This window comes from Amia ocellicauda, chromosome 13 (assembly GCF_036373705.1).
Source record: "Amia ocellicauda isolate fAmiCal2 chromosome 13, fAmiCal2.hap1, whole genome shotgun sequence".
In the NCBI taxonomy this organism is placed as follows: domain Eukaryota; kingdom Metazoa; phylum Chordata; class Actinopteri; order Amiiformes; family Amiidae; genus Amia; species Amia ocellicauda.
The window spans coordinates 18265053-18841768 of NC_089862.1; the positions used below are offsets into that span (position 1 = coordinate 18265053).

At 37.0% G+C, this 576716-nt stretch overlaps 11 protein-coding genes and 1 long non-coding RNA gene across 20 annotated transcripts; 6 read left to right on the plus strand and 6 right to left on the minus strand.

The window, feature by feature from the left end:
* Window positions 1–15811: 15811 nt before the first annotated feature.
* On the minus strand, window positions 15812–18487 carry cfap184 (cilia and flagella associated protein 184). The gene has a single exon (XM_066720071.1). It carries the CDS (start codon window positions 18244–18246, stop codon window positions 16693–16695), a length of 1554 nt encoding a protein of 517 aa, XP_066576168.1. The 5' UTR covers window positions 18247–18487; the 3' UTR covers window positions 15812–16692.
* Window positions 18488–18544: 57 nt separating this feature from the next.
* tada2b (transcriptional adaptor 2B) lies at window positions 18545–24573 on the plus strand. The gene is made up of 2 exons (XM_066720072.1): window positions 18545–18881; window positions 19734–24573. Exons 1-2 carry the CDS (start codon window positions 18612–18614, stop codon window positions 20835–20837), a joined length of 1374 nt encoding a protein of 457 aa, XP_066576169.1. The 5' UTR covers window positions 18545–18611; the 3' UTR covers window positions 20838–24573.
* Window positions 24574–25607: 1034 nt separating this feature from the next.
* grpel1 (GrpE-like 1, mitochondrial) lies at window positions 25608–29793 on the minus strand. Its single transcript, XM_066720073.1, has 4 exons — window positions 29659–29793; window positions 28388–28547; window positions 27962–28043; window positions 25608–27652 (listed from the first exon to the last, which is right to left on the minus strand). The coding sequence occupies exons 1-4, from the start codon at window positions 29724–29726 to the stop codon at window positions 27306–27308; spliced, it is 657 nt and encodes a 218-aa protein (XP_066576170.1). The 5' UTR covers window positions 29727–29793; the 3' UTR covers window positions 25608–27305.
* Window positions 29794–43642: 13849 nt separating this feature from the next.
* sorcs2 (sortilin-related VPS10 domain containing receptor 2) lies at window positions 43643–306172 on the plus strand. 2 transcript variants are annotated; one of them, XM_066720074.1, is made up of 27 exons: window positions 43643–44075; window positions 120383–120450; window positions 182254–182353; window positions 256609–256773; window positions 258515–258588; window positions 262441–262505; window positions 262719–262837; window positions 269336–269425; window positions 279439–279618; window positions 283235–283381; window positions 285353–285455; window positions 288032–288108; window positions 289744–289835; window positions 291979–292086; window positions 294858–294978; window positions 295735–295868; window positions 296230–296358; window positions 297427–297598; window positions 297738–297924; window positions 298124–298257; window positions 298835–298958; window positions 299416–299528; window positions 299849–299971; window positions 300735–300834; window positions 301622–301724; window positions 301878–302032; window positions 302543–306172. In XM_066720074.1, the coding sequence occupies exons 1-27, from the start codon at window positions 43728–43730 to the stop codon at window positions 302605–302607; spliced, it is 3396 nt and encodes a 1131-aa protein (XP_066576171.1). In that variant the 5' UTR covers window positions 43643–43727; the 3' UTR covers window positions 302608–306172. The 2 variants fall into 2 exon arrangements, with proteins under 2 accessions (XP_066576171.1, XP_066576172.1); XM_066720075.1 differs by having other exon boundaries at window positions 43644–44075; window positions 301878–302023.
* Window positions 306173–306675: 503 nt separating this feature from the next.
* Window positions 306676–377877, minus strand: afap1 (actin filament associated protein 1). Of its 5 annotated transcripts, none has more exons than XM_066720079.1 (18): window positions 377774–377877; window positions 341807–341935; window positions 340740–340822; window positions 327455–327563; window positions 326871–327082; window positions 324594–324773; window positions 320639–320731; window positions 320208–320283; window positions 315948–316100; window positions 315480–315691; window positions 314393–314538; window positions 312815–312932; window positions 311956–312216; window positions 311191–311302; window positions 310357–310521; window positions 309882–310072; window positions 309545–309709; window positions 306676–308555 (listed from the first exon to the last, which is right to left on the minus strand). In XM_066720079.1, exons 1-18 carry the CDS (start codon window positions 377790–377792, stop codon window positions 308529–308531), a joined length of 2451 nt encoding a protein of 816 aa, XP_066576176.1. In that variant the 5' UTR covers window positions 377793–377877; the 3' UTR covers window positions 306676–308528. The 5 variants fall into 5 exon arrangements, with proteins under 5 accessions (XP_066576176.1, XP_066576174.1, XP_066576175.1 ...); XM_066720077.1 differs by lacking the exon at window positions 377774–377877 and adding an exon at window positions 348923–349332; XM_066720078.1 differs by lacking the exon at window positions 377774–377877 and adding an exon at window positions 348923–349331 and having other exon boundaries at window positions 315948–316097.
* Window positions 377878–381934: 4057 nt separating this feature from the next.
* ablim2 (actin binding LIM protein family, member 2) lies at window positions 381935–441584 on the minus strand. The gene is made up of 23 exons (XM_066720082.1): window positions 441371–441584; window positions 435761–435904; window positions 423451–423634; window positions 418655–418767; window positions 416941–417067; window positions 413357–413450; window positions 408277–408364; window positions 408008–408066; window positions 406226–406303; window positions 405874–406020; window positions 405109–405141; window positions 404669–404786; window positions 403825–403935; window positions 403347–403403; window positions 400697–400798; window positions 396665–396718; window positions 395199–395245; window positions 394884–394995; window positions 394718–394776; window positions 392231–392285; window positions 391947–391954; window positions 391687–391767; window positions 381935–387086 (listed from the first exon to the last, which is right to left on the minus strand). Exons 1-23 carry the CDS (start codon window positions 441384–441386, stop codon window positions 386973–386975), a joined length of 2001 nt encoding a protein of 666 aa, XP_066576179.1. The 5' UTR covers window positions 441387–441584; the 3' UTR covers window positions 381935–386972.
* Window positions 441585–466680: 25096 nt separating this feature from the next.
* sh3tc1 (SH3 domain and tetratricopeptide repeats 1) lies at window positions 466681–482306 on the plus strand. 2 transcript variants are annotated; one of them, XM_066720083.1, is made up of 18 exons: window positions 466681–466776; window positions 467263–467445; window positions 469037–469108; window positions 471047–471174; window positions 471908–472013; window positions 472231–472374; window positions 472834–473032; window positions 474005–474081; window positions 474450–474645; window positions 475267–475391; window positions 475697–475738; window positions 476086–477780; window positions 478751–478931; window positions 479162–479312; window positions 479566–479688; window positions 479913–480063; window positions 480672–480868; window positions 481066–482306. In XM_066720083.1, exons 2-18 carry the CDS (start codon window positions 467292–467294, stop codon window positions 481315–481317), a joined length of 3993 nt encoding a protein of 1330 aa, XP_066576180.1. In that variant the 5' UTR covers window positions 466681–466776; window positions 467263–467291; the 3' UTR covers window positions 481318–482306. The 2 variants fall into 2 exon arrangements, with proteins under 2 accessions (XP_066576180.1, XP_066576181.1); XM_066720084.1 differs by lacking the exon at window positions 466681–466776 and adding an exon at window positions 466778–466825.
* A 128-nt stretch (window positions 482307–482434) lies between these two features.
* On the minus strand, window positions 482435–490809 carry LOC136766551 (von Willebrand factor A domain-containing protein 2). The gene is made up of 16 exons (XM_066720085.1): window positions 490522–490809; window positions 489981–490051; window positions 489598–489672; window positions 489195–489328; window positions 488733–488842; window positions 488368–488559; window positions 487931–488064; window positions 486881–487019; window positions 486623–486678; window positions 486243–486350; window positions 485961–485978; window positions 485310–485879; window positions 484478–485029; window positions 483898–484020; window positions 483525–483591; window positions 482435–483108 (listed from the first exon to the last, which is right to left on the minus strand). Coding segments are annotated over exons 2-15 (2265 nt in total). The 5' UTR covers window positions 490033–490051; window positions 490522–490809; the 3' UTR covers window positions 482435–483108; window positions 483525–483589.
* LOC136766553 (uncharacterized) lies at window positions 485789–486465 on the plus strand. The gene is made up of 2 exons (XR_010821753.1): window positions 485789–485876; window positions 486233–486465. It is a non-coding gene; the product is annotated as an uncharacterized LOC136766553 (long non-coding RNA).
* Window positions 490810–497829: 7020 nt separating the features above from the next.
* LOC136766554 (serine protease HTRA3) lies at window positions 497830–511518 on the plus strand. 2 transcript variants are annotated; one of them, XM_066720087.1, is made up of 10 exons: window positions 497830–498039; window positions 498331–498744; window positions 502348–502447; window positions 502637–502859; window positions 505036–505230; window positions 505752–505784; window positions 507129–507243; window positions 509433–509490; window positions 509924–510019; window positions 510597–511518. In XM_066720087.1, the coding sequence occupies exons 2-10, from the start codon at window positions 498336–498338 to the stop codon at window positions 510763–510765; spliced, it is 1398 nt and encodes a 465-aa protein (XP_066576184.1). In that variant the 5' UTR covers window positions 497830–498039; window positions 498331–498335; the 3' UTR covers window positions 510766–511518. The 2 variants fall into 2 exon arrangements, with proteins under 2 accessions (XP_066576184.1, XP_066576183.1); XM_066720086.1 differs by having other exon boundaries at window positions 497830–498744.
* A 5049-nt stretch (window positions 511519–516567) lies between these two features.
* acox3 (acyl-CoA oxidase 3, pristanoyl) lies at window positions 516568–541732 on the minus strand. Of its 2 annotated transcripts, none has more exons than XM_066720090.1 (18): window positions 541409–541586; window positions 540574–540756; window positions 540011–540244; window positions 538390–538464; window positions 537659–537748; window positions 534591–534734; window positions 533816–533904; window positions 531573–531669; window positions 531145–531327; window positions 530876–530998; window positions 530441–530561; window positions 529310–529432; window positions 528834–528947; window positions 524952–525067; window positions 521189–521363; window positions 520899–520966; window positions 520615–520701; window positions 516568–517920 (listed from the first exon to the last, which is right to left on the minus strand). In XM_066720090.1, exons 2-18 carry the CDS (start codon window positions 540727–540729, stop codon window positions 517801–517803), a joined length of 2115 nt encoding a protein of 704 aa, XP_066576187.1. In that variant the 5' UTR covers window positions 540730–540756; window positions 541409–541586; the 3' UTR covers window positions 516568–517800. The 2 variants fall into 2 exon arrangements, with proteins under 2 accessions (XP_066576187.1, XP_066576186.1); XM_066720089.1 differs by lacking the exon at window positions 541409–541586 and adding an exon at window positions 541652–541732 and having other exon boundaries at window positions 516569–517920.
* Window positions 541733–541812: 80 nt separating this feature from the next.
* On the plus strand, window positions 541813–557245 carry trmt44 (tRNA methyltransferase 44 homolog). Its single transcript, XM_066720091.1, has 11 exons — window positions 541813–542742; window positions 543023–543140; window positions 544011–544230; window positions 546216–546284; window positions 546785–546892; window positions 547177–547248; window positions 548100–548206; window positions 548587–548770; window positions 549195–549600; window positions 555477–555593; window positions 556157–557245. Exons 1-11 carry the CDS (start codon window positions 542391–542393, stop codon window positions 556387–556389), a joined length of 1986 nt encoding a protein of 661 aa, XP_066576188.1. The 5' UTR covers window positions 541813–542390; the 3' UTR covers window positions 556390–557245.
* The last annotated feature ends 19471 nt before the right edge of the window (window positions 557246–576716 follow it).

Consider the following 576716-nt stretch of genomic DNA (forward strand, 5'->3'; position numbering starts at 1 on the left):
TCACCCGCAGAAGGAACTTGTCAGTCATTTTTTATGCGGCCAATCACCTTCTTCATTTATAAAAGTAAGGCGGGAGAAAAAACAAAGGAGGGAGAAAATGTGTCTCGTGGTGTGTTACTGTCATTAAGTCATTAATCAGGACATGCAACTGATCGTGGTACATTAGTAGTAGTAGGTAGTGATGTATTTCTGCAGTCGGTAAAGTGTCTATAGGCCTACTAGGATTACCATTATGCTAGTAGTAGTATACATACAGTTACTGGTAATGAGGGTTGTGGTGGGGTGGCCGGAAATGGAGGCTCAGAGACAGAACCACAGGTAACAAAAACAAGACTTATTTAGAAAAATAAATAAATAAATCAGCATGATGGCCAAAAAAAGGTACATAAAACACACAAACCCAACTAGGATGGACAAGGTCTTCACTGTGGACTGACTGACTGACTGACTGACAAACCTTGCTTACTCTTCAACTGACTCCCAACCCAACTATCCTCTATGTGCGGCTGAGGCCTCCTTATATAGCAGGTGGCTGTGGTTGATTGATCAGTTAAGGTCAATCACCCCAACCACTTGCAGTCCATGACCTGTTATAAGTAGCCTACAGCCACTACAGCCAACTGTCCTGATTAGTTGAATATGATTAAATTACTGGGGTTAGTCTAAAATAAATGTATAAATTAAGAGATAAGAAATAAGAACAAATACGTCTCGCTCTCTCACTCTCTCTCTCTCTGTGTATATATATATATATATATATATATATATATATATATATATATATGTGTGTGTGTGTGTGTGTTTGTGTGTTTGTTTGTTCTATGGCTCAGGTGTTATAAAATAGTCTATCTATAGTTAATCTGTAGAAGGTTACAGGATGTGGGGGGGAGTAAACTCAGCATTGCAGGTAATGGTTCTAGTATTTCCTGAACTAAATGTGTGACCAATGATGCTCAACTTGCAGAGAAGAACTGAGTCTGCCCTCTCTGAGTTGAGCTCCAGACCTGCAGCAGGAAAGATGAGCTCTCGTCACCACATTATTGCAGCTCTCCTCCTGGCTGCCCTGTGCTCCTCTGCTCTTGGCCAAAGTAAGGGACACTTCTGTCTTGCTTTTACACTTATCTGTATTTATTTTTTACTTTGGCAAGTGAATCATATTTGTCTCCTGAGCAGGGGAGTGAATACTAATTCATAAAGATTATTATTATTATTATTATTATTATTATTATTATTATTATTATTATTATTATTATTATTATTATTATTTTGGGAAGCTCCCAAAATAGTATTTTGTTTCAATTGTTTTATTTTTTTTTAATTATAAATCATATATGAATTATTCATGGTTCCTAACTGTTTCATAAACTATTTACCAATCATGGTACCATAACACAAAGTGTTACCCTTATTTTCAACAATTTGTAAAGTAAAGTACAAACCAAACTTGTGAGTGGTTTAAATTAGAATTCAAAATTAAACCTTCACTGTTTCTGATGCTGATCGGGGGGGGGGGGCTGTGTGTTATTCTGCTGAGTGTAACTGTGCTGCAATTCATGTGATGCATTGTAATTTCTCCAAACAAACAATTAAAAAACTTTTCAGAGAAATACTGTATTAAAGGAAATTATAATCAATCCCATGGAGGCCTGGCAATTACAGTAAATTCCTGGAATCACAGAGTCACATCCAAAGAGTTTCCAGGTATGGTTCTCTGTTTAAACAAAAACTAAAATAGTATGATGCTTATTTTTGTCACACCGGTTCTCAAAAAATAAGGAATGATTACTTATTTATGTTTCCATATATATATAATCGATTAAAAAGGTATTACTATTATTGTAATGATTACTTATTTCTTGAGAACCTGGAAACACACTCTTGCTACACATCACTGCATCAATTACGTGCTCTCCAAAGAATAACTGTTCAAAGAATAATTATGACAAGTGTTATCATTGCTATTTTATCCAAGGCTAAAGAGTAAGTAATGGCATGTGCTGTGTGTTTTATATGTGCCACTTTCTATCAGTGGCATACCTTCATCTCACATGTGGGATGGGGGTCGGTGGTAAATTACACTTTCATTTAACTTGCACTTTAACCTGTAAATAACACTTATGCTTCTTATAAATGTATTAAAAACAATAATCAATATTTTACTTTTTATACTATTGCCAAATGCAATTTTATCAATGTATGAAAAATAAGTAATGGGAACTGTTGCCTTTGTTAGCCTATAATATCGATGTACTGAGTCGCACACTATAATAGATTTTTCATTTTATTTTTATTATGAAGGCAATGTAAAACAATACAGACAATACAGAGATACCAGGCAACAAGTCCCTTCCCTGTGCCGGGGGCTCCATAGCGCTGCAGTGCTGCGGCCTCTTGCTGGACTCCAGAGGGAGTCAGGGTGGGGGGCCCATGGCCAGGCTGTCGGTCCCTCCGCCAAGCGGGTTCAAGCCAAGATACCTCCATTAATTCAATCACTACGTCTTCCGCTGACTTCTATAGGGGGCTGCCTGAACTACTGAAGTAAACAATGCTGTATCTTACTTTTAATTGATATATAACAATAAGTAGAGATGTGTCCTTAAATTGAGAAATGAATATAAAGATTAAGTAATCATCACTAATTGAAAACCGAATTACATTGTGTCTCTGTCAGCTCATCAGGTACTGTCATATGTTATTGTATTGATGTGTTTGTAATGGTGTTGTCCTATATGTACTAAAATTTAGAAACAATACATAGAATACATTGCTACAACGTTGTGTGTTAGGAGGGAGGGAAATAAGAAATGAGTAACCATTACTTATTTCTCAATAAATCTAGAAATAAAAAAAACAGGCAACAAGTAACCAACAAGGAAAAGTAAAAATAAGTAACCATACTTATATTTTGAAAACAGGGAAACAGAAATAAGGAATAAGGAACCATTACTTATTTTTTGCAAAGATCTGAAATAAGGAATGAGTCCATTACTTATTTTTCGAATACCAGTGAAACAGTGAAAAAAATTAAGTATGTAATCATTACTTATTTTGAGAAATCGGAAATAAGTAATAAGTAACCATTACTTAATTTTTGAAAAATAAGGAATAAGGAATCAACTTCACAGAGGTTTATTCCTTCCCTGATTATTGAATTATCATCCCAGCCTCTTGAAATAATTACCTCACCTGCTCCTCAAACCCATATATATATACCCCTTTGTTCCTGACATCTAATGCAAGATCTTGTTTGCCTGTGCGACATTACAGTAAACAGCTTTTTTTAAATAGTATTCAAATTAAAACTTCACTGTACCTGATGCTACTTATTACTACGCTGGGGGGGTGGTTGTGTTACTCTGCTGAGTATTTATGTCCTGCATTGTCATTTCTTCATATGTAAACTCATATTACAAACAATTTAATAAGTTCTCAGAGAAATACTGTATTACAGGATATTATAATCAATCCCATGGAGGCCTGGCAATTACACCAAATTCCAGGAAGCACAGGGTCACAGCCAAAGAGTTTCTCTCTCTATATATATATGTACACTCACCTAAAGGATTATTAGGAACACCATACTAATACTGTGTTTGACCCCCTTTCGCCTTCAGAACTGCCTTAATTCTACGTGGCATTGATTCAACAAGGTGCTGAAAGCATTCTTTAGAAATGTTGGCCCATATTGATAGGATAGCATCTTGCAGTTGATGGAGATTTGTGGGATGCACATCCAGGGCACGAAGCTCCCGTTCCACCACATCCCAAAGATGCTCTATTGGGTTGAGATCTGGTGACTGTGGGGGCCAGTTTAGTACAGTGAACTCATTGTCATGTTCAAGAAACCAATTTGAAATGATTCGACCTTTGTGACATGGTGCATTATCCTGCTGGAAGTAGCCATCAGAGGATGGGTACATGGTGGTCATAAAGGGATGGACATGGTCAGAAACAATGCTCAGGTAGGCCGTGGCATTTAAACGATGCCCAATTGGCACTAAGGGGCCTAAAGTGTGCCAAGAAAACATCCCCCACACCATTACACCACCACCACCAGCCTGCACAGTGGTAACAAGGCATGATGGATCCATGTTCTCATTCTGTTTACGCCAAATTCTGACTCTACCATCTGAATGTCTCAACAGAAATCGAGACTCATCAGACCAGGCAACATTTTTCCAGTCTTCAACTGTCCAATTTTGGTGAGCTTGTGCAAATTGTAGCCTCTTTTTCCTATTTGTAGTGGAGATGAGTGGTACCCGGTGGGGTCTTCTGCTGTTGTAGCCCATCCGCCTCAAGGTTGTACGTGTTGTGGCTTCACAAATGCTTTGCTGCATACCTCGGTTGTAACGAGTGGTTAATTCAGTCAAAGCTGCTCTTCTGTCAGCTTGAATCAGTCGGCCCATTCTCCTCTGACCTCTAGCATCAACAAGGCATTTTCGCCCACAGGACTGCCGCATACTGGATGTTTTTCCCTTTTCACACCATTCTTTGTAAACCCTAGAAATGGTTGTGCGTGAAAATCCCAGTAACTGAGCAGATTGTGAAATACTCAGACCGGCCCGTCTGGCACCAACAACCATGCCACGCTCAAAATTGCTTAAATCACCTTTCTTTCCCATTCAGACATTCAGTTTGGAGTTCAGGAGATTGTCTTGACCAGGACCACACCCCTAAATGCATTGAAGCAACTGCCATGTGATTGGTTGGTTAGATAATTGCATTAATGAGAAAATGAACAGGTGTTCCTAATAATCCTTTAGGTGAGTGTATATATATATATATACACAGTATATATTAACAGTTCTTAATGAGACCATTTTAACGTTTTTATTTCAATTGTATACCTTTTGTGTCCTTAGTATTGCCACAATTACATTGAAAAAGAAAAAATATGGACACAGACCCCCACACAGATATTAATAATAATTCAAACCAAGCGATTAAGTACGCCTAAAAGATGATTATGTACATAAAATTATAATGTCAAACGACTATTAATTAAAAAATGTAATGTAAATAAGCTTTCTTTAAAAAGTGATGATTAAATAATCAGTGAATGTGTTAAATTCAGATTTTGTGGCTGAAGTCCTTTGGTGTTACCATCTGGACACCTTGGTGTAACTTGTAAATTTGGTTACACTGAATGACATTTTGCAGTTACATCAGAGGACATTCTTCATCAAATCCTACTGTAACTGGCAATAATTGGGCCTCATATGTTAAATGATGACCTTGAATATTTTGTAGAATTAAAATGTTGTTCAGTGAAATAGGAATTTAGAAACTATTTATTTAATTGAAACCTTTTCAAGGAATGTAAAATAATGTATTGTTCATCAGAGACATACTAATATTCCTCCACATTCATTTACACAGATAAGCATACTATTCTGTATAGTTCACTCAGTTGCAGTTGACAATTTCACTGTGTGTGGCGTGTTGTGTGATGATGCAACATAAGAAAATAATGGATCCCAATTTCTCATTGCATTGTACTGTGGCTTTCTGGACTTGTTTCCTTTTTAGGATCCCCTTTAGATATTGACCCAGACCAGAAGAGGACCACGATGAAGGAACAGACACTTATTACTTTTACCAAGACCACAAGACCAGCATTAACATTTAAATCAGGTGCTTAATTATCTTTTTATCAGGAAACAGGAAAGTGGCGCAAGGATAACCAGGGTTCCCTGTAGTGTTAGTCAGCACCGTACTCCAGGATGTTATCTTTCAAGTCGGAAGCACTGCCCAAGGGGGAGGGGTTTCTGCGCACTTCCGTAGGAACCCGATTGAAACGTCACTCTATTAAAGCTGCCATTGGCCCCTGCGCTCGTCACTCAGAACAGGTCCCTTCCCACTTCCTGTTTGCATAAAGGGTGATGTCAGCGCAGGTTCGTCCTCTTTTGCCATTTCGCTGGACACAAGAACGTCAGCTTTCTGTATCTGTGTGTTGCATTAGACCTTAAAAACTGTGTATTTTGGATGGCTGGCTTCACTAATAGTGTTGTTTACCACCGTTTCACTACATGTCTGTCTCTACTGTATGTCCTATTAGTTATAATTATAGCTCATTTCAATTCTGTCCATCCACACACCGGAGCTCCGGCTGCACTTTCGGTTACAGTTTCAGTTCACAAATAGAGCATTTAAAATAATAATCTTGTTAATATAGTGCCATATATTATCTGCTTGCTTGCTGTGTTGGTTTTTTGTCCACAGGGACAGTCGCTTATCAGGTACACAGGAAGTTTCTCCACTTCACTCCACTCGGGCCAAGTGTTCTCCCCTTCGGCCTGTCATAGCCCCACGCATTTTTTTCAAGTGCATGGATGTCGTGTTAGCCCCCTTGCGTTGCCAGGGGGTCCCCATCCTCAATTATGCACTGGTGCCAGAGAGAGTTGCCTCCATACACACATGTGTCTCCCTCTTCTGACTGAGAGCTTGCGTCAGGGTGTCCCTGGCCATCCTAGCGGCGGCATCACAGAACCTCCCCCAATTGAGGATGCTGCAGTGGTGGTTCAGGTCTTTACAGTCAAGTCACAGTCACTCCAGCATGCTGGAAGGCGCTCCGTTGGTGATGGATATATAACAATATAACATTCGGTGTGCCCCTGGGGCCAGTCTTCCACCGAGTGGTGATGATGACAGACACCTCCTAGCAAGGTTGGGGAGCAGTCTGCGATGGACATGGAGTCCGAGGCAGATGGTTGGAACCCACACAGCCTTCCGTATCAACATCCTGGAGTTACAAGCAGTGCTCCTCGGACTGTGTCCTGCTGGTTCGGACAGACAACACAGCAGTGGTTGCCTATATCAACAAGCAAGGAGGTCTCCGGTCGCGTAGACTGTACTGTATAGTGCGCCATCTGCTTCTGTGGGGGTAGCTACAGCTCCGCTCCATCAGAGCAGTTCACTTCCCCGGCCTATCCAACGCGGCGGTGGACCTCCTCTCTCTGGGAGGCCCCCCAGTTTTGGAATGGCGCCTCCACTTGCTTGTGATACAACAACTGTGGAGCCGGTTCGGATCTCTTTTCCTTGGCAGAGTCCACATACTGCCCACTATGGTTCTCTGTCTGAGACCGCTCAGGAACCCTAGGGATCGATGCGCTAGCCCACACATGGCCGTCTCCTTTACGCATTCGCACCATTCCCCCTTCTCCTGCTGGTCCTGGAGAAGGTCAAGAGAGAATGAGTGACAGTTCTGCTGATAGCCCCACGGTGGCCTCACATATTCTGGTTTGCAGACCTGATCGCCCTCAACGGAGAGCCTTGGAAACTCCCAGTGAGAGCAGACTTTTTGGCACCCCAATCCGGGCCTCCTCCAGCTCTGGGCCTGGCCCCTGACTGGGAGCGATTGACTGCCTGGGGTCTGTCAGACACAGTAGTAGCCACTATTCAGTCGGCGAGAGCTCCCTCTACGAGGTCGCGGTATTCCTAACGTTGGTGGACGTTTAGCACCTGGTGCCAAGACGGCGGTCAAGACCCAGTTAATTGCCCCATTGGGGTGATATTACAATTTTTACAGGAGCTGTTGGACCAGGGTAAGTCCCCATCCACGCTCAAAGTGTATCTGGGGGCCATCTCCGCATGTGATGTCCGGATTGATGGCAAGCCCCCTGGGATTCATTTCCCGGTTTTTGCAGTTTCTGAAGGGAGCTCAACGGCTGTGACCTCCTCGCATCCCTTCACTGCCCGCATGGCATCCTGATGTAGTGCTGGATGCACTTTTCCAAGCCTCATTTGAGCCACTGACCTCAGCTGAGCTGAAGCTGGTGTCACTTAAGACTGCGTTTTGGCAATCTGGCAATCACCTCTGCAAAATGTGTGGGCGAGTTACACATCCTGTCCGTACACCCATCCTGTGTTCGTTTTGCGAGAGATGGCTCCAGGGTCACGCTACGGCCTAACCCTGCGTTCCTCCTGAAAGTGCTGTCTCCATTCCATGTCAACAGGCCCATTGAGTTGATGGCTTTTCATCCTCCTCCCATCTCTTTGGAGAAGGAGGGTCTGCTTCACCTGCTCTGCCCTGTGTGGACCGTCGGGTGCTATTTGTAACGCACTAAGGACATTCGGCTGCAGCTTGGGCTTCGCCGCTTACATTTGCCCGGTTCTACAGGTTGGACGTGACGGGACTGGTCCCTTCCATTGGGAACTGGCTCCTGATTTCCCTTCCATCAGACTATGCCTTCCAGTCGAGCACACACACAAGCTCCTCCTGGACTTGCTGACAGCCTGTCGATGTGTTCCCAGGGTTTGTCATGTGGCCTCCAGGCCTCCCTGTATATAGTTAATTAATTATTGCTCCTGTGTTTCGCGTGTGGCGCATGAGCTGCCTCCTGCATCCTGTCGTTTGAACGACATTGAAGAGCTGGTGTGGCCTCGCTCCGAGCTGGGCTAGTGGAACAACAGCCAAAGCTCCCATGTTATGCGGAGAGTGCATGAACTGTTTCCTGCACCCTGTAATGTTTATGGTTTGATTGTCATGGTAGAGCCTGCCATGTTAATGCGCAGAAGGTGCACAAGTTGCTTGATTGCCCCGCACCATGTATTGTGCAAGATAGATATACGGCCTCGCTCTTAACTGCACTAGTAGAGCAGCCGGCCTTGCTATTGTGAGCGGAGGACATCAGAGTTAACCTCTATAGCCCCACTTTGTATATGCTGATTGCAGACAGTCCCCGGTAGAGCGTGACTGCGGTCCTCGCTCCTGGACAGCCAAGGTGTGGCCCCAAGGGGGCTCTGTGGCTCCTGACTGCAGTTGTGTTGCCGAGGCCCCTAGCAGTTCACCTCAGGGCAGCCTCCCTTATCAGCTCGCTGCCTCCTCCCTTACGACGGTTTTGTTATACAGTAACCCCTCCCCCTTGGGCAGTGCTTCCGACTTGAAAGAAAATGATAGTTTGCGTATGCAACCCTGGTTATCTGAAAAAGGAAGCACTGCCCAAGGATTGCAAGGTCGCGCGGGAGTCCTGCTCCCGGCAAAAGAGGACGAACCTGCGCTGACGTCATGTTTTATAGAACAGGAAGTGGGAAGGGACCTGTTCTGAGTGACGAGCGCAGGGGCCAATGGCTGCTTTGATAGAGTGACGTTCCGATTGGGTTCCTATGGAAGTGCGCAGAAACCCTTCCCCTTGGGTAGTGCTTCCTTTTTCAGATAACTGGGGTTACATTTGCAACCTATAGTTTTATTTTTTTTAACAGCCTTTTGAAAGGCTACTTTTATTTGCTCACTGTGGCACCAAAAGCCTTGGCTTTTACTGCATTGATGACTGTATACTATAGGTTATGAAGTGTGAAGTATGCTAAGTTGATTATTTAGATCAAATTTGTACTAATACATATATATTTAAAAACAGTAAACCTTATTATACAATACAATAATAATTAGAGTAATATGCATTTAAATATAACTTTATTTTATTTATTTATTTATTTCTTACTTTCTTTCTACAGGTTCATACCTTTCCCCCAACTCTGAGAGAGATAGGTCCCATATTTTTATCAATTTTCCTCCATGCTCTCACAGTAAGTACAAACATATAAAATGTCATAACAATCCTGTATAGCTTTATGAACTTATTTATTTCACTGTGTTACACCACTCCTTATGAAAAAGTACAAAAGGACAACATTTGAAGTATACTTGTGTATAGGAGTTCTGATTTTAAGATTTTACACAATTTAACCCGGTTTGCTGATCCCCATTTTTTCTGAACTAGGGTTCAATCTGAAAATTTCCAGAATATGCAAAACAAAAACTGTATATGGATTAACAGATGCACAATTTTCCAATTTCATGGACACCTTTGTTAGAGAAGTTACAGAGAAAACTAATCAGATATGGAAATGGCATTGAGAGGAAATCTAATTGCTAATCTAAACATTTTGGAAAAATAATCAAGCAAACTTAAAAGCAATTTCTATAGTAATTTACTGAAATCTTTCAATGTAATTATTTGTTTGTTGTTCCCCCACTATATATATATTCACATACACACAGACATACATATACACCGATCAGCCATAACATTATGACCTCTGACAGGTGAAGTGAATAACACTGATAATCTCGTTAACATGGCACCTGTCAGTGGGTGGGATATATTAGGCAGCAAGTGAACATTTTATCTTCAAAGTTGATGTGTTAGAAGCAGGAAAAATGGGCAAGCGTAAGGATCTGAGCGACTTTGACAAGGGCCAAGTTGTGATGGCTAGACGACTGGGTCAGAGCATCTCCAAAACTGCAGCTCTTGTGGGGTGTTCCCGGTCTGCAGTGGTCAGTACCTATCAAAAGTGGTCCAAGGAATGAAAAGCGGTGAACCAGCGACAGGGTCATGGGCAGCCAAGACTCATTGATGCACGTGGGGAGCGAAGGCTGGTGGTCCGATCCAACAGACGAGCTACTGTAGCTCAAATTGCTGAAAAAGTGAATGCTGGTTCTGATAGAAAGGTGTCAGAACACACAGTGCATCGCAGTTTGTTGCGTATGGGGCTGCGTAGCCGCAGACCAGTCAGGGTGCCCATGCTGACCCCTGTCCACTGCCGAAAGTGCCTACAATGGGCACGTGAGCATCAGAACTGGACCACGGAGCAATGGAAGAAGGTGCCCTGGTCTGATGAATCATGAGTTCAGGGTGTTGACTTGGCCTCAATCCAATCGAGCATCTGTGGGATGTGCTGGACAAAAAGGTCCGGTTCATGGAGGCCCCACCTCGCAACTTACAGGACTTAAAGGATCTGCTGCTAACGTCTTGGTGCCAGATACCACAGCACACCTTCAGAGGTCTAGTGGAGTCCATGCCTCGACGGGTCAGGGCTGTTTTGGTGGCAAAAGGGGGACCTACACAATATTAGGCAGGTGGTCATAATGTTATGGCTGATTGGTGTACATATACACACACAGTTAGGTCCATAAATATTTGGACAGTGACACAATTGTCAACATTTTGACTCTGGACGCCACCAAAATGGATTTGAAAGGAAACAATCAATATGTTCATTAAGTGTAGACTTCCATCTTTAATTTGAGGGGAGTTACATCCAAATTGGGTGAACGGTGTAGGAGTTACACCCATTTTTATATGTGGTCCTCCCAGTTTTAGGGGCTCAAAAGTAATTGGAACATAATCATGAATTAAATTGTGAGTTTCAATACTTGGTTGCAAAACTTTAGTTCCTGCTTGTTCTTGGGGTGTTTTGCCTTCAGTTTTGCCCTCAGCAAGTGAAATGCTGCTCAGTTGGATTCAGGTCAGGTGATCTTGGCCATTGCAGAACATTTCACTTCTTCACCTTAAAAAAGTCTTGGGTTACTCTTTCAGTATGCTTCGGGTCATTGTCCATCTGCACTGTGAACCGCCATCCAATGAGTTTTGAAGCATTTGGCTGAATCTGAGCAGTTAATATAGCCCTAAACACTTCAGAATCTATCCTGCTGCTTTTGTCAGCAGACACATCATCAATAAATACAAGGGAACCAGTTCCCTTGACAGCCATACATACCCATGACATAACATGCTTCACAGATTAGGTGGTGTGCTTTGGATCATAAGCAGTTCCTTCCCTTCTCCATACTCTTCTCTTTCCATCATTATGGTACAAGTTGATCTTCGTCTCATCTGTCCATAGCATGTTGTTAATAATAATAATAATAATAATAATAATAATAATAATAATAATAATAATAATAATAATAATAATTATTATTATTATTATTATTATTATTATTATTATTATTATTATTATTATTATTATTTCTTGGCAGACGCCCTTATCCAGGGAGACTTACAACATACAACATTGTTCCAGAACTGTACAGGGTTCTTTAGAACTCTAATCTGCTCTTCCTGTTTTGGGGGCTTATCAATTGTTTACATCTTGTGGTAAACCCTCTGTATTTACTCTGGTGAAGTCTTCTCTTGGTTGTTGATTTTGACACAGATACGCCTACCTCCTGAAGGGTGTTCTTGATCTGGTCTGATCTGGTTTTTCTTCACCAGGGAAATAATTCTTCTGTCATCCACCACAGTTGTTTCCCATGGTCTTCCAGGCCTTTTGGTGTTCCTGAGCTCACCAGTGCGTTCTTTCTGTTTACAAATGTACCAAATAGTTGATTTGGCCACACCTAATGTTTTTGCTCTCTCTCTGATTGGTTTGTTTTGATTCTCATTCTCTTTGGACTTCATATTGAGGGTTAACAGCAACAGATTACAAATGCAAATGCCACACTTGAAATCAAATCTAGACCATTTATCTGCTTACCTGTAATTGAACTAATGAGGGAATAACACACACCTGGCCATGTAATTCCTACACTGTTCACCCAATTTGGATGTAACTACCCTCAAATTAAAGATGAAAGTCTTCACTTTAAGCTTTGATTGTTTCACAAATCCATTGTGTTGACGTACAGATCCAAAAAGATGACAATTGTGTCACTGTCCAAATATTTATGACCTAACTGCACCTAACTGTGAGTAAGGCAGTATTGCTGTAAATTCAGGATAAAAGTGTTTATATTTAGTATGATTAAAATATAATTATATTGCACTTAGTTGTACTTGTTATACCATCAGAATGCTGTTTCACGGATATTATTAATTAGTGGATGATGTTTTGATAATTTACTTTTCATTAGAGCCCTTATTTCACATTTCATATTGAAAACTAGGGCAATGAGTTAACGGATATTATATTTTTAAACGGCATATTGTAATTGTTCATTATTGTTTCTTTTAGATTTACGATCGGAATGCTGTTTCTCCTATTATCCCAAGCTAATTCCTAAAAGGTTGATAGAGCAGTATGAGAATACCAGCTCTGACTGCTCACAGCCTGGTGTGATGTGAGTATTGCTTAAATTGTTAAAATACAATATTTCCCTGTGATGTTTAAACGGAGAAGTTAATATCAAGATTACACTGACACAGGCTTCTATCTCATATTTGTTTATTGACAGTTCTTTAATTAATGTGTAACTATATATATTTGTGTGTGTAAACATTTAAAGAAATGACAAGCAGAAGAGCTTCAATTAACTTTGAATCTTTTTTTTTCCAGTTTGATCACACTGAAAAAGATTCGCATCTGTGCAAATCCCAGCATGCAATGGGTGAAGGATATCATGAACAGACTGAATGAAAAATGTCTCCACTAATTGCCAATGGTGTTAAACAGCAAATGTTATTGCATAGTTATGTATTACATTGCATGATCAGTACCTTGCTGAATAATTTCAATAACTTTCCTTTCTCAATTTTGAGCTCTGATTATACACAATTTTACAAATAAATGTACCAAATCTATCTGAGGGAAATGCAATGTCATGCCAGAGGTTTACCCTGTGATTAACTGCTGGATCTATAGAAACATTTTTGATAAATTATATAATTTGACCGAGGACAGAATACATTTCACCTTTAATAGAGGACCCAATCCAGGTTATATAACAATAAACAGATTTAGTAACAATGATTTGTTGACAATACATAGCATATCAAAAGAGAGAACAAATGTTTAAATACATTAACCTGAATTACTAAACTGAGCCATTATTTGATTTTTATTATTTTCATATTGACTTAGCTTAATTTAGCTGCACTTTATATTATAATCTCTTGTCCTTGTCTTGTTTGTTTTGCAGGCTAATTAATATCTGCTTGTGTATAAACCCTCCTATTTATGTTCTTGAAATATGTTTCTGTACTATGTATAGTTTAAACCTGAAACACTACCTGTCCTACCTCCCATAGCTGCTCATTCTGCTCCGCTGCCCTCTAGTGGTGCCATAGTGTAAACTGTTTTTACCAGTGGAGCCCCACTTCACACTGCCGAAGATCAATCCACAAGCGCTTTTTGATTAATTAAAATTCGTACACGTTTGCTACTGTAATGTTTTGTAATACTCACTCAATTTAATATAATCTGTATTTGTAGCATATTTTGCTTTGCTGTTTAACTTCTTGCACTGATGGTGACACTTGAAAGCTATTCTGAGGTCTTGGTCTGTACACCTCTGGTCTTTGTCAGGGTCTCAGCCTCGGCATGTCGATCAAGCACTTACACACAAATCACAGTCTTATTAAGTGAAAATATCAAGTTTATCTCCCTGTGTTTGCAAACACATATGGATTTTCACAATTCAGGATTATTTAAGCAATGCATCATACAGTACTCTTTCTTTTAACAGGCTCTCGGCTTTCCCTTAGAACAAACTAACTAGACCCCTTCCATACAACACAATATTTTCTGTAATTGTTTACTTCTCTTGACAAAATGCCTGATCTATTTCAATTTAATTAAGACCCCAAATTGACTTCAACAATTATGCTTTTTCATTTTCATTATAAACATTTCAGTTTCAGTCCAGCCACAGGTTTTGGCCTTGCTCCAATATACTCCTGTTTTAAGACAGGAATTCTTTTAAGATCTGCCTTGCTAATGCACTAGTTAAATACGATGTTTTCTGTTGTTCAGATTTGTGCATTTGTTTAAAAAAAGCAGTAAAACGTAAACTAATGATCATCATTATCAATTGTAGCTCTAGATTTTTCAAAATGTTATTTAGATTATAAGGCTGGTCGCATAAAAATATACTGATCTTGGTCTTGGTCTCAACCCACTCAGACTTGATTTTGGTCTTGGTCTCGAGACACCTGGTCTTGACTGCATCTCTGGGGACAATGATATGGTCACCTGGTGCAAATGATACTGAAATTCAATGAAGAAGAATCCAAAGGTACAAGAACTTATTGAGGCTATGCTTTGCTAGATTTGTCTTTCATCAAAATGATATAACAGCTGCAAATACACATAAATCATCAATTATCTTAATTATATATATATATATATATATATATATATATATATATATATATATATATATATATATATATATTCATGTATTGTTTTTGCTTACTTTAGTTTTTCATGCCTTTGTTTCAGTGACATCTAGTGGTTAAATAGCTAAAGGATAAAAAATATTGAGGCACTGAAACCTCACATAACAATTTGAAATGATTTCTGTAGCCTTTTCCTACAATAAATACACTATAGGAGTATTGTAAGGTATCAAGCAAACTACTGTATAATCAGTATTACAGGCAAGAAACAGAGTAATAAGATTGATGACTGAAGAATGGAATCTCACTCTTCTCCCTTGGTTTTTCTTTTGCATCCTCTGTCTATCTGAGTTCACTAGTGAGGCCTGCAGTGGACCAAACTTATAACCTTTTTATGTGACATGTGAAGAGACCAGTGTGTTAGCTGTTATTCAATTCCTGACTTGATAGATGTAACACTTCTGTGGGATTCTTTGTGATTGTTCATGTTTACAGTATTGCTTCTCATGCTCACTAACAAGAGCAAAGTAAGTAAAATAGCAGTTCTGAAACTGGAAAACAAAATGTTTAGAGGAAGGCAGTGAGTGTCACCCAATGAAAATCACTGTGGATCTCCAGCTTGCATAACAGTGGTAATTTCCTTTCTTATTAATCTCCTTTCTTGTGGTCTATTTCTTTTTTCCATTTGTACCATGTATTGTGTATTGATTCATAACTGGAAAGTATTGCATTCTTGTACATTCAAATAAGTATCTGTAAGAAATAGGCCTATATTTAATAATGTGTTACATATATTTTTCATGTTCAATGTCTTAAACATGCTGTGCATATAAAACAGGTTCATTAGTATTTACTTTAATTTTCTGCAGGACTCTCCATTATTTAGATACATTACACTCATTTTAACTTCAGTGCATTTTTACCAAAATATACATCACTTGCTGTAGTTTATTTTCCTGCTGTGCATTTACTGGAAAGTGAACTGTTAAGCAAACATTGTTGAGGCCAGACATGTTCCTAGTCTGAATTGAAAGGGAAACAAATGCCATTCATCAGCACACCTTTAAATGTCCAGTGGAAACATTTATTTTATTTTAATTAATCATTTAATGAAGAACATGTGAACACAATGATCAACCTATTCATTTTAGCTTTTCCTATAACATTTGGTGGAACCACATCTAGTTTCATAGTTCAAGAACATAAGAAAGTTTACAAACGAGAGGAGGCCATTTGACACATCGTGCTCATTTGGTGTCCATTACTATCTACGTGATCCAAGGATCCTATCCAGTCTGTTTTTAAATGTTCCCAAATTTTCAGCTTCAACCACATCGCTGGGGAGTTTATTCCAGATTGTGACGACTCTCTGTGTAAAGAAGTGTCTCCTGTTTTCCATCTTGAATGCCTTGAAGCCCAATTTCCATTTGTGTCCCCGGGTGCGTGTGTCCCTGCTGATCTGGAAAAGCTCCTCTGGTTTGATGTGGTCGATGCCTTTCATGATTTTGAAGACTTGAATCAAGTCCCCACGTGGTCTCCTCTGTTCCAGGGTGAAAAGGTTCAGGTCCCTCAGTCTCAGTAGGACATTCCCTTCAGACCTGGAATAAGTCTGGTTGCTCTCCTCTGAACTGCCTGTAGAGCAGCGATATCTTTCTTGAAGTGTATAATGTAATGTAACCCTTACTCATTGGTAATGTTACATTAAGCATTTAGCTGATGTATAAATGAATTGTTACCAATGTTTTATCTTATTTTCTGAGGTGAATGAAAGGTTCCCTTCTGTTTATAGGTCACATGGCACAGTTCTGATATAGCTAAGCTGGAGAGACACTGAACTGAGGAGTGGCTGGGTAATTTATTGCATTGACTGGTGTGAAGGTTTAGCCTGCTCAAGTTTCTTCTTGACACCAGCACATCTGAGCGTCAGGTCAGCATGACACCGTTTTGCCATCTCTAGCCTCTGCCTGAGGACCTCGGAAACATCTACCTTTTCCTCAAAGTCCCGGAGCAAGGTCTCATTGCCGCGGAGGCCACACTGCTGCCGCATCTTTAGGTTGTCAATGCGCAGGTTATCGCGGGCCCGCTTGGTCCTTGTGAGGATGTCCCGCTTGTTTGCTACCAGTGCCTGTGTCTCAGTAAGCTGGGCCTTCTTGGCCTGGTTCTCCACCTGAACAAACTGGAGCTTTTCCTTGACATGGGTGAGGACCTGTACGGTGCTTGTGATCTTCTTGCGGAGCTTCATCAGTTCCTCATTGCGTTCCTCAATCTTCTCATTGTACGTCTGGTTCTCTATCTTCAGCTGCTCAAAGTCGATGAGGTGCAGCCCCTCGGCCAACTCCTCCTTGGCCTTCAGCATGGCCTCAAGCTTCCTAGTCTTGTTCATCAATTTGATGTTCTCCACACGCACCTGCACCAGCTCCTTCTCCTTGCGCTGCTCATTGGCCTGGTTCTGCTCCACCTGGCTCAGAGCGGCCTGCTTTCCGAGCTGCCGGCTCAGGACCAACACGGCCACGTCCTTCTTGATGCCCACAAAGGCCTTCCATTCGCTGTCCACCTGAGCCACCTTCTCCTGGGACTGGGCTCTCAGGTCCTCGATCTGCTGCTGGTAGCTCTCTGAGTCTTGTTTGTGCTGCAGCTTCAGGTCCCCTGTGGTAACCATATACTTGATGTAGCGCTGCTCTTGGTCTGAGACTGGCTTCTCCCTCTCGTGGCGGACCTCCTCACCTGTCTTTCTGCGAAGGTATTGCTCTAGCTTTTTTTGTAGCTGGCCATTCTTCTGGAAGATCTTCTGCTTTTCCTTCTGAAGTTCTCTGTATCGTTCCATGTATTCTTCATAGTTTACACTCGGACCTTCCTCCTTGGCTTCCACCATCACAGTCTCTGCTTCCTCTACATGGTTCTCCCTCTGCGGTGTCTCTGGCTCCAGCTCTGGGGGAGAGCGGCCCTGCTCATCCACAGGGCTGCCTTCACGGGACAGCAGCTCCCCGATAAGCTGAGGGGGTTCTTTCTCCTCTCCCTCTTCGAACATGTCACTAGCAGGCAGATGTGGTTTCTCCACCTCTTTTACAGCTGCTTCGTCTGCACTTGCCTCCTCTGTGCTTTTAACTTCAGTGTCCTCAATTGAAGGGTCTGTGCATTCCTCTGGAGCTTCGTCTGTGGCCTCTAAAATGTTATTTACTAAAGACTCCTCCTCTTCACTTGGCTCAGGTACTGGGTCTGTCACCTCAGCTTCAGCTGCATCTCTGTTATCAGTAAAGTCTTGAGACTTACCACTGTAATCCGTTTCCTCCTCCGCTGTGGTCTGTGCTGGCGTTTCTGTTTTGGGAAACTCATCTGTGTTATCTGCTTCGGTGATGGGTTCTGTCCCCTCTTCAACAGTCTCAAGCTTGTTCCCCTCTGATTCTTCCATTGCAGTGAAACAAGAGCTGTCGACTACTTCACTTAATTAACAGTTTCTGTTATCACACCTTTTGAAACCGTTTTAATTTTGATGTATAAATGTCAAAAGCTTTCTAATGTAAATCACACAATAACTCCATATAGATAGATAGATAGATAGATAGAGGAGGCTGTAAGACAGAAACCTACTTCTCAGCAGCTACAATGAAGCTGTTTATTTGGGTTGCCTCAGAAACGCAGCCCTCAGCCAATGGCAGCAGCGTGGGCCGCACTCATGAATATTAATGAGGCGCAGCAGCCGGAGCGGACTCTCTCCAGTACGCATGCCCTCCCCTTGAGGCACTGCTGCTTCAACAACAAGCAGAAGCCAGCAACATGGCCGACCTGGGGAAGAAGTACTGCGTTAATTGTCTGGCAGATGTGACGAACCTGCGGCTTCGGTGCACCGACTGCCAGGACATCGAGCTGTGCCCCGAGTGCTTCTCTGCAGGCGCGGAAATCGGCAACCACCGGCGATGGCACGGGTACCAGCAAGTAGACGGCGGCCGATTTACTCTTTGGGGTGCCGAGGCAGAAGGAGGATGGACCAGCAGGGAAGAGCAGTCGCTCCTCGATGCGATCGAGCAATATGGCTTTGGGAACTGGGTAAGTTTTATTTCTTTTCATTGAACAGAGAAAGGGGGAGTGTGGGTTGAAGATAAGTGTGGCGTGAGTATACAGCACTTTTGTGAAGTGTATCGGGACTTCTGTCTTCAGGAAGTTTCGTGTTCAAGTCGATTCCAGCAAGCAGGAGTGAGCGATATAATAAGGCTATCGCTAGTAATGCACCTAAACTGTTTCTATATGCAGTACTGTTATGGTTATGAGATAAGCTGAGTACATTGTATCTGTGTCTGTGTTGCTCGCATAAGGATTTACAGATGCGAGGGGGCAAACATAATTAAAGCAGCACCTGTAGGATCCTCAGCTTTACTTTTGCAGTGCAGTTTCAGTGTACAATGGGAACGGGTATGAATGTGGATGTCATTGCGGCAGCACTGAGAAGGGATTGCTATTAAACGGAGCCAAACGGTGACTTGATCATGTGCCTAGTGTTTTCTTAGGTTGTTCACCATTTATGAAGTGCGTGAATTCCTGCAGATCCCACAGCTAGTCATGCTTGACATGTTTCTTCTGAATAGCTACATATGTTTAAACTTCCAGAGCTCTCACATGTGCCTTTTTGTCACAGAAGTGTCAATGTATCTATCCAACGTTGCTGAGCACTTTTTAAGATTTTCTGCAGCACTCAATGAACTGGAACCCTAGTGGCAAGAAATGTGAACTTTAGGGATGGAATTGTTTAAGACTTGAGAAGGCCTTGTAGAAAGGCTCAAATAAATTAATTTACTGAAAAAACAGCATCTAAGTGTGTGTACTAGAATGTATTTTTACATGGAAATCTGCATGGTGGGTGATCAAGGTGGCTGCTTTTTTAATACAGTGTCTCTGTTGTAGGAGGACATGGCGGCTCATGTTGGGGCCTCTCGGACGCCCCAGGAGGTCATGGAGCATTACGTCAGCATGTACATTCATGGCAACCTGGGCAAGGCATGTATCCCTGACAGCATCCCCAACCGAGTGACGGACCACACCTGTCCAAGTGGTGGGCCGCTCTCTCCCAGCCTCACCACTCCACTGCCGCCCCTCGACATCTCTATAGTGGAGCAGCAGCAGCTGGGCTACATGCCCCTGCGCGATGACTATGAAATCGAATATGACCAGGATGCCGAGACGCTGATCAGCGGGCTGTCGGTCAACTATGACGATGACGATGTTGAGATCGAGATGAAACGCGCCCATGTGGACATGTACGTGCGCAAGCTGAAGGAGCGTCAGCGACGCAAAAACATTGCCCGTGACTACAACCTGGTGCCAGCCTTCCTGGGGAAGGACAAGAAGGAGAAAGAGAAGGAGAAAGAGAAGCCAGCAGCTGGAGGGGCGGCCGTTCCCCCTGTAGCTGCCGGCTCTTCCGCCGTGGCAGCTGCCCCCAAGCGTAAGATCACAAAGGAGGAGAAGGAGCAGCGGCTGAAGCTGCGGCCTCTCTGTCAGTTCATGGCCTGCCGGGAGTTCGAGGAGTTCTTTGAGAACATGCACAAGGAGCGCGTGCTGAGGGCCAAGGTACGTGAACTGCAGCGTTACCGACGAAATGGCATCACCAAGCTGGATGAGTCGGTGGAATACGAGGCAGCAAGGCACAAGCGGGAGAAACGCAAGGAGAACAAGAGCGTGGCTCAGTCCAAAAGGGGTGGTAGTGGAGGTGGAGGAGGAGGCAGTGGAGGGGGAGGCAAAGAGGACGGCAAGGACAGCGAGTTCTCGGCTATTGAGAACCTGTCTGGGTTTGAGCTGCTCTCCGACCGCGAGAAGGTTCTCTGCAATTCCCTCAACCTCAGCCCCACGCGCTACCTAACTGTCAAGACCATCATAATTAAGGACCACCTCCAGAAACGCCAGGGAATTCCCTCCAAGAGCCGTCTCCCTAGCTATCTGGACAAAGTCCTCAAAAAGAGGATCCTGAACTTCCTGACAGAGAGTGGATGGATTTCCAGAGACGCTTCCTAATAGCCCTGGTTTTTTTTTTGTTTTTTTTGTTTTTTTAATTCTTTTTCACGAGAGATTTTATCTATGTCTGGCCTCCATAAGTTTAAATGGGCCAATCTACTGGATTTTGTTTTTCATTGTTATATTTTTGTCAATAGTGATCACACTTCCAGTACATGGTAATGCTGAGAATGCATTGGGAAATAGAAGTAAACAAAAAAGAAGACAGGGAAATAAAATATTTGCAGTGTAGTAATAAAACCGTTTTATAAGTGAACACACTGGAAAATGTTTTGAGTATGAGCAGCTCATACCGATGTGGATGCTGTTTGCTGTTTAATTCACTATTTTTGCATGGAACAGACCTTCTTGACTATTTTATTTTAAGGCAAAATATAGTGTCACTTCTGTACATGCCATGGTACACTGTGTTCCTGAACTTCAGTCATGTTGAACTGACATTGCTGCATACATCTAGATGACTGTGGTATACAGAGAGCACAAATATCTCCTTTTAGGAGGTAATTGGATGCCCTGCACTGTTCTGCACAGTTGAGAAATTAATCTTGCCTCTCATCTCTTACAGAAATAATGCAGTAATCTCAAAATCACCCTTTTACATTCTCCTTTGTGATGATGCTTGTTTGATGGACATCTTCATGGGTTGATCCTTATAGTCTTTGTTTCTGGTGTTAGTTGCCAAATGTTGCGTTTGTAGGTTTCTACAAAGTGACAAAAGCCTTTGCCAAGGAAAAAGAGCCAGGTGTGTAATTCTGTGGATTCTTCCGTATACACATGAGAGAGGAAAGGAAAAAAGCTTTAACGTATCAAGGTGGGCATTTGGTTTTAATTTAAATGTTTTTAAAGCACAAAATGAGGATTAGAATGCATTTCCAGCCAGCACAGATGCTTGAATTGTGGTGTTTTATCTGAAGTCAGTGTCACTGGCATCTGAAAGGACTTGGTCAAACCTGTTTTGCCTGACACATTACAAGCTTATAACTGTGTTTCTCCCTTTATGAATATGTGTAAAGCATGTTTATGTGGAACTTGTATTATTTTATTACAGGCTGTGTAGTAGAACTGCATACCATATGAAGGGGTCGGGGGTGACAATTTGTCCTAAGAACCTAACTAACATGCCCAAACCAGGTTTTTATCTTCATTGGTGGTATACATGTGAAACTCACTGTATTTCTTTTGCAAGAAAAGTTTGTTTCCCTTCATCATATGACCTGCAAGGCCTTCTGGTGCTGTGCATAGTTACCAAAAGGTTTTAAACTGTTCACCTAAATGTACTATCGATAGACATTAGCTCATGTGTCTCAAATGCAGTATGGATCGTAGTTCAGAAATGAAAGTCCTACACTGACTCTATAAGCCTTTGCTGTTGAAATAAATTAGTTTATTGTCAATTTAACACATTGCCTTAAAAAGGGGGCTCCTGTTCTACACAAAGCCCTAATTTGCATTCACTTTAGTCCATATTTCTGTGAATAATTGTTTTATTTAACTTAAGCAATACAGTACAAATTGCCAAAGGATGACATACCCTTTAAAAGATGGCATAAGCTTTAAAGGAACAGTTTAGTAAAATCAAAACAATTCTGTAAAAATGCAAAACTAAAAAGTCAGATTTGGAAAACTTAACAAGGTTTCCTGCCCAGTTGAAGCACAATGGTTAGACTAATATGTTTTTTATTTTTCATTTGTATTAATTGTGGGGATTCAAAGACATCAGAAGTGCCCCAATTTTGAGTCAGATTTATGAAAGTTACAACTTATATCCCAAGTTATTCTTCAGGATCGGCAAAACCGTCTGACGTTTTGGCACCATTTCCTCATCAGCAGAACTCAGAAAAAGTGCATCTGGCCTACATTAAGCTGATATGCAATGCAGCTTTTTAATTGGTTATTTATATATTTATATGGAAATGAGAAGTTATATGTACAAAAGTCTTGTTCAATCCGAATCACATCACCCTGTAAAATGCACAGAGAGTCTAGAAGCCTTCAGCTTTAGTATAACATGATGTGCTCTAGTATGTGATGGATGCTAGAGAAACAGACCAAATTAAATAAGGAAACAGGAAGTCCATTGCCTGTACTTATGAAAGTATTACATTTATGCCACGGTCTCTGTGAAATGTGTAGTCTTTCAGTAGAGGTTCTGTATGTCATCAGCTGCTCAAGTACTTTCTCCTGTTATATTTATTTTTATTTAAGTTTTTTTAGCCTCCGTAGCAGTCTGAGCATCTGAAGGCATAAGCTTCAGTCTGTAGACCGGCGGTACTAAGCAGCTCTCGACAAAGGCTGGAAAACATTGACAGATTAGGGGGAAGATCATCAAAAGTAATCAAACCTGTGCTTCATGCTACTAAATCTAAAGTTTAAATGAGACCCCCTTAATAGGTGTCATAAACAAAATGTTTTAGTGTTTGATTTCTTTATTTAGCATTTTCTAAAGGTGAAATTTACTTTTTTTTCCTTTTACTTTACAATACTGCCCTTAAAGATTGAGGAGTATAGTGTATGTCATTGTGTTGTGCTTTTTTGTTTTGTTTTGTTGGTTTCTTATTGGGAGTCCTCAGTTTGTCTTGTTGAAGATGTGTGTGAGAGCACTAAGGGACAAACCCACAGTGCAATACTGAACATCCCTCGCAGTGCTGCACTGTGCTGGTTTGGTGCTTTACAGTTTGACAGGTTGTGCTGTGTCTGTTTTTTTTTATTGTGTACCTTTTTCAAATTAACAGTTGTGGTTATATGATTATAGCATTTAACAGTGTATCATAATTTATTGTTTGGGTATAGTTATGGAATCACATTGGGGTAGTTTTTGTCCTATCTACACCGCAAGTGAAATTCTATCCCTTTGGTGAAATGTTTGTGTTGTACTGTGTTGCCTCCTACCCTCACCCTTTTAAAAGCTGTATTTGTAAAGTGCATGCTTACAAGGCAGAACCATCACAATGCACACGATTTAAAGGTATTTTTTGATTTCTGAAACCAGCAGCCAGTGATGACCTACCTTCTCAATGTATTTTGCCACAGAAATTGCTCACATCTCTGAAAGGAGAGGTGTCCACTTTCCCAGACCAGCTTTTATGTGGTTGGTTGTTGTTGAAGTGAAACTTAATATTAAATAAAACTAAAAAAGTGTAATGTGAAGTGTAATGTCCCAAAGGTGGTGGGATATCAAAATCCAAACAGTTTTCCTTCAGCACGGAAAATATGAAGCCAAGTAATAGATGAAACAGATTTGACTCAAAGTTAATTTGGAGCATGTACAAAACCACATTCAATTGTGATTTTGAGCTACAGAGCGAATCCTTAAACTAAATCAACTGGCTTTTCCTTACAAGTTTTTTTTGTTTGTTTGTTTGTTTTTTATTTCATGGGGAATTTGTTAAATATTTTAGCAATTGTAAATACGTTTTGTAAAATAATAAGAAAAAAAGTATAAATACTGACCTGTGAAATGTAAAGTATTTTATTTCAGGAATATTTTATAACTTTTGTACAAAAAAAAACTAAATAAGAAAAACATGAAGAAACATTGTTAAAAGCCTTCCTCACTCTGTCTGAGCATGCTGTGAACCTGTTCTTGTGTCCCAGTAACTAGCGTAGAAATGTTATGTTTGTAAGCCTAGAACTGTTGGTGAATTGAGGAGGGCTATTCTATGTTCTTACTTTGTGATTGCACATGGAATTGTGTGTCATTACATGTTTTGTATTAAAGTGCACATACTTTACATTTCTTTTGATTCTCATGATTATTTGATTTGTTAACTTGGAAACCTAAGTCCTTCAGGAATCCAGGGCAAAAGGGATTCCTTTTTATTGATAAGCTTTCGGAGCTTTTTTTTTTTTCCAAGCAGCATGGGGAAACAAATGTGTTGTTTTTCCTCTGGATATATTTGCTCTACGCAATGGTAGGTTATATTTCTGTAGAGATTCGAGTGTTAAACTACTGTAGAACTGGCTGATATTTTAATTAAGGTAAGAAAATTAAATGTATTAAATACACCTTTAAGGAATCTTGAAATTCATAGCTGTGAAATACATGGTCTAGTCTTGATTTCCCTGTAGATTATATAACTAAATTATTCATTATGAAAATACATACAAATGAATTTGGTCATATACATGTAACCGTTAATCTGCTGCAAGAATTTTGGAAAGCAAATCGCTAAATGTGGTTTTGTTTCTTACCAGATTTGTGCAAGCACTGTATACAATCCAAATGTTTTTGGCCAGGTAATGCAATCCTGAAGACTGTACAAGTATATCAGTAATGCAGATACGTACATTTTGTCCTAGTTGTAGTTAATAATCCTGCTTTAATTTCACTAGTATGGTCTAAAAAGTGGTTTTGCTCTGTGTTGTGAACCTTTGTATACAAAATGACGCATCATTCCCCTAGCTGTAGGCAGGTATATAATTAGATTTTACTTTACTGGTTTTACCTGTTAAAATTGGTTTCACGATTTGCATTTGAATGAATGCGCTTGTATATACAACTGGTCGTTTCATTTTAAGCTAAGCTTGACAAAAGGCGACCTTCTACCCTCATCAAGTTATTGACAATGGGGCCACCTATTTTCAGCCCTATTTGTGCTTAATTTTCATGTCCCTTGGTTATCAGTTCTCGATTATTATGGTTTATTACATACAAACTGAATTCCCTCAAGAATAGAAAGAGAGAACGTGAGCTGGCTTTAATCTGACATTGTTAAAGGTTTGTTTAGAAGAAAACTGTTGTAAAATAGTTAAATGTTTCCCAAAAGTATGGACAAGGTAACATTTGTTTTTTAATATTTCTTTCCTATTTAACAAAGCAATAATATACCGAAACTACTCAAATAGATTAGCAGCTCAGCATGTCAGGTTACAGTTCTGCACACACAAAAAAAAAAAAAATCAATAGTTTGTTCTGATCCGTTTTTATTAATCATGTTCCCTCAACAGAAGATATTACAATGTAATGAAATGAGTCTAAACGCTGCATACCAATAACCTCTTACTGCATCAGAAGAGCTGATAGTGTATGTTGCACACATCCTCCTAAGGCAGACAGCAAAGACAAATCAGTGTGGGTTTATTACTCATGTACTCAACTTCAGTTTCTCTCAGACGTGCTACTCAGGCACTTCTTTATAATAGTCAGGAAGACGTCACTGCAGGGGATGCAAAGGGTTTAAAACATTTGAATAAACATCGTGCCATTTAAAATCCTGATCCCTTCTGACAGTGTCTGGAATGTCAAAATACTAACACATCAATGCCAATACTTACACTATTCGAATGCAACAAACAAACAGCCACCTACTTTTGAGTCTTTTTTCCAAACCAAGGATTCTCTTATGGAAAAAGAGATTTAGTTATTGACTGAACCCACAACCATCCCTAAAGCAGCCGCTGGTGCAGACCCATCTCTGACCTGGAAGCAGTATTGATTCATCACATCCACTCTTGGTGCAAAGAGACCACATGCAGCAGAAGCTTGAAACTAAATACAAAGCAAGAGCACAACCCTGACTCTAATTCTGCCTGGAAGGTGCATTTAGTTGCTTAAATTCTGTCTGTTGCCAAAGAGACCAATTTACAAAATTACTTCCTTGGTTTTATTTATCAAGTCTTGCAGGTTGCAATAGAACGAGTCGTGTGCCCTTAATGATTGTTCATTTACAGTTGGCCTTGTATGTTAATGTAGCCTAAGGGTTGGATTCTCTCTAGATTAGCCCTGATGGCATTGTAACTACTTAGAACATGAAATAAGCAAATTTGGTTCCTTTTAAATACTGTATTCCTTACTTTATGCTTGTATATGTTGAAATCTCATGATCTGATGACCCCCACCCCATTCCCCCAACAGCTAACATGAGAACTAAAATGGTTATTTCTTCCCATTTTACAGAAAGTGTTTTTACTTTATTACAAAAGTATATTATACAAGCAATAAACCTATACAAATTACTTAATAGCATTTAAATAAGCTGTAAATTAAACGTTTACAGAGCACATTATAAACAGTCCACAAATGAGACCTAAATTCTAGAGTTCTACTTATTTTTGGTGAACAGATTCTACTTCCAGGGATGTTCAATTTAACGGAGAATATAGAGACCTGTTAAAATTGTGATGGCAGGATGATTCTGCATGTAACAAATTGCAATTTGAACCAGAAGTATATAACTTAGTGTCTGGGAAATGAATATAAAGAGGGGTTTCATTCAGTACTGTGGCGGTACCACCCCCGTATTTTTAAATAAAAAAATATTAGGGAGATTTGGACATGGAAAAAACAAACAGTTTAATGTCATCATAGGAGGTCCAATGCTTAAACTCCATCCAATTAGAACTATGACCCATTGAAATGAGTTACCTGGTCAGTACATTCTTTTGAGGAATCCATCTTGTTATACTCTTCACAGTTAGCATTTATGCCTGATAAACTGTACACAACTGTATACACAGTGACAGGATGGGTTATGGAGCTTTTGCTACCCCTACCAAAGCAGGCCTGAGAGTGCGCCCATAGAGCTTGTACCCCACCTTCGTGACCATGGCTACTGTGCCAGGCTCCTTGCCTTCCACAGGGGCATGGAACAGGGCTTCGTGTTCATAGGGGTCAAATTTCTGCCCCGCAGGGTTGAGCTTCACTAATCCGTGCTTGGTGAACACCTTCTGCATCTGGACCTCGGTCATCACAAGCCCTTCATACAGGTTCTTCAGATGGGGGTTCCCTGGGGTCACTTCCTCTTTTGGGACACTTTCTGTTGCTTTCTCCAAAATATCAGCCACTTCTAGAAGGTCTTTGCAGAAGCCTTGAATACCTAGTAAAGCATGAAAGAAAACTTAAAACATGATGCTTGTGGAAAATGCCAAAATTTTCATCTAAAATCAAATATTTGAAAAGTTAATAAATAACATGTGCTTCTCAACACTTAATTTTCCTGCTATTAAAAAAATTTGAATAGTTTGTAATTCAGATGCCTTCACATGACAAAACTATATGAAGCAGATGCATTAATGTCTCATTAGCGTAATGAACACAAACATGGGTTGATACACTGCAATCCATTTTAAAAGTTTGTTCATAATCACAAAACAGAAGCAGAGACTTTCACTTTTGTCAGACTTACCATATAATTTAGCATCTTCGACCATCTTCTGACTCCTCTGCCTCAGGTTTTCTGTGTCGGCGAGGGCACGCTTATACTTGTCCTGTGAATGGCACAACATTTATCAGTATTAGATGAAAGCTTTTTAACAAATCTTTATTAATCCACTCCAGGCTTATAATAACACTTACAGTAATGCAATGCCACCTACTGGCGATGTGTTTTCCACTCACTGTCACTCACAAATGCATGAGCTCATCTATGCATCCTAAATGTTACTAACAAACATACTTGAATCCATGGACTAAGAGAGCAGTCCTATTGTGAAGGTTCTACCACAGGCAGGTAATAAGTAAAAAAGGCATCACTTGTTCTTGGAGAGCTGAGGTTTCCTGGTTTTGTTTCCTGCTGCACTCAAAACCATATAATCATTACATTGATCCATACTGTGATCTCTTTGAGCTGCTCCTCTAGCTGGACCTTCTCCTCTGACCAGGCCTTCTCGGCTGGGCTTTGTTCAACTTTGGATACTCCACTGGGCTCCTCCTCCGAGCGCTGCCCATTGCTCTTCTGTTGAGCAGCAGTGCACAGCAGCCTTGGGGATGCCCTGGGGAGATGCCAACCATCAGGGTTACGATTGATATGCACTGAAGGTGTAAGAAGGTATCTGTTACAGAGAGATTTTGCCTGTGCCTTGTGGCCTAGTCTGTGGCCCTGTGTGAAATGTAAACCTGCCTGAGTTTTGCCACTGTATCAAATACAATTGATACAAACACTGTCACATAAGCCTATATCAGTCAGATAAGCAGTGCAAACAAAGTCATTATAAATAGTTAGCATTTTTATGTGGGTTTACATTAATTAATTTGAAGTCTCAAGGCAATTGTTTTCTTCATTTAAAAAAACAATGACATGGTAGCAATCTATACCTGTGTATGAGTCTGGATGTATACTTAATTGTGTCTGGATTGAATTCAAAATGGTTGGAGTTCTAAAAGTGGTATTCACATCTTCAAGACATTGATCTGATTAACAGCACTAATGTGAGCTCTCTGGTGACATCTGTTGTTGGCATTGGCACAGGACCTTGATCCCCTCACAGGGTCTGTTTCTAATCATTTCATCATACCTCAATCGGAGAGCTCCAAGTCACACATTATCTCATGTTGTAACATTTTAGCTGAAGTTAAATGAATGCAATGGGTAATCTGAATAACAGCATCACAATCTACGATAAACCTCCTTTAACCCAATTAATCAACTCAAGTCGGTGTTACGCAAAACTACACATTTAACCTGCACAGTGAAAGGTACAATGCTAGCTTATTTAGTCTACCAATTAAGTTTAAACAAATAAGTGCAGATTCCCGTAAAGATGATGCTGAACTTTTGGAAACAACACACACACAAGTCACATGTCATTAACAAGCCTGAGTGGCATGCACGTTTCACAGTGTCAGCCCGTATTTGAAGATCACAAAAGCTGTCAAGCAGTTAAACGAATCACTTGTTAGTTTATTTCTTATTAATCGAGTTGTGTCTTGTGTTTTTGGAGAATTATAATTCATTTTTTTGACGTCTCGCGTGTTGAACTTGTAGATAACCCTTCCGTGCTACCTGGTTTTTAATACACTCAAATTCAATGTAAAACAAAACACCTTTCGCCAGTCATGAATTTGTAGAAACATCTACAGATTATAGATAGATCAAGCTCTTACCGTAGCAGCCCAGGTGATCCTATAATGGAATAGCTCTGCCTCACTGCCCTCACACACCAGCTCGCCATTTTCACTTCTCCGCAGCGCACACGCCTGGCAGAGTCGGCACAGCGTTTGCAAGGACGTGCGTCACTTCAGCCAATCAGAAAGACGAATACAAGCGGCTCGGTCAAGCAACCAATAGAATCCGTGCTGAAGGCGGGTGTCAAACAGGAAGTGCGCTGGGGATGAGTTTAAAGGTCAAAATGACTGCCGTGCCATGTGACCTCTGACAGCTGAGCGGTTTCAAGGGCTTTTATGGAAACCATGTTAGAAGTAGACAAGACGACTGATTTTTTGCTGTATGATTCAGTTTTTTGCTGTAAAACTCAGATCTTGCATCTTTGGATTCTGTTTAGTTAGTATTATTTATTTTGGTTAATGGCCGTGTTGTATAATGATTGGACAGTAGTCGCACTGTTTACAAGATTGGTCTGTGGCGACCCTGTGCAGGGCGATATATTAAATGAAAAAGTATTGATGTATGTCACATGTAATGAGATTCAAATGTGTTTTGGTAAATCCATATAGTTCATTACATTTCAGATTAAAATTAGGTTGTTGCCAAGGATGACAGTGAGATCCTCAAATAATGTATGAGAGGCTAAAATGTGTCTGTATAAACGCATTCCAGATAAAATAATAATAATAAGATTTATAGATAGCTATGGTAAAGGGCTGCACCTATACAGTCCTGAGGTGGGTTTTTGACTGGTGCAAAGGATTGTGGGAATAAGGGTTTGAAGAATGTATTGTGAACTCTTGCCATCTGTCTATATGCTGTGTACGTATATCTATGTTTGTTTTCAATTATTGTAATTTTCTGTATGAAGTGGGCTAAGCCCCCCAGTCCCCATCATTAGGCCAGTATATCTTTCTGTCACCCAATAAACTATTCCTGAAAACATATTTAATTATATATATATATATATATATATATATATATATATATATATATATATATATATATATATAGCTTGTCTAATCTCTCTGTTGTTCAGATGGCATTGCCAGATCAACCTAAACTGTAGTAGATTCAGAAGCTTAAACCCTAGTATACTGTATGTTATCATTACTTACGGTCCACAATATATCATTTGTATCTTGCATTATTCATACCCTTTAATTAAAAGTATAATGATAAAAGGCTTTATGCATTTATACATTTTGTTTCACAAGACTGAACTTGGCCATATACATCTTACAGGTTGAGAGCTTCAGTCTGCATTAATGCTTTCAATGCCTTTATTTTAAAATAAGGGTCAAATACACTACATCTGTCCATTCCTGTAAGTAATGCTTATTCTCTTTACATTCTTGTGCTGCACTGTGATTTCCCAGTGCTCTCCAAAAAACATTTGTATTTAACTTCCCATTATAATACTAATATTATTGATATATAGGAACTTCTGACAGTTGCCTGCATTTGGAAAAAGTTCAAAAACATGATGCTGGGAGGATGGATGTCTTTAAACGCTTTGGCAGTGGAAACAAGGCAAACACTACAGGTTTACATTTGTGCCCCCTCAACAAATTTTAAATTGTTCTTAATAGAGCTTCTAAACCTTCTTTGTCCTCTGAGATTAACTCATTTAGTCACGTCCTGCAGCACATGAAAAAATCCTTCCCATTTTAATTAGCTTTGCTTGTAAATGACATCCTGAAGAATATGTCTCCTTTTCATACAAATCCACACTGTCCTTTGTGGATCTATATTTAAAAAGCATCAGTGCCAATTTCTGGATTTCATTCAAAACACGTTCATTTGAAGTATTGTACTCCAAAGGAGTGTCTGCGGATATTGTTTCATGCCTCTTTCTCATAAAAGTTAACAAAGCATGGAGACTCGGAATTACACTGTTTTTCACAGAAGTAGTGGAAGCCTTTTCATTTCAATTACTTAGTGCAGAACTCTGTGCCTAATCAGTCAGTCCAATAGCACTGGAGTATTTACTTTTATTTATTTTTTAATCTATTCACATATAGTCAATGCTGAATCAAGTTTGTCATTGCAGTGCCAATATTTCATTTATGGTTTTAGAAGTAGTAATACTTTCTTTTGACCTATATGACATTTGCAAAGTCTCTTTGGAGTTCAACAAAAATTGCAGCCTTCTATTTTACATTGTCTCCAAATACACAAAGGACAGTTATTTCTATCATTTGCCACCTGTAGTTACTGACCTTTAGAAATTTGCCATAATCAAATTGTCACTGCCAAGTTATTAATCAACCAGCAATCCCATTCTTCAGCTTATAATAAGGATGTTATATGTGAATAGTTTCATGATGTATTTATAGGCAAATTAGACAGCCCGTTCAATGCATCGTTCTGTTTCATTCCTCATCGTGATTTCTTCACACCTCATTATGTTCAATGTGACAGACAAAATGGATTTAGCCTTCTCTTGTGTCCTATCAAATCATTTGCACAGATGTTTTTTTTTTTACTGTGTGAAAGGAAAATAACCTAATGATTCATCAAGTGAGGCAGTTCAGTATTTTTTTACATTTTCCTACTTATAGCACTGTCAGCTTTCATTGACCACTGTTATAAATCTTTTGAAAGACTTCTAGTCAGAAGGCTGTTAACTTCAACTTATAGTTCAGCACATAATCAATGCATGCAGAGGGTTTAACAAAGGGTTTTTAAGAGATCCTGTTAATACTAACATACAAACTTCTCACCTAATGTGCTATGAGACTGGGGGATTTCTCTCCTCTTTTAATTATGTATTTTTGTATTATTTTTTATCACATTATAAACACGAAATAAGGGATTCTCATCAATGCATTCATTTTTTATTTGTAATGTGTTTCATTTAAATTTAAATCTCTATAGATTTAGTCAGAGTTACTGAACTATATACACCCCGCCTGTAAGCCTATTTAACATGTTTAAACCTGGATATTTATGCACATTAATGGTTCATATTGGCTTCTCAAAGCTGTGATGTACAACACCTTTATGGGCTTACTAGTGCAGCTGGGACTTCTCCCATGTGGGATAGCAGCAGGGTCTGGATTACAGTCTCCAGATCCTCCAGGTGCAGATGATGAGTATTGAAGATTTACTGGTCCTAAAATAGTACTCCTGCCCACCTGTCACCTCAGGGGCTGCCTTGGTTCCCCTAAGACTATCACTTTTTTAGGTGCAGTTCTCCTCACCACCAACAAGGCAGGTTAAAAAGCATGACAAAGTTTTCTTAATGCATTATGGATTCACCATGAATGTAGAGTATTTTAAATAAACTTTGAAACACACTATTTAAATTCCTTGACATTCATTATATTTCTATATGAACGGCCTGCTGAAATCCCTTGATAATGATGTCATACACGAGGAAGAACCTGAAAGTTCTTTACACTTTCAAAAAGCATCGGATTATTTTCTTTAAACATATTCATCAGTTTCTCTGTCATCTTCTGTTTCAGGCGCCATGGTTGCAAAGTTGTATTCATATTGCCTTTAATGTAAATGCATGAAAAAGGAATGATCAGTTATACCATTCTTTTAAAAAGGCATAGTTTCATGCGGTTTGGAATATCAATGAGCTTTCAAAAGTGGAAGGAGGATTATATGAATGGATTTAGTGGTTTGGGCTCTGGACTCTGGAGCAACAAGGTAATGGGTTCAATCCCAGGTGAGAGCACTGCTGTTGTACCCTTGAGCAAGGCACTTTACCTAGATTGCTCCAGTAAATGCCTAGATTTATAAATATATATATAAATAAAATAATGTGATATCTTGTAACAATTGTAAGTCACCCTGGATAAGGGTGTCTGCTAAGAAATTCTAGGAAGAAAAGCTAGACATAAACCATGATGGATCCAACTTTAGTGAAAGCAGCAGTGGTTTAATAAGTGGGTCAGCACCACAGGATGCACCTATAAGTGATGCATAGCTTAATTTACCTGGATTGAAACAGGTTAGAATTATAATGCAATGCAGATACTGAAAAAAACCCATTAAAGTTAAAAGAGGGAATGACAATATCAACTGAGAAAGCTGGATGATATTGTATGAATCACTTCAGTGAGATAAAGTAAATGTGTTCAACATGTTTTAATAACACGGTTAGGGGAGAGCTATAAGTGTATATTCAATGGCAATGTGTAGGTAGGGCATTTTGTTTTGATGTCACAGTCCCCTGTATTGAGCACAGAAAAGCACGACCTAATGTCAGTATGTATCCCAGGAAGGTGATTGCTGATTTTGAGTAAGGCTGCAGTCAGGCATGCATCAGCTATTTATCTACTGCAGAGTTAATTAATTAGTAATGAGTGAAGTTTTAATGGGACAAAACGGGGTGACTGTACTGTCTGCTTGGAAAATGTGCCATGCCATATTCAGAAGTATATATACGCTGATCAGCCATAACATTATGACCACCTGCCTAATATTGTGTAGGGCCTTCGCCGCCAAAACAGCCCTGACCCGTCGAGGCATGGACTCCACTGGACCTCTGAAGGTGTGCTGTGGTATCTGGCACCAAGACGTTAGCAGCAGATCCTTTAAGTCCTGTAAGTTGCAAGGTGGGGCCTCCATGGATTGGACTTGTTTGTCCAGCACATCCCACAGATGCTCGATTGGATTGAGATCTGGGGAATTTGGAGACCAGGCCACCTTCTTCCATTGCTCCGTGGTCCAGTTCTGATGCTCATGTGCCCATTGTAGGTGCTTTCGGCAGTGGACAGGGGTCAGCATGGGTACCCTGACTGGTCTGCGGGTAAAAGATTTAGAAATTAGTAGTTTTTTGAGATTTGACAGTATAATCTTAAATCTCGAATAACTACTCACTTCTAAATCTTTTGTAGTCATTTTTGTATTACTTGAGTATAAATACATGTTAATTTGGATTCATATGTTGTTTTCTTCTGACTTTATGTAAATGAAAAGACACAAATTCGCCCGTTTTCTCATTGGAAATAGGTACATTTCAAAATATCTCTGTCCTGATCACAAAAGCAAAGTTTGTGGGGAATAATAGCCATTTTCTATACTTTTGAGGCGTAAGGAATTTGGAAATAACTCTTACAACCCAGGAACAAAAATTGTGTTACAAAGTGTCATATATGATGTGTAGAAAATAGCGTGTTTCACCAATCAACATGGTTATAAATGTTTCACAATTACTAATTTGATTACAAAGCCCATATTGTCAGCTATATTTATTATATTCAGTAGGCTATAGCCAATCACATAAACTGCAGGTCTGGCGGTTGAAGGAAAGATTAGTGGCTGCATCCCAAATGGCACACTGGCTCCTACACCCTTCGATAAGTGTACACTTGGCATGACGTTGTGCTTTTTGTGTTTTTGTTCTGGTTTATGCAGATACATTATAATTTATTATGTTGTTATGTTTGTATATGTTGTTAGTGTCTTGGATTTATTGATATATATACAGTATGTTGGTTTGTCTTTTCGTTGTGTTAATTAATGTACAGTGTGATTTTTTGTAATGATTTATGGGGTGCATGCATTCTGTCTGGCAGCCATTACGTACTGAGCTTTCATTATAGATCATAACATTTAATACAATTGAGATGACTAACTGTTTAACATTATGTATTACTTTACTTTGTGTGTTTGTGGTGAGCTGCTCAGAGATGCGCTTGAACAGCTCCTAGGCCGTCATGTCGCTGATTACGGTGGTGGCCATCTGCAGGCCGGATGGGGGATGTGCATGCACTTCATGCAATAACATGCCTTCTGTGTAAAATGTGATTTTTTTTTAAAAATGTCACCAATTATCCCTGGCATTGGTGCAGTCAGGGGTTTAAAAATTTAGTATTACGTATTAAGAAGGCATTACTAATAGTAGCCTACATATGGAAAACAAATATGCACAAGTAGCAAACACTAACTGGTGAAGAAGACTGCGGCTGCTGATCGCATAGATTTTGTATACCTATTTTGTGTTGTTAGTATATTGAGTATGTAATGCATTAGAAATCAGAAGCAAATGCACTAAAAGTCACATTTGATTGCTAAAGGCTTCACATATCTATACTGCTTATACTTATACACAGGTAAAGATTTTCTGAGCCTTTCATCTTTTAATGTGTTTTCTTATTCCATTCTTCATTTAACCAAAGGCTCTGGTAGACTTCAATACAGAAATGTTGTGCCTTGAATATTTTATAGTTGATGCCACTAGGCTATAGCTCTTTCTAGAAATGACTGCATTAGGGGCCATGCATTCCCTTTGATGATGTCATTTAAATATTTTTTGTTTAGCATAACTAACCCTTAGCGTTTGCAATAACAAGTTATATTCCTCAGTTTAGTTTTAGTTTCTAACGTTGCTCATGACTATGTATACAATGGGGAATGTTCCATTTTGTTGTTGATAGTGATTCAGGAAGAAATGTATAGCACATTACTGCATCAGAGAAGTGATGTCAGTCAGTGTCTTTGTAACTGCAGCTCAGCAACCTGGAAGAACAAGATTTACGGAAGATTTAATGAATTCTCATTCAAACAGCAGTTTTAGTGTATTATTCATGAAATGAGACTTTTCCTAATTCTGTCCTTGTCTTGCCTGTGTAATGAGGTCATCTCCAGAAAGAGAGTGTGCTTGTATGAGCCGTCTGTTTTACAGTCATAACATTTACATTACTTCTGATTTCTAGATTTCTGCAGTGGTTTCTATTAATTAATAAAAGTGGCATTGTTGTGTCAGGGAACAGAATTAATTAAATCATCCATGTATTAGTCATGTCTCTTTTGTGATCTGGGGTAATATTGCAAGACAGGTTATACCAGTTAACCAACTATGGAAAACCTTAAGGTGAGCAGACTAGGCATCTTGTATGCAACAATAATTCAAAGAAAAAAAAACACTCCTAAAAATAATCTTTCTGTGCTTCTGCATGTGTCATCCACCCCAGTCAGTTTTCACTGTGGAGTGGCTACCATGCCCCCTCCTCTAATTTCCTTGTGCAAAGTTGGTTGTTTTATTAATATTAAGAACACATATTGCTCTCTCTTTAATACACAATTAATGGGCACAGAAGAGGTGGATAAAACCAAAATCCAGGGGCAGTATAAAGATTTTAAGCAGTAGGTTTGAATAACATAACAAACAAGGTTTAGATTGACTGCTCTAGGGGACTGTCCAGCTGGGTCAGTTACAATCTGTGATCATATGTGCCAGCTGTGTTGAAGATTTAGCACAGTCCATAATTATCATGGTATAGAATGGTTTACATTAAGGAATTAATCAAATAAAAAGCAAAAAAGGAAATTGAATTGATCAGTGTTTCTTAGAAAGTCAAAAATCTGTTTGCAATAGGGGAAATATATTAATCTTGTAATTTCAGGAAATTCCTAGGGGATCCATAAATGAAAGCAGTGTACAGTTTCTGACTATGTGAAGGGAAAAAGAAGAGGTGTTTAAACCTTGTGACAATCCATGTACACAGCAGTCAGCAGCAGTAATTACGAATGGACTAACTCAGAATTATCTCATGCTGCACACTTGCTTGTGAGTACTTTCCTGTGCTACAGTGATTTAGGCAGCACCATTGAGACGATGTACAAGAAAATGTCTTTGAAATGTGTTATAAATAGAAAGTAAATAGAAACATAAATAGTACATAAATATCTGGCTTGTTTAAAACTTTAAGAAACACACAAAAATCACTTCTGGTTTGATTTAGACTTTTTTATATTTCATTGATTAAACATATGTGAAAGTCCTGAATGCTTTAAATCATGTGCACATTTATATGAATGCAAGATTGATGTACCAAATACTTTATATTTAAATTAAATTTGTTTTTGAACATTCATATTTTAACAAGGTTCTCCTTATTCTGATCAGTCTTGTTATCTGTATTCTTTACAGCACAAAAAAGAGAAACCCAAGCCCTTTGAAGTAAGGTGCTGTCATCACATCAGCCTTCAGAGTTCATCAGTATTCAGGGGATGCATTGTCCAGAGTGGTATTTTCATAAAGAATTAGGTGATTTTTTCCCTTTGGGATTGTACCATCTTTGTTTTGGATTCCCAAAGCTGCTTGCATTAAATGTTAATCCTTCTCCTTGTCTCGCTCATCTCATAGTATATTAATTTTCATAAAACGACTGTTTGTTTGCTGCTCTCATCTGTCCACATCTTCTCAGTAATAGGCACATCTGTCCTAATAAAGGCACAGCTGACACTGGAACTTTAGAACCTGAGCTAATTATACAGCACATATGAGGAAGATACGGATTATTTAAATATCACTGGAAAGCCCCTGCTTTTGGAGAGAAACAAGATCTCAAGGGGGGTTTTAATTAGACACTGAACTATAGCCTGCGTTTGTGTCTGGATTTGTTTGAGTTTTATGTTGTACAAGTTCGGCTGGTGCCTGGTTCCTGTCAAATAATTAAAGAATTACACAGAAATCAAATGGTTATACAGCAAAACTGGGAAACCCAACACAATATGCAGCAAAAATGAAACCGCAAAAAGGAAACAATTTGATTATGCCCTTGAAATAGTATTTGTTATATAACCTTGTGACAACTAGTAAAGCTAAACATGAGTTTCAAGTTCTATAATAATATGGTCAGACCCCAATTATTTATTTAGTTACACACACCTACAGGTATAGTAATCTTTTATGCTGATGCATTATACACACTGTTTACTGTATATCCTTATAGACACAAATTGCATATAAAAAGATCAGAGTGACAATATATTTCACTAGTGTTGTCACGATACTATAATTTTGAACTTCTATATGACATCAGTAAACAACATACATTAGCATTCCTTTCATAAAGATACACAATCTTCACTCCAGATCAAATGGGCTGGAGCAGTAAACACAAGTATCATAGTATTAAGAAAACTTTTTCCAGAATTCAGTAGCCATTCAATCATTCTCTTCAGAACAACAGAGTGCAGGGAGCTAATAACACTCATGTATATTTTGGTAATTTCTTTGGCCAACAGAACACAGTGCATTCTGTGACTGGTTTAATCAGGCTTGTGGTAGTAACAGTCAATAGGCACATTCATGTTTGACGTTTTACTGCATTATTATTGCATAGATTTATAATATATTGAAAACGTGTTCCATTTGGGAATTTAATGTCCTTTCATTTGATATACAGAACATGCATGTAACACACACCAGTCATTATACACACCAGAAAATAATACAGTAAATAACAGGCAAATACATCTACACAGTCTTGAGCCATAGTTCATCCGTTAAACAATATTAATACTGGGTATAGTAAAGGTAACTCATTTATACTGTGTAACTTAAGTTTTAATAGATACAGCCATGTCGGTTAAGAATCTTAAAGGCAGATAGCCAGAAAATAAAAAACGAAGTCGAGATGCATTATCTATAACTATATTATGAATATGCCTTTAGATATACCTGAATCAATATTTGTTTTGTAATTACACGTATTATTTTTAAATGGTTATGAACACTAGAACCGCATTGCCCGCATATTTTGGGCGGATTTTGAATGCAAAACTAAATCTCTGCGTATGTGAATTTCTCCCGCTTATCTCTCCTTATATGTTACAAAAAAAAAATAAAATAAAAAAAATGACTTAAATACCTATACGGCGTTTGCTGTAAACCCGTCGAATATAAGAAGTTATAAATACCGCAGTTTATGCTGTAGGCTTGAACACAATAAAGCCGACAATCTGGGCTTTGTAATGAACTCAGTCATTGTGAAATCATTTGTATCGTGTTGAGAGCTGAAACACATAAGTCTACACATATATTCATATATTATTATCATTGTTTTTTATTAGCAGATTACACAAAATACACAATTAAAGAATCACATCTGCCTGTCCTCTCATCGGCTCAGCAAGTTTCTAACTTTCCTGCGGATTTCACTGTTGATCAATGCCTTGACCAGTCCCTGTCTGATCATGTGCTCATTATTTTGTGTCAGGGGCGGCTGGCGATACACAGCTGTCCATGCTGTTGAAATGCAGTCTGTGGTAAATGCACTGCAGGTTGAAAAGCGCCTTCCTGCAGCTGTATACAGTCAAACCCATCTCAAAGCGCTTTCACATTGCATAAGATATTCTATTTTAATGTTATGCTATTTTTATAACTGTTTGTTTTTTCAATTGTGTGTTTGCTAGCATATGTGCATACCGATTTCTACACCAGAAATCGACTTACAACATCAGTGCAATACAAAGTGCAAGAATAGTTAAGTACAAGGCATCAACATTACAAATTCAAATTTACATTAAACAGAGCAATTCAAAATATAATACATTTCACAACTTCCAATTTATACAGGTAAGTACTGTAAGTGCCTATATGCGCTGCTACTTTCAATGAGAATACAGTGTTACTGCCGTAAAAATGTTGTTGACGTTCATGTGTAAATATGTAAAAATATTAAATTGAATCCAACTGTTTATTTTTCGTTTACGTCACACAGCTGTTTTATAAAGGAGACCCATTTTGGGTGCGGTGGTTGTATTTAATCCGAAATCTCGGCGGTTCTATTGTTATTAAAGAGCTCACCGAATGTAATCAGTACAATTAATACCGAATTGAACACAAATACAAAAAAGTGGTGAATGTCTCTGCGAATTGTGATAATCCAGAGTTTCCTTTGGTTTGTCTACTGCAAATCTGTTAAACGACAGGCTTTATATCCGTCATAAAGGGAATCGCTCACACGGCCAGGAACTCAACAGTGAGACACGTTTGTTTATCGCACTTCCGCATCTGCTGCTTTTAGAGCCTCGTTTTCGCTGGGACCGGGAATAAAGTCCATTGGTTACAACATCAGCTGACTCTTCTTTGTTTCCCGCCGAGGTGTATGGTGTCCCTGTGCGGTCAAAAATACTTTTTTTTGTTACGTGAAAGACGCAATCACAATTTTCGTTATACAAGTAGAGTGCTCCGATACTTCGATATTACCGAATCCATAGCTCTGAACCGTTTCTGAAATTTGGTATCGCGGTAGTATCGACGTATCGGTATTTTTGACAGCCCTGTCTTTCACAGCGACTGTTGTACAATGTCACCTGTCTCTTCTGATTGCCCGGCTACAAGAGTCAGTTAGACCTCCTGGGACTTTGCTGTACTTGTGAGATTGATGACATGATGGTATGTGGAGAGCAGGAGTAACATAAATTAGTCACAACACAAGGCACACACATTTTGGTTTACACTGGCTATGTGCTGGTTTACATCCTTATTTGCCTTCTTCAAAAAAAAACATATATAGAGTGGCTACCTTAACAAGGCCTTGGTGACAGTACAATTGGACTGGTACTGCAATCACCCCTGCTGAAGTCATAGAGGAGACAGCGTTGGGGTTTATTTAATCCTGAGGCCATGTTTGATCAACACACAGAAGGCCAGTTAGCAGAGAGTGTACTTGAACTACACAAGTCCAATGTTTGAGTATATTTGTTAAATCTTACGTATGTGTATGTGTGTGTGTGTGTGTGTGTGTGTGTATAAATATATGCACATTTTGGAAAATATATAAGACCAAGACCTATTACAATAGATAAGGTAAGGACAGCTAACAATTCATAGATCATAACAAACAAAAATGTTAGAAGCTACATGGACTCTTGGATATGGGAGGAATTAAATACATCAATTGAAGATAAGGAAGGATGATGGTTCATTTAAAATGCCTTCAAAGAGGAAATGTGAGACTTGGTTGTGTAAGGCAGTTCCTTTAGTTATGCAAATGCAGCATTGTCTTCTCTATGGCAACTCATTTGTCTTCTGTGGACTGTAAAAGTACAAGATATCTCATGCATTTTTCTCTTTCGGAGGTCCTGAAAAAATATAACCTGATAACTAACTCATTATGGAAGTTACATAATTGTATGCTTTTTAACATGTTGGTGTGAACTGTATTGATGGTATTGAGAACAGGATAATTTGGTTCAGATAAGTCCATTGTGGGCATTGCGCAATGATAAATGGTATTGGCTACTTACACAATGGAAACGAATTAATCTTCTGCAGTTTTAAACATTTAATTATATAGTAGAACTAATAAAACAAGTATCAGACATGTAGACAGTTGGTACTTTCACTTTATGAAGTCCTCAGTGGTCGATTGGACCCCAGGGTTATTTCAATAAGTAATTGTCTTTGCATTAGTGCATTAGTGTCTTTATGTGTATATATGTATGTATGTATTATTCAATCTACTTAAATGTCTTTCACATGATCTCATTGTCTACTGTACTTTCAGCTTTAATTTCTGTTCAGTGCAGTGCCAATGTTGTCTTAACCCCCCTCAACATGTAGGAGTAAATTAACAGAATTATGTTTTCCATGCAGAATATACACAAACACCACCGCGTTTATGTACTGCTGTACTCCATTAGCAGGTTATTCAATTACTTTAATTTTCATTACATTTACACTTTGACAGTAGAATAAATGTTTTATTTAATATATATTTATACACACACATACACACACATATGTATTAATTCTAATTATTTAAATATTTTTGAAGAAAATTCGTGGGTGTAATGATCCCAAGGCTATCACATTAAAAAAACAGTAGAGTGGATGGATGTGTTTTACTAATGCCCTATTCTTTCTCTTGAAGATAACTGAATGCTTGTCCATCCTTTGTGTCATGTAGCAGCTAATAACAAACCAAACAATGCAGCACAGCCAAGGTTTCACAACACATTGTTACTCAGCTCACTTTAAAATTCCTGTTCCTTGGGCATTGTGCTCAAGGTTAAACACTCTCTGACACGTCTTAAATGTAATAACACAGAATAAATTAAGGAGCTTCAAATTCCAGACTGGTAGTACTATGGACTGAATTGTTTCACAGATGATATGCATTTTCAAAAGCAGTTTTAATCTTAGATGACAGACAACGTGAGGGAAATGGAAGGGAACTACAATCCTGGATTATAAAGGTATGGCTTGTATTACATTCACATTGGAGATCACCAACCCCCCACCAAAATACACGACCCTGGTGTAGTTATATATACACTGAAGGTAAAATATAGTTTTAAAATAAAATAAAAATGGTAAATGTCAAGATATGTATATATTACAATAAATTGTTACTGCCATTTTAAATAAAATAGAATCTATGGCACAATAAGTGCTGCTGGTAATTGTTCTATAGATATAATGAATGAGGTTCTGAAATTAGAAGGGAATCTTTTTGTAAAGAACACTTTTGATGTAGGGGGCATGTAGGTTTCAACAATAATTAGCTTGCTGGCATGCTTTGTGAGTTAAATGCACAGCAATCAACACATCCTTCTTCATTGTAACATTTGTAGCTCTTGAGAGGTCGGGCTAATCCTTTCCCTGCTCTTATTTAATTAATTGGAACTGATAAAGAGCAGTTAAGGCAAGCACAGGCGAAATACAAACCTGCAGCTGAGCCAATGCTGCCCAGTCCTGCCCTGCTGGGGCTGTTATTTCAATCCCCCATCCATGACACTGGCAAGAACGGACCTTGACTGCTGTAAAGAAACAGTTAAGCTAAATGTGCCAAATTCGATCTATCTGTTTATCTGTCCATCTTTGTGTCTTTCTATATCTTACTGCAGAGCTCATGCCAACCTTTGGCATAGTCTTTGTATTTAAATAGGAAAAATAAATAGGGCAGAAACAACTTTTAAAGAAACAAAACAAGAAAGAATGGTAAGAAAGGTTCTACATTGGATGATTTGCTCCACGTATCATTATCCGGGGTGCAAACATCTATATCTTTGATCTATTTCTATTTGCACAACACATTAGTCACAAAAGTAAAGTGCTAGAGCTGTACTTGAAGGCTCATATCGAGACCAGTACTGGAATTGAATCGGCAGTTCCACCGACTGGACGCCTGATGGCAGCAACACTTTTCCCATTGCAAGCCCCGATCCGGCCCATGAACATGACCACGTTGTTTCCAATGTATACCCTCGCTCTGGTTCCAATCCCTCCTCCCTCCTTCTCTCCTTACAGTAGATCTATCTATCTTCCATTCACATCACAGTCTCTGTCAGTATCAGATCAAGCGCGATCATGGCGCAGAGTGGGGCGTCTCTTTCTCCAAGGGGGACCCTCTCCGCGCACCTGTCCTGCTGGGTGGTGTTGGCTTCGGCGTGGATGTCATGGCTGGGACCCGTGTCTTGTGGCGGCGGCGGCGTTTTAAAGCGAAGCGGCGGAGAGCGGATGCTTGACAGCAGCAGCGGCAGCGGCGGTGTGTTGGGGAGCAGCTTTGCCAGCACTGATGGAGATGTTGCCGGGGTGGGACGCTTCAGGAGAGCCCCCTCCCAAGAGAAAGTCTCCCTGCTCAGCAGCTCGTTCGTGCTCAAAGGGGACGCAACTCACAACCAGGCAATGGTGCACTGGACAGGAGAGAACAGCAGTGTAAGTACCCATCTCCAGCTCACATTGCTGTGCGATTCCTCTCTCAGTGCACACTTCTGGTCACCATGACAGTTGTATGCAAATATATGTATTTTTCCCCCCAAGTGTTTACACGGGCTCTTCCTGGACATAGTTTGCACTTGTGTGTCCAAAACGTCAACTTGGTAGATCTTTGACCTCAGTGGTTTCAGCACTCTGGACTAACATTGTGTGCGCATAAGGCGAGTTTGTGTTGTGCATCTTCCCCATCTGTTTTACTTTTACTGATCTAATGTATTAGTTCTTGCAATTATATACTTCAGTATTGTTAGAGAAAAGCCTCTAGGGTTTGTTTCTATTCGCATAATACAGAATGGTAACAGACGTACATAAAGATGCGCAAAAACGCACCTGTGTGTTTTGCGCACAGGACTGGCTGTGATCACCATTATTATAGACTCAAGCGCTTTAAAAAGATTGTCCTTTGCTAAAAAAACAATGGTGTTTAGTAGGCGAAGTGCGAAAGACGCACCTGTGACTGTCCAGTAAAAACTCTAAGGATGTTTAAAGTACCCATCTTTGTCAAATAAGAGGTGTATTTCTCCTAATGGTAATCTGATGATTGTGCAACATCAGACCGGCGTTTTGATTAAAGTATAGATAGATAGAAAAGCAATAAAACAACTTTAGGATTAGACCCACCAGTAATCTACCCTCTCTCACTAAAATCCACAAATTAAATGAAAAATGTAGACAGTAGCCTGCTGTATCCAATATTTCAACAGGGTGCCCTCAGAAGTTCTCTGTGATGAGTTGTTCCCATTGTTAGGGTTTTAATAGAGCTATCCTGAAATGTTGCAAGTTGAAATAATGTGAACTGTATTCAAACTGATGGAGGAAAAAAATCTGAAAGCATTTTTTTGCAGGTTATGTGCACATTAAACGTGTAAAACAAATAATTCAACCTACTTGAAGCATCTCACATGTTTGTTTTTGTTTTGTTTTTTAAATGTGATCCTATTATAATCTTGCACCACCTACTGTCTACATTTTAGCATAGAGATCAATGCATGCTGCTGGCAGAACTTCAATTACTTCTAATTACTGTTTAAAAGTAATGGCATAGATGATCTTTTATTTATTTAAATTATTTTCTATATTAAACAGTTTTTCTGTTAGAAAGCTTAATATTATTTATGTATTTGTTTTTAAGAACAGATAACTGAATAAAATCAAATTAATGCAGGCTGACAGATGATCTACTTGAAATGTAAATCTCCACTGTATACAGATTTAGAAAACAATGGAATCTGCAACTGGCTTTTTTTTTGCTGGCACTGCTTTCATTAAAGCTGGAGAACAGACACCACTGTAGAAACGAAGGCCGTTCTTTTACTCCACTGAAGGCTCTTGTAGCCTGAAAATATATTGAATGTGGCCATAAAGTTAATTAATTAATGTCGGGTTTGGCAGCTCTTTGCTAAATGGCAACTTCCAATATCAATAAAGTGTTTTGAAGGCTGTTTCTCCTAAAACATTACATTAGTTGCAATTCAGTGTTCTTCAGGGACAATTAACAGAGATCATGCGCTAAATTAAAAATAGTTATTCAAAGTGGCATTTGGTCGTATTTCAGTTACTTTTCAGTATGTAAAATGTCTACACTGCTTATTAGAATATATGAGCAGTTGCAGCAGTAAGATACTGAACCAAGACTCTTGCAAAGAAATAAATGAACTATAGTAATAGTAATAAGTAATATATTGACTGGACATTAAGACTTCTTTACAATATACTACTGGGTGGAGTCTGGCAACCTCTCTGTGCCACTACAACAGACAGTTAGTTACTTGGCACAGTCTGAAAGAGGTAATGTTCGGGAAACACATTTATCTTCAGTAATCATCAGCAAAGTGAATACCTTGGCCATGCATATTTGACTGCCACGACATTGAATTTTACACACTTTTTGAAAAGCTACGGTAAAAAATAACCACTGTAATACCACTTGCATATGCATGTAAGGTTCATTGTTTAACCTGGTGTTTTACAGTGTGCATCCTGCTAGTGCAAGTAAAACACAAAATGTGGCAGTGTTTCTTGTGTGTTGTCCATGGTTGTTGTTATCGGCTCTTCTATATATTGTTTTTCTTTAACTGCTTTTCCAGGTTCTCTGTGGTTTTGGTTAACACAGTATCACCAAAGTTTTATCACTATTTCATTGTGCTTAATTAAAGATTCATGCAATCATTAATTATTCTCTTCTTCTGGAAAGAACTTTCTCTCCTAAAGGGCACACAGATTTAAACATTTCCAAATGCATTTACTCTTCACCGTGAAGCCTGGAATATAAAAACTTCTTCAAGCTGTGAGGAAACTATGTAGGCAAGGAGGTTTCAATGTGGACAAGTATTAGTGTGCATATTTGAAATACCTGTTGTTTGTTACATTAATGCAGGTGTAATGTTTCACAAAAGGAGTGGTTACAGGTGAGTGTTTGAAGAATTATTAAACCACAAAAAAAATGGAGAGAAGCTATCCTTGTAATGGAGACTGGTGGAAAAAAACAACTCCCAGGCATGCTACTGTATTCTGAGAATACATTCCCTGAGGAGGAAGTTGAATTTTGCTATGATGGGTCTTCAAGTGGCAGAAAGCATTTGAGATTACCTGCCATTAACTCTCACTTCTTGCCTGCCCACAAGGCTGGCTCAGGTGACATCTGCTAGTAATCTTTATTTTTATTGTGGTATTTAAATTGACATGGAAGTGATGGTTTGATGCAGAATTGTGCGTGAAGTAGATCCATGACTGAGAAGAGAACAAGTAGTTTTGTACACTCAGATGTTTTATTGCAGTGGGAGAAGGACAATGTGTAAAGAACAAGAGGGCTGTTTGCAGACCTCCCCGCCAAGAACGTTTTTGTTTATACATAATTTCCCTGATTATCGTCTTTTCAGATATGTGATTTGCATGTAATATGTAAGTACAACGGCTCACGAAAGTGAACGTAGGCTCGCCATTCTGACTGCAGCAATCCCTCTGATAGATTGCCAGACTTTTACTGTGCCATCTCTCCTGCAGCGCAGATGCGACTATGCTGACAGAAGCCTGTTTCTGCAGCCTCTTCATGATCTTCTGTTTAAAGCTCTTGCCAGAGGTGTTCAGTGGGATTGAGGTCAGGACTCGGAGCAGGCAAAGAAATGTTTTCAAAGCTATTTTCCTTGAACAACTCTGTTATACTCCCACTGAAATATTGTTACTGTATAGGTGGAAGTACAGGCCCTCACCATCAAATTCCATGGGCGCAGGCAACATTATTTTACAGTGATACTGATAAACTTAGTAGTATTTTACTGGTAAGACACGATATATTCTCAGATTTCACCTTAGGTGTAGTAACCTAAGGTCGCTCAAGGTCAGCAGTATTGGGAATGTGTGTTTTCTGTTTAGAATTATTTCTGTCTAGTTTAATAGAACACGTCTCCACTATTTGTACAGGTGTTACTTTTTGATAGAGATGTAAATAAGGCTGATCTTGAGCATGAGGTGGGGTGTATGTTCTAGGGTGGGGGGTATATTTAGTAAGTTCCAGCACACACAGTACTTGCACCATTTTCACAGACTGTTTTGGCAATGTTAAGGCAATGAAAGTAATTTGATACATGATCCTACAGTGTCTGTTACTATAGGTACACACAGAGGAAAGATGTACATCTCCAGCATTTTGATCAGTGTGTATGCAAAGTTGTGTTCTGCTCAAAACCCTCAATTGCTCAAGCTGAACTTTCTTCCTATTATATTATGTTCACTGATATTGTGTGAGAACCAAAATTGCTATTTTTCACAGTTAGTACATTTCATCATTATTTGCAAGGGCTGTGCTATTTTTCAGCCATGGCTGTAAAAACTCTGAGCTGTTCATTTCTGGTGCAAAATCCATGTCCTTGTGTCTTGCTGCAAAAGCGTGAGGGATTAAATATAATTGTGCCAAGTCTGGCTACTGTTTAGAATTCAGAATTAATGTCATTCTTTCAGGACACTGACTCTGAAAAGCCTTTCTTACCTAGACAGGGTGTTGGGGATGGAACCGTCCTGGTCCATTATGCGACTCCTGTTTTTGAAATGCCCAAAATAGGCCTGTATATTATGCATGTCGGGGGAAGGGAAGAGCATCCACAGTCTCCACAGCAGGGGCACATATGATAGTTGCAGTCTCCTGTAATTAGTGTTCACTCAGCATTCACTTGTCTTGTGTAAGTGCCATTATGTATGTAAATAATACATAACCTGGTTGGCATGTCAAATGTTTTTCTTTCTCTGTTTGGGCCTTCAAAGTAACCTGAAAGTCATAAGTGAAAAAAAATATTATTTGGATTCCTTTTTGTAGACATTCTTTTTTTATATCCGTTTGGAGGTCATCATTCTCATTGGGATTATGGTTGGTAATATATATGTATTACTAAAGAAAACAGACATGTTAACTTACAGATGTGACAAAGGAAAAGCAAGACGATTTACATGAATATTCAAAAACTAGCTCACTATTAATGGAAACATAAAACAGATCCAAACAGAAAGCACAACGTTTTTCACAATCTCATTAGGTCAATTATGTTGTACCCCTTACATACAGACCAGGCCTTCATATGCTTAACATCCATTGTTCAGACTGGAGTTTAAGTTCACAACAGCTGTTCTTTTTTTCAATAAAGATAACAGGAGAAATGTGCAAAACCATATCATGTGAACAATATGTGAGATTGTTAATGACGTGTAAGATTCCTTGACAAAAAATGAGAACGACTCGACTGTGCCGGAGCTTCGTGGTCTCTTCTAGAACTTTCCCAGCGAAGCCACAGCCGCTGTATAATTCGATACTACATTCCACACACACCACTCTCAGTACAAAAAAGCGCCTCCTTTCTTCTGTCCTAAATCTGCCTTTGGTTGTGTTTCTGTTATGCCCTTCAGAACTTGGTCTCTCTGCTGAGTTGGAAGTAATGACTTGGACGGAGTTTGTTGACTAGCTTCAGGGTTTTAAGAAATCTCATTCTCTCCAAATCCTTCTTCTTTTCTGAGCTAGAAAAAAAAAGAAGGCACAATTCACTCTCCTAATGCATTTGCAAAAGACCCACCCTATAGCTAAGAGTGCTAAATCATTTATAAAAAGCACTTGCAACTAACAGCATACACAGTTTCAGGATTTATATGGGTGGTAATTGCTGTACCATTTTTTAACGTTTTTCCACTAATGAGGTTTATGCTTTTCAATACATATTTCTTATGCAGACTCCTATGCATGCTGAATCTGTGATGTTTTTCTGGAGGATAATTGCACAGGGATATAGGATGTGTTATGAAAGAAGGCAATTGATGTAAAGCACATGGATGAATGACACACTAAGAGCTAATGTTGGGAAGGGGATTTTCATATTGTCCATCAATAATTTGGGCCTAGGGGATTAATTAGCTACTTATTTACAGTACTGAATTGAAGACACTATGGCAGATTAGCTTTACTGAGAATTACAGATCGTTTACAGACATGCCCTGAACCTATTGGTTCTGTGAGAGGGTTACATGATAGCTGGAACACATCATCTGATCATTTTAATGCACATTATCTGTGAAGATATTTTTCTCTTTTTCAGAAAGATGATTTTGAGTTTTAAAAGTTTTCCTTGTCCTGTTAGGTACTGTTACCAGCAGACAAATGAGTGTGTGGCAGCATTCAAGTTTGATTGCCTAACTTTAGTTGTACATGGTGAGAAACTAGGTTGTAGACAAGGCTTCAGTCAAGTGCTTGTTTTCTGCTTGAAGCCTAAGAAGGCAGAACTAAATAACAAACAAAGGTTAACGGGAGACCAGCAGTCAGCTCGTCAAAGAGACAAAAGGCTGAAGGTTTCTTTCTTTGAATGTTGGGGGGAATAAGTCATTGGATTACACATAAGGATTTTGATGTTTTTGTTGTCTTTCTCATCTGGATTATCCGCACAGTGCAGTAGATTGTAACAAGATCTCTAATTTGTCCTGCCAAGAACACGTAAAGGAAATTGAGTTTATCCTCATTTTCCCATGTATCATCTAAATTCCAGCCAATCAAGTTCTGGATTATCCACACAGCAGGAGATGTCATGAGATTGGTATTTCCCGAATGTAAATTGAGAATTGAAAACGTTGAGAGCACAGAAGAAATATGCAACCAGGAAAAATAAAGTAGCCTAATACAATAAATTATGATAAGCAGTTTCACAAACAGTTTCTCTGTAGAATCTTATAAAAGCTATTAATACATGCCTAATTAAAACAAAAGTGCATAGTTAGAAATAATCTAGTAATGGAAACCAGTTTTCCTGCAATTTTTCTGAAGCTACTTCTTCGTCTCTGTGTAATTTGTGCACATTTTAGTGGTATGCCAATTACTTTATCTGAAAATGGTACATATAGCACAGAAAAAAGCATTGGTCCCTGTGCTTTCAGAGAAAAGTCATTACGGAATAATGCTTTGTGGTTATATTTTATATTTCTTCCAGGATGTGCACTTATAATAGAGCTTTAATTTGGAATTCAAGGTGTCTACTGGGAGTCAGCGAAGAGAAGTCACAGTAATACTCTACCAGGGAGCAAATAGCCAAACTGTGAGAAGAGAATAGGTGAATGAAAAAAAGGCTTTTGAGATTACTCAGGTAAACCTCAGACTGGTGGTAACTGTGTGAAAAAAGCACTGAAGCGCGAGGGTGGGATTTGTGCTTCGACAGAAAGGTGTTAGTGACCAGATTCTAACTGTGCTGATAAAGAGGGAAAGGAATGGCAGTGGACTGATTTAAACAACGCTGCAAGAAACAGACAAGCCAGGTGATGCCCAATTGCTGGAGGCACAGAGCTAGAACAAATGACACAGGGGCTCAGAAGCCACTACTAAAACAAGGCAACAAAATGAAGCAAAGCAAAAAACAACACCAGAGGAGAAACTGTTTTGCTTGTGTGATTAATAATTTGAGGTCCTTACAGAAAATGGTGGACACCAAAAGGCCTACATGTCCCAAGATACAACTGGGTCTGCACAGGTGTCAATCAACAGGTTAATGACACACATCTGTTTGTGATTGGGGTGGTGTTCCTATATAAGGAAGTGTTTGAGTGTAGTGTAGAGAGGGGAGGCTTAGGAGATACAAGTAAGTTCTGAGTGTGGTCTATGTAGTCTTTATAATGCATTGACTTTTGTTTGTATGAGATCCCTATTTGTGTACCAGCCTATGAACATTTTTAAACCCCAAAAATTAAAATAAATCTTACTATACATAATGTCTTATTACAGTTGCTGTGTACACTTTAATCAGATCTGATTTAAAAGGTTTAAATGAACCTGAATTGTAGTCAAGTGGACACCTGTTGGGGGAATCCTTCATTTTTAATGGTGGGGGGGTAGTTGTATATATTCATATTGTGCATATACATAATCTGTGTGTTTTTCTCTAAACTGAATCAGTGTTTAACAAACTCTGAAAATATATAACAAGATTTAAATCTGTATAGTCAAATGAAAAATATTAATCTAAATCAATCCATGAATAATGCTTTTTCAAAGGAAGGGTTCTTTCAAATACAACTATATTTATAATCTGTGTTTAATAAAGCTGAATTGTCTGTTTCTTGGCAGATAATGCAAGGCAGCTTTAATGATCATAATTCCAGTAATGCCTTTTTTGTTTTAATTAAAGCAGCCTGTCTACAATAGTTCCACTTTTATATTAAAAATATGACTGTTTTGATATACTTCTTGCTCTAAACTGCTATTTAAGAAATGGTCTTGTTGTTTAGTAGTATCTAACATATCCTGAAGTAGATCTGTCTAATCCCTTTATAATATAAGAGGTCATTACCCAACCTGTATTACTGTGATCAGAGACAATGGAAAGGACAGGTGTCACAGAGGAGCTGAAATTGTCCTTATGGGGGTCCAGATTTCCATTCGGCAATGGTCTCAATCAGCTCTTGAGTAGTTGCAATCTTTGGATGGGTCTATAGAGATTCAGTTCTGCTTTCAGACAATGTGATTTTCACCTAAGAAAAGTGATGTAATAAAACTGGGAAGTCAATAAAATATACCACATAGTTAGGGATCTGATAAGAGGTGATTTATTAATTATCCAGTAGATTATCCTTTGTGTTTTAAATGATAGGCTACATTTTGAATGAGTTACAGTTCTCGGAGGAAAGGTTATGATAAGCATACTGTAGGCACTATTTAATTTAATCTGTAGCCAGAGGAAATTTCTCTGCTCTGAGAAACAGAAGTGCCCCTCTGTTATCATGTTATGGGTGAGCCTCGACCATTAGATGAGCCAAGCAGCAGTGGAAACGTTTTCTGAATGAAATGACTAGTTGTTAAGGTGGAACCTAATGACAAACAAAACAATTTAAGCTGCCTGCACAATGAACCCTGGTTTTTCCACTTTTATAATTTTTTTAATATGTATTTGTCAGTTACTTTACAGTTGACCTTGTTCTTAATGTGGTTTTCCTGTTTGCATTTTCTGGAATCACAGTTTACCTTTGATTGAGTGAAAGTTGATTGAGTGAGAGCCATAGGAAAAAAAAACAAAAAAAAAAACACTTACATTGAATCTTTAGTATGTTTAGCCCATTTGTTACTCTGGATGGTTTCCAGGAATGCAGAAAGATTTTGTTTGTTTCATAAATAATGCTTACCTATTTTCCCCAAATCTATCTATTAATGCATTCTGCATATTTTAAACCTAATATCAACTGAATAAATATAATTCCTTAACTGATTATTTACTTCAATACTAATACCTTATGTAAAAGTGTAAGGCTTTTGTCTTTTTAAGTTAAGTAGAATGCAGTACTCTCAATTGACATGAAGAAGGGAATTATAAGTGAATATTACGCACATTGTTTCATGTTTCGCCTGACCTAGAGGGAATATTCTCAAATAAAAGACTTCCAATTTAGTCTACATTGACACGACATTAATTCTTTACATTTTAAAAAACACAATGCCATGCACATGCACACATACACTTGCATGTATACTTTTAATTGCTAATCTATTTTGTGTATGGGTCTTTTAGGTTCATCAGCAAAAGTATATGAATCGTAGCAATACAGATAATGATTTCTGGAAAACCAGTATTGTACTATTTGTTGGGTACTGGAATACAGTGTAGCCACATTTAAATAGAATCAGATAGCTGTGCATATCTGTATGTTTACTGATAGAGAAATCCTTTTTATTATAGTGAAATGTTTTGTTTTATTGTGGTATTTATTTCTAAATGTGACAAGGTAAAATAAACATTTGTTGTCTCCAGTAACGTCCAGATGCATTTTGACGTTTTGACAGCGATGACCAATCCTGGTCTTCCAATGTGAAATGTTTGATTTAAGCATATTGCATCAAAACTGCTAAAACTATAATATAAACAAAATTCAATAAGGGCCTATGATCAGATCAGCTTTGGTGCATTTCAAGTATTTTTCTGGGAATAGCTGTAAATAGAAAACGGGGACTATCACAATTCACAATTGTGTTTTATTGTGTGGGGAAATTGTGTTACTGCGGTTAGAGGTGTCTTTCTAGTCTTTCAAACAAACATCTGCTCAGACATGTTATTATGTATTCTTTTATCTTCAGAACTTCATCTCCACATGGTCTTAAGTGTTGCCAGGTGCAATCTCAAAATCTATACTTTGGCTAAAATGAGAGAGTAATCACAGCTTAGTACCCATTGGTTTTTTGGTTTACAGAGATTTGAAATTGAAAACCTAATAATTTCACAAAACTGGTAAAATTATGACAAAATAGAGGATTTTATTTTTGGTGCAGTACCAAGTGCAGACATTTCTGTATTGTAGTAGCTGTGACTATTCTTATACATTGCAGGGTGAAAAAAGCAGCAATTTATTAGCTTATTTATTTAAACATTATAAATTCTGTTCAACAATGAAACAGATGTACCTTCACCCACAGGCATCATTCAAAATGATCTCATTCATGGGCAATAAGCTTCAGATTTTTCCCTGATTCCATCCTGCCAGTAGCTCTCCACATTAGAGTCTGATAAGGACTTCCCGTAAGTAATGTTACATTTCTGTTCACTGCAAGATGGTGTTTTCACATTGAAAACTACAAAACGATCAGTGGATAACGTCGACAGTCCTTTTTGAGAATGTGGCTTTCCTGCTCTTTAAGTAATATTTATGCTTAGGACTTAAGCATATTTCTGAATTTCCACAATTTAGTACCTGTAATACTTGTTTCAGACAAAACATTTCTGAACATAGCCTTCTGATTTACATCCTAACATAAATAAATGTTATTGCTTCTGAAGTGTTTATTGTCCTATAAGAATATTCTGAAGCTTTAATTGTGTGGTGTCAATAATGCGTTATACGTGTGACAAAAGGTATATCAGGTAGAATAGAAGTGCAGGCGATTCAATTAAAAAATATGTATTTGTTTCCGAACCAATTTACTCTCTGTGTTAAATGTAAAGCCATTATTGATGAAACCAAACAAACTGCCCTGGCAAACCATGCTATGCTTGTGTTTACATTTGGACAGGCTCTTAATATGCAAATACACTGGCCAGCTCTGGGAAAATTAAATTGAATGTCACTGCAGAGGAGTAAAACAAAACCAGACAAAGGCTGTGAAGTAGTGCTACATTTCCCCCCTTCTATTCAACACACAGACTGGTAATACTTGTTTTTTTGTGTTTATAGATTTGTTTTCTATACTTCTTATGTGACATACATACTAGCTGTTATGCTCCTTATAATTAATTGGGTGGAATGATGAAAATATACTTCCTGTTCAGTGGAATGTGTGTATTATAATTTAGTGAAGGGACATACCTGCTAAAGAATGGACATGTATTTAAAAAACAAACAAACAAAAAAAGTGTTAAAAACACTATATATAGGATATGGCAAGTTTGAAGTCCATTGCCTATTATAAAAGGGAGTACCCAGCAGAAGTGATAATAAAGCGTTTGAATACAGTGGATTGTGATGGGGAGCTTGCCATGGAACTGCAGGGCTGGATGTTGTCGGTGTGAATGGCGTCTGCCGTCCAATTGACTGTCATGCTGCGGCGGTTTGTGTTTTGCAATTGCAGTCCGAATATATCAATCTTCCTGACCAAACATTTCAGAGGGCGGGTGACTTTGAGACTTCTACAACACAGGAAGGAAGAGCCGTGGTGATTCAGTTCTGTCAAATTAGAGGACAAATTTTGCCCTACTTCCCGAACTCCATTTACCCTGACTAGATTTCCAAAACTATGCTGAAGTTTTTTCCCTTTTTTCTTTGGCTTGTTAGTTATTACATAGGAAATGGGGGACACACCTTGCACAACAAAACTTTTGTAATTTCATAGAGGTGCTTACATGCCTTTCTGATTCATTATTGGCACTATCAAGCTGCAGTCCTTTTAGACATACACACCAAATTATGTACTGAATTATACTAATAACCTAATCAAATTAGAAATATTATAAACAAAATTGCAGCAGTCCCAGGTGGGCGACACTGCTGCTGTACCCTTGAGCAAGGTAATGTCCCTAGATTGCTCCAGCGAAAAACCCGCTGTATAAATGGGTAATTGCATGAAAGAATAATTTGATATACTGTTACAATTGTACATCACCTTGGATAAGGGTGTCTACTAAGAAATGCAATATAGATCTAAAAAGTGAAATGCTTCTCAAGAACCATATTAGCTATTTATCAACCTCTCAGGTTTTAATTCTCGTTTGTTTTCCTATTAAATACCTTTGCGCCTCAGCACAACTATGAACTAGTGTGCAGCTGAAATGTGTGCAAGAATGACTGACGCAGCAAATGAGGTGGAATTGCTTTGATATTTTCTGTGGTGTATTATATTATAGATTAGCCTCCAAGGTTTACTGGCACTCAGCATGAAACATGCACATAAAGAACAATGGGATTTATTTTAATGTCAGTCATGGCTAAGGAAAACTTGAAGTGAGTAATGGAAAGGATGCACCTTGGTTAGGTGACTCGCAACAAATGTTTTGACATCTGTTTTCACCACTGAATGAGTAGTGTAAATGTTGTATAATAAAGAAAACGTATGTAATAAAATTGAGTTACAATACCCTTAACACCTCCAGACAAATTGTTGTAAAGAACAGATCTTTAACTTCACTGCGTGTTTATTTCATGTCTTAGAAAAAACGAATTACACCAGTAAGAATATAATTGTGGGTTGTCTGTTCTGGATCTTATTTCTGAATTCTTTCCTCTTGAGATCATTTAGACTTCTACCTATTGAGCGTGGTATGTTTTAGGACAGTAATATGTTGATTTATTGTAATTTATTTTCTAAAAAAGGAAAAGATTATATATAACTCGCCTTTGTTGATAAATGCATTTTAAAAAATGACATGCTAAAAATATAAACTAATTGTTTATGGGCTTGGGAGAGTCGTGGTTTGCTTTTGGCACACCACAGCTGCACACCATGTAAATCTTTTCCTGTTTGGATTGACAGTATGCTCCTCTGTTGCCTAGGAGAAGCCCTGATTTGTGTTTTAGCGACTTCAACACAGTCACAGCTTGTGCTGCCAGCAACAGCCACCAGGCCAGTGTCATAGTGACAGATTAAATCAGCGTGTCCTCACACTAATTAATACTGCTCAGGATCACTTTACCCAATGAAGGCTTAGGGCAATGCACTGGCTTCCCTGAAATGATACCCATTTTGTCCCAATTTTCTTAATCAATTCCCCACTGATTACTTAAAAAAATATAATGATGGTTTATTTGTGTATTTAAAATATATATACTTAAAGGCCAAATCAACACTGCATTTAAAATAAAGCAAATGCATTTTTACCATGCTGCACTGATTCTGTTTAATCATTATACAATAATACTTAGCTCAAAAACATTTTTTATAATGCCGCAGTGCCAACACACCAAATCAGCTTTTTAGATTCAGTCTCTTAACAGTCGTAAATAGTCTTGGAGGTATCAAAAGCATGTTCTGACATTTACTGGTACTCCCCGAGAGCAGTGGGTTCGATTTTCCTCATTTCCGTATATGACCTCAAACTACAATGGATAAAAGTTTGGCTTTTGTTGCAAAAACTGGATTTGTAACTTGCAGTTTTATTATATGAGGTAAAGTAGCAAAAGACTGTCCAGAAGGATTTCCTGAAAAATACACTTATACTTTGCTAACTCCTGTAGAGAATACACAGGTGTCAAAATGTATATTATCCAAAAAGAAAACTAAAACAAACTGAAATAAAAATAATGTATTTTCCATACGATATTAAAAACATGTTTGATGTATAATATAGCCAGTCTTTTAATATGATAATACTTAATCAAGGCTTATTGGGAGGGCCTTGATCTTATATAAAGCATCCTGAGGGAGTGTTCAAACTACTTTTAACTTGCTTTCTGACTCCAAACAAATGATTCTGCTAGTTTGTTCTTCTACTATCTAAACAATGTATACATTGTTTAAATAATTAAGCCTGAGCCTTGTGACCACATGAAATGTAAATCGTGGATTTTAAGTTAGTGGTGTGTTTGGAGATCTATCTTGCTCAGTAAAGCACTGACAAATCCACAGCTAAGCAACAACATAAAACACAGTATTTTATAGTCTCTGAGAATTATATATATTTCAACATCTTTTAGAGAGTAAGGTAAACCAAATGCTGTCCGAACATTTAAGCTTTATTATCCAACAAGTGAAATTTGTAGAGTTGTAGAGTGACTGCAAGAGAGTGTAACGGCCACTGTGACACAAGACAATGTGATTTATAGAGGCTCAGATCTTCCACGCTTCCTCTGAGGATTTGTCGGCACAACTGTAAAGCAGGCTTTAGTATTCAATGTATATGAAATGCTGTTCAGTCAGATTGATTTGCAGTTCAAATCTTTCTAAATATATTTTGGCGTTATTTTAATGGTGTCTCTTCTCATTATATGTAAACCAGAAACGGTACTTTCAGTGTCTGATTTTCCTTTTAGAGTATCACAAAGTTTTGTTTTTCCCACAAACATCCCACACTCTGCCGAATCAAGTTATCATTATTTCACTTATAAAAAAGTTAGACCCCAAAACCATCATAAACATCATAAACCATATTATCATACTTTGTTTCCTTTGCAAAATATATTAATTCGGTTTTCCTGTGCTTAAGAATATTAATTTAGGAAGACAAAAGAACTTGACAAATTATGAACTGCTTCAAACGTGTGTTTTTCTAATTTCATTTTGTTAGACAGCAATATGTATTTATTCATGACTTTTTAAAATGTAGTTTTAGCTTTGCTTGAAAGGGTGACTCTGAAACTAAAGGCATTGCTTGCTCTTTACAAAATACATTTAAAAATAATTTTAGTCAGGCAGGAGAGCTAATGAAGTGTGTTTGTTCATCACCATGGCTGGAGTTTTGCAGGGCAAGGGCAACGCATTGCTGTTGGGGTAATCCATATGACAATGTGGGGTCCTGGATAGGCAAGGCCATATTTGTACAGTCCTAACTAACAGCTTTATTTGTCTCAATACCAGATTATTATTATTTTAACCAAATTATCTTTCTTGTGAGGATGTTTAGCCAGCAGCATTCCTACACTACCTCAACTGAATGGCTGTGCTCTGCTGAAGAAACAATACAAACATCCAGCAGAACTCCAAGAGCATCTAAAGATATGATAGAACTTAAATTGTAATGTTCTCAGAATGTAATCGGGCTAATGAAGGTTTAAGGAAAAGCCCCCGTGTCCAGTACCAAATTCTTGATCTTTTCACAGACATAATTCGTAATGAAAGACTTCAAAAGTGCTCACCAGCAGAGCGGCAAACAGTCCCAGTTACCGTCTAGTAAATTCCTAATTTGATTTTGGTGATAATACTACCATTTATTTAGTTCAATGTTCATCCAAATCATGCATATAATGTATTTTCCCATTTCCCATTTACACTATATTCCTAAATAGACAAAATACAAAAGATACTGTACAATGCATTAAAGTTTTTCCCGCCAGCCACCTCCTGGACCATAATGATGACTGAAATCCTTTTAATAGCAGGCTGTGGGAATAGTACTCCCTCAGTGCAGTATATTTTGCAGTGAGAGACATTTATCTTCATGCTTTCATCATTTTGTGATATTACGGTTCATCCCAGAGTTAATCAAAGGTTGGCAATGCTGTTTGCCGTAACCCATTGTCCATTCCCTGCTTTGTACATTGTTGTGACAAGGGCCCTGCACTTTCCATGACCAGCTTTCCTGGGCTGTATTTCAGTCCTTCCAGCACAAGGAAGTCATGTAGTCTGCTTTATTAAACCTCTTATTGATTAATAATCTCCTGGTTCCTTTAATTATATCAATTAGTTATTCTATTAAGGCACATGAGGGTCAAATATCCTTACTGCCATCTGAACGTTTATGAGCTGGTTGATTTAAAATGTGGTTTCTCTTTGCATTGATCCGGGTCATAGTAATTAGTCAGTTTTTCAGAAGCGTCATGGAGGGTTTGTTTATTGCGGAATACCTCTTGTGCCATTACTCGTTATGTACTTATTAATTCTGCAGCTTTATTTTTGATGGACTTCACAGCTTTCAAACTACTGAATCAGATCCACCAATCTTTTGCCATGCGTCGCAATCAGGGAGAGTTGAGAGTTTAAACTTGGCACATCTGTTAGCAATTTCTGGAGGTCCTTTAACATTACAGTGTTTGATTGAATGAACGTTTCTTTTCCACATAGCCTGTGTAAAAATGGATATATTTGGAATGATATTCAACAGCAAAAATCCAAGTGCCCCATCGTGACAACATTATGGGTAAAGTACAGCTTATTTCTGTCAGGTGGTCTTTAAAACTGTTTTCTGCTTGGGCAATGTTTAAACATTTTTTTAACAGCTACAACAAGCTTGTCTGCTTTTGGAAAATTATATGCCCAGATATTGCTATTACTTGGGCATTACAAGTCAAATGTTGTGAATTTGGCAGTAAACCTTGAAAAATGTCATTGTAAGCCTTGATTATGTAACTGGCATTAATATGATTTCAGTATTTAATTTAAACAGTTCTGGGAATCAGTGCTGTTTGTTTTACTCTTTTGTTGACAAATTATGGGCTCCTACAAGTAAACAATTATTTATTTACATATTCTAATAATTGTGAATAAGAAGTATTAGTGCCTTTAATAAATAAATGTCTGTAGCTGCTGCCACATAATCAACACGCTAATGTGCATTAATAGAATGACAAATTGAGATGATTAAAGGAATTGGAAGATCAATAAGTGGTTTAATTAATAGACTTCCTGACCACCTTGTGCTGGTGGTAGGAGTGAAGTACAGCTGTAGACAGTTGGTCACATAAAGTTGGACCTTGCCATTACATCAGTGCTGGCAGTAAATGATTGTCCAGAACCTCGCATTATGTACTGCTATGTTCAACCTGTGAATTAAATGAACACATCAGATTTGTTGGGGTTAACTAATGACTTGTTGCACATCACCTGCTTTAAGATTCTTCCTTATTTATATCTCTGTGTTGGCCGGTATGGTGACCCCTGATACAATCCATTATCAATGGGGAGAAGCTTGTCTAAGTGCATCTGCTAAAATAGAATGCATATATATATATATATATTTCATAAACATCCCCAGGTGAAATACAGGTACACCACCGAGCTATCACTCATCTTGACCTTTACAGTTTGTAAACATCTGCACACATCTGTTTCACAGATCCATAAAAATAACCGTGTAACAAGGAGGAGCACCTGTTCTAAACAGATGGGGCTCTTATGGAAATATTTCTCCTTGCTGACTCAGAACACTTTAGAAGATAAATTAGACAAGAACAATGTTTCTGTCTCCTGTGTACGCTGCAGTAGAAACAAAGTGGCATCAGTGAATAAGTTAAAGCATTCTTAGAATAGTTAAGTATCATAAAGCAAGATTGTTTTACTTCAAAGCTCTTTTTTTACATTTTAGAGTATTATTTCATTTCCAAAATATGTAAAAAAATTCATCAAAAAAACTACAGTTTAAACAGCCAAATACTTTGTGAATAATGGATACAAGAAGTTTCCAAAAATGCATTATCTTATTTGTTTACTCTCTTCATTCAGAAATTGTATGTGTTTACGGGTAAAAAAACACAACACAACCATGGCGATAAATACTGTTTGAAGCTGGCACCTCTCTCCTAGAATAATTTAGTAGAAGTAGTAGTCTGTCAGGAGTTGAAGGTATATAATGGGATCTATTCAGTTTTTTTGTTTGTTTGTTTTTCCTTTTCTTTTTGTTGTAAATTTAACACTACCACATGTGTGTTCATGGCAGGGTTTGATGTGTGGTAATGGGAAACAATCTCACAGGACTGCTGTCAATGGAGTTTGAACTAGGCAAGGCTGAGAAGAAGAAATAAAATAAATGCCTGTTTTTTTAGTTAATCCAGTCAAGGTTGGCCTTGGTGTAAAGCTGGGGTGTGACTGGACTTGCATAAACAAGAAGTGTGCAAATGGCCTGACCTCAGTGTAGAGTTCAGCAGCCACGGGATTATGCTTACCATCTTCTCCCTGTTACACTATCCATTGTCAACACAGACAGGAACCAGCTCTGTGAAAAGCTCTTCTTCTCCCTTATCTGCCATCACCACAGCCTGTCACTGTATTTTCTAGCCAGTGCTGGATATATATGTGGTTTCAGTTCACAACAAGCCAATCATCATTGGCTGCGGTAAGACTGACATTTAAATCATTTAAAAAGTCCAGTCATCATGAAAAAATACAGCCGGAATGAAATTGTATACGTTTTTTCCTTGCCAGACAGAAATTCTCTTCCAATCCTTAATCCTATGTTTTTTGCACATCCCTACTAATAGTGGTCTCTCAGCTTGATGAGATGGGGAGAACATGACTTTCAGAATTCAGAGTGGGACTGAAATATTGACCATTCAGTAAGTGCAGTGTTAAATGAATGCCGCAGAAGGACCTTGACCTTAATGTTCTACCTCTGTTTTTGGATACATTGTGTAGTAAAACCAATGTCCAACAACATACACATTAAGGATGTCTGCCTGGACCTTCACACAGTGAGCTTGGTGTGTTAATTTTAGAATTTAGTCTGAACTGGGAATCGAATATTGAACAAGTGTGTGTTTGGGGGAGGAATTTGCACTGCAGGTGTCATTTCTGTTGATGGCTACAAATCTGTTGATAACTACAAATCTGTACATAGTAGCGGTTACATTTATGATTAGAAGAAATTGGCATCTTACTAAAAATGAAGCCACAACTGAGTACAGTTTTATAGTTTTCTATTAGTGGGTGGGTCAAAGTTTTGATTTAATCCGGCCCTTTGTCTCTGTATCATTAATTGCTTACTAATTAAACATTGTTTAGTTGGCTAGAAATGTATAACAATTAAAATGAGGAAATACTCTGTTTAGTTCTGTTTGATGCATGTCTTGGCAGTACACTTAAAGATGGGTATTTCTGAGCTCATGGACTGATTCCAGGAAACACTCCAATACAATGTAATAAAACAAAAAAGTTTAATTGATGGTTCAATACACAAATAATTTAGAGCTCAGCTGAAATTAAATCCAGAAGTTGAAAGAGTAGTGCCGGATTTGAAATCCCTTCCTGATCCATGTCAACTTTGCATCCCCAGCCCATAGTGCGTTTACAGACTACATCTTTAGTGTAACCTACTAAAATCAGGATATGGGACACTTATATTATGCCTTATTTTATTTTTTGTCAAGTGTTTTGCAATGACTGTATGTATTCAATGTTGTATGTTTGTTTTTGTTTAGTTTGTTTTAGATAAAAGTCGTAATTTCTCTTTTTACTGCATTTTTCTTAGATATACAGAGAATCACACAGTTCTGCCTTCTGGCATTGTGCAATGATCACACAAATCTGAGAAGGCCTAGTCCCTAAATCCCTCATGGGAGTTTTTAACCTATCCATTTTTTGAACTAATCTTGTATTTACTGTGTGGAAGAAATGCAGTCAATCCTTAAACACTAGACACTCTAATGCTCTCTAAGAGAATTGCTCTGCAGGCAATTTCTGTTATTGTTAGCTTCGGTATGTTCAAAGTTTTTTTTCCATAAAGCATCAGTTGTCAATTTCCTGTTTCTCTCTCTTGTTGCCAGTCACCGTTTCAATGGAAAATGGAGTGAATGTAAATACGAGCGCAATTGTCTTGAATTGGTAATGTTCTATTGAAAGTACATAATCATTTTCATACCAGGACCTTTGAAACTATACTTTTCGCCATTTTTAAGATTAAGAGCAGAGGAAGAAAGGGAAGTAATTACAGCTGACATTGAATCCTACAGCCACTAGGCAAAATTGACAATGCAGGGTACTCTGTCTTTATAACTAAGATAAGCAAGTAGCAGAGATGTAATTTAATAGATTTCCTTAAGTTAAAACTGACAGTTTTTTGACAATGTGTATTTGTATTTTATGTGCACATTTTCTGGCTCCCCTAAACAAAATAACACAGAATATTTATTGAGCTTCTAGTAACATGTAATAAACCAGTGACCCTAGCATCTGTGATAAGAAATTATGAAACCCAATGCCATTGTTTGATTTAGCAGCATTATTGTTAAAATAATAATAATAATAATTAAAAAAAAAACATGTTTTCCTACTGGCCTGTTCAAATGTGTTGTTTCTAGATTGTGGTTGGCTGGACTGTGGGCCAATGGGATGGCTGCATGGGTCACCACCCCTTAACTGTGTATCCAAACACAGTTGTAATTTGTTCTGGTTATTCTTGCTGCATTGTATTCTGGTAATGATATATTATTTGATCTTATGTCATACAGTTGAATAGTATGACATCATTATGTTTGCGTACTTTCGAGCGCCGTGAATGGCAGTTGTTCGGGGTTAAAAGAACACCTACTTTACAGCTTTTCATTTGAAAAGCTTTGTTTTGCTTTGAACATGCTTTGAGGCCTCTTGCCTTTCCTGTCACAGACATGGTACTGTACGTTGGCAAAAATACTGAAATGTGACATGACATTTTCTTCTCTGTCTATAGCAAGGCATTTTAAATGATTGTCCCTCTTGGTTCAGCTCATTAATGAACGCACTTTTCTCTCTGATTTAAAGCTTTGTCACTGTTGCTAAGTTTCATAAATATTCAGGAAAGGCTGTGCAGAGGACTGAATTCTGCTTTATGGGTTTTTTGAACTGACCGTTTCTGTACATCACTTCTAGCTTTGTTTTCTTGTACTATTTGATGTGCAGGCCAGGTGTTGAGTTTTTTGATGTGTGTGGCTACTTAAAATAGTCACTTACAAACCAGTTCTCACATGAAAAGGCAGCTGTCTTTGAAGTCAGGACTCCTCATAACATAAATACAAATTCAGACAATTACGGTATTATCCTTCATTCTGGACCAACCTTACTGTATCTCTTTTTTTGACATTTAAAAACTAACTATAGCCTTTGTCAGGTAGATGGGTGGTTGGAAATGTCTCTCCTCAGGCTATTTTAGTTAACAAACATTAAAAAAAAGTCTCATGACGAGATTTAAAAAAACAAAAAAACAACAACAAAAAAATTACTGTGGTTTTCTCTGGTAGCTGTTGACAAATACTTTCAACTGATTTGCTGCAACACAGTGGGAACCTTGCTACTAGTGCTTTACATAGGAGAAATGTTACTGTTTTGTATGCAGCTTTTTCTTAATGTAGTTTTTGAGCAGCACACAGAAGGGTTTTCTAAACCTTCCAGTGAACATCTGCTTCTTTTTGGAAAAAATAAGTATCAGTCCTGAAAGAAACAAGTCTGGCATGTAGAGATCTTCACTGATGTGAGCTCCTTATGTTGGCACATCTTGTACTTATGTAGGCTACTCTTTACACACATTTCATAATCCAGTGTTTAATCATTGCATCCAGTCAGTAAAACGTGCAAGACTATATTCAGGGGAGATATTTTTCTTTCCTGTTATTTGTCCTTAAACGGACAGTTCAGAGTCGTATCTTTGAGTTTATACAAATTAACAAATTAATTAAGAATGGTTTACAATTTTAAGTGTGTGTGGGGGGGAAATCTGATCTGAGTCTAGCCTGCAATTATACACAAAAAATAAAAATATAAATACTGTCAGGAAGCACATAACAGGATTTGAAGAAAAATACATTCAATACATCAAGGAGCAATTTCAGTACTAGTAACTTTTTTAATATAAATACTGTAAACTTTTTGACATGTGGACAGGCAGTCTTGTGTGCTTCTCAGATTACATTATATTCATGTGGTTTCCTATTGCTGTATACAGAATCAAACTAATAGGAACCTAATTAGAGAAGTGCTATGTAGAGAATGTAACATTTTTTTAAATAACATAATTGAACAATCTAAGCAATTGTAGATGTGGTTAAAATTAAACCTAAAGTGTGAAAAGGGGAGTTGGGCTATAGATAGCATATGCTTTTACTTGCTGAAAACATGGTGAGTAGGGACAGATTTTTTTCCCTTAATGTAATGCATGTTATTAAGGGACAGAAATACATTTAATGCGTCTATAATTACTGAAGGTCTCTTCAAAGATGTTACCAAAGACCAATGACTTTTAGCTTTTAATGGTTGTTTCTTAACCAATCCTATCATTTTTTCCTGTTCATTATGCAAATAATTTCAGCTACAATACAGTTATGTTTTTGTGCCTTGGCATTTGGCTTGTAGACAATATTTCCATCGAAATGGACAGTTGGCAAGCAGAGATTACTAAATATCTGTATGGATGGTATTTTTTCCTTTTAATAGAGCTCTGTTCTGCCTTTTCTTGTGAATATAGTCACTGAAGTCCGTAAGTTTGTGTGGGAATCTTTTATTTCCATCTATATCTAATACAGTAGAATACTGTAGGAATATTGAAACATTAATAAACAAAATAAACTGAGAAATAAAAAAAACTAATTAATAATTGTGAAACAGAAATATGCATTTTCCACAATGAGATGCATCCGTATTGTAAAATAATACTTTGCCACAATGAACAGGTGTTTGAACTTCAAACTTGTACTTTCTTTGTGGTAGAAAAACATTGTTTGTACTTTTGGGAGTATATCAGCATTTTCAGGTTACCCTTGTACCATCCACACAGTTAAAGGGTCTGGGAAATAAATATAAAACTAATATAGGAAATGGCAAGCTAAAAATGTTTAATAACTTCTCTGAATCTGTAATATTGCTGCATATATAAAATGGGAGAACTTATGATGACAGAGGATTTCCAAAACTTAATTGAAGCTGCAGGGTCATGTAATGAAATTCTGTTGGTACACAATGTCTTGTTTCATCGCAACGTACATGTTCGGCAGCAGTTTAGCCTTGGGACAGGGGTGTATTATGACGAGACTGTGTAGTGTTCACCTTTATCTCCATAGTGACCTTGTGTTGTTGTCCTTAAAAATATATTGGTTTCTGACTATATATTGTTTGACTGAATGAACAATACATTTTCATAATCTGAGACTAATGCAAATATGTATCTTATGTAGCTACAGTGAGGGGAAAAAGTATTTGATCCCCTGCTGATTTTGTATGTTTGCCCACTGACAAAGAAATGATCAGCCTATAATTTTTAATGGTAGGTGTATTTTAACAGTGAGAGAGAATAACAACAAAAAAATCCAGAAAAACACATTTCAAAAAAGTTATACATTGATTTGCATGTTAATGAGGGAAATAAGTATTTGATCCCCTATCAATCAGCAAGATTTCTGGCTCCCAGGTGTCTTTTATACAGGTAACGAGCTGAGATTAGGAGCACTCTCTTAAAGGGAGTGCTCCTAATCTCAGCTCGTTACCTGTATAATTGACACCTGTCCACAGAAGCAATCAATCAATCAGATTCCAAACTGTCCACCATGGCCAAGACCAAAGAGCTGTCCAAGGATGTCAGGGACAAGATTGTAGACCTACACAAGGCTGGAATGGGCTACAAGACCATCGCCAAGCAGCTTGGTGAGAAACTGACAACAGTTGGTGCGATTACGGGAGGATCTTGTTAATGATCTCAAGGCAGCTGGGACCATAGTCACCAAGAAAACAATTGGTAACACACTACGCCGTGAAGGACTGAAATCCTGCAGCGCCCGCAAGGTCCCCCTGCTCAAGAAAGCACATGTACAGGCCTGTCTGAAGTTTGCCAATGAACATCTGAATGATTCAGAGGAGAACTGGGTGAAAGTGTTGTGGTCAGATGAAACCAAAATCGAGCTCTTTGGCATCAACTCAACTCGCCGTGTTTGGAAGAGGAGGAATGACCCCAAGAACACCATCCCCACCGTCAAACATGGAGGTGGAAACATTATGCTTTGGGGGTGTTTTTCTGCTGAGGGGACAGGACAACTGCACCGCATCAAAGGGACGATGGATGTGGCCATGTACCGTCAAATCTTGGGTGAGAACCTCCTTCCCTCAGCCAGGGCATTGAAAATGGGTCGTGGATGGGTATTCCAGCATGACAATGACCCAAAACACACAGCCAAGGCAACAAAGGAGTGGCTCAAGAAGAAGCACATTTAGATCCTGGAGTGGCCTAGCCAGTCTCCAGACCTTAATCCCATAGAAAATCTGTGGAGGGAGCTGAAGGTTCGAGTTGCCAAACGTCAGCCTCGAAACCTTAATGACTTGGAGAGGATCTGCAAAGAGGAGTGGGACAAAACCCTCCTGAGATGTGTGCAAACCTGGTGGCCAACTACAAGAAACGTCTGACCTCTGTGATTGCCAACAAGGGTTTTGCCACCAAGTATTAAGTCGAAGGGGTCAAATACTTATTTCCCTCATTAACATGCAAATCAATTTATAACTTTTTTGAAATGCATTTTTCTGGATTTTGTTGTTGTTATTCTGTCTCTCACTATTAAAATACACCTACCATTAAAATTATAGACTGATCATTTATTTGTCAGTGGGCAAACGTACAAAATCAGCAGGGGATCAAATACTTTTTTCCCTCACTGTATGTGGCTATACCTAATTGAATAGACAAATAAATGTTTAGTTAACCACTATTTCACAGTTTGTAGGCACTGTGGGTTTTGCTTCATTTAAAACCTGCACAGATGTGGGTCCTGAGAACCAGTAGTGTATAACTGATCTCACAACTTGTATAGCTCATCTGCAAGGCATGAAACGGCACAGGATTGCAACCCCAGATAACACCCTTTCATCTTATTATCAGAGGAAAGAGAATGTATTTTTCACGGGAATAAACCCATTTTAATAAAAAGTGAAAATAAGAAAATAAAAAGCCAGATACATTCACTCTTCTAACATGTGTTGATTTATTTGACATGAATGAATTTACATTAAAGTTGCACTCTCACCTTTTTAGTCAATCTGATTAGACCTGAGTTACATTACTTGTATCTTGTTTACTACTGATGTTTGTATTCTCACTCAGACAGTTTCACAAAACTGTTATGTAGCTGCTTGGGAGCAATAGTTGCTAACAAAAGAATCAGGGTTGTCCTGCATGGTTTATTCTGGTTAGAGACACCAGTATTGTGTCTATAGCTACTTATTTATGACTAAGGGGACCGTATTCAGAGTCATTCTGATAATCTTCATGTTGATTAGTTTAAACAGATTTTAACTGTCAGAGTATATGGTTTCCTAAAGGGCATGTAGAGGGGTTCTGAAAAATAAAATTTGATGCATCTCCATGTGTGGTTACTGTGTGAATGTCCTGCAATTGCGATTGTCAGTGTCCACATCCTGACAAGTTGGCAAACCTGTGACTTTAAAATCAACCCGACTCCTTTTCAGTATGACAGCTTGCATGTAGCTGCAGCTTGGCGTGTCTTTGAGGCTATAGTCTGGCTCATAAATCACATGCATCTAGTAGAAACGGAGATTCAGCCCTAGATGTGTACATCACTATGCAGGGTTCCTGCAGCTAAACAAGCTTCAATCACATCAAGGTTTTTAGACAAGTATTTCTGGCAGCTGTGAATGACTCAGACAGACGGCGTCTAGGTGACAAACCCCTACACTCAGCTGCAGCTCGAGGCGAGTAAAGAATTTTAAAATGACTGAGGTGGACTTCAAACTTAGACATTTGGGAACAATGACAAGAAAGATTACCAGCACATTACTTCAGCTGCTGTAGTAACACATGAAGATGTTGAAAACGATATTTTTCAGAACTGCTGTATGAATGTAGAAAGTATATCAACGCAGGGCACAGCCCAGGTCTGTGGAGTCAAATCCATACCAAAATGATTTAAGCCCTTTGTGAGAGATTCAGTTTGCAATCATTTTCAGGCCCCACATGCATTCATATGAATCTGAAACTGGGGAACCCTTGGAATCTGGTTTTGTGTTGCCTTTCGGTTGTCGTCCATAGGGAGTGTTCTGACAAAATCCTGGAGAAAAAAAGATCCCTCTTACTTTACTGAATGCACTGCTGGCACTGATTGTACCATCTCGCAGACAACAGTAAGGTTTCTAGTGCCATCATAACCTCAGCACTGAGCCATTCCCCTCATCCCCTGGTGCTGTTCAGACCCGACTGGGAGAAAAACAATTGCATTGAAAGTTTGAGTTTGAGTTCGATAAGGTATATATAATATATATTTTTTTTCATTTTCTTTCAGTATTTTTTATGTCATGGGTCATTGTTTCTGTATACAGGCTGTGTAGTCATACATGTATCATTAAAGAAACTAACAATATAACCCAACAGTGGAACGGAGTCAATTACCCCAGCAGAGCGTTTGCTAATGGTAGTGATTAACTTTTGCCCTTTCTTCTCTGGAATGTGTAGGCTATATAAAGTGCACTGTCTTCACATATTTTGTCTGCATGAGAACATGACTAAGTTAAGAGTGAATTGGTTGCAATGCATATCATCACGCTGATTAGGTGATCTCATTGATATGACCCAGGTGTGTGTTACAGGACAATCTCTGTTTTGCCCAGGATGTTCTCTGCAGGTTTTAAAGAGAAGAGGTCCCATGCCTCTGTATTTCGATTCAGGAAATATTCCTCATTTGTGACATTCTCCTACTTAATTTATAAAGTGGTTTTGACAAACAAGTGGAACAGAATGGTTGAGAGCACTGCTTGGATTAGAAGCCTGACTTTACTAGAAGATCACATTTCACTTCATATAAACTGCTGATTAACTTATCTGAGATGAGATGCTCTTGAAAGAGCATTGGGAGGAACAAAATAAATGTTCCTGTAAATTGGACATCGGCAAGTTTCACAATTCTTCAATCCTTTATGCGTATTATGCAATCTGCAAGAAGATACATCCAATTATCATTTTGATTAGAAATGATCACAACTTCCTGTGAGATTAAAATGAGGGAATGTTTTGACTGCAGCTGGCATAATATATGCCCACAGATCTACAATAGTTTATTACAATCCTTTTTTTGTTAAAACTTGCCTGCACATTACATTATTCAAAATTATTCCTTAGATGTTACTCTTCAAGTTACTCATAATTGTTTGGTGATAGCTAATAGGAAGCTATGGAAATAAAGTGAATAAATACCTTGTTCTACACTAGTGTTCAGACTAAAATCAAAACTTTGACCTGCATGCTAATCACAAAACCTAAAACCTTGTACAACATACTTTGCATTTTATTTTATAGTAGGAGGCTGCTGTTTACTACTTGGTAGTAGAAATAAGGTACTGATCTGGTACCTTGCGATTTGTGAGTAAAGAAAACATTTTCTTGTCTAGCCCTGTAGTGAATTCATTTGGTAAAACATTAGTTTTTCAGACTACATTATCTAAGTTAAAATAAAATAAACTTCCCAGGGAAAAAATATTCTAGAAATTTGTAGAAAATGTATTACAGAAAAAAACTTAAATTGCTTGGTTGGATAAGCAATTTTGTAATAGCGATCCTAAATTAGGTCTGGTGTAAGCAATTAAGTTCAAAATCACACACCAAGCTAAGTGGTGTCCACCTGTGTTAAATTTGAATGATTCACATGATTTCAGGATATATTCAGCAGTTCCTGTTGGTTCCCTCTACTGGGCCATGCATTTCAACCATGAGCACCAAGGAGCTTTCCAAACAATTGGGACAAAGTTGTTGAAAGGTACAGATCAGAGGGTGGGTTTAAAAAAAATGTCAAAGGCCTTGAAGTCAAGACGATTATTAAGAAGAGGAAGGTGTACGGTACCACCAAGGACTTGCCTAAATCAGGCCGTCCCTCCAAACTGAATGACCGAGTAAGAAGGAGACTGATCAGAGAGGCTACTAAGAGGCCAATGGCAACTATGCTAGAGCTACAGCCTTTAATGGCCAAGACTGGTCAAAGTGTGCATGTGACAACAATATGTTAAAAGTAGTACGATAAGAAAGCATTCCGGAGAGTCTGTAGCCGTGTGGAAAAACGTTTTGTGATCTGACAAAACTCACATGGAACTTTTAGGCCTAAATGCAAAGCTGTATGTTCAGTGTAAACCCAGTGCAGTGCATCACTCAAACACCATCCTTACAGAAACTGGGACGAATGTTTGCCTTTCAGCCTGATAATGACCCGAAGTACACAGACAAAACTACACTAAAGTGGCTAAGGTACAAAAAATCATCCCTGAGTGGCCCCGTCCGGGCCCCAACCTAAATCCAATTGAAAACATGAATTGAAAATTTCTGTATCGTCAATTTTCAGGGCATTGATTATCAAATATTGCCAAATGAAGGTGTGCAAAGTTGGTAGAGACTCTTCCCAACTGAATCACAGCTCTGCTTGATGCCAAAGTTGCTTCAACCAAGTATAAACTCAGGGGGGTGGAAATGTATCCAATTATGATATTTCAGTTTTGTATTTGTAATATATTCACAATAAATACTATTTTCCCCTTAAGTGTGGAGTATAGTGTGTTGATAAATGGAAACAAATCCTCATTTAAAAGCATTAAACTCGGAAGGCACTTACACAACAAAATGTGAAATATGCTCAAGGGGATCTAGACTTTCTATAGGCACTGTAAGTGTTGTCTATTACAGGATACTTTGAATGAATGGCTTTCATTTTTAGCAATGCGAACATGTTAGAAATTCTCCCCTGCTGTTTTGCTCATTTGTGAATTTGAAGTGCACTAGCTACAGCAAAGCAACAGGCTATAAATAACTTAAAAAAGATTGGCTTTCAGATCCATGTTACCTTAATTATATCCTAATTGCCATAGAAACCTGCCCAGACTCCCCCACATATATATAAAAAGAAAGACCTCTGAGGTCAAATCAAAATGCCAACTGCTTGTCAGACCCCTTATATAACTACCAATGAAAATATTCCTAAGTGTTTGGCTATTTAAACCTACTGTTCAACAAAATATTAAATAATCCTGCATTAAGAGTTGAGTGAAAATCTATACATAATTTTTTGTCTTCGATAACCTTGATTAGCAAATTGTGTCTATAAAGAGAACTTCATAGCAGTTTATAGTAGATTCAGTTTACACCAGCTTAGACATCATATTTTAGTTTTCTTAGGTCTTACACTTTGCTGGTATGACTCAATGTCAGATGGAAAAAAGACAAGGAAAATAAGCATTCATTTGTCATCAAATTCTTAACTTTAAGCAACACTAAATCTTTTTTTTTTATTATTATAATGAATGCATAGAATATTCCCTGTTGCAGATGTTGAATAATGACTTTTTTCACCCTTGGTTTTACAATACATCATGGGCAAATTTTCCTCCTTTTCCCCCGGAAAATTGTTCTGGAAAAAAGTGTAATAGGTTCACAGGATATCCCCCAGACTGCCCTCTTAAATTACAAATGCTATAACAAGATCCCAGTGCATTAGAAAGGTGCGGTAACGAAGTCTGAAGGAACGGTAGACCCAGCTTCAGGAAGCGAGACGCAAAACAATTCACTGGGGTGCAGTCTCTGCCAGGTCTTACAAGATTTTCTTTTGTAAAACCAATTCCCTCATTTGGAACATATGCTATAGAACCAGTATGACTTTCTGCTTATATTTTTAACCAAATTCGAGTTCAATTTGCACGTAATGAATCGCTCTTGAACATAATTAGCCTGTAAGCTACGTGCTGAGGTGTGTTGTAATTAAACTCGCAGTAATTAATCTGAAATGCAGTGGGAGCTTGTCATACCCTACAGTAGGATTTTGGAATTACCTGTGAAGGTATTTTGTAATCACAGCAGTGATTTTTAAAATATGATATACATCTGCCATATAAATGTTTTAAAATTAGCTTTTAACTAAGAATATATTGCTAGATGGGTTAAGAACAAGAGAAGACAATTCTACATTTAAGTCACGTTTCTCTCTCTCTCTCTATATATATATATATCTATATCTATATCTATATCTATAATCTGTACATCTATATATAGCTAGATTTGATAAACAGTCTAAATATAAATCTTAATCGAAATAGTCTCACATTCTGCTTAAAGTTAAGTCTAGATTTACACAAGGAAAAGTACAGATTTGTTTAGAGGTAAGTGCGTACTTTCTCTCCACACTCCCCAGATTCTGTTTCTTGAAATTATAATTCTGTGGACAGACCCGGTCATCAACCTTGATTTATAATGAGCTTTATGTAGTTTTAAATTAGGAAAATCTCTTCCTGGGGTCTCGGGGTCTGTAACAGTGACCGACCTTAATGAATTGCTTTGACAGCTGGCCAGATTCAAGGACTTCTTTGCAGACTGTGATATGAAAATATCCAGGGTTTCACACCAGGGATAAATGGTATTGAAAGCCTGTATACTATGCCATGCAAACATCCATAGGTATTACAAGATAGTTCTATTCAATGCACATTTGAATTAAAAATGTATTGGTTTTAAATCATAAAAGACTACCCATTATTTTAAATCTTACTTTTTTTTTTTTAATTAAAGTGCTGTCTGCTTGAAGTATTACATTTTTTTTAATTTGGTGTATTATATACAGTACTGTGCAAAAGTTTTAGACAGGTGTGGAAAAATGCTGTAAAGTAAAAATGCTTTCACAAATAGACATGTTAATAGATTATATTTATCAATTAACAAAATGCAAAGTGAGTGGACAGAAGAAAAATCTAAATCAAATCCATATTTGCTGTGACCAAAACCGCATCAATTCTTCTAGGTACACTTGCACAAAGTCAGGGATTTTGTAGGCATATAGTCAGGTGTATGATTAAACAATTATACCAAACTGGTTCTAATGATCATCAATTCAATATGTTGGTTGAAACACAATCATTAACTGAAACAGAAACAGCTGTGTAGGAGGAATAAAACTGGGTGAGGAACAGCCAAACTCAGCTAACAAGGTGAGGTTGCTGAAGACAGTTTACTGTCAAAAGTCAGACACCATGGCAAGACTGAGCACAGCAACAAGACACAAGGTAGTTCTACTGCATCAGCAAGGTCTCTCCCAGGCAGACATTTCAAGGCAGACAGGGGTGTCCAGATGTGCTGTCCAAGCTCTTTTGAAGAAGCACAAAGAAACGGGCAACGTTGAGGACCGTAGACGCAGTGGTCGGCCAAGGAAACTTACTTCAGCAGATGAAAGACACATCATGCTTATTTCCCTGTTTTGAAGGCAAAGGGTGGCCATACCCAATATGGATTTGATTTCTATTTTTCTTCTGTTCACTCACTTTTAATTTTGTTAATTTAATTTAACTGTAATCTATTAACATTTGTCTATTTTTGAAAGCATTCTTACTTTCCAGTAAGTATGTGTATATATATATATATATATGGTGGGAAAGGAGTTTATATTAAATGGCTGTAGGAATAATACCCCTCAATGTGTTGAAGAACCAAACTGAAAATAGAACAGCATTAAATATTTATGGTTTTCTTAAGATGAAATGTATATTTGTATACTGAAGAGCATTCAATTCAAATATATGAGGGCATATCTCTCTTTTAGAAGATTTTTATGGTTGCTTAATAAAAAAATACCAGTAGTGCTTTGTTCATGTGAAACCTCTGAGTTGGGTTATGCTGCAGTGGACTATGCTAAGCTTTGTCTGCTGTGACCTGCCATGTAATTGGGGAATAAAGCTCAGATGGCCATAAAATATTCTGGCTCGGCTTAAAAACCTGAGAGTAATTGGATACCTAAGGGGTTTCCCAATGGTATATCTCAAGGGTGGTGTGACTGAAGGGAAATTTAGTTTTCAGTTTCCCATCTATTGTATTTGATACAAAAACACCAAGCTGAGATAACATACCATGCAGGATGAGACTCCATATAAATTCTTGATTTAAAGAAAATAAATTGTCCTGAACCTTTTCCAGATTCATATACTTTCTATGGAGGACATATTGTGAAATATAGTTTTTTTTTTTTTATTATTATTTTTTTTTGTATGAAATACAAGCCGAATTGTTTGTTTTTACAAAGTTAATTGAGCAGGAATATAGTTGTTTCTTTCAAATAAATTGATTGATGAAGACTGTAGGGTAGAACTGGAGACACTCTGAAATTATTAAATAAGACTTGTAAACTTGTTATTTGGACTGGAAAGAGCCTCCACTGGCCAAAAAAAGTAAGTAGAGTTGTATAGTTTCTGTTATATTGACTGGGACTTTAAGTTAATGCTGTAACGTTCTCATTATTTTTGATCTGATTTTCCAGCTAGAGCTTACACAAAAAATAAATAAAAATCAGTTTGATACAAATTGTATGTTTAGAAAGTCTGTACTGTAAATCAAATTCCATCAGTAATCAGTGCTTAGAATATCCTTACTTCACCTGTTTCACATTTTCCATTCCACTTTTGAGTACGTGCTGAAGTGCTGAAGCCCAACTATTGCCTGAAGCATTTTGTTTTATTTCCAGTGGCAGCACATTGCGCACAGCCCAAACCAGCACTTGAAAAGTTGCATTAAAATAAAATACATCTGTCTAAGCAGTCATGTTTTAAAAATAGGTAACTAAATAAATAAGAACTAACATTTTTTCCTCTTCATCTAGGAAATGCTGATACAGATGTCACCTGGTATGGGGATGGTTCAAAGTTTTTACTAAAATAAGTTTGTGTGAGTGTACAACATGGCATACCATTAAGTGTCCTCCATTTCTGAAAAAGAGACAAAGAAATAAACATTTAGTTTAATATCTGCAGTGATCACAGTCCTTTGGGTTATGGAATACATTGCACCTGCAGTGAAGTCGTGAATGCATTGTGCGTATGAGCCAGTTGTGGTAGGGAGATGCATTATTCATGTGTGGCGGTGAATCCGTGGAACACAAAAACTCCTTTTAGTTTATTTTTACATTGTATTTTTTTTTTTTTTTGAGGAAAAATCTTTTTCTTCATCATAATAGAAAATGTGTGGTATTCAGCATCTCTCCGCTGGAAACGGTCTCCTTGCATTCCTGCTTATGATCCAATACACACATACATATATATCCAACATTGTGCCTGTTGCAAATAGATAAGACTTGTTTTGATTTATCCATTTGAATTCTATCCCTCATGTGTTGTGTTGCAGACAATAAAGGGGTCAGGGCATATTGACAATATGACTGAAGAATGTTTCCTACTGGAACATTTTAATACACTACAGTTTCTCACTTGTGATTTTTAAGATTATTTTGTTCTCTTTTTCTTTTATTCTAGTTTTAGGTTCTGAAACTTGATTTATCATCAATACAAATGATCAACCCATTTACTATACTGGGTAAAATATAGTACTTACCTAAAAATATACAAAGACTTTTGGTGCTTGAGCCATTATGGAGATTTAAAGCAAAATAAATTGAAATATGAAATGTTCTACTTAGATCAGAGGTAACTTATTGATGTCATACAATAAGGTATACATTCTTATCATGAAATATTTTGGGGTACACCAGTCTTTCTGTTGGGAGCTTATTTAATATAAATCAGAAATGTATTCATTTATTTAGTATATTGTTTTCATGTGTGACTCTTCAGACATTCTGTGGCAAACCTGTTCAGGCCTGAAGGCCACAACGCACTGTTTGAGAAACACTGACCTCCTGTAAACCATCAATTCAGTTCAGAGCTGAATTCCTATGTTTACTCACATCCACTCTCAAGAGCCCGAGACAAAGCAACAATGTCATCTGCAGAAGCCTCTTGTTTGAAAGACGATGATGGAGGATAACTGAGCGACGAGGGGCAAACAATCTCGGAGGAAAGCATTGGTGTTTCCTCTGCTTCTCAAACAAGCAAGTGTTCTTTGGGTTCCTGAGGTCACACATGCCCCTGCCATATGTCCAGTGACTATATAGTCTGGAAAGCTTTAAAGTTGTTCAGCTTGCATAAAATAAAAGTAAATAAAATGGTGGTTATCTCAAGTATCAACTTCATTCAAACAAGGCATGAAAGCAAAGGATCAGTAGATTCATGTTAAAAAGGACCTTGTGATTGATAAATATACATGTTTCTTATTAGAAACACATTGTCTGGATGATCTAATACAGATAGCATTCACGAAGTATAGAGACATCTTTATTGACACCTCACTTGTTTATGCAATACAATATAACTACTTTAAGGTGCTGGCCTATTTGTTCCTTTTGGGACTGTTTTTTTTTTTTTTTTTGTAACTTTATCCATTTAACTCCCTTCCCAGTGTTTTCTTTTCAGTTTATAGACTATGAATTTCAGTTTTCAACACTGAAACGTGTAACCTAACCTATGTAGTTTCCCCATTAGCTTTTTGTGTGACAATTTTATAGGTTGTTGAAGACATAATGAAACAACTTTGGAGGGAAAGTAGTGTGTGATATTAAAACTGTCCCATGTGATACTGATGGTCTTTGAAATTTAAACTGACCTTTTGAAAAGCTGTATCACATGCCACAGAAGAAGATCATAGCTGCTCTGTATTATCCTTTTGAATAATGCTTATGCCTAGATAAAAACAGCATATATGTTACATTTGTTTTATTTGCAGAGGCTCAACAAATGTTGACAATAATAGACATATGGAAGTCCCAGGCAGGCACAGGCTAGATGTGAACCTGCATCCTTGTGATTGGTGTGCCCGGTTGGGAGCCCTACAATCAATTAAGATATCAGTTTCAATTTACACCAACTGAATAAAACAGAAATAATGGAAATCAACAATACATTTTAAATTAACCTGTAAAGACAAGTTAAGTTGCTGTTAATTGTCCCGTAAAGGCAGAGGTAGACCGTGCGGGTGCAGATTGGGTTTTAAAAATGGCTTAATAACTACTGAATCTTATTTCATGAGGGATTTCAATTTATGAGTGTACGTGGTAAAATTCAAACCCATACCTTGCTGCTCATAAAACCCTTTCAAAATGCTTTAGTGCTCTTATGCTTTTGCAACAGTGGCAGTTGTGTTGCAGTTTAGAAAGCTTTACATTACAAGGCACAGGGGGTTCAGAAACAAGCTACTTCAAAGCATTTATTATCCACAGAACCAGTTTAGATTTTACAAGGTTGTACTCATTTCATTTGTATATATATATATCTAAATGCTTTAGTGAGGGGAAAGAATGTAAGTGAGCAAACCTAGCTTTAAGCAAATTTTATTAGAGGTCCTGTAGGTGAAAACATGTTGAATCTGCCTTTAAATAATGTATTAATCACATTTCCTTCAGCCTGGAGGATCATATGTAATGTATTTTTGAACAAATACCAATGGGAGTTTAAAATGCTTTACACCTTCCCATCTCCCGTACTAGACGTATGAATTTTAAGCCACATGATGTAATTTTGAAATATTTTTTCCTTAGCTTTACAATAATTGTTTATAATATCTTCAATTATATGTTTAAATAACTACTGTATTCATTAAAAACTCATACAATTTATACCTCCTACTTAGATCTGTCTAAAGCACTTGCCTAGTTAGAAAGAGGGATCCCTCACATCGTTGTGATATCACTTAAAAGGGTCAGGTTTGTAACACAGGTCAGTTCTATAAAGATTTTCGGTTTTATTATTATCCATCTCTTTCTTTGGACCACCACTCCACATGTAGTGTAAGCAGGACAGTCATCCAACTTCTGCTTAATCTCTCTGGTCTCTGTGTTCTAGACTGAGATTGTGTTGCATATCACTTGTTTTAATTGCTTCTCCACAGTGCCTAGAGCACGGCCGTCATTCACAACTTAAATGTTTATTCCTTCGAGGTACTGTCCAGTTTTGTGATGCACATTTTTCCACTTATAATCAACATTTATTTTTCCAAACATGCAGTATTTGGCATTTATAAGCAATGCATAAAATGTCCATTGTATCTCTGTATCCGAATTTCACTTAAATTTGATGGAATTTCAGTAATTTTGTTTACCTAAGTAAATGCATTAAATACTATTTTCAAGACCAAGTAAATGTCTGTTTTGGTGACCATCGCTTTTTAATGATGTCATTTTACATTAAGGCCTCTAGGTAAACATTGTTCGGAAGGGAGGGAAGCTACGTTTTTTATATGGCGGCACTAACTCAATTAAAGTGGGGGAAAAGGCACTTTTAGAAGATACATAAATAAGTAAATTTCACAACAAATGTTTTTATACATTACACCAAAGTGTGGGCATTTTCCTTATTTTATCCATGAGAAAAACATTTAAATGCTTCATGGTTAGCTTGTAAAATGACACTTTAACACTGCTACAAGAATGGCCATGTTTTTCTAGATGCCGAACCAACAACTGCTTATGTGAAAAAGAGAATTGGCCCAGCACACATGGCTGATCAACTCTATATTGATATTGAAGGAATATGAGGCCTCTGGGCGACACTGTCATCCCAGGGGCACAGGGGGGTCCCAGGAGAGAAAAAATACTTCTTAGTCAGGGGAAAACTGGTATGGCAGGTTTCACTGCGGTGAGAATTCGAAGGCTGAGCCACAATTATGTAGGGCAGCACACCAGGCTGACAACACACTATATGTAAACATAGAATTATATACTACCATAAAAACCAAAACAAGGAATTACCGCAGTACCTAATTGCTATACTAGGAGGCAGAGGAAGGTACCAGAAGGCAATACAGCACATCCCCGGAGAGCGCTTATATAACAACATATGACTGACAGCACACTATTTGGCGATATAGAATTACAGTATATAGCTATATACTTAAATGCATAGCTAAATACTACTAAAAATACATGGCAATGTCTTAGAACCAACCTGCCACACCAGGGGGAACAGGGAGGTACTAGGGCCAATAAAGCACATCACCCAGGAAACCTTTTTTTCAGGGTGGGAAGCTTGAGACCAACATAACATTATAGTACAGCCCCAAATGCTGACAACACATTGTATGTAATATAGAATTACAGTATATAGATATATACATATGTATGACAATAATATATAATTATGAAGACAAGGCCTCAGTACTAAACTGCTGCTCTAGGGGGTGCAGGAGGGTACCAGTCACACAGAGGGAGTCTATGGGAGGGGTCACACATGTTTGTGTGCAGACTGAGCTGTGAGGCAGAGGGGAACGTGCAATGTCCCATCCCCCTTTGAGTAGTATTCTCTACTTGAAAGATAACAATTACAACAACTGCAAAAAAAAAAAAACACATTTCACTTCATTTTTATCATTTTTAACAGTTAATATTCCAGCATTGTATTCCCACACTTATACTTAAGCTTTATTTGTCATTACTATTAGTTTAGGCTCTTGGGTTGCTTGATCTCCTTCTGCTCCTGCGATTGCTTAAAAAAATGAGCAATTGTTGAAGATTCACTTGAATGTTCCAGATCAATACAATCACCTTCATTACTTCAGTATTGACAGTCCGGATGTTCCCGAACTAATGAGGCTGACTGGAAAGTTGTGAACCAGACTGTTTAAAGCAATTCTTAAAGCTTTTCTCAAGCTACACAAAAACAATTCAGCCTTTTCATGCATGTGCAGTTTTAAGGGCAAATATCTAAAACATAGTATATTATATTATCTCTGCATTGCTCTTCTCTGTCCACATTGAAACCTCATGGGAACTGCCGTCGTCCATAACCTTTTAAAAATAGCATATGACACTCTTACTCTCTCTTTTTTTTTCCTATCTGATATTGTACCTCTGTCTTCTTACAATTACTTGTTCTTTTGCGCTCTCTCCCCATATTTGTTTACTTCATATTTCACTACATGTGCTATAATAAATTGTTTATTCAAAATGAATCGGCACACTCATAGTGGAGCAGTGCAGCCCTTACATGAAGCTGATTGGGAAATTTTGGTCCCCATGACAACATTTTCTAATCAAGATGGATTTAATTTAGATTGAGCCGTCTGTCAGGAACATTTTTTTTTCTTTTTAGAATTCTAGACTGTTTGCACTGAACTGAAAACTGATCTGCCCTGAACATTTTTTTTCACAACTTTGCGATCTAGCTCTGACTCTGCATTTTCTTTCCAGTTTCTTGGATAAACACGTTTTGGGTTTGGTATTTGCTGGTAGAAATATGTCTGTGAACTGGCAATGGGTGTGTGTTCTGGCAGAGAGTGCAAATTAATCAGTCCAAATTGCTTCCTTATCCCTTTTTGTGTTGTTGAAGGATTTGTTTTTCCTACTCCCTTGATCTTCAGCTGAACAGGTCTATTTTTTATGAGCTCTTATTAATGGGAAGCTATCGCGCTGTGGTGGTTAAATCACAGATAACCGCAAAATACAAGGAGAGGAGGCCATGTCACCTCACAACCTCAACATCCCAGAATTAATGGCATTACTTTTCCCAGTGACATTGATTAGTCACTAATGGCCCTCGAGAGAAATTGGTAATAGTGCTCGACCCCCTCATTAAACCAGCCGTTTGCATATTATGGTGTTTGCCTCTTTATGGGGAAGAACGTTTGTCTCATTTGTGCATACTTATTGAGCTCTGCTTCCTACTGAATACGAGGGTTTTACCTGAACTGCTTCAAGTGGAACAGTCTAGATTTTGAGGGAAAATAGAAGAAAGATCATCAGAAAAGGTTAATTGAGATTCTCTCTATAGGCCTATGTATTCTTTCTTTCTGTAATGTAAGTAGAAGCAGTTAAACCATACCTTAAATTGTTATTGTGGTGACCTTTTCTGCCATTTCAGTTTTGCTTGTATGTTTTAGCAATTTGCGAAGCGAAATTAACATTTTACTGTTTCTTGAAACTCCGATTTGAATGAAGAGGACTGAATGCTGATGACTTTTTGTAGTTATGCTGTCTAATTAGACCTTTTTTTCTTCTGTTTTCTTGAATACATAATACAGAATGTTGCATGCATGTAAATATTTTCCATTGATCTCACTGTTTGTAATGTTTGTTTTGTTTTTTTTGTTTTTAATAAGGAAATGTTACAGCATAGGATGGATGAACACTAATTATTTTGGTCACTGGAGACATTTGTGGAGTTTTGTTCCCCTTTATCAAGTGATTAAATGTATACTACTTGGAAGTTGTTCTTGTGAATACAGTAGTTTCCTCTTTAATATGAACCAAATGTTTTTATTTCCGAATCTTTCACTTTACCTGTTCTTCTTCGAATGAGCAGAGAGCAAATTTTCAATAACTCTTCAGCCGATGCCCTTCTGTCTTTTGGAGCTGCACAAGTGTGTTTAATTGACTGTGACTAATGTCTGTCTTTTGAGCACTGCAAATCAGTTATCAAAAAAATGAAACGAAAAAAGTATTTTAAAACTACGAATGACATCCACTGATTTCTTACCAAAAGAAAGTAGAAATGTCATCCAAAGTCAATCGGAAAAATGTTTGTGAAGCCCCAATAGACAAATAGCACACCAGCCAGCTGACATTTTAAGGATAATAAACTCTTAGATTGTTTTTTTCTAACTGCAGTATCGGGATAGTTGGAAATGAAAAATATCTCATGAAACTGATTTATTGTGATAACCAGATCATATGCACATCGTAATTACAGGTTTGGTTTCAGCTTGGCATATCACTCTATGTATTATATCAGCATTGGAACGTGCCAGATGTGCTGGTAGATGCTAGTGTCTTTTTAAGGGGATCCATTTAGTCAACGTTAGTGTTAAAATTGAAGTCCCCACTGTGAATTGTATTCTCATTTAAAAGACCATTGCAGGTCTGCTACGATAAACACAATGGTTCACTGCCATTGAAAGCTATTAAAGAGAGAAGAAAATCACACTGCTGATTTCTATAACTAGGTTAAACTCTAGCAGTCCAGGTTCAGTAAGAACATACAACGATTACAATTAACAACGGACACACTGAGTGGCTCAAAACATCAACATCTTACTAAATCATTTGGGAGGGGGCTTTTCCCTTGTATATGTGATGTAATTTGATCTAGTTTGTTTCACCCTTTTGACCATGCCCAAGTAATTTAAATTTTAAATGCTTTGACACATCATAGATGACAGCAAACAATCAAGTGATTTTTTTCTGGTTTTCTGCTACTTAAAGTAATCAATCTCAGGATGAAAAGACAAATTGAATCATCTGGGTTCCAATATGTTCCATCAACAAGGAATCATTTGACTAAAGCTGAAAATGGTGTTAGGACTGTTGAAAAGCACTTTCAGTCTGTAATGCTGTGTACTATTAAGGTTTAATTCCTACTATAGGGAGGGTATAAGTGATCCACACTTGAATGTGCTCTGCATACATATTCAGATTGTTCAAATGGAATACAATGTTCTTCTTTGGAATATTCTGTATAGGTATTAGACTACTTTTTTATATGTAAATTCTAAAAGTGATTCAGAGTGCTTCTACTTGTATTTTAGTATGATATTGCTCAGCTGGCCCATTATACAGGTAGGAAAGTAAGAATATAAAAATACAAATATGGATGTCTATGCAAAACGTTGGATTAATGGTAATTGTGAATTTTCAGCTATTTTGGGAATATATTTTTTATTAATCAGTGGTTAATGTCTGATGCAGGATACCCTTCAACATGCTTTAAATTACACATTTTAGATTTTAAAATGACATGTAGATTTTACTTTAGGATCTGTCATCTTGTTTCAGGGAGCATTTAATATATTTACTAAAGTAATTTTAGATCAAAACAATTTTACATTACTGAACAATTGTCAAAATCCTATACCTGAGAAGACAGAATCTTTCTACATAGATAAGCTTAGAACTGTATTAGGTTACCAAAGACATGTGTAGTGCACAGTGATGTGTCAAAGCAAAGCCTTTTTAGCGAGATCCTGTTTAAAAAATGAAAATGGTAAAACCTACAAATGCCCTTCTGTATCAAGCATACATGAAAAAAGGACATATGCTTATATAGAAAGGGAGTTTTTAGTTTTAAATTTCACCCTGCGAATACATTTTTCAGATAACTTTGCCCTTCCCTGCTGTATTCAGCAAGTAAACATAATCCTTCAACTAAGCCAACAAATCCGAAAGCTCAGTGATCGAGTGTGTTTGACTGAGCAAACCCATTGTCATGGTTAATTGCATTTTCCGAATCAAATCACGCCGTGGAGCTCCTCTGGCTTTTGTTGTGCCGTGTTTCGAAATCCCAAACGGACACTGCAAATTAGACAGGAGGCTCTTTTGTGCTTTGTTTTAGGAGACCCAACAAACACATTTCCTCTGTTTCTCCGTTTAGCGCAGTGAGAACAGCTTCTGAGAGAGCCGGAGGGGAAGGCGTGACAGCTCAGCAGGTGGGGGTGAAGCAATACGGGGATCTTAATGTTGGTTTGGGCTCCTTTTCTCTGCTGTAATTACTGCCAGTGTGTGAAATGTTTCATCACACCTGCAATCCACACTGTATAGGAATGATAATTACTTGATAATTAATGAGTCTCAGATGAGCGAAGGCTTTCAGGACAGCATGTTATCCGCATAGCAATTAATTACAAGCTACACATTTTTTTAATTATCATACAAGAAATGGCAATCCTGTTGGTGGACCAACAAACTTGGGAGTTGTGTGCAAACTCCACACCTAACAATGGCTGAACTGAAGTTGTGCTCCACAGTGTACTCCATTTAAATGCAGAGAACAATGCTTTTCAAGTGCAGGCCCATACTTCATCATAAGACTTTTTAAACACTAATCCTGGATAATGAGATTTTTCAAGTTTATTTTTGTATGGATCGTCAGTTTGAGTGAGCCAAATGTTATGAATTTCTCACTGATGGAGATGTAGGCTTTATTTCTGTATTTTATGGCTGGCCAAAACTATAAAAAATATGATTTCCCCCCTGTGAAATGTATGTGACCATTCTTGACAGTTTAATCGTGGTTTATAGTTGAATCTGATTTTAGATAAGCACAGTTTTTTGTTTGGAGAAGAGAGACATGCCCAGTGCACCTTGTAATTAACCATCCAGCTCTGCAGTTGGATAGCTGACAGAGCAGCACATAGCACGTCGGCCTTCACTCCAGACACCCTAGATCTGCATCACTGTGTTCCACTAAATTTTATGGATGCCGACATAAAATCAACTCAGCCTCTTAGAAACTGCATATTAGGTTGCCTGTCAGTCATCCAATCTCACTTTCTACACACTTCGGCATCTCACATTATGCATTTGGTACTGCCCCACCACTCCCAGTATCTTTTTAACAATACCACTACTGATCACTGGTTCAAACTCAAATAGTGGTGACCTCCTCAACCAACTAGCTGGCCAGCAAACCAAGTGGGTAAAGAGGCCAAGAATATACAGAAAGATTTCTGCTCACATGTAACATTCATCACTTCAGTTTATGGGGTTGTGCTGATCTCTTCAACATCTGATGATTTTGAAAAGCCGACCCAGACTCTTATGGTTAACAGTTCTATGAAGGTGGGAAGGTTAAGGCTGGATATAATAAATGAAAATGAAAATACTGCAGCAGGCTTTTCACACATTTTTGGCGGGTTTCTGAAGATGTGCTCTCCAGATGTAAGCTGGGCATTGGGTTGTGTGTGCTGTTACTCCAGTGAAGGGTTATGGTCTTTAATGATCAGAGTTGCCTTTCAAGGAAGATGAACTTCTGAAGCAATTGACACAATAAAATATCCATATATATTTTTTCTATATGTCAAATGGTAGTCTTTCACATCAGTGTAGTTTATCCAAGCTGTACTTGTACTGAATCTGTGATTCTCAAAAGGAAATCTGTTCAACTTAAGTGTATCTCATCAAGCTAAACCATCTCATTGTATTGAGCTTGAAGTATGCCATGCATCGGCCAGATTCCTAGTTTGAGTTAAGCCATGGTGAGTTGTTGGAACTGGCTCAGGTATTCAGAGGGGCTTATCTTCTGGGATTCAGTTCTATCAAACTGATCTGTCTTCAGTAGACTGTTCTTGGAGGAAAATCTGAAATTTACATCTGAAACTGAAATGGGCACCATGAAGTAAAAGGATATTGTACCTGAATATTTTCTAAATCTTGTAATTAGACTCTATCCCTGTTCAGACTTCTTTCCTGGTGGCAACTAACATTACATTGTCCTCATTTGGGCAAAGCAGTAGCATCCTCTTCATTTGGACATGATTTCTGCCTAGATCCAGATCTCACAGTGTCAGTTGAAACTGAGCCAAGATCACTTGGGAGTGCTGATGAGTTCATATTGTAATATTACTTTTCCCTGGAGAAATTCAAGGAAGGGGTGTGTCAGATCAATCTAATAACCCACACCCTTGTCAGCAACAGTCTCATAAAACCACACGTTTAGTTTTACTATTGCTACCACAATTTGTTGCAATGTTAGCAGGCTATCGTTGTACAAATGGCTGTGGTCCTCAATACATTTGTACATATCTGCAGATATTAGATATGTTGTGGATACCAATATCCAGAAGTCATTTAAATAGTGGCCTGTTGTTACTGAGATAACTAGAAAGACAGGATCCTGTGGGAAATGAATAGACCGTACCATAGCACCCTGAGCAAATAATCGCAGATGGTATTATTGTCTCTTTTCAGGATTTAATGCCTTTAAAACCTAGAGCTGCTCCACATCTGTGTTTCTCTTTAGAAACACATACCTTAGAATGTTTTATTTTGTCAGCCTATCATCTCCAGTATCCATTGTGGAAACCAATTGTAACAAATGGGTGCTTAGTTGCATTTCACGCCTAAGCATTTCACATCAAGAAGGTGTCAGATGGCTGGGCGCCAGTGTTTCTGCTACACTAGACAGGAGTGCTTAATAGTCAATAACAGGTTGCTACACTCAGAAGTTTGTTTATTTTTTCTCATTGCAAACAACAAATATTGGATTGAACTTTAAAAATCATCTGAGTAAACCACATCAATGTTTTCGAGATTCCTGCAGTTGTATTCCTGACCATTCAAATTGAATGCATATTTTTTCCTTCACAGTGATCAATCATGTTTTTCTTAAATCTGTCCTATTACATACTTGACCTGCTAGATCCCTTCCTTTTGCTTTTTTGTGTCTCATCAAAATAGTCTTGTGAATATGCACAGGGCCGGTTCTAGACATTTGGAGGCCCTAGGCAAAATTTATGTTGGAGGCCTCCTGTCTTGATTGGTGGACTAGCGTATAGGGATGTTGTGGTTATGGAGGCCCTGCCTCCAAGCCCGAGGCCCTAGGCAATTGCCTACTCTGCCTATAGGTAGTGCCGGTCCTGAATATGCAACACAGTAATACCTCGGTTAAAGAATCCTCTGCGAGCCAAGCTCCTTTATAATGAAGTCATCATTTTGTGGTAAAACAAACAAATTGAGTCATGTGAAGCAACTCACAAAGAACAGTCATATCTGTTTAATATAATGGCCACAGGTCTGGGAATTATGATTTACTTTTAATCTTTTATAGTATACATAAGGTTTATGCATAAGAGTGGTTTATTTGACAAAGCACAACATTTACATGCATTAATTATACATTCATCTTTTGAGGGGGTTTGATGTTTACCTGTTGCAACAACAGTTGTCTGCTTGATATAATTATACATTTGCCTAATATGTTGACTTTTTTAAAAACATTATTAATGGTAAAGGAATTGGTGAATATTATGGTTTAAATCTGTTCAACATATTCACAAATAAAACATCCTTTGATCAATACTGTGTTCGTCTGTGCAAAAGAAGGAGCACACATATTGTGGGAGAGAAATTAAATTATAAAGGTTTCTAACAAAAGGCATAATTTCTATACTGAGCTTTCAAAGTGTCCATAACAGAGAATGGCAAGTCCAGTCCAGAGTCCTTTGCTCTCTATGCCACCTTTGTTAGATCGTAATAACTAATAATTTGTATTATAAGTCAAATCTTACTTATGAGTATTAATCCATTGCTACATGTAAAACCTGAAGAAATCTGATCCTCACTGCCCATCCATGATTGACAGAAACTATTTGAAAAATAATGTTGCAAATAGACAGTCATAAAAATTGCAAAGAAATGCATCTACTGTAGACTTTGACTTTCAGCAGAATGTAGGGATTGGGTAGAGAACTCAAGTTTTGGGGGGCCCCATACCAGTGATGTGTGAGGCTGAGATTGGATGATTCAGGTTGGTCATCTTGGTCATCTTCCAGCGTTCCTCTAATCTGGTGCTTCCCAGATGCTGGGATGTGTGGAACTGTGGCTTGACATTTGTTGTGAATGAGCACAGCATATTCCTGGAGGTCTGGTATGGCTACTCCTGCCAATAGGTGACAGTACAATTTGCCTATGAGGATGACAGTTTGCAGTCCATTAGGCTCAGTGTGTTCAGAAGGGAATGGGCCAACGGTCAGTGCCAGATGGTCAGTTTAGGGGAATACCGAGTGACGTATTGCTATCTTAACATTTACTGTGTTTGGAGAATGAGGAAATAATACATTGAATATGTAGTACTGAAATACACCCCAGGCATCATTATGTGTTACTTTTCTTTTATACGGTCTACCATGTGTCGATTACCACTTTCTCAAACGTTTCTCTTATTGTATCTTATATAAGATGTTACCTCTTACATTAACAGCGGCCTTGAAATATTTAATTTGGCTAGTGCCTGCTTTGAACGTCAATGTGTGGTATAAAGGAGTTGATATCAAACTTTAAATTTGATTGATTTTACATATAATTTGTCATTTTGATTTCACAAGACCAGGAAGACCCATTTACCTTTTACATCGTGTGAAGATGTCTGTTCTAAAATAAACTGCAGATGTAATTATAGACTTAATGTACTTTTAAAAAATAATTTTGTATTATGGCAATTATAGGCAGTGCTATTTTCATTTCCACTAATGAGCAAACGCATTGAGACGTTGATTGCCAGTCTTAATCGAACACCCAAATATTTCTGATTTAAAAGTAATGCACGTTTTTAAAACGAGCACATCATTTTCATACCCTTTGCTTTCTTAAAACTCCTCAATTTGCACTGATTTCTGTAGCCTACTGAAAGCTCATATAGTGCAAAGGGGGTAATCAGTTCAAGTCTGAACAGCTGTTCACTTGAAGGCTTACATTTCCCCAATCAACATCATTAAACCTCTCTTTGGCCTAATCTCCCTGCTTAAATGGCATAAGATCAGGAAATTGGAGCCTTAATGAAGTGAATGACAAGTATTCATTCAATACCTGTGGATTATACAGTCCTTTAACAGTGTTAATGCAGTACTGCAATTCTCAATTCACTAAGCGCATACAGCTTTATTTTGATGACTGACAGCATTACATATTATGACTAAATACTATATAACTACTTTTCATAGTTGATTGGTAACATTGCCTGTAGTTTTTCCTTTGATTAGACCTGAATAGGAATACTTGTTTTCCCTGGCTGTTAATGAAATGCAGACTTGCAGTAACTTGTGATTCTTTAACTTGTTGGATTTCTTTTCTTTTACTCAGTTTGAAGGCTCTTGGGTTTTTATGTCCCCAGGAGTGCACTCTGACACCATAATTCATCGCTAATAGGCAATACAAGGCTACTTGTATATGGCATCTTATGGCATGTCTACCGGTGGCTAACTTTAATTCAAAACTGATTGAGATCTGTGGGGCACAGTCCTACCGCACTTGACTGAAATGCAAACAATTAAAGGAAAAGTAGACGCAGCTGATCAGTTACATTTCAAAATGATTTTGCATCCCTGAAATGGCTTTTAAAAAATGTTGCATTTTGAGTCGAACAACAAAATATGTTTTTCCACCTCCTCTACATCATCCCTTTCATTATTTTAAGTTATTATTTATTTTGGAAGAGAACCTGGCATGGCTGTAGTATGCTACACATTGCTAGTATTTATTACATTATTTAATCACTATAAAAATACATTCAGAAGTCTCTGTTGTCAAATCAATATTGAAACTGATTATTATCCTAAACAATGCAGCCTGGTAATCAATTGCGTTCTTTAATAACTTTAAGGAAGTGTTTTCATTGATGGGTTCAACATCTTCTTTTAACAAAGGCCTGTTTATGTTCTGGTGTTATGTATGCTGAACATGTTATGAAATAATAAATGAACCATCATTTACTAAGACTGAAAAAAATAAACCAATCAAAATGCAAACAAACAACATATGCCTTCTGTTGGGTTTGCTCTGCAGTGGGCTGACTAATCCAAAGAAGAAGAAAAGCTGACAGGCAGCAAATATTCATATTATGGTACATGCTTTAATATGCATGGTACTATTAATAATAGTTTGTTCTCTTAATTAGGATCATATATATGTCTATCCTGTCATTGTTCTTGTTTCAGTGGTGTATCTTCAACCAAATCTTCTGATATTCTTTCCCCTTTGCAGTATCTTTTGTGCTGACACATCTCACACTTTGTGTTCAAATGTGTGTATGAATAGCTTAAATGGGAATTGGCGTGTCTGAAGGATTGATACATATAGGCCCTGCAAACCGTCGTAATTTAGACAGATTGAGTCAGTAATTGATTCAGTTAAGTCTTTAAGAGCTCAGGTGGCATGACAGCTAGAAAACCTTGTGGCTCTACAGGACCAGGACTAATTTATGTGAGTGTATTGAAAATGTTGAGAAATACAAAAATCAGGTTATGAGACTGCACTTCACATATCTCTTCATTAAAGCTGACTGAACCAGATAGAGGAGCAGAATGCATCTAGAATGGGTTTATTATTTTTATGATCTTTCTTTAGGAGAGAAATGTGCTGTTTTGTTTCAGGTGGATTGTGCAATTATTTATTTTTTAATTTGTATTAATACCTGTGGACTATGCAAACCTTTTTTCAACTTCTGAGATACCCAGTGACTTATGTGTAATCAGCTGCTTGCCTTGCGGTTGTTATGAAGCAGTGCAGATTGCTGTGATTTAGATTCGTAGGGGTGCTCCGCGGGAATCATAATACGCCTGCATTAGGCAGCAGGAGCCCATCAAAAAAACACGGTGATCGACGTGAATGGAAGTGAAAAGTTCCATCAGGAAAGCATATACCTGCATATAAAAATGTGGCGCTGTGATTGTCTGAGTCACAGTTAAAAGCAGTGCAAACCCTGCTTAGCAACAGAGGCACAAACACCTTATGATTCTGCCCCTGCTGTGTCTCAAAGGTCTGGAAAACAGTCACTAACCTAGTCTTGATTCAACTGTTTTATTGAGTCTAGGTTAAGCCTCTGCCAGTGATAAAAGTACAATAGCAACAGAAATATAAGAGAGGATGCTACAGACACATTGTACACCAGGGTACCGTGTCTTGAATCTCAGACCAATTATTTTAAAGCACAGTGTTTAAAGCGCATATTTTGTGACTGTCAAATGACTCCTTGTTGATTTTCATCTGTTACTCCCCACACTTCATGTATGAAATTGAATTTAACCCTGAAAGGAGTCTGGCAGATCAGACTTGTTGGTCAAGGGGGACTTTGGTGAACAAGTTTACTAGTTATTAATAGATTTGAAGTGTGGTCCAGTTCTGTTGACTGTGCCTGAATGAGCCTGAGACACAGTCAAAATGAAAAGGCCAACTGTTCTGTGTGCTAATGTTACTTATTGGCCCTGGGCTGATTTATTAATCTTTTTCTGCCCGAGAAGGGCTTTGCTCATTTATTCATGTTTTCGACATCAGAACTGAAGCCAATGCAGATGTTACATTAACAGTGCCTAGGAGGCATTTTTTCAGGTAGCTTTAGAAAACCCTTAAATGGAGCATATGGCAAATAATTTTGTCATCGGAATGATCAGAGTATATTTTGTATCTGTAGTTATGCATAAATCATATGTTAAGTATGTGGATGAGCCTCCCTGTGCTGGTAATGGCCTGCACCTGATGTGTGTAACTATATAGAGTGTATACATGTATATGACCATCCATAAGGCCATGGAAACTTCCTGTTCACTATTGGAAATCCTGGAAATGGAAAACCATAGGACATGTAAAAGGGGAGCCCAGTTCAGGCAGTACAGGGATTATGACTGGGGGGACTGTGAGATGTGCGCTGAAGTCAAACCAGATATCTCTCTTTTAAAGCCACCCACCAACCATTGATCACACGTGTGAATGTGCAGAGACAACAGCAGTAATCCCTAGATCAAATGAGGTATAAAAAAAACAGTTGATTGTGACTGGGAAGTGCGGCAATGGCCTGGTGGACACCCATTAAAGCTTGGTGTGGATGTGGCATTGTTGTGCCTTGGTCATATTTAATTTCTAATATTTATTTATAATGGTTTCAAGTAGGCCCATAGTTTTCCTTTTTATTATTTTTTAATAGCCATAAATGATAGTTGTTACAGCAAGATGGAAACAGGAGGAGACTGCCGAGATCAATGTATTTTGCTGCACCAGAAACTGCTCTGCAGGAGAAATGGTATTTCTCTGGCCATATATCACAAGGTGCAGGAAAAAAAAACACCCCTCTTAGACTGCAGCAGTATTCAGGGCCAATACATTGTGAATACCTGCCTTCTGTTATTTTGTCAATTTTCCCTGATACCTTTGGTAATAAAGTGTATATCAGTGTTCTCTCCAGGAATTCTAATATCAGTGTGGGGCCCTGGAGGCATCAGCATGGAGGATGGGTGATATCTGCCAGGAGATGTGGACCATTTTTACAAGTATTCATTTAAAAATAATCATGGAGCTGGTAGTGAAATATTTACAATAAAGATGAGTGTGCTCTACAACCAGCTGCCTCTCTAAAAAGAAACAAATGATGAGGCTGTTACACACATCAATACAGAATTTATTTAATTTCAAGGGAAGGTATAATCCCAGCAGTATCGAAGAGTCCCTGTCCATTGGTGCCGAAAATGCACTTGCTGCTAGCTTCTATTTTCCGTGCAGTTGCTTATTATAGCGTACACTTTCTGATAACGATACAGTCCCGAAATAAAACTCAAAACATAAACACTGTATTTAAATACATGCCAATTCTGTACAGCCCCATTCCAGATATGATTGACATGCACTATTTCCTGCAGCAGTAATTGCAGGATTATGTATTGTCCCTTAAAGGTCTTAATGACACCAATCAAGCAGAGAGAGGGAGAGGAGTGTGTGTGTGTGTGTGTGAGAGAGAGAGAGCGAGAGAGATATTCCAAACTATGGAAAAAGCTAATTTGGTCATGTAATGGGAATTCTTCAGATGGTTCAATATTTTAACAGCATGATGATTAGGATTTTTGAGAAACAAGATTGCTTTAGATTGTTTAGGTTCTCGGCTTTAGAAAAAAACAACTGAAAGGGATGTAAGCAACACAGAAGGTCCATTACATGTTTCTTAATATAGTTCACTTCCTGAGAAGAAAATATGGGAGCCTGTGCTTCTTTGAAATAGCAGTTGAGTATCATTTGTACCCTGTTATTAACAATTCACAGTTAGGGGCCTTCACTAAATAGCAACATGGATCATTTCCTGCAGAGAGAACCTTCTTGTTGACATCAAATAAAAGAACAGTGTCTGTGCCCCTTCTGCACCAAGTTGCCGTGTGTTCAGAGACCAAACAATGGCACGAACACTTTGCATGGAGAAAAATCAATGCAATTTCTGTATGTACAAAAGTCTCTAAAGCCCTTTTTGAACTAATGTATTTATTGACCACTTGTAATGGATTTTTTTCTCATAGAATAGGGCCACTTTCTGCTAAAAGGAAGCCAAGTCTAGATATTGGATGCTTTCCCAGAACATTTCCCAGAGTTGGAAACAAACCGTAAAGAAGTTCTAGCACTTCGTTCTGTTCATTTTAGCATGTTTCGGTAGAATTTCCAAATGAGAAACTTAATGGGCATTCTGCTGGCTGTCATCACACAATATTTTAGTAGTATTTTGAGAGTTGACTTCCTTACTGAAATAATTTATGGAAAAGTAATTGTTTGGAATGTGTTTGAGAAGTTGTTAACAATCTAGGTGCTAGGTTGAGTTTGCTCTTACTTTGCTCTTGGTAATATTTTCCTTTCTTCAACATGTTGTTTTACATTTATGCAATCATAAAAAGAATAATTCAAGTACATCTAGAATAAAGGCACATGGAAAACGTCCATTGATACGTTTGATACTTGCCATTCATATTCTGTGGGTTTTGCCATGATAGAAATGCTAAAGGCTGAGGTGTCCTTATCTATTCAGTGGAAATATTGTGATTCTTTGTTTTAAGAGAGAATTCTGTCAGAAACTGATGCCCTAACAATTGCCTGAATTCCTGTTCATGAAATAATAGATGTGAACAGGATATTGGGTTAGCTTTATTTTTTTTTCCAATTTAGAAAGGCAGTGCGTTAAATAACATCATTTTAAGTTTTGTTTAATACATGTTCACATTGTGTGCTGTAGAGTGTCTGTCTTTTACAAACTGTGAATGAAGTACCAATGTTGTTTTCTCATAGAATCCAACCACATATCTGGGCTCTGCAATTTGTCATACTGTATACTAAATATTATGGAAGGAACTAATAACATACTGAAGTCTGTAGATCCTTCGATTAAATAGTCTGGCTTCCCATTATACTTACTTGTGTTCCACCAATCACAAAGAGATTACTGTGTGGCGAAAGTAAAGACAGCTGTAGTACTCTGAAACTACTGGTCTTTGTAATAACTGTGCTGATTACCTTGTTGCCACTGTCAGATAGCATCAAATGCAAGGCTTCTGTGATTTGAAACCCTTCACTCTTTGATGACCGTATTTTGTCTTTTGCTAAAAGTGTTTTTACGGTATTTTCACTCAATGAATGTAGCATATAGGACATCTTGCAGCTCTCAGCCAGATTTAGCTAGCAGTAACTGGAGCCATTTTAAAGATTTAGATTTCACTTCATGAATTAAATATGTACAGAAAATGTTGTAGCTTTGTTATCTTTTTGGTTTTACCAACATTGTAAGGTCATTCCCTAAATATAAAACTATGTAAATCATTTATATAGTCTTTGAATATTCTTAAAATAACTGCATGTGGTTGTGGCAATGTCTGTATTTAAAGAGCATACTACCGCAAGGTGTTTTGGTGATAATAATTAATTTATGAAAGACAAACCTATTCATTGACTTTATTAATGTATAGTAAATCGAATGCTACCTTTCTTTATATATGTATTTATTTTGTGGCACTATCTTCCCTTGAGCCAAATTGATTCTATGAAGAATATTGGAAAAAAAATGTGAATATAGTCGGAACAACATATATTGGCGACATAGTATTGATGGATCTTAAGAACAGAATTCTAGTAATCTAAAATATTTAATAAAATCATGCTTGAACTTGAAAATATTGTTATTCTGATAAGTATTATGAACATGTCTGGCATTTACTTGAGTTAAGTGCATTCATCTTTTTCACATCTCTTGGATTCTCAACTTTATGATGCAACTCTTTAACCTAACCTTTTTAGAGATGCATGGGTGCACAGAAATACACAATATTCCCAGTACATTTTATGTTTCATGGTTGCTAACCTCCTCTGCATTATACTTATGCTCCGTCTTTGGCAGAATGCCCGTTTAGGTACCTTTCTTCTCCTAGTTGAAATATGTATCAGGTAACTGTAGCTATTGAATAGGAAAATCTATTATTCGAAAATACTTTGTGTTTTTTTTTTCCCATGATTGAGTTGAAACGCTAAATTAACAGATTGTTATCCAATTATTTCAAATGCAATGCCCATGATTTTTTCCCCTTGGCTATAGACTTCCCCACTTGAATTTGGTAACAGAGCATAGTCATATTTGATTTAATTTTATACCATAACAATGTTAGCATACGTGTCAGTATACATTTAGTAGCCCTAATTGTATGAGCCCTAGATGTATAAGCAAAACCTGAAATATATTGAAATACTGCCTAAATCTACACTCTCACCACAGATTTCTAGATAGTGTTATCCACCATAAAGTCCTTAAAACCTTAAAACCTTAAAAATATACTTGTTAGAAATCATTACTAACGAAGGAGTTTTTATTATATGTCTAAGGAAATCTACAAATGTTTGGTATGACGATACTATACAGCTCTGGAAAAAAATAAGAGAACAATTAACATTGATTTCTGAACTTGGAGTGGTCTCTTGATTTTTTCCAGAGCTGTATGTAGTGTCAGGAGGTTTTCTAAGTTATTATCTGTATTGTTTACAGTTGTGTAGCATGCAGTTAAGTGAGAACGACTATATATTTTTTTGAAAGTTTATTTTGATCATAGCAATATTTTGATCCCTAACTACATGGAAGAGGAATATTGATCTGCACTGTGTTAGGGTAGTAGCCAATATATATCCCAAAATATTTAAAAGAATAATTCCAAACATTAATAAAAAGAACTTCAGAACAGTGTGTCCTAATACGAGCTTTGATAATCTGGCAGCCATCTCTTGTGAAAGAGATCATAGAATATCCTAGGTTTCTAACACTGAGGAATCCATTTTCAGCTTTTAATGAATCCACAATTGATTTTATGATGCTTGTGGAATTAAAGTAATGTGTAACAGTTTTGTTCTGGTAATTTATTAAGCATAAAAAGAACCCTATAAAGAAAGCTGTCTTTGAAAATATAAATATACACTATGATTTTACTCCTTTCAGCTCTGGGCCTGGCATACAAGCAGTTTTTGTCAATCTATTTTTATTCTTTAATAATAATCTCACTGAGCAAACCAGACACAAGATCTTTCTTATGTTTATTTAGTGGCTATTGTGAAGACATATTCGATTTTTCCCCTTACTTTTAATGCTTCCTGTATGAGAAGCCAGGTGTCATAGTGGAAGAATTAAAACATTTTCCCTCCAGTGCTGAAATAGGATTTTTGTTTGGACAGGGCATTTTCATACTGCTGAAAATTGACCAGTTTGCTAAATGTGCCCTGACGTGATTAATGCAGATCTTACTGAAACCAGTACTGACCAACAATCAGATACGACCTTTGCCTTCGACGTCTCATTGGTTGAGTGACATCCAAGTTTCTACTGTGTAATTCTGTCATTTGTATTATGTACCTTGTCCGTTGCCAGACAATGTTATGATTAAGTGTTACATGTTCTGGATTATGTCCTGCTGTAATGCATGCATTTTGGATGATGACAGATTCCTCCTCTCTGCAACTCACCTGGGACTGCCAAGGGGAAGTGGGGGGTGGTGGGAGGATAAAGGGTTTTAGGGTATACATCTCCAAAACTGTGAAAATATGAGTGAGAATTGAAATGTTTTTCACTGGAAAAGTATGAAGAAAAAGTTGCCAGATCTCCTCTTCTTTATAAAGCTGCCAACAAATCTCAAAAATCTTCTCAATTACTTTTCAATGCTCTTTTATGCGAGATCCGGAACTGAAGCTAGACAAGCATACACACCGATGATTTAAATGGATATCACCTGTAATACAATTCTCTGGAATTTGTCAAGGGTTCCATCTTTGTTTGGTCTGTCAAATGTCCATGGAGTTTAGAGAATTGCAAGAAACACTACAAATTTGCTTCAGGGGACCTTTAAAACAATATGTGATGATCTAGACGTTTTTCAACAGTTAGTCATCCACAAAGAAGAGTGTGAGTACAAGTTGTTGTTAGCACATACTTCAAGAATAAAAGCAGAAGGGATTTTGGCAATGTAGAAGGCCTTATTAGCAAAGTCAACAAAAGGGAAAAAAATGCTTTTGGATAGAAAATACCTTCAGAAGGCAGGATTTGTTTTCAGTCATTTAGTCAGAGGAGTCCAAATATATTTTTGTTTGAGTCTTGAGGGAGAATGGTGATGTGGAGAAATAATAATTCAAAGATGAGCATCTGTGAACCATCGGGAACCATTAAGAAGGCGGAGGTGGAGTTTGGAGCTCACAGATGCTGGAGCGATTGTGCTCATAGAAAGCAAGCGGATGGAGAAATATCCAGGGGAAACAAAGGAAGTCAGCAAGGAATTTAAATATAAGAATGTTTCCGTCAAACAGGTTGGCAATCCCAAATGCATATCTAAACTTGTTTTATGCTGAATAATTGTTTGAGCACATATGGCATAAGAGCTTAACTCCTTCTTACAACTTTTTGAAGTATTGAAGTTCCATGAAAATTTTAAAAATACAAATTGGTAACTATCGAGCATTTGCATACTATATACAATTCAAATAAATACATGTTGCCCTGCCTGAATATAATTTGTAGACTAGCATGGTGTTCTCATAAATTGAGAGGCTTGTGGGTTTTGCTGAGGTTTCTCTAGATACTTAACTTTTGACATGGCACAGTTGACCTTAGACCTCAGAGGCTTGGAGTAAGAAGTTGAGTTAATCGGGGGATGTATAATCCTAGGATTACCACACAAATGACACACAGAACTAGCAAATCTAGGACACCTTTTCAAAGCAAAGCAACGTTGAGCCTTAGCTTTTAAAATGGAAGTCCAAAAGGCCCTCATTTTACTGCAAATGCTGTCTCTAACAAGGGTGAGACTGCAGCATTTGAAAAAAGGGTCTAGAAGATGTATATCTAAACTCTCTTTGTGTAAGAAGCTTTATAATGAGCCCAGATAAACTTGCCTGTGAGAGAGGGCAAATGTACCTTGAGATTGGATAGTTGAATGTTGATACTCTTTGTATTATTGCTCACTTGCAGCGTTCCCAGGGGTTTGACAATGTACCCTGCTTTGCAGAGGAAATGTGAACACTGTACCGTATTTTCATGCAAATATGATTGTTACAGTTATGGAGCCATTCAGCTGTAGTCTGTCCACACTTGCCAGATATCTCTCTGAAATGAAAGCAGTTTCATTACCGTTGTTTTTCATACGGGCTGTCGCACTGCAATGCCAAGCAGACTCTCAGCAGTGTCCTCTGATTGTATCCCTGCTAATAAAAGAAGCTGTTTGTTACAAGTGTGAATGGAAGGCTTATGAACTGCAGCTGCACCTCCTTTTTGGCAGGAGAAACCCTCATTGTATCTTAGGGTAACTCATTTTGATTATTGTGGCATTTAGTTTGGTGAAAAGCCGAAAATGATTCGCATAAGCGGGCAGGGCTGTGTAGCATTCATCAGCAATATACTCTTTCATGGTGAAATTTTACTGTCTGATTCGGGCATTGTTTCTAACAGCTTAAGCTTCTCTCAGTACTGAGACATCAGATCTCCTGGTGTCTTTGTTTTTTTCCAGTGAGTGTGACTGTGGAGCTCCTTCTGTGGTAATGAGATAAATTTTAAAGCATTTACACATTAAAAAAACATTCATTATGATTTGATTTAATGGAGAAAAAGATGGACGTTTGTATGGCCATTTCAAGCAATACAATATATTGGACAGCACTCGCCTAACAAATGTTTAGTTTGGGTCCCCTAAGTAAATGGCAAGCCCTGACATTAAAAAAGAAGATAATTACATGGGCAAAGGAATAACCGTCTTTTGTTTGGTTAAGGGAAGTGGTTTAGTTTAAAATAAATCTGGTTTAATGCTGACAAGCCTTGGTTTAAGTATTTTAAGCTGTAAGATCTGTTACATGCTGAATTACAAGATGCTGTAAACTAATGCTTTGTTTAAAGGCCTTTACTGTACTTAAAGCTACATGAAAATATGTCAAGGAAGGAAAAGATTATGTGAGTGTTTTATATCTTTATTTTTTTCCAATACTCATGAAAGAGTAGAGTACATGTAGAAAAAAACATGTAAATTGATACATGCAGCTAATAATATTTGTATTTGTTTTCTATATTGTTTTTTTAACTTCAGTGTATAACATAGCTTAGTGTTTCATAGCTAGATTGTATCTCTTCCCAAACATTATGATGAGTAATACCTAAAAATAGTCTCCAGACACTGTTTTTTCTTAGAGTTCTTTCTCTTTGGTTTCTGTGACACCTGACAGTGATGGTGACCTAAACAGATCTGAGTGTCTCGGCTACATCTTGAGACTGATACTTTTTTGTAAGTATAAATAATTCACAAACTGACTTCTTCACTGAGAACTCTTTTTAATACACCTCTACCACGATATAACATGAATTCGAAGATAACACTGTAATGCAAAAATGGTTTCAAAAAGGTCGAAAAACACAACGTCAAGCGCAATCACAGCATTTGTAAACGTTCACTCCGATCTCCATTGCATAATTGTCTTGTCTGCAGGTCTTAATTAAAGTTATAACGTTGACAGTTTAAAACCATTGATTACCTTTTCAGCTTCATTATAACCTTTTCTATAAGCTCCTTCTCAAAAATGTTTTCCATCAAGTTAACAGTTCATGTTACTTAACAATCTACATATAATACAGTTAGCTAAGTGGCAAAGTGGCCCATACTCCTATTTGCTAAAAAAAAACAAATCCTTTTTTGTAAGGATGTGTAAATTAAAAGTATTTTCTGATATTTTATGTGAATTTTGCATTGTCCTAAGCATTACACGCAGAGCAAACGATTGTAGATGAAACCTAGCCCACATGGTTGCATTTAGCAGCGTTTAGTACCTGTATCTTTTAAATAAGCTTATAAGATAAGTGTTGTAATTTAAAGAAAGGAGATACAATTTAACTACTGTAGAACAGATGTATTTACTACATACACGTGTTAGTTTTAACGAAAATGATTTGCTGACTGTTAACAAGGGAAATGTTCAAGGCCAAAGCAAGTTCGATATAACACAGTTTCACCTATAACACAGTAAGAGTTTTGGGGCCCAGAGGACCGTGTTATATTGGCGTAGAGGTATATTACAAATCTTATCCCTTTCAGTGGGTCACATGTTTTTCTCCCAATTAAATTAAAGTATAAACCTATCCCAATTAAGGGCTTACACAATCAGTCACAGAGCCCTGGAATATACTCTGCTTGAGCCTTAAACAATCTAAGTCCTGTTAATACAGTAACAGAGACATACGACAATTAGGCTAAGCTTTAAAAGGAAGTAGTAATCGGTATTGGAACTCAAAACCTTTTAAACTTTAATATTTAACTTACTTACTACACAATGATCCACAACATCCTACACAGAGATGAGGGTTTGTGACTAAATTGCATGGTTTAGTTGGCAAATATTTACTGCACATTATCAATTTTGCTAAATACTTTTCATAGAAAAATAAAGAATGCTTCTTAGTACAGGTCTTGCTGTGAGCATGAGGAAAAGAGACCAGCTTTAATGCATTGTTTGGTCACAGTCTCTCACTCAATATAAGTTACATCATGTTGGGTATATGCAGGAATATTACTGAGTGCATTGAGAATAAGCTCTAGCAAAACATTACATATTACAAATACCAAATTCCCATATCTGTATTCCAAGTATTTTTACTGTCCGACAAACCGTATCAGGGGTATTGTATGCAAGGCGAACTTTATGTGTTGTTAATCTGTTTCATGTAATACTATTCCTTCTTCCCTATGGTCATAACTACAGTCCTGTGCCAGGTCCTTAATCCTTATATATGTGCCATGCGGTCTCTATAGTGAGAATTGAGAGAGACTGGACACAAAGCTTTTGTTTATGCCAAATAGAATATCATGTTTTTTGTAGTTGTCTATAAAGAGTGCCAATACACTTACAATTCTACAAAGGGCTATTTTACGATCCCCTATCGATAATGTTGTATACTGTATGTGTTTTTGACAACATAACACAGGGAGAATACCCTGGCTAGACCTACTGACATGTTGCTGATCCAGAAGTAAATAAAACAAAGGCTTATTACTGTCAGGGGACACGTAAGAAGTGCTTTCTTTGGTAGAAACTGCTGACAATAATTACAGCCAAGGTAATGGCGTTTTGAAAAGCTTCTGGAGAGATGGGGGGGGAAAGCTCAACCACAGTTAAGAAGTAACTGGCCCATTGAGACTTCCGGGGGTCAGATGGAGCCGCAGGTAGGGCAGTTTGGAAGTTCCCTTGCCTTTATCTTCATTTTTAACAATTGCTATCAAATGAAGGAATTGAAAAGAGGTGCCCCTGGTAGCTGATATATTTCTATTAAGTTATTTTTCCACAGGGAACTTAGATTGAGTAGAATAATTGGTCACTGCATATCTTCTATCATTGGGAACAACTATATCCTGTTGGGGAAATATTTGTGTACCAGTGAAGCATTGCATTTTTTTTTTTTTGATGTTATATGTGTGGTGCAGTGCTGGGTGGGGCACAAAATGGCCACCAAGGAGGGCACTGCATCCCCCAGATGCCCAGGAATGCCCTGATTGGCCTGACTCCTGCATAAAGGCAGGAAACGGCACACATTGTTTGTTGGGCTGTAGGAGCTGGAGAGTGAGAAGGAGTAGGAGAGTGACAGACCCAGAGGAACAAAGGTGAAACAAAATACATGCAACCACCACACTTACGACCTAATTGGTTTCTGGAGAGCCTTCATAAGTCGAGCTATCATAAGTCGAACCCTTATTTCCCATAGGCGGGCAATGTTTTAAATGACCGTTCTGTTTTTGAAAACCCATTGCATACCGTAAAAATACCACAATTGAACATGGAAAAGTTGGGCTGAAGGCATAGCGAGATGTTCTGTTTGTTTTGAGTCCCTGCACCAGCACTGTAAATAATACATCACCTCCTTTGCACCATATTTCCCTGCTGTTGTCCTAAACCCAAACTATATAACGATCCCGACACTGTGTCCGTCCCCACATGGTACCACATACCCTACAGACATTTGTAGCTGAAACCCATTTTGACTTGTTGGGATGTAAGTGTAGCAAGGAATACGAGCACACCAGTCCAGTTCATTAGGAAAAAAAGGATTTTAATGTTGTATAAGTACTTGCTTTCAATTTATTTTTGTCTCCTTTTAACCTTCTGCAGAACCCATCTGAATGAACTCACTTGAATAACTCAAAGTAAACAAATCCAGCAGTTGCTTTGGGTACAGGTCTGACATTTTGGTCAGTGTTATTCATCAAATGTGCAGCATGGCAGCCTACTGCCATCAGGGGCCCTTTGTGTCATCCTCTTTATGTATTCAGTAAGCTTTTACAGTAAATCCCAGAGGTATAGTAATCTACTTTAAATTGCACCGGTCAACTTTACATTGTTGGTTAAAATAGATTCAGTCGGAGAAAAGTTACAAACTACATTATGTCATTATCTAACACTGGGAAATATCCAATATAAAAATAGATTCATATGGTAAAATCTATCTATTTATATATTTCATGTAGATTGATATTTATTTTAATGGAGGAATTTATTGAATTTCAAAGGGAGGATTAAGTACCCATTTTTAAACATGCATCTCATAAAATTAAAGGTCAAACAGTGCAGATCAATGTTTTTCTAATGTACATTTCCAAGCAAAACTGGGGGTGGGGGGTGCTGTTTATTCAGTGTATTCCATTGCTGTTACCTGTTCATCATTGATTGCATTAGCAAAACAGCAAATGTGCATTTGAGATACTGCATAAGTTAAAAAAGATGACAGAATTTATATTGCAGATGGAATACACTACTGAGTCAGGTGACAGAATACATTTTATCAGGCAAAAAAGATATTATAAAAAGAAAGGGCCATGCTTATTTATTTCTTTTAATATTAAAGTGTCTCTGGATTCATTTTCCTGAACAAATAAATACAAATGAAGCAAACACAAAAGCATGCAATGAAAAAAAGCAAACCCGTAAAGTCTGCAGTTTGAGCTATTAATGTATTCTATAAGAGTAGAGTGAAAATCACAGATTATTAGAGAGAAATCATAAATTCAACACAGGAGACATGGATTATTTATGCGGTTACCCTTTGGATTGGTGCAGGACCTAAGCATTCCACCATCTGTTTTGACATTTCTAGCACTCAGTGAAATCTTGTTTGTATTTTATTAGGTTTGCATGCCTTAGTGTATTGAATTCTAATTATTGGATTTTCTTTACCTTTCTCTTTTTGGGTGTTTCTTCTGTTTCTGTTTTCGTCCTGCCTTAGGCAACAGATTGCACTGCAGCTACTGTATCTGAGAACAGTGTCACGAAAAGGCAGCTGACATTTCTGTATGTTGAGTTGCAACCTGACTGCATAGCAATTCCTTGCAAACTTCAGAGAATCAACTGAGAGAGGCGTAGTATGAAGTATTTATATAACTATTAAGTATTTATTTAGCACTACTGAGAACACAGGTATTTCTGCCCTGACAGGGTCTCTAACCTTTTCTCGGCTGCTTGATAGGGTCTGTTTTGCGGGCATGTGGAGGCATATTCTTGTGCCGTTTCCTCAGGGTGGTTGGAGAAATATGCTTTTATTTTTTCTGTATAATATTAACACCTTTAACTGGAACTGCGATTTGAATGCTGCTTCTGACATGACTTAGTTAAATATACAGTACCTAACAGAAAATGAGTTAGTATAGTATTTTTTGGGGTATATTGATGCCTAGTCAGCTGTCAAAATGTCTTGCATTGCCAGTAATAAGAGTATCTTTTTACATTTCCCATTCAGATCTAGCCTTGCTATTTGTTGACTGTCTCTGACTGTCTTATACATTTAAGCACAACCATTAGTGTATGTTAGGTAGCTATTAGCAGATTTTGTGGTACAACTGTGATGGGAGTGGGTATAAGAACATAAGAAAGTTTACAAACGAGAGGAGGCCATTCGACCCATCATGCTCGTTTGCTGTCCATTAATAACTAAGTGATCCAAGGATCCTATCCAGTCTATTTTTAAATGTTCCCAAATTTTCAGCTTCTACCACATCATTGGGGAGTTTGTTCCAGATTGTGACGACTCTCTGTGTGAAGAACAGCCTCCTGTTTTCCATCTTGAATGCCTTGAAGCCCAATTTCCATTTGTGTCCCCGGGTGCGTGTGTCCCTGCTGATCTGGAAAAGCTCCTCTGGTTTGATGTGGTCGATGCCTTTCATGATTTTGAAGACTTGAATCAAGTCCCCACGTCGTCTCCTCTGTTCCAGGGTGAAAAGGTTCAGTTCCCTCAGTCTCTCAGTAGGACATTCCCTTCAGACCTGGAATAAGTCTGGTTGCTCTCCTCTGAAAAGCGATATCTTTCTTGAAGCGTTGAGCCCAGAACTGTACACAGTATCCAAGACTAACTAGTGCATTGTACAGTCTGAACATTACTGCCCTTGTTCTCAATTCTACACTTTTGACAATATACCCTAGCATTCTGTTTGCCTTTTTATTGCTTCCCCACACTGTTTGGATGGAGAAAGTGAGGAGTCCACGTAGACTCCTAGGTCTTTCTCATGCGTTTCTTCATCTAGTTCTATTCCTCCCATAGTGTAATTATAGTGGACATTTTTGTTGCCTGCATGTAATACCTTGTGCTTGTCCACATTGAATTTCATCTGCCAGGTGTCGGCCCACAACTGAATATTATCTAAGTCCCTTTGAATAACCTGTGCTGCCGAGATTGTATCTGCTGAGCCACCTATTTTAGTATCATCTGCAAATTTGACAAGTTTGCTAACTATCCCAGAGTCCAGATCATTAATATAGATTAGAAAAAGCAAAGGCCCTCGTACTGATCCCTGTGGAACTCCACTAACAACCTCACTCCAGTTAGAAGCGACTAAATGTGGAGATTTGCTAGCACTCTCTCTTACATCATTTCTACTATTATCAGGTTTATGTTTCAAATGAAGATAGAGTGGAGCCACAAAAATCTATTCAATTTTAAATTAGCCATGATGATTTTTAGCACCATTTAGTTCAAATTGCAACTTTTAATCTCCAAGCATTTAATGTGAATAATGTTGTAGAAATTACTAGTAATGTAAATGTGACAATTCATGGTGGTAATGTCCTTATTCACTTATCAATGGAATGCCCACCAAGTAATTCTATTACCTTATAATGAATAATACAATTTCAGAAACATTTTGTTGCTTCATTTGATGCTGGACTTCTTTAATAAAGAGGAAAGGTGTATTCAGTTAATTCAATTAATGGCTGCTTATCCGAGCTCAGCAGTATTATGACTATGGTCTAATGGCATACTCAGTAATAGCAGTCTACATTCCTTTGGTTAAGTTCATTCAAAAATTGGGTGATTCACTGTAAAACTAGATGAAATCTTGAGTTTAGTTTTCATAGAATAGCCATTGTATTTGTCCGGTGTCTTTGTTTCTAGCTGTTCTAATGGAAGAAAAGGTGAACTTTTGAGTTTTTTCAGTTTATTTTGCAAGATCCATGATTTCTATGATTTATTCAAACCAGATGCTTTTTTATACAATTGTTAGAACCCACCTGGAATCTCCATGTAATGCATGGAACTCAAAATAGTTTTTAAAAGTCAAAATTTAAGTTTAAACTGTATACATATTACAAAAATATATCTCTCATTCTAGTAGAATATATTTGATATAGTACTGCTAAGTTATGTTTTGGGAGCAACTGAAGGATTGCTTTTAATATAAGAATCTTAAGTTTTATTACCATTTAAGGTGGCATTAGATGAAATGTGTATGGAATTAAATTACACATCCAGAATTTGTATTTTATTTATACACCACTAGTTATTTAAGTGTGGGGAGGCTATGAAGTTTTTGGTTTGCTTTGGTTTTGGTTTGTTTTAGTGCTAGATTGACACTCAATGAATTCAGTTAATGAAGAGACTGCACATGCAAGAGATTGCAGGCAACGAATCCAAGCCAGATTTGAACACAGAACAAACCTGTTCAAAGCTTGTTCTCAGTTTCCAGTCCAAACACACGTTGAGTCCAGGCGGGCGGACAGCTGGAGAGATAGCTTGTAGTCTCGAGAGGAATGAACAGGCATGTCAGACAGAAATACGAGCCTAATCCCTCAATGCGAGCAAATCAAAAAATTAAATCAAACATCCAAGCCAAACTTTACTCTTGAATTGATCTGCACTTCAAGTGATTATATAAATGACAGCTGTAAAGCAAAGGCTGCAACACTGTCTATTGGAAAGTTAGCAGAGAACTTTGCTAATTAGTGTGGACTTGACAAAAATTAATCACTGCCAGTGTTAAACCCACTTCTGGATCCTTTACAGAAACATTGGTGTGAATTCAATGCAAAATTAAAAAAGAAATGTGTAAATGCAGACCTGTACTTAAGATTATAGGTGCGGGAGGGGAGGATGCTGCAGCACCCCCTGCTGGTGCTTAACGCTGTGATATATACGATATTTACAAATGCATGGCTAACCCGGAGACTGGCGTAATTGGTTGAAACGGCAGGGAAAGGGGCGGGCAGAATAATAGTTTATCGTGATTTGTTGAGGCAAGACAGTGGCTAGCCTTTTCAGTTTAACATCAGCCAATCAACGCCGTTGTTGCTGGGGTGTGCGAACAGTGTAAAGCTAGTGCTCACATACAGCTAAATGTAAAATGACAAATGGTTGTTGTTTTTCAACGCTGCCGCCCTGCAGAGTGTTTTTAATGTGTTGCTGATTTTTTTGATTTTGCAATGCGAAACTGGTAAGATATAGATAGGGTCAAGTGTAGCCATCGTCAATACGTTAATTGCCATTTTTATTCTGTTTGCAAGCTATTCAGTTACACGTTTGTGTAGGTAGATGGCAAGTTCGTAATAGTAGTTATACGTAGACGAGAGTTGTGGGTTTGCCTTTAGTGTTGTGTATTTATGGAAGTGAAAGATACCTTGTTTTCGCTCCTCCCTTCAAATTACATAAATTGATCAAGCAAGTAATAATTCAACATGGCAGTGATGTCATGATTTTACTTCTGGTCGGCAGCATCCCCCGCATCTTCCCACGCCCATCAGTCAGATCATATGTATCCTTTTTATGCCAGAAATGTAACTGAATATTTAATTGATGACATGAATTCTAAAGTATGAGGATCATATACACACCAGCTCCTCAAGGGCTACCAAACAATTCTGCAGCTGTAGGAGAAGGCATTAAGCTTTGACCACTTTGAATGAATACTCCTTAGAGTAGCACTTCATGGACAGGCATGCAGCACTGAAATAAAAGGACACATTAAATGACTTTTATTCTAGACAAGTCTGCCATCAAATTAGACATGATAATAGCATTCAGCTCAAGTCACTGTGAATCATACACACTGGCAAAGTGTTCAGTGTTGACAGCAGCCACCCTTCTCCTAGAAGAAACTGTGGCCTGGCAGAGCTGCAGTTGATAATTCAGTGCTTAAACACTTAAATGATTTTTTAATGCTAACAACAAAATTCGAGTTCATTAATTCATTCTTTTAATACTGCACTAATTGGTCTCACAGTCACAGTCAACGAAATGAACAGAGTTTCTGCATCCCAAACTTAAAAGAGCATTCCAACTTTAATTGATTAACTTCGATATCTTGTCACGTTCACCCCTTCTTTAATTATGTGTGTTTGGCTTAATGATGCTTGGCACCACACATCGTGCACAGTTTCCTTACTGGTTAATTAGAATAATTAGAACAGCTATGCAAATTTTAAGAAATGGAGAAAATGTAACTATATACATAGGCACAGCATTTCCTTTGTCATAAAACCTCTCCATAAGCAACTTATGAACATAAAATAAGAGAACTAAACACAAAATATTGCAGATATACTACAATAGGGTGGTGACAGACACAGAACGTGTAGATTGGGTAGGGTACCTTCAGCATGACGGATCTTACCTTTGGTTGTGCTGACACACCTTGAACTGTCTGTCTGCAGAACATATTCAAACATGTTGAGAAACCACAGCTGTTCATGTACATTTATTGGTTTCTTTTTATTTATGTTTTATGGTCATTAGAAATTATTTAAGATTTAAGATTAAAGCTTTCCCTTACAGCTCCACAGCTCCTATTCACCCAGCCTTTCCACAGCACCACAGGGAAAAGCTGAGCTGAGAAAGTCAAACATTTCTCTTTGTATCAGCTCAACTGGATTTGAACTTTAAAGAAGGTGAAGGTTTGATTTCTAGTGCAGTTAATTCCTGTAATTATTCTATAATTTACCTTACACGCATATATGGGATAAAACTCAAATCAGAAACTTCCTTCCAGGACTCTTGCACTCAAAGTACATATACATATATGTTAGCTGTATGTGCTTTTTTAACTCTGCACACGAGCTCCCCCTTTTCCTCAATCGATAATACTGTAGCTGAGTGCCTGTGTAACTGTGCAGTTAAATTGCTTTACTGATAGATAACTAATTGGAGGATCATGAAACTTGAAAAATACCTTCCACATAACTGATGCTGCTTAGAATCTATTTTCATATGCTAATGTTTTAGAAGCGTGAAAACAATTATTAGAAAAGCAAAGTGGGCAAAAACTGTCTTTCTGATGTTCCAGCTCAGGCTCAAATGCAGGTTTCAGTCTTAGCCAAACATGACTGAGAGGATGGTAACCAGGATTACTTTAGTACTAACCAGCAGCTGCTTTCATACAAACAGCTGTATCTAATGCTGTAATGCTAAAAAGCAGACAGCCTTGCCCAGAGAAGATTCTATTTCATGGTCTGTGCCAAAATAAGGTAGGGGTTATTGTTTTAAGAAAGAGAACAGAAGAGTTATCTTTAATAGCATCATTGGAACTCCTTTCACAGAATAGGATTAGTTTCTCTTCCCATTCTAAAACCAGAATCATTCTTTCACATTTTGTTACAGCTGTTCTTTTGTTCCACTGTCACATACTCGAGGTCTGCTTTCCTATTTGCATTTTAAACACCTTTTTTCTATAAAAAAGAGGGAAGAGACTGGGATGAGAGGGAAAACATCAACCTTAAGAGAACTTTGAAAAAGGAATGTATGGAGTGTCAGAGCCTTTTGTGGTGTTTTTCAGGAAATTAAAGCCTTAGAGATACAACACAAATAATACATAAAAGTATACTTTTATGCATAAAACCAGCCACATTGAATTAACCTTCTTTCCAAATGCCTCCACATGATGAATATAAAAATGTATTATTCATACTTGTATGTGAACCCTGTAAAGCTGGGTCCATATTTTTGAGTAAGAAAACCCTCAATGACATAAACCGCTTACCTAAAGCCTACAATAAATTTAGAATAATAGATTAAGCGATTAATGATTATTTAGTGGCCTATACTACCTAAAAGAATGTGCACATGCGCGTGCACACACACCCACACCCACACACACATATAAACAGCTTGAAATGATATGGAAAGTCTCCCTGACACCTTCCTGACATTAATTTTCTTTAGGGAAGCAATCACATGACATTTAAACAACAAATTATATGATGTAGGCCTAATATTGCTTTAATAGAATCCTAAGCAATTTACTAAAATGAATGGATACAAATTTGCTCAGACTTGTAATATGCAATCTCACTTTGTTCTTAAAAAAATCTCCCTTTTTACATTTTTATAGATTAGTGTCCCCTCTGCTCCTAGACGTCCTATTCCTCGGAGACCCCACTCTGTTTTCTGGTCATCTTTCCTATTGACCTCTCAATTTCTAAGCCTTGTCGAACTCTTAATTGAACTGTAGTATTTGGTTGTTCAGACCTTTTCTTACTATTTTCAGAAGTTCTTTTAACCTGTATCAAAATCCCAGGTTTCAGAGATCTCCTAATTCTGCTGAATTATTTTATAACCCATGTGTTTAGAATTCAAGCATTGGGGCCCATGCTGTGAGGATCTACTGAAAGGAGTTCTACTTGTGAAATGTTATTGTTAGAAGGTATCAGCTTATTTTATAAAGCAATGAATTTGTGCATGAAACAGTTAAAAAACATAAAAAGGAAGATCTGAAAGAAAACTGTTCACGTAAGGGTTCAATAAGCCAAAATATTTTAGAGCTGAGTGGGAATGAAAACCATAAGACAATGAGGTTCCCAAGAACCAGGACTAAGAATCTCTGCCCTTAAGGAATAACTATTATTCTGAACAACATATTGCTGCAGCTCTCATTAAGTCAAACAACAAACTGAGCTGTCAGTCCTTGAAGCTAATTAATTGATCAGACAATCATGAACCAAATTCCCAGACTACTTGATCAATCGTTTAGACAGACATCAATTAGGCCTGGGTGTTTTCTATAAATTTAGTAGCCTGTGAGGACTTTTCACAGAGTGCTGTATATTATAACCTTGAAAGTAATGTGATTGTCATTTTAAATGTGGGAAGACCTGCAGCTCTGATGTTTTAAACCTTAATTATAGCCCTGCAATTGTTTATATCAGAAATGGGAAAGAAATCTAAAGTAGCAATGATTCATAGCTCATGCATCGCAGAGGATGTTGTTCCTACACCAGATTTCTCCCTTTTACATTCTCTTTCGCCTTTAAATAACCCCTAGCATAGAATCTCCTGTATCAGGAATTATTGGGTGTTCCCTTAAGTCACATCACTCAGTCAAGAAGATATCCATCACTGTGTTGAAACCCCAGTGATACAAAGATAAGGCTGTGCCTACAGTTAATCAGTCATTGCCCATCTCTCAGGAGAATGTGTTGGGTCACGTAGCAAATACTCCTTCCCTTGTAACTGTCACCTTGCTTGCCACTAAGTTTAGGTTGTTTTCCAGGCTCTCCAGTAATGCAGTCATGCCACCCACTAAGCCTTCAGATTGATGGTGTACCTGCAAGTTTAATGTGCCATATAATATAGGATTGTGAGTTGGAAAGCTCCCATTTCACCACAGGGTGCTTGGGTCTCCTAATGAGACTAACTTATGTGACTGAATCTTAAACAAACACACACAAAATACTTTTTGCAAAGTAGACGGAGCACTAAAATTCACAGAAGCATATAATTGCTCTTGCCTCTAATGAACAGTTGTGTTTGTCACTGACTGCTAAATGGTGTGTGCTTCACGGTATGTTATTACAGGGAACTATTTGTAAACCTTACAAATTTGTGTTTAGCTGCACAGCAGGACTGTTTTCTGGAGTTTGGGATTTCAATTATAAACCCTAAAAGGTTGTTCATATTACAACAGTTCTCTTTTTGAAAAGTGGAACGTTGATCTCCTTGATATACAGGTGCGAGAAGATGTTCTAAAATGTTATATTATTTTAAGTCTGTTTCCAATACAGTGGTTTACTATTACTATTGATCTTGTTGTTGATGTTGATGTTGATGACGATAATATATTTTTTAGAAGAAAAAATGTAGAGATTCATCTAGTAGATAATTGTCTATACAAACTGTGGGTCGAACTTGATGGTGTAAGCAATCGTATTGTACAATTATTTTGTTTATATTTTTTTGCTGACATTTTGATATCTTACTCCTTTTAATAATCAACAGTATCTTATAACTTTTCTACCACATTGAAAGATCCACATAACCTCCACTGACTGCCTTGAATTATGGGTTCTCGGGGATCATTCCAGCTTAATTATCCAAAGGCCCTGAACTCTGGACTGACTCTTTCTTTAAATGTCACAAGTACTCAGCAGCTCGTGGATGGCTCCTCCAGTGCAAACCCTGTGAATTGAATCCATACGTTAGATAAATTAGTGGTGAATTTTGAGTTTAGATCACCAGAGCAACATTTCTGTCTTGGTGAATCTAGGTTATATTATTCTAAAAGGTGAACAAAGCCTGCAATGTTAAAATTAGTGGATACATTGCCGTTAAAATCACTGGGTCTTTGGGTTCATTGAAAACTTAAGGCAATAGGCTATCTGTAACTATCTTTTCTGAGAAACACGGACATTTAAAATGAAGAAAAAATTAAATTTGAAATAGATTTATCATGCAGTGTGCCCAATGCCTACAAGGACTTATTCCTTTCAAAACTTTTATTTTAAGACTGCAGCAGTTACAACAACTGTTCTGTACTGCAGGGACAGTGCAGATAGATAGCAAAGAAGATCAGAAGTTAAGTGATGCTTTAGGAGCCAAGACCTTTTGTATTGTGAATTTACCAGGGATTCTAACAAGTACCTTTTTGTGAATGGGGTATCTATAAAAAGTAAAGAAATCTGTGCAGTTGCTGGCAGTTAACCTGTGCCTTTCTGCTAAATTACATACAAAACAAGGCTCCAATCACGAATTAAGTAAGTTTTTTTTTTTTTTTTTAATTGTGATGTAATTGAGGGAAGTGGACAATTTAAAAAACAGACGTGGGTGACAGTGATGATTTTCCCAGCACAGAATTTGGAAAGTAGAATCTCTGTTGCATGCCCAAAAAAGCCATAATTTACAAGACCGTGTGCCAAGGGCAGATTCAAAATATTCCAGGGACTTGGCACTTGTGGTTGCTGTGGGATTAAACTTTTACTATTCAGCATTTTATAATGGACAGAACATGGCAATACCAAACGAGTCACTTATTCTTCATTTGGGAAGTTATTAATGTAGTTGCTGCCTCCTCAACTGCTGATGTAGTTTTTTTCTTTATTAAATTACACACACACAAAAAGTTATATCCCTGGAAGTGAACAAGATAGCACAAAGGGAAGAAAAGGAGAGTTTGAAAGCCGCAAAACATGAAACTTGGATTTCACAGAAACCACAGCATTACTTTTGGGTTTCAACAGAAACCATTGGAATGCTGACATTTAAGTTGATGATTTCGCCTTTTTTGGGCAGAAAACAAATTGCTGCTGGTCATCATTTTTGAGGGGGACATAATGACAGAATCACAGATATAACACTGAAAACACATTTTTGTAGCTCCTCGTGTGCTTAAAATAAAATAACTTAAAATTATACACTGGCTTTCATTCTAACCAAGTGCTTTATAACAAAACCCACGCTGAAGTAGTAGTTGTAGTGCAGTGTGTAGTTAAGGGAGAGGAACTTTTGTCAGGCCAGATTTATATCCCGAGAAGCCTACAGCCATGACTGTACGGACAGATGACAGGATCAGGTTTCTGACAGGTATGGCTTCTTCTTGTCAGTAATAACAACAAGCACGTCTAATGATTTTATTTGTAGATTCTGTTTAGTTCTTCATAACGAAGGAGGATTTTAATGTTTTGTTTTTTGCCAAATGTTTGTCTCATACTTATTATTATGGCTATATTTTTCAACTTCTCTTAATTAAAAACATTTTCAATATATTTGTTTGCTCACATGCAACATCAAATTATTCTTCACTTTATATCCAGCAATATATTGATAACAAAATCAAGCATGACAAGCGTTGAGAATTATGCAACTCAGAATATTCTATATATGAATCATATATGTATCTAGGTTTTCTTTATTTCATGGTATAAATTCTTATTAACGAAAAAATTATGAATTGGGGAAACCTTAGCATCAGTATAAGGAAAATAAGTGAAACATGTATAGAATATTTAATTACAATCATTATTCTTACAAGGTCACACTAGCATCTAAGACGGAAGTTCTTAAACAGGGGTGATTTCAGGGGGGGTGAAGTAGTTCTAGGAATTGAAAATTACACTTTTTGACTATTACAATAATTTTTGTTTTCCAGACCTTTTTTTTTAATGGGCCTATACTTTTATCTAGCGACTCCAAATTGGTTCACAACAGTTTGGTTGTTTCAGAATTTGTGATATAATTTCTGATGGTACTCCATCTGCCTAAGAATTATGCACTTGCACTTAATTGCAAGAAAATTATGGTTATTCATATTGATGATACATGTATGTAATATTTATTCATGTTAGATTATTTTGGATATAAAAGTATATAGTTTGGTATATTTCATTACTGACATATCAGGGAAGAATCGGAAGCCTGAATACCTGAACTTTGGAATCATTTGTTTGGCTGATAGTGTTGGGACAGAAAATCCTCAGAGTTTTCTGTATGGTAAAGTTCTCCGCAACAACACCATGAAGCCTTAAAAACTTCGTGACCACCTCAGGGGAAAAAAACACTCTGGAAATGCTCAAGACAGCCTCTGCATTTTCAAACAGAAGGCAGCTCGGTTCCAGTCATCAGGCATGTTACCAAAACTGGGATTTTCACTAACACAGAAGCCAGTACTGGCGGCATCTTACAAGGTCGTTTTCCTCATCGCGAAAAATAAAACCCTCATACGATTGGTGAAACTTTGATCAAACTGCGCACCCGGGAAATGGTTGAATTGGTTAGTGGAAAGCAGCACAGGAAACCACTATTAAATTACATTTATTCACCCTCAAATTATTGACATGTCGGCTGACATTTTGAGCCAAGTGGTGGAAGAACTGAGAAACACTGGCTCTCCCATTGTCTTGCAGCTTGATGAAACATGAAGGAGGTTCAACTTCTGGTTTTCACTCAGTATGTTGGATATTCTTCAATCAAAGAGGAATTTCTGTTTTGCGAGTTTTCAAAACTACCACAAAGGCTTTGATGTGTTCAGTATGATCACTGGCTTTTTTGGAAAGCATCAGCAGGACAGAAAAAAAATAACTCAATCTATACTGGCGGTGCCTCTAGCATGCTGTGGAAGAAATATGGATGCGATTCGCTTGTGAAAAACGAGGCCCTGCAGATTATGTGTGACCCATTGTTTCTTGCATCATACCCTGGCTTCAAAAACTGTCCCATGGAATTTGAACTCTGCCATGGCAGTTACAGTTCAAGTGGTCAACTTCATCAGGGCTTGAGCCATGAATCACAGCCTCTTCTAGCTTTTCTCCCAGGATTTAGTTGCAGAACATGACATCTTGCTGTACCACATGGAAGTCTGTTGGCATTTGCTTGCATGAAGCTGTATCTGGAAATCACACTTTTCCTTCGGGAGAAGGTAAGCAACCTCAAAGATCGGTTAGAAAGGCAAGACTTAATCTTTTCCTTGATGTTCTTGGGCGATTAGGACAATTTCCAGACTCTGGAAAACCTTATAATTCCTTTGAACAGCTCAAATAAGACCAATGCATTCAAAATCCATTCACCTTCATTGTGGATCCTATGGACATCAGAAACCTGGCAAAAGATTACCTGATCGATCTGTAAACCAAAGTTATGCTCAAGCATGTCTTTGGCATGAAAAGTCTTGGTGATTTCTGTTGCTCTCAAAGTGTTTCTTACCCTGTTCACACAAAATGAGCCTTCCCTGCTTTGATTCTCTTTGCGGCCACTTGTTTCAGTGAATCAGTCTTTTCCATTTTGCTTGCCAAACCGGCTGGATGCAGGCAATGATATGCGTGTTGCCTTATCAAAAGCAGCCTCTCATTTCCCAATTTTAATTTGAGAAAATACAACATCAGCTTTCTCTCTGATCTTTGATTGATTGTGTTTATATTTAGTTTTGTTTTTAGTTTTAGTTTGTCTTGCGATAAATGGCACTTTTATATACCTATTGATTGATTTTGGTGCCTATTCCTGTTGATATATGGAATCAAAAAAATGAAATGCTACTGGTACGTTAGTACGTTAATCTTTTATGTGGTGGTGAGTGGGGACCATGTTGGTACAAAAAGGTTAAGAACCCCTGATCTAAGTTTTATTTATTTTTTATTTTTTTTAACAAGAACAAACAAAGAACTGCTTGATTGTCACATTTTACAGACTCCACATGGAAAGGGCAAGATGTTTATAAAATGCATAACTAACAGCAGGGCAATATGCATAATTGATAAGGTTGCTTTTTTTATCTAGGATAAAGCCTTTGGCAGAATTCCCCTATTAAGTTTTCTTTGACTTCTTAAGTAGGTAGGGATTCAGGGCCGATCAAACACCAACCCTGTAGTGTCTTGATAAAAGTCAGGTCTAGTTATGGAAACTAAAGCCATACCCTCTTACAAGCCTTTCAAATGAGAGTGTAATATCTTTGTAAAAGTAACCCCAAAATTGAACAATTATTTATTGTTAAAAATTTATTGAAATTATTTAATGGCTGGATCTATGAACCAGACTGTTAATTCTATGTCAAACCATGCAGTGTCAACCTGCTCTCATCTGTTTTTATTATTATAATTATTATAATTATTATTATTATTATTATTATTATTATTATTATTATTATTATTATTTCTTGGCAGACGCCCTTATCCAGGGCGACTTACAACATAAGAGGGCGACTTACAACATAATTTTGATGCTCCTCGGTCAGGTTACCACATGGATAACAAAAACTAACGACGGCCAACTTAGTTACCCAGAAGCTTCATCAAAGAGGTTTCCTGTTCACAAGCCAAGGAACCAGGAGTGGTGCTGTCCATCAGTGGCATTGGTGGTTCCCTCAGGACTGCATATGGAGAACAGGAGGCCAGTAAGCAGATCAGAAAGATGTGACATGCTACATGGAGAATGCTCTCAAAAAATGATAGCCATCAAGTACAACATTTCATTACTGATTAGAAATTAACATTCTTGATACTTTGGCATGCTCTCTTGTTTAATGTAAACTGTTATCCATTAATGTGACTTGCAAGATCATTGGACTGTGGTTTCAGTGGAATTAAATGACAGTACCAATGGATTGTGATTTCTTTTAATTGGGTTGTAATCTGAATTCAACATAAAATTCTGAATGGAAATGTGTTTTAGGGTAGCATAACTCACTACTTTAATTTTGATATATTTGTGGATTTCTCCAGTTCTAACAGGACAGACATAAACAAAGTTGAATAATATGACCATTTTGACAAGTACATAGAAAAAAAACATGTGCTTATCAGTTAGACCCTTCTCTCTTATAAAAAAAAAACAAAAAACAAGTACAGACTGGTAATAAAGAACTGAGAAAAATATAAATAAGCAATGCACAATTGGTAGGCACAGTTTTGTCAAATTTACCTCTCGCGTCCCTTGTGGTGATAATTTAAAAAAGCTTTAATAATAGATACAAAGATACACTGACTTGACCTCATTATAGTATCATTATCGTTCATTTAGCATTTCAGTTTCATGAACTTGAACCTAGAAAGTGCATTGCTTTTTAAATAATAATATTTCTGATGCATTAGAAAATACTTGACTTGTTTTCTTCCTGTCATGGATTGTGCCAAACAACTCCTCTCTTGCAAGCTATGCTGTTTGTGCTTTGTGTGTGAGGCACAATAGATTACTGCTGTTCTACCTTTAACCTAACCTGAGCCAAAGACAAAGGGACTCCTTTTCAGTTCAAAGGTCATGCTTCGGTTATTCTATGATATCTGTTATTGGCATTCTTAATCTGAAGGCTAGTGTTCGAGCTGTGCCTGGTATAGCCTGGCTGTGGCAGTGTATTCCCATTAGAGAGAGAGATATCTTTAGACATACACACAAAAAAGATAAGGGTGCCTTTACAGTTTATTTTTAACGTATGTTTTTTTACAATGGTTTACCATCATAAATAATGAATACAATGGAATGGTGGCATCCATCCCATTCCAGTTTCCAAAACCAGACAAATGTGTAGGCTGCAAAGTGAAAGTCATTTCTAAAAATATTTGCCGTGTTAAACAAAACAGCTAATGCGCAGGGGGGATAAATATTTCCCTAGAAATTAAACTAGCAAACAAGACGCTGACTTGTATAACATAATAGATTGGTGCCTTGCACAAATGTAGCATAATGATCACCTTCAATCCCTGTGAAAATGTAAGTAATAAAAGATGCATTTAGTTACATCCTTCCTATTCAGCACACTGTAATTATCTGTTAGCAGTGCCAGTCCAGATAAACACTACTTCTCCTGTTATTTTTGGTTTTCTGTTTTTAATGACTTTCCTGCTCTTGTGTGTTCCCCTGCCTGGCTGCCCTATCTTTATATATTTATATACTTGGCTTTTAAAAATAAATTGTTTATGTCATACAGGAGTGAAAGCATTGACCTTTATCACTTCTTATCCAAGACTTAATAACTGGGATTCACACCAAGCAGCACACAGGGACTTGTGCTTATGGGGTTTTGCTGTCAGAGCCGCTTCTGTAAATTCTAGTTTAGAAAAATAATCAGGGGTTGTCAGATATTGTCCGACGCTGAGCTGCAATAATAAATACAGCTTGTCTGTCTTCATAATAAACCAGAGCAACATGCTGCCTTTAACAATACATTAATACAAGTTTAGGTTTTAATTTTAACCCTTACGGTGGAGAGAATAATTTATAGTTATAAGGTTCACATTAATCCTGATATGAATTAAAACATTACATGCATATGAATGTATCTTTGTAGATATTATTTAGCATTGGATTCTCAAAATGAGAAGTTTTTTTTCTTTAATTGAAAATATGTACTGCTTTTACATTTAAGATGTTTTGAAAATAGTATGATATTCTATTAATCACAATACTTTGTCAGTTTTCTTCATGTAGGCTAAAGCTCACCCAGTATGTCCCTCCCTCAGCTCCCATTTCTTAAGGAGTCTGAGCCTTTGATTAACACAATCTTTGTTATTTTAGCAACATATTACAACGTTTAATTAATTTCTGACAAAATAAGCATAATATACTTTTTCATGATAGCCAGTCCTTACAGCACAGAATGTTTTTGAGTGTATTTTTGACCTCCACAGAAAAAATGCATTGCAATCTGTAGTTCAGCCTAATTTCCCCTGGGAATCCTGATTTCACAAAGGAATATCCAGGTCTCTGTTAGCCTTTGCGCATAGTGTGCTCATGTCTAAATTCTTATCTGGTAGCCAGGTGTTCATTTCATGAATCCAGAATATGCATTTAATTTATTTTATAGTGTTTCAGTAATTGAAGCACTTCATACTGGAGAGCTTTTACCAAGTTAAATAAAAAATGTAAACAAAGGGGAAAATAATGAATTAATAATGTTAAAAGTAAAAGTTAATTCATTCTTGGGCGAAAAGCTATAGAATAATTAATTTACATTGATTAATGTTGACTCCATCAGAGTGACACTGAATGTGCTCCATTTAGCCTATTTATTTTAAATTCGCATCAGATTATCTCCAAATTACCTATCCCTCTTAGGTTTACTGAACGAGTTTATTGAAATTTCGAAATTTCATTAAACTGTTGACAATTGGAAAGAAGACTTGGAAATAAATTACCCTAATTATGCCAGTTTTGATAAACATGGACCACTGAATTTGAAAGCGTGGCATGGATTGATATAGAAAAAACACTTTCTTAGGTTTCGTGTTTGTATATATGTTTTTTTGTTTATTAAATGTGAAGTACAGTAGCAAGATTTTGCATCCATTTGCCTTTTTATACTGTAGACTTGATTATACTGACTAGACATGATTGCAAAATAGAATAATTCAGTTCTTTATTTTGTCATCTTTAGGTTATTCTGATTCTGACCAAATACTACCATGCAGATTCCACCAAGGTCCTGGAGAGTTCCCTTTGGAGGTAAGTTCACATTTCCTTGCACCTCTTTTCTTTGTAGAGTGGTAATTGCTTCTATTAGCACCATTTATACATAGTCATGTTATGAGCTATTTTCAACCCATAACTCAGATAAGTTTTAAATCTTATTGGTGGGAGGTCCAAGAGCATCACATAGCATACAACATACCTGACCACACACCGCTGGTTAAAATAAATGTGATGTTTATATTGAGTTAAAGAAATCCATATGGTTCATTGTCTATTCAACTACAGACATCATATATCCCAGGCTTCCTTCTGGAGGACAGCACAGGCAGGAGAGGGGCTAATAATTGATTAAGGCTAAATACCATCAAGCAATAAACTTGTAGCCTAATATTTGAAAAACAATAAGGTTGCTCAATGTATGTGACATGTTATGTGTATTGATGTGTAAACAACAAACAATCAAAAACTTTAAAATGGTTATGATGACATTAAGACACAGTGCTCTTGACCAAGGGCTTTGAAGTGGTCTCTAGTACTTGAAAGGATCTGTTAATGCACACGTTTGGTCTTTCTGTCTGGACCTATACTCTGTTCATTCTTTTATCCCCTTCTCTCATTATAAGATTTTGTTGTTTGTATCAGCCTTCTAGAAAATATTTTCTTCAAACCAAGTATCAGAATTGCTCTTTTTCAGCATGATGTTTAGAATTGTATCCGTGGCAGACAAAATGGAATCAGAGAGCATATTTCTCTTAAAAAAAAAAAAAAAAAAAAAAAAAAAAAAAAAGATCTTCCAGTGGGAGTCCACAAGAAAAAAATACAAACAGTGCCATGCTAGTCTGATGATACTAGAAATTTGGCAACAGCAGGCTCATTTATTTTTAAATTTTGGGGGGGTAAAAACTAAAATGAGTGTCTACCCAAGATACCTATCTGTGTCCTTCAACAAAGTAATTTAATTATTACCAATTATTGTAAGAATTGACTTCACTAGAACACTGGCCTTTCGGAGGACTTTTTGGGACAGACAGCATGGGTTCTCACCATCTTCAAGTGTCCCTGAAGTGGTGTGTATGCCAAACAAGCAGTTATGTAATGCCACAGAAAAATCAAGCCCTTGGCAGCTTTTGCTTTCAGCTGTAGCTCTGGTATTTTGGTTGAATTTAATATTTATTTACACTTCAGTGTGGGTTTAAACATCAAAGAGTTGTCTGCATTAGCCTTGTAGCATGCATCTCATTTTAGAACAGGAACAGGTTATGTAAGGTTTTTTTCCCCTCTTTGTGTACTATACAGGGCATTTCTTTCTTAGTGGAGGTGCTTTTTTTGGGCATATTTGTTTAACACACACACTCACTCAAAATCAGTCACTAGATGAACACAAATAGTAAGCATAACAGATGTCATGTTTGTAATCTGTTTGTATATCTGATATGTAGAGATATCTCTCCAATAATACCACTCTTTTGCAGACTGACTGTATATATACACACATTTTGAAGTCCCCCATGCTGTGCATTTATGGTGACTTACTGTGGAACTGTACTGTCATTGTCCTCCACACTTCACTTTGATGTTTCAAACTTCTAGATCAAACAAGGAGAATATAAGGGGAAATGAATGTTTCCTGTATTCTAGCTGGTCAGGTGGTATTCATCAAAATACAATGCTCAGTACAAAAACTCAAGGAACAAGGAAAAAACATTTGTTAAGACCGTAGAATTTCCAGGGTATGAAGAACACAATACCAGTCCTACGCTTTGATGCTGGAATAAGTCCTGTGCTGAATATTACAGATTCAATACAAACAGTTTTTTCTATACAGATTTACAGAAACAATACATACTGAAAAAGATACCTACAGGGTTTTTGCTAGTACTGTTTGTACTGCATGATTCATTCTCACATTGGCAATAAAACAAAAAATCCCATTCTATATTGATTTCATTCTTATGGTATAGTTTATGTACTATGCTACTTCATATGGTTTTATACAGATAAACTGAACACTTTCTGGAAGGAACTAATTGCATTGTAGACCATATCTGAAATTACATATGCTTGTAATACAGTTTATTAGTACAACATGGTGGGCTACCTACTATACAGCTAACTATGAGCCTGTTTATGCAATGTGGATTAATAAGATATATACACCGATCAGCCATAACATTATGACCACCTGCCTAATATTGTGTAGGTCCCCCTTTTGCCACCAAAACAGCCCTGACCCGTCGAGGCATGGACTCCACTAGACCTCTGAAGGTGTGCTGTGGTATCTGGCACCAAGATGTTAGCAGCAGATCCTTTAGGTCCTGTAAGTTGTGAGGTGGGGCCTCCATGGATCGGACTTGTTTGTCCAGCACATCTCACAGATGCTCGATTGGATTGAGATCTGGGGAATTTGGAGGCCAAGTCAACACCTTGAACTCATGATTCATCAGACCAGGCCACCTTCTTCCATTTCTCCGTGGTCCAGTTCTGATGCTCACATGCCCATTGTAGGCGCTTTCGGCAGTGGACAGGGGTCAGCATGGGCACCCAGACTGCGGCTACACAGCCCCATATGCAACAAACTGTGATGCACTGTGTGTTCTGACACCTTTCTATCAGAACCAGCCTTAACTTTTTCAGCAATTTGAGCTACAGTAGCTCGTCTGTTGGATCGGACCACACGGGCCAGCCTTCGCTCCCCACGTTTTTTGCCGCCCATGACCCTGTCACCGGTTCACTGCTTTTCCTTCCTTGGACCGCTTTTGATAGGTACTGACCACTGCATACCGGGAACACCCCACAAGAGCTGCAGTTTTGGAGATGCTCTGACCCAGTTGTCTAGCCATCACAATTTGGCCCTTGTCATAGTCGCTCAGATCCTTACGCTTGCCCATTTTTCCTGTTTCTAACACATCAACTTTGAGGACAAAATGTTCACATGCTGCCTAATATATCCCACCCAGTGACAGTTGCCATGATAACGAGATTATCAGTGTTATTCACTTCACCTGTCAGAGGTCATAATGTTATGGCTGATCGGTGTAAATTGTTCTGTTTTCTGGCAACACTTCATAAAGAGAAAATATTGTGCATGCAAAAAACAGTGACAAAAGTCAAGTTACTATAGAGCAATTAGTCTGTAATGTGTAGGAGGATTATCTACATGGTAACATTATACTAAGGAATAGTCTGCATGGAAATGCAAATTTGCTAGATCACTTTGAACAAGTGAAATTGTTACCAATGAAGCCTGTTATATATTATTGTCAATTCTCAATTTGAAAACTGTACTCCTAGAACTTGAAGCTAGGTCACGTGTGTAGCAATGTGGAGTTTTGTTAAAGGAATACTGCGGTTACTCATTAACATAAAAAAAGAATAATCTTAAATGTGAAGATTACATTGAAGTACTTAACTTGCAGAATTAACTTAATACAGAACAGAAACATTCTTTAACCCAGACAGCAGGCAAATCGATACCACAAGTAAATCGGAAGACCTACATGTATGTAGCAAGAATGGGCATAAGACATCCCATTCTAACACCAGTCATTAAGAAGTGACTGAGATTGAGATTGTTTTTTGCATTGGCTTCATTCGACTCTGTGGGGATCGTCTGAAAGGAACGTTAAACACAGCCTGGTAAGAGGTACTGAAGAGTCTTGACCACAGGAGATTACAGGGGTTATGATTCATAATGAACCAATGCGCAGAGTTCCTTGATTGGAATTGTTATGGAGGTCTGGAACAAGCTACCCAGCCATGTATTTGAAGCTTCCTCTCAGGGTTCCTTCAAATAAACCCCTGGATGGCAATCTTGGATTCAATGGTCACTATAAACCAAGCAAGACATATGGGCCAAGTGACAATTTTTTCCAAAATCAGCTATTTGCTAGTAAATAGGATGCCAGTATTATACAGTTGAAAATCGATGTGTTTCATCTTCAGTAGTTAAGAATCTATCCCTCTTGTGCTCTGCATCCCTGGATTTGCAAAGACTAACATAATCGGTAAGTTGGAACGGGACTGTTCCAAATTTCTCTGTGGACCTTGAACAGCATGAAGAGAGTCCTGCATGCAACCATATACACAAGCACCTTAGATTGTTTTTTGTTCTTTTTCAAAGAGGATCAATTCATGTTTGCTTCATACTTCATTGGAAACTGTGAACTCATGTCCTAGAGGTGGTATTTGCTTCTCTTGAGTTTTGACACCTCTAGAATAAATCAAAATGGATCCACAGGTAATAAACAAAGTGATATGGTGACTGTGCACCTCTCTGTCTGGTGCATAAGAAATACCAATTCTATACTGAGAGCGTTCCACAGACTCCCTGTCAGATCTCAGCAGGGGGTAGACTTCAGGGTACGCTTTGAGTGCTCTTTACTTGGATCTGAGAGATTTGAAGGAGAGTGTAGATAATGTATTACACTACTTTATGGAGATTAACATGTGGTGCTTACTAAATCAATACCAGGGTGAAATGGCTCCAAATCATTGATTTCTGTTCTTTAGATCCAGGACTTAAAAGTCTGCTGTGGATTTATGCCATCTTGTCTTTTTTTAATTTATTTTTTTATAAAGTTTAAAGTAAGTAGCTAGAACTTGTATTGTTCAGGCAGAGTGAATTTCAAGATTTCAAAGCCATAGTACATATACATTTTATTAAAAAAAACATGCATACTAAATTATGTCAGAGGCTGCTGTTGTATTTTCCTAAATAACCCATCTTTCCTTTCCTGAGATATGAAAGTATGCACCAGATGGTACTGCCTTGTAAATAGTTAATAGCAAGCCACATCATCTTCCAATTGCAGACCAGACTCCTATAAATATTTAATGCCCTTCTGAAGGCCATACCATTGAGAAAAGTGCATTAAAATAAATAAATCAATGGCCCACCGATTGCATCGAAGACCTGGTAATTGGCTGGCACTGGATCACAGTTTGGCCAAATATAGATACTCTGGAGACATGGCAGCTATAAACTATATATTGGCATGATTAGAGCTTTAATGAAAATGACAGTTGACAGAGGGAGATTAGATAGGAGTTTAGACCCCCAGCCTTTCGGCAATGAAACGACCCGATCCTGTTAGTTACATCATTGACTGAACTAGCTGTTATAGCTTTTAGTGAAGTTGATGTGGTTATTACTATCAATTAGGGCTGGGCGATATGACTTAAAAATAATATCTCTATTTTTAGAAGTTTGGGTGATACACGAAATATATATATATATATATATTTGTTGTTTTTCTCCAATCAAGCTATAAAATCAGACATTCAATCAGCAAGTCTTTCTTTAATCATTACATATGCAAAACTAACAAATACCACATGCAGGCTATCATGGTAAATATGATTTTTGTTTTACATGACTTACCTTAAATAACTGAGTAGGTCTATATTAAGTAAATAAAAAATTACAATACAAAAATGCCTATTATGCCTGTATAAACAATGCGCACAATAACAAATACTGGCTGTCAAACTACATTTTCACGAAAAAGAACGGAATACACTCAAGCCTGCAGAATAGACTTAATGAAGCCGCAGAATGCAACACATTACACTGCATGTGTTGCATGATTACTATTACTTGTGTTGTTGTTTTTATAGGATATACATATACATATACACAGTATGATTTACTGTCACATAACAACAATAACACAAGTAATAGTAATCACGCAACACATGTGCTGTAAAATGGTATTGATTCAGGTAGATTTACCATAGCCGAGTTCATAGTGGCACATATAACATCTGCTAGACAGGGACATTTCTTCTCTGACTGTTGAGTTTCGATTTTGCTTACCAGTACAGCACTGTATAGTGTAACAATACAAAATAGTTATTTTAATAAAAAAAACTGTGTACCACTTCACCATCTTACTAAAAAGAAAATGAAACTTTCTGCATTTGTTTACATTGTTTTCCAATTTATTAAAATGCAAACCAACTTTATTATTTATTCTTTTTAAATTTTATACAAATTATATCAATCTAAATTAGTGGGGGGTGCGATTGAGTATTGTCAGGGGTGCTTGCAGATCAGGTTTAGTCTCGAGACGAGAGCAGGGTGGAACACGTGCGTTTGTGCTTTAAAGTTTCTTTTGGTTATTATTTTTTCGCTCACACATGTTTGGCCAGGGGTCCCGTTTCCCAGCTAACACACAACGTTGCTACAATATTGTGGCAACATTGTGTGTTAGTTAGGATTAGCTTGAATAGCACTGCGCGAAACCCTGTGTGTATGTATGTATGTGTGTGTGTGTGTGTGTATGTGTATATATATATATATATATACTGAGCAAAAAGTAACTGCTCAATAAACTGCATTTATTTTAAGCAAACTTAACATGTGTAAATATTTGTATGAAATTAAAAAGATTCAACCACTAAGACATAAACTGAACAAGTTTCACAGACATGTGACAACAGAAATGGAATAATGTGTCCCTGAACAAAGGGGGGGTCAAAATCAAAAGTAACAGTCAGTATCTGCTGTGGCCACCAGCTGCATTAGTGCTGCAGCGCATGTCCTCCTCATGGAGTGCACCAGATTTGCCAGTTCTTGCTGTGAGATGTTACCCCACTCTTCCACCAAGGCACTTGCAAGTTTCCGGACATTTCTGGGGGGAATGGCCGTAGCCCTCACCCTCCAATCCAATAGGTCCCAGACATGCTCAATGGGATTGAGATCTGGGCTCTTCGCTGGCCATGGCAGAACACTGACATTCCTGTCTTGCAGGAAATCACGTCCAGCGAAGGTGGGTTTGTGCCCATAGGCGACGTTGTTGCCGGTGATGTCTGGTAAGGACCTGCCTTACAACAGGCCTACAAGCCCTCAGTCCAGCCTCTCTCAGCCTATTGCAGGCAGTCTGAGCACTGATGGAGGGATTGTGTGTTCCTGGTGTAACTCGGGCAGTTGTCGTTGCCATCCTGTGCCTGTCCCGCATCTGTGATATTTGGATGAACCGATCCTGTGCAGATGTTGTTACACGTGGTCTGCCACTGCGAGGACGATCAGCTGTCCTTCCTGTCTCCCTGTAGCGTTGTCTTGGGCATCTCACAGTAAGGACATTGCAATTTATTGCCCTGGCCACATCTGCAGTGCTCATGCCTCCTTGCAGCATGCCTAAGGCACGTTCACGCAGATGAGCAGGGACCCTGGGCATCTTTCTTTTTTTGTTTTTCAGAGTCAGTAGAAAGGTCTCTTTAGTGTCCTCAGTTTTTATAACTGTGACCTTAATTGCCTACCGTCTGTAAGCTGTTAGGGTCTTAACGACCGTTCCACAGGTGCATGTTCATTAATTGTTTATGGTTCATTGAACAAGCATGGAAAACATTGTTTAAACCCTTTACAATAAAGATCTGTAAAGTTTCTTGGATTTTTACAAAATTATCTTTAAAATACAGTGTCCTGAGAAAGGGACATTTCTTTTTTTGCTGAGTATATATCCACATTCGCTTATGTTCTTAGTGTGTAATTCAAACATGTAATAACTGTGTTATTTCATTCATTCACTTCCATTGCTTTAAAAAAAAATCTTAATATAGCGAGTGTAACATTCAAGATTGTAATTCCACGCACCCGTCCATTTGTAAAATAAACATGCAACTTTATAAGCAGTTGCGTCTGTTGATTAAGGACCTCAGAACTACTCATTTACTAACATCAACACAAATTATTCGATAGTTATACACCACCACACACAACACACATTTGCTCCCTCCTCTTCATTCCTTCTCCCGACTTACTTTTATAAATGAAGAAGGCGATTGGCTGAATAAAAAATTACTGAAAAGTGTCTTCTGCAAGTGATTGGCCACAAAGATTGACAAGCATTTCCTGCAAAGTGATTGGCTGCATAAAAAAAAAAAGTTACTCCTCCCACATTCCATGGTTTCCGGGTCTGCGGCTATACATACATTTGCATAAAAATTACAAAAACTCGATACTCACGATATAAGCATGTTGAATTTCGCCCCAAATAATACATTGAGTATATCGCAAAAACTCCATATATTGCCCAGCCCTACTATCAGTTAAAATAAAAATCTATTACAGGTGTTCTTAACCTTTTGGTACATCAGTCACCAACAAGTAACAAGGTCCCTGAACACCCCCAAAACAATAATTTCATACCTGACATACTGGTACTATTTCATTGTTTTGATTTCATATATCGTCAGGAATAGGGACATTAGGAACAAAGAAAAAAGACCAGAAGGTATATAAAAATGTGATTTATCACCAGAAAAATTTAATATATATTTTTTTTTCAACAAATAATACACACAAACACAAAAATCTGTGAGAATGCTTTGGGAAACGGGCAGATGATGAAGTCAGTTATTTTTAGGAATTTTTAGGAAAGTTATGATAATTATTACTTAAAATTAAGGAGGGTAGGGAAGGGTAGTAGGGTGGATGGAAGAGGGTGGGGTGGAGTTAGAGGGGTTATTGGGGGGTAGGGAGGGGTAAAGAAACTGTTATTCCTTTTTAATTATTATTATTATTATTATTATTATTATTATTATTATTATTATTATTATTATTATTATTATTATTTATTTGTTACTAACTGTTAAAGTGATGAAATAAACAAAGTTGGGGGGGGGATGGTGGGAAAAAAAAAATGAAGCAGGCCGCCATCTGGCACAAGTTTCACATTTCCTACAATATTCTTCCTAGAATCTGTAACGGTCCAGCTGAAACTACAGGCAGCTGGGGCTGACAAAAGAATGGATCCCTCAGGACTTATAATTTTACTTTGAGAAAACTGTGAAAGTATTCAAAGCCCAGGAAAATAATACTCTGGCTATGTGAAACTGCACCGTCTGTATTCAAATTCATCACTCTTTCTCCATTCTTTTTAGGATTTGTCTAGATTCCAGGTCTGAATTTTCTTTCACTTATTGGATTTTTGTTTGAATGGAAGCAGTAAAATCATATATACAAAATCATATACATATATGTTCATATAAATCGGATTACATCAGATTCTGATTTTATGTCTATCTATACGCACAAAATCAGCTGTAAAATGATTTTGGGGAACTAGCAATAATGCAGGGATGCTTACACCTTTTGAGTGCCTTTCTCATATTCCAAAATCAATTTTAAAGTCCCAGTGTCTCATTTAATAGATTGTGTAAGTTCACAATATTCGTACCATTTGAAACCTCTGATTTATTGTTTAATGTGTTAAATATTATTAATTAAACTACTAAAACCAATACATTTCAAATTGTTAATTAATGTAGCTCAGAGTACCTGACAGCATAGCTGGCTTTTAATTAGGAATTTTCATTTGAGATAAATCACACTTCCATAAAAGTCTTTCTTGCATACAGCTGAAGCTGACAATTCCTTCATATTAAACCATTTTATTTTCTTAATTTAGTTGATTTAAATATTGCCAATGAATCAATGGTTATTCATCACATATATTTTATTGAAGACTGATGTAACTTAGAGAAATCTGTAAAGATTGACTGAACTTAGTTAAGATAAACGGTACAAACCTTTGAAACCTAATTGACTGAGGTCAATGAGCTATTTAGAAAATGTCATCTTTTTCAAATCGGTGTCTTTTTTATGGTTTAATCTGTGGTTGCTTGGTTTCATTAGAATTCAATTTTGAAATTTGTTTGTTACTTTACTGATCTTTCTTTATGACCTGTGGCCCTATGCCTCTATTGAATGTTCACTATGCCCATACTTCACATTTCTTAAGGGGGTGTTTTTACAATTTATATTGTTACATGCTTACTGACATAGATAGTTGTATAGCACATAAACAGCCACTTATACCCTCTTCTACTCTGTCTAGTTAGCAAGATTTGTTTTACAGAGGGTCAGCAATTCTCATTTTTTACATAAATAATATATAATCTGAGAAACACTGAATGTTTTTGTAAAATATAAGCAATTGCATCTGCGTTTCTTCACACAACCTTGAAGATGGTCAATAAGGTTAAGCTTAGTTCTATAGCAGTTAACATAGACCTTCTCAAGTGGATGAATATTAATTACAACAACAAAGGAAAAAGCCTTTTCAAATGGGACTTTAGTGTAGCACAACTGCAGAAAGTCATTCAGAATAAAAGGCGGTGCAGGACTCGGGTCAGATCAGCCAGCTTTACTTATTGCCTTGGTTTGGCAAGTAATTCTGCTTTTAAAGGATCGCCGAATCTGGACTTCATGACCCTAGGTTTCCGTGCTCTGAATCACCACTTAGTCACTGAGCCGCACTGTTTAGAGCGCCATTCTGTTTAACAGAACTAGACGGCTAGTCTTCTGTTAAAGCACAGCCTGCCAAGGAATGCAGGAATTCCTTCCCACGAGACCGTCTAATATCCTCAGCTTCAGCAAGTAATGAGTTTTCATTACCTCATATTAATTGAGATTTTAACCTTCGTCACAGATTATCAAAATGTTTTCTGTGACACCGGGGGAAGAAAAGTCCAAGCTTGTAATCTTAATTACTTCCTACAGGAGAATGACCTCACCTTTCCCAACATGGCAGTCTGTTCTGTCCTCGTCCAACATAAATACAGATGATTTATTGCATGTTCCTTCAGGACTGTCTGTTTTGCAAATAATCTTCATCGGGATGTATACCAATATTTCTTCATGCACAGTGACACTTGGCAGGTAGAAGGCAACATGTACCCAATGTGTGATAGGGCAATTGAGAAAGATGTGCTACAGTTCGTTGGAAGGGTAATGAAGCAGTGAAAGGCGATTTGGTTGATTTTCTTGCAAACCAAATAGGATGTTCAATATAGAAAATTAAGTATGGTTTATTGAGTTAGAGGTGACGTTTGCTATTTGCAATGCCCAATGCCCTTCTTACACTCCTGGTTCCCATTCTGGACGGGGAAAAATAACTTAAGCTATTTTGCACCAGATTGAAACTTGAGCCGTCTCATTAAAATTTTCACTTTAGTCTGATAATGTGGAGTATTCTTCAAGTCCATTTGCCATATTATGAGTTCTGTTCAGGCTGTGTTCCAGGTTTCTTACAGTAATTATAACAATGCATGCTGTATGCACAGGTATAATGTCTGTATTATAAAACAATTAGATACAAGCTGAACACTGTATCATTCTAAGCCCCAAATCCCCTTGTCAAATTCAAATGTTTGTAGATTACAGGAAAACCAAGTTGTTGCTTTTTGTTTTAAGGCATAGCCTAAGTCTATAAAATCACCAAAACATTTTTAAAACAGCAAACAAGTGTAGCTAATGTTTGGCTGCCAAATAAAGAATCCTTTTGCTTACATTTTTTTTGTCTTTCCCCCGCATTCTCTGTTGCTGCTACCCTTGTTAGAGGGATAGATAGATCCACAGATATTTAGCCAAACATCTGGTGTTCTCTGTGAAAAAGCTCAAGATTGCTATAAAATTGACTTTTCGGCAGAATACCAATCTGAAACATCTCAAGCATTTAATCAAATGCCTTGATTTCTCATTGCAGTCTCCAACCTTCAGTGTAACAGTATGAACTTAAAACCTTAAGAACACATGCTTCACAACATGAAGGCGGTGAAGAGGTTCTGTGGTCAGAAATCCCACCTGAGAAGTTCCTAAACTTGCATGGCTACAACCTGGAAGGGATTTCATCAGATTATCGGGGCAGCCGTTTTGCTCTAAGAAAAAAATCTGAAGGAACACCTGACTCTCATTATTTGTTGTTTTTCTCAGTGGTAGATCCAGTAGCAAGAAGCCTGAAATGCTGCAATATATATCAACATTGTAGGTGTGTATACGTGTTTGTGTAAATATGTGTATTGAAGTTAGGTGTCCGTATTCTGTAGAGTGAATTGGATTTTTTGGGATTCATAAATTTGTATTCGTAATGTACACTGCAATACCATCTATGAACAACTTTTAACTCCTGTCCTTCTGATATGTTTGAAAGGTGTTTATTGCATGTAGGACATATGATGTATGTGCTTTCTATATTGTATACATTATCCTTATTATAGATCCAGTTCTCCATTTGTTTGAAGGGGAGGAATATGATTTTCTTTGTGTGTTCCTTGAGGTGGGAAGCACAATGTGGGAGCCATATCAAACTCAATTAAAAAATACTCGACTCTTCTGTAACTTACGGAGTGGCCGCAAAGGAGACATGACTGATGTATGTCTCTTTTTTTTTTTTTTTTTTTAATCTAACAGCCGGAGCATGTGTGACTGATTGATCTGTTTTAGCTGTGAAAACTTCTATTGCAAACAGAAATATCTCCTCTGCCTTGGTTTTGCTGAAACTCTCAAAGTTCATCTGGTACTGCTCAGACAGAAATGAATTGGGTGTTGTGCAAGTCTAGATTATAGTTTTTACAGCTTTGTTCATGAATAACTTTAACCTAAAATATGACTGACTGTAAAAAATATACATATTTGTACATTTATTTTTACAAAGACCTTATGTTATCTGAACTGTTTTGAACCACTTTAACTGGCTTCTGATGACTAGTGAGTGTTATGCTCCATTTTTGTTTGAAAATAGTTACACTTAAAGAGTGTATAGCGATCTTGAAAATAAAGTGTTAACAACAAAAGCGTTTCAACAAAAAAAAAAAACGGGTCTGTGATCTTTATTTTCTCTGTTCCGCTCTTGAGTTTTTAAGTCCAATGGAATTTCTTACCAGTTGTCAGCTGGCATTCTTGCTGCATACTGCAAGCTACTGTCTCTCTGGCATGCTCAGCTGCCAGAGAAACGTCTTTCTCAAGAGGAGATGCGATGGAAGCACCTTTAGCTGCTTTTCCTCCAACAGTTGCTTCAAACTGACTTCAGACAGATGGCAGTAGATGAATGCAAGCAGACCTCTTGAAGTTGAATGCATGTACTTAAGTTTATTAATGAGTTAATACTTGGTGGAAGCACCTTTGCATCAACCTCTCAGTTAAAGAAACCATATGCTTCTTCAAAATATCCTCATTCACCTGACTATTCATACAGTAGTTTTTGGAGCTGACCAGTACCTTCATTATTGTTCACCACTTTGCTAGCTTGTAGGGGTTTAGTTGATTTTTTGTGGAACTCTTTCATGCATATTTTTTTTTTTTTTTTTTTCCAGGGGGAAAAACAGACGTGGTTTAGTTTAATCAGAGCACAAGTCAAATCTTCCTGTTAGATACTTGTTTACATATTGGAGTCTTATGTTCATATGCCAGGGTTGCAGGAGAGATATGTGCCTTGGCTCTCTACCAAACAGCTCTTCTTTATTTAAATGTTTCTGTTGTACTTTTCATTTCTTTGCTCCAGTTTCTCATGCCCATAAATCTTTTGATATTAGCCATTTTTTTCATACATATCTTTAATAATGTTCAATTCATTTGTCTATGTTTACTGCACTAGTTGTGGTCTGTGTTGCCAGTACAATTGTACTTTTGGACAAAACTAGTCAACTCTTCTGTGGGGTTAGAATGAATTAAAGATGCTGTACAGGCCTGTGTCAAAGGGGATTGATTGTGTATCACTAAGATGTTTGGAGCAACTACATTTTGTGATTGGACACTGTGTGGTACTTGGTGGGCAATTACTTCACAATCCCAGACCAAAAATGAGTGAGGTGTATCTGTCAGTTTAAATGTCTTTCAAAGCCTGTGAGAGATGTACTTGCCAGAAGAAACATGCAATCTTTGATATATTCAGACACTTTGACACTCAGACATGGTGTAACACAAGCAGAAGCACTTGAATATGGGATAAACATCAACAGTAGACCTGTCTGACTGTGGTATCTCTAAGCTGAACAGAGAATGGACAGCCTCTTGTGAAACACCCGTTTGTTGGTGATCCTCGTGCTGTATTTTTAGAGGTGTGTATTAGTGCTTGATGAGAATTTAGCTACTGGTATAGAACCATTTGTTTCTCCAGTAAAGATGTCAGTTTGAAATGCATAGTTTCTACTTTTGTATGAAACACGGTTGTCAATGGCTACATGAAGGATTATCATTAAAAATGACAAACTATTTTTTTTTTTCCATATTTGTGTTTTAAGTTTAAAAAACAGATTTAATGGGAAAAACAGAATTCTGCTCTCAGGTAACTGTGGACGCAAAGAATGTTGTGGAGGAACAAAGGGAGTCTTGGAGTCTGAGTCATTTGTCACTAGCAGCCAGAAACAACATATGTTCTGTTGCTGAATTCTGATGTCGTACCAATGCGGCCTGACCTTGTTTATCTCAGTCAACTGGAAATATTTAGAGGCTCTTTCCCAGTCTGAAATTAAGATCAATGTCTTCTATTTACAGTGTTTCTCCAGGCCTATTACCAATAGTTGCTATTCCAGCAGTGCCAGTGGATGAAATTCCTCTCACAGTTAGTTTTTTTTTTTTTCTTTCCTCAAAAATACCAGAACATTTTTTTTTTTTTTTTATGTGGCAATGGGAGCTGTCTCTCTCTTTTGTATTCTAATGTGAAATGGCTGGACCATTGCATTTTGAAAGATCTCCCTAGTAGCATCAAATGCCTGGCAACTCTATCTCAGCTATTTCCTGTGGATGAATAGCCATCATTATTTATTCACATCTCTGGAATAATAAACTGCATCAATGAAAAAGAAAACTTCAGCTGAGCATGCCATATACTGTATGTAAATCATAACTATACTTTTATTACATTTTCAAACTCTTGCTGGGTGGTTTTGAAAGTGGATATACTAATAATGATTCACAAAGGCTTATTCTGAAGGATCTAAGAATAGCCTTTAAATTGGGGGTACTGAACGAGCCCAGGGCTCATCGTGGAAAGGCAATAGATTTTGTATCTCATTACGTTCAGGCTGTGCTGTACGCTAGGAGTGCCGTCAAAGCATTTCTGTTTATCTGACAATGTAAAATGTTTTTTTTTTTTTTTTCCTTTCCTGTGTTCTAATGGTTGAAAAGCTCACACTGCATCCAGAAACCACATGGGCTTTGTGGCTAAACTGTCCTCAGTGCGAAGCCAGGGCTTTCAAAATGCAATCAAGTCAATCTAAAGAAACCAATGTTTGTTAAACCTGGTAGAAATTCAAGGAATCTATGTACTCTAATATAAGAGTTACTTTAAAACATCTATTTTTAGCTAATATTTAAAATGTGATTTTGACTTTTATTACACAACTTGTTCATATTTATGGGTAGTTTGTGCAGGAAATTGTTGGGCATTTTAGGAAAGCTGCCCATAATTCAGAAGAGGTTTTGGGATCTTTCATTTTTTATTCTAGCCTTCTAAAACTGCAAAAGAAAAAAAAATGCAGTTCATGATTGTACCTGTGCTGTCAGTCAAACAGTTAGCCTACTAATAAAGGAAGATCAAGCTTCAGGTTTGTCATTTGTCGCCGTATGTAAACATTGTGTGTGGTATTGACACAGTCAAGTCATCTTGTCCATTAGATTTTACAGATTCACACGCAAGGGTTTCTTTCCTGTTGGAGTGTGCTATCCAGCCATTAAGAAAATAAGGAACCACCATCTAATTTCCAGCAGCTTAAATCAGGCTTACAGCTTGCCTAAAGGCAATTCTGCAGCTGAGAAGACTTCACCACTATGCCGTAATGAGATAAGTACACTGTCAATCTGCTAGAATTACATGTACATGTAAAAACACATACTGAATGCTTTAATTCCTGGATATTATTATTATTATTATTATTATTATTATTATTATTATTATTAATATTATTATTATTATTATTTGTAGTAGTAGTAGTGGTAGTAGCAGCAGCATTCTACAACTTGGCCCTAGAGAACCCTAATAATTTAGATTTTATAGAAGTGAATAAAGATCACATACAGTGAGGGAAAAAAGTATGTGATCCCCTGCTGATTTTGTACGTTTGCCCACTGACAAAGAAATTATCAGTCTATAATTTTAATGGTAGGTGTATTTTAACAGTGAGAGACAGAATAACAACAAAAAAATCCAGAAAAATGCATTTCAAAAAAGTTATTAATTGATTTGCATGTTAATGAGGGAAATAAGTATTTGATCCCCAATCAATCCGCAAGATTTCTGGCTCCCAGGTTTCTTTTATACAGGTAACGAGCTGAGATTAGGAGCACTCTCTTAAAGGGAGTGCTCCTAATCTCAGCTCGTTACCTGTATAAAAGACACCTGTCCACAGAAGCAATCAATCAATCAGATTCCAAACTCTCCACCATGGCCAAGACCAAAGAGCTGTCCAAGGATGTCAGGGACAAGATTGTAGACCTACACCAGGCTGGAATGGGCTACAAGACCATCACCAAGCAGCTTGGTGAGAAGGTGACAACAGTTGGTGCGATTATTCGCAAATGGAAGAAACACAAAATAACTGTCAGTCTCCCTCGGTCTGGGGCTCCATGCAAGATCTCACCTCATGGAGTTTCAATGATCATGAGAACGGTGAGGAATCAGCCCAGAACTACACGGGAGGATCTTGTTAATGATCTCAAGGCAGCTGGGACCATAGTCACCAAGAAAACAATTGGTAACACACTACGCCGTGAAGGACTGAAATCCTGCAGCGCCCGCAAGGTCCCCCTGCTCAAGAAAGCACATGTACAGGCCCGTCTGAAGTTTCCCAGTGAACATCTGAATGATGTGGGTGAAAGTGTTGTGGTCAGATGAGACCAAAATCGAGCTCTTTGGCATCAACTCAACTCGCCGTGTTAGGAGGAGGAGGAATGACCCCAAGAACACCATCCCCACCGTCAAACATGGAGGTGGAAACATTATGCTTTGGGGGTGTTTTTCTGCTAAGGGGACAGGACAACTGCACCGCATCAAAGGGACGATGGACGGGGCCATGTACCGTCAAATCTTGGGTGAGAACCTCCTTCCCTCAGCCAGGGCATTGAAAATGGGTCGTGGATGGGTATTCCAGCATGACAATGACCCAAAACACACAGCCAAGGCAACAAAGGAGTGGCTCAAGAAGAAGCACATTAAGGTCCTGGAGTGGCCTAGCCAGTCTCCAGACCTTAATCCCATAGAAAATCTGTGGAGGGAGCTGAAGGTTCGAGTTGCCAAACATCAGCCTCGAAACCTTAATGACTTGGAGAGGATCTGCAAAGAGGAGTGGGACAAAATCCCTCCTGAGATGTGTGCAAACCTGGTGGCCAACTACAAGAAACGTCTGACCTCTGTGATTGCCAACAAGGGTTTTGCCACCAAGTACTAAGTCGAAGGGGTCAAATACTTATTTCCCTCATTAACATGCAAATCAATTTATAACTTTTTTGAAATGCGTTTTTCTGGATTTTTTTGTTGTTATTCTGTCTCTCACTGTTAAAATACACCTACCATTAAAATTATAGACTGATCATTTCTTTGTCAGTGGGCAAACGTATAAAATCAGCAGGGGTTAAAATACTTTTTCCCTCACTGTACATCTTAAGTAATTTAGGGAATAATTTTGCAATGGGTTAGGACATCTGCTAACAAATAAGTAATCATGAATAGTTTAGTTAAGTAACAGAGATGTTGCCATGGAAAAAGAAGATGGTTTAATTATGGCAAGGGCTAGAGAGCATTGAACTAATGGTTGACTCAAACTAATTAACTAATTTGCTGACATGATTTTGTCACATCACATCAACACTTCAATGCTTTTGTAAATGAAAAGTGGGAATAGAGAGCTTCATTTTCTCAATTACAAGTTACGCTTCAATGTTTTTCAATTACACGTTAACATGTATCTTACTGTGGCCACTACCAACTGGCACCTGACATTTTAAGTTGAAGATTAAGTTTGAGATTAAGTTGAAGTATGTGTTTCTTTTGATTGCAGTTTTGCCATGACTGGCTTGAGAACCTTAAGCAAATGAGACTATTGTTTCCTTTCTTTCTGTCTTTCACTGGGAGGGTCAGTTCACAGTGGGGGTTCAGTGTAGGTGATGGCTTGAAAGCCTTCAACTGATTGATGAGGGACACGTTTATGTGGATATTTAACATGGAAGGAGACAGTGCTGCTCCCTCTTATGACCAGGACTGAACCAATAATTAACAATTAAATCACAGTGTATAAGCTTCATTGCCACAGAAATGATAAGCCTCCTACATTAATTGCCCAACTCATTGCTTATGTATATAGGGCTTTTAGATGCATGTTTTGCAATATTGGAATTATTTGTCCGATTACTGTGTATTAACTATTTAATATCTCTTGCCACATGATTGAAATACCAAAACAAATTCTTAGCTGAAAGTGAATGTTAACGAGAGAGGTATAAGGGTTTGTTTGGTCATAGCCTGTCGTATGCATTAAAAAAGTTTGAAAACCTGCATTTATTTAGCCAAATTATCTTTTATTTTCACCGCATTGAGCGTAGGAATGAATTTAGAGATAACTGTGTTTTTTGTATACCAAGACTTTTCCAGATTGATTGTCCAAAAGGATTTAATTGGATTCCTTGGTAAATGTTTCTGCAATGCTTTGTAAGGCGTTCTTTGACAAAGACTGCCAACTGTGTTGATCTTTGTCAACACATTGAGTGGCACAAAGAGTTTGTGAAATGTTTCTTGTTAAAGTGCCTTAATAAATGAGAGGGAAACAACATTACGGCGGCCTCTGCCAACTCTTCAGTCTTTAGATGCCACTCTGCTGCCTGCTCTCCTGGTTCCCCTGCTGCTCTGTGCTGTCAAGTTTGTGTGTCTGGAACTGCCACCTGCTGCCCAGGGAGCCCAGACTGCTGAACAGGGAACGGTAGAGTACCAGGGCTGCAGACCAGCATTCACAGGAGGCCAGGAGACCAGAGCCATGCTCCTTGCTACAACCCTGCTTCTGCTGAAGTTTGTGATGTCACAGGTACACTGCCAAGAGGATAGTACAATAAAGGATAATTACTAATTATGCATTGCTAGGATGTTTAGTTAATTTTTTTTTTTTACATACATCACACCAGTATACTACCATACCTGCATTGATATTAGAAATACAGTTGAAGTTTATTATGACATAAGGTGGTATTTATATTTGTGCTGTACTTGGCATCTATTGTAGGATCATAAAACTAACTTCTCCCATCAAAGGAGCTGATGGCAAAACACTGTTAAGCCACAAAAGAGAGACTTAATTGAACTCTAAGCACTTTGTTTTTGACAAACCTTCTGGCATAAAAATAATATTATATATTATTCCACAGATGCCCCAAACCCAGAGTAACATACATTAGTCACAACCAATACATTCTCCAAAGCATTACATATTAATGTAATACACAGCGTAAGAGTAAAATTAGTACAAAATACAGCATAATAGTTTCAACAATGTTATGTGCAGTGTGGTCAAAGTTGTACAGGCAAAAATAGCAACAATACAAAAGAAGTTACAGTAAATACTTAAAATAAGAATTATACAAAATGTATTTTTATTTGTCTTATATGCCTTGTTTAAAGGCCGCTCTTGTTAACAGCAAGAGTACATCTAAATGAAAAAAAAAAATCTGCCTTTTATTGTATTTAATCATTATATAGTTATAGTAATTTCAAAAACATCCACAAAAGCTCAATTAAGACTGCTTTCCCAGAGACGTGGTATAAAAACACATTACTAATGCATTGAACGTGCCTGTTTCAAATGATGGTACACATTATAATGTTTGACTTGTGATGGGTTGGCTGAACTTTTGCTAGACAGAAACTGCTGGGGGTTTGGATTGATGGAGGTAGGCCTTGAGACCTTGTGCTGGTGTGATCTGCTTATTCCTGTAAATGTGAGTTTGTCAGTGTAAATTTAGGCCAGATGTCTGTCTACTGCCCTTTAGCTAGATAGAAGACTCCAGAAAACAGGTCTGTGATATGATCTTTAAGTTCTGCCTCTACGATACACCTTTTTAAATTGTAGCTGCTCAACACAATAATTACTGGAAAAATAAACACCTGCTTTTCCTGTAGAACTTAGTTTTGTTTGCTTTTGTTTGGTTTTTTCTCCAAGGGACAAATTGGGCTTGTATAATCCTGTAAATTCTACCATGAAGAAACAGAATACCATTCTACAGGTGTAATTAGGTGTAACAATTGCTATGTGTAATTTAAGTTTTCACCACATTAACGATTACTATAACAATTGTGGTTATATTTAAATATAATGTATTTAATTTTCAGTAGCAAAAAATGTCCAGAGTGCTCCATGTTTGTTAACTGAGTTGGGTAACAATTATGTAAATAATTGAGTATGCCTTTAAGTTCGTAGCATTTTGAATTTCCTGACTCATAAGCACATCAACAGCTGGGTAGAATTAGGCCTGCTGCCTATAGAAAAGCAAAACTGAAGTAATATTGTTCCATAATATCTTGTTCAGGGTATTTCTGTGCTTTAACATGATATGCTTTTGCATGATATCCCAAAATACACAATAGATACACAGGCCCTCAACCCATTGATTAAAATAAAATAAACAAACAAAAAACAATTAAACCTATTAGATTCCCGAGAGCTATTTGTTGCAATTGCAAAAATAATTTGACTTGCAAATTATCCAAAACAGTCTCATTTGCAGAAATACTTTCAAATTGAGAACTAAACTTGTAAAATTATATCTTAGAAAGGTCTGAATTCAAATAATGGGAGGAAATGTTAATTTTATATAATGCTGTGTTCAGTTTTTGTTATAGTATTACAAAAAGTACATTGTGGCACTAGAAAAGGTTGAAGAGCAACTGGAATGTTCTGATTTAATCAAACATAGCACAATCCTGAGAGGTTAAGATAACTCAGTGTAGCTTAGAACTGGGAAGAGTTTGTATAGTTTAGATTCAGGTGTTCAAAATCATGAAGAGCAGGATTTTAACACATTTAAACACTTCTGTACAGGAATGTTGGCATATGAAAATGTAACTATCCAAAGCAAACTGTTGTTTTCACAAATAATAGCTTTTTCTAAGGAAGACTGTTTTAAGGGATTCATCATGCATCCTCCAGGTTCTTGAGTCTGCTGTATATCTTACACATTTAACTGCAGCAAAACTCCATCTGATAGCCAGGGGACACTCGGTACATTAAACTATTCAAAACATGTAGAGAATCAATTTCTGGAATGCCAACAACAATGTAATGGATGGATTCTTCTCCATCTTCAGATCCAAAAAGTCCTTCTGAGAGGATTAACAAAAAGATGAATGTTTTCATGTAAATTACAAAACCAGTATTTCAGTCTAATACAATCTTGTTGCTATTATTTTTTTCATAAGCATCACTGTTGAGGATTACTAAAAGCAATCTAACATGTGGAACCTTTTTTGTTGGTTATGAGTGGTGGGGGTCCTTAACACACTGAATAAAGCTGAATCTAACAGTCTGTATCATATACTTCAAAATCAAGATTTAGAGAGAGAGTATGTAGTATATCAGCAGATATGTAGTCTGTGATGCAGATATTTCACAGCAGCTTTATTCATGAAGATTTTGTGTCTCAACTAGATACTTTGACACCAGAATAGTTTTAAATAGTGTGCCTTAATAAGGGAAAATAGGCGGTGTGTGAGAGTTCCCAGAAGGCAGCACTCAAGTGCCTCAAATCCTCCCATTGATGTAGAAGATCGTCAGCTGGCATTCCTGGATATGTATTTTGTCATGAAAATATGCATGAATATACTTAAATAATACTGTGTCTCAGTTGAAAACTTAATTATTGAAGTTATAGGTTAAATAACTGACATGTACTCTTGAGTTTGACGCTTCATCAGTCTGTCACAGATCCAAAATAATACACTGGAAAGACAGATAACACCCATGTCCCTACAGTCTATATACAATCTATATATAGATATATATAAGTTAAATAAGAACAGTATTTAAATTGTTTGTTTTTGTAAATAACATAAGAATAACTTCAAGTTTAAGGTTCAAGAAACTCAAAGCAAGAAAGCTAGAAGGATATCTTGTATTTAAAAAAATAAATGCTGAAATTCCTTTCATGTTCTGGAAGTGCAGAATATTATGTTGTTGCTGTTGCCTCCTGGACTAACTTAACGGCACAAGTTCAAGTTTGTTCAAGCTCAAAAGTATATTTCACTACGTGCTTCTTCACACCTCAGTCGCACAGAATAAGCCAAGACAGATGCACCTCCTATACAATGGATCTTTCACACCTAACCCCCTTCACAAGGCACACTACTCAACCAGCCTTAAGTAATGTATTACCTTTAATCCTACAGTACAAATGCACATGCCTGTCTTCATTACCAAAGAAACAACTTGATCGACAAGAACGCTGCCATTGCCAGTACATCATATTATTATGGTATTATCTTGATTTACAGATATGTGGTATGCTGCAAGGGTCTACCAAAATAATTTCCAATAACAATGTCTGCTGAGATTTAGTAATCCTTAACAGTGATGCTTATGAAAAAAAAAAAAAAAAATAGCAACAAGATTGTATTAGACTGAAATCTGGTTTTGTAATTTACATAAAAACACTCATCTTTTGGTTAATCCTCTCAGAAGGACTTTTTGGATCTGAAGATGGAGAAGAATCCATCCAGTACGTTGTTGTTGGCAGTCCAGACTTTGATTCTTTACATATTTTGAATAGTGTAATGTACCAAGTGTCCCCTGCCTATCACATGGAGTTTTCCTGCAGTTAAATGTGTGATATATAGGCTACAGCAGACTCAAGAACCTGGAAAAGCTCATGGTTTTGATTTTTGTTTTGGAATTAAACAGGATACACAGTGAATCCCTTGGCACAGTCTTCCTTAGAAAATGCTAGCCTTTGTGAATACAGCAGAGTTTGCTTTGTATACTTTATTTTTCATATGACAAATTTACTTATGTACAGAAGTGTGCAAATGTGTTAAAACCCTTCAAGCTTTCATAATTCTAGATACATTCATATAAACATGTTTACTTTCCACTGAAATTAGTGTAGGTATTTGTGCAAACATATCTAATATAAAACTTAGCAGAAACTAAAATAGACTTTTCAATAAATTGTTTTTTTTTTTATTGGAGTTATTATAGTATTCACTGATAGAATAGCAAAATGGCTGTAAGTTCACCAACACAAATTGAGGAGGAAAACATTTTGAATTTTGAATTTGTGGCATATTAAAGTATAATTATAGAATTTATCCAGTTGCTTACATCTCCCGTATTTTCAGATGCAAGGATTTGCAAAACAAAGGAAATCTACAGCAGGAAGAGGGTGTTCTATTACATTTTGCACAATACTGTCCATATTTATGTCCATATTCATGATTGTTCTTCCCTTCATTGGTCTCCTGTGGCCTCTTTCAGTGCCTTGTCTCCGGTCTGATCCAGTCCTTTCATATACAAAGAAACAGTGGCACTGTTATCTAACCTGCCTAATGACTGTGCCACATTGTGCAGCAGTACAGTTAACCATTGGTGTACAGAAAAGTGTCTTCATGCAGGTTCAGTTTACTAGAATTAACCTTCTGGTCCCCTTTTAACAGTTAATTGCCGAGTTGACATACTGGGCTCTTTAAAAACCAATGGTATTGACCCAGCACAGCAGTAACGCATTTGAAAAAAGTCAATCAGTAGAAATGTCTTTCTTATAGTACATATGCCATTATCGGACTTAATCATGATGGATTCAGGTTATTAAGGATTTGTATTCGAGTGCTTACTCTTGTTTACCTTATTAGCAGTTTTTTTCCCTTTTCTTTATTTTACATTAAAAAGGAGGGAAAGTTCTAATAGCTAAATAGATCTATTTCTTCATGGATGATGTGATCTTTATTTTATTTTTTGGGAGCTCTTGTTATGGAAGAATGTTGCATTCTAGTGGATATTTGTTAGCATCATTATATATATATATATATATATATATATATATATATATATATATATATATATATATATATATATATATATATATACACTCACCTAAAGGATTATTAGGAACACCTGTTCAATTTCTCATTAATGCAATTATCTAACCAACCAATCACATGGCAGTTGCTTCAATGCATTTAGGGGTGTGGTCCTGGTCAAGACAATCTCCTGAACTCCAAACTGAATGTCTGAATGGGAAAGAAAGGTGATTTAAGCAATTTTGAGCGTGGCATGGTTGTTGGTGCCAGACGGGCCGGTCTGAGTATTTCACAATCTGCTCAGTTACTGGGATTTTCACGCACAACCATTTCTAGGGTTTACAAAGAATGGTGTGAAAAGGGAAAAACATCCAGTATGCGGCAGTCCTGTGGGCGAAAATGCCTTGTTGATGCCAGAGGTCAGAGGAGAATGGGCCGACTGATTCAAGCTGATAGAAGAGCAACTTTGACTGAAATAACCACTCGTTACAACCGAGGTATGCAGCAAAGCATTTGTGAAGCCACAACACGTACAACCTTGAGGCGGATGGGCTGCAACAGCAGAAGACCCCACCGGGTACCACTCATCTCCACTACAAATAGGAAAAAGAGGCTACAATTTGCACAAGCTCACCAAAATTGGACAGTTGAAGACTGGAAAAATGTTGCCTGGTCTGATGAGTCTCGATTTCTGTTGAGACATTCAGATGGTAGAGTCAGAATTTGGCGTCAACAGAATGAGAACATGGATCCATCATGCCTTGTTACCACTGTGCAGGCTGGTGGTGGTGGTGTAATGGTGTGGGGGATGTTTTCTTGGCACACTTTAGGCCCCTTAGTGCCAATTGGGCATCGTTTAAATGCCACGGCCTACCTGAGCATTGTTTCTGACCATGTCCATCCCTTTATGACCACCATGTACCCATCCTCTGATGGCTACTTCCAGCAGGATAATGCACCATGTCACAAAGGTCGAATTTCAAATTGGTTTCTTGAACATGACAATGAGTTCACTGTACTAAACTGGCCCCCACAGTCACCAGATCTCAACCCAATAGAGCATCTTTGGGATGTGGTGGAACGGGAGCTTCGTGCCCTGGATGTGCATCCCACAAATCCCCATCAACTGCAAGATGCTATCCTATCAATATGGGCCAACATTTCTAAAGAATGCTTTCAGCACCTTGTTGAATCAATGCCACGTAGAATTAAGGCAGTTCTGAAGGCGAAAGGGGGTCAAACACAGTATTAGTATGGTGTTCCTAATAATCCTTTAGGTGAGTGTATACACACACAAACATATATACATACACATGTAAACATACAGCTCTGGAAAAAATAAGAGACCACTGCAAAATTATCTGTATCTCTGGTTTTACTATTTATAGGTATGTGTTTGGGTAAAATTAACATTTTTGTTTTATTCTATAAACTACTGACAACATTTCTCCCAAATTCCAAATAAAAATATTGTCATTTAGAGCATTTATTTGCAGAAAATCACAACTGGTCAAAATTACAAAAAATATGCAGTGTTGTCAGACCTTGAATATTGCAAAGATATTAAGTTCATATTCATTTTTAAACACAATACTAATGTTTTAACTTAGGAAGAGTTCAGAAAACAATATTTGGTGGAATAACCCTGATTTTCAATCTCAGCTTTCATGCGTCTTGGCATGCTCTCCAGCAGTCTTTCACATTGATGTTGGGTGACTTTATGCCACTCCTGGCACAAACATTCAAGCAGCTCGGATTTGTTTGATGGCTTGTGACCATCCATCTTCCTCTTGATTTTTCAATGGGGTTCAAGTCTGGAGATTAGGCTGGCCATGACAGTGTCTTGATCTGGTGTCCTCCAGCCACACCTTGATTGACCTGACTGTGTGGCATGGAACATTGTCCTGCTAGGAAAAAAAACAATCCTCAGAGCTGGGGAACATTGTCAGAGCAGAAGGAATCAAGTTTTCTTCCAGGACAACCTTGTACGTGGCTTGATTCATGTGCCCTTCACAAAGACAAATCTATTCCATCCTTGCTGAAGCACCTCCAGATCATCACTGATCCTCCACCAAAGTTCACAGTGGGTGCGAGACAGTGGATGGCTTGTAGGCCTCTCCAGGTCTCCGTCTAACCATTAGACGACCAGGTGTTGGACAAAGCTGAAAATTGGACTCATCAGAGAAGATGACCTTACTCCAGTCCTCTATGGTACAATCTTTATGGTCTTTTGCAAACCTCAGCCTGGCTCTTCTTTGCTTCTCATTGATGAAGGGCTTTTTTCTAGCTCTGCACGACTTCAGCCCTGCCCCTTGGAGCCTGTTTCGAACCGTCCTCGCCATGCACTTCACCCCAGCTGCCGTTTGCCATTCTTTTTGTAGGTCACTTGATGTCATCCTACAGTTGTTGAGTGACATTCAAATGAGTTGGCGGTCATCCCGGTCAGTGGAGAGTCATTTTCGCCCTCTGCCGGTCTGTAACTTTGTTGTCCCCAATGTCTGCTGCTTGACCTTGTTCATATGAACCGCAGTCTTAAATTTTAAGGATGGAAGCAACCCGATGCTCACTGTATCCCTCTGCCAGTAAAGCCAGAATTGAGCCCTTCTTTTCCTCACTCAAAACTTTCCTTTTCAACTATTTTGGCATGGTCGATTAGTTATTTTTTGATTCCAATTATTTTTGAGTTACTATTAGTACTGTTTTTGCCATCCAGCTGGTCCTATTGCAAGAGGATAGTGATGACCACAGCAGTGGTTTTTATACTTTTTCTCATTAAATAAGATTTGGTTCAGGTGATCACCTTATCAGTACCTCATTCAGTAGAATGAGCTGTGCCTGTGTTGGAATTCAACAGTCACTGGAATGGAATGGCTGCCATACATGTAGAGATGCTAATTTCAGAAAAAATTGCAGTGGTCTCAATTCTTTCCAGAGCTGTATGTGTGTATATATGTGTGTGTGTGTGTGTGTGTGTGTGTGTGTGTGTGTGTATATATATATATATATATATATATATATATATATGGAATAAGAATAATGATTGATTCATTGACAGGTAACTAAGTAAATAAACTATTGCCCTGATTAAAAAAAATTACCAATATACTTTTCCCCTAGTAAAACAATTAGTTGTCATCCTCAGTAACAATAGTATTTGCTGTTGTAAAAACCTTTGCTAAGAAATAACTCTGATGGCATATTTAAAATTAAGTGGAACATGTAATTTTACTGCCATGTTTATTTATATATGTTTACTTATCTACATGGTTGTTTGCGCATTAACATGTTAATTAAAAATGATGGTAATGTCTTTAAATATGTAATGCTTCCAAATGCAATTTGGTTGCTGAATAAGAGAACCGTCTCAGTTTCCAAAGCTGCTGTGAATTAAAATGAAGGATTTCCTCTTGTAACTATGACTTGCATTTTACAAGTAGAGGTCTTGTACAGTTTGAACATAAAAATCTAATAGCCTTCATGTTCTTGTTGGCTGTCAGTAATCCTGAATTGCAAGGAGAAACCCCAAAACTAAAACCACACAAGCAGGAATGTCTGGATTGGGGTTTTGTTAGGTGTCTGACTTGTTAAATGAGCCTACAGGCAACTTCCTTAACCTTCCCATGACCCCTGCGTCTTTTCCTGTTTATTAGCCTATGGAAATGTGTGGGGAGCTAAATTAATATTTTTGGCATGCATTTGCATGGTTATTTCTCAAAAGATGTATCATGAACCTTATGGTGATATTGAAACTTCTAAATCAAACTGAAGTTTTCTGGGTCAAACATGGGTAAAAAAAACAAAAAACTATAAAGGTACCAGTGTTGTTGTGAATTTATATTTAGACCCAGAGCAAAGCCAACATAGCACTGTTTCTTAAGTTCTTGTATCTCTTGACAAAAGGTATGCAGTCTGTGGGCAGCTCCTCTCTCTTGCTGTGTGTCCTCCATGGACTAGTTCAAAGCAGGCTGCCCGAAATGAAACAAGGGTTCTCTGTAACAAGGGGCTATTTTAATCCACAATGGCACTACTTGCTTCTGGGCCAGTGATAAACCTTTGCATGAACGTCAAAAATTAGGGCTTTCGTTTCTGCCCAACTTTGAAAAAGACAGCCAACCTTACCATGCACATATATTCAAGATAGATTTATACACAATACATTATACAGCACCAATGCCTGAGTTCCCAGATGGGCTAGTATTGTATTAATCCAGTGTGTTCTAATATTCACCCCTGTACAGCTGAGTTCTATACTTATATTGTCTCAGCATTTATAAAACGGCAGTACTTGATGTGTGAGGTGCTGTGCTATTGGTCTGCAGTATAGATACAATAATAATAAAAAAACGAACTTGAATGATGCCGGGACTGAAATCTTTTATATTGTATTCTATGAGTCTTTTGATTTTTTTTTTTTTTTTTTTTAGACTCAATGCACTTCCTGTGTTTTAATTAAATGCCTTTTCTTTATAGTCTCCACTGTCTTGATCCCTTCTGTTGTTGGTTGTCCTAGCTTTATTTGATCTTTCCTACCATCTTCATTGGTATTCCTTTATAATTGACATTCTGAAGTTATAATGACTGTGTTCATTATAACCATTCCCGAACATCCATCAGCCAATATTTTAGTAATATGATCATTTAACCATTTCATCTGCTTTTATCCATCATGATTCCTTTTTATTTGACATCACATTTTACTCCTGTAGCTACTCGAAATGATGTTTATCATGAAATATTTTGAGATCTAAGATAACAAAGCTTTGTGCAGTTAATTTTTTGTACCAACATGGAGCTGAATGATTTATCCGTCTATCTAAATATCTTGTAAAACACAACAAGCACACCCTCTGGCATCTGCATAATCCGTGATTGTTTGGCAAACAAAACCAGAATTCAGAGCCCTGCTATAGTGGAAGAAAGGAGAAAAACTCCTTTTGTGTTGGATTTGGCTGGTCTAGGCTTTGTTTGTGTTCTGTAAGTGACATTTAACTCTGCTTCTGGACTTGCAAAGTTAGTGGACTGTATTTTAGTGCCTGAACAGAAGCCATTAAGATACTTTTACTGGTGTCACCAACCGGATTCATGTCTGGATTCACCATTGAAGGATGAGCTGTCATTTAGCCGACAAAAGATGAGGGATGTCTTTTCTTTTAGCGCTTTAGTCTGTGCTCTCTAAAAAAAAAAAAACATTGGAAGTCTGCTTTAAGGTTAAGGAAGACAAATGGAGATGCAAATGTGAGAAAAGGCTGCTTTGGATGGTCTGTGGATTTCATACAATAAGATTCAAATGCAGTAAATTAGGCTTAATGGGTTTACTTTTTGTTCTAATGTTAAATGGACCACACAGGCCTTACAACTGATGGTTATTATTATTAATCATCTTCCTCATTATCATCCTCATGCTCCCAATAATGATGCATGTTTAAGAATGTCCTCTCTTACAGGTTCATGTAGTGTGAACTAACCATGTCTCTAGGAGAAGAGAGGCAATTCATTTGAAAGGAGCACTGCACTGGTTGAAATACATTATCTTTATTTATTCTGCATATTGTTCTCTGTGCATATTGTCTGAGCCTCACTGCTAGAGCTGGCTTATGTTCCATCAGAGCTGAAGTGCTATGTAGCCTTTGAACAAACCACCTTGCGATAAATCCGTTGTTCAACAAACACTTATGACCAATGTGTCGCCAAGCTTGATTAATCTCTGGACTGCAGTAGTACATGGCAGGTCTCCCTCTCTGTTTTGAGGTCCTCTCTAACTCCTGAGTATTTAAATCTGCTTTAATTTAACAAAACATGGCATACATGATACAAACAAAGGCATTTTTTAATGTAATTGTAGCAGCCCACTTAGTATTCAGAGCAGTAATAAGTTATAAATGGAATACCATTGTAATTAAATTAAAAGCAACAATACCATGTGTGGAGACTAAACTGAAATCACGTGGTTCTGTTTTTTCTTCTCTTTTTTTTTTTTATAAGAACGTACGTTTGCACTGATCGAGTTCTGCAGTGGATGCAGATGCTTGTCCACAGTTTTAGTGCAATGAACTGTCAGAGTATGTGTGTTCTGGTCCTGTTATTCTGTTAATGTAAGAAGACTCTCAGTCTACAAAGTTATACTTTTCTCATTCCCATTCACCATGTGTCCTGGGATGCCCCCTCTGTCAGAGTCCTGTGACAGGCAATCTTTGCTTTATGCCCTTCAGTCAGGCAGAAAGGTTGAACTGGAAATAGTTTCAAATTGATGTGATTGTTCAATCCTTCTGTCCAAGTTAGACCTGTCAAGTTCTAACATTTAGTTAAAGTTCATTATTATTATTATTATTATTATTATTATTATTATTATTATTATTATTATTAAGTGAATATTCACCCAGAATTGTGCAGGAAGCCTTTCACACTAAATGCAGCCACAAATGTTTTTTTTCTGTGACATAGGTTCTCTTTCTATATCTATTATAGTTGTATTTACAGTAACATTAGGCTGTCAGAGTACCTTTGACTCCAAGAGGTCTAAGTTGCCCAAAACAACAAGATAACTTAAGCAGATGACCCCGGGCTAGTGCCGTAATATATTGCCTGTTGGCTGGTTGAACAGCACTGTTGGAAAAAAGAAATGAGGTGAAACAAAGAAACCTCTAGTAGCTGAAGAAATTCAGTGAAATGGAGTCGTGTACGGAAAAGTAATTATTTGGCTTTTTAAATTAATAAATCAGATGTGTCATTATAATATGACTTATTTTTTAATGCATGTCTACATTTCAACACTAATTGCTCAATAATTAAGAAGTGCGAGAAGTCAGTGTGACCTCCACCTGCCCCCCCCCCCCACTGTGTCAGACTTTTTATTGGAAGATTTTTTTAAAGTATTTATACTGGAGATTTGACCAAAGAGCAGTGGCACTTGGCACTTAGAGAGGGAAAGTCATGTTGCACTTTACACCCTCCCTTGGTGACTTCTGTGATTGAGAGCCATGAGATTGTGAAGATGTTCAACACAGCCTCAAAGCATTTGTTCCAGATTATATTTCCCTCTGTGTCTTCTGTACAGTATGCTTGTGCAGCAATGTCACACCTTAGGGTGCCTTGGGTATTTTCTTTTATAACAAATACCCGAAAAAAGAAATGTACTATATGTGGAGAACTTGACCTGTGGTTGAACCTCTTTTGTATTCCTCAACCAGTGCCAGTTCAGCTTGGTCATTGTAAAAGGCAGACATGCACTAATTTAATTTAACACGCTAGACTACCTCTGGTACAGGCAACTACAAACTTGTGATGAGAAGGGAATTGATGCTTGAGGGTTCAGTCTTTTATTCACCTCGTATCTGTTGTCTAATTTCTATTGACTGGGTGGTCAGTGAAAAACCCTGAAGTGTGTGAGAGGCTGGTAGATCTGTGGATTAAGAACAGCTTTTACACATCGAATGAAGAGCCTCTTCGGCCTCTGCTGATCAGTCTTGTATGTATGGCCTGCTTGGTGCCTTTTAAGGTTTTATCATTCAAGTAAATCACAGCTTCAATCGACCCAGCTCTAGAAATCTTTGAAAACTCACACATACAGTAATGCAGGCTGGTCATGAGCGTATTAATTCCTTGACTCCCCTACTCCCATGCTACCTATCCCTGTGTACTTTTAAAGTGTTAATTTACTGCCACATACATCATATGTCTTGTTGTTGCTTCCATTCCTTTCTTTTCTCTTTAGGAAATTAGCAGTGACGTGCACACTGAAGCATTCAGATGTTGCTGACCTTGATTGGACCAGAAGGAGTATATTCTGTCAACCCCCTGCTTTGCTCAGCTTGCTGTGCATTTGTGTTATTAGTTCATAGGTTTTGCTGAGACTTCAAGATGTTCACACTGGGAACAGATTTCGTAGATCTCTTTGCCAAAACCAGATGTATGAAAATATTTACTAATGTACACAGCACAGGGTGGAGCCCAGAAAGTAACTGATTGAGTTGCAAGTTTGATTGGATGAAGTCAATAAATAAATACATTGTCACAAGATCAGGGCTGAGGAAATCGATGGTGGTGCTTTTATATGTCAGGATGGAATGGCTTACTGTAAGTGAAGCAACTCAGACAAAGCTTTTAGTTTCCCGTGCATCTCATGAGGAGAGGACATGGCATGAATCAAAATTCGGGTAAAAGGTCTGCAGTATTCCTTGATAGAAAACAGTAGGGTTTCCAATGAATATTATATAGAACTGTTTGCTTCTACAATAGGAACAAAGTGGAAAAAAACAGATACTTGTCTAAAGGGAGGAATACTTCCATTAATTATTTAATTACATTATTATTTACAAAATATATTTTAGTACAGTACAGAAACGCAAGTTATAAATAAGTATTTGTTTTGTCACAGACTCTCTGCTTTGTTTAGGCTACTGTCTGCCACTGGTAACATAATCTAATTTTTACAAACCGTGTATTCCACATTTTGTAGCAATGACTGAATTAACAGAATATGTCTTACCAAGTAATTTATTTTCATTCTCATAACCTCTTCATCTCTGGCCTAGCGTAGCCTTATACGTCAGGTCACTTAACCTGTCGCTTCAGGGAATTAAAGGCGTGATTCAGATAGTCTGGTTTGCTAACCTCAATCTTATGAGGCTGTTGGAATGATGTGTTTGGCTATTTCAGAAATTATTACTTTCAGGCAGTGCAATCAGAGAAATATTGCCCTGTCTACAACACAAATGGAAAAACAAAACATTTTAACTTGATGTAGCTTTTCATTGTCACCAGAATCCTCATTTTAGAGTAGATGACTGGAAATTACCTTTCTGGGGTAAAGTGTTGCACATAGTCTGCTTTGATCTCAGTTGCTCTAAGTGTATACCTGAGTTGATGGAGGGCAGGCAATCTCAAACAAGTGTCCAGCTGTCTTTGACTGACTGGAAATATATGTAAAGTTTAGCACAGGGAAGTGGGATTGTTAGGTTTGAGTACTTGCAGGTGTTTAATTTAGTTTTATGACTTGACAACCTTTCTAGAGCGTCTTCAATTTTTTAGAAATAATCAAATACATCAATACAAATCGATACAGAGCAATGCTTTTCCCTAGGCAGTGTCAAGGTCACTGTATGAAACTGTATTAACATTACAATAGAAATTCCTAGCACTGCTTAGATTACATATAGAAGGGTTTACTGCAAACCTATGGAATAATTATGGGATGACTGTATTAAAGTCAGGATTGCAGTATTAGTTACAGAAGGCCCAGAATGTATTCATCGTCTCTTATTTATCGATTTGCTTTTTTGTTTCTGGTGATGTCTGCAGTGACATTCCTATACTCCCACTGTTTTCCAGAGGTGAAGGAGTTAACTATTTTCCTTGTTGCGCAGTTGAATCCGTCCTGTTTTATACATCTCGCCAGGTCTCGAGTCGGGTAGTTAATTAAAGTGTATGGTCCTTAGAGATCAGGAACTCCTTTTCATGACATTTTTAACATCGGGCTAATTAACATTGCAGTGTTATTTACCTTTATTTAATTAACTTTATTCAGAGGGCTATGTTATTAGTTTTTTCAGCCTGGCTTTGCAAATACCACAGGAGGCTGGTCTCATTAAATCAAACCAGTGAAAGACAGAGCAGTGTTTAAAATGGTGAAAACATTTTTCTGCTTTACAGTAATATTTACCCGCCTCCCTTACGATGTTCGTAAAGTTTTTGCAACTGGTGTGGTATGAAACTTCGGGACTAAGTCATCATTTTTTGTTACTTTTTAAAATTGTATTTTATTAGTTTGAAAAATCTATACTTTTGCAGTGGCTTGGGTTTTTGTAGGCAAAGAATATGGGACAGATTTCAGAATTATCCCCAGTACTATTATTCTCACTGACCCCTCTAAGTACAGTTGCATTGCAGTTGCAAACTTTGAATAACTAAGAATAGTTTAATGAGCAATATCTATCAATCTGAAGGTAGTTCAAAATTAAAGTGTTTCAAATGAAGGGCATGGATACAATAACTATGTATATGAAAGAAAGACATTTATAGAAGTGGGATTTATTGCTAACAATTGGAATGAACTTCTGACTTAGAATCCAAGAGAAATGCTGTGTCAGGTATTCTGAGCTACATTAATTACTGACCAGACTTTCCCCCTTCTACACATTTTAATATATCCAATATGCTCAGCTCTCATGCATTTTATTGCAATTTTCTATAATTTACTTTTTTCCCCAAGAACATTAAGACCATGAAATTGAGGTTTGTGTTTGTGAGTTTGCTAACATCATGTGTTTTATAAAGATTTTATAAATAAATGAATGTTGTGGTAAATTTTAGATCCGCTCATTTTAGAATCCTTAAAGCATGACCTTAAAATAAATCTGCATGTCAAATAGCTTTCATTTGAACATGAAGAGTTGCTGATTTCACAGTACAGATACAGAGCAAGAAGATAACACAGACTACACATTTACCCAATATTTACTATTGTATATATCATGTTTCAAGATCTTGTATCTAATAAACCATCTGAATTGAGGGGTATACATTGTTTAACACACTTATAACAATATGCCTGTGAGCTATAAAATATAGAACCTACACAAGCAAATGTGGTTTATAAGGTAATGTGAAACCAGCAATTTATATCTACTAACACAATAGGATTATTCCATGTACAGAGATACATTACACGTGTTGCATTGAAGTCCAGTGTACTGAAAATCATTTTATGAGCATTGAAAACCACAAATAAAAATATACCATCAGGTTTTTACGCTCACCTTTTAAGGATGCTGTTAAAAATAATTCTAATCAGACATGGGATTGATGGGATTCATGTATGGAAATGCAAGGTATGAGTGCTTACTCTGAGCCACGAATATACAGTCAGAGGTCACTGCATCTTGCTTAGCCAGCACCTAGAACAATCCAGCTTTACCTGGAGCCTTAATAAGAAAGCTGTGAAGAACATGACAGCAGCTGGAAATATCTTAATTACTCAGCTGCAGGACAAATGTCCTTGCCTGTGGAGGTAAAGGCAGGTCACACACCAGCAAGCACCATCCACAACTCCCCTGACAGCAGAGCAATGAGGGGGGAGTGATGTTGATAGTACCAAGGGGTTTTTGTTCACATTTCCCTTCAGAAGGAGCCTTGATGTTTCCTAGCAGCAGCTCCATTAAAACATATATATACTTTTACCAACAGCATGTTTCGAGCAAATCCGGTAAATCTCTTGTTAAGGATACTGATGGGCTCAATGCTTTGTGTGTGTGTGTGCTTTAAAATATGCAAATGCAGAAGATAGAAAAGTCTGTCCCGCTTGGTATAATTATTCCCAGTGGGAATCAAAATGAGTCAAATGTAAGAAGTTTCTCTGTTCCAACAACATGCGTGGTCCCAGATTGATTCCATGCTACTGCTATATTCAGGCTCTTTAAATTCACAGTTGCCAGCCTCAGAGAGCTCTCACTGTGGATCGGTGCCCAGTTATATCCTCTAGTCTAATCTGCATAGTCCACTGCCTTGGGCTGTTTGCAGTTTAGTTGGCAGGAAGCCTGATTCACTTCTGTAAATATAACTGGGTTTTTTTCTGCTCTCATATATGTTTAGTGAGCTAACAGATATTTTTCCATTATCCCAAAATTTGAATAAAAGGTTACCTATTCAATCCATTGAGGAAACATGGCAATCATTTTAAGCACCTGCCTACTTTAATCCTCCTCTTTGTTCCCCTCTCAGTGCATATCTTTTGTTTTTGGAGTCTGTCTTCAGTTATTTCTTAGTTATTTCCCTGGTCTCCTCTGCTCTTATTGTAGTGTAATCATGAGACAACAGTATAAGGATATGGGAATAAGTCCCAGGGATTTCAAGGCCCAATGCAAAATCAATCTGCAGCTACACAACAGAAGCAAAAAAAATGCATGCTCTGCTTAAGTGATTTCTAGTGCTCCAGTGTCCATTTAGTTTCTACTAGCAAACCTGGTAGATGCTGCATAATGCAAAGCCATTCTCTGCTGCTCTGAAATTTCTTGGCACAAAATATAGATAGTAAAGAATACTAACCGTTTAATTGTTTCTTGTTTATGGTGTATCGGGATACTTCTCTAGATTTTGTGTAGATGAAAGAAAATGTTATCACTCTTTGTCCATGGCCTTTTCAGGTACATTATCACATTTTATTTGAATATTTATTATTATTGTCAATCTTGCTCTAAAGCAAAAGGTACGTGCAAACATTTAAATGTACAATACCTTTAAATAGTATTTGTGAAGAAAAATATTAACTATTATCAGGGGTGGAAAGTAATGAATTACAACTTCTCTAATTGAGTAGCTTTTTTGTGTACTTGTACTTTGAGTATTTTTCAAATTTGGTCATTTTACTTTTACTTAAGTATGTTTTGAGTTATGTACTGTACTTTGCTACTTTTAAAAAGGCATTCGTTACAGAGTACAAATTTTGTAGGCTGTCACGAAAAAAACAAAACAAATGTGGGTGACAGACCGACAAATAGACCACTAAATTAAGTAGCAATACATTAAAATGTCAAGCATTCTGCCCACAACACTCAAGAGGCCAATCAAATTATGTGCCGTGATGGTTACGGTTGGTCAGTCCATTAATCAAAGATTTGATGTCAGTCATCCAGTCCAGCAGCAGTAAGGTATGTTAACTCGCTATCTAGCCACGAGTGTTAGTAAGTAGGGGTGTATATTGTTTAATCGAAATCGAAGATCGATCGAAACAAGCATTTGATTTCTACCATCAAGTGTAAAGACTTGGTCGCAATTAATTCATTTATTTATTTGGCTTCGCCAAACAAACTAACTACAGCCAAATATTTCAAATTTTGGCCCATAAGTCTATAGCACCTGCTGCCATTTTTCTGCACCCCAGTTCCTGTGTTTTCATACATAGTTGAGTCGCTTGGCCTTGTTGCCACATCGGAGGTATGGCTTTTTGGCCACAAGTCTTCCATGAAGGCCACTTCTCTGGACAGTAGATGGGTGTACCAGGGTGCCACTGTTTTCTGCCAATTCTGAGCCGATGGCACTGCTGGACATCTTCGGATTTGCGAAGGGAAGTAAGCATGAAGTAAGCCTGGCTTTGTGCAAGTGTACCTAGAAGAATTGATGCTGTTTTGAAGGCAAAGGGTGGTCACACCAAATATGGATTTGATGTAGATTTGTCTTCTGTTCACTCACTTTGCATTTAGTTAATTGAAAAATATAATATATTAACATGTCTATTTTTGAAAGCATTCTTACCGTACAGCATTTTTTCACACCTGCCTAAAACGTTTGCACAGTACTGTATATGTGCAAATTTTGATACACAGTTGAATAATGGCAGGTGATATAGCTCCTGTCTGCCTGTCCTCTGATCGGCTTATCAAGTTTCTAACTTTACTTGGAATTCAATCTTGACAACTTCAGAACTGTTCATGCAAATCTAGAACTACATAAAGTCCATTAAAGTGCTTTCATATGCCCTTACTGGTAATACACTGTTATTGTTGATTTCCTGGCTGGCAGTGTTAAAATAATTGTTTGATTTTTGTCAAGAAAGGTTATTAATTTGGAGACACGTGTGTGAAGAAAAATAACAAATAAAATCGAGAATTGTGGAATCATTACACCCCTATTAGTGAGCAAACATTTAAAGAGCTTTGTGGCAAAATGTGATAAAAGCCAATTCCACACATAATTCAAGTTATTGCTATAGATATAGCTCCTAGATATACATAGTATAGTTTAATAATCTAAAATTAGTTATACGTCTTGTAATCCCAATGCTAAAAACTGTTTTTTTTATTTCCAAAATGCGACATTTGACATTCCTGATTTATATCAAAACGCAATATAGCCAATCAGCATCATGCTCGTTTTCAAAATAGCACTGATCTCTGAAATGATGAACGTTCACATGATCACAATGGATACATCATTCAGCAATGTTGACGAAATATCAGACAATATCACATATTACAAACCCGCACTTAATAGTTTTTTGGAAAGAGGTTTTTCTGTAAAATACAGGGGACAGACTAAAACAAATGATCAAACGCAAAGACTATTGACTATAATGGGGAGTGGAATGCCCATAGACTACAAATGGGAAAACAGAAGGATGGTTTATATCTACAGATCCCACACAGGTCAGTCAGATGACAAATTAATGGAAAAACCAACATAAAGTGTCTCAGTAAGTTGTTGGGCACCACGAGCCTCCAGAACAGCTTCAATGCTCTTGGCACAGATTCTACGAGTCTCTGGACTCTACTGGAGGGATGAACACCATTCTTCCAAAAGATATTCCCTCATTTGGTGTTTTGATGATGGTGGTGGAGAGCGCTGTCTAACACGTCAGTCCAAAATCTCCCATAGGTGTTCAATTGGGTTGAGATCTGGTGACTGTGAAGGCCATAGCATATGATTCCCATCATTTTCATGCTTATCAAACCATTCAGTGACCCTCGAGCCCTGTGGATGGGGGCATTGTCATCCTGGAAGAGACCACTCCCATCAGGATACGAATGTGTCACCATAGGATAAAGGTGATCACTCAGAATAACTTTGTAATGATTTGCAGTGATCCTTACCTCTAAGGGGACAAGTGGACCCAAACCATGCCAGGAAAATGCCCCCCACAGCATAACAGAGCCTCCGGACCCCCCCACTATAGGGGTCAAGCAGTCAGGCCTGTACCGTTCTCTTGGTGTTGCCACACATACACTCGCCCACTTATCCAGAATATAGTGAAGGATGTGATAGGGAGAAATTTTACTCTCTCAATAGATAGGCAGACAAGGAATACTCAGGGCCCGATTTAACTAAAATAATACCAAACTAGTTTATTCAGCTACAACAAAGCGTTCTGGAGATGGCCAGTCGGGAAGACCCATCTAAAGTTTTTCTAAAGAACATGCTATCATATTGATGTCAATGAGGTACCCCAAACGTTATCACTTTTTTGTCCTTTGTCTTATGTTCTCTCTATGGCCTTGGATGAAAATGTTCTAAAAATCAGCTACACAGAACTACTGTACCTGGCCTCTCTGGAGCAATACACAAAGGTTAAATTCATACATAGGTTACACAATCTTGCTGGAACAATGGTGTGAATATAATATATTTGGCATTTAGACAGGGCACTGTCCCGCATCAGATGACTCATGTGACCATATCACCTTTTTATCTCTGTAGACAAGTGCCTATGGTGCCCCAATAATGACCCCTCTTTCAAAGTCACTTAGATCCTTTCCTCTTGTCATCTTGATCCAAAATCGAGGTCAGCTGGGCCTGCTTGGCATTTGTATACATGCCACAGAGCATGATAGGATGTTAATTGCTTAATTATATCATGCTGTACACCTGTTTGGAGGCATCTGCATTTGTTATTTTCCTCCACTCAATTATTCAGGTTTTTCCTTAAATGTGTCGCCCGTCTTTGTGTATATATATATATATATATATATATATATATATATATATATATATATATATATATATATATACACACATCACCTAAAGGATTATTAGGAACACCATACTAATACTGTGTTTGACCCCCTTTCGCCTTCAGAACTGCCTTAATTCTACGTGGCATTGATTCAACAAGGTGCTGAAAGCATTCTTTAGAAATGTTGGCCCATATTGATAGGATAGCATCTTGCAGTTGATGGAGATTTGTGGGATGCACATCCAGGGCACGAAGCTCCCGTTCCACCACATCCCAAAGATGCTCTATTGGGTTGAGATCTGGTGACTGTGGGGGCCAGTTTAGTACAGTGAACTCATTGTCATGTTCAAGAAACCAATTTGAAATGATTCGACCTTTGTGACATAGTGCATTATCCTGCTGGAAGTAGCCATCAGAGGATGGGTACATGGTGGTCATAAAGGGATGGACATGGTCAGAAACAATGCTCAGGTAGGCCGTGGCATTTAAACGATGCCCAGTTGGCACTAAGGGGCCTAAAGTGTGCCAAGAAAACATCCCCCACACCATTACACCACCACCACCAGCCTGCACAGTGGTAACAAGGCATGATGGATCCATGTTCTCATTCTGTTTACGCCAAATTCTGACTCTACCATCTGAATGTCTCAACAGAAATCGAGACTCATCAGACCAGGCAACATTTTTCCAGTCTTCAACTGTCCAATTTTGGTGAGCTTGTGCAAATTGTAGCCTCTTTTTCCTATTTGTAGTGGAGATGAGTGGTACCCGGTGGGGTCTTCTGCTGTTGTAGCCCATCCGCCTCAAGGTTGTACGTGTTGTGGCTTCACAAATGCTTTTCTGCATAGCTCGGTTGTAACGAGTGGTTATTTCAGTCAAAGTTGCTCTTCTATCAGCTTGAATCAGTCGGCCCATTCTCCTCTGACCTCTAGCATCAACAAGGCATTTTCGCCCACAGGACTGCCGCATACTGGATGTTTTTCCCTTTTCACACCATTCTTTGTAAACCCTAGAAATGGTTGTGCGTGAAAATCCCAGTAACTGAGCAGATTGTGAAATACTCGGACCGGCCCGTCTGGCACCAACAACCATGCCACGCTCAAAATTGCTTAAATCACCTTTCTTTCCCATTCAGACATTCAGTTTGGAGTTCAGGAGATTGTCTTGACCAGGACCACACCCCTAAATGCATTGAAGCAACTGCCATGTGATTGGTTGGTTAGATAATTGCATTAATGAGAAATTGAACAGGTGTTCCTAATAATCCTTTAGGTGAGTGTATATATATATATATATATATATATATATATATATATATAGATATAGATATATATATATAGATATAGATATAGATATATATAGATATAGATATATATAGATATAGATATAGTTTTAATGTTTGCTTGGGGGTCATGTGACAATGCTTTGTTAAAAGTAACTGTGTAACTTGTACTTCAAGTACTTTCTAAATTAGCTACTTTTTACTTTTACTTGAGTAGTTTTTTTATACTTGAGTACAATTTCACCAAAGTAATAGTACTTCTGCTTGAGTAGGATTTTTCAGTACTCTTTCCACCTCTGACTATTATACACAGTCCCAGGCCACATGACTGAATTAGATAGGAGTTAGTCTAGATCCTGCTTGGAGGATGAAGGGACATTTCTACAAGGCTATCACACACAGAGTAAGTGTATTATCCCCCAATATATATTCACAGTGTGCTCTGATTTTGTGAAATATTTTTTCAGCTGCCATTTACGAAGTTACAGTGCATTAGCTGCTTCTCCATGGATAGGATCATAAGCAGCTCTTAAAAAGAAAAGAGAAAAAAAGAGACACTATTAATTGCTGGCTTTTATCTCCATTCAGATGAAGCAATTCCAATTCTGATCATTATTAAAATGCCATTATGCACAAATGCTCCAACCAATGACTTAGAATTGCTGCAAAGTGTGTGGATAGATTGAACGATTTAACTAGAGCATTACAACAATGCAATTTATTTACATGTATGAGATAAAGCAAAATCCCTGGTATTAAAACTTTGTTTTATTGTTCACTTAAAACATAGATCCCTGGGGAGAATTTTTTAATGCAATAAGTTCATGTTAAGAACGGTATACTGTAACTCTGATATTCCTAATTATAAGCCTCTGGCATACTGCAGCAGAAAAAACAAATCGGTCAAGCAGAAACCTAGCAAATGCACCTGGCATAAAAATAACCACAAATCATTAGTAGTACAGTTTTTTTTTTTTCTTATATGGTTCTGTCTTGTTGTATTATTTCATTCATATTCATACGGCTTCACTTCAAGTCAAATATGTTAAAACAATCTGTGCATGAAATTCTGATTCAACTTGTCCTTTAAAATACCTGGTTGCTTTGTCCAGTTTCACCAAGCAATGGGGATTCCGGTTTCTGAGAACCCAGCATTGCTGTGAGAAGGTGATTCAATGTTTTCATCCCTACTTTCCTCTATCCACTATGCTAATTCTCAGCTGTGACATGGTGTAATTGTTTGTAGAAGTACAGGCCCGTAATTTCAATCAATTCTGGAAGTAAGCTTTTGTCAAACGTAAGTGCTGATGTTCATGGTATCCTTCATAATATATAGAGCACATGGACTCTGGTACAATCCAAAAGAGTGGAGCTGAGGTTTATCCCATTACATTTAGTAAGATATACAATCTATGTACATAGCTAAAGGCTCTGAAACAAAAACAAACAAAATGACAGATTTCTCTAATTAGAAAGTGGCAGGTGTCTCAGGGAAAACTGGGCATTTGTTCATACAACATCTAGACCACACTCATTTGTTGCAGTAAGTATCTTCATTTGTGATCATCATAGAGGCCCTGAACAGTAATTGTAACGTCAACAACAGCACCTAACCTGATCTGATTACTTGCTTGGAGCTGACAGTGTGTGGTCGCACAGGGTACTTGTTATGACACACTGTTTGCAGATTCTAACTAATTGGAGTCCTTGTCTCACGCTTCAGAGTAGCTTGGATTTAGTGATACTTTTTTTTTTTTTTAAATCAGTGTTCACACCAGGTACAAGTCTTTGTCACTTTTAAATACTATCCAGATACCTGTGAGTTATTTCACAGAGTGGTTTTCATCTGTGCAAGAATGTCTGCTTTAATGCTCTGTAAGACAATGGGTACAATCACAGCTGTCATGCACTGTAAGCCTGCTGTTACAAACTTTTTATAATCGTAATTTGTGTCAAATTTGATATGGAGTTTTTAATTGCATTGGTGAAACGGAATTAATAAAACAGTCGGATCGGCATCTGTTAAAAGTATTTATATATGTGTGTGTGTGTGTGTGTGTGTGTTCTTGGAAAGTATGAATAATGGGACCGAGCCAAATATCATTTTTTTTCGTGTGTGAATGTATTTATCTATTTTTAGTTTATCTTTATGTTAGGGCACCCCAGATTCAATCACCACAGCATGACACCAAAACATATTCATTTTGTATCTGAAAGCACTGCACTGAATAGAAGGTTGAAACAGAAAACATATTGCACTCAAAGCTGGAGGAGGTGTTGCATGGTCTGATGAACAGGGCAGTTGTCTAGCTGCTTATGGCTGAAAACACTTACTGACTGATCAATTTAATGCCAACAAAGTCTGACAGTGGGTCAAAGTAAACCCTAGAGTCCTGCAGAAAAAGTTGGATGCTTTTGGGATCCACAGATGTGTGTTTTTAAAATATTTTTTGCTGCAGTAAAATTGTTAAAACCGACTTTCAATGTTTCCTCTCAGGTTCAGGTTCCAGGTTCCATTTTGTTGCATGCTGCTCCAAACTTGGTTTTATGTCATGTAGGCTAACAGCCACACATATTCCATCAACAGTTTATATTCAGATTAATTCTGAAGGGCATCATGAATGCAAATATGTGGAGAGAGAAAGCTGGAAACAAACATATTGAAACCCAACAAAGGGGAGACAGATATTAAAGTAGAGTCACGTTTTCTGACTCTACGGTAGTGACTGAAAGAACTGAACATAAAAGGAGAGAGCAGGGCCATGGTTGATTATTTATATCTCTGTCACTAAGAGTTTGTATCTGAAGGCCTTGAAAAACAGCTCAGTGATTGATAAACCTAGGCATTCTGGGATTGAATGCCTAGGTTGTACATATGTATGCTCATAGGGCTGTGTTTGGGTAGATTTGACAGGACAGGAGCAGCTTTGGAACTCTGGCATGAAATCAAGATAATGAACGGCCAACTTTGAGTTGACAGAGCTGGCATCGTCCACCGAGCAGAGAAACTTAGTCCCATAACAAGCCAAGAGAAATGTCATGATCTGGGTTTTTATTTTTTGTAAAGAAAATTAGCAATTGATTAAAAGAGATTGGATAAAAACAAACAAGGCTGTCATTACTTCTTTTGAGATGTTTTACATTTTTTTTGTTCACTGTTTCAAAGATGTATAGTGAAATACCATAGCAGGGGACATGAACAGTACCTTATCTTTCAGAGAGATGGATTGACCCATGTTGTCTTAAATGTTGTCTTTCCACAAAGCCTCATCCTAACCGGTAAGATCTTTATCAATCCAAGGGAGGAACTTAAATTAAGTAAAGCCATTCCTTTTTCCTGTTGCTTGACCTGTGTTCAGGGTTTAGGACAGGCAGGGTAGGGTTATTAGCCAGTCTGCTGAGTCCTGAGAGCACCGTAGACTGGCATAAATCCATGACTGATGCTTCAGGGAATTACTATTAGCTATAGTGACCCGGATCTCTGGTCTCCCCTTCAAGAGAGCAAATGTGTCACTTAAGGGGCAGAGTCAAGCATCAATAAGCTTTTAATACACACTGATTAGCTGGGGCATCAGCCATGGCTTATTTTTCATCATCAGGTTATGGAGCAGGACACTTGCATCAGTTGGACACAGACCAAACTAAGTTCAGCAGTGCATCAACCTTGGTGTGTGCATGTGTGTGTGCATCACAGATAAAATTGATTAACAACAGCAACAACAAAAAGGTGATAATGTAATTCAGTCAGTTTTTTTTTTGTTTCAGTGCTGCAGTAAAATGAGGAGCATTTCTTTTAAATTATTTGAAAGGTCTGTTGTCCCACTGATGTTTTGGCTTGTTTGGTCAAGTTGTCATTGACAACCTTCATGAGGATATTGATCTACATGTAGTTGTTCTATAATTCTACAATTTATATTATTTTTCATACAATATACAGTACTGTGCAAAAGTTTTAGGCAGGTGTGAAAAAAATGCTGAGATGGCTTTGTAAAATAGACATGTTAATAGATTCTATTCATCAATGAACTAAATGCAAAGTGAGTGAACAGAAGAAAAATCTACATCAAATCAATATTTGGTGTGACCACCCTTTGCCTTCAAAACAGCATCAGTTCTTCTAGGTTCACTTGCACACAGTTTTTGAAGGAACTCGGCAGGTAGGTTGGCCCAAACATCTTGGAGAACGAACCACAGTTCTTCTGTGGATTTAGGCGCCTCAGTTGCTTCTCTCTCTTCATGTAATCCCAGACAGACTCGATGATGTTGAATTGATCATATTGAATTGATGATCATTAGCACCTGTTTGGTATAATTGTTTAATCATACACCTGACTATATGCCTACAAAATCCCTGACATTGTGCAAGTGTACCTAGAAGAATTGATGCTGTTTTGAAGGTAAAGGGTGGTCACACCAAATATGGATTTGATGTAGATTTTTCTTCTGTTCAATCACTTTGCATTTAGTTAATTGATAAATATAATCTATTAATGTGTTTATTTTTGAAAGCATTCTTACTTCACAGCATTTTTTCACACCTGCCTAAAACTTTTGCACAGTATTGTAAGATCAGAAGCTTTAACCACTGCAAGGAAAAGGCAATGCTTAGATAATATACAATATGCAGAAAGGATTTTACAGAAGTGATCCTGACCTCAAATCCCATTAGCTTCTTTGGAAGGTGTGTCTATCCACACAAGGCAAGATCCACTCTGAAATTACATGTACTTGTAGATTTGGCAATTCAGGAAGTTATAAAACAACCACAGCAACATAATAATGGGGCTGTTTATTTATTTGGGTGTGCAATACCTTTATGTGATGGTGTACTTGTGGTGAGATAATTCATATACATGGTAGAGCATTTTTTATGAAATTCAGCAGTTTAATAAACATGACTTTTACTTTTTTAAATTATGATAATTAAAACATGTTGGGATATGTGTGCAAAAAGGCATGTATGTAGTTACTGGAAAAAGTAGAGACTAGTGTCTCCCACTTGAAAGGTGACATAATTTCCCCAGATATATAGGCAGAGAATGTCTGTCTGGAAGTCAGACTCAGAATTTGAATGAGACACTTAATCGCTACTTTATTCACAAAGAGAAGAGCTAGGAGTTATATTAATCTACCCTCCTGATGTTATGTGTGGTGTTGCTAATGTGAAGGTCAGTGGTTTTCTCACTCCAGGTGTAACGACCGCATTATATCATTTTGAATATTAATTTGCCTGAAAGTGATTTCACAGCTCTGTGCTTATGAACTGCACACCTGTTTCCTGACACCCGTGCTGGGGGTATCCTGTCAGAAAGATGTTACATCTTCCCAGGATAATTGCTCAAGAAATGAATGCAGAAGAAAGAGGAATAAGGCATTTTGAAAAGACAAGGCCATCAACAATGAGAGTATACTAAAAAAGAAAACCAATGGTGAATCTGAAGAGCCTATCTGAGGGATTAATGTTGGCCAGTTATCACAGCAGTGGAAGTTCATGAAGATCTATATAATTCTCAGTAACTTTGGCATTAATATAGGTCCTGCTGACATTTGCAGGTTGGAATATATGAGTTATGTATGCTTGTGAAGGAAATATGATTTTTGTTTTCTTATTTGTACTTGATGGTAGCGCACCATAATCATGACAGTAATCATCTGTGACCGGTATCACCAGCTAACAATGCCTACTGTCACTTTTAATACAGGTGTTCGGCCAGATTAAAGACGCAACACCTGCCTACTGCACAAAGTGAAATATTTATAATGATAAAATAATAATTATGAATAGAAAGTGCTGAGATATGCATGGACATGCACACACAAACATGCTCAAAGACAGCACATACAGGGAGCAGTGCTTGGTGATCCAGATAATGCTCAATTTTACCAGTAAAAAGAATTCACTTTACATTAAAATCAGTAACTTCAGAAGTCAACAATTATAGTCTTTTTCATGATAACATCATTACAAGGAAGACAAGTCATCCCCAGAAATAAATAGATGATAAATTAATAGTAAATCATATATACATCATCCAGTGATTGTTTAAATGTACTGAAGTGGTCAGAAATATGGGGAGAAAACTGTTTTAATGTGCAGCATTATAAAAAAAAAAAATGTTATGTTTTCCAACATAGAATTTATGAATCATGCAGTAAAAACCAAATGTATTATCATGACACATTGTAAATAAATGTAAATGTGAGTTTACCAGCAAATTGTTAAAATATAACTGTTTAAATGGTCACCTCAGGGGACCGTTTTCTTGCGTCTGCAGTTTTTAACAATTTATTTATAACTTTCACAGTGTTTCACAGCTCTTTAAAAGTGGTAAGTAAGGATGTCCAACAACATTGACCTGAAAAAACATAGTCAACCAAAAATACTACTACTACTACTACTAGTACTAAAATAATAACAATGTTTTACCTAATCCTATGCAGTAAATGTTCTGTTAAATTGCTTGTGTTTCTGTGAGTTGAATGGGCTATATGATATGAGTGTATAGTGCAGGCTGAACAGAAGCAAAGCAAAGCAGTACTTCTCTGCAAACATTACTATTATTTTTTTTCCCAATTTCGACAAAGAGGACGGCTCACAGCAGCAGCAGTTCAGTAATGCTTCCAACATTCACAGCTGATAGACTTAGCACAACAGAGAATGTCAATATCCATGTCCTTTTGTTTCACAAGGGCACTGACTGCTGTGTTTTTCAACTAAAGTTTTATATTTATAAAAGGACAAAACCAAACAAACATCTCGGCCTGTGCCAAATTAATGTAGTATTATTGATTTTATATTACATTTGTCTATGCTTAAATAATTGCTTATGACATATTGGCAGCGTGATGTTTCTTTTAGAAAAGAACTTGTGAATGGAGGTAATGGCTAAGTGCTTTGTGAAGCTCTTTTGTTGTTGTTCAAAATCTATATCGTTCATTAGAATCTTGCTGTAGCAAATCATGTTTAACTGGGATATAAAGACAGAAGGTTATTATGATACTATAAATCTGCATCTGTTATCAAAACTTCATTATATTTTCAAATAAGGGAATACTTTAACAACATGCCCTAATGGTGCAGCAGGAAATCATTTTAAATAAAAAAAAATATATAATAATGAGACTGAAATATAGAGTGGAAATGATTTCTGAAGAGCAACAAGAAAAAAGATTGGTGATGTATGCAACTCAGTTCATCGCTTAAGGACTTTTTCTATGGGGATTTCATTTAGATAAATGCTCTCAATTAAGGTTTTGACATCCTTTATTAATGTAGGAGATTACGATGGATATGGGTTACTACACTACTGTATCCTGAACTGGCAGTGGAGGCTGAGCTGGTGTTAATGAGATTAATCTGGTGACAGTGGAGAATAGGAACAGAAACAGTATGTCATATTTCTGCCCTTTCCTTTATAAAGATAATACTGCAGTTCAAACCTATGGCACAGGGCAACATACTTTCAGAGGTCATCGGAAACACAATCCAGTGCATTTTAGTTTTATTTCACTCATTCTCCTGTGTTCCAGATATATTTTATGGAAGTAATCTTATTGGGAATAAATAAATAAATAAATACATAAATAATATTAATATTAATAATGTTATTATTAATAGGTTGGTAGTTAAAACCCCAAACACAATACATTTAACACCTGAGGTATTGAATTAACTCTCCTGTCACTAACACTTTTCATTTAATAATATGCCATAAATTATGTATAATTTAAACTTTAGCTCTTTGCTCTTCACCCAAAAGTTCTTGCCATTTTAGTTATTCATTCATTCTCTTATCTAATTATTTTGATGTATTGTGACTTTCTGTGTGCCTTTTATTCAGCCATAATCTGCTGCGCAGTCCCACAGTCACATAAATGTCACCAGTTGTTTTTGTACTGCATAAATAATGTAGATATTATGGAACAGAATATTGATAACCTGAATGTGAGTGTGACTATCATATTAAGCAAGTGCTTCTTCTCTGACTGCTACATGTTATTCATTATAGGTGTTAATTGTTCCACAGCAAATTCTCTCTCTCTCTATTCATATATAATTTATTTATATATGTAAGAAACCAAGGAGGGATATTCTATATGGTCTCCAATAGTCTAAGCTGCTGCTGGGATGTCCATGATTCACAGGAGAGCAAGGACTTCCTGAACCAAAGTGACTGAATTGCCCAACTATGACGTAACCTAATCAGTTACTAATTCTACATAATAACTACACATTCAGATACAATTTCCATAAGAGAATTGATAGTAACACTTTACATAAGGTAGGCAATTATGGCTATAAGTACTGAACAAATACTTATGCACTTACACATCGTTTCAGTGTAGCTAATGTGTAACTACTTACATAGATAAACTTGTTACACATGTGGATTATTCAGGTTTTTTTCCATTCCAGAAACTAAAATATTTTTGTGAATAAATTGTAAAAGTTTTTTTTTCCCACATTATTGTGTTGTCTTGTGTTTTTGAAACGTCATCTTCTGCTTTAGTCTTGTTGAATGGCAATGCCATACATTAACACTGTCAATGCATGGGGCCTGCATGTGGCATGTTAAACAGTACTAGAACAATAGAAAAAGTAAATAGATTTATTGTGTATATAACAGTTAGCCCTCCTTCAGTTGACTGGAGTTTTTTAGTCTGTTAAATCACTCTTTTAATTGGGTGAAGGCCAAACAATTATAAATAAAATAAAAATACCATTAATTGGAAAGTAATGTTTTTCCTAGGTACTTGGAACTTCAGAACACAATAACGAACCATGTCAAACCAGAGCAGAGTGATTTGTTTTAATCCACGTCAATGAGTCTTGGCAACCTCTCTGCTGATTTGTTTTTGAGAAACACTCAATCTGTATGAAAGCCTTCACTGTAGGCAATATAATATCCAAACCTAGAGTAGTCCGGGCTGCTCTTATTATTATTGACATCCTCGTAATTACATTTTCCCGCTGGGCAATTTTGATGCATTAATGAGGAATAAGGTATTAGCAGGCTGTTGTCTGATTTGAAAAAACACCTTGAGATATTTATGACTTGTTTCAGAGACTTTATTGCATAATTCCAATGCAGATTGTAAGACTAGGTGGTGTTAGTTTTGTAAACAAATTAAGATCATGTAACTGAGTTAAACACTTCCAATAAGTTGGCTTAAGACAAGAGAACTTCTTAATTCTGGTGCTTCTTTTTTTTGTGTCCCCTGTACTGTTGGCTACAAACCCTGAGAACAAACATATTAAAAATCCAAATATATGAGACTTGTTCCCCAGTTTAACAATCTCCTGTTTTGTTTTTTAAACTATAATTTACTTATTGAATGACTCCCATATCATAGTTAAATGCAGAATTTCAGAAAGATGTGTAATGTTGGATTAATCTAATGAAAAAAAATCATATGTAAGGAAATCTGAACTGTAATATGGTTCAGAACAGTTAATTTTTTTCATTGATAGAAATAAACTAGTTGAATCTGGTTAATACCTATGTATGGAGTCTGCACTGAGATCATGGTATGTATATTCAGCAAGGCTTTCCTTCCCTTCCCAGTAAACATACTCTTTAATAAATTATTACTAATATAATGGATTCATGTCTGCTTAACATTATTATCACCAGTTATTGATTTTGCAAACATAATTTGTAAGAAGTCCTCAACTATAGGATTACACTACATCCATGTGTTATACAATTAACTGACTGCATTAATTCTGCCCTGTAACCTCGGTCTTATTCTTAACAGTACACTACTATACAATAGATACAATCCAGCATCAATTTAATTTAAAAAAATGTCATTTACAGTGCCCCTGGAACATCTTCACCCTCTTTTTTCATTTATCTACACATCCTACCCTTTTTTAGAAAATTATTTAAAAATAAAATCTGAAATAGCTTGGTTGGATAAGTGTCCACCCACCTTGTAATAGCAATCTTAAATTAGCTCAGGGGGTAAACAATTATCTTCAAAATCACACACCAAGTTAAATGGCCTCCAACTGTGTTAAACTGCAGTGATTCACATGATTTCAATATAAATTCAGTTCCTGTAGGTTCCCTCAAAGCAATGACTCAACCCTGAGCACCAAGGAGCTTGCTTAAGATCTCTGAAATAGTTTTTGAAAGGCACAATAAGTGGATGGGTATATAAAAAAAAATAAAGGCCTGGAACATCCCTTTAACCATGGTCAAGATGATTATCAAGAAGTGAAAGCTGTATGGCACCACCAAGACCCTGCCTAGATCAGGCCATTCCTCCAAACTGGATGACCGAGCAAGAAGAGCTACATTATTTTATTGCCAAGACTGGTCAAAGTGTGCATGTGACGACAGTATCCTGGCATTTATATACTATTATATAGTGTAATACTCTCTGTGCAGTCTCCCTTATTTTGGAGGTTCACTGTTGACACTGGATGCATTACTAGTGCTCAGCTCTCTCACTTCATGAACCAGCTCCCTTCAACACACCTTCCTGTTAATCATCACCACCCCAGTGTTTTGGAAAGAGTGTTATACACTTCAGTTGGTCATTAGTAATGTCTGCTTACAAACGAAGCAATGATAATTCAAGTCTTGGCAAAATGCCTGGCAAACCATATTGGTTACATGGCTATATTGTAGATATGAGAAACATGATGGAATTTATTTTTGTTAATGCTGCAGAACACTAGTTTGTGCTGGAAACGCACCCAACCTTTTTACACATCTCTATCCATCACCCTGTAATTTATTCAGACATCTTAAAAGTAACATATATACAGTACAGGTATACCCTGCTTTGCTCTATCCTCAAATCCATCAAAAACATTTTAAATCATTACAATATCAAACATTAGCAAAACTAAAACTTGCCTTGCGTAGATTGACGTAGCTGTTTAAGAAAATGTTCAGTTATGTTATGTAATTTAAAAAAACAAAATAAATCCAGTGAGTCATAAAACAAACAGCACGTTCCTTAATTGCTCCCTCTCCTCTTGAAAAGTGTTGACAATGGTGGATCCATTTAGCTTAATTGTTTTTGTTCCTTAAAAAGAGAGAGAGAATGTTAAAAAGGAACAAGAAATTATGATAATGGGTCCAAAACGAGCCAGTAGTGAATGATCTGAGGGAGAATCTATGAATCCAGGATCTGCGGCAGATTAAAATTAAAATTCCAATACATATGGTGAGTTTCTTCTTCTTTTTCTTATTATTATTGTTATCCTACCAATGTTTTGATAAACAGCACATCTTTATTAGTACATTTTCATGTTCGTTTTTGCATTTGTGAAACCTATCCCTGTTAATTAAATGTATTTACGATCCTGTTTAGCATGAATTGTTCTATAACCCCTCTAACATTTTATTTTAAATCAGTATTGGTTAATGTTTTGGGTTCTAAGCAGTATGACCTATTATTTTCTAATTCTGTTTACCAGCAAATAAACTGCACTTTATGTATATATTTATACATTTATTAAATGAAATGTTGGATTTATCTGCAGCGTAACAAAATAATCTGATGTAAAAAAATGAAGCAAATAAATAAACAAATAAAAGGCCCACAGCACAGCATTCTTTTGAGCAAATGGTAAATGTTAAAATGAATGAGCCTGCCTCCATTCATTTTTTATTTCTGCTGTCACTGCCTGCCTTTCAAGCTGTACAAATAAAATATGCTCCATAGTATAATAAACAAGTTTAGCATATTTTATTCTTTATAATATAGTAGACCTAGGCTAAAGAGAATAAAGTTGCATGACTCATACCGTGATATTAATTTTAAGGTATTTTTGCTTAAGGTTTTCTTACAGTGGAAATCATATACTGTCCCATCCCTAGATAAGATACTTAGACAGATACTTAAACTACTGTTTCAATTATCCATTGACCTCAAATAGGTTTTAATTTTCTTTTCATGGTCCAGAAAAATTACTCCAGTTCTCAAAAACCAGACTTCATTCAGAGTATTCAATAATAGACTAATCTGAACTCTGCATCAGGAATTTGAAACAGTCAATTAATCTAGAGATATAATTCTCTTCACTCCTTGTTTTCTTATCATAGCCTTTATTTTTGACAAGCTACTGCACTTTACACCTTATATTTTCTGTGGTTGATTAACTTTATAATTCTGTAATATGAATACTTCATCTCTACAAGATGTAAGGTAACTATTTATTTTATATTTTTTATGTTTTAGCACCCAGAAAGAAGCAAAGCCTGTGTGCACCCAGTCATTAAAATAGAAAATATTGTTACAAGATTTTAAACCAGCATGTACACAATCAAATCAAAAAAAGAATGTATACATTTTAAACATTTCCCTTTTGATCTTCCCCCTTCAGGTTCCCAATCATATGTTAACAAGTTATATTTTTTATATAACAAAGATGTATTCAAGTTGTATATTGTTCGTGTATTTCAGTGCAGACTCTGTATGAATAAACACAATGTCTGATCAATATGTATTTAGCAGAGTTGGTGGTTAGTGAAGGGAGAATGGGTTTGTCCTTCACAGTGTAAAAGCATGTATTAAACATATGCTGTAACTGTAGAGAGATTGGTTAAAACAGAGAACATGTTTCCCCTGGGTGGTAATAGAGAGACTGTAATTGTAAGGAAGATGTAATTCTGCAACATTCTTTGCAAGTAATGGAGAAAATCGAATAGACCTACCAATGCATATTTAGTGCTTTAGCCTTTTTTCTCTAGTTGTATAGGCTATTATTACAATGTGAATTATCTTAATTTAGAAAGTCTTAAATAAGTCATAACCAAGCATTGGTAGTGTATTTATGCACAGTATGCATGCAAATACAATACTACTTTTAGCATTTCTTAAAGTAAAACATGTCTTAGAGTGAGAACATTAACACGAGGAGAAGGTCTTCATGGAAAATATTTGTGCTTTCCAGATAGATTGGTTTTAAAGAGTGGTCTCTCACAGCAGGAACTGTGTACTGTGTCATATATCTTTGAAAGTATGTTATCAAGTTTGACAGGCAATGCAATAATGTGTGCTTAGCTGTAAGGGTAGTGGTCTGCAGAGATGTTATTGAGTCTTAATTCAAAATCTTTATTGAAAAACTGCCACAATCACAAGAGTTAAGTTACTTTGGCAAGTCTTCAAGATGGTAGAATGTACTCTTTGTCGGATTAAGCTGTTAGTGGCATCTGAAAACTATGAGTCTCCACAAAAATTCAAAATTGAACCCTGGAACTATAACTTTGAAATATTCAACATCAATCTTGTATGTGCAGTATTCATGCAAAGATTTAGATTCGGCTGGTCAGGAAAAACATCTTAAGTTATTTGAAATGCCAAGAAATCAGTAGACTGTAGGCAGGCCATTCTCCAAGATTTATGACCTCTGAGCTTGGTTTCATACCAAGCACAATCCAGGGACTTTGAGGACATTATGACGAGATGTTCATAGATCCAAGGACAAGGTCATCTGGATTCAGCCACAGCAGCAGAATATGTACATGGTTTTTCTGGTAATGCAAAACCACCATCTGCTTCTGTGGTTTTCCAGGACATCATGACATCTGATTTCAGCTCTGGCCACCAGGGGAGACCGGGAAAGCATAATGGGATGGGGAGGAGTCATCATGGGCCACTTCACTGATCTCCACTGGCTCTAATCCTTCTGTATTTATTTAATTATTTGCAGAAGCTCTAGAGGTCCATTCTGTTACTTTCTTATAACATAGTAACTACAATATTAATCATTTGATACAGGTAATAAAAATAATAATTTAGCATTTTGTGTAACTTTTCATATATCTAAACTATGACATACCACCTTACAAGCCTATCTATCACAAGGTCTAGTGCATGCTTGAGTGCCTTATTAAATAATGTTCTCCTAAAAACAGACGACTTAAACTTAATTTAGCATATTTTTCATTAAATTAACTGTAGCTGGTGAATACATTGAAAGAAACAGCAGAGCTATTGTAATGAAAGGGCACTGGAAGGACAGGAATCCTAGCTGGATGATAGTCTGGCCACTGCTTTTATTCTTCTGCAATCCTTGCTCAGTGCATTAGGCAAAGCATGACCACAGTGCTGAAAATGTACAGGACTTCAGAGGTGATGACAGCTTCAGTGTTTGCCTCGAAGTCATCACTAAATCACAGACAGTCGCCTTGAAAATAACTGCTTAGAGATATTGGATTGTTTCAAATCAAGCTTTATGTGCAATTATCTGAACGTGAATGATAGGTCAGCTGCTTCCACATTAACAATGTATCACTTCACAAGACTGAAGGAACACACAGTTTAAAAAAGCTGCCAAAATAACAATAACAACAACCAAAACATACATATATTCTGTGGCTTCGTAGTGTCCAGGAAAAGCTGTAATAATTCCCCCAGATAATAAGCAGATAATCTTAAACAAATATACGAAGAAGGGCTATGCTTTTTTGGAATATATCTGAGGAGGTTAAAATACTCAAACCCAGTTTTTTATATTTTGTACATATGCATGCAATATAATGAGCCCCTGCAACCAATTTAAAAGAAAAACAGATACAAATTTAAACAAATACATTTGAAAAAATGTTGCAGACCTATTTGGGTTGCTTTGGTTGATTCTAGGCCTATGTTTGCAGCCAATTAGATTAGCGCTTTACTAATGAAGTTGTCAATACTTAAACAATACTTAAACAACAAGAGTTGGTTATTTTAGGTGAACAGCAGCCTTGATACTTTCGTTTTCTGTGCTCACTTTTCTTCTGTGATGAAGTGTAATTCTACCCTCACAAATGTTCCTTAGGTTGTGAGACTTTCAATAGAGAAGGTTGAAGCATTAATCGGAGTATGTTTTGTTACTGTTATGAAATGTATGTAGGTCTTAGTTTGTTCTGGTTTTACAAGTTTCAGAAAGTAAAGAACCAAATGATTGAATATAACAAACAAGGGGGGATAGTTTTCTGATTAATGGGCTTATAAAACTCAAAACTGCCACAGGGGGGAATCAAAGTAGAGACTGGGCTGGCATCACGAAGCTTTAACATTCCAGTTACAGGCAAAGGATTCCCCTATGTATGTTGGTATGCTAATTCTTTCCCAAATCTGTCCTTCTGTTCAGAGAAGACATGCAAAGAAATGCAGTATGATATTATGCCAGAGTAAGAACACCGAACAGCTGTTCATTTGTAGATAAAGATAGTAGCCCTGTGGTTGGAGTCAAATAACCTTGTCAGATCTCTACAGCAATGAGCAACGGTTGGTTCTGGGCCATTCTTATGGGATGCCAGGTGCTGGTGAAAGTGAACGCTGCTGCTCACAAGGAGCACATTTTGACAGGAACCCAGTGGAGTGTTCCAGAGGTCACATTAACTCTCAGAACATCGGCTCTTTCGGTGCATTTTAAATTCCTTCAGAGTAGAACAGTTTCTTCATAACAGTGTACAATTAGGGATTGTTATGGCCCGCAGAGCTCCTCTGAAAGAAAATAGCAGATCGGAAGTATTTCTGAACTATGGTCCATTGTCATTATAGAAACCAGTGGATGTAAAATTAAAAATGAGACAGAAACGACCATAGAGAGAAATGTATGGCATTTGTACCTTTATATAATTGACTTCTTACCAAAGTCTTTTCATTAGAAGCAACTATTATATACATCACACAAACCTGCAAAGTCTATCAATTCTCCAGGCTGAATAGAGGTATTAAACAATCCATCAATTTAAATTAACACCATTACCTTATATGTGAACTGCTGTAATACAAGGCAGACATCATCTTCTAAATGAGCCCCACTGCTTCCACAATTGCCAACAGATTTTGACATGTTTTACATACAAAGTATTTTATGAATGTCTAATTAATTTATTTTTCATTAGTGGATTTTTTTTCATGAAGTAAGTCACTTAAAACTATGAAATTAGTATAAAAATAATGACACCTTTATTTTCACCCACACACAGAGAGAAGTCTGTTCATACATTTCCCAGGGCATTTTTCTTCCCATTTTTTTATATTTGTATAGTGAACATCTGCTTCGATAAGTATTGTATTATGCAGGGAATTCATCGTGACTAAACTGTAATGTAAAGCTTCTTTTAAAGAAGAAAATAACAAAACCTCAAACAATATTATTGAGGGTGGCTTCAATGATCCATTCTGACACTGAAGAGACTGAGTTGTGCCTCCTGGTACATCATCTGCTTTTACTTCTTACTGGACAGGCTATCTATTTTCACATGAAACAATGGCTTCTAAAAACCTAGTATATACAAGCTAAAACAAGCATTTCTTTGTGTTTGAAATCTCGATGGAAAGAGGTTCTGGTACAGTCAGTGCTTTTTTTCACTCAGGCAAAAGGCAGCAAAGCCACTAAATATACAATTGCTGATTGGAAGTTTGGATGCATCACACAGAATTGCATAAGGGTACTGTTTACTGATACAGCAGTTCTGCTAAAAAAAACAAGTTTGCATGTGATTTTCAAACTCATTCCCAAGGTAGTGGGTTCACATTTTGAGTTTCTTTGGCATCAGCAACCTTGGAAAGCATTTCAGAATAATGCAGGGTGTACTAGCTGCAGCTGCTATAATCCTGTGAATTGGGCAGCTACTTTACCCTTTATGCTTATAACAACTATGCTTTCAATACTCTATTCTTACAGTATCATTGATTTAATATATAAAAACTGAGCAATGTTCAGACTGCAGCTCCAACTCTCATCTTCCTCTGAATTCACTTCTATCCAAAGACCAGGGATAACTCCATCTGGGAAGTGCCAGGACAGCATTATTTATTGTCGAGCTGTAATAGCATACCCATGTTGACTGTCAGGCAGAGAAAGGTCAAGGTGATCAAAAACTGAAGAGATCTACTTGAAGATATGCTTAGAAATAACTAAAGGAGCTTTTCTGTTGTTCTTGTGCATGTTAGTTTGAGGTGCTTGCTTTGATCTTTGACATCAGTGTATTGCTAGTGTTTGTGGCCTCTGAATACTGTACTGAAGGAGACTCTAAACTCATATCATTTTAACATTAATTAAGTTGATCATAAAATCCCTAAATTGCCCATTTGTTTCAATAATTCCACTTCTTACCACATCGGTGTGGAACCTCATGATTCCTAATCCATAGGACTGCATGCTGCTGAGAAAGAAACAGCTCTGTTTAACTGAAACACAACATGCTGCAAATACAGATGTATTGATTGTGTGTTCCATATTCTTCAATGTAATAATAGTCTTAGGACTAAATCAAAACTTTGACCTATTGATTAATAGCTAACACCCTAACACGGTTTGATTTGTATAAGTAGTAGAAAGTGGCTTCTGAAAATACATTAAAACATGACAGGATACAGGTTTTGTAGTTGAAGATTTGTGGGTAGGTCAAAGTTTTGATTTGGTCTAACCCTTCGTCTTAATACTATCAAGAAAGAAAGCAGAGCATCCTCACACCAGAAAAATAACTGTTCAATGCTGCCTTCCCTTGCTATCCCCATTGAATTTTGCAGTGCACTTAAAATCTATTATTTATATTGTCAGGCATCTTGAGCCAAAACAATAAAAACAATAATGTAAATTTAAACCTCCACTTTTCAGAAATGTTATCTTTGACAGATTTCTGTGAGGCCAAGGTAATTTTCCAGCTCTGGGGTCATTTCCCCAGCCATCAGACAAGCATCATTTTCCCCTTTCAGACACAGAGAGACAAATACATGGGTGGACTAATAGCATACCATCACAGTTAAATAGTAGGGTGGATGCCACACTCAAAATACAATACAGAAGTATTGATTCCGACCTTTGCAACCTCCCCAAGTGATTATTGTAGCTCTTTGCATACTCATTTTCCTCCAGGGCTTATTCTATATGTGCTGCTTCAGAGTGTGTATTTCTGTACACTGCTGTATTCAGTGACAAAACATCTTTTAGGCTCTTCTATTCATGTTCCATGCACAGTCTATTCATCAGATTAAGGGGAGTGAAACTTTTGCATCTCCATATTACTGGACAACATGTAATGGAAGCAGTAATGCAGATTGTTTACAAGTGTTTTGTATCTATTTTATCTCAAAACAAGGGTCTTTTAAACATGGATTTACCAACTACATAAACTATTTGCAGTACAGACAAGCTACAACAAATATACTACTTAAATACACCGATCAGCCATAACATTATGACCACCTGCCTAATATTGTGTAGGTCCCCAAACAGCCCTGACCCGTCGAGGCATGGACTCCACTAGACCTCTGAAGGTGTGTTGTGGTATCTGGCACCAAGACGTTAGCAGCAGATCCTTTAAGTCCTGTAAGTTGCGAGGTGGGGCCTCCATGGATCAGACTTGTTTGTCCAGCACATCCCACAGATGCTCGATTGAATTGAGATCTGGGGAATTTGGAGGCCAAGTCAACACCTTGAACTCATGATTCATCAGACCAGGCCACCTTCTTCCATTGCACCGTGGTCCAGTTCTGATGCTCACGTGCCCATTGTAGGCACTTTTGGCAGTGGACAGGGGTCAGCATGGGCACCCTGACTGGTCTGCGACTACACAGCCCCATACGCAACAAACTGCGATGCACTGTGTGTTCTGACACCTTTCTATCAGAACCAGCATTAACTTTTTCAGCAATTTGAGCTACAGTAGCTCGTCTGTTGGATCGGACCACACGGGCCAGCCTTCGCTCCCCACGTGCATCAGTGAGCCTTGGCCACCCATGACCCTGTCGCTGGTTCACCACTTTTCCTTCCTTGGACCACTTTTGATAGGTACTGACCACTGCAGACCGGGAACACCCAACAAGAGCTGCAGTTTTGGAGATGCTCTGACCCAGTCATCTAGCCATCACAATTTGGCCCTTGTCAAAGTCGCTCAGATCCATACACTTGCCCATTTTTCCTGCTTCTAACACATCAACTTTGAGGACAAAATGTTCACTTGCTGCCTAATATATCCCACCCACTGACAGGTGCCATGATAACAAGATTGTCAGTGTCATTCACTTCACCTGTCACTGGTCATAATGTTATGGCTGATCGGTGTATAGTATATAATATACAAGTTAAATATAATTATCCAACAGTTCCTCCTGTTACTGGGTGACTTCTGTAAGTAGTAAAGGAGGAAGTACTGAAGATGCCACCAAAAACATGTTGACTAAATACCTTTTTGGCCAGCTTGAGAAAAGGCTGAAATCCTGCTCTTATTATTATTATTATTATTATTATTATTATTATTATTATTATTATTATTATTATTATTATTATTCTTTATCATGTGGCCTACCCAAGGCAAGTTTAAAGTTGTCACAAAGAATAGCCCTAGACATTTCACTAAGATAACGAAAATGCAATACACAACCTGAGAAGCGTAATATTAACTGAAACACACAATCCTGAGTGGGTTTCCTGCAGGAAATGTGACTATAAGCATTTTAACAATATTTCTGAGAAGCTTTGCAAGATTGCTGTTGCTGTTGTTCTTGAAATTAGGCTGAAGCATTTGTCCATACATTGATAGTATCACGAGTGATGTACTGTTATTCTGTCTTTGCTGGACTAAGTGACAGTTCCTGGAAAATATGTTAAGTTCTACTGAATTCTGCAGTATAAGCTGAGCATATCCCTTCTGTGATGAGGTCTGTTCACTGCCCCCCTAGGTGGTCTCATAACAACCTGGCCTCATCTTACTGATTTCAGTTGGTGACAATCAGTATTCCACTGAACATCCTCCTGTCATACAGAGTAATTTTGATAGATATTCCTACAGTCAACCAATTTTTTTTTTCTTTTCTTAATTCTGCTACTGAATCACACATATTCAGAAAAAAATATTCCATCTATATAAAGTTCTGCGTATTCTCAAACAGCCCTTGTTTTACTGAAGCTTGGTTGATTGGCAGATTAATTGATTAATTGATTTTTGCATTTTGATTACTGGTTCTCGGTTTCGTGACCCTTTTTCCTAATGCAGTAATCCTCTGAGAGATCAGCTCAAAAGCTGTACAGAATAATAGCAAAGCTTTCCAAAGTGATAGAGTGCATTCTTGTTTAGCAACCACGGAGTTCAATTTGTCCTGCTCTCACAGGGAGTGGTTTACCCTATTATTATTGAGCCTTGAGGTTGACTGAATTGGTGGTAATTAAGTCACTTTTGGTGCAACATCTGGGTTATACTGTGATCACACATTTGCAATTCAATTAGCCTCTAATTTAATTCCTAACGTTCAATACAAAATGATAGTTTTTCAAGTAAAATTGAAATTTCTTCCAGCCATCTTAAAAATACTTAAAATGAATTAAGGTTTTCCAATTTTTTTCATGTACCATCTTGCCTTTGCACTTGTTTTAGATTCAAGTGCACAAACCTTGACTAACTGAAGAGGTTTGTTGTTAAATAACCTCTTTATGCACAGACACTTCAGCTGCAATTTGTCATTTTGGCCACTGTGATAACAGTGGACAGTATACCCTTGGGAGGCATGTCTCTCTGTTTCCAATGGAATTCTGTGTAAATTGAATAGGACAGGATTCCCCTTTTATCCATATGTTTAATTTCCAAGGAGTAGGAAACAACCCGTTTCATAAATGAGGGCAGAGGCAGTTAACTTGTTGCGTCCAAATTATTGCTGCGTCTCCTTATAAAAAATTATGTTTCTCAAGACCCTGTATCTTTAACTCATTCAAACTATCCAGACAAATTAGAAATGCTGTCTGCTTCATTCACCTATGCTATTAGTTAAAGGAGAGCTAATACAATTTGTGTAATATTTGGAAGGTTAGTGTAAGTGGGTGTAGCAGGCACTCTCCAAAATAATCCTGTTTTTTAAAGTGCTGCTTTATTCATAGCAGTCTTGACCTCCTGTGGACTCGTAATGCTCAGTGAATTGGAGTGTTGGATACTAAATGGATTTCTGTCCAGTGGATGTTGAAAAACAGCTTTTTGTGCCAACTATAATCTTGGCTGCAGGAAAAGCTGTTCCTCAACTGTGACTGTTAGTGCTGCATTCATATAATTTGCTGCTGCTGTAGGCATCCTCTGGTTCAGATAATATAATTTGGCCAAATTAAAGGCAGGGGCTGCTGGTCAATTGATGTACACACTATCTCTCACTCTGTCTGACCTGGTCACTACAGGGCTTGTGAAGACAAATGTTCTGTATATCTTTATGCAAACATAATATAATGTATAGCCCAATCAGTTGGGTCCAAGTGGAGAACAAATCCCATATGCTTATATTTTTGTATCTATATTTTAACTTAGTCTTTTTCAAAATGTCTTCCCATTGTGTTTCATCTAGGTATTTTCACCTTCTTAGAATTGATACTGAAACTTGGCTTTACACCTGACTGTGTCTTTTAGGTCAAGTGATTATGGGACCACCTACACCAAGCTGAACATCCTGCCTGGCACCACAATAGTTGTCACCAACTTTTACATCTGTCCGACCAACAAGAAAAAGGTAGGAATGACTCAAGAACGTCTTTTCCAGCCCTTTTTCAGAGATTCTGTTATTGTGCTGCTTCTGTGGCTATCAGTTCTGAAAGTATAGTTAACTACAGTTATTTTAATTTACAGTATATGTCACATACAGGTAAAAAAAAAAAAAATGTTAATTTAAAACCTGTTTACTCTGTGTGTCATATAGAGGGGGTAGGACTGGGTTACCTAAAGGAATGGTGAAACTTAATAAGGTGGTAGTGCATTGAATCCCAGCCCAAAATATCTTGGGTTAGGCAGTTCCTGGATATCTGTGAAGAAGTAGGAGCTGTCAGCTGAAAAAGAAGGGACTAAGAAAAGTATCCACAGAATGTTAATTTCCAGACATGTCTGTGGGATAATCAGGATTTGCGATTGACAGTCACTAATTGTCTGGGAATCAGTGGATAATTTCCCTATGGGGACTGTTAGAGAGATGAAAGGGCTCCATCATAAGATTGCATTTCCTTATTTCTTTTTAAGGTATCTGGCTTTGTCAAGCTTCACAGTGTCAAACTTGGAATACATTTTCAGCTGCAAATAAGCAATGATTTTAATGATTAAAAAACAGAAGTGTGGCATATATATATATATATACACACAATAATAATACTGAAATAGGAGATTGGGGCACATTCCTTTTTGTGGTCAAAAGGTTTGGCATGAGGCATGATTGACCAACATATCAAGAAAAGCATGTTAATTAAATTACTCGAGTGCAATAGATGCCCTTAAGAACATGTCTGTGGCAAGATACCAAGCCATGTGACCGTGTCTCCTAGCCTTCCCCAAGATACCACCACTGAGTCATATTGTCTAGACAGTGATGCAGTTCACAGCTTTTCCTGAGTCACGATTCAGATCGCCAGTCTATTCTAATATTAGAAGGTAAATGCACGTTTTGCCTGTGAATCAAAGGTCATTGATCTCAGACCACGATATCTGCTCACTAACGGAAAGTGATAATGACAGTATTGACGCATTCATAATTAATCAAGATGACTTAAAGATCCAAAAATTAAAAATGTACGAACTGGTTTGCCCTTTCATTGACCTTCATTGAAAAAAAAAAAAAAATGGATTGTGATAAAAAAATATATATAGAGCATGAGGAAATGCATCCTCTTGTATGCATTGGTAATTATTTCCTATTTTTTATAATCATCAGATTATTATTTTTTTGTTTTACTTCCTAGTTGTTCTAACATGTAACGGATGTTATGAATTATACCCGTCTTAAAAACTTCTAGTATCTTGTTTCCTAGTGTCAATACATTTCTACTAAATTCACTATTACTGCAGTACATTTTATAATTATTTATTTGTGGCACAGGACAACTGCAGATCAAATGAAGGCTGATTCTTAGCTCTATAAGTTTTTTTTAATGCAAAAAATGTATAATGAAATGGAGGGAGGGAGTATTCTAATGAATAATCGCAACACGCCTTGTATCTTTGTAAAATTGTATCATCATATTATCCTACTGGACAAAGTAAACTATATAAATATATTATAGGATTTATGTAAAGATAATGATATAAGCTATAGCTTATCATTAAAATGCATTAAAATGTTGACCCTTCAGGATGAATCACAAAATCACAAAATTGCCTCCTTCAGATTGTATTTTCCATATAAGTGTTATTTTTAATGTTTTTTTGTTACAATTATTCATTTTGAAAAAACACTTTAAATGGGACAGCATATTCCAACGTCTAATAAATTACTTGGCTATTGCTTCAGATTTGGAAACTTTATCATCTCTGACAAATTTCAAATTACATATTATCACTGAATAAGCACAGCATTAATGGCAACCTTTTCTTATGCCACTATGGTAATTCATGTGGAATTCTCCCATCAGTGTTTGCTTTAATGCTTTGGCAGCCTATAAATTAAGAGTATTTCTTCTAGGGAATGTTGTAAACAGAAACCTCAACTGTGAATTCGACATAATATCTGATTACAATTCTTTAAGAAGAAAGAACATAAGTTATATTGAGGATCTTGGATAGAATGCTATTTCACAGTGACTTTAATACAAATTAAATTGCAAGAAAGAATGACAGATGTATGCAGACCACATGAATATAATTGGTGTCCCATAATAATTTTATGTTCATCATTATACTCAAACTGTCTTTTAAGGTAATTCATGTTGATCATTAGTTCCCATTGATTCTAGCTCATTAAATAAATAATACAAAATATAAACAATTAGATAGTAATCAGCAGTATTTTAGATTTTAATAAATTGTTTCAATGTACTGGGAATTTACTGAGTAATATAGGATTTAGTATTTTGAATTCCATGAAAAGGATAAATCTAGATAACAACATAAAAACTGAAAGTGTTTAATCATTATGCAATAATGTTATGCTCTACAATTTCATAATCAAAAACATAATGCCACAATGAAAATGTGCCAAATCAGTTTTCTCTGTGCAGTCTCAAAAGAGCCATCTAACTTGTCTTGGAAATACTGCAGCTGCATAACTGATTTGACAATTGACATTGTCGCAATATGAAGGTATTTGGTGCATGCTATTATTATATGGTATGATGATAAAATACAAAAAACGCAGCAAAGACATTTTTTATTTTGTATGTAATCTTGTGGCCTGCTATTCCATTTGCATAACCAGTAGGCTAACCATGCCAATTTAAAATAAAGTAGAAAACCTTGAAAAATGTATTTAGATATAATTAAGAAATTGTACACTTCTGTGTTAGCAGGTTATGCAGCTAGACAGTGCTCTGTTTCTTTACATTAGCATTTTAACTTTTGAATGAATACATAAAATATCAGAATGCATCTTTTAATGTAAATACAAGTTTAAATGTCCCAGCAAGACTGCATTACATATTTAAGTTATGAAAACATTTAAAGGTCAAATTGAAAATAAATACCAGAAATGTACCTCTCGTTGACTCCAAAATAAAAACAATGGAAATCTGTGGCATATTAGTAACATGTTGTTTACCTTCATCTCAATGTCCCTGAGTATATCACTTGACTATTATGCTCTTTCATTTCAATTATTTTCTATTACTATTCTGTAGCGCTTTAATTGTATTTTTTAAATATGCAAAGTATCCATTGAGTAACCTGCATACCCACTGATCACGCCAGCTTACAAACATCACATCTGCACTGATGATTGCATTTAAACCATGTGTCTTGAGACACAATAGCTATACAAATAAATGCAGATTGACACAAAAAACACACAAAAAAAACAATATGTAAATTATTTAGATTAGCCAATAAACACAAAATGTGAATATATCACCTACAGAGTTGCATTTTTGTGGTGCTATACTGGCTTTTTGTATCCTATTTTCCTTTCATCCTGTCTTTTAAGACCTGAAGATCACCTGTCTTCACAAAAAGAAAATGGCATTAGGAAGAGACAGGCTCTATAAATCACTTTTAACCCATAGCACAGTGTTTTTCCATGTGAATCAAAGTCCATTACATTTAAAGTGGGTCTTAAATTAGCCTCAGTAAGACATCAAGAATTTCTGCTTCTTTAATATTGTGAATCTGGATGCTGAAGTTCTGCTTTACAGGCAGAGGTTTTTTATCTGTTTGTGAGAAGATTGAGCTGCTCTGAATAAACTGAATTTGGGACACAAGGAGATCCAAATACACAGTTGAGTGTCTGCTAGTGGTTATTTGGGCTTGAGGGTTCTTGAAGGTGAGTAATACTGTTTTAAACTGAATGTGAAACCATGTGGGTATCCATTGAAATGCCCACATAAAAAATAATTAAGTGTTTTGTGTTTTATCTTCAAATAGGAAAAGACATGCAACAGATAAAACACATGGTAGTTTTTGTTGGGAGAAATTATGCTTCTATCTATTACATTTAAAAGTTATGTTCAATGGATGCAAATATGTTTGAACTGAATGGGTTTTAAGGCTGTTTGGTCACTGAGAGAACAGCTATCACTTGGTCTTCTTATTCACACACAAAAAAGCAAATTACTAAATATGAGTTTAATAATATTATATCTAAACAATCCCTTTAAGCTCCAATAAGATGAGCCATTTGCTGAAACATCTTCTTCTTTTATTAGCTACTGCTTGGTAATTTATGTTTTTTGATTGGCAAGGAATCAATTGCTACATGTGCTGATAAGTGGGATTCACCATAAAAGAGAGTTTAGATTTTTGCTTCTCTCACTGGTTATTTCATTACAGTTTCTACCAAAAATCAAATATTACTGGGATCCTAATTGGTCTTGGTATTCTTCCTTGCTGACAAATTGAGGCTGAGGATTAATAACTCCAAGGATAATATCCCTCCGGTTTCTCACACTGAGGCTGATTGCGGCCCTGCAGAGCTACTGCTCTTGTTTAGATTGTCTCCTATGTGGACAAATAATATTTTGTGAACCATGAACAAAATTGAATTGTTTCCAACTCTGGTCTTGATTGTGTCCCAGACACTGTTGGAAATTAATTGGGTAGAGCTGAGCAAGGTGTCCCTTTGTGTAACTGTGTGTGCTCCCAAGCTCCTTCTCACTGCCAGATACATTCAGACATTTACTGGAACCCTTCTGTCTCTTTAAAATGTACCTGGACCTCAGAAAATGCTGTGTGGAATCAATACATTACACAACCGAACTCATCCCTGTCTTGGAAACTTTTCTTACTGTTTTTCCAGATGCTTACACAGCTGTGAGTTTGTTTGTAGGAAATTCATAACAGCTTTGAACGTTTCAGTTATATATGAACTCCAGTACATTTTGCTGGTAATTGATGCTAATACAGAAATAATATAAGCAATGCAGTGCAAATTCAAGTTGTATTTAGATTAATAGTATCTACCATTTGCACATGAATTACAGTCTTGAAGTATCAAGATCCATATCAGCAAAAACATATGTCTTAGGTTGAAGGGTTAGGGTTAAGTTTTATATAACACAGTATCAATAAACCTGTGTACACTTGTTTTAATACAGAATAATACAATAATTTATAAATGTATTTGTATTTAATCCTGGACTATAGATTAGTTTATATAACTGACTATACCAAATTTTAGACAACCTACAAGTGGTAATGTGAATGTCATTTAAATTAATCTTTAATCTTTTTGTATTTTTACTCATACAAAATCCCATAAAACAGCTGAGCAATATTTAGTGTGTTTTTTCTTGATAAATGTGAGGTATTGTTAACACAAGGTAGGCTATGAAATACAAGATTCTTCATTATTTAATTTTCTATTTTATACTAATGTTTGAAGCCTTGTTGGAAACTGTGATGTGTATCAGCAATCCCTTTATATACAATTTCATGAAGCAATGCTGGTCTTTGTCTACAGCCAGTTTACTGTGACAGGTAATAAATGTGACTTTCTATTTTCAGAGACAAAAATGCTTCACATTTTCAATTTGAGACACTTGCTGAACTGTTTAAAAATATCTCCTTTTTCCTCTTTCTAGTAAAAGAGACACAGGATCTTTCATCACCCCCACCCACCCTAATTTCCTTTCCTTAGCAATCCTCACTTTTGGTTTGATTCTTTTTTATACACTTCTGAGATCGGGCCATTTCCTGGTCTGCAGAAAAGAGAGAACTAAAAAAAAAAAAAAAAAAAAAAGTGCTTTGTCACTCTGTCCCTACTCTCCTATTCACTGCCAGTGCCTTCAAGGATATTGAACAGGACAAGAATTGGTGTCTTGTTAGAGCAAAGGGCTCCCAGAGTTGTCAAGGACCACAGATGAATTGCTGTGCTGTTGTGAACAAGGCAGACACAAGCTGTTGTGCAGAGTGCTGTGCTGGGGTCTGTTGATATTTGCTTTTTGTGGGTGTGCAGAATTGCAAATTAAGCCCCCGCTTCCAAGCCAACTACATTGTACATGCTGACCTAGTTTTGATGTCTCTTTGGACAGATTACTTCTACTACAAATTTGTTTTGATATTAAATTGTAACTAGGAACTAACTGATTGTGCCTCAGTCCTTGGGGTAGATGTCATCTATTACTGTGGTACACTTCACATGAAAAAAGTAAGCTTGGGGACTTAAAGCTTCGTTGTCCAAATGCTTGGTTGTTTGTAACGCAGGTGCCATGATAAATAAACAACACTTGCCAAGTTGAGGTGTAAATGGACATTGATGTTTAATGACAAGTTGCAAATTAAGACTGCTCTTTCATTCCATTTAAGTCTGGGGCTATAATGGAATATTGGTACTGGTGGTGGTGAATATGGTGTCGACTATGTAGGAGTTCACAGTGCAAAATGAAAATCAATTACAGCCATCACATCTGTTTCTTAAAATACAGATCCAAATAAAATATTTTATTTTTAGTTAGAGCTGTATCGTGTTCAGTTACATTCATGTATTTCTGGTTGTTATTGTTCTTTTTTGATTAGAAGATCTGAGATCACATTTCTGTGTTCATTTAATTTTGTAATGAAATATTCCCATAAGAGTTTTTTTTTTTTCTCATCTGGTTTTATAGAGGACATCCCATTCTTCCTGCACACAGCATCCTGGGATCACTATACACAACATTCTGCAAATGTTCAATATGTATTACTTACCATATTTGTTCCTTTAATAATAATACTATACTGTCCAGCAATGCTGCAGTGTGAATGTGTATTGAAGAAAACACTGTTATTTTAAAAATATTAATGCAATGAAGGAATGTGTAATTTTGAACTGCAATATATTGTTATTCAGTTTCCCTTTGTCCTTGAACCAAATGCAGCATATTTTATTTTTCACAAATAGATTTTCACAGACAAAAAAGCAAACAAGGAAGTTATGGTAGCTCTGATTAGGTCATTTAATGGAATCAAATACAAAGTTTTTAATTTGAATCACCATTATTTTGCAACACATTTCTGTGCAATGCTTTTTGTTTTATCTGTAATCTGTGGGGTCTTTAATCCCCATAAAGAAATCAGTCATTGTGAGGAACAATAATAAAGCACATAGTAAGCAATATGTTTCCATTTTTCTCATTCTCACCCATTATTGCCTAGAAGAAAAACAGCAACTCTAAGTGAAATAAATTGATCTTGACAAAAGTTCAGCTGGAGTTGCCTGCCGATGACCTAGCACCCCATATCCAATCCATTTCATCAGTATAGCACAGAGTGAAGCTGAAACAGCATTCTTTTAAACAGAGGAAGAAAATAGTTGATTGAAAAATGAAGAAGAAAAAAAATCTCCTGTGAAAGCCAGGATAAATGCAAGATAAAGAAGTGATTTATTTTATTGAGCTATCTGTAAATTTGATCTTATTCTAAGATTCAATATGTGTGTGCATATGTATGTAGCTATGTTCTGGCATTATTCTTATTCTTAGAAGAATTGCCCGAGTAAAAGTGGTTAAAGCTTTAAACAACAAACAAATTCAGGTTTCCGACTATTTACAAATAGTTTAAACACAGGTTTTACAATCAATTAACTGAAGGATATAATGAGACAACATCCTGAAACAGGGCAGAGCTCCAAGTTTCTCACTTGTCCCCAGAGGCTGTCCATAGAATAGGTCAGCCAAGCAAGTGTAGCCTAACATACATACATATAGTATCGCAGGAGGGCGCTTGCAGTCGCCACCAGCAATCAAACCCTGGCCCAACCTATGCGTACTACCCTTAGTGTGTTGACTGCTTTACAGAAGAACCCATATTTGTTTCATAGGCTGAGAATTATTTATGGAATGTCTTGGGCATTAAAAATCAAGTGTCAAAAAGGCACAGTGATTACATCTGAAAAGGCTAGCATGGTGGTGTTTGCAGTTGCTGTACCTTTAAGTACGATTGCCTTGCTTTATCAAGTGTTATCGGTATTCCTGTAGGAAGGGGATTATGTTTCAAACTCTTCATTACCTTAATGTTAATGTGGACATATACAAAACAGTGAACAAAACTGCAGCTGCAGATTAAGTGTAAGGCTTTATTCCTACTCATTAGTTTTGAACCCAGACAACAATGGCATCTAGATCAATACTGCTCTGCCAGATTCAGTGACTGCATCATTTACTTACCTCAGAGCAGGCAGGCTGATGCTAATTGTCTGATCTATATAGTCTCTGGAGCTGTGTCTCTCTGTTGTTTAGGTTATATTTTTCAGTTGGTGTTTGACACAAAGAAAAAGAGAGAAATCCAGAGCTGAGAAAAATTGATCTCCCCCCCGTATTTGCCACAGACAACAACTGAATATAAATGTAAACACACACACACACACACACACACACACACATATATATATATATATATATATATATATATATATATACATACACACACTTTATATTAAACAGTTATGTTAAAGCATGTATGTAACCATTACCCAGGTTCTCTATATACAACCTCAGGGGGAGCTCTTAGAATAATCCAAATTATAGTTCACTTGTCTAAAACAAGTATTATTCCTCAGGAATTGTATCTTCTGACACCTGTATGTGTTAACTATCTGTCACCCTCTCTATTACAAGAAGTAAACCATCTCAAGGGAATTTCTTGCATGTCAATGTTTATAAGCAACTGCACAATATGGGTAGTTCATCTCTGCCACTATTCATTTCTTTGCATTATCATTTTAACATAAAATATCTGGTGACATACAGTGGGAAGTGCAGTTCTATTGAACCATTTCCTGATACTTTACTATCCATATGCTGCTCCCACATGTTGATTCCTGTGCAAGCCTTCTGTTGACAGTCATAAATCCCAGGGACAGTCAAAGCTGAGAAAACAATTTTCAAATTCAAGTTGTCTGTTCAGATTGTGTATCGGTCTCTTGTGACATTAAGTTGTTGGAAGTTGCATTGAAAGAGATGTGTCAGCTTGTACATTCCTCTCGAGAGCCTCCTGTCAGACGAGAATGATTTGGGCTGGATGGAGTGAGTCTTGGCTGTCAGCTTAATGACAAACTAACCAGAGAAGAATGCACATGTGTACCAAATTGCCTTTATCAATAGTATTGTGAGGTCGGTGACGCCAGCCCTTCTTCTGAAGAGGTCTGTGTTGGAGGTCTGTGAGGGTTGGCAGGGTGTGCTGGATGAGTGCAACATGTCACACTTTCTTGACAGAAAGACTCAAGATGAGATATAGCTAAGCTAAGCCTATGATGGGCTTCATGCAAATTATTTTCAACCTTATGCAACTGCCTGTTTCTTTATTTTCGTAGTGCGGCACATGTAGCCAGGGTTTGGTGCACAAAGAGGGTGCAAAAGTCAATACACCAGCAACAATTACTATCCAAAACGCGTGTGTTATGTGAAACTTAAAGTTAATTCTGTCAGTGCTTTTCTCATCCTTAATTCACACTAACAATTATAAAGTGTAGGGCAAATCAGAGAAATGCATCTTTGCACAATTAATACAACTCTTTAGTATGTCTTCAGTAATCTATTGGTTAGAAAGAGGAGAAACATCCTGTGGGTTTTGAAAATGTCGTATCTAAATAAATCCTATATAAAAGTGCTGTTTTTTTTCTTCTAAGGAGAAAAAAATAGAGGGTTTCTAAAAAAGACAGCATTACACATCACCAAGTATTGCTTCCACTCTTTAAACAATGTGCCTGTCATTTTTCTGAGAAAGTTTTAAATTCATAAGCCTAATGCAGTCACTTTCAAGATGTCATTTTGCATTAGTGCAAGGGCGTGCATGCTCAAGGCTGCTGTCTACCGAATGTCACTGGAAGCTGAAGGACGCTTTTCTCCAAACTGTGATGCAAGAGATGTCTTATCTTTCCTGACTACAGTAAGACAGGACTTCACAGGGTAAAACAGGACCAACTCACTCTCAATGGCTGCATATATGGTGATAAAGATAGATTATTAAAATCTCCTGCGATCAGTAATGAATTGTCTAAGGCGTATGTGCCAAGGGAAAGCTGATATCTGCATTACCCTCCAATTGCACAGTACTTGGGTGGATATCAGTATTAGGCAGGTGAGATTAAACTTTCAGTGCATTATCACAAGGCACATTAGTGTTGTAGCTGCAAATTGATAAAGAAGCTTTACTCAAACTACAAGTGGTACTAGTCCTAGTCATATATAACAAGTTGTAATGAGCCACATTTTCTTACGACTTGTCGAGGCTTCAAAATTAGATGTTTAAAAGGTAGGTGAGTCAGATTATATTATTCTTGAAAACACAGGTCAGCAATAGACCGATATACCCCCATCTAAATAAGCACTTATTTCACATCCTGCATAAGGGAAGAATTCAAGTGATGCATTTGATCTGAAGAAAAATGATTAGTCTTTTCCAGCAAATCTATACAATTACATTTTTGAAGCTCAAATGCTATAAGTGATTTACTTATGTCTTGTGTTATGTATGTATTAGCTTTGGTGTAATTTGCGGTCATATGTCCGCCTCAGTATCATACTAAGATTTATTTTCCAGTCCGTGAATGCAGACAGATCTCCTTTCCCCTCGATGCTTCCTCCTCAGGGCTAATTGTAGTGTCTGCGGGGTAGTGGGAGTACTCTGTGAAGGAAAGCAGAATTCTCATTCACGTTATTAAAACAAACCACTTAGTTTTATTCCTTGCACATCATTGAAATATATTAATTCCACCTGCAGGAGCTCAGGAGATTTTTCTAAAGAAAGCTTTCTTAATCAGGTCTAAAAGAGCAACAACATACGAAAAGGATGTCTCTCATTCATCGGGCTGTTATTTTTGTTTGTGATTACTGTTTAGAATTGGATTATTAGTTTTATACTTGTTTCTGGTTTAATGCCAAGATTGACTCAGACCACATTTGCTGCTTGTAGAGTTCATATAGCTACAGCAAATTGTACTCAAACACAAACTGAACATTTCTCCTTTAAAAAAAGCTCTAAAAATGTATTTCAGTGTGGGTGTTTGCTGATTTTTAATATTGTACTGTAATAACCTTACCTTTTATTTTAATATTATTTTTAATGAAGATTGCCTTTCGCGATTATGGTTTTGTCATCAGGATGGATTGTGTTTAAAGAATTGCCTGCGTGAAATAACTAATTGGTTAATAATCTTCTTATCCTAACCCCTGTGTGACAACCCTAGATAACCCAACAATGAGGGTCACAGACATCTAAAACGTGTTCACCTGCAGAGAATAGATCTGGACTGGCTCGGGTGACTACAAATTAATTAAAATCCCTAACAGTATATAATTTGTAACAAATGGTTGTCATACTGAAGCGAAACGTTTTGATTGGTGAATTTGTGAGTGTGATGATTAGCATAATGAAGCTTAACATATTTTCACAATGTATCCAGTGTATGTGGATTTAAGATAAGCGTTTGTTTTATAATCAGATTGATTATATGATCAGTATATGTGAGAAAAATATGTAATTTATGGAAATGTGTACTATAATGCTAAGTTACACTACATTTTTAATTGTAAAGCTTTTTGTGGGAATTATATTTTTATGCAGGAAAGCAGAAAAAGTAAAGGTCTTTACTTTTGTCCCAGATGGTGTTCTATACACTGAGGTCAGCAAGTAAAATTCCTCTTGATCAGTGAATGAGATTTGAATCTCCATACAGGTCATACTTTTCTGCATTTTAATTTCAATATCCCTCGAGTCATATGAAGTTATGAGTCTTACAGGGGCAAAAAAAAAAAAAACGTTTTTAGAGTGATTTGCAAAACTAAGCAGGACCGCTTGGGACATAAAAAGTGTCTGTGCATATTAATCAGATGACGCCTCCTCTCTGTCTCTTCCTCTGCACTCTCAGTGCCTGTGCCCTGGCCAGTATCAGCTCTCTGCCATTCAGCCGGAAGATGCTTCCCTGGAATCATATGGGAGCCATCCAACCTTATGTTAGCATCATGATGTTAAAGCAGATTGCTGTCTGACTGCATTAGAGAGTGAATTATCTGCTGTTCCTGAAGCATTCTGTGCTGCGAAGGCCAGGAGTGTTTTTGAAAGTGGATTGACGAAGTTCATGACATATAGCCAGCAGAGGGGTTGACACTTTGGGGGAGGAAGTGGAAGATAGATGTCCACCTGCTGGAAGAGTATTTATTAAAGTCGTTCCATTTTCTAAAAAGAGGGGAAATAGAGAATTATATGTTTCGGATAGATATATATTTATAGTGACTCTGTGGGGGCTTGACCACAGTGTTGGGGGTCTCAGGCGGGGCAACAAAGTGAGGATTTTATTATATGTAGTGCCCTGATACTCCAAATAACCAAACAAAAACAGCAGCAGAACACCTAGATCCTCTCGAGCCTAAAGTTAACATACAACGGGTCTCTCTCTACACACAACAAATATATAAAACACAATAAACAGCAAACAATCCATCAATCTGTGTGGTCCTGTCTGGTCCTGTCACGTGCACACTCTACTCCCCAGCTCTCCTCCTTCCTCTCCACCTCAGGAAGCAGCGTATTTCAGCATTGCCAAAATCCCACAATGAACCTTACGTTCCTTTTGATGTATATTTTTGCTTGTTTTTAGTCTTAAAACATTTCACTATCACAGCAAGGCTTCAGGACTGTCATGCATTTTATTTTCACGTTCCTTCTGTTTTCAGGCAGCATTTTGATTCCTTTGAATGGTGCCCAGACTACAGGAATGTTTTAAACCATTTATTATGTTTTACAAAAAAGAAGAAAATAGTTGCTTTTTTTTTGTAGAATACATTTTGTTTGATAAAATGCCAAAGTCTCATTTATGTATGATGATCATAAAACCTCAGGGAGACATGTAACATATGTTACTTGAGGCATCTTTCCTTGTTTGTGGCTTTAGGATTGTGGTTAAGTACTGTTATGCAATGATTGTGATGTTATAAAGGCTTCGTAGAGGGCATGACACAAGTGTTACCAAAAAGCATTGTTTATTCATTGAATTATTTTTTGGTTTATTCACGTGAATAGGTTCAACTGAAAGGAAACATCTTATAGTGGCCTACTGTAGTGTTCAAATTGAGATGCTTTCATATTACAGCTTATTAACTTTCATTTAGGCAAACCAGGCGTGAGCCTTAACCTTTGGTAAGAAGGTTTAAGTCTTGGCTGTTACAATAACACTCAGAGTTTCATTCAGACAGGGCAGTGGCCTGGAAGAGTGGCTTGCACAGCTCCTCCTGTTAGCTGTAGAAGTGTTTCCTCCCATTTCAAAGCCTTTTCTTCAGTCTGTCCCAAGTACTTTACACTGTAGTCATTGTGTTGGTAGGAAGAGCCCTGTTAGAAAGTCGTCAGCTTAGCTTTCGGCAGGGAAGAATCCATGGCAGGGAAGAAATAACTTGGCAGGCCTAGTGTTGAGCAACAGGCCTGTGCCTTTGACAATGAACTTTTGACTTTGATTATTGCCGCTGTGTGGAAATGTTCAACTGCCACCGGTGCTTCTGTTTCAATTTAGTTCAGTGGTTTCAACACAAGGTCTCGAGAGAGTCCCAAGTATTCTCTATTGCTCTGCATTAAATAAATACAGAACCTCAAACCTCTCCAATATGAAGTCAAATCATACATTTCATTTTACAGAATATGGACACAATCTCAGTCAGACACCTTGCATGGAGTTTGGGATTTTGGAACAGATACATCAAATTATTAATAATTAGATATTGAATATACACATCTTCTGAAGCCTATCAAACATAGGCCCAATATGGTATAAAGGCATACAGAGTATTTCAGGAAGAATGAGAGAGGGGTTTGGGATAAAGAGTTATTTTAATCTGAAATTAATTCTGGTGGCTCATTTGTTTTTGTTTAACGCTGAGTAATAAGAATCAGAATATATTTTAGTTTAATCGGATTGAAATTACTATGTTAAAAAAAAATCCAGTTACTATAAAATGTCATCCCCATAGGTTTGCAATTGTGTAGCTACATAGATAAATCGGACATATATAAAGCTCAAGTAGCAAACCTTTGCAGGGGAGATGAGAGGAATGGCACACTTTATTATAACCTCAAATCAATGGGCTAAGCTGAAAAAGCTGATTTTTCATTGATTTATGTAGATTTAAAACAAATCAATAAACCAATTAAGTAAATTCAATGAACTTTGTTCTTTTGGCTGTAATAAACAAGAGTATATTGATCTGTACCAGAACTGTTTTCTTTTTCAATTCACAAAGAAAGCATTGTTGTTGTTTTTAATGGCTCATTTCTTTCTCAACCCAAAGAAACGTACTCGTCTAAAATGCTGCATTGTTACCTTTTTACATTTTTCATATATAGATTTGTCAGCTTTTTTGATTGAAATGTACCCAGATTTGCTCCTGTTACTCTTCTGTTATTGGTCTCGGTAGTGTTTCTCTCTGCTACATCACTTCAATGGTCACTATGTGGAGAACTCCAAATTGGTGGGGTTTGCTAGGCATTATGTGCAAGAATTAAAAAAGCAACGTCATAAATAATACTTGTTTACTACTTAGTTTATATTGCTTAAAGAGGAAGTTAATTAATCATAAATGTACTGGCTTTGAGAGAAGTAGTATTACGTTATATTAAAATCTATATTTCTTCCTTTGTCCCCCCAAAAACTTTTTATTATACTGTAATGAGAGGAAAAACAGCATTTCACGTCGAAGGTGGATCACAAGCATTCTCTCTTGTAGTCTAATTGGGATTGGAGTTATATTGTAGTATAACACTGTTCCTGTTGCACAGATTTGGATTGAGCATTTCTCATTCCTTAATTAAACTTAACTGAAAACTTTTGCTTGATGCTAACCAGATTTGCTTTTCTGCTGCACTGAGCCATGGAAAAATGTTATGCGTCACAATGTTATTTATTTATTTTGTGGGAAGAGGTTCTTTGATTTCAGATGAACTATATATAGAAATATTAGAACTAGTATATACAATATACAAGGTGTTCTTCCACTTTACTGGACTGTGAAGCAGTTAAACTGATAACAGTCGCTTGTGCACTTTTGAACTTGACGACATTTATGAAGTCAGTCAGATCTGAAGGGAACCAGCTCCAGTTAGGAACCACTATACCTATACCAGGCATCCACATTGCCTTTCCCAGTGGGGTTCATTCGTTTGTACCTAAACAGACACACATCCTGGAGTGAGTCCATGCTGAGTGAAAATCTGAACAGCACTACATGGTATTATACAGACACATTGAACTGGCTTCATTTTAAATAAGCATACTTTTAAATAATTTATTATATTTTAACATGTTGACAGATGGCTGCCTAGATTGATAATTTGTTGCTCACATAAAAACAAATGTAGAGTTCATGGGACTGCATTTTCACTCGTTGAAAGCTTTTGGGTGAAGGGTAATTATCAAGGATTGTATCATGTATCTCAAGTTAGTTGTATAACAGTTAGAGGTTTTACACTATTTATCAAGATGTGAATGTTCCTTTCATTTAAGTCCTTGTTTGAAACAGAATTTGGCAAATATCTGCACTGGATTAGCCCAGATTTACAAATATATTTAATGAGATAAATTCAATCTTTCAGTCAGTTCATTGGGAATATTATATCATACTTTACATGGAAAATTCTAATAACACAGTTAATATTTTTTTGGTCCTCAATTAAAGATACAATACCAATGTTGCACAAAAAAAGGACATAGTACTGGTAATAGACCATAAGTCTCTTATGTGTTATGTCTTGTTAGAATGCCACATGTGAAGTGAATGGGAATTTAGGACATCTGATTAAACATGGATGAGTATTTAATTTAGTGTCCGAGTGCTGCAGTACAAGTTGTTGGCCTACCTTGTCAATAGTGTGGTACTTGCCACCACCGAGCTCTAAGGCTTATGCTAAATTTGGGCCACATAAATGGAAGATGCTTTCATAATTAATAGGGCATGAAAAAGTGATGAACAGCTTTCACACGTACAACACTCACGTGCTGAAAAATTTAACACACACACAAAAAGTACACTTAGACTGTAACACTTCCCCACAAGGGTTTATTGTGAGGTCAGGCTTGACACAGTAAAAGTGACGGTAGTTGGGTTACATGAGACTGCAAGATTGCAAACAAATTACCTTCCTGAAATTAAAATAGGAGCTACAAAACACACACACAATGTACCACACTTACACACATTAACACTGTGCTAAGAGTCTGTTATTTGTCCATGTTGACTAGGTAAAAAAAAATCTATTAGTCTACATTTTACTGAGTAGTAATCACAAAGACTTTGAATTAATTTATATTAAACAAGTGGAGGTGGTAAATTAAATTACATATTCAAATAGTAAATTACATAAACTGGAAAAACATCTTAGACCACCACATCCTTTTTAGATTTTAATACATAACTATTGTCTTTCTTTGTTTGTTTTTTGAAATCTCTACTAGCTGTTAAGGGTAAAGTTCACCAAATGAAATGATTTGGAAAGGCTCACACCTGTCTATATAAGGTCCCACAGTTAACAGTGCATGTCAGAGCACAAACCAAGACATGAAGTCCAAGGATTTGTCTTTAGACCGCCGAGACAGGATTGTATCAAGGCAGAGATCTGGGGAAGGGTACAGAAAAAATTCTGCAGCATTGAAGGTCCAAATGAGCACAGTGGCCTCTGTCATCCGTAAATGGAAGAAGTTTGGAACCACCAGGACTCTTCCTAGAGCTGGCCACCCGGCCAAACTGAGCGATCGGGGGAGGTGACCAAGAACCCAATGGTCACTCTGACAGAGCTCCAGCATGTCTCTGTGGAGAGAGAAGAACAACCATCTCTGCAGCACTCCACCATTCAGGCCTGTATGGTAGAGTGGCCAGACAGAAGCCACTCCTCAGTAAAAGGCACATGACAGCCCACCTGGAGTTTGCCAAAAGGCACCTGAAGGACTCTCAGACCATGAGAAACAAAATTGGTCTGATGAAACAAAGATTGAACTCTTTGGCCTGAATGGCAAGCGTCATGTCTGGAGGAAACCAGGCATCGCTCATCACCTGGCCAATACCATCCCTACAGTGAAGCATGGTGGTGGCAGCATCATGCTGTGGGGATGTTTTTCAGCGGCAGGAACTGGGAGACTAGTCGGAATCGAGGGAAAGATGAATGCAGCAATGTACAGAGACATCCTTGATGAAAACCTGCTCCAGAGCGCTCTGGACCTCAGACTGGGACGAAGGTTCATCTTCCAACAGGACAACGACCCTAAGCACACAGCCAAGAAGATAAAGGAGTGGCTACAGGACAACTCTGTGAATGTCCTTGAGTGGCCCAGCCAGAGCCCAGACTTGAACCCAATTTGAACATCTCTGGAGAGATCTGAAAATGGCTGTGCACCGACGCTCCCCATCCAACCTGATGGAGCTTGAGAGGTCCTGCAAAGTAGAATGGCAGAAACTGCCCAAAAATAGGTGTGCCAAGCTTGTAGCATCATACTCAATAAGACTTGAGGCTGTAATTGGTGCCAAAGGTCCTTCAACAAAGTATTGAGCAAAGGCTGTGAATACTTACGTACATGGTGTTTTTTTTTATTTTTTTATTTGTAATGAATTTGCAAAGATTTCAAACAAACTTCTTTCACGTTGTCATTATGGGGTATTGTTTGTAGAATTTGGAGGAAAATAATGAATAATCAATTTTGGAATTAGGCTGTAACATAACAAAATGTGGGAAAAGTGAAGCACTGTGAATACTTTCTGGATGCCCGTACTAATGTCTAGGTGGACTCCAGAGCTTAAGAGTCACACCAATCACACAATCCTGCTTTGCTACTGGAGGCACTTTTGTGTAAACATTACTTACAGCAAATGCATGACTTGTAATACTCTGATTTGTGTGTCAATGGCTAGACACACTTCAGAATGTTAAACCTGCAGTTTTAGATAAATAATACTTTGTGCTTCTATCTCATTTGCATTCCTACAGTAAATATATTTACTTTCACCATCATGGCACATCTGTAATGAACAGCTTGCATTTTGATCATCTATCCCAGGGTCTCCCGATCCTGGTCCTGTCTCTGGCTTTCATTCTAACCAAATCATTAGTATCTTTAAATTACAGAGCCCTTAATTGAACTATTGTCCTAATTACTGGAGCTTTTTTTTCTCTACCCTCAGCACTTGGTTTTAGAAATCCTCCACTTTAGGTGTGTATGTGTCAAGAGCTTGAGCAAACCAAATTATGTGCAGTCTGTCTTTAATTTGTTTAATAAACTGTTGTTCTCTTACCCATGCCTAAACACAGGTTACCAATTAATGATGGACAGACAGGTGCTAATTATATTGTATCAATGACTCCTGTAGTGTTCATGGCTAATTCTTTATTGACTTTACAATTAGTTAAATTCCAGGCACTGGGTAATTGAAGCTGCTTATCTAAGAAGAGTTCTAAAACCCTGTGCTTGGTGTAGCTTTAATATTATCTTCTAATTCATCTCTTGTTAAGGAAATTGTAAAATATTTAGGCTGCATTTTGCTGCAATTGATACTGAGAAAAATTTTAAGCTTTAGTCATCAAGAAGAAAGGTTGAAGGGGTGGAAAACCTGAAGCTGGACATGATAATGATTAGATTATAAGGCTTATGTATTTCCAAACAAAACATGCCATACATTTTCATGTCGGTAAAGAAAACCTTGGGGAATCATGACTCAGTATATGAAGAATGCAGAGCAAAACTGGAGAATTGAGAGAACGGACAATGGCTAATTAAGGACATCGTAATCTGTGGAATCCTAGATAACACTTTAAAGAAAGGCTGCTTTTTTTGGAGAAGACTTTGATTTGCAAAAGCAATAAGGATATGCAGGGCTGCAAAATCCAAACTCCCATGAAAGAACTGTGTAGTGAGGAAAAGAGCGCCATTCATGCAGTGAACAGAAAAGAAACAAAGAAGGAATCCTGCCTGAAAATAGAACTGCATTCAGATATAAACATATGTCACAGAATGTGGGACAACACAGAAGAAATGTAAGAAAATAACCACATAAGTGCTCACTTATGGCTTCACAACCCTCACTAAATGCAAAAATAATGCAGAAATTGCAAACAACACAAGAAGCATGGAGAGATATATACTTGGAATAACAAGAAGAGACGGAGAACAAACACAAGTACGTGACATAATTGAAAGAGTGAAGATATTAAAATGGCAATGGACCGGACAGACCAAAGATGTGCAAAATAAGCCATAGAATAGATCCCAAGAGATGAAACAAGACCACATAAAAGATGGGAAGATTAAATCATACGATTTGCTGGTGTGACCTGGAAAAGAGACTGTAAATTGAAACAAGTGGGAATGTCTTGGTGAGGCCTTATGCTGCGTTCCAGACAACTCGGAAAATCGGATTTTCCAACTTCCTACTAGGAAAAGTGCAATGGAATGCCACTTGATGTCGGAGTTTCAAATAGTAAACTCAGGCGGAACTGAACAGCCCCAACTTCACCGAGAGGTGGTTGTATGACGTCATGCAAACATGGCGGCACACATGTTTGTGTACACCGTAAATGTAAACAGTCATTTTAAGACTATTTTAAGCTATTAAAATAAATCATTGAGTCAGATTTCCTACATGGTAGTAATAACAACATCTGTTATGCTTGCAGAAGACAGGTCTGTAACCACATGGGTTAATTGTTGCTTTGTTAGCAAAAATAGCAGTTCAACATAGAACAATAGCTATCGGTATGGGATTCTACAATATTAACTCTAGATATCTGTATGTGGTGTAGGTGATATAATTGTTATTCACTTCTATTTTCACTGCAGTCTACGCAGATAAGGATATTAATCTGTTTTTGGACGAGACAAGTTTGCAACCTCTCAATGTGTGCCAGGAGGCTTCTCTTTTGACATCTCAACACCTGCAAAACAAACACCAGCTTCAAAAGTTCAGCCATTGTCTTTGTTTACATGTAATCTTTTCGAGCTCCAGACACTGGAACGCTATGTGGTCAGAAGTTGGAAATATCAAGTAGAAACTTCCCACATCCGATTTTGTCTGTAACGCATCATTAATCCAGCAGTGAATTGTTACAGGCTGATGATGATGATGACGTAGGGAAAGTATTTGTACCCTTCCACTTTTAAAAATAAACTCACAATGTTCTCTGAACTAAGTAGAAATTGACAAAAGTATTTGGTATCCACCATTCTATATTTCACATTCAATAGAACAGAAACTTTGCTTTTGATTTATGATGTAACATATTACTTTAAATAGTAAAACAAATGAAAATGGCATGGACAAAAATATTGGGACCCTTAACCTAATATTTCGTTGCACAGCCTTTAGAGACAATAAATGCAATCAAGCACTGTCTGTAGCTCTGAATGAGATTTCTACACTTCTCCACTGGTAGTTTGGCTCATTCTTGAGCAAACTGCTCCAGCTCTTTCCACAGATGTTCAATGGGATTTAGATCAGGACTCATAGCAGACCACTTTGGAACTGTCCAGTATTTTCTTCTCATCCATTCTTGGGTGCTTTTTGTGGTATGTTTCGGGTCATTATGCTGCTGGAGTACCCATGACCTGTGACTGAGGTACAGCCCAGTGTCAAAAAGCTGTGTGTTTCGCTCCAAAATGCTCCAAAATGCCTTGATAGTCTTTTGATTTCATCATGCCCTGCACAGATTCAAGGCACCCAGTGCCAGAGGCAGCAAAGCAATCCCAAAACATCACTGAGCCTCCTCCGTGTTTCACGGTAGGGATGGTGTTCTTTTCTTGGAAAGCTTAATTTTTTTTCGTATAAACATGGAGTTGTTGTGATTTACCAAAAAGCTCTACTTTTGATTCGTCTGTTCAAAGGACATTCTCCAAGAAGGACTGTGGCTTGTCCACATGCATTTTGGCAAACTCCAGTCAGGCTCTTGTGTGTTTCTCTCTTAGAGAGAGGTCTTCTATCATTCAGACAGCGACTTGAAACTCTTGCACCTTGAGCTTAAACGTCAGATTTGATCTGTTTTGAGGTTTTCCTTGGTTCTTTCTCCACCATTCGAACAATCCTTCTCTTCATTCTTGGGTAAATTTTCCTCTTGCGGCCTCGTCCAGGGATGTTGGCTACAGTCCCATGGGCCGTAAACTTCTTAATAATATTGGCAACAGAGCTCACAGGAACATCAAGCGCTTTAGAGATGGTCTTGTAGGATCTTTCTTGGCTATTACCTTCTTTCTAACCTCTTCAGATATCTCTCTGGTTTTCCTTGTCTTTTCCATGTTCAGTGTGATATACACAGTGACACAAAACAGCAGAGTGAGTACTTTTCTCCAATTAAACTGGCTGAATGAGTGATAATTCGATTGAACACATCTGTGATACTAATTAAAAGAGAATGTTCTGCTTGAGATATCACTACAATACAATTGTTTCATATAGGGCTGGGCGATATGGCCAAAAATGTTATCACGATAAAACATTTCATATCAGTCTATCGATAATTATCACAATAAATGTCAAATAATTATTTCTTTCTAGTTTAAAGATAGATTTTTGCTCCTGAGTGAAAGTTGAAGAAACCAGATGGTTAATTGTGGTTTTAAACTATTCTTTATGGTCAGAACATGACAAACACTTGCCAAACTGGATCGTTTCACAAATCTGAGGTAGAACATTCAAAACAATTATAATGATAAAATCTTTTTTCAACATAAAAATATGCATGAGTAAAATTAAGTAAAATCCCTTTTCAGTCCTTTTTCCTCAACAAAATAAATATCTGCAGTCTGATGTATAACAGCCCCGCAGAGACAATCAGTATGAAGGCGAACACGATTTAGTTAACATGTGTCCATTTACAAGTTAAATGAAAGAATTAATAAATAAATACAGCAGATCTGGGTTTCCCTCTAAAATATTAAGGACTGGTTTATAAATGTGTCCATAAACGCCATGACTGAAACGTACACACTTTATTTCAATTAAACCTGCTATATTGTAGCTGCTGTTACTGTGTGATTCATCATGAAATGTGTATTTTGTTTCAACTGTAACTTGCCCTGGTTAAGGGCGTCTGCTAAGTAAATTAAAAATAATACGGCAAAAAGTGTTGTTTGCAGTTACAAATCTATAGTAAGAGTACTAAGTTAAGGGAATCAAATTTAAATACCGTTTAAAATACATATCTACTAGCACATATCTTGATGATGATTACAATAATAATAAATAGCAAACATTTTATTGTTGCTCATGGACAAGTTTTCTTACAGTAATGTAATGCATGTCTGAATATAATGTTGTCTATACACGTTTAGCTCTTCTTAATATCTCTTAACAGAAAAGTGTATTTATTACACTGTCTCCAATCATGTGAAGCATAAAGAATAAAATAGACACAGAAGTCCTTTCCACATCAGGCTGTATCGTTCATAATGTTGTTCTCTGTCTTTGTTGTTAAAACTAAACAAACCAAACCCATTATCTCTCTGCTCCTCCACAACAAATGATCTTCCGACATGGACGGGTTTCACAGACAGCTCTGCGCGGCGCTGTCACTGTCCGCACGCTGCTGCTGTGTCACAGAGGTGAACTGGACTGCTGTAATGAATTATCGACATTATCGAAAATGTATCTAAACGTCTTTATATCGATATTAAGGGAAGTAATTACCTCGATAATTATTGATATCAATTTATTGCCCAGCCCTAATTTCATATAACTTCTAAAGGGTATCAATTATATTGTCTAGGCCATTTTAGAATGTATTTATAGAATAAGCAAGAATTCAGTTCTTTTCATAGTTTTTTGGTTTTTGTTCCACTGCAAACCAAATACATGCATGTATGGATGACAAAAATTCTTTCAATTTCAACACTTTTCAGGCCGAATGTTTCATTATTTGAATAAATGCAAGGGTACCAGTACTTTCGTCCATGTCTGTAAGTGTCCAGTCTGCACTGGTTGAGCAGAATATATTAAATGCGAGTAATGCTGTTTTCTAAAGAAAAAAACAAATAACGTCATCAATAAAAATGGTTGTGAATTTAAATTAAAAAAAAATCAGGCATATTTAAACCAGTGGGATGCTGAATGGAAGGTAATGTTATATTGTATAAGCTCTTGCAGTTTTAAATCAGGCCTTTAAGTGGAGCTGAATTAATTGAGTCAGACTGTGTATTTCCATTGCAAGTGAATGACACCATTGTTCAGCTGAAATAGATACTTTTCTTAGGATTTTGATGACTAACATTGGATTGTGCCAGTTAATATATATTTTTTTTGTTTTGCACGGATAGATTCCTATGGCTATCATTTGTAGTTGTTTCACAAAACCATTGAGATAATATGTGTGCACGTTGGAAGCATTGACACATCAATGGATGACATAATCGGGTGAAGAAGAAATTGCTTGATGCTACTAGAAGGGAAAAATTGAAAATTAGCAATGAAAAACATGGCTTAGGAGTCACAGTGCTGACATTTGTAGGTGACATTATCAAAAGTAAAGGCAACAGGCCTGACAGTGTAAAAGCTCATTCTCTGAATTCACACTATGCCTACAATGCTACAAAGTTGTTGAGAGATTCATAGGTATGGTCCATTACATTAGAAAATTGAGACCTAATCTTTCAGAAAAGATATATCTACTCATATAATTGACAGAGAGAAAGGGTGGGTGGAACTAGAAACATGAACAACAGACAACTTGGACAAACTTGAAGAAACCATTAGTGGATGATGTATTGCTGAGGAGGTTTTATTATGTATTTCTTCTTAGCAGACACCCCCTTTTTTTTTAGAGACCAGTTATACATATGCTAACATTGGCAGAGAATTTCAGATATTTTTCAAGAAACATGGTCATTACAAGAAACCAGAGAAAAAAGGCATTAGAGGGAAGTTTGAAAAGGTTTACACACGCTTATAGGAAATGTTTTTTAGGATAATATAATGAACTTGGCCAAAGTCTTCTACTTAATTTGAGCACTGCAGAAGAGACCTTCAATTTACTATTTCAATATACTGTTTCTGATGCATTTCTACAAAAAAGCAGACTTTATGAAAAATAATCTATCTAATTAGGTCATGGGTAATTTAGTTCACTTTTAAGGAAAGATGTAATGCTATGACATTGAGTAAATGATAATTTATGGATGAACTCTTGTGTGTATATTCTACTAATTGCATTAAAATTTACATTATCTAGAGTGCAGTGCTGACAGGATGAACATATTTGCTTGCATATGTGTTAACAGGAAATAGTCTGAATAACAGGAACATAATACTTGACGTTATTGTCTGCATTACCAGCAGAACAAGGTGAATTGGCAATTCGTACCAATTAAAACTTTAGACATCCTGGAGGTAATCTCTGATTTCTATCCATTAAAATCTAGATGTTCTTATGTGAAGTACTTGGAACAGATTGTTTATGGATGAAACCATAATAACAGTGCTGACATTGTCAGCCTTTGAGGTTCTCAGAGTGTCTATAGTTTTTTATATATTTATTATTATTAAGAGAGAATGTTTTCCCCTTCTGGAACTATACACAGTTCTGGCAACCTTTTCCTGGGTTTAATTCTTTGGGTCACCATTAGGCCTAATTGCCTTAGACATGTTTTGTATCAGGTGTACCTGGGTTTAATGGGACACTTTCACATAGAATCAGTCGAGAAAACATGATTTGGGTTCATGTCTGTGGACTGGTGTGATGGTGTAATGATGCCCTGAGTCTACTTTCATCATTACATTGTGTAAGCACTGGTAGGCACTTGTAGAACCACTTTCATAAAAATACCTCCATCTGTAGACAGAGAATCATTACTGAGACAGACTAGAGTCCATTCTGGAGAATCGTGAAATAACAGGCAAAAATTACAGTTCACATCAGTCAGTCTTTATGTAATACAGCATCCTTTAAGCTTAGAAGTGGCAATCGTTATTAATGAAATATAGAAAATATAAAAACCATTAGGAGAGAGAATTCTAGAAGCACAAAATATTTTACTTTCATAAAATATATGAATAGCGTGTGTCTATATTTAAATTTGAGTATTGAGAAATATAAAATTCTGACAATATAGAAAGAGTAAGCTGGTCTAGTAGGCAAACAATTCTGTAGCACTAATTCCATAAGACGACAAGACTATTTCAGCACTTGTTTTAATACAGAGGGATTGATAACCTGTGACTTATCTTGTTAAAAATACTTAATACTCTTCAACACAGTAACAACTTTTTCTAGAGACTGGTTACATGTATGAAGAAGGACTTCATGCTATTAAATAGATTTTCAGATTAGACACATTTTAGTCATAACAGTGTTAACACAATGCATAGCACAATTAGGCATTTTTCCATCAGTCGAACAGTCATTAAGTCAAACCAATCAATCAAGTGGTGGTACTTGTTTCCTTTTATCAAATCAAATTAATTAAATAAATAGGCTATACCTAATTCAAATTTTTATACAGTGAGGGGAAGTCAAGAAAGAGTGGACTGACTTTCTTCAGGTTCAGGTGTTTCTGAAACACTGGTATCCTAATGTATCTTGTATTTTATGTGCTTGATCCATATCCTATTTACCGATTGGTCAGGATTTGCTTTGACTCTGGGGTCTGACAAGGTAACAGTCCACGTTCTGCAGAGAACAGTTTTTTGTCCCAGACACAAAATAGATTGATCTGAAGCCTGAGAAAAACATTAAGGTCAATTAAAAACATAACCTGCATCTCTAGGCCATAGGGACCTTCCTTCTTGGCATCACAATGAGTTTAGTGGTTTAGATAAACCTTCTTCTGGGAGCCAAAGCAATCCCTATTGTTCCCATACAGCGAAGAATAATATAAAGCAGTATCCTCTTTGAGGTTTCAGTAATTATCTGAGATACATCTCTAAGGAGTGATGCTGGTTTAAATTAGTTAAAATGTATGTTTCTGCCCAATGTATAATCAATGTAGGAGTATTTTCACCTTAGAACAGGCTGAATTCAAAATAGGTAATGGCAGATTGCAATGGTGGTGGGTAAAACAGTAAAAACAAATACATAGCTAAGCACTTGTTGTTAGAATTGTTTCCTCGTATAAACTTCTGAACAAATGATCTAGCTTCAAAGCTTATTTTATAAAAGCACTGCTGCTCTGGAATGTTAGTCATGAGCACATCAGATTATATTATAAATCAAGTGTTATTCACATGTGAAAATGCATTGCCTCAATTTATTTCTATTTGATGGTGCCCCTGCCTGCATGCTAAAATAGCTCAATGCTGCTTTAAGTAGTAATGATAGTAGCAATTTTCACAAGGGAACTATCCGATCTAGCCAAAACCATTGCTCACCCCACAAGAAATCTTTGTCCCATCCTGGCCACCCCACTTCAAAAGCTCTGGACTCTTCCCTGTGTGAGAGACACTTTTTGTATTGAATGATTATTCATGAGTTTGTCTTACCTTACCGTGTCTTTTTATAGGCAATTTTACTAAGCGTTCGTCAAAATATTTTGCACCGTTGTGTGACAAACACTGAAATAGGGATATGCACTGCATTATATTTGCTGTCGATATAAAATGATGCTGCAGAACCCAGAAATATAGAAGAGGAGACCGTAGGATTAACCAATCAATGAGTCTCTCGGTGGAGAATAAGCGCATTACCAATAGCAGCCATCCAACCGATGTACACCTCGAAGAGTTCTGAATTTATTGTGATATTATTAATACGTATTTTGACTATAGTAATAATAATGTGTAGTTTGTGTAATTATTTTCACCAACATGTTACAACAGAGTTTTTTAATGGGTTGGGGGGGGTGGTTAAAACTGTTTATACAGCAGAGCGTTAGTGCTATTGCATTTGAATGAACATTAATGAGAAATATGAAAAAACTGAAGACATTTTAAAAGATACATATTTTTATTGAATAAGGTTTTATTAAATGATTGATCCCAGTAGTCCTGCTGAAGCCAGGGCATGCTCAGGGCTTGGCTCTCTTTTGTGCTGGTGGGCATGTGGGCATGTGGATGCCACTGACATCCACCTCCACCTGGGGAGCAGATCTTTTGCGCCCCCCAGTGGAGAAGCTGTCCGTTAACCGCAGTGATCCGTCAGAGAGCACCTTGTACTGTAAGCGGTGGCAGGACAGGGCCTCCCCCTGCCTCTTGATGATGCGCCAGCCCAGCTCCTTGGCCTGTCACCAGCATGGGGTCCACAACGGTGTCCGTTTGGGGTTCCCTATGGCCCCTAAAGCGTCAGTGTGTGACTTAACACAAACCACTCCACTAGAGATTCCAGTGCCAATCAGAGTGCTAAGCACACCTGTTGTATAACTAAAAATATTGGCTTTCAGAGGTAGCAACTGGGATGATGCAGAAAATAAGGCACTGTTTACAATTTGGATGAAAGATATTTCAAAAAGCAGTGGATGGAAGTATATGGAATGCTACTGTCTATATTATTAATAATAATAATAATAATAATAATAATAATAATAATAATAATAATAATTACATATTTATTATAGCACTTTTCACACTGCGGTGTCTCTGAGTGCTTTCCAAAAAAAAAAAAAAATCAAATAAAAATACATAATTGTAGAAAATACATTACAGATTTTATTATAATTGTACTTTTGTTATATATAAATATAAGCATATAATTGGGGCGGCTTCTTTTGATGGGTATGAGTCATGCCCCTGACCAAGTTACAGATCAGACAAAAAAACTGGACCAAAACAAAGTGGAGTACTGAGAAAAACCTGCACGTTTTTTGGGGAACACTCAGAAATACTGAGCAGCAGACCAGAGATAAACCCACCATGGCTGTTGTATTCCATGAAATATATACTGCAACAGCGACACTTTTAATGTACTATATTATGTGTAGTGTGTGTGTGTGTGTGTGTGTGTGTGTATATATATATATATATATATATATATATATATATATATATATATATATATATATATATATATATACACACACATACATACACTACATGGCTAAAAGTATGTGGACACCTGCTCGCCGATCTTGGGCATTATGGGAGTTGGTCCCCCCTTTGCTTCTATAACAGCCTCCACTCTTCTGGGAAGGCTTTCCACTAGATGTTGGAACATTTCTGCAGTGATTTGCTTCCATTCACTGATGTTGGGCGATCAGGCTTGGCTCGCAGTCGGCGTTCCAATTCATCCCAACAGTGTTCGATGGGGTTGAGGTCAGGGCTCTGTGCAGGCCAGTCAAGTTCTTCCACACCGATCTTGACAAACCATTTCTGTATGGACCTCGCTTTGTGCACGTGGGGGCATTGTCATGCTTACACAGGACAGGGCCTTCCCCAAACTGTTGCCATGAAGTTGTAATCGCAAAATCGTCTAGAATGTCATTGTATGCTGTAGCGTTAAGATTTCCTTTCAGTGGACCTTGGTACTATGCATTCGGGCAGGTAGTATTCTCTTGGCATCCGCCAAACCCAGATTCGTCTGTTGGACTGCCAGCTAGTGAAGGATTATTATTCATCACTCCAGAGAACGCGATTCCACTGCTCCAGAGTCCAATGGCAGCGAGCTTTACACCAGTCCAGCCGATGTGTGGCATTGCACATGGTGATCTTAGGCTTGTGTGGCGCTGCACGGCCATGGAAACCCATTTCATGAAGCTGCCGATGAATAGTTCTTGTGCTGATGTTGCTTCCAGAGGCAGTTTGAACTCAGTAGTGATTGTTGCAACTGACGGCAGACGATTTTTGATGCTATGTGGTTCAGCACTCGGTGGTCCTGTTCTGTGAGCTTGTGTGGCAGAGCTGTTGTTGCTCCTAGATGTTTCCACTTCACAATAACAGCACTTACAGTTGACCGGGGCAGCTCTAGCAGGGCAGAAATTTGATTAACTGACTTGTTGTCATGGTGGTATCCTATTACAGTGCCACATTGAAAGTCACTGAGCTCTTCAGTACGGCCCATTCTACTGCCTGTGTTTGTCTATGGAGATTCCATGGCTGTGTGCTTGATTGAATACACCTGTCAGCAATGGGTGTGGCTGAAATAGCCAAATCCACTTATTAGAAGGGGTTTACACATACTTCTGGCCATGTAGTGTAAATGTTGGGGCCAGATGTAAAATTAAACAAAAATAATACAAATAATACAAAACCCACATAGCTACAAGGAAGGCAAAAATTAGGCTTTGCTCTGATTGTCAAAGTTGCAGATAGTATGTTAATAGTCGACTGAAGAGACTGCCACAATGAAATTTGTATGATGCATACAAAGCTCAGAATGCATTGTTCTGTACCAATGTTCTAACAGTGAAAAAGTAGGAATGTTGCAATGCTGTTTGGGTGGAAATATCAAGCATATACCTCCTAGGGAACAAATAAATAATACTAAATAGCAGCTGTTTTGTGCTGATTTTATACAGTCTTACCACCTGAGTGGGCACTGGGAAATCCAGCCATTGACAGGCTTCTCAAAGGATAACATTTTTCTTTTACCTGTTTCTGAAAATGTACAATCCTGCCAGTATAAAATCAGGATTACATGGAACCTGAAGCAAGTACATTAAAAATCCTGAAATACAAGTGATGGAAAGAGTGAAAAAGGGTAACACTAAACCTTTTTCTGAATATTGATATGCTCTAAATCAGTCATCCCCAACACATAACCAGCAAATACATCAACCAGTACCTTGCGGGACATCTCAGAGGCGCTCGCCGAATGAATTTGAAAATACCCCCGCCCCCCAACTCACGTCAGAGAAAATACCCCCAGTAGCTTGCGGGACATCTCAGAGCTTTCAAACATCTAAATGTTTTTTTGTTTTGTTTTTACCTTTAAACTATTTGGAATGCTTTACATTACACAGTTAAAGTTAAAACATTGCATTTTATGTAAGTATGTATGTGCTGCAAATCATATTAGTAGTATTAAGTTCTTGGTTGCTAAATGTTCATGGTATTAAAACAAAAAAGATTTTCAAAATAGTCTCGCTGTATTCAAAGAAAAAAGAACCAGTTAGAACCAATCTGCTAGTGCTCTGGCAACTCTTCTTTTTTAGACATCTCCGATGCTGTCTAAAACCTCTCATTTGGCAAACTTTACACAGGCATATCCACACCCCTCTGTACCTCCCTGTGTAGAGAATGAGAGTAACTGACGTAAAGGTGTTCACCACGCATAAGACATGTGAGATACGGCTCCTGACACCTATACAAAACAACGTGTATTTGCTGAGGCGGACAGAAAATATATTAATGCTGCATTCCAGTAAATGTTCTCCCAAAATTGGTCTAACATCCATGTTATGTCGAGCATACATTGCCTGGCCAAATATTGTGCAACCAATGAGAATATTACTTTTTGCCAATGTTTGGCCAACACTATCAACAAAATTGAATTGAAATCTAGACTATTGAACTAACCAGTGAAATGAAAGCCTCTTTATTGCAGCTGTTCTGGAAATGTCATAAGGTTTTACATTCTTTATCAGAAAGTGTATTTACCAGTTGAGCTATTTTATAAGAGAACCCAGCCAGAAAAATCATCATTGTCACTTGACATCAATAAAGCTATTTGCTATCAAGGCTGATGCTGAATTCTGTTTCAGGATGTCAGTGGTTTAGAATTTGGCTTTAGGGAAAACTTGTTTTGCACGTTTAAATTACTAAGAACTTTGCATGTTATATTGTTTCTGTATTACAGAAAATGTACCTTCTACAAGCTTCAATGGCCTTGGGGAAATCTACAAGAAAAAGGAATTGTATAACCAGATATGGGCCGCATACGCTGCTTTGTGGAAGATTGCCATGAACAATTAGTTTGAAAAGTCATAGATTAAATAAGGGTCTACACTAATATATAAATCTGCCTTAAACAAATTTAATAGTTGCTGTGATTTTGATATTCTCAAGAACTGTGGTTTAATTTGTGTTTTTATGATGGGTGTATCTAATGTTGTTCAAACCAGAAAACGATACATAAACAATTAACTAAATCATAGTTTTAACATTAATTTGAGTACTGGTACCTTTAATTTTCATTGTGTCTTTTATTGTGTATGCCAGGATATTTTTAGTTTTTATAGTCTTAGTCATAGTCTTAAAGATTGGTTAATGCAGTGCTTCCATAGTGTGATATAGTTTAATATTTGCTTTCTGATGGAATGCTTTCATCTATACAAAATTAACTGCTGGGCAAACTGATACACATACATCTGTTTTTTGTGTGTAGTAAACAGAGTTGCATGGAAGACTGCCTGCAGCTGTTACTGTCATGCGCTCTGCCCTAGTGGGATATTAACATAGAACCATGGGAGATAAACCCACAGTGTTAAAGACATCACATCTCTGCTGCTGTCCGACTATGACCCAGAGACAAATTCTTTCTTCTCTCAGTGATACCTGTAGTCTTGAGATACACACAGTTTCAAACCAGACAAACATCAGGTATTATTGCACATTCACCACGGGGTAACCGGGATGGATAAATAGCCGAACACGGAGGTTTCACAGCATCTGCCACAGTGCGTGAATCTATCCAAGTGCTCCCAATCTACCCTATTGTTAGTGTGTTTTTATGTCTGGATACAACAAAAAGTAAATGGCTCTCACAGATGGTGGTTACATATATATGGTGAATGCATGGCAATCTGTGTACCTTTAGAGATATGGCAGTATTACATGGCAAATGTAGTGCTGTGTTGTGCCCCTTCTGTTCTCATAACACAGAAAGTAAAAGCCACAACATCAAAAGCCATCTTATTCAATAGATAAGCTATAATACATTTTCTTTAAATAAGAAACTTTGGCAGTACCATGAAAATAAATGTTACAGAATATAGTTTGAAAACAACAGTTTGGCTTGTCTGAGGCTTTATGTATTTACTTTTTTGTGAATGGAATATTTTTCACTGCACTCATAAAAATATATTTTTAGGTGTTCAAGATTCTGTAATTTGGCATAATTCAGGTTAGTATTGCCTGTCCCTTCAACAGCAATAGGTTTTAGAATAACCCATGATTTTAAGTTTGCATGTTCTACATTGTGTATAACAAAGTGGCCACTGGAAAGTGCAAAAACATACATCTGAAATTGTATGCTTGCATCAGATCAGATCAAGAAGTTTTCCTTTAGGCCATAAAGACTGTAGAAAGATGTGTCCAATAATATTTAGTCTACACTAATAGTACCAATGATGTTATTCTACGTGAATTAATATACGGTGTAATATTGCACTAAACTGTACAGTGGGATGAAAGATTGTCTTTGTTTACTGTACATAGGAATATATAGGACATTCACCTAGCAATGCTGCTTTTTTCAGCCTTAAAATTATAGAAGTGACACATCAAACTCATAAACCGCCTGTGAATGTTCTGCACTGTCAAATGATTATTCTAATCCCTAGATCTCTCTCCAGTTGAATATCATTGGGAAGATTTTCAATAGATATATTCCTCTTCACGGTCATTCTAAATCCTGCTCTCTGCAACGTCCAAATTTGCAAATGTATAAATTAATTAGTCTTCCCCGAGGCACATTCTAGTACCGTGCAAAGATTAAACCTCGCTGCGGTTTGAACCACTAGTATCTGAATGAACCCAGTTTTGGCTTTAGATATTAACAGTCAGTGTATTTATATCTGCTGAAGTAATTGATATGCAAATTAAACCCAGGTGTTATCCAGACCTCAGTCGCTCAGTGTTTCTCTCTGAGCCGTCATCTTCATTTTCCACCTCACCGCTCTGCTCTGGAACCTCGCAGGAATCCAGAGGTGAATGAACTGCTGTTCTGATGTGCCCTTTCCCCTGCCAAGTTTTTAAATTACATCAGGCACATACCCACCCTGAACTGATAGCACCCTAACATGGCCCCGGAGCCATCATTGGGAAGTTTCACAGAGGGATTAGCAGCTAAATTCAACAAACAGATTAAATACCTTGTCAAAGCCATTCTGTTCAGGTGTGTCTCACTGTTGACTTTTTAAAATCAGATTTATGAGCACCAGAGACTGGAGGAGTCTTCAGGCGTATTTGTGTCACATTCATCACGGTGATTATTGTTGTGTTTCTCTTACTGAGAAGTGCAGCTATGAGATGTGTTTTTGTTTTTGTTTTTTGTATTTGGCCACAATGTTGTGCATCGTTGGTTACCATGACAGTATTATTTCTGTTAGCATATTATTGACAAAACAATGTGCCGCATTTACTGAAATGTCAATACCTCTACTGTGTGCTTTATAATTACATAATTTATTAATCCAACCCAAAACAACTGTCTTAAGAATTTGATAATGCCACAATGTGCATTCAATACAATATACACCAGTATATATGTTATGTTATGTTTTGTTTTGAAAGCATTCACCTTTGGAGTAATGGCTAATGTAGAAATACCAGCTGGTGCAGAGGATTATACAAGATAATCAGCTTGATGATGTTGTTATTATTATTATTATTATTATTATTATTATTATTATTATTATTATTATTAATAATAATAATAATAATAATAATAATAATCATAATTGTACTACAGTGCTATTGTAAATTAAAATGGACACCACTTTGTATATATTTAGCAAATGCTGTCCATTGCAAAAATGTAAGACCGGTTGGGAAATAAATAAATAAATAAATAAATTATATATATATATAAAATGTGTGTGTGTGTTTGAGTGTATGCATGAAAATGAATACATGGTACAATAAATTCATAAACTGGAGTCTTCTTACGCCTGGGTTGCAGTCAATGTCTGCGTCCTGGCTTTCTACCAGGCATTCCTTCTTTCTTTAATAAACTCATCATTGTACCATTGTTCTTTGATATACATGTATTCTGGCTTGATGTAAGTGAGGATGGAATTCTTTGATGTTAACCATCAGAGCTTTCCACATTACTGAAAACATATTGTTTGTTTTTTTGTTCTATGAATTCTAAAACCACTTTCCTGATGCACATTTTTGTGTTTAAATAAGGTAATCACTGAATTAATACCAATCTCAACATGCAGATTTGGAGCGGTTATATTATTAGTTAAACAATATATACTGTAATAATTTAAAATTTCAGAAAAATAAGATTGGCTTCTGCACTTGGAGATTTCCTGATTATGGCCTGTTACCATCTGAGAGCACTACTAAAATAAATAGGACTAGAGTGAAATCAGAGCTGTCATTTGGATGCGTTTACCTTTTAAAAACATTTAAAAGTATTTCATTAAATGATCACACACACAATTGAAAATTGTACACAGTGTTGATTTTGACACTCCTTGCAGGCTTTTAATAAAAAATAAACATAGGATTTTTATGTCTGGCATAGCACAGTGAAGACAACCTTTTGTAAACACAGTTGTGATCAAAGTGTCAAGCATTTGTCAACGTTGCAGCTCGTGAGGAGGAATACCAAGAGACGGCGAGATTCACCTATCACACTTGACATGTTTATTTGCCTTCAGTTTGCATTAAGGAGGTGATATGTTCTCAGAAATATTAATCCTTCAGAATGATTGTTCAGCCTTTGCAAAGTTTTGAGCAGACCTACATAGAATAGAGCATTACACGAGAGGTTAATGAGAATCTGGAAAGCTGGCATTGCAAGGTATTTTAGACAACCTGTATCTTTGCATTGATTTAGGAAATTATCCACAATGTTTTAAATCTGTGACATATGGCTTTCCGTTCAAGAGACGTTGAATTTACCCATAGAAATGTACATTGACAATATTATTACATCAACAGTATTGGATTTGTGCCCATGAAGAGCGGAACTCTTCACTCCATGAGTGAAGGATCTTTTCAGATGCATTCGATGACATCAGTGGGTGAATCCAATCCCCGAACTGACCTTTTTACGATGTCCAGCAACATGGACTGCAGGGTCAACAAGATTAAGCTAGTATTCTGTTTAGAGGAGGACATAATCTCTTGTACTCAATAAAAATGCCTCCCTTAGAAACTGTCTTGTTTCTATCCATGTCATTACATTTATGTGCAGTTAACATCTTGCCAAAACCCATGCTAACCTTCATGAATCAGCTCCATCCTTGCAGCTGCTTCATCTGCTCTTTGTATTGGTTACTTGAGATTCATTTCCTACCAATATTCCAGTATCCAGACGCCCATCGGTATAGGAAACAGATTTATGTATTGGTCTTTTTCAACATTGCAGTAAAGGAATATATCTGTTTTACCACATTCAGTGTATTTATGTACTCCCCATTGTTTATTGTAAATCCTGCCAGTATTTTATTCATTACTGTGCAGTTTTCGTCACATTGCTTGTTTATTTTGCAATCGATGCAGATCTTGCAGATTTTTTTTCTTTCTTTCAAAATCTTTAATTCATAAGACAAACCACTACTATTTTGTGGGAAATGTAGAAATAAAAGAGAAGGAAAAGGAGGCGGCAGACAATAGGATTTCATTTTTGGGGCTGAATTATGTGCAGGTTTTTCAGACAGCTGATAAGTGAGACAAATTTGCCGTGCTTTCTGCCTCACATTGACCCATTATAGAACAAGAGGCTGTCATATCCCTATGGCAAAGGCAATCTATTTTGTCAGCAGGGAGCCCAAATAGGTAACAGACAGATATGACAGGTTATGTGTCTGACTTTAGTCAATTCCCTATCCACCTTACGTAACCTGTATCTTTCGGGAGTTTTTTAATCATATTATATTTTATTCAGCCATCATAGTGTAATCATATTGAGTCTTTTAATATACTTGATTTCAACAGTGAGCAGTGTGCTAGATGGCTGTAATATTCAATACATGAATACAATCACTTAAAGAACAAGTGATGCCTTGAAACCATAACTGGTTTGAGTTGGGCATTGATGCTAGCTTAGGTTGATGAGTGGGGTAAATAGATTTGGTGATCAATTGTAGACAAGGCAGACCATTACAGTACAGAGAATTACTGTACATAGTGTGTCAGAAATAAAATAACTGGGAGCTTCAGTTGACATACCTTTTAGTCATTTAAACAAATTAACAGGAAGAACAAGCATCTTGTAATGTTATATAAAAAATACTAGTGGAATTTTATTATCTCATCCAAACTGAACACTTCAGCAAAATACATTTCCATCCAATGGGTTCTTGAAGCAGATGTCAAGGTAGAAAACAAGAATAGAAAATGAGTGCGGGGCCATCCTCTGGATCGCATCACTGAAGCAAATCCCATCAGCCATTCCCCCACCGATATAGCCTACTTCCCCAAGCTGTTTCCTCCCATTTATCTGTAGATGGTCAAAAAGAAAACCCAGAAAAGGATATAAAACTGAGTAAATGCAATTACAGTCAAATACAGATGGGGTAAATTACTGCTTTTTGAAACCCTCTAATGTTGCACACAACGATTGAATTGTCTCCTGCTGGTATATTTGCACTATTAACACTGGGACAGCATTTTAGATGGTCTCTTGCATTACTTGATCAAGCCATCACCTCTGTCTGCCAGGGCGCCATGTGATGAAAGTTTTGTTTGTGCTCATGAAAACCTCTGTTCGAATTGGACACAGGTGACATTTAGCACTAATAATTATAGAATGCTAATGGGTTTCAGTGACTAACAGAGCAGCAGTTCCCATGCTTATTGATCCACCAAGCTGCTCACAGAGCTTTTATTTTAAGCCTCAGTTTGAAGCCTGATCTGTTGAACATAATGTTTTGATAATGCATTCGTGTAACAAGGGACCTGGGCTGGCATATTGGGAAACTCTGCATAATGTTAGCATTGCAGTTTACAGAAAGAGAGTTAATGAGAACTGTAAGATAACACAAACACACACAACAGATTTACCCTATATTTCAGTCTGGATTGTCTTCATGGCAGGGTCCTGCAGGGTCCTACAGACATTTCAAAATAGAAGATGTGGAAATTACTTGTTTGCTACGTTGCTCTATCTTTTTTATTGTGTATTGTGTTTCTTTATATATCTCTTTATAACTTCACTGCGGAATATATATCACTCTCCAATATCTACTGTGTATCTTTTGTAAGTTCATTTTTTATTGACTCACCTTGGATAAAGACGTCAGCCAAACAAAATATAATGACTTTTCACTCCTTGAAATGGAATGTTTTCATTTACTTGGAAATTTCATTTGAAATGTGGGTGTATATATATAATGACTAAAAGTGAACTAAACAAAGAGAAACAAGTCAGTAGTAGCATTCAGTTATTTCCCCAGGCTAATACAGTTATGATTTATGTTTCAGGTTAAGTAGCACCTTATGCGTTTGTGTGTTTTATGTATTTAATTAATAAATTAAACAATACTGAATGAGTGTTTTGTCAGTTTCTCACTGTTGTTATTCCACTTGCACCTGTACAATTAAACTAATCAATAATATCTTATGTATTCGGGTAACAAGAAAATATTTTTCATATCCTGATGTCTAAACAACTGCCTTATGCAAACATTTGGGAAAGAATAGGAAACCCAAAACATATGAATTTGCTCAAAAGATGAAGTTTTTAAATAGAACAACATCATGGCAGATGTAATGTTTTTCACAGGGTTGAAAAAATAAAACTACCATATTATTTTTAAGATTTCTATTGCTCTGACAATTCATTGCTATCTTTTCCTGACAGTTAACCTGATAAATCCTGTGAGATGAATGACATTTTCTCTTTATGGGGCAGATGGTTTGTGCCTAGAATTTGTCATAGTTATACAGTACTGTACATCTTAAATATGATTTGTTCTGTAGAGTGTTTTGTCTCTTTAGGATAAAAGTAGGATAAAAATAATATAAAATCTATATTTTTAAATAAAACATACAACAATTCCTTGTTTCCACAGTATTTATACCACTGTATTTTGTCTTTTATTTTTATTTTTACAGATATAGTAGATTCTGTTCTTCAGGTCCTCTTTAGAGAGATCTATCATTCCCTGTTCCCCTCTTTGTTTAGTCCAGTAGGCTATATGACCCCCTTTCTATATTTTGCTTTCTGTTTTTCATGTGTTTTGCTTTTTTTTATGCTTTTCCTGCCTAAAGGTATTTCTAAAGGTTCGGTATAGTTCACGTCGGGGCCAGAAGTCAATAATTCAAGTGTAACCTTTAATGTTTCTCTTGGCGAAAACTGAAACATTATCTTCCACTTGCTTTCAGACAATCTTTTCTTGTAACCCAGTCTAAAATCTGTCTATTGGTAGAACAGATATAATGTGACTTTATACATAACTAAATAACTCCTATTTTCTTTTGCTTAAAGTTCAAAACAGGTTCATATAAATCAACCTGCTGCCATCTGCTTAAAACCTTTGTGAGTTACGGGAATTCATGATTTATTTATTAATGAGGAAATTGTACTTCGACGGCTCCATTTGTCATTATGGGGAAAGTAATTGAAATTCATTTTGATCACAATCGGTGAACAAGGAGGAAGAAGGAAACCTTTACTGTTTTTTAGTATTAACAAAGCATTACATAAAATATACTATATTTATTACTTTAGCCATATTAACTTAATGTGCTGTATATGTTTTGGTACAGTCTTCATACCTAAAATATCCTTTAATCTACCGTTCTTCCATAAAACGTGCTATATTTATTAATAATAATAATAATAATAATAATAATAATAATAATAATAATAATATTATTAGAATGTAACTATTCTCCTCTAGTCATTCAAGAAATCGAGAGACCTGGTCTTATAATTAAGATGGTTTGTTCAGTTAGCTGTAAAATGAGTGAATTAAATGCCTTGGAGTTTATCTTGTATCGTCACATCCTGATGCGCAAACAAGCTTTTAATTAGGGGTTTACCATTGTGCACAACAGAACAGTAGTCCTGTCACATCCAAAAAGCCCTTGGATGAACATAAGGCTTATTCACCTTCTTCTGATGTTATTGATAAAGGACAATTCAGATGCTGATGAAGATTAAACAGGGGTGGATGTTGCTGGAAAGGAGAGAGGTGAAGGAGTTTTGACTGGCTTCACCCTCCTTTGTCTACTCTCTACTCCCCATATTGCATTAGAGAGCCCCCTCGGGATGCTTTACCTTGAGCATGAGCTGCCCATTTCTCTCCCACAAACTTCTGTCACCACAAGATCAGTGTTGGCTGATTGCTCATCTTTTCTGGGATACCGACAAAGACATGGTCTGGAAACAGACGCAGGGTTCTGGTCCCTCAACAGCTGTGAATCTCACGGCCTAAAGCTTTGCCTGCCACCGAGGGAAGCAATTTGAAACTTCACGGTCTTAGGAAATGACAGACGCAAAGGTGCATCGGTACTGTAAGGATAAATGCCTTTGGGTTGAGTGGAATTCCAGTTCAGTGGGTTTTATCGTATTTAAGTTGCACCAAGAGTCACAGGAGTGCAGCTCTAATGCTGAGATTACTTTCCAACCAACTTATAATTGCCAACTCTCTAGTCAAGTGCAGACTGGCTGTAACTTGTATTATTATTATTACTACATTTATAATCACATTTAAGTGAATCAAATATTATTTTAGATAGAATATACTTTTAAGGGTATTTTCATTATGAAAAACTTGCTTAATATTTGCAGTAGAAAAAAATATAAATGAAATAAAAGCATCAGTGAGCTTCTGAAAGCTGTTTTCTGTGTTTATTATATAATATATTGTATGTACAATTGTGTAATTGTATTTCTTACCTGAAAGCTCTAGGCCTTTAATGATTTGAAAATAACTAGTAGTATCTGTAAATGTAATATGAAGCAGCCAGTATGTGATGAGTTGTTCTGACTAAATAATTATTTACTGTTTTTGTTGTTGTTGTTGTTGTTGTTGTTGTTGTTTTGCATGATGTCTATTTTATTTCTCAACTCAAAGGGTTCTGGAATAAATATATTTGGTGTCTATAGGAAGTATTCACTCCCCCTTCACATTTTGTTGTGTTACAGACTAAGATCAGGGGAGGAAATAAAGCAAAAATATAAAAGGATCATTAAGAAGTGGAAGTTATATGGTACCAACCAGAATCTGTTTAGGGCAGGCCGTCCTCCCAAACCTAGCAACTGGGTAATGGTCAGAGAAGCCATCAAGAGGTCAATGACAAAACTGAAAGACCTACAGCATTCCATGGCTGGGAGAAACTGCTCAGGGACTCATCAAATCTGGCTTTAATGGAAGCAAGATGGAAGTCATTTCTGAAAAACAGCCCATGTAAAATCCCACTTGGGATTTGCAAAAAGATGTGCCAAAAGATTTTGTTGTCTGAAGAAACAATAATTGAACTATTTGACCTAAATGCAAAGCGTTATATCTTGGCACACCCAACTAAGCACATCACCCAGGTAACACCATCCCTACTGTGGAGCATGGTTGTGGCAGTATCATGTTATGGAGATGCTTTACAGCAATAGGGACTGGGAAGCTTGTCAGGGTAGAGGATAAAAAGGAGTTAAATACAGGCAAAGGTGATTCTAGCAAGTATTGACTCAGGGGGGTGAATACTTCTCTAACCAAGACATTTAAGTTTTTTTTATTTTTCATTAAGTGTTATTTCACAGTGACATTATCTTGGCTCTTCTAAGTGTTGAGTACTTTGTGTAAATCAAAGGAAAACTAACCCCAATTAAATGTATCAAAATTTCAAGTTGTTACACAACAAAATGTGAAAATGTTGGGTAAATACTTCCTGTAGCCACTGTATACACTGCAGATAGATTTAAATTGTAAGCAATTTCATTTGGGGGTCCCGTTATTTGGGAAAGCCTTATTGGTAGTGTAATTCTTTGGGCATATTCACTGTAAATACAGCTTGGTATACTATCAATTACAGAAACAGCAGGTATACCAGAACAGAACTATTAATCCTCTTTTCTGACAAATCCTTTCAATGTTTAATTAAATTCCCTCCAATTTATATTTAGAATAAGAATGATAGTTTTGGGTCATTTCTCCTAAAGGCAAACCAACATTGACAGCAAATTCACTGCAGCTCAATGTTCTAAAAATATCACAGCAGGATAACACCTCATTAAATAGCTGTCATTGACAATAAAAGACATTATAATATAGTGCATGCTCCGCGTGTAGGGAAGAATAGAAATAAATGTCAGTGTGAGTTGAGTAATGATATATTGTGGTGTAATTGAGTTGTCCCTGAGATTTGGAGACTAATAAGAAGCTGTAAAACAATAAAAACATCTGAGACATCTACAGCTCCCAGATCCATCAGTTCTCCCTCTTGCCTGTAACAATGGGATGGACCAGAATGTATATTAAAAGAATCCCACTAATAATCGTTCCAACAGATATGAAGCTATCAGACAAAGGTACCAAATGTTGAAGTATCTGCTGATTTCAGTGAGTGAGTTTTCCATGTGTAATTGATTTCACCCAAAACATTTTGCTCTAGACAAATACAAATTGTCACTGTATTGTACATTGTGGACCCAGTGCTTCAAAAATGATCAATAAAATGGGGGGTGCATTAGCAAATTAGCCATGCGTAGTGTTCATATTCTGTTGTGTCAGACAATCAGGAAAATATGTTGTGTAAATAAAGTTTGTTGTCTTTCTGTAAAATATGCATTGTGCCGGCGGACAAACATAAAACAATGGCAATTTTTTTCTCTCAATGTCAGATCAGTACAGGGCAATTGGCAAGATGCTTAGAGTGCATAAAACAGCTGTTCATCACTGTCTAGTCAAGTTTGTCTAGTACGGCAAGTAGGATAATCCACTTCCTCTAGATCTACATCCTTGTATTATAGTGCAGCAACTCATATTCGATATATGCTGTTTAAGGAATAGCACCACCGCATTACCGCTGTCATGAGAAATGCGGGTTTCTGTGTAACTGTCCTGTGTTTAAATCATTTGAACACGTCAGTGTGATTGACGCTGTTTCTTTGTGGCCAGTTTTTTCACCCACAAATATGATTCTACCAAACCTTCATATGCATCACAGTCCAACAAACCTGATGACTCCTGATATATTTAATTATTGACAATGGACAATGAATATAAATTATTAAATTAGTTTTGAGTAAGTTTTGTGTTATTACTTGAAAAACTAATAAAGTGTGGTCCTTTATGGTTGAAAAAGATGTATACCTTAGCATGCAAAAAAAATAAGCTTTTACCCCAGATGGACAACAGTACAATGGTGGAAGGCTGATAATGACTTACTCAACCATGTTTCGCTTCTGATTGTGAAGAAGCTGCCATGCCACAATGCATTCTTTGTGGTTAGTGTTCCAGGTAAATGGTTCTCTTTATTTAATCCCAAAAAGCATGCCAGTCACTTAGTGGAGTATTTATTTTGTGGCTGAAAATCAAGACAATGCACAATTTGGGTGGTCTTCATCTTAAGAAAGAAGGAAACCAAAAATATTGTATATAGTGCCTGTAGATGCAACTTCAACAACAAGCTTGTCCTCTTGTCTGCCTTTGTGTGTTTTCCAAATTGTTAAACTGGGTGAGATTTCTTCATCTCGTGGTTGCTTCTCTGAGACTGGCTAGTGTCTGAGCCGTGCTGTGAAAATCAATAATGTATGGAGTGGTTGTGCATGAAGGTTGTGAGGCTATAATGAGAGAAATTATTGAAAATCAAATTGTGCTTTTAAGTCTCACACACTGAATCTGCAGTGATTTAAAATGTGTTGTAATCAGGTCATGTTCTTAGAGCTATTCCTAATGATTGACTAAGAATTTGAGGAAAATAAAACACATGTATTAGCAATGTGTATTAACCTACATTAATGCTTTTAGTTTTTGATCTGAATTTAATTGCATACTATCTTCACCCAACCTTTAGTATCTGTTTTATAGAACACAAAATACAGTAGATAACTATGCCACACATGTGGTCAACAAGCAAAACTCCCACTGCAATGCAAGGGCAATAAACGGTTTTAAAATTGTGTGTATGACTTAGAAACCATACTAATTTATCATTTGTGTGCATTTTACTGAAATAAAGTCTCTGTAATGACAATAGTTAGTTGATCATTGATTTTGATTGAACTAAGCTAAGAAGGGGGTTGTGTACATATCGGATAGCACTTTGTAGTATTCAATTATTATTATATTGTGTACTTTTTGGGCACTTGGAACTAAATATTCCACTTGTAACCTTGTGTTAAAGACACACAATAATGGAATGCAAGTTCCTGATCAGGGTTCTGTTGGGTGGAACACAGGAAGAAGGTCTTATTTTTTCCAAACAAAACAGAATATAAGTCAATCAATGACAAAAAGAAGAGGTGTGGGTAACATGAAGTAGAAAGGGTTTAGTACAAAAGGAAATGTGCTCTACTAAAATAACAGATAAGTAAGAACTATCTAAGAAATCTAGAAAGAAAGGAAAATGCAGTTAGGTTTTTCTGTATTGACATGTGAACACTTTTCTCACCAAATATGAGTCATACCTATAAAATATATTTAAAACAGTTACAGATGTTCCCATAATAATATCATGCCGTTGTACAGAAACCCTTTACACATTTTATCAATCCTAAAGCAACAGCTAGAAGCTAAGCATAAAACAGCTGCACTCTGCGGGATAAGAGCCTACGGTTGTATAATTTCTGCCGCTTTGCTGATCTTGTCCTCTTTATCTAGAAGTCCATAACTGCACTACCTCTGGCTCATGGCAGTAATGGATGAGATAAGAGAAAGGGGACTCTCAGCTGAGAAGTCTCCCCTCAGCAGTTGGCTTCGGTGAATGCCTTTCTGGAGTCAGCCACTTAAGCTAGTCTAACCAATTGTTTAAAAAACTCAAAACAAAATCTCAGATCCCAGCAATGTTGGACATAAAATGCAGGATGTTTTGCAAATAAAAGAACCACATGATGAATGAAATGACCTCAGCTGGAATTCAAATGGGGAGAAAAACAAGAACTATCAACTGCGCCCCAGATTAGCAAGAGGTCTTAAAGGAGATTTTGCAGAGGAAGACAATATTCACTTTAAAGGGTAACTCACGATTAAATTAAAAGTTCTACCTTACTGCTGTGATTGTATTGAATAATTATATAATATAATGTTTGGAAAACTCCTTCGTAATGACATAATGTCAATGTACCTAGTTGAACTGGTGTCCTCAAGCTGAGAGCCTGGAAGCTTCTCTGACATCATGCGCTAATGTACCATATGGTCAGTGGGTTCTGTCCCACCATCAAATTAGTGTCATGGCCCTTCTATTTTGTCCATATATTGTTTTAGGCCTATATTGTGTGAAAATATTTCTAGTCTGTATTCTTAGACCACTAAGGCAAGGGAAGGCAAAGGACCATCTCCAGAATCGGAGCAGTGTACGGGTTTAAGCCTATTACTGCAATTAAAGTACACGATTAGTTTGTCTGAAATCTGCTGAATAATGCCACCTGAAATTTTGGCTATAGTTGGAATGTCTGTATTTGTTTTCATGTAGCCTATATTCGGTAGGAGAAAGCAAGCACAGCCCATTAAACAAGGTTCCTTAACAAGGTTTGGGTTCAAAAATCAAATTCTCAGTTGCGTTTTGAATTAGAAAGTATTCTAAAAGTGAGAGAGCATTTTTCCACATGAGAAAGGTAAACCTTAAAATGTCCACTGTGCCAAATTTGTCTCTACACAAACAGATTTTTGATAATCTGATGCAATACTTAACTTTAGATGTCAGCATGATGTAGGTTTTATAACGTATTGCACCTCACCTCCACGTTTTTTCTGAAGTTATGTTTCTGTGAATTGTGGCTTCTGGTGAATTGCAAAAGAAAAGCCCTCAACATGTAATTACACAGTACATAATTATCCCAGGACAAGAGAAAACATGTTGGAATTCTGCATGTACGTTAGATTCAATTTCATGATACCAAGGCTCAAAGGCTGTGCCTTTCCAATAAAGATCAGAGAGCAAAAATACAATTAAATTTAACTCATCTTTAAGCTCCATCTTCACCTTTTTTTTTAGTTTCCTCTCCAAAACTGGACAGCTAATCTGTTATCCAGTGCAACAAGTACCACAAAAGAAAAATATAATTAATTGTCAGAAAACGTTCAGGGTTATGTTTCATCAGTCCAGAATCAGTTAAATCCAAAATAGGTCAAAGCCAGTCTTTCTCTTCTTCATGCACGCTACCGCTTCGCCACCTTCCTTGTCAATGTCCAAAAGTGGGACAAAGAGGAGTTTTTGGGCTCCTTCTTTTATACAGGCCGGCGTCGAGCACACCTGCTCATGGTCATGGGTCAGCTAACTGCCAGAGGAAGACATCTGGGAGCAGTAGGCTTTTCAGCAGGAGAATGAAACCTGATCCCAGACTGTCTTATATATATATATATATATATATATATATAGTAAAATCCTGGCGGTTTGTTTACTGCCACGGTGAGATTCAAACCCCAGTCTCCCGTTCCACAGTGCAGCAACCTTACCATATCACTGAAAGGCCCAGGCCCTTCAGCGAGGCTTCAGGAACCCCCAGTGATTACAGTGCTCTTCCATGCCCTCACTCAGCACGAGCCTGTGTTAGTGAAATGAGCACTAAAAATTAAATGGCGCTTGTATTCAAATAACATTTGGAACATTTTTTTTACTTGACACTGGAAAAGTACTTTTGTTATGAATTTTCATACTATAAATTGAAAACTACAATAACTAGATCTTATTTCTGCAATACTACATGAATTTATATCTATATATTATCTGCAATTCATTATATATTTAGCTTTTTACAGTTGTGGCCATGAGTATAATGTTCTGTATTCTCCTGTTTACTCTTAGGATGCAGAGATTGGGAGGGAGGTTTTATTACAGTTTTGTAACATTCTTTAAGGTACTGATCATTTAAATACATACATACATTAAAATCAGAGCAACTCTTCCAGATATGTTTATGCATGTTTATTTTTCAATGTACTGCTTTCCATGATTATGCCTACTTAAAAAAATGAATGTAATGGCATTTTCTCCAAACTAGTCTTTCTTTTCACTCAAAGAACTACTCAGTGATCAACTTGTTAATTAGTCTGATAGGCACATTGCTTTAAATACCAGATGTCCCTTAATGTTTATTAATGATGTTTATTAATAAACGTTCTATTTGGATCTCTGTGATTTAACAACACTAATTACTCATTTGAAAGCAGGTAGGGACAGCAGAAAGAAACTTTGAAAAGTAATAAGGCTATGATGAAGTTAAGGAATGCTCATCTTGTTTTCTGAGCAGTATTATCTGGACCGATTTTATTTCCTTTTCCACTGTTATGTCATCACATGGTACATCCTGATTATAGTGGCAAATATACCTTGCAACACAGTTATGTTTGATTGTAGTTTGGGATAAAACATCTATTCCTTTGCCAAATTAATTTAATCATTTGGTGACATTTTGCTTGTGCTTTTAAAAATAAAGTATGTTTACAGTAGGAAAGCTTTTCCTTAAAAGCAGTGTAATTAACTGCATTGTAACAAAAGAGTCAGTAATTAGAATATAAATAAGTAAATTGTAATAGCAGCAGTAGAACAATAGACTTTGTGCAAACTTCCTATTTATTTCAAAGGCTTTTTATCTTGGAAAAGGGGTTTTATGCTTGCCAGAAATTTGCTATACAAAACTAATGCAAATATATTTATAACAGCAGTCTCAGGCAACAGAGTGTTGTCTATGTAACTTCCGATGAATTTACCAGAAGCAACCATGAGAAGCATATGCCTCACTGATGATTAAATCTCAATATCTGTTACTGTTATAGATAACACATATCATTTAATGGATTTGTTTTAACAAGGTGTACAGAAACACCAGATTACAAGATTAAATCCAACCAATTCTGGGCTAGTTTACATAGATGAGAGTATATATTTTGTATATATATCTTACAGCTGGCATCCGTGGAGCCTTTGATTCCATATATTTTTGGTTATGAATTCAGGGCAGTAAGAGTGGAAGTATTAATAAACCAATTAACAAGTCTGATTAGCCTCAGTTGCCAGATCTACTTTGACATTAAAACTAAACAAGCATAGACAGTTGTATTTATATTATACTTTATTTGTATTATTTAATATTAATTGTATTCATATTTTTTATTTAAAAACATATATCTGCCCTCTTTTCTTTTTACGAGATTGTAATAGGAGAATGGACTGTAGTAGGTTTTCTATCTGTGCTACAGAAATTGCTGTGAATTAATGAGAGCATTCCTTATTTTTAGCTAAGGATCCCTATTTCCCTTTTGTTTACTGCCATTAGGATGTTTGGAGAGCTTCACAAATCTATAAAGTATTTATTTCTAGGACAGATAAAGAAGAACACTCTTGGGTAAGTGCCTTTATTTACCCTCATCCCCTTTTATTGAGGAATTCCAAAATAGACTCTTCCCATTCTTCAGAAATGTTCTCTTATATAGCTTTAAGGTTTCACATAAGGAACCACAGGGCCTCAGAGCTATTATGACAGTTATTTTCAGCTGATATACAGTGCCTATAGAAAGTCTACACCCCCTTGAACTTGGGATTTTAGGTGGGCTTTCTTGATTTCCATACAGGCCAGATTTGTGGAGTGCTTGGGATATTGTCGTCACATGCGCTTTGACCAGTCTTGGCTACAAAAGCCTGTAGCTCTTGCAAAGTTGACATTGGCCTCATTGTAGCCTCTCTGATCAGTCTCCTTCTTGCTTGGTCATCCAGTTTGGAGGAATGGCCTTATCTTGGCAGGGTCTTGTTGGTGCCATACACCTTCTGCTTCTTAATAATCATCTTGGCCATGCTTCAAGTGATATTCAAGGCCATCCCCTGATCTGTGCCTTTCAACAACTTTGTCCTGGAGTTCTTTAGAAAGCTCCTTGGTGCTCATGGTTGAGTCATTGCTTTGAGGGAACCTACAGGAACCACTGGATTTATCTTGGAATCATGTGAATCACTACAATTTAACACAGGAGGCCACTTAACTTGATGTGTGATATTGAAGGCAATTGCTTACAAACAGAGCTGATTTAGGATTGAGCTTACATAAAGGGTAGAAACTTACCCAACCATGTTATTTTATTTTTTATTTTTAATGAATTTTCTACAAATTTCTAGAATATGTATTATTTCACTTGGAATTTGTGGGGTAGGATGTGTAAATAAATGAAAAAAACAACTATTTTACTGTGTTTTATTTTCAGGCTATAAGGTATCAAAAGGTGAAAAGTTTGAAAGGATGTGTAGTCTTTCTATAATCACTGTATACCATGATTATGGTATTGGAGTCTGCATGTAAGTGATTTGAAATATGGTTATTAGTAATAGGTATATGTAAATAATTGTCAGCTTGTGTTTTTATGTAGTCTGTTTCTGTATGAGTAACAGGAAACAGGTACAAATATGATTTTTGCTAAATGTTACATTGAACACAGAACATCACAAGCATCTATTTAGGAAGCATGGATATGCCAAGATGGCTTCAAAAGCAACACTTGACAGAGAAGAAGAAAGAAAGAAGAGATTAGATAGCATAATTAGGGCCTCCTTTGGAAAATAATAAGTACTTCTGCCAATAGACATGTTGGGTTTTATGCTTGACAAGTGCCCAAGAAAGAAAGCAGCTTAGTAAGAGCCAAGAAACCAAGCCAGCAAAGTAAATATAGATGAATCCAAACTGTGTGTCTGAGAAAAGTCAGTGCCTCACTATTCTGCCTTTGACAGAACATGTATCACTGTGGGACGACTGGACATGATCACACTGAAATGTAAGCAGCAGTCCTTTAGTAAGATGATATTTATCCTAAGTGTTTTGTTAGTTTTCCCCTTTATACCGGATATTGTATGTATGTACAAAAGATGTTTTGTTTCATTTCTGTTTTAGCTTAACAATGTAAATGACCGTTGAGAAAACAGTTTGGGGAATTATAGTATATATATATATACTATAATTCCCAAAACTGTTTTCTCAACGGTCATTTACATTGTTAAGCTAAAACAGAAATGAAACAAAACATCTTTTAGCCATGCTTGTTGTGTTCAGCTAGTGTCGTTGCTTTGCAGTGCTAAAAAATATTTAGATTGCTTTAGTGCTTTATTATAATTGCTTTTTGTCAACATATCAGACATTTAAAGGCAGATTGTTTTGGTAGGTAATAGCATTGAAACATTTGAAAAAATAGGTATAGGGCTAATATCCAAATAAAACAGGCCGTATTTGCTTCATTGACAAGAGTCCTGGTCTCATTGCCAATTGTCACGTTGAATACCAGTCAACAACAGAATAAATGAGAACGAACAGGGCTGTGTTGTCTTGTCATGATGGCCTGTGTGTTTTTTTACTTTTTGTTTGTAATTTATACAGAATGTATGTCTTAAACTGAATTTGTTAGTGAGGTTGGGCCATTTATGTGCTGGCAGTTACGAATATGCATTCAATCTGCTTCCTACCACTGTGGCAATGGGAGCAATTTAATAAAAATTGAAATAATTCTGGCAGCAGCCGACTTGAATAATGAGGGTCACTCTGAGGAAATGGGTCCAGCATGTATTTATTAAGACGTACTCTATGTATTAATCATATCCCAGCATGTACGAGCCCAATGTAGATGGAGACCTTCTGACAGCAGATTGTGTTATGCCAAGTGAAGATATTAATGATGTTGTTTTATTATATGAACCACAATGGAACAGCTCTGCCACAGAAAATGAGACACGTTTACTGTTTCTTTACATAGCAGTGCTGTAATAGTGTTGCTCAACCTTTTCAAGCCTAAGTCACGCCTGGTAATTTTGTGAAGATTTCGATGTTCAAAAAACTTTTTATATCTGTCTGGAACTAAATATGTTTTCTCATGTTCTTATTTATTTATTTACTGATTTATTTATTGTTATTTTTCCCACGTGCATGTCTTTTTAAAAAGTTCAGTGGGACAGCTGTTCATGCCTGAAGGCACACCAGTATGCTGCAGCACACTGGCATGGCAACACTGCTGAAATATACACATGGGTACTGGTAAAAGGTCTTGGCCTACTTTATTTCACATTCTGTATTTAATACCTATGTATTTTCACACTCATTTATTTCACTTAATCCCTTGACTGAGAATCTCCCTTTCAAAAGCAATCCTAAAGGGCTCTTTGCTTGAAGCACAGGTTGGTCCAGAGATCACTAGTTTATATCTAGATTTTATGAGCCAACTGCAGTTCCCGAGGGGCAGCACACAATTGGCCTTGCAACAGAGACCCCTGCTGCTTTCTGTCAGTCTGCGGTGTTATCAGTAGGCTGACTGACAGTCTTCTGTCTGATGCCTTAACTCCATTTTGTTTGCTGCGGTATTGTAGTGTGAAAATAGCAGATGGCCTCACAGTGCCAAGATGACAGAATATCTTGGAGGTCATGTGCGTCTTGTCTTGCTTACAAAGTTTTTTCACAGGCATACATCTGGTACCTGTGTGGGGGGGTGCAAATATTATTTACTTCAGCTGTAATACTAAAAAATACACTTCGAAAAATAATTAAATAATGAATGACTTTTGTATCCAACTTTTGTATCCAATCCAAATATTAAATATCCTAAAAAAAAACACCATAATAGAGTTTTGTGAACAAGAACAATGCTCATTATGAGTCCCAGATAAAACACCCAAATCCCTTTACAGGCACATTGATACAAATATCAAGTAAATCCTTCATAATATCAATGCAATATTAGAAGGGTGTTGCAGCGAGCTGTGCAAACACCATGCACAGTAATTATGCACATTAAACAGACACATTTTCTGTTGTACATAATCTTCACTAAATGATTCTCAATGAGGATATGCCTACTGAGGTAAACAATCTTGATTTACTTACTGGCTCTTCTACTAACCTGGATCTGCGACTTCTAGAGGTGCTTTTTTTATTGGCATGCCCAGATTTGGCATATATTGATGCTCAATGTGTTTCTCAGCCAAAGAATCGTCCTCCAATTCCAATGCCAATGTGTCTGCTTTTTTAAGCTGATTCTGAGGTGTACTTTCAAGGAGTGCATAAAGTACACAGAGTACACACCTGCAAGGGTATTTAAAGTAACTTAATTATTTTTAAGACAATATGTATTATATTGAAAAATATGAATAAAAACTTATGAATATAATAAAGACTGGCGAGATTTTATATGTTACATATGTAGTTCAAATCAGTTTAACATCTGAGAACCAAATGTGTGAGTTGAAAAAATTAGAGCAAGATGCATGGATAGTTATCAGGGTTGGTCAATACAAATACAAAGACTCAATACACTGATTTTTTTTTTTTAAATATTCGAAATTAATTGGAAATTCCATTGCTTTACATGGTAATGAAAATATATGTAAACAAAAAATGGACAGTTTGCAAAATCACTGTGAAATAGTGACTGTAATAGCATAGGTATAGTGATAAACTGTCATAGCAGCAACTTACCACATCAGGGTGTGTCTGGAAAATACAGAAAAAAATTAACTGAAAGAAAAGAAAACTGAGTTTTGAATACAGACCAGGCACAATTAGGACTTCCTTGTCAGTGTCAGATGTGTGGTTCCCTGCAGCAGCCTCTTGTTTTATTAGTATAAATTGTACCTCCAGCTTCCAGACTCCCATTTCCTGTGGAAAGGACTATCCTAAGGGAAAGATTCAAAAGTCCCTTTACAACAGAACCACTTTCCAATGTTTTGATAACTTCCTGAGAGCTATAATAAGCCTTTCAATTCCACTAGTAAAGCAATTATATATATATATATATATATATATATATATATATATATATATATATATATATACACACACACACACACACACACACACACACACACACACACACAGTGGCTAATTGAATATTGGGATTTTAAAGGTTTAATGTTTCAAGGCTTTGTTTCAAGATGATAAGAAGATGACCTTCACCCAAAAATATATACCCCAAAATAAAATGGTGGTATTTTAACACACACAAAAATATATAGATTAATGCATTAACATACATTATATTATGGTTTTCTAAAAAGTTGTTTGCAAACTCAATAGTGGGACATTAAAGGATTGATGGAGTTAAGAGAGAGCTGTTTTCACAAGCAAGGCACATCATACACTCAAAAGCCAGCCAGCTCAGCTCCAAACACTAATAAAAGGGCTGAGGCCTGCTGAGTCCACTTAGGAACTCTCCAATTGGCTGAAATTATCATCTGTGTGATATCGTAAACATATAATTCATCGGAAATGGATCATTAATAGAAACAATGGGACCCAATGGAGGCTGGTCATTAATCAAAATATTGGTAATCGATGGCATCGTATTTGGAGGGACCTCTTTATATATAATAATCTAAATCATCCTACTCCTAACTTATTTCTGATTGAGATCATTTGTTGTTATTCAGACAGAGAGATGAAGATAATTACCAGAATTTTTCATTAAAAATATATTTTGTTATTAATACTTGAATAATGTGGATTTTATATACTGTGGTATATGTGTGTACTTTGGATGTTTTCAGTATTAGAAAGTTCTATAAATTAGTATTTAAGATGAAAGGCATTTAATATATTTTGTGATAATATAATGTATTTTCTATAACCTATAATATAGAATAACTGTGTGTTCAGTGTTATATGATTTTCTTTTCTGGGAAATATTTCTTCAGCTTTAATTCACAATTCATTCAAAGCATTCTACTGCTATTTTATTTTGCATATGGTAGATATTTGTCCATTTCTGATTCACAGTCGGCATCAAATCCTGGAATACGGTATAATGGGAGGGCTTCTAGTCCCAAACTACACACTTGTTGTGGGTCAGCTATCCTTACTGCCATCAGAAAATGATGAGCTTGAATAAAATATTCCTTTTTGCATTGATCAGGGTTGTAATTTTTTTTTCAGAAACATTATGGAAGTTTTTTACACATTGTTTTTATTGATGCATCTGTGCTGTGTACCTCTTGTAAAACCTCTGAATCAGATTCACCAGTCCTTTATGTGTCGCAATCCAGACTTGGCACATCTGTTAGTAATTTCTGGAGGTCCTTTTACACTAGTGTTTGGTGAAATGTGAATTTCCTTTTCCCCAAGCCTGTGAAAAAGGATGTATTTGGAATGATATTCAGCAGCAGAATACCAAGTGCCCCATCGTGTTATGCATGGCTCAGATGGCAGCTTTATGGGTCAAGTACAGCCATCTTTCTGGATTGGTAGATTGCTTGTTAGGTGGTCTTTAAAACAGAGTGTTTTGCTTGGGCAGTGTTTAATCATTTTGTTAACAGTTGCAACCAGCTTGTCTCCTTTCGGAAAAATTATTTGCCCTTATACTGCTGGCAAGAGCTATTATGTGGGCATTACAAGTGAAATGTACTGAATTTGGCAGTACATCTTGAAGAATGTCATTGTAAGCTACATTATGACTTTAAAATAAGTTTAAAACATTCACAATGCCCTTTGCCACCAATGAGTAATTCACAGAGTGCAAATTAACTGTATTGGATAAAATTACTCTCGGTTCGTAGGTATTCGATAATGTTTGGAGAACAAACAAAATGTGCAAAACACATTGATCTTTTGCATCTGTAAACACATCATTAACTAAAGATGCACAGTCAGACATCTTTACCAGTTGTACAATTGTACAGTTTGGAGTAAATATTCCCTTCTCAGTTGACCTGCTGTAGGAATTGCTTCCATATTTATTACAGATGTTTAATCAGAAATGCACATAATTTGGTATTATCATTTTTTTCCAGGGGGTTATTAGCACAGATGCATCTGTCATATCGAAAATAACATTTTGTCTGCGTTAATAACTTTTTCTTTTTTTTTTTTTTTCTAGACAACGCCGTCTCATAGTTGTCAATCTCAGCCTTTCATTTTCTGATGATACATGTCAGGCTAATGTTGAATTTGTAGTGTGCTTCAAAGATAAATTGCATGTTTTACAAAATAAATTATACCCATCGGTATACAGAACACCAGGTGGATATTGTTGCGTGTGTTCTCTCAATTAAGTGCTTTTTGATTGCAATGTTTTGACTCAATGTTTAGGTCTCTTGATGTTTCCTTTAACACACACATTTATTCAATTACCATTTATTCTCATCATAATTACTTTTTATTTGTCTAATTAGTCCAAGTTTAATGTGTTCATTTCTTAATTGTGAATTCGAGTACCATAACTGCAGAGACTGCAGGGACATCTAGGGCATTGAAGTTGAAGTACAATTGAGAAGAGAAAAATAGGATGCATAAAAAGCTGGGTCCTAATGATTACAGCAATGTCTGAACTATAGAGATGTATACCATCTTATCTGACCTTCATGCACAGTCAGTCAATCAGTCTAATTAAGCAGATATAGAGATATAGGCTAGGCACAGAAGTTGTTTTCTTTGCAAACGAACAGCCTCTATACAGCAGTGTTCCTAATGGCACCCAAACCAAAGAGATCCAAGACATCAAAAATCTGCCACAGGCTGTAAATTAATAGACACAAATCACATTATCCACACTGTGGAGTATCTATGGAAACAAGTACCTGTGAAAGCATCCCAGTAAATTCAGAGCCTCTGCTTCATATTATAGATTCCTGCAGACTAGATATGCCAATCCCATCCAGACACAACTAAAATCCTGTGCATCTTTCTGAACCTGTTTGATTGAATCCTATGAAAGAAACAAATCTGACTGTGTGGGATAAACACGTTTAGTATACCAGGCACCAGTAACTTTAATGTTGTTCTTCTACACCACCAGTCTTTTACCTGACACAGAAAAACATATTTACATAGGACCCCTTCTAAGAATTTGAGACCTCTTACATCATGTCAGAGTATGTGCAGAGAAATTAACTAACAATTTATATGATTAAATAATGTAGTCTACAGCTGTGTAAATATTCACTAGAAAAATATTATACGAATCCTGCAAAGCGAGTCCTTTTTCATGACTCATGTCTTATTTCATTAAACATTGGAAACTTATAATTACAAAATTGCTTCGTTAGAATAGTAGTAGTGTGTCAGTTCTGATCAAGTGGTTATATTAGTGTTATAGAATTCCCTAAGGGGTAATTAATGTATTTCCTCAAATAACTATCCATCATGCTTTTTGTGGTTTACAAAGAGACCTTAGAAAGCTGGTCTAAACAAATTATATATGGCACAATATTTTTCCCTTGACTTTCAAGTCCATTTACATTTTTACCTTTTGATGCACATAATCCAGTGTGGAGGAGGAGAACACTAATAAAGCCAGTCACAGCTTTTGTTTCTGTTTTTCACTGAATCAATTATCTACTATGTGATCTGTAGAGGTCATTTGAAGAGCAAAGCAAGAGATACAGACAATATGCTATATAGTCCGGTCTACCTGAGACCAGGAATGCAGTGAATTATGCTGTGGATCCTGAAATCCATGAAAAGCCACATTAATCATAGTCAGTTTGGTTTGATTGGTATACAGCATGTTTTAAATGAAAAATCAATGCTGGACAATGTGTTTGCAAACAAAATTAACCATGTTCATGCTATGGAATTAGTATTTTTTGAACATGTATTTTAATGACTCGTATTACAGTCTTGGTGAATTGAGATTGTTGGAAAGAATGTCACAATGTATAAAAGTGGATACTATTAAATATTTTAGCTTAGCCTTGGTGTGTGAAACCAAATTTGACGTGATATTTATAAGCACTTCCAGCCATCTTGCCTGACAAAATATTCAACCCCCTGTGCTCAGGATTAACAAAGAAGGCATAGTTGATTTCCCATCTTCATATGAAAGGGGATCCTTTTCAATTAGGAAACAGAATATAGCAAATTAGTTCCCTGAATAACAATTTACTCAAAAGGTCAATGTCATTTTGCTGGTGACTGAAATCAAGGTGATTATAAATAGGCACTGTGGCACTGCAGAAGTAACAGTTGTGAGAAAACACTTTACTGTTGGAAAACCAAGGATTATTTCACTGTAAATAGACTGCTGTTGCATAGCATGAGATTTCTTTGAGAAGATATCATTTCAGTAGACATTTTAGTTTCAGAATTCATGCTACAGGCTCAGGCCATATTGTACACATGTGGTACAACATGTGGTACAATATACATCCAAGAAATAATATGGATAATATTTTTTTCACTTTGATGAGCATCATAAATCAGAACACTGTTGAGCAGCTCTGAAACCACATGTTGCTTTTATAAGGTTGTGTATCACAGATGCATCAAATGATAAATAACTTTCAGAAAACATATCAGAAACCCCAATGCAAAATAATCAGATAAACAGTGGTTTATCTTTTCTCAGGATCATCTTAAATATATAGTAAGTAGTTATCATCAATCAGTAGAATATGTGATGTAATACTTATTATTAATAGTGCTGGCCACCTATCACATATTATTAAAGTTCTGGGGGTATCTGGCTCAACATACTGGCATGATTGTCTGGATATTACCCTTTTTTAATTGCCAAGTGTGACATTACAGTTGATGTTCCTCCCCCAGGTCTTTAAGAAGTGACATTTTGGATGTCAAGCCTAGCTAGGGAAGCACTATTCTGTTTTTATATTATGTGCCATAAGCAAAAATCCATAACTTTAATGGAGTGACTTCACAATCCCTGTCAGAACATCCATGAGGTAGACCTATCCATTAACACGTTCTCACAGGATAGGCTGACGTGTCTCATGATGATAGCATACACTACTCAACCTCCTCTCCATCTCACTCCCCCCACCCCATCTGTCTAAACAGGCAACTCCAGGCCTGCCTCTCATCTCTCTCTCCAGCCACCGATCTTAACTGGAACCTAGATCACGTTTCAAATCAACTGAACAGAAGCAGAAATACTCTTTCCTATATTTCTATATCCTCATACATGCCAGGTGACATAATGATCACTGTGTGGATACAGTAAGATATTCTGCCGTGTGTCAATAGCCAGGACACAAAACATAAGATACCTTTACATCATTAATTATAATACACTTTGTATAACCCAATAATATTTGTAGACCTTTTTATTTTTATAATTAAATATGATTTCAGACAGGGTACAAATTAAGAGATTATATCTATTCAAAAGTTTGGAAAATACCAGCTTTGATTGATCTTTACAGATTTTCTTTTCTGAAGTGTTCTGCACATGTTTAGTTTTATATAGTGAAACTATACTAACTGTAAATAATCAATAACTTTGCCAATAAAAGTAAAATTTATTTTAATTTAAGAACATAAATATGACATGTAGTGTATTTACTTTCATTCAGGATGTACAGAACAAATGATCTTGATTGGAACTGTGGCTAAACAATATTGATGTTCTAAGAGCAATTACTTTTAGAGCAGGAGATTGTATTAAGTGCTCTGAAATTGCAATGAACAGATGAGGCTGCAAATCAATATAACTCAATCTCTGTCAGCATATACTTCAGTGCATATATATATATATATATATATATATATATGAGAGAGAGAGAGAGAGAGAGAGAGAGAGAGAGAGATGCAGGTACACTCAGTATTCTTTGATAAACAATAAATAAAAAATAATGAATTTTATAACTATGAGTATTGAATGTGTAACTCAGCACATAATGTTCTCTGAGGCAAGAGCTAACAAGACTCTATTGGAAATGGCGAGTCGGGGTTGCTGTTGAATTCCACAGATCTCACACACATGTTGAGCAAGTCTTGCTGACAAATAGATAACTTAAAAATGAATAGGTTCAGTAGACTTTTCTATTGTTGCATCTGCAAACCAAAATTTGTAATAAATTGGTCAAAAACAATATCGTATCAAGATTAATTTCACACTTCCGGCATGAATACAGGACGAATAACACAAGCCTCCTCCTGGATCAGAAGAGTGGAGAGACTTGTGGATGTCTGGATGGGGAGAGGTGCTCTGAAAGTAAAGCTGAAACATTTCCTCAGGCAGATGACACTGCATAACGTGCATGAAGAAAATTCCTCTGTGACGTCCTTGTGGTTTATATCTATGACTGTACCACAGTGGCCATTGCAATGATGGTAATAAGTGCCACCTTTGAAATTACAAATAATAATAAAAAAAGAGCATAAAGGAGCTCTAGAAAAGTCAATGCAAGAGACATTTCTTGTGAACCAAAAAAGCAAAACAATGCTAACAAGACCTCCCTAAGGATTCTGTAACCTGGTTACCACGGAGGGTTAAGACTTCCCATTCGAAGCAGATCCTCAGCCTTTAATATCCACAGCTGTTACATGAGTCAGAGGGAGGCAGAAGAAGTTTACTTTGCTATCCCTTCAAACAAGCGGTACAGGTCAAAGTCACTTCATTTGCAGCAGAAGATGGTTGTGAATTTCTCTGCAGTGTTCATGGCAGTGAATGGACGAATAATGCTTGTTTTTTAGGAGACCTTGGAGGTAGCTTGTATGGGAAGTCACTAACATAGTAGGACATCTTTAGAAGAGTCTGGAATTCAAAAGAAATGTTTAGATTGTTCTGTACCCATTTTAAACTTTACTGTAAAGTCATTAATTACAGTATATCTTTGCAGTTTTATTTCTTTAGTAGAACAGAAAAAAGTGAACAGTCAATGTCAATCTCCAAATGAAGAAGTGAACAGATTTCTAATAAAATATTGTAATATACATATTAAGAGAGTGAATTGTAAATTATATAAAATGTTGTTTTCATGTTTGTTTATTTAAATTGTGTAGAGAAAAACATGATTGTTTACTTTTTTATTTTGATTCAGCTGTAATTAACTATTCCCTACAGTTTTGCAATTTAGGAGATTTGTAACATATGCATCAATAATAATAAATAGGTGTACACATGTAATACATTCATAATGTAAAAATTAAAAATAATTAAAAGCAGATATACTACTAGAGTCGTGTAACTTATTTGAATAATCAAACATTTGCCAATTAAATGATGATGCTAATGGGAAATTTTAATGATATATGCTAAAGTTGATTAGTTGTGTGGTTAGACATGGTACAGTGACCAGAAACTGTCATCAAAATATTAAGGTTTCTATTGAATGTGTTTCCAGTCGAGGGAACAGATATGGATAATTTACAGATTCACTGTGAAATGTAACACATTTAGTTTGACATACAAACACATTTAGAAGCACTAATAGCCTTTGTTTCTGTGAATGGCTTCACAACTAATACCCAGAGAGGTATCATATTATCAGCCCTCCAGGGGAAGGCCAGTGGCATAGTTTCACACGTGTTAGACGTTATTTGTTCACCATTTAATATTTCCTTTGAAGAGCATTATGTGCAATTTTCTCCTTTATTGCTGCTTTTCTTGTTGTTGTTAATAAATGGAAGAATTGAAGACAAGTTTGTATAATTCTTCTCTTTTTGACCATGCCCATAATCCCAAATGGAGGTCTATAAAAGAAGCCCCATTCTTTCAGGAAATGTTTCAGTCGATGTACGTGATGTCATTTGATCGGGGAGAACCCGAAAGCTCTTTCATGCTTTGTCTTCAGGCTGTCTCCCTTGATTGGCCTTTAAAAATGTATTTCTTTGTCAGTGCTCTCTGTCCCCAAAGCGACATGGTCCTGAAATCACAAGGCTTGTTAGCGCACAGGATTCGTGAGGTGGCTGACAGGTAATGGATATGCTCCAAACACTAGAGGTCATGCCTTTCACCTGTCCCTAATCTGATCGGACGTTCAGGATTTTGTTTGTTGGTGCCACTTCATGAAAGCTGGTTCTAGAGAATTTTCACTAATTGTACAGAATATTTAGAACATAACTCTATGCAGTATAACTGTTTGTTCCCCCCTGAAGAATGATTCAGGATGCATGGATTTATTCTTTATTTTTCAATGCACATTTTGTACAGTCTCTTACAGTATTTTTATGTCATGGTAATACTTTTACTTCTATTGCAAATACTTTTGTTTTAAACAGATATGCAAAGCCCTATTAGAAATGTCAAAAACGAGCCTTGGCATTGGTCATTATACTATAAAACCATTTTGAACCAACAACAAACTCCAAACAGGAATTCTTCTATGGAATGTTTTTATTCAGCAAACGTTGGCATCATATAGGACTTGACACAGATGCCAATAACTATTTATAACATAGATGGGAAGGCATTGGTAGGGTTGTGTATTTTTCTAGTTGTAAAGTGTTACAAATTATAGATTGCATGGATTTTTTTCGGTTTGTTTTATTTTAAGAAAGTCTGTAATGTAATTTAGCAGCGGCATGGTGGCACAGTGGTTAGCACTCCTGGGACCTGATTCCAGCCTTGATTGTCTGCCTGTGTGGAGTTTATATATTCTCCCTGTGTCTTTGTGGGTTTTCTCTGGTTGCTCCGGTTTCCTCCCACATACCAAGGACATGCTGCTTAGGTTGATTGGCTATTCTAAATCGTGGTGTGTGTGTGTGTGTGTGCTATCTTGTAATGGACTGGCATCCCATTATGTACCATGCCTTGCACTCTGTGCCTGCCAGATTAGGCTCTGGCTCACCATGACCCTGTATTGGATAAATCGGTTATTGATGAATGAAGGAATGGTACACAATATATTACATACTGCAAGGCGACTTAGATTATTGTTTGGCAGACATCCAGTTTCAAATTCCTCTTTTGGTTAAAAACAAAACAAAACATCAGAACATCACTGATAAGGTATATTCATGGGGGAAGGCTGTCTGTGCTGAGCATTGATCCAATAGACAAGCTTGTTACCACTGTCTAAAAAAGGCCATACTAGGTTGCAAATCAGTAATCAGATGTCACTCGCCTCCAGGGTCTCACTCTGGTAGCCTCATGGGCATGCACTTTCTACTGCCCTTTTTCACCTGCAGCACTAAGGCATCTTCCACCAATGTGTGCATAGGTACTGTACTTTACTTCCATATTCAATATGATATTGCTAAGGGCAGTTATCTAATGGAGTAGGTGTGGTAATGTTCCAATGTACAGTCGTGCTTCTGATGTATAATCCAGCACCTATTACAAATCATGTTAAATCAAAGCGTATGTTTTGTTGTGTCTAAACATCGAAAGGAAAGCTCCTAAAATAACTGGATAAGGTAGCAGTAAACAGAGCCCCATTTAGCACACAACTCCATTACTATGAAAACTAGTGTAAATTACTTACCTTATACAAACAATTACACTTGACACGTCAATAAGTTGAACTGGCTCTAGTTTTCAGTATTTACGCTTCAGTATAATATGTTCTTATAAAGTGGTTTGTGATTTTATTTATAAACCGTACTATTTGATGTGTCAGTGCAATACCAATTGGAAATTGAACAGTTGGGTTAGTGGATAGTGCCATGGACACTGGCTGCTTTCAGTCTGAGTGCAGCCCATCTGTACTTTGTGAGAGAATTTCCCCCAGAAGTCATTGCGATGACTGAAATTTGATTTCAGTTGAATAATTGTAATGGTTTGTGGTTATGCATATTTTGTAATGCGATACAATAAAACGGTTACCACAGCAATAACAGACTAAATAAATAAACAGCATTTTACTTCATTTGAGTTTGTGATTGTGTGAGGGCTTACAAACTCAAAACAGTCCCATGAAACATAAATAACTATGATATTGTATCTTATCCGGCTTCTTTGTAACCTGGATTCACGGTTCAGCATCAAATAGGAAATAATAAAAGAGAGCAGAGTTTAAAGCAACAGCTTTAGTGAAAGAGGAGGCCATTTCACAGGGACAGCATATCTCTCTCGCTCCTCTACTACTACTTGTCTCAAGTCTAAAGCAAATCCAAATCTTCCTGTGGGAACCAGGGCAGATAAATGTAACTGACACCATTTCTAAAATCACAGTCTTGTGCATCTTTATGTGTTGTTATAGTGTACAAGTTAGATGCATAGCACTCTTCCAGATCGATGCTATCAGACGAGCAACTTTGAAAAATGTAACATTTTAAACTTACCCAATAAAGGTGAATGTCATCCTTAGGCATGTATGCTCTCTTCGTTAATTTGCATGTGTTGTCATAACATACTGGATAATGGAAAAAAAAATCAGAATTACCAGATTTTTCTTCTCCACAGCAAATATGATCAAGTCAGCCAAGTCTTAGTATTTAATGGTCTTACTCCTTGATATTAAATAATAGTTTCCATGGACAACATGAATTGTTTCTGTGCTCATGGCTGCGAGAGAAACAGTGAAGACAGTGGGGAGATTGTGCAATAAGCAAAAAAATAAATTGTAAACCAAACCAAATTATTCAACTTTGCACTGTGTAACTTTAAGTTCATTAGATAATTAATGTATTACCATAAATACACATCAGGCAAATAAATACATTAAACATTAAAATGACCAAATCCAGTGGAATTTACATAATTTATTTAGTGTACAAATTCCTCCTTGCCAGTCATTTAATCATTAGTAGAGTTATTCAGTAGTCTAAATACAAATTCTCACTTGATCTTCATATGTATTATTGGAGGACCCTTCCTATCTTTTAAGATATTTTTTTGTAAATTGAAGCATTTCAACATAAAACAACAGTGCTAATGAGGTACAGCAAAGGGAAAAATCCTCTCAGAAGGAAAATAGCTAGGTCTTATATTAACTAAACTCATGGTGCAATGCAGTGTCTTTAAATTGCTTTAATTTTCATCAGTACTCACAGCAATCACCATATGCCTTGAAACTGCTTTCTGTTAGAGCCTCTCCTTTTACTTTGATTAACAATCTAAATGTGGGCCCCAGAACTGTCAGGCAGGTAAGCAACTCTGTAATCAAAGCATGCAACATATTTACATACGTTTCATACATTTTCTAACTCATTAAGGTTTTGATTGAAAATATCCCACTAAATGTGGGGATTGTATGGGGAAGCTTGATTGTGAGAGGAATGTAAGGAAATGACAACTAAATTAACCCATTGTCTATTTAAAATACATTCTATGTCAATGATACATGTTGGCAGGTTATGCTATGTTGTTGTAAGAGCTTCCTTCCACTTAAAAAATACTGGGGGCAATTATGGAGTAGACGTAGGCCCACTTCCTTTTTCATAGAATGACTGTCAAACACATTTTAATCATAGCTAAACATTCAACAGATTATTACCAGTGTCATTAGTTGGAAGGGCAACAACTAATATATGTATATTATAATTATTTCTATATTAATTACATTTTGTCAAAACAATTGCTCTTGGTTCATTAGTAGCCTCAAATTGGTTTAAAATACATACAGTATGTATATCATAAAATGAGGACCACTTTCCAAATGTAATTATATCATGTTAATGAAGGTTGCGCTACATAGGGAGGTCAAGAGAGATGTGTCCTGCTATAATTTCCTCCAACTGTGTGAAGCTGCATTCTTGTCACCTGCATACTAATAAATCATTCTTTGATTGTTGTTTGGCCTAATTGTCATCAGAGACAGCAGGGTATGACAAAGACGTGGTTTATACTGTGTAAAAAAACAAACCAAAATACTATTTCTATCTCTTTTTGGGAAAATAAGAACATATTTAATGTAAAGCAGCACATGGGGGTAAATGGCATGGGGCTCAGGTTCGCGTCTCAGTCCTCTCACTCAAAAACATATTAACTGAAAAATAATACCTTAAAGCAGGGGTTCCCAAACTTTTTTGACCCAGGGACCCCTTTGCCGCCCAGATTTTGGCTGAGGACCCCCTAGCACCCCCTAACCAACCCCTTGTGGGTCGCGGTCCCCAGTTTGGGAACCTCTGCCTTGAAGAAATTGATTTTACAACGTCTTCATTTGTCATTGAAGCTCATCATTTAGAATTAATTGAATGCATTTAAAATAAATGAACAATACATGTAGAAACAAAATTGTGTTGGAAGTCTATTTTAAATGTCATCCATACTGTGGGCTTCCCTTAATTAGTTAATTGGCTACTGTTTTGTCTACCTCGAGTTGAGTTGTCTGATTGAATGACTTGAGAGTGCAGTACAATGCCTCTTGTATTGGCAATCAGGCAATCAGCCGCCTGAGGTAAGCACCTGTAGGTATATAAGGCCAAGGAAAATGTCAACAGTGAAATACATGACCAGCATTATGACTGAGGGTTGTTATTTATTTGTGGTTATTATATTTGTGTTGCTTGGTTTGTTATATGTAATTTCATTTCATGTTAAGTCATCAAGCATTTTCAGGCCTTTAATGCACCAGCATACTGTTTCCTTTATAATATCTTACTTGATAACATTTTATTTCACAGTCACTTTGATCTCTACATAGCCTTTTTGACACCTACAGTGTCTTTATATGTGTTGGGTATTCATTAGGTTTATATAAAAAAATGATAAAAAGCATAACAACTAGTTTCTGGTATGTGGCGGCAGTGTATGGGCTCCAATTAGCGCCATAAGTAACAAATTCAAAATTAAAAAATATTGTAAACAAATAATAAAGTTGAGAAAAAATGTATGTTGAGATCAAAAATAAAACAATCAAAAGCAAAATGTATAGAATTGTAAACAAAAATAATGATGTCAAAAGAATTGAAAGGAAATAATGTTAAAGGAGAGCACTGAAGTCTTTGGTTGCGATGCTGTAATCTTTGCTTTCGCCGCCAGTTTCTTTGCTTTCGTTTTTTTCTTTTACGAGTTTTGGCGCTGTTTTGTCATGAGGTGAGGGCGGGGGTTAGAGGGAGGCGTAGGTCATGGCTCTGCATTGGTCCACTAGGTTTGAGTGACGGTTCTTCCTAACCCAATCAGCCCTCTAAGCCCCACCCTCACGAAAAAACAGTGCCAAAACTCATAAACGAAAAAAGAAATCGAAAGCAAAGAAACTGGGGGCAAAAGCAAAGATTGAAGCATTGCAGCCACAGACAGGGACTGCAGTGCTCTTGCTTTAACATTATTTCCTTTCAATTTTTTATTTTTGCTTTTGATATAATTATTCATGTTTACAATTCTATACATTTTGCTTTCGATTGTTTTATTTTTGTTCTCAACATCAATTTTTTCTCAACTTTATTTGTTTTGTTTACAATATTTTTTTATTTAGAATTCGTTACTTATGACGTTAATTTGAGCCCATAGTAGTGCCAGTCTGGTATGTCCTTCTAGAAGAATAATTGAAGGATTACATGATTGTTACTTAAACTGGTGTAGCAACGTATGAGGATGTATTGCCATATTTTTCAGAACCCCTCCGTTTGCTCTTTCATACAAAACTATTTAGTCACAAGAATTTATGTATTGCAATATCTGAGAGTTGTATACATTGGTAAGTTGACATAAGATCCTTATTCATTTGAATTTGTGAATTTTGCTTTTAAGACTTAAACTAATGTTTGAAGTGATAAGAGACTGACAAAGATGTCTTGTATATAAAAGGATTCTTTTATTAAATTATTTTCTGCTTTCTTTGAATTCTATATTTGATAGTATTTGATATTTAAGTATTCACAGAAAAAAATATGTTACAATACATTTGATGTATTGACATTCATTGTATTCATTATCTTGTGTTTGTGAACAAGTTTAAACCATTTCATATAATTAATTAAGAACAAAACAAAACTCAAAAATTATGAATCTGAGTTCCATCGTGTTTTACTTTTAATGTCAGAGGCCACTTTCTACTGCATGTAAATACAACATGTAATAGGGTAAATGTGTGATGAGCTTGTTGGTCAGAAGTTTGATTTGGTCTACGCCTAAGTATGAAAAAGAATATGTATTATAAACATATTCGATGAACAGACAAGGTAACTGGTTACCTCAAAACCACTTGAGTGTTTTCTTCTACAGTTTATTAATAGCTGAGGTATTTGAGCCCACTTCACCCAATAAATAGGTCCATAACTAAAGCCAACAAACAAAAACAGCTTGAATTTAGACCTTGGCGTAGTAGTGTTTTCTCTGTTTAGAAGACTGAATGAATATGCAAGGCACAGTATAGTTATCAGTCACTTTCAATAACTGGTAATTGAATTCTGTGGGCATAACTGAATGTTGCATAAGCTGGCCTTGTCAGCATCGCTTGTTTAATTCCATGTGGCAGTATGGGGCTGCAACCTTATGTAGGCCATTGTAAGGTCACATACACTGTATAATTTTTTATGTATTCCGTACATTTGAACATCTCAAATTATGCATGTAGTTCTCAAAACAGCGCTCGCCATTGTAAGCTTCAAAACTGCTTGAAGCTTAGAGCAGTACCCTTTACTATACTAACGGTACTGAAACAAATTTTTTTGACAGGTACAATTTATGTTGCTTATCATTCGTTTGGAAATGTGACCTAAGCAAATTGCCTGTGTGACTGTCTCGTTTAATTGTGAGGCAGAGGTTTAAAGTTATATTATAAACTAGTAGGCTAATACTGGAACTATACAAATAAATACTTCACAAATGAAGTTGCGTGTGCACATGCGTGTGTGCATTCACGTGCGCATATAGACAGACAGATAGAGATATAAAAATCATGACTACATGGTATTGGACGCCAGTTCTTAAATTCCTATAAGGAGCATAGTTTACTCTGCAAATCTTTAAAACTGTAAAACTATCTCATCCTTTCTATATATATATATATATATATATATATATATATATAAAAATAATAAAAAAAAAACATGTAGATATGTTTCCTGGGTAACCTACCATTAATGACAACTGTGATTGATGACCTCAAAGACTATTATTACAGCAAATATAGGGTACATGCTTTTGAATTAACTCAAAACACAGACTGTATGAGTCTCAACATTTTTATGTATGCATTCCTTTGATTCATATTTTTGGATAAAACTGTAATAATTATTCATATTTATGATGCATTCTTGTGATGGTGAATATTGCATTTACTTGTAGCTGCACCTTAGAGACATCAGTCTGAGGAAAATAAGTATGAATGTTTTATGCTTGAATTAAAGGTAATACGAAGGGTGAACGAAATACAGCTTCTCGTGGTTCTCAGACAATGGGGATTCAAATCGGAGGGATCAAATTACTATATCTGCAGAGGATGTGTCACATTGACATTAATTTATTGAGAACTGCTTCTGTGATTGAACAAGATAAGGGCTTGGCTTGGCACAAGTGTTTTGGATGTTCAGAATCTAGGTCATTCCAACTGGCTTGAAAATGAATGTTGATTTTGGATTGCCAAATGAATGAGTGTCTCATCTTATCAAGAGCTTGTTCTCATTTAATGAAGATTGCAACATGATTAATTTGCTGCTGTTGTGTGTGTTCTGCTTGCAGCCATTACACTGGTAGGTAGAGGGGAGGGGGCGGAGACCAGACTTTGACCACATACCACCCCGCCCTGTGTCATGTATGACACAAACACACATACCCTGTTGTTGCCTGCACAAATCTTTTCCTAGCATACAATGCTGCAAGACTCCCAGCCCAGAATGTGGAGCTGTAGCATAGTCAAGGCATAGATCCCCGACAACTGTGCCCTCTGGCTTTCATAGTACAGTTGTAGTATACTTTGATAACATGCACGTTCCTATGCCAACACTGATCTTGACATTAAATAGAAACCTTGGATTGTTGCTTGAATTGGTGCTCTTGAGATCCAGAATGTGTTGAAAGTCTCTCTGTGTGTGTGAGAGTAATTTCTTGTTAATGTAGTCATTTTTCAGATGTGTCTCTTCTGAAACATTGGAAGATAAAGCTGGCATAACATCCCTTACACCTCAGAACTACAAATAAAAGAGATGTGGCTGGCAAATATACAGAAAAACTATATATTATCAGGATTAATTATGACCAAGCACCTCTCTTAAAAATATATTATTTCTCCCTTCATACATTAAGCACCTACAAGAAGATTAGTTTATATCCCAGAATTAGACTGCTGCCTGCTGAGCAGTAGACCGTATTCCAGCTTTATTATTCTGTTCTCTAGGTCAGGAAGCTATTCAACAGCATATATTCAAACTGATGCTTTTATAACATCCAGTACCCAGATTACTAAAGAAAGTCACTTACATATCCAGTATTTACTGCTTTTAGAGTGCTGGTCTAGCAAGTATAATTTGTTCATCTTGAGCTTTCCACAGATGTTATGCTTTCCCTGTACTGAATTTATTTTGATTTTATTGTGGTATATAGAGCATAAATGCATATAGTGTTTTCACGGATGACATTTATTAGGGATGGGTGATATGGTGGTATTCTAAATGTAACAGGCAACAAACAATATATCACGATTACAATGTATAACATTGTAGGTGTTGTCTTTTAACTGGACACCTTAAATCCTATGCAAAATGAACTTTAAATGTAAGTGCTGCAAGTTTGCGTGTTCTGCAGAGATGCTTGTCTGTAAGTTCCTTAATGTGTTCTTGAAATGTTCTTGTAATTAAGAACTAAAAAGGCAAAGGTTGCTGCTTATTCAGCTTTAAAAATAAGCATTTATTCCATCCACAAGGAATATAAAGTGAGAACATTCTGCTCAAATCATATAATCAGAGTGACTCTAGGTTTCTAACTGATTCAACAATGTGGCTTGAAAAACCATTCCAAGCATTATTTACTTATGTGAAAAAATAATATTAATCAATATCAGTTTTGAAACTGATGTCCCTGCACTCTGAATGTACCATATAACTCATGCTTTTCAGCCCTGGATTCAAATCTATATCTCCTGCATTGAAAGGTCTCTAAATAATCTCTATCCTTTTTATGACAGGGTGCCAAGGACCAGATACAGTACTGTAGATGTTGTCTTTGTATTGCACTGGAAAACCTAACCATACGCTCTCCGGGTTTCAAATCTTGAAATGAATAAAAAGGTTGTCAAATATATTCAATTTTTTTCTGTAGAGTTGCCCACATACATTCAAAATAGTCTTCGCAAAGACATATTTATTTCATTCAGGTCACAGAAAGTGTATAAGTATAATGTACTTTTTATGTAATGTATGTAATTTTATGTAATTTTAAAACAATTTAATCAGATTAAACCCTATCAGTCCCTGAAAAAACTGTATAGATTGTGGTGTCAATGCTTTTCTGATGACCGACTGTATGTTTACATTGTTTGTTTACATTGTGTTGTCATGTAAAGAAAAATAATAGTACCCAAGCTATACCAATGATCAATGACATGGAAGCTTGATAGGCTTGTACATGGTAAACATTAAACGGGGGAAATTAACATCCACTATGGATAGTGACACAAGAAAAATGGTAGATTATCTATTAGAAATCTGAAAATCTCGATCAATCTATATCTATATATGGTAGGGTAAACATCACTTGGTTAACAAACGCATACCTGACCCGTCTTAAGATATCTAGTTATTGTGGGTTCTAGTTGACAGCTATAGTTTATATATAATTTGGGTTAGAGGAATTTGGGTATTAACAACATGGACCTGTTAGTAAATCCAAAACTTGACTGTTTTTTCCAAACTAATTTTAAAATCAAACTCTACAGGATGTTTTTTATGGCACTGTCTTTGCTTTGATGATTGAGGAGATAGTCAGACTGTCTTTAATTAGGCAAATCACTATTGATGACTTCAGTATTACTAATCTAGCACAATATGTCTGGATGTTTGGAATGTTATTGTATTATTTTGATCCTAAAACACACATTGAAGAATTTGGAAATAATAGCATATTTGTTCTACCTTGCTTACTTTTGTCACTGTTCAATGAATGCATTTCATTTCTTCGTGGCAAATTTAACTGTGCAATTGTCAGGTTGGCAGCAGAAGGAGAGATTTATTTGATAGTCTGCACTGGAAAACAATGTTTGAAATTACTTATTGTAGGTTTGCTATCTTCAAGATATCTCAAGACATAAAAAAAATGTTCCCCAACATTTACTATTTCAAAAATTCTCACTGCTTTAGAGTCTGCCAGAAAATAATGGGAATTTGTGTTTTGTCTCCAGTTAGATAATGGAGCTACTGTATTTTATGCCGTGACATTCTGCTGAAAGAAGGTTCAAGGAGAACCAGAAAGGCTTCCTTTCAAAAGCAGCTTGCTTTACAGGATGTTCTTTGTTGCATCTCTTTGCTTGTCCTTCTAGGTAAACCAGAGTTATTTTTCATTCAAAAGTGAATAGAATCTAGTCTACAATTTCATATTTAATCACTCTGGTTGATTTATAGCACCACCTAGAGGAGGCTGTAAAGAAAATAGGGTGTTCTAGAGAATATAATAGCCTTACTGTTTTGCCAAGTATTCAGTTGTCGTTGCCAAGCAAGGGCATTCAACTTTGTTGACCTCCTTAATCCAATTACACTGGCTTGGTCGAACCCATTTCTAACATTCCACACAGTCAGTAGGTCAAGGTTGTTTGTCTTCAAGGTTTTAATTTTGAAGTTCTGTTGAGGTTAGGTATGTGTATACCTATGTGTATACATACATACAAACATACATACACACAGACAACAATCACACAATAAACCTGTTTGCATCCATTTCACTTCCCTTGTCAAACATTATACAATATTTCAAGAGTTTTAAAATAGATGCCATTGATGCCATTAAAGGGCAGTTTCCTTGCTTGGCCATCCTTTCAGAATGATTTACACTGTCATCACTGTGCTATGCCATATTTTTCTTGTCTATAGTAACATTTGTACTATTTGTTTTCCTCAATATTTAGTTTCTTCTCAGTATACAACAGGTATTACAATTAGGAGATACTGTAACTGTGACAGATACCCATTGTGAAATGTCTGAGAACTTCAGATCAGTTGCTAAATTTAGACCAGTCAGTGGCATTAGATCACAGAAAATCATTCTTTAGTCAAACAAAATACGTCAAAACAATTTGCAAGAACTCATGACATTTTAAGAATGGGCCTTTTTGAACATTAATTTGTACTACATTAGGGGATTTTTGACATGGGTGAGTTATGTAAGGTTACGTATTTTAAATATGAAGTATTGAAAGAGTCCATGAGTAGTTGCAGAGAATATTTATTAGAAAGGGAATTACTTTTCAATGGACGTATTGGGTTATTATTTATCATACACATTTCACAATCAACGACAGTGGTGCTGTTCTTGGTTTCATCTTTAACATACCCGTAACACGAGGAATTATTGGACAATAAATATTGCATTACTTATGTTGCATCATATTGATGGACTTGTTGTGAGGCATGTTGTCTGCTTCTTGGTGTTGTGACCTTATTAATATGAAATCAATTTCATGTGATGACATGACGCACCCTCTGTGATTCTCTAAAGAAATTAGACTCTGGAAAAGAACAGCATGTCTTGTGCCACACTGAACTGTGATTGACCCAATCTCTCTTTATCTTCATAGAGGCCATTTTCTTAGCCTTTTCATTTTACTACAGTCATTTTCTTTAAATTATGCAGAATTATAATGATTTTCATCAAATCTTAGTATAATTTGTTATGTTTATTTATTCTGAAGATTTACACATGCATTTGAAGTGGAACATAGTACAGCAGTGAATATGTATTGAGAGCTGCCTGCAATAGTTGTTTTTCCCATTTTTGATAGTGTAGATTTTTCTTCCACATTATTTGTAGTCTCCTTTCTTATTTATAAAAACTTGTTTGTGAGATTATGAGAGAGGAAATTATATCAATAAATGACAATTATGTTTTTCTAATAATACTGAGGAACAGATACATGTTTTTCTATTGAGATACTCCAGTATTTTAACTTGTTTGAATTGTTTTATGGATGGAAGTTGTACAAATTAGTGTGCTCAGTGGATATCAAATTAGCTAACATCATGATAAACCCTGTATGATGTGTCTGTGATAATATTGAAACTGCATTTATCCTTTTTTGTAGATTAAGATCCCTCAAAGCACATGTCAAAACATGAATTTCCAGTTGAAGTTTCTTTACAATGTCTTTCAAGTTAAAGAGGCGTGTTATTCTTAAGTATACAGTGGGGGAAAAAAGTATTTGATCCCCTGCTGATTTTGTACGTTTGCCCACTGACAAAGAAATGATCAGTCTATAATTTTAATGGTACGTGTATTTTAACAGTGAGAGACAGAACAACAAAAACAACCAGAAAAACGCATTTCAAAAAAGTTATAAATTGATTTGCATGTTAATGAGGGAAATAAGTATTTGACCCCTTCGACTTAGTACTTGGTGGCAAAACCCTTGTTGGCAATCACAGAGGTCAGACGTTTCTTGTAGTTGGCCACCAGGTTTGCACACATCTCAGGAGGGATTTTGTCCCACTCCTCTTTGCAGATCCTCTCCAAGTCATTAAGGTTTCGAGGCTGACGTTTGGCAACTCGAACCTTCAGCTCCCTCCACAGATTTTCTATGGGATTAAGGTCTGGAGACTGGCTAGGCCACTCCAGGACCTAAATGTACTTCTTCTTGAGCCACTCCTTTGTTGCCTTGGCTGTGTGTTTTGGGTCATTGTCATGCTGGAATACCCATCCACGACCCATTTTCAATGCCCTGGCTGAGGGAAGGAGGTTCTCACGCAAGATTTCACAGTACATGGCCCCGTCCATCGTCCCTTTGATGCGGTGCAGTTGTCCTGTCCCCTTTAGCAGAAAAACACCCCCAAAGCATAATGTTTCCACCTCCATGTTTGACGGTGGGGATGGTGTTCTTGGGGTCATTCCTCCTCCTCCAAACACAGCGAGTTGAGTTGATGCCAAAGAGCTCGATTTTGGTCTCATCTGACCACAACACTTTCACCCAGTTCTCCTCTGAATCATTCAGATGTTCATTGGCAAACTTCAGACGGGCCTGTACATGTGCTTTCTTGAGCAGGGGGACCTTGCGGGCGCTGCAGGATTTCAGTCCTTCACGGCGTAGTGTGTTACCAATTGTTTTCTTGTTGACTATGGTCCCAGCTGCCTTGAGATCATTAATAAGATCCTCCCGTGTAGTTCTGGGCTGATGCCTCACCGTTCTCATGATCATTGAAACTCCACGAGGTGAGATCTTGCATGGAGCCCCAGACCAAGGGAGACTGACAGTTATTTTGTGTTTCTTCCATTTGCGAATTATCGCACCAACTGTTGTCACCTTCTCACCAAGCTGCTTGGCGATGGTCTTGTAGCCCATTCCAGCCTTGTGTAGGTCTACAATCTTGTCCCTGACATCCTTGGACAGCTCTTTGGTCTTGGCCATGGTGGAGAGTTTGGAATCTGATTGATTGATTGCTTCTGTGGACAGGTGTCTTTTATACAGGTAACGAGCTGAGATTAGGAGCACTCCCTTTAAGAGAATGCTCCTACTCAGCTCATTACCTGTATAAAAGACACCTGGGAGCCAGAAATCTTGCTGATTGATAGGGGATCAAATACTTATTTCACTCATTAACATGCAAATCAATTTATAACTTTTTTGAAAAAAAAACTGTACAATGTGCTTTCCTTTTGTCCCATAGCTAATATTTTACGTTGGGAAGATCTCTAGAGGGTGAGATATAAGGAGTTCACAGCAAGGGAGAAGTTAGGAGGATATAGCATTTTGAATCCCTTAGGCAGTATGCCTTAATGACTATCCTGTGATTTCAAATAATTATGTCTCCAGTAGTTCTCTCTCTCTGGTTAGTTTTCCTTTGTCTTTTATTAATTATTTTTAGGATGAAACACCGAGACTGCTGCTGAAATAATGTGGGCTTTAAAGTGAGGAATATAGGCCTTAAAGGCACCAAGTACATCACTTTTTTTCCCTGACAGTGGCCTGCTAAACTCTCTGTAAACTAGGGGAGGTAGTGTTCATGAATTAGTATTCCATACAGACACTTTTACGATTACAGTGTGATTTCTATTTACTTCTCCAGAAAGGCAGCAGTCTCACATGAACAGCTCTGTCAGGAAATTTAATACAATAAATAACAAAGGCGCTCTTTAGTGTGTGGGCTGCATCGAAAGCTTTTAATTACTTGAATGTCATCCTCCATGCCTCTTCAGATTTCAACTGGGAAGATCCTCTAGACTCAGGGAATGAAGAGAAGAATAGTTATAATGCAACAAAGTGGAGTGATAGAAAAAATGAACACACACAAAAAGATGAGGTTCCACCTTTAATTTACATTGTTGCTCATACAAAGCTGCTTAGCTGAGATTATTCCATGTTGCAGTGGAAAAAACAGAGTTAAGTCAGGGTCGATTTTGCTAAATTGCAGGAACAGTTTAGTTCATATAGCATTCTCCTAAGCATCAGTGTCCTGGCATTTCATTGTCATTTAAACAATACACAATGACTATGATTTTATATACAGTTACTGTCTTAATTGATTTTTAACAGCATTGTATTTCTTTATTAATCCCAGTAATGTTTACATTCCTTATGGCCAGTTGTATAAGAGATCCTTTAACTGCTTCCCTATACTGTGAATTCAACAGGATATCATTATTATATCATCAAACTAACAATATTATTTCTATGTCAAATGTAATCTTCTACCACGTTCCAAGTCTTACAAATAAATAGTTTCAGTTCCCATTTCAGTAGCACTCCGGGTGGCTACAATTAAATATGTATAAATCACTGTAAAATTGGGTTTCAGATTGTGTTAGCTCTATAATTTTTCATCATATTTATGGGATGTGTTTGATTCTCGCTGCAGATAATCCTGGTCAGTTCCTCCATTAATGAGCGCGATCAGATGTTATTCATCAGCACGGATGAGGGAGCCATCTTTCAGAGACAGTCCCTCTCCTTCACTGTTGAGACGCTGGTCTTCCACCCTAAAGAAGAGGACAAACTGCTGGCCTACAGCAAAGACAAAAAGGTAAGTTGTTGAAAGGCTGAAGAGCATTTTAAGGCATTGATGACTACAAGATAGAAATGTGTCCTTCTCCAGTGAGATCCTATAAATCTTGAGAAATGGAATTCCTCTGATGTAATAATTGTTTGAAATGAACTGAACTGATTTTAGACTTCAGAATTAGATTTTTCTTCCAGCCAAATCAGACCACTTATTTTAAGGTTAAAATTTATATTGAGATTCAACAGCTGAAGTGCGAATAGGGACTAGGTTTTATCTGCATTCAAAATTCAATATTTTAAAAAAATAACTGCTATCTTATTAACTAGAATTTGTATGTTGAATTATAATTTTATTCCAATTATGTACCATAATCATCACCAGTAATTACTGTACATTTAAATAGTTCCTCAATATCATCTACTTATCATTGTGTTGAAGAGTAGCTCTGGAACAATTCAACTCCAGTAATCTACTGAATAAAACTGAGTGAAAATAAAACCACTTTCAAAGTATGTACCTTTTCTGTAGTTACTTATAAGAACAGTGTAATTATGCTTTATTACAACATACTCAATGTGTAAATATTATTAACATTATATCTAACTACACAATTGTCCAGTATGGAAGGCTACCTTTGGAGCTATACCGGGCATGGCCCACTTATTACACATTAAATACATTGTAATAATGCATAATTACACTGTACATTTGAGTACCAACTAGTGTAGTTACTGAGTACCTACTATGTAAATACACTGTAACTAGGAAGACTTATTGTAAAGTGTTACCATTGTTTATCAGTTCTTGGGACAGCTCAAACCACATACAGATGGTCAATATATTAATTTAAATTTGAATACACATTTAACCAAACTGTGAAATGTTGCTAATGGACACAATGCTAGTGTGATTTGCACAATTTTGTCTGCCATTTGTTAATGTGCCAGAAACCAAATCTTCTGATATGGTATGTAGTGCTATATATGATTAATGATTCATGAAGAAGTTTGAAGTTGTACACGCACTTGTAATTTATTTAATCAGGGATTAGACGAGACAGTAACAAAGATCTAAATCACTGAAGTGGAAAGGAAAATTTTTCAGTCAGATGTGCAATAATTTGTCCTCTAAAGCTTGGTACAAAAGTCTTGAATATTCTTAAAAATCAATAGCTTCTCATTACCTAAAAAATCAATATCACATAAATGTATAAACAAAGTATGTTAAAGCCAAAACAGATTAATGGAGAAGGCCAAGATTGTTGAACCAGGACATTTAGAAATGTTTTCACCTGGTCAATTACTTTTGCTATGTGCTTTTTGCAGTCATACAAAATTTTAATTATTTTCAATATGTGATCAAAAATATATACAACAAAACAGTTAATATTTGTTTTGTATCATTTGCTGTTGCTTTGTAGTTTATACGTTCTATTTGCAGAACTAAAACTGATGGTAATGATGATTCATTCATTCATTAACAATGCTAGTGGCATGCTTGGTTGCTTTGAGTTGTTTTGATGTGAGTATTAGTTTTCTTTCCCCCACAAATTCTATCTGATACTCAAATTGACTACTGAAATTTGAAGAAATGTGATAAATAGATTATTGGACTCTTTCCAAATTAGTCCTTAGAGGACAGTGGGGGAGCTAGCCATAAATTGAATTTGAAACCTTCTACAGTATCTTATATAATCAAATATTGTGTTTTTTGTATATTTGTGTGGAGATTTAAACACTTGTAATTGTATTTCCCACTCTAGCTGTATGTGTCTACAGACCTGGGGAGGAAATGGACTTCTCTTCAAGAACGAGTGACCAAGGATCGTTTTTTTTGGTGATTTAAAAAAAATATATTATTATTAGCAGTAGTAGCTTTTTCTGTCAAATAACTAATTTAGATGTGTGATTATGCTCCTCCATGAAGAAGTGCTTCGAGAATAAATTGTCATTCTAAGTTTGACTCCTCGTAGCCCATTAAACAGGAAAATACACTGGGGCATTTATTTCCTAGCATGGTCATTTTATTTTTATTATTGTAGGCTATTTTAGATTTGTAAAAGTATTAAGTATTTTTATGAAAGGACGGGATGCATTTTTGGGCTGCAGTGTTTTTATAATATGATCCAATATTAGGCTACCATGGCACGGAACATCAACAAATAAGACTGAAAGCACATGTTTGTTACACTTTTCTTTTCCCCCCTAAGTGACACTTAAAGAAAATATGGCTTGAAGTTAGAGACTTCTGGTTTGAAAACTGTTTTTTGTACATTGGAAACTAAACCTCACTATGTTAGCAATGTTGTATGCTGACAATGCAGCAATACTTGTACCTGTTTATACTGAAGCATGTTTACAATTGTGGATTTCATTGTATGACTAGACTGTCTCACACTATTTTGAGAATTTGATTTTGACAGTGGAATCATTATGTATTTGTATTTAATACCTCAACATTAGCAGCAAAAAAAATATGACATCTGTCAAATGCAGGCGGCTATTTAAATAGTTTCACTTGAGAGGACTAGAACTACTGTGTCTATGTTCCAATTATCTCAGATGCTTCTTAACCTTGACTGTAGTGTCTGAGAGCAAATGCAAGTATAAAAACTGGAATATAGGCAGTACACTTAAGGCTATTGGATATTAAAAGAAAGATGAGAAGTTAGATGGCTTTTGCAGTGCCGACAAATCAATAACACTTTTCTTTTTCTAAGTAGCTACAGTAATTCTTTCTAAAAGCCAAGTTAATAACACACAGATAGCTTACATTTTAATCGAGTTATGTATTTTTGTTTATTTGTTTGTTTAAAAAAAGTTTACTTCTCTTTCACATACTGACCAGGTTTCTGTTATTTGGAATTTCTATCCAGATTTTCAGGATGGGAATCTAGTACACAATAGAGGTTAAAGAAAAACATTGTATGTCACTCTAGCAGAAAATTGCTGTGGTTTTGGATCAGTAAATTTAAGCCCATGAGTCTTGAGACTTGCACAATCTGATGTATTCCTTTCAGGATGACACACAATATATGTAGGCCTAAATTGGTAGCTAGTTTTATCCTAAGACCGTTTCCCTGTGTACTGGAATACAGGCACTCCCCGGGTTCCTGACTTGCATAAAATCGACTTTACTTAAAATGTTCCCATAGGCCCCATTATGAACATTTCTGAGTTAGGAAAATATTATGTTAGATGTGTAAAGAGCAAATTTCTGATTTAGGTAGATAGCTGAGGAACAGAACAAATTAGGGGATTGTCTGTATTTACTGCTTTGGCCATTTTAAAGCATTGTGTCAAAGCTTACATATATAAAGAATAAAAAGTTTCCCATGCTTCCAATAGTGTTCTCAAAACATTACCTAAAAGTGCCTTCCAAATTGGTTATCATACACACATTTTTCCTTATAACCTTTTTCCCTTTTCAAAGTTAACTGATTGTATTTCCATCTTTCTAATTTCTAATGCACTACATTTGCTAGTGTTTTATGTAAGAGTGTCTGTCTATAGAAGCTCTTTACACTTCCATCCTCAACATCTGGAATACTCTTTAAATTACTCTAACTTAAAGCTGTCAGAAAATTCAAGAAATAGTGAAATGTTGATTTTGGAATCTGTCTACCCCCGATGGATTTTTCATTCAGAAAAAGGGAGCATAAAGAACGATCTGTCTTAGCATGCTGCACTCTCAAGACTGAGAGGAGCTGCTGTCACATGGTCTGCTAGCTCAAATAAATATGTCTGATAGGGTGGTCTTTGCCTTTGGGTTTTCAAATGATTAGTCATTAAGATTACCAGTTTCCAAAGCTTTCTTACAGAGTAAAATGCATGCCACTATCTCATGCTTACCAGATTATATCTCGTGCTCACTATGTTTATACAACATACCAATATACATAAGGATATTGATACGTATTATTATAATAGTAATGCTAACAACAGTTTTGAATATACTATTGGATGAGTACACATTTGTGTCTGAATAGCACAACAGAGTCCAGCTGTTTGTCTCAGACTGCCAGCCACCACCATGATTGCACTGGTGTCAGAAGACAAACAGAGCTGCTGGTGGTTGTCAGTCTGTTTGGTGCAGCGAGGGAACAAGCTGTGGTTAAAAGGGGGGCAGTAACACATGCAAAGCCTCGGATGGAGTCCAAGGAGCATGTTCTGTACTGTCTTGCCTTTTTGGGTAAGGAAAAGGGGTACCTTGGGTAGCCAGGACATGGAAGAGTGAGGTTTGGTATCCCTGGCTAAATCAGACCCGCATATAAATATATTCCCAGGAAGTTACGGCCAAAACATTTGAAGAAAAGCAGTCACAACTTTTTCTGTAAATGCCACCATTGCTACATAATAAATGTATGTAAAATGTAACATGCAGATACTGCAAACTTTACATATGTGGTGTAACACAAATGTGGTTCAGTGACCTATATACAAATTATCAATCTTTAAAAAAAATAACCAGAACAGCAGGTTTGGACAAATCTTTTCCCGTAGAATCAAAATCCTTCTATTTTTGTTAGTGGTGCACCTGCCAGCACTGGCATAATCAAACTGCAGTTGATACAGAGCTGTCTTACACTGGAAGGCACAAACATTGTTATTTTTGTGTGCATTCGCTGGAAGTATTGCAGATGTATAAGCTTGGGAATTCCATCCTTCAGTACAAATACAAATTGAGCTATTTCAAAAGTTGAGATTTCAAAAAGGTCATATTTAAAGGGCATTCAGGTAACATTGTACTGCCTATTTCAATCTGTGTTTTTCCCTGTTTTGTGTGTTTTCTGTCTTAATGTTGGTGTGTTTGCCATTTTTTTATTTTCCAGGCATCACTTTTCCAACTTGATATGCTTGACTACATTTGTAGTGTTGTCTATGTATGTGGTAGATTACGCTGTAAATATTTTATCTAATATGTTTTATTTTTTATTTAGTAGAGGAAGGTGTAAACCCAATAAGCAAACTGGGCTGAACAATGCCCTCTTCTCTGTAATCTGTTTTGTGTTGTAGTCAATATACTCCTGTGTACTTGAACTAGATTAAATCAAATCTCTGAACCAATAAATGGCCAACAGAAAAATGACAGATCTGGTACTTATTGGCAGCTTATTATTTGCCATGGCTTTCTTGCTTCTACCTAATGGAAACCCAGAATGGGATTGCAATTTGTAATGGGTGGCCAGGTGAATGTTTTGATTGCCTCTTGGTTTACAGTGATAAAGTGGCACAGTTGATTCCAGATCCCTTCCCTTTGACATACAATTTGAACCTTATATGATGTATGAAATGATTTGTCGAGTGCATTCTTTTTAATAATCCATTATTAAAGTTTTTTTTATGATCTATTGTTGGTATATTTTTAAATTTAGCCATGAACCATCTGGAAAGTAAAGATTAGTCTGTATATTCTGAAAAAGTCAAACAGCATATAGCCTATATTTTAATGTATAAAACAGACTGATGTGAGGGAATCATATTTTTGATACTTATTTGAGTGCTTCTGTTATAAACAAAAGTAGTTAAAAAACTGTATTATTCTGTTAGTCAGACACTATTCATCAGCATACATAGACTACTGTTTCTGCTCTGTTTTTAATTTAAGTTGTATTTTCAGTGGCATTGCTAATGTAAGAATGTAAAAACTCACACAAAATGTATCTGTTTTCTTATTGCTGTCTTGCAGGTCTGTGGCAGGAATTGATGTTGATCCTGACCTGGTTCATATGGAAATGCAGGACACCAGTGGAGGTATATATATATATATATATATATATATATATATATATATATATATGTAATATAGCATGTGTAGAGATCTGCTGTATTTAATTATGCAGAGAATTTGTTTTCTTGAAGCAAACGTAGACTACTTGATACCTCAGTGCACTTCTTTTCAAGGAAAGCGTTACCCCTTGTAATACAGTTCTGCAGTAGTTTATACCTTTTTTAATGTCTGTGTAGGCTTCCTGTATGTGACCTGCTTGATCCAGAACTGCTCTGACAAGATGGTGACGGCCCAGTTCCTTGGCAAGATAGATCAGAATTCACTGGCAGTCCAGGATGATTACATATTTGTGAAGGTAACATTGACTGAGTTTGATTTTTTAGCAGAAATAAAGGGCAAAAAGGAAAAAACTAACATCTTCATCACTCATGTCACACACTTATGTTAAATTCTTTCTAGATGGGAAGCTTAATTTCAGTTACATTTTTTCTTGGTCATATTGTTATGATATAGTATAATATGAAATGATTTATGACCAGCAGCAAGGGGATTAGATACTGAATATGTTTTAGGAACTTTTGAATGCTTCCTGGATTATTTGTGGTGTTAGTCTTTCTTTGATAACCTCTTGTTTCCAAAACCAGGTGCTTCTGTCTTTGACTCCTAAAGTCCTTCTGAAGACCATGGCACCACTGGCTGCCCTGCTGTTATCTAAGATAATGCTGACTGATATTTTTAAGGGATTCGTCAAATGAGGAGTAGGAAATGAAGTCATGGCAACTGTCTCGGCAGACATGCTCAGTGAACACATGAGAGACGGGAGGCCCCCATGCATACTAAAACACAGAGATTACTGAACATGCAGAGCCAGTCTGTTTTTAATCTTGTTACAGTGTGGGTGGCACAGAAGGTCAGTGTAAACAAATTATTGTGCTATAATCCTTAAAATATTTGACAACATATATAGGTTAGAATGGCAGATGCATCAGACATACATTCAAAATGGTGAACAATGATATTTATGCATCACTTGGAAAAGCATTAATTTTGCTTGTTGTTATGCTTTACAGTCTTTATTAATTGTGTAACATGAGCACCAAGATTATATACTTTGGACTTTGTGAGCCTTCCTAATCGTGAGCCTTCCACATTATAATTAATTAGTCAGGAATCTAGTTTACAGTGTATCTCTCTCTCTGAAACAGAGTCAATTATGCAGACCTTTCTAAACCAAAACAGGATGTGACAGATAATGAAATGTCAAATATGATTCATATGACAAATTAGATGAATATGGGGAAAGTCCAGAAGCAGTATATTCATGTATAACTATACAAAATAAATATGAAATCACATATTTGAAAATACACACATATGCTGTGTTCAATAATATGTATGCTAGCCTGTGTTAGTTCAATATACAATTTGGCATAATTATTATCAATAAAGTCATTAATGTCACTGCATAAATCTCCCCACACAATCAGGAGTGGTTGTGCATGATCTCCTTCACTTGGTGCCACTGGGGGTTGCCTCAGATATACGGTGCCTATAGGAAGTATTCTCCCACCCATACTTTTTCACTGTGTTGTGAAAATTAGATTTATTTAAACCTACTCACAACTTTGAAGAGCCAAGTGATTTTTATTGTGAAACAAAAGTTAATGAAACATTAAAAACCTGAAATGTCTTGGTTAGATATGTAGTCGCCCTCAGGTCAATACTTGGTAGAACTACCTTTGGAAGCAATTACAGCTGTGAGTCTTTTGGGGTCAGTTTGTACAGGTTTGCACATCTTCATTGTGCAATATTTGCCCATTATTATAGGTGATTTGCTCAATCTCTGTCAGGTTGCTTGGGGATCACTTATAGACAGCAGTCGATGCCTTTCATTTTGAAGACTTGAATCAAGTTCCCACGTAGTCTCCTCTGTTCCAGGGTGAAAAGGTTCAGTTCCTCAGTCTCTCAGTAGGACATTCCCTTCAGACCTGGAATAAGTCTGGTTGCTCTCCTCTGAACTGCCTCTAGAGCAGCGATATCTTTCTTGACGTGTGGAGCCCAGAACTGTCCACAGTATCCAGATGAGCTCTAACTAGTGCATTGTACAGTCTGAACATTACTGCCCTTGTTCTCAATTCTACACTTTTGACAATATACCCTAACATTGTTTGCCTTTTTTTTTGCTTCACCCACATTGTTTGGATGGAGAAAGTGAGGAGTCCACATAGACTCCTAGGTCTTTCTCATGTGATACTTCATCCAGTTCTATTCCTCCCATAGCGTAATTATAGTGGACATTTTTGTTACCTGCATGTAATACCTTGCACTTGTCCACATTGAATTTCATCTGCCCTTCCCAAGGTGATAAAGGCAACAGGAAATAAAATTGCTTGTCCCTCTCAATTTAGTGAAGGAACAAGAGACAGTAGTGCAGTATATTACAGTTTATTACCAAGTAAAATAAAAAATATTAATACAAAAATGGTTCTTCTTTGCTAGCAAACAGTGTGTATTGAATTGGACTCAATTGGATGTTACTCGAAATAGTAGGCAGTCTCACTGGAGCTCTCTGAGCTCACGTCGATCAGGCAACCATAAAAAAAGAAAAGGCACACAGCAAACCAAAAGTGAAACACAATGAATCGCAACTAAACCAACCAACCCAAATCAACCGACAATCTAGAAACGCTCAAACCATATAAATACAATTTTAAAGTGCAAACCTTCTAAAATAACAGTGTAAATTGACTCGATCTGCAGTCTGGTTGAAGAAACCAAGTGCTAACAAACCCAGCATGCCTGTAGTAACCCGCTGTAGTGTATTCATAAACAAAAGACCCCAAATAAATAGATTAAATAAACACTGATTTACTAACAGATCTGCATCAAAGAGACTTCAAAATAAACACTAAGATAGACCATGAAAAATTATAAAAGAAACAGTGACTGGCACCGCTGGATTCCTGCAAACCAAAGAGAAAAAGGTTATCAAATGCCAGCCACTGTTTATATACAAACATAACTGCCATTAATAAAAACAGTATCTCTGTCGATCGGGTAAGTTCACACACATGCCTGTCCTGAACAAACGCAGCATTTAAAACCAATAAACAAAATAACACGCATTAAAGATCACACTGGGTTAAGCGGTGGTCACTTACCAAGCTGCAGGTGGAATTCCAACTGGAAACTTACAGCGGGAGGAGAGGGCTGAAACGGGGAATTTCTCATCTCAACTATGAGCAGCAATCTCTACCGTGACAAGCTACACACATATTATAAGCAAGGCAACTGGGGATTCATTACAATCAATAATCTAATATTGGTGCAGCCATGTGGACTACCCTGTCCCAGCTATTCTTGACACATGGACCACCTGCTCTGAGCAGATTGCATTGTGATGTATACCTTCCACTTCTTAGTGATCGACTTGACTGCTCCAAGGGCTATTCAGATGTTTTGAAATCTTTTTATACCCCTACCCGGATCTTTGCCTTTCCACAGCTTTATCCCAGATTTTTTCTGAAAGCTCCTTGGTTTTCATGGTAGTATCTTAGCTTTGAATGCCCTACCCAACTCTGAGATTTGCAGAGACATGTGTATTTTATCTGAAATCACGTGAACCACTTTTATTGCACACAGATGGGCTCTATTCAACTTAATTCTGAAGGCAACTGGTTGCACCAGAGCTAATATATCATAGCAAAGGGTGTGAAGACTTTTCAGGTTTTTATTTTTCATTTGTTTTTCACCCCCACATTTTTCCATATTGAAAGTGTGGAATAGGTTTTGTAAATCCAATTTAAATGCATTAAAATTCCAGCTTGTAACACAACAACATGTGTAAAAGTCCAAGTGGGGTGAATAGTTCCTGTAGGCACTGTACAGATGTATCTTAGTCTCATTCACACTTCAATTACCTTTACCAAAATATATATTTAAATAAATACAAGCAGCAGAATGGCTGGTCGCAACTCCAGGTGTTTCATCCATCAGGCCGAGCTCATGAAGAGAGCCCCAGAGTCCTCCTGAGCTGGAGGACACGGCTGGCACATGAAAGCCTGCCCCATCCACAGTCAGATGGCATTTCAGCCCACGAGGTATTCTCTGCCCACCTGCCTGTGCAGGTCTGACCCAGCCTGGCAGCCACATGCATCTAGGGAGTGATGTTGATTGACGGGATCTCAGTGGTTACACTTAACCCTTTATCCAGCACTGAAAGTCTGAAATCTAAATCATATGGCGATAGGAAAAACAAACAAAGCACAAAAACAATTTCTGTAATGGAGTCCAGCAGAGGTGTGTTTTGAATTTGACATTTGAATTTGAATCTATTGTCCTGTTATCCTCTGTGATATCTGTGTGTTTCTTCACTGTTTTATTTTATCAGTAGTAATACTTACTAAAAGCCGCATATGTAGATTATCAGGTGACACAAGTACCGTATACCATGTTATGTCCTACAGATTTTATTTGTAAGTATGCGCCAAACATTCCCAGAGGCTTGTCCTCTTTATGGCTCCAAGGGGTTAAGTTCGACAGCCACGTACCGGTATTTATTTGCCAACCTTTTGACTGGAAAGGTGCCAGTACCAGCAGGGTTGAGGCCAGCAACCTCATTTTATCTGAGACAAAATTAAAACCCAGGGTCCCATTGTTAAAGAATTCTTTATTCTTATTAAATTAATTCAGTATTAAAAAAAAAAAAAAAATCCTAACTTAGTCCTTAGGTATAATTATCCTGGGTGTGTGAAGCAAAGCTGGAAGACAGAATTAATTTTGATACCTAAATTATAAAAAGAAAAGGCTTATCTCCAGGGAGTTTTCTCACGTTCTAATTATGAGAAATATTATCTTACCTGTTTTTTTCCCTTTTTCCTGAAGTGACTGCTTATGGTGGTTGTTATATGCGAAAGGTTAGATGCCCATCAAAGAACAATTGAAACTCTGTACACCTCATTTGAAGGAAAGTAACTGGGAAAGCAGTTTATATCTCAGCCCATCTTGATAAAATTGACAGCTTTCCAGTTTCGCTCTCGGAATGCCATTTTGGAAAGAATGCTTTTTCCATATGTAGAAAATGTGTCGATTTGCTAATTGCAACACAAACAATTCTGCTTTTAAATTACTATAAACAATATATCAAAAGGTGATGTCATCCTTCATCACTAGTGCAGACTTTACTCCCATGGAGACAAATGGAAAAAAAATGCATTATGCAGACTACATGCCGAGCTTTTCAGATCTATGCCAAGTGTCTGGAACTAAACATTTCCTACTGTAGAATATTTCTACCAGATCCTCAGATCTTAAAACAACAGAACTGTTACAATAATGTGAACATTTTTGTAAAATAAATTATATAATTATAAAAAAAATTATGAATGTATTTACAAAATAATTTCATTTTTTCAACAGTTTACATGTTAGTTGAAGTGTAAATAAATAAGATGTGATGTTAATAACTAACATAATGTTGTAGCTAAATTGAAAAGAATGTTAGTTGGAATATCTTACTGTTGGAAAAGTATGATATAATTTCCATTAAAAAGAAAGATATCAGATATTAAAGAAAGTATAAGATGAGCACATTATTCATGTATTCTCCCTTCTGTCAGTGACAAATGGTAATTTAGACAAATTTCACAGTAAATGAACATCTTACCAGTTTTACTCAACAAAACAACAACTGAAAAACAGACAACTGTGTTTTTACACTATTACTAAACATTTTACTCTCTAGTGCTGTACCCCTTACTATATAATTTATATAGTAGAGTTAATATAGTTTAGTGAAACATTATTCAAGAACTCTTCAAGTCTTCAGCATAAGAGGCATAAGATTAATGCTAGTTTTTGCTCTGTACACTTAATATTGTATTTATCATATCTCAGAATTGTAAAAAGGATGTTAACATATGACTTTTCATATCTCCATGGCTTGTGCTGACAGGTGGTGCACGCTGAATTCCTGGCCCAGTTTTTAAGATCAATGAATGTCACATTTGTTTAATATTTTTGTCTACATCAAACCCCTTTTGGCTGCCAAAAAAGGCAATGTGACTGAAATCTTTCAATCACATTGCCTTTTTTGGCAGCCAAAAGGGGTTTGATGTAGACAAAAATATTAAACAAATGTGTCGTAGAAGATTTCCCCAGAGTCGCATCTTTGATTAACCATTCAGAATATGGGAAAGAAATAATAAAAAATAGCTGTTTGAAGACCAAACTTTTCAGCAGTGGTCAGCTTTCTGCAGAAAGGAGAGAGGTGCCTGCTTTAGTTGTCACTAGCAGTTCTTATTAAACTATAATGTCTTATTACCAAAGAACAATAATATATTATATTAGATCTCTTTTTTTTTTACTTTGTCAGATCTTCATTAAATTTCTATTTGTGTGTTTAATCTGAGCCATATATAAATTGCAGTGGTTCATCTGTCAAAAGAGCTTCCACATATACTTGAAGTGCTTCACTGCAATTATGTAAAATGGTTATTAAATCATAATCTTTTTCAAAGGCATTTAGGGAGATGTATGAAACATTAATTTACTAAAAGTGTTACGTTGAGTATTTCCTCCCATTTCTAAGCTTTTTAAGTATATTGGTTTAGACTGGCATGGTCTTCAGTATTGCTCTTGCTGTTGTACTGTGAGATTATCTAAGCTAACATACAGCTCCATGCCATTTTATGAAGAGATGTGTACTGATTGGATTGTCAGTCACATCCACGGAGGCTTGTCAAATATAATGTCCTACCGAAATGTTAAAAACTGAACAGACGCACCCTAAATGTATACCTAATGAATGCCAATCATGTCCATAAATTGATCATTTATTTTTCGTTTCTTCAAGGTAACAACTGGAAACCGAACCAAGCACTACGTCTCGTATCGAAGGAATGAATTTGTGCAGATGAGGTTCCCAAAGTATGCCTTACCAAAGGTACTTTTTCTTTTGATTTATTATCCACAAACTTTCATTTAACAGCAATGTGCAAGTCTGTATGTGCAGCCTGAATCGACCAAACAAACACTGAATGCATCACACACAAACTGCTATGCAACAAATTAAGATGTCACAAGCTGGTATCTGGGCCCTTGATAAAGTTGTCATATTCCAGCTGCCTGATGCATTTTTAAAAATGTTGCAATGTATTTACTGAGATGATGTAATGGGAGTACACCTCTCTTAGAATGACTATTTTAGGTGTGATTTTGATGATTCTAGTGCAGTTCTATTTGAGCTTATTATCAATATGTACTATTCAAACATTTGTATAATATCCCTCCCTTATTATTATTATTATTATTATTATTATTATTATTATTATTATTATTATAATATTATTATTATTATTATTAATTATTATTATTATTAATTATTATTATTAGTAGTAGTAGTAGTAGTAGTAGTAGTAGTAGTAATAGTTGTATTAAATGCATACATAATGTTATTAATGCATGATACTGTAGTTATCTTTCCCAGTACTAAAGTTTGTACAATTTTACCAAAGGATATGAAAAAATCTGTATATGATCAAAGCTGGGGGAGGGGACAGGACAACCACACAAGGGCGAACAACACAACACACATTTTTTTTTAGTTCTGGTAAATGTCAACTACACATTTGTTTTAAGGATTAAAAAGCACCTGGTATGTATATGGATTTTTCTTGGGGGGTGTGGGGGGACAACTTATCTGCAACATCTGGTAGCTATTGCAATGTGGAACTCAGTTTTTCCTACTTGAAACACACAGCAATACACAGTGAGGGAAAAAAGTATTTGATCCCCTGCTGATTTTGTACGTTTGCCCACTGACAAAGAAATTATCAGTCTATAATTTTAATGGTACGTGTATTTTAACAGTGAGAGACAGAATAATAGCAAAACAATCCAGAAAAACGTATGTAGAAAAAGTTATAATTTGATTTGCATGTTAATGAGGGAAATAAGTATTTGATCCCCTATCAATCAGCAAGATTTCTGGCTCCCAGGTGTCTTTTATACAGGTAACGAGCTGAGATTTGGAGCACTCTCTTAAAGGGAGTGCTCCTAATCTCAGCTCGTTACCTGTATAAAAGACACCTGTCCACAGAACAATCAATCAATCAGATTCCAAACTCTCCACCATGGCCAAGACCAAAGAGCTGTCCAAGGATGTCAGGGACAAGATTGTAGACCTACACAAGGCTGGAATGGGCTACAAGACCATCGCCAAGCAGCTTGGTGAGAAGGTGACAACAGCTGGTGCGATTATTCGCAAATGGAAGAAACACAAAATAACTGTCAGTCTCCCTCGGTCTGGGGCTCCATGCAAGATCTCACCTCGTGGAGTTTCAATGATCATGAGAACGGTGAGGAATCAGCCCAGAACTACACGGGAGGATCTTGTTAATGATCTCAAGGCAGCTGGGACCATAGTCACCAAGAAAACAATTGGTAACACACTACGCCGTGAAGGACTGAAATCCTGCAGCGCCCGCAAGGTCCCCCTGCTCAAGAAAGCACATGTACAGGCCTGTCTGAAGTTTGCCAACATCTGAATGATTCAGAGGAGAACTGGGTGAAAGTGTTGTGGTCAGATGAGACCAAAATCGAGCTCTTTGGCATCAACTCAACTCGCTGTGTTTGGAGGAGGAGGAATGACCCCAAGAACACCATCCCCACCGTCAAACATGGAGGTGGAAACATTATGCTTTGTGGGTGTTTTTCTGCTAAGGGGACGGGACAACTGCACCGCATCAAAGGGACGATGGACGGGGCCATGTACCGTCAAATCTTGGGTGAGAACCTCCTTCCCTCAGCCAGGGCATTGAAAATGGGTCGTGGATGGGTATTCCAGCATGACAATGACCCAAAACACACAGCCAAGGCAACAAAGGAGTGGCTCAAGAAGAAGTACATTTAGGTCCTGGAGTGGCCTAGCCAGTCTCCAGACCTTAATCCCATAGAAAATCTGTGGAGGGAGCTGAAGGTTCGAGTTGCCAAACGTCAGCCTCGAAACCTTAATGACTTGGAGAGGATCTGCAAAGAGGAGTGGGACAAAATCCCTCCTGAGATGTGTGCAAACCTGGTGGCCAACTACAAGAAACGTCTGACCTCTGTGATTGCCAACAAGGGTTTTGCCACCAAGTACTAAGTCGAAGGGGTCAAATACTTATTTCCCTCATTAACATGCAAATCAATTTATAACTTTTTTGAAATGCGTTTTTCTGGATTTTTTTGTTGTTATTCTGTCTCTCACTGTTAAAATACACCTACCATTAAAATTATAGACTGATCATTTCTTTGTCAGTGGGCAAACGTACAAAATCAGCAGGGGATCAAATACTTTTTCCCCCCACTGTATATGTTTACTTTATGTTGCAGCACAGCGTTTGATTGGAATGAAAACCAACGCAAAGAACCAGGCACTTAGATTTTGTGAACACTCCCTCCTAATATGTGGCTTAAAGCCTCTAGTGGAGCTCAATTTTGCACTTCAAAGGCTGCAGGGTTTTCGCATATTTATTCCTCCCCAAATCTTAATTAAATCTTAATTTGTTGCTTAATTGGATCGATTTAACACTTTCCCCATTTTTTAAGCCATTGCTAATTTAAAGAGTCTAATCTAAAGCCTCCAATACTGCACCCTTTGAGGAGCTGAGCAGCGCTGTTTTCAGAAGCAGTTCTTGGGGTGCCATCTGCTAAAAAGAAAGCTTAAATGTCACTCTGACCAGATTTCATGATGTAATTGAAAGACTTTTTTTCACCCCAGACATAATATTAATAGCTGTGCTGAGATTAATGGAACCAGCTGTCAGCGATACGTTCTTGTCAGTTTCACCCTGCGTAGAAAGGGAATCTTTGTGGTTGCCATTGTCAGTAATATTTGCTTTAATTGAAACAAGGAGTGAGCCAGGAAATGGGTCTTCTGTGTATCAGAGTCGGCAAGATGGTGCTGAGCACGGACGAACACAGGTTTGATAGAAAGACATGGAGATCAAATCTAATGGGAGAAAGATAAATTCTGCAATAAATCAATAAATAAATCGATCTCTAGATAGAGAGGTAGATTGAAAAACACTTTTCCAGAGTGTTCTCCATGATGAACCCAATTAATGGCCAAAACATTGTTGAAATGTGCTTCGGTATAAGTGACCAAGATAATCACAACTGCTGTGTTAGACAATTACACATTTCTGTTCCTTTAATTATGTAGGTCACGCTTTCAAGAGGTTCATGAGTTATGACTAGAGGTAAAATAAATAATCAGAATGAAGCTGTTAAAGCGACTGTTTTCCTTTGTAAATAATTGAAAAGCTTTTGAAAAATGCAACTGATTCATATTGCAATTTCATGTCTCACTATGGAGTGTTTTGAAAGCCACTTATTGAAAACAAAAATGTATAAGAATTCAGGGTTTTGTAGACAGCTTCCTATTTGTTTTTTAACTGTCATGTTTTCGTTTTTTTAGTTTTTATAGGTAGCTAGGTGTTTTGCTATCATATTCTCTCTTTTTTTATTTTTCTGCTGACCCTGGAAGTTTAGAGAAGTATGTCTTGGAGCATTTCTTGAAGCTGCTAAGAAAGGAAAAAAAAACAATGAAAGAAAAAGCTCTTGTCTTTTCTTCCACATAGAAAACTACCCACTAAGTACTGAAAGTGCATAGAGTAGCATTTTAACTCACATTTCAGTACAGTGACACCCCTATTCCGGATGGTGTCAAAAAGCACTGAAAGTAAAATAAACGGGCAACACTATTTTGAAAAGAAAGACTTAAATGTACGTTTTCAATTATAATTTAAAGCTAAGAGCCATAGTTCTGTTCTAATTACTGTTGCTTAGGTATCAGCAGGATGGAAAATGGAAAGTCTCCTACATTATTAACATTTGCACTAAATTAATAATCAAATAGACATTTCAAGCAATAGTTTTAGCACCTGTTGTGTCCCCTACTGATTGTATTGTGTGGTATTCTGTGCAATGCCCTTCACTGGTTGTATTTTTTCCTGTTAGTTATTTCTGCAAAACAGGGTTTGAAAGTGCTCCTTCAGCACTAATCTGATGATAGAAGTTTGGGAAACATTTTACACAGGCTTCAACAATAGGTTTCAGAGCATTGTAGGACAGTAATTGACTCTCCCACTTAGCTTTTTATTTTGGATGTGATAGTTAACTGGTTTGGACGATTTAAGGAGTCACATAGAAACCAACAACATGTTATTTAGTATGATACACCTCAGTGAAGATGTTAAATGTTCTTCCATTAAAGAAAATCTGAAAATTATTTTTATTATTCAGGAGCACAGATTTGTAGCATAAATATAATATTATTAATATTCAATATACTTTTGCTTTCCTGCGACAGATTTCATGTAACAGTCTACACAAGACTGTTTTTTTCTGTTAGTTTCCCCTCCCCCCATGAGTTAAATTTAAATATTAGATAGAGATTTTAGCATGACATAGTGAATTTGGTTTTGTTCATGGATTGCTTAATTTAAATTACTGTGAATCAGATATGGAGGCACTGAGGAAAAAGGTTCGCTCTGGGCAACATTTAATTTTAATTGAATGTTTATTTTTCACTCATTACCCTCAGCAGCTACAGTTTCAGTGTGTTTACATATTTTATGTGTCTTCATTTAAAATAAATATTAAATGTCATTTATATGAATACATAACTGTTCTGTTTTGTTTGACTTTTGCAAAGCTGTCATGAAGGCAGTCTTGTTCCATAACATTTCAGATTATTACCCCAATTCTTCTTTTCCTTGAGAGGTGTAGATAGATAGACAGAGAGATAGTTTGAGTATCAAACCAAATACTTTGGAGTGCATCTGATGGCCTTTCAGGCAGGGATTTTGCATTGATTTATATGTGTGCAGGTTCAAGTCTTCAGTTGTGGTACTCAAAATGCACAGAAGTTATGATAATCTGATATATTGAGGCTCCCGAAGCTGATATCTTGGACATAAAATAATTATCTTCAGTGTTTCACAAGGCCCAACAGAAGTAGAGCAGGGATTTAAATCTCCGTAGAGAAATTAAATATCAAACTGTAAACTAATAGCTCCTGCAACCCTCCCTTCAACAACTTCATCTCTATGTACTTAATAAAATGACATTACCAGTGAAAGAGCCACTTAATCAATAGGCAAAAAGCTCATCTCTTGCCTAGCATTTCCAAACAAAGGAACGGATGTACACTTTTACTTAATTAATGCTCTCAGCTCCTCAAAAAGGCATGCACTTGTTTATCTATTTTTTATTACCTTGTGTGTTTGGTTTGAATATTTTCAGGTTCACTGACTGTGCATAGAATTTTCCATAACAGTTTAAAAACAAACGTGTTTCATAAAAAGGTGCTGATGCTTGAATCTCAAGCCATCTGCCTACCATTAACACTTCTGTAAACCTGCATACTGAATGAGCGTGCAAAGAATAAAATGTTGCTTTGGGGCTGAGAAGTATAAATATTCCAGATGAGCTTCATTTATTCTGCAAAGGTGTATAAATGTAGTCCTGTACTGAAGACTACAGTGGAAGATAAACATGGGTAGAGGTCAATACAGGCAATTAAATTAATTTAAATTTGCTGAATCTCTTTGAATTTATTTATCTCAGACCTGCATAAATTAACCAGTTCAAGTAGGCTTCCATACCATCCACTATAAATACAAAACAAATTATAATAATCAGATAAACAAACACCTATTATCTGTCCTCACAATTATATTAATTTTCTCCTGAATATTTTACCATCAAAATTCAACATAAACACAGTTGCCATTAATAGGTACCCAATTTTGTTTCCACAGTCTTGGCAAATTGTCGTTGATCATTCGTTCTGCTTGTCTGAGTTATCTGGACCACTCTCTCTGTGTTTTTAATAACAATAAAGCCCTGGGCAAAACTGTCCACCACGGCACATACAGTGAGGGAAAAAAGTATTTGATCCCCTGCTGATTTTGTACGTTTGCCCACTGACAAAGAAATGATCAGTCTATAATTTTAATGGTACGTGTATTTTAACAGTGAGAGACAGAATAATAGCAAATAAATCCAGAAAAACGCATTTCAAAAAAGTTATAAATTGATTTGCATGTTAATGAGGGAAATAAGTATTTGATCCCCTATCAATCAGCAAGATTTCTGGCTCCCAGGTGTCTTTTATACAGGTAATGAGCTGAGATTAGGAGCACTCTCTCAAAGGGACTACTCCTAATCTCAGCTCGTTACCTGTATAAAAGACACCTGTCCACAGAAGCAATCAATCAATCAGATTCCAAACTCTCCACCATGGCCAAGACCAAAGAGCTGTCCAAGGATGTCAGGGACAAGATTGTAGACCTACACAAGGCTGGAATGGGCTACAAGACCATCGCCAAGTAGCTTGGTGAGAAGGTGACAACAGTTGGTGTGATTATTCGCAAATGGAAGAAACACATAATAACTGTCAGTCTCCCTCGGTCTGGGGCTCCATGCAAGATCTCACCTCGTGGAGTTTCAATGATCATGAGAACGGTGAGGAATCAGCCCAGAACTACACGGGAGGATCTTGTTAATGATCTCAAGGCAGCTGGGACCATAGTCACCAAGAAAACAATTGGTAACACACTACGCCGTGAAGGACTGAAATCCTGCAGCGCCCGCAAGGTCCCCCTGCTCAAGAAAGCAGAAGTACAGGCCCGTCTGAAGTTTGCCAATGAACATCTGAATGATTCAGAGGAGAACTGGGTGAAAGTGTTGTGGTCAGATGAGACCAAAATCGAGCTCTTTGGCATCAACTCAACTCGCTGTGTTTGGAGGAGGAGGAATGACCCCAAGAACACCATCCCCACCGTCAAACATGGAGGTGGAAACATTATGCTTTGGGGGTGTTTTTCTGCTAAGGGGACGGGACAACTGCACCGCATCAAAGGGACGATGGACGGGGCCATGTACCGTCAAATCTTGGGTGAGAAACTCCTGCCCTCAGCCAGGGCATTGAAAATGGGTCGTGGATGGGTATTCCAGAATGACAATGACCCAAAACACACAGCTAAGGCAACAAAGGAGTGGCTCAAGAAGAAGCACATTAAGGTCCTGGAGTGGCCTAGTCAGTCTCCAGACCTTAATCCCATAGAAAATCTGTGGAGGGAGCTGAAGGTTCGAGTTGCCAAACGTCAGCCTCGAAACCTTAATGACTTGGAGAGGATCTGCAAAGAGGAGTGGGACAAAATCCCTCCTGAGATGTGTGCAAACCTGGTGGCCAACTACAAGAAACGTCTGACCTCTGTGATTGCTAACAAGAGTTTTGCCACCAAGTAAGTCAATGGGGTCAAATACTTATTTCCCTCATTAACATGCAAATCAATTGATAACTTTTTTGAAATGCATTTTTCTGGATTTTGTTGTTGTTATTCTGTCTCTCACTGTTAAAATACACCTACCATTACAATTATAGACTGATCATTTCTTTGTCAGTGGGCAAACGTACAAAATCAGCAGGGGATCAAATACTTTTTTCCCTCACTGTAATTAAAGAATATCTGAGAAAATACAGAAAGTAAGAGAACCACAAATATGTGCATCAAACTAACAAATGCAGATAATGCAAAAGCTGACACACTGTGTTCTGCAAAGTGTGAGTGACCTTCCAATCAGGATAGCGATACTACGTATGTAATAGTGACATTCCTTTATTTTATCTCACGTTTACAGTACTTTAACATTACTACTGAATGTGCCACATGTAAATCTGTTCTGTTGTAAATCGAAATCCCTTTTGATGTAATGCACCAATCATGTGAAACATGGCATGGCATAAATCTGATTTCATGTCTGTTTGGATTTATGAATCCTCCCATGCGTATTGTTGTTGCTCCCTATTCCCCAAAGCTTCATGCACAGATGAACAGCCTGTGTCCAGCATAACTCACAACAATGTTGTTTTACATTGCTGCTTTTATTTATTTCTGAAAAGTCAGCATTCTTATTAAACTGGAGCTCTGTTACTTAGGTCTGCTGTATGGATATCGCAGGTTAATGCTGTAGACCAGGCAGATCCAACCTCATCCCCAATACCTATAAATATTCTTCATGTCCCATTCTATTCTGTTTGAGTTTCTCTTTTATCCACAAACAGGTTTTATATATTTTATAATTATTTTAAATTCCACAGGGTGCCTAGAGAAGTAATGGGTGTAAAAACACTAAGAAATCCTTCCGGTAAAAAGTCTGGTAATTGCACTGTATAGTAGCTTTTTACTTGCAGCAGAAGAACCTGAAACATAAAAGTGCAACTTAATACATTATCAAATGATAGATCTGTGGGTAGGCTGCTGCTTCTTTTTTTTTTTTTTACCAGAAACAATAAAGTGTCAGCACTTGAACATAGCTAAGAGAACTGTGCAAAGCATTAGAAATGTAGTTTACTTATTGAGTTCAAATGTGTGTCATGAATACAGGGGCATATCCCCAATGAAGCTACTCCCAGTATTGTGTTTCTTTTATGAAATGGAATACAGTGCACTTGTATTATCTTTTGATACTTCAGTAACTTATTTAATCATGTTCAGAGGTTAGATTTTGATCAGCAAATAAGGCAGAAAGCTCTTACTAATATAATTACTTTTTTTTAAAGGTAGGCAGATAGCTACAGGAAATTGACTAAGATACATAAAGTATGATGCTTTAATTTCTTTATTTAGAGTTTAAAATAGGAAATGTAAATCACCCTTGAATTTATTTTTATCTGAGGTGTCAGATCAAATCAGGTTTTCTATGGAAAATAAATCCAGACTCCTAAGTATGTAAGAACATAAGAAAGTTTACAAACAAGAGGAGGCCATTCAACCCATCGTGCTCGTTTGGTGTCCATTAGTAACAAAGTGATCCAAGGATCCTATCCAGTCTGTTTTTAAATGTTCCCAAAATTATAGCTTCAGCCACATCGCTGAGGAGTTTGTTCCAGATTGTGATGACTCTTACTTTTGACAATATACCCTAGCATTCTGTTTGCCTTTTTTATTGCTTCCCCACATTGTTTGGCTGGAGAAAGTGAGGAGTCCACGTAGACTCCTAGGTCTTTCTCATGCGTTACTTCATCTAGTTCTGTTCCTCCCATAGTGTAATTATAGTGGACATTGTTGTTACCTGCATGTAATACCTTGCACTTTTCCACATTGAATTTCATCTGCCAGGTGTCGGCCCACAACTGAATATTATCTAAGTCCCTCTGAATAGCCTGTGCTGCCAAGATTGTATCTGCTGAGTCACCTATTTTAGTATCATCGGCAAATTTGACAAGTTCGCTAACTATCCCAGAGTCCAGATCATTAATATAGATTAGAAAAAGCAAAGGCCCTCGTACTGATCCCTGTGGAACTCCACTAACAACCTCACTCCAGTTAGAAGCGACTCCTCTAATCGACACCCTCTGTTTACTATGCGTGTTCATTGGTCCTAAGAATGAAATTACACAAATGGACAGTCTATGAATGGGCGCCCATTGTGCAGTGTTCTATCCTCAACAACAGGCTGTTTTCAACCTAAATTAAATTAATCTAAATATATGCTGACACAAGCATTAATCGCTCATGAGGAGTAATTGCTTGTGCTTTGCAGTTCTGATGCCTCAATTTATATTATAATGGAATCTGTTTACAGTATAATATACTTCAAGTTTGACATCAAAAAACAATTATTTGGCATTGTTGTTCGGTCTGTGTCTTTATCTATTTATTATGCTCAGTTAGGGGTTTGCATGTTGTTTGTTTATTTTTGTTATGTTAAAATATTATAGTATATATTAATATTTACAGTATTAATGATGACCCCGAATAGATTTTAGAAATTACTCTGAAACCATGCTTTTGATTAATGCTTTTGAGAATCACATTGTAGCTAAAATGTAACATTTAACATCAAATCTTGAATACTCATCCAACATTTATAATCCATCTTTCCTGTCTTCTCTTCTACTAGGACGTGCAGATCGTCAGTACAGATGAGAACCAAGTGTTTCTTGCTATCCAGGAGTGGTACCAAACAGACACCTACAACCTCTACCAATCAGACCCACAAGGTGTCTATTATTCCATTGTGTTAGAGAATGTACGGAGCACCAAGCAGCCGGAAGAAAATGTTCTCATTGATATTTTAGAGGTACGGTCTTTATTGTCATTTAAGCATAAATGTACACAAATAATTGAAAAAAAATAGGACATCTCTATCCTTAATTTGATATTAATGCAACAGAACAGTTTTATTAAATATCACTAACCCAGACATCTTTGTTCTACGCTTTTCCCAGCTGACTTGTGGTCTACATTCCTTTTATTCCTGTAATGTTGAGCAGTTTGAAGAGCATAACATTTTATTGGGTTCACTTTAACTCAATTCATTTCCACAGACTTGTCACAAACGGTCTCGTGTTACACGGCTTTTCTGAAGCTAATGATTCAGAGAAACAGTTTAACAGTTTGCAGCTCTTGGGGCTGCCTTCTCTCCTTTCAAGTCTGATTTTGCTAATTACTCTACAACTCTGAATTATGACAAAAAAGTGTGTTGGATTAACCGTTAGCACCATCGAGTTTCTGTGGAAGCTGCAAACTTGATGACAATAAACTGTTGATGAGGATACAGAGGAGCTGAAACAGTGTTTGAATGATATTTATATTGTGTTAAAACCCACCTGAGGGGATGTATGTCCATCCCCAAGTTATATTGAGTGGGAGGTTATGTAATTCTGGGCTTTTAAGAGACAGCGGATAGTATTTTTCAGAAATGCACACACTGTTCAATTGTGCTAATTTTTTGTTTTCAATCCCTGTGGTATGTTTGGAGTTTTCTTTTTTTTCTGCAATATTCATCATTTAAACACATCAACCTATTATTAAATAATACTGTTTCCCCCAATAAATTCAATTTAAAAATCCTCCAGGGGTTGTCCACCAGGAAAATGATCAAGTACACTATGTAGCTGTATTCCACTGAGAAAACGCATGAACCATCGAGATATGACTGAATATGCATACATTGTGCAGTCTTTGGAGCTAATTTGGTGCACTGTGCAGAATAAACAATTTCACTGTCTAAAGGACAATGAATAGGTTTTAAAAAATCAAAAAGACAAAGAAATTGAAAATTATATTGGTTTTTAGTTAGTGTTTCATGAAAGACAAAGATACTGGTTATGAGTGAGATTTCCATTTCCCTTTTACAGAACAAAACAAACCCCCCCACACACATTTTATTATCTCAGTATTAGCCCTACCGAAGACTGTCAAATGGCTTTTTTTGCTGCTCTCAGTAGTTTCTTTTATGCTTTTATTTAACTTTCCAAAAAGAGAGGCACTTATAACACAGCAGTATGTATGCCATTGCAATGGTTTTAAAAAATGAAGCCTTTCTTTCCATTTCCTTCTTTAGGTTGCATTTTCTCAAAGACAGTAGCTTTCAATCTACAAATTGTGTTATATTGCTCCTAGATATGTTGTACATATGTCATAAATGTCAGTCCTTACTATAATTTAGAAACCCAACAAATAAAAAACAATTCACAGTATATACACTACCTGTCTAAAGTTTTAGCACACCTACATTTTTCTTGTTTTATTGAACGTTGTGCAGTTTAATGTCTAAATGTACTAAAGCATAGAACAAATAAACAATTGGAGATAAAAAAGAAATCATGGAATCATTTTGTTTAACAAAATTTAACACCTTAAGCTGACAAACCTTAAAAGGTCATCAATTCCATGTGCTTCTCTTTAATCCCATGTGTACTCCTCACTTTTGTGTTGTCAAGTGTTTGATATCCCATGAAAGTTGAGACTCTCGGCTTTCTAACGATGTTAAATATTCTCTGATGTGAAAAATTTGTTTTGTATAACCCCCCCCCCCCTCCTTATTCTGAAATGGGGGCGTGGAGGGATACTTGGTCTGAGTAGGTATACAAAATCTCAGAAAATATGCAGAACTCTGTTCACATAATTGGATCTGAACTTCTCTGTGTTTGATAGAGCATCAAACAATATTAATTAATCGTTAGGTTTGAGAATGAAACCTGCTGGTAGCCAAGAGAATAAGCTTTGTAGGAATACAGTGTAACTGCTATACACAGGATCTGTGCATAACACTGTCAAATAATGCTGAAGAGGGTCTAATAACACAACTTGTACAATGTACATTATTTTTCAGTTTTTGGTAACCTAAACTTGTTTTTACCTCTGGCAGTGTACCTCTTACCTTTGTACCATTTCAGGTTATTCACTGGACATGAACTGCTTAAATTTCAATACAAACTGTATAAATGGGGTGTTCTAAAACTTTTGATGGGTAGTCTACATATTTGAAGAATGCAGGAATTGGAAGTAGAAGGGCATATGGCAAAATGGCAAAACTGACGTATTTGCAGCATATATATTCAGCGTTTTTTAATTCTTAACACATTTGCAAAACATATTTTTAGTATGTCTGCTTCAAACTCTTAAGTTTTTACTCTTTCAAGCCATACAGTTGCTGCAAAATATGATAGTAAGCACTCTTTCCACCCAAGACTTTTCTAAATAGAGTTGTCTTGTGTTTTGTATTGAGGTTTAACCTTAAATTTTGTTAATGAGATGGAATTTCCAATTTGATATTTTGTACTCTGTAATCTGTGCCAATATTTTCTGTAAGGTGATAATGAATGTCTTGAGGCAAGATGTTCACTTTTTATCCTCAGTGTTGTCTGGGAATTTTGGGAGTCGATGAATTGTAAAATGTGTGATTACTCCTGCGTAGGAATATGATCAAAGAGTACAGTAATAAATGCAGTCTATTACTGGAGGCGCTGAAAATGCAAATGAGGGATCACCAATGGCAAGGTGGAGTGCACACAGAGTTTCTCAAATTTATTTTATTTTTCCTTTGGCTTCTTTTTACAGCTATGATACACTCTGTGTCTTAATGGAATTAATGGGGGTCATTTCATATTGTTAAATGACCTTATTAATCTTCTTATGAGTGTAATTCCATTCATTTTGCTTTTTGTTTATTTTTGCTAGCATGTTGTTCCTCGCTCTCTTTATTAAGCATTTATTTTTATACAGCCATTACACCATATTGGAATACATCTTATTAAATTTAGTTTTGACAATTCTTCCTACACTGACTGAATTGTATTTATTTATTTGACTTTGTTTATGTAATTAATTAATTATATGTGTTATTTTTATGGTTTAAATGTTTATGCATTTTAATTAATAATAGATTTACATTATTTCTAATGCTGTGTTAGAATAATTTCAACCACAATGGTATGTGCTGGACACATTTGGCAGCCGCTGCAGATTTGCACACCCATATGATTAAATATCCCAGTGGAGAGCAGATGGGGGAGTCATGGGACGAAGTCTGTTAATTGGTGGCATGGAAAGATATTTTCGAAGTCATGGCTTGTGTTGGCTCACTCTAAATCAGTTAATGAACGTAATATAGTTATTACTCATGGGTTAAAGTAATAAATTCTTACTGTCAAATTTCCCATTTCTATAATTCAGCATACATGTGGATTAAGTTTCTCATTTAAGCAATCGAAAATGAAAACAGATGTCATAAAATTCTGCCTGTATTTCACTGTATTGTTATATTCTCTATTGTATTGGCACCAAATATATACCATAAGCATCTGTTTTCATCTTTATTGTGATGAAGTGTGGCCTGCTTTTGGTATTACAAGTTGCTTCTATAGTGTTTTATTTTAAAAAAAGTAATTCATCAATGCAATACTTTTCAGGTTCGTGGGATTAAAGGCATCTTTCTAGCCAATCAGAAAGTGGATGGCAAAGTGACAACTGTCATCACTTATAACAAGGGCCGTGACTGGGACTACCTGAATCCCCCTGCCACTGACCTGAATGGCAAGCCTGTCAACTGCAAACCGGTATGGCTTTGTTCCAGCTTATTGAAAGTGACTTTTTGTTGATATTTGGGTTGTACTGCAGTGTAATCCTGAGCAATAATCATATTTAATGCTGTGTTTTTACATAACTTCTTTTAAGAACAAATGCAGGCAATGTTTGTTAAAACATGATATATAACAATGAGTTTCTCCTCGTCCAGCTTAAAACATACTTAGCACTAATTGTCTTGGCAGCCAGCTATTATAGATGCCTTCATGCCCAACAGTACTTTTGAAATATGAACAGTGACGTGATTAAATCAGATTAAATCAAGAATGTTCCGATTGCCTGTCATTTTAATAATGATTCGTACATTTTCAAGTCCAAATACACCCATGAATTCCACCTTTAATCAAATTAGATAAGAAAAACTACGCTTTTCCAAAACTAGGAATCATGATCGTTTCTCAGCCTAATGGTTTTCACTTCTGATTTTTGTAAATTGACCTTTTTTAAAAGCTTTCATAGCCTGGACATTAGTTACCCTTCACCTGAGCTTGTCGGATTCTTCATAATGTGATAGCAGAGACCTTATGAACTTTTGGCTTTTGAATGGTTGAGTGACCAGTGAGTTTTGCATTTAGCTCTGTTTAGTTTTGTTGCTGGAAACCTCTTAGGGGCAACAGTTTTCCAAACATGTAAAGAGGATGTCTATTGCTCAAATAAAAAGAGACCTCCCAGTAAATCATTCAGAACTCCAAACTGCAGCACTGACTTTAAACCACTTTTGGAAAAGAGTATATATTTTAAAAGTATGAAAGGTGCATCAATCAGAAACAATCTAACCAAACAACACTTTTACTAATATAGTATAGAGTATGATAGTACTGTACTTTATTATTATACATTTACTACTATATTTGTTTGACTTTTGTGTCACATTATTGTTTGACATTCAGTCTGTTTTATTTTAATGTGTTTAGTTGCAAGTACCTCATGCTCTGCTGATACAATCCCAATCCCGAGACTATGACTCATTTCAAGAAGTGAGGACCAGTTTGAGAAGGTTGTTAATTTAAGCCCATCTGTAATAAATACCCTTCTGTAATAGCTGGTATATAATCAACCAATTATTTTTCCACATTATTTAATGACAGTTGAATATGTATGTGTTTTAAATGTGTGTTGTCCCAACATAATTTCACAACTTTATAGGTGGTTACAGAACACATTTACGTTGCCAAAACGTAATTTCACAAAAATGTTGTAATAACATGGTCAGATTGTTAAATTTCTAACTGGATACCAACAGAGGAGTTAAAAACATTACCTAAAAAGTAGCAAATATGTCTTCAGGCACTGTAGATTAATGATTTTAATTAAATTTCCCACCGCAATATAAACTACCTAATAGTGCAGCAAAATAGGTTTAAATTGCTTTTCTAGTAGATTTATTGCATGCTATTAGATACTGATATTACTGACTTAGCACATTACAGGTAACAACCAGAAGAGTTTCTTCTATCCATTAGGTATGAGACTCTTGTTGGATCATTTGCATGTAATGCTGCAGAGGACACTAAAAGATTAGAGGGGTCCTTGTGCACAGAAACCTAACACATTTATAATTTACACCAGTACTTGTTGTGTTGACTTTTTCTGGAAGACGGACAAGGGACTATCCACCCGCCATCAATATTATAACACAATATTAAAACCAGCTGGGATAGCATTTTCCACAGATCCTTTTTCCACGTGTGGATCAGGAGCCCGGCAGTTGGGATGCAAACCAGCGACCTCCCTCGTGAATAAAATTGACTAATTCACTTTATGCTGTTGTTTTCAATACAAATTACATCAGCTGAAATATTACTGATGATATATTATCTATAGGGTTATTATAAAAGCAGTAGACAATTGCGGGAATGTATCGTTATCAAATATGTGTGTGTTAGGGTTTTATTTTCATAAGTTTCAACAGTTTTTACTAGAGGTGTTTTTGTCTCTTAAAGCCTGACTGCCATCTCCACCTCCACCTGCGCTGGGCAGACAATCCTTACGTATCGGGGACCGTACACACCAAGGACTCTGCACCTGGACTGATTATGGGGGCTGGTGAGTCTGAGCTACTACACAGGGCTGTTACATCTCCAAGGGAATAACTAGAAATGTGTTAAACATTGATTTCACTGATGAATACATTTCCTTTGTTTGCTAAGAGTACATATCATGTTTCCTCGAGTTTTATGTGAAATACTGTTTGTCATTTGTGCCTAATTTGCTTTATTTCATTTAGTTTACTTTTCAGCTTTTCAGGTGTTTGTTCTAATAGACATATTATCATCTTGGAGCATCAAACTGGAGTTCTGCAGCTGTTCCAGAGTAATGTGATCAACACAGTCAGCCTACTTTAAACATGTTAAGCACTGTTGTAATTACATAGTTATTACATTATCTACTGAAACGTTTTCTTTTCAAACTGGTCATTAACAATGCTTATTTGCAGATCTTAAATACAACTCTACCACAATATAAAGTGTTCCTCCACTGCCAAAAATCAATGGATTTAAATTGTCAATGTTATACCTTTAATTAAAACTTACAGACAATACTTTTTCATACAATGAAGACCGGAGTGAAAGTTTAAAAATGCTGTAAATGTACTCAACTTTGTGTTTTGGCTTTAGGAACCATTTTGCTTGACAGCGTTATATCTGAATTTGCATTATATCGGATTATGTTATTTGGGGTAGAGGTGTACAAATTGTTCAATGTTAACACCAGACTCTTGGACGTTTTTTTTTCCTTGCATATAGGTTTTCCTAAGAGCTTGTCCAGATTACGTTAAAAATCTTGAGCCTTGGCCAGTCTTAGATTCCAAGCCCAGCACTTGATGTCTGCCACAGGCTTCTTGTTTTTCCTTAACGATTTCCTCAGATGAAGTGCTGGGGATTGTAATTTGTGATCTGCACTTGGGTTCAAATTTCGATTCAGTCCGGGTTTTGCTCTTATGTGTTAAAAAGAAAACCCACAGGCCAATACATACCATACAACAAGCACCCAACAGGGATTCTTCTCAGTTTGTTGGGCTTTTAGTTGAAATAAGCTTAGTGACCCCACGGAAGAAGATTAAATGCACATCATATTCATTCTGCCATTATCCCTTATTTTGATAGGTATTAAAAGCGCGGCATAATGTGCATGCCAAGGAAAAAGCTTCTTACACAGCCTGGCATGATGCGTGTTTTACAGCAGACTGGATTAACCCTTTAGCCTCTCTCACATGTCCTTCTGTTGTGCATTTCCCCACACTGCTGTCTTCACAGCCTGTATGACTGCTGCCGTTCTCCATCTCTGAAGGCCAGTGTGTAATCATTGATAGAAGCATTGTGCTTTTATTTCATAGCACAGTATTGCTCCGAGCAGGTCAAGATCAATTTTCTCTTTCATGCATGACTTTATATCAGTGTATTGCATGTCTTACTTATCCCCTGTGTGTATCTGTGACTGAAATACCAAGGCTCTGTAATCAATCTCACTTATGTAACTTGAGGTATCCTTAGATGCTGGTTTTGGTTTTTGACATATGCATGAAAACCTTTTTGTTTGCTTTAAAAAAATAAAAAGTGGTATATTTATAGATATACTGAACCAGCATTGGAACTCTAGTTAAAAGATCTCGTTAAAGGAACTTTTTCACTTTTTTATATAGATACAGTAGTAGAATTGCGTAAAACAAAATAGAATATTATGAGGACATGATTGGGGTGAAGCTAGAATATATATATATATAATTTCATTATTATCCCTGAATTACAAACATGCCTAAGGACGTGATGGAACAATGTAACTGTTCTCATGTATACACAAGGACTATAAACTATTGAGAGAGCAAACATAATAAAGATACCTCCATAATTCAAAAGATTCGAGATGCCTCATCTCAACTTGAACATTTCAGGGATATTTATTATTATTTTTAATCTTGTGAATGTCTTGGGAGTTAGTAAACAAAGTTAATACTTTTCCTATGCACTCCAAGACCTGAATAATTAAAATTATCCAGGGTAGTTTAGGTTTGTTATGTTAATCAATGTCATAATTCTTAATCTGTGTATAACCTGCTAAGGGCTGGAGGTTGTCTATGTTGCTAGAGGAGTGATGCATCTCTTTGCTGAGGCAGATGAAGATGCTCATAACTCTGTGCAGTGTATTGACAAGACACTCGATAGCAGCCTGGAATTAAAAAGCTGCAACCCCTCTAACCTCAGACATGTACTGCAGATACCTTGGGGATTAACACTGCAATTCAAATATAGGCTGGGAGGACAGAAGTAAATCCAGACATGTTTCTTATTTATTAAAAACTCAGCCTTTCTGCATCAGTTATTTTATAACTCTTAGGCTATAAAAAGACCTAAGTGAAAGGGGGGGCACAGGTCCTCTCACGAGAGCAGTATCACTAACACTGGCTTTTTTCTCATTCATATTAAAATCCAAATTACTTTATAGATTTAAAATGGTTTTGTCTCAGCAGTGAAAGCTTTGGTCCATTTATAACATCCTTTCAAATGCACCTTACCAGAGAAAATTAATAACTTTGTTACAGGCTGTGACACCTGACTGTGATAAAGTTATTACGGTGTTTATGTTGGATTTGCTCCTTTAAATTGTTCCTGCTTTTTTTACAGGCAACTTGGGCTCCCAGCTGGTTGAGTATAAAGAAGAAATGTATATTACTTCTGATTGTGGGAAATCCTGGAGACAGGTAAATTGATTAAGTTTTCTTTTACATTAAACACACTGTTTTTAAGTTGCAGTTGATATGTTATATTATATTTTTTTCTGTGTTTTGAATGAACAAACTTTATTTAAAAAAGAAAACGTATAAAATATAGTATCTTATCAAATACAATAAAGGATTGCTCCTGTTTGGTGAAATAAAGTGCAATATTAAACTCAGGCATGTTTGGAATTGTCTGCACAGTTTCAGAGAACAAAGCAGCTTTCTATTCTAGCAACTTGGTTGTCAATCAAACCTCCTTGGTCAATAAGTGACACAGTGTGTTTTTGCTGTCAATCTGGGTTAGTAAGGGGGACATATCTCTTTTATCTCTGGCCTTAGGAAAAGTAACATGAAATCTATTTGACACCAGCAATGCGTCCCTTATTCTATATCACATTAGTATTTTTTTATTAGAATATATCTTTGTCATTAAGTCTCAGGCGTATAGCAGATATGGTTACTGATAAGCATCCCATGAATAGAAAGGCTGCATGAATTCAATAATTTGATGATGAGGGACAGAATATTACAGATAGTATTTTAAAGAAATATAATTGACCATTAAAGCAATTAATGATAATTAATTTTAGTATCATAAAAAGTGATTGATTTCTGTTAGATGTAGTGTGACATAGCTAGTCTATGAATTTAATGTAATGGGTAATATTTAAAATCATGTCATACACATAGCAGTTATGGTGGTATTTATATTAAATCTCATTTTAACCTTTTAGTTGTAGAGGTTGAATAATAATTTAGTGTGTAATTGATTAGACTGATTTAAAATGTTCCTGAAATTGTGTATTTATATCAAGGGACTGATGTAATTTTTATGGAAATGTGATATTTTTTGGATCATGTGTGCATAAGAGTTTTCTTATGTATATGGTAACTTCAAGTACTGTGAAATGTTATTAATGAGTTGATCAATTCATTGAATTGTTTAATTTATCATTAATTAACCCGATTACCTTAATTGGTTGTTGGCTAGGCTACATAAATTAAGTGCAGTTGGCCTTGAAGCTGAGAAACGCTGAGGACGGCCATTTGATCAAAACATGATCTTTTGGGTGTTTACTAACCTTCACAATTAAAATGTAAAAATTAGATCTATTTTGATTATTTTTGCTGAGTTCAGACATCTGATGTGCTAAAGATAGTCAAAACAAAGTCAAAGCACCATTGTGGATATAGAAAAGATAAAAACTATCTATTTGATACATTTATATATATTTATATTAAAGAAATGAAAGAAGGATGACAGTGTATACCAAGAAGAATATGATCAAGTCCTGATTGTGGAGGAAGCATCAGATATCTCCCACAGGAACTGAGTCATGCACATTAAAAATACACCTAGAGATGATAGCTTATCGATCAACACTGAGAAAGAAAAGACCCAGGCAAAGACACAGGATGTACAGACAAATATATTGGAACAATTTACATAATCTATAAAGCAAATGATAATACCAGATGACTGCATTTATGTTGAAGTGATGCTTCTGGACAAACAATGAGTTAAAGAAGATATATGTGTGTGTTTTTCCATTATTGATTTTGAATGTATAGGAAATAAGTGCGCTTTCCAAGTTTGATTTGTGTTTAATATTTCAGGTATTTGAAGAGGAGCACCACATTTTGTATCTAGATCATGGAGGAGTCATAGTAGCCATTAAGGACACCTCAATCCCGCTCAAAATACTCAAGTAAAAACTCTTTTTTACTTTTAGTTTATTTATGTATATGGTATTTTATACTGGAATTTCGTATTACCACATAAAAGTAAAACAATGTGCTTAGTAAGATTTGAAAATGGTAAAACATCTGCTGTTTGTTATCTGCAGAAGAGACATGAAACATACATAAATCACTCTGATAATTACAACTCCCAGTTCTTCCCATAACATGAGTCCCCAGACTCCTTACTCTGTCGAAACTTATACTTTACAAATTATCGAGAAAGAAACCACATTATTTGTCATTATTTAGAAGCTCAGGCATTCCAAAAAGCATTCTAAGCATTCTTTAAATATCAAAAACGCTTCATATTGTACTGCTGGAGGGGGCTGCAGTCGGCACCAGGAATTGAACTCTGACCCCTCCCCCACCCCCATTCCAGCTGTGCTCGCTGTTGCTTCACCTTAAGGTCTAGACCCACTGGCAAGGTGATAATTGGGGCCTATGTGCTTCTTCCGCCCAGTGCTGTTCACTTACAATATTATACTGCTTCATTGCACAGCATGTATCTATACAAAACATACATTCTCTAAAAGGCATTTCTATAAGCAGTATGAACCTCTTTAAATTCTCAATTCCTTACAATGGAAAAACACTAGCAGTATGAGCCAGTATGAAGTCAAGGGTGAGGTGAAGTACTTTTGAATCTTGGTCGTGACTGACCTTCTGACCTTCAGCAGACAACCACAGCGTACCACCAGTGCTATTTTTATACTGCAGCTGTGTAGCATCTGTATGGATACACCTGAAGCTCTTCTTCTGACCAGTATTTTAAGACCACGTTCCAGTGGGGTTTATTAGCAGATCTCTCTGCTGTCTTCTCACATCTATGTAGTTTTCAATGGCCCTTTGGACATTTATTAGAAATTGCTGACCACCAAATGTTTCCTTTCTTAAATTAATTCCGATAGGCTTGGCATGGTGGTAACATAATAATTTGAGTTGAGTTGAACTATGTTATACATTCAGTGGATGAGGAAATGGCTGTCAATCCTTCTATTCCCCAAGGTGAAGGGATGCTATTCTCGTCAATGTTATGAGAGTAAATTAAATATGAGGTTGCTCATGCCAACGCACTTTAAATTTAAGACTAAAAAAGAAGGAGCTAATTCAGAAGTTTGTAAGTCTGCTAAATAGGACTCACAGAACAGTCTAGGGGTCAGATTAAATCAGAACGTTGACCCGCTAATAGCAAACTACAAAGTTGTACATCATAGCAGTTACATTTATGAGCAGAAGAGAGTACATTCTTATATAAGCTGAAGTACAGGATTGCAGTTTTCGATTAACAGGTGGGTCAAACTTTTGATTTAATCCAAGCTTGGTTTGGTTTAAGCAGGAGGTCTACAACTCTCTAAAGTAAGTACGACTTTACCCTGATTTTAGTGATTAATCTGGGACTGGCACAGAATACACACACACTGATTCCAAAGTTATTCATCTCCATATTTTAAAACCATTGGAGGACAATTAGAAATGGGAATGGAAAGCAGTGCTTGTGTTTAAAACTACAGAATGAAACAGAACAATAACCTGATTAAACCAACAATCTGCACTATTTGTGAAAACGACGGACTAGAATTGAGAGGACCTGCTTTAATGTATGTTGACATTTATTCATTTCAGGGCTTTCTAGGAATCTCTAAATGCTGTAATTATCCCATTTCTCTCAATGTGCTATAACATCATATAATGTGAATTCTACACCGAGAGCACGAATAGCAACCATAGCTGCTAAATTTAATTTCTACCCACCCACCTTCAATAATGGAAAAGCAGTGTTAACTCTATGTTATCAGCACAGAGCACATTCTTCTGTAATGGTTAAAATGTTGAAATAGCTGTAATACCAAACCATGATTGATTTGCAGCAGCTGCCTTGCCTCATATAATGTCCTTTTTATCCTAATTACTAGTTTTGTTTTTGTGTTCCCTTCAATACACAACGGTTCATTGTGATACATTTATTTGAGTCTTCTTAAAGCCATAAACCTTGTGTATGCTGTTTTACAAGCCATTATATTGCAGTTTTCTTTAGCGATAGGATTTACATATGAGCTAATAATTGCTGATTAGTTAATAATGACTTATTTTCAAATCGATCCTGTCTAGATTCAGCATTGACGAAGGGCGGACCTGGACTATCCACAACTTCACGAGCACTTCAGTTTTTGTGGATGGGCTTCTCAGTGAACCCGGAGATGAAACTCTGGTCATGACGTGAGTTTATCGCCGTTGACACACACATGCCAAGCAGTCTGCTGGGAGTGGCTTATAGAGCAGCCTGTGTCTACATGTTTCTGTTCCTGGGTGCTACTGTACAGATCACTGTCTTCCACAGCTTTTCAGACACCAACCAGATAGGAGGCTCAATGATGTCCTCCTCATAATCTTTGCATTTTAAATTGGCTCGTAGAGCACGTCACGCAAGAACCGGGCAATGTCGAAAGAAAATAATCTTTTCTGTTTTACGTAAAGGCTGATACAGGCATCAAGGGCTGGCTGGCCTTAATACTAAAGCAATTTTCCATTCTTTTTAATAAAATCTGAGGGATCTAATTGGGGTCAGACATGGCGGCACTCATGATGTCTGTATTCGGGGAGATAGGACAGGGAAAGCATGGCACATGATTTATAGAGTCATGATGACTTTGTTTTCAATTGTTTCACAAGAAAAGTCATTTCCACACACTAGGTCTCACCCACTAACTAAATCTTTCGAAAGAGTGAATATTTCAAGGAGATTCCGAAGGGCGTATGACTTGAATTAAGAGATGTCTTCATGCACAGAGTAGAATAATGTGAAAAAACGACTCTTTATTACTACTGTAATGCCCAGGGGGGTTCTATCCACATAACCACTTCAGGATACGGTGGAATCAAATAATTATAATAACTTGCAACTCCTTAGGCCTCTGCCAAGAAAACATAAGCAAGCAAAGTTTGATTTCCACTATGATTCTTACAATAGAATAAATCATTAAAAGACTAAATGCACTCAAATGTTGAAAGTGATTGATTGCATGTGGTCTAAAAATGCCAGTGACGTTGACTGATGTGTGTCTGTATGCAAATGAATGCTTTGTGTAAGGAAAGAGCAGTATTCTTATCTTTCTAATAACACATGTGAATTACTGACACATAAAAGCAGTCGCTAGTCAAGCTTTATGTTGTCAAAATTGGGAAGAGTTCACAAACCCTTTTCAAATAGAAGTGAAAAATGGAAATCAAGAAAATAAGTGAAATGACTAATTTCACGTTGTAAATATGAAAGAGGTTTTTCTCTTGTATTTTAGTCATTGGCTTTGTGAAATTCTCCAGCTCTGCTTTTGTCTAGTCAAATTAGAATGATACTCAGAAAAACTCTTTGGGTTTTGGGAAGTTTCAGGGTTTTATCTTGGAAGTTGTACTGAAATAAGGTCTCCACCTAGTGGATATTGGAACAAAATACACCCTGAATAATATATGAAACGTATACATGCATTATGATTTATTCTTCCTCTACTATTGCAGCTTCCCCAGTAACACCTCAAACTATTGTAGCTCCCCCAATCAAAGCAAAGAGTAACCACCTGTCAGAGCCACCATGGCAGATGACAGAGTGCGAACAGCACCCCCATGACCCAGCACAGTGGTAAAGCACATTACCACTCAGCTCACTGCGCACTGATGCTTTCAAAACCCTATAAATATCCCTCCACGGTCCGGCGTCAGACATGCTCTCTGGAGAAAGATAAAGTGCATCAAAAGCTTGGTAAGCTGAAAACCCAATACCTTTCTGACACCTACATGTGTATATTCAGCTGTGTCAATCCCCCTCCCCTAGCCAACACCACCCTGAACACTATATTGTAGCGCCGTCTGCCAGTGCAGCCCAGCGCGAGAGGCTGCGACCCACAGTAAACAGAGTGCAAAGGATTGTGGGGCTGGCCTCGCACAATTGGAGTGCCTCTCTCCCTCCCCCCCCCTTTATCTTTGGTCTCAATGTTCAGCCTACAGTTCTTATAAAGACCCTGTCACTGAACAAAGAGCATTTCTTGATCAGGTGCAGAATTCTGTTTTCCGCGCATACAGCCCGGACAATATGGTTATTTTGTCTCTGACCTTGTTAACCAGGACTGTCTAGTTCGGCCTCATTATCTAATGAGCAGCTGTGTCTGTTAGCTTCCATTCTTCAAACTCTTACTACAGCCACCAGGGTGAGGAATTGCCATAATGCCTTAGCGTCTTACTGTGTCTGAGCAAAGCAGTCCCTTGATAAAACTACGCCCATCTCCTGCTCCCAGGGCACCTCTCTACAGGGACTGGCTTCAGAATAACTTTGTCCATGGCCCAGTGAAGCGGTCGGCAGGGCAGGCTGGGGCAGCGGAGGGCCGCTCTGCTACTCTAGGGCCACAGTGCAGATGTCATGCGTTCTCTTGGAGAGTTGCAACATAAACATTACCTCATTGTGCCATTTTTTTTTATTCTTCTTTGTTATTTTATAATTGGGTTACATTATCCCTCCAGTGTTTGCTATGTTACACAAAGCATGTTTTAAAATCATAGTGTATTTTATTTTTAGCTGAAGGGTTTCAAGTTCATATTTTGAATTGTTTTGTTTATTCCTCATATTGTAAGCTTATTTTTTCTGGGACTTTTTCTGTGCTGTTTTGCAAAGGAGAAAAGGCATAGGGTCACATTTTGTTCCTTGTCTGCTATTGGCATAATACTGTGACATTTCATGGGAAAATGTAGAAAAGTTCTTTAATTTGACCATTTAATTGTGTAAAGTGTTTTTTTTTTTATGTGAATACTACTTGTTTGTAATGGTAAACTCTGTCAATAGAGGCAATTAAATGTATTAAAACATTTTACATGACATCCATCCAGTAATAACAACAAAATAATCCAAGTGGTATTTTTTCAGTAATAAGCATTTACCGTGGGAACCATTCTGAGTAAGTTAAAAGATATATTTGTAGCTGTATATCTATTATTTTTTTTCACAGGGTCTTTGGCCATATAAGTTTCCGCTCTGATTGGGAGCTGGTGAAGGTTGACTTCCGGCAGTCGTTTCCCAGGCAGTGCACAGAGGCCGACTACGATGCATGGAAGCTAACTAATTTGCAGGTAGATACAATTTTCCATATCACGCGTGTAACATTTACATGCCTCAGCTCATATTATGTGTCTTCGAAATGAATCTAAAAAATCTGACGTCCTCTAGTTCAGTTGTTAATTAAACAAACTGAATCACATGGGTCATGGGTTGAAGAATCCCCTTGTTCAGACCTTGATTAACAGTTGGCATGTTAACCTTTAATTTTACTGAATGTAAGTTACCAAGAGCCCTATTTAAACGCACATGGTTTGCATACATTATCCATCTGTGTCATGTTATCCCACATTCATAAAATGAATATTATAACATTCCCAAAAGGCCAATATCTCATTAGTATGCATTCTACTCCAAGGTTAGCGGTTTCTATTCGACTGTCTATCTGATGATGGTGATAATCTCTTTCACTTCCCATATACTTATACAAATGGCAACTTGACTCATTTCATTTTATTTTGGTTCGTCAGGTGTAGTAAATAACAGACTACTGCACTAAATCTGAGGAACTGAAAGGCATCTGAGTCACTTCAGCTTTCGTTTGCTTTCCACTTGCCCAACCAGACTGCTTGCTGTGACACACTTTTCAGTCAGAAATTTAACTGAAGGATACATTTTATTCTGGTGATTCAGTAAATGAACATAATACAACGCACAGCCTTCAGCTTTAAAGCAAATATAGCTGCAGAGAACATGACTGAGCTGAAAATGGGAATATTACTGTTCCACTATACCCCTGAAAAACTAGAGTTTAAATTGTGTTTTTCTAGGGAGAGCTGTGCATCATGGGACAAGAGAGAAGTTATCGAAAGAGGAAAGACTCGGCATACTGCATCAAGGGGAAGAGCTTTACATCGGTTTTAAAGTCAAAGCCCTGCCAATGTACTGAGAAGGATTTTAACTGGTAAGAAGCAAAGCTCAAGTTGTTTAAAGGTATCGTAGGAAAGCAAGGTGGTGTTTACGCAGATACCAGGAAAGGCTAAACTAGAAACAGGGAAGATGACAAAACTTAACCTGTGTGGGTGTAAACAGTTTAATCACACTAATGTAGCAGAGGGTTAGATAATTTTATCCTTGTGCAATTTATAGATTACATTCATATGTCTCAACCTGGAAATAAATACATAAATACATACATACATAAATAAATAAACCAACCAATCAGACTTGGCAAGTCTAGTTCTGTTCCAGCCTAGAAACATTCAGAAGTAAGGCCTGTACTCTCCAGTCAGCTTGAGTTTTCCCTTGTCCTGCTCTCCTCTCAGCGATTATGGCTTTGAACGGGCCCCCAGCCTGAAGTCTGAAGGCGACCGATGCTTTGCTGATTTCTGGCATGACCCCATCTCTCCACCGTACGACTGTTTGCTAGGGCACAACTTTTCCTCCAGCACAGGGTGAGTAGTGCGCAGGCTCCTTGTTGAGCTCCCCAGAGTGGGCAGAGACCTGACACACAGGGCTCTCTCAGACTCAGCCTGTCTTCAGTATATGATCTTTAGGAGAGGGGTAGAGAAGTCACTTTATTCATTAATTTGTATATTTATTTATTTGTGTGTGTGTGTGTTTTTAACCAATGTTTTGGTGTACAATTAACAGACACACATATGTATAATGAACAATATTGGAAAAAACTGTAGACAAACGGGCGTCCACAATGACTTTTTTCCTGTTCCTCAGGCTTCTAGCCCGAGTGCAATAACTAGAGCAGAACGCTAGCTTTAAGCCTTACATGACAGATCCATCTTTTATGTGCACAATGATCACATACAAGCTTTTCTCTTTGATGTTAAACATCGCAAAGCCTTTGTGAGTCAGACTAGCACAGCAACGAAATGGCACATTTTTCTCTGTCTATCCTTTTCAGCTCTTATTTAGTTAACTTTGTAGTGTAGAAATCTGGAATCTGTCATTGCACAAGTAGAAAATAAGTTTTACACCCTTTTATTTTAAATCATGTGTTCGGTGGTTCATATTCCAGTGGGGGCGAATACACGAGGCCTCATTCCCTTTGTGAGAAAACTGAAAACCCTTCTAATCTGTTTGTTGTGGAGTTGTAAATGAGAATAACCATTTAATGAATTTCCTTTTTTTACCATAGTATTGAGGTTTTCATTTTATATGAATATAATATTCAATTAAATACATTAAATAAATGAGATATTCACAATCTTCATACACCTCCGGACTGACTGGTTTATTGTCTGGTGTATAAGGGATTACAGCTTCTCCTCCTGGTGTTTTATCATCATAAACCTGATAGAAGTTTTATGTGAAAGCATATGTTTTATTTGCTTTGTTCTTAAGTTTACTAATAAAAGGAAGTCTTTTTGGATGGGAAGGTATGATGGTCTTATAAAATATTTGACTTTCTGGACTTTATGAAGTGATTTTAAGTCCATACAGACATTTAATTTATGGTATATTGGTAAGCTACTCTTTAAGGCAATCTGTTCCAATCTTCACAGCTACCGGAAGGTGGTGATGAACATCTGTGAAGGAGGAGTCAACAAACAGCAGAGCTCAAAACAGTACACCTGCCCTCTGCTGCCCCCTAGAGGGCTACAGCTTGGCATCAAGGGCGAGTCTCTGGCTGTGGGTCCCGGAGATGACATCACTTTCATTGTCAGACAGGAGCAGGTACAAAACTATGCCTAATAGGCATGTAGTTACTATGTGCATTTAGGTCAATCTGAAAGAAACTAGCTAGTGATACATACTTATTATTGTAACAGTACTTTCAAGATGTCCACACACTGATACTCTGATTGGTTTAAAGGGAGACACTACAAACACCAAGTACCAGGTGGACCTCGGGGACGGGGTGAGAACAATATACCGCAACCTCACCGTGACGGACGAGCCCATTCAGCACCGCTACGAGAAACCAGGCATCTACCGGGTCACCGTGAAAGCAGAGAATTCAGCGGGTCATGACGAGGCCATGGTCTACATCCAAGTCACTTGTGAGTTAAAACCTTGTATCTGTTTCCCCTAAATAAATGAGAATTTCCTTATTTCCCTGACTCTGTCCACCAGAGACTGCAGAGAGTGACTTTCATGTCCCTGTATCTCTTCAGGACTCATTGTTGTGCCTCCATATATGTTGTGAGCAGCACTTCTAGGTTGTGACTGGATTAACTGTATTGTCTTGTATGAATGTAGCCCCTCTGCAAGAAGTCCATTTAGAAGTGGTGCCTATTGCCGGGAGGAACAAGGAAGTGAATCTGACGGCAGTGGTCCTTCCTGCAGCTACAAACTTGACAGTGTTTTACTGGTGGATTGGGGAAAACCTCCAGGTAAAATATTCAAGCAATAACAGGGCTCCACAAAATCGTTTTTTACAGTATTAAAATATTTGGAATTGTTACATTGCACTATTTATATGACTTGTTTATGTACTGTATATATGTGTTTGTATGTACTGGCATAGAAGACATGCAGAAAAGCCTAGATAAATACTAAAATGTGAGAATATCAAACAATCAAACATTTTCCAGCCACATACAGTAGCTGCTAGCAGATCTAAAGATAATCGGATAAAGGCCTGCAGGTCGCTGAGGATTGTTTCTCCTGTGCCCCCCGTTTAGTGTTCAGCATATAGAACATTATTTTCACTAGAGAACAGTCTCCTTAATAAGACTAAAAACATGACCTTCATATCTCATCAGTCATTAGCATAATTAAGTCAATTAAATATCAGTTAAGAGATTAAGTATTACTCTAATGATTTCCTCTACTTCTCAATGGGGAAATTGTATTTCAGGGTAATTGTACAAGGGAACAACTTCCTGCCTTAATGCAAATTGAAATAAATGATGTTTCTAAGTATGTTGTGTGTGTGTGTCTGTTTGTAATTGTGTTTGTTTCTGCTAGCCCATACTCTCCCTAGAAAACAGTCTTATAACCAAGTTCCCTGAAACCGGAGAAGTTTCTGTGACGGTACAGACATCGAATGGACGCTCCATGGTCCAGGACACCAAAACAGTCCGTGTGTTTGGTAAGAGATATCTCGCCCCCAGACCTTTCCTTCTCTGAGCATGCTAACAGTATGCTGTTTATAGCTCTGGTATGTTTTTCTGCACAATATTTAAAATATGCAAACAATAATTTATTGTGTATATCTCCATAAACAAACATAGGCAAAATCTGACTATTTTCCATTCAATTTAATAGCATTCACATAATAGAAAATATGCTTTCTGTGTTTCTGATAACAGGCCAATCTGCTTGCATTGCTGCCTATTAATCTTTCCACCTGTCAGCAGACTCCGAGAGGAATAAACTGTCCATCGAGCCAATGTTCCAGGATGAACATTTCAAAAACAGAGACTGGGGTTGGGGGGGGGAATAAATATGACTGTAATTTTTTTCTATTTCTTTTAAACCTTCTTGAGAAAAATGGCTTTGCTGCTTCCTCAGCACATATTTGACTCTTAACATTTTTTCTGTTTTAGATCAATTCGAGGTTATTCCCCTCAGGTTCAGCAAAAACCTTGACCCTTTCAATCCAAATATCCCAGAATGGAGAGAGGATATTGGGCAGGTCATTACAAAAATCCTAGCCAAGGTATTTTTTTGTTTTGTTTTGTTTCTTCCTTTTTATATCATGCTGTTTTCTGCAGATATATTATAGTTTATATTACAGTAAAACCAGTTACAGTCCAGGCGTAGTTTGTTTAGATATTCATGACAATATTATAGACTGTTACAAATCACGCATTGTGCTGTCAGCGTTTATTTGTTTCTTTAAATAAATACTTTTAAAAAGTAGTTGATCAAATTTATTTTGGGGAAATGTGTAAAGATCACTTAATTTAAAGTTTTTTATAGTGGTTAACAGCTGGCCAACACCAGGGATGTTGCTCAGTGTTGACTGTTTACTTCCAGGTAACCGATATTCCCCAGGTGTCCCTGGTTACTATGGTGAAGCCTGGCCTCCCAACGACTGCTGACTTGTACGTGCTTCCACCCGAGGGCAACTCAAACAAGAGAAGCCTAGCTGTCGATAAGGTAAAGTATTGCACAAAGCATGATACCCCACAGAGCCAGCTGCCTTATGTCCTTGCTGAGTGAGGTTTTGCGTAAATTCACTACTACATTTCAAGAGGCTTATATACTCTCACACAGCAGGCTTTGTTGTGATTGCACACCCCCCATGCAGAATGGTTAACGTTACTCCTTTTCTGGTATGTACAAATTAAGCCACTGTCTCGCTGGCTCCAGTATTCTCCATTTTATACACATATTCATTGGAAGTTAAAAGTGCAGCCAAAAAATGCAATGGAAACGGATGTGTACCAATTGAGATGTTTTTTCTAAGCTAAGTTTAAAAAAAGTTATTCGAAAAAGGAGAAAAACCTAGAGGTCCTCTTATTTCCGAAGAAGTGTTTCTGCTTTCCTGTGAACTTACCTTTTGCCTTGAACTTACTGCCGCACCAAGTACAAAGCATCAGCAGTTCTGAGTGCCCACAGAGGAACGAACAACACATGAGAGAGAGCAAAGGAGATAACACTTCAGTTGTTTCATGAATCACTGAAAAGATTTCACATTTCCTGCTCATTTCGTGAACCAGCTGTGTGTCTTTGAATATGCTTCCAAACCCTCCTGTCTAGAAGAAAATAGGTTTTGGAAACTCATCACAGAGGAAATTAATTTGCAGTACAAATCTACAACTTGCCTGCTGTTCAGTGTGGCTGCAGTGCGTGTTGGAGGCCAGGGGACCTCCTTACGCTCAGAACAGGATGCTAACGGCCGACTTCTGTTCTTTTTCAGAGGATTCCCACGATAAAGCAGGCTTTCAATGAGAATAACGTGAGCTTCATTGTGAGAGGAGGGCTGGCAGTGTTGGTGAATCTGGCCGATCCTGATGCAGGTAAATTCGTGATGCTAGCAATGCATTTGTTTTTATGTTGATGGCAATAGCAATTGACATCATAGTTAATTGGTTCTGAAGTAGTTTTGCCATCCGTATTTTTATATTTTAGGTTCTGCAGACATAGTCCTCAAGTATAACCTCCCAGCATTCATGTTTGATTCATTGATCTTTAATCCTGTTCCAAAAATATAACTGAGGGCATTGTCTGGTGGAATTAAAATGTCAAAAATGGAAGCCACTGAGAATGCAGGTACACCGTTCTTCATCTGAAGGGTGCGTTTATGCGAGCCTCTTCAGACTTGCACTGTTTCCATCAGTCAAAGCTCTCAAAGCATTCTGATCTGTCGCAGTAGCACCCATTAATCTGTTAAGCTTTTAATATTGCAACCAAGCATTTTGAGTTTGAGTAGGAAGCCGTTGTGACACTCCTGGAATATGACAAGAGCGACAGATGGTGATTGATTTTCTGTCTGCACAAATTCAGAGCTGCAGAATTCCAAGTGTTATCTGAGACTTGAATATATCCATCTCTGGAAATATTACATATAAATATTTTTTTTCTCAGAATGGACATCCATGTAGTCTAGGGAAACGTGTAAAAGCTTAGAGATTAAAAATATGTGTTTGATATATGTATCACCCAACCAAATCTGTGTACCAGTGCATTTCAAAGGAATATAACAAGCATTGGCACAAAAAAGGTTTTATATATATAAAAAATATACATTGTTGTCTAAAGAAAGGCATGTTGTGTGATCAGTGCGGTCCGTGCTGTGTTTTGCAGGCTCTCAGAGGGGCGCAGCTGGAGCAGGAGTCTGGGCTCTCGCAGTTTTGTTTGTCTTCAGCCTGGTTGCCGTGGGGGCTTTCATTCTATATAAATTCAAAAGGTATATATGTGGCCTTGCGCTGTACAATTACACCCTCCACAAAGACCCGGAGATGCTTCCATTCAGAGCTTAGACTACTGCACACCCGGTCTGATCCAGGGTTTTTGTAGGCCGCTGCTGGGACAACTCATGGTTCTGTCTTGTGCGTTTCAGAAAACTGCCTGGAAGAAATGTGTACGCCCAGATGCACAACGAGAAGGAACAGGAGATGACCAGTCCTGTCAATCACAGTGAGGACACCCAGAATATCATCCAGGGGGAGGAGTTTATTGACGATGACCTCGACTCGCAAACATTAGGTAACGCAGGTAGCCCACCTTCAATTTTCTTTCCCGCACAATATTAATCTGAGTCTGATATTATACACCTGACTGCACTAGTTCATCTTACATAATGCTGCTCAACTAACTAGGGAATATAATATGTTTCTCAATAGTATTTATTGAAATTAAAATAGAAACTTTCGTAACACTTTACAATAGGTCTCCCAAATTACAGTTTATTAACATAGTAGGTACTCAGTAACTACATGCTAGTTACTCATAAGAACAGTGTAATTATGAATTATGAGTACTCACTATGTAGTTAGGGAGAGCTTTTGTAAAGTGTTACTAACATTTTAAGTAGTTGATACTCTTAATTTCAACAATTAATTAATAGTATTTTGCAATTATTTGTGTCCACTTATCCTGTGAAATCATTTCCGAATTTCTACGGTGTGCATGACGAATCCATGCCTGATGCGGTGAGTGTTTAAACTCAGCTGGAAGCGATCTGGTTTGAGCGGGAAGACCAACGACTGTTATTGTTGTTTGCAGGGAATCACTCGGGCGTCGTCCTGAGTATAAACTCCAGAGAGCTGCACAGCTACCTGACGAGCTGATGGTTAAAAGCCCCGTCAACAGCACAGACTCTTCTCTATATTTTATTGTTCGGTCTGGGACTTTAGCTGAAGAAGGGAAAGCAGCGGGTTCTCAAATTGTACTACAGCAACAAGTCTTTTTGTCCACGGTAAAGGATTTTCTCTTTGACACCTTCTGAGGAGATGAAGATACGCACTACAGAAGAGCACTTATTGGCAAGGGTCTCCGAGACTTAACCTGTAAAACCACCTATTTTAGCATTTAAAAAAAAAAAAGGTGACATTCTCGGTCATTTGAAAGATTTCATGGTATTAATCTTATTTAACATCCTGTCAGCTTTCAGATCCAGTTAGGCTGTATCCTGGTTAACATTAACTTATTTAATAATAGTAATGTTGTCCTACTCTTATGAAGTGCGCTCAAGCAGCAGGTGCACTTGTTTAGTTTTTGTGTCGGGCTCTGATAAGATTTCAAGAGCAAGAAGGCGTTACTTAACTTCTCAGAAGATGTTACATGGCCCTGTGCACTAAGTCACACTGGGTTTAGTGTATGAAACTGTCGCAGACCACCTAAGCGAGCTTTTCTCATTGATCTGGATGGTTGCTGCCAGAAAAGACCCCCTGCTCGACACTGAGAAGAGTAAAAGGCAGACTGAGATGCCGCACATTGCTGTAGGTAACGTGAGGAGGCATTCAGGCCTGAACCAGGTGTGTGTCTGACTCAAGCTCTCACCCATTCACCCGTATGATATTCTATATGAAATAGATGTGTGTAGGATATCTGCATGAGGGGTTCCTGGAAAGTGAAACATGGCACAGATATGTAGATTTTTAATACCCATTGATTATTGCATCCATTCGTATAGAGCATCTCCTAAATCTCACAGCTCCACAGTTTGCGCACACAGGGTTATACAGAGAGACATTGTCAAACACAAGTGGAACCACCTTTTCTTCTCACTGTACCAGCAGTGAAACCTAACCCAGGTTGTAACCATAGACTGTATTGTACCTAGTATTTGCCAAATCCGTTGAGAAGAATGCAATATTAACTTGAACATGACAGGACAGATTACTCTGCTTTTGCTTTACCATTTACTCATCGCAGCGTCTAAGACACAGAATAATGCTTTCACACTAATTATACCTTTCGAGAGAAATAAAGGATTGTAATTTGTTTAGTGTAAACGTCAAATTGATGGTTACAGAAGCTACTTTCAGCTTCACAAACACATTCTTTTGTTTTGTTTTTAAGAGGGTAAGCAATATTTCAATGGAAATGTTCTGTAGTATATTTTCTTCGTACTAAACGATTGGTTCTTTTGTATCTCGTTGCATTTTTGTTTTCTGAAAATGGTTGACTGGCTGAACGATGACATGCCTGTGAGACAACAATTGATCAGTTACTGAAGCCACAGTGCTTTCTGAGTGTTTTTGTTCTTCTAGTTCGGCCCAGCATCTCAATATGAGCTTAGTTTAATAGCAAGACTAACCTGTTAAACAGTTTGTATCAATTCAAGTATGGTGCATCATACCTCAAACCATAATCAAGTCTCATTAAGCTGGGGTACAAACCATCTCTCATTCCAGTTAATTGCATTTATCTGCATTTCATTTACAGCGTACTGTTGCCAATTTGTACTTATATCAATAGAAAACTTTTTTAAACTAATAAAACAGAAATACTCCTTAATGAGTGCCTCAATACCAATTGTCACCTATCTGTCAGGAAAGTAATTAATTGATTTGTTTGAGACTAGAGTAACATTCTGTTAGCAAAGAATGAATGTAATGTATACCCCTAAAAAATAAATTAAGGATAAAATACCAGTAATGACCCATTGTGATGTATATAAGCACATAGAGGAGAAAAGTGGGTTCAGTAAATCAGTGGATCACATCCTAATCAATCTCTGAAACAAGCAGTATATGTATTAGATGTCCTTTGAGATGGAGCAGTGACAAACAACAGTGCAGTATATTACATATATCTCTCTGATGTTGAAGATTAATATTAAAGGGTGGGGGTGTAATTTGCAGTTTAAAAATAGCATTTCACAGAGATTGTGGTTGTTTCAATAGAGCCTATATTAGGCAGTCAGATGTTCCCTTTAATTTGGTTTGTACATTTAAAAAAAATACATTGTACATATTCATCTGCTCTACTAAAAAATACTGGGAGAATCTTACACATAAATACCAAATCTCGATCATAAATGGATATTTTCCACCATGTTTCTAAAGCACTTTTCACTGTTTTCACAAATAGCACAACACAAAGACTTCCTGTCTCATCATTTTTGTGTAGAAAAGTCATTTGCGACATTTTTGTTTCACTTATAAACAGTATCTTCAGTGGTCAAATTTCAGGATAATAAATAAAAATAGACCATCACAACAAATAGACAGTTTTTATTATTTGATCATTTTCAGACCCTAAACAGACAATTTTCACAATGGCGAGCAATTTTCTAAATTGGTCTTGAAGACGGCAAATGTTTTTTTTGTTTTCTTTTATGGCTTCTAGTCATACCAGTTAACAATGTTACTTGTGTTAATAGTAGTGTATTATAGACTGTATGATAATAAGGTAATAGTGTTGAAGAGAATAAAAGCCATTATTTGAGCATTGGGAAGGTTAATTGTATGAAATGCTATTCAAGGTCCAGTTTTTTCCAGTTGAAGGGAATATAGATGAGAAGCATAACTGTGTTTGAAGCTATACTTACTAAACTAATTGAGATGGTCAACATAACATATTTTTAAATCCCAGTTATCTCTATTGTGTACCATGAATACTGGTCCACATATGTGTACCAAAGACTGCACGTGTAGTAATAATAATAATAATAATAATAATAATAATAATAATAATAATAATACTTTATCATCAGCATCAGTAATATCAATGTTTTCGACCCAATGCTGTCTGACTAACAACAGACTGAACTTCTCTTATCACTTGGTTGTAAACATGTAAGGATTCCTAAGAAAAGAAATGAATCAATCCAAGCTACTTTAAATCAGTGTCTCTCCTCAAGTTCACATTTTCTATACATTGGCATTAAAACAAAAAGACGACAGTTCACTTTGCCACTTTTGGACATATACTGGATGTGTCCACAGTACCTGGTGCTGTACTATGCCGAGTCATTACTGTACATCTTCTGTACATATGCTCATGTTGGCTTGTTCTTAGTTTTTTCGTGATGTGATGTTTGTAAATATTTGGGGTGGTCAGAAAAAAAAAACGATATTTGTTTGAGGAGATTAATTGTTGACACAAAGTATGTGAAATTGACTGCACAGTTTCTTCTTAATGTTTTCAATAAATGTTTGGATACACAGCGAGACATAGTGCACCTAACACAGTGTCCGGGTTCAACACATGACTTCTAAACTGTATAGATTTGTTCTAATGATTTGATCTGCTCAATAAAGACTTAACGTTCTTCAGAAAATAAAAACCTCCAAACGTATTGCTTATACTACTGTATACATACCTGTGTACTCTGCTGCATCCAACGGTATGCTCTGGATTTTACAACCTTCAAACCATGTTCAATAAAACTGGTTCCATACTCTGTTTTTGTTTCTTTTACCTTTATATTATAGTTGCAACAAAAGGAAAGTAGAGTCTGTAGTGAGACATGAAATGGATCACACTGCATCTCAGATGAGTTATTTAGTCAAATCCGTGTCATATATGGGAATATACTAGAACTGCTGTATCAATTTATACAAAAAAGTATCTTCAATCAGTACAAGATATTGGCATTCCATTCTGAGATGATGATCTACTGTAAATGATTTGTTTTGAAATGAAAACTACTTAACCTTCCTAAGACAGTCTGGGAAAAATAGAAACACCAAAGGACAAGAGAGACTGTTTTCTGAATACAATACAAATGAATGAAGATATTAATGGCCAGTAGGTGGCATTATTTATATGCAAATATTGTAGTATAATAGCGAATTCCCTTTAAGGTTCATTACTACCCATTAGAAGGTCTTCTGGTTGTGTGTGGGGTTGGGGGATGTAAGTTGGTAAGGTAAGAAAGATGTATACAGTACAGTTACACAAATAGATTTTTGTTTTTAAAAGAGGTTATCTTTATTATATATACAACTGTGTGCCACCAAGTTGGTGTCTGTCTTTCAGAGTAATACATAAGAATAGAAAAGAACTTAAGGTGCAAAACAAAAAGAAACTGACTTTCCCCCCCCCCCAACCTATTTACATTGTTTTCACATTTTATTAATTCTTCTGTTTTTTTGTGTTTGTGAAATCTGAGAGTCGGGTAGTAGAGCTCGCACAGTTTTCCTGTCTTTCTTGTACGCCAGTTTGACACGGAATTCGGGGAGAGTAAGGGAACATGGAGACTGCTGCCTGAAGACAGACGAGACATCTCCCCCAATACAGACATTCTTAAATGGTTTTATCATGATCCACAATTGCTTTAAATATCTTTAAAGACAGAACTCCAATTTAGGAAAATATGTTGTTTTAGATTGAATGTCGGCCAAAGTCGCTCCCTGTTCAAACCCTGAAGCTCAGATTTCTCACAGAAGGATTGAGAAAGGGTTGTTTGCAGAAACACGGGACTCGATAAACAGCTGGAGAGCAGAGAATAACAAAAACATATTTACACACATGAATGTTACACAACACCTGACGTCTTAAACAAATGAAGTCTGTGGCATGATCTTTATGCAGACATTAAATAAAACCTTAAACATTAAATATTAATTAAAAAATCTGTTCAATTTGTTTGGCAGTCTATATAAAAGTCAGATCAGATCAAAAATGTATACATTGTCAAAAGATCCATGTTTGCCTTTTCCCTATATGGAGTCTTACCTTTGTATGACTAACTCTCAAAAATACTTTATAATCCGAGTAGTTTATGCAGGAACAGTACGAGGCATTATAAACACCGGCAGCCTAGTTCAGATGATAGTAGGAAATTGCCCGTTTTCTACACAGGAATGTTTAATTTAGCAGTTTTAGGTTTTAGGCAAGAATTGAAGGGATCTTCTGCTCTCACGCAGTTGTTTTGTGGATATTGTTTGTCCTCGATCCGTGTTTGTGAGGGAGTCCACTGGGATCTCAGAAGACCTGGCCTCCTCTTTCAGTCTCCATTTGTATTTATAAATATTCAACAGTGTATTATTAGTGTATCGAATGTGCCTAAGATAGTTCAATATACACATCATATAGAACACAGGGTGCTATACCAGTGTGATGATTACACAAAGTTGTTTACTATAGCAGGATATATTCAGAAATAAAATATATATCACTTCTGCACCAGCTCTTAACAGGCAATCCAGCCATTTAAGGGAAATTCCTTCATGTGAACTCCTAAAACAAGGGGCTATTGTCACCGATATCAATCCCGATCTCGATGTGAAAGCGTTATTAAAGACTCGCTTCCTTCTTCTGTCCAGATCGGTTTACATGCCAACATTAACAGCTACACTTCACCCCGATATGAAACCTTCTCTGGGAGGCCTGATCTGCAACCAAAGCTTAAATAAAAATATAAATAATAAAGGGAACCTAATATTTACTTTTCACATTTACAAATAAATAGTTTTTTTTTTTTTTTTCAAGGTATCTAAACCCAATTCTGTTTCTGAAGTGGATACGTTCAAGAAACAACTTTTTTTCAATTGAAGAAGAATGGATAGTCACAGACTTTAACATGATAGAGCAGGACACACGCATGCTTAGAGCAATAACTGGTATTATAAAAATAAAGCAAGTAAAGAACACGTTTCCTTCTTAAGTCTGCACAGCTGTATGTAGCAAATAACCATTGTGTTGTTTTTTCTTTGCGGATATCCATAAAATTGGTTTCGTTTCTGTGTTTCCTTGCAGTTTGACCAGTTGCTGAAAATAAATATTTAATCAAAAAAACACTGGTGGTCTGAAATTCTTATGTCCCAGTTTTCTGTTCCCACTCCTGTAAAAGAGAAGAAACAGTAAGTGAGTCTGTTAAGAAACAAATCAACAAAAATAAATCTATGGAAAAATTTGACTGGAAAAAGAAAGATTAGACTGACTAATCTACAGTGATCGAGTTTACTTTATCAGTACAGTAAGAGATTTAAACTTTACAATCAATAACTCTTCTAGAAATGTTAATTTTATGTATCCTTCCTCCTGATTCCTGATGTTTCTGCATCTGGATCCATTTCTCACTTAATCCTAATAGCACTTGCAGTAATAGCCTGCAGTAATAACCCAAATCCAGCACAACGCAGGATCCATAGCCGCAAAGTTTCGACACCTTTCAATCCACACGGCTGTACTGGTTAAGGCCTTTTGAAGGGATTGATTATAGAATATATAAATACAGATATAATACAGTATTTGTATAATAAAAAAAATATTGTAACCATGTTTAAATACACACTACATGGCTAAAACCATCGGGACGACAGAAAAAATACAAACAACAGCTGCTCAAAATAGGTTTGTTAGGATGCAGGCCCGCCCTTGGCCTTAATGACGGCTGCAATGCTTTTGATCGATTGCCAGTGAAACACTGTTCCGTTCCCAGCGCCGCACCGTCTGCAGCAGCCAGAGGAACCTGATCTGACAGTCCATTTCACACAGGAGATGATTTAGTGGATCGAGTTTGGGGAAAAGAAAGCAGACTTGAACCCCAGGGGTAAACTCGTACATTGTGGAATTAGAAAGATGCAGGGTACCTCCTCATACCATTAACTAATGAATTGCAGGCAGTGTATTGATATCCAAAATACTTCAATATGTATGTACATCTATATAGCTATTAAACTTGATAAAATAAGAGAAGCTTATCCCATGATCGTTTCTGTGTGTTTAATGCTGCCTGCAAAGGAGGTGAGAGAACCTGGGTGTGAGCAATATTGTACATCTGTATATCTGAAACCGAGTCTTAACTGAGGCGCCCGCAGCAGGACTCACCTTGGCTTTCCGGAGAACGTGGCCCCGCACTGGAGACGTGGTCTGAGAGGCCTTCCTCCGCAGCAGAGAGGCGCAGTTCACCGGCAGGGAGGACGGCTCTGTGTCGCTGGTGTCGCAGCTGGAGGCCGGGGAGTTGTCCAGCGTGCGCCGCATGAACACCGGGGACTGAGGGAGCAGAACACAGCATTACTGCACAGTCCCGTCTTCAGGCCCAGAGGAAATAAAAATCCTCTCGGGATCAGATCTGATTCCCATCATTCACTGGCTTTGATGTGGACACTGTGGACTCTGTTATGAGATTCAGCTGTTGAGGACAGTTGTACTCGTCTCCTCTCACCTGGGGGCTGGAGGTCCCAGACCTTGGCTCGATGGTCAGCCCCAGAGTGATGCCACCGTTCATGGCCTTCTTCAGGCTCTCCTTGACTTCAGTGAGCTCCAGTTCCAGGTTGACCCGCTCCGCCTCCTTCTTCTTGCATTCATCGTCCACCTTCTTCAGCTTGTCTTCGAGAACGGCTTGAGCCTTCTTGCCTACAGAGAGAAGAAGGCGAGAACAATAAGGTGAACTCCAGGAGCTGGGTGGTGGTGCTGTGCCTCATGTAGTGCAGTGAATCTGTGCTGACACGCAAGAGGATCGTCTACCAAGGTCTTATCGGTACGAACGCGCCTGCCTTGACAGCGAGACCCAAGCAGAGAGCAGCAGGACGGCTCTGAACACATTTGATGTGCAAAGCTCTTGTTTTCGAAACTGTCTGAAGGACATTCAGAAATCCTCAGTGAGAAAACGCATCTCACTGCATTGACACTTGACGCACCCGTGCTGGCTTCGATGGTGGTCCGCAGGTCTTTCCTCTCCCTCTTCAGCTGCGTCAGCCTGTTTCGAATATCCTGCTTCCTCTTCATCAGCTCCTCTTCCTTGGTCTGCAGCCGCTTAGCGTCGGCCTCTACTCGGTTCTTGCCATACTTGTACTGATCTGCATCTTCAGAGAGAAAGACATCATAAGTGAAGCGCCAGCAACCAAGAACCAAGCGCCCCAGTGTGACCGTGTGATAATGGACCACAACTACACAATGATTGTGGCTTCCATCTTATCTACATCCTAAATTCAATTAACAGAGAAAAATGTACATTCTAAAACTGCATTAGCTCTTTCAATGCATCAACTAGTTAACAAATAAGGAGTGCTGACCACATAAATGACATCTATTCCCTTACAGAGAGGAACTGAGCAGAAATATTTAGTTTGAAAGTTTTTTTTTCTTGTGTTTTATTTTACTTGTGTTAACAAAAATAATTTATAGTGGAAATCTTACTAGTAGAGCAAAAAGAGCAAATACAATTGAAATTACTAAAAACCTAGTAGCCGACTATAATAACACTGTCTTGTAACACTTCACCATAGAGCTTTGCAGACACTTCAGATTTGTGATATTGCTTTTACTTGTAGACATTTCACATTTTTTTAATTCCCACATTTTCAACATACCAAGACAAAACACTCTGACTGGATGAACTGGGCACATCTTGTTTAGACTTTATTCATAATCTTAATAGTATCCATTTGTATGTCTAAGTGGCATGCAGAACAATGCAACTTGCACAATATCGGGCTTCACATTCTATCGTTAGTAAAAGTCTGGGCACTTACTTGAGTTATTGCGTTTAATTGGCAGGGTCCCATTGGGCTTCTTTGGCTGACTTTTTTCCACTTTCTGTTTTCCTACCACTCCGTTAGTAAAAGGCATTTTCTTTCCTTTCAGCTGTTTTGTGAAAAGAAAAAGCGTTTAACAGGCAATTAGACAGACACCTCGGACTGCCTTGACAAATGGACACACCTTCATTGTGGTCTCTGGCGGGCTATTGAAAACGACTCCAATTACCTTTAAAAAAATGCTAAAACATATTAAGCGAAATTAAATATTATGTTCAGTCCTCATAGGTAGAGGATTATGTCACTTTTTCTAAACGAAAGCAAGCTTGTGGTTGAGGGTTAAATTTGATCTGTCTGCTTTTTCCATTTAAAACAAATTGCATGATCCCTGCAACATGAATTTGATATCCCACCGAATGGATCATACTGTAGACATTCAGGCTGACGTGATGAATCTTGACTAGGTCCTAATCCATTTGAATTCATTGTGTGTGTTGTGGAGTGTCTTTTTCATATTGAGCAACACCTCAAAGTCAGGGTACAGTGGAACACAGTCGAAATATACCAATATCTGGATTGTGTCCATCATTCTCTGTAACCCTTCGTGATATTTTCTCAGTAGATTTGTGAGCCTTCAGTCTGAACTTTGGTGCAAAATGTTCCATATACTATATTCATATCTGGGCTGGTCTAGATATTCCTAAGAAAGTGCAACACACAGAGAGAGGAGGTGAGGGTTATCACAGTGGAAGAGACATTCACCTGAGAGGACGTCCCAGCTGAGCCCCGCCCTGCAGAGGCAGTGTTAGTGACAGGCAGTGAGGAGGAGATCGCTTTGGAAGAGACGGGAGTTTTATAGTGGCCGGCCACCTGTCTGTCAGCAGACGCCACCCTGCTAGACTTGGGTGAGTATCGGGCTGCGAGTTTGGGCGAGGGCATGTTCTCATACAGGTCGGCATTCTCATATAGCCCCTCGTCCCGCCAGTGCCTGCTAGCAGGACTCAAGTACGTGTCCTCGGGCTCCTTCGACCGCAGAAATGCATGCAGGCAGAAGCGAAGCAGAAGGAAGGGAGATAAGAAATGAGTTAGTGGAAGGAAGAAAGTCTGATTGCAGCGCCATTTGAGTGTGACAGGTATTAATTATAGATTTGAGGAAAGGAGTGGGATTAAAGAGGAAATAATGCAATTGCCTGTGGAAATTATGACACACAGCCGTCAGTGCAGTGGAAAAAACAAAAGCAGCCACCCGCCCTTCCCATGAGGTCTGTACAGTGTATCTGAGAGCCCATGAAACTCTTGAAAGAGCCACTTTTGACACACATCTGAAAAACCCCACGAAACTTTGTAATGTATTTCTGCCTTTCTTTAAGATAAACCATTTTATGCAAACTCAGGACTGAAACTGGCCTTATAAACAGAGGGGTGGTACAGTGTGTTTTTCTTGGATAGGATGAATGCTAGGGTAGGCAGTTCTCAAGTACTGGGGACCCTGCGGTGACAAGACTGGTAATACAAACAGGCCAGAACAACAATGGAATAGCAGCATGAACAGCATGACCCTAAAGAGCTTCCTAGCAAAAGCTTGGATAAAAGGCTTGGATGCAACAGAGAGCAGCATTACCGTTCCATTTCCACAGGGGACATCATCATAGTGAAGAGCCACTCCAGATGGGCGGGCATAGCCATTCACAGGGTTATCCAAATAGGGGTTAGGAGATACGGCACGTCTATTTGTGAAGCTGAAAATCGAAAAGACATACAGTGGGTCAAGAATAATACCATTGAGAGAGGACTGCCTGGAACACGGATCGCGAGCAACGTGTGGACGGCTACAGAGTCCGAGGGATACCTTTCGGTTTCCAGCACTGACAGACACATCCATCACAACTTCACAGAGCCCACGTCGGGTCCTTAATTCGAACAACAATATTTGCACAGGCACTCGCATTCCGAGTTTTGCAAGGCAGTGTGCAGAGACCACCGCTCTCGCTGCGATTGAGTTTCATTAAATATTCCTCGGTGGGAAGAGGTGTTAAAGTAAACCGAAGCATGTGAAAACAATTTAGCAGCTAATCAGAGCTGCAGTGAGAAATCTTGTCCCCCTTTCATGCACTGTTCAGCATTGATTAGGAAACTTAGTTTTAGAGGCTTTCAATATTTTAACTGTAAGCGTAAAACACTTTTTTCTATTACACTAACCACACAATCTATCAGTTGATTCCAAAAAACCTTCCCTAAATCTTAACATAGTCATACTGGGTTTTTATTTACTGGGGGCTTCTTTGGTTTTTTGATTGGGTCTAGCTATGATAAATGTAATTCCATTTTTTATATTGGTATTGCTTCGGTACACCAACCATCCACAAGATAGCAGCGCGGCATCCTTTGACTGAACAGCGATTACAGCATATCCAGTTTCCCGATTTCAGTGCCTTGCAGTGGGTTTCAGATACATATTTATTTAAGAACATGAGCGACCCCAGTTCGCTGCTCATCTGTCATGCATTAACAAACCACCTCTGATGTTCTTCCATTACAAGGCACTACTCTGCGTTTCATGTGGTCTTTGCAATACGAAGCAGGGTCTCCTCTCTGACTGATGCCTTGCTCTGTGAGTCAGTGTTCCCATTGCCTGTGGTCTGCCCGCCATGGGTACAGCATTTGCTTTGCGTTATCTCCCCATCCGTACACCAGGACAGCCTGTATAGTTCCAGGAAGTCAGTACTATTAATATATATATTTTTATTCTATCGCTCTCTACTGTGGTTTCCACGATGATTAGCACACAAAGTGTTAACACATTAAAACGTGCCGTTTCCAATGGGAAGCAGAACAGAGAGATTGTGCGCCAAACTTATCATGGGATTCCCAAGATACATTTCGTTATCAAGGCTGAAACCAAGGCTTTGAATATTTCCCCCTTGGTTTCTAGTGCCAGGAACTGTAACATCTGTGAATTCAGCAATTTGTATCCATTATATTCTTATCAACAGGTGTGCAACAACTGTCTGCATTTATGTGGATAAGAACAACACAGATCTTTCTTGGATTAACTTAATGGCCCATTTCAACTCAGCAAACCAATTGATTTGCAGTTCCATAGCAGTACCATTAAATTAATCCACACTTCAAAATATGAGTACAGATAGAATAGAGCAACATCTCATACTGTCTCAGCTCATTCGCGCAGATGCCTTACCAGAAAGATTGCTTGGCCAACTGTATGACATTTGCGGTGGTTTCCACATCAATGTAATCATAGTGAAGAGCAGCAGGGTCTGTGGTCGAGCCGGTTTCAGCCAGCAGCACTCCAAGCCACCTGCCCATTGCTTCCGAAGAGGAGGCCTGTGGGAACAGAAGGGGAGACACTCAAAGCTAGCTAATTGCAACTGCCTTTCCTGAGCAGATTTCGTACACATCCATAGGCACATTCCAGTGATTGAAAACCACATGTGCACTCTAGCATAATACAAAAATCAGAGTATAGAGCATGCATACAGTCCTGCAAGATCAATATAAACCTGCCTCAACTCAATTTCCCTTGAAGATCCCTGTAGCCATGTAGACTGATTGGAAGAGCATTGGATAAGAGTGGAATCAGGAACCCTCTTCCTATTTTAAGATCTACACTCATTCCTCTACAAAAAGACATCTGCCTAGTTGTAAAGTTCCTACTGAACTACATTACACAACTACTGCCTCCAGTAAAACATTGTACTAGTCACGTGGAGCTCTGGGTTTATGTCTTGTTTGTGTACCAGTATCATACAGTACAATACAAGTATGACGCACAATATTATCCATTCTTCAATCTCATGAAATACCCACAGAAAAGAGAATGGACTGTTCTAGTCCACCCAGTCACAACACTAAACCCACTGTTATGAAGCAACATCTTTATGATGAATGTTTGCAGGCCCTCGTAACTGTTACCACCACGGTCAATTAAAAGCAAATTAAGTCTTGCACCGCACATTTCAAATATTCGGCCCTGGTTTCCAGTCTCAGCTTTAGGTTTGTTAAATGATTAAATTGCACCCACTCTACCTAAGAAACAATTAAAACGAGCGAAGCTGCCAGCCACAAATGACTCCTCACTAACCCTCGGGGGGACCATGGGGCGTCTTCGGAAATGAGACTCCAGAGCGTTTACAGGCCTAAGAGCACTTAATGGGGCAGGCTGTAGCTTTATCTCCGGCAAAATTGGCAACGCTGACGGGAGGGGATTAGCTGGGATTTTGCTGCGACAATGAGGAGCGGTTACAGGGAACAGAGTAGCACTGTACCTCCAGCACAGCCACTTCCTGGCCATTGCGCAGCAGCCGGAAGGCCAAGGGGTGTTTGGAGTCCAGGCCGGGGATGACCTCACAGCCCCTCAGTGGGATGGATGCCATGTGAGTCTTCAGGTCCGTTCTGTCCTTGTGGAGAACCAGTTGGTTTTCCTTCAGGCGACACCAGCGCTCCCTCCAGCGATTGTTGGAAAGCACATTCAGGTAGCCTGCCATTAGAGAGCAAACACCCACGTAAAGATATCGGCTTCATTTTGATTTTATATCCTGTTCTGTTTATTTAAGTGCTTTTTCAGTTTTCCCCCCAATGGAACTCATGCAAATAAAATGAGATGCTTTATTTTTGTGGAAAAGAGATTATTTTGAACGTCCAATCTACAGATCTCAATGAAGTCCCTGCCCTTGTGTTCACCTTAAGTCCAGAGTCTATATGAAATTTTGCTCCCATAATCTTCACCCACTCACCACAAGTGGGGACATCCTCCTCTGCTGACGAGGTCTGCTCATCAGTAGACGGCTTCTTTTTCCCAAGGCCGATGATCTTGGTGATCTTCTTGCCAGTGACTTTACCCACAGTGCCCTTCTGGTCTGCCTTGGAGTTTTTCTTCCCTTTACCTGCTCCAAAAAAAAAAAAAGGTCAACTGTAACACCTGGACTTTCTTAACGTAACTAAATGTTCTGACTGTTTTTTCAGTGCAATATCCAAACTGTTTGAAATATGACTTTAAACATTTAATGTTCCACCTTTCAGTGTCATAAAAATACAATACCATGTTTAAAGCATTGTGAAGTTATGCTTTAACTGTGGTTCATCCATATATGGCAAACATATACAGACATATACTTAACATAATTCTTGGTCAAAGCGGAAATGCTTTACGCCTTTTTTCAGAAAACGTTGTTAAAGTTGAAGGTACTATATCTAATTTTTTTACACCCGAAATTCCTCCAAATAAACTGCTTTTGGTTTCATATTGTACAGAAAGAAAATACAGAATAATTATCTTACATTCGTTCATCAGAGAAATGTCACTGTATTCAAAAGCCACGTTTTAAATGTATTTTATTGCTTGTCTAGGCAGACTACTTGTCCTTTTTACAAGTCTGTTTTGATTTAGTGGTCTGTGGTGAGAGTAGTTTTGTACAAAGGATTTGATCCAACCAGAAATGGCAAGAGTGAGAGATTGGATGGCCTTGTTCTGTCTCTGCACTGGGCCGTCAAAAACCCAAGAAAAAGGCACCTCCAGTGAACCTGGCTCAAAAAGCACAAGGCTGCTGCAGCACCGATCAACTTTCTATGCTAGCATGCCATTCATTTTAATAGGAATTAATTGATGCAAAGCCAGACAGACCCTCTAATAAAGTTATCAATGTGGAAAAACAAATCCAGCTCTGTCAAAGTGTCTTCATTTAGTCATTTAGTCACATAGTTACTGCTTAATCTAACTTGAAAATGATCTACACATCAATAGAGTGTAACCCACTAATACCAGACTCCAAAAAAGTGTATATAGTGCCTTAGTTTGCTGTAATAGAGCAACATAAAAATGCCATAATCCAAAGTCAATTTCACTATTCTTGTAAGGCAAATTTAATTAATGTTCTGTAGACATTACCTTAGATCATTATTTACTTTGAATTAACCTTTCAACCATTATTTATTTATTATCTCACAAATACTGTACTGTTTACTGTCTAATAATAATAAATAAATAAATATATATATATATATATATATATATATATATATATATATATAAAATAGAAATGCTAAGCATATCCATTCCAGATATTTCAACAGTTTTATCATGACCTGCAATTTCTTGGCTAAAGAAACATAGTTGTATAAATAGTATTATTTTTAGTTTAGTTCTAATTTTCCTGATCTTTCATTTAGTGAAATAGTTTGAACAACGGAGCAAGCACAGTGCGACACTCCCACATGCCTGCCATGCTTAACCCTGAACCTCTGAGCAGCAGCCGTTCATTCCTTTTGTATGAAAGTGTGGAGTGGTTTCATTGTGAGGAATGATGTTTTCTGTGGGGAACGGCTGAAACCGCATGAACTCAAGAGGCTCCTGGGCTACTTAATCAGGCAAACTATCCGACTTTAAATCATTCGTAATTTGTCTAAAACGTGTAATAAATTTAGATGGCAAAGCATGACTTAATTCAGAGATGTCTGGAATGTACAAACCCCAGCCCTGCCTTATACATGATCGATGCTGTAGGTTTACGTAATGATAGAGTAGTGGTATCCTTTCAACATAGCCTTCTATAGTTACTAAAGACTCCACCCCAAAATGAACTAGTACTATTCCAAAAAAAGTTTATTACAAGACACTGATATAGACTGCAGTTTCTAAAAATAAACACAAAGGAAATATTTAAAAGTACAAGTACAAATGTCACGGAGAACTAGACAACAGGCAAGACTTCTTGAGGATGATGTGACTGGTTTGACTGAAGAATAAAACCAACGTTTTAATATTAGGAATAATATAGGAATAATATTTCAAGAAATAGTCATGTAAACAGATCTAAGAAGGATTTCAGTGTCAAGCACACAGCCTCTTGATCTTACATTAGTTAAAGAGAAGCTGCCATGGGTAATAGTCATTTTAAAGTGCAATGCCAAACGGAGATAAGAAATGTTGTAAAGCATGCCTGAACACTGAGGCATGTCTGAATCCACAGATTCATTACTGGGCACAGAAAGGAAACGGGCTGATGCTAAATACCAATTCCAGTATCTCCTCTAGGGGGCAACATCACTATGCATTTAATACTCCCAGAGAAGGGATCCACAAATGTGTGAAAAGGTAGTAAACATCATTCATAGCGATTGACCTTATCCTTGACATCCTAGTTACAGTTCTAATTATGGCAATTACATCCCTTTACTTCTATGTAAGTTAACAGATTGTTTTTTGTGAAAGGCTTTGAAAACTTCAAACTAGGAAACATGAATTAATAACATAAACAAATATTATTCCGTCTGTTGGAGCACAAAAACCCACAAAGTAATAAACAACATATGAATTTGTATCACTTCTTTACAGTTCACATCCTCAGAAAAAAAAGTAAAAGTGGGGCTTAATCTGTGAAAACATGAAATAGAAACTCAATCTGAAACTTGACCGTACAGTTTTGCACAGATTATGAAGAGGAGCGGCACAGTTATGCTTTCCTAAACTCTTGTGAAGACCGTGCTCTGGTGGTTAAATTAAAGTTTAAGGCCCAGAATGTAATCACGGAAAGTTTAGATAAAAACCAAACATAGAATTTCACTGTTTATTTTTTGCTTTTTTTCACTGCTGAAGCTTTGAATGTCAAATAAGCAGGCATACAATAATCCAAATCCTGCCTTCAATTTAAAGTGGACTCCCCCCACCCCCTCACAATCTCCCCACTGAGTATGATGTTATGTTTAATGCTAAGGAATCTGCGGTCACTACTCTTTATATTCGTTTACACAAAATGCATACTGAGCATGGCAGCAAGGTTACATTGTAATATTAACAGCATACTTCTGCTTTGTTCCTTCCAATTGTTTCGTTTTATGATGGTTCTCTATTAGCATTATAGTTCATTAGATAGTTATGGATATAAGTTATGGAAATAACCCCTTGCCTTAAGGCTGCTTCTGCTGTTTTTAATGTTAACAGCACTCAAACCTTTTCCAAAGGCATCATGTAACCAATAGTTTTGGGGAAACCAGGAAACAGGTTTGTCTGAATGAGGCCCAGACTAAATCAAATGTTTGAGACACCTGCCAATAAAAAATACAGCACTTGATGGAGGGTTTGCATTAGGGAGAATGAGAAATGCTGTCAAACAAACAGCCACTGCTGAGAACTTGCATTAATTAATTACAGCTATTATAATTGCAGCTCAACTTTTTAAATCACAGACAAATTCAGCGCATGCATCTCCAACAAATGATTGCAAAGCAGAGACTGCTCTATAAACAACACCAAAATTGCAGTCTTTCATCTCTTTATGTATAGACTTAGAAGTATTTGTACCACCTTATAATGTATTCTTGAATTGTGTTTGGTTTATTAATAATTCAGTTCAGAACAGCCTAGTATAGCAAGTTATTTTAAAGGAAAAAGGCAGTGTATATTTGTATTCATTTTTATGTCTCGATGGTTTGTCTTTTGAACGCAGTGCCTGGTTTAACGTTCCAAAGACGTACAGGGAAAATTCTCTGCAGTGTTGGCACTTCAAAAGAATTACGTCACAACGTAAAAGGCTTCATTACGCACACAACCACAATGCAGTTCACCAGGGAGCTGGATCCAGTCATTGAGCATGACTTCAGAAGACATATAACAGCACTTAGAAGTCAGATGTAACTGTTAAAACATTTAAATATTTAACATTGCATTTAAAATGTACAATAAAGAGACAGACGTCTGGAGACAGAAAAAGGTAAGTTTATTACCATAAAAGTCTAAAATTACTTGTAATGCTGTAATGCCTTAATATAGTTTATCTTTAAAAAAAGAAAGAGAGAAAGAAATGTGGCGCCATATATAATGGTCTTCTTTTGTGGAATCATTCATGTTGAATGAAAAAGTTCCATTCAAGAACAAACAGCACATATGAAATTAAGTTTTTACTTCCTTGTGGTTAGTGGCCTGATTATTGCACCTCACATACACTGGCAATGTGTTGAACCTCTGGTTCTTTGTAGAAATACCCAAACCTCTGCCTTACCTTGTTCTTTGGCATCGCTAACTCCATTCTCTAGGTTCCACTCGCCATCAGAGCTCGGCCTGTCACATGATAATTTCTGCAACAGTAACGAAAGAGTGTTTATAGCAGACGTCAATGCACTTTTTTTTTTTTTTTTACAACAACGGTTCCACAACAGGACCGAACATCTGTAAAAAGTTATATGTAAATAATTAGGCTTTGCTTCTGTGGTCTTTGCCAGCTTTATAGTGAAATAAGATGCAAGTAAGGTATCATTAGTGGACTTGTTTCCATCATTTTGATGCTGTGAGAAAAATAAAAATATATTCTCTGTTGTAATTCCTGCATAATCTTAAAAAATAATAATCTAGATGCAATTTCACAGTTACTCTTGTATTCCACTTTTCAAGATTGCTATTAAGATTTGTATCTAACACTTAAACAACATTTACCTTTTCCAGTTCAGCTTTATGCACTGGAGAACTAGAGGCAGTGCCATCTGAATCTATTGCTCCATTGCTGTTATTGCAAACATCCTTTATCACCTTGAAAAGAGAAAAGAGAATGGGGGTACAGGTGAATACAAAAGGGGCACTTGAGTCTCATAGCACTGTACATACTTCGATGTATATAAACTGCAATGTGTCTCATCAGCAATCATGCCATTCCTCTCTGTAACGTGCTGCATAAGCAAATAAAGAAAGACAAAAGGAAGCTGTGACAGAGAGCTGTTGCAAGCTGAGGTAATTGATAATTATAATGAAATGTCAGAGCCACATGAAGCATGGCCAGGACAGACATGCAACAACTCATCAAAATTATCCATCTTTGAAAAATAAAGTAAATTGGGGACTACCACGCATTCCTCGAAGTTTCCCACCCACCCCTCACCCATCAATCTCCTCTGGCTGCGCACAATGGCTGTCAAGCTTTCAGTATCTGCTCTTACCACATTCAGTTGGTTTTGGCAATGCTTCGCCCTAATGGAAGTCGCAGACAGATTACAAACTAATTCTCTTTGGCGTTTCTGGCATAGTCGTATGTCTTAGGAGAAGCTCTAAATCTTAAAAAAAAGAAAAGTACACCAAGCTTCTCTCCTATGGCGGAGGAGACACTATACATATCGTCCATACAATTATTTACCATACTGTTATTTGTTGCACAAGCTGTGTGGACTAATCTAAAACTAATTGTATTCTTTCTTTCATTATTTGGAAAAATGTTCTTCTATCTCACCCTTTTTCTTTTCAACACATGCAAACTATTTGTTATCCCTTTATTTGTGTGCCATAACATTATTAAAAAAAAAAAACATGATGTGGCTATTACTGTTTGAAGTGTTGTTCTGGCACATGGGTCTGTACAGTATTGCAAACACATAAAGCACTTCTGTTGTTTGTAGCACGTCAAATAAGTGAGAAAGGCAAGTTAACGTTACATTTTATGGAACAGCAAAAACCGACACGGTGCCAAAGCTTGAACGTTATGGCCTTCAAGGATTAGATACAGCTCTAGAAGCCTTTCACCAGCTTTATGAATGATTGCATTTCAAAGCAGCCCTCTTTCATTGGCTTTACTTAACAACTTTCTTCTTTATTTTAAGTCTTCACAGTAAAAATCCCAGCACTCGGAAAGATTAAACTCATATGAAACTACTGACGTTTAATATTATTATTATTTGCTTGTTTAATATAAAAATATATATATGTGGTATAGGCTGTGTCATATTTTCCAGCTTGGTATTATGAATTAAACAATCCATTCCAGAAAGCCAGTCTTTGCATGCAAAGAAAACCCCAATAATTTTATTCTGAATGTATCCAATGGATGTACAGTTGGAATCATTGAAGGGGTGTATTTTGGCAGCTACACCGTGTAAATCACTTGACTGGCCGGTGTGTGATGCTTTTCATTCCCCAGCTGTGTAAAAATAAAAGCTTTTCATACAAGAGTTTTCAGGCTGTTGATAATTAAAAAACCTAACATTAAAGTTGGTGGCACTACTGCAACTTAAACCTATTAGAATTTGGGGTTGGGTGAGGTGGGTGATGGGTGCATTGTGGGTTCAAAGAAAATTCCTGTTCTATAAAATGGCGGACCTCTATAAACCTCTGTGATGTTCCTCCAGATATGGATATGAAACCATTTAACTGCATATTTCAGTTAAGTTAACGAAGCCATTAAAGGCTTTATCCCTCTGTTAAAGCTGTAGTGCTATTAGCCTATTAAATGGTGCCTACATATGATGACTTAGTTACTTCAGAACTATTAAATATTAAACATTAAAGTGAAAACAAATAGTGCTGTTAAATTGGAACTAAATGCGTTCAGGCAAATATCCAAAATAAAATCTGCCGCTATTTTAAACTACCTCTGCAGCTAACAAACACAAAAAGAAGCAATACAGCAAATTGGCAGCCTGTTATTGTTTGACATTCTACTCATTACTCACAGTACCCACTGTTTTTGCAACAATCAAGAATACAAGACCCGTTTCTAGCTCTTTTGTTTGCTGTCTGTTTGATTCTTAGTTTTGCTTTAGTGAGATGTACGCAGCTCTCAGTGTGAACTCATACATGCTGCAAAGAAGGCAAACACATACACAGTCACAGAGTGCAAAGCTGTACAGCACAGGCATTACACAGGACAGCTGCCGACATAAGGACCCCTCACAATGCCTCTGTCTCACCAGGCCTGCTGATACCAGAAACCAGGACAGGGTCCAGACCCCCGAGAGAGGCTTATAAGAGTGGAAGAGTGTGAGTACAGCATGCTTTGCTCCACAAGAGAGATATGAAAGAGCTAGAAAGAAAGTAGAGAAGTCAGTGCATCATCAAGATTTTAATTTTATATTTTTTTAAGGAAAGAGAATAAAATTGGTCATTTAGATCCTGGCATTGCATTGTTCTAATAATGTTCTACTAACAAAACAAAATATTATCCCATTTCCATTAAACTTATTTGAAGCACATTTATTTTAAGAAATATATAACTTAGCATATGAATATAAAGTAATGGCTTGTCCTTTTAATAAATTATGGGTTGGCATTTTAATTTTGCATATTCAAAGGTGTTATTCTTTGTATGATTTAGAAAATGTGGTGCTAATGCCATTTTGGAAAAGTATGTAAAATGGCCTCCCTCCTCCTTTTTGTTTAATTTGTGTTAATTAAATGTTGAATTCATTACTTGTACACAAGGCTTGTAAGATGCAATTAAGGCTATTATTAACATTGAATGCTCAAAGCCCAAATTGGAATGAACACATTTTTTCCAAGGCAGGGCTACATATCCACAATCATTCTTTAATATTTTGGCTTAATGATGAATTCAGACACCCCCAGTATTAATTGCATTTGGAGCAATCTGAGGAATATATTCTTGATTTATGTTTAATATGTAGAAAACACATGTGCAGCAAATCCAGAACCACTTTGCATGCCATAGATCAGTGACAGAGTGCCAGTAATCAGAATTGTTGTTGTTAAGTGTCATTGTTTATGAAAAGCAGAGAGAAAACATTTATTTATTCCTGTTGCTGTTTATTGTGTCAGGATGTATCGATTCTCCTAACACCTGACACAAAGTACATATGCTTCAGTTTTTGTTTTGTTTTGTTTGGTTTCTATATCCATTGTGTATTGATTGCAACAAGTATGTGATGACCAGTTGTGTAGGTCTCCCTCCAAAAATCAATAAACCCAGCTCTTATTATGGCTTGGAAGCAGTTCAAGAATCAAGAAACGTACTGTATACACAGCCTGCAGCAACATTTTCCTCTGTAAATAATAACCTTCATGAAAGCGAAGCACAGGGAAAGATCTTTGTAACAGACAACACCGTAAAATACTGCAAGGTTTTCTTTAACAAGCACCGCAATGACCTGTCTGCTTTCCAGTAGTGTTCTACTTGCTAGGTGCGAGGAAGCCAACTGGCTTTCAAAGGATTTTAAGACGAGTGTAGAGGGAATTTCTCTGGCAGAGCCTGCACTTTTCCAAACAACAAAACGTTCAGAAATCATTAGGGAACAAACCTAAAAATAGCACACACACAAGAAAGGTTTTAGGATGTCTAGAAAGGCCTCTCAAGACATTTCTAGTGCAAATCTTCATCTGACTCTTACTTTAAGATACTAAACCTAGGAGGCACACTGTCCTTTTCTAAACAATTGCAACCCACATGTTCTGTACAGCATGCCCATAGGTTTATTGTTGTCTGTAAGCATCTATATCAGATTAAAACCTGAGTGACTGCACTGACACAGCCAATATCTCCACTAACATAACCATATTAGTGGATTGTAATTAAATTTGCAATTTGAAAAACAAACTCTGAGATCTTCATGTCAGAATGTTCAGTTCCTTGATGAATGTCTGGGAAATGAACGATGCTGTTAGTTGTCCGTACCTTCAGCCACTCCTCGGCCTGCTCCTTGCTCTGCACAGCCAGCACTAGTGCGTCCGCTCCTTGGTGGGTGATCTTCAGCTCGTGCTTCTTCTTCTTACCATCCTTGGGGACGTGCGTGATGCTGCACCCTGTCAGAACGAGCTCCATTTGCGGAGTTTGGTCCTTTGAAGTTTTATAACACTGTTAATAAAATAAACAAGGGAATGAGGAATGAATTAAGAAGACATAAAACTGAGTGTGCATTGATTCCTCATTAATAGTTGAAATCTGTTTAAATGGTTTTCCCTGAACTAGTTAGAAATATATAAACAGATTTTAGTCATACTATAGTCATCACTGTCATAGCTACACACAAAAAAGGTAATAACGCAATCAGATCAGCTGCTGTTGTTTTGTCTAACATGTTTCAAGGCAATATTTTGTATTCTGAGAGAACTGAATTGCAACAGTTCCTTGCAGCCGTGTTTAAATGAAAAGAATCAGAAAATAAATCCCTGTGGTCACTGACTAGACCTGAGGAAGCAGACAAAAGGTATGCCCTACAGAGAGTCGACTCAGCAAAGCAAATATCACCAGTCTGGGTCTTAACCCATTATAAAAATAAAAAAAATGTCTGAGACTTTGGATTCAGACAGCACAGTACTGTGCAAAAGTTTGTGTGTGTGAAAAAATGCTGTAAAGTAAGAATGCTTTCAAAAATACACATGTTAATAGATTATATTTATCAATTAACTAAATGCAAAGTGAGTGAACAGAAGAAAAATCTACATCAAATCCATATTTGGTGTGACCACCCTTTGCCTTCAAAACAGCATCAATTCTTCTAGGTACACTTGCACAAGTCAGGGATTTTGTAGGCATATAGTCAGGTGTATGATTAAACAATTATACCAAACAGGTGCTAATGATCATCAATTCAATATGTCGGTTGAAACACAATCATTAACTGAAACAGAAACTGCTGGTGAGGAACAGCCAAACTCAGCTAACAAGGTGAGGTTGCTGAAGCCAGTTTAATGTCAAAGGTCATACACCATGGCAAGACTGAGCACAGCAACAAGACACAAAGTATTTATACTGCATCAGCAAGGTCTCTCCCAGGCAGACATTTCAAGGCAGACAGGGGTGTCCAGATGTGCTGTCCAAGCTCTTTTGAAGAAGCACAACGAAACGGGCAACGTTGAGGACTGTAGACGCAGTGGTCGGCCAAGGAAACTTACTGCAGCAGATGAAAGACACATCATGCTTACTTCCCTTCACAATCGGAAGATGTCCAGCAGTGCCATCAGCTCAGAATTGGCAGAAAACAGTGGGACCCTGGTACACCCATCTACTGTCCAGAGAAGTCTGGTCAGAAGTGGCCTTCATGGAAGACTTGAGGCCAAAAAGTCATACCTCTGATGTGGCAACAAGGCCAAGCGACTCAACTATGCATGAAAACACAGGAACTGGGGTGCAGAAAAATGGCAGCAGGTGCTCTGGACTAATGAGTCAAAATTTGAAATATTTGGCTGTAGCAGAAGGCAGTTTGTTGGCCAAAGGGCTGGAGAGCGGTTCATGAATGAGTGTCTGCAGGCAACAGTGAAGCATGGTGGAGGTTCCTTGCAAGCTTGGGGCTGCATTTCTGCAAATGGAGTTGGGGATTTGGTCTGAATTAATGGTCTACTCAATGCTGAGAAGTACAGGCAGATACTTATCCGTCATGCAATACCATCAAGGAGGCTTCTGATTGGCCCCAAATTTATTCTGCAGCATGACAACGACCCCAAACATACAACGACAGTCATTAAGAACTATCTTCAGCGTGAAGAAGAACAAGGAGTCCTGGAAGTGATGGTATGGCCCCCACAGAGCCCTGACCTCAACATCATCGAGTCTGTCAGTCATGATGAGAGAAGCAACTGAAGCTGCCTAAATCCACAGAAGAACTGTGCTTAGTTCTCCAAGATGTTTGGGCCAACCTACCTGCCGAGTTCCTTCAAAAACTGTGTGCAAGTGTACCTAGAAGAACTGATGCTGTTTTGAAGGCAAAGGGTGGTCACACCAAATATTGATTTGATGTAGATTTTTCTTCTGTTCACTCACTTTGCATTTTGTTGATAAAGATAATCTATTAACATGTCTATTTTTGAAAGCATTCTTACTTTACTGCATTTTTTCACACCTGCCTAAAACGTTTGCACAGTACTGTAAGTAATGCATTGCAAAATCTGCCTGAAACAGAAGTTCAACATCTGACAGCAGAGTCTCCACAATATGGGGGTCCTTGAGTCATACCAGTAGCTTGTTGTCCTTGATGACGCAGAGCAGCTTGGTCCACTGGCCAAATCTTTTCTTGCGTAGCAGGAAGGCACAGATGCGGGCGTCTTTAACCAGGTCCATGGAGGCCTCCTCAGAGGGCCACTGGTGCCTCATTTTCTGACCCTTCCCATCCTCCTCTTCCTCATCATATGATTCATATGAGCTACTCATGGCATCCGAGTCATAATCTTGAAATATGAAAAAGACCCATAAAAAAACACTTCTATTTTTAAAGTGTGTATCATTTCTTTTTTTCAATGATGATCGAAGCAGTCCACTACAAAGTTAAATATGTAGGGAATGCAAGATAAAAGCATGTGCTTCTTTCTACGGGATCAACAGATACCTAGGTTGAATTAATGCGTTTCACCTATTTCAATTAAGCAATAATTTGTCACAATGTTTTGACATATAAGGTAACCTTGGATATAAGCACTCTTGATTTTAAGAAGATAATATCATATTAAGATTAAGTTCAAAAGACTGATACCATGGTCTGTAATAGTGCATTCCCTAGGCTATCGTAGAGTACGGTTAGTTTCTGTGCAGCTGGTACTCACGAGAGGTGATATATTCGGGGGCTTTTCCAGGACTCAGAGGAACAGCCTCTTCATAATAACCCTCTGGCAGGGAGGAGCTGGGTAATGGTGGTGGCCCATTGTCTGGAGGCTGAAACAGAACAGCAATCCAGAAATATGTGAGTCTGTGTAGTACAACTGCAGGAACACATACAACAATCTTATAAATACCGATTTTAAAAGTGTACACCTCAAACCTCAACCCCCCCACCTCCTGCAACCTCCCACACACATTCCCTCACAAAGAAATAAGGTTAAGCATAGATGTAGCGGTACAAAATGACTGCTACAAGAAGGGCACTTCAAAGTCTAAGAAGCTTAAAGCAGTTGTTCAGATTAGACATTTTCATTTTGGTATCTGCAAGGAAATCAGAGGAATTAGTTAATTTACTAATCAAGTGGCTGAAAATTTGCTTTTAACTATATTTAAGTAACTAAAGATTAAGGGCAGCTGATACCAAAACAAAAACATCTAAGACTTTTAAAGACCCTTTAAAGTGTGACGTCTTTTCCCTATTAGAAGAAAATTATTTCTGCCATGTTTTTTGCGTTGTTGTTAATTTGAGGTTTGGAAATGGACCCTCCAAGTGTATCAAGTCCATTTCAAATTACAGAGTAGGATTGAACTGATTATCTGCCTTTCTGAATCAGATTGGATTAGAAGTTATATATACGCTCCCCAATAAAAGCAAACTTTTGTATTTCCTGCTTGAAAAATAAAGTTTCCTTTCTTTTTCGATGCTTCAGCGTATTTTTAAAAATATGTGGATTTAACAGATTGTTACACTCCTGGGAATTAGTATTCTACCTAATCAACACATACAGAATATCGCAAATACAATAAAACATACTGTAAAGTTTATTTAACATGTTGATACATTTTCACGTAAATCACCATATTTATAATTACCACAGTGCCACATGGTATCAGTTATCATTATCCAATGTAGACAATAGGCAATGCGTCGGATCCAGCCCTACATCTGCTGTTGCCAGATGACACTGATAACTGCTCAGGCATCCCAGTGACCAAAAAGACATACTGCCAATTGAACTGGTGACAAATCATCTATTAAAACACACTTTTCTAGAAGCATAAGGTTTTAACTTGGAACCAGCATCTTCTGCACTAAGAAATTTACAGAGGAAGAAACTGTCAAGCATCACTTTTCATTGCATTTCCATGAACCATCACAACCAAACATGTGTAAAGCACTTCTAGGGGATTACAGATCGAAAGATATATAGCCAGGACCCATGGCACCAGGTCAAAAACAATGTCATCACAGACTTTAATTACTACAATGGTAAGATTTACTAAAATTCAGGATGTGAGAATGATGTTTAAACTGTAAAAATCACTCCAGACTACTATGTCAATTGTTTGGTGAATTGTATGAATTCCAGCTGCAAAAATGATTAAGTATTTGTTGATGAAAAATACATGAGAATTCTTAGTTTAGTTGTTTTAGAAAAAATTATTATTAAAGCAAATATTTATATTCTCCATATTCATTAATTATATGTCATTATCTGGGTCCGGTTTTAGTGAATAACTTGGAAATAACTGACATACCACTATGAGTTGCTAGTACTTATTTTCATACCAGTATTCTCATATTTAGAAGCCATGTTCATCCAATCTAGCTATAGAGATGAATTAGTGCCTGGGTTAAATCACAAGTGTCAGTTGAGCATGTTTGTTTGCTGGAGGAAAACCAGCATGAAGTACTGAGTTTTTAAATTTTAGATTTTTATTTTCTATCATGTTAAACTTGGACCAATGAACATGACATAAAACAGTTAATTATTAAGAGAATGATTCAACTGACTATAATTTATTTGGCTTTTGTTTGTCTACTTTGGTTCAGTTCTTGTTAGATCTCAATAGATTTAGCACATAGAAACAGCCTCCACCCTTTTGACAAGAAAGCAAACTTTTCTGTAGAAAGGGCCTCAATTAAAAATGCCATATACAGTGAGGGAAAAAAGTATTTGATCCCCTGCTGATTTTGTACGTTTGCCACTGACAAAGAAATGATCAGTCTATAATTTTAATGGTAGGTGTATTTTAACAGTGAGAGACAGAATAACAACAAAAAAATCCAGAAAAACGCATTTCAAAAAAGTTATACATTGATTTGCATGTTAATGAGGGAAATAAGTATTTGATCCCCTATCAATCAGCAAGATTTCTGGCTCCCAGGTGTCTTTTATACAGGTAACGAGTGGCCTAGCCAGTCTCCAGACCTTAATCCCATAGAATATCTGTGGAGGGAGCTGAAGGTTCGAGTTGCCAAATGTCAGCCTCGAAACCTTAATGACTTGGAGAGGATCTGCAAAGAGGAGTGGGACAAAATCCCTCCTGAGATGTGTGCAAACCTGGTGGCCAACTACAAGAAACGTCTGACCTCTGTGATTGCCAACAAGGGTTTTGCCACCAAGTACTAAGTCGAAGGGGTCAAATATTTATTTCCCTCATTAACATGCAAATCAATGTATAACTTTTTTTAAATGCATTTTTCTGGATTTTTTTGTTGTTATTCTGTCTCTCACTGTTAAAATACACCTACCATTAAAATTATAGACTGATCATTTCTTTGTCAGTGGGCAAACATTCAAAATCAGCAGGGGATCAAATACGTTTTTCCCCCACTGTACACGACCGAGGAGACTATGATAATTAAATAGCCTGTGACTTTTGTATCAGGTCCTGTATGGCTGCTTTTCACTGATTTCATTACCTCTAATCAAGGAAACATATGTTGTTTGTTTATTGGTTGAATGACCGATTTTCATCTAAAGATCTAAGTTCATTGTAAGAACACAGACAGCAGCTATGGAGCCACAGTATTCAAAATAGCTTACAATTTGACATTTAGTGAGAGTTTCACGTATAAAGGAACTCATTTATCAACTGTCTAACACCTACATATGTTATCTGTACTCTCAATTAAATGTTATGTTATATCATTAAATGTCCCTCTTACCATGCCATCAATGTGTGCATCATTAAGTTTGGTTTTTGGTTTGGTAAATGCTTTTCTCATGTGTAGGATGGGCAGTTTGGATTCAGTTTATTACATTTTGCAGATTTTACAGGGTCTTTTTGCAACCATTTTGTGTGAGAAGATAAGCTGTAATCCTAATAAGAATACATGCCTTTACTCATTAGTAAACCCTTCACCAAAATTGGAAAATCAGGTATTTAGTGTCATGGGATGTGAAAACTGTGATGCAAGTGATGTTATTTATGTTCCTGGAGGGGGTTAGCCATGATACTGTAAGGTTAACTTGTCCATGTCACTGTGAAGACAATTTACTCACATACTGGCAGAAAGTTTCTTACCACTATTCAATGTGAAAGGATTTTGCTGCACAATCTGCTTGACCCAGACAAGCCAGAAAGGGAACCTCCTTATTAATCACTGCTGAAAGCAAACACTTTGGTTTTGGCAAGAAAATCTTAATTATGACATGTTTTTGCACTGGATCCTGCCAAAGTTTCCACCAACAATATCATTAAAACTTAAGCCCAGTCAGTGCTCTTCATATATAATGTAAGACATGGCAGAGCCCCAAAGCCTTATCTTATTTCCTCTGGGAAAACTGCTTTTGTGAACTAATCACTGGCAACGCCTGTCATCTCTACACCATTCCTGTCAAGGAAAACTGAATGACAGAGGTAGTACTAGTCACACTGACAACAGAACAATAAAATAACTTCCTTGTAGAAATAAAGGACTTCCACGTTAGAAAATGTTAGTTTGTGGCTTTATAAAGCACAAGTACATAAAACCAAACAAATCACTGCAATGAATGGGTTATCCAGTTGAAATAATTTTATACAAAACAGAAAAGAGAAAGTTTAAAAATACATTCATAACCCAAGTAAGGTTTCCACTATAATTTCACTTTCTTCTGTGCATTGTGTAAATTGGTGTAAATGTACATATCAATTTAAGGCCTTTGGCTATAGGTTTTAATTAAAGAGGAGGGAGTCCATAGGAGATCAAACAACCAAAATCCTAAACCCTGAAACTCACCTTTTGTGCATTGTGACTGAAAAAACAGCTAAGCTTATAAGGTGGCATTAACCTCAGGAAGAGACTGGAATACCAGTTCCCCTTTTCTCATTTTAAATCATGGAACTGCCAACTGACACAAGACTGTACATGTATTCAGATGACACATTTAACTATTCTTAAGCTGTGAACCATGGGATGGCAACCTCACGGCTTTTCAAATTAATTCCCAGATGAAGGTGAATACAAAACAGAGGGAGAACAAATTAAGCTCCTCAGGACAATGTCTGGTTTCAGTAGAAGGAAATAAAAGGAAGCTACCATAATGCCTCACCTCTAGAGATGGATTATATATATAAAAAAATATTCTAGAAGATTCTTAAGGGGTTATACCTAAACAGAATATTTCTTCCACAAGATTATAATATAAGAATGCATGGAAGATCTTAATTGTGGAATTCAATTTTTTTTATTAAATGTATCAATACCACACAAAAAAGAAGAAAAACATAATAACATGTACCTATCATTTTGAGGGAGCTTTCAACAAGCAGGGGATTGACAAAGACATTACATTATACACTCACCTAAAGGATTATTAGGAACACCATACTAATACTGTGTTTGACCCCCTTTCGCCTTCAGAACTGCCTTAATTCTACGTGGCATTGATTCAACAAGGTGCTGAAAGCATTCTTTAGAAATGTTGGCCCATATTGATAGGATAGCATCTTGCAGTTGATGGAGATTTGTGGGATGCACATCCAGGGCACGAAGCTCCCGTTCCACCACATCCCAAAGATGCTCTATTGGGTTGAGATCTGGTGACTGTGGGGTCTTCTGCTGTTGTAGCCCATCCGCCTCAAGGTTGTACGTGTTGTGGCTTCACAAATGCTTTGCTGCATACCTCGGTTGTAACGAGTGGTTATTTCAGTCAAAGTTGCTCTTCTATCAGCTTGAATCAGTCGGCCCATTCTCCTCTGACCTCTAGCATCAACAAGGCATTTTCGCCCACAGGACTGCCGCATACTGGATGTTTTTCCCTTTTCACACTATTCTTTGTAAACCCTAGAAATGGTTGTGCGTGAAAATCCCAGTAACTGAGCAGATTGTGAAATACTCAGACCGGCCCGTCTGGCACCAACAACCATGCCACGCTCAAAATTGCTTAAATCACCTTTCTTTCCCATTCAGACATTTAGTTTGGAGTTCAGGAGATTGTCTTGACCAGGACCACACCCCTAAATGCATTGAAGCAACTGCCATGTGATTGGTTGGTTAGATAATTGCATTAATGAGAAATTGAACAGGTGTTCCTAATACTCCTTTAGGTGAGTGTACATTGTTGTATCATAAAGTCTTACACATAATAGCTGTCGAATTCCTCCAAGACTTTGTTTTCCTGTTTCAGATATTAAAGTGTTCGAGCTCCCCATATTATGTCAGACCAAAGCCTTGATTATCCCAAGGACTACAGAGTGTTCAAGGAGATGATTTTTGGCAGACCAACTGACATAAATGTCTAGGTAGAAATTATTACAAAATAAAAGGTTAAAATATTGAACTGTTTAGGATACACTCAAATATCCAGAGCGTTCCTATGTACTGAGAAATATACCATAAACATGATTAAATAAGACATGGTAATAGTAAAAATATTTACATTGTATTGTTTATTGGAATCCCTATAGGTTAACATCTCTTCATCTAAGTGCTTTAAACGGTCCTCGTGTGCCATTTTGAAACAGGCGGGACATTTTGTTCCATGGGGTCTGCTTTGTCTTCTGAATTTCATTCCAACTGGATTTTTCAGTTACTTCACCAATCTAATAATTTCTTCTCCAAGGAATTATTTAAAGTGCAGGACATATAAAACACTTTGGAGTCTTCAAATAAATCCAGTTAATTATGCATTAAGTGCAATTAAGTAACAGAGTTTGGACTCTGTTACTCCCTAAGGCACTGCAGCTCTCCAAGAACTGAGTTTGAGAACCCTGACTAAACCCCTTGACAATGCTAATTTTATTTATCTTGTATTTATGGCCCATGAACCCTTATATATTGTTTTTGGACCGACACAATCATTCAGTAATGCCAAGTTGTGATCTTCCTATACGGCATATAAACACTATATCTAATCTAATCGTTTGTTATCTGCATCTCTAAACACAACTGTCAATAAACTAGATAAAGAAAAGTGTGTTTGTGAACCGGAATATCTTGCAAGCTCCACAAATCTGTTTAACATTTTGCCCCTAATTCCATTCCAACATGTATTTTGTTAACATTTACCTACTGGAACCTGTACATCATTATTGTGGCTAAAATAAAACTTTGAAGAGCATCCCAAGGTCAATTTGAGGATATTGTATACAACAATTCCTCATCTGTCTCGAGTGGTCTTGTAGCACAAATATTGTTGTTGTTGTTTTAAATAACAAAACACAGAGCAAGAAAACAAGGAGAGATGTGAATCATTCATAATTTTCCGTTGTGTCACTCATCCGTACCATGGGGAGAAATACACAAAATACTCCGGCGACTGCTCTAGGGTTACTCCAACTTGACTAGGCACAGCTGGTAGGCCAAACTGGAATTTAGAAATACAGATGCCTAAAAAAGAGGATCATTTTGAGTGAAATGTATGGTCTATCAAAAACTGTGTATAAATCACTTAATTTCCAATCACTTCAGTTAAAACAAAGATATATGTATATAACAAACAGTGAAATGTGTTCTTCAGGAGTTACAAACAAAGAAAGACTTCAGCATCTTAAATTAAAAGTGAAAGTGTTGATGTGTTAGGCTGAGGCCAACCACCAATTATATATTCCATTTTTACTGCCAATCCAGTGTCTTAGGAGTTATTTATAGCCCATGTCTTATATCTTCGAATGACCAAAAACCAATACCAAAGCCAATGCTTTACATTTCTGGAGTAAAAAGAATGCTGTGTTCTGGAATTATAGTTCTTCTCTGTATCTTGATCCAGCCAATGGAAAATTCCCATGAGCATAGAGGCTTAAAGATATTTGGCCCCTTATGTGAGGATAAAACAATTGTTAGTTTTGCCCACCTTTTAGTTTGGTTTAAAAAACGCATTGCCCAAACCCACGCTGTCCATGTAAGAAAGCTATCCATTTGAAAAAAATAATACAGGCTTTTAAAATGGCTTGTTGGTTTAACTCTTCAGGGCACAAGTCCAAAACGCTCCAGCAGGCTTGACTGTAGGCGCTGCATGAATAGACCATTGTTCTTTAGAGAAATCTAAATCCGACTCCATCAGATTAGAAAATATTTTCTTACCAGGACCCTCTGCAAAAACAATACTGCCCTACGGTACCTACCAGAAAAAGCTGTGTTGGAACACATACAGAAGTCTCCTTGCAAGAGTCTCCCATTTCAAAATAAGCATCCATAGTGTATCGTTTTATGTATATATATTTAAAAGCTGCAGTATCTATTTTTATTGACCCTCCCCCACTGTACAAATGATCAACTGAAGCAAGGGGAGCCGTGTGATGTGTTTCTCAGAAGGTTTGCCCAATTCGTATTCCTAGACTCTCTCAACAGGTGATCACTGTTAACAAGGCCCTAACAAGCAGCACACTGGCTAATACAACCAAAGGTCTTTGCTGTTTTTATAGATCTAATCTTTTTGTGACATAGGACGGAGTGCTGGCAAGGTGCTTAAAACTGTTTTTTTTTCTTTCAAAGACCACAATAACTTTCATGAAGTTGGTTGATTGGTTGAACCTGTCTTTTGGTGTAGCAGGTTTGTCTGTTGCCCATTTGGGCCTCACTGCACCAGCTACATTTGCTTACCAACAATATTAAAACTTACAGCCGGTGTTGTACCCTGCATGAAAGCTGACTGACATCAAGGCTTCAAGTCTTCAAGAGCTCTAAAAATCCCTCCCTCCATCCACAGTGAAAGTTCAGTGTAAATATTTTACAATGCTTTCTTCTCTAATCAACCACTACAATGGGCCGTTTCAAAACTCTAAATTTTTTAGCAAAGATAACACAAATTACATAAAAGCAAAAAATAAACTTCTTACAGGAAGCCTTACGTTAGTATCTGGCTTGAAAAGCGTATAAAAAAATTCCCACTTCTCACTGAGCCCCATCAAAGAACAGTTTACAGACTTCGTGATTTCTTAAAACAGCTAACATGGGATCATAAAACATTTAATAAAAACAAGCCATAGCTATAAATATAGCCAATACAGCACATTAATATGCTATCAGCTTCCCTAAGATGTTTAGGTTTGTGTTCCAATTGAAATGAGGTGCAAATTGGTAGCCTTGCAAAAGTAGTGAATTGCTCTCATGGTCTGTCTAATCTGCTAAACTGTTATTGTTGGGAGTGCAGCTGGCTCTGTGATTTGCAGATATTTGAAGGGCTACTATTTGCACAGAAAAGAAAAAGTTATGATGTGCTGGTTAAAGGCTTTTGTGTTTAAGCCTGCTTGCAAAATATATTTATGCTGTTTTGTCACAGGGTGGTTTGCTGCTCATTGTTCCAGAGCCTCATTATGTGGGGGATGAAAGCAATACTGTCCACTGGTAAAGATATTCAAAAAGAAAAATAACTTTTCCAGTAAATTTCACATTTTCATGCAAGAGAAGTTTCCATTTCATGTGCCTTAAAAGGGCTGACTTTATGTGACCACAGCTTTTTATTCAAATGAAAATATGAAATTTTAAAATGAAGCCTTTTTAAAAGATGAGTTTGGCAGATTTATTGTACTTGTTGGACTCATATTGGTGGCGAGAAAGACGTGTCATTCCAGATATACAGATTTATTTTATTTTTTTACTAATTTAAATTATTGTATTCTTGTGAAATAACTGTGTACTGCTAAGCCAACCTTAAAGTGACAGTTGAACTTATAATAACAAATTGTTCAAGTAGAGGAAGAAAATAAATTCTGATACAAAGCATCTCTCACATCATGCATTAATAGCTTTGAAATAGTTTGTTATTTAAGGAAACCACTTTTATTTTGTTGGCATTGTAATCCCTAGAGAAATGCAACCAAGGGTGTGTAATGCATCATTCTACCACAAGGGAAATGTTTACAATATCTTGACTTCAATCAAGACTTATCAGTAAACTTGCATTTTAAATTACCCAGCCAAACAAAAACATTTCATAGATGTTCAACTCCATGTTCAATGAGTGTATTTCTCTCAATAAAAAAGCATCCCATTAAAGGATATCCACAGAACCCAGGAAATACTCTGTAAGCCCCTTGGGGGAAAACTGAAACAATAAGAAGTTTTAGTTTGTTTTGTTGGTCTTGTTGTTGTTTTAATGGAAAAAAATCAATTATAAAACTTTTTGACTTTAAAAAATATACATTTGCATGTGAAAAAAACAAAACAAAATGAAAACTACAGACTTTCAAAAAATGATTGTCCTTCACTTTAAACACAAACATTCCAACAAAGCCCTGGACAAAGCTCATTTATTTGTCTAAAGGTTCGCCAGAACGCAGAGAAAGAGGAAATGAAACACAAATGGTGCTTGTCTGAGTCAGACCCCTTTAGTGAGCTGGTTAGTCAGCACAGCTGGGCGGGGGGGTAAATTCAGCCAATATCAACACAGATGGAAATCATTTGAATCTCTGTAGGGTCCAGATATTCTAAACACTCAAACAGGGCTCGTGCAGCTCTGACCTGTTTTTCAGAAGACCAAGAGATACATTTGGCATGCTATAACAATCGTTTTTTCAACCGATGACAACATGTTTCAATGACCTCTTGCAATCATTATTTGGTTAAATAAAGGGGAAGGCGTTCTTTCATATTAGAGATTAAACATTTGTAATGACCCCTACAGTGGTCTATATGCACCAAAGTTCAAAAAGGACTGTGTATCCTTAAGGGGTTAAAGCAGGTGTTGAGGCTGAGTTAAGCATATGGGCTTTTAACATAGGGCTTTCAGAGGCATTTGAAATTAACACAGATTCACCTGCGACAACTATGGCTGATTTCTAAAAAGTCTGTAAAAGGTTACGTTATCCAGCAAGACGTTCAAGATAGGCACATCATTGTAGAAGAATAGATTTTGTAAACATCTCTGCATTTATAGATTAAGTCCATAACACTAGAAACAACATTTTAAATAACCCATCTCTTAAACACTCAATTTGTTTTTTCCTTTCAATCGTACACAGTGAAATATAGGATTACATTTCACTGAATGGTTTTTATTTACTTTCAAAAGTGTTCTCAGAAAATCTCAATAAAATGTCCTTGACCTTGGCAAAAACTTTAAAAAAAATCTGCATTGCTTGGCAACAGAATTGTAGTTTTGCAAAGTGTGAGAAATATCACCTTCCACACAGGTGTGGTGAATTAAACACTGAGGAGAAGAGATTCAGAAGTCTGTGTATACAGTGACACATCCCTCTGGAAGCCTAGTGGTAATAATCAGCTTTAAATTACATCCAGACAATCATATCCTGCAGATCAAGTAATAACAATGTGTGCACAATAAGCAGATGTTGGTAATCATAAACATGATCTAACATGAGGACATAACTTAGCCCATTCAGTCTTCTGATGTCACTGAGTACTTATTCAATCACTGTGGCACAACATTAATTAAAGTTCCTCTCATTATACCATAGGTCCCTGTCCCTTATGGCTCATCTGTCAAGCTCAGATATAACTGATGCAGCTTACCTGAAGTCTCTATCTGTAAAATAGCTCTTACATGCAACTCATACGCATTCAACTCAACTGTAAGAAATTAGGAAAACTCAGTTTCACTTTTCTTGCATTCATTCAATCACACATGGCAAGGCTATCCCCCCCAACTATTGATGTATGTTATCTGTAATGGACATAGGCTAACATTGTAAAGACCAAAAGCAAAAACATACATATGACCTTGGCTTAATCAAATTCATATGGGGAGTGCTGCTTTTAATTTGTGATTCCCTATTCTTTAAATGTATTTTGCAAGAGCTCTCTTTACTTCGCCGACAGATTTCCATTCCCACCATGCAGTTTTTTTTTTAAATAACCTACAGCTATATATATTTTTCTTTTTTCTGATGTGTCTCTCCAAGTTATGTCACCAAATTCACAAGCAGTTTGTTTACTTCTTGAAACACGGCTAGCAAACTATTTCCTAAATTATGTTTTTTAAAAGACAACTTTGCAACAGTGAAATTGAAAACACCTGTGGTCTATTGTACTTCCCATTGTGTAAAACATTCTCAACTGCAAAGGCAAACACTGCTAAAGATCTGGCAAAGTCTGAAAAACTCAATGCAAGACCATGTAAGAGTGTAACAATATCTAAAATGCAGTTCTCTGTTGCTTTTACAATTAATTTCAAGCAAAATATGCCCATTTTGTGAGTAATGTGTATAAAAAAAATAATGGAATCATGGAATAATGTTTTTTTTCCTTTCTTAACAATCTCACTGTATTTTTCTCACATGCACTGCATTGCCAGTACTGAGGTGTGGAATTCCCATTTACTGTGCCTCTCGACCCCTTCAAGAAGATAAAACAAACACAACAACACATGCTTTGGCTTTTCTTCAACCTATGGTATCATGGTTTATCAATGCTATGTTACCAGTATAATAAACCAAAGCACTTGTTCCATTAAAAATATATCTATATCTATATATAAATTTATCTAGGGGCCTGTGGGAAGGACTGGCCTCCTACATCCCGACCACCAACAATGACATCTTTTTGCCTTTTATTGAAATAAAATGTAAGGATGTAAAACATGGCTATGGGTACAATACTAAAGCAGTTGTAGGCTCAGGGAGAGAGGTACAATGCTATTAGCTGGAACTCAACTACTTTTGTATTTAAACATGTACTTGCTAATGGAGAATCACTGTGGTTTTGCTCTTTCTGGTCATACACAGTACACCAGGAACATATAAAGACAAACATGGACAGCAGTGCTTTCTAATAAAGTAAGAGTAGCAATCCTATCCTTCCAGGCCAAGTAGACAGGATGTCAGATGCAGGGTCCTATTGTTTTCATCAGCTTCAGTTATTACAGATTCCAACTGAAATACAATACAACCAACTTGATTAACCCTGAAGCTGGCATACAAAGCCCAAACCAAATATTATTTCTATTTTAGACTGCATGCACATGGGAACTCCAGCATCAAATGCAGGGTCTAGCTGTCCTAATCTATTGTTCCATGAAATATGAAGCAGCTTGACAAAGGTCTACAGTAAGTCGAACACTTCCCGTGGATTACATTTATCAAGCATTTCCTGCCCTGTCAATGCCCTGCGCTATGCGTCTCCTTCAATATCACTTCTTCTGTCTGTGGGTTTCAGTCCAAAGCCTGGACACTTGTCCACTTTAAAGCCAGAGCAATCTGGCCTGGCAGACAAAATCCCAAATTTCTGGCAGGCTTGTATTAAAAAGCCAGCTGAACTGAATTCTTGCTGACAGGAATTTGAAAAAGCAAGAAAGAACATTTAAAAAAGTTAAACTTTTCCTTAAAAGTATGCCAAAGGGCAATCTGGCATGGTAATGAATTGTAATTGCAGCTCAGAAATTATATGATCACCAGCATTCCTGGAAATACAAAGGATCTCCAGTTGGAGCCAGGGATAGGATGTTTCTAATTAGATACTCGAACAGTAGCATTCATACTGGTCTTAGAAATAGGTTACATAGATATGAGCAGATTTATTGAGGTGCCCTTGATAAACTGAAATGTGGGGTTTAAACGAGAGTTTGGTGCTACTTGGATGGATCTCTCATGGAGATTAATGTATTTGTAAGGCTGAGCTAAATCTGTATGCTTGAATTTGTGATGTCTTTTTGCTTGGGCCATTGTTATTTCTGCTTGGATTTGCACATGAGAAATGTATTAAACAGTGTTGTAAGGAAACTGGCATTGAACAGTTGTGTGAAGCAGAAGTGTTTTCCTCTAACACCAGTAGTACAAAAACATGGTCATAGTTTGAGAAGGTTCAAAGACTTTTTCATCTGGATATTTTTTTTTTTTTACAATAGAATCTCACATGCAAAAACAGCAGAGAACATACGCAAGACAGGCACTGACCTGTGGCAAATTCAAGCTGTAATCTCTCATTGCATTATTTTGCTTGGATTTAGTCTTCCTAACTTCTGTAAACTATCTCAAGTGAAAATATTGTTGTATTCTATCCACTGTGGATTGAAGTCCCCTCCAATGTGGTATATGTGCCCCCACATGTTCAGAGGATCTTACCAGCCATGGATGAGGGATTTCTGGCAAGGGCATCTGTGGAGGCGCTGGCAGACTGCTGTGAAGCTCTGTCTTGTATGAAGGCTCTGTGAGAAGAGGGAAGAAATTAAACCGATATGAGGCCGTAAACAAACAAACATAACAGAACCATCGTATCTGCGCTTTACAGCCGAGAGTTTACAAATTACTCTCGACCGCAGAAACGTTGCAAACAACTGTCCTAAAGTACTTCTCTGAAAATCTGGTATGAATTGCTTTGTGGGCAGTCACTAACTGGATTGAAGTTGCAGGCCAGGACTATCAGCTTTTCATTATTTCATGTGAGTAATGGCTGAATTTGTGTGTTCATCTTCTGCATCATCCCCAGCTCATATCAGCCTTGAACATCTATGCATCGTGAGTTATGATTATGAATTCATAACAGTTAAAGGTAACTATGGAAAAAAGGACTGTGAACGAATCATTTGAAATGGGAGATTTTCAATAATGTTACTAAAAATTTGAAAATGCTTTAGTTAAACCTTTAATTAAATGAATGCATTTAAACAATATTTTGTAATGAGCTTAATTCAGCTATTGTAATTATACCAATCTTTTGATTTATTTTATTTTTCAATCCCTCCAAAAATTAACAGATAATGTTTAATTCCAAGTGTAGTACCTTAACACCTCACAACGATATGAGTTCCACATCTACATGCCTTAACATGTCTGTCAAATGTATACTTTAAGGGGGATTTCTCAACACTTTAAGGTAAATAAAAAACATTTTGAAAGTAATTATTAGTCCAATCCAACCCACTGCAAGTATTTTGCAAGCTGCAATTTTATACTAACTTCAACACAGTATGATTTATTAGTTATTGAATGCTGTTAGTATTCTGACATTTTATAAAACAAATAGGATATTGTATTGTTGTAGAGTAAATAACTTCTTACAGGGAGATGAGATGTTGCAAGATTTTCCTATAAAAAACAGAACAAAAGGGAACTAGACAATAGTACTCAGCGTTTCTGTGGTAATGTTGCATGTCTCATGTTCAACCACGAGGCCTCAGGTACAGACTGACCTTTTCCTGCCAGGACTCTGTGCAGGATGTTAGTGATCAGGGCTTTCTTTTCCCGCACTGTGGCACTGAGATACTCGCGGTCCAGCAGCTCCAGGAACAGACGCAACTCCGACACCAGCTCCTCCATGGCTGCAACAGACAGAAACAACATTCACTTTCCCTGATCCTTCTCTTGGAGGCATCTTAGCAACATTAGTACAGGTGGTATCTGAACATCACCTATCTGAGGACACTGAGAAGGAACCAGGTCTGATAACCTTTCAGTGGCTCCTCAAGAAATGTAATTGAACGTGAAACACCTTTAATTTAGGTGTCCGTAAAATATTAAGTCTGTTCATTGCCTTTTCCAAGGTCCTGTCCACATGTCATTTCTAAATCATACTTTGAAGGATTGTCCATGGTATACAATCTGAATGATGATTTTATTCATTCATGTGATCTGATACACAACTAGAGTCATAAAAAGTGATTCAAGCCTAAACCAACAGCAAGCTGTAGCCTAAATCATGATAAGGAGGCAGTTCCACACAAACTTTCTACTGGTCAGATGATGGACCATCACCACCTGTACACTGTAATTTAAAAGTGCCCAGCATCCTGTGTTCAAATGTGACATAGAAGCATTTTTCTTATGATACCATTTCATAAAATGCACAAGTTGTTTTGGGATGGAAGGTTGATCTTCATTAAAACGACAGCAGAAAACTGTTTGGCATAGAACTGCATGTCAACTTTTAGAATCTACCAAATAATACACATTTTTTAATAAACGATTTTTGAGACTTTCCCATTTCATGCTGAATAATCACTTTTGAGTGTACCTGATGAAACCATAGGCACGTGAGCAAAACAGTATCAATACTGTTTTTATTTAAATGTTTTTGTTTCAAAATAGATATGCTAAAACACAGCTAAACTCAAGCATTCCAATGGCTCTTTGATACAGTTGCCAAAGGTAATAAGTAACATGATGAAAGTAGAGGAGGTATTTGAAACTCTCTGAAAAGGAATATAAAACACAACCAAATGTCAAAACTGCATAATTCTTATGAAAACTTTCAGTCGGGAACTGCCAAAGTTCTCACACTGATGACAGGATCACACCGGGGAAACTAAACTTGTAACCATATAGAAAAACATTTTAAAAAGGATATTTTCAAAAGGTGAAAAAAATGGATTCCTGTATTAAGAAAAAAAAACATCAGAGTTCAAGCTCAAGATAATACTACAGATATGGAAGATTTGCAGTCTGTGCACTTGACATGACTGCATTTCTTTTATGTTCATTTTGTTCCTGATTTCAAGCTTCAATTACTTTCAAAAGTAGGGTATAGATCTGACTGATTGTAATTTATTCTTACACTACCCCACCAGACAGGCAAGTAAACACACCTAGATATGTCTAGAATAATGTTTAAACAAAAGTATGTTTATTAATGTATTAATGTTTATTTACATGAATTACGTCTGCATTCAGAAAATATGTTTTCTGAGAACCTCTGATTGTACGTTGCAAAGAAACAAATCAAATTTCAGAAAGGACCTACTGCAATGGTAAACGTGTTTTTTAATGTCATGGGGCAAGAAAAAAGACCACACTCAAGCATTGTTTTTTCAGATATGGAAAACAAATACAAAAATAAATAAAACACAAACTGTTTTAGCACCAATACTGGGGCAGCCATGAATCCCAAAGTGCTATATGATGACAACAGCTGATGGAATTGACTAAAATTCAATTTGAAGTTTAAAGTTTAAAAATAAGGCACATTTTAACAAACTTTTATGCAACTATTCTGAAGCTGATTGTTGGCTCTGGTAGCAGGTTCTACCTTATTATCAAACCAACTGGTTTAAAGTACTTCTTGTCCCATTTAAAGTCTTATAATTGCCCAAATACAATGCCCCAGCACTGGTCTGCACTTGATGATTTGGGAAATAACCAATAATACCATGACTATGTGACAGCCTTGATTCACTCAGACATACAGGAAGTCTAATGAACTGTGGTAAGTCACACATTTTGAAGGGAATGTAAGATAGATGACAGATTATATTTTAAAGAAAACAAATGATGGAACAACCAAAGAGTGGAACTGGAACACAGTCAATTGTACTATTAAGTATACAAATCATTTCCACTGGACAAAGTCTTGCACAAGGCAGGCTATTTTGATAGTGATTAGGTGGATGTTCTAGACTTCACTCCTCTACTCAAAAATAAGAAGGTTACTGTGCAGTGTTTCCACAAATTAGGCTTACTGCAATAACACTTTGAGCTAAGCTAGTTTGATAATGAAGGTAATTGTATTTCCTTCTAAAAATGCTAATAAAAAGATTAATCTATATTCTGGGCAATATATTTGTTACAGCCCTTCCTCGCCAAACTAAGCAATTAAAGCTTTACACCTATCTCTACAGTTGCTATCCACCTCTCTACTTTCTTTAGAAAAAATTGGCCCAAAATACATTCAGTTGAACTGTGGGTTGGGTGGGTCATCAGCAGAATGTTAGAGCTTTACAATTCACCTTCTTCTTTTAAAAACAGCACGTAGCGCATCATTTAACCCTTTCTTTTCCACAGTTACCACCTAGAACAACATATTTTCATATTCTGCAGCAGAAAAACTTGTTAACATCTAGGTCTACATATAATAACAGATTTGTCCTCTTTGGGTTTAGAACAGTTTAAGATAAATTAAATGTAGGTGGACAGAATGCTCAATTAAACCACATATTTAGGAACTAAGAGGAAGTTTAAATTAAAACGCACCCCCTTGCTTTAGTGTTTCAGCGGCTGCTCAGTTTATTAGCAAAACTTGTTTTATGGTATTTCCACTAGTAGCCTGATGTCAGCGCAAACGTCTGGAATATGAATAAATGAAAATAGGCAACTACATCTTTAAACAATTCTCAATGATTATTCTCTGGCCAATAAAGTAGTGGAAATTAAGTGTGTTTCACATTCACTGATCACAAGGCACTACCTTCTGAGCACAATGTCTCAGCTCCCTTCTCATAAAAGGAAAAATATGAGAGTAGTCCTCACATTTCAGTGCACCGCTGCTGTAACGGTGTGATTTGACTCATGAGTAAATCCCAAAAGCAACCCTAAAAGGTAGATCTATTTAAAAAACACTACTTATGCTTTCAACAGCCACCTAAATTCTTGGCCTCAGATTTCTCAGAGAGAAATGCAGGCTGGTGCTTGTGCTGCAGCATTTCCCTAATGACCCTATACAACGGCTTGTCTTTCTGCCACTAATGTTGTTTGAGTTGGCGTTGTGTTCCTCTCTCTGAAGTAATTGTCTCAGTAAGCACTTTGCCTAACTTTAAAGACTTTGTAGAGTTACACTTTGCAATGCAGCCCCCATTCCATGGCCTGAGAAAAATCTCTGCTTGTTAATGCAACATTGAGTAGTTTTCTGAAACTCATTTAGGCCCAACCAAGCTGAAAATTTGTGAACATTTAAAATCAGACTGGATAGGATCCTTGGATCACTCAGTTATTAATGGACACCAAATGAGCATGATGGGTCGAATGGCCTCCTCTCGTTTGTAAACTTTCTTAAATGTTTCTTCAGTGTTAGGCCCAATATCTCTCCAGTGTTTGCATACAACACATTTACAAAGGTTACATACAACTGGATATGTTTTTAGTAATAAATATTTGACAAACTGATTCCATAAAAAGATCCCTAATGAATGTATTCTGTTTTCCGAATATACCCAACAAGTGAAGGATATTCTATGGGGGGTTGGGGTTATTCATCACAAAATAGCAAAATACCTCGAATACAGAGCATTCACAATAAAAAGCAAGTGATGACAAGTTCAGACAGCACTATGAACGTGTGTCAATGTCCCTGTTATCACGGTCATCAATCAGGCTTAGATGGGCTAATTCACTTCTGCCTTCTCCATGGTTTGTGAGCCATAAAAGATACTTGAAAACTAAGAAAAAAATAAACAAAGAAAATAACTTTTGGTAAGATTTTTGCAAATAAAAATACTAAAAAAAAAAAACATGATTAACTAAAAAAATCCCTGTCTAAAATGGTTGAGGACAGTTTGATGCAACATTTAGGACTATACATTAAATACTTTAAATATGACACTCTTATATAATGAGAAAAGTATCTGATCAATGCATACTACCAGTGCTCACTCATGGGTGTGAAACCTGGCTAAAGATGTGTGTTCCTTGGAATAACAAGCAGAGATAGAAAAATAAATGAATGCATCCGAGAACAAACTAAAATATGTGACATCATTGAAAGAAAGTGAAAGATTATTTCACTGTGTCCCAGCATGATCAGCACAACAATGAGCAAAGGCACAGACTGCAGACAGATTTGTCAGGTGGACAGGTGTCTCTGGATTCAAAGCCCAAATGAGTGGTCAAAAGCTGAGAGTCAGATTTGTCAGGTGGGCAGGATATGAAAGAACAATTAAAGGACAGAGTCTAAGCATTCAGATATGCTTCTCTTGGAAATCAGAGCACACAAAACAAATGGTTACACCCTGGAATCATAAGGAATAAATAAAAGATGTTCCCTTTAAAGAGACTGCAGAACTCAAAATATTGATTGACAAGATCTGAGTCAACCCCTTTCTCCTTACAAGTGAAAATGTTAAAAAGGCAATGGGCCGGACAGATTGCAAGAAGACAAAATCAAAGATGGACAAAGGAAGCTATTGAATAGAGATGGAAAAAAGACCTGGAAGACGACCACATAAAAGATGGGAAGATGAAATCATCCACTTTGCAGGCGTGACATGGAAAAGAGACGCTGTAGATCAAAGCAAGTGGAAACATCTTGGGGGAGGCCTTCATCCAGCCGTGGATCAATATGGGCTAATGTTGATATAAATTATACCATTATTAAAAAATAAACAATTCATTATAAGCTTTTATGTAACATTTACTTTTACTTTTAAATGTAACATCTCCTTCTGTTCAAGCCCATTATAATATTACATGACATCCAATATTGAATAAGGGAGTCACCATACTGGGTCTTAACTAGTTTACTCTGTGAAGCCTACATTTGAGCTGAACGCTGATGCTCAGAAACAGACACCCGAACTCAGTACTCAGCATTAGCAGAGCTGCACTAAAGCCTCTCTCAGACAGGCCTGCTGGGATTTAAGATGCAGATCCTCTTATTGGGGATAAGAAATCTATTAAGCAATTTGAAATGTATGTACAGTTGGTAAGGAAGATAATAAATGCAGGATAAAGTGAACTTATCAGATAAAATACCAGAAGGCATTCAGGACAGAGATCTAAGCTGATTTAGTCTGTGGTTCATGTTTAAATACTCAATAAAGGGGTGCCCTTTATGTTTGACGTGTTCTACTGTACAAAAACATGCATCATCAAACTGTGCGTGTGTGCATATATGCAGTGTGCGCTGTGGGGAGAATGTAAGAGATGCCCAGCAGCTCAAATAAGGTGCAACTATATGATAAATGCAACATTGATAACAAATACCCAGTTCTTGTTTTGTTTGCATGCTGTAAACAAAGTGTATCTTAATTTTGTGAATTGTAAAGGCTACACAAGTATGCTTGAACTTCTGCTACTGAAAGTCATAGTGTCATACCAAGCCACCAACTGGATGAGTTGGCTGGCTGATCTGCAGCTTGTGCACAGCTGATCTTTTCAGAGGAAGCCTTTCTTTTCTCATGCAGGAAAGGATTAAGCTACCGCATCTGTAAAGCAGTCTGTGAAAAGCCAAACAGAAATAATAAAATGGTATTGGTCTGAATTGTGCCCTGCAGCTGCCACCCAAGCTTCATAAACTTAAAACACAAAGTATAAGTTAATTCAGTTTCGAAAGGGAACAGTCTAGTGCAAGAATAAAACAAAAAATCGGACAGTCACTAATGAAACCAGACACAATTCTTGAAATATTCTTGGGTTACAAAAAGGTAACAATTTTGACTAGCCAGATGATAAATGTCCAGCAATGTTCCAAATATGTCACCAGTGGTCACCAAACAGATGAAACTTCAGCGGCATACATGCAGCTGTGCCAAATGAAGCCCGCTGTCCATACTTAAGACAATCCACTGATTATGATATTCAGTAGACAGAAGAGTACTATTTACCAGTTGTGGAGTTAGTGTGGTCTCAGGTTGCATTAGCTACACCCAAAGCATAATTTCCACAGACAACTAACCACGACCCTAATGATACTATTGAAAGCCCAGCAGCCTTACAGTGCCACAGTAAAAGCTCTCTTTCCATCCAAAGCGCCTGCCCTCCCCTAATCCCCATGGAGCAATTTCAATAATATAGTATAGTGCTCCAGTTATGTTACTTATACCAGGAATGCGTGTCAGACCCATCCAAAAATTACAACTGCCAAAGTCTGTTTCACCGGGTACCTTCTATTTTGAACCTTGGCATAAGTCAAGGAAGATCAAGAAACTAAAACTAAAACAAAGAAAACCCTCTAGCTCAGCATTGTTCTGGTTAATTAGATTTGACTGGCTTTAGAAAAACATTCCTGACAACTAACAAAGGAAAATTAAATACAGAGAAGGATTAGTTGATCATTCTCTTAAAAACAATTAACAAAATGAGAAAAGCTTTCCCTGTTTTAACCATAATGGCTTCAATACAGCGCACATTTTCACTTTTAATTACTTTCATACAAAATGTTCCTAAAACATAGTTTTCTGTGTTACATTACTTATACTTCATTTACATTTCCGCTGGAATGCACGCAAGAGTATTGCATAAAACACTTAAATTTAACTGAGTCCCCCATACTTTAATATACTGTTTAGCTTATACATTCACATGTATAGTAAGGTTTGTGCCATGAAGCCATACATTTCAGCCACATATCACACTTTTGTTATGCCTTGTCTACTGTATGTTTTACTTGTATTTTCACTCTATCCTCCTTCAGAAAATTACATTTATGTTCTACATAAAACATTTTAAAATCAAGCCAAAAGGCTGATTTTGTTATGAGTAAAACATTTTTTACAGCTTTGGATTTGTATTGGCTCTCTTTCTCCTCCCATTCTTTTTCCCCATCTCATACACTTAAACACATTCAGGTTGAATCAAAACCCCACACAAATAATGTGTCTCACCCCTGGAAGTGAACAGAATGGGATCACTCCGCATCTTGAAGTCAAATGCATCTAATCCCTCAGTTCACTGAAGCAAGCATGCGCTCAGCTGCTGAATTTCATTAACTCTTGTGCTCCTCCACCTCCGGCAACAGACCCTCACTGTTTCTGTCCAGAGATTGTGCTCCACACTACATTACACTCTCGCAGCCGGCCGGTGCGTCTCAACTGCTCTTCTGAACAGGGCGAGTCTTGTTTAGTTGTCTCTGCACTCTTTCACAGCTCTGACAGACAGCGAGTGGGCTTGTCTTGCCTTGCAGAAAGCAGCACTGCTCAAGTCCTCGGGAAGCCGTGCTTTGAAAAGTGAGGCTGGGCTGCTGTGTTCTCAGATTCCACTGTGGAAATCTGCTGTGAGGTAAAACCGCACGGGCTGGCCAATTCTCCAGTTCCCAACGGCAGATGGGGCCCAGCTAGAGCTAGCCACCCCCAGGGAGGAGGGAATCAGCAACTTATGTTAATGAAAGGTAATTAAGGCACAGCCTGAACTCTGCAAGGAAGTCGCCCCCCTGTCAAAAGGGCCGGTTCATATGCTGCTGTCTGCAGATGAAGAACAAAGCATGCTGTGACAGATATGAGAGCTGAAGGGGTAGAAGATAAAACATAAAAATACTGTGTCATCCCCCCTCACTTTCTTTAGTCTGTTAAAAGAGGCCACATCCTACAACTTTCAAAATGGGTATAATCTGTATGTATAAAATGTTAACATGTACACTGGTAATACCTATATCAATACACCAGAGAATTGTTAGTTTTCTCTCAGACACAATGAATGTATCAGAGATAAAGTATGTGTTCCTTAGTAGCTATAATACTACATCAAATAATCAGCCTCCTGAGCTATGTTTTCAAGATGTCAAACAATTCTAAAGCAGCTAAATAAAGTCCCTGCAAAATGTTTAATTTTAAATGGAAGGCACAACATAACAATGGGTTTTGAATGCAGATTTGTAGTCTTCTAGATGAATGTGCTGTTTTTCAGATGCATTTGGTTTAAGCAACACAATGAAATATTCTCTCAGGTAAAAGCTGTTCTTAAATTAGTCTTCTTATTTAACAAAATGTATGCATTTATGACACTTTACCAGTTACCACTAAGAACAAAAGCTTCTTATTACCAACAAAAGACTGCAGAGGTATAAAGCATCAAAGCTGGTTTTAAACAAAAGCTTTGTAATCCATTAAAACCCTAGGCATTTAAAAAGCTCACAAATCTTCGTATTTCACTAAACCCAGCCAACTTTATCAAATGTAATAAGACATAACAAATTATGTGCATTACATAGAATAAGGTAGTATCACACTAAATATCAGTGTTAATCTTGACATACATTAAATAGACATTATTTTCCTCTGCCTGTAAAATGCATATTGTGGTCCAGGAGAGCTCAAATCTCCCAGTGACATTTTGGCAACAAATTACATGCCTGTTATATTGTATACCTGGCACACACTGCAATTGAAACCCATGCAATGTCTTTATTTTAATCTCACCCGAATTTAACATAAACATACAGGTTGTAACTTAGTTCCTCCAAAACACATCTTTTAATTCCATTATTATGATATAAAACTGCATACTTCTGTTAATTGTATGTAATGTCTGTTAAACAGCCATTTAACTATATTTGTCTAGGGTTTTCAGTTCATTTTGTTATTTCATTGTCCCAAAAAGTTTTGATATCAAATTCTATGTGATTGGTGAGAATTCAGTCTGCTGCCCTCTCTTCCTGGCAGAGACAGAATACTACTTTCCTAAACGTGGCATTTCTCTGACTCTTGCAAGACCGTGGCCTGTAACTGTACCCAAACGACTGCTCTGTTCTGTGCCGCATGTGGAAAGATACAGAGTGGCATAAGCTACCACAGCCATACTGAATTAAATATTAATAGAAAGGGTTTTCACTCCAGTCTAAAACATTTTGAAACCTTTATGGCTATAATTGAATTTGCTTATGTGCACAATCAAGGATGCTTGTTAATCACGGCTCAAGTCCAAAATACAGAACAATCAACTTAAAGACCTTAATTGTGTTCCCCAACTGCATAATTACATTTGGTCACATTTCACAACAGACCATGACACAGCCTCGTCTGCGTCTAAAGTGTGTTAAAGTTTACATTGTCTTTCAACACTCAGCTTGGGTGGAGTTCAACTCGGCAATATGGTCCTTTGCATCTCCAAACCACAGTGCAATATCATCCTGGTATTTTAAAAGGGAATTTTCAATCCAAATTGGCTGGTAGAGAAAGCATGCTGCAGGGTCAAAACGTCCTGATCTTTCTTGTTATTACAATGTCATTCTTCTCTCTTATTTCCTCAAATACTAGGATTTATTTAATAAGTAACACAATGACAGTAATTATGACCCTTTATCAGAGTATCACATTTTTTGTCCCTCTTTGATCTTAATGCAAACACTTTAAAACAGCTTGCCAGGATTGTGCCCAAGAAAAAAAGCCCAGCTGAAAGCACACTGATAATTTCTTCAAAACATTAAGGAGGATAATGTCCTTTTAAGACGAGACAAAACATTTTTACAATACAGCAGTGCACACTTATTTCCCCATAAGATCACCATTTAATTGATGGCAGACTTTTGGAGTTGCAACCAAGGGTGGTTAAATGCTCCCATATTTATGACAAGACCAGAAACTGGGGGTGAAGAAATCAAAGTCTTGTTCATCCACTTTTTTTCCCTTCATTTTTTTTTTTTTTAACAGGCTTTGCAGGCAAACTCTTCCCTTCAAATTCTGTATAAAATATATGAGATCATTTATAATAATTAAACCCATTTGTACACTCATTTTAGCTACCATTCCCTGCCAACATACTGTTTAAGACACTTCTAAAAAATGGGGAAAAAAAGGTTTTTTCTTGAACACCGCAGCCTGAAAAAAGAGTCTTCCAAAACTCATCCATTATGTTGTGGACTTCGGTGTCATCATCTTGTCATCAAAATGATGTTTTGAGTATTGAAAATATATCTGCCAAGGGAATTCTGAATCTGTGCGTAATATAGTATGGGATGCTGGAACCATGGTGACTCTGCCTCTGAGAGAGGTAGGGCTGGTTTCACCTTTTGAAAGAGTGGTTTCCCTGGAGGATTTGATTATCTGAACATTGAGCTTGTATTTCTTTGCTAATCCAGTGTGAATGGTGAATGGTGACCTGCTTATCAATCTGCTATTTAACTTTATGTCAAATAGAGGCAAATGTGTCAACATTGCAATTCTACAGTATTAGTCTCAAGATATGTTAACCAACACATTATGTTGATATGTAATATGCTTAAATAGAAATGTATCAGATTAGGCATACCGACTCGTAGGGATGTAAAATGACACGACAATAATGTATCATTTGTATCCGGATGTAGCCTACCATGAGCTTTAGGTCTTAATAAGGAACTTAGTCTGAGTCTCCATATGGTCTACACTGTACAAGAACAGATTAGAACTTTGATTTAATCAAACAACAACAACATAATATGCCAATTGTCATTCTATAAACGGCTTAAATTAATATATTGTAGCTCCTTTCCTGTAATGCCACACCCAGAATTACAATCATCAGAATCAGGTCCAGAGACCATCTTTTAAAGTTAGAATTAGATTACTGAGGGAACCCATTGTGTCCACTTCCATTATCACACAGGAACAGTTTCCAGTTAAACAGACAAAAAAGGCGAAAGCTGGAACCTGGAACATATCAGTTTTTGTGTCACTGCCCTGATAAGCAGTCAAATTCCAGACACAAAAATGGCAATCAGTCAGTCTGGAGGGTTGCTGAATGTAGGGGGTCATCGGCACTAACACAACTCTTGGCCACAGATCACAGCATAAAAAAAGGGAAAAAAAATGGAGGAGTTGATAAAGCATTCTGTTGAAGAGTCTAAAAATGTTATGCTGTAATCATATTAGCATTGCACAGAGCAAAGCCATATTTATCATAAATTCTGAATTGTAGAAAACACAATGGTCAGATTTATTCATACCTGAAGCTGGAACTTTGTAAATCCTCCTCTGGCATGGATTACACTGACAAGACCCCCGCTTTAGTGTCCTCTGAGGTTCTGGCACTTTGACCATTCCTCCAGGCAGAATTGCTCTAGATCTTTCAGATCCTTTGGTCTCCGTTTGTGAACTGCCTTCATGATTTTGAACCACTAATGTGCTATTGGATTGAGGTCTGGAGATTGAGAGGGCCAATTGAGAACATTTATTTTGCCGTTAACCATTTCTTTGTAGATTTGGGTGTATGCTTTGGATCCTTGTCATGCTGGAATGTCCATTTTCAGCCAAGCTTGAGCCTCTTGGCAGGGGAACCAGGTTTTTTGCCAAAATGTGCTGATATGTGTTGGAGTTCACGATTTTAACAAGGGCTCCTGGACCCATCTGCAAAACAACCCCAAAACATAACAGATCCAACGACATATTTCACAGTGGGCATGAGTGTTTTCTCAACATGAGCTTAATCTTTTTTTACACCAAACATAATGGTGATGAGCATGACCAAAAAGCTCAGCTGTTGTTGAACCAAAAGACATGGTTACAACTATCATTCAAATGTAGTTTGACAAACATGAGTAACCTTCAGAGTGGCCCTCAGAAGAGGATTCTTCCTTGCAAATGGGCCATGAATACCCCATTCATCCAGGCAAAGTTGACTGGTAGTTTTCATCTGAGGATGCAGGTTTGTCTTGGACATCTCCAACTTCTGAAACTGCTGCCTTTAGATTAACGGTTGCCTCCCGAACCACTTGTCTCACAGCCCATGGTGGCAAGATACACATGCTTCCTCTTCGTGCCAGGGTAGCCACTGGACCAGCAGCCTTAAATTTACTAAGAATGGACACTACTGCATGTCTTCTATGTGTTACCACCTTTTATACCCGAGGGGAACAGGAAACCTCTACAGGCCTCTGTGTAGTTCCACAAGCTTCCATTGAACTCCAAAAAACAGAATGTAGTAGATTTGTTTTGGTTGAATTTTTTTAAATGGGTACTTAGTGGTGCGAATAAATGTGACCCTCCTGTTTTCTGGAATTAAATTAATTATTTATTACAAATATGACTTTGCTCTGTGCAATGCTAATAAGATTACAGTATTAAAACTATTTTGTTAGTGTATGATAATACTTTCTTGTCAGCAGGACACGTTATCCAATCTGTACATCTTTCTTTTTGTATGCTGCTTCTTGTTCCTATTTATTCAGGGGCATGCATAACTCTGAGTTAAAGTTAATAAATACATAAATAACAATGGCACCTTTGTGCAGTTTACATTTTGTATAAAGAAGTAAGCAACATCTGAACATTTTAAGAAATTAGTCATATCATTGCAGAACTTTCACCCCAAATTCCTACTGATAAGATTTAATCTTTGTACAGTCTTACAGCATTAGTTTAGAAGTCCCCACTGAATTGTTGAATATATTATTTTATACTCCATATTGAGTAAGGTTATCCATTTCAGACATTTGACTGTGGGTTAGAGTTATATACCGGATGATATCTATAAAGTCACGTCATGTGTTGGCTACAGAGCTGCCACAGTTTCACCCACAGATCTGGAAGATACATCATCACTGAGTGATCCTTAAAGGCCCATTTAATACAGAATGAAGTCAAGGTAACATTCCCTATATATCCATATATAATTATTTAATAATATAATACAAGTAAAAGTCTATTATAATCTAAGATTAAAACAGCATATGTTGCGGTGAGTGATCAAGTCTTACTACACAGAAATAGTCATACCTAGCTCTGTATAGTGTAGATAGTGTAAGAATCAATGTAACTGAAGCTCATCATAATTTACTGCCAAGGAATAGCTTGGAATGTTTTCAGTACTTATATCTGGTCTTCCTTCTCTAACTTTCTGTCAACCAGATACCCTTAATTCCAGATACTCTTATATTTCAAAAGATACATTGTGTCAGAATGAAACGCTGTGAGGGATATTATTCATAGATACTGAAGTCACAGATGGTTTCCAACTTTACAAATGGACATAAAGCTGCCAAATCCATAATAGATTTTTGTGATGTTCCATCCAGCATAAATGAAGAGAAAGTAAACTGTAATCAGTGTAATTAATCAACCAAAATAATAAGGATTACACTGGGGTATCTGAAAGCTTCACAAACATTCTTTCAACATTCATTATAGCTATAAAGGAATAATCTATTTCCCCCTCTCCCTTACTGTAGACTTGAATCCTGACATCACTTTTTATCATGGATAACCAGACCCCAGAAGCAAACCAAAAAACAGGTGTTATCAAATTGAAAATTAGATACTGTTACAGACCTTTAAACATTGTGCACTGTACCATGTATCTGATATCTAGAGCACTGGCTTGTTAACCTAGAGAAAGAAAACAATGCAAGGGAATATGCACTCAAAGCAAAGCAATCTTCACTATGGCTTTAGTTTACAGAGAATTTGATAAGCACTAATCTTGAGCTCACTTCTGTCAGGGAAACTTTGATAAGGCAGTAAAGATTAGCCCTAATGGGATTCTTTGAAAGCAACTAGGCTATATCTGAATAGAAAAAATAAAACAATCTGTTTCTACAGGATTTCCTCAAAGACACATCATTACAACTATTTGTGGTTAAAGTCTGCTCTTTCAAAAATTAAACAGCGGAAAATGATCTAATGCCCAGCGAACCATAAATTATACATCGGGAGCCTCGATCCTTCTTGACAGAAAAGACAGACATAGAAGGATCTCTGTGGAAATTTAAATTAATGAGCTAAATTGCTTCCTTGATGCTGTTTTACACATATCCTGAAGCAAATCAGCCTCCCCCTTCCTGCAAACAATATGTGAAAGCACTGTGACTGGGAACTGGCTCTAGGTCCCAGCTGGTGGTGCCACGAGTAATAATCGGGCCCCTGTGGGTTCAGCCAATCACAGGACACAGACGGCAGTAGTGCCCCGACTGGTCCAGCAGTAAAACCGTCCCCTTCATCTCACCATCTGCTTTTAGTGATGTTGTGGATGCTGCCTTCAGGAAAAATTAAGAATGCAGTTATTGGATTTTCCAGGATGTTAACAGTGCATCTGTTCCTGTTGAGAGGAGGAGGGGGCTTACAATTATGGCACCAAGATGCACATTTAAATGATAATCACACTCACAACTCAAAGACCAGTGCAGGTTGAGATTTCTGTTTAAAGCTGTACATTTTCTGAGGTTCACACGCCACACGCCAACAATCAGAGCTAGCAATTAGGCTATACATAGTATGTATAGTGAGATGTTTTATTAGTTTATTAATAAATTGAAAGGCACACTTTTAACAGGAAGACAAAACAGAGACTCCTATCATACAAGCTGTGGACTGAAGGGAAATCAAAACTGAACATACATTTAATTTTAGCAAGGCGAAAAAGGCTTTTTTTGTATTCTGACAGTGCATAGTGTTTCTTTAATGTGAAGTTAATTTACTGTAAATACATATTTAGATTAGATACAGATTATAATAATCTTTCAACTGCATAAACTACTGTATTTCTGACCAAACTATGAAATTGAGTTCTTAAAACAATTAAATAAATCCATATATAGGCTATATAAAGTTTACCTCATTATCATTAGCTCTTCACTGTACAGACAAACAGATCTATATAACATCCTGTACAGCAATATGAGGTGTTGAAACTATTCAACCTACATCTTTTAAGAGGGGAAATGACGTCCACAACATTGTCTGCGTTATACCATTCATTAAACAGACCTTCCAGTTCAAACACACCGTAACAGCTACCTCTCCATTTGGCATCTGTAACCTGCTTTTTGTTATTTTTGCTCAGGACTGTAAGGATATTCTAGCTGCTGTAAAAGCAAAATAAACCCTTACACAGCACCAAGTCCTCAAACCATAATAAGAGCTTATGGTTACATGCTGGAATTTGAAATCATGGAGCAGGGGTACAACGCTCATGTCAGTGCCTCACTCTCAGTCACTTCCTTTAGGTTTCTTGCGGTGGGACGTTTTCTTTTTACATTTTGCTGACTGTCAGTGCATTATAAGGTCAAGCAAGTATTAGTATTCAAAAGTTGAAATAGATGTTAGAGACAAGCTATATACGTCTACATGTACACTTGTAACACAGTCTGTTAGGTTCTGAATTATATCTGCTCCAGGGATGTTCCTAAACACAGCATGCAATGCAAAATTAACCACCAGACTCCCACTCCCCATTGCCTGGAAATGGATACATCACCAGCGCTATATGGTTGTTGCAAATGTTTAAGGAATGCTACAAACAGAAGGCTTTATAGTAATGCAGACTGCCCCGACTTTTATTTTTATTTAGCTTTATACATTTCAAATAAAAGATGATTTCTAGTTGAAGACAAAACAAAATAACAGGCTATGTGAAGAAAAGTCCCCCCTTTCCATTTCAGTGGGTACTCCTACGAGACAGATCATGCCATTATCTTTATATTTTCTACAGGAATCTTGCACAGAGATTGGATATCTCTCTAATTCAAATGGCTTTTGCCAGATAAAGTTCTTGGGGAGTAAAAAAACAACTGAAAAAAAGTATAACAAATAAATAAATAAATAAATAACACAGTGAGGCAGTCAAATTACTATTAAAAACAGACATAATCACCACAGTGTAGTTCCCATGGGTGGAGACAGAGTGAGGTCAAGGCCACCCATTAAATTAGTTTGCTGTAAATCTGTTCTGATAAGCATTAGTTATAGTGTTTCAGTATCCCAGGGTTTACAATCATTTCCTTTATCATGTTAGAATCAGTCTCATTTTGGGGTTTTGGTTTCTTGTTTGTTTCATGTGAGGAAAAATAAATAAATACCCAATAACTATATACTGCTGCCATTTATGTTTTACAGTAGGATAATATATGTACAGATGTTAAAATTAAACATAAATGATGATTCATTAAAACATAGGCCCTATTATGCCTTAATACCTTATTTTAATCATTATAGATTTTCATTTTCCCAATAACAGTCTCACAGATCCTCTCCAATGGCGATATTTAAATTTAAGGTTTTGCATTTTAAGAGAAAGTGATGCTAAACTGTTCCTAAAATTTGTGACACAAGACAGAAATTTGTATTTTACATGGTAAGATTTAGTTTTTACTTTTTAAAGTTCTTACTGTTGCAAATAATTTTTTTCACAACTTATTCATGTTGTGGTTTACATTTCTGCCTTTCTTTGAAACCATAAACTATCCCATGCTTTTGGATTAAATCCATTATACTCCCTGTTCTGATAACAGTCCTCCCAAAGACAAATTAAGAAACTTATGTTTTATATATTTCTTGGACGGAAGTCTGATATCATATGAAAAGTATGTCGGTTACAGTCATCTTATCACATTAGACTTTGTTTAGATGGTAACGTCTTGTAACAACAAATATCTGTTGTACTTGCATTTAAAATCAGAAGGTTAAATACAACAAATATTTTCTTTTTTCCTCTCAAACTAAATGGGAAATACACCAAAGAACAGCTTCCTTTAGCCTACATTTCACAAATGGACAAAGATATAAACATCTGCAAACCTTTACTTTTTAGAATAGTGAACTACTGACAGTAATAACAGACAGAAAGGCCACTGTAATGATAAACAGTTCAAATATGAAAAGGAGAAACATCTCTCAATAAAATAAGTTTGTTTATGCCTATTTTGTTCCTTTAAACTTCAAATACATAATGGTGCGCTATGTGAAAACTACAGGCCTGATTCAAGCTGACCTTTAATAATATTGTAACTTGTCAATCCTCACAACAGATAGTGTAGATACTAAAGCAAAAAATCCAGTTTCTTCACACATAATTACATTAAACAATCTTATAATTTTGCATTATTTTTCCAATCCATCAAGTGCCACACTCCATTGTCAAGACAATATTAAAATTATCATATCATAGCTTAATATGTGTAATAAAGCCCTTTTATACAACTACAAATTATCTTCTAAAGTGTTACCCGTTTCAAAATGTGTAAAAGAATTTCTGATTAAATTTCAGGTCATTTACGTCCGTACTAGATGTTTTTTTTATGCCAAATACAGGTTTCCTTTATTCTTTATACAGATATTATTCGTATTTTGAAGGAAAGAATTAAAAAAATATTTATTCTGAAGTAACTGCTTTATGTAAGATCCAATACAGTCCACACCAAGTACTAAGATTCATTTCCTAGGATCCTTCAAAAAATTGCTTGAAGAGTCTTGGATCAATAAGCTAAATGAAACCATATGTACAAGCTGGACTGGATGGCTTCTCATTTGTTACTCTGTATGTTAATGTCTTAATCTCAATGTTGGCAAATGCACAGCTTTACAAGAAACTGCTGTTTTCAAGATGAATACATCAGTATGACTAGTGATGTGATCAGTAAAATACTACATAGTACACATTAGTACATCCCTTTAAAAGTCAATCATATCTACTTTGAGACAAAGTGCAGCTCAGCGAAGACTTAGAATAGATAAAATATAAAAAAAGTGACTTTGAGAATGTACAACAAATTGATTTTGGTTAACGACAGTATGCATTTGTCAAAAAAGAAAAATAGGCGTACATTTCTGAGATACCGTGTGTGTGTAGGAGGATTTTTAAACTTCAAGCTATGCACAGGAAGTTGAGTTTAATAATACAGAATACATTCACTTCCAGAACATAATTGTAAGCACTTAACAATTCCGTAAAAACATTTTTTAAGTCGCCTTTATTTAGTGGGCTTCTTTCAACACAAGCTGAAACATTTAAAAATATATTGTTTGTCATTAATAATTAATGACAAAAATGTACACAAAAGCCCATTTTGTAAACTCCCTAGGATTTTGAGGGGAAAATACAGCAACTGTCTGCTCAGAATGGTTACTATCCATAGGTCTTACTATTTCCACCTTTGGCAAATATCCCTGTGATATATCATTGTGAGCCAATTTGATTTTTTCTCTGGACAATGAATTATACATAACAGCTAAAATTTACTGCCAGGTTTTTGCTTATGTTCTATAAAATAACAATACATCGAAAACACTTTTTCTTTGGAATAAAACGTGATTTGGTAAAAGGAGAGGAACTCTCTTATGGATGGTGAAACCTCTTCACTGTTTCCATTACACCAAAGCCATGCTGTATTGCATTCCATCTTATGTTTAATATTCAAAGAGTGAGAAAGAGAGCTTTTGGCAGAAATAACCCATTCAGGCCAGCTCAGGCTGTGTATATTAAGAGTGATGACTGCAGATTGGATCTTTGAATCTCTTAAAGAGGTGGCCAGATCAAAGCCACACTGCAGCCAAAACAAAGGAAATGATGGGACTGCCTTCATTATGCGTGTCCGTATTTCTGAACTGCCTTGAATTCATATGACGTCATGGAGGTTTTACATCCATGGAAACTGTCCTATAACCACTCTGAAGTGCACTGCAAAGCTTTCCCCAAGGTAAAATTAAGCAAAGTGTGACTTTATTTTTCCTGGCAGTTGAGGTAGAGTATGTCTTCATAAGGGTGTAAAGCTTTTGCAGTAGCTTTACCACAAACTGTAGGATATGAATGCCTCCATCTTACTGTTTATTTTAAGCATACCATACTTTGCCATCTGTCATTAGCTAAACTGATATTTTGTCTTTGAGAAATTAGTCCCATTCTCTAGTAATAGTTGTTGTAAATGAAATGCTGAAAGATATTTTAGGTTATGATGGACTTTTCACTTTTCAATGCAAATACATATGTAAGGGCTATTCATCATATAGCTTTCCTAATGCAAGTCAAACGACATTAGTCTGATGACAGGATGATGTAGAAGTGAGGGTATACAATAATGTTAATTCACAATAAATTATATGATGATTTCTAAATATGAAAGCATTATTAAATCCTTAGCAGCTGTCAACAATCTATTTTCCTGTTGAGAATTATGAAAAATCAGCACCTGAAAAATGTATTATGCAATCATATGGATGCATTATTGTTGTGTTGTTGTGTTTTTGTTTTTGCTAAATTAATGTTTTGTTGCTTTTTAACATGTTTCTGCTAATCTGTGTTCATGAATACAAAATTAGCATTGTATTAGACACCAATGTGCCAAAGATTATAGATGGCTGTAACACCTTCCCCCATGCCACGCCTTTACCCCTTACAATGCGCCTTGGTCTCCTATCACATTATCTGACTGACTGATACACTGACTCACTGCCTGAGTCACTGATCAGGAGTTTTATTAGTCTGCATATGATGACACAGAAAATTGTTCTCTTGAAGGATTATATACAGTTTAATATACAGTTTATTTTAGTTTTAAGTCTATAATCAATCATTACTAATAATGGTGGTCATCACCCAGGTCAGACATGTATGTATTTTCATAATACAAAGGATGTAGACTATGCAGAAGAGGCACTAGTCTCAAAAGTATGCATTGCTAACACTTCTTCACTAATCCCTGTCTGCTCATTCCCTTGGTATGGTGGAAAATATCAGTCATTAAAAAAAAAAAAGTAAAGATAACAATGAGAACGTTATGTAATAAAAACTTTAATGGTAGACTGTGAAGTACATTGCACAGCAACAGATAGCAAAGTACTTTACCTCTTTTGGATCATGTTCATTTTTTCCAGGAAAATAAGTTAGGAATCAAGTTCTGCAATTCCTGGGTGATCCAGAAAACGAAAGACCTTATAAAAATCTTCATCCTGAATGGTCTTTATCATACAATTGTCTTTCCATAATGTTTTACTCCAGTTTCATAATCAAATATGGTTAATATATCACACATTAAGGCAAGACCTCATCAAAAAGGAAAGGAATGGTTTGTCAATAGGTGCCTATTTCTTTCAGTATTGTCCAGGACAAACATTTACAAAAACAGCGGTAAGCCACACATTTCATGTCACCACGCGCAATACTTTGAAGTTAGTCAGAGCAACTCTTACCATTAGGGGGAAATGATTTGTGAATCAAGTGGTATGACAAGTTGCCAGTTCTGGGAGATTATGAAGTAGACATGATGAAGTTGCATTTTCAAAACAGGCCAAAAATAACACAGAAATATGCTGCCAGAAGCAAAGATTGGAAATATGTTGCAGTAATACTGAGAAAATTCTTATGTGCTTATGTCTTTCAGGAAAAACTATACCCATTTTAGTCCAAAAGTACCATGCAATACTTTTGAATTACGTAAACTTGGTCAACATTTTTTATCTTTAAAAGCATAGCATAACACCTAGTAGACTGGAATGAAATTAAGCCTGTTTTTGTTGTACTTTTTTAAGGGCCATTAAAATAAATATTTTGTTAAAAACGTCTAATTAAAAAACAAATATTTATCTTAAAATACTTTTCAGAGCCACTGTAATTATGACTAAAAGAAATACAGAAAACCAAAAAAAAAAAACCCAATAAGTCAAAAAAACAAATGCACTGTTGGTTTATTGAATTTGGCAAAGTTTTAATGAGGAGTATACATTATGTATAATCAACCTATATTTTTACATCTGGTGACAAAACATTTATCAAAGCTACTCTATAGCCTAGTTTAAGTACATACAAAGTCTGAATGAAAATATTCTGATGAGCAGTATATAGTGTATTGCCTTCCCTCAGTGAAAATAAAGATACAGATAAAATAAACATAAAGTGTAATGTATAACAATCCAACATATGAGGATTTCACGTTTTATTAAATCTAAATCAAAAGAAGGGATTACTGATACCACTTCACAGTACATACAATTTTAAAAAGAAAATCACTTTCACATTTGCAGCAGACTAGGATGGATTGTGGAGTCTGACCAATTCAGAGAGCAGTGTTTTAGCCCATTAGCATCAGCAATTCAGTGTTACAAAAAACTGTTTTTGTTTGGGCTCTGAGTGGTTAAGGTTGGAGGGTGTGTCTGTCCCTGGGGGCTGCTGCTTTCGGGTAAGGACTTTAAAGCAAAGTGCCTTTAGAAATCCCTCTGTAGAGCCACAGTGGTTACATGCATGGACCATGAAGTAAGGCCATCTGTTTGTATTATATAAATGATTTACTATTTGCTTATATTATAATGCAGCTTGGAGATGGCTCTATACTCTTTCCTCTAAATTCTATGTCCACCACTGACCGGTTGGCACACTGCTGTCTTCTATTCTGCACAAGAGTACATTGATAGGTACCATACCAAGTAGATGTGTAGAATGTAATACATCACCTTTTCTAAAATGAATGCACCCAAAAAGGGAATTGTATTCACTCCATCATTTGAAACCCGAAGCGCATGGAAAACACAATGAACGATATGAGGCCTGGTGCTTAACCTACAATGATAATATGAAACAAACAAATTCTTATCTCTTCCAGATTTTTTCATCGATCACAAGAAAATGTAAAACCAAAAGCATTGCATTCATAACGTGTAGGGCTACTTCCTGTGTTATCAGTGAGATCAGAAACATTATAATCATTACAACATAAGTGCCAAAGCCTTTTAGTGCATAGGCTGCCTATGGCCTTCAATTTCCACAGCCTCAATACATGTAGTGGAATGATAGATCAATTTAAAACCGTGTCTGAAGTGTATTTTGGCGGTTTACATTCAAATCTTAAGAGTGTGATCAACAACGTGACATTAATGTGCTGTTAATCATGCCAAATAAACACTGAACTGTAGTGCTTGATTCTATTGCTTAAAATTGCTTCTTTTTCAGAATTCTTCCCAAAATGGACAAAAAACTAAAAACTAAAATAAATTTCAGGGAACGATCGAAATGGAGAATGGAATGTTATGTTTGGCAAATAACGATCCAGCCGCTAAAACTATTTGTGTTCAGATTAGGTTATATCCCTATAAAATCTACGGATATCAACAGGTTTCACTTTATTGGAATGTGCATGTATAGAGGGGAAAGTCTTATTTTACGGTAGGGGCTAAACGGTTTAATGCTATTGCTACTAATAATATCTACAATTTAAAGTAGGCCTATCTGAAGACACTTTGGGCTAGAAGTACTAAGATAGGCCAGTCACAGCGCCAACATACTACAGTTAGTGTCTTTGTTGCGCCAAGTTGCAGAATTAATTTGATTTTTTTTTTTTAATGTTACTAAGACTTAAACTGAAGACACTATTTATTGTATGAAACCAACAACAACAAGACAAATAAAGACTGGCCTCCAGTCAATCCCTGTTCAGTCTTTACTGCCAGAACATCTCATCATGGTTTCCAAACCATGGTCTGATGCTAGTTTATTGTCAACAGATACAATACGCAAACACTAAATAACAGATGACTGTGCTTCATTACGATGCATTTTTCATAAAGCTGCATTATCATCACTGCATGACATGACATCACTGTTTGATAAGAGCAACCTTGCCAAGTATGAGTCGCATGAGTCATATGAGCCACAGTGTTTTAATTTTGAACACAAAACACAGAGTTGCAATAAAAGGAAGAGGGTAAATTGTGTAAAACAAAAAAACAAAAACAAAACAAAAAACAAGCTGAAAGATTGCATTGAAGAACCCCTCTGTGTCATAAGGAAGACTTTGGTTCTGCACATGATTTTGAAATCTCTGCTTTCCATTCTCTCTTTTTAAGAAGAATACATATGGCATTATTATTTATTCAAGGATTCCAAACCTTGGCAAGCTGTAATAACATTTCCAACTACATCTAAAATGACAACCACTCCCGGCTGGAGGAAATAAATCAGGGGAATTAGAGTTAAGAACTCCAACCACACCTTTTATGACCTCCAGATACAGTAAAATAACATTGTTAATACAAGATTAATGAGGCAAACTTCATTAGCCAACATAAAGTTAATGGAAAGAGTTCTAGCTTTTATCCAGCGTATCTCATAACACATTTTGACTTATAAAATGTTGAACTCTGGGTGTTACACATCCTGTAATGTGGGCAGTACAATTAATACTATAATGCCTTACAAAAATACTTGATATTAAACAAGTTTAAAGAAAAAGTAGGTCACACACCCCATTTAATCTGAAAGAAAAATGTATATATATATATATATATAGAGCTAGATAGATTAGTTGAAAACTAGTAACTGTTAAAAACAGATCTATAAAACTTAACTGAGTAGTTGACATACATGTATAAAATTCTACATGGATGAACAAGCTGCTCTTGACATATAGAGTAGGAAATGCCTTTTTGAAAATTAAGGTCAAACTGACCCACAGCACCACAACAGTTAGGCCCAGACTCTTTAGAGACTCCCTTCACAGACTGAGGGATTTGCTGGCAAAGGGAGATACTTTGTACATGTCCTAACTCCTCTGCTCGGCAGACTTACAAACACACTCATCATTCTTACACCAAAGGTACAGTATCACAACAGAGGAAGTTCATAAGTAAAGTACAACATTCAGGGAAGCCAAGCAGATTATGAAACCATTTCCTAAAGAATACTACCAAATCAATTTATTACTCAGGATTAATTGCTATGGCCTCGTGCTGCTGAAGCCTGTTCTGTAAAACATGTCCATTTCGTTTGCCATTTAGAAATCCTTTAACTGAGGAATAAAACATCTGTTTTAAATAAGTGACGAAATGAGTTTAGACTCTTGAGTTTAGGTTCTTTGAACGTTTGGTTGGATTTGTGTCAGTCAACACACCATTCTCTTCACGTGTGTGAACACCTAGGGATTATCGGGCTGTTATTGTTGCTGAGCACTAATAACTTATTTTATTTGTGGCATAGAAACCAATTTATTAGCTAATGTCAGCTATGATATCTTGGAGCAGTGCAACTGTGGACGTCTTTTTACCATATGTCCCAGATTGTAATCCCCACATATTAGATTTCTACAGTTTTCATGGTTTTGACAACATACAGACATATACTCCATTCAGTGGTCTAAAATCGCTTATGTTTCCATTGACTGTGTAAAGGGAAAACCAGTGAATAAGGACAATGCTAAATTCCTCTCAGTTAATCTGTCTTCTTAATGGAATTTCTACCTTAACCAATATCACTTCAAGTTTAGTAGGTAGAAAGTAATATGTTTAAACTACAATCAGTGGCCTAATCAAAGGAAGTATAAAAGAGTTATAATATTCAAAACATCCTGCTTACAAATTGTAAGCCTGAATTTTCCAGATGTAAGAATACACTTTTACACAATAAGGCTAATTTTATACACAATCTTGTGTATACGTGACTAAAGCTGGATACAAAAACAATGTCTTGGTTATTTAAATACTTAATACAAAATCCTCCTGGTTTGAAGGACACTGTAGGAAACTGCTTTCCGCTGGAAGGGGTAGCCACAGGAGGCATTCAGAAAACTACTGAACTACTTAATTTGAACTTTTTGCTCACCACTATCTTCTCAGAAAGTCTGATTTGGTTCCCCTTAACAGAACACTTCAGTGGTCAAATCTCTGAGCATTAAAGCAAGGCTAAGCAAACCAAAAGTACTGAGGAATTCTGGGTGCTTACTCAGCACACAATGATACCAATAATTATTAGTGGGTTTCCTGCACTTCGAATTGTTGTTTTTTCATAATCAATAAAACAATTCACAAACCAGAATTGCATGTCTGTATAAATAGCTGTGAATCCAAAGTAAATTATTTTAAATGATCTTCTCTGTGGATGAACATAGCGTTCATACAAATTGGAAACTTTCAGTTATTTTTGTCCCACTGCATTATATGCTGCACTTGATACCTAATTGAAGCAGTAAGGGATATGTTCTTAATCATTACATAAATGTAAAACAACATATTGGACCTCTTTTGTATAATAACATATCTTGCTACATTTGTAACTGTTCAATACTTAGAACATTTTTCATTCAGTCTTTACTCACAAAACTTCAATATATTTTGTCCCTTTACATCTGTATTTATGTGCATTCAAATATTTAATGTATCAGAAAATGGAGAGTAATTTCTTCTTTTATCAAGTCGGTCTAGCATTTTAAAGCATTGTGTTGAAGTAAAGGCTATGAGGGTCAAGACTTTTCTGTGGCAGCTCTTTTTGCTGAATAAGTTGGAACTACAGAAAATATATAAAACAAAGGAATTTACAGTGTATTCTGTGTGAGGTGTTCACTGGTTCAGTGAAATTGAGGAAATCTTCAAAGTCATGATTGCAAAAATGATGTGCTGTGTACGCATATATGCTACAATGCACAAAACGCTTATCAGAGAAAATACACGGCATTCACTGACAATGAAAAATAAATATTCTATATTGGTTCACGCTGACAGTTTAGCACCAGGCAGCTCCTTCTTTTCACATCTGGCTGCATGAACAGTTTCTGTAGAAACAAAGCTTGAAAGATGGCAAATTTACAGTGCAGGAAGTTACATCATACATTTGTCATATTAGGTTTCCTCATTGAAGAGAATGATTTTGTCAGGCAATTCACTAATGTATTTCCTAAAGTTAAGAAGAAAAAACAGTCCTAATCCTCAAGAATAATTAATAGTCATGTTACCCTTTTATTTTATTTATTAATGTAGGCCTATGTGTGTATGTTTATATGCATATTTAATACATTTGATTAAGTTTTAATTAATAAAATTAACAATATAGTTTATGTCCATCATTTGTGAAGTACTCTGATAATTTATAACAGTATAAGAAAGTTTACAAATGAGAGGTGGCCATTCGACCCATTGTGCTTAAATCTGGAAGGGGCTCTAGATTTCACAGCCACACTTAATTCGGCCTTCCCACTATTCTGCTTTCATCCAAATGGCTAGCTATTTCTGCCAACCACCTTTCCTTAAACAACCTGCAGTGGGCATGCTCTTGGCGCACCATGTGTTTCGCCAACAATGATAAGCAATGAAATAATTAACTTAAACTCATATACATATACACATTTAACAGATCTTTATTATTATTATTTTTGCAACACTAAAGACATTACATTATGACAGAACTACCAAATGCAGTAATGAACTCTGGGAATTGTTTAGTAAGTCTGCCTCTTGACTTAAGGGACTTTGGCTTTTTCAGCTATGCATGCATTAAACTTACCCACGCACAGAGACAATCATGATTCAACCTCTATTCACTGCATGCAAATGCAAACCAGCAGCTGACTGTCTACATGTTCTAAACTTTACAGTGGACTAACACAGCTTACATCTTTGCAAGCCAAGCAAAAATAAATGCAAGATTCAAATCTAAGATACCATTTAAATAGTACTCAAAAGCTGTTTCATATAGACTACAGCTGTGCAAATGAGCCATACGCTCATATAGCTGGCTGGCTGACAAAATCTGACACCAATCTTGAAGTTTGATTAGCCTGCAGCACAAAATACCTGCTGTACAGTAAACACCTGCATTTGCTTCTCTTCAATCCATTTTGTACAGATGTTATGAATTTCCTGGCACTCCCCAGGAACTTTCAAAAGACAGACGCGCCCCTTTACTTTGACCTGCTTTCTGCGCCCCATATCAGTTCCAACCTAAAGCAATCCAAATATCTGAAATTGTGGTTAAGCACAATGGTATCTTGTCAACAGCCCCGCTGCGGCAGGCCTGCCCAAATTCCTTTCCCACTACCTTGATTTTTACAGCTTTAGGAGGAGTATCTTCACATCAGTCACTTTATATAGATCTATGTGGGTCGGTTCTCATTTTGACTGCAGTGCATAAGTGGTTTGATTAATGATTTCTAGGTTAAGGCATGTCAATTTCACATGCATTTCCACTTCTTGAGGGAACAGGAGGTCTGTTGTGGCCAGGATCCCAAAAGAGAATGTTTATCGTGAAATTCAGTGTATAATTATTCACAGCTTTTAATGTATGCTGTAAATTGATATAAACTCAACAGATTAGGGTTGAATTTAAATCAACACAGATTTGAGTGTTACTTTTGTTCCTGAGGAGAAAGAACACATGAACAGGAAGAAACTGTGTTCATTGTGAATTTCCTTTTATTCTTTAGGAATGATTAGTATGATAATAATAAAATACAGACACTTTTCATACAATGGCACCCTATTCCTCTTGTGCATGGCTGGAGGAATACTGAGCAAACATTTTAAAGTGAGAGAAGTCATCTCGCCCTAATTCACCATTCTTGTCCTCCCAGACATATTCTGTAGGATTGAGGCCAGAACTCTAAGAAGGTCATGCAATGATTTCGGTGTTATTCTATTTGAACCCTTTGCAGCTTTGTGAGGTACAGTAACTGGGAGACTTGCTATACAATTCCACCAAAGCTGTAATCTAGATAATCACAAAATGTACTGGCACAGCGCCCCTCGCAAAAAACAACTATGTAGCACACGCTCTCTGCTACTCTCATTTACCAACAGGGCGAGACCCATTTCTTATGAGAAATGTGGATGAAAAGGGAGGAAAAATAATTGGAGATTTAAAATGTATTAAAGTATGAAATGTCACCAACTCTTTGCATTAAGTTCAAAGTCCAAGCAGTGGTGCAACTATCATCTTCAGTAATGATAAGGTACCTGTGCCCTAAACACCACAGTAATTGAGCCCTGTTTTAGACATGACAAAGGAATAAAATCCCTGCTGTCTGTGTTGAGAAGATAAATCTGAAAGGTCAACCACAAATATGCATTCAAGACCAGTCAAAGAATCTTCAAAATTGTGTTTATAGTTTAAAACCACACATAAACTATAAAGTCCTTTTTGTCAGATTTCTGGCTAATTGCAATATATCATTGTGGTGGAAGCACTCCAGTAGGCCTAGTCAAAAGAAAAGCTTTCAGATCTTTCCTCTTCTAAGTTGTTTATAGTTCTAATTTTAATAGGCAGACAGAAGCTTTGGAAGTTATATTTTGTTTTGAAGAATACAAATAATGCCTCTTGCTTCAGTTGTCTCATTTACTTAAAGATCAAATTAATCCATCAAAAGCAGAACGTACCAAGTAAGGAAATACTGCTGTAAATCTCCACTGTATAAGTCAGTTCACACCAGTAACACAGTCTGATAGCTATAGTTTCAAAGTCATATGATTAAAAGAAAAGTTTGTGTAAACCTCAAAGGCCTAATTTGACCTTTTCTATTTGCAACCTGTGATTTTCATTATGGATTTATTTTACAGCTCTGAATTTGCCAACTCTTGACGTACATGGTAGGCACTCTCTTCCAGTGGATGACCAGACTTACTAGTGTAAGTGTAGTGTAATAATACGATTATTAAGACAGGCAGTGAAAATATTTAATAAAATGCCTTGAAAGATTTTGCTTTTCCAGTGGTGCTTGAACATTCTATGCAACCAAATCCATTAAATTCAATATACAGCATCACAGTTACTGAAAACCTTCCCCTGTGTGTTATATCCCACTATTTCAGTCGAATTACATCAGAAAATCACTGCACGCTGGATGAGAAGATCATTTTACCATTATCCAGTGTGACGCTAACAGTTGGCCCGGCCATAGCTTTTACAGTGTGGTTTGGCAGCTCCAGTCGTGCTTCCAAATATTCACTAAAGAATTGAGAAACTACAATTTCAAATAAGGTTACAGTGCTGGTCTCTCTCTATATTATAAAGGAGGAGCTGATGCTGAATGAGTCAAGTCTCTCTACTGGAATTTGAAGACCAAGCTCAGATCTTCAGGCGACAAAAATGGCACAAGACTTGGCCTAATGGAGAGGTTTGAGCGTATAACTTTACAAAAACATGAGTGACAACACTTGTTCCATTCTTTTGTCTTCAATAATATCAAGGCTTTCTGAGAAACCCACTGGCGGGGGTCATTTATAGCTCTCAGGTTGTAGTATTGCACCTTCTTGCTCGGATGATCAGGGAACCACAATGCACATTATGAACAAAAATAAACAGGGCTAGAGGAGGATATTTGGACCCACTGAGAGCTCCAGAATGAACAACAGGACGCTTTACTTTCCACCCCAATGTTGTTTCCTTTCAAAGGATGTGTCTGATCCCTGGGGAGATACCTTCTATTTTTATTATTATTATTATTATTATTATTATTATTATTATTATTGCAGATATGCTAAGATTGCATGGGTGAAAACTGCTGGGGGTCAGGAATGCTTTATTAAAAAGCCTTCAAGGTTGATCCTTTTAACTTTAGCAATTGTATAGACTGGCATTATCTTACTTTATTAAAAAAACATCTGACCAATATTCATGGTTCTAAAGCCTACTTTATTGCAGTTCTCTCGCAGCCCTCAATATATGTCTTCCTTAGCAATGTGATCTCAGCAAAGAATGTAGCAGAAACTGTTCATGTCAACAGTAAGACTTTCCTCAGTGAGGGAGAGGTAAAAACACGTGAGAGATATAGGTTGCCTTGGGACAGACTTTACAAGCAAGTAGACAAGAATGCACTGATCATTTAAAGATCAAGGCAGATGCAGCCTTTGAAAATATGCATAATAAACAGCGATACATTATCCAGCCATATGTATGGCTACAATCCTAGCCAGTTTATTAGCCTAAGAGGGTGAAAACACACAAAATCCTAGAGAAAGTAAATTACCAAGTAATCCTCTTCTTTTAGCCCTGCACGCCAGGAAAACAAACAGTGGGGCTTTTGTTCGTCCATTTGCAATAAGAGTAGTGGCACCATGGAAGTCAGGTAATTTTAAGTATCTCTGGCATGTGAACTTGGGGTCAGCAAAAGCTTTAGTGCATGATCACATATATGCAGGGGTAAGGCCATCCAATGACTATGCATTGCATAATTTGTATTGCATAATCAGAAACAATTATCTAACTATTGTGACATTGTGTCAGAACCTCAAAAGAGCCACCAGAGGATGTCTCAAAGCAAAGAGTTTGATATTGGAAAGTGGAAACACAATATTGGATGTTTTCCTTTACAGCCAAAGTGATAGTGGTGTGCTGCATTATGCTTCTGCTTTGGACTCTGGGAAGGTAAAGCTCACGAATTAATCATTAAAGTTTATAAACTAATTCACAACATGCATTAGGTATTGAGTTCCTCAAGAGCTGTGAAAGAGACACTTTCATGTGATACTATGGGATGTGAAATTAGTTTGTAATTGTGGCCATCCAAAGTTGCCAGAGATTAAAATCAATTGGCCAGTAAAGTCAACTGACCTCAGTTGCACTGGAGATGTATGGGACATAGAAGATGTGTTGCATTCCAGGACCAAACCTAGAGCAGGTCATGGCCTTGGCAGATGAATGATGGAGAACCCCACATGAACTTATCAGCTCCTTGACTCAGAGCATCGTGAGTAGGTTTGGCAGCTCAGAGTGGATTGTGCAGAGGAGTGTTAGAGAGGAGTGCTTTGTTATCTCTTGCAGGAGATTTGTTTTATGTTTTTTTAATAACCATTCTGTTCGACTGAGACACTCAATAGTCTTTATAATAGACCTATTGTGCATCTACAAAACATGGCTTTCTTTCTTTCGTAATACTTTCCTGCATAAATGTTTTAGCAAAAGTGACGGCACTGTGGCGGACAATTATGTCTGCAACTCCTTAGCATCACCTCAAATGTACCGGTTACTGCTGTTTAAAAGGTTTAAGCCTGCTGATTATTCTTCTGAAAGTGGTTCCCTAGAAAGTCCTACTCCTGAGGCACAACATTAAGTAACTGGCTTTCACTTTGATCTTTCGTTTAATTCATTCCCAGAACATTACCATGTGTTACCTTTGTGGACAAAGCATTATGAAGCCAAAAAGCTAATTAAAAAAGAAGAAAGTAAGGCTTTTATTGGAGGTCTGTCGTGTTTAATTAACTGGTGTCACTCAGTCTTAAAAGGAAGTAAGGAAAACTATCAAAGTGAGTCCGTGAGGTAATAGTTCTTAGTGGGTTTTTTTTTTTTTTTCGTACAGAGAAACTTAATTCATTGAGAAAGTAGGAACAAAGTTATTTTAAAAGTTTCCTATATGAGTTGTTTCCATGAATAGTCTGTAGCTGAAGAATGAAGACTTTCCAGATGTGTCGACCTACAGAAAAATGTACTATACAGAGTCGATGGGGGGTGAAAAACTAGCCTTTTGACAGTGTTTAGACCACCAAGAGCAACAATAATAAAAGGGGAGGACTGGAGTGAGTCTAGTATACATGCACCGTTCCTTCAGGTCATATTATTATTACATGTTGCAGATGTCTAAGGCTTGAAATACAAACCAGAAAAATCCCAAAGACCGTATGCTTTTATATACTCACCTCATAACATACATTTCCTGATCTGTACTGCAGAAGCGGGTCTTGCAATAATTACTAGGCCTATATTTCAGCATTTAAAACAACTAGCGCTTAAAACAGCACAGCAGGAAAAATACATTTCAGTAACTCCAAAAACATTACAACCAGCAGGGAAACTGCTTTGTGTTGTTTTATATATTTTGTAATTAAAACAGATGCAGTGAACTTAAAATATTTCTGGATTATTGGGAATGACATCTAAAAAATTAAACAAATAACTAAATTACAAAGGATATTATGTATTTCATTCACAAGCAATTTCCTCTTCTGCTACAAACAGAGTCTCCAGTTACACCATGTTTTGTCTGAAACCAGCTTAAGCAACAGGCCATGCCACTGACAATGCTTTTTTTCAGTGTTGTGATAATAAACAGACCCCAGGTCCATAAGTGTTCTACCAATAAAATCATGCAAAGTTGTTTTTTAAATTATTCAAATAAGCCAATTAGGACAGATAATGAAGAAATAATAAAAAGATACGGAACATGTTTCTCAACCACTACAGTATTAATAATTGCAAACACAGACATGGAATGAAATTAAGACAGACTCTTGTTTCTAAGTAACAGATAAAATAATTTGATTTATGGGGACAATAATGATTTTCTATAACATCATCTCATCTGCTTAACATCCCACAGACCATGATCTGTGGCCACAGTCATTACTCCCATGCTGTAAAATCTGGCTGAAATTTCACAAGGTATAGTAATCTGGAAAATGATCAATATTATTACTGGAACCAAGATTAAAAAAGGACTAAATATAAGTCATTTCCCAAAATATATTAACCAATGTCGAAGGTTTTATCTGCCAGGTTTCTCTAATGGAAACCAGTCATTTTCTTAAATAAAGCTTAGATCTTAGAAAATACATTGGAAAAGGCAATATATAAATATATATATATATATATATATATATATATATATATATATTTTTTTTTTTTTTTTTTTTTGGAGAAGAGCATCAATTGGAGTCCGGTCATTCCAGGCCTGCTTCATAAGGCAAATTACATCTGAATTACAAGAGAACTCTATGGCAAGACATCCATAGATCACTACATAGATGTAGATAATAATTACATTGTCAATAGACAATGATTTTCTATAACATCTGATCTGCATAACATCTATAGACCATAAACTGATATCCACACAGTTCATGGTAAATCAGTAAAACGTTTTTAATTAGGATCATTTGTTTCTAGTATTCTTTCTAATCTAGTATTCTTTGTTATTTTTATGTTCTATTTTGCAATTATATTATTTCCATCAACACCCATCAGCTGGTTGCTTTTCATGTGGGTTTGGGATATCACTCACCAGACAAGCACATTCACTCAAATCCAAGGCGAAAACCTAAATAATACTAAAATGGCCAGAATTTCAAAATCACTTAATGGAAAGCATCACTTTCCCATATCTGGCCTAGCCCTCCAACTACATGCAGGACACTTCAAATTAAGAGAAAACAAACAGCAACATCCCCTATACCTACACTGTTCTTTGAAGGATGACAACTGAGGCACTGGGTAAACTCCAGCTACATAAACACTGGCTAATTCACCACCCACGGCTGCCTTCTGGAGGCTCTAAACAGAAGAGGTTCTCCCTCTCCAAAACTGAATTGGAAAGTGAAAATAATCTTAAGAATTTTTGCTGTTGATGTTGGAACCCTGCACTTTGCCATTTGGGGTGATGCAACAGACACAGTTGTACGAAAGGAATGTTGAGATGTCTCCTGTAAATAGGATGATCGCCGGGTCTTATGTCTTTACGTCGACTCTTTTGTAGATTGTGATTGATGGGTTGGAGGAAGTCTTGTTTTAGGTCTCAGTGTCTTAAATAGAGCAAATGATCTCTTAGTCATCATGGGTAGAATGACTAAAACGAACAGTAGCTAGAGCATCACTAATGCCAGCTGAGATTATATTTATCTGTTGTATATAGTTGGTTCTCCTGCATGCTACCCTGCCTTTTCAGTCCATCCTATCACTGTCTGGGGGAAGCAATCTTTCATGAGGTGTGAGATTCAGCACATCTCTATGGATTTTTGGATTGGGGACTGTAGGCTAGTTACAAAACCAAAATCACAATGCTGGTGCACCATTGCTATTACATGTTTAAGAAAACCACAAAAATACATTTAGAATCGCACAAGCCCTCTTTGAATTGAGATTTCTGTGAGTTTCAAATTGTTCCTCTATGAATGGGGAAGTAACTTCAACAAGTATTAATTTCTAAACAAAGAAATAATCAAATAAACCAAATAATAAAAAAGACTACTATTACTACATCAAAAACATAATCTAAAAACATTTAGATAGCTCCTAAAGCTGTATAAATAACACATAATAATAACAACATAAGCCTATATTTTGCATGTTTCATATCAGAAGTCACCTAATATACAACCGCTAGTGTAGTCTGTGTTGTATCGAAGTGCCCCACCTCACAGGCACGTCAACTGGAGACAGATGTCCCCAACTGATGTCAATACAGCATACATCATTGATACTTTTAAGTTAATGGAACCATCTGCTTGGGGTCTCAGGCATTTGGATCAAATATCAGCCAAGACATGTTTGGTATATGGAAGCCAGATTGTCCATAAAAAGCTGGGCCCTTGTTACATACGGTCCCTTATGAACAATGTATTTCAATAAATACAACAAAAAACTAACTAAATATTTGTATTTTCACAAGTTCAGCTTCAGCAGAATCTTGTCATGCCTGTTTATTGTATGGGAAAGGGCTGTCACTAAATCAGTTTATTTGAGCTATAACATCTTTCATAATTCACAATGGAAGGCGAAATAAAATATTTATGGTACCAAAACCATTTCCACACATAGGCTATAATGTGCAACGTGATTTATATATAATATATAATGTGCAACATCGATTTTACTTTGTGGCTGGAATGGCACATATAAATTACTGGCAGATATCATTAATTTTAACTTTTGAGTAGTCTTAGCTAAAGTAAATCTACACAGTGTAACAGTTATAAAACTGACTGGAAAAACACTGTCTTTGGATTTGTAACACCTGACGTGTGCATGGTGGTGTTTTGTTTTAAATGTGTCTTCTTTTTGTGCATTATTGTCAGAAATCCAGGGTCACAAATTACAATGAGCAGAGCACAGGATGAGTCTTTCAGCATGGAGATTGTTAGTTGAGATCCCTGCTGTTTTATTTGTTAACAATGGCCACAAAATAATACAAGCAGCATTAGAGGCTGATGGCACACCCAAAGAACTTCAGGAATGGAATGGGCAACACTAATAGGAGACAATGTCTTCTGCTGAGTCCATTCCCACTCACAATGATGACAGCGGCAAACATCTGATACGTGCTTTGTGTTCTCCTTTTTGGACACATGCAATAAGGACATCCTATGTAAGGGAGTAAAACACAAAAAGCAGTCGCTAACCTCTCACCATTTTCGCCATTCCAGCCCAACCAAATTCAAAAATCTAAAACAAAGAGCCTCTGAATCATACAGCCCAGTTAATCAATTTATCCACAAGAATGACATCATGTGAATGCACTTTGAATGGACCATATCAGTTACCGAGACAGCAGTTCTGCATCTTCTCTGGTTCAGAGAAGGGTGATGTGTAACCTACATTAAGTTTTCTGTCTCTTTTTTATCCCTCTGCCAAGATTCAAACTTCCTCCTTAGAAAATCCACTTTTCAATATCCAGACAAGTATTATTTTAGAAGCAGAAACAGAGTACGTGTGAATACTTCAACCGCACATGCATGTTTCTTGGCTCTCTTATTCTATAATGAAGTGATATATGGTCAGATGTCACATTTACACTTTGCATACTCCAATACAAACATTAGGCTAATCCCACACGACTGGCTTTAAAAAAAAAAAAAAAACAGTTTTCCATCCTATTGTATTTGATTAATTTGATTTTTTCTGTATCAGTGCACACCCCCACATAGGGGACAGGTGACTCCATTATGTTACAACATCAGCCTCCTCCGTGTTCAGCATCCACAATCACCCTCCAGCCCCTCACATCAAGAGACCATTAGCCCCCAGTGACAATACATCATGTTGCCTTGTCCTTGTCACCCCAGTCCTTTGTGCTGCTCTTCAGGAGCAATATACACATGCATATAGGGACCCAATGGCAGAATGGATCATAATTTCGCTTATAACGTGTATCAACCTATTCAATCTCCAATATAATTAAGCTTAGAAAGGATTTTTCGTTTTTCTTTTTAAGATCAGTAGCAATAGTTCAAAACAATAAAACGTTTTCCTCCACTACATGTTGGAAGGCAGGAAATAAATCAAAAACACGATACACTGAAGTGACTGCCATTAACATCACTCCCATTGTTTCCATCCCAGCGCAGATCGTATAGCCCCAGGCGAGGCATTACACCAATGGACACACAATGATGAGATCTGCCTGAGAGAGATAGTAATATTAATTTACACACATTCATATCACAGACATCACAGTGTGAGCAATGCACACCTCCACCACAAGAAGAAGGGACAATGTGCAGCCTATTAGAAAACTGGGGTCATCCTGAACTAGTTTATGACCCGTTTTGTGTGATTATCTTTTTCAGTAGAAGCCAAAGGGGAAAAAAATGCATATGTACCTTTTTTGTGAATGTCCATTGTGTTTTATTCCCAGGGCTGGCCGTTTGTATTTCTTGTTTTCTGTCACTGAGCGGAGAGGGTTACAGTAACAATGCGGCTCAGTTTCCCAGCGCCTGTCTCTCCTGGACCAGATACAGGCGAGCTGTCAAAATGACTCATGATGGGCGGGAGGGGCAGCCAATCAGCGCTCCGGCAGTGCAGACGAAACACCAATAGCTGAGGAAAGGGGGCGGGCATATATCCTGCGAACGGGCTCCTCCGATGATTGACGTGGCGGAGGACCACTTAAAACGTAGCCGTATAAAACCCAGCCAATCCACTTGCAGTGTGTTCACGGCTCAACCCCAAACGTTACTTTTAAAAAATTGGCTTGCATTCCGGGGAAGCATGTTCAGTTTATGTTAAGCACAGTGATATAGCTCAAGTCATTTATTTTGTGTTTCTCCCGTTCTGTAGCATTGGCATTTGACTAGTTGAAACAGGAGAAAGTGCCGTATTAAATGTAATTCTGTGAATGTCGTGGGAGCAAACGTTTCCCGTCTGGGGTGATTTATTCGGAAGTTGTTCATGCTCTTGCAAGGACGCTTCACAGACAAGAAAGCCATTTGGACTGGTTTGTTTCTGTTCATCATGTGGAGGTCTGCTGTGATTCATGCCTTTTCTTAAGAGGAGGGATGTTTCAGTGTAATGTGCTGCAGAGCAGTCGGAGATCTTGGCAACTTCAGCTATGCCTTTGCCCTTGTCAGCTGTGAGAGGCACCATATGCAGAAATATCATTGCACATCCCCTGTTGTGCCTCAGCTGAACATTAATCCAGATGCACCTTTCTTTGTTTGGCAAATTAAACGTGCATTTCTACATACCTGAGTACAGGGGAGAGTGTAAAACAAATCACAGAAATGTTCTCCAGCACATAAGCCCATGAATTGTAATCCCGACTTAATTCTGTTGTTTTCCAAAGAGAGAGCTAATTTCTTTAAAACACACATATAATCATATGATCTGCACTCAAAAGAAATGTCTCTAAGTTCTAACTATATTTTGTTCAGTTTTCTTTTACTCAGGCAGATACTATGTCTGTTGTACACACCATTGCCAACAGGCGTGTTTACATGGCTGTTTCTGATCCGGATCAAATTAGGAGGTGATATAAACTAACAATATATTTCCACATTATTATTATTATTATTATTATTATTATTATTATTATTATTATTATTATTATTATTAATTATTATATCTTGTACAGATAATACTTATTTGGAAAAGGAACAGTGCAAATACTATAGCAGTCTCCATTCTACAATCTACAACTACAATCTGACAAGAAAAGACTGCATAGGTACTTTTTCGGTCAAAGGCAAAGGCGCTGAATGCTGATGCTGAAGTGTGTCCCATTGAGTGCTTTTAGCTTCACCCTACACCCTACACCCTCCTCACTCTGTGACGTCAGCACAACATCACGCCAAGTGTACACTCAACGAAGGATGTAGGAGCAAGTGCGCGATTTGGGACGCAGGATTTCGACAAGTATTATACCGTGTAACTTTTTTGGGGGTTTTGTTTTTTGTTCCTGGGTAGTAAGTGTTATTTCCAAATTGCTTATGCCTCAAAAGTATAGAAAATGCCTATTATTCCCCACAAACTTTGCTTTTGTGACCAGGACAGTGATATTTTGAAATGTACCTATTTCCAATGAGAAAACGGGTCTTTTCATTCACATAAAGTCAGAAAAAACAGAAGTCTTGAAGGCTGCCGACTCCTTATCTAGAGCTCTGACAAATTGTGTCATAAGGCCCAATTTGAAGTGCAGTGGTGGCATCAGCACCTTCCGGGGGTCCACCAGTGGCTCCCACTTGACATTGTTCCTTCAAGACTTCTTCGCTGTCTGTGGCAAAGGTCAAAGCCGGTGTCTTCGTCGGACCACAGATAAAGAAGATCCTGGAGTGCAATGAAATCCCCAAGAAGCTCACTAGTAAGGAGAAAGCGGCTTGGAACAGCTTTGTCGCAGTGGTTCGGGGCTTCCTGGGCAATCACAAGGCCGAAAACTATGTGGAGCTGGTTGAGACTCTGGTGAAGAACTACGGCACAATGGGCTGTAGGATGTCCCTCAAAGTCATTATCCTTAATGCTCATCTTGGTAAATTAAAGGAGAACATGGGAGCATACTCGGAGGAGCAAGGCGAGCGCTTCCACCAGGATATACTGGACTTTGAATGCCGTTACCAAGGACAGTATAATGAGAACATGATGGGAGACTACATTTGGGGGCTCATTCCTGAAAGTGATTTACAGTGCAATCATAAATCTCGAAAAACGACTCACTTCTAAATCTTTTGTAGTCATTTTTGTATTACTTTAGTATAAATACATGTTAATTTGGATTCATATATTGTTTTTTCTGACTTTATGTGAATGAAAAGACACAAATTTGCCCGTTTTCTCATTGGAAATAGGTACATTTTAAAATATCTCTATCCTGGTCACAAAAGCAAAGTTTGTGGGGAATAATAGCCATTTTCTATACTTTTGAGGCATAAGCAATTAGGAAATAACACTTACTACCAAGGAACACATATTGTGTTACATAGTGTTATCTGTACAAGATATTATAATAATAATAATAATAATAATAATAATAATAATAATAATAATAATAATGTGAAAATATATTGTTCGTTTACATCACCTCCTAATTTTGTACTACTTCAGTAATTATAGAAAAATTGTATATTATCTATGTATTATTTCTTTGATACATAATTTAACAATATCTACAACTGTCTAGCTAGCATTACATGACATTTATATACACCCGCTGCTGCCTTTAACGCACAGATTTCTGGGACTTCAGCGCTAAAACTCTTCCACATCAGTGCGCTCTTTTGTACACTCTGCCAAAGGGAGCATTGAAGGAGAAACAGCTCGATTAGGCTCCTTCACTCGCATCCTAGAGGATTGGGACAGCCCTTAAGATGGCCACCAGAGTACTTCCGCCCCGCAAGGGAAGGGAACAAGGGAACAAATGTGCGATTTGGGATGCAGCGCTGATCAAATGTCAGTGTAAATGCAACACTACTGATCGTGATCAAATGTTATGATGCATTTGATCTGGATCAGAAATGGCAGTATAAATGCACCTAATGAGGTACTGTTAATCTGAAATGGTACCTCTGTTAACCGTAGAGGATCAAGTTTCCTTTTATGCTCTAGAGGCAGTTCAGAGGAGAGCAACCAGACTTATTCCAGGTCTGAAGGGAATGTCCTACTGAGAGACTGAGGAACTGAACCTTTTCACTCTGGAACAGCAGAGACTACGTGGGGACTTGATCCAAGTCTTCAAAATCATGAAAGGCATCGACCACATCAAACTAGAGGAGCTTTTCCAGATCAGCAGGGACACACGCACCCGAGGACACAAATGGAAATTGGGCTTCAAGGCATTCAAGACAGAAACCAGGAGACACTTCTTCACACAGAGTCGTCACAATCTGGATCAAACTCCCCAGCGATGTGGCAGAAGCTGAACATTTGTGAACATTTTAAAATAGATTGGATAGGATCCTTGGATCACTTAGTTATTAATGGACACCAAACAAGCATGATGGATTGAATGGCCTCCTCTCGTTTGTAAACTTTCTTTTGGGTCTTATGTTTTTTAAGTTTTATTTGGAATACCTAAGCATCTGATTCTATCAAGTAGATCCAGCGGTTTCATTTCTACACCAACCGCAATAGTTACGACCTGGATGATCATTTTGCACACAGGATGTGTGTATTAATTCCTTTAAAGAACAAGATGAAGAACTTTTCCATCTCCCGTGGTTGTCACAGTCACCAGATTTCAGTTTAATTGAAAAGATGTAGATTATTTTGGAATGTGCTGTGTTTAAGATTAGCAACTATATTTTGTTCAGATTTCTTTTACTCAGGCAGATACTTTAATTCATAAAAAATATATTTAAGTGTATGCAGTGTTGGATTGCATCTACTGAAAACACCTAGACCAAATCAAACACTGTCCTACCTGAGAATTGCAAATGACAAACCTGTGCTCTATTGCAGTTGTTTTTTAAGTAGTAATTGTAATTTGCAATGCTGGTGTTTCAAAGATTTGTCCTGACCCATGTGTAATAAAAACAAACAAACCAAAAACGAAATCCTGATGAAACATTTATTATAAGATGGACCTAAGCACTTCTTGCAAATTGGCAAAACAAAAGAAATAAAAGGCTTAGTTACAGCAGAATTATACCTTATAATTTCAAGCTGCTGAGTTACAGATACATACAATCATCAATAGCAATGACAAAATGTTATGTGTGGGCATGTTTTTTTTTTTTTTTAAACATGTATATAGCAGAATGCCATGTCATCAACAAACGGACAATATTCAACAGAAAACCAAAAAGCAATATTTCACTGATTTTTGTTCCTATTGAATGACAGCCTCACGAGAAAGACAATTACACATTTGGTGTCAAAATGTACAAATGCAAGGTGAAAACTACAATAGCATTTCTGTTACAAAAGCTCTTAACCCAGTTCTGTTCAGTTTCTTCAGTTCATTTATAATGCACATTGATTTGAAACATTTATTTTAATAATTCTTATGTCACTGTGTAGGTTCATGTGATCCTTTCAAAATGCAAAATTAAATAATTGCTATATTCTAGAATTTTCTGCAAAGTTTTCTTTTATGTTCTGCTAGGGTTGTGGGCATTAAAAATACACATTTATTGTTTTTGATAATATAAAAAAAGTAGGGGAAATCTTTTATGTGTCCATTTATACAAATTACACAGTGTACGTATCATATCATTAAGTCAATGTTTTCTTGGGGGGGAATAGTATTCCCAGTTATATGATGCAAATATTCAGGTTCAGTCTGTAAGTTGATGAAAGATACTTTGTGATCTGAAAGGCAGATATTGATTTCAGGTGCAAATCAGGATTTAAAACATTTTAAAGGCTACAAGCACCCAATGGAGAAAGAATTGTGGCTTAATATATTAGTTTCTACTGTGCCTGGATTCAATTTTCCATGTGACATTCCTGTTTCTACAGCTGTTCAAAGACAAACACCACCAACAAATACAACAGTCAACTTCGTCACAGTTGGCCTCTCTGTAACAATTGAAGGAAGGGGTAATGGACGTTCAACAGTACTTTAATTTCTCACTGAAGCCCAGGGTTTAATAATCATTAGCAAGTACTACATATACCAGTTTGTACTGTAAAAATTACACACACACTTCGATCTGCATAAAAATCAGTTTGCAATAAATGCTGCTCACATTCAGCAATATTCTAAAGCACTCGTAATACTTAAAAGTATTGTGATACTTAAATAAAGCACTTAAATCTGCATGTAAAAGACAAGGAAATTAAGTTTAGTTTAAGTATGTTAACTGTACCTGCTGTACAAAACATGCCATAATTGTGCATCTTTTGACACTCATTAACCATTTGTTTATTTGACAAAAAGGAAGAAAAAAACAACAAGAAAATAGCAAAGAATTATACTGAAGATGTTTATATTCACATTAAACTGTTTTCTTTAGGTAGTGGTTTAATGTCTATGCTTTGTGGAGTTTTATTTTGTACAGGTTTTTTGTTTTGTTTTCAGGTGTTATATAAAAATAGATATTTAAACCACATATTTCTTTGAACGTTAGTCTTTTCTTAATACATGGACCTTTTATGATAGTGAAACTGCTCAAGCCATTGTCAAGCTGAAAACTGCAAGTACCAGTCTGTTTCCTCCACTATTCAGACATCTTTCCAATACAAGAAAACATACTGCAGCACAAAAACAGGCATTTTACACTAATCTGTTACATTAATTCATGACCATCCAGAAGATTACCATCTATAATCTTCACCGGTGTCAGCAGAAAACAGTCACATCCCTGATTATGTAAAGATGATGCATATTAATGTACAATATACACTCACCTAAAGGATTATTAGGAACACCATACTAATACTGTGTTTGACCCCCTTTCGCCTTCAGAACTGCCTTAATTCTACGTGGCATTGATTCAACAAGGTGCTGAAAGCATTCTTTAGAAATGTTGGCCCATATTGATAGGATAGCATCTTGCAGTTGATGGAGATTTGTGGGATGCACATCCAGGGCACGAAGCTCCCGTTCCACCACATCCCAAAGATGCTCTATTGGGTTGAGATCTGGTGACTGTGGGGGCCAGTTTAGTACAGTGAACTCATTGTCATGTTCAAGAAACCAATTTGAAATGATTCCACCTTTGTGACATGGTGCTGGAAGTAGCCATCAGAGGTCATAAAGGGATGGACATGGTCAGAAACAATGCTCAGGTAGGCTGTGGCAATTAAACGATGCCCAATTGGCACTAAGGGGCCTAAAGTGTGCCAAGAAAACATCCCCCACACCATTACACCACCACCACCAGCCTGCACAGTGGTAACAAGGCATGATGGATCCATGTTCTCATTCTGTTTACGCCAAATTCTGACTCTACCATCTGAATGTCTCAACAGAAATCGAGACTCATCAGACCAGGCAACATTTTTCCAGTCTTCAACTGTCCAATTTTGGTGAGCTTGTGCAAATTGTAGCCTCTTTTTCCTATTTGTAGTGGAGATGAGTGGTACCCGGTGGGGTCTTCTGCTGTTGTAGCCAAGGTTGTACGTGTTGTGGCTTCACAAATGCTTTGCTGCATACCTCGGTTGTAACGAGTGGTTATTTCAGTCAAAGTTGCTCTTCTATCAGCTTGAATCAGTCGGCCCATTCTCCTCTGACCTCTAGCATCAACAAGGCATTTTCGCCTACAGGACTGCCGCATACTGGATGTTTTTTCCTTTTCACACCATTCTTTGTAAACCCTAGAAATGGTTGTGCGTGAAAAACCCAGTAACTGAGCAGATTGTGAAATACTCAGACCGGCCCGTCTGGCACCAACAACCATGCCACGCTCAAAATTGCTTAAATCACCTTTCTTTCCCATTCAGACATTCAGTTTGGAGTTCAGGAGATTGTCTTGACTAGGACCACACCCCTAAATGCATTGAAGCAACTGCCATGTGATTGGTTGATTAGATAATTGCATTAATGAGAAATTGAACAGGTGTTCCTAATAATCCTTTAGGTGAGTGTATTGTAGTGATCACACGGTCCTATGATTAACCTATTTTTTGGTGATTGGTTTTTATTATACCCCAATTGTAATAAATAGTTTTCAGTCTAAAGAAATGTTACAGTTGTGTTTTTTTTTTTTAACAAGAATATCCCACATTGTCACATTTCTATGATAACAGTGATCAGTTTCCATAGGTTTATTTTACCATAAGGCTTTTATTAATTCATATACGATAATAAAATTACATTTATATATAGAAAGCTGCTCTAGGACCTCTTTAAAAGGGTTTCTATGATAGTCTGGTTTAAGTATGTGTGGAATTTCACCTTTTGTGTGTTGATAACATTTTGGCTTTAACAATTGTAAAATACAGGTAATGAATGCAGAGCACACACTGATGTGAAGAGTAAAACATGGTGTAGAAAAATAGTTTGGGGACTTCCATTGTGACATTTTAAAATTGGTGGCTCAAACAAAAGCACAAAAAGCATTGTCCCTGGACCTCAAGACGTGTGAATCCTCTCAGACTAACTATTTCTAGGATAACACTGGCTTTTAATTTTAGATCAACGTGATCATTTCATAACAAAGAAAGAATAGGGATACTAAATATTTTATACGTACAAGCCAGTTGTAATGCCCTTTTTACATTTTCCGCGTATGTGCTCTCAAACACAGCACATCTGAATATCATGGGAAAGTTCATCATGCCGACTTAAGCTGGCAGGAACACAAAAATAAGCCACAGGTTTCCCGACATGCCACATGCCCCTCTGCAGCGACCTTCATCCCACATGAATGAACCCATACAGCTTATTGAATAATTTATTGAATAACTGCTATAGATTCACTTAATTTCAAAGTTGAAACCTATTCAAGTTCAGGTATGATGATGTTGTATCGAGACGCAATATTGTTTAAACAGTGTTTCTGCTAGCTCAATGCTAAAGCTTTGAAAAATACCTTTTCTTTAGATTTATTATTTTCTTGTGTGTGGGGCGTTTGATAGTTTACTAGTTTGATAGTTTTGTAGTGTGGAATGCAACTCTGACTGATGCATTATAACAGAAAATAACCCAATATAAATTAAGAATAGCTTTTGTATTGTTCTTATTGCTGTTTCAGGAGTTCTATAGTTCTAACAGACATACATAGAAGGTAAATAGAGTTTATTTTGGCATAGACTCGCTTGACTAAGGGACCGGTGACCAGGCCTTGAGGACGAGGCCATCCGAACCCCCCACTGGGTGGAATGAGCCAAGGAGCTGCAGTGTTTAGGGTGAAGGAGGGATGCAAAGAAATGAATGCTGGAAAAGTGCATTTGTTCTCAGATACTTATGCTTGGTAAGGTGGAAGTCATGCACAAGACTGAGGCCGTCTTCCTTCCGAACTTCAGAATTCAATTTGACACTATTTCACAAAATAATCCCTCCATTCCTCTGTTCCTGTATCAGTTGTGCCAAAGGTAAGGCATTTCTGTGATTGATAGGAATAACCCAGAGCATTCCCTTCAGTTTATCTCACTCATAGTCTAAGTCTCACTCATGATTTCAAAATCTCACAACTTGGATAAGAAGTAATACTTCAATGAAAAACAGCCAAAAATATAGCCTTCCTTAATTTGAAAAGTACACTTGCAAGAAAAAATATAGTAAGGTGCTTCTATTCAACTTTTTAAATCATTTTTAAAAGGTAATCTTTCCTTATTATCTTTTTGGCCATTACAATTACACGTTCAGTTGCCCTTCACTTAGTCTCCTCTGCTGCACAATTAAGCAATTTATTTGATAAAATCAGCTGTGTTAAATGTAGGTGCTTCACTTCCAAAGTGCCAACTGCTAAAAGGATAGAAAAGCTGATTTATTCTGCAGAAGATGGGTTATGACTGGGACCAGGACCCACACTCAGGAAACACACATAACTGGCCATGCAACTTTAGCTAATCTGTATCCCTGCTGGCTTCCACTGAATCTTCTTAATTCAGACCATGATGATATTGCAAGTCAGGATGTATATTGTTAATGTTCTTGTTTGTTAGACAGGATGGATGCTAAGTGAAGATTTCTATCCTTGGTATTTAAAAAAGGCGTGCTTGCTTCTTTAGATCATTTCTCTTCCACAGAGCTAAGCGATCAAACTCTTCGATTGTCATTCCAAAGACTTTCCAAAAATCCTCTGGAGACAAATGCCTCTGAAACACAAAAACAAAGAGAGAAATCACACACAAGAAAAACTAAATTAACCTAAACAGTCCTCTGAATATATGTTAAGGTAGAGGGCAGAGACAAAAGGTAAATTTATAGCAATCATCTAATTTTAATTTTAATTCCAAATTGGACCAACATTCACTTCCATTTGCTTATTTTCTAAAACATTAAAGTCAATTTTTATTTTTATTTACAAATGCAGAATAATTATCAGAAAATGTATTTTCTACTGGAAAGCATGGAAGGGATTATATTATAATAAATGCTCAATATCATGCCAAACTTTTTGATTTTTTATCACAACCATATCTTAGTGAAGTCATAGCTGGCAAGGGTGGTTTAAAAGTGTCAATTAAACCATGGCACACTTTCTTCAATACGTCAGAGCGTTACATTAAACATTCTGATCTGAAATTAATGTCAATTAAAAAAAATATTAAATCTTATTTGGAACAGGATCAGAACATCTTTCCACTAAAATGAACATAAAAAGGCGTCTCCACAAGAACAAGGATCTCTAATAAAATCCTGAAAGAATTTGTCATCTGGATGATATACCTCAGTTCCATGTCTCTGGCATGGGGATTAAAGCACATGTTTTATATAAGGAACAGTTGTAATGTTCCTATTCTTGTTAGCCCCCTAGTGCTCCGCTTTAATTAGCTGATAATACTGGTATTTCAGTTTTCATTCTGCTTACATGATTTGTTTCCATTTGAGGAATAATGAATGCTTGGATCACAGTTTTTGAATATAGAATACATATGTATTTTATGTTAGTTCTGCAAGGAACTTCAGTTATAATTGTTCCAGTTCCAGTGATACAAACTAAACAGACATATTATTTAGCATCACACAATAGTGTTATTCAAAGTGAAGGGTAGGATCTACCCACAGTGTGTATGCAAATATATTCTAATGTAGGAATGAAACATTGCTGAAACTACCTCCAGCAAGAGGAGACTAACTGTTAAACAATTATAGATAGTGTTTCAAAAACAAATTAATGGTTTTAATTTCAAAAGGCACTTTAAAGAATGCATGCACTTGTATATTAATTTGTGTCACATAAAATTAAATCTGTATAGATTTACTAATAACTGTTAACAATACATTCTTGTAATGTATGTTATGCATTGTTGCGAAACTGCTCTGCTTGATAAACGAAAGATCTTAGATTATAAAAAACTACTTTTGAAAACAATGCACTATATCAGTAATTGAGACGTTTATTGTGCCCAGATTAATGATATTAGAAACTGCCACTGGAAGGCTTTCTAAACTCCAGGTGTTCTTTTGTTTTTTTCTATAAAACATTGATTCAATAAAATTCCTTTCAAGAAAATGCATTTCTGAAGTTTAAACAATGAATTCACAACATTTTTATATTGAAATGCTTAATTTCACAATTTATAACAATGTGATGGCAAATTTTTAATTGGTCTAACAAGTACCAAATGGAATTAATTGTACAAATAAATACTATGAAAAAAATACATACATACATAAAATGTAGAGAACCTAAACTCAGTTATTATAACAAACACACATGGTATCTTGGCAAACCAATAGGGGTCTCATGTGGCTTCTCTATCTAAGAACATTGAATGACAAGTTGTTTGAAATACCTTTAACAAGACTAGAATTGCAGAGAGCAAAAAGCTTCTGGCTCAGCCCAAGGTTTATCCCCATATAATTAAATAAACTGAAACCTTCAAAAGAAATCTTATTTTTAAACAATCTGGCAAGAGATCAGCTACCACCTGCCCTATAACATCCTCCTATAGTATACATAGCTGGACCAATATCAGAAGGAAAGTCTTTCAAACGTTATCTTGGAATTACATCTAAAATTCAGATGTCTGGTTTTATTCACATACGCCACATGTTTCACAGAAGCCACACCATAATCTCCATCTAAGTTTTGTCTGGACGTGCAGGTTATGTCAAGGTGACAGCTTTGAACAGAAAAGAAGACGGATGCTGATAAAACAGATATCTGAAAATAAAATATTGGTTATGAATCGAATGCCTTGATACATGGCTGGCTGTGGTATGTGTGGAAATGTGCTGAACTAAACCAAAATGGCTAAATTGCTTTTCAATCAAAACATTGCATTTGTGGATTCAATTTGATATTGAAAAATAATGTGAAATCAAAATGTGTGACTAGAATATAATGTACATCACAGAACTCCACTGAATCACTTAACCCTAACTCTGATCTTAATTCTAACCATAATGCTAGCTCTTACACTAAACTTAACCTTAAAACCCTGACCTTATAACCTTGTCTCTAATCCTACCCCTGACCGTCTAATCCAATCCAAAGACATCAGAACACAAGACTGAAATAGTGATATAAAGGTTATTGGGAGTGCATTCTCGCCTGGGATACCATAACCTAAGAAACCACAGAAAACACCACTTCAGACATTACTTATTTACACAAAACAACAACATAGCAGAAGTAAAAAGCCAGCCACCCACAGGGATTACCCACCCAGTTATATAGTAGAATAATACAGCCTGCCCCTTTTAGTGAATTAAGTCATCTGTAAACTATTCAAATTCACTGTATTGCACTGTCCCTTTCCACGGTTACTTTCCTTTGCTCAGATTTACGTTACTGTTCATATGTAATTTAAAATCTTAGCAGACAATATTCATCATTCTCACAAGTTTCAAACTTCATCACAAATGGTCTATAATCTCATATTAAATGTAGTCCATAACAGATTTGCATACATCTTTATTTGCTGAGATAAATTACCATTATGTGGATGAAGTAATAGATGGGTAAGTATTGTATCAACTTGAAAAGAACCTTAAATTACGATTTTATGTCCCACTCACGTCATATTTTGTTCCCTTCTGAGAAAATTACTCTATATAATGTGATATGTAATGTGATATATTGTAACAATTGTAAGACATAATAAAATATAATAATAATAAATAATAAAAAAAATATGCTCCATGAGCAACACAACCCCACACATATTCTGGCATAGAGCTCTGACTGGCATTTGTATTTTAATATGGAAGATGCGCATAACAATACATCTTAATTTTGGTACCAGATACATGTATAAAGTTTTATAAATATATCCAGAAAACTGGAAAAGGAAACCTGTCTTTAGCACTCCAGGTAACTCGATACAGACACATGACGGGAAGCTGGTTAGATTTTCCCTAGCTGGCAACACGCTTTGCAAATGATCATGGAAAACATCATTCACAGTTTATAGAAATTACGAAGCAGTGCTGACTGCCTAAGCGCACAACTGCAAACTGTTACTGTGAACTTGAGTTGATTACAAAATATTTCCCCATTTCCCTACTGTGGTTCGAGAAGCCCTTTCAGAATAACACACATAGAAATCCTCAATATATAAACAGTATATGGTTGTTTTTAAGTAATGTGCTTCTGAAAATCATATATGAAAGGTTTAGCAGTGATTTCATCTTTGCTAACAGTTAACAGCAGTCTAGTGGCTCATATACATAGATCACATGCAGTTATTACATTATAACTCATTACCTGTATGTTGCACTGTGGTAAAAACATATTTAAATGAACATGATCATAAAAATGTAAAGTTCTTTCTTATCCATAATCGCTAATTAAACAACACGGTTTCATCAAAGATTCAATTAAAATTATTTATAAACTCCACCAGATTCCTTTGTTTACACTTGAATGCATGGAATCCAATATAAACCCAGTTCTAAGAACACAGTGTATGCCATAAGTAAGAAAATAATAAATACCAAGATGATTCCCCAAAGAAAAATTCCTACTGTACTCTGTTGTTTTGAAAGGAAATTAACAAGAACAGAAATCTGTACACTCCCTTGGTTCACTCTGGGGTCAGGACCAAGGACAGACTAATTTGGTGAGCTCCTCAGAGTCTCCAAATGGGCTTTGCTCCATACCACAGACGTCCCACAATATTCCTCACAATTGGTAGCTTTGCATGAAAGAGGTCCAGTGCTGACAAGAGGAGTTCAGGTCAGATCCAAAATATGTCGACCGAGTTCAACAAACATTTTATCTGTAAGTAACCAAGTATACCAAGGCAATAAAATGTTACATAGGAGATGGGATTTGCAAATGCAACCTAATAATTTGTCTTTTATTGAATAAATAAATCAATGTATTATCCCACAGAAGGCTCAAGTATGCACTTTTCTTTTGCAAAAATACCACAAAACTAAATTGAACATGCAATTCTACACCTACATGTGATGTGTAATCGTCAACTATACTGCTTGTTTGTCAAATCTGTGTGACAGTTATTTTATGGTTTTACTTTTTACTCCCATCCCCATAGTTATCAGGATATTGAATTTACCTAACTGACTGAACACATTTTTATATAGAACACAGTGATGCAACTCCAAAAGAAAGTAAACTGCACATAAATAATAAAATATATGTTTGGTGATTGTATTTAAAAGAGTGATTTAATTAATTTTGGAATGATATGATTGTTTAGCCTTGTAGAACTACACCCTATCTGGTGTGCATCTCTTCTCCTCTGTTAAATACTGAGGACTCTGATTTACACTCCTGGTTACCTCCAGTCTGGTTCTATCCACGTCCTTTGGCAGTTTGACCCGAACTCTGTTTGTTACCGCTAGAACTTCATAGGGGTAAACCTGGAATCAGAAGAAATGCATGATCTTTTTGGAGTTAAATCAGCCTAAAAAGGTATTACAAATGCCAAAGGTGTAAGTAAAAATAGGAGAATGAACATTACAACACTTTTAACCTGTTCAAACTATAAGAGTTGGCCAGGCTTGGAGATTCCTGTCAGAAAACAGCTAGTATTTCTTACCTTGTACTCTGAAACAGAAATGGGACAAGAAAGAAAGAATTTAGAGTTAGCATATGTTACATAACATGCCTTAAATTCTTAAAATATTACAAGATTCAACAGCACAAAATGGAAGTGAAACTAATTATCATCAAGTGCAAATATGTCACACATTAAATGTTCAGAACTGTATTTCACAGCACTGGGCTTCGTATGTCCTCTCTGTATCTGAACTCAATTAATTCTGCCAATGGCACAGGGGAACAACTCAGAATATAATACAGTAAACAAGACACCAATCTTACCTCTCGTGCCCCAACTGGAGTCCTGGTCCGCTTCATATCCAGTGAGATCAGGGGCCTGATTAATGGATGAAATAAGAGTTTTGCTTCAATCAAGTGCATGACATATCATTTGTATGCATCCTGAATCATACAGAACCACAATACATACACTTTATTGCCTTTACTTACCTGAAATTAGTTATTAAAAAGGACCCTGGTCCCTATGTATTAAATTATATTAGATAACATGCGACCAGAGTCAGGAGCAGATTTGTGAGGAACATATTTAGATTCCACTTTGTTTCTTTGTGTCGTGTGTGTACAGACATGACAAACAGACCTACTGAATTTCCATTAAATGTGACAATATGAGAAAAAATGGGAGGTAAGACTAGATACTTTGAAAGTATCGGAAATTATAATCTATACACAAAAATAGAGTAAATGTTGTGACTCTCTACATATTATCTACACTAGTAGATTGCTGTTTATAGCTCCTCAGAACAGAAGCCAAGAACAGTGAAACAGGGCACTGGCAAATTTAATCCTGAATGCTGACCAACACTGAGTAAATGCGCTCCATCGAAATGTACATCAGCCCTTACACACATATTCCAGCACCGATAATTTGTTCTACATATTCTATTCTATTATGAAACTAAAACGTTTTTACAAATACATACTTGGGATATTTCATACATCTATACCATGCAACAAGGACTCAAGCTAGAGAGTTAATATCAAAACACACCGGATATACAAACACCCTTTTGTGTAATTCTCACATGTAAAGTTACAAGTATTGTAAATGCATTTATCTGGTTCAAGTAATATAACTAATGAAAAGTAGGTGTGATCTGCATTACAGTGTCACCTAGTGGATGCTTTCATTTAAACCTACCAGAGGTAGTACATCAGGCAGAACAAAACTATAGAGACAAAAATATAAAAAAGAATCTTGGAAATGTATCAAGAACTTAATATTTTTCACTCAACAAGAGCACACAGAGAGTGAAAAATAAACACTAAACACATGTAACCATTTGAAAAAACAATATTTCTTTTCATGTTTAAAATGTTGATTTGGAAAATGGTCCCTGAAGGGTCTTTAAATCTAAGATTCAAAGCAATTGTTATTTTTTGCACACACCCACAGCAGTCTCCATAGACTAAATTATTATCAAATTCTATGATCTACCCTCTTAACTAAAAACTGCATGTTTCAAATTAAAATTGAGTCAAAGGTATTGTGAAGCGCATTGAGGAAGCTGCAAATGATACAAATCAAACAGACTGTGAAATTAAAGCATTTGATTAAATGAGCAGAATGTTCTTACTTTATTCAAGTTAAATTAAACAAGGCTGGTTTAGCTTCTTGGAGTGGAACTCGAAGAAAATAAAAGTTGTATTTTTCATTCCACACCTATCTTCGCAAATTACTTTCAGAAAATCACAAAGATTTTGCTCTCAAGCATAAAGTTTTGATAACACCCTATGAATTTAATCAGTTTAATATAATTGAGGCCCAGAACAAATCTACCTGATGATCACCCTTTAAATAAATGTGATTTAATAGCAGGGTTGTATTAGGAAAGAAACGAAACGATGTCTAGTAGTGGAACTGGAATTTGGAAGTAGTGAATGGGTCAAAGTTCTGATTGGGTCTGGGCCCTCAAAGACACAGACTGGTGTCCAACAGTTTTCTGTAACCAGGATAAATGACCTCTGCCAATGGCACGATTCCCTTGTTGTTAAATGCAGGTGACAGAACCACAGTAGTTAAAGGGCACAGTGTCAGTTTGAATATTTTCCGTGCATCTCAAAGGTCATGACCTAAACAGAACAGACTTTGGAAGCTCAGGAAACATAATGATGCCTGGTTATATACCGTGGCTAAATAGTGTCGTTAAAATGTCAAAGTGAGACTAAAAGACTAGAAGAGGTTTCACCCGTGCTAGATCCAGTTAGTGAAAGTACTTTGAATGTGAAGATTAATATTTTGTCCCACAGCTATCACTTCAAAGTAGCTGGGCAGCGTATAACCCACAGGCCACTGTATTTTTATTCATTTGATACATGTGTTACACAACAGGGCCCATCTGTTGCAGGAACTACACGATGGGAAAACAATGACTTACTGGACCTTCTTATTACTCAAGGTGTGCCCAATTACAGTACAATTCATCTCTCAAGGCTTCCCATTTCAAAACTGTTTTTGTTTCATCTCTAACATCTGTTTGAGTTTGGGAAACAATGAAAGAACCTTGAAGTGTGTTGAAACTGGAGATACAGGGGAAAAAAAGAAGTTCAAATGTAAAAAGGAAACACAATCAGGGGACCGAAGGAAAGTGGGGAAATTTTGTTGTGGTCTTGGAACAGAATAGTAAATATGGTTGTTGAATAGAAAAGGCATACGTATAGGTTAGTGATGAACTACCCATCCAATTTATATGTATATAAATTACACCACCTAAAATACAATATTTAAAAAAAGAAAAATGTGCTCACCTTGTGTATTCCATTTCTGCCATATCCAGGTAGGGACGCGGATTTAGAATAAGGGAAAGCTGCAATTGAGATGAATGAACAGTAAACTATATATAATAACTGTGACTACTTGTGCACATTACAATCTGCCAGCTTTTCTGGTTCCAAGATGGTGTTCTGTACTTACTGGGCTGTGATGAATCAATGGGAAGGCTGCAGGTGGATGTTCTGGGGTCTATGTCATCTACACCTGATCTGGCATCCATCTCACCCTTTAAAATCAACCAGCTTGTCTTCATCTAAATGTAAGTGAGAAATACGAACAAGTGAGTAAAACCAAGAGTGGGTATCATCTTTTTTTCTTTGGATAAATGTTGTGTTTGTTTGTCCTGCTTAAGAAGTGAGACAGGAAGGATCTGAGCATTCAAATAAATACTAAAATAATTTTTCTTTTGTAGTACATTTAGGGCTCAAGACTATTCACTATTCCAAACAAGCTTACCTTTCTACCATCTCCCTCATCTCCATCTTGCCAGGAGGTCCTTGATACTGAAAGACATTACACATAGATAAGCTATATTGCATTTCACTCAGCACACCATTTTTTTCTTCACTCAGCTTCAACTACACAACCTGCCAATTATTTTGCTAAGCTATGACATGTGACTAAAGAAATAGCAAGCCTTGGAACTGGCCTGTTAAAGATGCAGTCCCCCATGCATTTGTTATTTTAATAATCCGTATTCCAGAGCAGTTTTCATGATGAATAAAATGGTGTAAATTCAGATTATGTGTACCACAATTATGCAAACAGAAAGGTTATTCGAGCAGTATTGATGTTTCACAGATTCACATTAACTTTTATTTCATTTATTTTAGAATTCAGTTTGATGTCTTACAGGTTCTTTGGTTACGCACACACCCCTTCTCCCTGATCAAGTTTATTTCAACTGATTTGAGATCCTATATCTAGTTTTCTTCTTTAAAAAAATAATAATCTGGAACTCATATATTTATTTTAATGATTTTGTTGTGTTTTGTTATGTAGTCTATGAATACGAAATGACTGAGTGTTTGATTCAATTCAATTAACCTAAAAACTGAGAAATGTATTTATATTTTTGTGAGAGGAGGTAGCCAAAACCTTAAACAAGGGAAAAACCTCACCTTGTGCAGATGTCTTGCTTTTCAACTTTGTGCATGTTACAGTTTCTGATTGCATACATATTGCAACATGACATAGCTCAGGAGTTGTGTGTGTGAAAATAAAACCCTTTAATATAAATATTGGATACTGGGTCATTCCAGCTTTAAAGTGCAGGGTTTAAAAGGGAGGTCTCATACACAGAAGACACACAAAACTAAAAGGATACAAAAAAGATATGAAAGTATTGTATTAAAAATTAAAATGATGGTAAATGTGAAGAGAAGTAGTATAAAATAAATATGTTCATAAGTTTTTTCCTGCACTTTTTTATTTTATCCACAAAGAGAAATGACACTATCTACTTCCTTCATTTGAATTTGAGGTGTGGCAAAAGCTGTAGTGTTTTCATGAAATAGTCATATTTAAATCATCCCTTAGATTGCCATAATTCATGTTGAATTTATTTAAATATGACTATTTCATGAAAACACTTTCAGATTTGATCATCAAGTTTTGAATAATACAAATCAATAAAATAGTCAAGCCATCATTCCACAGAGATAAGTAACTGACTGGAATGTCTAACCAACACATATTGCAAATGGAAAATAAACACAAATAAAACAAAAAATGGGAAAATAATACAAAATGAATAGATGTGGAGGTGTGAAGTGCAAGACAAACTATTAGTCAAACAATAATTAAGTTTCTTCCAGCATGGGTTAAAAGAACAGAATCTGACACGTAGTCAAAGTGACAGCAGTAACAGAGTCACCATGCTTGACATGCAGAAAATTGTTAAACAGGAGAGAGGACTGTACCATGCTGTTTGTAGATAGGGGGCTTTCTATAGATATTATCTTTTGTCCTAGTTTCTGAAGATGGAAGAGAAAGGAGATAAGAACAGAAAAAGGCATGAGTTAAACCTGTCATTATCCATGAGGCACAAGGGCATATCCTTAGGGGCAGCCAATCCCTGTGACATTATCAAAGGGATAACCCAGTGATTTTTGAATTGCAAGATTTTGTTCTCCACTAAGTCTTAGTGAGGTTTGACACTGCCTATTTAAATTATTATCAATATAAACAAAATCCAATAAATTTATATAATAAAACATACATACTATATACAAACATACAGTGCCTATAGAAAGTCTATACCCCCTTTCAAAATCTTCACCTTTTGTTGCCTTATAGCCTGGAATTATATACATCCTACCCCACAACTTCCGAGTGAAAAATGTATTCTAGAAATTTGTAGAAAAAAAAAATGAAATAGCTTTGTTGGATAAGTATCCACTCCCCTTGTAATAGCAATCGTAAATTAGGTCTGATGTAAGCAATTGCCTTCAGCTTCACACACCAAGTTAAGTGGCCTCCACCTGTGTTAAATTGTAATGATTCACACAATTTCAGGATACAATCAGCAGTTCCTGTAGGCTCCCTCTGCTGGGTCGTGCATTTCAAAGCAATGACTCAACCATGAGCACCAAGGAGCTTTCAATAGAACTGGGACAAAGTTTTAGAAAGGCACAGATCAGGGGATGGGTATAAAAAAATATCAAAGGCCTTGAATATCCCTTGGAGCACAGTCAAGACTATTATAAAGAAGTGCATCACCCAAAGAACACCATCCCTACTGTGAAGCACGGTGGTGCAGCATCATATTATGGGGATGTTTCTCAGCGGCAGGGACTGGGGCACTTGTCAGGATAGATGGGAAAATAAATGGAGCAAAGTATAGAAAAATAAAAGCTGCTGCCCTCTGCAGGAAAGCTGGAAGTTCAACTTTCAGCATGATAACGACCCCAAGCACACAGCCAAAACTACACTCGAGTGGCTAAGTAACAAAAAAGGTAAATATCCAGTCCCTGACCTAAATCCAATCAATAATTTGTGGCATGACTTGAAGATTGCTGTCCATTAACGCTCCCCAGGAAACCTGAACAGTTTTGTAAAGAAGAATGGTAAAATATTGCCAAATATAGGTGTGCAAAGTTGGTAGAGACTTATCCCAACAGACTCTCAGCTGCAACTGCTGCCAAAGGTCCTTCCACACCTTTTGCACAATAAAATCTTTTCCCTTTAACAGTGTGGAGTGCCATGTGTAGATAAATAGAAAAAAAACTTCTAAAATCCATGGCCCTCACACAACAAAATGTGAAAAAGTTCAAGGGGGTGTAGACTTTATATAGGTATTGTAAATAAATATATAATAAATTATATTATACAAAAAACAGCTTGGACAAAATTTGTATGTTGCACCATTATCTTTCCTTAGAAACATGAATTATTTAAATTAAGTCACATGGAATAGGTGATTGTCAGTGTGATTTTAATAACTGCCAGTGTTATACAAAACTATGCCACATATGGACAAACCTGCTGCTTCTTTTTTTTATTATTATTGTGGAGAAAATATTGTCAAAAGGCAGATTAACTGGCTGAAAGTCTGATTAGTTTATATAAATTGGCATTAAATCAAATACAATGTGCTGCTTTACTTTCTTAAATTATCTGAACTGAAAGAATACTGGCAGTAGAAAACAGGTTTTCAAATGACGGAGAGATTACTTGCATTGTTTTCCAAAATACCAACTTTTGCTCATAATTCAGTTTTTAATTGTCATGATTCCTTTTTCTATGGGAATTTGGGTGTTATTATGTAGAACTCAAGCTGCTAATCAGCCTTATATTTGAGACTATAACACATATTTCTACGTATTAATTCTGAAAGGAGCACAATCAGGCTTACAATTAATCTTTTAGACCCTTGAAGTATCTGACTGCGCAGGAGTAGTTCTGTTTTCAATAACAAACCCTACCCTAAAACATTAGTCAACATGGGTCATTTACAGTATCCACAACACAATATAAATAACATAAAATAATTCAAAAGTTATTATTATGAAACAGCTCTTTTTAAGATTACATAATTATAGTTATAATGTAATAGTTTGTTTTTAAATCTTCAGGGCACCACATTTATATTACTTAGGTTGTGGACTAAAGTCTGCACTTCCCTTCTTTTCAATGCAAAATGCTTTGATTCAGGCTGATACTATCGCTACTACTTATATACACTCACCTAAAGGATTATTAGGAACACCATACTAATACTGTGTTTGACCCCCTTTCGCCTTCAGAACTGCCTTAATTCTACGTGGCACTGATTCAACAAGGTGCTGAAAGCATTCTTTAGAAATGTTGGCCCATATTGATAGGATAGCATCTTGCAGTTGATGGAGATTTGTGGGATGCACATCCAGGGCACGAAGCTCCCGTTCCACCACATCCCAAAGATGCTCTATTGGGTTGAGATCTGGTGACTGTGGGGGCCAGTTTAGTACAGTGAACTCATTGTCATGTTCAAGAAACCAATTTGAAATGATTCGACCTATGTGACATGGCGCATTATCCTGCTGGAAGTAGCCATCAGAGGATGGGTACATGGTGGTCATAAAGGGATGGACATGGTCAGAAACAATGCTCAGGTAGGCCGTGGCATTTAAACGATGCCCAATTGGCACTAAGGGGCCTAAAGTGTGCCAAGAAAACATCCCCCACACCATTACACCACCACCACCAGCCTGCACAGTGCTAACAAGGCATGATGGATCCATGTTCTCATTCTGTTTACGCCAAATTCTGACTCTACCATCTGAATGTCTCAACAGAAATCGAGACTCATCAGACCAGGCAACATTTTTCCAGTCTTCAACTGTCCAATTTTGGTGAGCTTGTGCAAATTGTAGCCTCTTTTTCCTATTTGTAGTGGAGATGAGTGGTACCCGGTGGGGTCTTCTGCTGTTGTAGCCCATCCGCCTCAAGGTTGTATGTGTTGTGGCTTCACAAATGCTTTGCTGCATACCTCGGTTGTAACGAGTGGTTATTTCAGTCAAAGTTGCTCTTCTATCAGCTTGAATCAGTCGGCCCATTCTCCTCTGACCTCTAGCATCAACAAGGCATTTTCGGCCACAGGACTGCCGCATTCTGGATGTTTTTCCCTTTTCACACCATTCTTTGTAAACCCTAGAAATGGTTGTGCGTGAAAATCCCAGTAACTGAGCAGATTGTGAAATACTCAGACCGGCCCGTCTGGCACCAACAACCATGCCACGCTCAAAATTGCTTAAATCACCTTTCTTTCCCATTCAGACATTCAGTTTGGAGTTCAGGAGATTGTCTTGACCAGGACCACACCCCTAAATGCATTGAAGCATCTGCCATGTGATTGGTTGATTAGATAATTGCATTAATGAGAAATTGAACAGGTGTTCCTAATAATCCTAATAATCCTAAAATAATAGGTGAGTGTATATAGGTTATAAATATACCTGCCTTTCCTGTTAGTGGTATACTATGCATATACAGTATTTGTTTATTAATTAATGAAATCGTTCTCTATAACATTACTTCAAATGTTCTCCATATTTTGTTCCTATTTTTTAACATTCATATTTGACATCGAACAAACATATCAGCAAGAATGGAAGTTTAAGGATAGAAGGGCGTGCAAACTTTTGTCCATGATAGGGTTTGAAAAAATAATACAAACAAAGATGGGATAAGCGTGTTTGTTATAGCATGTGGAATACGTGTGCTGTCAATCCCTTACAAATCTGTATCCTTCCCTGGAATCTTCCACCACCTTCACGTTTACACACAAGTATAATGATTTGGCAATGATTAGAATATAAACTGCAGCGTATGATTGAGAAAATAGTATAAAACACAATGTCCTGCTATAATGCTTTTTACCTTCAGTGGCTGCAGCAGAAGAATGTGCTGCATGAGGGAAGAGAACAGCAAGGAGCAACATGTAGGGTTACAGCAAAGCCATGAAATCCTACCTGGTACATGGAAATGCCTGGGAGCTTGCACATAGGAAGAGGAGGGAGATTTGCTGTCTGAATATGCAGATAAGCTGGGGGTACTCCGACCACTTTCACTACCTCCAGGGGGAAGGGCAAAGAAGGTAGATAAAAAAGAAAATGGAAGGCAAAGTAGAAGAGTTATAAGCGTTTAAAGATGAAATATGAGCCGACTTGCTAATCCAGCCTGCTTGGAAGATTAGCTGTCAAATACGACCAGAGTGTGAAATCAAAATCACACTCTTTAAATTCTGTACAGCTTCAGAATATCAAAGACAGTGCATCGGATTGCATTGCCTTGGGATGCACTGCTCTGCCTAGTTTTCTTGAATCATATGACATAGCTCTAGACCAAATCCAAACTTTAATCTACCCATGCATTGCAAATTACAAACCTGGGCCCTGACGAATCTGCTAAATTGCACTTTTGTAATATGATATTGTGAGTCACATCACCTAGTAAATATCTTATGTTGGGCTGGATTATTAAGTCATTGCCACTTTTCATGCCATAGCTGATTAATCAGTATTAAAATGCTTGGAATAAAGGAAGAAAAGAAAAATAATTAATTATCCCACAAGCACACCCAATGGACCACGTAAGAGTAGAAAGGCAAAGCTTTGCAATAAAGTGCACAGAAGAAATTAGTCATCCAGTGCTGTTAGAAAAGCCTTTTACATGAAGAGGGGAACCTCCTACATCCATCTGGATCCTGAGATTAAAGTGAGTCGCAAACTGAACCAAACACGGATCAAGCAAAAGCGAATCATCTCTTGGCCACAGAGGGGTAGCGCTTCACAATTATTACTGAGCCAGCAGGAAGACGTACAAAGGGAAATGTGAAAGATGAAAATAGCACAGGGAGGAAAACTCAACACCTGTTAATGATCTCATCTATTGATTACATTAGCAGAACTAAAATATTAAGAAGTAGAAGTAGAAGAAGACAAACATAACAGGAATACATGTCTTGTTCACTGTCTTTAATTGCTTATAATGTTATTTTTTTAATTTGGTTTTCAAAGGTCATGGGGATTGATTCAATTATATCTACTAAATTAGAATATTTTGTAAAGTAAATTAGGATTTACTTTTAATTGCCTTTATCATGTAAACTACATAATTAAAAAGACAATTCCTAATACATGGTCTTGAATGTAAATTATGCAAACATACTACCTAAAAGCATATGTTGCTTGTCTAAAGGAGTGCGAGGGTGTCTACATACAGGGAGCAGATGGGCAGGCAAGTATGGACAAATAAATGCAGATGAACCAGAGGGTCTGTTTCCAGACTGCGATGATGACCATTAGTGATCAGATGAAGAGTGTGACAAAGAATGCTTATCTTCCTGTCCTACTTGCCACTGTATTTATACAGAGCTAAAAAGAGGGGAAATCCACTGTTTACTTTTAACTTCCCCTTATCTTGATGTCGACACCATAGCTCTGGCAGACTTTTCAAGGAACAACAGTGAAAACAATCCCTGACCCCAACTGATCTGTTTACTTTGCATCTGAGTTTCTGCAAAAGTCTAAAAGTGTTGTGCAATGTCATAAGTACATAAAGTCTTATGGTAGCCTTCTCAAGATATTAGATTGTAGGTTTTATGAGGAGAGCAGAGAATAATTAAGTATATTAGAAATAGTCTCAAGATATTGTAAATATGTTTGATGAAATATTCATCTTTTTTTTTTTTACAGTCAAGGGTGAAGTGCCCGGTTTCATTTGAAAATAACAAATCATGCTATAAATAAGACTTTTGCTATCAATAGCAAGACAGAATATCTCAGTTGATCTCTGTGAAGAATCTCTTGATATTACAGATTTAGTCTGAATGCAAACCAAAGGTACATAGGTATTGTTCCCTAATTACTGTCAGAATAAAAACTACAACTGCAATAGTAGTTAAAAACATCCCACATATGGCCATAAAACCTAAGTATAATACTGATAACACTCACTGGAATGTAGTATATTTTATATTCATGCAAGGTATTAATAATATACATATCACCAGTAGAAAATGCATACAGCATTACATCTTCAAAGCTAACAATTATAACCAAAGTGTTTGTACTTGGTTTAGATTTGTACTGAAGCTTATTTTAGCCTTTGTGAAGAATACATGACTTTCATTATAATGCTGGACTAAGTACAACACCCCTAGCAGTGCTGTTACGTAATGCTTCATAGAATTTAAACTGTACATAAACACTGGACAAACACTGGACCCACAATGTGCAGCTCTTACAAGTGCTGAGTAATACTGCAATCTTCTGCATTCAGACAATTATTGAAATTAATCACAGATGAGACTGACATGGAAATTCCACACAAAAAAAGCAACCAAAACCAAGAACTGAGGCTCCGACCACACTGCAGCCAACTGATTAATTACACACTCGGCACAGCTGGAAATGAAAATAGAAAACAGAACAATCTCCTAGCTCTTAAAGACGACCCATGTGGACATTCCCATGCAATTCACATCAAAACACTTGGAAACATAATAGAAACATCTCACAAACTGATGGACAATGAGACTACCTAGTAGGTAGACTTCACTGAGATTTACACCCAAGACAGTTGGGACATTAATATAGTTTTTGCTGGGAAATGCTTTACCGTGAATTGGCAAACTGAGATGCCACATCTTATTGTCAAGAGGGTCTTGCTTGTAGCCTGGGGGAATGAAGCACAGGGAGGTCATGTGACGTGGCCTAGGAGAGCTTGTGGGACCTGAACTCTGAGTGAAGTTTGATGCTTTATGTTCTTCTGCTCTCTCTTTTGAATAGTTTTTTATTAGATGTAAAACAAGCCATTACAAAGCAATATAATACCCTTGATTGTATATGTTAGAATACCTTACATTTCCAGAACACAATAAAAAAAAACTTTGATGCAGTACATTACAAAACTTAAATCTTTTAAGCACAATATCTCTAAAGGAATACTATACTATGAATATACTATGAATGCCTTCAGGAACCTCTTTGATTCGCTTTTACAAATAACAAGACATGCTTGTACAAAGCTTGCACATCCACAATATTAGCACCCAAGCATCATAACAGACCCCCGCTCTGCCACTCAGTCACTGTACCTTTGAAGTATGGGACGTAGTTATGATGCAGCAAGGCTATGGCACTGGGGTCAAGAGGAAGGGAGCTATAATTCCCCAAACTCCCAGTGTTTTTACCAGCCGGAAACAACTCTAAGCAAAGTAATCAATGATGAAGAAAAGATTTAGCAGGGGTTGTTTGAAGCCCCAACATATGTTATCCCAGAATGCACTAGACACATACAGTAGTTGAAAGTATTCACCCCTATCTTTTAAAACAATGATATTCAGTGGTTAATTTGGTTTAGTAAATATTGTTCATTAAACAATACTTAGTTATCAATGATTTGTTTTCAGTTTGTTGAACAATGAAAGGACACGGCAGTTAATGGAATGACCAATGCTTATACACTTAATTCAATTTGATCAATTGTAATGCTTACAGTTAAGCAGGCTTAATCAGCACTCAACAAAGTATGAAACTATATAATTCATAAAATAATACTTACTACAACTACAATATGTAACTGTTTAGATATCTATATCTATCTATATCTATGTATATACATACTCACACACACTCACATCCATAAACACGCTGACACTTTGTCAATATATTTAATGTAGAATGTAATACACTGAAGAGGATTCAGTGGAAAAAAATAACAAATTAGAAAAAAAACAGAAGATATATACAATTAAAATTAGCCTTGGTGTGGCTGTGGTCAATCCCAGTTTCATTTGCCCCTACATTTAAAATAAAAAATACTCTCAGATTTTTGTTATTTTTGTTTAAACTATACTAAACGGCAGGGAAATATGGGTATTTGTACAGTGTGACTGAGCACAACCCGGACTGCTGGTGTACATGGGCTTTGTGAGGTACCTGGTCTGCTGTAGTGCTGGGGAGAGCGGGAGGGCGTGTAGCGGCCGTATCCCAGCGAGCTGTTGGAGCTCGGGCTGGAGGCTCTTCTCTGACGAGGGGACTTGTCATCTTGATCTCCCTGGCAGCAACATCAGGGAGAGAATTCAGAACCACACAGAACCATGAGACAGCATTTCTACACAAATGAGTGTCAATGTTGAGTGGTGTGTGCAAGAAAATTTTGATTGAAGCCCCAACACCTGGGCCCAAACCTGTAAAGCTACACTGTGCTTAATTCTTACTGTTGTAGTTTTTTAAAATTTAGATTTTAGCACTTTCTGATAGCTGTATTACAGAAAATTGTATTTATTAATGTGTACTTAATAATTCAGTTGATTTAGACATGATCTTATTTCAAGACAGACATAATGATGAAGACGTTTATTTATTTATTTTTTTACCTCAGTAGGTGTTGGAGAAAGCAGCTGGGGTGACTGCAAATGAAAAACAAAAATAAATAAACATGCTTCTCCAAAACTAGAAAAAGCCCATTTCACTTTAAACTAAAAGTTGGATTGAAATAAAAAACCTGAATGCGTGCCAGATTTCAGGAGTTCAGACCACCCCAATAGATGTATGTAGTAGGAGGTAAATAGAGTTTATTTTGGCCTAGACTCGGTTGACCAATGGAACGATGACCTTGCCATGAGGACAATTGAGTTGAATGAGCCAAGGAGTTGTTGAAAGGCCGATACTGGGGATGAAGAAGGGAAGCAAAGTGATGCTGGGAAAGTGCGTGTGTTGCCAGATACTTATGCTTAGGAGGCAGACTGGGCTTGTCTTCCTCCTGAACCTCAGTTTAAAACTCCATTAAAACAAAACTTTCACCCACCCTAATAGAAAACCACCAGTGTGTACTGATTGGTAGCCTATTTTTCAGTCAAATGCCTTTTTCTTCTACTCGTAAATATAAATGCTATCAAGTACATATTTGTAGTTTGTTTTTAGTAGGAGGGGAAAAATTTGAATGAATCCAGCCCAGTATCTTTATCATGCATACAAAAATGGTGTGACTATTTGTATTCATTTACAAGATTTAACGCGAAAAGCAACAAAAACAAGAATCTTCTGCAAAAACATGAATTCAAACTTCGAAAATCTCAAGATTCTTTTCCAAGAATCATTTCTCAGAAAGTGTGTGAAACATGGTTGTTTTGAGCTGGTACCTCTGCATAATGGTATCTATCATCAGAGTGGTAGCTGATATACGGGGAGTATGTGAGCATGTCAGGACGGTCGATGTTATAGATGGCTTTAATTTTAGGAAGTGCAGCCAAATCCTTGTAGTCAAGAAGTTCATCTCCAAGCTTCGCCTGGGAGGGAGAAAAAAGTAAAACAAACAAATAAGGAAAGCAATTACCAAGCTAAATATATCTACCTAGCCCATTGCCATCCATTTCCTCCCAGTATTAAACTGAATTTGATCTGTTGCAAATGATGGTTATAATGAATGTGTTTCCACTACATTACCATTAAAATGATGTTCACAACAGTGTTAGTAATGGTATCAGCACTCACATATATGACACGGCTTGGTGATCCAGAGGTGCTTGAGGCTGGCACAGACGTGATGCTCTCAGAAGAAGTTCTTGTCACCTGTTAAGGGAAATCCACTGTCATTTACTGAATACACATGAATGTGATGATCATTTAGAGCAAAAATATTAAAACTGCACAATGAACAATGCCAAACAGTTGTTGACTGTCTAGCTTATTGAAACTCAGCGTACTGAACATACTTTTTTTCTTTTTTATGAGATCAGAATGTAACTGTATCACATGCTGTGATCTAAACAGAGCCCTTCAATAACATTTGAAGAACTGTAATAATGCTCACAGGTTCTGGGCTTTGAGAATATTTATATAAAGTGCAATTTCTTTGAAGTATAGTTAATCACTGAAGAAGGCTTATAAGATGACCTTCAACTATTTTTGGTCAAGCTGAAAATTTGTTCCACTTTTTCTAAATCTAAAAAAACTACATCTTAAACTAAATTGTCATATCAGGAGCAAGTTTGCCACAAGAGCAAATGGCATTGAATATCATTCCAATTACTGTCAGAACAGCAAACTAAACACAACATAATATGAGATAACAGAGACAAAAACAAGAATACACTGAATTCCTTGCAAGCATGGTACATCCTAAATATATTCACTTTGCTCTCTCTTATATGGTAATGAAAACATCTACCTTCACTTTAAAATGGCATTGTAATTCACAATATCCACAAAAGCAGTCACAAAGCATGAGTTTGGCAGATTGTAAGGATAATTGTGATGTTAAACATTGCTTTAGTAATATTTAGTATCATTGCCCACTAATTCAATTTTACAGCAATGAGTGGGTGGGCACATCAACTACACAGGGTGCAGAGCCACAATCACAGGTACACACTGAATTAAACAACTGCTGCAGTGTATTTCATTACTGAAATTGGACAGATACATTGGGAGACCTGGCAGATGTCAATTTTAGAGAGAATATTGAACTATTCAGAAAGCGCATGGACAATAACAAAACAAAACACATTAATAATTGAAATTCATTGAGGCACATATAATATATATGTGTTTGTAATTGTTGGGTTTATAATGAATAACATAGTGTATCTGTGGAATACTGCAGCACCACCGCAGGAAAAAAGCAAAATGCTGTTACTAGACATTTTTATTTAGGAGATGTTGGTCTGCTCACTATAAGCTTGATAATTCAACCCAACATTTGCATAGTGGTCTTATTTATTTTTCATTTGGTTAGGGCCTAATACTCAGCTGGATATACAGCTTTGAATGTCTTGGGTAGCATTTTCCTAGCTATCGAAAGTCTGAGGCGCATTAAGCAGATAACACTTAATCCATGCAGACAGCTGCACGTTACAAACCTGTAAAGAACCGTCATTGAGGAGAATCCGGACTTGCTTCTAGAAGGAGCCGTGTGAAAAAGGGATTACATTCTACTGAGCCTGAATTCCACATATTTATGCAAAACAATAAATACCTCCTGTTTAGAAACCCACTTGGCAAGCTGGGCAGTGTGAGGTATACATGTGTCTGTAGTTAGACTGCGCGTACTGCTGTTAAGGTCGTGTCATTTCCAAACTGTACAGTAGCACTGAAGTAAATTCCAATACTTTTGTAAACTGATATACAGTTAATGTGCAAACAGCAGACCAAATAAAATAAAATTAAGAGATGATTTGCCTTTATACAAAATGACAGGACACTGCAATAATTCAGACTGAAGATGTCAAAGAACATCCCGCAACGTCCTGGTGACACCTGACATACAAGCCTCACCTTGTGTTTCTCTTCAGACCTTGCAGCCTGTCTACAAGGTGGATGCCAAATTGAAGAACCTAAATAAAAAGACAACACAACAGTCAGTTTTATAGCAGAATAAAATAGTCAAGGAAGCCTTACAGGGACTGTATTGTCTTTTTTCAGTTAAATACAGAGAAAGGTAGGATAATCACAAAACCTATGTACACATACATTTAACACTTGATATAGTAAACCAATCTGTAATTTACCACAAGAGTTCAGCATTCAAAGGGCTTTAACTGTACCTTGAAGATACATCTCTTCTCCCTCTCCAAACATCTGGTTACACCTGGCACATCTTGCACAAGTTGGGTGATAATGTTTATCCCCTGCCTGCAAGAGAAGGTAACTGATAAACACACTGGAACTAAACACACACTTTATTTTATTTTTCCGAAACAAGGAACACTGTAGCGGCCTACAAACATGTCTTTTCTGTTTGTTCCCCATGATCTTTTCACTTGGCTTAAGGGAATTCTGGGAGAGCTTTCAGATGTCATGCTTGTGGAAGACTGTACAGAAATGCGGCTTCCGGAACTGTATAGTGCTATATCAGGCACATATATCAGAAAACACACTGTGATCAATAAGGTAAATCGTGTGGCACATTTTACAAATAAATCACACTTGGGAGAATTTAAAGAGCAATTCTTTACAATAAATTGTCACTTCAACAGGGATAAGCTGTGTTTACCCATTTAGGATTGATTCATCCTTTGACATATGAAAGGGAATCAATATTCAAATATATTGCTAAAAGCTCTTTTATAAATGCAATAGCACACATTAACCAGGAGGTAGAGCTAAGCCACGGGCCTACAAAACCTATAAGGGAAATGCTAAACAAAGGACTACTGTAAACCTTGTTTAGGAAAACAGCTCAGAACTGATATAGGCTGGGAGCTATGAACAGTTTCTGATGTGTAACAATTAAACTATAAAACTAGGAAATATGAATATTCTAATACACCAAATCCATTTATATGTATGTGTGTCAATAATGCACTGGTCTTTCATATTTTTTGTTGCTGTAAAGTAGTTATACAAAATATTTTATATTGTGCAAAATTTGTGTTTAGAAAAAAGAGAACCATACAGAATTGTTTTCAGTGTTTCTGCAATGAATCTTCTGGTACATAAATAACTACATAAATAATAAATAAAGAATTGCAAATAAAAACCTGCTTTGTATTATTTAGAAAACACTAGGTGGTGCAATTGCACATTGTTTGGGTATTTACGGTTTACAGTAAGGAATTTCACACTACTGGAATGGGTGAAAATCAAATCCATACTTTTGAAATACAAAATAAATATGTGATTAAAAAGTGATACTGTTAAACTCAGCTTCTTGTATTCTATTACATTTTGTTTTTTCAAGCATACCACTGAGGACTGGTAATACAAAATATAATGTCCATCAGTCTTACTTTACTTTTCTCTCCCTTTATTATGCTATTATGACTCTTAAAACAACATTACACAATACTAAGGTCTCAGGTCTTCAATGAATGGTAACCCAAGCCTGAAACAACAGTACAATTCTGAAGTATGAACCTTCAGATTTGAAGCTCCTGTTACCTTTCATGCAAATTTAAAGACGGACAGTTTGGTCCCTTTGAAAGTCTGACTCCAGCAATGGAAAGGAAATGGGAATGCCATGAGCCAATGACAAACTATACACGCACGAAAGGATGTGCAAAAGCTCAACTAACTATAGCTTTAGAAAATGTCATACAATGGAGCAGACAAGACATTGGTTTGATTCAGTATTTCACCCAAAGATGACACTTCAGATGCTAACAAGTGCTCCCAGGTTCTAGAGTCTAAGACTAGATTATCCTCGCATCTGCCATCATTGTTTGATCTGTTGCAAATGATGGTTATAATGAATGTGTTTCCACTTCATTAGTGGCACAGGCGGTCCAGGCTGTTCTGCCCACTCTCTTTTTTAATCTACAACTGATGTAACAGCGCACCCAAGGAGCGGATCACACTACGACTTCTAAGCCATTAACATTGTTTCTTAGATAAACCGACAAAAGTTAATATAAGTAAGCAAAACATTTCTGATTGAACCAAAGATCCAGGTGAATCCAGACAAATAAAACAATATTGCATTGCAGATTGGGCCTGTGGGTTTGAGTGTAGTAAGGAGCTCTCTGGCCATTTAAAGGCATCCTTGTTAGAATAAAATAAAATAAAATCTCAATAATGTTTTTTTCTGCTATATATAGTGACACAGTTTAGGGTGTGGTACACAGAGGGAGACATATAAGATGGGAATGGATCCCCCTGCTGGCGCTCTCACACAAAAACAGCATGGAAAAATACGAGCATGGAAACTGTAGGCCCAGGTCAGAGAGCACACCTGCAGTTCACCGGGCAGGACTTCACACACAGGAGTTCATTGCATTGTACCGGAGGAGACGTGCAGGAGGATGTTTGTTGTGATGTGAGAGCACAGACAGGGAAAAAGCACAGATTTCTTGTGATTTAGAATATAAAGCTGTTTGAGAAGCTGCTTTGTACGAGGACCACGATTACAGCCACAACCCTAGATCCTGACCTTGTGACTCAGACTGATACTTGAGTGTTTTCTATTGGGAAACCAATTAGTGGCCCACAGCTAGCTAGGGGTTTTTGTAATAAGTATAGCCAATGCCTTACACTTGGGCCAGGCATTTACCGCCTTCGTAAAAGCTACTTTTGTTTTCACACCACTGCATATTTCTATAAAGTGTTTCTGTTGAATCACTAACCCTGATCCCCAAAGATACACACTTCCAACCCCTTGCTGTGTCACAATATTACAACGCGAAGGAGGAAAGCAAAACAGAACCCAGCAAAAACTCTCAAATCCAAAAAGGTACATTTTTCGGTTGTCTCTTTAAGATCATGTTAGTTATTATAGCAAAGAAATACAGAATATCTGGCACCAGTGTGAACTAAATCGCTAAATGTGTTCTGTATTCTGTGCCCACAATGAATAAAACATGAAAAAGCTATGGCAACCCTGCTTCTTTTCAGCACATCCACAACGTGAATAAATACCCCGTACATTTGGAAGGTCTGGCTTTTGCTCCGCCGTCGCAACTATGTGCAAGGAACCCGAACCAAATTCAAGTGACATTAATCAGGAAGAAAAATATTGGCTGTTAGCAGGAATCAATTTCCTACCTTGAGCACACTCCCCCTTTGTTCCTTGCTGGAGGAGATAAATATAGATCAATCTCATCCTACTGTGCATCCCTGCCTGTAATGCTGAAGGAGCTTGCTGCTGTAATGTCTCCCTAGTGAAGATTTGTTCTGACACTTGCCTGCTTATCTGCCTCTTGTCAGCTGACATCAAGCAGTCTTTGCAGAAAACATAGTTAAAAATACGTTTCATTCCTGGTCTTTAAAGAACAATGCAAATTATATGTCTCTGTAATTCCCCAGTTTATCTCGCAGAGCATTTGGGATATATAGGCATATCTTATTCTGAAATTCGGGATTTAAAACATCTGCTGCTTGAAAATGGAGATGAGAATGGCGGTTCAAAGAGACACATTTCTCAGTTAAGGTACATTTTACAAACTAATGTTCAAATACATGTAATATTAGATTTAATAAATCGTATATATATCTGTGTAACCAGTGATATATGTAAATTCCAATGTGTCAAAAATTAATTAGCAGATTTGCTTGGACCAAAAAGAAAAAAAAAACATGTCACGGTTGTGCAGATGGCGGGAGAAGCTCATCTTTCACCTCTGAAGGGCTGGCTGCCCATTCATTGCATCAGCACGGGTGCAAAAGAGGAGTCCACTACATCGCCAGTAAATAATACATCTCAGGAGCACTTTGCTACAGCTTACAAATGTACAGCCACGTCACTGAGAGACTGAGTGGGGCTGTAGAGTAGAGACTCACGATTGTCTTTAGGCCTGTCTGTGAGACTTTGTATTTCTTCTTTGATTGTGAGCAGCCTGTTGATAAATAGGCTCCAAACTAGGAAACTACTTCAACCACCATAAACAGACCGATGCCAGACCTCTGTCAACCATAAGTACCTTCCCACCCTTTTCCCATCCCTGCTGTAAATAACCTCAGAAGGGTTACTGAGCCATAGTTGTCCTTGATTTAAATGTCATGACATTTGACTTGGAGAACTCTGCTTGTAAGTAATTTGAAGGAGTGTGACAGATGATATCTAATTGGGATTTATGTGCATCTCTGTTTAAAACTAATATTCTCAAAAGTGTAAGTACATTCTCTTATTACTGCAAATAAATTATGCATAATTTGCCATCTCTGATCTATTAAACTTCCTCTGGCATAATAATAACAGCTAATGATGAAGGATTTGCATTTGTTAGTTTTGCAGAACTGAATTCACTGGGGCTTTATAATACAATTTGATATGCTTTGTCTTTATGGGAACGTAAACAAATCACTATCTTGTATTGGCAATTCATTTGTCAGCTCTGGGGAGTTCTAAAATGTAATTATGTGAATCAAGCTATTTCAAAACATGTATAAATGTATTCTGCAATCATATGAAAAACAAATCAACATAATACACTAGGTACAAATATTAAGCTTATGAATCTAGTAACTGAAGATGAAAAAAAAAAAATTCTGTTCTTCGCTACTCAGACTTCAGCTATTCAACATGTTCACAATGTAGCCATTGAACTTAGTAGTCTTTCAAACTGCAAATCCCCAGAGTACCCTTTGTCTCAGGTTAAACTAGGTAGAGTAGCACTGGAGTTTCAGGACATAATTTGTCTTGTGTTGCTGACCTCAATTATTTAGGTGTCACTATGGTAATTTTTGAAAAGTGACAGAAAACATATTATTCAAACATGTACAAATGGAATTAAAGACAAAATGTCTATTCATTTGATGGAAGGCCCAATATTAAAAATTTGGTTTAGATTCATAAAGCAGGACTGTATTTTTAATGAAATTGTGTGTGTTTGTGTATATGAATAATACCAGCCATTCGATAGGCTACTTAGTAAAGTGACACCAAGAAGAATCAGTAAAATACACTCAGCTAACAAAATAGGAATACGGTTGGATGTGCTGGAGGATCCCATTTTATACAGCTTTATTAACAAACGACAGCCACTGCTCTATCCTCTGAACTTCAGCTCAGACTTCCCTCTCTTCTGGATTGAATTGTATTTTTTAGCAGGAGAAGTCATACCCCTCCAACCCCAACAACAGACCCCAGGTTTCACACAACATGTTTCTCACCCCAGCAACCTTCAACACTGACTTACATGCAGGCTTCGGCTTAAGTGAAATGTCATGAAAGAATACGCTCGGCCGTACCTCCAACACTTTGCCAGTGATGTACTTCTTGCAGTGCTCACACTGGATGCCATACATGGCGTGGTAGTCAACCTCACAGTAGGGAATCCCATCCCTGGAAAGACAAACAAGAAGAAAACAGAATATAACCATACAACTGCATTAGTGTACCCTTTAAATTGTATTTGTTTTTTTTTTGTAATTAATTTCTCATGGCACAACAGGTTCATATTTCAGGCAATTGTATAGAGGAATCAGGTGTGCAAGTCAGTAAGGAAACATAAAACAGCATTTCTAGTGGTGCAGATTAATTAATACCCAGGAATAGCACTGCGAGACATTTTCCTTGATCATTATTTCAATAATTAAGTGTTACAGCGTAATTAACTTGCTGTCAAACTAAAGATCATTTCAGGAGACAGGTAGGCATATACACATGATAATACATTTAGTTCAATTGTCACTTCATTCAATTCATTACTACTTCCCAAGTGAACTATGGAGCAGAATATTGCACAGGCAGCATGCTGTGTTGCCAATAGACCAAGCAACCTTAACTGTAAACATCAACCACAAACATGGTGAACAGTCAATCTACAGCATGATACCACACAATCCACACATGAGTCACAAAACTATAAATTTACAAGGCATGTATTTCATATGTGCTGATGGGATTTGAAGCCACGATCCTGGATTTACAATACCTTCCTATGGCACTCATACCCTTAAGTGTTTCTCTTAAATAGTGAGGTGAGATTTTCAATGTCATTTCATCAATAAAATCAAAACAAGCCTATTAAAAAGTACCTGTGTTATCAGTCATATTGTATCTAAACAAACAAGGAATGCACAGTTTAAAGAATGTTTAAACAGATAATTCACCATGAGGAATACATGCAATGTTATTTCCTGCAAGAGTACATTTATTGAAAGTCTTTTCAGCTTTTATAAAACAACTGTAAGAGACTGAGCGATTCACAGAGGCTAACACAGTGTGGAAATGCGATGCCTGTTGTGCCGCTGATTGAGACTGCAATTTCTATAGCTACACTGTAAAGCTTTATGTCTCCATCTCTACAATGCACATCATTGAAGTCCCAATCAGCAAATATCTCATCAAACAGACTCAGACAGAGGATTGATTGAAGACACTAATTGAGCATTTGCTTTACTGTCCAAGACTGCATAAATCAATGAGGGTTCACTGCATTGACAGTCAGATCAGATGACTAAGGGGCAAAGACAATGAAAATAGAATCAGATAATCATAGAAATGGCCAATTTTCTACAGGAAAATGACCAAGCAATAAAACAATTAAAAGGAGAGAAAGAAAATGAACAGAATATAGTTATATTATTATTATTATTATTAATAATAATAATAATAATAATAATAATAATAATAATATTGTTAAAAACGTCCTCAAGACGATATATAAACAGATTTGTCATTTCAGCTCTGAGAAAATTGCAGCTTTGATGATTGTGACTGACAAACCTGCTGACATAAATCTATCAATGGTAGAATTTTCCCAGAGCATCTGAAGTCAGACAGTCCTGAAATATACATGGAAATATACATCTAAACAATATTTAATCGAATAGAAATGTATTTATGCCCCAAAAGCTCAAAAGCTATCACCAAAGAGGATCACTAGATCTCAATTACCTGGGAATAAAATCCAGATATAGAAATTGCTTTGAGGTTTCAGTCAGAACATTACGCATGCTACAATGAAGTCCTGTCACCTTGCCACTTAATATATCCTAGAGTGTAGGCCTTCTCAAGCATGCATAGTCAAGAGATGTCTGTGAAATGTTTGACATGAAGGTAATCGTTGATCAGATGCAATTCCTTTCTCCAGTTTTTGCAGAGTTAATGAATACAACCTTATTTGTTCTCCTTAAAACTAAAAATCAGGTGGAAACATGAATATTAGTATAGTATTAAAATATTCAAAGAGTGGAGTGCTGAGCAATTTATGATTCAGCGCACTACCCTTGCAAGAAATTCTGATGGATAACTAATAGGAAACAAATATAGATGATGATGTTGATATTCAGAAGAGACTTGATAGTCTCAAGTCTCTCCTGAATAAAGAAAGAGGATTTGCATCAACATCTGTGAGCGGATGGTGGGTTTCAGACCGTGCAAAATATGGTTTTGGGCAGTCAATATTCGTCCAATATATCTTGCAGTGCTGAGATTAAATGTCTGGCGAAGGATGCTACAGGCTGTATTGGGTATTCCACCTACGAACAAAACATCACCCCCCCGCTTTGTAACGTGGTTCCAAAGAGATCAAGGTCAGCCTCCCCCACAGAGACGCAGCAGGAGCACGACTGCATACTTCAACAGTGAGCTTTTCAACGCCATCTGCGGCGGCCTCCTCACAAGCCCCGCAGGCTCCAACACACACTAGTTCACCATCAGGGCTACTTTTTCAAAGAGCGCCGCTGTGTTCTTAAACACACACACACGAAAACCCTCTAAACACTCAACAGGTGTTCGGTGGGACTCACGAACAACATTTGGAATGGTAGTCCCAGTCGGAGGAATACAATGATACTGAGGACTGCTGTACAGCTGGGGTTTAAAAATGAATATCTCTGTTGTTTTATTTATGAATACATTGTCAATTTCTTCAACCCCCCCACCCTATTCCCTTTGGCTGATTGCTAGACAGCATTCCCTCCATTCCATTTTCCATTTACTTTCAGTGCCTTCAGATCATCTAGACAGGAGAGAGTGCAGAAAAGGGAACAGTAAAGCACTTTCACGGTGAAGTATATATTCATAATACACACATTAGTGGTCAGAATTATGTGGCCTCCTGGATATCTAACTGAAATATAACTAAACAGGACGAGCTATCGATGTGTATGAATGATTTACTCTTAAAACTTCATATTGAAATATGTTTTCTTACAATCAAAGTTGTACTTATTCTAAGCACATTTTCACACTTGTTTCATAGTCAGAGCAATTTTTCCATTCTTCTGTTGAGCTCATCCTACATCTTTTCAATGCAATGAAGGCCCGGGAACTGACTATTTTCAGCTGCAACAAGCCGTTAATGAAATGGGACATGACTGACGATAGATACACAGGTAAGAGAGCTGCAAGTCTCAGGGGAAATCTCTTCATTTTGTGCTGGATTGAAGGTGCTGTTTTTTGGCTTGCTGAGGCACTTGCTCATCTCATTGCACAGCTCTCGCTAAGCAACAGGCTTCTCTGTGCTGTGTCAGTGACTGTATGCTCAAATTCCTCCACGGTTTGCCAGTAAATCACTCCATATGCTCATTCAAACTCTCTATCACCCTCTTGCACGTCCCTCCAGGTGTCGTGCACTGAACAGGAGAAGCTGAGGTGCTTAAACAGGGCTCCGGAGAGATTGCTTGCAGGTGTGTGCTCTGACTGCAGTCATGACGTCGGCAGATAGAGGGGAGGGTGGAGACCAGGCTCTTGGCTTACGCACCTGTTTCTCTGCATTAAGTTATTTATACTCCACAAAGGCTCAGTAGGCTAATGCAGAATGAAAGAACCAATGTCTTGGCTAGGAGATGTGATGATTTGGCCATAATCAAGCCAGAATACTTACTTGCTGATGTATTCTGCATTCAGGACTTTATTACAGATCTTGCATTTGAAGCAGCCGAGGTGCCAGTGTTTTTCCAAAGCAACCAGGGACTGTTCATTCTTGAATTCTTTTCCACAACCACAGCAGTCTGAAACAAAAAGACACAATGACTTAATAAAAGGTTTTGTTAGTTTGTTGAGTTGTTGTAGTTGTCTGTAAGTCTGTTGAGATCAACCTTCAACATCCTAAGAAACATATGACAATACTGCATTATCTGCATCCCGCAACCTCCTCCACAAATAAACAAATCAATAAAAAAGTATGTTAGGAATTCATAAGTAAAGGCATCGGTGTTCCAATGGTACATACAGTATTTGTCTTAAGCCTAGTATTATTACTGTGTATGGCAGCTCAGACACAGTCAAACAAAATGAGAAACTGCAACAGAAGTGAGGCTATTGAAAATGTCTGTATAGTATTAAAAGAGATTGTGGGCTTTATTTGCTGCTGGTGTCCTGGAAGGTCAGTAATTACATTCATTTTTGAGAGTCATGTACATTTTCTATCCTTTGTTGTAGGAGTATATGGAGTGTCAATAAGTCTGGACTCACACCTGTTTGTATTTAGAGCAAATGTTAAGAGATACTGTGGGGGCCAAACAAAAACAAGAAATACAAAGAAATGTAAAAACCCAGATAGCAACAGCAACTCAACACCTTGGACAGTTAATTAAGGACACTTCATCATCCTTTCTATGGGAATTGGTCAAGGCCAGCTTCTGTTTAAATTCAGAATGGAGAACCGTCGGTGCATTTTCACGCCCTCAGTAAGTGGTGCTTTAGAGACTCACGAGTATTCAAGCACAGTAGCATTAAAACATATTGACTAAATCATCTACGAACACCAGAGCGAGGGATATGAGCAGGGGAAAAAAGCGTCCCTCTGCAGTACATTAAGTGAATTTCATAGTCTTTAAGGATAAAAAATCTTACAATTGAAAATGTATCAAAAAGTGTTAAACAATAACGGTTTACAAATTCCACAGGAAGGCTACATATCACTCCATTAACATGTACTTTCTGATATTAAGCATCACTGCAGGAGGTATGTTTTCTCTTCAATTTAATCTCTGCTTCTTATGCAAATATCAGCTGTTTGTATTGATGGGACCGTGGAGAAATTTGCCAAGTAATCAGATGCCTTCACTGCAGATTAAATTGTAGGCTTTCAAATGATCTTTAATAGGATGGGCTGGCAATGTCAAAGGCCATCAATCAGATGCAAAGGATGTAGTATGTGATTTCATTCTTACCATTCCAAACCAGTGTTCAGACTGCTGGAATCACTTGTAACGGTTTTCATAAGTAATAACCTCTCTTATTGATAAGATTTGTCTGTGTTTCTCTACAACAATGCATGTCCATGTGTTTATTTGTTTTTCCTTAGTATTCTTATCTTTTCATTTGTTGTTCAGCAAATTTCCTTTAGATATGATATATTTATGTGGCATATAATGGCACTAACAATTTAGAAAGTGTGTTTACAGTGTATCACTGTATTTAGTGTAGTTAAATAATTTTATAAGTACTGGTCTCTCTTTGCTGAGTTAATGTGATATATTGTTTATCAACAGGACTGGAGAAAAATACAGTGGCATACAATTCTCCATAAAAGCCTTCACCCTCCAAATGTCGCTAAAATAAGAAAAAAAAACAGTGACAGACAAGGTGCTTACTTCTGACAGCTTGCATTGGTGCAGGGCTGTTGACAGGCAATGGCTGTGTACATTTTTGGCAAATGCATTCCTTCCCATTAAAGGTCACCCGGTCACCTGGAGGAAAAGGCTGTCTGCAAACAAATAAAAGTCCACATATTATTTGTTAATTTCATTGACCCAAATTATATAACTGATGTTAAAGAACCTGAGATATATACAGTGAGGGAAAAAAGTATTTGATCCCCTGCTGATTTTGTACATTTGCCCACTGACAAAGAAATGATCAGTCTATAATTTTAATGGTAGGTGTATTTTAACAGTTAGAGACAGAATAACAGCAAAAAAATCCAGAAATATGCATTTCAAAAAAGTTATAAATTGATTTGCATGTTAATGAGGGAAATAAGTATTTGATCCCCTATCAATCAGCAAGATTTCTGGCTCCCAGGTGTCTTTTATACAGGTAACGAGCTGAGATTAGGAGCACTCTCTTAAAGGGAAAGCACATGTACAGACCCGTCTGAAGTTTGCCAATGAACATCTGAATGATTCAGAGGAGAACTGGGTGAAAGTGTTGTGGTCAGATGAGACCAAAATCGAGCTCTTTGGCATCAACTCAACTTGCCGTGTTTGGAGAGGGAGGAATGACCCCAAGAACACCATCCCCACCGTCAAACATGGAGGTGGAATCATTATGCTTTGGGGGTGTTTTTCTGCTAAGGGGACAGGACAACTGCACCGCATCAAAGGGACGATGGACGGGGCCATGTACCGTCAAATCTTGGGTGAGAACCTCCTTCCCTCAGCCAGGGCATTGAAAATGGGTCGTGGATGGTATTCCAGCATGACAATGACCCAAAACACACAGCCAAGGCAACAAAGGAGTGGCTCAAGAAGAAGCACATTAAGATCCTGGAGTGGCCTAGCCAGTATCCAGACCGTAATCCCATAGAAAATCTGTGGAGGGAGCTGAAGGTTCGAGTTGCCAAACGTCAGCCTCGAAACCTTAATGACTTGGAGAAGATCTGCAAAGAGGAGTGGGACAAAATCCCTCCTGAGATGTGTGCAAACCTGGTGGCCAACTACAAGAAACGTCTGACCTCTGTGATTGCCAACAAGGGTTTTGCCACCAAGTACTAAGTCGAAGGGGTCAAATACTTATTTCCCTCATTAACATGCAAATCAATGTATAACTTTTTTGAAATGCGTTTTTCTGGATTTTTTTGCTGTTATTCTGTCTCTCACTGTTAAAATACACCTACCATTAAAATTATAGACTGATCATTTCTTTGTCAGTGGGCAAACGTACAAAATCAGCATGGGATCAAATACTTTTTTCCCTCACTGTAACAGTCAGAAACAGACTTCATTTTCTAGAAGACTGAAGAGGATATTGAACAAAACAACAGGTAACAACACATTTTCTGCTTTCTTATGGTATGAAAAATTGCTTGGATATCTTGTATTTTTAAAAAGAAAAAAGGAATTTAAATTCACATTGTAAAGTATGATTCACTGATATTACACAATTTTATGTAGAAATTCAAATTCATAAATACTTTATATAAAATAAAATATAAGATACAAATTGAAACTACAAAGTCTCTGTGGAATTCATAAGATTCGTGTTAACAATAATACAATTAAAGCCTCTTTTAACAAGATTCAATATTAAAAGCTACTTCTAAAATCAAATAAAAATAAGAAAGCATATAAGGCTGGCTGTCCAAAAAATCAAGAGGATTTAGAAATTATACCTCAAAGTCAAGAGGAATATCACTCCTGTATACAATCCCAGACATGGATAAACCCAGTCTGACTGGCCTGATTCCAGATTGGAAGAGTTTTCATTCCTCCTAGAGGTCTACAAAATTGATTATGTGGTGTGTGCAAGCACAGTTATTTAATTGTGGGCGAAAATGTAATGTTGGCCTGTTTCTATGTGCCTCTCCTGCTAGTACAACTGGGAACAGTGTAAACATAGAGTAAACGTTGAGTTAAGGAATGTCGTAGCAAAGAGAGGTCCAAGGAGCAACTGGGAGAAAGGTCACTTTGATGACACACAGAACAGGTTACACATGGCATTGTGGTCAATAAGTACAATATGCTTTTATGTACAGTAAAGATATGTGGTTGGATTTATTTTGAATTCAAACAAATGTCTATCCATTCCAATTGTATCTCAGATCATAATTTGCATATGTAGCCAATGCAGCCATTACATTAACATTGCTTAAAGGTTTTGTGAATTATAATTATTAAATTATATATCACCCTCAGCATACAGAACAGGTAAAATAAGGTTTACATAAACAGGGTCATTGGTGCAGCTTTTTAAGATTTTCAATAGCAAGAATAATGAATCCAGTAAAACAACAACGGACAAATTATTTGTAAAAAGATTGAGATGTTTAAAGCTACCATGTAATTTCAATGCTTAATACACAGTAGGGGAATTATACAATATTTCCATTTTCCCTGTTTGTTTCCTCAGTTTGTGACATGCATTTTGCATTACAAATATATTCTGAACAAACACACTGGCATTTTCTCACACAAAGTAAAAGATAATTAATTTAATATCACTTCTATTCTATTAAAAAACATAACCTGCAACTATAGCAGAGCAGGGGAAGGTTGTTTCATCCAATACCTGTACACCTGTATATTTATCGAATTGGCTACAAACAACCTGCAGCAGTAATGTTTTAAAAGCCATCAGTCTAAATAAGGTTTCTCCTTGCATTAGACTGACAGAAATATCCAGGGGCTGCCACACACTGCCACACAGCAGAGACCTGAGGGGCATCAAAACGACAGGATCCCTACAGCCTCCAGCCACCAGTGCCTCTGACTAATTAGCGGTGAACGGAGTGGTTGTCTTGTCAACCCAGCTTCTCCCTGACTCTGTCATCATCACTCTCTCTCAGAGCACGGACAACCTCAGCTGAACAGGTCGGCTCTGCTGCCGCACCAGATTGAAATCAGGCAAGATGATCTATCTGGAAGCTACTGCATGTTAAAATCGATAATCAACCTGATGTTGATTCATATTATAATCTGCTTTCAAGTCACATTGCTTTAGGAGCCGATCTTCATGTATCTGGAAATAAGAAGGGGGCAGTTTAAACAAATGCTTCCAATGATAAGAGTACTCCTGATGTTTTATGGGACCAAGCATCTCTCCTTCCCAAAGAGCATCTGTACAGGGTTTGCAAGGTCAGAACAGATTGCTTAAAACATAAAGTGTAAAACAAAAAACTACGTTAGGAAAAGTCCCAAGAAACAGATGTCTGTCCCCAACTTGTACTCATTCTCTTTTTTCAAACCACTGAGTACAAACTATTCCCTTCATAATTCCTACAGATAACTTTGATCACACCACAATGCTCAGCGCCTCTCACACAAATAAACAGCTTTTGCTAGCTATTAATCTAAATTAATTTGAAACAGGTTTGTAAGAAAGTGTATGTCTTTAATCTATAATAAAATGATAAAGTCAGTTAGTGTGTTTAATTTACATTGCAGAAGATCTCTGCACAAATTACTGACATTTGGATATTCAAGGATATCTTAATAGTGGTTATTAGTCTCCTTTGATAAGTTGTCCATGCACAGAAAACTCTCTGCTCTCATGCAGACAAATATAAAATAGATTTTTTTGCCAGGTCTTCTCATACAGCTCATACAGTTATATGAAGTGAATTACTCAAAAGTCAAATGGCCTTTTTAGCACAACAAGGAACAAGAAAATACAGTCTGGAAAAGTAGTTAATGTTAAAGAAATGATTGAGTAATGCTAATACTCTGAAAGCCATAGTCCACTCTCAGCAATGGAAGTGCAATGTATTCAGCCATCCATGCATCTGAAAGAATCTCAGACAAGAGCTTGGCGAACAAGCAAAAGAGTGATCTGGACTACTTGAAGTGCAACGGTTACATGACCGAAAACAAGGAGATCTTTGTACCAATCTGATTATCGTGTTGCTCACATTTAACCTCAATATGTAAACTGAGTCCAGGACAAGGGCATCATGGAATTCTTACAGCCAGAAGGATACACTTCCTTAGCATGGGAGAGCCTGTAGGGGTGTCTCAAAAGATGCTTTGTAAACTTGACCACACACTTAACATACCAGCCTATACTCAATCAAGTGTTTGGTTACTTTAGAGTCAGATAAACAATCTTATTTTCCTTATTATAATGAAGCACTTATTTCAAGAGGTGAACACTTATATCTCACAGAAACACTCATCTTATCAGTGCTGGTGAGTTGTAATTAAGCCACATAATTCTGATCCTGCAAGTGAAGCGGTTTTGTTTTTAACCATGGACTTCCACAGAGACATAAACTCAAAGAAGTATTTAATTATCACTTTATTAACTCTTTGAAATTAGAGGACATATTAGATCCCAATTGAGTGCAGAAGCTAAAGATTTTGGGGATTAGTTTAGTTCTCAGTCTCATTATCGGCTTTGTATCAGCATGTATCCCACATGAATGTTAAAAAAAAAGTTCAAGTAATTTAAGAGACCAATAGCTTTTTTTCCTTCTCTTTTAAAAGATCATTCTTGAAAGCTTGCTACTCACAAGACTGAGATCTTGCATGAAAGGAAAGAGCATTAATCAGCCCCACTTGCAATTCTTTAAAGACATTCAAGTCACAGACATGTTGAAAACTCCTCCGAAAACCATGTACAGTACCTGCACCTCAATTAGAAGACTTACAATAAATGTTTCCGTTTCTTTAACTCCGTTTTAGTTTAATTTGGAATTTTACTTGAGGATTAACAAAAAAGGGAATTTCCTCACCTGCAAACGGCACAGACAAAGCACCGAGGGTGATAGGTCTTCCCCAGGGCTGACACCACCTCCCCTTCGATGAACTTGTCACAGCTGAAGCAGCGTGTGCCATACAGTTTCTGGTAATCCAAGGTACAAATATACTCTCCTTGACGCACAAAGAATCCTCCTTGCGCCAAATCACAGCCACACACTGAAAAGAGAAAATAATTCACCTTGGATTAGAATCGGCCAAGACACCATTTTTGTATTTGCCAAATAAAAACAACTGGTCGCAGAAAAACAAGGATATTGTGCTTCAGTGAAATGCAACCAGGTTTGAAGAAAGGTCAATTAGCAGATGAAAGTCAAGGCAAGTCATTTATCATGTTAGTGTTTAACATACTGCATGATACAGACTTATATTCACTGGGTTACAAGCAATTGGCCATCTGTGACAATGATGTCATAAGGACCTTGCAGTACCGAAATATAGGCGATCAGCGGCAGATTTACATGTTGGTTTTATTTTAAGACATTGGCATTGTGAGATAGTTCTTGCCGGAGGAAGAATACGGATCTGAATGGTCAATTGGGCCATCTGACGGTTTTTCAGTCACTGCCCAAAGCAAACGCTGTTCAACAATCACAACCGCAATCCTCGTCCTTTAATGAACCTCCTCTGGTGACTCATTGTCTTTCTCTAATGACTCAAATGTAACAGGTTCAGGTTTTGTATTTACAGCTTCATATTATGTGCTTTCATTTCATTATTAGTTGGCATTAAGTCAATATTTTAAAAATGACTGCTGCTCATAGACTTTGAGATTATAATTGTCACTCACCATCATTACCATTGCAATGTAAGAGCTACACCAGATCAAGACTTTGATCCAAATGTGTTCCCTATCCCAGTTTAATACACAGTATCAACACTGTCTCTTATAGCACAGTGGATAAAGGATTAGTTATTAAAGATTCAGATATTTTCACCTGTGACACGAAAGGTCTTATTAAACATGATTAAGATAAATACAGCAGCAAGTGTTATTCTAAGATCTAAGATTTTTTAATTCCCATGAGTATTTTCACTTATTTTTAGCATTACTACATTATAATTGCTATATTTCTATCAGAAAATATGATTCACTGTTGCGTGCTGCTAAATGGGGTTTGAAGAGGCAAACTTGAAAAAGTCTAATAACAGGGTTTATTTTGTTATGAGCATTTTGAACTCCTATAATTAAATATATTGTACACCACAATTTTCCAAATACAATGATGCTACTGTCTGAAGCTATCTTTGTTGAATGCCACCTTAGAAAATGCACAGCATACTATTTTAATTGATGTTTTTTTTGTTTTTAATTAGTGTAGTTTTGAGCAAGATTCATCTCATGTTGTGTTGTCTACATTTCCAGCAAAACCCTGCTGTTCCACAAAGTGACGAGTTCCTTTTTCCCAAACAATGAAATATGGCACAACACCGTCCTTATTTACTCCAGTTTTCATAATGAATGTACTGAATGCAAATTCATCTTTAATTTGCCACAGCTATTAAAAAAACAGGACAAAATAAATAAATCAAAATGAACAGTATTTGAGCTCAAATATTTTTTTTTTCTGTGAGCAAAGACAAACCAGCCTTGGTAGTGAACACACTAAATGACTGAGATATGATTGTTTGACCTTAGTGGAAGATAACAGTCATTATTCTTAATTACTGTAATATTTGATACACCGCATTTCTTACCACCACAGTGATCACTGCGCCATATGTATCAATAGATCTCTGAGTTCCTACCCCAGCATATATACTGTGCAGTTTAAATGTTTTCTCACTGAAATCAAAACCAACACATCTTTATTCAATATACACTACCAGGCAAAAGTTTTATTACACCCCCATTTTTCCAGTTTTTATTGAAATTTAAGCAGTTCAAGTCCAGTGAATAACCTGAAATGGTACAAAGCTAAGCGGTACATTTCCAGGGGTTAAAAAAAGTTTAGGTTTCCAATAACTGAAAAATATTGTACATTTCAGAGTTACATACTGTATTACTACACCCTCTTCAACATTATTTGGCAGCGTTACGCACAGCTCCTGTGCATAGAAGTTACACTGTATTGCTACAATGCACACATTGTTTGAAAGCTTATTCTCTTGGCTTGCAGCGCGTTTCATTCTCAAACACATCCAATTTACAGTTTCTGTGTCGCCCGCTGTCATTCAGAGCCCGGGGGTTAAATGTGCAGTCTGCTCCGGGGGGGTTGGAGTCACAGATCACTCGGATTTCTTTGCAAATAGGCTTGTTTTGTTCAGAACAACCTAACGATTAATCCAGTATATATTATTATTTGATGTTGTATCAAACACAGAGAAGTTCAAATCCAATTATGTAAAATCATTGTGTATTAGTACACTGTAAACAGAGATTTCCATCTTGACATTTTGAGCTCTACGGCTGTGTGTTGCTTCTACCAAAACGTGGATGGTCTTATTTTGATCAGTAGACTGTCTGGTTCCAGAATATGTCATAATCGTCAATATTTTCTGATATTCTGTATTCCTACTCAGACCAAGTAGCCATTTCAAAATGCGGGGGCTGGGTATAAGAAACACATTTGTCACATCAGAGAATGTTTCACATTGTCAGAAAGCTGAGAGTCTCAGCTTTCATGGGGTACCAAACACTTGGCAAACAACACAACATGCTAAAATTGAGGTGTTCTAAAACTTTTGACTGGTAGTGTATATTTATATATTAATCCAGATGAAGCCTCCTTTGTTACAGCACAAAAGTATTTATGTTGTTTAAGTTAATTTTAAATTGTATAGTGAGGTTTGAGTATGTCAAATATATACAGTGCCAATAGAAAGTCTACACCTTCTTTAACATTTTGTGTCAGTGCCTCTGAGTTCATGCATTTAAATGCTTGATTTTTTCCATTTATCAACCCACCATATTCCACACTTGAGGGATAAAGGTTTTTATTGTGAACAAAAAGATATATTAAAATTACAAAACTGGAATAACATAATTGGATGTAGGTAATGCATTTTAATACCAGAATAAAATGGTATAATACCACACTATAAAAGTATAATGATAACATTTAAATAGGCAGTTTGGAACCTCACAAAAATGCTGTGGAGAACAAAATCTTGCAATTCAGGAATCACTGTCAGTGCGCCACATTCAAAACCATTTAAACCTAATTCAGTTCAAAAAGACACACACTAAGTTACGCCACTGATACTGTGTTTATCTTGACCCCCCCCCAGTAAGAATAGACATTTATTTAGTCAGGGGTTGAATGTGGCCTATGTTGTAAGGAACACAATGTTACACAAAACATGACTTCAGCTCATCGGGGAGGTGTGGGAGGAAGGAAGCAATTGTTTAAATTCACCTGCAGGGTGCTGCTAAATGTCTTATGCTTTTATTGAACCTCCATTATTGGCAGTAGAATCCAGGCTCTCATGTGACACACAGGCTGAGGCCGAGGAAACCGAGGTCATGTTTTTGAATTTGAACCATTACATCATGTTCCTGTAAAAATATGAAAGGAGTAACTTTGTTCGATGCAAAGGCAAATCAAAACAAAGACCACAATGCCTATTCCCACTGCCCTAGGGAGTTACATCCCACCTCGAGGCATTTCGTGGGGTTTGTGGTTACATTTCTGGTTTTGCTTTTATACGTACATCTTGAATGATCAGCAGGGTGCAATATAAAATAATTATGAAAATAAAAGAAATATATGAATTTTGTTTGCCTCCTCTATTTTCATCAACTAACTAATGCAAAAAATCATAACACAAATACTGTGGGGGAAATCATAATAAAGATAAAGACTACAAGACTATAAATAAAGACTACAACTCTTAAAAACACATCGATCAGGAGATAAATTGACAATGAATGAACAGTTCATTTTCAAACGAGTGGGTCTCTGATCAAGTTGTTATTCACACTTGGTCCTGGAAAAATTGTCAAAGGTTACAGTCGCAATAAACTAACACAATAATGCAGGAATGTTTCTCAGGAAATGTTAGACATATTTTCCAAAGTTGCTTTCCTATAATTGGTTTTAGTACACAATGTAATACAAACTCAAGCTGCCAGAACATTGCATGACTGCATCTGAATCACATCCAGCAAACACTGATATAACTTCCTTAAACAATGAAAAAATACAAACAATGGGAGTTTATCAGAGGTTTCGTGGAAAAATGTTAGAAACACAACTTATTGAATCTGGATTTGTGTCTTTGATCTGTCTACTTCACTTTGTATTGAATTCCCAAACTGGACAATCACACGGAAACTTCATTTTCCATATGCATTCTATCACTATTTTCTAGGCATTCCAAGTTCCAAAACAAAAACACGTGTCTCATCAAATGATTGAGCCTTACACAAATGTCTCTAACCACTGAAAATAAACTCTCACGAAATATTACACAGACTCTAGAAAGGCGTTAAATCCCATTTATTCACAAAAGCTTAACTCCTAAGTTCTAACACTTTTCACCATATGCTATCAAAATTAACAATGTTTTAACAGATGTCTTTGTTCAATATCCAGATGCATGTATTTTAACATGTCCAGAGGAATGTTGTCTAAAATAATATCAGACGTGGGCAAAAAGTCTTGAAATCGTCCATAGTCAAGTGTTGAAAACAATATTGATAAATCCTGCATTTAATTCTGTTTTTAAGATTTGAAAGGCATATTCTCAGATAATAAACGTGTTAACACTGGAGAATGTGATCAGCAAAGGTCTTACTGAGTCCACACATCCAATTTCTACGAGTCAACCCTCTAAGTTTCCAACCCTATGTTAATTTTCAGAATGTGGAAATCTCAGTCCCAGTGTCTCTGTCAGTCACCAGGCTAACGGGCAAGTAACCCGAGACTCAGTGATTTCACTGTATATATAAACGCGGGCTCCTTCATCAAGTTACAAAGATTGCCTTTCAATGTAGGCTATTTATAGACCAGCAGATGGTCTAGATCCGATAAACAACAAACACTCCCTGTTACTGAGCTACTGATTCTCTTCTTTTCCTTTCCAGGCCAAACTGGTCTCATCCACACGGGCAACAGAGACAGGCATCCGCACTGACTCTTCACACGTGAGCTTCAGAGGACGTCAAGGAGCGTCTGCCGCTATGAGACCTGTTTCTGTGGGGGAAACTCAGCTCCTCTCCTGCCACAATGAATGGGACATATTTGAAAGAAGATACATAATTTTCTTTCTGCTCCGTATCTCACAGAAGTATTGAATTACTGCACATGACACCAGTTTAAGAATTTTACTATCAAGTCAGTGTTTCCAGTTAGGTAAGGTATCCCATCAGGCAATGTGCTCTCTGGCATTGGAAGTCCAGTGTATCAGTTTCACTTGATTGCAATGTATTCACTCTCCGGGGTTAGTATCTCCTCCTTATCGCCATCTTTGGACCTGCTGGACTTAGCCAGGGATTGCCGCCAAGCCAAGCCCCAGCCTGGAATGTTGCAACTTGTAGGCAATCGCACACTACTTGGCACCCGGGCACTGTGAGCGAGGGAGGGCTCTCTTTGTCAACACTGACAGATCTTTTTGATTTCTTTAAAACACTGGTCTGCTTATTTAATTAAAATGACCATGAAACAACTTAAGCAAATGCATATTACATTACATTTTTTGATTTTATTTCATGAAGAAAAGAAAAAAGACAACAATGCCTTAGGTAGGTGTTGAGGTTTAGTGCTTTAGGCTTACAGTAAAATTAGTCAGTGAAAATCGGTGTGAGTGAGTGATAAACTCCTACTGAGATAGAGGGAGAGAGCTGTGTCAGGGGGAGAGTAAATATTCAGATTTCAGGCAGTGAGGTGGGCGAGCCTACAGGCACACTTCCAGTGGCAGTTTTAATTTATTCATCATTAATGGCAGAGCTACAGATTGGTAATAAAGCAAACAAACACTCCATAATCTTAATAATAACAACTGGGAAATGGTGTGGGTTTCTGTTATTTTGTAAAGAAATACTATTCAGTTAAAGGAGTCCTTGGGAGTCAAGGGAACAGGACAGAAGAACTGAAGTCTCCAATGCCATCTTTGGCTCTGCTACAAGGGGATGAGCTGAATTCTGCACAGGCTTCCCTTGCATAGGACAGGTAATCCAGTGGGTCTGATTTTCTGTATCACAGCTCAGCTGAGGAGGACCCAGCTCAGCCCAGATGGAGAACCACTCAGCCAGACACTGTGCTCTTGGGTTTCATGACTTGGTAACATCTACATTTAACATTTCCTGAAGTTGTAATTTAGCTTGTGACTTGAGAACAGGATACAGGTCTGTATTTCACAACCAATCACATTCTGGTTGTTAAAAGGTGCCTTAAAATAATGTTGCTTATAATAAAAGATCTTTAGTGCATGGGCAATGTTGTATACAGTCTAATTTATTTAAGACATTATCATAAACATTAAAGAAAGATGGCCATTGAATTGTCCTTGTGAACTGAAGGATCTATTGATTCATGTAAGTACCTCCCAGCAGTCAGGATGCAAACCATTTCACATACAAATCTGACATTTAAACTCCATGTGTCTTTTGTGTTTGAAGTTAAGTGTGAGATCTCTGCACGTATTAAAGACCATCAGAAAGGTAGCAAAAACTGGGATTGGATTTGGCCCATCTTGCTAATCTGGTTGCTAGGATCAAACTGATCCAAGAGCGTCATTAAAACATTTGTTCACGCACTCAGAAGAACTGTCTCTACAGCATGGTTTGACAGTGTTCTCCATACACTCACAATTCCTATAAATAAGAACTTCCTATGTTCAGTCTTGAATCTACTTAAGTGCTTAGTTACAATGCATACCATCTGTTTTGATTTTCTCAGTTCCCATTACAATTTCAAATGTCTCACTCAGATCAGACTGAAATGTGCAGGATACAGACATACCGTTATTTGATCAAGTATAATACGTATATTAACACTGTATCTACTAGCATATTATATAAAGTGGTGATCCTTTAACTATTCACCCTCTCCAGACCTCTGACCCTTCAGAGTCTGGTCAATTCTAACAGGTTCTAAAATGCATTAAAGATGTGTTGTGTTGTCTCTACAGTCCACAGTTTAGGGGGGGGAAATGGACATCTTGATATAAAGACATCACTCAAGAGATGGAATCTCTGCCAGCTTGATGCCAGCTTGACACTTTCTCACACAATCAAAATCTGTTCTGGAAGTTGTCAATCGCATCAAAGATAACATGAGGTTGTAAATCCCCTGACAGCTATCTGATGAGCAGCCAATCAGCAGGCAATGTATCTATCCCATGTGGAATCCACCAATGAAGAACGTACCACAAGGGCCCAGACCACGGCCCGCAGCTGAAAGTAAGTCAATTAGCACTATTGTTTCCTTAAAATGCAGTGCCCCAAATGAATTCACTGCTCCGTGTGTTCTGCACGCTCCCCAATTACACAGACGCCTGAGACTTAGCCATGTACTCCCTTTAAGACACAATACAAGCCTGTGTATCATGATGCTTGAATCTCAGAACGAACTCTCAACCCAGCCAGCAGCCCAAGAATTCAGGAATTATTCACAAAATAATCGCAGTTAGTGTTTAACGTGTTCTTCAAGCTAGCATTTTCGCCTGATAACACCTAGTTTGAACATACAGTTTTCAAATACAGTTTCTGTAAGCATATGAAATTAATCATGCTCAAGAATCAAAGAATCAAATGATGAAAGAAATTGTGCAGATTCTTTAAAGAGAAATAGGTTATGTCTGCAGAATGAATTCTAATATCAGTGTAGAATAATTGATGTTTGAAATCAAGGGAAATCAGGCATAGCAGAAGGAGAATTGCTACCAAAAAGGCCTTGTTTGAAAGATATCCCATGACTGTCAGTATCACGGTCAGTATTGCTTTTTTATTGTTTATAATAATGTTTATAATAATACCTTTTGGGAATAATACATAACACAGAGTGTTGCACATCTTTCAGAAAGTGCCAAAAATAAAACCAGCCTGACAGCTCATTAAATATTGACAACAGCATTGTGAGCATCTTTAATATAAATGAGCTGGGGCTCTACTCGCTACATTCAAAGGCACCAGGGAAACAGTCTATATTAAGAAACTCTATCAAACCTTTCCCTTATTTCATAGTTAGATATTGCAATGTACTTGGCAGAATAGCACTTTCCATCTTAAATATGATTAATGTGTGACAAAAGACCACAGTGGAGATCCTGTTGATGTACAAATAACCTTTAATTCAAGCCAATGTATAGAAAACTATTACAAGGAACATCTGATACATCTGCCAAAGAATGGGCATTTCTGGATGTGTACCCCCACTGTTGAAAAGTCTTTGTGAAGAATGAGCATGAGAAGAATGGGTTTGTTTACTGTTAGCTTCCCAGTTCTATGGAAAATAGTGTTTGTTCATATTCTAGTGTTATATATATAAAAAAGGTGTTGTTTTGGTGGAAAAAGAGGCCTACATCCCAAGTTTCCCAGATGTTCAGTTCTGATCATTGAAAACATGTTCAGCTTGAGAAACAGAATGACTCCATATGGTTTCACAAGATGCGCAACACAGTAACCTTGATAACAGCCAAAAATAAACTTAGCAACTCGTCCTGACAATGTTGTAGCATTACATTTCTCTTACCCACAGAGAATAATTATAAATTGACATTCCAGTACAACCACAAAACAAAAATTGTAGAAAACTTCCAGTAGTTGTATTGACCGAAGGAGAAAAGTCAAGGATTGTGCTACAGAGAATTTGGAGGTTCAGGGATTTTTTTACAAGAAGCAGTGTCTTAATTGCAGCCTTCCACATTGTGAAAATCCCAATTGTTACACACAGCTGTGCCTTTCTGGAAATGCTTTCTTGTGCTAATTCATGTAAGTCCTGCTGGAGTACCATCAGACAATGTGACCTTGTAAAGCACTCATTTATGTTCTGCCTTTGAATTACGCTTTATCTTCCATAAGCCAAGGGGAATTATGTCTCATCAATTTATCGACATAAAATATGAGCATTAATGGAAAACCCTTAACCCTTGAAAGATGAAAAATTAAAAATTTAAATAAAAAACAGAACATACAAACACATAAAGGAGTTTTTGTCACCTTCAGGGACCTTCAGGACAGATTTTTATAATCATGTTACTCTGCAACAATATATTGTTACTGGTATGAGCTTTAGAAACAGATTAATTAAAATGCTATCTCAATCATCAGTTTTATTTTATTAAGAATGCCAAAATGTTTCTTTTTACACCCATGTCTAAGAATATAACAAAAATACTTGAAATGCAGACATAGTTGTGTATCTAAAGTGATTTCAGTTTCTCACACAGCCATGGTGTGGCTCTGTATATGACTTTAATCCACAGGCCTGGTGTTTGCAGTCTGCTCCTAAAGATACTATGTTTATTTATCCAGAATGCTACCTGTTAAGTGAAGAATGTGAAACGTAACAGGTCAAGAAAGAAAAACAAAAGAGTATCTTCTTAAATGCAAGGATATTATTAAATGAGGATTTTTCCCACTAATAGTACAATAAATCGATCAGTGCAGAAATAACCCACTGGGAGGTATGGGAGACTGTGGAGAACATGGTTCACATCACTGGAGTTCAGTTTGTGAAAATGCTTTTATTCCTGTGCAGTGATGAGCATAAAAGGCGATGTGTTGGAAAGGCTGTGTGACAGCAATAGACCTGCGTGTGAACCGAGCCTCAAGCAAGAAATCAGAAGTAAAATCTCAAACCCCTGCATCGACGAATGCCAACAACTAGTATCTAGTCAGAAAAGCCATAAACTATGGATAAACTATTTGATAAACTGTTAATAGGGCACATTCCCAATTCACCTGTGTCAAACAACGTCTGTGGAAGATTTTGTAAAATCTATATTTAAAACTTTGTGTTTGCCACATTCTGCCTGTAGGTTTAGTCTGCAACATACTTCTCTAAAGGTATGAGCTGTTAAAGAATAATGTCTAAGGTTTTAGAATGAGTATCCATTCCATTTTCATGGTACAAAAATTTTGATTAAAAACTACAGAATTCTACTTTCAAAGAAAAATCACTATTAAAAAGTGACATATAGATTTTATAAATATAAATACGAAAGCTATGCGAGTTGAACTGTGTTCATTTCTATGAAAGAATGATACTCCATTGAGATTCCTTTTCAATGTGCTGATACTTTTTTTAGCAAGGGAAATACAGCTGGTCATTGTTCCTTCTCACGTCTTTATAAATTGAGTGTGACTAAATGCTAAACACTAAAATACAGCGCAAACAGATTTACATTTTTCCATCCATATCCCATTGCACATTACTGCACTAGATCCACATCCTCTATATATTTACAACACTGAGAAGTGTTATTTTATATAAACTGTCTAGGCCTTCCTCATGTTAATTAATGAATCAATAGTGAATGTATGCCTAATGATGAATTATGTCATAGCGCGATCAGAACTGTTCATCTCTCGTTCAGTAGAACATGATTTATTAATCCCCATTAAACCAGTCTTAAAATAAGATGTCACTGTTTCTTGTAAATGACAGTACCCTCTGGAAAGGCCCTTTAAGATGAGAAGAGTAACAAGTAGCAACTGTGCAATTTCTAAACAACACACCAAGGTTATTTTTACTGAAATGTGTGACATTTCATTTTCAAAGCTTCTATACATCTCCTCTAATTTATGTGGCTTAGGTTCGATTTTAACCTATTCAAAAACATGTGGTGTGTGCAGAAATCTTTGCTCTGTGTATAAACCCAATTTCATCATCTTTTTCTTTCTCTACTCTCAGCCTTGACATTTGGAATGTATAGCAGGGTTTCACACATTATCTGTCCTTAAAATAAAACCATTAACATTCAGGAAACATCAATTGTGTGCAGACTTAGGTCTCTTAGCAACTTCACAACAATAAATAAATAAACCCCACCGAGGAATCACAATGTTACAAGCAAAGGAGAAGGGCTGGACCCAAAGATTAAGATACTGCTTTGAAAATCCTTTGAGTAAATGCGTAAATGACTTAGCTGCTCTCTGCTTCATTTTGAATTCATGGCAGGTCCTGTTAAAAATATGTATCCACTTGAAACATATTTAATGTTTAGTGAAATTCACACGTCTCCATACACTCAGTGATACAGGGTAGCTTCAACTCATGTATGGAAAAGGAAAAATAAAATGTTTTTTGCTTGTTTATTTGTTTGCTTGTTTGATTCAATTCAATTTGAGTGAGAAAAAACTTCCACTGGCACCAAAGTTGTGCTGCTGTTGTCCAGATGACAGAGACGGGACACAGATTTCTGAAGTGTATCTCTAAAAAAGGGGTACAAACTTTTTTTCCCCCATAAGGCTGCTGGAAAGATTGATGACAGTGGGGGGGGATATTTCTTTAAACAAGTTTTTAGGTTTCTGCACAAAACAATCATGTTTTGGATGCTGCTTCATTATGGTCAATTAAGGTTGAATGAGGTTTTAGTACAGTATTAATTTTCTTACTAGAGACTAAATAGCCTCCTCAAATCTGTACCGCTTTTCACAAGTTCTGCTGATTGAAGTCAAAACTGTCGTAGTGATAACAGATAAAGTAACAACATGTTTATCTGTGTCTACTAACCACAGCAACTGAGATCCTCACACTGGAGAGCAGTACGGCACAGCTGAGTGGCGCAGTGTTAATGCCTGCTCTTTAACTTGCTGCCAAGCACCCCACGATGCGAGGGATGGCTGATAGGTGTTAGTAAATAATTATGAGAGCAATCTTCTCTGGCTGCTTTCCGAAGATGATACACATAGATAGAATATGATACAGTGTACTACACGGGCCGTGCTTCATAACAGGTCCATTCATCCTAATTTCAAATCCACACACTTTTGTTGGAAGTGGGGTGACACTGGCTAAGACGTTTAGTTTTAAGTGAGATTAGTCTTATCTTGTGCAGAAGTGTTATCTTGTAGAGAGTCTCCTACCAGTTTCTGATTCTGTTTCAGTAAAATGTCCCAAAACGTTACAATATGGCAGAACACCCCTTCCACTCCCCCCCACCTCTTCTTCCTAACTTGACATCGCAGCATCCGGGCTGAACCATTTCCAGTTGGACTCATAAACACCTCAAGAAACTGGCAAGCACCTTTAATAAGGATTATCTTGGAAACTACACGCTGGACACAAGTTTGAAACATAAATTGGACAGAGACTGTAGAAGAACAGGAGTGGTAATGTAATGTAATGTAATGAAATAATAATAATAATAATAATAATAATAATAATAGTAATGTACCTTTGCAGATGAAGCACTTAATGTGGAAATGCTTGTTCTGTACACGCAGGACCTCTCCTTTGCAGGCCTTCCCACAGTTGTGGCACAGGATAGGGGAGCCCTGCTGCTTCTCCAGGGGGCTGTGCACGGCCTGCTGCTGAAACACTGCAACACAGAACAGAGACACCTGTGAACAGTGCATTCATTGGCCATCATTGGACACCCTGTGCAGGAAAAAAGTAAGGCATGGTTAAAGACATGGTCAGTCTAACACTGTATTAATACACACCAATTAATCACACATATGTTGTGGAAAGTCCTGGTATCACACTAAATCTTCCCCATTCCCCACATAATTAGTTAATTGAACTCATTACCATGTATTTTAGAAGCCACCTAGTTGATGCAGTTCATTGCTTTCCGTTTGGAAGACCTGAGGCATGTACCATTTGAATAATTTAAAATGTAAATTGATCCGGTTCAGACATGGTTACAGTACATAGAAATTATCCATGGGAAAGAGGGTAAGAAAGAAACACTACAATTCAATCTACACAATCATGATTAAAGGAAGGGAGGATAATGAGCTCTATAAGTGAAAGAAAATAGTAAGTGTATGGAACTGGTGAGTACTATTTAGAAGTGCATTTGTGAGCTTCCAACACAGCTCTTTTGAAGGGTACTTTATGTTTTAAGCAAGAACATGAAAACTTCAGAAGCATCTGCCTGGTGGAGGTGCCCTGGGTCTATCTGGTATGGCAACTGAATAAATACTGAATACTGACTGAATTGACTGAATGACTGAATGCTAATGCTATATAAGCTAATACAAAATGTAATCAAAGCAGCCAAGATGCCGAGCAATGCATCAGAAATCCACAGCTTTCTAAAATAATACTTATAGGAAATACAAATATGGGATACTGAGCAAAGCATACTTTAACAGAATAATGTATGGGTTTGCAACTAACCTAGTAAAGAATTTCTGAGAAAAATATTATCCTCATAAAAAATAAGAAAGGCTTCAAAGAGCACATTTTATTCAAAACATGTGGTTCACAGAGATTCCATGGAAAGACATGTTTGGCAAGTATTTTAGAAGGGGTTGTAGTATCCTGCTTTTCAAAATGAAACCGCATGTTCGCTTGAAGTGACCTGGTCATTAAATTCTGACATATCCTGTCTACACACATGAGCAGGGGGGAAACGTCACAAACACTTCCTTCTGAAAACAAAAACATATTAATTTAGTCTTTAATTTGAATCTTAATTGGACAGCTTAATAAAACAAAAAATTATATTGTTATGGGGCCGCTTTCAGGCTGAACAAAGAGGAATTGACAGAGGAGGCAAAGCAACTAACTTATTGGATGAAAATAAATCAAATTGGAATTACTGCAAGTCACTGTCCCATCCGCTAATACCTATTTCTCCACTGTTTATTATTTCAACAGAACAGTCTGTGACCAGCACCGCACACAGGAATGCAAATTAAGCTCTAGAAAGTTCCCTTGTCGACACCAAGGGATAAATAAACAAAGTCATTGATCATCCTATAGAGAAGCTGGAGAACAAATTAGAGCTTTCTATTTGCCACTTAAGTTAATTGAATGTGGTTTTCAGGCCACCACAAAATAAATGATGTGCGGCATTTTGTGACGAATGCTGCCTGAAGCCCATATCTACAGCTACCGTTGCGGGCTGGGCAGAGTGCTGTGACATCATTGGGAGGACGAGTCTCAGCCACAGTCATATTATACTTGAGCACTGTGCTGTGCGGCAGGACTCCCTTGGTATCATACTGAGGAACTATCTTTGGTTATTCCAGGACTGGGCTTAAAATAGAGAGATGGATACAATCTGCAGGGAGTCCTCTGTGCTTCAGGAAGTAAGAGTATAATACACTGATGTGGCTTAAGCTGATCAGATTTGGCTATACAGTGAAGCTCAATTACCTGTAACATCATTCGCTGGATTTGATTTTTTTTCTGGGGGGTTTTAACTGCGAAGCTTTTAAGCATTTTAGTATACGGTGAATTGTAGATTCGGCAGAATCGATTGGCACTGACAATTTGTTTGTGTGGTTTGTGGATATCCTAAGTAAGCAGAGCAACATGTTGTCTTATAGGAATTTCCGAAGTTTTCTACAATTCACTACAACTGGAATAAAACTGCAATTAAACAAAGTGAATGTTCGCAAATGCTTTTATTTAAAAATACAATTACATAATGGTCATTTAAAGTACCTCTGTCCATTCCCATTAATGCAATACTTATCCTCCACTCCATCTCCCGCTACAGCATTGACATTTTACAACGGATTACACAAGAACGGTCGTGACTGGAGAGAGCCAGTAATATGGACAAAGCCCTGTTCTCACCCACTACGCTGACTGTATCCTAACGAAGTGGTGGTCTGATAGTGTCTCTTCGCAAAGCCAAATCCTGAACCCACACACATAGACACAAACACTGACGGACAGACAAAGACACTGACAAACACATACACAGACCTGTGCAATGACAAGCTTGTATACTAAATGGACCAGAAGACAACAACAGTTTGGTCCTCTACAACATCCCCTACCACAGTTGTGTTTTTAGCAAATTATTATTAAAATCATATTAAATTCACGCATTCACTTACTCCTCGCACAGCTTTTGTGCTAGACAGACAAAACTTCATACAGTGACTGTGTCATATACAATACATTTCCTGTGCGGTGGTACTCGATCAAACATCAGAATCATCAAAAATGTAATTTAAATCAAATTGAAACAAATTCTGTTCACAAAGCAGAAGTCAGCATAATCTCTCACAGCACTCCTGACTGAAATACCTGCAGTAGCTACATAACCTACATACACTCCTAATTCTACTGACATACTCAAAGGATATTCAGCTCCTTGCTTCAGTCAGGTTCGGAAAATTCAAACAGTTTACTTCACATTATGACTTTTCTACAGAATCAGTTTGATAAAGATAAAGGCATACTGAGCACTCACCCCCTCTAGGTACTACATGTTCAGTAATAAATGTAAAAAGTACTGTTACATGCAGACAACGTATTCTTCAGATTCTTTAAATTCTAATGCATATCTTAGAATCATATCCTGTATATGCACTTTGTTTGTTTGTCGAAATGTATGTAGACAAGTGTCTCTTGTCTGGAATATTTCTAATTTACTATTGCTTTGCTGCTTGTATTTGTATGTAAACTATGTGACTTCTTTCAGACGAGTCAAACGTAGAATATCATGTGTTTTCTAGAGAAGAGTAACATTCTGAATACTAGCAGTGTAATCAGATTTACCTGAGTAAAATAATGTGCCCATATAGAGAGCATAGAGAGATCATTTGTTAAGATCCCTGTTTTCATAGGATTCCTGTATTTGTCTGTGTAGCTGGAAGGAAAATGGATGGGGCCAAAAGGTACTGTTCACACTGAGCCTGTTTTTCTTCTCTACATTAGTCTAGATTCTGTACATCAAGTAAGACTCCTTTCCACTTACTGTGTTACTTATTTACAGATTTCCCATTAAACACATGCTTAATCCATTTCTAATGAACAACTTAGTGAAAACTGTTTCCTTTCACTGCTGCTTATCTTTCCCAGGAACCCACACAAGCCTAATGGGGACTGAAAGAATGCATTCTCTTCTAACAGCGTATTACATAACAATTATCACAAGACAGAGCATCTAGAGAAAACACCAGAGATGACGCCAGCAAGCAGCAATCACAAAGTCCCCCCAATTAATGACTTCTAAAGTGCAGATTGAAAGCATGACATATGAGCTGGACGTTCCCTAGCTGCTGCAAGAGAGACTCGAAGCAGACAGCACCCCCTTAGGACACACCCCACTGTGCCAACGCAAGCTGGTAGCACTAAAGCGACTGCACTGGACGTAAAAGTTTAAAGACAAAACAAAAAATGTCAGCATCATTATCTAACAAGGACATGTATATCTAATGCCATATTGTTTGCGACCCTGTGAAGTGCTCAGATTGTTCAAACCCACACAAAAGTTTCTAAAACTACAGATTCAGTGGAAAGACATTAAGGTACAAAGGCACAGGAGAATATGGTGGATATCTCCACAACTTCTGCTCCAATTCAACTGGAAAACTAGAAAATCACCTTAAACAAGTAACAAAATATACTCGCTACCTCCATCGCTATCCCGGTGACGACTGTCTGTGTCTTCTTCATTCATGATCAAATTGTTAAATGCTTGAGTCTATAATAAACTGAGATTTTGTAGAGAAATATAACAAACCCACACATCTAGAACAGATCTAAAACAATGCCAATTGTTGTGTTCAGCTCTGCAATATATATTTTTTTCACTTTTTGTTCCAACCATAACCTAAAACCTTCAGTTTACTAGTGTTAAAAAAACGTTAAATTTAATTTTGTAAAAATGTGTTAAAATGTTAAATTGTCTGAGTAACTTAGTGTCCAAAGTGTGCTATGATGTATGATTGTATTGTCCAGCTATTGTCCAAATGATGGAATTGGTGCCATTCGAAAGGAAAGCGTGGGGTTGTCTTCAAATAACAGGATCCACTTCTTAAATGTGGTATAATTCCCTTGACTGCTTTCTTACTTGTGGTAACTGAGGTTTTGATGGTAAAACTACATATCTTGGAACGGTTATTTCTGGAATGAATCTAGCAGCACAACCTCAGTTGAAGACAACTCTTGGAAAGGAGATTACAAATGTCACAAGAATAATATGCAGAATCCCCATAGGATGATATGACATTGCAGCCCAGACTATGTGGAAAGCAATTACAGGACTTTTCCTTATCTTGTCTGATGTATTAATATTCTGAAGAGACTGCTGTGGGTTCCAAACTGTCACAGAACATTATAGTCAAAAGGCTTTTTAAGGGGAGTTTATCAGGGATGTCTCCTAATTTGTCCTTGAACTGGATTGTTTGCATGAAAAATAATGTTTTAAATTTTAACATTGCAACATACTAATGTTCAAACACAATATATTTTATTGGCTGGAAATTACAACTTTTCCACCTACCTCAATGTTTAAAATACAAAACAATATTACAAAGGTTTCTAAGTTTAGATGTCAATTGCATCAATTAATTTCTAATGGGATCATCAGAAAGGTTATAATAATAATGGAGTAACTTGGATTTAACAAAGAGTATTAATGTATTATCCTCATATCACCTCAGCAGTCTTTTAATGAACTGTTCTGTAATTAGATGCTGAATGCTGATAGAAAATTCAAATAACTGGTTTTGAAATAATACAATAGAATAAAATATAGCTTTGAATTGCTTATATGTAAATAAAAAGGTCATTTATATACAGTACTATTAATATTAACCATAGAAGAAAGAAATACACATTTCTGTTGCACTTTATCTTGGATACTCCCTTATAGTCATACAAATACTAACTGTAAAGTCCTATACATCTAAAAGAAGAGTAAAATACAGTGAGTGCTGCTTCCAACAATTCTGCCTTAAATCCAGTCTAGTTAGAAGAACACAGAATTGCGTGCGTTTAATGTGTAAACCACCAACTGCCATACACCTCCTAGTCACATTTTAAGAAATACAATGACTTTGTTATTCAGAAAACAGTTGTTACATATTACCTTTTTCCTCAGGCATCACAATTCTTGCTCAGTACTCTTTCACTTCAGTGGTCAATAGAGAATAGCTGGCAGTTTTATCCAAGGTCTGCTTGACTTTCTGCGCTACTGTACATCCTCCGGTGCAGCAGACAGTGCAGCGAGGGTGAAAGTGTCCCAGCGAGATAAGCTAAACTGCAGCAGCACTCTGTCTGTCACTGGAGATACCTCCTAATAGTTTAGGAATGAGTGCTGGGTCATATGACTCCTGAGGCTCTCAGGCACAAACAGCCTGAGTTATAGCTCAGCTATTGCTGCTGTCTATTATAAATAGAACCTTCTAGTCCTAAAAAATGCCATGACATCTCTCGGGGCGTTTACCACCGCAGCACTGCAGGAGCATGCTTATGGATAGGCTTGTCATCAGAGAGGCTCCGTGACTTTTTTTTATTTGACTCCCAAACCAGAGATGTAGAAGTTACAGATTTATAAAACCTCATATTACTTTCAATGGGCAGGTTTCCCTGAATGTATTATCTAAGTGCTTGGTTCATGTGAGATTTGTTTAAATTGTAAATGTCATGTTTAATGTATTATTATTAATGATAATAATAATAATAATAATAATAATAATAATAATAATAATAATAATAATAATAAAAGTGAATAATTTGACATGGTATAGATTTCAGTAGAATATAATGAAATACTACAATAACCTAATAATACTAGGTTATGGGCAGTAGCAGGAGTTGCTATGGATATCTAAAAATGTTATGTAAAGGACACATAATGGTGTACTGCATGGGATAAAAGATCGTGTACAGCTGTTATGTATGGTTCTGTCATGAGAATCAAATATGTAACAGCATTAGAGATTTAAAATCCATTGAGCTCTCCAAATGGTGCAATGGAAATGCAAAGAAAACAGAAGTGGAATTTGAATTAAGTGTGTCATAAGCTCCAGTTAGAAATACTGAAACCGTTACATTGAAGCTTCAATGTGTAAATATTTTGTGCCATCTGCTCTGCATTCTGTTCATTACAGTTCTGCTAAGAAACTTCACACTAGGTGTAATTATCTGGTTTAAAAAAATAAAAGAATAATAATAATACAATAATACAATCATCTTAATAATACTGGTTGGGTGACAACCTTATCCAAATGCACTCATTATTTTTATTATTATTTTTATTTCTTGGCAGACACCCTTATCCAGAGCGACTTACAACATAAGTGCAAACAAAGTGCAAAAATACAGTGAAGTACAAGGCATCAATCATTACAAATTCAATTTAGCTAAAACAGCAATTCAAAATACATTTTACAAATTCCAATTTACAATTTACACAAGTACAGTAAGTGACTTCCTACATCCTGGACAGTGAAAGCTAAGTGCTGTCAAGATGTAGGGTCATAGTCAAGGGCTACGGGAAAGGGAGCAAGGAGGAAAACAATCAAGAACACGAGAAGTATAATAAAAACTGTGAAGTGATATTTAGCACGGATAGAGGACTAATATTACAAGTACTGTCGGAAAAGATGCGTCTTGAGTAAGCGCCGGAATGAGGTCAAGGACTCTGCTGTTTTGACTTCGGTGGGCAGGTCGTTCCATCATTTAGGGGCCAGGGATGAGAAGGAGCGGGCTCTCATCCCTGAATAATATTAATATGAATAAAATAATAGTATTATGTAAGCATAGTGAACTTAATTTGCTTGCTGAACAACTAGCTACTGTATGGAGACATGTTTGCCTAACTTTTGATAAATGGTTTCATTAGGAAAGCAATGCATCCCATAATTTGTCATATTTGACAACCAGTCCCGAGGACCACACTTGACTCCTGACACAGCATTCCAATAAACTCACAATCAAGAAGTTCATTAATTTCTCTCTTTGGACAGTAATGTAATCCTGGTAAGGTTGACACACAAATAATCACGAAGGATTGGAATAACAATATTGATTTAACAATACAAAAAATAAAGAATATAGGGCCAATAACTACTACACCATAAAGACACATTAGGCTATAGTTTAAACCGCAATTCCTTTTTAGAACAATACTAAAATTCCAGTAATTGATACACAGCGCACAATTACTGAATGTAATTATGTAAAGTTGCCATTCCATTACTATTATCATTTAGAAATATAAACATTGCATCCCCCCCCTCCCCCCTTCCCTCCAACCAGCCGGTGACAGATGAAGACACCACACTCATACCCTCTGAGGCATATGCATTGCTAAGCCATCTGTTTCATTGCACACTGTGAGCCCAGAAAAACAAGCTGGGTTTCACGGTTAACCCGAAAACAGAGACGGCCCTCGCGGAGGATGCCCACTGCAGTACCTGAGCCCATCCCAAGCAGCCCCTACCCTGCTGGGCCAGGTGTAGTTTGTCCACTAGACTCTGGACACAGCTGGCTTGAGACACAGCCTGGATCTGCACTGGCAACCTCCAGGTTATAAGAGCCATCCTGAAATCCTGCTACACTATGTGGCTAATGGCATAATTTAAACCACAGTTTGGAGCCATGCTTGTGACGGTATTGTGTAGTTGTGTCTCCATGAATTAAATCATTCCAAAATATAGTTTGCATGAATGTAGTTTCATTTGAGATCTGCATACTGAGGGGTTTAAGTGCAGGTACTGCTAAAATACCAAACCACGTCAGCATCAGCACACAGACAGGCCTTACAAAAGAGAGTAAAAATAGGTCTGTTCTGTTACATTTGACCAATAACAATCTTACCTAATCATCTATGACACAAAACAGAGTGGATAACATAGAAGGCAAAATTAAGAAAGCCTCATCCTTACCAGCTATGTGATTGCATGCTTATTTATAATTCAGAATGTTTAGGCAAGTGCATCATTTAATGTATGAGACTGTACAGCTTAGGCTAAAGGTTTTCCCTCATTAAGTAACTATATACACTCACCTAAAGGATTATTAGGAACACCTGTTCAATTTCTCATTAGTGCAATTATCTAACCAACCAATCACATGGCAGTTGCTTCAATGCATTTAGGGGTGTGGTCCTGGTCAAGACAATCTCCTGAACTCCAAACTGAATGTCTGAATGGGAAAGAAAGGTGATTTAAGCAATTTTGAGCATGGCATGGTTGTTGGTGCCAGACGGGCCGGTCTGAGTATTTCACAATCTGCTCAGTTACTGGGATTTTCACGCACAACCATTTCTAGGGTTTACAAAGAATGGTGTGAAAAGGGAAAAACATCCAGTATGCGGCAGTCCTGTGGGGGCGAAAATGCCTTGTTGATGCTAGAGGTCAGAGGAGAATGGGCCGACTGATTCAAGCTGATAGAAGAGCAACTTTGACTGAAATAACCACTCGTTACAACCGAGGTATGCAGCAAAGCATTTGTGAAGCCACAACACATACAACCTTGAGGCGGATGGGCTACAACGCAGAAGACCCCACCGGGTACCACTCATCTCCACTACAAATAGGAAAAAGAGGCTACAATTTGCACAAGCTCACCAAAATTGGACAGTTGAAGACTGGAAAAATGTTGCCTGGTCTGATGAGTCTCGATTTCTGTTGAGACATTCAGATGGTAGAGTCAGAATTTGGCGTAAACAGAATGAGAACATGGATCCATCAAGCCTTGTTACCACTGTGCAGGCTGGTGGTGGTGGTGTAATGGTGTGGGGGATGTTTTCTTGGCACACTTTAGGCCCCTTAGTGCCAATTGGGCATCGTTTAAATGCCACAGCCTACCTGAGCATTGTTTCTGACCATGTCCATCCCTTTTTGACCACCATGTACCCATCCTCTGATGGCTACTTCCAGCAGGATAATGCACCATGTCACAAAGGTCGAATCATTTCAAATTGGTTTCTTGAACATGACAATGAGTTCACTGTACTAAACTGGCCCCCACAGTCACCAGATCTCAACCCAATAGAGCATCTTTGGGATGTGGTGGAACGGGAGCTTCGTGCCCTGGATGTGCATCCCACAAATCTCCATCAACTGCAAGATGCTATCCTATCAATATGGGCCAACATTTCTAAAGAATGCTTTCAGCACCTTGTTGAATCAATGCCACGTAGAATTAAGGCAGTTCTGAAGGCGAAAGGGGGTCAAACACAGTATTAGTATGGTGTTCCTAATAATCCTTTAGGTGAGTGTATAGCAGGGTATTCCCCATGAGAAGAGGATTAGTCGCATCCCTGTGAAGTGGGAGAAGGCTCTTGCAGTATGTGGCTTTAAACACAGTGCAGCAAATTACAATGTGAAATTGTGTGCAATTAAAGTACCATTCTATACTTTCAATCATATTGTTGGGTTCTTACTATGCTTTGTCAGTCAACAAAGTATAGATTTAGAAGATTCGTCAAGCCAAGTGCAGAAGTAGCTCAAGCATTTGTTTCATGCATTTACCAAGTTCACATCAGGTTGCAGGAAGTTTAAACTGTGTGTAAAACTTAATTCTTCAAATATAACATATTTTCTTAAACAAGAGTAACTTAGATACATACATGATACATACACACAAACATACATACTGTGACACCATGGGAGATGTCCGGGGAGATGCAGGGCAGTTTGGGCGGTCTCTTACTGCGCCGCCCAGCACAGCATCACAATACATAGGCCTACACACATAAATTATATTTGAAGGTGGATTTGAGATTGACAGAGGGTAATTCCTTAGCGCAAACTTACCTTCAAGTACAGCATGTTTTTAATTTGCAATTATGTAAAAGTTTTAATTGGGTCCAGGTTACTTCTACAATAATATGTGTGGTATAAATTTAACACAAATAAGAAACATATATTACTGTTCTCAAGCTGAAGAAACCACAACTCTGATAAAATATCCCTATTTTATGTTGAGCTGCTGCTATACACTAGACAGTAATTAAAGACAAAATGATCCACAACATATGGGGCATCACAAATGACATATGTTAAGTTATTTTACTTAATTTAGTGTTTCTGCACAGATGAAGAGAGAATACAACTGAGTAACTGCAAACCATAATCAAGTTCCTGGCAATGAGCCTGATGATTATTTTACATGATTAATTCTCAGTATTTTTAAAGACAACTTACTTAAGTTTAATTTAAATAACATAAAACATGCAACTCAATTTGCAATTTCACAAGCTGGTTCTATGTCATGATCATTACATCACATATATATTTGATTGTTAGGCATCCTTGCTACACACATTATTGGTTATCAAGATTCATAAATTGATTCATGCTTGTATAATATAAAGCAAAGAAACATGTCTTAAAACAACTCAAGACCATACTTATTTAAAACAACAGAAAGTCCCTCTGTTCACCTATAACTCTGCTACCTGCTGAGTTTATGTATTAAATTGAATCATAAATCACTGTTTTGAACTCAGTGATGGATGAAGTGACCATGACTCACTAAGCTGGAGCCACCAACAATAAAATTCTGTATAAATTAAGATTGTGCTCAAAATTAACTGAACCACCCACAGAGTGATGTCATGATATATTGTTACTATGGCCCAAGGTCTGGACTTCACAGCTATAAAAGTGCATTGTACCAACCTACATTTTCCCATCTCTGTTCTATTTTTACTGTGAAGGTGATGAGTTATGTTAAATGTTATGAGTTATGCTTAGACTATGACATACTGTAAGATTCAATCAAACGTTTCTCACTTCGAGTTTCCATAAGTCTGAAAGCTATGGTCAATAGCTCCTATCATCTGTTGTCAAATTTGGCCAAGGCCTAAATAATGAATGAGCTTTTCAATCAGGGACTTTGTTGCAGACAAAAGACATAACCACCTGTCAGCAGCACATTATCAATCAAGAATATTGCATTTCCTTTTCATCGGTTAATTCGTAGATTAAATAAAATGGGACATTATTTATACTTACTAAAAATGAAGTAGACTGACAAATGAACACTTTTAAAAATGGATTGTGAATTGTAGATTTTAAGAATTAAAAAAAGACTTTATTGTAATATTTCAAATGTTATTTTCAATGTCCATAAAGTATTGTGCTGGAAGATGGGGCTAAGAATCGTATCACTGAATAAGGTCATTAGAATATATATTTGCTACAGAACCAACAAATGGGTTAAAGAGGATCCTGATGAAGCAGATTAGTTGCATTTTTGTCTTTCTGGGTTCCACATCCCACTTTGCCTGATTCAAAGGTTCAATGGGTCAAAGAGGAGAAGTTATTAGACAGAGTAATAGCAACATGTCTTTCATTCTTTAATTGTCCATGTTTTGGACTGCAATGGTGGGTACAACATTTAATTGGGTAATCCAAATCTCTTGGGGAGACAATATGCTGTAAACTTTTATCTTTGCAAGAAAAATATCATGTATTTAGGTTTTAGATCATGTTTTCCCCTCACAATTACATTCTGACAATAATGACCTACTGACACAGTGACCAAGCCACAAAATGACAATCACCTAACCACACAATGCTCTGCATGCCTCTTCTTGACTCTTTATTTTACCACTTCACCACTGACTATAATAAACACATAAAACAAACTTGTGAACAAGGTAATGAAAAAATCAAAACCAATTAAATATTTAATTTTATCTGCTAGTCTACAAGGAAAATGGCAAGTAAACCTGATTTGTGATTTTGAGCAGTAATATTAACCACTCCAGGCCCACAAACAATTCATTAATGCTTTGTTTTATATGTAAGTGAGTGAAGTCATCACTGGTATTCTAATTCACGCACTACCACTATATATCATGAAAAGTTAAAAAAGTGCATAAGTATTTTCAGCACTGGCATCCACAGGGGCTAAAAAAGCTTAAACGTGTGACCTGCGTCATTGCTAACACTGGCTTCCCTCCAAATCTCTGGATTGTTCTTTAAAACAATAGCCACTTCCCTGACCATCACTCTATGTTTTTAATCAGGCATTTGCTATTCCCATCGACTTGGACGGATATAAGGTGTTGCAATTCCCACTTTGCTCTTTTATACTGTAGCATTTTTGTTAGTTAGCTATGTGCAGTAGGCTACAGAATAATAAAAGCAGCCGTAAAAATGTCAACAGAAAACAACAAACCCTGCCACCGAATAGCGTTCCCTCTGTCTAAACTACTAGCACAGAGCCCTCTCTGCTGACACTCTTGCTTCTGCCACATGGGGTCTAGGGCAACCCTATATATAACCTTAGCCCTTGTGATGCCCCACTTCCAGTCACCGCTCCCCCACTGTTTCTGCATGGGGGTAACTTCTGACCCTGAGAGCCACCACCATTCGCCTCAATAGTAGGGGTGAGGGAGCCACCAACAACCCTTATCTGTATTCATAACTCTCCCAGAAAGCATACACTCACATCTAACTCAAATCCCCAAACCACAATACTGAAAGATAAGGGAAGACACACTCACAGGAACATCACTGCCATCCTAAATGCTCCCAGATCGCTATGCTCCTATCAATCATTGCATGTTTTTGTTCCATGGTTGTCGTGGTTCTGGACTTCATCAAACAAGCAGATATATTTAGAAATCCACCAGATTCAGTGGATTAGCGATGATATTATTGGAATTGAATATTTGAATCCTAACAGAATTATTCCACATTCACCAAATGAAATATATGAGCACTCAACCCTTATAATGAATTAAAATTATAACCTATAAATCTCTCCGGAACTTTAGCCATATGGTCAGTGGCATATTTTCTGTTAATTTATCTCTGAGAAATAAAATACAAATCAGCATCTGACAAATTGACAAAGATTATGTTCATATTTGCATGAGGATTAATTATAATTACTGCCTGTTAGAATCGAAGGCAGCTTAATTTTATATGTTAAGCCGGTGTTAATCAGTTTTTCGGTATGTGTCTTACAGGACAGAATTTATTATAACTACATGATATTGGCTTCAAATGTATTACGTTGATTATGCAGTGAAATTATGTCTGTCTAAATATACATCTGAATGTTTCAAAAACAAAAAGGTGAAAATACAATGCAGATTAAACAAAAAAGAGCAAAGATAAACTGATTACCTTTATGATTTATAAACACATTAAATTTATATCTAATTGCACAAAAGGTATACTTTTAAATCTCTTTCATGGCCAGTTGTGGTTTTGTGATGCAGTTGACTAGGACAGTGTTAACTTACAGCCTGAGAAGACTTAGTCTCTGACTGTACAAGACATCTACCGAGTTTTGCCTTCATCACAAAACATGGGTGTACAGCACCAGTTCTTCAGAGCTGCAAACCATGAGATCTCAACAGCACATGACCTGGGACAAGAGTCAAAGTGGTCCAGCACACCAAATAAATGTGTTGATCAAAACCTCAGATGGCAAGATAAAGGAGAAAAGATCTAGATGCCATTAAGGATCAGAGTTATGCTCTCCTCGGGTACCAATCTGAGTCTTTATGGCAGAAATAAACAGGATGATGTATGATGTTTGCAATAACGAAGAGCTGCTGTGAAAAAGGTTACGCTTCCCCCCTGTCCAAGGCTGGTAGTTAATGCATTTTTAATTACTCATATTCTTTATAAGGCTTTCTCTTGTATTAACTGGGTGCATCTGACATAACATCTGAAACGGAATTAGTCATCGTAACAAAATGTAAAGAGGGTGTAATAAACCTACCACAGACTCTACAAAGCTCTGATTGGTATCTATTCATGCTTCTGCATGCCTACACACATAATGCATTTACCTCTGAAGGTACTTATTGCAAAAGCTGGCACTGGAACCTCTCAGGAACTCTGATAATTATTAATGTGGTTATAGTCATTAGTGATCTCTGTATAAAGTGTTATTTATATTCTTTAAGTGTTTTTTTGTTAAGCAATAATGAATAATAAAAAAGCTAAAACTGTTCTTAGCTCTTATAACAATTTAAAGATTGATTCTTAAACTATACTTAGAATCATACAACCCATGTCTATAAAAATATTCTTCCTATATGCTCATAGTTATGACTACAGACAAGAAGCATTTTCTTAGGAAAAGACACCTATAATTTCCAAGTCCAGAGGTGTGTTCACCCCAAAATGGCCCATCGATCTGAAGTTCACAAAGGCCTGCACACAGGGGAGAGCTATGAACTCAAAAGTCTGCTTGAAAAATCTAAAACTTTGGATTGATGTATTGACGCCAACCATTTGTTTGTCAAAACAAACAATACACATATTTCAGCCCCTCTGGCCTTTATAATTAAAATAAATCATTACAAGTATAAAAATGCAGTGCCTCCTAAATTACTGTAGACACTGTGCCTAAAAGGAGACTTTTACTTGTGTCTAAATATGATGTCCCTCTTACTGATTTGTGGTTTCACTCTTTTGTTTCTTAGCTGCGGTCTGCCTTTATTGTCAAGGGACCAGGAGCTTAATACATCTGAACAAGAAATAGTCAAGACAGGTGATTAATTGTACTGAAGGAAAACTGAAGAGTGCAGTCACAGATGTGACCGCAAAGCCAGAGGCTAAAATAAAAATATATAATTTCATCAGCTTTACAATAACATGGAAAGGTATTCTAAGAGGCAGGTGTGATGCTGTAGCAGGCTCTGTAATCTCTGTGGAAGGCACAGGGGAAGGTGCTATGAAAACAATGGTGATTATTGCTAAAACAATCAGAGTTCCTGACCACAGAAAACAAACAGAACAGGGTGTATAACAATGCATGGAATACTAAATGTCAATTTTAGGGGATTCATGCAACAGATTTATTTTTCCCAGAGCAACTCAGCCTTTCCAGACACAGCACCACCCTGAGTCTCACTCTTCGTCTCCCGTGGGGACCAGGGCACCCTATCGTCCCTTTAGCCCCAATCACAGCTCCCCCGTTGTTTCCACGTGGGGGGAAGACACCACAATGTCAATTATTGGCATAGTTGAAATCTTCTCAAAGGCAGATGTTTTAGTCTGCTGAGCTGTGACGAGGGGCTCTTTCATTGATTATCTGATTGTTAATCAACAAAGATAAATGTCTGGTTGTATGTTTATCCACAGTGGAATGGATTGAAATGGTGGGCTGTTATTTCACCCATACAATATTAGCACTAAAATGAACTTGGATTAAATCACAATATCTGTGCTTGCAGCTCCCCAGATTCTGTTTGACTTCTATTGGTCGTGGAGCTTTCATTTTTCCCATAACAGACAGGTAATTCCCAGCGTTCCCTAAGGCTATCTGAAATAGGAAGCTGACTTGTTTATTTCAAACTAAGCTAAATGGCATTGAACCATTTTTTATATCGCACCTTTTCTATTCTAATGATAGTATACTTAAAAACTATACAAAAAGCGAACAACTATCTCATTAATTAATAATGATACTATAATTATATCGGACTGAATCAATGAGACATCTATCAGATGAAGGGAGAAAGAATATAGGAACATGTTTCCATGCTCCAGATGTTCCTTTTTCCATTTTCTAAAAGATGCCTTCAAGCTAGAATGGCCTCAATTCTGTGGAGATACTTTCATTGTTGTGAAGGTATATTAAATGGTTGGCCAACCCTGTCCTATGCTGCCACAATCTTGGTTAAAGAAAAGTAAACATTACCTCATTGTAATTAAGACCAATTAAGTTCCATCCTTGAGTCAATACATGTATAAAGGTCCAGAAGACCCTCTTGGTCAGTGGCATGTTATTTCATTGTGAAGTCATAATAATTATTTAGTATGAAATAGTGTATTCTGACAGGGCTCATGCATAGTCAAAGCTACTGCATTATCTCTTCATTATTTTGTCATTACCTTACATAATTTCACATTGCAAATAAGGTCCAATTATAAAGTGAAGCTGATCTGGGTTGGGTCAGATCATTCTGTTCTTTTTCCCTTTTACTGAAAGCTACTTTCTTCAGGTGAAATTTGTTAAGAACTAAAAGAATCACCCTAGCAATTAACAAGAACAAACAAATGCAAACCTTTAGATAAGAGATCCCAGAATGAAAGGAGATAAGAACATGCAAAGTTGCCTCTTACCATTTACTCCAGACATGACAGAGCAGAGTCAAGTCACACCAAGGGCATTGTTTTGATGCGTGTTGCTCAAGACAACTCTTTTTCATTGCGTATAACCAGCTAACATTTAGGCCTTAGACTGTAGCCACACGACACAGGTAACACCACCAACAATAACAAAAACAGAACTTGTGTGTACATGAAGAGGCGAATAATGTATTGTGTGTGCAGTCAATTAAACAAAGGAGTCACCAGTATTGTTATACAAAAACACCACTCATTCTAAAATTTCTAAATTTTAAAAGAAAGTATGATTTATGATTTTAAATTAATTGTTGCATTATGTTTTTAATATGAGAGAACCCATTAAACAGTCTATTCCTGGTGCTATTCAGGATTTTAGTTCTCTTAAAAAAAAAAAAAGCCAACGACTAAGAAATTAAAAATGGAGCAAACCACAACCTTGAACTATGCCAATATTTGAACTAATATACTGTAGCAATGTTCAAAGAGAAGTCAGTTATGAATGCTTGTCTAGTAGAGAGATTTCCAAACAAGAGTGTCAGTATTTGCAAATGATTTTATTCTGCAAAGAAATACATGTAATTGCGCCAAGGATCCATGGTTACTGTTCTCCTGGCGGTAAGAAACTGAGATATGTCTGGAAGCCATTTTCCTGCAGCATTGTGGGAAAGGCCGAGACATATCTCAGAGAGGCATGGAATCCTCCACATAAACATAGAACGAATTTAATTACTTCTGAATATCAGCAAAATTACCTAACAATACGACAAAGAGGTATAACATTAATTGTATTTTTACACTAGTTTTATTGTGATCACCTGTCTTTTATAAGTGCAATCACATGTCAGGAATCTCAGCAGAATTCCAAAAACACAGGAATCCCATTGCAAGCCAGTCTGGCACTCACACTAAGCACCAATTCAATGTAATATCATTCAAAGTGTTTTCTTTCTCCCTTGCTATTAATATAGACATTATTACAACAATGTCTTCAGGCCAAATCACATTAATTATTATATTATTCAATAAAAATAATTTCCTGTTTATAAGAACTTGTTTGTCTCTTCCCCAAAAAATGTCAGACAGCATATTTTAAAGCAAATGAATGATGCAGATTAGTTTAACTGTGTGTACATTATAAAGATTGGCATTTTGTTAGTGACGTGGTCTACTCATAATTATCTACTAATAATTATTACGGAGTGAATAAGGCTTTCTCTATTGAACATTAATAATGGATTTTAAAATAGGAGAATGGCTTAAATTGATGTACCCCCGCATTGCTGAAAAGAACATACATTTACCGTCTCTGCTACAAAAGTGACCTGGAATGATGTTTTGGCACAGCATCAAAACAAAGTATATCAACAGGCAGTCAAAGGCATACCAGCACTGTGTGTTTTCCCGAAATTGGCTTCAATTTGTGAAAGCTGTCTGAAAGCATAATTGAAAGCTACTCAGAATTCCAGCTTTACGGATGCAACATAATGGAGCGCATTCGTCAAGTTTTATGTCCAGTGTCTACTGTGCACTATTGTGTTAACGTGTGTCTTACCTGCATTATCTATATGGCTTTTAAAGAACCTATGTCGTATGTTCAGACCCTGCTCAATTCAAGCACAGACGTCATGAGGCTGAGATCCCTGCCATTAAGTAGAGGTTTAATAAATGTTTGTCTCCCACACCCATTTCTACCAAAGCTACCATGGGCTAAAGAAAGATGAAGGAAAATGTTCCAGACTAAAGCCTGAGGTAATAAATGTAATTTGAAGCTCTTATTGGCTTCTTAGTTTGAAAATTCTGGAAATAAAACACAGCAAAATCAGATAAGATGAATTAGTATTGTATTTTTTTTAATATGTGTAATGTATAATTAAACGTATGTATAAAAAATAAAATTGGAACATATTTTTAGACAGTGATACACTTTCTGCAGCCAATACGTAGCAAAGAATAACTGATCATGGCTATGCTGCTTCTAATAAATACAATTTTCTCCCTACCTCCATCTTGACCTACTTTATTTGTGTCAAAAGCTTTATAAGGTTCCAACACTCCCACAGCGAGTCACAGAGAATAACTCCAGTAGAAATACAACAGCTAAGCAGATTTATACCCTTAAGAAGTATACCAATTGTCAAAATTGTGACACACTGTGCTACTTATATTTAGTAGTTTCAGGGTTTGTTGGCCTTAAAGAAACCCCTCTATTCACTCTATTATTAAGAGCTTGGATGAAAATGATGTAAAGTCAGTCATTAAGCCAACTGGCAAACCAGCTTTCAAAAATCGTACATTTTTAAAATAACACAATGCAGAGCTTAAAATATGCATGAATAAGATTACCCGTTCACAGAGTATGCATTTGCCTATCAGCTTTGATCTCCATGCATGATGTCATGAGTTTGCAACATATTAAACAAGGACTGATCTTTAAGGGTTCTGAATGTGTAATGGTTAACTGTCAGATATCAGTACCATGTGACATGTCGACATGAAACACTGGGGTATCCTGATCCACTCCCGAACAATAAGAGAAGACTAGCCACCTGAGATCCCATGGCAGTGAATGACATTGCAGTAGGTCTATTTTTATCTCATGTGCTATATCATGACTGACATGGGAAGCACTTTGATGATCTGACATTGCAGGTACTGTAGCAGTGCTATAGCCAGTGATGTTGCAATGTACTCACCCCAGACTATCAAAGCATCACCTTAGGCTGACCAAGGCTGACCAGACTGTTGCCTGTTTGTTGGTAACACAGTTGTAAACGTCATGCAATTGCACTGTTAAGACAGGCCTGAAGCATCCTTCTATTCACGTGGATGGACCTTTTGAACGCACCCAATGTTTCTTGAAAGCTCAAATAAACTCAAATAAAGAGCCTGAGGAACCACCTGACCTCAATTCCATAAAACACCTCTGGGATAAACTGGAATGCTGAATTAGGTAGAAACTACAGAGTCCAACTTGTCTTGCTGCTTTAGAAACCACACCACCAAAGGGAATGATCATTTTTCTTTAATGCTTTTTATTATCCTAGAATTATGATGCAAGTTTCTTTGTTTTGTTTCATTTTAACCTTACAAATTAAAAGCAGCTCCTATAATTGAAATTGCTATCTTCCATTAAACAAGTGCATGTCTGTGGGCAAAATTAATGAACACATGTTGTTGCAATTCAATTTCCTTATGTACCCTTATGTATGTGCTTTGGATCCTGCAGCCACAGTTTTTTTTATCAGCATATTTAATACATCCCCTGACAACATCCTTTCACTGCAGTACAACGTTCCCCTGAAACACTGCTGCTCAGCTCTACAACAGTGGATCTCTGCTGCAGGCCAAGCAGAAAAGGATTTAGTTATCGATAACACATATGAAACAGCATGCAGAGATACAGTAATAATCTGCATTGCAGGTACAATAGGAGAGCCGGCACAAATTTGCTGCTGGAGTACAGGTGTTCCCTCCCATGTCTTAAAATAACACTACATAAATTTCTTAGATTATATTACTTTCATAAGCGATACCAGACCAATTAACTACTGTTGCATGCCAATTCCAGGAGTCCATGCACCGGTCACATTAATCACAGCAATTGTCTGAGATAACACTACAACTGATTTGCCATTTTTCTAAATTAAACCATTTCAATTTAGTGTGGAATCAAAGAGCTCGGATCTGAACAAGCTGAAGATTGTATTTGAAATGCCATCACAGAGTGTGTTAGTGAGAACACGGTATGGATGAATGAGCCACAAACACAGAAAGTCAGGGCCTCAAACAGCCAACGTTATATAACCAACACAGAGACAAGTTGGTGATATTATGAATATGACACTTCAAAACAAGGCCCTGCATTTCCCCATCTAACACTTATCATCAGTGTCCTCTATAAAACAAAAAATACATCTGAGATCTTGAATCTAATATGATGAAAATACTATTGCATTGAGTATTATAAGGGCAAGTTTCAGCATCACTCCCACAATACTGGTCACAAGTGCAGGTTTGAAAAAAAGATTGATTACATTGATTAAAAAGGGAAGCTGTAGTAATTATTCTAAAAGCAGCAACATTTTGAAATATAGTACATCTCTGGCAAACAGGAACCCACATTATCTTTAATAATGTACCATTAACTCAAGGTGCCACATAACTATTTTATAGATAAATGTATATGTCAGTTTTATATTTATTTTGCATTATTAATTTCATTACTTTAGCAAAGAGAAAATATTAGTCCCTGCAATGATTTGGAAGAAACCCTATCCAAGACCATCTCAAAATATGCAAACAAAATAAACCTTCAGTCCTTCAGACACTGATTTACTGAGCTCCAGTTGTAGTAAAAGCCACAGGAATTTCAACATATGTACTCTGCTTGCCATAGTCAAGCCAGATGTTAAACAAGAAACATACATATTGTCAAGACAACAATAAAAATGACTTACTATCACTGTTCTTCTGTCATTATGTCTACAGTAAATCAGTTCTGAAACTATAAACCTAGAGATTCCACTTTATGTTGTTGTAAACGTCCTGTATGGTTATGTGTTACTGGTACTGACTTACATGTCTTTGTAAATAGGCACATTCAAATGCCCATTACTGCAATCACTGTTTGTCTCTACATAGAGCAATATACTGTCAACTTCATAATACATTATTACTGGAGTAGAGGATGTAGAATTACAAATACATTATTTTTGCTTACTGAATCATTTTTAATGGAAGTCCAGTAAAACAGCCTCACTTCCTTTCCAAGACCATAACACTAACAATGTAATAACTTGGGAAATATATAGAAACTGAATGTTAATGATATGTTTAAAATTTAAAAAGGTTTATGATTTTGTAACCTTTTCTACCATATATTTCTGCTGAATAAAATAAATAAAAAGGTTAACATCTGATGTATGTGCATCAACATGAATAGACTTTTTTTTTCTGACAGAACAACAACTTTGAAATCAATGCTTTTATGAATGATAAAGTCATAAAGAGGTCTAGTAACATTGTCTACTTTATAATATGTATTTCAATTAAATACATTGTAACATTGCCAATGCATTTACACTAACACTCAACTACTGAAGTCAAAAGCTTACTTGAGGAACCATTAAGCATTATAGCATTCTTGGATACTTAAAAACATTACACAGAGAAGTCTTGGTCCAAACGTAGGGCCGGATTAAGTAAAAACTTTGCTGAGAGAGCCTTCTATTTATTTAAACAAATATGTTTTATAGCTTTAAATGCTGAAATGCATATTTGGTGTTTGAAACACCTAGAGTGAGCTTGGGTTATTGCATGTTTAATTATGATTAGTAATAAAAAGGTTCGCCTTCCTGTTGCAGTTTGGACATCTGGTAGCATGATGTGTACTGTACTGTAAACTGTCTGACATGTTTTTTTTATCTGCACACCCGACGTTGTTTGGCCCCTGAACCTCTTATGGCTGCTATTTAATTATCTAAGGCCTTTACAGCAATTCCAATAAATAATTCTGGGACGCCTCTGTGTATCACACATATTATGCATTTATCTACATCTGTGATTTGAACTCTAGATAATTCAAAGAAATGGAAAAGAAGAATCATAAAAATGAACGGGTTAGTATTGTACTAAAACCATGTAACTTATCATTCAGAAGAAACGAGAGAGGATCAAAATAGTTACAGACTGTTGTCATTGTATCTTCTGGGGAATCTGGTATTTGCATTCCATCTGTCCATCTCTACTGGTCAATTAAAGACAAATATAGAAGTCAGCTCACAAATGTCACAGGCGCATGGAAACTCTCAGAGTTAATTATCATTGCATATCAACTCAGTACAGAAACTTAGCACTGATTATTTATCACATCAACAGCTGTAGGGCCTCTTCAGAAGCTAAACAAGTCTAAATGTTGAATAAATATTCTTCATTCCACACAAAAAGAAGTTGACCAGTTTGGCAATCTGTTCAAAGTACACATAGTATGGTTTTTGCACCTTCTTAGGCAAAGCATCTGTATTTACTAAGATGGGTGAAATGCAATGACTCTTTCTTACATGACAAATTACCACAGATTTAAGCCTTCTAATTAGCTCTAATTGCTACCCAAACTTTCCACACTACAAATACCTTAAATAGTGTACAAAAACAAAATTATATTGTTTTGCAGTCATTTAAATTCATAGTTGCACACTTGATAACATAACTTACTGCAGCTAAAATATACTTACACATGCCTTTGCTATTCACGGACAGACACACTGCAAAAGAGTAGGATAGCCGTACAAGTAATTGGTGAAGAATGAAAAACATGTTCTGGGTAGAGTCCTTAAGGCCTGGGGTAGGAAAACATATTAGTACTGCTGGATATGAATGGAACTCGATATGTTTTAGGATGAGCTAATAAACACCAAGATATAACTGCTTGAGTCGCAACAAACTTGTGTTACTTACACATACTATACCCAGATGAGACATTAAGTCATGTTTACTCTCAGCAATCTGGGTGGACCAGAGGTAAAGAGTTCCAACTATTTGACAGCCTTTGCAGAGCAGATAAATTGGACAATAATACAAGCACCAAGCAAAGAGACCAGTCCACTTTAAGCAACAGCATCTCAGAAGATGTCCAATGGTTTCAAATTTTAATTATACCAGAAATCTTGCAAAATTCTACACTAAGTTATGATTACAGTGCGATTGCAAAACTATGCAAACAGAGCAGTTTGATCCACCAGCACTAATTTGGTGCTGCAACAAGTAGATCTAAAAAAAAAAGTTTTCTCTTTTCTCTTTTCAAACACAGACCTCAGATGTAAATCACTGGTTATTGAAAATGGCTATATTCAGAAGTACTATAATCCTCCTAATGTTGCCCCCTCTTATCTAACACATATCTAAACTTTATTTGAACTGTCATTTTTTGTATTTATTTTTTTAAGGAAATCTTCAAAATTGTTAAAGAAATAATGCTGGAGACGTCACTGCTTTTGCTGCAGCAATGACATTTGTACAATTTGTTCTACATTACTCAAAGACACCTTCCTGCTTTTCAACATTTACATCACCATCAGCTACATGAACTGCGTATAATAAATGCAATATCATCCTTACTTGTAGACAAATTCACTGGATGTACTATTTCTAAAGGCTTGAAAGCTAGTTACAATAAATTATTGTCTACTGCTTTTATACACATAAATATTGCATGATCATATCCGCAACAGTGCTTTGTGTACATACTGACAGGTTTAAAACCCAATCAGATAAGAATACCAAATCTGCTGTATATAGCAGTAATGCTCCCAAAGTGACGGTGAAACAGGATCATGCTCACACTATAAGAAAATGTTTTATTTTGATCAATCAATAATAATTTGACAGAAGCTTAGAAACAACTCCATGTGATCTTCAAGGCAGAAATGATGCGTTAGTAGAGGGATAACAGTGTAAAACACTCAAACCATTGCGTTGTCAAATGCACAAATGCGAACTAATAGGCATGTGTGCAATGCTGTGTGTGTCTTGGTGTCTTATTTGGCAAAGGTCTGAGTTTTAGACACAGCTTTGCTGCTTATATCCCAGGATGACAGCTGTAAATGCAATGCAGATGCAACAGGTTACACTCAAGTGCAAATTCTGCACCTCGGCTCCATAAATGACTACTGTGGCTAGAATTCATCTATCAAACAGGCTTTACTGAGCTGAGTCACATCAGTGCTTACTCAGGAAATGTGACACCAGGTAGACAGAAGCCTTGTCAAAACCTACATGTGACTGCTCTCAAGCTCTTCAGAGTATTTTACAGAGCTATAATGAGGGCCACTTCAATCAGATGGCCTCTTAAAATGATTTTCCTTTTTTTCCTTCTTTTTCATGTAACTGACAATAACAGGATCCTTTGCAAAGCAGATGTGAGACGTTCCAGCTGCTACAAGTGGGATCATGAAGTACTATTGCTTTTTGGTGGGGTAATGAAATGGTTTGCTTTTTTTAATTATTCAGAAATTAAACATAACTGGTTTAACACTTTCAGCAATACGCCTGTGAAGTTGGACGATTTGCATGCCGTCATAAGTACCGAAGACAAATACGCCACATCTGCAACTGTGTTACCTATGAGCATTTTCATTGTAGGCCTATTACAAAATTATAGTATAAATATAAATGCATACATGAATACACAGAAAAGGGTTGCTGTTCACCTAATTCCTCTTTAAAAATTGTAGTTGTAGCAAGATACTGAATACATCCCTTATAAACAAGAGGTTGCACTGTTGCAACTACAAACATGCAAACCCTTTAACCATTCCCTGTCTAAGGTATATGGAGGAATAGCTTTATAATACAACATCCCACACATTAGAATAGCACAATATATATCTAAACACCAAAACACAATAATGTACAAAATCAAATCAATTGTTACAATAATAATAATAATAATAATAATAATAATAATAATAATAATAATAATAATAATAATAATACAGCCTTTGATTTTGGTCTTTCAGATTCAGTAATTGCAAATGCAAAACTCGCCTACTTACCGGTGCTCATATTTAATTTTAAGTTCCTCACTTCAGCAGTTGAAATCCACTTTTAAGTGTTTCCTTTTGGGCATCAAAGGTTTTGCACATTTAATGGTAACCCCGCAGAAGATGCAGAAGGTAATATTCTTCAATAATGTAGACTTGTCACGGTGCTACGCAGCACGTTGCGGTTTTTTTTCATTATGACAATGTCATTTCGATAAGTACGAAGGCTGTCTGTCGCTCCCTTTTGCAAACGCACCAGCCCAGCCGAGCAGTCGCTGCCCACCGCTCCGCTGCGCCTCTGCCTCAGCATCTTTCTGCAGCCAGGTGATAAATAGTGGACCTGACAGCTCCACTGCGTACAAGCCACCGGAGAGGCGTCTGGGAAATGTAGTTCCAACCCAGGAGAGGCATTCCGGGTTAAGCCAAAGTGCAGAGAAAGGAGACTACAACTTCCATGAGCCATCTTACGAAGTGGAAAAAAAAAGACTATCACATCGATCTACGAGCAAATATGTCACGACAGTTGCACACACCACAAGTAAAAGTTGCGATTCTGCTTTTGTTTTTGTGCTGAACCTTTAACGCCATTGATCGTTTCTTTTTTGAAAACAAATTAAAATGTGCTAATGGGAAAGGTAGTACTGCATTGGGCGGAGACTTAGGATGTCAAATGTGAAAAGGAGCTGTACATCTTATGTTGGCCAGTTTATCTGAAGGGTAATTAATCCCCTAACTTGCTTAGTAAACGTTTGAATATATAATTTACATTTCAAGTCTATGTATTATTATATTTAAATAATAATAATAATAATAATAATACATATAAGTATTAATAATATTTTTTCTTCTTAATAAAAGCACAAATAGAAAACAATGAGATGATGAGATGCTCACCCTGACCAGCTACTCACAACCAGATAACCAAAAAGGCACAAATAGGCTCTCACAGTTTGATATGCATATCTAAAACCTACATTCATTGAATCTATAACCAGACATCAGTTTTCTTTCAGTGCTAAATGGTATCTATAGACCTGTCTTCCAAGAGTTCATAAACAGAAACCCTACACTAGAGTACACCCAGATCCTTCAAAAAGAGGCACAAAAGTTCAGCCAAGCCCCCACTGAAGCACACACACCCAGTGGAAGATATGTTATGCAGCAGACAGCTGGGAACAAAAACAGAGTGGACACCAGAGAAACCATCCTATGGTTTTCAAGATTACTTCACAAACATCTGAGATAACAAAAAATAAATTAAGAAAAAGCCTTAGCAAATAGAGCAAAGGGCAAATTTGAAGTCAGACATATGGTGCTGGAATGCTAAACTAGGAACATGCAGCCCCCTGGTGTCCAGAGAGAGAAAGTGAAGAAAAGCCTATATAACAGGTCATCCCCATAGGTTTGGTAGTCTGTGAAATTGAATCTGCAAATGAAGATGGTATTGCCAAAACTAAAATTCGTATTAATAGAAATATACAAGTATAAAGGTCATGATATATAACACATGGAGAGGTGCGACATTACAAATGTATCAGGAATATTAAACAACAGTCATCAGCAACAATTCTGATTTGCATGCAATATCTATGAAGGGTTAAACAATTACAAAGTAGTTTATGCCTAAAAAAAAGTACAAGTATGTTATTTTTCTCCTTCTTTTGCTTCTTCTTTTATCTTCATTAGAATCAATGCTGTTTTATTGGCTGATTTTCTATAATACTTAACAACAACAACACAATTATTATTATTATTATTATTATTATTATTATTATTATTATTATTATTATTATTATTATTATTATAGTATAAGTACAATTGGACATTGGAGAAATGTATGTTTCCACTTACTTTGATCTACAGCTTCTCTTTCCCACATCACACCTGAAAATGTTATAATTTCATCGTCCCATCTTTTATGTGGTCATTTTCTAGGTATTGTTTCATCTCTTGGTATCTGTTCAATTCCAGATTGTGTCCCTAGATTGTGTTTTATTTGTGGGTACAAACCAATATAAACTAATATATTACAGTAACATATTTTGCTGTAAAGTTTAACAGATTTGTTAACAAAAAAACATTCTGTTGGAAAGCTGGTCCAATTTGTATTTTTGAAAGTGATCACATCAGTCATATAATTAATATGAATCTTGTACATGATCTCACCATCGCTACACACACAAACCACACGAACTAGAACAATTGAAAGAATGTTGGTTATGTTGTATGATGACAAAGTGCATTATGAATGGTAGACAGAACCAAATTGTAAACATAGGGAACATACACTCACCTAAAGGATTATTAGGAACACCTGTTCAATTTCTCATTAATGCAATTATCTAACCAACCAATCACATGGCAGTTGCTTCAATGCATTTAGGGGTGTGGTCCTGGTCAAGACAATCTCCTGAACTCCAAACTGAATGTCTGAATGGGAAAGAAAGGTGATTTAAGCAATTTTGAGCGTGGCATGGTTGTTGGTGCCAGACGGGCCGGTCTGAGTATTTCACAATCTGCTCAGTTACTGGGATTTTCACGCACAACCATTTCTAGGGTTTACAAAGAATGGTGTGAAAAGGGAAAAACATCCAGTATGCGGCAGTCCTGTGGGCGAAAATGCCTTGTTGATGCTAGAGGTCAGAGGAGAATGGGCCGACTGATTCAAGCTGATAGAAGAGCAACTTTGACTGAAATAACCACTCGTTACAACCGAGGTATGCAGCAAAGCATTTGTGAAGCCACAACACGTACAACCTTGAGGCGGATGGGCTACAACAGCAGAAGACCCCACCGGGTACCACTCATCTCCACTACAAATAGGAAAAAGAGGCTACAATTTGCACAAGCTCACCAAAATTGGACAGTTGAAGACTGGAAAAATGTTGCCTGGTCTGATGAGTCTCGATTTCTGTTGAGACATTCAGATGGTAGAGTCAGAATTTGGCGTAAACAGAATGAGAACATGGATCCATCATGCCTTGTTAGCACTGTGCAGGCTGGTGGTGGTGGTGTAATGGTGTGGGGGATGTTTTCTTGGCACACTTTAGGCCCCTTAGTGCCAATTGGGCATCGTTTAAATGCCACGGCCTACCTGAGCATTGTTTCTGACCATGTCCATCCCTTTATGACCACCATGTACCCATCCTCTGATGGCTACTTCCAGCAGGATAATGCACCATGTCACAAAGGTCGAATCATTTCAAATTGGTTTCTTGAACATGACAATGAGTTCACTGTACTAAACTGGCCCCCACAGTCACCAGATCTCAACCCAATAGAGCATCTTTGGGATGTGGTGGAACGGGAGCTTCGTGCCCTGGATGTGCATCCCACAAATCCCCATCAACTGCAAGATGCTATCCTATCAATATGGGCCAACATTTCTAAAGAATGCTTTCAGCACCTTGTTGAATCAATGCCACGTAGAATTAAGGCAGTTCTGAAGGCGAAAGGGGGTCAAACATAGTATTAGTATGATGTTCCTAATAATCCTTTAGGTGAGTGTATCTATTTGTAGGTTTGTTCTAGTTCAAATTTCTTCACCATTTATTTTAGCCTTCACCCAAAAGATAGTGATTAGAAGAAGGTCTCTAAGCAGGGAGGGCAACACGGATTAAAACAGTATTACAAACTGTATTACAAAGTATTGCATGACACTTTATGTAACACCAGCTGTTTCAATACTGAGAGCATATTTCTTTGAGTAATCTGTGATTTCATTCATGATTATTTAATAGTTATACATTTTTCATTGATTTTGATTGATTTAATTAAACTATTACAACTGACAGTATGGTACAGTAAATATGTAAAGATACAAAATATATAAATATATATTTAAGGTGTTAAATATCTAACCTTCTTCTATTAAGCGTTCTGATAATTTTGCTGTTGGTCTCTGCAACCATACTGCAGTCATTCCGTATTACATTGTTAACATTTTTTTATTCAGCGATTCATTCAGACTGCTGGACGACATGGTTTCCTCAACTCTGTAATCCAGACAGGGGAACTTTGAGGTTTTCCTGTAAGATGAGATTCAAAAGCAGTTTTGGAAAGGAAAGGGAAATGCTGACACTTTTCCTAAGATATGGATGAGCCTGGAAAAAGGAAAAAAAGAAAGTTAATGAAAGGAAAAAGGAAAGAAATAGCAAAATAAAAAATAACCTCTCTGTTTTAGAGTAATATAATTTATATAACTTTTAAGCTGCATTCTATTATACCTTCACAAGTTTCAGTATTAGAGGAAAAAATATTAAATCAGTATTAAAATATTTTAATGTTATGATTCTAGAATGGTAATGAATTATAGTTTTCTCTATTTTCATACACAATTATTTGGACCTGCAAATCAAAAAGAAGTAATATGCAAAACCAACCAACAACCTTAGTTATTTGCATTATAAGTTAATGCAAATTACACTCTGGCTTTGTACAAAATAAATGGAAATTTAAGACCACAGAATATGTGCAATGGTTGACATATTGCAGTTACTGGCAGTCCTAACAATGATTTGTTTATATGTAGGCTACTCATTTGTTAGAAGGAATTTATAATTAAATTAAACAATTATAAACAAATTAAATTGTGGTTAATTTAATTAAAATACATTTTAAAAGTGTTAGGAAATGGTAGGTTAGCATGGCATTAACGTCATGGAAAATGGCTGAAATGTCCTGTTTTTAAAAAGGGTGGGAACTCTGTTATTGTAAAATCAGTTTGACAAGCAGTAGATTAAGTGAAATCAATGTCTCTGAATGATGGACACATGTGTCTTTACTGTGTCTCAATAATTTAACTACTGATAACCATATAAAAGAAACATGGGTTTTAAAGAAATAAGTTTTAAAATGTCTAAAACTCCACTCAAAACAAGCATGTGCCCGTGCAGGGTGACTGGTTCTCTGCATAGGGACAGGATGCTGGGCAATGTGTCTCTGTTGGAGAGGTTGGCCTCCGCAGCCCCTGAAACACAAAGCGAAACAAGCCTCGCTTTTTCTGTTCCTCATCATCGCCTCCCCCTTGACTGTCCTGCCACCCTGGCTTCTGAATTTGGTTCAAACCTCAAGTGTTGCAGGAAACTACAGGAACCACATTTTCTACACCCGTGCAACACATTTTCAAGTGGCCCTCATGAAAACAATATAACCCACTGGCAGAAACAGCAGGTCTCCCACTGAGAGACGTCTTATCAGAACCCACCAGATGGGAGACCCTCAGGCTCCTCTCCTCTGGCCTGGCCTGACCTGCTGCTGGGGTCCCTTCAGCCTGGGGGTCAGCCGTCTCCTCCGGCCCTGGCGGTCCACTCCGCCAGCTGCGTTGAAAGCTGGCATTGTGATTACATCCGCAGTGCTGTTGAAAGAGTCAATCTCACCTGGACTGTCCCTTAGATGGTCCTCCGCAGGAATCAGGGCGTCCATCGCTGCTCCTCAGGCCTGGGGGGATTTTTAATTGCCACTGGGCGAAACTTAGGGGCAATGTTTAGGAACTCCTGGGGGATTTTTGTTTTAACCTAGGGGGATTCAGATGTTATGTTCTGTGTATTTAGGTTCTATAGATATTTGATTCCCCTCCATGGACAATTCAGTACCCCTAGACAAATCAGCAGCACACCCCTCTAATCTTACAATAATATTAAACCAAGTTTCAGTACAAAAAAAGGAAAATATGTGATTGGGGGGATATTTAGAAACAGTTTGGGAGAGGACCTGGCAACACACCTCATCATGTACTCTTTAAAATGAAAGTGTAGGCGGGGGGCGGGACTGGCAAACTTTCGGGAAAAGGGAAAATGCGCACACTCCCTAGATCATGCCCTGGATGCTGTGAGGGACAGTATTGCTCCAGTGATGAATACATTGTGAACTGCTTTGACCAGGGCAATGCACAGGTAAAGAAACTGACGATAGACGATATACTGTGGACGTGAGACTGAAACTGTAAGTTAAAGTTAAACCAACGTCGCACAGGACTCAGTGAGGACAGCAAGGCTGCTGTAAATGCGGTAGACACGGAAATGATGTATTACATTGATTTGCGAAGTGGCTAGACCATGCTTGCGTTTAATGCGTAGTCTTCACAAAGCTACTGTTGGAAACGGGTAGTTCAATTGTGTTTGCACTGTACTCTTACTGTCCACAAAGAAAAGGACAGGCGGACACCTGTCGCGGAAACAGACGGCAGGCCGATCGAGTTTGGATCACTGAGACTGAAGTCTTCAGAAAGACAGCAATAACATGCCTTGCAGTTTCAGTTATATTTTCCACCCAAAGATCACTTCCTTTGCACTGCATGCGATCTGAGTGTATTATTGCACTGTGACTTTGGAGAAGGTGAAGGAAATGAAACCAGGCTCTTTTTCTCTGCACCCAAAAAGGACGAGCAGCTGTGAGCGGGTCCAGGGACATGATGGTGCTCAGCGATAATGCAGATGCCCTGGTGGGGAATGGAGGCCAGATGGATGTTGGAAATATGTCATCCACAGGGAAGACACTCCTAACCACTGGACACCAGCAGGAGCCGGCAGATATGGCCATCGGTACTGGGACAGATGAAATGGGTGAGAGACAGTACTTTGCCTATGTCATGGTTTTCTTAATGTGCAGAGCAAAACTTGTGGCCTGTTTCACATGTGTGTAAAGACTTGTGAATACTGTACTAGTACTTATGATTAAAAAAAGGAAAGTAGATTAAAAGTAGAGAAGTATCACCTCATTACATAATACCTTCAAAATTGACCAGAAGATAACCAAGCTGGTATGACTATCAATAACATAACTCTCCTTGTAGAATCATATAGCCAATAGATTATTAGACGATATTATTTTTTTCCACTATGAAAGTAGTTTTTACATGTGTTTTCCCCACTAAATTCAAATCATTTTCATATTTCCCCCAATAAAACATTGATGAATCAAGAATCCTTTCCGTCGTTTAAAGGGCTAATAATCCCACACTTCTGTGCAGAATACTTTTTAAATTCAGATGGCCGTTTTCTACAATATTATTAGTTTTCTGTGCCTGTTCTGTACACAGAAATATCCCTGAGAGATTCCATTGTTCTTGAGTTGGATAGACCCCAGCCAAGCGTTGGGACATTTCAGAGGCAGTCAAGGCCAGACAGATGTCTCCTGTTTTTACTATCTCATTATTTCTTACCGTGAAGAAGCTTTGGGGGATATGGAGCCCCCAAAAGTCCTTTAGATGTGTTAGATTGGAAATACTGGTACATAAAACTGAATTTCACTTTGGGATATACAGTATAATACAGTATAAAGAACTTTAATAAATAACTATGTAATAATAATATATTTAAAGGTGTTACAGCCTTATTAAATGTTTCTTCAAATATATGTTAATTAATGCAAATTTTATATTGATATTTAAAGTTGAATTAGATATTGCAGTCCATCCAATGATTTGACTGTCCTTTCCTTATTGGACTGTGTTCCTTATTCCCGATTTGAAATCTGTAAATTTGACCCATGTAAATCCATCCGTCCATTACTCTTATCAAGTTCACTTGGATTATGCAAAAGTCTAACCAGAGGATTCTCAGCCTTTCTAGCTCCATGATCTGTATTATCCAGGTATTAATTTCATAGGGAAAAAGGCACATTTGCATAAGTACAGCCAGAGATCTGAAATGTGAATCCCAAATATTTTAGTCTATATGTGTGACATCTGACTCAAATTCTCTACTCACATTGAATCCAGCTCACAGAGATGATGCTGCCTAATTCAGTTTCAGTTTGACTCTGGTCACCAGTTATCTGTTTGCAGTGAAACGTATGGACCAAAACAAACTCATACATTTATATTCTACCTGAACAACAAGAGAGGAAACAGTTCTATCAGACTGCTCTCACCTTCTGAAGTGGAATAAGCTGGGGCATTAATTAGAAAAGCAATTTAAGATTTTGCAGAGAACTGCAGCAGCTGAACAGAGAATTAAATTTAGCATCTGAAATAGACCGCAGGAATTGTTTGCATTTTTAGCAGGAATGCATCACAGGATTATTTTCGACCAAATTTTCTCAGGTTTTAAAAGCAGAAAACAATAACATTGGTCTCTGGCTTGCTGTTGATACCAATTCCATAAATTGGAGGCTGTTATAATAATAACCCCATGATGTACACTTTATTTTCAGACTCTGATCACCTGCAGGAGCCCAAAGCACTAATGGCAGCCTCTGCAGCATCGGAAGACACCTTTCCAACAGGTAAAATGACTTTAAACTGTGACATTCGTATGCACTCTGAGTCAGGATGTCTGTGGCATTTAAATCAAATCACCTGACTGAAAATTAAATTTGAGTAATTAAGCTGAGTCTTAGAGAAGGTGTTTTAGGTCTTCTCAGAAATTATACATCTGTTTCCCGCATGTACTAAGAGACACCTGTGTCTTTATCTAAGCATTTCATTCTCACCTTTAAATTTATCTGAGGTCTTAATGCATCAATTGACAATGAATTGCTTCCTACACATCTTGTACTTGAAAAAGACCAAATCAGTTCCAGCAGAACATAGATGTAGGTTACATTTGATGAACTCGTTCGTGTAGTGTGAGGAATTCTGTACACCAAACACAGCCTAAGGCACAAAAGACACGGGTCAACAGCTTTCATTCCAATTAAATTGTGATTTTGCCACACCTCAATGTACGTTTGTTTATTGTTAGAAAAGGTGGAGTGACCTGAAACATTATAAGCTTTTGCAATTATGTCTAGTGCTTGAAATTAACACACCTTAGGTCCACCTACTATTACATAAATGGAAAAAATATAGTTGTCTGTAGAGTACGTGAAAGGTATGAATTGTTTTTCCCTGTGTGGTTAAGACAATATGTGCGAACAGTCAGATAATTTTCTATGTCATTGCAGATGTTTGTTTTGAATGTAAACTGTTCTTTCTGAAGGTCCAAGAGCAAGTGACAGAGCTATGTTTGAGATTGTTCTAAATTATATACATGTTTGTACCAGATGTACAAGAAGTAAATGTTCAATATAAAATAGAAAATTTGGAAGTTATATTACATGGACAAAAAAAAAATATGAATGAGCTTTAAATACCCTTTTTCTACATATGTTAAATACTATAAATATACACAAACACTTATGAATGTATGTATGTATTAATTATAATTATATAGGACAGATGATGTCACTTCAGTAATGTATGCTGTATATTTTCTTATATTTTAGTAGATAAAAGCAATACAGTCCATATGTTTGGGAAACAATAAAAACATGACTTCCTTTAAAAAACATATTTGCAAAGGGAAAGTTAGCCTGGTCATGCATGTCAACAGCCTGGTCATCACTTCTTAACTCCAGTGCCCTTTGAATGTGTAACCTGTGCACATTGGTTACTTATTAATAGGTTTGGTCAACTGGACAGCAACAATATATTACTTTTATGTAGAGATCTACACTCACTGGCTAAATGTGAGAAATTATGAGCAAAGATCCTCTTACCCCATTTAACCCCATTTTACAGACTTAAATTTGAAAATGTATAGTTTAACTTGAGTGTCGGCAAACACTATTTTGCCTTTTATTGGTGATACCCTTGTATAGTACTATAGACATGGACTTTTAATAGTTTTGTGCATTTTAGGGCCTGCTAAAGATCGTATAGGCCTACATTTCAATAAGATATTTGTATTTCCAGATGTGTAAAAATCTAACATAAATGAAGAGATACATTATTCATTTTATTAGTAATGATATAGAAGATACAATGCTTTAGAGATTGGTGATAGCTAGGTCAAGGAAATCTAATGTTATATACTCTATTTGGGGACATTGACAACAATCCAGGCTACATTTTTGTCACTATGAATTCTCACTGTTTTCCACTTTTTCCATAAAATACTATGATTTATTTGCTATTGCCAACCAAAACTCAACATTTCTTTTAAATATATAAATTTCCAGTTCCCGTTTTATGTTTTAAAAGCCCTACCCGGCTGTTGTTTAGAGGTATGTTGTGAAATGCAGCTGATATAGTAAAAGGTTGGTCTGTACTTGTACTGCTTCACTAAACATTAACCAGAATCAAGTGTCCAATTTTTCATTTCATTTACATCTAAAAACATGATCCTTTATTATGAAAACGTGGCATGACACTCGAGCTTCTTCATATGACTTCCTTTCCAGCGATCTTCATGAAGCTGGTGATGGTGCGACGGAAGAGCGGACATCCTGATGAGGGGCTGCAGGAAGTCCTGAGAGGAAAGCTGCGTATTCTGGAGAATGACAGTGGAGAGGTCATGGCACTGTTCAGTGTAAGGCCCTGCCGTGGCTCCGTGTGACTCATTGTTATAGTGGTCTTTTGCAGGTCAGCACTAGTGTGTGTGCTTCAGAAAACTTGCTGTTGGCAGAGAATCAAATAACTGGTTGGTGCAGTGACTCCAAATCCTACCACTAACACAGACAATTAGTGAACACCTAGGATGTTACTTTACACTTCTCGGACATGTCAGTATGCTCATGTGACCCGTCCTCTGAAAGTGAGGACATTGCAGACAAGTCGGAAACTAAACTATTTCAGTTTCAAGGATATTATTAGTATATTTTGTTAATTTCATTAAAAGAAACTGATTGTATTGATATAAATGGTAATATTAAAAATGTAATAGGAAAGATATATAAAAAAAAAGTTTTCTTGTACTTTGTCTTCTAAAAAGAGAAGACAAATGCCTCCGCACAGCACTGCAAATCAACTGTTCATACATTCAGTGGTTATTTACATGATTCAACCATACATGACCCTTTTTGTAGAACGTTTTTTGTTTGTTTCCCTTTGTTCAAGGTCTCTTAAAGAGGTTTCAGAATAACTTCAAAATGGTTGAGTGTGTGGAATTTGAATTTAAATGTGGTATCTATAAGACTTTAACCCTTGTGTCACTCTCAGAAATTATATAATTGACACTGAGGCTAATTGAGGCTGAATATCACATTTTTTGGATATGGAGTGGATGGATAAATTGTTGTTAAAAGTATTGTTTCTTTTTTTAGGAACTTTCAGTCAGGCTTCTGTCAGTCCACAGTGATGAGGGTGTAATAATGGTCACTTTCAAAACATTTGAAGAGATTTGGAAATTTTACACATATTACGACCTCGGTATGTTTTTGTGATGTTTTTCTTTTTTCTGGAATGTATCCCATAATGCAACGTTGGAAAAATGTCACAACCCAATCTTGAACTAATCCATTATTTACATATCTGTATTGATACTTTGTTTGTGTCCACTCTTGCTGAAAAAGTTTGATGTGTTTTTGAAAACTGTAACCTGTTGAAACTGTAGTGGCATCTGACATTTGTCTAAATATGGCATTAGGCTTCCTTGGGCACTGCATGGAGAATCTCTTGCTTGACCAAGTCTTCTGGTTGAGCCACCTGGATGACGAGGATGTTGGAATTGAAGTCCTAATCAATGAGGAAGCATTACATTTAATGTACAGAGGGATCCTGATGCAGGAAGGTAAACATTTTTTCTACTCCAGCTTAGCTTTGCCTTAATGTATTCATATTGCTCTTATATTTTGTAAGTCACCCTGGACAAGGGCGTCTGGTAAGAAATAAATAATAATAATAATAATAATATTCCACAAATGGTATGGTATTATCACATGACAGTTCTTCTTTTTAGATTGCTGTGTCATGTATCAATTCAATAAGTAGTTAGACTTTATTTAAAGGTATTTTCATATTTGTAATCCGGGATGTCTGAAATTCATATAGTTCTTATATATTTATATTTTTTGTAGTATTACTGTGGCATACATGGTTTTTCTAAAGTGTCCATTACGACTACTCTTATGCTCAGGTTTGTGTGATACTGAAGTGCCATAAATGGTAGCATTGACTTCCACTGTACACTGGTTTCTTCTGAGAGGGCCTGTGGAGTTCTTGCCTTTAAAACAGCTGATATCCTTCTCAGAATCCTTCTTTGCAAAGTGCACTGAAAATCAAGTCTTCGAGAGCATGTCCTCAGGCTGTGAGCTGCTGCTGGACCAGGGACACATACACATCTTTGAACCCCCGTCCAGTGGCTCTGAATGGACAGTACAGTCACTGGCCGATGGCTCAAGAGGGTCCATTTCCAAGCCAGCATTGGAGCCAGTTATCCCATTTCATCAGTAAGTAGAGCTCAGTTGATCTCAGCACCTACCTAATGTCTTCAGACAGCTTGAGTTGTGCATGTAGCCTACACACCCCTCATATGAATTGCTAAATGAGTGCACATTAATTGGAAATTGATTTAATATGCCTTGTAGTATTTGATATTGTGGTGGTTAATGATGTATAGCATTATATTAACATCACCAGAGACTTTAAATCCTCAGTAACAAATCTGTCAAAATGAATAATATGTGCAAATGTACATGTGTTGTAAATGCTCCTCAGAGGTACAAGATGAGATTTCTGGATATTTCTCCACAGTACTTTAATTACTAATATTTTTGGCAAGTGTCTGGAGTTAATAAATGTGATTTAAATGAAACCCCTGTTTGAGGTTTGAGTAATAATAAACAACTGAAATGTCATTTTCATATCATATTTCTCATATTTGTGCTTAAACTGTTTTGTGTTATGTGTTCATGGGAGTGTAGTCCGTCCAGCAGGGTTGTGTACAGGGTCCGTACTTGTGTTGTTGGGGAGTCTCCTGTTTCTCATTCCAGTTGTATGGGTTTTAAAATGAACTGGGGAAGAAGATTAGTGTTTGAAAACGGCTTCACAAAGGGGCTTCTGGAATTGTGAGAGAAAATGATAGAAATGTTTTCAGAAACAGTTTTCTCTAGTTAGCAGCCAAAGTAATTACTAGATTGAAATAAAAACATACTTAAATGAATTACAATAAGGAGCCTAAAATGTCTTAATGCTGGAGTGTTAACATAGCTGCAATTACAGTGATTTAAAAAACAAAATTTAAATGATAATAAAATGATATGCTATGATTGTTTCAACATTTTAATATTTAATCAAGCAGACATAAAACAAACAGTTGTGTCATCCATACACAATAAACTGCATCATGAGAAACACTGCGCTTTTTGTGGTTGCATGTGTTGTAAGGAATACTAAAAAGTGAATTTGTATTTCTTTTTTAGATGGTTCCTTAAATCGTGCCCTGAAAACATCCTGATGAGCACTGGGGAAATGGTTTGTGAATTTCCGTTTCAGTTTGGTAAGAAAAACTCACTCTTATCAGTTTGCAGAAAATGTTGGCATCACACGATCCACATTTATTGTACTCACCACCCCGGTTTCAAAATATAATGACTTATCTGTGTGTTATAGAGTAACCCCTTTCATTCTAATACAAGAGGCATTCAAGTATAGAGCAATAAAGGTGCAATCCAGGGTTCAGTTGTTTAGGTGGTGAAAAAGGGTCTCTGATATAGTGTGAAATCCAAAGTCAGAGGATATGACACTTATCTTCAGACCACATGAGAAAGCGTTTGCTAACTGCTCATAAATGGCCTCCAATCTGAACAACATGTGGATGAAATAAGTGCCCCAACCGACTGGTATTTTCCTCCTTTGCTTTCCTAGCTGTGGGCTCCTGCCTGGCTGTGGTGGAGTATGAAGGCTGTGGGCCAGACGAACTCAGCTTTGAACGTGGCGATTGTGTTGAAATTGTGGGTTTTCTAGTTTCGTGCTTTGAGTGGTTTGTGGGAAAGCATGCAGAAACTGGAAGGGTTGGACTGGTGAAGACAAGCCTTGTAAAGCCAAGCGAATCTGTTAACGAGTAAGTCAATTTATACTCTTTTTAACACAAAACATTTATATTTATATGGTGGAGTTTTCCACTTACTTGTAATAATATTGCTTTACTTTGGATGCATTTGATCATAATATTTGTATTAAGTGTTTAGCCAAAAAAATGTATTTGTCTTAGGCTTCTAATACCTCAGTGTAGACTGCCTGGCATCTTTGCAAGGATTTGTCCTGATATTTATCATATTAATTAAAGATGATGTGGTATTAAAAAAATAAAAATAAATAAACAAACATGAATTAGGTTTTAGAGTGTCTTAAAGAACGATACTCACTTCAACAACTATAGAATATATTCTTATATAAATAAAATGATCACCAACTCAGTCTTGAAATGAATCCCAAAGGTACCCAGTCTAAGTGAAGAACTCATGCAGCTATATGATATACCTGACGTCTGCCTTTCTCCCAAAACACTTTGTTAAATTTGTTAAATTTAGTTCAGTTTGGACTTACATAGCATCTTGTTTTGCTCTTATTTTAATTATCTTTGTGCCATTTAATTTGAATGCACTCCTATACCACTATGTTTAATTGTTTTTCTTTATAGACATTAATGTCCAATGCAAACAATACTTTTTTTTTTTGGCAGATCATCTGAATTTTTTCTAAAGGGGGAAGATAGATCTTTGTTTAAAGATCAGTGCATTGAAGAAGAAACCTTTCATCTGATTAAAAAAATTTCACAAACAGACATTGGTGCCGTTTACAAGCTTGGTTAGTGAATTAAGTTAATCCATTTGGTGACAAAGGAATAATCTTTAATTTGAGCATATACTAATGGATAATATCAATATCATGCATTATATTATAGAAATAGCCCCTAAATACAGTGCTTTAATTGGTTTAGGTTTAGTAGGTTTATGCTAACTTCCATCAGGAATAGATATAGTGTTTCTAAGCAGAGTGGCTATAAAATACAGTAATAATATTCAGGGAAACCATGTTATTATATATTTTATATGATTTATCAAATCATCATCATCATTAATCTGATTGTTTTTTCCATATTTTTTATTCAGATAAACTTGATATACCAGATTCTCCACATATATCAAGACAATGTAAGAATCCCTATCCCTGCTTGTAGTAAACCTGTTTTCTAAGTTATATTATCTAGTATTTGCACCTGAAGAATATGCTTTTAAAATTATTTAAAATTAAATAAATAAAGGAAATCTAAATGATTAGATGTTAGTTCCTCATACTGCTATCTCAGAAATGCTTTGCCTGTATAATAATTGAATCAAAGAAAAAGCTAGAATACAGTAAATGTAACTAATAGTTTTCCCCATTACTTGACACATATTATCACAATATTGACAAGCATTGTATTGCATTGTATTTATAGGTTTGAATTAATGTATAGATTATGATGTGATATATGTTAACATCTATACTTTATTTTCAGCATCTGCCTCTTCCAGTAATGAGAGCGATCCAATGAGAAAGGAGTTGCAGAGTAAAATAAGTGTGTTTCTGAGTGGAGTGAAGGAGCCTCATGTTACTCCAAGTGTAACACAGAGCGAAGAGAGACAAGCAGAGCATGGCGACTCTCAGCCCTTCAGCGAGCGCAGAGACTCCTGCTTCCCTGTGGACAGTGAAGACGAGAACAATCACAGCCCCGACAGCTTTCAGTCGCTGCTCGAGTTCCTCAACTGCAGTGAATACAAACAGGAATTCAAGGACCTCTATGACTTCTCCTTGCTGTTTCTTCACTCCATGTTCCAAGGCTTCGCAGACGACGAAGAACTGGTGTCCTATTTGGGATTGGCAAGGGAGATGGCGAGAAAGAAGAAGTCCCACTGGGCTCAGACGAGAATCTGTTTCCTCTTGGGGAAGCTGTGTGCCAAGAAGTATAAGTTCTCCCAAGCTAGGGTCTACTTCGAGGAGGCTCTGAGTGTTGCAAAAGAACAGTTCATGGATATATTCTTGTTAAAAGCTATTTACACCAACCTTGGGGCCATCTATCTAAAGCAGAAGAACAAAGATAAATATTTGACCACTTTTGAGCGGATAGCTGCCTTTCTGATGGGAATTCCCAACTATATCTGCAGCACAGAGCAGGAGCCTGAGATCTTAAAATACATCTTGAAGAAAGCAGTCCTGGCTCAGAACAAGGTGGCCGAAGCAAGGACTTGCTTCCTGTTAGCCCGGCTCTACACAAGACTTAACCAGAGCCAGAGAGCTTTGCCTTTCATTGAGAGACTGCAAATTCTAGCCAAGGAATTCTCTTTAATAAGCAAGGAAAAACCCAGTGACTGTTATCTGGCTTTGGGTCAAGTTTATAGTGAGAAATATCTCCCACACCTATCAGTGAGCTCAATCAAGCATGCTTCCTTGCACTCTAGTGCTACCTTTATGGACTGTTTAAGAGGGATTGGCTTTGTCATAGAAAACACACCAAGGTTGTACAGTTTAGGAAAATGTGGCATATCAGTGCCTACGCAGGTTGCACCTTACCTTCGGCGAGCTCTTTCTTTTACAGTAGACAGGGAAGACCAACAACCTTGCCAGACTCTTTCCTTGTGTTTATCCCAGCTGCATCAACGTCACAGCATGTTCGACAAGGCCATTAGGTACATGCATGCTGTCATTGACAAGAAATCGTGGCCAGTCTCTTCTGAGGCGGTGAATGCTTTAATTTACCTGGCATGGCTTTACATTTTAAATAACCAGCACCACTTCGCATTGGATATATTGACCTCCATGCTAGTGTCCTTTTCTGAAACCTGCACTGACCTTCAGAAAGGGGTGGTTTACAACATGAGTGGCATTGCTCTGAAGTACAGCAGTGACATCAAGCAGGCGGCCGAGAGTTATCAGAAAGCAATGCACACGTGCGAGTTCAAGCATAACCAGGCTATCGCACAGGCTAACTTCGGCTTCCTGTGCTTGCATACCGGCACTAGAGACCTAGCAGAGCTGAGCCTGGTGAAAGCAGTGGAGCTTTTTTCGGAGCTTGAGGATGTGACCCACGAGGTTAACTTCATAACGGTCCTGCTTGAGCTTGGCCAGTATTATGTCAGCCGGATGCAACTTGAAAAGGGGAGGATTTATTATGAATGGGCTTTTCTAATGGCGATCAAGGCAAACCTCACTGACTGTAAGTACTGTCTTTTATTTTATTAGACTTGGATCAAGAAGGAAGATGTCAATTGTGTCACTTTTTAAAACAATAATAACTAAAAGTGATTTGCTTTAAAGGCGCATTGTGGGTGGATTTCTAGGAAGAGGCACCAAGGGATAAGTTAATTAATTGAATTACAGTATTTAATTATACCTTTAATGTTTAGTTGTGTTTCAGATATACATTCTTGTTCTTCTTTTTTGTCAGGGCACTTTTGATTGAGGGACCATAAAAACACTTAGGCTTCAAAAACATTGTGTTAAAAATAGGAAAAACAAGGCCTATAATCTCATTGCCATTTACTCGGAAGAGCCTGACCTTCCCCTATGTTCAGGGAACCCTGGGGTGGCAAAGTTAGCAGACAATATTGCCTTTGTAACTAAGTTTTGACAGGAGGTCTTCACCATACTCACATAGTACAGAACAAGGTGGCTGCAACTGATTTTATATGATTTGAAGCCCATCTGTCTTCAGCTGACAGATTTGGGGATTTGAACAGCTGAAACAACATTATTTTATATTAGGGGTGTCACAGCTCAATTTCCTAAGAGAAATAATTCATGGTAGTAAAGGAATGGTTGCATATTCCTGCTGAGTTTATTTTGGAGGCATGAATGTATTTTGCTTTTCTCGACGTTTGCATTAAAGTCAAAATAATTCAAGTTGATTTTGATTCCAAAATCTTACAAGATGTTTTAAAAACGGCTTAAGGGGACATATCAAACTATGGTGTCATAAATGTATTTTGTTAAATGAATTCACATATGATTAAATAACATGTTCTGAGGGATGTTAACTTGTTAACGTACGTTTAAGAATCATGCATCTCCCATTCCAAGTCCAACTACATTCTAAAACAGTTCTAAATTGTTTGTCTGCTCTGTGTCTACCCTTTGTTTCCCTGATTTGACATTTCTGTTAATGCTGCGATGCTCTTTTTGCACAGGCCAGCTCCAAGCCACTAGACAGCTGAGCCATTTCTACAACACGGTGTACCCTAACCAGGCCCAATGCATAATCTACAATGAGTACCAGCTGTCTTTAGTTCGAAAGGCAGGTGACAAGAATCAGGAAGGAGAAATACTGGAAACCATTAGCCAACTATACTTCAGTTTAGGCACTGAAAGGTGAGTGGGTTTAAAGTTGGGTAAAGAACAAATGGAAAAATAATAATTGCTGTCCATTTCAGTTATGAATAAATACATCAGCAAACATGGGCAAAATAAACAAATATCCTTGACAAATAACAGTTCTACCTTTAGTACTGTAGCTGCGTGCTGTGTACTTAGTCATGCTTACAACTTTCAGAGGCTTTCATCAGTGAATCGTTGTTGCTGATTCAATCCTTCTCTTTTAGAGCATATAGATCTGCTCTAGAGTACACCAAGAGGAGCCTTGGCATTTTCATTGATCTTAAAAAGAAAGAAAAAGAGGCTTATGCATGGCTTCAGGCTGGGAAGATCTACCACATCCTGCAACAAAACGAGCTTGTGGACCTTTACATTCAGGTATGTGGTTCTTGTGAATCCTCTTGTGGGTCACTCCATTCAATATACCGTTCCCTGGCATACCGTAAAACATAATTAAAGATTTTGAGCACACCTAACTGTTCCAAAGCAGAGATGTTACATTAATTCTTGGTAATTAATGGCAAATCTGTTTTTTATTATCCTTAGAAAAATGTTCTACACAAGTTCCTGATACTGACAATATCCCAACCTGTGAAAGTTCATTATCATTGTGTCTCCTGGTTTCCTGCAGGTTGCGCAGGACTGTGGTGTAAGCACTGGAGATATGTACTTTAATTTGGAGCTGCTAGAACTTGCAGGGGATGTGTTTTTCAATGGGTCTCTGGACAGAGACAAAGCCATTCTTTTCTACAGGGTAGGATTAAATATATTTTTGTATTATTCCTGAATTTCACATTGAATCAGAAAAATCTATTAATTATTGTGTCATAAAATTGCTATACAGGCTTATAACAAGCAATTACAATACATGAACATTACATTATGAAGCTTTATGCTCCTCACACAAAATCTAATGCAGGAAAGCTAATCAGCGCAAATATGGTCAGGTGGAGTATGACAGAGATTTGTACGTTTCAGGACAGGGCGCTTCCGATCGCAATGAAGACGGGCAATGTGAGGGCCCAACTCAGGCTGTCCAACAAGCTGGTGGAGTTACTGATGCAGATGAAGCTCTATGGGGATGCTGTGGAACATGCACAAGCTGCATTGGCCATCAGCATCAGCCTGGGTAAAACAGCAGCACAGCTTTCGACACTGAAACAACACTGCGCTTCCAGTAAAACTTTATATGATTGGTTTGTGGGGTTATTATCAGCTTCCCTTAGAGGTCTTGAACCTGCAATGGTTTTTGGTTTGGTATGTCTCACATTAAATTACACATATCCGTTTGTTAAGTCATGTGAAAACATTTTCTTGAAGAAAATGACATAAAGGGATTGTTCAGGTGGGGAACTAACTTTTAACAGTTAGCTAACAATCAAGAAAAGCTGCATTCAATACATATCCTCATTTCATATTTACCTTAATTCTTAAAGAACTAGTTTAACCAGTCTGATGAGCTGGGGGCACAAATCACAGATGTAATGAACATCCTGTAACCTTTAAGGAAGGAAGAGGTTTTAAAACATGACATAAAAAAGCACAATCTCCAGTTCCAATGCATGATGGTTAGCTTTTTGTTTGATAGAGGATGCTAGCCAACATCAGGTATTGTGATTTGAATTTGTGATTGGTGAGTGAGCTGGTATTCACCCTGACTGAAATAAATAAGCATTGTGTTTTGTCGACTAGTCAGTGTAATATTGGCGTGGTAATGCTGTGTTACTGTGCTGACAGGTGAGCAGCTGAACGAGAGGGTGGCGTTTCACCGACTGGCCGCTGTGTACCATTGCCTCAGACAGTACGAGTTGGCGGAGCACTACTACCTGAAAGCACTGTCCCTCTGCTCCTCCCCACTGCAATTCGATGAGGAGACTCTGTACTACGTAAAGGTGTATCAAACACTTGGGGATATGATTTTTTATGATCTAAAGGTGAAGGACTTTTTGATTCTTCTTTCAATTATACAAATATTTATCATGCAGCTGCCCATTAACATTCCATTCATTCAGTGTTGTCTGTCTGAATAGTAGTTTGTATCCAGCATTGCGTGTCAGGGATCCCAGTGAGGCAGTTATTGAACCAGATTGTGTGCCCATTAAACACTCCTCTCTACTTCACCTGCATACAGGATCCCTTCGATGCTGCTGGGTATTACCACCTGGCTCTGGCAGCTGCCATGGACCTGGGCAATAAGAAATCTCAGCTGAAGCTGTGCACACGGCTGGCCACTATCTACCACAACTTCCTCATCAACAGAGAGCTCTCTCTTTTCTTCTACCAGAAGGCCAGAGTCTTTGCTGCCGACCTGAACGTGCGCAGGATCAACCTGTCACCAGACCAGTATTACCAGAGCGTGTCCCAGTATAAAACATGTCCCTGAGAGCTGGGCCTCTCTGGAAGTGACCGTGTAAGGTAACACAGCTCTAAGCAGATGGAAAGTGTGACATAATGGAGCATGATGGGTGCATTCATTCAGTGCAGTTTGTTTGGTGTGATCTCAAAAGTACTGTGAAAAGAAGCATATATTTATTTTTAATCTTTATAGGTGCGATTTTTTTTAATGTTTCAGATTGATGGATAGTTGTTCAGAAGGTCACTCTGCATGCTTACTGATTTATTGGATGTATTATGGTATTTTACACTGAACCGTAGATCTGTTTTGGGCAGTCATTTTACTTTATAGCGTGAATGTTTGGATTAACACAAATTCTACAGCAGACAAAAAGTATTGTATAAACCTGAACAGGCCTTAATATTTTGTGTATCAGTTGGCATTCAAACACAAATATGTTCTAAGGTTGTCCAAAGTGCAGATACAAAATACAAAGCAGAGAGAGAGAGAGATCTCAACTGCTCATTTAATATCAAGCAACTTCATAGTTCACATGTTAAGGGTTCAGAATATATCCAAGTTCTGGGTTACGGCTTCAGTGACCTTTTGTTACATTACAGACAGTGTTGCATTTTGAACAAGGTCAAGATTAGACTATGGGAATAGTCTTATAATAATGTAAAATAATGTCTGTACAGGTAAACTGCTGTTAGTAAATGAGAATAGATTGGTTCAGTAATCACATCAGCAGCAAATCGTTTGTGCCTTTGTTTACCACATTGGTCAGCACATTGAAACTGCTTATCATACCTACATTTTAGCAGACTAAACTGCAGGTGGACTGCCTTTAAACATGTATCTACCAATACAAATCAAAAGGCTTTTTAAAGTTTTAAATGTAGAAGTGACATTTTAAAAAGGTGTTAATTTTCTTTTGACTCCGTGGTTAGTAAGAATCAAGCTACATTATTATTATTATTAGTATTTTCCATGTATGTGTGGGTTGAGCCTAATAAATAAAAAATTTGAGAATGTAATATCATTTTTTTAATCATTAAATGTGCAAATATCATATTCAGACCATTGAATACATTTTCTTTGTCCTGTCGTGTGCAGGTCCTACCTCTGAAGAATACATTAAATGAAGTATAATCTGCACAGTGTACCCATCGGAAAATCAGTTTTTATTAATAACGGCACACCAGTATTAACAGGGTTGAGGAGGGAGAGCTCTGTGCATCCCAAACAATTAACAAATGTTTTTTTCAGAATAAAGTGATTCAAGCTGTATATCCTAGAAAAACATGCAGATCATGCAGCTTATACCACATTTCACGAAATGCTTACAGGAGCCACAGCAAAGAGAACCCTCTCTCTTACCTAAATGCCTTGTTAAATAGGGGTGTCTTTTTTCAACCATTTACTGACTTGGTTTGTATTATTTCGCCTGCAAGCACATTCCACAGTGCTAATAAGAAGGAGTTATGGCGTCCCAAACAAAGAGTTACGAGATGGCTGTAGGGCTCAGACAAGGACAAAGCAGATACAGAGTTTTGCCTGCTTCACTCAGGGCCACATAAGTCAATAGCCAATAGCAGAAACACTCCAGTAGTTTTTCAACTTTTATTTTAATTGTAAAATATGTAATAATATAAATAATAATAATAATTCATAACCAACAGGCAAACGTAGGATTCAGAGTTGTCATATCCAATTGTTAAGTACAGAAAATAACACTCATCACTGAGAATGTAGATGTGTAAAGAAATCTGTCTTTTTAAGTGCCATGGATAGGGAGTAGTTGGGAGGTAGTGGTTGTTAATTCTTCAAGTTTCACTTCTGTAACACAAACAAGGAACATCTCTGATTTGCAGACCTCAGACAAAGATGTATGCATTTTGGGCAATATACAAATTAGAAAATAACATTACAAATATAATAAATCAAATGTAGAGGTCATGGGGTATTTGAAAATCTTAACAAAAATCTTATCCATCACACCACAGCCTGTGGTTCATTCAATCTTGGCAGATGTTTCTAGATGATTTTTCTATGCTTTGGTATCTGGTATTCTAGCATCATTATTTCCATGCACACAATCTGAGTCACTACAGTGTAAATAATCAACTGGACCTGCGTCACTCCAGATGTATCCATGTAAGTTAAATCCACATTATTTCTGTCTTTCTATTCTCCACAAGTTATGATTTGTGGGAAAATGTAAAACTATTAGCAAGGATGTGTGACGTGCGCACCTTCGTTTGCATCAGCCAAGGAGCTCCTCAGCATGTCACGGCCAGAAAACACTTTCCTGTGATGGTCCTGAAAACATACCACATATCACATATCACATACCACTTTTTGAACATGCAAGATTATTATCACAATTTCTGTTTTGTGTTAAAATTTCCAACTCTGCTATGGATGGTGTTCTATACTAAAAAAGAACAGGAGATAATGGTGCATCAGCTGGTTCTGACATTGTGGAGTTGTAGTGTATGTTTCAAGTAGTTGGGAGGACTTTATTCCCCAGCGTGAGAATGTGAGGCATATAGTGCTTTGTAAAATAAATGCTACAGTACACTGGTGTTGAGTGCTGCTGGAAGGTGAAAAGCAGGTTTCACATACATAGTTCACAATGCGCTCCTCCCCAGCCGTAACATTCACAGCTGTAGCTTTTGTTTCTCTGCAGGCACACACCTCCATTCAGGCAGGGGTTTGGTTGACACACATTGGCAGAAGCCCTGCTGTCTGCAAACAAAAGCTGAATATGAGCAAACCTCTTTGTACAAAGGTTAATACATTGTTGACAGATTCTTAAGTTGTTTTTTTTGTAGTTAAACATTGATACAGGTTTATGAAGTTTGCCTGTCAGTGCTTTGCTGTTTCTGAGGGAAGGATTGCCAGAGAATAAATTTAAAAACATAGTTTTTTTTTAACACCAAGCCTATCCATTCATGCAGAAGATGTGATTAGGATGAATGCAAAAAAGGTAAAGCTTTAGATTGTTTTGCAGAGTGAACTGAATACAAGTGTACCTATAATAGATAAAAACAAAAACTTATATTTTGAATTTATATTTCTCATATTGGTCTGGATGTACATATTGCTTTCTAAATTATTTTTGGTTTCACACATTTTAAATCCGAATGTCATACTAAGTTGTGTAGAAATTGTGTGACTGAGGAGAAGCAGATACAGTCCTTACCTTCACAAATCTTACGAACGAGATTTGTTGCGTAATGCTTCAGGTGTTCATATGAAGGTACTAGAATCATAAATCTGGGACTGTCTGCTATTGTCAGAAGCCTTTGGGACTGGGCTGCCCCAGGCCCTATTGAGATAACAGTGACTCCATTTTGTCTCAGTTGATGAGAAAAGGGAATGACATCATCTGTGCTTTGGCCATCTGTAATAACAACCACCACCTTATGCACGTCTGGTCTGGCTCCTTTCTTGAAACTCAGGGTGTCTTTCAAAACATACTTCAGGGCCACACCCGTCTGAGCACTTCCATCTAAGTAAGGGGCCAGGCTGATGCTTTTCTTCATTTTCCTATCGCTGTCAAAATGGCCGAGGTGGAACAGGGTTCGAGGCTTGTCACTGTATATCACCATTCCAATCTGGGTGAGCTCAGCGTCAATGTCAAACTGGGAAATAACATTCTTAACAAAGATCTTGATCTGACGAAAGTCGTGTCGTCCCACATTACTAGATGCATCTATTGCAAATACCAGATCCAAAGTCTTTGAATAGCAACCTGCATAGTGAAAAAGGGGATTTATTGTATTTTTTTACTTCATAGATTCACATATATATATCCGATATATCCTACTTTTAAAAACACATTGGTTAATAAAGATGGATTAGCAATTTCACAGATACACTTATTTACAATGCTGAAACACCAGGTATCCTATGAGCACAAATTAAAAATGGTTCATTGTTCAAAGTGAAAAAAGATCATGCTTAGTAATGAACTATAGCTTCCCATTTTTCTACTCTCTAACATCAACGTTTAGAAGAAGGTTTCTGCTCACCTGGGGTGTTTAATCCACACATTGTTGTTCTCACTTCTTGTACCTTTTTGTATAACTCTTGTGGCTGTGCGTATGTAAAGACCAGTTGGGAATCCCCAGTGATGAGGCTCATTTCAGGGACCAGCCTGCTGCTGCCCACAGTCAGAATGAAGAGCTCCCTCTGCCTGGCATGCTCTGCTGCAGCTGTCACCGCGTCATGTGACTTGGCATTAGAGAGGACTATGAGGACATGGGGCACCTCCATTCTCGAACCCTCCACAGCTCTGAATCCCTTCTCTGCAATGTAGCTCAGCGCTTTCCCTGTGAATGTATTGCCTCCCTGGAAGTGGATGCTGTCGATGGCCTTCGTCAATTCTGAGACACTGCCGTAGCCACCAATGGGGATCTCCATATTCACCTCGTCCCCATACTGCGCCACCCCGACCAGGATTTTGGCTGAAGATGCAAAGACGGTCTGGACGAATCGCTTAGCAAAATCTCGGGCTACGAGAAACCCTTCAAGGCCCATTTTCCAGGATCCATCTAACAAGAACAGCAGGTCCACTGCACAGTCCACTAGCCCTGCAGGTACTAAAGGGTGCAAGTTCAGTTATATTTCATCAGTTGTGGACAACATTTGGAATGGATTTCATAGTGTATTTGGATACTTACTAAGGTACCGGTTTCCAGCTGTTAGAAAAAGAGAAAACAACATCAGATGCAAATGATTTCACTCATCAAACCATTCAACAATTCCATGTTGTACAATTTACATTCTTTGTAGATAACTTTGGACTGTATGCAAAGATACAGCTTTTTCATATTTCTTATTGTACATTAGCATATGCAGGCATTTTAATTATTTTAATAATCGGTAAACCTCCAAGAAACAATGAAAAGCTATAATTTGGATATGCATAATTATTATTTCATTATATTCGCAGGTGTGTTTACCACAGTTCTGGTCTCCTCCGTATCCTAGTGGGCAGAGGCAGCTGAAGTCGTCCACGCTCTCTGTAATGCAGGTGCCTCCATTTAAACATGGGCCGGACTCACAGGGGTCTATGACCACAGAGAGGAATTTGTTCCCAGAACAGAGGTTACACAGAATGCAATCTGCCATGTATATTGGCAGGAAAAGGCATATGGGAAGGCACAAATTGAAATGAAAACTCTATGCTATGTTTCAGTTATTGAGTTGGTTATTGTTTACAAATCACATATTTCACCTTTAAGAGAAAGGCTGAATATGTTACCTTGTATACAGATTCTATACAACTTTATAAAGATATATACACTGTTCAAATAAAGATTTATGCCAGCAGTTTTGGTACCTGGACACACTGTCCTGTGACATCGAGTTTGTATTGTAGTGTTGATGCGTTTCCATCTGCAATTCAGAGAAATTTTAAATCAAATCTTTTTTTTTTCATTTTTGAATCCAAATAACATACACCAAATTATTATTACTTCATTTAAACATCATCTTTTAAAATGATATATGTTTCTCTCACCCTATAGAGTAATAATGAATTGAAATGTATACTATTTAAAAACAGCTCTAGGACTGGTTTAACATACGATGGACTTACCCATAGTGAGGACATATACTGGCCATGGGTCCTCCATGCTGTGCTTTGCTTTTTCTCTTCCAACAAACATGATTTCCCTGGAACTGTCTGTGAGCCTCTACAGTGGATCTCAGGCAGTAACGCGACTCCACTTTACATGCTGAATATATACAAAGATTCAAACACCTTCAATTAATCTGGTTATCTTTTAAGCTGTTTAATAAATTACACCCTTTATCTTTAATTCGGAACTTCAAAAGGTATCATTTTTGCAACGATACTTCATCCCACGCGGCAAAAATTAATATGTATGAGAAATTAAATAGATCCAAATTCCAAACTTTGAACAGACTTATCTGCTGAAACATCCAAAAATGTGAATAACAAAAAATAAATATGGCCATGTTAGCCATAATTATAGGCAAATCATTTGTATACATGACCCTAAGCATGCTGGGATGTTATTTGCTTAATTTCCACATGAACCACACCTGTGTGGAAGCCCTTACTTTTAATATACTTGTAGTCCCTCATTTACCCAGGTGTTTCCATTATTATGTCCACTACCTGTATATACATATATATATATATACACATATATATACACATATATATACACATATATACATATATACACATATATACACACATATATATATACACATATATATACATATATACACATATATATACACATATATATATACACATATATATACATATATACACATATATATACACATATATATATATATATATATATATATATACATATATATATATATATATATATATATATATATATATATACATATATATATATATACATATACATATATATATATATATATATATATATATATATATATATATATATATACGTATACATATATATATATATATATATATATACGTATATATATATATATATATATACGTATATATATATATATATATATACATATATATACATATATATATATATATATATATATATATACATATACATATATATATATATATATATAATCTAAAAATATAAACCTTAAATCTAAGTAAAGAATCACCTACTAGGATGGACATCATTGCAAACTGATATCTGGGTTAAAGTTGTGACAAGGCCATTGACTGCATCATTATAGTGTTCAGCAAAGAAAACATACATCTCGCTGGGATCACTGGCCAGGCTGTGCAGAACCTCCCACCTGCAGGGACAGAGTTGCAGTGTGTCAGACTGAGCATTTTACAGGTTGCTATTAAACAGCATTCGCACACTTTATTGCATTTCAGAGTTCTAGTGTTAGTGATTAATATATAGACTGAAAACAGCTGAAACATCACTGCAACACTTTTCTATTTCTCAATCTGTTCTTTTTGTAGAGACTTTGACTTGAATTGCAGAAATCTTGGGAGGACAGGTTTTTCCGCTTTCACTTGGGAGTTCTATGCATTCCAGGGTGTAATATAGTCTACTGAGAAACATCATCTAATATGAAATGTAAACGTACTTGGGATATTTGATTCCTACTGCAAACAGTTTGACTCCACTTTTCCTGGCAAAGGTGGCTGAAGTCATGACGTTGTCCTGTGATTTTCCATCGGTGAGCAGGATGAGGATCTTGGGCGTGTCCTCTCTCCCCCCCGGATACCCCTTCCTCAGGACATGCTTAATGGCTCGGCCACTTGCTGTACTCCCCCCTCTTAAACAAATACATATATTTCCAACATTTAAAAATATATATTTTGCATAACAGTGCTTTATAAAATGCTGTAATTCAAGGATAATTTCCCCATCCACTAATTGACAGTAAGCTTTATTGTATTAATATATGTATTTTGTATGTATTGTAAAGCAGATATGAGTTGGTCTCACCTGAAATGAATACTTCCAATTCCTTCTTTAGCTTCTTCTTTCGTAGGGTAAACATTCAGAGCAAATTCCAACTTGGGTTTTGAACTATACTGTATAACTCCAATCCGAACCTGAAGTACAAGAGAAGATTCTTCATACGTAAGAACTAGTCAAAAAAACTGAGGATAAAAATAAAAGTTGAAGGAACTAGAATGCAGGATAAGCAACAGTTGTGTTTCACTGAAATGCCTGGAGGCCGACTGTATGACAATAAATCTGCTGGTTTTCTTTGCAGATCAGCAGCTGTTCTAAGGCATTGACCTATGGACGATTGTCCCAATTGTCAATTTTTCACAAACTGATAACAGCATCTCTTAATGAGTCCGCAATGTGGCATCTCACTTAGTCATTATTGCTGTTATGCTCCCAGCGAGTGTTACTTCAGATTTCGAAATGTGAACTCTTGTATGTTGTGGTTCTTACCCGGTCAGGATTAATGTCCAATGCATCAACCATTTTCATGGCAAAATGTTTTGACCTTTCAAAGCTCCCCTTTCCAATACTATATGAGCCATCCATGAGTAGAAGGATGTCCACAGCTGCCGAACACTGGATTACTGAAGCACAGGTGAAAACAGACCTCCAACGATGAGAAACAGGTATGTATTCTGATTAGGCACACTGACTCTGAACTATTGTATAAGTGTTTCATACACTACAAAAAGTAAGTAACATAAAAATGTGTCTTTGAATTGCTGCGGCCCTCTGGGAACCTCTGATCTAGATCAATATGTATATCTATTTGTAAAGCAAGGTATATATATATCATTACTCCAAATCATGTGTTCTTGATGAAACACATTATAATGAGGGTATGCATACTCACAGTTTCCAGAAGCTGATATTTTCACTATTGTTTCTTTATCGGCCATAAGGTGCTGCAGGGTTTCTCCATAGGCAACTAAAATACAGTTGTTGAGTGAAATACTTTGTAAACTAATCCAGTTCAAAGTCATATATATCAAATACACATGTCAAAGTATATATACATATGTTTTATAGTACAATTAAAACTATGGTTTCTCTTCTGTTAACACTGTCATTGATTCATAGTATTCCTGCCCTGACAGTTACTAGCCAACATGAATATTGTGTTTTTTTATACATATACCTGTATTTTGAAGATTAACACCCACTTTGACACCATACACATTTTTTGTTTAAAAAATATATATTATGAAAAAAATTAAAAAGTATATAAATACATACCGATTAAAGTCAAGTAGAAAATTAGGAAATATATAATTAGTTCAATCTTCATATTCAATTCTTCCACTCCCCTAGAAAATTACATACAGTAAAATTAAATACACTGCAACATTACTTATCCTAAAATCCTCAGGAACAATGTCAAAATAATGGATTGATTGTGCAATGGATTGACTGATAAGTTAAAAAATGTATAATCTATAATATGTGATTATTATGCACAGCCCTTCAAATAGAAATGTGTTATTGCATTTTTAAAGACACTTCTAGCGTGGTAGTAAGAAGCAAAGGGATTCAGTATTGTTCCTTATCCTTCAAAACCATAAATATCTGACAATTGTAAGCCAACAATATGATACACAGGCAACTGAATAAGCAGAAATTGAACTAACATTTCATAATGCCCCTAAAATAAACATATCTGTTTCTCTGCAGTAACCAACTGAAAATATAAGACATTAAAATCAAATATCATCATCAATATGATTTAACTGAATGAGATACAAAGAAATAGAGGGTTCCAAAAAAGAAAATAACCTACCTCTCAATGTGTCATATTTTTCACTGTGTTATGCCTTCCAGAAAGTTGTTCTGGTAGCTGTATCAATGAGTTAGCACTACAAATTCAACCTGATAATGGAAAAGGAAAACCTCCTATGGTCACCATGCAATCCGGGTCAATACATTAAAATATAAACCCTACACCTCTCGTACCTGCTTCTCAAGTGGAAACTCCACCCAAGCCACTCACGAAAAATGAAACTCTTGGCACAGCGATTGCCTTTCACCTGAGGAGCGAGGAATTTGAAGTGCTCCCAAGCATGCTTTGACTGGCATGAGGTTTTAATAATCCCTCTTCTCCCTTAAAGTATGCAATATAGAACAAGAATGCAAACAGATCCTGTAACTGGACATATAAATATGCCAATCAACTTCAGTTACAGGGAAATAAAATAGTATATATGAAAATCAGTCAAACAAACGATAGGAACATAAATATACGTATGAAACCTTATCACAAACTGGTATTGAAAAGAAAAAGGGGCCTACAGTGACTGAAGGAACCCAGACAGCAATGAATATTATTGCATGAAAATGATACATTAGCTCAAAAAACACACGAAGGCCAAGCAAATGGAGTACTTTATTATTATTTTTATGTATTTATTGGCAGACGCACTTATCCGCTATTTAGATCACAGATGGGTTTCGTTTAAACAGAAATGCTGAGAGAGAGAAAGAGAGAGACAGAGGGGGACAGGAGTAAAAGTAGGTAAGTGTGAATCTCAATTAATTAAGGAAATTTTGGATCTATGTTTTTAAAGACTCCACCAAAGTATTTTTAGCCTTAGGGTCTCGACAAAAAAGAAAGAAAGAAAAAAAATAGCTTGTCAAGCCGTTGATAACTCAAACATTTGACAGTGGCAGCTGTGAAAGTGTCTTTCCTTAGAAAGCTTTGCCCAGAGCTAGGTTTTATATAATGTCTTCCATGTCAATGCTTGCAAAGATAAATAAATGATGTTCGGGAACTGAGTAAACTTTCCATTGGTTTGTACTTTCATGTAGAAAATAAAATGCACTTAACTTAACCGCAACTTTTTCCCAACAAGAAATAACTTGTAAATTATCTATATTTTTCAGTTCCAGTTGATGGCTATAGCTCAGAGGAGTCTACTGGCACATGGAAACTTATCCAAATGAATCTGTTAAGTTACACCTCTAGACAAAGTTGTGACAGATTCATTTATTGTGTATCAGATGTACGAGTCCTTAACTCATTAATCAATGGCAAAATACTTTCTGAAATGTAGAGAATAAATCAATAATGGAAGCAGGGAGTAAACTCCAAGTATATAATTAATTACAGACATTTTGGAGTGAAATATTTCATCCCCAACTTTCATATCTGATTGGCGAGCTGCCAGACCACACCGGTCAGCGAGATTCTTTTTTTTTTGATGGGCAGCAAAGCAATGCAAGCGGATCTGTTCCAAAAGAAACAACTCACTGACTTACAGTGCATGATGTGAAATACTGAAAAGACATCAGATTACAGCATATTGACACATATGTGTTCCAGAATGTTCTCTATCCTAGGCTGCTATGTACAAGTTTCTAAATTACACAAAGAAAACTGTTGTTGTTGTGATACACCTTCAACCAGGATAGTTTTCTTATGTTTGTAGACAAGATATTGCGCTGTATGGAATATAATAAGAAATGCAGGTCAATCTGTGCACAGAGAATATATTTTTTGCAGGTTCAAGGATCTCTGCTATTTCAGTCTAAACCACTAGATGGGGCAATATGATTGAAGAGGTTAGAAGTATTTCATTATTGCATTTTCCTCTGCCTTAGACTTAGTGTCACTAAATAAATAAACAAACAAATACATAAATACCCACTTTAGCTCATTTCTGAGATTGCATAATAACGACAGCTTCGTGTTCATGCTATGCAACAAACAAACAAGTGGTTTGAATATCCACGCAACTTCTTTTGAAACAGTTTCGCTGGTGTGTTGTACTTTGATTAATCATTTTTAGAACTCCAGAATTAGTATCATAAATATTTGTATTTTTATGTACTTCAGTTGATAATGTAGAATGCATTTGAATAGGTGATTATCCATATAGACCATATTATAGCATACGACATGGATACTTTTAAATAATGTATTGAATGCTTCAAGTATATGTTGTGAGAAGAAAAAAACGAAGACGTTTGTTGTTACATTTGTCTGGAGCTGAATTAAACACTGCTGTATTGGGACCAGCTGCTCTGAAGGATGCACAGACACACAATGCTGAGTCAGTGTAACGCACTGTACCCTCTGACCTGCAGCTGTACTAGATCCCAAAAATGAGGGAGAAGTACAGTGTTGAAAGATTAAGGAGTGCTATCCTTAAACCATACAGATTAAGAAAGGCATTTTATTAATGTCAACACATAGCTTTAGCAATAAAACTTAACCCTGATGATATGATTTTTATTTACTTCATTTTATGTTCGTCAAATGCCGTTTATATTACCTAAGATGCCTTCTGGAGAGACTCTGCTGGTGTCTGCCAAGGTCCAGGAAAGCCATAATCCTGCAGTTTGTTTAGATAACTTGAAATGGTCAATGGTCAATGAGTAAAGTAGTAGTAGACTTGGAAAACATGTCAACTAACACAAATAAAGAGGATAATTGGTCTAATCGGTCACAGCTGAGCTGGAATGACAAGCAGAAGTCCCCACCCATAGCCCTCCAGGTGTGGGGTTGTAGACCTCTGAGCTGACCTAACATTTCAGCCCACAGCTAGGAGTATTTGAAGCGTGTTTTCACAGCTGCATCACCGCCTCTTTTATTTCCATACACTATTTTCATGACCTTTGTGAAGCTTCAGATAGGCGTTACAGTGCTGGTAATGTGTTTTTGGACATGGTGCACAACTGTGGTCTTCAAGGGTCAGAGGTTCTTCTGGTTTTCGCTCCACCTGAGCTCTTAATGACACAATTGAACTAATTATTTGCTTAAATGACCCACTTTAATTCCATCTCTTAATGCTTTAAGATAATTTAAAAAGACATTAATAAAAGTCACCACCAGACGGCGTTACAATACTACAATTAATCACGTGTGTCCAGTCAGGAGAGCTCCTGTAAAATACTAACCTCACAGTGATCCAGAGCCTAAAAGACAACAGTCAGGGATGAAATTTATTATGAAATAATGTCCTGTTTGAATCCAGTCTGTATTACTACTCGCAGCGGATGCAGTTCTCCACTGGCAAGCTGAGTCTGTACCAACACAGACAGTTATAGAGATAGAGATGGCTATCGAACTCTGGGATTTGTGCTAAGCAGCAATACCCAAAGGCTTAGCCATTGTCTATAGGATTATGAGGTCATATAGACTGGTATCTGACCTTAGAGCGGCACAAAACACTCTAATTTCCAGCACCGGCTTTAATTTAATGGTGTGAAATGAAATGCCTGGCCCAGTAACAATCCCTTGTAGACCTTTGTTCAACAAGGAGTCAGGTGGAATTTAATTTGACAGCTCCAGCAGGGTATACAAAAAGATAAATCACCTGGAACTGTGTTTTAAAGAGAATGTAACACAAATCGACCATTTGTAAAGACAAGGATAAAGTAAAGGAGAAATGTTCTCTACCCACAGAGGTAATTTAGTAGGCCTGTAACGAAATACTACTTATTTCAGGGCAAAAATCTTTCCCTAGCTCTGCAAGTATCCTACTAGTCTCCTTCAAGAATTATTTATTTTTCCTGTGAAATGAGCCATGCAGGACTTTCCTATTGGGATTCCTGTAGGAGCTGTGCAGGAAATGTCAGGAATCTCTATGAATTCTGGTCCCAAAATGCTGTAGGATTATTGCATGTGTCCTGCTGGATGTGTTTTCCCAGTAAAGAAAATTATAAATTGTACGAAAATTACTATGACCAGTGGGGAAATAATATTAATAATAATTATTATGTATGTATTTATTGGCAGACACCTTATCCAGGGTGACTTACAGTTTACACAATAATGATTATATATATATATATATATATATATATATATATATATATATATATATACACACTCACCTAAAGGATTATTAGGAACACCATACTAATACTGTGTTTGACCCCCTTTCGCCTTCAGAACTGCCTTAATTCTACGTGGCATTGATTCAACAAGGTGCTGAAAGCATTCTTTAGAAATGTTGGCCCATATTGATAGGATAGCATCTTGCAGTTGATGGAGATTTGTGGGATGCACATCCAGGGCACGAAGCTCCCGTTCCACCACATCCCAAAGATGCTCTATTGGGTTGAGATCTGGTGACTGTGGGGGCCAGTTTAGTACAGTGAACTCATTGTCATGTTCAAGAAACCAATTTGAAATGATTCGACCTTTGTGACATGGTGCATTATCCTGCTGGAAGTAGCCATCAGAGGATGGGTACATGGTGGTCATAAAGGGATGGACATGGTCAGAAACAATGCTCAGGTAGGCCGTGGCATTTAAACGATGCCCAATTGGCACTAAGGGGCCTAAAGTGTGCCAAGAAAACATCCCCCACACCATTACACCACCACCACCAGCCTGCACAGTGGTAACAAGGCATGATGGATCCATGTTCTCATTCTGTTTACGCCAAATTCTGACTCTACCATCTGAATGTCTCAACAGAAATCGAGACTCATCAGACCAGGCAACATTTTTCCAGTCTTCAACTGTCCAATTTTGGTGAGCTTGTGCAAATTGTAGCCTCTTTTTCCTATTTGTAGTGGAGATGAGTGGTACCCGGTGGGGTCTTCTGCTGTTGTAGCCCATCCGCCTCAAGGTTGTACGTGTTGTGGCTTCACAAATGCTTTGCTGCATACCTCGGTTGTAACGAGTGGTTATTTCAGTCAAAGTTGCTCTTCTATCAGCTTGAATCAGTCGTCCCATTCTCCTCTGACCTCTAGCATCAACAAGGCATTTTCGCCCACAGGACTGCCGCATACTGGATGTTTTTCCCTTTTCACACCATTCTTTGTAAACCCTAGAAATGGTTGTGCGTGAAAATCCCAGTAACTGAGCAGATTGTGAAATACTCAGACCGGCCCGTCTGGCACCAACAACCATGCCACGCTCAAAATTGCATAAATCACCTTTCTTTCCCATTCAGACATTCAGTTTGGAGTTCAGGAGATTGTCTTGACCAGGACCACACCCCTAAATGCATTGAAGCAACTGCCATGTGATTGGTTGGTTAGATAATTGCATTAATGAGAAATTGAACAGGTGTTCCTAATAATCCTTTAGGTGAGTGTATATACACACATAAATACATTATGAAAACTACAACATATTAAGACAAACCTGACAGTACAAAATAGGAGAAATAAAGAAACTGTATCTAACTAGAGAAAATATTAACATTCACAAGGTTAGATTTGTTGATATTTCCCTCTCTGGTTCAGTTTGTCTCCAAATCTAATAAAACATGCTCTATAAAAACTCTTAAGATTTGTGACAATAGATAGACTTCCCCTAACAGAACACACCCTGGTCACAGATTGTTTCCATAACTATATATACAATTATAATAATATTTCTTAGCAGAGGCCCTTATCTAGAGCATGTTGCAATTATAGCATTATTTTTTATATTTGATTATGCATTTATTTAACTGGGTTTTTACTGGACCAAACCAGTACCAGAACAAGAACCAGAACCAAAACCAGAACAAGAACATTAATAAAATGATAAGAACAAGAATAAAACAAGAACAACAACAACAAGAACAAAATAACAAGAACAAGAACAAGAATAAAATAACAAGGATAAAAAAACAAGGGCACTTAGATGTGTTTGGAGGTCAAATATTCAATGTCTGCTTGCTGAAAAATGAATAGCAGGCCTGTGAATGCCATCCCTCTCAGGTCAGGTGGGCAGTGGAAAAGAGGTGTTTGGCAGGAGATGAGGAAATGAGCTGCACACTCTGGTGCAATCTTGGATTTATTCCAAGGCCACATTGCCAAAAAAGTGCCTTCATCAGGGCACTATTTGGAGCCATTATCACTTTCAACATTTAACAGTGGTCATTTCACAAGATTGTATAAACTTGGCCTGTTTAATATAAACCCAATGTGCAACAGGACATTTTATTGTAAAGTTTAGTCAGTTCTGCAAGAGGATAGTTTAGATATCTGTGTTTACTATTAAAAAATACCCCACTTAAGCAAAGATGGAACGTGACATTGTGTCGACTCTATGTAATGGAAAATCTTTTCTAGGAAATAATTCTACCATGGAGTCATGTGTTTTGTTTAATCTCACAATCCCGATTTTATTAAGGGCTAATACCTAGTGTTAAATGGTCCTTAGCCTACAAGAAAGGATACTGTAACCAAAAGTATCTCACATCTGAATGACAAGCCTTTTTCTACAGTCCATTTCTGCTAAGCTTTTCACTTATTATCCCAGATGCTGAGTGAGGATCTTATTTGAAAAATAAACATGTTCACCCTTATACAAAATAAATACCATTTACCAGAAGCCTCTCTTCACTGAAGAAACAAACACACATTTTCACTAGTCATGATTTTGCCTTTTCCAAAGCATTCAGAAGACAGAATGTGCTAAAAAATGGGGTTAAGATAACATCTGCAGCAACTATTTATCCAGAGTCTTAATGTACCATAAAGGGGTCTAAAAATAAACATTTAAACTTCAGACCTTCGGGGGAATTACTTAACATTCCTCATAGTTTTGCTAAATGGACAATGAAAAACTTTTCTGACTGAAACGACAATGAAAACATTAACCTAGTAAATTAAGTGGACAATAAAAGAACCATTACAGTAAATAACAATGTCATAGCAAAGGCTGCACTTTCACCTAGTGTTTTTAAACTCACATATGTATTTGTTGTGAAGGCAATTACAAGCCATTACACAAAGGGCCTGTTACATATCCGCTTCCAGACAAGGAAAGAATGAGAATAATATGGGGGCAGACGCAGGCCAAACAAAGAGCATCAGCTTGCCACAGACATTGTCAACAACATAACATAAAACACATTTAATGAAGTCAGAGATTACTGTTCAATTTCAATACTTTATGCACAACAATGTAAACACAGCAATGCATTACTGAGAGAGGGACATTCACAGTTATGTGGAAAGGTAACTGAGACACTTGTTGCCATTAAGTCACTTTTTTCTTCAAGTTCAGTCAGGTAGTGAAAGTAAATTGCCTTGGGTGAAGTAAATAGTAAATATATAAAAACATAGATGCTAATGTTGAAATGAAGTCTTGCAAAACGTTTCAGGGAACCACTCTAGTTTCCCCACCCTCTTGCTCTTGAGCACTAGGTCCGACTTTGCCAGCCTGGCCGGACAGGGTAGTGCTGCAGCAGGGGTGTAGGGAGGCAGTGCACACTCAGACCAGAGCAGGGCTGACTGTGGGGAGAGGATGCACACAGGGCTGCTGGACTTCAGTGTTTGCCTGTAAAACCATGTGAATATGAACTTCCTTTACATGCAAAGGCTAACACAAGTGTACCTATCGGATCAGGTAGCTTTTGAATTCCTTCTTTTCTAATTTATGCAGAAATCCTTCAAATAGGAGCTTTACCTCTGTGTGCAGAAGCTCCTTCGTTATTTCAGCGGTGGGATGCACATTTCCCCTAGCAGTGGCCGTTTGTCTTTTTTGAATTTAACCATTTTTGGCACAAGGTTAAGATGATGTTATTAACGGTGAGCAAAGGCTGACTTTGCTTCTCATCCAATGCACTGGTCTTTCCCCCCCATTTGAGCGCATTGCATTACAAGCTAATCTTGTCTCCGTACAACTGCCGTCTCACAGCCAGGATGCAGCTGCTCCTATTTGCCGCAGTTTTACTGTGTCTGCAGCAGCGCCTCGCAGCCGAGCCCAGGTCTAAGTGCGCGTCCCGCTGCGATGTGAGCCGCTGCCCCAGCCCCGGCTGCCCCAGCGGCTACGTCCCGGACCGCTGCAGCTGCTGCCTGGTGTGCGCCCGGGCCGAGGGAGACCCCTGCGGCCGCAAGGACGACCTGCCCTGCGGGGACGGGCTGGAGTGCAAGCACCCGGCTGGGAAGCGCCTGGCGAAGGGGGTCTGCCAATGCAAACTGGGCTACAAAGTGTGTGGCAGCGACGGGAAGACGTACGGCAATGTGTGCCAGCTGAAGGCGATGAGCAGGAAGGCTCTGCAGCAGGGACTGCCCGCCGTTACCCAGGCGCAGAAAGGACCGTGTGAATTAGGTAAGTCACTCGCCAACAGACCTCCCTCAGGAAAGTGTCTCTCATTTATAACACTGCTGTGCTTTAATTCAACATGACAGCAACCTAAACTTTGAATCAGACTTGTCAACTATGTACCATAAAGACCTATTGTCTGTGTTTCTGCCCTTGTTTAACGAATTTCTATATTGTGGTAGTATTTGTTCACTAGTTAATCAAGTCATGACATTGCATATATATATATATAATCTGAAGCACTGTGCACATAAGTATTGGATATTCCAGGGTATTCCACACCAATAACATAAAATAACATTTCAAAGTTTATACTTAAGAATTTGAAGGTTCTCACATCTTCCTGCTAATATCAGCCGGGGACTCTCTCTCTAAGTGGTGATCCTCTAAGCCCATTCATTCTGTAAAAAGTTCGCACAGTATGTGTTGCAGGTGTGTAAATATCCAGTCTAACACCAGGTCCTGCTCCATTGAACAGTTTGTGTAATGCAGCTTATTTTGGAAGATGCTGTTCATGCATACATCTGCTGGACAAAGATGTTATTATTACTTTGGAAAAATTTTAATTGGACTGCTTTCAAAGTTGGCTCATATTTATAAATCCATCCATTTACTGCCTTGTAAACAAATGAATACACTTTTTGTGGGGCTCTCCATCTTTAAAGCTCTGTAAAAGCCTGACACGATGCAACCATATTTATTCTCAGGCCACACCTTTCCCAGCCTGTGGGAACTCTGACGCGAAAGCTTGAAGTTCCTGGTTAAGTCATGCCACCCAGAGGATGGCAGTCGACCTATGAGTGTAACCACCGGTGGGGAATGTAACCCCAGTGGGTCAGCTACACTAAAACAGCAAGATTATCACTGGCGCTTTCTGTTAGAGCTCTTGTCACATTTTCCATGATGGCTTTTACCTCTTCATGTCCTCCAGTTGCTGGTGATGACTTTAAATCCAGACAGTGATTATGTGATGCTGAAAGCAGCTTTAGTTGCTATATTGGAGAGTCACATCCACTACTGAATATATTATGACTGTCCTATGGCAAGCTGTTGTGACATTTAATCCATAATTGCTGATATCAAGAATATAATTGCTAATATCAGCAATTCATGGTAGCTGTTGTGACATTTAATCCTTAACCGAATGTTAATTAGTATGCATTTTTGATATCAAGAATACAATTACTGATATCAAGAACACAATTGCTGATATCAAGAATTAACTGCCAATTGTTGATATCAACAATTGTATTCTTGATATCAGCAATTATAGATTAAATGTCCCAATGGCTTGCCATACTGTCCCACTCACCTGTGCTGCTTTAAAGTTTGTATCAATAGAAATGACACATGTCATTCATACTATTTATTTTGGTTTTAGAGAACCTATACTACCAACAATTCAACAATTCATAAATGTATGTTATATATTATTATATATAATCATGGTGTCTTTGCTTATTTTAACTCCCCAAATGATGATTCAAATTCTGAAGCTGAAAACAAAGATCTTGGTAAAATATTGGTGCATGAAATTGACATTTTTATATAGTAATATAAATTGATATATGTGGCTCATCAATTGATCAAAGAGAACGTGATAAGCATACATCTTACCCAGGAATATTAACAGGAAACAGGAAACACTTGAAGGAGAGAATGGCATATATTTTGTGGTTGAGTTTGATCTTGATTCCTTTGATCTTCCTCAATCCAGGGTCACATGATCATGTGACTAGGAAGTCAAAATGTGTCAGTCTGGATCATTTGCTTGAGATGGATGACTAGTTAGTGTAAAAACTCAGCCCAGTCATTCTTACGGACAAGTATGAGTTCAAAAGCATAACATTTGTTTTAGATTTTTTTGTGACTGGCAAGATTCAGATTTCTTTGTTTTAATTCTGACTTTCACACCATTTGTTCAGTTTAGTTAGTTTTATGTTTCTTAAGAAGCATGTGTGGATTATTATCAAAGTATTTTCTTATCTTGGCATAATTATGAAGTAGTACACAATCCAAGCAAAGCGATCGTTATCCTTTCTCAGCTATTGTAATCGCTTCTCACGATACATTTCATTATACCACCCATGTTTGCTCCATCATTTAAGGATGACTTACAAATACTGGGTTAGTTGAAACAGTGGAAATTTGAAAGTATATTTATAATATTTAAACATACCTTTTGAATTACCATAACTCTGGTGCTATAACACTAGCATACTATTCCTTAATAAAGTCTATTGTCATTTTTGTATCAAATGCATTTTTATGTAGACCAACTTAGCATAACTTGGCAAACAGTCAATGTCATCTTAAAGAGCCTGGGGTCTGTAATGTATAGTTTAGACATTTCATTGTGTTAAGGTAACATACCTGTTTGTTGGCATTACATTCCTAATATCCTCATGCAATTTGGAACAATGACACATGCTCTGGTTGACCTTTGAACCCTTCAAGCTGCAGTCAGGTGATTATTGCTAGAATACAAACACAAACACAAGCATAGCCAATAGACTGTGTCTGGTCACAATTTAAATAATACAATATTGACATTTCGTGCCTTAAACTAGACTGATATTTATTATTTATTTCTTGGCAGACGCCCTTAGCCCAGGTTACTCACAGTTTACACAAGAAACATTTTCAAAACATTACAAAGCAGAGTAAATACAATCAGTTAAAATACATCCTAGTACAAATGAACTATAGCACTATAGTTCTGATTACTTAGTAAGTCAGAAGAGACAATTCAGAGTACAAATCATTACTTTATAAAGCAAGATAACATATCCTGTGCAATTATCTGGTATTGTAATCTGAGATGCATTTATTTGAAGATTTTAGCTGACACAGCCAGAGAGATGCCTTTTATGAACTGAACAAGGATTTTACAGTTGGGTTAAACTATTGACTGTGCTGGCAAGGACAGATTAGAGAGGGGATGTAGACCTGCCTTTCGACTACCAGCAAGCCACCAAATTACAGAGAATGAATATGACTTCATCTGTGCCAGGAATTTCACAGGAAAAAGTGGTTTGAAGGATACAGTATAGAGTCTGTTATTAAAACCCATGTTTCATGATGCTGAAGGCCGAAAATAACAGGGTGTAATCGCCCTTTCATAATAAAACCAAAAGTGTTTCAAGATCTGTAAGGGTAAGGAAAGACATTTTCACGTCAGCTGGATTTTTTAAAGATGACAGAATAGCTGGTACGCAGTTTGACAGAGAGGTTAAATGTGTTAATTAAAGTATCAATACTTTTCTCCCATAACTGCTGTTATGCATATATAGTTTAAGACCATATTCAGAAAGGCCAAACACTGACAGCTTGCTTCATTATCCTTCTACACCTTTACTTATTTTTTCCATACAGTGCATAACTTTATTTTGGTTAATGTTTCTTGAAGAAATGCTTTTCCTATGATTGCAAAACTCTTACGGTACAATACAAACACTGTTTCCAAATTTGATACTACATTTGCATTCATTCATTTGGAAAAGGAAACTGCAAAGTAGCTATAAACTAAACTAAATGTTTGTGAACTCACATTAGTTATAAATTGATTAATCTGTTTACTAACATAAATAATTATTTCTGCTAGTATAGGTCCTCAACACCCCAACAGTCCAAGGTACAAGTTTAACTTCATTGCTGACGTTGTGGAAAAGATTGCACCTGCAGTTGTCCACATAGAGCTCTTCTTAAGGTATTTATATAAATATATATAAACACATTGCTCCATGTTTCTCATTCCTTTGATTTATGTCTGGAATATTAATGTCAAGTGTGAACTATGATTTGATTGTTTATTTAATCTGAACAGTCTTGCCTAGTTTCCTGTGACAGAAAACAAAAACATCTTTATTGTACTTCCCTTTCTCTTCTCTGCTTTCAGACATCCTCTCTTCGGCCGCAATGTGCCCTTGTCCAGTGGCTCAGGATTTATAATGTCTGAGGCCGGACTCATTGTCACCAACGCCCATGTTGTGACAAGCACCACTGCGGTGTCTGTGCGACAGCAGCTGAAGGTCCAGTTGCAAAATGGAGATACATATGAGGCAACTATCAAAGACATTGACAAGAAATCAGATATAGCAACCATAAAGATCAATCCTCAGGTAAACAGCACCTCTTAGAAAATACACTAAAAAGTGATTAAACTTGGTAATTAGACTGTTAAATAAAGTTATTATTATTATTATTATTATTATTATTATTATTATTATTAGCTAATTTCTTCAACTAAAGCTGAGAAGCTCACAGAGGCCTATAGAGCTCGACCAAATCAAACCAACCATGACTCACAAATTTCAAAGTTGTACCTTGTTTTGATTTATAATTAGAAGAAAGTAACAGTAAATTAAACTGTGATAGGACACATATTTGTACTTTGTAATTTGTGGGGAGGTTAACATCTTGATTTGGACTAAGCCCTAGTGTCACTCTCTGCTTATAAATGTATTTATGAAGAAAGTGTACAAATCGAGAGGAGGCCACTCGACCCATCATGCTAGTTTGGTTTCCATTAATAACTAAGTGATCCATGAATGTTCTAACATTTTCTGCTTCTACCACATCGCTGGGGAGTTTGTTCCAGATTATAATTTATGAATTAATTAATTATTTAATTAATGTAGTTAGTTAATTTAAATTAAGTTAATGTTTAACATAACCAATCTCTCACATTTTGTTCATGATTGGAGTTTTATTATTTATAAATAAAAATACCCCTGAGCTAGTTTTAGTTGTTTTTCTGCCCCACTGACTGTGCTTGTAACCAGGGTGTTTTCTTGTAGTAAACATAACAAAGTGTGTCGATGGCACTGATGATGTGATTGCTTCCTGCCTTTTCCAGTAAAGGTTGGATTCTGGCCTGCTTTTCTGCGTGAGAACACTGTGTACAGATATGAGGTGTGAGCAGCTGGTTGACCTCCCTAGGGGTCTAGGGTGAAAAAAATATAATTCAGTATTAATATGAATACATTAATACAATATATTAATATTTTAAAACAAATCCCAGTCACAATGTGCTTCATTAAAATGCATGTTTAATATTGGATCTAGGTAACATTTAAAACAACAAAACAAGCTGGTTTATATAGATCTTATACTGACTGGTTCTGAGAGAGTTCCTTAATATCAAATTAGTTGTTCAGAAAAAAGTGTAGGAATCCCATTAAGAAAATGATGTAAAACACAGGAAACAAACACAGGAAGAAAGATAATTGTTGGGCAAAATAAGTTTGATGTTTTAGTTGTTGTCAAGAGTTTTTTCCCTAAATACCCAAATGTTAAATTTAAGAAAATAATTAGCTAGAGATAAATTTGCTTGAGATAATTCTTATTTAAAAAAGCCACATGAAAATATTTCCTGTACAATATCAAAACATATAAGAGCACTGAAGAAGACTTTGTGGCGAAAGGTTGCTTTCCTTGATTTATTTTGTGTCAGTTATGCACTTGATGTCACGATTGAATGCTTGAATTCAATGTTTACAATGGTAACTTCACACTGCTTTTTATTTTTCAGGCTATAAGGATCAGACACAATACAATAAGCCAACACACCTACACTGTTTGAAATAGTCCCTGTTTTTGTCATGAAATAAAAAAAGCACCAACCTTTAGTCCTTTGTAGCTTTTGATTACTTTACCAGGCTGTTAGTCTATGAGTTTTGCATTTCTCATCCAGTGCAGGAATTGTCCAACAATTTGTTAACAAGCTACTCAACTAGAGATCCAAAGCACTTTGCATGTGATTTCGTGAAGACAGATTGTGTCTGCTAGCTGCCCCGCCAGGAGTTGGCAGAGCTGCATAGGGAGTTCACTTGGCTTGCATTGCCACTAGTGCTTAACATCATATACACAGGAAGCCTAAAAATGTGTCTATTTGGACTGTGTTGAGGCTAGACAGTACAAGGGAGTTCACATTATTTGGATCAGTGCGTCATTAGAATTCTTTTAGAAGTTTTAACATGATCCAGCTGGCATCATAAAAAAATGTGGATGATCACTTAGCTTCAATAAAACTTAATCCAATCACGATCTCATTAAATTTGTTCACCTTCATTTCTCCTGCTTATGCTGAAAATTTCCTTTCTCACGGTTGTGTGGTGTAATCCACTTAAACTAGTAGCATACAGAAAGGTTTAAGGAAATTTAGATGTGTATGTTGTGTGTTGCACAAGTACCAGCACATATTGGCATTCAGTTGGCAACTTATCACATTCAACTCCACTCTCCTCCACTGTCTTTATACACTACGGCTGAATCAGATATCCCTCTCATTGACAGAAAAAAGTGCCGATCTTGTTACTGGGCCACTCCGCTGACCTGAGACCTGGTGAATTTGTTGTGGCCATAGGAAGTCCCTTCGCTTTGCAAAACACTGTTACTACTGGGATTGTCAGCACCGCCCAGAGGGACGGGAAGGAGCTGGGCCTCCGGGACTCGGACATGGACTACATTCAGACAGACGCAATTATCAACGTAAGAGAAAAAGCACACAGATGTAGTCATGTCTTCCAAATGATCCACATGTTTTCTGCCTTCCTTTAAAAGTGCATTAGTGATTGTGGGACATCCTTAGGCTGTACATTGCATAGCTCAAAGGTTGATCTTATTTTGGCATAACTAAATAGGTGTCCTGTAACATTTTTTTTTCTCTTGACATATAAATCAGTTCAAGGAAATACATTATAATACATCATTACTTTTTGTTCTGTCACAATGCCAAGAGTATATAGTACTATGTCCTGTCAGTGTAAATGTCTTCTAAAAAACAAATTATAATTTTATCAACAGATAGCCATATAAGATGAACCAACATAATAAATATATATATTTTATTGGTGAGCTATTTGTTAGTAAACATTATGCAGTACATGTAGATGAATGTGCCTGCCTGTAACTTGTTTTTTGTTGTTGTGAAAACACTTAAGATAAAGACGGATAGTTCCGATATTGTTTTGGTCCTCTTAATTATAACTATTTTTTGTTTTACTTGACAGTACGGGAATTCAGGAGGTCCTCTTGTTAACTTGGTAAGAACATATTTTTTTGCTATGCTTTAATGTTACCTGGATTATTTTAGACTTTCGTAACACAATTAGATAATATGGCCAGAACTCAGCCCAGTCGTTCTTACGGACAAGTATGGGTTAAAAAGCATAACATTTGTTTCAGATTTCTTTGTTTTAATTCTGACTTTCACACCATTTGTTCAGTTTAGTTAGTTTTATGTTTCTTAAGAAGCATGTGTGGATTATTATCAAAGTATTTTCTTATCTTGGCATAATTATGAAGTAGTACACAATCCAAGCAAAGCGATCGTTATCCTTTCTCAGCTATTGTAATCGCTTCTCACGATACATTTCATTATACCACCCATGTTTGCTCCATCATTTAAGGATGGCTTACAAATACTGGGTTAGTTGAAACAGTGGAAATTTGAAAGTATATTTATAATATTTAAACATACCTTTTGAATTACCATAACTCTGGTGCTATAACACTAGCATACTATTCCTTAATAAAGTCTATTGTCATTTTTGTATCAAATGCATTTTTATGTAGACCAACTTAGCATAACTTGGCAAACAGTCAATGTCATCTTAAAGAGCCTGGGGTCTGTAATGTATAGTTTAGACATTTCATTGTGTTAAGGTAACATACCTGTTTGTTGGCATTACATTCCTAATATCCTCATGCAATTTGGAACAATGACACATGCTCCTCTGGTTGACCTTTGAACCCTTCAAGCTGCAGTCAGGTGATTATTGCTAGAATACAAACACAAACACAAGCATAGCCAATAGACTGTGTCTGGTCACAATTTAAATAATACAATATTGACATTTCGTGCCTTAAACTAGACTGATATTTATTATTTATTTCTTAGCAGACGCCCTTAGCCCAGGTTACTCACAGTTTACACAAGAAACATTTTCAAAACATTACAAAGCAGAGTAAATACAATCAGTTAAAATACATCCTAGTACAAATGAACTATAGCACTATAGTTCTGATTACTTAGTAAGTCAGAAGAGACAATTCAGAGTACAAATCATTACTTTATAAAGCAAGATAACATATCCTGTGCAATTATCTGGTATTGTAATCTGAGATGCATTTATTTGAAGATTTTAGCTGACACAGCCAGAGAGATGCCTTTTATGAACTGAACAAGGATTTTACAGTTGGGTTAAACTATTGACTGTGCTGGCAAGGACATTATTCATTTTCTGAGATTTTATCACTAAAACAAATGAAAATGGAAACATTTATTTTCAAAAATAAACATATTATCATGATGTCATGGGTGTAATATGACAAGATCTGCTTCATCCCTATCAATTAAACCTGCCTTTTTCACTTTCTTGCCGAAGGATGGAGAAGTGATCGGAATCAATACCTTAAAGGTCACAGCCGGAATCTCCTTTGCGATTCCCTCTGATCGGATCACTCGCTTCCTCAATGAATCCCACGACAAACAGAGCAAAGGTGAGACACTGCTTTGGAAACAGTACAGCAAACGTGTTCAATGTACATAACTTCATAAGTTTGGTTTCCGCCTTATGAGGTAGTCAACAGGCCTTGGACCTTATTAAAATAAATACATGACACGAAATATCAAGAGAAAATCTCAGATTATTATTTTAAGGAATGATAAACGTAATTTTGCAGATATTGTATTTTACCAACTCTAAAATCCTATTATATTATAATTGTGTCATTAAGAACACAAGCAGTATATATCTGACTACATATACGACAATTACTGTTGCTAATTGTACCACAGGTAAACAAAAGGTGATTTTAAGCATGTTTTCTAAACTGGTGTAATGTTAGGTAATAACAATGTACACTGTACATATCATGTCATTCATTTATCCTTTCCGTTTTCTTTAAACTATTAATATTTACCATCAAATCCCTGACCAGGCTGATACATTAATAGAATATTTCATATATTTATGACATATACACTCACCTAAAGGATTATTAGGAACACCTGTTCAATTTCTCATTAATGCAATTATCTAACCAACCAATCACATGGCAGTTGCTTCAATGCATTTAGGGGTGTGGTCCTGGTCAAGACAATCTCCTGAACTCCAAACTGAATGTCTGAATGGGAAAGAAAGGTGATTTAAGCAATTTTGAGCGTGGCATGGTTGTTGGTGCCAGACGGGCCGGTCTGAGTATTTCACAATCTGCTCAGTTACTGGGATTTTCACGCACAACCATTTCTAGGGTTTACAAAGAATGGTGTGAAAAGGGAAAAACATCCAGTATGCGGCAGTCCTGTGGGCGAAAATGCCTTGTTGATGCTAGAGGTCAGAGGAGAATGGGCCGACTGATTCAAGCTGATAGAAGAGCAACTTTGACTGAAATAACCACTCGTTACAACCGAGGTATGCAGCAAAGCATTTGTGAAGCCACAACACGTACAACCTTGAGGCGGATGGGCTACAACAGCAGAAGACCCCACCAGGTACCACTCATCTCCACTACAAATAGGAATAAGAGGCTACAATTTGCACAAGCTCACCAAAATTGGACAGTTGAAGACTGGAAAAATGTTGCCTGGTCTGATGAGTCTCGATTTCTGTTGAGACATTCAGATGGTAGAGTCAGAATTTGGCGTAAACAGAATGAGAACATGGATCCATCATGCCTTGTTACCACTGTGCAGGCTGGTGGTGGTGGTGTAATGGTGTGGGGGATGTTTTCTTGGCACACTTTAGGCCCCTTAGTGCCAATTGGGCATCGTTTAAATGCCACGGCCTACCTGAGCATTGTTTCTGACCATGTCCATCCCTTTATGACCACCATGTACCCATCCTCTGATGGCTACTTCCAGCAGGATAATGCACCATGTCACAAAGGTGGAATCATTTCAAATTGGTTTCTTGAACATGACAATGAGTTCACTGTACTAAACTGGCCCCCACAGTCACCAGATCTCAACCCAATAGAGCATCTTTGAGATGTGGTGGAACGGGAGCTTCGTGCCCTGGATGTGCATCCCACAAATCTCCATCAACTGCAAGATGCTATCCTATCAATATGGGCCAACATTTCTAAAGAATGCTTTCAGCACCTTGTTGAATCAATGCCACGTAGAATTAAGGCAGTTCTGAAGGCGAAAGGGGGTCAAACACAGTATTAGTATGGTGTTCCTCATAATCCTTTAGGTGAGTGTATGTTGGATTATACTCTTCTGCCGTCTTCTTTATTAACAAACTAAGGAAAACTGGCAGTAACCATCACAAAGCAATGTTAAAATGCATTGGACTGCCGTCATGGTCTTTTCCCCTTCTTTTTAAAAATCTTTTTGGATTGCAGGCATTCAGCATACAAAATGCAAGCCGCTCCATTGGTGAAACCACTGAAAATGTATTTTTGAAATTTTACATTTACACTAACAACATAATTTTGCACACACATGATCCATGGGATAGATATACAGCTCCTCCTCTTTATTTAAACAATTTAATAATTTTGATGATCTTTTTTTCTGAAACTGATATTATTGATTGTCTTCATTGTAGGATTTCTTATATTCTAACAAAACTTTTTAATGATTCTTTGTTAATTGAACTTGATTGTTTTGTTTTTATAGTGATTTATTGTGACCCTCACAGCTGTTAACTTACCTGAGCATGCAAAACATGTTTATGTTTCAGAGGTTAAAGCAGTGAAGAAACGTTTTATTGGGATACGAATGCTAACTATTACTCCAGTGTAAGTAACGAGTTTTTTAAAATAATTCACTTATAATACGTTGCATCCTACTGATTATGTAGTTCTTCACTGAATACCAAGGTTACATTATGTGCTGTAAACACAATAAGTGTGAAACTATGTACAGAAAGCAGTGGATTAGATAGTTATATAGTTTTGTTTCAGTAGATGAAAAGTTTGTATCCACTCTTCCAAGAACAGTCCTCAGAGAACTGCTAATATTCATTATAATGATTAATATGAAATGTACTCACTCTCATAATGTGTAGATCAATATAGTATTCATGCATACCATTGGAAGTTTTGACAGCCTTCTAGGTAACATTTCAATAATGCAAACAATCGTTGATGTTCATTAATCTCTGCTTGGCGGTGAATGAAACCAAAGAGTTCCTGTCCACAAATCTGATTCTATATCTGCCTCTTTGTTTAGTTTGGTTGAAGAACTGAAGCAACTGAATTCAGATTTCCCTGAGGTCAGCAGTGGCATCTACGTGCTTGAAGTTTTGACAAACTCCCCGGCTCAGAAGTATGTGCATTTAAAACTAATTCTGCATTGTACAAATACTTAATAGTTAATATTGTCATAAATAAATGTGCAAATTGTTTTAGGTTTTGTGCTCCTACTGAGGAAAGGATGATTCAAGTCAGAGAATTTGGTGTTTAGTCTGATTTTATGTTATTATTTGTACTGATTTCTTAGGATCAGATTTGGACTTCACACTACCTGCTATGTATGTACGCTTACAAATAACAAGTTTTAAGATTTTCAGACTTTGGCTGTGTGCGGTATGTGCTGACAGGGTGATCTGTAGTTGATAACTATTTTTCCCCACATCAGGCTCTCCAACTGTGAGACGAGAACACCTCTACGAAGAAAAAGCTGACCGACAATTCAGAGAAATCATTTTATTCTAGGAAGTGTCCAGTCGCATAGAAAGACTTTCTGAAATCTTAATATTAGACACACATTTGCTAAGCTACAAATAACACATTATTGAAAACCCAGAGAGAGAAGGGTAATTGCTGATCTTGGACGGTCATATTGGCCTTATTGACTAACCTGAGCTAAAATGTTTTTATTTTTTATTTTTTATTTGTGACAGAGGGGGAATCCAAGAAGGGGATATCATTGTAAAACTGAATGGACGCCCCTTGCTGACAACCAATGATTTGCAGGATGCCCTGACTATCGAATCTCCGCTGCTTCTTGAAGTGCGCAGAGGAAATGACGACTTGCTCTTCAACATTGAGCCTGATGTCATAATGCAGTGATGGTGGACCACAGGCCTTTGCAACTGTGATTAATGACAGTCCATGTGCTCGGGTTTGCTACATTGAGCTGGGCGTTTCCATAAAGAACATCAAAGGCTTGAAGATAGCGTATGAGAGCACCAACGACGGCACTATAGTTTAAAAAATAGGGTCCGTCTTATATCTTATTCTTAATTTGTTCTTTGTAGCCATTTAGGTATTTCATGAAAAATCAAAATGTTCACAATGAGTGTAAGCACAGTTTTGGGTAACAATACAGATGTAACATGCTGATGTAACTCAAAAAAATGTATGTAGTAGACATATAACACTTTATTATGATCAAGAAACTTGTATTATTGACACAGCCTTGGAACTTTTAGATTGTATGCAAAATTAAATGACATAGGTTCCGGAAACCTAAAATGTTTATACGTGAAAATGTGCAAGAAAAAGTTGCCGGTCAGATTAAACTCTTGTTTATTTTGTCTTAAAGCAATAAGTAATAATTCTTATAGAACTGATTATTCAGCAATGCTAATAAAAAGGCAGCAGTGAAGTTATTGTGATTAGATTACTCTTATAGCTGCAGTTTTGTTGCTGTTTTATTAAGGTAAGCTTGTGCTGAAATTTAGAGCCATCATGCCAACCACATTGTTCTGACTGTTGTATTCATCAAAACTGAATACATGTTTACAATTTCTTAAGCTTGTGCAATGAATTGTCCTGGATTAAAAAAACAAAAATAAAAAAATACATCAATGAATGCTAAAACATGAATCAATCATTCATATTGTGAATTTAATTGGGTTGTTGTAACCAAATTTATGTTAAAAGCACAGTATTAGTTATTTCTTTGTAGATCCTGAAGTATGTGTAGTATAAGAGTGCCTACAGTTGTCCAGAATATCCTGTAGAAAAACTCTTATAGTACACGGCCCAAAATACCTTATAGTGAGTGTATAAGCGTCACTGTAGTTCAACATGGCACAAGGGGGCAATAAATATTCCAGAATGTTTGGATTGGCTTTGCTATATATAGAAAAAGCATTCACTGAAATCTCCTGGAGATGTTTAAACATCCTTATAAACGTTGATCATTTATGTACTTTGGAAATTCCATTTTCAGAACACTCAACATCCTGCACAATGCATCAAATCTTCTCAATGTATGCACATATTCTTAATAATACCACAGAATATTCACTAAGCTTCTGGTCACACTATCTAGATACTCTGAACTCGCACACCCACCTGATCACATATTCTACCATAAAAAGTAAAAAATACAGATACCATAAAATCCAGTTTTTGGTAAATAAGGGGATTATGGAAGCTGACATACAGTTCAACGGCACAGTGTTATGGGTCTATGGATGTAAAACAGCATCACTATACAAGTTTCATTTTGATACTTTGATACATTTTCACATGGAATACTAACTATGCTGGTGCAATATCTCCAAAGTAACAAGCAATGGAAGCATTCATTTAAAATAGATTATTTCAAATGTAATTATACATTTTCCTTACAATTTGCCCTTTTAGAAGACGATAATCCATGGTTACTAGGTTAGAGCATTTATTACAGTCCGGCTGCATTAGAATGACATGATTCATGGTTCACTCCCTTTGAACTTGAATTGATGTCCTCTCCAAATGCTGCTAGAACAGACACTAAGAAATGACACACAATGCAATTTAGATGACTTCACAGGCGATGTGGCATATATGGGTTTACTAAAAGGAGATGAATGTATTCTTGCAGATTTAAGTTGCAATAACATGTTATTCTTAAATCTTATAGGCCTACCAACTATTTGAGGATTACAAAATGTATATACATAATCACTTGTGTTGGAGAGTGCTTACTCAATGTTTCAAAAAGCATTCATACAACATGTGTCCTCTCCAACAGTTTCGTTGTGCCCTTTGCATGCCCTGAGTACTATGGGTTTACAATGGAATTTTTTTATTTATGTGGTTTAAAAAAATTAGGAAAACAATATATGCTTATTACAGACTGCAGTGTTCTAGCTTAGCAAGGGGTATTACATGTATTTTGAAGAATACTAAGATAATAACTATGAAAGCCAGTGTTTCCCTTGGCGAAGAAAAACACCACGCAATAGTCAGCTATGAAGATGACTGAAATCTAATGAAATACGATGTCAAATTAAATCCAAAGCTCTGTGGCCAATTAATGAATAAAATATGGTCTTCCTCCTCTATGGCTTAGGATATCAGTTTCAGGGATAAGTAAAGAAGTTTACACATAAAACCTTTTAGACATTCTGACTACAGCACGGGGACAGGGCTGCCAAGTTCTTGCGATTTAATCACGATGTTCAAAATATCTTTTGCAATGTAAATAAATTACATTAAACAATGTCAAAGGAGGCTACCATTAGTAACCTTGCGTCCTTCGAGAGAACATTTATACTGAAGATCACTTATTAAAAAAGTAAAAATTGTGACCATCAAAATACTGTTTTCCATTAGAAAAGATAAAGCACATATCCATCTTTCCATGTCTGTCTTACAGTTTCTGTAAGTGCTGGTTAATGCAGGGAGCTCATTTTAACACATCAGACAGCTCAAATGAAGCATCAAAGTATATATATTATAGTATATAATATAACAAAGTATATATAAAGTATATTCACTGTATGCATAATTTCAGCATATTAACTTCAGTACAAATTAAATCATCCTGAGTACCTGGTAACTTACTTTTTTATTTATTATTATAATTTTATAAGAAGCAGAGCTATGATAAACCGCTCAAAAACAAGACCACATGCAATGCAATCGAAAATCTCACCTGCCATTTTATGGCTACAATGGCAATTTGTTGTCTACTCTATGTCAATCACGATTTTGAATGCCAAAATTTGGGAGTGGGAGTATAGTAAACTATAATTCAATGTCAAAGAAGGTTAAAAAAAAGCTGCCTCCAAACATGCCTGTTAGTCAGCATTTTTTTAATGGTTACATCTGATTTATACATTATAATTTTCTAAAATTATAGAAAGAGTCTGGTCTTTCCAAAGGGGAGATTAGATCAGAACAAATAATGTATCATGTGATCTTGCCACTATAAGACCAATTTTGTGGGGCCAAAAGCACACACAAGGCATCTTTTTAGACTGCTGTCAGGCCACTGTGAACAGGAATGGAAACCAGAGAGATATTGTCAGTGAGTGAAACGACACTACTGTACCTGCACTGAGACAGCCCTGTTCTTCAAGCGCTCAACTGCTCGAGTCTTTTCTGTGCAGCTGCTGTGAGCAAAGCATATACTTTATACTTAACACAATAATAAAAGTTATTAATATTTCCGTTGTATGCAGATTGACGTATATTTCAATATGCTTGTGTCCGAAAAGAAAATTGTCCTGCTTCAAAGTCCTGTAAATCACATTTTCAGGCATACATTTCAAATGTCTTAAATTCATACCCTTGTTTGGTAAACTCTAGTATCTGTCATGAGTCGAAGTAGTAAGAAATATGACTACTAGTTTCTTGTTACGTAGCTAAAGAAATAAGGCACTGTGGTTTCCTGGATGACTATTACACAGATCTGTTCTTGACCTTATACTTGTGTTTAACTGCTTTTACGTGCCGTCTACGTTCTGCTCGGTTTAAGCAGCGGCTTTCTGCAGCCCAGACTGGTCCCTGTTCATTGGCACATTGCACTGGAATGAGGGTTGGGAGAAATACCATTCCCACAACTGTTTGGATACATATGACACACTTGTGAACTGCCAAAATAGTATTGTGTTTATGAACATTATTCTACATACAACGCAAAGGACTGAATGGGGTGATATGAATAATGTCTTTACACATAGATTTAGTTATACTTCATAATAGAAGAGTGCAAATTGGAGGACAGATGGTAGTTCTCAACTTGTCCTAAACCATCATATAAACATGTTCAGCAATATAACATTCTGCATCAAAAATCATGTCTAGATAGTTGTATGGTGAGGAAATGTCTATTTAAATATATATATATGACCTACTCAAGTTTATTTATACTGTTCTTGACTCACATGCATCTCACCTGACCTCTATGAATCTCCTCCAGGAAAACATCACCAAACTATAATGTATGTGTCCCCAAGACAGATCTTCTCTTACAGCACTGGACTGTGATCTCCATAGCACTGCTCTTAGTGTTGTCCCTGGCGGTCTTTAGAAATGTCTGGAATGTTGGATCTTCAGGATTCCGTTAATTACTGGTTGTTCTATACGTGAGGCAGGGATTTTTACAGCAGGAAAATAATGGAGTTAGTTGGCAAGGGCGATGGCTTCTTTCAAATCTCAAACAAAGCAGACAATAGAAACTAATGAAAAAACCTGGTGCGAGTTTCAAAAGCAATTCTAGAGGGCACCATACTCAATCCATCATGATAGTACTGAAAAAAGTTAAATGAGAGAGACAATATTTCCTCAAAGCCATAGAGAACTGAACGCACATCTAATACACCATTTTGTCCTGTGACATACTCTCCTGAAAATTATAGAAAAGTCAGTTGAGTTATTTTCACAACCTGCTGAAGAGTGTGGGTGAACTGACCACTGGCTGTTAGATAGCAAGTGAAAATCAGTCAACTACAAAAACATCAATGCCCACTTAAAAAGGATACGTTTATAAAAGGAGATTATCAGCTACCAAAAACAAAAAAAACTTTTCTGCAGGTCTACAATGTCAACTGGATTTATTCTGGCCTTTTACCATCTAGAATTGTATCAGTGTGCTGTTAAGTACTGCGTGTTCTTTCATTGTATTATAAAATGAAAAACCGTATCACTGCATTGTCTGCCATGAACAATACATCTGCTAATTCCTAGATTTTAATTTTCTGAAAACCACTGTGAAGCCTTGTAAATGAAAGTAATAAGGGTTAAGTACCATTTACAATACAATAAATGCCATCTGCCCTGGAAAAGGATAATCGCAACTTAATCAAAGACATGGAAGATAAATAAGCTCAGGTCTATAAAACTGATCTTGTTATGAGAAACTGAACAACGACCAACCATTGTGTAACATGGCCTTGCTCTGTACTTGGAGAGCAAAGATGCAAACGTGACTAACTCACAACAAAACATACCTTAAGGGTTCCAGACCATAGCCAGTTACTTCATGTTTTTTTTCCTAACGTGTGGTATGTTGTTAAATCAAACAAATGGACGAAGCAAGGCCATGTAAGCAAATATTAAAGTCTTGTTTGTTGTTCATTATACCGAGGGCAATCTAAAAGTTACCCCTGGATTCCCACAAAAAACTTACCAGAAGACAAAGGTCTGCTTTCATTGACATGGACTGCCCTGTAAGGTGTTCTACATTCAACAGTAAGTATTGAAGGTGGATAATGACAAACCTTTAGCAGTTTCATGTTTGATGTAATGACTTCCAAACATTATGGGACAGATTAGATAATGTTTTTTGTTGACTACACATTTCTGCATCTTCCAAATTCAATTCAATTATACATTATATTACATATTATGTAACTGAATTTAGACTTTGGCATCTCAGAATTATAATCTGAAGTAATGGAGTTACTCTGTAAATATGATCCTGTGTATTTTCTCAGACAATAGCTTGTGAATATTAACAACTGCTTAACTTCCAGATGATACATTATATTAGAAATGTAACTCTGTGGTTTTAATAAATGAACCAAAAGCTAGTATATTGTCTATAAGGCAAACTATTCACATTGATTTATACAATTGATTTAGTTTGATAATGTCATGATTAAAAAAGCATACTAAAAGACATGCAAAAACTTCTGTATAATTTTAGAAATTCATTTTAATTTATTTAATTAGTGTGGAATAAATATTCATGACCAACATTGTAAACATACATATATTTGGCAATATGGTATTACAATATTACTTTCCCTTAGTGAAACATTTACATGAAATATCAAACATGTTAGGCACATTATGAGAAATGAGGGAAATTATTTACAGGCCGCTAACTTGATTATTACAGAAAATAGAGGAGCATCTCAATGAAAACCATATTCTTGGAGATAGTCAACATGGGTTTAGATGAGGCAGATCATGTCTTACTAATTTATTAAATTGTTTTGAACATGCAACTGCAGCTGTAGATCATGTGAAAGCATATGATATGATATACTTAGAATTCCAAAAAGCTGTTGATAAGGTTACACACCAAAAACTGATCCTCAGATTGGAAGCTGTAGGCATTCAGGGTAATGTAAGTAGATGGATTATGAACTGGTTGATGTATAGGAAACAGAGGGTGTCGATTAGAGGAGTCGCTTCTAACTGGAGTGAGGTTGTTAGTGGAGTTCCACAGGGATCAGTACTAGGGCCTTTGCTTTTTCTAATCTATATTAATGATCTGGACTCTGGGATAGTCAACAAAATTCTCAAATTTGCAGATGATACTAAAATAGGTGGCTCAGCAGATACAATCTTGGCAGCACAGGCTATTCAGAGGGACTTAGATAATATTCAGCTGTGGGCCGACACCTGGCAAATGAAATTCAATGTGGACAAGTGCAAGGTAATACATGCAGGTAACATAAATGTCCACTATAATTACACTATGGGAGGTACAGATCTAGATGAAGTAACGCATGAGAAAGTGGGGAGTCCACATAGACTCCTAGGTCTTTCTCCATCCAAGCAATGTGGGGAAGCAATAAAAAAGGCTAACAGAATGCTAGGGTATATTGTCAAAAGTGTAGAATTTAAAACAATTAGAATCAAACACTAAATCAACAGACTGAGGACGGTTCTCATGTAAGTGAATGTACAGTATTGCATCACTAATAACAGATCTGATGTCATATACATGAAAGTGATTAATACAATGATAAAACTATACATTTCTATTGTTAATTTAACAGAGAAACGCAGTAGAATGTGCTGTGCTATGTCATTGCATAACTACAAAGTACATCTATGAAATGGCTCAATTACAGTGAACCACAACAAACATGGTCCCGATGTGTATCCCATGTGCTGGTGAACTGATCACCTGTGTTCAGTGTGCGAGCTCTAAAGCTTCGCCCTGAGGCTGCCCACCGAGGGTTTATCCCAGCAGAACTCGGACCACCACGATGGCCTCTCCAGCACCTTGCTGCCCTGAAGAATTGTAGCCCAAAGGTTCTTATAAAGCTGTAAAAACAAACACCAATACAGGTTAGACATCTATGAAAAACAATCTGCATAGTTACTTTAGGTCAATGATGGGTGGCTAAAAAAAAAAAAAAATGAGGCTAAGGAAACAACGACACGATTAATTCCTGGGATCTTCACAAATGTCAAGATCGGAAAAAATATACACACATACAAAACCATGCATGTACATTCTATACAAATATATTCACACTGAAAGTTCCCCTAAAATGATATTTAGCTTCCATTAAAAAAAACTTCCCAGTTATAATTAGTGAACTAGTCAATGCAATTAGTTTATTAGTCAACTTTGTTGCGGACATTTTAAAATTAATACTGAATGTATTTTTTTTATTGCCATAATCATGCGATTTAATCCGATTTACTGGGAAGCAGGTTTATAAATTGCTCTAAAATTAACTAATTTAACTGGTAACATGAAAACTAAAATACTTTACAGTATAAATAAATGTGATGGCTTTTATACAGCATTTATACTTTTCCTGTGGACCAGTGGGGGTTACCTGGTGTGTACAAGCTCCAACATGTTGAAGAGCTCAAGCATGACCCTTATTCAGGGAGAGGGCAAAGTCACACAAACCCAGTTGAGAGGTAAAGTCCTGACTGTTTACTTTTCATAACCTTTATATAATTTTGCAGCATCGACCTTAAGGCTACTTTTGTATGCTGCCAATGAGAATTAGAAACATTTGAAGGAATATTTAACTAATAGAAAGATCAGATTTCAGTAACACACACATGGTTTTGGGGGGAAAATTTACTAGCATTTATGCATGGTTTATAATGACCACCAAACATGGGGATAATGTAGTGTAATTCGCGGATTTATAAACCTTTCAGAACAGTCCTGTGCCTCTTCTCAGAATATGTTCTTCAAAATACAGACATGACCCACATTAGGGTTTAATTCCTAATGAATTACTAACATGTTCATCTGTAAATAATAGTTCAACAACATAAACAGATCTTTACCGTATGGAAATTCCTATGGAACATTCCAGCTGTACATTAATACAACTATTTTGAGGTTTCAGTAAAGAACCAGAAAACAGCCCTAAGCATTCTTAAAATGGGTCCTGTGAATTCTTTCACCATGCAGGGGTGTTTTTTAATGATGTACTAAAGAACATACTTGGAATTTAAATTGCTTGAAATAGCTAGTTTACGAGGAGTCTTTTAGTCCATCAAATTGTTGTGTGTGAATTCCCAGACAAATTTAAAGAATACCAGTTTTATCTTCATCCATGAAGCATGCACCTTCTGAAAGTGGATCACTGATGTTTAAGGAGTCTGTTTATTTGGTTGTCGATTTCATAAGATATAGTTCTTAAAGTGATGCTTTCACTGACATGATGAATGCTGCTTCCCTTATCCTTCCAGCCTCATCTCTCAGCCTCTCCCCTCCATTCCCCTCTCTGGTGGCTTTTGGAACTACCATTCGGCTTCAAACAATCAGACTTCATCTCCGCTTTTGTCTCCCAACTCTCCGCATTTCCTTGCTCTTACAGAAATGTGGATCTCCCCCGAGAACTCTACTACCCCTACTGGCCTGTTCTTTGTCCTGACCCACTCTCCTCATCTCTCTATGTGTACACACACACACGTCGGTGCCGCTATCATTATGAGGACTCTCCACAGACAATGATTTTTATACTGTACAAACTATAGATTCTATCCCCTAACCCTAACCCTAACCCTAATAACAAACTTTCTGCATTTTTACATTTTCAATAAAAAAATCATTTAGTATGTTTTATAAGCGATTTGAATTATGGGGACATTGGCAATGTCCTCATAAACCACCTTTATAGTGTAATAACTTTGTAATTTCCAGTTTGTAACCTAAAAAAGGTCAAAAGACTTTAAATATACAGTAGCTGACATGAGTGTTCAAACAGCAAAAACTGCACATAACAATATGTCCTTTTGGGACCAGATGGTATCTTAAAGGAAGTCAGAAATAAGTACCAGACACTGCAAACAGAGACAATTATTTTCAAGTAAATATGTGCAAATGTCCCAGTGAAAAAAACAAACCACCTAGTCCTCGGTGTCAATCCTTATAGAGAAGGGATGTTTCCATCAGTCTCAGTTTATAAAGCAGTGTGTGGCAACATTTTGCATTCTATTAAAATATTTGGAATGATGCCTTTTTCATTCAAAAATGTTATGACGTGTGTAGATAAATATTCAAAATTTGCTTTACCTCAGAACTGCATTTTATTAATAATACTAAAATCTATGAAACAGCGTTTACTGTGGAAATAGTTAAGTACACTGGTTATTAGACTTCTGCACAGAAAAATACATTCACCAAAGAGCCCTTTAAATGAATAAGGAATCATCTTGTAATCTTCTACATTTGAGAAAAAACATAAAATATATATTTCTAACCACAATGTTTGCCGTGTCTTCTTACCGAGGCGGTCCTTGTTTATGAAAAAAAAAACATTCCCATTCAATTCCCAAGTACTGCATTTAAATTTCTGGAAATAAAAATCTGGACCACAGGAGTATCTAGGAAAATAAAAGCTGGAACGAAAACACTTCTAGATAAAAGAAAAAATGAATATATTGTAATATTCTGAACCAATTTTGAGAAGCACAAATAAGCTTAATGGAAGTCACATTGATTTCAAATCCAAGTTGAGTAGCAAGTTACTTGTTCCTTACCTCACCATCTGCCTTGCCAATGGGCGAGTTCAGGATGAAGTCAGGGGGAGCAATGACATCCACCAAAGAAACAGCATCATCCTTCAGCTATTTTAAAGAAAGCAAAGGATTAACACATTACAAAAGCAAATAACTGCTCTCTTACAATAGGTCATTAGAGAATTAAAATTACATTTGTTTAAACAACTCTGAAACATGCAAGTCATAAAGCTTATTACAGATTTAAAGAAAATAAATATGTACACACACACACACACACACACACACAAATACAAAACTACTACCTGTGAACAGAGTCTAAGGACAGCATTTTGAATCAGGTCTGCGTGTTGCTTGCTGGAGAAGTATCCGCCTTGAATGAAATTGAACAAAATAAGGACAATCTAATTCAGCAGTACATTTCTTATACTGTTCAACAGCATGTGAGCATTTTTTGGGAAAGATCATGCTGCAGCTAAATGGATGTCTGCACAGAAGTGTAATCAAAATGTAGGTGGAAATGCTTCATAGTCAGCAGACAGGTTTCTCACAGGAAGGTGGGGCATTTTTCTTCTCCATGCACATAAATCTATACCTTGATATAAAACAGCCAAGTGTTTGCTGAGAGTCCACAGGCCATACAATCCACTGAGGCGTTGCAATGCAGGTTTCAGACTGTCTGGGGTGGAGGAATCATGTGTCAAGTCATGGAATCTCTGCAGCGAAGTGTGCTCTATGTAGGCAATAGCCAAAGAGCGGCAGAAATACACCTAACAAAGAGAAAACGGGAGAATGAATGGGTTTATCCAGTACCAAACATTACAACCGTAGTGAACCTACAGAAAAAGTACTTCCAATCCTTCCTCTTACTTTGCCTTAATTAATATCAGGTCTATAGAACTCCCAATGCACCTTAGTGGTTAGTCTCAATCTACATATACAGTGGGGGGAAAAAAGTATTTGATCCCCTGCTGATTTTGTACGTTTGCCCACTGACAAAGAAATGATCAGTCTATAATTTTAATGGTAGGTGTATTTTAACAGTGAGAGACAGAGTAACAACAAAAAAATCCAGAAAAACACATTTCAAAAAAGTTATAAATTGATTTGCATGTTAATGAGGGAAATAAGTATTTGACCCCTTCGACTTAGTACTTTGTGGCAAAACCCTTGTTGGCAATCACAGAGGTCAGACGTTTCTTGTAGTTGGCCACCAGGTTTGCACACATCTCAGGAGGGATTTAGTCCCACTCCTCTTTGCAGATCCTCTCCAAGTCATTAAGGTTTCGAGGCTGACGTTTGGCAACTCGAACCTTCAGCTCCCTCCACAGATTTTCTATGGGATTAAGGTCTGGAGACTGGCTAGGCCACTCCAGGACCTTAATGTGCTTCTTCTTGAGCCACTCCTTTGTTGCCTTGGCTGTGTGTTTTGGGTCATTGTCATGCTGGAATACCCATCCACGACCCATTTTCAATGCCCTGGCTGTGGGAAGGAGGTTCTCACCCAAGATTTGACGGTACATGGCCCCGTCCATCGTCTCTTTGATGCGGTGCAGTTGTCCTGTCCCCTTAGCAGAAAAACACCCCCAAAGCATAATGTTTCCACCTCCATGTTTGACGGTGGGGATGGTGTTGTTGGGGTCATTCCTCCTCCTCCAAACACGGTGAGTTGAGTTGATGCCAAAGAGCTTGATTTTGGTCTCATCTGACCACAACACTTTCACCCAGTTCTCCTCTGAATCATTCAGATGTTCATTGGCAAACTTCAGACGGGCCTGTACATGTGCTTTCTTGAGCAGGGGGACCTTGCGGGCGCTGCAGGATTTCAGTCCTTCACTGCATAGTGTTTTACCAATTGTTTTCTTGGTGACTATGGTCCCAGCTGCCTTGCGATCATTAACAAGATCCTCCCGTGTAGTTCTGGGCTGATTCCTCACTGTTCTCATGATCATTGAAACTCCACGAGGTGAGATCTTGCATGGAGCCCCAGACCGAGGGAGACTGACAGTTATTTTGTGTTTCTTCCATTTGCGAATAATCACACCAACTGTTGTCACCTTCTCACCCAGCTGCTTGGCGATGGTCTTGTAGCCCATTCCAGCCTTGTGTAGGTCTACAATCTTGTCCCTGACATCCTTGGACAGCTCTTTGGTCTTGGCCATTGTGGAGAGTTTGGAATCTGATTGATTGATTGCTTCTGTGGACAGGTGTCTTTTATACAGGTAACGAGCTGAGATTAGGAGCACTCCCTTTAAGAGAGTGCCCCTAATCTCAGCTCGTTACCTGTATAAAAGACACCTGGGAGCCAGAAATCTTGCTGATTGATAGGGGATCAAATACTTATTTCCCTCATTAACATGCAAATCAATTTATAACTTTTTTGAAATGCGTTTTTCTGGATTTTTTTGTTGTTATTCTGTCTCTCACTGTTAAAATACACCTACCATTAAAATTATAGACTGATCATTTCTTTGTCAGTGGGCAAACGTACAAAATCAGCAGGGGATCAAATACTTTTTTCCCTCACTGTATATTCCAGTAGGACTTTCACATAGGTCAGTCACTTTGCCTTAGCAATATGATATGTATTCTCTAGATGCTGGGTTGGCCAATTCTCTATTTGTATGCATTTAAAATATTACTAAATACATATTTTACCATTCCCAAGTATTCATTCATAGCTTCAGCAATATTTAATACAACAAACACTGTATGCCTCTCTATAACAAAAAAAAAAGAATATATATTCATATTCCTTGATCTTGAGCCATACTTTCTGGGTGATACTGCTTTTCTCTTACATCCTGAGATCATCCACATGGCTTTAATAAATCAGGCTGAATTACGGTGCATTACAATCTTTTAAACCACATGCAAATATTTAATCCTTAGTTAATATTTTGCTGTGTATGCAACACAATGAAAACACTTGAGCAGAAACCTAGCCAGACACAGAAGTGAGCTGTCCCTCAGCTGTTTTTAATTACAGTTCTGCTGGCCATCCATGCCATATGAGACTAAACTAATATTGCCAAAAAACACTAGGACTCCTGTGTCATGAACCAATTAATAATACACACCATCCATTCATTTAGTTTTCATTTTGTTGTCCTTTTAAGTGAAAGAATATAATTTTGAAAGCATTCTTCTTCAATGAAATAAAGACTTGTGTATTTAAAAAAAAAAAAAAAGTGGGGGCCAAGAGAGATTAAATAAAAGTTGTAAAATTCTAGATTTGGATTCCTTAAAACTAAATCTCAAATACTCTTCAGAATCAGAATCAGTTTGTGTCTGACTTCTTATGGTGGAATCATTGCGAGTCTGTATACATGTAATCCAATGCCCATTTCCATTTCAGTTTAATTTTATTGGATTTAAATAAATTAACAAGTTTGCCCCGTTGTTGGAATTGCATTCAAAATACACACAAAGCAATCTTTTGTAATGAAAGTGTGCATGTCAATCCTATAAGTAGTACTGCCTTGTCATTATAATCCTGAAGGACTATTTACTTTGTAATGAGGGGCACTGCTGTGCTCAGTCTGGGTGGATCTTTTAATTTACCTAAATTTCTGCATTTACATGGGAAAAAAAAAAGGAAATGACCTATACAAACTGGCCTACACAGATACTGACCCTTGTTACCATGAAATCTTGCAGAAAAGCTTTTACTATAGAGATATTAACAATATAAGAGATACTGACTTGTATTAAAAAAGGCATCATAATATTTGAAGGATTTGCTTAAGGAGAGGTGATTGGTTCTTAAATTCCTGTTGAATCCAGGAATTAACTGTACATTGGCACTTCTTATAGTTATTGTCTTCTGGGTTATATGAATATGACTGAATATAGAGTACCAGTACAGGATTTGTATGTACTGGTGTAACCAAGTCTGCATAAATATACACTTTAGAGACACCCTTAAATAAAACAAAATGTTTTAGTTTAAAAAGAGGGCATGGATGGGAACATCTACTTGCAGGAAACTACAGCTGTTAAATACTGACAGTCCACATTAAAAATGACATTCCATTTCCTTTTTCAATTGTGCCAGAAAGCTCTAGATAATTCCTGAAACAGACAATGAACCTCTTGCCGGTTATTTCTAAAGCTTCAGGAAGTACAATGTGAACACATCTCTTAAATAACCCATTTTACAGGAAAGAATAAAAATGAGTGAGGTGGTGGAATATAAAAACATTAGTTGTGGGTCAACAATTGGGAGGTGCACAATTCTGAGGCATTTAGAGACTGACCCAGGACTGTGTAATGTGCAAGTTTATAATTGTGCTCTTAAAAACCTAATTATCTGCAAACACAACAGGAAGGACTGCCTCTCTCGGGGGGGCATTTACCTGGCTGTTGTTTCGTGCCTCAAAGTCCGCTTTCCTAGATGCTTTCTCTTGACTTAGTTTGTGGTAACTTTCTTTCAGCAGGAAACACACTAACCACTTGTAGGCTGCCAATGGAACTGGGGACAACATGACAAATACCATGAATAAGCTTGTGCACATGAACAAAAGACAAAAAAGGAACAAAATTGGATAGTCATAATCAACAAATGAATCTGAAACATTCTGCTACAGTTGTGGGTAGAATTTGATGTCTGGGTATAACCAAGAAACATAAAACCTAATGAGAATAATCAGCCCATATCAATCCACTGCTGGATGAAGGGCTCCCCAAGATGTTTCCACTTGCTTCAATCTACAGCTTTCCTTGTCATGAATGCTTATTTAGTTCATCTAATCTTCCCATCTTTTATGTGGCCTTTACGGGATCCATTCTGAAGGTTCCTTTGTCCATCTTTAAATCAGTTTTTCTTGCAATGTGTTCAGTCCATTGCCATTTTAACACTTTCAATGAGGTCACATTTTTGTTTGTTCTGTAATCCATTCATTCATTTCTTCATCTGTTATTCCAATCATACAGCTTTCCATGCTTCCTTGCATCATCTGCCATTTCTCTAGTTTTTGCAGTTAGTGAACAGGTTTCAAGTGAGCACTGGTAGTATGCATTGATCAAACACTTCTCTTCAGGCAAATTGTAATTTCCTTTCAACAGCATACGGTTTCTTCCCAATGCATTCCATTCCTTATTTCTGCTCTTCATTTCACATCTGCGCTGATTTCTTGACCAAGGTAGACAACTTTTGACTTCAAGAATCTTTTGATCTACTTCAATTTTCTTAGATTTTACAAAACTGTTAAACATTACTTTGGTTTAACTCTGGTGCATTTAAAGTCAAGGTTTCTTGCCTGCATCTGAGAGTTCTTTAAATTCAAGTTGCAGGTCTGCAGGTGTTTTTGCAAATCTGACAATGCCATTGGCAAATCCAAGAGTTGTTCAAATAAGCATTTAACTGGTTAAACTTTATTCCCTTTTCCTCCTTGGAGTCTAACACTTCAAAAGTTCTTTGGAGATGGTCTCCTTTGTAGATCTTGATCTTGTCAGTGTTGTGGGGAGGAGAAATGCTTTCTTGTAGTCAATAAACCCTAAGGCACAGAGGAAGCTCATATTTTCTGCATCTTTCCAATACTTCTCATACAAATTGTGGGATGTAGACTAATGGGCCTATAGTTCTTCAGATCTTTCTTGCGTAGGATAATGATGGTTGCTTTGTTCCACATCTCATATTTTTTTTAATTTTTAGACACTTTGTGAAAAGTTTGTGCAAGAAACTTCTCAATTTCTTCCCCAGATTATTTCCCATTCTCTCTACTAGCCTGCTTCTTCTGGAATCACATCTGGTATTTCACTTGTGTTCATTAAGACCTCTTCACTGTTGTCATCACTACTACATAGAATTCTTCCACTCTTCAAATACTTCAGTATTTATACACTACTTTAATGGAGAGCTGTGTAAGACAGGAGCACTGGAAAATATAAAAGAGCTGGCAAAGATTCACATTACAATACCAAGAGTTGAGTGTATAATTTAATTAACTAAATTAAATGTAGGTATTTTCCATAGAAACAAAATACAAACATTGAGGTACATTTTCCCCAACCATTCAGGTAACATTCCATGGCATGGGTATTAGTGCACAAATACACAGAGGAGAAACTTTGAACAGATGTGTCTCTATTATCTTTGCAGTATGCACTGAGCATTAGGGGAGAGAAAGGTTTTAACCCTTCATTATCATCATGTTTATTTTAGATCAGCAGTGCTCCAGATCAGATACAGCAGCTGCGAAGTATGGAAAGTTTCTGGCTTGGCCTTCACATGTAGGCTATACATTTTAAAAATATAACATTTTGAAGGTGAATAGTGTAGGTCTTAAACACATATGCTAGTTGAAAGGAAACTGGTACAAATATATATGCTTAATGGCTTTACATTAACTTAATTGCATTTACTTTTGCCATATAAAAGGAAAGACATTTTGATCTTGTTTATATAACCCTGCCTTAAATAATCAAAACCATTTGCAAAGACACAGCACTAAACATGTTCTTTGAAATATAGAATTAACAATAAGGAGAAAGGGGGAAGAAAGAAACAAAACAAAATCATAATTCATTTCTAGTTTAAAAATATAATTTTATAACGGTTTATATAAAGAAGAGTTTAAAATGAACACTTCAAATTTGTGATTAAAAAAATAATTATTATATATATATACATACACACACATACACACACACACACACACACACACACACACACACACGAGTGTTGGGGGACAACTGTAGATATAAAATGCTTCCCTAATCAGTAAGGCAGCCCATACGACTGATCTTCCTCACTGAGTAACTAGTGACTCACCAGCTGTGGTATGATGTCAATAAATACAACAGATGTTTCACATCTGTGGAGAAACGCCATCCAAGGTTTATGTTTCTCTCTACAACTTTCTTTACCTTGGAAGTGCTTTCTCTTGGAGGAAACAAATTAAACCCATTACAAAGCACTGTTGCCCTACCTTCTTATTGGAAAAGCTGTTTATTTTCCTTCCCCCTGATTTGTCCATTAAAGTGTGTGAACATTTGTCTGTGTGCAAGAATGTTTGTCCATTGCAGATCACATTAGAAGGGGATTACATGGGATTCCTTCAGTTCCTTTTATTTGTAAAGAATAGTACATTTTAAATGATGAAATTGAAATCTGATAACCTCCCAACACTGCTTCTCCAAATCCATATATATGGGCACTGTGTGGTGCCTTTTGTTTTCCACACTCACTTTGCCCCATCTGATAGCAATGGCTGAAGGGAGTTTGTTACTTTTCTGTGGTCAGCAAAAGCGACTGAAGAGTCTACTTCCCTTTGGAGAGTGGACTCTGGACTTTTTATTTGGGATGTACTCTGCAAGGACCTCCATGACCAGAATGGCAGGACATGCATTTCCTAACTCAGTTTTCTCACTGAACTGCCATATTTATCAATAAGAAGGAAAATGTACACTTCTAATGTGAAGGTTGCTATAATTGCCAACTACAAAATGTCTATAAATATCTACATCTACAAGGGAGCACGTTCAAAAACTTAAAGAAAAATGTAATGTGCTTTGGTCATCTATTCTGCGGCCACCCTGCCAACAATTGGTAACACAGTCAGGTGTGATAGGCAATGGCTAGGTGCGAACTGGCAATCTCAGTGTTCATGGAGATACTAGTACTGTCTAACTAAATGGCAAAAGACTAGTTTCTGCTGCAAGCAAGAACTAGACGTTTATAGTAATCCTCAATATTTCAGGATTTATTTGTTAAAGGTCAGGGAGGCTAAGCGCAGAAGTGGGTAGGGAACTTTATTTTGAAATAACATTACCTAGACTCAGAAACGTAAGCGATATTAAAATCAATCTTTTGTATCCACATCAAAATTGTTAAGTTTTAATTTGGGGGGAAAATGACTTTGCTTAAACAGTGAAGATTACACCCACAACACTTTCCAAATAGGTTATTAATGTCAGATGTATCAAGTGTTTGTTTAGAGAAACGCACACAGAAGTATTTGTAAAATATTTACCAGACCAACATTTATACCTTAATTTACTATATAGGCTCTCTTTGGTTACAAACTTGTTGCTCAGTTATTTTGGACCAGATGTCAACACGGTTGACATAGAATGCCTTCCTGTAAATTATGTCAAGAAATGCTAGCAATGGGAAAAGTCAAACCACAGACCCAAATTAGTCATTCTTAATGTTGGGACAAGGGAATAGAAAATACTAATGAAAGACAGAACAGCACATCATTGTTTTGCTAGTAGTTTGAACAAACTAATTTTACCTGCTGAGTCCATGCACTGCTCCTCTGTAGTTGCTGTAAATCGGTTTCCCAGGATAGTGTTGAAGTCCTCAAGAAAGTTGACTGATCCCAGTGGAGACTCAATGGTTACTTTGTCTGGAAATGGAGTAAACATTTCCTTTCACAAAAAGGTCACAAATGTTTTACTTATATTGTAAGAAACAGAAATAATTTCTGTTTGTGTATTAAGACATGGAGAGGTCACTAATATACATTTTATCCCCCCACGAGCTGAAGCGGTTAATGAAGATAATTTATACTTGCAGAAGCACAAACCAGGTTTGACCTTGATTGTTAATAGTGTTATTTCAGCACTTCCCTTGTCAGTGTATTTCAAAAAATCAGGGTTATGTACTACAACAGAAATTCCCATGACTGCAATGATATTCGTCAGGTTGTAAATTTCTATATTTGTAGCAGCCCGTTAGTGAAAATGTTAAGTATTTTTGTTGACTTACCATGATGTTTTGCATTCACCCAACTAAGTAGGTAGTTGCTGGTTTGCTGCAGAATCACATTATTGTCTCCTTCATATGTGCAGTTTGGATCGTTGTCATTCCTGATGTCACCAAGTCTATTCACTAATAAGTGGGAGAAATAAATCACAATACAAGCCAAAAAACTAAAAAAATTATCCTGATTATAATGTCACATGGTCAATAGTTAAATCTTTCCTTTTTTGTATTCCTTCGTTTCATGCTTACCTTACTATAGAAAAAAAAAACAGATGTCCCTGCAAAGAGTGCATTTTCAGCATTACACAATTACAGGAGAATTAGAAAGTATTATGTCTATGTCACCGTATTACAGAACTCCCACTGTAATTACTTGATCAAAAGAGCATGGAGAGCACATTTAGAACGTTCTCACAACACACCAATATGGAATCATTCATGCCGTTAAAGAGCTGAATAAACCACAGCTTTACTATATTACCTAGATCTGCATCAGCAAATTAATAACAATTCCAAGCCTTTGCTTTATGACTTCCATTATTTACAGAGGTCACTATGTGCACTGCACAAGACTTGGACACGCTTTCATCCGTTTTTCTTCTCACAGAGGGTTTCCTCTGGGAGGTGAGAACATCATAACAATATTTAATGTTCCCATAACACCCTTCTCCAAAGCTTTGACTGATATCCAGGCTTTACTGCACATCCAAAACTTGTTGACATTGTTCTCGTCTCAAAGAACAGCTTTTTAACATACTTTTCGCTTATATGGGGAAAATGTCTTGGGCAATTGAAATCGGCAACAAGTGTTCGTCACAAGAGGAATAGCCTAGGACATTACGTAAAGCTTTCATTTTACTTGAAATTCCCCTCAAATATGAAGGGTAGCTATGGACACATTAAAAATATTACGTATCCCCTACTTTGAAGCCATGATAAGTCACCATGGAGGATAACAATATGTTGCATAAGGCAAAGGTTTTAGAAGGATTTTCCCATCTTGGTAGCTTTCCACATGGCTCTAATCAAGACCATCAGTGTGGAGACTGAAGCAGATATGGATAACATGCACTCATTCACAAAAGACTATAAAAGGTTACATGTCCTGGTTAACTCAGTTCCCGTTTGTCTTACTGGCCAAATAGCCATGTCCTCCGCAGGCTTCTCTACACTCCTGGATACCATGCTGAGCCGTCCATGAAGCCAGGGCCTTGCTGGCACAGGATAAGGCGTGGATCTCTCTGCCGAGTTCTGCCTGTTTTGTTTAATGAAAGCAGAAGAAGGACAACATATTGTCAAGGGTTAAATATTCACTTTTCCAACTACTACTCTCCCAAAGGAAGGTGGTAGTGCACAGAAGTTGCACATCTTCATTATCTGCAGAGGAAGACATTTATGGATACACAACTATGTGAAATAGTGATAATGATATTTGAGACATTTTATTTGGGTTCAAGTGTCTTTTTAAGATTGATTAAAGTATATTATTTTTTACAATAGATTTTTTAAATAAATTTAGTATTTTAGTTATATTGACCTATAGGCCTAGGTAGATGTCCCAATTATTACCTGTCTGTCACTTGTATCCTTCATCATGAGGCCAATCTGAAGCTCCATGAGGTTTGTAAAAAGAGATTTTGATAAATGATCCAAGGCCATTGCAGCAGCCAAATAGGGAATGAGGCGCCATTGCTGAAACAGGAAAACAAGACTATACTCAGTCACTTCCTTTTAAAATATGCTTTCAAATGTTCTTCTAAATGGAAAAAGGTTTCAATGGAGACTACTTTAAAAGAAACATGGCACATTCACAGATCTATTTAAAATAAAACGTGTACCTGTAGTTGATATTCCAGTACCGGAATCTCCTCCCCATCCTTGGGCCCAAATTGGCGCCGTGTTGCAGAGAAGCGAATGGCTATTGAAACGGCTAGCTTCAAGTTCAGAACTCCCATCCTAGTAATGGATACTCGGCCTCCCGATAAAGCACCAAGCGAGGCACCAAACCGCTTATTTGGATCCTTAAAGACACAATTAGATCAACAACACTGACTAATGGCTCATTAAAGTATTGCTGGTAGGTGGCTAGAACATTTCCTTAATCATTTCACAAAATGTACACTTTGTTTCATTCAAATCTTGAAGCGTTTAAATGTTAAAATCATCAAGTTAAACTGGCCGAGTTAAGATTCTTGGCTACTACACCCCTTGATTCATGTTTGACTCCACTGTTCCCAAACAGACCAAATACAAGCCCTTTGTTTACCTTGAATGGCGTGACATAACGGCCTTCAGGGGTGACATCTCCAGTTTTGTTCAGTAGATTTTCCCGTGGAATTCTAACATTATGAAACACTGCAAATCTGTAATATAACAGTAAAATAATAATGCTAATAACTGCTCATAATACAACTGTACAGTTTTATATTAAGAATTACAATCATGCGTTTTAAGAAATCTGTAATCAAGAGTATACATTTATATTATATATATATATATATATATATATATATATATTGTATTTTCAGAAAGTAATACAAAAATCTGCTGGTTTATGCTTTAGTAAGACATCAAATTGGCAACCCAACACAACACTAGAACCCCTTTAAAAGAGAAATGCTCATGATCATTAAGAGTTACACGGAATGGCTCAAGAAAATACAATTCAGAGACTTTAATTGTTATAATCCTGAATCATAACACCATGTGCAAGAACAGTTGGGATTATTCTCTGTTGGGCATTTTATATGTTGTGGAGGCCTGTCTGTTAGAAATACAGTGTGGTAGCAGAGGTCTTAACTAGACAGAACCATGCTGAGGAAAGACAGTGTGCAAACAAGGGCCAGACAACAAGTGGTCTGCTGCAATACGGAAAAAGGCCGGAGTCATGGCAGCTGTCAGCACTTTATAACTGACACGGAAAATTTCACGATTCACAGCTCCAACAAATGGGAAACCAGTGAGCACAATTATATTGGCTAAAACGGTTTAATTGTAAAATCAAGTTGAATTAGTTTGTGTTTAAACATCAACTATATATATTGGCTATATTTCAACAATGTTAAGTTGAATATCAAAAATTGATGTATTTATTCCAACTATGATTGCTACTGAACGGACATGTTTCTAAATATTAGGAGAGGTCTTTTAACACAATAACATTAACATTTGAACTTTACTTTGACAGTAAAAAAAAATTGGCTATGAATAGTGAGGGAACAAGTGTATGTTTTACACCCCTTGAGCTGCCCCCTTTATCCCACATGCAGCTCATCAAAAAGGACAACAAATACCAGGCAATGTCACACAAATACCTTCCAGCATGGAAGTGATGTTTTTGTGGAGCAAAAGCAAACTGAGGAAAGTTGGCACCTTGAATATGTAGGAACAGTCAAAAAACTTGGGATTCATTATCAGACTCTTTGTTTCTCTATTAAGTTGAACTTTAAATTATATCATATTGGCAGTACAGATCTGTTTATTTCCAGTTACAGGACCCGCCAGTCCCGACTACAACCCAGTCCTGAAAACTCGACCTCTTGCCGCGTTTTCTTAAAATAACTAAAAAATCTCAACATTGAGATTGTGATCCTGTCCTTTTCTTTGAAAGAATTACATTGACGCTATGCTTTTGTAACTCATTAGTTAAATCTTTTAAAAGCTGAACAAGTATAAATTGAATTATAACAGCAACAAATCATGTACAGAGACACAAATGGATACATCGCTGAATTGGTTTTCCCAGATGTTTAAACTCAATGGATTTTAGAGTTTAGTTTGGGTGGCACACACAAAACTCATCCAAAAATGCTTTTTTCAGCAAAAACAGTAAACTCATTGAGAGGCAAGGTTTAAAATAAAGTTGAAGGCATGTTTTAATTAGCTGCATTTAATTACTTACAGAATAGTGACTAGGGGACTATCCATATCTGTGTCCAACTAAGAGAAGTAAATTTAGGAGACTTCGAGAGGTAAATCTATAGAGGTCTCCTGGCATCCCTCCTAACATGCAACCTGGTCTATAGATTTTCATTCATCTGCTTTTTCCATTTAGTAGTTTGCTTTTTGGTAATTGTTTGGCAGCTGCAATGAAAAATCAACTCAAACTGCAAATTAATGTACATTGCAAGAACTAAGTGCCACCTGGTGGAACATTAGGGCAATTCAGATTTATTTTTGAGTGGAGTAGAGGAATGGACCAGAGCTGCTTATGTTAAATTACATGCATCTTACACACACTTTTCATAATCATTTATGAAAACTTAATTTTAAACTTCCAGTTTGTGAGTATATTTAGAAGAAAAAAAAATTGAAAGTAAAGTTATTTCAAACTGGTCAGACATGAAATATCTTAGATTTAAAAAAAAACTAAAAAACATTGTTACCTAGAAATACATGTATAACTTGTATTTTTCTATAAAACTGGTCATTTTAGCATAATATCTAGTACATGATAAAGCAAATCAAATGCTTCTGATGAACATGGTAAGTAAGTGAATGGCTACAAACCCATTGTCCAGGCCATTCTGCCCAATTTTCTTGCCCATATCACCAACCATCACACCTGGCATTGGAAGAAGAGTTTTTGGATCTCTAACCTATATGTAAATAGACCAAAGGTTTAGACCAACATACCTGCACCATGTCTCGAGTTTCAGATTAATTACCTAAAAGTTAATAACAATTCAATGTGGTAGGTAATTAAAAGCCTTTATACTTTCCTGCTGCACTGATGCATATGCATTGAAAAGTAACTGAGCTCTAAAGTCAAAATAATACATATATGTAAAGCAAAGGAATATAATAGAATATCTACCTAGGCCTAGAGAGCTATATAACTAAAACAAAGCAATAAATAGTTATGATACAGGGATTCATTCTATATTTTTAGAGTTTATTGAAAACTGCATTATCCCACAGAGAATTTGAAATTCTTGTTTAGTGAATTTCATTATGCTTGACTTAAATATTTGTCTTCCACTCCACAACTCTTAATTCAGGAACCTGGCATATATAGTTTAGGCTAAAGGAGTGCTCAATAAACTCTGTAAGGTACCATAGATACAATTTAAGAAGAGTATTCATCTGAATGAATACAATGGTTTTAAATTAAGGGCATGAATACCTTTGACTAGAGTTTAATAGTAAATAATGCGCTGAAACTTTTTACCAAAATCCAACAAATCCAGAAATGTCTTACATTGTATTACCAAAAAATAAAAAATAGTAAGGGGGGGGAAACTTGGTGTATTAAGTGCAGGAGCACACAGGACTGATTTTATACCTGAACTACAAAGGAATGAAGTCCGTGACAAAGTCCATCAGGTGTAAAAAGCTGAGCAAAAACCAAAGCATGCGTGGCTGTCTTTCCAAGGTTTCCAACCCAAAACTTAGCAGCCTCAAAGTCTGGGGAATTTATAATGAATTCCTAAAGGAGACATTGGAAGAAAGATCATCTTTAAGGAAATAGATTTTAGCATAAAGAATAACTAAAGTGGATTTTGTGGTAACTTGAACTTGCCATTTAATTCTAATTTGTTTATTATTAGTTCTTATGTTTTTGAGCTCCTCTCTCTTGATTTATGTACGTTTCATAAATATCTTAAATTATACACTGTACAAAAATAGAAACAAAGTATTGGTCTCATGTTTCAGGAGTTGAAATGCAATATCCCAGAAATGTTCCATTCACACAAATTCTCTCAAGTTTTGTGCACAAATACGTTTTTTAGTTTTTTGTCTTTAGTCTGTTAGTGAGCATTTCTCCTTTGCCAAGATAATCCATCCACCTGACAGGTGGCGTATCAAGAAGCAGATTAAACAGTGTAGCGTTATGTTGGGTGTATTTGGATAAGAGCATTTGGGCTCTGAGCTGAAGCACTGATCTAAAGAAGACCTCTCCCCCCCCAAAGTTATCAGATTCCCTTAGCTCATCAGCTTGGAACTGGTTTGCATCAAAGTGACCGTTTTGGGGAGGATGGCACCAAGAAGAGGCCAAATAGTTTGGAATTCTGCTATGAGATGTCTGGAGAAAGGGGCCTGTAGGTGATAAAAACTCTTTGAAGTGGACGAGAGTCGAAATCCCGACATAGAGCTACGAACCCGGGCCAACCGGTATTTCCAAAAGATGGCATGGATTGACATCAGTCATAAATCAAGCCCCCCTCCAATAGGACACTGGGGGCTGAAACCGAAATCCAATCTCAAGAACTCAGGGACCAATCACCTATTGATCTGACAGACTATAAGGAACAGCGGACAGTCTCTCTCTCTCTCTCTCTCTCACCTGAACCAGTAACTCGCTGCCACAGCTCAACCTGTAGCTCTGTTGCCAGAACCGGAACCAGAAACCAACCAAGTCTTTGCTGGCAACAGAAGAGTTAAACTGGGAGAAGGAGATTGAGCCGTACGAAGAATTCTTTTAAAGGACTTTATTAAATAAAGAACTTTACAGACTGCGCTGCCCGCCTGTGCCCACCTGATCAGTGGAGTTTTACAGCTGGACAATTGACTAAGTCGACTGTATACGAAAGTGTCAGTCATTTAAATAGCTATTTGAGTCTTAAGGAACTTGACCCTTGGAACGAACAGGGCCCTGCTTTCCTCAAAGATTTTGTCTTCAAATAAGTACGGTGAGAGACCCTGCTTGCCAAGAAGATTTTGTGCACAACCTTGGAGCCTTCAAACCAGTGGAAAATCTGTTTGGAAACGACTCTACTTTCGCGAAACCCCAACTTCCAGGTGCATCGACTGAGTGGAAGTTCTTGGACAAAGCCGAACCGGACTGCCTTTGTTCCAAACCACATGGACCTCGTGCCGTGTGCTGTTATCTGAGCCCGAAGCCAGAGAGGCCTCTCTGCGACGAAGTTCAGATAAGTTTAAGTTTGGAGTTCATGATTCATGACATTTGAGAAATCAATTAGAAATGTTAATCTGTGATTCATAACTCTAGAATGTGTAATATCATTTAGTTTTCTTAAATATAAATGTGTGTTGCATTAAACTGTTTTGTTGATAATTTTAGAAATAAAATCTGTCAACGCCGAGAAATATCTTCTCATTCCTGTTTAACCGTTTAGTCTGAAATTGACACAAGTTAATAGACATTAGATTAGTGGTGGCCCTGCCTATCCTTAATCATTGAATAATAATCAGTTAAGGGAAATTGTGGTAACAAGTAATGATAGGATCTTTCTCGGTACCTAAACGTAAATGAGACTGATATATACATAACGAGAAGTTACCTGACATAAATACTAACCTGCGTAGTTATTTAATGTCTGACTAACAATACTAACGAGAGACTCACCTTCGTCTTACTAACCGGTATTGTAGTCAATGTGTTTATAACCTTTTTTGTTTAACGATTTGTGTTATCATATGCGATCCCATGGTCTTTGATTTGGTCACGGAAGTGATTTGTCTTTGATTTGTTGATCTAGAGTTGAATTTTAATTAGTTTTTCCCTTTTGTATAATTAGTGTAGTGCTACATTTAGTCTTTGTTTTGAATACATTTGACAATTTATATCTTTGGAATTGGTGTCTGCGTCCAATTATTACAGAAATTGAGTTCTACAAGATTCCAGGATTCGTGATAAGGTGATACTATAAATTCACTTCTTTAATTGAATTTTATAAGTGTACCTTACGCTACAACAGCGTGATCGTTACACAGATGCACCTTGTGTGGAGAATAAAAGGTCATGGCATGCTGACTGCAGGAATGTCCACCAGAGCTGTTGTCAGAGAATTTAATGTTAATTTCTCTACCATAAGCCGCCTCCAATGTCACTTTAGAGAATTTGGCAGTACGTCCAATGGGCCTCACAAACACAGACCACGTGTAGCCATGCGAGCCCAGGACTCCACATCTGGCCTCTTCACCTGCAGGATCATCCAAGACCAGCCACCTGGACTGCTGATGAAATAGTGGGTTTGCATAACCAAAGAATTCCTGCACAAACTGTCAGAAAGCGTCTCAGGGAAGCTCATCTGCGGCTCGTCGTCCTCACCAGGGTCTTGACCGGACTGCAGCTCTGGTGGACATTCCCACAAGCAGCACCCAATCATACGCTCCCTCTAAACTTGAGACTTGAAATCCATAGATTGGGGCCTAATGGATTTATTTAAATTGACCAATTTCCTGATATGAACTGTAACGCAGTAAAATCTTTGACACTGTTGTATGTTGCAGTTATATTTTTGTTCAGTGTACATTCTTGCAAGTGACACCCCTAAGAAAACAGAAAATATACAAATGATAAATGCTTTCTTTCTAATTAGATTTTTAAAAATGGCTATATCTAATAAGTAGGTCTTACAAGACAGGTGCCATCCCAAAGGTACAGACCTGTGTGTTTGGGTCATATTTTGCGGTTGTCCTCAAAGCTCTTGTATTGCTGCCATGACTCAGTTCTGTGAGAGCAAAGCATCCAAATATCTAGATAAAGTTGAAAAGGAACAATTTAAGACTAACTAACAAGTTTGAATGAAGTGTTGGGTTTAATTAAAAGGAAATGCATTGAGGAAAGCTTAACTAAAAAGGAAATATGGATGGGTTAATAAGACACCTCTCAATTACAGAATAGTTAGTTTCATTCTCAAATACACGTGCATATAGCCTACTGATTTTTTATAACTTTGCAAACCAATTTATTTAAGGCACATCTGTCTCTTCAGTGGCTTGTCTATGACCAAGTGTAAATAAATTCTGCAGGACGATATACAACCATACAAAAAATGAAGGAAAGAACGATTCAGAATACTGGAGTCTGTGGGTTACTTTAATTTGCTTGAAATATACACTTTGAAAAACACATTTCTGTACGATTCTGTTAATGCAAAGTGATTTATAAAAGGACAAAAGCATGATCGTCAGTAACAGCTTTTAGACCAAGGGGCAGGAGGTGCATCACAGTGCAAATAACTTATCAATATCAAAGGGCATGTTGTACAATAAGTTAATAATTTACAGAAAATTACAGATTTAAAGTTAAGGCCAAGATATCTGTTCACTAAAAAAAAAAAGACTGGCGAAAGTCCATAACATATTCTGGGTTCTAGATTAATTCAGAATCTTACCACCATGTCCTCGGCATCTTTCAAAAACTTTCCATGTCTCGTCGATCCAGAATTGGCAACTGACGCACCAAACATCTGTAACAAAATATTTTGTGTTCTTTAAAAATCAAATCATTTAACAGGAGTGTCAGTACAATGATTCAAATAATGGAAGGGATAGCATAAGATTTGCTGTAAGGCATCCAATTGAAGCACAAATGAATGAGGGATATTCACACACAAGCCCTTTTGTCTCCAATGTCAGTGAATAAAGTGAAGGATTATTGACCCATATTTTAAATCCTCAGAGATTTGTATGCAGGTAGTCAAGGATTACATTGATACATAGTGTACAGTGCAGCTATCAGTCTGGTGAAACATGTAGTGCACGGATCATTAAAATGCAAGAGAATGAATAGTACTTTTCATTATGCTGGATAGAATTTGAGAACAATGGGGACAGACACGAAGGTCAGTTTTCTGGAAAGCCACAGTAAATACCTGGCTGGGGATACAGATCTGCTGTCATCATTGCTCCCGCTCAGCTCACAAGAGATTTACTAAAAGTATGATTAAGTTAAGTTCTTTGTTGTGGAGAGCCAACATTTGTAAAATAAGAGGTACAACAGCGGTCTTAATACAATTACTGTACATGATCTAGTTTGCAATCCCAGTCAATATGTTGATACAAATGAACAATAACTTCTAATTCACATGTTAAATCAGACTTGAGAAAATCATTTTTTTTATGTGGAAGTTTAGAATGTAGTAATGGGCGTGTATTCATGTAGCCTAGAAGTGCAATATCCACAAAGCAGATCAGAATACTATAAAAAACGAGCAAACAAAATCAATATGTAGGCTAAATACTGTGCTAGCTCTTAAGGGAATTATACAAGACAATCTAAACTATCACATTTAGGCAAGCACAAGGTAAATTAGTATGCTCATTTAATCCCAGTTACAAAAACCTGTGGACTAAGTTTAGATGTAGTCATTGCACACACTGTTCTACTAGTTAATAGACCTTAAACATATAGCCACAGACCAAGTAATCAGACAACAACAACAAAATAAAACTTTGATTTGTTTTTATTTTAAATTTGTATGGTCTCTCTACTCAGTGTAATCTGTATGGTGCAAATTCCCTGTCAAATCACCATGCTATAGAACCTTGAACTTGACAGAGTAATAGCATATTGCAATACTGGAGGAAAGCAGCAATCAGCAACAAGATTCAAAATCACTCCAGCCGTGCACATACAGCTTCACAGTATCTGATGAAGAACATGATTATGCAGAATTTAGATGTAGGCCTAGATTCCAATTGCATCATTTCATTCCCATCTGGCGAATACATGCAAATCATTATTTAATAATCAAACTATTTTGTAAGATTTTAGAACTTTGTGTGTGACCAATAGTAACTTTACATGAAATGACTACTGAAAGCGTGTGTGAGGGAATGAGGTGGTTTCTAATACTGTAGTCTGTATACTTATATGCTATTTGTAGGTTTCCATCAAAGACCGTTGGAACGGTTTTCAATATTTTAGTCTTAAAGGTAATTTCCAAAGCAGAACAGTAGAAATTGTATGATTTTTGAGAGCATTATCTTAAAGTGTTGTATATGGCAACTCACCCCTGTGTTGAGAAAATATTTGCCAGACAGAGACCAGTCGTACATGCCCAAGCACTCACTAAGAGCTGACATCTTAAATGGGTTTTCCATGACTTCCTGGACAGTCAGAAAGTTGTACTTAAATAGTTGTTTGCAGCGCTGAAAGTTTATCTCACGTTGCCTTTCCAAAGAGACGTCTTCACCGGGCTGACGTGCAAACAGTGGGTCATTTTCAAGAGCCTTGTAAACCTTTAGCTATTAACAAAAGAGGGGGAAATGTAACGCGTCTTCACAATATTACATACAATAACATGACCAAAATGAACACACACAAAAATAAGTGGTGGAGGTGTAACAGACATCTGAAGAGTCCAACTTGAGTCTCCACACCCCAGATAGTCTTGCAATAATGAAATATCTAGGAATGCAGGCTGGAAATAGAAATCAGGGAATAGTATAAGACTCAACATGGTATCAAACAATGTCTCTACTACATAACAGTTCACTTATGTAGAATTCAGCTTTGCCACTTATCACAAAATGACATGATCGCAGCTTATTCGGAATAAGAAGTCTTCCCATACCTTAAATGCAAATATTTCTTCACCGTCTAAAAATTTGACCATCTCCTTCCAATTAAAAGAGGATTTATTTCGATAAGACTCCAGGGGTCCACTGGGAAAATCAGGCAAATCCTGGCCAATATCATTTTGGCCAGACTTGGTTTCTGTATAGCTCATGTTTCTTTTTTCAAATAAATGTGATTCCTGAAAAATGCCAATATATAATCCATTAACATTTGTAAATATAAAAATACATATCAGTTGACACAAATCAAAATATACTGTCAATATTTATTTGGACCGCCGTCAAAGATTTAATGTGTTCAAATAGGTAAATATTACACATTGTAGAATCATTGACACATTATAAATTACAATAGAACAAAATTGAAAATTACACTACAACATAAAGCAAATGTGTGTTGGTTCATTATAGACCTACGTTATCAATACAGCGAGCATTCACCTCAAAAAGGTGTGTCAGGTTCAAGTCCATGCCCTGCATTTTCTGCAAGTTTAGTTTATTTAGTCAAATTCAGTAAAATATCCTTACTCTTATATTGCATTCCTTTAAATATGTACAACTTTGACAACTTCAAGTCACCACCGGTAATAAAAAGGCATTTTAAATTAGTAAGATCAAGAAAAAGTTAAATACTTAATTAAAAAATAAAAACAGAGTATGCATAAAAATACTGATTAGACTTTGCACTTTATTCAGGATAAAATTAAACCGATCAACACTTTTTGACACCTACAACCTGAAGAAGGGATGTTAATGTTGCAACTGGCTACGTTGACTACCATGACTTTCACTAGAAAATACATTGCATATTTACATTAATTACATCCGTACCTCTCCTTGGGTGCAAAAAGCACATCTGATGCAAATCTTTACAACTTATTCTGAGGTTCTCCCTCTCACAGAGGTGACATGACAGGACAGTTAATCCACGAATAAGTCATTGGAAATGTATGTCATTAATATATGTATAATTACACAGATCAACTCAAATCATAGCACAGAACAATAGTTTTTCCAATAACAGCAATTCTGTTTCTCAGTAAAATATTAAAGAACAGTTTTAGCTACACTTACCTTCCCGGACCTTTCGCCGACTAATGACGCTAAACTTGTGCGACGACAATGCTGCTACGAATGGCCTGGACGAACACACTTATTACGGCAGGCTTGTACAATACGAGCAAAGCGCCAGGTGTCGCGGATACAAACTGACGATCAGGTCACCTATTGCACAACCTGCTGCTCAGGGCTGCACTGTCTGACGTCACACAGCTAATCGAAAAACATCTTCCACGCAGCTGCAGTAATCGATGAAATTGATTGGCATTATATCATTGAAGTAGGATTTAACATCGCGCTATTTATTCATTTGGAACCGCCGATCATTCAGGTTACACCTTTGTTATACCCCATAGATTTAGCCAACATTACGTTTGACGTAGCCTAATTATTTAATACAGCGTTGTAGGGCAGGTTTCCGCACTTCTGCGCAGATCTGCAGAGTTCCGCGCTCCCATTGCTGGAGCTGCGCAGAACTGCGAGAATCTGCACTGCAAGTACGCGACCAACGTAATAAGGAAACATCTGGGCAAATCTTTCTTATTTGTGTCTTTATTTTAGAGTCATATGAGGTATTGTATTGTTATGTAGGATTCTGCAGTGCTTAAATAAATCAGCAAACACAAATACATCATATCAATTACTAGGTGACGACTAAAGTAGGGGCCGAAGGAAAGATGAAATGCCTTGACGTCATCAGTGTGCGTTGTAGCATGGCAGCCCAGTAGAATGGCTTTCTGTTAAAAACAAAACCATGTCAAAACTTTCCGAAATACAATTTAAAGGCAATTGCGTTGCAGTGCCAGAGGGGTTTTGGTCTGCTATAGATGTCTGGTTAAAAAAACCTAATGTTGTGAATAAAAGACTGTGTGGATCCAAAGAGGAAGAGAGTAAAGTTGTTGAAGCTGCAGATATTGAACACATTTTGTCTGCATTTTGGAAAGAAGACGTTGAAGACCTGAAAGATGTAATTTACTATTTAAATAACGGTCTTGAAGGGAATAACCAACACCATACTACGAATGGGGGACTGAGTTTTGCAATAAGATCAATAATCCCAAAAGTGCATCTGACTGAAACTCACTTCAAAGAAATCACTCTGAAAGGTAAGAACAATTATAATGATATTTCAAAATATATGAATGACGTGGAAAGTCTTTTTTCAGTTTTTCAGTTTCAATAGTAATTGGCAATTCCATCCTAATCACCTAATGATGGATGATTTAAAGATGTTATATGAATATGAGGTTGCCTAGCATGTGGAGCAGTTGAAATATGTTTGTCTGCAATTGTGTCCCTACAAAGGCTCAGGCTCTTCAAAACCTATATTTTCCAGTTTGATTTGAACAGTTTATAATGTACCTTTTCTTCCTGACATCTTTTTAGACATTTCCAGCCACCGTGTGACATTTCTGCCATTAGAAGAAAATGCAGAAAGACATTTGGTTATTAAAAAGAGCAACATTTACCAAATACAACTCCAATCAGTAAATTGTGAAGAATGGTGAGTTAACTCTGAAAACCACCAAGTGATGAACTTTTGCTCCACTAAAACTTACCCAAGCCTAAAGATCAGTTCAGTCCCAGATTTGTTTTTGATTTATTGGGGAAATGTAAATAAATAAAAGCAGAGACATTGAACATCAGGTATTAGTGCATTCTCTGCTAGATTACAAACCTATTAAACTATCTGAATTTAAACTTCTAATTCATAAGTACAAATTATTTAGTGCTATCAGTCATTCAAAGGGAATCAAATTTTCTTACTGGAATAGTAATGTTGTTCCTGGGTAGTAATTGTTATTTCCTCATTGCTACAAAAGATTTACAAGCGAGTAGTTTTTCGAGATTTACAATTATACTGTATTTACAGTATAATCGTAAATCTCAAAACTACTCCCTTCTAAATCTTTTGTAGTCATTTTTGTATTACTTTAGTATAAATACATGTTAATTTGGATTCATATGTTGTTTTATTCGGACTTTATGTGAACGAAAAGACACACATTTGCCCGTTTTCTCATTGGAAACCGTTACATTTCAAAATATCACTGTCCTGGTCACAAAAGCAAAGTTGGTGGGGAATAATAGCCATTTTCCATACTTTTGAGGCATAAGCAATTAAGAAATATCACTTACTACCCAGGAACAAAAATGGTGTTACATAGTGTTATTATTGATATTAACAACAACAACAACAACGAAACACATAGGCCTAGACAGTTCTAAAATAAACCAGAAAAGTGTTTTAATATTACACATTTTACTCCCCATACCTTAGCTTTATTGTTACGTAATAATAATGCTGAGTGTCTTGTTTGGTTTTATTCATATTAGTGATGTTTTCTAAGGTATTCTTGCACTTCCTTCATAGGTCCATTTCCATTTCCACTCTAAGTTCCGAAAGCTGGTTTTCAGATGGGGTGATTTATCCCAAACTTGCATGGCTCAGCACAGAGCTGCTGCCAAAGCTGGTAAAGTGGTCCACTGAGAACACAAAGAGTGAATTTAAGAGTACTCTTTCGCTTATTCCTGTGGAAAAGTACAGCCACTTGTATCAGAAACTGAAGGAAAAATACAAAGAAATGGTGAAAGTAAGTGAATAATATATGGATTGTAACTTTCTATGTTTAAAAATTAAAGATCAGTTATACTCCCTATCAAAAGAAGCAGGCACTCTAGTGGGTATTCAAACACACATTTTCCTATGCATACGTTATTGCAATCACTCACTTTAGCTCACTTCTCAGATCTTAATTTTATTTTTTTATTAACATTCAGACTGTTCCTAGATTTCACATTACAAATTACTATGTTTTTGCATGTAAGCAATAGAAAGTGGGTTCTGACAATAAATTAAACTGAGATTAGCAGTAGTTTGTATTCACATGTAGTGCAACGTTGGGATATGGTGTAGGGCAAGGCCTGGCACTGATAGACTGTAAGTATCCCTTTGTATTTGGCATAAATTCATGAAGCCATTTGACAGAACTTAGATGGATGCATCATTTACTGTCAGCATTGGTTTTATAGAAAAGTTTTATTTCTGACTTATGCTGGTTCCAAATCAAACATTTGACCCCCCCATCAATCATTATTGAATAACCCAGTATTCAAAGGTTGAATTTTTTTACAATTTTTTTGTAGTAATTCCAAGTAGAGGTCGATCGATATAGGATTTTGCCGATACCAATAACTAAGTTGGGAAGACAAGCCGATAACCTATTAATCGGCCGATAGTTTTTAAAATTGATACTGAATGAAAAAACAACTTAAAGTAAAATAATGCTGAAATATTACAAAAATAAACAGTACTGACTGAACCATGAAAATGTTTTGTACTTTTTAAAATAAAATAAATATTAATATATGAACTATATTAATAAATATTAAAGTAAATACAATATATACATCCAAACTGAACCAAAGAGTAACACTCCAAATAGCATAAATAAAAATAGATACATCAAAAATGAATTAAAATCAGATGCGTTTCTGATTTGTTTATACGTTTCTCTTGACTGCATGAAGATTTTTTTCTCAAATCATTCACTAACCTTTAAATATACAAGCTGGCTAAAGCATGAACGTGACTGGATATAAACTACACACTACACGATTTCTACAATCCGACCCGATTTTGTGAACAGTGAATTTGTGTCTTTTGCGTGGTGAAGGAGCGCGTACACCCGAGCGCTTCAGTGCAGGGACACACTGACTGATCTGACATCCATGTCGTGGCGACCTGCGTCACAGCCTGCAACCCCACACAGAAAAGAGGATGAGTGTGAACACATGGCCGTGAGAGCTGCAGCTGAGCACCAGTCACAGTCTCGGAGGGCAGCGATGCATCAGCCCATCTCTCACTGCACGACCATCGGCAGCGGGACGCGCCCGACCAGGCTGCCTGTGACGATCAGTGCCGATTTGTCGTGAGGGCCAAATCGGGCTCAAATCGGCCTTAAAATCGTGTAGTCTGACCCCAGCATAATGCAAATAGATGGTAATTAATTGTAAAAATCCTGACATTTAAACATTTGGGAGGGACTTGCGTGTTTTTTGTCACATTGTTCCAACCGCTTGAGGATAGCTTTAATGTTGGCGTCCTGTCAGATTGTCGGCAAACATACAGCTGTTCTCTATTAATGCAGCATCTAGTCAAGAAATTAATGACTTTATAATGATATGACAACGTGTACTGTAGTGTACTGTATACAGAGCTTTAGTTGTTGGTGTTTTAAATCTGCATTGTTCAGCTTCGTGCAGTCTCAGCCTCAGTGAGTGTTTATTCGCCTCTAGAGGCCGCGCTCATGCTGTATAACACAGCGCCCTTCACAGCGCTGCAGCACCGGGGAAAAAAATATCGGTGTGGATTTTTGCCGATAACCGATCATTCCAGAAATTGTTATCGGTGCCGATTAATCGGCAAAACCGATATATCGGTCGACCTCTAATTCCAAGTATTGAAACTGGATTTGAATTGGAATTGACAACTGGCATTGCTGAGTCACTGTCTGAACAAGACAAACATTCATTGTTTGTTTGTTTTTGTTTTTAACATGGTTATGTTATTTGTCAGGTTTGGCCTGAAGTCACTGATCCTGAAAAATTTGTTTATGAGGATGTCGCCATTGCAACTTATCTATTGGTATGTGTTATTTTTGAACCAACAGTATCATTTTTGCTTGTCTGTTAATGTCAGGGTTTTTCAGACAATGTATATTATATCAAGATGAAACAATTACAAACCAGATAAAAACTTGAAGGAATGTCAGAATGTGGATTTTGGCATTAGTGTTTAATTTTTTAAAGAGCCTCAACAGAGATTTTGAGAGCTTTTGTAATTGTGGAAAAATAAATGCAAGCAAAGCCTGCTGTTAGTGAAATAAATAAAATAATTGTAATTCAAAACTATCATATTCATATTTAACAACAATGTACAATTGTGTAATACTAACAATTTGATGTGCAGACAATTAATTTTACATCACAGGGCATGCTATTTTTGGGCCTTGAATACACAAACTTCTTTAATGCATTTAGAAAATAAATATATGTTCTGATAATATTAATGGTTTCACTTTTGGAAGCAGTTGCTTGCACATTTATTTATGATTTATTCATATATTATTTTCTCTAACGTTTTAGGTCTTGTGGGAAGAAGAACGTGCAGAGAAGGGCTTGACAGAGAAACAATCCTTTGTAGATCTGGGCTGTGGAAATGGACTTTTAGTTCATATATTAAGCAATGAAGGAGTATGTTGCACCTAGCTTGTATAACCAATGTTATATTGTCTCTTGCAGCTCATTGCATTTACAAATAGATTTACAGCTAATGCAAATTAGGCATGTGAAACATTGTAATTTTAAGAAGCCCTTTGATCAAACTTCATGAGTCATGTATAGTTGTACTTAAAAATAAATAAATAATAAAATAAATCTAATAATGTACAGTCATGTAATGTCCATGAAATCAGCTGGTGTGTTTCTCGTATTTACCAACTTTTAATTGATATTTTATGTCGATTTGCACAATACAGCATAGTGGAAGTGGCATTGATGTTAGAAAAAGAAAGATCTGGGACATGTATGGACCACAAACCAATCTTAAGGTAAGAGCTTCACTTAGTCATATTATGATACTTTACGGTAAATGCAAGTTTGAAAACAATTTAAGAACTTTATTTTAACACAGTTTAATTTCCTTGGATATCTGTACTCTTACACTATTCAGAGGCAAAAACAACACACCAAATAACTTTATGCCCAATTTGTCTATCAGCAGAATTGTAAATGCACTGCAGAACATTCCCAGCCATACATTATTTACACTCTATTCAACTTTGCTCTGATGCATCTGGAGCCTTTTTTTTCTTTGTTTTTGTGTTTTGGATTCCTTGCGGAAAGATTGGTCTCCTGTATCTTGAATACCGTGGGTTTGTGTGATGTTAAACTATACTGCAGATTCATGTTGAAATAATTAATTATAGTTTTATTCAATTTTTTTCTGCCTTGTAAAGTATATAAATACTTTCAATTTTGATTGTACTATACTGTAATCTGCTTCTTGCATGTAACAGTCAATCCTTCAGCCAGGTAGTATTTATTTGACAAGATTGAATAATTATGAATTTTATAAACATCTTAGTGTTTTTTAGTATATACAGAATTGAATGGGAAGTTTTGGTTCTTCCACCAGTACAATATATGTTCCTGGAATGGTCTGAAGACCAGAAATACTGATTCAATCTATTTTCCTGTGGCCAAGGTTCTGAAAAAGACAAAGTAATACAATTATTTTTAATATAAAGCTTTGCAATTTAGAAATGTTTCTGTCAGTTTCTTATAGAAAGCCTTGAAGCATTTCATTAAATCTGAGAAGATAAATTGGAAAAAATGTGCTAATCATTTGAATGTGGAAGGACTGATAAAATACATCTGCTTTCTCTCTTGTCTTTTGAAGGAATGCACAATCACGCCAAGTGATAGCTTCTTATTCCCAGAAACAGACTGGTTGATTGGAAACCACTCAGATGAGTTAACGCCATGGATACCTGTTATATCTGCCAGGCATGTAATCTCGTGATGTATTTGAGTAGGTTGTAGTTCCAGTTGAGAAATTGATTTGCTTCAGTCCTAGTATCCCAGGTTCAAAGGAAGTCTATTTCTGCCACTTGGTGGTAGTGTTGAGTTTTATACTTGAAACGTACATTGAGGTTGTGATTAACAACGGTCAGGCTAGGGATTCAAACAATCACACACATTCTTTTAGATTTGTTTTTGTAGAAGGTGTTTATGAAAATTGGAGAATCTTACATTTACTTGTATTCAATTGAGCTAATTCAGCACACTGTCAACCCCTATAATACATGTATCTACCAGATCTACACTTCCAATTTAATATATGCTGCATTTATATAAATAACCTTTTTCAATGTCTTGAACTTTAGGTCCTCGTATTGTAGCCGCTTCTTTGTACTGCCTTGTTGCTTCTTTGATTTTTATGGCAAGTATAACCGGCAACATTGTAAGAAGTCCCAGTACAAGGAATATATTGATTTCATAGCTGAAGTGAGCCATGTGTGTGGTTTTGAAGTGGAAGAAGACTGTCTAAGAATTCCTTCAACGAAAAGGGTATGCCGATTTTTGAAATTCATTGCTTGTATACAGCAGATTTCAATAAGGAAATCTTACTTTACTCAAGCTTCCCTCACAGCTTAATGAAGGAAATGAGTAAAGTATTTTTAGCATATTGTCTTTTTGTCCTACTGTTAGTCCTGCTGGTACTAAATATTGGACTATAAACATTGGTGTCTATTAGAGGGGTAGGATTGGTCACATTTGGGCCTGACATCCATGAAGCAGGAACAGAATATGTAATGGGAAAGTTCCCTTTTACTGTCTTGAGAGCTTGCCCATTGTCTAGGCTTGTGGCACCACCCATATTTGGAAATGAAGTTGTACTATACATCATTGGTTTTGAAATGTCGCCCAAAACATTTTGTAATGTTATAAGTCACAATTAATAAAAATGTTTTTCTCCTTAACTTTCCGTTAGGTGTGCCTTATTGGGAAGTCTAGAAGCTATGACTCCTCAAGGGAGGCCATGGTGGATGATCAAAGAACCCAGTATATTAAGAAAAGACAATGGAGTACAATAGCAAATGTTTCTAGCAAAAGAGAAACCTCTTCTACAGAACCAACAGGTGATAGTTCCAACACTGAACGGCATCCTCACGACAATGCCGAGGGGTTTCTTCATGAAGTGGAGAAACAAATCCCTGTCACTAGGAAGTGGGCAGAAGGATTTCAGCCCAGATCAAAGATCGAGCCGATGAGAAACTGTGCTACTCTTCCTCGCACTTTAATTGACAAAGTTGTGCTACAAGTGGCAAATGCTCTGCTGCTTTTGAAAATCGACGATAAACATACACCAAGTGATGAGAAGACCTGGAACCGGGGAGGTGAGATTTTATTATTCATTGATGAAGACCCAATGAAATGTATTCAAGCTGCACACTTTATTTTAGCATCTTCTTGAAAATGTGGTTGCAGTTGGGTTTGGGTGGGTGGCCAGGCCAGCCCACTCATTCGTAGGAAGCGAATCTTAATCATGGATTACCAGGCTGCCGTGGACCCATAATCAAGCAACATCTGTTCCTATTTTTTCTCAAATGTATGCTGCAGGTAGTTAATCAGTCCAGCCTGCCACGTTTACAGACACCGCTTTTTATCTTAAGCTGCTCTCTTTTGAACTTTAGCCAGCCTCTAGTATTTTAGGATATTCTGTCTGTGAACTGCCTGGATCTGTTCTCTTCACTGCTGCTGCTATAATTGTGGTATAAATGTAGCTCGGCCATCAACCCTTTAGCTCCAGGTGTCCTTGCATATGCTAGCATCCATCAAAAACCGCTCCCTACAATATAAACCAGCTCATACAAAATATTTAACCTACACACCTCCTATCAATCTGAGAATAGATATGCAAAATCAGTTGATCACAAATGTAACACCAGCCTGATATTTAATCAAAGTAAATATTTGATTAAAATTATATTTGACTACAAAAGGTTGAATGATAGTGTGGTAATGACACAGATTCTGACCGAATTTTATGTCTATTGCTGTTCAGTCCTCAAAAGCCTGAATTCAAGCAAAACTGATTCAATTAATGAACACTGGCTTGGCAGATGTTTTTAAACTTTTATTTTATTTTCTGAATCGCATAAAAGCTTAATCTGTCTAAGCTTCAGTGTCCTTGACGTGAGTTTATTCTCTGATTGTCAAATTATTAATTTCTACCTCATGACGTCGGTGCTCATCTCTGTAATACCACTTTTGGGTAGATTCGTAAGATTGCAATGGCTTCTATAATGTCATCTGTGGTTTTATTGTTTAGTTATTTTCATAAGCCATTTGTTTGTTTTACTTTCTATTTTCATGTCTTTAAAAGCATCATTAAACAATCACATAATGAAAATAAGCAGTGAATATTGTTCTTCAGAGAAAATCTTCTCAAGGTTACATCTGTGGAGAGTGCCAGCACCATTGGAGTGGAGTGCTTCGCTGAAGATGTTAAGCAGCATTCAGGGAGTTTGTGTATAAGCAGTCAAAATGACAAAGAAACTCATAAGTACCCATTTGTGGTATTGATTCAAAAGGGTAATGATAATGCATTTGTTGATCTAGTGATTACGTGGGTGTGAAAAGATTTTTCAGTGCCACTGGTTTGAAACGGTAATTGCTTTTATAAGTTAAAGATAAATTCCAGCTTTGTGAAGTTGTCAAAATTGCTTTGTAATAGAAAACTACTCCTTTGAGTTTAAGAACATAAGAGTTCACAAAGGAGGCCATTTGACCCATCGTGCTTGTTTGGTGTCCATTAATAACTAAGTTATCCAAGAATGTTCAAAAATGTTCAGCTTCTGCCACATCGCTGGGGAGTTTGTTCCAGATTGTGACAACTCTCTGTGTGAAGAAGTGTCTCCTGTTTTCTGTCTTGAATGCCTTGAAGCCCAATTTCCATTTGTGTCCCCGGGTGCGTGTGTCCCTGCTGATCTGGAAAAGCTGATGTGGTCGATGCCTTTCATGATTTTGAAGACTTGAATCAAGTCCCCACGTAGTCTCCTCTGTTCCAGGGTGAAAAGGTTCAGTTCCCTCAGTCTCTCAGTAGGACATTCCCTTCAGACCTGGAATAAATCTGGTTGCTCTCCTCTGAACTGCCTCTAGAGCAGCGATATCTTTCTTGAAGTGTGGAGCCCAGAACTGTACACAGTATCCAGATGAGGTCTAACTAGTGCATTGTACAGTCTGAACATTACTGCCCTTGTTCTCAATTCTACACTTTTGACAATATACCCTAACATTGTTTGCCTTTTTTATTGCTTCCCCACATTGCTTGGATGGAGAAAGACCTAGGAGTCTATGTGGACTCCTCATTTTCTCATGCGTTACTTCATCTAGGTCTGTACCTCCCATAGTGTAATTATAGTGGACATTTTTGTTACCTGCATGTATTACCTTGCATTTGTCCACATTGAATTTCATTTGCCAGGTGTCGGCCCACAGCTGAATATTATCTAAGTCCCTTTGAATAACCTGTGCTACCAAGATTGTATCTGCTGAGCCACCTATTTTAGTATCATCTGCAAATTTGACAAGTTTGCTAACTATCCCAGAGTCTTGATCATTAATATAGATTAGAAAAAGCACAGGCCCTAGTACTGATCCCTGTGGAACTCCACTAACAACCTCAATCCAGTTAGAAGCGACTCCTAATCGACACCCTCTGTTTCCTATACATCAACCAGTTCATAATCCATCTACTTACATTACCCTGAATGCCTACAGCTTCCAATTTGAGGATCAGTCTTTGGTGCAGAACCTTGTGAGAAGCTTTTTGAAAATCTAAGTATATCATATCATATGCTTTCACATGATCTACAGCTGCAGTTGCATGTTCAAAAAATTCAAATAAATTAGTAAGACATGATCTGCCTACTTGACTATCTCCAAGAATATGGTTTTCATTAAGATGCTCCTTATTTTCTGTTGAATCATTTTTGCCAACATTTTACAAGTAATACAGGCGAGACTGATTGGTCTGTAATTTCCTGGCTCAGTTTTGTCCCCTTTCTTGTGGATTGGTATGACATTTGCTGTCTTCCAGTCAGTTGGCACATCCCCTGTTCTAAGTGTCATTTGGAATATTTGAGTTAGCGGCCTATAAATAATTTCCCTCATTTCTTTAACTACTGTTGGAAATATCCCATCTGGCCCACGTGATTTGTTTGTTTTTAATTCTGCTAGTCCCTTTAGTACCTCCTCCGAATTTATCCTGATCTCTCTTAGGGTTTGACTGGACTGGTTGTTAACCTGTGGCATGTTATCTGTTTTTTCTTTTGTAAAAAACCTCTGAAATACTCATTTAGAACATTTGCCACATCTTGTTCGTTTTCCAAGATACTTCTATTTTTGCCCTTTATCTGTTTCACTTCCTTCTTTATTGACTTCTTGCTGTTGTAGTATTGAAAAAAGCTCTTAGCATTAGTTTTAGCTCCAAGAGTTTATTTCTATGTTTCTTTCTATTTCCCTCTTTGCTTTCCTGATCCTTTTCTTAAGATCTCTTTGCAGTTCAGCATATTCTTTGTATTTTGTTTCGTCTCTATCTTTTTTTGTATGCGCTATAAAGTTTCTTTCTCTTGATATTTTTTGTATACTTCTATTAAACCATTTTGGCCAATATTTATTGGTGCTCAATTTGCTGAGTTTTGGTACAAAATTCTCCTGAGCCTCAAGTAGTATATTCTTAAAATATAACCATCCATTTTCAACTGAATCTGTATACAGTGTGCTCCAAAGTGCTGTCTGTAAATCATTGTTTTAGTCTTGGTCCTTGTTTTTTGACAGTATACCTCAAAGCTAACCATATTGTGATCGCAGTTTGCCATTGGTTCTCTAACTAGTGTTCCTCTGACTCTGTCTTGGTCATATGAAAATATCAAGTTAATGTATGCACTCTCCCTGGTTGGTTCCCTGACAAATTGAGTTAGAAAACAATCATTTACTATCTAAACCATTTCCATTTCTGCTTCTGTAGTCCCAACTGGACTTTCCCAGTCTATGTTTGGGAAATTGAAATGCCCCATTATAACAGCCACATCCTTGCTACATGCAGTCCTGATTACACTGTACAATGCAACATCTTTCTGAATATCATAGTTGGGTGGTCTGTAACACACTCCTACCATTATTCCTCCAGATCTTTTATTCAAAAGTTTAACCCACAAAGATTCTGTTTCATTACTAGGATCTAGTTTGAGTTCTTCTGCCTCAATGTCATTTCTGACATATAATGCTACCCCACCACCTATTCGATTTTGCCTGTCTCTCCTAAACTGTGTGTATCCTTCCAACTTGTATTGATCCCCATAATTTTCTGTAAGCCATGTTTCCGTCACTCCTACAACATCATAGTCACATGCCAGCACTGTTGCTTCTAGGTCTAACATCTTGTTCCTTATACTCCTGGCATTGAGGTACAAACATTTCAGGACTTTCCTAACAGCAGTTTCCCTTTGTTTTCTTTCCTTAGTGGAACATCTGCCATTGTCAGAGCTCCCTGCCCCCCTGGTCCCTAGTTTAAGTGATTCTCAATTACTCTGCACATACACTCTCCCAATGCATTAGCCCCCCTTCTGTTTAGATGTAGACCATCCGTTTTGTACAGGTCCCATCTATCCCAGAAGAAAGACCAATGCTCCATAAACCTAAACCCCTCTTCCCTACACAAAGATTTCAACCACGTGTTAAACGTTCTAATCTCTGCCCATCTCCCAGGCCTGGCACGTGGTACCGGAAGTATTTCAGAGAAAACTTCCATGGAGGTTCTGCTCTTTAGTTTCTTTCCTAACTCTTTAAATTTGTCTTGCAGAACCTCTGTCCTACCTTTTCCTGTGTCATTGGTTCCAATGTGGACCGTGACCAGTGGATTCCCCCAGCTTTGGCCAGTAGCCCGTCTACTAGTTTAGGGAGATCTGCAACCTGAGCACCAGGCAGGCAAGATACCATGCGGGTCTCCTTATCACTAGAATACACAGTGTGATCTACACCTCTAATAAGGCAATCATTCTGCAAACCTGACACTGTAGTTGCCACATTCTTCTAAATGTTACTTTTTTTTGTTTTTTTTTTTGTCTCTTGGTTCCTGTTCCCTAGTCAACTGCTTAACTTTCTGTGACCGAGAAACACTGTGTCTACCTGCCACCAATTCACACCTAACTGGCTCCACCTGGAACAGAATTCCTGCTAGTCCTTGACTAAATCACCTTTCTACAGCCTATTTACTTTCACAAACTACAGACAAGATTAACTTCAGTTAAGGCAAAAAAAAAAAAAAACTGAGGACGAATGGATGTATTTAAAGTATGTCTAACATACCTGAGCTGGGACTGAAGGGAGTTTGTGGGGACGAGGGTTAGAGAGAAGTTGTTGTAGTGTATCCTGTGCTGCCAGCTTCAATTACAGATCCTCTGCACTGTTGAAACCTCTTGGTTAGTAGGTGGACAGCCTCATCAGTACAGATTGTACTATGTGGATTTCCCTGAAAGAGTTCAGCTGTGGTCACCATACCTTTGGTGAATTTAAAGAAACTAGACTAAAATCAGCAAGAGACATAAAGGGTTAAAGGACTAAATTAGTCTGTTATTAATAATCATTTTAACTTGGATAATTCAGATTTGTTTTCTTTATATTGTTTTTATTATTTGAAGTGTGACAGTGTGAATAAATGAAAGAACAATCGATCAGCCAAACTATTGTTTAATAAGGATTTCAGTGATAGAAATTGCAAAAATGGCAAAGAAGAGCTCGTGGAAGTTGAGAGGACACTCAATACAAGATAAACCTTATTTCTGGAGTAAACTGGAAACTGAAGTAAACTTCCCACAAATGGAAAGTGGAAGGAATTTGGGGAGCACTTCATCTGGCAGTGAACCAACACAGGCTGCTGATAATAAACTGTGTGTGTTGCTATTTCAGACATTGTTGCTGGTTGTTATAATAACTAGCTTATTCCTAGACAACACAGTTGATGGAAAAGCTTCAGCCAAAATTGTGAGGGGGGAGGAAATGGTCTGTTTCACTGACAGTGGACTGTTTTGATAGGCACACTGCAATTATAGTACAACTTTGTTATACAATGAGGTGTAGTTTTTCTGAATTTTCAATTGCCCAGAAACATCAGTCAATTAAAACTGATTACTATGTACAATAAAAACAAAAAGCTGTGTAGTTTTTTTTTTTTTTTTTCTTTAATGTTACCCTTTCTTTGTTTTCCTAGGAAGTCTATCAGTTAAAGAAGTAGCAGAGCTTTTGGATAAGGAAACACTACAGAATCTGAAAAATGAATGTGGAGGCTTACAGACCCTTCTGAAAAACAGCCATCAAGTATTTAAAGGTATGGAATTAGCCTTTAAGTGCCATTGCCCAACATCTTTATTCAGGAGCAGGGGTGTTTCTTGAACTTCTGTCTACTATTACTTATGCCATCTTTTAATCCATATCCTGTAAACAGAATTATAATAAATACTTGCTAAATTAAACTTCAGGCTAGACCAAATCAAAACCCTTATCTCTCTAGCAAAAACAAAAAGCAGTGAGTTTGTTAGTTTCCTAATTTACTAGCCTCTGATTTACATTACTACAACAAAACCTCTTTCTTGTTATTCATCACTGCAATTTGTTTAGTAAGGCAATGTGAAACCACTCCTCTTCTCCTCCCAGTGAAAGAGAATTTGCAAAATGAGTGGTTTTCAACACATAAGGGACTTCTTTTGATACTAGGATATTTTGTGGTCACTCTTTGCTTTTGTTTTGGAAGTAGGAACGTTGTATTCCCAAATTATGTAATGTGATGCCTTTGATTTGTTCTATCCCTTGATCGCAATTTGGTTCAAATGTTGTTGTGATTTAATTTGAAGTTATTTCAGGCACTGTTTCTTGTGATTTGTGGTTGTGCAGTTGAAGGTGGAAGAGTACAGATACGTGACTGGAGAGTGGAGACCATACGGAGGAAGCCCAGACTTGACCACAAGCGCAAACCTTCCGCCGAGATGCTTAAAACGCGAATGTGTTGGTTTCATACCAACCACCCAGAAGGCTGCCCATTGTCTTCGGACTCGTGTTCATTTGCACATGGACCAGAAGACCTCAGACATTTCTCCTTCAAGAGTAAGAAACAAAAAAGTGCTTAATTTCAGTGTCAAGCATTCAGATTCACATAAAGTCTGTTCAAAGCATGTTCCGGACATTGATATCAGACTATCTGGCAGCACATCAAAATTCCATAATTCCTCAGCTATTAGGTAAGTTTAAAACTGTGGATGATGAAAACTATACTAAATCCCTTGGGGTACTAATGGATGACAGATTGCCTTGAAATAGCTAAGTGTAGCATATTGTAACAAAGCCACAGGCTTTGTTGATTCTAAAACGCTTGGCAGGAGCCATGGGGGATTTAGATCTGCTGATAGCTGCATAGCAGGATTTATTAGATCAATCCTGGAACAAGCTTTACTGTTTGTATTTTGTTTTCTGGATTAGAACTCCAAAACAGCAGTTGGGCCAATTAAAAATGTTCAGTGTTATAGTTCTTGGAAAATGATGCTTTAAACATCTCTTCCACATCCTCAACGACCCAGGCAAGGACTACTTAACATATTTTCCAGATCTATTGCAGTTCCAATATTTTAAAGCAGGAACAACATTCATGTTCTGCCAAGTTAACCACTTTGCATTTTCGTCCCACTAGACTATTAATCTTTACTCCCACAATGTGGCAAATGTGTTTCAAAGAATGTCAAATATATGCTACACCTGTCTATATATAATGATGCTTCTGAATAATACATTTGTTGTAATGTTTTATTTATTTGCCTTTTTACTTCTTTTAATTGCCATCTTTGCCTTTTCAGTTCAGGTATTTGTCTTTTAAATTACATACAATTTTTTTTTCTCGGAAATCTGTAAATGTACTTACTTAGGTACAATACATAACTACGTTGGACTTGATTGCTGCATATAACAGAAATAAAAGTAAATCATAAATCAGGTAAAGAGTATGGAAATCTGTATTATATAACACTTTATCACTATCCATTTTAATATCAGGCAGCTTTTATGCCATTCGCCTCCCAGAATTCCACACCGTAGTTCTCAAGATTAATGCAACTCTTGGACATGGACGGACACCCACTGTCAACTCTTGCTGTGGGCAAAGGACCCCCCAGCAGGCTTTCTTCCAATTAAAGGCAGCTTCCCCTATCCACATGAAAAGGGTTAAGAGAGAATGAGAACTGCCGCATTCTCTTTTATCAAAATGTTAACATCATAAATAATTTGGAAAAGAGCATTGGGGGTGTTCTGTGTGAAGGCCACTTTGTTTTACTGTCACTGCGCCCACAGTCCACCACCTGAAAATGTCACTTCAAAACAGAATAGGGAAGAGAAGAACCACCCACACATACTGTCAACCTGAGCCGGCGGGCTGTCATGGTAAGCTTGGTATTGAAGGAAGGAGACAAAACCCCATTTGAAAGTAGCAAAAAACATTTTTTTTTTAAGTGTGTCTGAAATATATATAGTTGTGGCAAATTTAGTTGATTTGTGGGCTTGTATTAGGTTTGATTGCTTTTGGATTCTAATAGAACATTTTTTGAATAAACGCATTTAAGGCAAGAATAAACATTTAAATCTGCAGACATTCAATAGTATATATTTCGTTTTAATGTTTTAAGCTAGCAGTTCATTTTTCCCCCCACATGATCTTTTCATTTGGTATGTAATTTTAACTTAATTAACATAAGAGTGCAAGTTTTCATATATACAAATAATTTTGTCATGTACAGTCAACCAATGATCTTTGGTGTACCATGGTAATAACATGGTAATATATGATAAAGTGTACCTTGTTAAAAACATGGTAAGAATGTGGTAAAATCATGGTAACAATATAAGATTATGGTAAATGTTTAGTAAAATCATGGTAAAAATATGAAAACATGGAAAAATCTTGTGGGAATATGGTAATATCGTGGTAAAACATGTTAATGTGCAGTGTACAATGGTAAAATATGATAGTGTAGTGTAACATGGTAAAAATATGGTGAAGTATAGTATACACAAAGACCATATGCTTCAAAGACTGCACTCTTGTCTTCTACAAACACCGCCATGTCCTCTATGCAGACCTGGCAGCGGGGCTGATTTAAACCTGCTTCATTCATACATTTTAAATCGTATGTTGGTGGTTCACAGCTTGATGGCAAGCAGAGACCCAGAGCTTTCAGTGTATGTGTCTTTATGTGTTTTGAAGTATATAGCTAAGATGCATAGCACTCTTCCAGACTAAGGCTTGGATTGAATCAAAACTTTGACCCACACGACAATGGAAAACTACACAACTGTATTCAGTTCTGGCTTCATTTTTCATAAGATGCAACTTTCTTCTATTCATACATTGAAACACTGCTGTGTTTTCTATTAGCGGGTGGGTCAAAGTTTTGATTTAATCTGGCCCAAACTTCAGCATGTAAGCTCTCTGAAGTCATCCTGGTTGGCAGAAAAACAACAAAATCCCCAGATTAGTCTTTCCCAAAGCAAATGTTAACAAGTCGAAATAGTGTTCGTTTTGTGCTCTTACTGCTATCAAGTAATTATATTGTACTGTGCCCATGGCTGCCTGAAAAACGGTAAGGATAGTGTTGTTCCTTTGAAAATTACAACTCCCATGCTCCCATCCTTTCGAACAACCTTTGTTCCTTTAACCTTATTTAACCTTTTAAATTATATATCTATTCCTGGTGAAGATTTAAATTTCTTGACTCATTGTCTGTAATATAATAAAACAGACGCATGATGGAGTGTCAGCGGCCATGTACATCGCTTTGTGTGATTGTGTGTAATATATAGTAATAAAATGACCAATTAAGATGATTATCTGCCACAATAGAATGATTGTGAATGATTGCTCCATAAGTGTCTTTAAAAAGAACTAGCAACCTCTTCGTTTTGGAGAACTGAAATACAAGTTAAATTAGATTAACGCAATGTCCTAGTCATTTTACAAGACAATTCTAGTTAAAGAATATTTTTTCCCCAAAACTTTTTTCTTCCTCCAGAAAAATATATTTTTGGGGTGATTTTTATATTTTAAAGTGTTTTGTTATTAGACTTTGAAGTATATGAAAGGAAAGGGATAACAAATAAACACATTGCTACGACTTGAATCTCAAAATCCACATCAGTAAAAGCACTGATTGATGAATATTACAGTTTCCCTGTCTCATTCTAAGATAAATCAATAATCTCCTTCCAGAAAAGGTGTTCCAATAATATTAATAAAACCAGTGTTCAGTCCCTTTAGGTGGTGGCTGTTAATTGACCCATTGACTTTGTCTTCCATGAAGTGCATAAATCATTATAGGCCTTTTGTTGCCACTTTACTTAACAAACCTGTGACATTTGACGTGCACAGATGATAGATTTTTCACCTCAGCCATGTTACACTGCATCTGTTTTTTTCAAGAGACATTTAAGCCAAGCAAAGCCCAATAAATGGATTAACAGACAATTAAGTCAATATGCAAGGAAAAAAATTGATTGTATGATACTGAACCTAAAAACATTTCTGTGGACTGTTATCTATCTGTCTATTTGTCTATCTATCTGTCTGCCTGACACTTTTGTGTTTAAATGGACTTCAGCAAGTAACACTTTCAGATCAAGAGCATAAACATTAATAATCCAACTGAAAAGTGTTGGAAATGTGTTTCTGTAAACATTAAGAATAACCTAATCATACCTTGTTGACCTGAGGTTATTAATGGAATTAGTTCAATGAATAACATAATTAAAATTAATTACATTTTAGATGTAGATGTGTATCCGTTAATCAACTTTTACTAGAAATATTGACTACAGTTACAGTGGCAATTGTTTTATTCAAATTATATGTATATTTAAAATATGTACAAATTAACTTCTTCATTGTGTAGTACTCATTGTATAGTTAGGTCATAGTGTGGGGAGGATATTGTGTGTTTGGGTTTTTGTGGCAGCATATCATTGTGTGGGGAGGTCGTGGTGTGGGGAGGACATTGTGTGGTTAGGTCATTGTGTGGGGAGGATATTGTGTGTTTGGGTTTTTGTGGCAGCATATCATTGTGTGGGGAGGTCGTGGTGTGGGGAGGACATTGTGTGGTTAGGTCATTGTGTGGGGAGGTCATTGTTAGGTAGATCAAACTTTACAATGTGTGTCTTCTGAGAAGGTTCTGGAAGTAATTTTCTCTCTCTATTGGAAATTGAAATTCACTGAAGGCATACTTTAATGACATTCTGACACTTCAGTTCTGCATATGTGGCTTCCACAGCTCTGAAACATATTAGAGTGTCACCACAACATGCATAAACATGATACCATCACACAACACAATATAAGTCATTAGAAATATGTTTTATATTATGATCAAGGTATAATTTAGGTAAATATAATAATAGTAAAATGTTAATTATGGTCACAAGCTTATGGAACCATTTTAAAATTGGTGGAAAATATAACTGTACCTGTATAACTAATTATAATGTAATAATAATTAGACATATGGGTAAAACAAATGTCATGTCTATAGACTGAATAAAAGGCTTGACCTAGTTTTACTAGTCTAAAAAAAAAAAAGTTTGTAGGAATGCAAGTTTCTTACACATGGTATATGTTGTTGTAAAGCATTGCCATATTGGTTGCAGTCCCTACAATTCTTGTGCAGTGGTTGGCTTCCCAGCCTATGGAAAGTGGATTTAGCTGTGTGCACCAATCCTGGACTCTGAATTATAGTTGCTGAGTGTCTTATTATGGAGTGGTTAATGTTCTTGTGTTTATCTCATGTTCTGCAAATCACACATTGTTTGTTTGGCTCAATGGATTTGAATGTTGTCACAGCACAAATTCTATAAGTCCCCCACAAACTAAGTAAGTATGACTCATCTGGGATAAATAGAAAATAATCTTCTATAGCTTTTACACACAGTATACAGCACTTTTCTTTTCCAATAAAGTTTGCTTGTGCTGAAATGTACCTGCTTTATCTCTGCTACTCCCAATACGTATACTGGTTCTATATTTGTTTCTGTTAATATATATATATATAAAATGATTTCAAAATGTGTAACATTCAAAATTTAAAGAACTGGAAAAAACACCTAACTTGCCAATCATTATATTTTTGGTCTTACAAAAGATTTCTTACAAAATTGTATATTATAGGCTTCAACTAATTGAGAAGTAAATAATAGCTTGTAAAACACGTACAAAAAAAGTACAGAAGAAGAAAATAGGGTGTGTCTATTTTAAATAATATTTACAAATAAACAGGATATTTATTTCCGTTAATTTAGAGGTTTAACAGGAAATGTGATTTTTAAGGATGTTAAATAGAAATAAAGTATGATTGCCATTACCTAGGCGCCTGTAATGGGTAATGCAAGAACAGAAATAGTGTAATATTAAATTCAAGGGCCTCAATGTTGAATGTGAATAGAAGGTTTACATTTTGCCACATTAACTCAGTGTATCTAAAAACTACCTATGCTGTTCAGTTCTTTGTACCTCAGACTTCCCCTAATACACATAATAAATTATCATTTTGGATTAATGAATATGAAATCTATAGAATTCCTTCCCATTAGACATTTTTTGTTTGTAGAGAAATCATGATCTGATCTCAAACGTTTATTTAAATGATACACCTGGGAATGCTTGTTAAGTAAGAGCCAGCAGAAAAGTGAGCAGTAACACTTTTGTTGCTGGCATGTCTCACTACAATTTTTAAGTGAAAAAAAGGACACCTATTTATAAAATTATGATAAACTAATCCAAGTTGTGCAAAATGTGATGTTTGATGTGCATAATTAAAGGCCCATGCAAATATCCGTTATCGTCAAATTCAGGAGAATTCTGATTTTATGTGGAAGTAATCAATGTCAGGAAGCTGAATAAACAGACCTTTATAAAGCCAGAATAATAGTTTACCCCAGGCGCCACTTAACTGGGCATCCAGTTTACGAAGGAAACAAAGAGAATGGTAGTCAAGGTGACAGCAAGTGGAATAACGAGGGATGCTTGGTTAATGTCATTATAGGCAAATATTAGGAGTTTCTCACTGAAAAGAATGAAAGAGAAACATTAAGCCAGATGCAAAGATGTATAGAGGTCTATAAGACAGAAATAAAACAACCTTTATCAATCTTGCAAGGGCACATAAATTGAGTTTCATGATGAAGTGTTTTATGCACTATTGGGTCAGAGCATACATTAAATTGCAATGCTTACTTTAGTTTATGTGATTTATAAAATGATATTGACATTTTCCTCATTAATTTGTTGATTGTACACAGACATGTACGGTCTTGTCTGTGAAAGGTTACTATGTGAGAACAGCTCTAAGATACATATATGGAGATACAAAATGTGGGTAATTAGAAATTAATATAATGATACAGATAAACTGTGCCATAGAGAAATACAGCACAATGATACAACGAATTATGAGTTTAAGCTGCAAAGTATAACTTTATTCAGACTAACTTTTTAAACTGTCTTTTTTCTGAGATTGGGTGTGTGGGCAGAATTATTTATTGCAGTGATTAGTTTTCATGAATAATGACTTTCTACAGGGATGTCTAGATGTAAAGGTAACTGTTCAGTACATAGGTTTTTTTTCCTGTTTATATTTCTTTTTCTGTATAATAAGTATATTTTCTGGGTTTCATTATGTTAATTTGATGCTGTGGTTTACTGAGGCATTTTCAAGTTTTAAGATATCTGCTTGTTTGGCAGATGTGGTTTTCAGGAATGAGAATAGCTTCATTTATTAAAAACATCCTTGCTAGGTTAGTTTCTGGAAATAGAAGCTCGTTTAATATAAATTACAAAGAACATGCTTTATTTGGACTTAGTTGACATCTTGTTCAGATCCTTTCTAAGTGTAAAACATTATGTACAGTACAATACGGCATATCAATGTACGGCTGCTGATACAATATGGGAGGTCCTGCCCATTTCCACAACAGGATCATTAAGGTTCCTTGAATGGATACTGATTATGGATTCAACCAGAGAAAATCAAAGGTGTCCTATCCTCAGGCATCTTTGGGAGAGCTAGGTTATCTTAATAGAAATCAGATGCATAAAGGCAAAGTACAAGCAAGGACATTCATCTTAAAAAGCATAAAAGCTTATAGTCCCCTTTCTGAAATGCAAAAAATAATATACACTCCATTACAGATGCTAAATTGTCAACAAGGTAATTTATATCCCTTACGGTTTTCACATTTGTGCTGAGGTTAGATAAGGTTTCCATACAAATATACAAAATCACTTGCCAGAGAAGAAAATTCACATTCCACTGGATTTGGTTCTTGGCATGATTTACATTGATTCTTGACAAAAACTAGTCCAGGCCAGTATCTTAATGAAGGAAGACAGATTAATAGATCATTATTAGTGGATACATGAACCATCCATCAAAAGTCAGCCAAAGGCCCCAGACAGCTGCACTACAATCACAATTTGTGCTGTTATATCCATTTAGTTTTGCTGTAGTTGTGGTGTAAGTAAGATTCAGTGCCGGTCTTTCATGGGTCAGCCTGTAAAAGCCTCTCCTCAGAACCCATGATAATAAAACAAGTATGGGATGTTTATTACAAATTAAAAATAAAAAGTAATTATTTTTGGGTAAGTTAAAATATATTTCAAGTCCCTCACCCTTGCACATACACTGTATTACCAAAAGTAATTGGATACAGACAAAACCCAAAGGACAAGCTTGCCCTTAAAGATCGTTATGATTCTTTTAATAGGTGGCCAGAGGAATGCTGTGCCATTTCTCCCACAACAGTGTGTAGCGCAGTGAGCAAACACAATCTCTGCGGGGTCTTCTGGGTTTGCCCTTTCAAGTTCATAACTGAGGTGTTCTGTGGGACTAAGGTCAGGAAGTGTTTTCAACACATTTCTCCTCGAAGCAGTGTTGCACTCCCACGTGGTGCGATGGTGTTTGTAGAAGTCCAGCCTCACTACAAAATCCCATCAATGCTGGCACGAGAGGCTCTTGTCCACAAATGCCACAAAATGGAGCCTCTACATAATTACTTTCTTTACATCTTTCAGGTACAAATGACTGTTAGCTTTATTTAATTGTTCATTTATTTTACATTCGATTTTATTTTTTGTATTGCAGCGTTATGTCTCCCTCATGACCTTCTGCAAAAATGTAAAATATGTATCAGTTGCCAGGGAAACCAGCTGGCTGGGAAGACGTACATTTACTCACCTATGGTAGTTCAGAAATGATTTCAATTACTGGTGCATTAAACAAGAAGAGAAAACAATATGCAGGGTAATGACAAGTAAAAGTAAGGTTGATTTAATATTTGCGTTTCACTTGTTAGCAATCATCACTTCAGCTAACAACACTCACTGGAGATTTGCTCTTGTATGATTACTTTGCTCATTTAGTGCCTGAAGAGTAGCTGCTGGTGCAGAACTGGCAGCAGTGGTTTTAGGTTTAAAAGAAAAGGAAAAAAATAGTCAAAATACATGTGACATCATCTGAATTAAGAGTCTAGGAAGAAATTGGTCAAGCTGAAGAAACTACTTTTGGCTCTATATTCCTTCCGTTTCAACATTAAAAATTAAAATTCTAGCAAAACATTACATTCATGTACATTCTGACAAAAAATGTAGTTTTTTTTTCTCAACACTATGCTAAAAAACCACATCTGATGCACTTTTTATGAAATATTTGTTTTAACTGTGACCAACTATTGGACCTGAAATGTGCCATAAATAATATGAAACAACATGAGAAATGAGTGTAATTACTATTGCTTTTGAAGTGTCAGCCTACTGAAAACATTGTGTTGGCTTGACATCATGGTCCAGTGGCCAGGCCTACACCGGCATGTTGGGGGAGGAGTGGTGGCAGGTGGTGGAGCCACAGAGAGTGTGTCAGCAGTTATTGGCTGCCCACCATGGGGCCCACAGTGTTGGACACTTTGGTGTGACATTTTGGAGTCCTGTTAGAACTACATTTAGACCTGGATTGGAACTGGGAGATGTTCCAGGAGATCTGTGCCTGCTTGGCTGTCAATAAGACCCACACTACCCCTCTACACCCCCAGAGCTAGGGGCTCGTTGAGTGCTTTAACAGGACACTGGGCAGCCAGTTAGCCCTCACGATGACCAAGGACCAGAAGGATTGGCACACCCAGCTGCCACTAGTGCTGTTGGCCTGTCATACTGCCGTTCCAGAGTCTACTGCCATCTTGATATTGGGGCGTGGGCTGTGGACACCATCATAGCTGACATATGGGCACCCTGCAGATCTCCTAATGCCTCCTGCAGGGCCTGACTAGGCTTTTCCTTGAATATTTTCCTATCCCACAAAAATGTCTTTCATAAAGAGACCAGTGTGATACTGAAAGATAACAGACAATGGACTAGCCACTGCAATCTGTTTGTGTTACACAGAAACATCAACACATTACAGCTCCTTGGAGATTATATTTTTGTCGTGAATCATTTGTGATGAATCCAGTTGCTTTTGGTTAATTGTTTGTACATTGACTACTTTTGTTCGCAGGTTTTGAAGTCTTTTTATTTAACTACTGACATCAGGCTATTTGGGTTGTAGAATGAAGTGCTCCAAGCTGTAGATGTTGTTTTTCTATTTATTATTTTAACATTGAACCTATTATTGAAAGGCCAGTGCCTTTTGAATTAATCATAACCGGGGCGGCATCTATTATATATACTGGTTAAAGAGAATAGTGATTCCATATAAAACTTTATTTAAATGAATGCATATGTTTTTGCTTTCTATTTTAACACATAACGATTTACAAACAACATAAAAACGATTCATCCAGCAGAGACATATGTTTAATTGTCAGTTTGTAAGCTTGTTTATGAACTGGCGAAACAGAACTAGAGAAAAGAGCAGCATGACACCGAATACAATTCTTATAATAAATAATGAACGGAGCCCATGACCCAGATAAGATTAGGATGCTCAGCCACTTCTTGGAAAATTCCACTGATTCTCAAGAGACTATGGCCAAGTGCAGACATAGAGTGGGGAAAAAGTGTAATTTCTACATACTAGTCCCATTTTCCAGAACATGTTAAGCGTCTACCTTTGACTTTCCACTTTTAATTTGCGATTAACCCTGTGTCTCAATTATTTTATGTCTGTTTAAATTTCATCTTTAAGTTCAGTAAATTACGTATGATATTTCCTGTCCTGTGCATACTACCTAGTTTTATTTGCTTTTACATGCAGATGGGGTTGATTTAGAGCAGTCTCTGTTGCCTCTAGTAAATGAAAATACAGTGGGGAGAGAAAAGCAACTGTCATGGGAGCTGGGGAATTGCATTTGACAATCACCAACAAATGCTTAAATATTTTGAGGAAAGGCAGTACCAAACAATATAATATGGAAAAAAATATGACAAGTGAGATCCCAATTGTTAAGTCATTGATAACTTTCTCTGTCCCTGTGTATGAATGTCTAATACTTTATTATGAGGTCCGGTAATGTGTATTGTGATTTGAATTGGACATAGTTTTTTTTTATATATATATATATATATATATATATATATATATACACTCACCTAAAGGATTATTAGGAACACCTGTTCAATTTCTCATTAATGCAATTATCTAACCAACCAATCACATGGCAGTTGCTTCAATGCATTTAGGGGTGTGGTCCTGGTCAAGACAATCTCCTGAACTCCAAACTGAATGTCTGAATGGAAAAGAAAGGTGATTTAAGCAATTTTGAGCGTGGCATGGTTGTTGGTGCCAGACGGGCCGGTCTGAGTATTTCACAATCTGCTCAGTTACTGGGATTTTCACGCACAACCATTTCTATGGTTTACAAAGAATGGTGTGAAAAGGGAAAAACATCCAGTATGCGGCAGTCCTGTGGGCGAAAATGCCTTGTTGATGCTAGAGGTCAGAGGAGAATGGGCCGACTGATTCAAGCTGATAGAAGAGCAACTTTGACTGAAATAACCACTCGTTACAACCGAGGTATGCAGCAAAGCATTTGTGAAGCCACAACACATACAACCTTGAGGCGGATGGGCTACAACAGCAGAAGACCCCACCGGGTACCACTCATCTCCACTACAAATAGGAAAAAGAGGCTACAATTTGCACAAGCTCACCAAAATTGGACAGTTGAAGACTGGAAAAATGTTGCCTGGTCTGATGAGTCTCGATTTCTGTTGAGACATTCAGATGGTAGAGAATTTGGCGTAAACAGAATGAGAACATGGATCCATCATGCCTTGTTACCACTGTGCAGGCTGGTGGTGGTGGTGTAATGGTGTGGGGGATGTTTTCTTGGCACACTTTAGGCCCCTTAGTGCCAATTGGGCATCGTTTAAATGCCACGGCCTACCTGAGCATTGTTTCTGACCATGTCCATCCCTTTATGACCACCATGTACCCATCCTCTGATGGCTACTTCCAGCAGGATAATGCACCATGTCACAAAGGTCGAATCATTTCAAATTAGTTTCTTGAACATGACAATGAGTTCACTGTACTAAACTGGCCCCCACAGTCACCAGATCTCAACCCAATAGAGCATCTTTGGGATGTGGTGGAACGGGAGCTTCGTGCCCTGGATGTGCATCCCACAAATCTCCATCAACAACAAGATGCTATCCTATTAATATGGGCCAACATTTCTAAAGAATGCTTTCAGCACCTTGTTGAATCAATGCCACATAGAATTAAGGCAGTTCTGAAGGCGAAAGGGGGTCAAACACAGTATTAGTATGGTGTTCCTAATAATCCTTTAGGTGAGTGTATATATATATATATATATATATATATATATATATATAAAGCTAATGCAGCTACATTAGTAGTATCTGAACCTTTTAAAATATATCCATTTGCGGAAGCTCACAACTACACAATATGCTAAGAGCACCATTTATCGTTAATAAAGGATCATCACAGTCACATGGCACATGGACTGATTAGCATGTTGGCTAATTGCCTTCATTCTAAAGATCTTTCCACCGAAAACATTCTAAAACCCATTCTATGTTCTGTTCCATTGCTGAAAATCCGTGTAGAGAAGACTTACAGTTTCATGTGCTGCATTAGAAAGCTATGCAATGTATAAGAAGGAAATACAATTTTAATAACGTAGGCTTTCCTGACTGATATTGTTTCTTTACTTGTTTCAGAGTTCTTGTTAAGTAAAACACATATTCCATTGCTTTAGTTTTTAGGAGAAAACTCTAATGGTAAGACATTTCCTCAAAAAAGCTAAGAAGCACTGTTTCTATTTGGAGTTACTCAAGTGTTCTTTTTTAATGTTGTGTTACGTTGTACCATCTGAACTCAGCTGAACCTTTTACTTAGTGTTAAATTACACAATTACATCAGTGGGTGGTTCATGGGGTGCTTTCATTATTTAGAGATTAAGGTTTCACTATTTCATTATATTAGCAGATTGAGGTATATATCCATCTATCCATTTTCATCCAGTACAGGGTCACAGTGAACCTGATGACAGGTTTAAGGTGCAAGGCAGGGATACTACACAAATCTTGTTGCAGCCACTCTGCTGGGAATCATACTACCTGTCACCTTCAGCTTTTTATAAACATAAGACATTTAAGACATAAAGAGCACGATATGTTGGCTTGCTCCAAAAATCTAAATATGGTGTTAGCAGCTACCCCTATTTCCCATTAATTTACTTACAGTAAATGTACATACAGTAATTGGAGCTGCAATTACAGGTATAGCATTGATCAACCCAGATTGTTAGTTCTGAAATAAATCCTAATATTGTGATTATTGTGTGAAGTATAGTGTTCACATACCCAAAAGTGTAATTTATTTTATGGTTGCAGGTCTGAAGTAATGAGACCTGAAATTACCTGATCTTTACTAAAATCTTTACTGTCATTGCTGCACAAAACAAGTGTTAATTTAGTCATTAGTTTTTTATTTAGTTGTATAGTCAAATCGACTAAAATGTCTATGAGATATAGTCACATTTTAGTCATGCACTTTTCTTTATTTTTAGTGTACTGAAAATTGACTAAAATCTTTCTTAGTTTGAGTCAACTAAAATTACATTAGTTTGAATCACAGTTTAGTCATGATATTTAATTTTGCCATATTGTCTTAGTCTTTGAAATATTAAATGAATTACATATTTGTATTTATTTTGGAGGAAATGATTACACTCACAAAACTCTTGATTCTCACTTTTCATCGTCCTCCTTCACAAGCCCATGCACTGTAGATCCCAGTCGTGTTCAGCCAATTGTAAGCATGCACTGCACAGCAGCAACAGTCATTCATGCCTGGTATTGGGTGCTATTATTTGACAGATAGGTAGGCAGTAAATGCGCAAAAACTGATTTCTGAGTTTGAGTCAACCTGCTGATTTCATCTTGTCATATTTATCATATTCATCATACAGCTCTGGAAAAAATAGAGACCACTCCAAGTTCAGAAATCAATGTTAAGTGGTCTCTTAATTTTTTCCAGAGCTGTATATCGTCAAATGCAAAAAACATTTAGTCATCGTCATCTAGGATGATTGTAGTCAGCTTTTATTCTTTGTTAACTAAAATGAAAAAGAGTTTGTTAACGAACATTTTTGTCATCAATTTCATTGCACACAACTGCAGTTCAATTCCCATATCTGAGCATTTAGAGCAATGGGTTTCATTGGATGTATCAAACTCAATGACATTGCCAAGATTCAAATTTAGAGATATTAAACATCTAGTGTGATAGAGTAATGTTCTGGCTACTCATACTTACAAAAAATGTATATATATATATATATATATATCCACAATTGCTGGTTAGAAATACATTTTAATTTGGATAATTATCTGGAACAGATGAAATCGGATTTGAGTCCTTCCTGTGGTCTACCAGGCCCTTATACTTTGAGAGACGTCTCTGTCCTAGAAAATTTAACAAAGCAAAGACTTTCTACTGTAGTCAAACAGTTCATATAGTTTTATATTAATTTGGAAACTATTCAGTTAAGTTCATCTTGCAGTCTGAATACATTTCATAAGTGCAAAAAATGTCTTGGTAACAATCAGATGTATAGCCAATGCATTTAACTTGCTGAAGGCAAAACTGAAAGTAAAACACTCCAAGAACAAGCAGGAACTAAAGACAGCTGCAGTGCAGGCCTGGCAGAGCATCACCAGGGAAGAAACCCAGCATCTGCTGATGTCTATGGGTTCCAGACTTCAGGCAGTCATTGACTGCAAAGGATTTGCGACCAAGTATTGAAACTCACAATTTAATTCATGATTATGTTAGTTTGTCCAAATACTTTTGAGCCCCTGAAATTGGGGGGACACATATAAAAACGGGTGTAATTCCTACACCGTTCACCCAATTTGGACCTCAAATTAAAGATGAAAGTCTGCACTTAAAGCACATCTTGATTGTTCAAATCCATTGTGGTGGCGAACAGAACCAAAATGATGACAATTGTGTCACTGTCCAAATATTTATGGACCTAACTGTAAGAAGGCATTTACTAATGAGAGTTAATCAGAGTTGAAATAATTTGCTCAGCAGCTGCTGGGGACACTGTAACTAACTTAAGCAATCCAGAAATGGAAGACAGCACTGCTCAAAGTACACTTTGTCTATACTTAATGGGCTCACATCAAAAGTGTATTTGATACCGACGCCCTATGGTTTACATCTCTAGATGGGTAATGAAAGAGAAATGTACTCTAATGAATAGCATATAACCTCTACTGTAAGACCATAATAGCATTATATTCAAAAGGGGTTAAAGTTGTTGGCAAATTAATGTCTAAAATGTAATTTGTGTCACTTCCAACATTTCATTCAAAACATTTATATAAAACATTATGCATCCACTTTCTGAACCTTTAATACTAAAAATAAAGATTTGTGTACATAAGCCGAGTTTAAAAACAAACCAACTGTGCAACCAATTCTTACCTTGCTCCTTTTAGAAACCATGCTGAAAATGTCTGAAATATGCATGGAAAAAGTTGAGTGCAAGACTGCCCATAAAAAGCAATTCCCATAGAGACAAACACATATTTAAATTAAATGGGGATGGAAGTCCCGCAACCCTCTCAAGGATAAGCGGTTTTGAAAATGGATGGATGGATGGATGGGTTGGAAGTCCGAAGGTTTGGAAGGCACTTCCAACCCAGTCAGACCAAATGCTTCATATACTTTGAGAAATTCAGACTGCAGTCAATTCCCCTGTTAACTGAGACACATTCCACACCTGGAATTCCTTTTCTCCTAAATCAAGCCAGGGTTGCCTTTCAAACATGTTCATTCTCACATGACATGTCAGGCTGCCAAAAAATAAAAATAAATTCAACCCATATGAACAGAGCTTGCACCCTGATTTTGTGAATAAAATCAAATACGATAGTTCTGATGCAATTATGTAAAATAAGAATAAGAGAAATAGCACAGCTGTGTGGACTTTATTGCTGTCAATCTCTCTTTACTGAGCAAAAGAAGGGCAGAAAATGGAAGGTATTCATCTTGTTGGTATGTTCAGTCACCACGAACCTCACTATACCACTCTACGAAGGCTCCTATTGATTTAACTTCCACAGTACGGCTGGGTAATTTGGGCCATGCCACCACAATTTTGTGTGTAGAGAAAAGCCATCCATTTTCAGGACTGAATCTACTTGCTTGGTTTCTATTTATGTCCTGTGGTCTCAGTCTTTGTTCTGAGTTATAACAGTGATTTGGCATAACTTTCATTCCCTTTCATGTGTTCATTTCTAATTCTGCTCGTGTTACTGGTCTGCTCAAAACAAAGCTTTGGGATGGGTTGACCTTGCCAGTTATTTTTGGGTCTCTTTTATATTCAGTTTTAATTGATCAAATTCATGCATTGGACAACAAGTAGAATCTATAGAAGTAACTGTACTTAGGATGTCTTTCAGCTGACAGAGTTTGAATTAAACTTTTACAACATCTTGGTTTCAGCTTGTTGCATTTACACTGATAAAAAATACCTTAACCAGCTTTAACCATTCCCCACAAAAACAGCCCATATCAATTAATGTATGTATTTATTAGGCTGATACCTGCATCCTAGTGTATTATTAAATGGGGTGTTAGGCAGGAGCCAAAAATATAAACAGTGTTTCAATGTATCTGCCTCCCTCCCTTAGTTCTTAGTTAAAGCCGTTCCAGTAAACAAGTCAAGGCAGTTCAGAACTAATCTAAACAATGCCATTGATCTTATCTGACTGTCTGGTTTCATCTGGTTTGGAGGCATCTCAGCCTCTTTAACAAGTAAAGCTTTTGGACAAATCATTGTATTGCACTTGTTGGTACTGACTTATAGGCTTCAATAAATGAAAACAGTACCATTTAATTACATCTCTGTTCCTTTTAAGGCCTTTTTTTTGCTGCAGGTGCTTTGATATGCAGTATTACAGGTGTAGCACCATCAAACAACAGGACAAGGGAATGGAGACAGAATGGGGCCATGAGGTGAGTCAGCATTCTTCAACAGATAAGAACGAAACCGGGAAAAAACTTCACTTCATCCAAATGAAAAATGCATTATTATGTATGCGAATTAACATTATACCACAAAGTAAATTTAACAAACTAAGGGGTGGAAAAATTGACTGAATAAAAAAGCTAAATAAAACAGAGACAGGTTTAGGATTCTGTATGTTGGAGTCTTTCATCTTTTAAGCTCTAGCAACTGCAAACAGCATACCCATATTGCTGTAGATAGAGAAGGTTTTCAACTGGAGACGGGTTAGTAAACAATTATCATAAATCAGACAGACACTAATGGAAAAAAATGAGGGCCTTAAAAAATAAAACACAATGAAGTTCTGATGTATCAGTGACAGAGTGCTAGGTACACACTGGTCCCTTATACTGCTGTCAACCAATGTAGCAATGGACAGCAAGCTGAAGGAGTGATTCTCTCTTACTTATACATAGTTCAGGGGAATAAGCTCTTTCCAACCTGGAATATATCAATAGACTAATTGCTCCGTTGATGGGATTTACAACAAAAATCAGATACATATGTAACTGTTGCAACTATTTTTATAAGTCATATTATATTTAATTGTGGAGGAAAACAAAAACAGCTGCAAAGAGTTATTGGAAAACAAAATCAGTTCATATTTCTTCACAAATGTATTTACAAAATATCTTGTCTATTTAAGATAAGGTAATGCTCTGTTTCTTAAACTTCCATAGAGAACTCATCATTACATAATAAAATAAAATAATGATATTCATAATAAAATAATAAGTGATACATTTGCATAATATAGTAGACCACAGAGCAGTTTTTCGGGAATATTTGGAAGAAATATGAATGTCTTATCTTTCAGCATAGACATTAAACAGCACTGTCATATACATTAATCTCAAAGTAAACCATAAAACACTTGTATTTTTCTAAACAATCAAACAACACAATATGTCTGGAATACTATATAGCCATTGTTATTCACAAAACACATTCATATCAAGCAGACTACTTCAAACACATAGAAACATAATGGATTTCTTCACCTTTGACTTTTACAACCCAAATCATCCAAGGCTTTCTTTTAACAAATAAATTGATGTACTATGAGTGAGCTGCTGACATTTTTGTTACACTAGAATCCAACACAATAAGTCAATTGATGATGCTACATCCACACTCTTGACCCCAGTCTTATTTACTGTCACCAACTGTGTGCTTTAGTTAATGTGGGCTGTTAAGAAGAGCAGATGCTGTGTTTGGCTGCAGGGGAAACATCCTATTTTTATACCAAATTCCAATCATTAAGCTTAGCTTGATCTATTTGATTGAAAGGCTCCAACACAATATTTACATAAGATGAGTTTCCCCGTGCGCTCTATGTCTTTGTTCTGGTAATGTGCTGGGTTACCGCTGAGGGTGATTTCATTACTCTCCTGTGAACTGCTCTGGGACCTGCAGAGAGTTCACACAATTGTGTTGTAACAGTCATTTCTGAGTCCTAATAACTGTTGTTTGGTTAAGCGAGTAAGAGGTATACAAATGTGAAGGGATAACTTTTTGTCAATATATATTTATATAAATCTGTAGGACATTTCCACACCTCACATTTCCTCTCCTGGCTTTTCCAACAGTGAGACAACAGCGTCTGTTATGGCTGTTTGCTTATAAGTGCCTAGGCTTTGTGTAACTTCACTGCTTACACCTGGTTTACTGAGCCATGAGGTCTCCCGCCTAAGAGTAGCTAGCAGACTCCTGTGGTGACTAATCTGTCCACCAATTGGACAAAACCTTCTCCAGGTAGAAGTTTTTTTTCAAGGCCATGTCAAGGATATATTGCCTCTGGGCATCAAGAATGACAATTGCAGCTGTATCCTCCCACACTTCTCCTTGGAAGTGAGGTAGGCTTGTCAAGAGAACAGCCAATGATCAATAGTCAAGCGCCAAAGCATCTCATCATCCAGCCACAGCCAAGTTGGAAATAGTCAACCTTGAGGCTAACTAGCTGGTGTCATCACCAGGTGGAATGCCCAGGATCTACTGATAGGGCTATCTTTTATTGCTGTTAGCCCAACAATATAAGTGATCTATTACACAATGCTTGATCTTTAGATTGGGTTGCAGAGCTTTTATGTTTTTCCAGAACTGGACACCAGAGTTGGACAGCAGGTGCTCTTTTCTGGTTAAAAAAGGGCAAACACTAGGTGCTGTAGCCTACCACACACTGCCTCATCCTGCCAACAGATTGTTTGTTGCCAACCCACTCAATTTGCTTGATCTGTGGTTTCATGTTTAGAAACCAAAGCAGATGGAGTCCAAATTTAACTCAATGGAGCCTTTAAGGATGAGTCCTTTGACATGTATGATGACAGTAACATGATTCTTCTGAACTCAGTTCTTAAGCTAACATTATTGCTCCTGAGTTCAAAGATGATGACCCGGAAGGAAGAAGCAAGAACTAGATCAACTTTTAATTAGTCTTGTCTCTTCATCTCCATGATACTGAAAATTGTCATGAACCCCTTTCAAACAAACGTCTGTTGTTCCTTGAAAAATAATACTATACTGTAATGCACAGTGTGTGGTAGACACATGCTACAGCTAAAGTAAATACAGTTTGTAAATACACTCATAATTCAACTGTTGCCACAGTCCCCAAGCCTCCTTTGAAAGCTTGCCAGGATCAATATTTATTGTCTAAGTTGTCTGATCAGAATAATTGTGTGAACAGTCGGTTCTCTGAAGTTTTCCTGTTTTTAATTTACCCATTACTTTAGTCCATAATGGATTGTAACTGTGCCATCTGGCATTACTTAGCTGTATGAAAAGAAACATCTTAATTATTAAAAACTCTCATAATTAATTGACAGCATGGATTAACTGGTCTCAAAAATATATATCACTGTTGCTACTTCTTTTCCATAATTTAATTAATTCTGGTAAATCTACAATTGCCAAAATACCTTTGCTATGTTGTATGTTTGCATTGAAGTCAATCTGTATTCTAACGTTGACCAAGACAACCAAGCTGGGAAGTACTTGGCTGGATCTTGGCCAGGACAAGTGCTAAACACTGGGGAATATCTAATGTGCAACTAAATGTTTCTCATCATCCACAGTAAATGCTATCTTTTCCCTTTAAATCATTGTCAAGGATGGGTGCACTTCCATATGTCATACACATCAAGATGAGCTGAAATGCTAGTGAGTCACACACAATCTACAGAAAAATGAAAAGTATAACATAGAAAATGCAGCAACTTTTCTGAAAGACTGACGTAGGCATAAATTGATCAAAGTAACTATAAGTATTAGTCATGTAGGTTGGATCCATGCTATGTACACTGGGGGAAACAATTATGAAATCACTTCAATGTCTAACTGAAAGGGAAACCTGCAGGATACAGAAATAATTTCCCTATACACAAGTTTCATATTCATACATATTCTGTGCTGTGCTTCATGGAGAACAATCAGTAGCTATACCAACCAAAATTGAAACGTATTTACCAGCCTTGGTAGCTTCATGGAAAACTGAAAAACAAAAAGTATGTGGACTGAATGGCCAAGAATAGATGACAACATACCACTTAAGTTGTGTGACAGACTACCAAAGTATGTTCAGCGCTGATCCGAACAGTGGATGGTATTTTTATGAGAGGACTGATAGTTTTTTAATGAGCTTCTTCGTCAGGATCCCATCATTCTGACTCAGTGTGTGTGAAATAGGTCTGCCTAGTAGCTTTGTGACGATGCCTCCATCATTGTCAGTTGTTTGTTTTTCCTTCAGCCTGGAAAATCATTAACAAATCTCTCCTATACTAATGTTTTATCAAACCACTGAAAATGAAATCAGAACTTGCAGATAACAGCCTCAGAAATGTTTCAATTATAATGCAAAGGAACAGCAAAGGTACTGTGTGACATTTAC

Coding starts and splice junctions, on each gene's coding strand:
- cfap184 (XM_066720071.1), bottom strand. CDS start 18,246: ATGGAAGAATCAGAGGGGAACAAGCTTGAGACTGTTGAAGAGGGGACA.
- tada2b (XM_066720072.1), top strand. CDS start 18,612: ATGGCCGACCTGGGGAAGAAGTACTGCGTTAATTGTCTGGCAGATGTG. Junction 18,882..19,733: donor AATATGGCTTTGGGAACTGG/GTAAGTTTTATT, acceptor TCTCTGTTGTAG/GAGGACATGGCGGCTCATGT.
- grpel1 (XM_066720073.1), bottom strand. CDS start 29,726: ATGGCGAGCTGGTGTGTGAGGGCAGTGAGGCAGAGCTATTCCATTATA. Junction 28,548..29,658: donor GGATCACCTGGGCTGCTACG/GTAAGAGCTTGA, acceptor GCATCTCCCCAG/GGCATCCCCAAGGCTGCTGT. Junction 28,044..28,387: donor AGCAGCTCAAAGAGATCACA/GTATGGATCAAT, acceptor TGCCATTCACAG/GACAAGTATAAGCGTGCCCT.
- sorcs2 (XM_066720074.1), top strand. CDS start 43,728: ATGGCGCAGAGTGGGGCGTCTCTTTCTCCAAGGGGGACCCTCTCCGCG. Junction 299,972..300,734: donor GAAGCCTAGCTGTCGATAAG/GTAAAGTATTGC, acceptor GTTCTTTTTCAG/AGGATTCCCACGATAAAGCA. Junction 301,725..301,877: donor ATTCTATATAAATTCAAAAG/GTATATATGTGG, acceptor TGTGCGTTTCAG/AAAACTGCCTGGAAGAAATG.
- afap1 (XM_066720077.1), bottom strand. CDS start 348,956: ATGCGGAGTGATCCCATTCTGTTCACTTCCAGGG. Junction 340,823..341,806: donor CAGAGTCCTGGCAGGAAAAG/GTCAGTCTGTAC, acceptor CTCTTCTCACAG/AGCCTTCATACAAGACAGAG. Junction 327,083..327,454: donor CCCCGAATATATCACCTCTC/GTGAGTACCAGC, acceptor TCATATTTCAAG/ATTATGACTCGGATGCCATG.
- ablim2 (XM_066720082.1), bottom strand. Junction 417,068..418,654: donor ACCAATGCAAGCTGTCAGAA/GTAAGCACCTTG, acceptor TTTTTGTTTCAG/ACTGCTGTGGTTGTGGAAAA. Junction 403,404..403,824: donor CTACGTCCCATACTTCAAAG/GTACAGTGACTG, acceptor TCATTCCCCCAG/GCTACAAGCAAGACCCTCTT.
- sh3tc1 (XM_066720083.1), top strand. CDS start 467,292: ATGATGGTGCTCAGCGATAATGCAGATGCCCTGGTGGGGAATGGAGGC. Junction 469,109..471,046: donor GGAAGACACCTTTCCAACAG/GTAAAATGACTT, acceptor CTTCCTTTCCAG/CGATCTTCATGAAGCTGGTG. Junction 472,375..472,833: donor AGGGATCCTGATGCAGGAAG/GTAAACATTTTT, acceptor TATCCTTCTCAG/AATCCTTCTTTGCAAAGTGC.
- LOC136766551 (XM_066720085.1), bottom strand. CDS start 490,032: ATGAAGATTGAACTAATTATATATTTCCTAATTTTCTACTTGACTTTA. Junction 488,065..488,367: donor GTAGGAATCAAATATCCCAA/GTACGTTTACAT, acceptor CTGTCCCTGCAG/GTGGGAGGTTCTGCACAGCC. Junction 487,020..487,930: donor TTGCAATGATGTCCATCCTA/GTAGGTGATTCT, acceptor GTATATATTCAG/CATGTAAAGTGGAGTCGCGT.
- LOC136766554 (XM_066720086.1), top strand. CDS start 498,336: ATGCAGCTGCTCCTATTTGCCGCAGTTTTACTGTGTCTGCAGCAGCGC. Junction 498,745..502,347: donor GAAAGGACCGTGTGAATTAG/GTAAGTCACTCG, acceptor CTGCTAGTATAG/GTCCTCAACACCCCAACAGT. Junction 505,785..507,128: donor GAGGTCCTCTTGTTAACTTG/GTAAGAACATAT, acceptor TTCTTGCCGAAG/GATGGAGAAGTGATCGGAAT.
- acox3 (XM_066720090.1), bottom strand. CDS start 540,729: ATGAGCTATACAGAAACCAAGTCTGGCCAAAATGATATTGGCCAGGAT. Junction 530,999..531,144: donor TACTGGAATATCAACTACAG/GTACACGTTTTA, acceptor TTCCTGTTTCAG/CAATGGCGCCTCATTCCCTA. Junction 528,948..529,309: donor GGTGAATGCAAAACATCATG/GTAAGTCAACAA, acceptor CTCCATTTCCAG/ACAAAGTAACCATTGAGTCT.
- trmt44 (XM_066720091.1), top strand. CDS start 542,391: ATGTCAAAACTTTCCGAAATACAATTTAAAGGCAATTGCGTTGCAGTG. Junction 548,207..548,586: donor ATACCTGTTATATCTGCCAG/GCATGTAATCTC, acceptor CTTGAACTTTAG/GTCCTCGTATTGTAGCCGCT. Junction 549,601..555,476: donor GAAGACCTGGAACCGGGGAG/GTGAGATTTTAT, acceptor TTGTTTTCCTAG/GAAGTCTATCAGTTAAAGAA.